This window comes from Calliphora vicina, chromosome 4 (genome assembly GCF_958450345.1).
Source record: "Calliphora vicina chromosome 4, idCalVici1.1, whole genome shotgun sequence".
Taxonomy (NCBI): Eukaryota; Metazoa; Arthropoda; class Insecta; order Diptera; family Calliphoridae; genus Calliphora; species Calliphora vicina.
Window position 1 is genome coordinate 52,552,149 of NC_088783.1, and position 576,716 is coordinate 53,128,864.

At 30.5% G+C, this 576,716-nt stretch overlaps 29 protein-coding genes, 2 long non-coding RNA genes, 2 other non-coding genes and 2 pseudogenes across 44 annotated transcripts; 14 read left to right on the forward strand and 21 right to left on the reverse strand.

Annotated features, from left to right (window-relative positions):
* Positions 1-11,382: 11,382 nt before the first annotated feature.
* LOC135956727 (lectizyme-like) lies at positions 11,383-12,207 on the forward strand. The gene has a single exon (XM_065507295.1). The coding sequence runs from the start codon at positions 11,383-11,385 to the stop codon at positions 12,205-12,207; it is 825 nt and encodes a 274-aa protein (XP_065363367.1).
* A 973-nt stretch (positions 12,208-13,180) lies between these two features.
* On the reverse strand, positions 13,181-13,739 carry LOC135956728 (diptericin-D-like). Its single transcript, XM_065507296.1, has 3 exons — positions 13,616-13,739; positions 13,516-13,545; positions 13,181-13,444 (listed from the first exon to the last, which is right to left on the reverse strand). The coding sequence occupies exons 1-3, from the start codon at positions 13,691-13,693 to the stop codon at positions 13,235-13,237; spliced, it is 318 nt and encodes a 105-aa protein (XP_065363368.1). The 5' UTR covers positions 13,694-13,739; the 3' UTR covers positions 13,181-13,234.
* A 924-nt stretch (positions 13,740-14,663) lies between these two features.
* LOC135958427 (lectizyme-like) lies at positions 14,664-15,519 on the reverse strand (annotated as a pseudogene).
* Positions 15,520-15,824: 305 nt separating this feature from the next.
* Positions 15,825-16,409, forward strand: LOC135956732 (uncharacterized). Its single transcript, XR_010576384.1, has 3 exons — positions 15,825-15,960; positions 16,031-16,060; positions 16,135-16,409. It is a non-coding gene; the product is annotated as an uncharacterized LOC135956732 (long non-coding RNA).
* An 11,340-nt stretch (positions 16,410-27,749) lies between these two features.
* LOC135958429 (lectizyme-like) lies at positions 27,750-28,534 on the reverse strand (annotated as a pseudogene).
* A 2,503-nt stretch (positions 28,535-31,037) lies between these two features.
* LOC135957300 (diptericin-D-like) lies at positions 31,038-31,578 on the reverse strand. The gene is made up of 3 exons (XM_065508020.1): positions 31,455-31,578; positions 31,359-31,388; positions 31,038-31,301 (listed from the first exon to the last, which is right to left on the reverse strand). Exons 1-3 carry the CDS (start codon positions 31,530-31,532, stop codon positions 31,092-31,094), a joined length of 318 nt encoding a protein of 105 aa, XP_065364092.1. The 5' UTR covers positions 31,533-31,578; the 3' UTR covers positions 31,038-31,091.
* Positions 31,579-32,271: 693 nt separating this feature from the next.
* Positions 32,272-33,096, reverse strand: LOC135957298 (lectizyme-like). Its single transcript, XM_065508019.1, has one exon. The coding sequence runs from the start codon at positions 33,094-33,096 to the stop codon at positions 32,272-32,274; it is 825 nt and encodes a 274-aa protein (XP_065364091.1).
* Positions 33,097-37,756: 4,660 nt separating this feature from the next.
* On the reverse strand, positions 37,757-38,284 carry LOC135956730 (diptericin-D-like). Its single transcript, XM_065507298.1, has 2 exons — positions 38,145-38,284; positions 37,757-38,073 (listed from the first exon to the last, which is right to left on the reverse strand). The coding sequence occupies exons 1-2, from the start codon at positions 38,250-38,252 to the stop codon at positions 37,867-37,869; spliced, it is 315 nt and encodes a 104-aa protein (XP_065363370.1). The 5' UTR covers positions 38,253-38,284; the 3' UTR covers positions 37,757-37,866.
* Positions 38,285-38,932: 648 nt separating this feature from the next.
* On the reverse strand, positions 38,933-39,754 carry LOC135959066 (lectizyme-like). Its single transcript, XM_065510068.1, has one exon. It carries the CDS (start codon positions 39,752-39,754, stop codon positions 38,933-38,935), a length of 822 nt encoding a protein of 273 aa, XP_065366140.1.
* Positions 39,755-41,869: 2,115 nt separating this feature from the next.
* On the forward strand, positions 41,870-48,173 carry LOC135958430 (uncharacterized). Its single transcript, XM_065509332.1, has 4 exons — positions 41,870-42,002; positions 42,074-42,277; positions 47,666-47,788; positions 47,860-48,173. The coding sequence occupies exons 1-4, from the start codon at positions 41,892-41,894 to the stop codon at positions 48,064-48,066; spliced, it is 645 nt and encodes a 214-aa protein (XP_065365404.1). The 5' UTR covers positions 41,870-41,891; the 3' UTR covers positions 48,067-48,173.
* LOC135956731 (uncharacterized) lies at positions 45,697-46,219 on the reverse strand. Its single transcript, XR_010576383.1, has 2 exons — positions 46,079-46,219; positions 45,697-46,007 (listed from the first exon to the last, which is right to left on the reverse strand). It is a non-coding gene; the product is annotated as an uncharacterized LOC135956731 (long non-coding RNA).
* A 1,990-nt stretch (positions 48,174-50,163) lies between the features above and the next one.
* On the reverse strand, positions 50,164-50,668 carry LOC135958253 (diptericin-D-like). The gene is made up of 2 exons (XM_065509147.1): positions 50,527-50,668; positions 50,164-50,455 (listed from the first exon to the last, which is right to left on the reverse strand). The coding sequence occupies exons 1-2, from the start codon at positions 50,632-50,634 to the stop codon at positions 50,249-50,251; spliced, it is 315 nt and encodes a 104-aa protein (XP_065365219.1). The 5' UTR covers positions 50,635-50,668; the 3' UTR covers positions 50,164-50,248.
* A 1,552-nt stretch (positions 50,669-52,220) lies between these two features.
* LOC135956729 (diptericin-D-like) lies at positions 52,221-52,712 on the forward strand. Its single transcript, XM_065507297.1, has 2 exons — positions 52,221-52,344; positions 52,416-52,712. Exons 1-2 carry the CDS (start codon positions 52,237-52,239, stop codon positions 52,620-52,622), a joined length of 315 nt encoding a protein of 104 aa, XP_065363369.1. The 5' UTR covers positions 52,221-52,236; the 3' UTR covers positions 52,623-52,712.
* A 2,570-nt stretch (positions 52,713-55,282) lies between these two features.
* LOC135959130 (diptericin-D-like) lies at positions 55,283-55,757 on the reverse strand. The gene is made up of 2 exons (XM_065510165.1): positions 55,644-55,757; positions 55,283-55,572 (listed from the first exon to the last, which is right to left on the reverse strand). The coding sequence occupies exons 1-2, from the start codon at positions 55,719-55,721 to the stop codon at positions 55,366-55,368; spliced, it is 285 nt and encodes a 94-aa protein (XP_065366237.1). The 5' UTR covers positions 55,722-55,757; the 3' UTR covers positions 55,283-55,365.
* Positions 55,758-68,619: 12,862 nt separating this feature from the next.
* Nost (Nostrin) lies at positions 68,620-209,177 on the forward strand. 10 transcript variants are annotated; one of them, XM_065506678.1, is made up of 8 exons: positions 68,620-68,770; positions 123,896-123,967; positions 142,187-142,378; positions 202,227-202,312; positions 202,371-202,596; positions 202,664-203,413; positions 203,486-203,596; positions 208,000-209,177. In XM_065506678.1, exons 1-8 carry the CDS (start codon positions 68,735-68,737, stop codon positions 208,768-208,770), a joined length of 2,244 nt encoding a protein of 747 aa, XP_065362750.1. In that variant the 5' UTR covers positions 68,620-68,734; the 3' UTR covers positions 208,771-209,177. The 10 variants fall into 10 exon arrangements, with proteins under 10 accessions (XP_065362750.1, XP_065362751.1, XP_065362754.1 ...); XM_065506679.1 differs by having other exon boundaries at positions 68,620-68,761; XM_065506682.1 differs by lacking the exon at positions 142,187-142,378.
* Positions 209,178-211,834: 2,657 nt separating this feature from the next.
* Positions 211,835-346,603, reverse strand: LOC135958086 (dual specificity protein kinase splA-like). The gene is made up of 10 exons (XM_065508951.1): positions 346,472-346,603; positions 316,566-316,596; positions 251,896-252,090; positions 227,682-228,682; positions 222,625-222,853; positions 216,632-216,899; positions 216,248-216,473; positions 215,908-216,119; positions 213,243-213,432; positions 211,835-213,178 (listed from the first exon to the last, which is right to left on the reverse strand). The coding sequence occupies exons 4-10, from the start codon at positions 228,657-228,659 to the stop codon at positions 212,288-212,290; spliced, it is 2,994 nt and encodes a 997-aa protein (XP_065365023.1). The 5' UTR covers positions 228,660-228,682; positions 251,896-252,090; positions 316,566-316,596; positions 346,472-346,603; the 3' UTR covers positions 211,835-212,287.
* An 11,775-nt stretch (positions 346,604-358,378) lies between these two features.
* Positions 358,379-400,958, reverse strand: LOC135958956 (protein snakeskin). Its single transcript, XM_065509904.1, has 4 exons — positions 400,813-400,958; positions 359,660-359,777; positions 359,375-359,594; positions 358,379-358,697 (listed from the first exon to the last, which is right to left on the reverse strand). The coding sequence occupies exons 1-4, from the start codon at positions 400,852-400,854 to the stop codon at positions 358,634-358,636; spliced, it is 444 nt and encodes a 147-aa protein (XP_065365976.1). The 5' UTR covers positions 400,855-400,958; the 3' UTR covers positions 358,379-358,633.
* A 3,956-nt stretch (positions 400,959-404,914) lies between these two features.
* On the reverse strand, positions 404,915-408,898 carry LOC135958136 (uncharacterized). Its single transcript, XM_065509009.1, has 3 exons — positions 408,845-408,898; positions 405,398-405,521; positions 404,915-405,322 (listed from the first exon to the last, which is right to left on the reverse strand). Exons 1-3 carry the CDS (start codon positions 408,896-408,898, stop codon positions 405,105-405,107), a joined length of 396 nt encoding a protein of 131 aa, XP_065365081.1. The 3' UTR covers positions 404,915-405,104.
* Positions 408,899-417,870: 8,972 nt separating this feature from the next.
* LOC135957388 (microsomal glutathione S-transferase 1-like) lies at positions 417,871-430,677 on the forward strand. Of its 2 annotated transcripts, none has more exons than XM_065508125.1 (3): positions 417,871-418,100; positions 430,137-430,216; positions 430,286-430,677. In XM_065508125.1, the coding sequence occupies exons 1-3, from the start codon at positions 417,963-417,965 to the stop codon at positions 430,527-430,529; spliced, it is 462 nt and encodes a 153-aa protein (XP_065364197.1). In that variant the 5' UTR covers positions 417,871-417,962; the 3' UTR covers positions 430,530-430,677. The 2 variants fall into 2 exon arrangements, with proteins under 2 accessions (XP_065364197.1, XP_065364198.1); XM_065508126.1 differs by lacking the exon at positions 417,871-418,100 and adding an exon at positions 424,765-424,971.
* Positions 430,678-433,617: 2,940 nt separating this feature from the next.
* On the forward strand, positions 433,618-434,448 carry LOC135957389 (microsomal glutathione S-transferase 1-like). Its single transcript, XM_065508127.1, has 3 exons — positions 433,618-433,786; positions 433,998-434,077; positions 434,146-434,448. The coding sequence occupies exons 1-3, from the start codon at positions 433,658-433,660 to the stop codon at positions 434,387-434,389; spliced, it is 453 nt and encodes a 150-aa protein (XP_065364199.1). The 5' UTR covers positions 433,618-433,657; the 3' UTR covers positions 434,390-434,448.
* A 6,495-nt stretch (positions 434,449-440,943) lies between these two features.
* On the forward strand, positions 440,944-452,269 carry Cbs (Cystathionine beta-synthase). The gene is made up of 6 exons (XM_065508647.1): positions 440,944-441,092; positions 449,634-449,791; positions 449,858-449,964; positions 450,105-451,143; positions 451,222-451,409; positions 452,041-452,269. The coding sequence occupies exons 2-6, from the start codon at positions 449,676-449,678 to the stop codon at positions 452,154-452,156; spliced, it is 1,566 nt and encodes a 521-aa protein (XP_065364719.1). The 5' UTR covers positions 440,944-441,092; positions 449,634-449,675; the 3' UTR covers positions 452,157-452,269.
* A 1,971-nt stretch (positions 452,270-454,240) lies between these two features.
* Stt3A (catalytic subunit 3A of the oligosaccharyltransferase complex) lies at positions 454,241-458,254 on the reverse strand. The gene is made up of 6 exons (XM_065506857.1): positions 457,874-458,254; positions 457,285-457,613; positions 456,663-457,052; positions 456,307-456,594; positions 455,515-455,991; positions 454,241-455,307 (listed from the first exon to the last, which is right to left on the reverse strand). The coding sequence occupies exons 1-6, from the start codon at positions 457,977-457,979 to the stop codon at positions 454,753-454,755; spliced, it is 2,145 nt and encodes a 714-aa protein (XP_065362929.1). The 5' UTR covers positions 457,980-458,254; the 3' UTR covers positions 454,241-454,752.
* LOC135959333 (small nucleolar RNA Me28S-U3344) lies at positions 455,387-455,467 on the reverse strand. The gene has a single exon (XR_010576538.1). It is a non-coding gene; the product is annotated as a small nucleolar RNA Me28S-U3344 (small nucleolar RNA).
* LOC135959332 (small nucleolar RNA Me28S-U3344) lies at positions 457,132-457,214 on the reverse strand. Its single transcript, XR_010576537.1, has one exon. It is a non-coding gene; the product is annotated as a small nucleolar RNA Me28S-U3344 (small nucleolar RNA).
* A 757-nt stretch (positions 458,255-459,011) lies between the features above and the next one.
* Grip91 (gamma-tubulin complex component 3) lies at positions 459,012-468,955 on the forward strand. The gene is made up of 7 exons (XM_065506827.1): positions 459,012-459,534; positions 459,730-459,962; positions 460,713-460,973; positions 461,035-462,070; positions 462,138-462,330; positions 462,394-462,715; positions 467,386-468,955. The coding sequence occupies exons 1-7, from the start codon at positions 459,375-459,377 to the stop codon at positions 468,094-468,096; spliced, it is 2,916 nt and encodes a 971-aa protein (XP_065362899.1). The 5' UTR covers positions 459,012-459,374; the 3' UTR covers positions 468,097-468,955.
* On the reverse strand, positions 465,437-466,466 carry LOC135956369 (peroxisomal multifunctional enzyme type 2). The gene is made up of 3 exons (XM_065506828.1): positions 466,337-466,466; positions 466,072-466,231; positions 465,437-465,860 (listed from the first exon to the last, which is right to left on the reverse strand). The coding sequence occupies exons 2-3, from the start codon at positions 466,202-466,204 to the stop codon at positions 465,643-465,645; spliced, it is 351 nt and encodes a 116-aa protein (XP_065362900.1). The 5' UTR covers positions 466,205-466,231; positions 466,337-466,466; the 3' UTR covers positions 465,437-465,642.
* Positions 468,956-472,578: 3,623 nt separating the features above from the next.
* On the reverse strand, positions 472,579-486,514 carry garnet (adaptor-related protein complex 3, delta 1 subunit-like garnet). The gene is made up of 15 exons (XM_065506753.1): positions 486,071-486,514; positions 482,154-482,249; positions 481,582-481,710; positions 481,328-481,468; positions 481,127-481,256; positions 480,895-481,034; positions 476,915-476,988; positions 476,418-476,566; positions 475,996-476,343; positions 475,768-475,939; positions 475,533-475,689; positions 474,816-475,470; positions 474,616-474,750; positions 473,972-474,104; positions 472,579-473,904 (listed from the first exon to the last, which is right to left on the reverse strand). Exons 1-15 carry the CDS (start codon positions 486,164-486,166, stop codon positions 473,385-473,387), a joined length of 3,075 nt encoding a protein of 1,024 aa, XP_065362825.1. The 5' UTR covers positions 486,167-486,514; the 3' UTR covers positions 472,579-473,384.
* A 5,343-nt stretch (positions 486,515-491,857) lies between these two features.
* On the reverse strand, positions 491,858-495,353 carry Rab39 (RAS oncogene family member Rab39). The gene is made up of 2 exons (XM_065508731.1): positions 494,792-495,353; positions 491,858-492,890 (listed from the first exon to the last, which is right to left on the reverse strand). The coding sequence occupies exons 1-2, from the start codon at positions 494,897-494,899 to the stop codon at positions 492,342-492,344; spliced, it is 657 nt and encodes a 218-aa protein (XP_065364803.1). The 5' UTR covers positions 494,900-495,353; the 3' UTR covers positions 491,858-492,341.
* A 597-nt stretch (positions 495,354-495,950) lies between these two features.
* LOC135957314 (RNA-binding protein NOB1) lies at positions 495,951-497,626 on the forward strand. Its single transcript, XM_065508040.1, has 2 exons — positions 495,951-496,096; positions 496,165-497,626. The coding sequence occupies exons 1-2, from the start codon at positions 496,019-496,021 to the stop codon at positions 497,494-497,496; spliced, it is 1,410 nt and encodes a 469-aa protein (XP_065364112.1). The 5' UTR covers positions 495,951-496,018; the 3' UTR covers positions 497,497-497,626.
* Naxe (NAD(P)HX epimerase) lies at positions 497,504-498,559 on the reverse strand. Its single transcript, XM_065508041.1, has 3 exons — positions 498,439-498,559; positions 497,887-498,380; positions 497,504-497,833 (listed from the first exon to the last, which is right to left on the reverse strand). The coding sequence occupies exons 1-3, from the start codon at positions 498,502-498,504 to the stop codon at positions 497,611-497,613; spliced, it is 783 nt and encodes a 260-aa protein (XP_065364113.1). The 5' UTR covers positions 498,505-498,559; the 3' UTR covers positions 497,504-497,610.
* A 395-nt stretch (positions 498,560-498,954) lies between these two features.
* Roc1a (Regulator of cullins 1a) lies at positions 498,955-499,913 on the forward strand. Its single transcript, XM_065507356.1, has 4 exons — positions 498,955-499,094; positions 499,166-499,251; positions 499,322-499,349; positions 499,473-499,913. Exons 2-4 carry the CDS (start codon positions 499,174-499,176, stop codon positions 499,691-499,693), a joined length of 327 nt encoding a protein of 108 aa, XP_065363428.1. The 5' UTR covers positions 498,955-499,094; positions 499,166-499,173; the 3' UTR covers positions 499,694-499,913.
* Positions 499,914-506,426: 6,513 nt separating this feature from the next.
* On the reverse strand, positions 506,427-514,068 carry Hmt4-20 (Histone methyltransferase 4-20). 2 transcript variants are annotated; one of them, XM_065507160.1, is made up of 3 exons: positions 513,851-514,068; positions 511,762-512,293; positions 506,427-511,152 (listed from the first exon to the last, which is right to left on the reverse strand). In XM_065507160.1, exons 2-3 carry the CDS (start codon positions 512,278-512,280, stop codon positions 507,493-507,495), a joined length of 4,179 nt encoding a protein of 1,392 aa, XP_065363232.1. In that variant the 5' UTR covers positions 512,281-512,293; positions 513,851-514,068; the 3' UTR covers positions 506,427-507,492. The 2 variants fall into 2 exon arrangements, with proteins under 2 accessions (XP_065363232.1, XP_065363231.1); XM_065507159.1 differs by lacking the exon at positions 513,851-514,068 and adding an exon at positions 513,225-513,738.
* Positions 514,069-517,362: 3,294 nt separating this feature from the next.
* On the forward strand, positions 517,363-518,622 carry SkpA (SKP1-related A). Its single transcript, XM_065507996.1, has 2 exons — positions 517,363-517,502; positions 517,785-518,622. Exon 2 carries the CDS (start codon positions 517,804-517,806, stop codon positions 518,290-518,292), a length of 489 nt encoding a protein of 162 aa, XP_065364068.1. The 5' UTR covers positions 517,363-517,502; positions 517,785-517,803; the 3' UTR covers positions 518,293-518,622.
* Positions 518,623-519,416: 794 nt separating this feature from the next.
* LOC135958431 (S-phase kinase-associated protein 1-like) lies at positions 519,417-519,830 on the forward strand. Its single transcript, XM_065509333.1, has one exon. It carries the CDS (start codon positions 519,417-519,419, stop codon positions 519,828-519,830), a length of 414 nt encoding a protein of 137 aa, XP_065365405.1.
* Positions 519,831-522,384: 2,554 nt separating this feature from the next.
* On the forward strand, positions 522,385-522,744 carry LOC135958432 (S-phase kinase-associated protein 1-like). The gene has a single exon (XM_065509335.1). It carries the CDS (start codon positions 522,385-522,387, stop codon positions 522,742-522,744), a length of 360 nt encoding a protein of 119 aa, XP_065365407.1.
* The last annotated feature ends 53,972 nt before the right edge of the window (positions 522,745-576,716 follow it).

A 576,716-nucleotide genomic window follows, 5' to 3' on the forward strand; every position in this document is an offset into this window, starting at 1 on the left:
TATTCTCTGTTCAAATAAAATGGCTGGCTGAAACTAATTTTCCAAACTAAAACTAAAATATATTTCTATCTAAAATACAATTTTAACAAATTAGTGCCATTTAGTTTTGTTTTAAACAATTTATTTAAAAAAATCTTTTTTGAAATTTTGATAATTTTCTCTGTATTCCCAACAAATAATGATTTTATTATTAATGCATTTGTTTATAAATTTAATTTATGATTGTACATTTTATTTATAATTTGCAACTTGTGTATCTCTATGTTAAATTCAATGTGTGCTACTTTGTATCTTAAAATTATTATTATTTTTTTTTTGAAAATTTTGTTAATTTTATTAAGTTACAAACAAATAATTTAATAGTTAAGTTCAAATTTATTTAAAAAAAACACACATACACACAAAATGTTACATGTTTTAATGTAAAAAACCAATAAATTGAAATCAATAATCTGTAAATTAATTTATAAGACACAAAATAAATAAATAAATAAAGAAATTGAAAAATATTACAAATTATTTGCATTCAAAACTAGTTAAATTTATGGGTTTAAGTCAAAATAAAGAAGAACATTTTTTATAATACATACCTGCAAATCTGACTAGTACTGGAACATAGCTATTGTTTAATTTAATTAAATTTGAAAAAGCAAAAAAATGGTAACAACAAACATTCCACATCCGAAAAACGTCATATGAAATTTATATTTATTTTGAAAAACAGCCGCACATCGTAATATTGCCACCGAAACTTGAATGTCTTATTTGTGTACTTGTGGTCCAGTCTTTTTTCCTTTGGACTTCTTACAAATGTTCTCCAAGAGGTAAATTGTAATTTAATTTGTTCGAAAAGAGAACAATATTCCATTTCTGTCACGACCAGTTTAAATGTTCTTTGGCGAATTCTTTTTCACAGGGCTATAGCAACCAAGACCAGCTTTAATTGTCCTGCGGTTAACAGTTCGAGAACTAGTTTCCAATTCTAGATTATTCATAATCTCCCGGTGAGCTATACATTTTATTGAAAAATTCTATTCTATTCCTTTCCATACAAACTTTACATAAAATAGTATAGAAAATTCTAAACACAATTTATAAAATTAGTGCGCATTTAATATACATTATTGTACATTATTGTATGTCACTTAAAAAGTCCTATTTTCTCAGCCTTTCACCTCCTACTTTAAGTACTTTTTGCCCTAAAAACAGTTAATTTCTTTTATTTACTTTGCATACACACACTCACACATACTCCTCTTTTATTAATTTGTTGTTGTATTGAGTTGTGTTTACACTTAGCAGAGCTTTAATTGAGAGCCCTTCAAATCTTCTTCCTTTTATTAGTTTTTATTTTATTACAAAACAGTTCGGTTGTTGTTAAGAGGTCGTTAGTTTAGAAAATTAAAAAAAATATCGTAAAAAATTAAGAAATTGCTAATATTATTAGCTTAAAATGTTAATAAAGTGTTATTCTAAATTTTTATGTAAAAAATTTCATAAAAGTCGTTATGATTTCATTAAAAACTGTGTTTGAAAATCTGTTAATTTGCCGGTCGGTGATTTTAGTTTTTCTGGTCGTTCGTTATTTCTTTCGTTTAAAGAAGGAGGAGGGAAGGTGCGGTTAGTTAAGTATTGTTGTGAAAGTTGTTGTTAAAAATTAATAAGCAAAATCCCAAAATGCAATAATTCAAAGATGGCGGTGTTTGTGGTAAAGGATGTTTTAATTGCTAAATTGAAAATTAGCTATAGCAATGAAATCAATTTAAATAATAAAAAATAGTCATTAAAAAAAAATATATCAAAAAGGTTTCTAATTTCGCCAAAAATCTACGGAAATAAAAAGTGTTCAAAATAATTATTTTTTCTTGTATATAGCTATTCAAAATAAAAATCTTTAAATTAAACTAATCGTCGTCGCCCTATGTACAATATAAAGGTAAGACATTTGTAATTTTGTTCATTTTAAAAATAAATACTTTCACAATTATTTCATTATACCTATTGGTTCAAAATACATACAATAATAAAGTAATCTATATAAATAAAAATCAAATGTCGTTCGTTGGTAATCGCATCAGTAGAGAACGGCCAGACCGATTTAGACAATTTTGTTTTAGGTTTTTACGGAAAGAAAAATTGACCACGCCTACTTTTCTCAATTTATCTAAAATCGGAAAACGGCTACACTGATTTGGCCAATTTTTGGTTTAAATGTTCATAGTAATCCAATTTAAGTTTTTACTGAAAGAAAAATTGACCACGCCAATTTTGTTTCGATATATCGCAGGAAGCCTGGACCGATTTAACAAATTTCTTTTTTAATGTTCGCAATAGTCCGCAAAACTTTTTACAGAAATAAAAATTGTTCACTAATACGCCCACTTATTAAATACATCTGCAAAATACATCGATCTGTGATCACTCATATTTCACACCAAAATTCGATTACTTATATAACTCACAATAGCTTTAGTCGCTAATAACTTGGCCAAGAAAAGGAGCTCGACCAAAAATCGGAACAAAAATCGATTTTTTTATATAAAAAGAAGAAAAGGAGCTCGATCTGTATATTTCTGACCAAAAATCGATTTTTTTATAAAAAACTCTAAATATCTAATTTCGCTAATAACTTGGTGAATAAACATTCAATCAAGAAAAGCAGCTCGATCTGTGATCACTCATATTTCTGAACAAAAATCGATTTTTTATATAAAAACTCAAAATATCTAAATTCGCTAATAACTTGGCCAATAAGCGTTTAATCAAGAAAAGGAGCTCGATCTGTGATCACTCATATTCCTGACCAAGAACCGATTTTTTATATAAAACTCAAAATATCTAAATTCGCTAATAACTTGGACAATAAGCGTTTAATCATGGAAAGAAGCTCGATCTGTGATCACTCATATTTCTGAACAAAAATCTATTTTATTATATAAAAACTCAAAATATCTAAATTCGCTAATTACTTGGTCAATAAACGTATAATTAAGAAAAGCAGCTCGATCTGTGATCACTCATATTTCTGAACAAAAATCGATTTTTTATATTAAAACTCAAAATATCTAAATTCGCTAATAACTTGGCCAATAAGCGCTTAATCAAGAAAAGAAGAAAGTGATCAGTCATATTTATAAAAACTCAGAATATCTAAATTCGCTAATAACTTGGCCAATAAGCGTTTAATCAAGAAAAGGAGCTCGATCTGTGATCACTCATATTTCTGAACAAAAATCTATTTTATTATATAAAAACTCAAAATATCTAAATTCGCTAATTACTTGGTCAATAAACGTATAATTAAGAAATGCAGCTCGATCTGTGATCACTCATATTTCTGACCAAAAATCGATATTTTATATAAAAACTCAAAATATCTAAATTCGCTAATAACTTGGCCAATAAGCGTTTAATCAAGAAAAGCATATTTCTGAACAAAAATCGATTTTTTATAGAAACACTCAAGCGTTTAATCAAGAAAAGGAGCTCGATCTGTGATCACTCATATTTCTGACCAAAAATCGATTTTTTATCGAGCGTTTAATCAAGAAAAGCAGCTCGATCTGTGATCACTCATATTTCTGAACAAAAATCGATTTTTTATATAAAAACTCTAAATTCGCTAATAACTTGGTCAATAAACGTTTAATCAAGAAAAGGAGCTCGATCTGTGATCATATTTCTGAACAAAAATTGATTTTTTATATAAAAACTCTAAATATGTACATTGATTTACATGTATTCTGTTGTTGCAAGACTTATATGCTGTTTTTCTATAGCGAACGAGTGCTTTGAATGGACGTTTTACATGTATTTTGTTTTTGTTACAATAACAAAACACGTGTTATATTTCCTCTCAAAGTACTCGTTCGCTATAGAAAAACAGCACATTAGGTTTTTGACAACAAACTTAGGTTCTTTGTCTCTCAGTAGCGCTTCGATGTATATTTTATTCTATGCCCTAGGTATATGAATAAAAATTATCGCTCAACAATACGTTTTTTTTTATTTTTAACTATTTGTACCCATTTCAAAGCGCCTGTCGGGTCAGCTAGTTATAAATATTTGAAAATACTCGGTGTACCTATGTAGTTTTTAAATGTTCAAAGAATTTTAAGTTTTAAGAAGTTTTATTAAAAAAAATCTGTAAATATAGGAACCTACACATAATTTAAAATTCTTTAAAAAATTCATGTTTTCCGTACAAATTTTACATAATTGTATAGAAAATTCTAAACACAATTTACAAAATTAGTAACTATTTAATATAAAGAAAAGGCTTTATTTTGTCTACACTATTGTATGTCACTTAAAAAGTCCTATTTTCTCAGCCTTTCACCTCCTACTTTAAGTACTTTGTGCCTTAAAAACAGTTAATTTCTTTTATTTACTTTGCATACACACACTCACACATACTTCTCTTTTAAAAACTTGTTGTGTTGAGTTGTGTTTACATTTAGCAGAGCTTTAATTGAGAGCCCTTCAAATCTTCTTCTTCCTTTTTTTAGATTTTATTTTATTGCAAAACAGTTCGGTTGTTGTTAAGAGGTCGTTAGTTTAGAAAAATAAAAAATATCGTAAAAAATTAAGAAATTGCTAATATTATTAGCTTAAAATGTTAATAAAGAGTTATTCTATATTTTTATGTAAAACATTTCATAAAAGTCGTTATGATTTCGTTAAAAAATGTGTTTGAAAATCTGTTAATTTGCCGGTCGGTGATTTTAGTTTTTCTGGCCATTCGTTATTTCTTTCGTTTAAAGAAGGAGGGGAAAGTAGGGGCGAGTAGTTAAGTGTTGTGAAAGTTGTTGTTAAAATAGGCAAAATCACAAAGTGTAATAATTCAAAGATGGCGGTGTTTGTGGTAAAGGCTTTGCAAAATTTAAAATTATCAATTTAAGTAATGAAAAAAGGAGTTGTTAATTAAAGAAAATATAGAAAATTAAAATTAAAATCTAATTTAGCAAAAAATCTACGAAAATAAAAAGTGTCTTAATAAATATTAATTGAAAAATCTAAAGCATTAATTTTTCTTTTAAAAAACTATTAAAAGAAATCTTTAAAGTCTAGGACCTCGACTACAAAAAAATGGTAAGACATTTGTAATTTTATTAATTTTAAAGATTTTCGATAAAAAATAAAAGTGTTTGCAACTTTACAAGAATTTTTATAAGTTAATTGTTATTAAAATTTTCAAATAATTTCATTATATTGGTTCGAAATACATACCATAAAACAGTAATAAACATATAGTAAATTAGGATAGTCGCAAAAAGTTGCTATATTAATAATTATTTTATTGTTTTAATATATTTTAAAAATGTTTACAACTACACTTTACATGAACATTTACTTTTCTCAAATCTACCAGCTGGACTATTGCCATAGGACCACCCACATGTTGGGAATAGCCACCAGTTGGATCAAAAGAATGTTTGCCATTATCACTTTCATAAACGTTTTTGCGAACATTGGCACTAAAATCGTAACCATCCTTTTGATTACCGCCACCAGCGACGTAGACTTGGGGATCCTACAAAAAATATTAATTAACATTTTCCTGGGGATAAGCGCAAACAGCGCTCAAAGCAAAAATCATTAAAATGCAGACAAATTTCATTTTGTTTAGGTTTTAGAATATTCTTCACTCACAGATAGAATTGTAATTACAGTATCTAGAAAATAACACAGACTTTTATACTTTAAATTTGTAAGGGGGAATAACATGTAATTTTTCTTATCTCATCAATTATAAGATTCGATTTCCTCGTAGGCTTTAATTTAATTTTTGAAAGGGGACTTTATTTCTTATTAAGGAAGTATTTGTTTACTTTAGACAATTTAAAGTGCTCACGATATAAAAAATTAGTTTCAACGAAAATGTAATTGATAACATCTTTTGGTTTATCAATGTTTCCAATACAGATTGTTCGTTGCGATATTTCATAAAATGTGTTCAAGGTCAGCACTAAAAAATTAATTCTCTATTTAAAATACCAGCAAATTGTTGGAAAATATATTGTATAAGTACCCATTCAGCTATAGATGAGGGTAATGTGTTAACACATTTTGGAACCAAAGTCTCAAAATATTATGGATTTATCAATTTATTCTGAGTTTAATTCAAATACATACATATTTGAAGGAAAAATAATGCAGATTCCATATTGCTTTTTGTCAGTGAATATTTTCAACATTCTCGTCTATATTTTCATTTACATTTCTCCTGCTAAAGTCATTGTACGTATCGCCTAATAAGAATTTCTAGGATTACTTGTAGGTCAATTACTCCGCTCCAGTGTGGTCACCTTCGTTGAGTGGCAACCAGTTTAGAAATATTAAAAATATTAAAATGCTGCCTTAAGGACTGTCACAGGCTTCCTGCAGATAACCATTATGAGGACAAAACAGTTACTTCTGGATTGTCATCGGAGAAATCAACCTCGCTTCGACATCACACAGCTGAATTTTCCCCCGAGGCATATCAGGAAGGACCTCGGAATTCGCATACAACAGCATTGAACAACATTCATGTACATTCACCAATAAGGAGGTCGCAGGAGACCGCATGAAAGCAGACATAAATAGACATGTAAACTATTTGGGGGGAAATTAAACTAAAAAAATATAATTCCCCTCTAAAAACTTCAATTAAAGCTTATCAGCTCTAGAAAAGATGCACTAAATGTAAGCGACATGTATTTGTAAAAGATAACAAAGATGCTCTGTGTACTTTACCTTAAAAATTAACTAATGGAAAACACTATAATAGAGTGAAACATATGGACAAATCAATCAACCAATTCAAGAAAAAATAATCTAAACTTCATGTGTCATTTATTGATATTCAGCTTGAGTGCAGTTCTGACTAATGAAGAATGGAAGGACATTTCTAAAATTTAATCTAGCTTTCTGCGGTTTTGTGGTCACTTTACTAACCACCTCTTCTATAGTCTTTAAAACAGCTTATTGGCATCTATTGACATTTTGCTTAACAATTATATTTTTTGAAGTCATCGTTTATGTTTTTTTTGCAAAACTTTGCCGTCTGGTGAAATTACTCCCAATAATCGGCGGTTTCATAATTTTAAAAATATTAGTCCCAAAAAAGCGAAATAACTCCCAATGATATAAATCCCAATAGAAATGAAATAATTCCCAATGCGAAGCAATTTATTTATGTAATCTAAAAAAGGAACTACAAAAGTGAAATTATTCTTAGTGTAGAGCAAAGCTTTTCTCCTCTGGGATGTGTTAAAAACTGGCTTCACTCAGAAAATTTGTTTTGCATTGCCGGCCTTCGGCCGGGCGCTAAGGTTTTCTCCTCTGGGGTGTATCAAAAACTGGATTCGCTCTGAAAAGTTTTTTTCATTGCCGGCCTTCGGCCGGGCGCTAAGGTTTTCTCCTCCAGGGTGTATCAAAATCTGGCTTCGCTCAGAAAAGATTTCTTTCATTTCAGAAAGCCGATTTTCATTTCGCACCCGATTAAGAAATCGTTGCAACCTGACAAAGGCCGACGATGTAAAAAGAATCTTATCGGAGCGAAGCCGGTTTTTGATACACCCCAGAGGAGAAAACTTTTGCGCATGGCCGAAGGCCGGCAATGAAATAACCTTTTCTGAGAGAAGCCAGTTTTTGATACACCACAGAGGAGAAAACCTTAGCGCCCGGCCGAAAGCCAGCAATGCACAAAACTTTTCTGAGTGAAGCCAGTTTTTGATATTTATGAAATAACTCCCAATAATTCCCAAAATAATATGAAGTTTCATTGGGAGTTATTGCATTATGAAATAACTCCCAACAAAAATTATGAAATAACTCCCTATGCGTTAGGAGTTGTTTCATAATGAAATAAGTCCTAAGTTGTATGAAAAATATGTTGGGTGTTATTTCATTTTTTCGTGGGGAGTTATTTCATTTGGGAGTTATTTCACGGTACCCTATAAACTATTTCGTTTGTTTGGTCAGAAAATTTAGTCAAAAAAATTTGATTTCAAAAAATTTAAACGAGAGAAAATTTCTATCATAATTATTTTTAATGTCAACCGCCTCGGTGGTTAGTAAACTACCACCCCACTCCACAAAAAACCGTGGAATTTTTATATTTTTATAATAAACTAACCTTGATTAAAGTAAAAATTCAATTGTTTTGATTTTAAACATATACACAAAAAAGCGTTGCTGAAATAGTTAAGGATCTCAAAGTGTTTGCATTTGGTGGTGGTAATTAATAGGATTGTACCGATATCAATGCCAATGTACTCAAAAATTTTTCTGAAAGTGAGTGATCAATTTTTTTTTACAATTTTTATACTAAAAGTAAATTTTTGGTATAAAATATGAGTGATCACAGATTGAGTTTATTTTCCATAAAATCGCAGTACATATTTACGTTATTATTAACGATCTAACGACTGGGTTTTTTGTACTAAATGATTTGTGGTATAAAATATGATCACAGATTGAATTAATTTTCCCTAAAATTGCGGTATTTATGATGTTATTAACGATTTAAGATCTTTGAGTTTTTTTATACTAAAAATCAATAAATAAGAGTGATCACATTTTGAGTTTATTTTCCATTAAATCGCATTATTTACGAAGTTATTAACGATTTAGGATATTTGAGTTTTTTTATACTAAAAATCAATTTTGGGTATAAATATGAGTGAACGCAGATTGAGCTTATTTTCTCTAGAATCTCAGAATTTACGAAGTTATTAACGATTTAAGATATTTGAGTTTTTTTGTACTAAAATTAATTTTTATACCCTGCACCACCATAGTGGGCAGATGTTTCTAACACCCACCTTAAAGTATACCGATCGACTTAGAATCACTGAGAATCTGAGTCGATTAAACGATGTCCGTCCGTCCGTCTGGTCGGCTGGCTGGCTGTCCATGTAAACCTTGTGCGCAAAGTACAGGTAGTAATTTTGAAGATATTTCGATCAAATTTGGTAGATACAATTCTTCCGGCTCAACGACCAAGCCTATTGAAACTGTCTGAAATCGGTCCATTATTTCACCTAACCCCCATACAAATGTCCTCACGAAATTGGACTTTATCGGTCATAAATGTTTAATTTATGTATGTATCTACTAGGGTATTCAATCGATTAACCGTTAATCGGTTAACCGATTAATTTTGGACGGTTAACTGTTCGAATAATTTAAAATCGCCGATTTTCAAATAACAAATAAACCGATTAATTTGTGTCGATTAACCGATTAACCGAAATTCTTTTTTTTTGCACTTTAACATATTTTTTTGTTTTTATTTTTCCGTTTTAATTCCAATACAAATGTGAAATTAAAATTACATATTTTTCGAACATCAAAGAAACATGTTTAGTGAGTATAACAACTGTATTTACATGTATTTGAAACTTTGTTTGTATTTACATGTATAGACGAAACTTTTTTTTGAAAGGAGTTTTCTATCAGAACTTAACGAAAATATTAAAAGTATTCAAAATCTAAAACAATCCAAAAAGGACTCCAATGGTATAACGAAGGATTTTATATTCTTAGATAAAACTAAAAAAAAGAACTGAGATATTGGATATTCTTTATCATGCTTTCGATTTCTCCAACATCTACAATCAGCGAGAGAGTTTTTTCAAAGTCAAGTTTTATTAATTCTAAAGAAAAAAAATCGTTTAAAAGGAAAACATTTAAATTATATTTTGTTTAAAAGATCATTTCAGAAGATCTCACTAAAATCCTAAAAAAAACTCACAGGTGTATACAAAAAGGATTTTAAATACCATATTTGCTATTATTTTTGGTTGAATTTTTATGTTTTGTTTGTTTTTTATGTTTTTGTACACAAAATTCGTGGTTGTATTTTCAATTTAAAATTAAAATAGAAATTATTCGGTTAATCGAATAAATAAATAAACTCCGATTAATTATTTGATCGGTTAACCGATTAAATCAGAAACCCGATTAATTGAATACCCTAGTATCTACACAAAATGAGCTCCAAATAAGTTTTATATATACAAAATTTATGTTGCCAAATTTTGTTACGATCCGTCCATAATTAGTCATAGCTCCCATGTAGACCCGCTTACAAATATCACTTTAACATCCATAAATCTCTTAAAAATTTTGGTATACACACAAAAATTCACCATAAATAACTCTCATATAGACATAAATTACACGGCCTAATTTCATGGTGATCGGTCCATAATTGGTCATAGCTGTCATATAAGGCCCACTTCCGAAAATCAATCAAAAATATAAATTATTGAAATTTTAAAAGAAAAATGTTTTTGCTCTTTTACTTAGTGTAGGGTATTATATGGTCGGGCTTGACCGACCATACTTTCTTACTTGTTTTTATAAGAGTTTTGGTATAAAATATGAGTGATTCTAAAATCGCAGTATTTACGAATTTATTGAACGACTTAATATACTTGAGATTTTTATACTGAAATTTTTGGTATAAAATATGAGTGATCGCAGATTGATTTGGATTGATAGCACCCGGTTAGTTAATTTGTGAATGACTGTAGGAACCAATGTTTAAAATTTTATCAAAATTTTCTTGATAATTTCGAATAAAATATTTTTTTCCCCGTTTTTGGACTGTTCTAATATTTTTTGTCCCCATTGAAATGATACAAATTGTATTTAATAAATGTTATAATAAAATATTCATATGTCTATGTTAATTTATAGAAAAACATGATGTTATGATAAAAGTACCAAAAATAAATAAATATTCGAATTTGTTAAAAAATCTAATAATTTGGAGATGTTTTAAAAGTGGTAGAACTCCGAGTTTTTTTACATTTTACAATAAATTTTATTTTCATTCTGATTTATTTTCTTGTTAATATAAATAAGTACCTTATTTCCAACATAACACAATAAAGAACTGAATCAATCAATTTAATAATAACACAATAAAGAACTGAATCAATCAATTTAATAATGATTAATTGATTTCAAATAATATTGACCTACTAGAGCAGCAATGGCTAGTCAATTTATGATTGTCATAATTATTGAATATTTATTAGGTACTTCATTAAAGTACTTTAAAATTTATTAATTACCGTTTTTGAAATTGATAAAAATATGTAAGAATTTCCCAACTAAATCATTATCAAAGTTCTGGGTTTTTGGCAACTATTTTTTCCACGAAATAAAGATAATCACACACGTTTGAAAATTAAATTTAAGTACAATGTTAGATTATGTGGCATAGTAGGAATATCAGTGACGTTTATCTCTGTGTAAATCGATATTAACTGTATAAGCCAATAATCGCAATCGATCCACTCTGAGATAATATTTCATGTTTAATATAAATAGCGCGTATAATTTTGTAATTTAAATTAGTTTGAGTTTGTTTATTCACACGACATGAAGTTCTTAGTAGTTCTTGCTGTTTTGGTGGCTTGCGCCCAAGCTGGCACTGTTTCCGATATCGCTCAAAAGCTTATTCCAAGTTTTAACAACAATTTTGTCATCAAGGGCCATGATGCTGTACCTCATACCGCCCCCTATATTGTTTCGTTGAGAAAAACTGCCAACCATTCTCATAGTTGCGGTGGTACCATCATTGCCAAGGACTGGATATTGACTGCTGCTCACTGCATTAGTAATCCCATTGGCATGGCTGTTGTAGCCGGTTTACACGAACGCACCATCCTTGATGAGAAGTCTCAATCCCGTGTAGTCGATTGGGGAAAAGTACATGAACAATACACTGGTGGTGTGGGTCCTTACGATATTGCTATTCTGCATCTTTCCGAACCTTTGCAATACAACCAATATGTTCAACCCGCCTCATTGCCTGCCATTGAAGAAATCCACTCTGGTGAAGTCCATTTATATGGTTGGGGACAACCTAAAGCTTACATTTTAACTGGCGCCAAAATTTTGCAAACTGTTGAAACGGAAATCCTTGAATTTAATGCCTGTAAAGCGGCTTTATCTGAAGATGCTCCCATTGATGAAACCAATATTTGCTCTCATACTTTGAAAACAAGTATTTCAGCTTGCAATGGTGATTCTGGTGGCCCCTTGGTCATTGAACATGAAGGTGCTCCCTCTGAATTGGTGGGTATTGTTTCCTGGGGCTACATTCCCTGTGGTTTGGCTAAATTACCCTCCATCTATACACGAGTTTCTGCCTATATTGACTGGGTTGCTAAAATCCAAAATGCCTACTATGTTTTGTACTAAGTATTTATTTATCAATTATGTGTATGAGATATTGAAATAAGAAAATAAAAAAGTAATTAACGATCTAAATCTAAATTAATTTTTCTGTTAGAATAGAAATATATTTCCTTTAATGTTGAAGAGTTATTGTTGAACAAATATTGTTCTATTATGTAAAACTTATCCAATTTGTCTATTTGTTTACCAGATTCGAAATTTCCTATTGTGACCTAATTTTCTAATTTCCTATTGTGACCTAAAAAAAAACATTCAAAATCCAAGAACAAAGTCTTAGGTTAGGCTTACCCCCATCAACCCAAAGTCTTGTTATGTGTTAACTTATAGTTATACTATCGGTTAAAATAATGTTTGTATGAAAACTGCCAGTTTAACTTTAGGTTAAAACATAACTATACATTGTGATAAAGACTGAATGATTGTAAATCATACTTTCAATAACGTCTCTAGTATTCTATCTGACGATATAATTTGTTCTGAAATTAAGCTTCTTTTTTACCATATATCACAAGTACATAGGAATTATGAAGATTATTTGCAAATACGTTGAATTTGTCCAGACAACGAATCCATTAATATAATTATTTAAACTGAATTTTGAATTTTAATGTAAATAATTTTATATTTACTGCCAGTTTCTCGATGTCGAAAGAAAAATGAGTCGAAAAAATTGTATGAAAAACACTAAATTTTTTAAATGCTTTCGAATAGTTTCAATACAAATTTGTTCGAATGAATCATTTTTCTTTCGGCATCGTGAAACAGACCTTTAAGTTATAATTCGAATTTATCAAGGTTGGCTACCGTTACCGCTAACCTACCGGTACCGAAATAACTGCAAATATCGTTACCATTAAAATATTTTTACCGAAACAATAAAATTTCTGACATTATCCTTTACTCTTTTACCGTTTCGAAACGGTAGCCAACCTCGAAATTTATTATACCAAATAAGCCATAAAAATCAAACAAAATATTTTTAATAGTCTTGCAGTTTTAATACTTTTTATTTTTATCTTGAATTGTACAATCATTTACCAAATTTATAAGTGTAACCAACACCGCCATTATAAGCTGGACGACTGTTGCCATAAGGACCACCCAAATGTTGAGAATAACCAGCGTTGACATCAACTGAATGACGTTTATTTTGACTCTCCCAAACCTTTTGCTGAGCACCCAAGCTTACATCAAAGCCCTGTTTACGAGAACCACCACCGCCACCATAAAGTTGAGGCAACTAAAATTTAGATTAAAAGTAATTTAGTATTTTCCATTTAAGGATGATTTAATTTAGATGATTTAACTTACATTTTTGGGTTCTTCTTTAGGCAAAGTCAACTTTAAAATAAATGAGTAAAAAAAATATTGTTAGAAAGTAATTAAATATTTTTTTAGTAGAATATTTTACCTTAAAAGGCTTATTTTGAGCCTTTGCCATGGCCGCCATATACAAAGCGCTAATTGCCAACAAATAAACGAACTTCATTTTGCTTGAGATTAATTTAGTTCAATAAACAATTGTAGATTGATGCCGATCTATGAATTGTTTGATTCTTTTATACGTTTTATTAAGCATTGTTTCCGGAGCAGGGGATTTACTTTAAAGAAAAAGTACTTCTTAATATAGATAAAACTATATGTGACTAATATCTGGTTACTTGTGTATTTTGTTTTTCTGTTCGTATATTTACTTTCTTATAATACAGCATTTAAACAATTTATTATGAAACAATAATAATAAGTTTATATTTACTTTTATATTGTGGTAGTCGGTTGTATTATTTTTAAATTGGGACTTTATTAATTACGCAGTAAACATGTTAAGTTTAATAGCCTTAAAATAGACACAAACCAAGTTATGGTAAAAAGTTTAGATAATACAATATTGCGAAATCCCTATATGGGCTTCAACTATTAAAATGATTTAGGAACATAGAAAAATACACATAGATCGGAAATTATCCTGTCAAAAACCTAACTAAGTGGTGAGAATAAACTCGTATGTGATTATTTTGAGTAATGCTTTTGTTTGAGTTTTATTTCCGCTCTATGTGTATTTATTTATCTATGCTTAGGAATTTCAAAAAATCATAAACGACTTTAATTTTGATGAAAAAAGTTTAATAAATTAACCAAATGTTCATTTTGGATATACAGCCGAAAAATTTTGTTTAAAAATTAATTAAAACCAAACATATTTTTAAATAAATTTGCAAAGTTAGTTTCCTTATATAAATTTTATTAATTTAACATCCGATTACAAACAATAAATATTCACCCTTATCGTTGTTGGCGTAAACGTCATACGCCTACGATAGTTTCGTACTAGATTAAAGAAACAGTTTACATTTTATCTTTAATCTAGTACGAAACAGTAGTACGCGTAACACGTTTACGCCAACCACTATAACGGTGATTAACTACAGAACACAATAAGCGTTTTGTATTTAAGCAACCTAGTCAATGTAGGCGGAAACACGGGTGTAGATAGAGGGAAATTTAGCCAAACTACAGGGAATGTAGCGCCAGGCAATAATAATAAACTCCAATTCAGAGGGAGCACCTTCATGTTCAATGACCAAGGGGACACCCGAATCACTATTGCAAGCAGAAATGCTTTTTTTCAAAGTTTGAGAGCAAATATTGGTCTCATCAATGGGAACATCTTCCGGTAAAGCCGCCTCACAGGCATTGTACTCAAGAATTTCAGTTTCAACAGTTTGCAAAATGTTGGCGCCAGTAATGTCAGCTTTAGTTTGTCCCCAACCATATAAATGGACTTCTCCAGAGTGGATTTCCTCAACGGCAGGCAATGAGGCGGGTTGAACAAATTGGTTGTATTGCAATGGTTCGGTATGATGCAAAATGGCAATATCGTAAGGACCAACACCACCAGTGTACTTTTCATGTATCTTTCCCCAATCAACTACACGGGATTGAGACTTCCCATCAAGGTTTGAGCGTTCGTGTAAAGTGAGCAGTGAGCAGTAGTCAATATCCAGTACTTGGTTATGACAGTACTTCCGCAACTGTGTGAGTGGTTGGCAGTTTTTCTCAACGAAACAATATAGGGTATTTGAAAAAGATATGATAATCTCAAACAAAAAAATTAATCACATGTACGAGTGTTGTTTTTGTTTTCAAATAGTTTTTTTTACTAATACAATTTCTCTACTTAGGTTTTTGACAATTGAGTTAGGTCTTTTACAGGAGAATCTCCGATCTATGTGTATTTATCTATGATTAAAACGTTTAGAGTTTTCTCTCATTCTTTCGTTATCTATACTTTTACCGAAACTTGCCTTGTGTCATTTCTGAGCCGTTTGAATTTATAAAATTTTTACTTCCTTTTACGGGTTAATAGTGTAATTTATAAAGCTCTAATTTAAAAATAATACCAGTACCACAAAACATATTTCTAAATACAGTACATATTAATAATTGCTGTTTATGATGAGAAAATAAATATTTATCTAAATTAAAAATAGAAAAACAGAAGGCATAAGTAACCAGATATTAATCACATTATGGTTAAGCTAAATTAAGAAGTACTTTTTCTTTAAAGTAAATCCCCTGATCCGAAACAATGCTTAATAAAACATATAAAAGAATCAGACAATTCATAGATCGGCATCAATCTACAATTGTTTATTGAACTAAATTAATCTCAAGCAAAATGAAGTTGTTTTATTTGTTGGTTATTTGTGCTTTGTGTATGGCGGCCATGGTAAAGGCTCAAAAAAGCCTTTAAAGGTAAAACTCTGAAAAAAACGAATATTAATTACTTTTTATTAATGTTATTTTATTCTTATTTATTTTAAAGTTGACTTTGCCTAAAGAAGAACCGAAAAATGTAAGTTGAATCATCTAAAATAAATAATTAAAATTATAAGGAAAATACTTAATTACTATTAATCTTAATTTTAGTTGCCTCAACTTAGTGGCGGCGGTGGTGGTTCTCGCAAACAGGGATTTGATGTAAGCTTGGATGCCCGCCAAAAGGTTTGGGAGAGTCAAAATAAACGTCATTCAGTTGATGTCAACGCTGGTTATGGTCAACATTTGGGTGGTCCTTATGGCAACAGTCGTCCCGATTATCGTGGCGGCGTTGGTTACACTTATAGATTTGGTAAATCTGGTTAATTATTGTACAATTCATGATAATAATAAAAAAAGTATTAAAACTTCATGACTATTAAAAATATTTTGTATGATTTGGTATAAATTTCGAAACGGCAAAAGGGTAACGGTAAGGCTGATTTTGGATTTTTTCGGTAATGGTATTTTAGGGGTACCGGTAGTTTCAGTTATTTCGGTAACGATGACTTAGCGGTAACTATAATTTAGGTCTGTCATAAGTTATTGATAAATTTTACAAAAATTAAAAATAAGATGATTTTAAATTATCTTTATTTCAATAAACTAAATTATTGACACCAAAATTTTGTATTTTCATAATATAAAATTATTTACAGAATAGCGGCGACGGTACTTACAATTATATCTGTAACGGTGATTGCAGTTATTTCGGTAACGGTAGCTTAGCGGTAACGGTAATTGAGCTGAAAGGGTATTTTAGAGATAGGGGTAACGGTAGCCAACCTTGATAAATTGTAATCATAACTTAAATATGAAATGATTTACATTAAAATTCAAAATTCAGTTTAAATAATTATATTAATGTATTCGTTGTCTGAACAAATTCTAGGAACTTGCGAATAATCTTCATAATTCCTAGGTGGTAAAAAATTGCTCAATTTCAGAGCAAATTATATCGTCAGATAGAACACTAGACATTTTAGATTTACGTAAGATTTACGATCATTTAAATATTATAACCCCCATTATCACAATGTATAGTTATGTTTTAACCTAAAGTTAAACTGGCAGTTTTCATACAAAAATTATTTTAACCGACAGTATAACTACACTGGTGCATATTCCTATAAACGCGTACTACTTTTTATACCCTACACCACCATAGTGGGGAGGGTATTATGCGTTTGTGCAGATGTTTGTAACGCCCAAAAATATTAGTCTAACACCCACCTTAAAGTATACAGATCGACTTAGAATCACTTTCTGAGTCGATTAAACGATGTCCGTCCGTCCGTCCGTCCGTCTGGTTGGCTGGCTGGCTGTCCATGTAAACCTTGTGCGCAGAGTACAGGTCGCAATTTTGAAGATATTTCGATCAAATGTGGTACATATTACTTTTTCGGCCCAAGGACGAAGCCTATTGAAACTGGCTGAAATCGGTCCATTATTTCACCTAGCCCCCATACAAATGTCCTCCCGAAATTGGACTTTATCGGTCATAAATGTTTAATTTATATATGTATCTCCACAAATTCCGCTCCAAATAAGTTTTATATACACAAAATTCATGTCACCAAATTTTGTTACGATCGGTCTATAATTAGTCATAGCCCCCATATAGACCCGCTTCCTAAAATCACTTTAACGTGCATAAATCGCTTAAAAATGTTGGCAAAAACACAAAATTCAACGTAGTTAACTTTAATATAGACATAAATCACACGACCTAATTTCATAATGATCGGTCCATAATTGGTCATAGCCCCCATATAACCCCACTTCCGAAAATCACTCAAAAATATAAATTATTGAAATTTTAAAAGAAAAATTTTTTTTGCTCTTTTACTTAGTGTAGGGTATTATATGGTCGGGCTTGACCGACCATACTTTCTTACTTGTTTTTTAAAGAAATTGTAAAAATTAAACAAGAACATATTTAGGGGGCTACAAAATTTTTTTTTATTAAATTAGTTAAGACTTCACTTAAAATATTGTTTACAAACAAAAATCATTTGTACTTTATTTATTTATTTTTTTTTTACTTAATTTTCGAGATTAACAGCCTTATATAGTGGCTATGACCAATTATGGACCGATCACCATGAAATTAGGTCGTGTGATTTATGTCTATATTAAAGTTAACTATGTTGAATTTTGTGTGTTTACCAACATTTTTAAGCGATTTATGCACGTTAAAGTGATTTTCGGAAGCGGGTCTATATGGGAGCTATGACTAATTATGGACCGATCGTAACAAAATTTGGTGACATGAATTTTGTGTATATAAAACTTATTTGGAGCGGAATTTGTGGAGATACATATATAAATTAAACATTTATGACCGATAAAGTCCAATTTCGGGAGGACATTTGTATGGGGGCTAGGTGAAATAGTGGACCGATTTCAGCCAGTTTCAATAGGCTTGGTCCTTGAGCCGAAAAAATAATATGTACCAAATGTGATCGAAATATCTTCAAAATTGCGACCTGTACTCTGCGCACAAGGTTTACATGGACAGCCAGCCAGCCAGCCGACCAGACGGACGGACGGACATTGCTTAATCGACTCAAAAAGTGATTCTAAGTCGATCGGTATACTTTAAGGTGGGTGTTAGACTAATATTTTTGGGCGTTACAAACATCTGCACAAACGCATAATACCCTCCCCACTATGGTGGTGTAGGGTATAATTAAGTGCGTTTATAGGAATATGCACCAGGGTATAAGTTAACACATATACAAATTGAGTCAAAATTTACCGGCAAACACACATAAGCTGTTGGAAAGCTATTTAACTGGTCGAACATTTAAGGTTAAAGAGGGAAACTTTTTAAGTACTGCACAACCCATTGAAGCTGGAGTCCCCCAAGGCAGTATCCTGGGACCTTTTTTATATTTGATGTATTCGTCTGATATGCCAACTAACAATCGCACTCATACATCAACATTTGCTGATGATACTGCTATTCTAAGCATTCATGAAAACCCTCAAGAAGTTGACTCAAATGAAATTGAAATCAATTCAAATTAATTGGCTTATTGGCAGAAACTCCACGCTTAGTTTAGATTGTAAACTTCTACTTTATAACATGATCATAAAACCGATATGGTGTTATGGCATACAGTTATGGGGCACGGCCTCAGCGTCAAATGTAGAAAAGATCCAAAGACGCCAAAACAAGTTTCTAAGAATGATCACAGTTGCCCCCTGGTATATCAAAAACGCGAATATACACAAAGATCTAAACGTGCCCATTGTAAAAACTGAAATCTCGAAAAACGTACAAAAATATTTAAAAAAACTTGAAGTTCACCCAAACCCGCTGGCCCGCAACATATTAGATAACCGTGGCCACACTCGATTAAGAAGGAGGGACACAGCAGACCTAATCTAGAAGGAAGAATGCCAATTTAACCAAAACAACCATGAACACAAAATTTTTTCGTCCGGCACTGGCTGGACTAATTAAATAATAATATTAGATATAAGATTTGAACCACTTATTGTTAGTTCATTAAATAATGAAGATACAATAAATAAATGATGAAAAAAAAAAAACAAGTAAGAGTACTATATTCGGCCGTGCCGAATCTTAAATACCCTCCACCTAAATATGATGGTATAAAAGCTGAAATAATATAACAATTGTTAGAAAGACTAGTTTACGCAGAACATATTTTATTTCAAATGTACAAAAAATTGTATATAATTCAGCAATTTATAACTGAAATTCCTATTAGAACGTTTGACACAGTTAATTATTGTCTTTTAATTGAGAAATTGTCGTCTAAATTTAATTTTTCTAAATCTTCGTGTAAATTATTATTTTCTTACATAGGTAACCGTAAACACTTTGTTGGAACTGGGTTAAACGATCTACAATATCTGAGTGTCAAAGTGGCGCACAGTGGTATGAGAAAAAAAAGAGGGAAACAAATCTGTAACTTCTAAACCCTTAGTCCTATTTTAATGAAATTTCACATGCGCAAAGGGGAAGTGTTTTCGAGTTTAAGTCTGGACCTCAACATTTTTCCCTTTTAACCTCAAGTGAAGAAACAGAGTATAAAAAAGGGTATACAAATATATTTAGACAAATTTCAAAATATTTGGTTGTGGGACTTATGTGTTAGCTATGACCTATTATCGTTCGATTGTTATAAAATATTTTAACGTGATTTTTATGTATTTATATGAGAGCTGGTGCCAATTATGGGCCAATATTCACAAAATTCAGTATTATGATTTTTGAATACAAATTACTGATCTGTATACTATTTTTATTTAATATATGGATGCTATGACCTATTATGGTCCTAAGTATTTAAGGGCTATTTTTGTAGAATTTCATATAAACAACGCTATTAACAAGAATGGATCTTATGTGGGAGCGATGCCGAATTATGCACCAATATTTAAAAAATCTTGTAGTACGATTCTTGGATACAAATTACTCATCGGTGTAAAATTTTGGTTGAGTGTAGATTTTTATGGATATTTGTGCAGGGTAATGTGTTTTCCTGAAGTAGTTCTTATATGGAGGTTATGACCATTTATGGGCCTATCATCATAAAATTTGATACATCGATTTTTGTATATATTGAATAAATTTGTTTTGAAATTCAACGTGATAACTATATTTGTAAGAAATTTATGAGGATATTAGTGATTTTCGGGAGTGGATCTTATATGGGAGCTATGGTTAAATATGGACCGATATTCACAAAATCCAGAAGTATGATTACTGGATTCAAATTACTGGATCTGTGCGTAATTTCATTTTGATATCGATATGTTTTTAATACTTTTTAAGGTTAATATCTTTTTTCGGAAATGGGCCTTATAGGGGAGCTATGACCAATTATAGGCCAATCTGCATAAAATTTGGTACAGTGATATCTATATATATGAGTATAATTTTTGTCGAATTTTAGCATGATAAATGTATTTATAAGAGATTTATGAGTACTTAACTGATTTTTGGAAGTGGACCTTATATGGGAGCTATGGTCAAATATGGACCGATATTCACAAAATCCAGTAGTATGATTTCTAAATATAAACTATGGATGTGTGTGAAATTTTGTTTTGATATTGATATTTTTTAGATATTTATGTAGGTTATTGTGTTTTTTGGAAGTGGTCCTTATATGGGAGCTATAACCAATTATCGGCCGATTTTCATAGAATTAGGTACAGCAATTTTGGTATATATGGGGATTATTCATGTCGAATTTCAACTTGATAGCGATATTTATAAGACATTTATGCTTATTTAAGAGATTTTCGGAAGTGTACTTTATATGGGGGCTATGGTCAAATATGGGCCGATCCACGAAAAATTTTGTAATATAATTTCTTTTACCACGAAACTTATTTTCGCTGAATTTCATGTGGATATTCCTATTCTGTAGGCATTTATAGATCATATAACCATATTTCGGGAAGAAATTTGTATGGGGGCTAGGAGAAATCTTGGACCGATTCTTATAATTTTAACCAGAGTTACTCCTTTTATCATAAAAGTAACGAGTGCAAAATTTTATGATATTAGCTGCAATATATTTACAAAAAATGTCCAAAAATATATGAAAATTATCAATTTTTTTTTAGGTTGTCCCATATTTTCATTCATAACTTTGGTTCCACTGTACCGATTTCGCTGATTTTCAATACCAAACTGCTTAGGAGAACAATAAACATTCTTTTTGCAAGTTTAACCATTTTGTTTGTCTATTTTGGACGTGAGCGTGTTTTACACAGACAGACAGACAGACAGACGGACAGACAGACGGACATGGCTCAATCGACTTAAAATTTCATAAGGATCAATAATATATATACTTTGTTGGGTCTAAGATGAATATTTCTCAATGTTACACACGGAATGACAAACTTATATATACCCTCATTCACCACTTATGGTGGTGGAGGGTATAAAAAGGGTATACAAATATATTTAGACAAATTTCAAAATATTTGGTTGTGGGACTTATGTGTTAGCTATGACCTATTATCGTTCGATTGTTATAAAATATTTTAACGTGATTTTTATGTATTTATATGAGAGCTGGTGCCAATTATGGGCCAATATTCACAAAATTCAGTATTATGATTTTTGAATACAAATTACTGATCTGTATACTATTTTTATTTAATATATGGATGCTATGACCTATTATGGTCCTAAGTATTTAAGGGCTATTTTTGTAGAATTTCATATAAACAACGCTATTAACAAGAATGGATCTTATGTGGGAGCGATGCCGAATTATGCACCAATATTTAAAAAATCTTGTAGTACGATTCTTGGATACAAATTACTCATCGGTGTAAAATTTTGGTTGAGTGTAGATTTTTATGGATATTTGTGCAGGGTAATGTGTTTTCCTGAAGTAGTTCTTATATGGAGGTTATGACCATTTATGGGCCTATCATCATAAAATTTGATACATCGATTTTTGTATATATTGAATAAATTTGTTTTGAAATTCAACGTGATAACTATATTTGTAAGAAATTTATGAGGATATTAGTGATTTTCGGGAGTGGATCTTATATGGGAGCTATGGTTAAATATGGACCGATATTCACAAAATCCAGAAGTATGATTACTGGATTCAAATTACTGGATCTGTGCGTAATTTCATTTTGATATCGATATGTTTTTAATACTTTTTAAGGTTAATATCTTTTTTCGGAAATGGGCCTTATAGGGGAGCTATGACCAATTATAGGCCAATCTGCATAAAATTTGGTACAGTGATATCTATATATATGAGTATAATTTTTGTCGAATTTTAGCATGATAAATGTATTTATAAGAGATTTATGAGTACTTAACTGATTTTTGGAAGTGGACCTTATATGGGAGCTATGGTCAAATATGGACCGATATTCACAAAATCCAGTAGTATGATTTCTAAATATAAACTATGGATGTGTGTGAAATTTTGTTTTGATATTGATATTTTTTAGATATTTATGTAGGTTATTGTGTTTTTTGGAAGTGGTCCTTATATGGGAGCTATAACCAATTATCGGCCGATTTTCATAGAATTAGGTACAGCAATTTTGGTATATATGGGGATTATTCATGTCGAATTTCAACTTGATAGCGATATTTATAAGACATTTATGCTTATTTAAGAGATTTTCGGAAGTGTACTTTATATGGGGGCTATGGTCAAATATGGGCCGATTCACGAAAAATTTTGTAATATAATTTCTTTTACCACGAAACTTATTTTCGCTGAATTTCATGTGGATATTCCTATTCTGTAGGCATTTATAGACCATATAACCATATTTCGGGAAGAAATTTGTATGGGGGCTAGGAGAAATCTTGGACCGATTCTTATAATTTTAACCAGAGTTACTCCTTTTATCATAAAAGTAACGAGTGCAAAATTTTATGATATTAGCTGCAATATATTTACAAAAAATGTCCAAAAATATATGAAAATTATCAATTTTTTTTTAGGTTGTCCCATATTTTCATTCATAACTTTGGTTCCACTGTACCGATTTCGCTGATTTTCAATACCAAACTGCTTAGGAGAACAATAAACATTCTTTTTGCAAGTTTAACCATTTTGTTTGTCTATTTTGGACGTGAGCGTGTTTTACACAGACAGACAGACAGACAGACGGACAGACAGACGGACATGGCTCAATCGACTTAAAATTTCATAAGGATCAATAATATATATACTTTGTTGGGTCTAAGATGAATATTTCTCAATGTTACACACGGAATGACAAACTTATATATACCCTCATTCACCACTTATGGTGGTGGAGGGTATAAAAAGGGTATACAAATATATTTAGACAAATTTCAAAATATTTGGTTGTGGGACTTATGTGTTAGCTATGACCTATTATCGTTCGATTGTTATAAAATATTTTAACGTGATTTTTATGTATTTATATGAGAGCTGGTGCCAATTATGGGCCAATATTCACAAAATTCAGTATTATGATTTTTGAATACAAATTACTGATCTGTATACTATTTTTATTTAATATATGGATGCTATGACCTATTATGGTCCTAAGTATTTAAGGGCTATTTTTGTAGAATTTCATATAAACAACGCTATTAACAAGAATGGATCTTATGTGGGAGCGATGCCGAATTATGCACCAATATTTAAAAAATCTTGTAGTACGATTCTTGGATACAAATTACTCATCGGTGTAAAATTTTGGTTGAGTGTAGATTTTTATGGATATTTGTGCAGGGTAATGTGTTTTCCTGAAGTAGTTCTTATATGGAGGTTATGACCATTTATGGGCCTATCATCATAAAATTTGATACATCGATTTTTGTATATATTGAATAAATTTGTTTTGAAATTCAACGTGATAACTATATTTGTAAGAAATTTATGAGGATATTAGTGATTTTCGGGAGTGGATCTTATATGGGAGCTATGGTTAAATATGGACCGATATTCACAAAATCCAGAAGTATGATTACTGGATTCAAATTACTGGATCTGTGCGTAATTTCATTTTGATATCGATATGTTTTTAATACTTTTTAAGGTTAATATCTTTTTTCGGAAATGGGCCTTATAGGGGAGCTATGACCAATTATAGGCCAATCTGCATAAAATTTGGTACAGTGATATCTATATATATGAGTATAATTTTTGTCGAATTTTAGCATGATAAATGTATTTATAAGAGATTTATGAGTACTTAACTGATTTTTGGAAGTGGACCTTATATGGGAGCTATGGTCAAATATGGACCGATATTCACAAAATCCAGTAGTATGATTTCTAAATATAAACTATGGATGTGTGTGAAATTTTGTTTTGATATTGATATTTTTTAGATATTTATGTAGGTTATTGTGTTTTTTGGAAGTGGTCCTTATATGGGAGCTATAACCAATTATCGGCCGATTTTCATAGAATTAGGTACAGCAATTTTGGTATATATGGGGATTATTCATGTCGAATTTCAACTTGATAGCGATATTTATAAGACATTTATGCTTATTTAAGAGATTTTCGGAAGTGTACTTTATATGGGGGCTATGGTCAAATATGGGCCGATCCACGAAAAATTTTGTAATATAATTTCTTTTACCACGAAACTTATTTTCGCTGAATTTCATGTGGATATTCCTATTCTGTAGGCATTTATAGATCATATAACCATATTTCGGGAAGAAATTTGTATGGGGGCTAGGAGAAATCTTGGACCGATTCTTATAATTTTAACCAGAGTTACTCCTTTTATCATAAAAGTAACGAGTGCAAAATTTTATGATATTAGCTGCAATATATTTACAAAAAATGTCCAAAAATATATGAAAATTATCAATTTTTTTTTAGGTTGTCCCATATTTTCATTCATAACTTTGGTTCCACTGTACCGATTTCGCTGATTTTCAATACCAAACTGCTTAGGAGAACAATAAACATTCTTTTTGCAAGTTTAACCATTTTGTTTGTCTATTTTGGACGTGAGCGTGTTTTACACAGACAGACAGACAGACAGACGGACAGACAGACGGACATGGCTCAATCGACTTAAAATTTCATAAGGATCAATAATATATATACTTTGTTGGGTCTAAGATGAATATTTCTCAATGTTACACACGGAATGACAAACTTATATATACCCTCATTCACCACTTATGGTGGTGGAGGGTATAAAAAGGGTATACAAATATATTTAGACAAATTTCAAAATATTTGGTTGTGGGACTTATGTGTTAGCTATGACCTATTATCGTTCGATTGTTATAAAATATTTTAACGTGATTTTTATGTATTTATATGAGAGCTGGTGCCAATTATGGGCCAATATTCACAAAATTCAGTATTATGATTTTTGAATACAAATTACTGATCTGTATACTATTTTTATTTAATATATGGATGCTATGACCTATTATGGTCCTAAGTATTTAAGGGCTATTTTTGTAGAATTTCATATAAACAACGCTATTAACAAGAATGGATCTTATGTGGGAGCGATGCCGAATTATGCACCAATATTTAAAAAATCTTGTAGTACGATTCTTGGATACAAATTACTCATCGGTGTAAAATTTTGGTTGAGTGTAGATTTTTATGGATATTTGTGCAGGGTAATGTGTTTTCCTGAAGTAGTTCTTATATGGAGGTTATGACCATTTATGGGCCTATCATCATAAAATTTGATACATCGATTTTTGTATATATTGAATAAATTTGTTTTGAAATTCAACGTGATAACTATATTTGTAAGAAATTTATGAGGATATTAGTGATTTTCGGGAGTGGATCTTATATGGGAGCTATGGTTAAATATGGACCGATATTCACAAAATCCAGAAGTATGATTACTGGATTCAAATTACTGGATCTGTGCGTAATTTCATTTTGATATCGATATGTTTTTAATACTTTTTAAGGTTAATATCTTTTTTCGGAAATGGGCCTTATAGGGGAGCTATGACCAATTATAGGCCAATCTGCATAAAATTTGGTACAGTGATATCTATATATATGAGTATAATTTTTGTCGAATTTTAGCATGATAAATGTATTTATAAGAGATTTATGAGTACTTAACTGATTTTTGGAAGTGGACCTTATATGGGAGCTATGGTCAAATATGGACCGATATTCACAAAATCCAGTAGTATGATTTCTAAATATAAACTATGGATGTGTGTGAAATTTTGTTTTGATATTGATATTTTTTAGATATTTATGTAGGTTATTGTGTTTTTTGGAAGTGGTCCTTATATGGGAGCTATAACCAATTATCGGCCGATTTTCATAGAATTAGGTACAGCAATTTTGGTATATATGGGGATTATTCATGTCGAATTTCAACTTGATAGCGATATTTATAAGACATTTATGCTTATTTAAGAGATTTTCGGAAGTGTACTTTATATGGGGGCTATGGTCAAATATGGGCCGATTCACGAAAAATTTTGTAATATAATTTCTTTTACCACGAAACTTATTTTCGCTGAATTTCATGTGGATATTCCTATTCTGTAGGCATTTATAGACCATATAACCATATTTCGGGAAGAAATTTGTATGGGGGCTAGGAGAAATCTTGGACCGATTCTTATAATTTTAACCAGAGTTACTCCTTTTATCATAAAAGTAACGAGTGCAAAATTTTATGATATTAGCTGCAATATATTTACAAAAAATGTCCAAAAATATATGAAAATTATCAATTTTTTTTTAGGTTGTCCCATATTTTCATTCATAACTTTGGTTCCACTGTACCGATTTCGCTGATTTTCAATACCAAACTGCTTAGGAGAACAATAAACATTCTTTTTGCAAGTTTAACCATTTTGTTTGTCTATTTTGGACGTGAGCGTGTTTTACACAGACAGACAGACAGACAGACGGACAGACAGACGGACATGGCTCAATCGACTTAAAATTTCATAAGGATCAATAATATATATACTTTGTTGGGTCTAAGATGAATATTTCTCAATGTTACACACGGAATGACAAACTTATATATACCCTCATTCACCACTTATGGTGGTGGAGGGTATAAAAAGTTAACACATAACAAGATTTTGTGTTAATGGGGGGTAAGCCTGACAATTTGTTCCCAACATTAAAGGAAATATATTTCTATTCTAACAGAAAAATTAATTTAGATTTAGATCGTTAATTACTTTTTTATTTTCTTATTTCAATATCTCATACACATAATTGATAAATAAATACTTAGAATAAAACATAGTAGGCATTTTGGATTTTAGCAACCCAGTCAATGTAGGCCGAAACACGGGTGTAGATGGAGGGTAATTTTGCCAAACCACAGGGAATATAGCCCCAAGAAACAATACCCACCAATTCAGAAGGAGCACCTTCATGTTCAATGACCAAAGGGCCACCAGAATCACCATTGCAAGCAGAAATGCTTGTTTTCAAAGTGTGAGAGCAAATATTGGTTTCATCAATGGGAGCATCTTCAGCTTGAATTTCGGTTTCAACAGTTTGCAAAATTTTGGCACCAGTTAAAATGTAAGCTTTAGGTTGTCCCCAACCATATAAATGGACTTCTCCAGAGTGGATTTCTTCAATGGCAGGTAATGAGGCGGGTTGAACATATTGGTTGTATTGCAAAGGTTCAGAAAGATGCAGAATAGCAATATCGTAAGGACCAACACCTCCACTGTACTTTTCATGTACTTTTCCCCAATCAACTACTTCTCATCAAGGATGGTATGTTCGTGTAAACCGGCTACAACAGCCATGCCAATGGGATTACTAATGCAGTGAGCAGCAGTCAATATCCAGTCCTTGGCAATTATGGTGCCACCGCAACTATGAGAATGGTTCGGAGTTTTTCTCAACGAAACAATATAGGGGGCGGTATGAGGTACAGCATCATGGCCCTTGATGACAAAATCACTAGTAAAACTGGGAATAGGCTTTTGGGCGATATTGGAAACCGTGCCTGCATGGGCGCAAGCCACCAAAACTGCTACCACTACTAGGAACTTCATGTTGTATGAATAAACAAACTCTTACTGATTAATTTTGAAGTTGTTTGCCTTATTTATACTTACTAGTATTAAAAAAAAGTTATATGAAATAAATAAAATCTCAGAATTGAACGATTATGATTATTGGCTTATACTTTTGATAATGATTTACAACCGATAATCGCCACTACTACCCCACAATATCTAACATGTGTACTTAAATAGTACAATGTGCGTTTAGCTTTATTTTTAGAAAATTAAAACTTGCCAAAAACCCAAACATTTAATAACTAATTGGGAAATTCTCATAGTTTTATCAGTTGTATAAATTTGTAATTAATAAAATGTTAAGCACTTTGTTCAAGTACTTTATAAGCATTGGTAAATTTAATTTTGAACATTTAATCGCCACAGTACATATTATGGTCCTATTAATATTATCCCAGCTTGCATTTTTTAAAGTTTTAATCTAATTCAAGTAATTTTTGATATTTCAGTGCGATTAAAATGCTGGAATATGCGCTCGTTTTCTGATCATAAATGATACTTTTGTCGTGAGAAAATGGTACCCTACACGCGACTCTTCTAATTAAAAAAAAATGTTGTTTACCTAAAAATATTTAAAATATATACAGATATATATTAGTGCTACCAAAGCTCTGAAAACATTTAACTTAATTGTGCGTAACAAAAATTCAAGATTTTTGATCCAGGTCAAATATGACCAAAAGATATGTATAGATATTTTTTGCCAATTTGTTTTCTAAAAACCTAACGTAATTGTTGACATTTGAAATTAACCCAGATATGCCGACTGTACTACATGTAGTTCTTGTTTACAGGATACTTCACGTTTATCAAAATACCATTTTTTGTTGTTCACATACTTAGTACTCACCACTATCTCATGGGAGATTGTGTGATCGCATTATTTTTTGCTACTATTTTCGAGTTATTTAATTTTTAGTTTGTGATATTTTCAAAATGCCCATATTTAGTCATTATGGACATATCTCGTTTGTACTGAAAGTAAAATTTTGTACATTTACAAGTGAATAAATACTATATTTTTTTTGAATTTATATTTATGAAGAGTAGCTTGATTGTTATATGCATGAATGTTTCATTATTGCGTTTTAGTTTTTTTGTTGTGACCCCAAAGTCCTATATATAGGACGACTTAAAAAACCACTTTTTTCAATAAATTTTTAAAAAACTTTAATTGCACTAAGGGTCCTCATGTAAACGCTTAAATGCCTCGCAAACTGTGCAATCTGTGCATTTTTACACTCTCGCAAATGAACTGTCAAAAAATGTATGGAAATTCGTTTGCACAACCCCGATAAGTTTGCGCGACAATATAGACTCGCAAACTTGAATTTATTGTGCATTTGATGAATCAGCTGCTTTTGTTTACTTTTATTAATAAGAAATAAAAATCAAATAAAATATAAAAATGTTGTGCATGTGAAAATTCTGTAACTTTGGAACAGAATGATTGCATTAAATGGCATTGTGTATGAAAACATTAATCAACAGCTAGAATATAAACAAAATCTTGCAAACTCTGTATATCACCGTTTGTTCCAAAGATTTAACTTTCATTCAACATTTTTAAAATTAAAATTTATACAATTTGAAAAATTTGTTAAGGCTTTTGTTGAATTTATTTTTATTTGACATTTATATCAAATAGAGAAAAATTTAATGTATAAACTTGCACAAAATTGATAATAATTGGGTTCATGAAACACGTCGCGCAAATTTGCACAATTGAACAAATGGGAAACTTAAGCGTTTAAATGAGTACCCTTACTGTTTTTTATTTCTCATTTGCTTCCAAAATAATATAAAAGTACTTTTAAAATTATCAAGCTCAAGACGTCGGGTTAAATAAAATTCATAAAATATCAACCACTCACTTTTAGAAAAAATTAAATTTTAATTTCAAAATGGGTAAAATTTGACCCGAAGACTTTGTGAAGGTTAAAAAGCTAATCAAAATTAGAAATAAACCGAAAACCGGTTTATAAAAAATGTCGAAGAATCGATCACCCTAGTATATATGAACTTATTTGTGCTGAATTTTATTTGGATACCGACATTTTTAAAAGATTTATGCTGGTTAAATTGGTTTTCGCAAGTCTGACCTATGACTAATTATGGACTGATCGCTATAAAATTAGTTTGAATGATTTTTTTGTATATGAAATTTATTTGTATTGAATTTTCTTTGAATACTATCATATGCTTATTAATGAAACTTTCGAGAGTTCGCCTTATATGGGAGTTATGGTAAATTATGGACCGATCTTTATCAAATTTGCTAGTGTGAGCTTAGATTATATATAACCTATTTGTGCTGGCTGAATTTTGTTTGGATATCTAAGTATATAATTAAGATATTTTTGAAAGCTTAACTAAAATCTATTTTTTATTGTCTAAGAAAATTGACAGTTTTATTGGTAATGTGTTCAAGAATTGTTCAAAAATTAATCTTGAAAATCGAATCAAAAACAAAATATTTTTAATAGTCTTGCAGTTTTAATACTTTTTATTATTATCATGAATTGTACAATCATTTACCAAATTTATAAGTGTAACCAACACCTCCATTATATGCTGGACGACTGTTGCCATAAGGACCACCCAAATGTTGACCATAACCAGCGTTGACATCAACTGAATGACGTTTATTTTGGCTCTCCCAAACCTTTTGCTGAGCACCTAAGCTTACATCAAAGCCCTGTTTACGAGAACCACCACCGCCACCATAAAGTTGAGGCAACTAAAATTAAGATTAAAACTAGTTAAGTATTTTCCCTTTAAGGATGATTTAACTTACATTTTTGGGTTCTTCTTTAGGCAAAGTCAACTATAAGATGAATGAGAATCACAATTATTTTATTAAAAATATTTGAAATCAGTTTTAGTATTTTACCTTAAAAGGCTTATTTTGAGCCTTTACCATGGCCGCCATACACAAAGCGCTAATTGCCAATAAATAAACGAACTTCATTTTGCTTGAGATTGGTTTAGTTCAATAAACAATTGTAGATTGATGCCGATCTATGAATTGTCTGATTCTTTTATACGTTTAATTAAGCATTGTTTCCGGAGCAGGGGATTTACTTTAAAGAAAAAGTACTTTTAATTTTATCTTAACTTGACTAATACATATGTCTGTTCTTATGTATTTTGTTTTTGTATTTTTAATTTATATAAATATTTACTTTCTTATTATAAAACAAGTACTTTTTTATGATACAATAAGTACTATATTCTGGTAGATGTAATTTTTTATATTGCGGCTTATATATAACAATATTAACCCATAAAACGCAGTACAAGTTTTGTAATCTTAAGGGTCTCAAAAACATAGAAATATAGAGCGGAAACTAGAAAAAACTCAAACAAAAAAATTACTCAAAATAATCACACATACGAGTGTTGTTTTTGTTTTCACATAGTTTTTTCTACTAATACATTCTCACCACTTAGGTTTTTGACAACTGAGTTAGGTCTTGGACAGCAGAGTTTCCGCTCTATGTCTATTCTCTATGGTTTAGACAACGAAATAATGTGGGAAAACTCGACAGTATTTGAATATTAAAAATAATTTCAAAAAATAAACATTCAATTTGAATATACAGACTGCAAAAGATTTTTTTTGATATGAATTAAAACCATATACATTTTTAATTAATTAAACAAATTACTTTCTTCAACAATTACTTTTTTATTAGTTTAATAAAGATTTAGTATAGAACATAATAATCATTTTGGATTTTAGCAACCCAGTCAATGTAGGCAGAAACACGAGTATAGATGGAGGGTAATTTAGCCAAACCACAGGGAATGTAGCCCCAGGAAACAATACCCACCAACTCAGAGGGAGCACCTTCATGTTCAATGACCAAGGGGCCACCAGAATCACCATTGCAAGCAGAAATGCTTGTGTTCAAAGTGTGTGAGCAAATATTGGTCTCATCAATGGGAGCGTCTTCAGGTAAAGTCGCTTTGCAGGCATTGAATTCAAGAATTTCGGTTTCAACAGTTTGCAAAATTTTGGCGCCAGTTAAAATGTAAGCTTTAGGTTGTCCCCAACCATATAAGTGGATTTCACCAGAGTGGATTTCCTCAACGGCAGGCAATGAGGCGGGTTGAACAAATTCGTTATATTGCAAGGGTTCGGAAAGGTGCAAAATAGCAATATCGTAAGGACCCACACCACCAGTGTACTTTTCATGTATCTTTCCCCAATCAACTACACGAGATTGAGATTGCTCATCAAGGTTGGTGCGATCGTGTAAACCGGCTACAACAGCCATGCCAATGGGATTGCTAATGCAGTGAGCAGCAGTCAATATCCAGTCCTTGGCAATGATGGTACCACCGCAACTATGAGAATGGTTAGGAGTTTTTCTCAACGAAACAATGTAGGGGGCGGAATGAGGTACAGCATCATGGCCCTTGATGACAAAATCACTGGTAAAACTGGGAATAAGCTTTTGTGCAATATCCGGAAGGGTGCCAGCTTGGGCACAAACTACCAAAACTGCTACAACTACTAGGAACTTCATGTTGTATAAATAACTAAGCTCTTACTAATTGAAATTTAAAATTTTTCTCTCTATTTATATTAAACCCATATTGAATAATATAAAATCTCAGGTAGATCGATTACGATTATTGGCGCATAGATTAAATATTGATTTACAATCGATTATCGCCTCTTCGTAGTATGTATTTGTGATAACTTATCAAATTTAATGAAAGCCATTGATCGCATGCGAGAGATAAGCTTTATTTGGAGAAAAAAAATTTCAAAAAACCAGAACTCTGACAATTGGGAAATTCTCATAGTATAATCAATTTTATGAGTTAATAGTTAATACAAATTTAACTATTTAATAGAAGTACTTAATAATCATTAGTACAATTAATTTCGAAATTTGTAATTGATCTATGAAAAATATGGAATATAGAGTGGGAATATTCAGCAGATCATAGGTTATGAAGTTTCGTGAAGTAAGACTAGAACAGGACTTTTCCGATATAAAAAAAGGTTTGTGTGCAGACCCTATAGTCAGCGTAGAACAATATGTCTTTATTTTAACATTCTTTATCTATCAACAATTGCACTAGTTAAAATATCGACAACTTTCTTATAAGCGTGAGTGGAGAGAGATACATTAGAGACAACTGTTCTAGTGTATTTCTGGTGACATTGTCAATAGGTTTAGACAATTACTAATTATTCAGTAGTGCTACAGTCTATTGGTAGATTTGCAATGACAAGCTAATGCTAAATGTCAATAGAAGATTACATTGGCTGGGATAATACTGCCACTAGTAAATCACTACAATTTTACTATTAGCATTCCCTGCTGGGGAAAAACACATTTGTGAAGAGATTATTGCACTAAAGGAACCCTAAAATATGTCACTATGGTAACATCGATATTCATACGCGATCTTGGGGAACAACTGTTTAAATTAATGCCATTAGGACAGGACTCTTCGGGTATAAAAAAGGTTTGTCTACAAAACCACAGTTATAAAGAGATAATTGCATTAAAGTAACCCGAAAATATGTGACCATATATCTCACTATGGTAACATCAAAGTAGTTTTTGGAATTGGACCCATAACACTTACATACCTACACGAATTCATTCAGGATCATGGTGAACAACTGTTTGAATTAAAGCCATATCCATGAAATTTCATCTCATCCATAGTCCTATATAATAGTTCCTACATATAATCATTGAATTAAGATTCAAATTTATTTTCAATTATTTCAGTTACTAGTATATATATTAGAGTGACAATCAGTTGTATGGAAAAAAATTTTTGTTAAAATTTTGAAGAGTGCCGGGTGGAATATTGTGACACTAGGCCTAATTGTTAAGTGCTGAAAATTTGAGCCAAATCGGGCAACGATTTCTGGACGCGCATCGAGGTCAAAGTTCAGATATATGCAAAATTTTACTGTTAGTATGGAATAAATAGGTGAAACTCGTTAATTTTCTGCATTGTTTTCTAGAAATGTGTAGATTTATTTATATTAATGAATATTACATTAAAAATTTGTTTTGGAAATTAACCCTGTATCTCCTTTGGTTCAAAATGACCCAAAAACTGTATTATCGCCAAAATTAGAGAAAAATGCAAATTTTTCAGTTTTTGAAAAAATTTTGCTACTAAATAAATACTTTTGCAATTGAATGCAAAAGAATCGAAATATGTACGTAATTATCGTTGTAATGAGATATAAATGACAAAATTTGATTAAAAAATTTTAAAGTTATTACAAATTCGGCAGACCATTAACGTGTTTCAGGCCACTTGAACAAAAAATTTAGGAAAAAAATTAAGATATTTCGAGAAAAATTAAAATAAAAGTTCATTTTTACTTAAAATATGTCCATATTTACTTGTATACGAGTTTTTGTCTTCGTAGGATACCGTTAACCTATTCGCAGGTATGGCCAAAAAAAATAATTTTTTTTAACGGCTGTTTCAAAACTCCATTTTCAAATTTTTAAAAATTTTGTTAAACAAATTTCAGATTTTTTCGATCAGCACATTGGGGTTTATTGAGATCAAAATAGGGAATAAAAATATGAAAAAATTATATCAATACCTCTTACAGTTTTTCCGTACATGCGATTTAAATTTTGCGTTTTTCAAGAAAAACTAATTTTTTGTCCATATTTAGGCGAATGAGTCCAATTTCCTTACTGTTATAAATTTTAAGTAAAACCTATTCATAATATTATAGTCCTTGTAATTTTAAATATGTTCTGAAAGTTTTACTAAAATCGGAAAACGATAACCTTTGAATCGTGAAGGTCAAAGGCCAAATTTTTCAATATTTGGAATTTCTAATGAAAAGATAGCGAACTGTTATATATTTTTGTGCCGATTTTCATGAAACTTGAGGAAAATATATAATGAGGGTCTAGCATTTACAAAAACAGTGCAAAAATGAATTTTAACCTTTAAGAGGACTTGGGGTCAAATGGTTGTGTTTTTCGTGATTTTAAAAATTGAGGGTAATTTGGACCCCAAGTGCTGCTAAGGGTTAATTTCCATTTTTGTGATGCTATTTTAAATTCTGGACTTTATGTTATATTTTCCTTAAGTTGCATTAAAATCGGCCCAAAAATATATAACATTTCGCTATCTTTTCATTAGAAATTCCAAATATTGAAAAATTTGACCTTTGACCTTCACGATTCAAAGGTTATCGTTTTCCGATTTTAGTAAAACTTTCAGAACATATTTAAAATTACAAGGACTATAATATTATGAATAGGTTTTACTTAAAATTTATAACATTAAGGAAATTGGGCTCATTCGCCTAAATATGGACAAAAAATTAGTTTTCCTTGAAAATCGCAACATTTAAATCGCAGGTACGGAAAAACTGTAAGAGGTATTGACATAATTTTTTCATATTTTTATTCCCTATTTTGATCTCAATAAATCCCAATGTGATGATCAAAAAATTCTGAAATTTGTTTAACAAAATTTTTAAAAATTTGAAAATGGAGATTTGAAACAGCCGTTAAAAAAAAATATTTTTTTTGGCCATACCTGCGAATAGGTTAACGGTATCCTACGAAGACAAAAACTCATACACAAGTAAATACGGATATATTTTAAATAAAAATTAGCTTTTATTTTAATTTTTCTCGAAATATGTTAATTTTTTTTCCTAAATTTTTTGTTCAAGTGGCCTGAAACACGTTAATGGTCTGGCGAATTTGTAATAACTTTAACATTTTTTAACCAAATTTAGTCATTTATATCTCATTACAACGATAATTACGTACATATTTCGATTCTTTTGCATTCAATTGCAAAAGTATTTATTTAGTAGCAAAATTTTTTCAAAAACTGAAAAATTTGCATTTTTCTCTAATTTTGGCGATAATACAGTTTTTGGGTCATTTTGAACCAAAGGAGATACAGGGTTAATTTCCAAAACAAATTTTTAATGTAATATTCATTAATATAAATAAATCTACACATTTCTAGAAAACAATGCAGAAAATTAACGAGTTTCACCTATTTATTCCATACTAACAGTAAAATTTTGCATATATCTGAACTTTGACCTCGATGCGCGTCCAGAAATCGTTGCCTGATTTGGCTCAAATTTTCAGCACTTAACATTTAGGCCTAGTGTCACAATATTCCACCCGGCACTCTTTGAAATCTAAAAAAAAAAAATCGGCTGTCACTCTAATATATATATACCTCAAATAAACAAATTTACATGTTTTAGTTATCGTTTTTTATAAAGAAATTAGTTTAACTTTAATAAATATGTATGTGAAAACGTAGCGTCATCCTGTTGAAACCAGGAAAGCTCTACCGGATCAATGTCATTCATATTTTCAAACAAGAAATCGTTGATTATATGTAATAAAATCTTTATTTATTAACAAAACTCAATGCAATTTTCAGCGTTTTTTTTAAATTTGTCATTCTTAATAAAAAAGTGTAACAAAAACATGTCAAAGGGAATCCCGCAATTCCTAAAAATTGGTGCGAAAATCCTAAAAATGCTATATATTACAATTTACCAATATTTGAGTATATCAACATTTTTAAGCGATTTATACACGTTAAAGTGATTTTCGGAAGTGGGTCTATATGGGAGCTATGACTAATTATGGACCGATCGTAACAAAATTTGGTGACATGAATTTTGTATATATAAAACTTATTTGGAGCGCAATTTGTGGAGATACATTTATAAATTAAACATTTATGACCGATAAAGTCCAATTTCGGAAGGACATTTGTATGGGGGCTAGGTGAAATAATGGACCGATTTTAGCCAGTTTCAGTAGGCTTGGTCGAAGAAATAATATGTACCAAGTTTGATCGAAATATCTTCAAAATTGTGACCTGTACTCTGCGCACAAGGTTTACATGGACAGCCAGCCAACCAGACGGACGGACGGACATCGTTTAATCGACTCAGAAAGTGATTCTAAGTCGATCGATATTTTTGGGCGTTACAAACATCTGCACAAACGCATTATACCCTCCCCACTATGGTGGTGTAGGGTATAAAAATTTGTATCTCTAAAAGACTCGAAATTCGTAAAAAACTAAACTTTTTAAGTTAAATTTTTCTAGTCTAGAAAAGCATTTGTACAAACATTACACTACTAATTAGTATTCAAATAACTTTCAAATTAAACTAAATATTTTTAATTATCAGCCAGATTTTATATATTTATGTATTATTATGAAATATTTAAGTATGAGTGTCTATGTATTTATAAATATGAGTGTATATGCATTAAGTCAGTAATTTTCTCCAATTAACCAAATCTATAAGTGTAACCAGCACCACCACGATATTCTGGACGACTGTTACCATAGGGGCCACCTAAATGCTGAGAATAACCACCAGTGACATCAACTGAATGACGTTTATTATCACTTTGCCAAACATTTTGGCGGGCATCCAAGCTTACATCAAATCCATCTTTACGGGAACCACCACCGCCACCATAAAGTTGAGGCAACTAGAATTTAGATTAAAAGTAATTTAGTATTTTCCCTTTAAGGATGATTTAATTTAGATGATTCAACTTACATTTTTTGGTTCTTCTTTAGGCAAAATCAATTTTATGGGTTTATTATCAGCCTTTGCTAGAGCAGCCATACTCAAAACACAAATTGCCAAAAAATATACGAATTTCATTTTGCTTGAGTTTTGTTTAGTTTAATAAACACTTTCTGAATGATGCTTATCAATGATTTGTCTAGGTCTTTTATATGTTTCTGGGAGTATCAATTTGGGAAAAGGGGATTTACTTATAGCTGATAATATTTCTTATTTAAGTTGAAATATAATTTGATTAATATTTATACCTTTACATACATACTTATGTTTGTTATTTTTTTTATATATAATAGAGATAGAGATTGTACTTTTTCTGATGTGATTTTTAAATCGGGGACTTATAAATTATCTTGTTATAGATCGATGAAAACTAATTGGGATGGAAAATTAGTTTTTGATTTTTTTGAGAAAAGAAATAGAATCATTTCAGAATTCGAATAATCCTTATTTGAAATATAATATTCCAACTTTTCTGAACAACAATGGACACAATTTACCCATAATACGTATTAAAAATTGTCAAAGAGTTTAAAAATGACTTAAGTCAAGTTCTGGACAAAGTTTTGATAATTAAAGTATGTGGAAAAACTTTATGGGCTTTAACTATTAAAAACGAATTTAAGAATTCTAAAAACTGAAAAAATATTAATCTTGGATATTAATTAATTAAAACTAAATATATTTTTAAATAAATTTACAAAATTTGTTTCATTTCTATATATTTTTCTAATTCTACATCGATTACGCACAATAAATATTTAGTACAAAACATAATAAGCATTTTGGATTTTAGCAACCCAGTCAATAAATGCAGAAACACGCACGTAGATGGAGGGCAACTTAGCTAAACCACAGGGAATGTAGCCCCAGGAAACAATACCCACCAATTCGGAGGGAGCACCTTCATGTTCAATGACCAATGGGCCACCAGAATCATTACTGCAAGCAGCAATACTTGTATTCAAAGTGTGTGAGCAAAGATTGGTCTCATGAATGGGAGCATTTTCAGTTAAAGTCGCCTTACAGGCATTGTACTCAAGAATTTCGGTTTCAACAGTTTGTAAAATTTTGGCGCCAACATTGTCAGCTTTAGTTAGTCCCCAACCATATAAATGGACTTTTCCAGAGTGGATTTCCTCAACGGCAGGTAATGAGGCGGGTTGAACATATTGATTGTACTGCAAGGGTTCGGAAAGATGCAAAATGGCAATATCGTAAGGTCCAACACCTCCAGTGTACTTTTCATGTATCTTTCCCCAATCAACTACACGAGATTGAGACTTCTCATCAAGGATGGTGCGTTCGTGTAAACCGGCTACAACAGATATGCCAATGGGATTACGAATGCAGTGAGCAGCAGTCAATATCCAGTCCTTGGCAATGATGGTACCACCACAACTGTGTGAATGGTTAGCAGAGGCTCTCAACGAAACAATATAGGGGGCGGAATGTGGTACAGCATCATGACCCATGATGACAAAATTGCTGTTAAAACTGGGAATAAGCTTTTGAGCAATATCCGAAATAGTGGCAGCTTGTGCACAAGCCACCAAAACTGCTATCACTACTAGGAACTTCATGTTGTATGAATAAACAAACTCTTACTGATTAATTTTAAAATGGTTTGCCTTATTTATACTTACTGGTATTTAAAAAAAAGTTATATAGAAATAAATAAAATCTCAGAGTTGATTGATTATGATTATTGGCTTATACTTTTGATAATGATTTACAAACGATAATCGTCACTATTATGCGTACTACCCCACAATATCTAACATGTGTACTGAAAAAGTACAATGTGCGATTAGCTTTATTTCGAGATACGAAACTTGCCAAAAACCCAGAAATTTAATAGTTGGGAAATTCTCATAGTTTTATCAATTCTTTAAATTTCTAATTAATAAAATTTTGAGTACTTTATTCATGTACATAAGTAATTGGTCAATTCACAAGGTCTCCTATCATTTCATATTGTCATAATGTTCTAATATTTCACGACTCGGCGTCTGGGCTTAACCGACTCTTATATGGTCGGTCAAGCCCGACCATATAGTACCGTACACCGAGTAAATGTTCAAAAAATGTGGGCCTTATATGGGAGCTATGATCAGTTATGGACCGATCACCATATATATATATGACCGAAAAAGCCCAATTTCAGGAGGACATTTGTATGGGGGCTAGGTGAAATAATCAGCCAGTTTCAATAGGCTTGGTCCTTGGGTCGAAAAAATGATATGTACCAAATTTGATGGAAATATTTTCAAAATTGCGACCTGTACTTTGTGCACAAGGTTTACATGGACAGACAACCAGCCAGCCAGACGGACGGACACCTTTTAATCGACTCAGAAAGTGATTACAAGTCGATCGGTTAGATTAATATTTTTGGGAGTTACAAACATCTGCACAAACGCATTATACCCTCCCCACTATTGTTGTGTAGGGTATAATAAATAGTTATGTACCTTATCAAATAACCAGTTAGGTAGCTAGTAAGGTAACTCACTCTATGTAATCGGTATGCGAATCCAATGCGATGACTACTTTGGTTAAATATTGACCATTGTTAAATATTAGGGTATTCAATCGATTAACCGTTAATCGGTTAACCGATTAATTTTGGGCGGTTAACTGTACGAATAATTTAAAATTGCCGATTTTCAAATAACAAATAAACCGATTAATTTGTTTCGATTAAACGAAATTCCTTTTTTTTTGTACTTTAACATATTTTTTTGTATTTATTTTTCCAATTCAATTACAAATTTCAAATTATATATTTTTTTTCGAACATCCAAGAAAAATGTTTAGTGAGAATAACAACTGACATATTTAATTTACATGTTTTTAAAACTTTGTTTGCATTTACATGTACAAAACTTAACGAAACTAAACAAAACTATCAAAAGTATTCAATATCTAAAACAATCCAAAAAGGCCACCAATGATATGCTTAGAAATAAATAAAAAAAACTCAATATTCTTCATCATGCTTTCGATTTCTCCAACATCTACAATCAGCGAGAGAGTTTTTTCCAAGTCAAGTTTTATTAAATTTAAAGAAAAAAATCGTTTAAAAGGAAAAAAATTAAATTATATTCTTTTTATAAAAGATTATTTCAGAAGATCTCACTAAAATCCTAAACAAACTCAAATGTGTATACAAAAAGGATCTCAAATACCATATTTGCTATTATTTTTTGGTTGAATTGTTATGTTATGTTTTGTTTGTTTTTTTATATTTTTGTACACAAAATTCGTTGTTGTATTTTCAATTTAAAATTAAAATAGATATTATTCGGTTAATCGAACAATTTTAAATTAACCGATTATTAACCGAATAAATCTAAACTCCGATTAATTATTTGCTCGGTTAACCGATTAAACCAGAAACCCGATTAATTGAATATCCTATTAAATATTGACAATTTATTAACCTCAATCTTATAATGCGCAGCGTACATCTTGTTATAAGTGTAATTTATAAGTCCCCGATTTAAAAATCATATCAGAAAAAGTACTAGCTCTATTTTATATATAAAAAACAAAATAAAAAACAAACAAATTATATTTCATCTTAAATAAGAAATATTATCTGTTATAAGTAAATCCCCTTTTCAAAATTCATACTCCCAGAAACATATAAAAGACCTAGACAAATCATTGATAAGCATCATTCTGAAATTGTTTATTAAACTAAACTCAAGCAACATGAAATTCGTATATTTTTTGGCAATTTGCGTTTTGAGTGTGGCTGCTCTATCAAAGGCTGATGATAGCAAGCCCCTAAACTTGGTTTTACCCAAAGAAGAACCGAAAAATGTAAGTTGAATCATCTAAATTAAATCATCCTTAAAGGGAAAATACTAAATTACTTTTAATCTAAATTCTAGTTGCCTCAACTTTATGGTGGCGGTGGTGGTTCCCGTAAAGATGGTTTTGATGTAAGCTTGGGTGCTCAGCAAAGGGTTTGGGAGAGTGAAAATAAACGTCATTCAGTTGATGTCAACGCTGGTTATGGTCAACATTTGGGTGGTCCTTATGGCAATAGTCCTGCATCTTATAGTGGTGGTGCTAGTTACACTTATAGATTTGGTTAATTGGAGAATATTACTTACTTAATTCATAAACATTCATATTTATTCATATACATAAATATTTCATAATAATAAATTTTATTAAAATCGGCCTAATAATTAAAATAAAATTATGTTGTTTAATTCGGGAGTTTGGGTATAGTGTAAAATGAGTATAAATACTTTACTAGACTAGAAAAGGCTGAAATAAAAATGTTAAGTTTTATTTTATGAATATTGGTACTTTCATTATTACATATAGTTATTCTCCACCACCAAAATTGGTAAATGAATGTTTATCTATAACTTTGGAATTCCCTGTGTAACATTGTGAAATATTGATCTGAGACCCAACAAAATATATAGATTTAGCTATGGCCGCCTGTCTAAAACAATCTCACATAAAAATACACAACCAAAATCAAAAAGATTTACATACGAAAGTTTATGATTTCCCTAAGCAGTTTAGTATTTAAAATCAGTAAAATCGGTTTAGTAGGATCAAAGTTATGTACCAAAATGTGAAACAACCTACAAATTTGTTGGTATTTTGTTTAAATACCATAGACATTTGCACAGGGTATTCATAAAATTAAGGGACAAACTATGTTGAAAACTGTATGTGTCGATCATAATTTCTACTAGCTTCCATACAAATATCTTTCAGGAATATGACTCTATAGTACAGCATATTTTATGAAGATCATAAAATAAGGATCACATCCAAAAAACATATTCGAACACCAGTTTTTTACATAGATCAGTTATATAAATGCAAAAATCATGCTGATTGATTTGAAGTCTATTGGTCTATAATTACATCTTTATATAGATATATAATTATTCTGTATGTGTGTTAGTAACTAAACACCTCCTTAACGGCTGTGCCGATTTCGATCAAATTTTTTGTGTGTGTTTGAGAGGGTCCCTGGGTGGGTAAGATTTACAATTGACCTATATAGGTATAATGGGCGTGGCACCTCCCATACGAAGTAAAAATTTATTATTGTATATCTCGAGTACTATTATAGGGGGAGTCTTGAAACTTTGTGTTAGCTATGGTAGAACAACGTTTACCGAGGCAGCTAGTACTAATATATAAATTAAAGTTCAGTAGTTGGCAATAACATATTAGTCCCACAGACAACTTTCCGAATCCCCCAAATAACTTACATACATGATTGATATATCAATATGTCCACTATGCTACAACTAAGGTTGCTAAGTAATCCTAAAATTATTTCAGATATCCCACTACTACGGTTTCATTCAGTGACCCTTGGACTACCATTTCTATATAGTTTCATTTCCCTAATTTCCATAATGGCCACAAATCCACTCCAAATTTATTTTTTTAAAACAATAAAATTTATTGGAATCCTGATCATAAAATCGGTTCAAATGTCCCTCTAAAATATTTACAACACAGACACAGTAACATCGATTAGGTTTATGAAAAAATTAGTAGAACATCGTAACAGTATCGTAAATGTATTTCATAAATTTATAAATTTTCTTTGGAACCGTAACATGGATATACCTACGCGATATACCTATGGATATACCTTCTTTCGTCATTCGATTAGCCCCCATGGTCGTGAGATCTCAACATAATGGTAAATACCTGACGAATGCTTAAAGAAAATTTGTCAAATGTGAAAAGCAATTTGAAGCAAAAGACTCAATAAGGGAAATTTATGGTGAATTTTGGTACAACTCAAATTAGAGTGAACTATTTACTTTTCGCCTTTTATATACTTCTATACATAAACTGGCGACTTCAAGTAAGTCAGATATCACCAAAATTGAAAAGTTAACTAAATGCGAAACATAACGAGTAAAACATCCATTGTTGCTTGTGGTGTATGTGGAGTTGCTCCATTTTGCAGTGCTATGGTAGGTCATATCTATAGAATGCTCCTCATTTGGTGAATTTGGTTAGCAATTTCAATTTCAATTACATATTTCTGTTTTTACTAAATTGTATCCCTAAGTGTTTAACAAACGATACTAAATAAACAAATTTAGCATGTTTAAATGTTTTCATTCATATACACCCTTCACCTTCGTGAGAAGGGCATATATAAGTTTGTCATTTCGTTTGTAATTTCCACAATATAATTTTCCGGCCCTATAAAGTATATATATTCTGGGTCCCTTTAGATAGCGGAGTCGATTAAGCCATGTTCGTCTGTCTGTCTGTTGAAATCAATTTTCTGAAAACCCCAGATATCTTCGGGATCCAAATCTTCAATAATTATGTCAGACATGCTTTCGAGAAGTTTGCTATTTAAAATCAGCAAAATCGGTTCACAAATGGCTGAGATATCAGGAAAAAACAAGGACAACCTCGATTATTGACCTATTTTGGACCTATATCTGGATTACTAAGTCATTAATATAGACAATATGGATATCTAATGATAGATATTTCAAAGACCTTTGCAAATATATAAAGCCATAGTAAGTTGAACCTAAAATGGGTCAAAATCGGAAAAAAAAAAATGTTAACCCGATTTTTTTTTTCACCAAAAGTTTTTTTTCGCTAAATATTAAAAAAAAATAAAAAATTGAAAAAAAAAATTAAAATCTAAAAAATAAAAATTTTAAAAAAACAATTCGAAAAATAGTTTTTTTCCAAAAAATGAAAAAACTACAAAAAAAAATAAATTTTGTTTACCCAAAAATATTTAAAATTTTTATTTTGAAGTATAATTTGGTGAAGGGTATATAAGATTCGGCACAGCCGAACATAGCTCTCTTACTTGTTATTGAAACTGGCTGAAAACGATGCATTATTCCACCTAGTCACCATACAAATATCCTTCTGAAATATGACTTTTAGAAAGGTATCTACACAAATTTCGATCCAAATAAGTATATATAGGGATATCATGTCATCTCTGACGAAAATAAATTATTGAAATTTAAAAGAAAAATATTTTTGTAGGATATTATAAGGTCGGACTTGACCGAACATACATTTTAAATCAGATAATATTTTTGCTTATTTAATATATTTAGGTACATACATTTAAATATTTCAAGTAAGTTTCCTAAATCAGCAAAATCAGTCCACAAATGGCTGAGATATGAGGAAAACACCAGGACAACCTCGATTTTTGACCTATATCTGGATTACTAAGATATTAATATAGACAATATGGATATCTAATGATAGATATTTCAAAGAACTTTACAACGACGTCTATAAGACCATAGTATGTTGGACCTACAATGGCTCAAAATCGGAAAAAAAATTTAAATCGATTTTTTTTCTCACCAAAAAAAAAAAAAAAAATTTAAATTTAAAAAAGGTATATAAGATTCGGCACAGCCGAATATAGCTCTCTTACTTGTTAATAAACGAATTAGTTTAACTCTTTGTGGCATCACTTTCGATTACTTAATCAAGATAGTATTTTAAATTAAACCAAATATTTTTCATAATCAGTTAGATTTTAATAATATTTTTTATTATGTAATTTGTTTGTACATATGAACTTAAGATAAATATGAGTGTTTATGATCTAAGTAAGAAATTGTCTCCAATTAACCAAATCTATAAGTGTAACTAGCACCACCACTATAAGCTGGACGACTATTGCCATAAGGACCACTTAAATGTTGAGCATAACCAGCATTGACATCAACTGAATGACGTTTGTTTTGACTCTCCCAAACCTTTTGCTGAGCTTACATCAAAGCCATCTTTACGGGAACCACCACCGCCACCATAAAGTTGAGGCAACTAAAATTTAGATTAAAAGTAATTAATTATTTTCCATTTAAGGATGATTTAATTTAGATGATTCAACTTACATTTTTAGGTTCTTCTTTAGGCAAAACCAAGTTAAGGGGCTTGCTATCAGCCTTTGCTAGAGCAACCATACTTAAAACACAAATTGCCAAAAAATATACGAATTTCATTTTGCTTGAGTTTTGTTTAGTTTAATAAACACTTTCAGAATGATGCTTATCAATAATTTGTCTAGGTCTTTTATACTTTTCTGGGAGTATGAATTTTGAAAAGGGGATTTACTTATAGAAGGTAATGTTTCTTATTTAAGTTGAGATAATTAATATTTATACATACATAATTATGTTTGTTTTTTTATATTGTTTATTTGTATTTAATGGAGCTAGTACTTTTTCTGATACGACTTTTAAATCGGGGACTTATAAATTACACTTATAATTAGATGTACGCAAATTATAAGATCAAATTAAACTAATTGAGAGAAAACCAAATTAATTCATAGTAAGAAATCCCAGCCAATTCTTGGTGAACAAGAAATGACAAATTCTTTGCAAAAAATGGCTGAAAACAAAACTTCTATCAAATATGCTAAAATGGAATTCTAAATATTAAATTTTACTTTTTAAATTACATACTATATTCGGTCAAAATTTCCTGGTAAAAATCGTAAAATTTTAAGTTTTTAATATATTATCTCCTTTTCAATTCTTAGTTTATTGAGATATTGTTTGGAGAAACTTGAAGACCTAACAACACTGCCTCCTTTTCTCTTCTCAAGAAATTTCGGTATTAATTATATTAATTTATTATACCCTTCACCATGAGTAGCCTATTTTTGATCTCTATCTGGATTACTAAGTCATTAATATAGACAATATGGATATCTAATGATAGATATTTCAAAATCCATTGCAACGATGTATATAAGGCTATAATAATGTGGACCTAGAATGGCTAAAAATCGGGAAAAATATTTTTTAACCCAAGTTTTTTTTACCAAAAAAATATTTTTCCCGATTTTGACCCATTGTAGGTCCGACTTACTTTGACCTTATGTACGCCGTTGGAAAGGTCTTTGAAATATCTATTATTGGATATCCATGTTGACAAACTTATATATACCCTTGCACTCATTGTGAAGGGTATAAAAAGGCTAAACTTAGCCACAAAATGGCTAAACAAAAATAAAATCAAATCCCCTTGAATAATGCTATGTTATAGCTGTAAAAAACACACTTTAATATTATACTGTCTCAAAAGTATATCTAAAAAGATGATCTTGTAAAGGCAGTTTTTGAAAGAGGGGATTTAATTCAGATGTAATTGGTATTGCCGTACAAATATTATCTGTTTGAAATGTATGCTTTCTTTGTTTTTAAATATTATAATACTGAAAAACTATTAATTATTTCCTGATTATTGTTCTGTTTTATTTTTAAAGTGGGGATTTTTCTTTTGCAAATTTTTAAAAAGTCAGGTTGTATTATTTAAACTCAGCGGATTATAGTGATAACAACTTAAATAAGGAATATGTATTATCTTCTATTAGTAAATCCCCTTTTCCCAAATTGATAACTCTCGAAACGTATAAAAGATCTAGACAAATCATTGATAAGCATCATTCCTAAAGTGTTTATTAAACTAAACAAAACTCAAGCAACATGAAATTCGTATATTTTTTGGCAATTTGTGTTTTAAGTATGGCTGCTCTAGCAAAGGCTGATGATAGCAAGCCCCTGAACTTGGTTTTACCCAAAGAAGAACCAAAAAATGTAAGTTGAATCATCTAAATTAAATCATCCTTAAAGGGAAAATACTAAATTACTTTTAATCTAAATTTTAGTTACCCCAACTTTATGGTGGCGGTGGTGGTTCCCGTAAAGATGGTTTTGATGTAAGCTTGGGTGCTCAGCAAAGGGTTTGGGAGAGTGAAAATAAACGTCATTCAGTTGATGTCAACGCTGGTTATGGTCAACATTTGGGTGGTCCTTATGGCAATAGTCCTGCATCTTATAGTGGTGGTGCTAGTTACACTTATAGATTTGGTTAATTGGAGAATATTACTTACTTAATTCATAAACATTCATATTTATTCATATACATAAATATTTCATAATAATAAATGTTATTAAAATCGGCCTAATAATTAAAATAAAATTATGTTGTTTAATTCGGGAGTTTCGGTATAGTGTAAAATGAGTATAAATACTTTAATAGACAAGAAGGCTGTTCTCAATTTTTTTAAAACATGTTTTTTATGAATATTGGTACTTTCATTATTATATTATATACCAAAATTGGTAAATGACTTTGTCATTCCCTGTGTAACATTGAGAAATATTGATCTGAGACCCAAACAAATGTATATATATTATTGATGCTTATGAAATACCAAGTCGATTTAGCTATGGCCGCCTGTCTAAAACAATCTCACACCAAAAACCCACAACCAGAATCAAAAAGATTTACATACGAATTTTATGATTTTCCTAAGCAGTTTAGTATTGTAAATCAGTAAAATCGGTTTAGTAGGTCCAGATTTATGTACTAAAATGTGAAACAACCTAAAATAAGTAGATAAAAGTAGTAGATAATTTAGAATTTGTTGGTATTTTGTTTACCTTAAACATTTACACAGGGTATTCCTACAATTAAAGGACAAACTATGTTGAAAGCTGTATGTATCGGTCATAATTTCTACTAGCTTCCATACAAATTTCTTTCAGGAATAGGATGCTATGGTACAGCAAATTTTATGAAGATCATAATTGGTCATAGCTCCCTTATAAGGATCACTTCCAAAAAACATATTCGAACACCAGTTTTTTACATAGATCAGTTATATAATTATAATTCTTCTGTACGTGTGTTAGTAACTGAACGCCTCCTTAACGGGCCGATTTCGATGAATTTTTTTGTGTGTGTCTGAGAGGGTCCCTGGGTGGGTTAGATTTACAATTTTTATATAATGGGCGTGGTAACTCCCATACGAAGTAAAAATTTATTATTGCATATCTCGAGTACTATTATAGGGGGAGTCTTGAAACTTTGTGTTAGCTATGGCAGAACAACGTTTTCCGAGACAGCTAGTACTAATATATAAATTAAAGTTCAACTCAAATTAGTTTAGTAGTTGGCTATAACATATTAGTCCCACAGAAAACTTTCCGAATCCCCCAAATAACTTACATACAACTAACGTTGCTAAGTAATCCTAAAATTATTTCAGATATCCCACTACTACGGTTTCATTCAGTGACCCTTGGACTACCATTTCTATATAGTTTCATTTCATTAATTTCCATAATGGCCACAAATCCACTCCAAATTTATTTTTTTCAAAACAATAAAATTTATTGGAATCCTGATCATAAAATCGGTTCAAATGTCCCTCTAAAATATTTACAACACATACACAGTAACATCGATTAGGTTTATGAAAAGGCAACAATTAGTAGAACATCGTAACAGTATCGTAAATGTATTTCATAAATTTATAAATTTTCTTTGGAACCGTAACATGGATATACCTACGCGACTTCTTTCGTCATTCGATTAGCGCCCATGGTCGTGAGATCTCAACATAATGGTAAATATCTGAAGATTGCTTAAAGAAAATTTGTCAAATGTGAAAAGCAATTTGAAGCAAAAGACTCAATAAGGAAAATTCATGGTGAATTTTGGTACAACTCAAATTAGAGTGAACTATTTACTTTTCGCCTTTTATATACTTCTATACATAAACTGGCGACTTCAAGTAAGTCAGGAGCAATTAATTTAATCACCAAAATTGAAAAGTTAACTAAACGAGAAACAGCACGAGTAAAATATCCGTTGATGCCTGTGTTGTATATGGAGTTGCTCCATTTTGTAGTGCTATGGATGGTCATATCTATAGAATGCTCCTCATTTTGTGAATTTGGTTAGCAATTTCAATTTGCTTTCAATTACATATTTCTGTTTTTACTAAATTGTATCCCTACGTGTTCAACAAACGATACCAAATAAACAAATGTAGCATGTTTAAATGTTTTGTTTTTAATAAAGGAATTAGTTTAACTCTTTGTGGCATCACTTTCGATTACTTAATCAAGATAGTATTTTAAATTAAACCAAATATTTTTCATAATTAGTTAGATTTTAATAATATTTTTTATTATGTAATTTGTATAAATATATGAACTTAATATAAATATGAGTGTTTATGATCTAAAATAAGAAATTGTCTCCAATTAACCAAATCTATAAGTGTAACTGGCACCACCACTATAAGCTGGACGACTATTGCCATAAGGACCACTTAAATGTTGAGCATAACCAGCATTGACATCAACTGAATGACGTTTGTTTTGACTCTCCCAAACCTTTTGCTGAGCACCCAAGCTTACATCAAAACCATCTTTACGGGAACCACCACCGCCACCATAAAGTTGGGGCAACTAGAATTTAGATTAAAAGTAATTAAGTATTTTCCTTTTAAGAATGATTTAATTTAGATGATTCAACTTACATTTTTAGGTTCTTCTTTAGGCAAAACCAAGTTCAGAGGCTTGCTATCAGCCTTTGCTAGAGCAGCCATACTTAAAACACAAATTGCCAAAAAATATACGAATTTCATTTTGCTTGAGTTTTGTTTAGTTTAATAAACACTTTCAGAATGATGCTTATCAATAATTTGTCTAGGTCTTTTATACTTTTCTGGGAGTATGAATTTTGAAAAGGGGATTTACTTATAGAAGGTAATGCTTCTTATTTAAGTTGAGATAATTAATATTTATACATACATAATTATGTTTGTTTTTTTATATTGTTTATTTGTATTTAATGGAGCTAGTACTTTTTCTGATATGACTTTTAAATCGGGGACTTATAAATTACACTTATAACTAGATGTACGCAAATTATAAGATAAAATTAAACTAATTGAGAGAAAACCAAATTAATTCATATTAAGAAATCCCAGACAATTCTTGGTGAACAAAAAATGATAACAAAACTTCTTTAAAATATGCTAAAATGGAATTCTAAATATTAAATTTTACTTTTTAAATTACATACTATATTCGGTCAAAAATTCCTGGTAAAACTCGGAAATTTTAAGATTTTAATATATTATCTCATTTTCAATTCTTATTTTTCTTAATAAGATAAATTTGTTGGAGAAACTTGAAGAGCTAACAGCTTCCTTTTCACTACTCAAGAAATTCCGGTATTAATTATATTCATTTATTATACCCTACACCATGAGTGGCCTATTTTTTTTATCTATATCTGGATTACTAAGTCATTAATATAGACAATATGGATATCTAATGATAGATATTTCAAAGTCCATTGCAACGATGTATATAATGTGGATCTACAATGGGTCAAAATCGGGAAAAATATTTTTTACCCCGAATTTTTTTTTTTACCAAAAAATTTTTTTTGTCATAAATTTTTTTTCACTAATAAATTTAAAAAAAAAAATTCAAAAATAACATCGAAAAAAATTTTTGGAAAAATTTAAATTTTCCAAAAAAAAATTTAGTTTACTTCAAAATATTTAAAATTTGTATTTTAAAGTATAATTTGGTGAAGGGTATATTATTCGTCACAGCCGTCTCTTACTTGTATTTTTTATAAAATCCATTCACATTAAAAAAAAAATAAAAAATTTTTGGTGAAAAAGAAAAAAATCGGGGTAAAAAATATTTTTCCCGATTTTAACCCGTTGTAGGTCCGTCTTATTTTGGCCTTATATACGCCGTTGAAAAAGTCTTTGAAATATCTATTATTGCCGCTTTGCCACCATTGTCTCAAAAAGTATATCTAAAACGATGATCGTTTAAAGGCATCTTTTGAAAGAGGGGATTTAATTCAAATGCAATTGGTATTGCCGTACAAATATTATCTGTTTAAAATGTATGCTTTCTTGATTTTTAAATATTATAGTATTTTTGTAAAATACCGAAAAACTATTAATTATTTCCTGATTATTGTTCTGTTTTATTTTTAAAGTGGGGATTTTTCTTTTGCAAATTTTTAAAAAGTCAGGTTGTATTATTTAAACTCAGCTGTTTATAGTGATAACAACTTAAATAAGGAATATGTATTATCTTCTATTAGTAAATCCCCTTTTCCCAAATTGATACCTTTCGAGACGTATAAAAGACCTAGACAAATCATTGATAAGCATCATTCTGAAAGTGTTTATTAAACTAAACAAAACTCAAGCAAAATGAAATTCGTATACTTTTTGGCAATTTGTGTTTTGAGTATGGCTGCTCTAACAAAGGCTGATAGTAAGCCTCTCAACTTGGTTTTGCCTAAAGAAGAACCTAAAAATGTAAGTTGAATCATCTAAATTTAATTATCTGTAAATGGAAAAAACTTAATTACCTTTAATTTAAATTTTAGTTGCCTCAACTTTATGGTGGCGGTGGTGGTTCCCGTAAAGATGGTTTTGATGTAAGCTTGGGTGCTCAGCAAAAGGTTTGGGAGAGTGAAAATAAACGTCATTCAGTTGATGTCAACGCTGGTTATGGTCAACATTTGGGTGGTCCTTATGGCAATAGTCCTGCATCTTATAGTGGTGGTGCTAGTTACACTTATAGATTTGGTTAATTGGAGAATAATGCTGATTTAATTCATATACACACATATTTATCTTAAGTACATAATAAAAAATATTAAAATCTAACTAATTATTTAAAATACCTATTTTGTTTAATTCGGAAAAAAATTTCTAGAAATTTGGAATTTCCAAAAACTTAAACATGAAAATTTGTTTATTTGGGAGCATATTTGATGACTAATATTTTACTCGTGATGTTTACTGTTTAGTTAACTTTTCATTTTTGCTGATTAAGATCTTCTAAATTCTCCTCCTGAATTATATGAAGTGTCGCGTTTATGTATAGAAAAATATAAAAGGCGAAAATTAAAAATTTCACTTTGATTTGAGTTGTACCAAAATTCACAATAAATTTCCCTTTTGAGTATTTTGCTACAAATTCCTTTTCACATTAGACACATTTTCTTCAAGCAATCGTCAGATATTTACCATTATGTTGAGATGAATAGTTGCTCACCTTGATCACGAAAGAAGTCGCCATGTTATGGTTCCAAACAAATCCTTAAATTCATGAAGTACATCCTCAAAAATCTCATGTTACGATGCTCCAATAATTTCTGCTGTTTAAAAATACATTGACTTTCATGTATTTTGTTGTTGCAAGGATTAATTTTTTGAGAACAAACTTACTTACCTTTATCCCTCAGTAACGCTGAAACAGAGGTTAAAGTTTTTTGGTATGGAAAATCAAATAAAATTCATATGAATTAAAATTTAAAACAATTTTATAAAACACTCTGTAGGTATGCTGAACATTAAAAAAACACCAGAGTTAGGTACCTAGCAATTCTAGGAGACTGTCGCGATCTAGTGACCCATCATTTAGGGTAACAACTAGTTAGATAACTAGCTACGTGACTAGTCCAAAGTAGGGGCTCAATTTATCCTTTTGGAATACAATGAACCTGTCTGATAGCTGGTCTAAATTAGTCAACACTTTGAATTTACAAATCGTTTTGCATAGTCAGTTACTTATTAGCTAACTAACTGGTCAGTTAAAAAGACATATCATAAACAGCCCAGCAGTTCTAGGAGACAGTCCCGAACTAGTGTTTTTACCCATTATTTAGGGTGGGAGCTAGTTACTTCAATGCCATGTGACTAGTCATTTTAATACGGGCATGTCGTAAACAGTGGTTCAATTGTCTCTTTTTGATTACAATGGGACTGTCCGATATCTGATCCAAAGTAGGCAACGCATTGGATTGACATACTGGTTACATTGCGTCATTTACCTTACTAGCGTTGTAACTGGTTACTTGATCAGCTACGTGACTAGTTATTTTAACACTGTCTGATAGCTGATCGTAAGTAGTCAACGCTTCTGGTGGGTAAAATAAAGTGCAGTACAAAAAAAAGTTTGAAGTGACTTTACCATAGGTTTCTAAGAGACACTAAAGTGACTGTTGACTTCATGCTATGTTACATGGGATACCAAATACATAAGTAAAAATAAAAATAAACTGTATGAGAATTATGTCAACACAATTTGTATAAAACCAGTTTATACGAATTACTCACAAAACGATTAAAGTGACTACACTCCAGATTACTTAGAGACACTTAAGTGTCAATTGTCTTCACGCTAGATTACTTGGGATGTATAAAGTAACCAATTGTCTTCTCTCTGCACTACAAAGAGCATATACGTGTCAAATGTCCAAAATATATAAATTGGAGTTAGCCAAGTGATAAGACATTTGTGACAATTACTGTCTTTAAGGGATACATTGACTACTTGCTTAACTGCTGGGAGTTCAATAACCGATTGCTTGTAAAGAAACCATCCTCCAAAAACTCTCCAGCAGATAACTTCTGGTGGGTAAAAAACAAAGTGCAGTACAAAATAAATGTTTACAGTGACTACACTATAGATTACTTAGAGACACTAAAGTGACAACTGACTTCACGCTAGATTACAAGGGATGTATAAAGTGACCAATTGACTTCTCTCTTCACTACAAAGAGCACATATGTGTCAACTAACCCAATATATATTAATTGGAGTCAGCCAAATGATCAGACATTAGTGACAATTACTGTCTATAAGCGATACATTGACAACACAGAAAATACTATTTCTTAAACCGTTTCAATTCAAATATTTGTCACATATTTAACTGGTTTCAATTATTTCATAATTGAATCAAGTATTCATTTGCTCAAAAACAAAATTTCTTGATATTTTCTATTGAATTTTGAGTTTTGAATTTGATTATTTTGACAATTGAATATACAATTTTCGTTATTGGTTGAATTTCAAATACAAAAACTATTGAATAGATAATTTTCGTAATTGAAAACACATTTTTGTTATTTTTTGTGTTTCAATTACGAAAATTATCTATTCAATAATTTTTGTATTTGAAATTCAACCAATAACGAAAATTGTATATTCAATTGTCAAAATAATCAAATTCAAAACTCAAAATTCAATAGAAAATATCAAGAAATTTTGTTTTTGAGCAAATGAATACTTAATTTAATTATGAAATAATTGAAACCAGTTCAATATGGGATAAATGTTTGAATTGAAATATAATTTTTTCTGTGTACTTGCTGGCTACTTTTTTACTAAGACATGTTTAGAGTTAGGTACTATTGTCAAAGAGTCGGATTTCTTATTTATACTTTGATCAATAATATGAACTTTTTTTTGTATTATCTATGAATTTTTACTATTTATTAATTCTTCTTAAATACTAATTACTCTAAAAATTAATTATAATTTAATTAACCAAATCTATAAGTATAACCAGCACCCACACGATAATCCTTGAGATTGTGTACGGGATTGGGTTCACCCCAATTCCGGGAATAACCACCAGTACCATAAATTGAATGACGTTGATTGGGACTTTGCCAGATTTGTTGGCGTACATCAAATTTCAGATTACCCTGCTTGGGGGAACCACCACCAGATGTTGTAATTTGGGGTAACTAAAATGAAAGGAATTACAAATCTTTAATAAATAAACAATTAACTGGGATGGAATTAATTTCTAACTTACTCTTTTATCAGGTTGATATTGGGGCAGAGACAAGGCCATGCTTAAGGCACAAATTACTAAGAAATAAAAGAATTTCATTTTCCGGCACGTTTGTTTAATTTAATTATTATTTTGATAATGATGATGCGTAGACAAATGTCTTATTCTTTTATATAAAATGTCTAGCATTTGTTTTTTGTGGGGAATTACTTGAAATATTTAAATGTATGTACCTAAATATAGTATTAAATAAGCAAAAATATTATCTGATTTAAAATGTATGCTCGGTCAAGTCCGACCTTATAATATCCTACAAAAATATTTTTCTTTTAAATTTCAATAATTTATTTTCGTCAGTGATTTTCGGAAGAGCTGTGCCGAATCTTATATACCCTTCACCAAATTATACTTCAAAATAAAAATTTTAAATATTTTTGGGTAAACAAAATAATTTTTTTTTGCATTTTTTGGAAAAAATTATTTTTCGAATTGTTTTTTTTTAAATTTTATAGATTTAAACATTTTTTTTTAATTTTAATTTTTTTTTAATATTTAGCGAGAAAAAACTTTTGGTGAAAAAAAAAAATCGGGTTAAAAAATATTTTTTCCGATTTTGACCCATTGTAGGTTCAACTTACTATGGTTTTATATATTTGCAAAGGTCTTTGAAATATCTATCATTAGATATCCATATTGTCTATATTAATGACTTAGTAATCCAGATATAGGTCAAAAATAGGTCAATAATCGAGGTTGTCCTGGTTTTTTCCTCATATCTCAGCCATTTGTGAACCGATTTTGCTGATTTTAAATAGAAAACTTCTCGAAAGCATGTCTGACATAATTATTGAAGATTTGGATCCCGAAGATATCTGGGTTTTCAGAAAATTGATTTCAACAGACAGACGGACATGGCTTAATCGACTCCGCTATCTATAAGGATCCAGAATATATATACTTTATAGGGTCGAAAATGAAAAATGTAGAAATTACAAACGGAATGACTAACTTATATATACCCTTCTCACGAAGGTGAAGGGTATAAAAAAGCATGTGTCAAATTCGATTGAAATATCTTACGGTCTGTACTGTTCGCATAGAAAGTGAGTCTAAGTCGAACGGTATACTTTAAGGTTGGAGTTAGACTAATATTTTTGGGCGTTACCAACATCAGCACAAACGCATAATACCCTCCCCACTATGGTGGTATAGGGTATAAATACATATTATTTTTTACTGATAATACTGATTCTCAGTGGGGATTTTTTTTGCAGATGACAAAAAGTCAAATGAAATAATATTGATGTTTGTTTTAACTGATACATTGTTTTATTAATTGTTTTTTAATAACTTATTGCTTTAAATATTGTCAATGTTTAAGCTACACAGCAAAAATATATATTTACGAGTTCCAGTGAAAGTGAAAATGTGTTTTCGAGGGTCACGATTAGGGTTGCCAGTTATTTGAGTTTTATTTTAATCGAATAAAAGTTTAAACATTTTTGATTATTCGAACTTTATCGATTACTACTTTTTAAAATTTCCTCGATTATGCGAAATAATTAAACCAGCTAATTTCTAAAACTGTTTTTGCAATTTACTTTTAATTATATACTTTGATTATACATTGAAATTTGTCAAGAGTTGGTCCATGATTTCTCCTAGCATCCATGCAAATATCACTCCGGAATATGTTTTTATATATTGACGGTGGTTATATAAGATTCGACAGAGCCGAATTTAACACTTATTTATTTCAAAGTAGTGATCTTTCAGTTTAAAGAAAATGGGAGATTGGGATGATGAAAAAGGAATTTTTGGATTGTGCATCCGTTCCGTTGAAAGCCGACGGACTGCAATGAGGATGGTTAACTATTTTTTCGAGCGTGGGAAAGTCACAAGACGCTGTAAACTATTGTCATACAAGCTGATCTTATAGTTACGACAAATAGGTTATTTGCTTAAATGACTAGGTTTCCTAATTTCCCGGGAATTTTTTAATATTTGGTGTATGACTTAAAAAAGCGATTTTTTTTTTTCAAATTTTTAGCTTTTATTTTGAAACATTTGTACAATATAAATTTTATCAAAGTATTGGTCATTGTTAGCCTTTGACCTTTTCCCATCTTTCTGGCAACATATGGATTACAAGCCAAAAGAACTGCTCATCTTTTGATGCCAAGAACGAATCAAGCTAATATCGGATACTCTGTTCCAAAGCGAAGCGTATTTCAGAGAGAGCGTTCTGCATCGATCGAAACAAATAGTATTCGGACAGGGCACGGTCTATACTATAAAGCGGCTGAGGCTGCAACATGTGGCCGAGCGTTGTCATGGTGGAATATCACGGTTTCATATCTGGCCGCATATTCTAAGCGTCTTTCGGCCAATGCTCGCTTCAAACGAATCAGTTGCCTTCGGTTCAGGTATCCTGTGATCGTATGGTCAGATTTCAGCAGCTCATAATAGATAGGACCCTATTGCTCCCACCAAATACAGATCATTACCATAGCGACATTGATATTTGACTTTGTTGTCGATTCGGCTAATTGGCCGATCTTCACATCTCTTACGCTTCGGTTTATTGTATTAAATCCTGTTTTCATAGCAAGTAATGATTCGGTGCAAAAATTATTTTCTTTTATAGCTTTCAAGCATCATTTCGGACATTCAAAATCGTCTTTCAAGGTCTCTTGGTTCTCTCTCGGCACCCAATTTCCCTACTTTTGGATGAATCATACTGCTCGCAAACGCTTGAGTAGCTTCCAATGATTTTACAAGCTCTTGTTGAGTTTTACAATAATATTGATTGAATCCTGGTCTTCAAACTTTTTTGGCTGGCCTGGGTGATCAATAATTCTATTAAGAACATAAAATTTCAATTTGATTCATTCGTTTGAAGAAAAATCGTAACGTTTCCTAGAACTGAAAAAATCGATGGATATAATGGAATCATTTAATTAGCAACAAATTTTGAATTCCCAGGAGAATTTTCCCGAGTAGGAACCTTAGTATCATCAGACAGTCGCGACTAATCGCTACAGACAATATTGCATAAGCATACTGAACGCAGCAGACTTGCCGATTCGAATTTACCAGAAGATCATTCAAATCGAGGCGAATTCATACAACAAATGGTCCAAGGTGTATTTAACAAGGTGACAGCAGTGGCGAATTGAAATAAATACAGGCGAATTCACTTATTTTTTATATATGGAGTTTGACATACGGGCGTACGGGCGGATATTTATTATATATGTAGTTTGACATTTGTGCGTGCTATTTCTATAATCAGCTGTGCTGCCGATGGTACCTTATTAAATGCCCCTTGAAATGGTCTTAACAAATGTCAAAAAACAGAAATTAAAAATTAAACAAATATGTTAAAACTAAATATGTAGTGTAGATAATTGAATAGTGAGGGCTTTACTTATTTATGCGAAATATAAATATTTTGTTAATTAGCTTAGAATACATAGATATTGAAGTATAAAAACAAGCTTTGACAGATGCTAGAACCAAACAAGCGAAAGAAGAGTAATCAGCTGATTCACTGACTCCACATTGTATAAATTCGCCTTGATTCAAATGGAGGCTGAGACGATCACATGTTGAACTAACGAATCCGATTTTGATCTAATTGTCGAATATGGAGTGACTCTAATTCACAGATACCTCATGAAACGAAAATGGAACATTCACCAGTCACCCTGTACATCTGTGGATGACAAACATATTTTATTTAGATGATTTTATATTGTACATTAAAATAAACAAAACTTGTGTTATTTAAAAGTCTTTAAATAGCCTCAATAGCCAAATTAGGGTTAAACACACCAGAGTTATCAAACACGTTTGAAGCGAACCTTAAACATAAAGCAATCATACAAAGCTCAAAACACAACACAACTTGTTGCAAACAGCAAGACAAACATAGTTTTTTTTTTGTTTATAAAAATGAATTTCATTGAATGAAAAATATAAACAAATAGTTTTATTAAAGAGAATGAAGATAAGAAAAAAAAAATAAGATTAATAAAGTTTGTTTATAAAAACAACTCTCTCTCTCACACACACACACTCAGAAACAGGTGGTTTGTTTTCATTAGAGAGTTGATATGGAGTGGCCAACTTTAAGCATAAAAAACATACATAGTTGGCAATACTTATACTGTTGTGGTGTTTTTTAGTCGTTAATGGATCGAGCTTTCAAATGCATTCATTCATTCAACTTTGCCGCTTGATTATTTTACTCTTTAGTATACGGCGAGATTTCATTACGTGCGGTTTAATATTTTTGAATTGTTGTTAAATAAAACGGTAACGTGTGTTTAATTGAAAGAATTGTTTTTGTGTATGATTATGCGAGCGAGTGTTAAAGTGAAAGAAGAAATTTATTGAAAATATCACTGAAATATTTCAAAATAAAGAAAAATATAGCAAAAATTATGCTAAAAATTGATAAAACAAAATTTTTAAAAAATTTGCAATTAAGAAAAAAATTATTTTAACCAAAAAAATTTTAACATCAAATAAATTTTGTGAAAAAAATTTAATTATTTATTTTTAATAATTAAAAGGTGTGTGTGTATTTATGTTTTTTTAATGTTATTTAAAAATTTTACAAATTTTACAAATTTATTCAAATTAAAACTTAATTTGTTTGGCTTTAGTGAGTGTTGTAATTATTTCTACAAAATTTTACCTTGCTGTTTGGCTATTGTAGATACATATATTTTTATTTTGTTCAATACATTTTTGTTGCTGTATTTAATTATTGTTAATTATATAAAACTTAACGATCAAAACAAAAAACCATAATAAATCCACCTTAACCAATAATAATACACGTACTTTTAACAACAAATACAGCATTATATTTACAACAATAACAACAACAATTTGAAAAATAAAAACACTTCAAACATATGCAAAGCACAGTGGTGTGAAAGTGTTATAGTGAATGATGAAAATAAATTAATAAATATTAAAATATAATATTCGGTATATGTGGTATATACAATAGATGGCGTATCTTTTGATTGCGGGTTTTGTTTTAAATAACTTATATGCCATTTTGAAGAGTACAAATCTGTCATTTATTCTCACTTAGTTATTGAACATTATAGTGTTAACAACAAAGCTTATGGTGAATGTGTTCCATCGGTTACAACGTGCGATGGTTTGTTCGGTGGTGATTTTGACACGGAAGACAAAGATCGTCCAGGCCAGCCAAAAAAGTTTGGAGGCATTATTCCATGAAGATTGTTGTAAAACACAACAAGTGCTTGCAAAATCATTTGGAGCGGGATTCATCCAAAATTAGGGAAATACGAATTGAAGCCGAGAAACCTTGAAAGACTATTTTATATGTCCGAAATGATGCTTGAACGCTATAAAAGAAAACCATTTTTGCACCGAATCATTACTTTCGATGAAAAATGGTTCCATTACGATAACCCGAAACCGAATCGACACCAAAGCCAAATATCCATGGTGCTAAGGTAATGATCTGTATTTGGTGGGAGTAAAATGGTATTTCTAGCAGCTGAAATCTGTCCAGGGAACCTGTGCCGAACGCAACTGATTCGCTTGAAGCGAGCATTGGTCGACAAGCGCCTAGAATATGCGACCAGACATGAACCCGTAATATTCCATCATGACAACACTCAGCCACATGTTACAATACCAGTTAAAAAGTATTTATAATGAAGTGTTTGGGAAGTTTTGCTTCACCCGCTTACTTTATGTGAAAGAGACCAAGGAGGAAATTCACTGACAGGTCTTGGCAATGAACCTTGGTTTAACCAAATTGGATTAAATTGAATTGATATTTTTTAAAAAAATTTGTTTAAAATTCATTGATTTGCTGTAGACATTTTGCCACAATTGTGAAAGTTAATTGATATCTGATGTTTTAAAGCAAATCTTTAAAAAAAAAAAAACTGATTAATTGAGATATCGGAACACATGTTAAATTTAAGTGCGCAATTCGATCTCGTCTGCATTTTTTTCATCGATCGTTCACATATGTTGACTGGAACATTGGCAATTTTTCGTACGATAAATACCACATAAATAGTCTTTTAACATGACACGATACCAAAGGTTGAGAAGAAGAAAAATAGGAGCCTCAAATGATCAAGAGTCTTTAGTTCTTAAGTTAATCTATAAGTGTCAATATCTTCTGACGATATATAGACTGCTTCTTAATTCCTTGAATAATGTACACAGAAAAAACAAAAATTCAAATCCAATCACAAAATTCATAAAGTCAATTGAATATTTTATTGAAATGGGACCTATCACAAAATTCACAAAATCAAACAACAAAATTTGTAAATATTTTATTGAAAAAAAAAATTTTTTTTCTTATTAAAATATTTTAACTATCAATGAAACATTTATATGAAATTCCACATAAAATCAAACAATATTTTTAATAAAACCATAGAAACAAATAATTGGTTTTGACTAGATATTCAAACAATATTTTTTATTAAATCAATTAAAATATTAATAACATTTAAATTCAAAATCAATAAATATTTTAATTATATATTATAATATAATATTATAAACAATATTTTCTATATAAACTACTGATATACACAATATTTTCTAAAGAAAATACTGTTTTACACAATAGTTTCTAAAGAAAATACTGTTATACACAATATTTTCTATAGAAAAACACTGTTATACACAATAGTTTATAAAGAAAATACTTTATACACAATAGTTTATAAAGAAAATACTTTATACACAATATTTTCTAAAGAAAATACTATTATACACAATATTTTCTATATAAAATACTGCTATAGACAATATTTTCTATATAAAAATACTGTTATACACAATATTTTCTATATAAAAATACTGTTATACACAATATTTTCTAAAGAAAATACTGTTATACACAATATTTTCTATAGAAAATACTGTCATATAAAATATGAACTAGTTTCTCCCACTTACGGACTATCCAGCAAACGGGAATCCAAGTTATATGGATATTGTTCACCTGTGGGAAGATAAACCATTTTTCACATTCATCTTAATGAAAATCAATCGTCTTACCAATTATGTCGTATTCTCCCAAATTTCTGTCATAGGAAGCTAACAACGTCTGCAATTATACCGGAATGTTTAACAATGATATAATAAAGAATTTTAAGTTCATACATACTTACCAATCTTGAAACGTGAGGAGTTATTGAGCCCTTGAACTCCTAGTCTGTTTCATGACGACTAAAACTTAAAAATTGTGTACATATGTAAATATTTTTTTTCAAAATATATGTATAATTTATTTTTATTTTACAGCTGTTTGTCAAAATTCACTATAAATTTGTTTTTGTTTCAAAGTAAACAAACATTTTTTCAATAATTTAAAAAATTGTTTGAGTTTATAAAAAAATTCAAACAAAATTTTAATAAAGAAAATATTTTGTTATGTACAAGTGTTGTCTATTATTTTGAATATTATAAAAATGTATCACAAAATGAAAACGTGCTTGATTTTAAGTACATTATGTTAAAATATTTACAAAACAAATAGACGTTTCTCATTATTAAAAAAAGTTGTTAGCATTGTTAACCATCAAATTTAAAACCAACTAAAATGTTTATGAAACCAAATAAAATAAATAATAAAATACAAATCTGATTTCAAACATGCATTTGTTTGAAAATATTTTAGTCATAATTTTTTCTGTGTAGAAACTTTTGAACTTAAGCACTTGCCATATTTTTGGTAATTCGACTGATGTTTTGTCTCACAGCATGAAATTCACACCACCCGGTTAACTTTTGTGGATCCAATGGAATCTTTTGAAACAGCATAGGTTTGTTGCTGAGCAATTATGCTTCATATAATCAAGAGTCTTGAGTACTTATGTTAATCTTAAAGATGCCAAAATCTTTCGTCACAATATAAAGATTCTCAATTCCGGTGATCAATATGCAATCGTCTGATTTGGATAATTTTGAAGGCTGCTGTATTTTCGGTACTTCGACTGGATCTTTGTCTCACAATTCCAATTTGAAATCCACGCAATCACCTTTTGTGGATCCAATGGAGTCAGTCGAAGCTCCTTTGGGTTGGCAGCTAAGCAGTAACTAATTTACCTTAATTTAGCTTATTTACCAAGTTAATGAAGATGATTTTTCGAAGAGAATTCAGTTTTTGGTGAATTACATTATTTAAACTCAACTTTAAATTTTCTTAAAAAAATTAAGTGGCTCGAATGTTTTCACAATAGCACGCACAACCTGCCCGGTGGAACAATTCATTGTAATTCAAATTGCAAACTTTTGCAGATCCTTATCGGAGAAGTTTCGGAGCTTTAAATGATCAAAAAGCATAAGTTATTGTTGTAATTTGATCTTGTTCTGATGTAGATCAAGATCAATCGCTTCAATATTATTTTAAATTTTCTTTAATCATTAGTAGAATTTAATAGAAGAAGTTTCGTCGCTTGAAATGATTAAGAGTCTTTAATTCTGTCTGGTAGAACAATTCATTGGAATTTAGAATTCAAACTGAAAAGATTCGGGGCTTTAATTGGACAAAAGACATCAGATCTTGTTGTAATTTAATCTTATTGTTCGCTAAAATGATTCAATTTGAAATTTTCTTCAAACTTTAGTAGAATTCAATATGGGAAGTTTCGTCGATTCAAATGATCAAGAGTCTTTAAGTCTTAAGTTATCAGTTAAGGGTATCAAGATCTTTCGCCGCAATGTAGACTGACAGATTCCAAATTCCTGTGAACGACATGGAATCGACTGATTAGGATAATTTTGAATTGAAGTACTTTCGTCCGTCATATTTTCGGTACTTTGTCTAACTGGTACATAAATGCAACACCACAAACAAGCGTTTGCTTCATAAGTAAAATTATTTAAGAATTCTGGAGAAATCAGTAATGTGATAATCTGAAGGAATTATCACATAAAGAAATGGAGAACTGGCGTGGTTTCACACTCATCCATATACCAAACAAAGTTATATAGCAGATTATAAACAAAAGGCTTGTCTAAATTGCCGTATTTTGTCGTAATTGTCAAAAAACAAAAGTCTTCATTAGACTACTTCTAAAATCAGACCAAACAATCAAACCGTGAGTGTTACTGGCGCTCGATATTACGACATGATAACGGATTTATTTCTACATAAATTGCATAATATTGATGTGAACTAAATGTATTAAAAAGACAGTGCGATGCCACAGCTCGTGAAACAATTCAATTACTACATGACAAATTTCCTGGTTACACGATCTAGTGCGGGTCAATTCTGATCACCGAAACTAAAGAGTGTGTGTGTACTATAGATCGTGGGATTTAATACAATTTGATTTGTTTTAATGGGCTATTTGAAGTAAAATTTCTATGCCAACAAGCCCATCTATAGCGAATCTATATTTCAATTTGTTGTTTAAGAACCACATCAGACAGATTTATGGCAGCTGATCGAGAATATTAAATGAGATTTTTACAATTTAAAACTATTAATGCAATAGTAATAATGGCGAATAATTTTTTCGAAAAAAAACTACAATTTTTTACACTGTGCAACATTGCTGCTGCTGTATTGTTATTGTTTTCAATAAACACAAAAAAAGTAGCAACACAACAGCATGTCTATTAACGCTTCAGTAACTCTTAACCGAAAATTGTATGTGAATTATTTTACTTGTTCAATTTAATTTTTCTTTCATTATTAACAAATTCAAATACTATTTTTTTTTTGCTATTTACTATGTACGAGTATAGTGAGTAAAGTAGAGGTTGAACATAACTTTTTTACTACTTTTTTCTATGATTTGTTTTATACAACAATTTAACTGCATGACAGTACATCACACTTACGTCAACTACACGTAACAACAACAACTACTATTTTCGCCTAAACTAGAGGCCAATATTCGAAAATAGCGGCCATAAAAAAATATGTATTTGTTACGCTTGTTACATCTTTTCATGTAATAATGAATTTGAAATTTAAAAACAGAAAATGGTTCGTTTGGTTATTGAATAAATACTTATTATTAAATATTTTATATTACAATATAAATGCATGGAAATGTATGTATTTGTTACGTATATCGACATGTGTTTGTATCTTGGAGATAATTATTTCATTGAGTATTAAATATTAAATTTTTCGTGCTTTTATCTCATGGTATTTTTGTATAAAAAACACTTGTTTTTCAAAATAAATATTCATTAAGGTGAATTAGTAAATTTGTCTAAAAAACTTTGAAAAAATTTAAATGAAATAAACGTGTTTTATTCGTTTTGTTGTAAACAAACCGTCACAACTTTAGTATATAATTTTAAAAATCATTTAGAGTCGTTTTGGAGATAAATATATGCATATTTGAAGTTGTTTTTATTATCTTTAGACATTTACCGGGGGAAGCTAGATGTAATGAAATGCATTTGTTAATGGGTGTATTCAAAGGTTTAAAAGAATTAATTCTTAATTCAATTTTCAAAATCAAATTAAATACATTCTCTTAACTGTTTCATTAAAGCATTCAGCATGAATTAATTCGTTGTCTTATTTCCAATTGACTGCATTCCTGAATGAAGAATAAATATTTTAGTTCAATTTGTATTAGTTTTGAATTTACAATGATTTAAGCATACAATGGTTGAATGAATTCTATTAAGAATTAATGCCAATTTTATTTGAATAAAACCCTTTGCATTAAGCTAAAGAATTACCCCCATATGCATAAACAGTTTATAAATTTCTCAAAGGTTTATGAAACAGATTTTGTATGGACATTTTTTTTATAAACCTTTGATAAATTTATAAACTGTTTATGCATATGGGGGTTAGATTATTGTTATGAATGGCTGAAATTGTTTAATTCTGAAGTAAGATATTAGTCAATTAAGGCACAGAGCTTTGACTGGGCGTATTAAAGAGGTTTCTGTTAAGCCTTTTAAATTATGTTAGATGCCCACAATTCCCTGTTTTAAAACACATTTTATAACGAATCTAAGGGGAATTATCATTTGTCATTCAGTTGTTTTTCACTAATGACCATTGATTGATTGTGTATAATTTTAGAAGATTTTAAGTAAATGACTAATATATTTCGATTTGTTTACAAATATTAATTTAACAAGAGTATACAAAAATCAGAAAAAAATATTCATCAAATGATGTAATTCACCTAAAGATCACAATTCACTGTAATTGCATCTAAATACAAATACAAAATTATGACAAAGGATATCAAATGCTTAAAGAAATTTAAAACCATAGAGAATACATATAGTGCGGAAACTCTACTGTCAATGACCTAACTCAGTTGCCAGAAACTTAAGTGGTGAGAATATATTAGTAAAAAAAACTATATGAAAACAAAAACAACACTCGTATGTATAACTTTTTTAATATTTTTTATAGTTTTTCGCTCTATGTTTAAAACATAGAGAAACATACGAGTGTTGTTTTTGTTTTCATATAGTTTTTTCTACTAATATGTATATTCTCACCACTTAAGTTTCTGGCAACTGAGTTAGGTCTTTGACAGGAGAGTTTCCGCTCTATGTGTATTCTCTATGGTTTAAAACATTTATATGGAATTTATAAAATTATTTTTTAACTAGTTGTCAACTATTAGTGTAAAAATTATTTATGAGACTTGCCAAAGAAGTGGAAATCGAATCTAGGATATATATATATATAATATAACCGATAAAAACTATACACCGGTTAAATTTCAATTCCAGCAACGTTGAACTAAGAACATCCAAAAGAGACCACATGAAGCAGTAAGATCAACATTACTCTTCAATGTTGACAAATGGATCATGATCTTTTTGACTGCGGTTTGGTTTTTATACCCTACACCACCATAGTGGGGAGGATATTATGCGTTTGTGCAGATGTTTGTAACGCCCAAAAATATTAGTCTAACACCCATCTTAAAGTATACCGATCGACTTAGAATCACTTTCTGAGTCGATTAAACGATGTCCGTCCGTTGGCTGGCTGTCCATGTAAACCTTGTGCGCAGAGTACAGGTCGCAATTTTGAAGATATTTCGATCAAATTCGGTACAAGGACCAAGCCTATTGAAAATGGCTGAAATCGGTCCATTATTTCACCTAGCCCCCATACAAATGTCCTTCCGAAATTGGACTTTATCGGTCATAAATGTTTAATTTATAAAGGTATCTCCACAAATTGCGCTCCAAATAAGTTTTATATATACAAAATTCATGCCACCAAATTTTGTTACGATCGGTCCATAATTAGTCATAGCTCCCATATAGGCCCGCTTCCGAAAATCACTTTAACATGCATAAATCGCTTAAAAATCGTTGTTAAAAATGTTCAACATAGTTAACTTTAATATAGACATAAATCGCACGACCTAATTTCATGGTGATCGGTCCATAAATGGTCATAGCCCCCATATAAGGCCCACTTCCGAAAATCACTCAAAAATATAAATTATTGAAATTTTAAAAGAAAAATGTTTTTGCTCTTTTACTTAGTGTAGGGTATTATATGGTAGGGCTTGACCGACCATACTTCCTTACTTGTTTTGATCTATATTTGGGTTACTAAGTCTTAATATAGACAATATGGATATCTGATGATAGGCAATTAAAGGAACTTTGGAACGACGTATATAACGACATCGGAAGTCGGACCTACAATATGTCAAAATCGAGAAAAATATTTTTGCACTCGAATTTTTTTTTCACCAAAAAATTTTTTTTGCCAAAATTTTTTAAAAAATTTAAAAATAAATATTGAAAATTTTTCGCTAAAAATTAAAAAAAAATTCAAAAGATTTTAAAATAAAAATTTAAAAAAAAACATTTGAAAGAAAATTAATTTTTTTTTTTCAAATTTGGTATACCTAACCCTCTCACTTGTTATTTTTATTTTCTTATATTCCTTTATTTTTAATATATTTAACTTAATATTTATTTTTCTTTCTTTTCAGCTTTTTTTTCGTCCACATTTCTTTTATATTTCTGTAAGAAATTTGTGAAAATTTCTCTACAACTCTACTTAATATTTGTTTGGATTACAATTGATAAATATTCCAGTGGAGTTTCTTGCAAAAATGTCACAATTTCGTGATAATTCTTGGGTGAGTTGTGTATGTTTTTATATTTAGTATACATTTGTTTAATTATTCGCTCATTTATTTTTGTTTACATACCATAAATCGAACATTTTAAATTTATTTTTTCACCTTTTATATCATATTTTTTCGCAAAAGGTATCAGTAACTGCGGTTTGTTTTTTTTTCTTATAAATATTTCTACTATATTACTTGTCCAATGTGTATATACATTTGTTGCTATCTATTTGTTTATGGGTATTTATTTACTTAATTTGTTAAAACGTTAAAAATTTGTTTATATGATAAGAATCATACATTTCCAAGCCCTTCGTTTTTTTTTTGGCGTAATACATTTGAAAGTGTCATAATGCTAATAAATTATTGGAAATTGAAAAGATTAATTAATAACATATTGATTTATTTGTGATATTGGTTAATATTTATTTGATTATGGGATATATTCAATTAATGTGGGTTAAACACTTTAGTGTTTAGGTAACATATGTTGAAATAAAGTTATTATGTTAATAATAGAATTGGAGCAAAATTTGTTTATAAACAGGGAACATATCGAGCCCTTAGCGCCAAATTATCGTAAGCGACAAAACACAAATTTTACAGGAGAAGGTTTTTTTGATTATTTTGAAATTTATACATATAATTAAAAATGTTATGATGCGATATAATATAATTTCGTTCAGGCTATTTGTCTATTTTTCAAAAATTATGATAACTGTTGACAATTAAAAATTCATGGAATACTTTATAGAAAAATATGACAAAAAATTTTTTTATTGAATTTTTGCATAGATAAAAATTTTTCGAATTGAAATTAAATTTTTATTTATGAATAGTTTTTAATGAAATTTCACACTTATGTAGATTTTTCTATTTAAAAGGGAAAAATAAAAACGACTTTTGAAATTTATTATCAGCAATCCCGCAATTCCCAAAAAATTATTGAAAAATTCCAAAAATGGTAATTTTTATTTTTTTGGCTGTAATATCCATACAAGGGAAGGGGTTATCGGGACCCTTTACAAACTAATTAGAAACATATAGAGCCACCTATAATCGGTTACTATATTTTGATATCGGATACGCGATTTGAGAATTTTTGCCCTAAAGTTTTATTTTACATAAAAAATAGGTGTTTTTTTTAAAGGACCTGGTCCTCTCGGTAACAACAATTTTGAAATTGGTTTTTCTTTAAAATATTTTATGAAAACTTAGCTTTTAGAAAGTAGAAATTCCTTATACATCCTTCTAGAAATTGTTTGCGACAACTTAAAAAGAAAAAAAGTTAATTTTTCCCAAAAAATTAGCGGAAAATAGCCTTTTAAAAAATTTGTTTAGTTCAAATGCATATAACTTTGGACTTAGTCATTATTTTTAAACAATTCTTTTTCCATTTGACACATACATGTGTTGTTAGTCCAATAAAGGAAAACTGTAGAAAATCGGGAAATATTTGGATACGCTGTTATCAAAAAACTGGAGTAGGGTGGGTAAAAATGTTGAAAATTTAATTTTCAAATCAGAATATCTTCTAAGCTATAAGAGGTAATTGATAGCAACTCGATAGCAAATTGTAGTGCTCGATGAGGAGATTCCATATCTATAATTTGTTTGAAATCGGAACTCAAATCAAGAAATAATATCGTTTTAAAAATGTAGTATACCCGAGTAGTCCTACTTTGAGGGCCCTTGGTCGCGCATCTGGTGGGCCCTTGAGGTCCACGTTAAAAACTTAAACTCGAAAACACTTCTTCTTTGGGCATGTGAAATTTCATTCAAACCAATCTAACCATTTAGATGTTACAGATTTATTTCCCTCTTTTTCTTCTATACCACTATGTGTCGCTTACGATAAAATTTGTTTACTGTAAAATATAAACATTGACTTACGATAAAATCTTACCCCCTATATTTTTGATGTTATTAACAATTTTGATATTCTGAGAACGCTGAAACATCAGTCGGTCCATAAAATTTTAATTTCTACAATAAAACAAAAATTTTAAAAATGTCGCTTGCGATAATTTGGCGCTAAGGGCTCGATATTTTATTCTAAAATATTTAAGGTTTTTGCCGGAATTTTTTACAAAAAGCTACATTGAAATATTGTCGTAAAAATTTGTGAAAATAAAATTTGTCCTATATTGTCAAACCTTTTTGTTCATTAATTTTATTCTACTGAATCGATTTTGCTGATTTTCAATACCAACTGACTTAGGCCAATTGCAAACAATTTGGGTAAAAAAATATTTATTTCAGTTTTGCTTTTACGATGTGAGCATGATTTCTACAAACATAGAATTTCATAATGAGTTCATCAACAACAATTGTAGTCTTTTAAAAAGTTATCAACAAATTTAACAATTCGTCATTAAATTAATATAATTATAATCTCCAAATATAGATATCAATAATCTTTAGTCATTTACGTATTAAATTTAATTTCTAATTTATTAATCAATCTGTTCAAAAGTTCATTAACTTTTCTGCACTTAGATACTCTAAAATTCACTTTGTTCTTCTAAACTTTTCATAAAATATATTATTTTGCAAAACATTTATGTATATTTCACCATTATTTTAAACTAATTAGTTTGCAATACCAATCACAAATAGATAAGATTTCTTTTAAAATATTTGTTATTGTTATATTGCAATTGAGTCACAACATTTTTGAAAGAACAAAAGCTACAACAAAACTGTTAATATTGTTTTTGTTTTTATCTACAAAATATTATTTTTAGTTCAAATTAGCAATACATTTTTAATGCATTTCATTTGCAAAATGTCTATATCTTAAATTTGAAACAGTTGCAGTAGAACCTAACTTTTCACCTGATAAACGAAGTTGATGTTTGAGGCATAGAGAAATATACATAGAGCCAAAACTCTCCTGTCCAAGACCTAACTCAGTTGTAAAAAATCTAAGTGGTGAGAATGAAAACAAAAACAACACTCTTGTGAGTGAGTGATAAACGAAGAAATATACATAGAGCCGAAACTCTCCTGTCAATGACCTAACTCAGTTGTGGAAAATCTAAGTGGAGAAAATAAAAACAAAAACAACACTCCTGTGAGTGAGTGATAAACGAAGTTGATGTTTGAGGCATAGATAAATGAACATAGAGCCGAAACTCTTCTGTCCAAGACCTAACTCAGTTGTGAAAAATCTAAGTGGTGAGAATGAAAACAAAAAACAACACTCCTGTGAGTGAGTGATAAACGAAGAAATATACATAGAGCTGAAACTCTCCTGTCCAAGACCTAACTCAGTTGTGAAAAATCTAAGTGGAGAGAATAAAAACAAAAACAACACTCCAGTGAGTGAGTGATTAACGAAGTATATGTTTGAGGCATAGAGAAATAAACATAGAGCTGAAACTCTACTCTCCAAGACCTAACTCAGTTGTCAAAACTCTAAGTGGTGAGAATGAAAACAAAAATAACACTCCTGTGATTGAGTTATTTTGAGTAATTTGTTTGGTTTGATGTTTTTTTTATTGTTTCCCCTCTATGTGTTTTTCTCTATGGTTTGAGATCTGTAGACCTAAGTCAATATTGGAACTAGAAAGAATACGCAATTGTGTACTTTTTTTCTATTTCTTTTATAAATAGTTCTTATCTATTTCTTGTTAATACTGTTAATAAAGAAATGTATTCATTGTGTTTATTAAGTTTGGGGTTTTTGTCAGCTTTTATTTAAGGCCTTTTTGCAAATGTAAGTTATTTTAATACTTTAGACTAGCAGTCGTCATGGTATTCTTAATATAAATAGAAAATGTTGATGATTCAAGATTATGAACTGATAATGTGGTAAAACATTTCTTGTGTATTAGGTGTTTAAGAGATTTCCTGTAGTTCATTTATCAAGTCAAAATATATTAGAATTATAATGAAATTCGAAATAAAGCTATGTTATTTTCAGTGTTCTGAAAATATATTGGCATGGATCTTTGATTTCAAATAACCCCTTAAAAATAAATCGAAAATTGTAAAATCACACGATCTACACGCAGAATAAAATATAATTGGGCATGATTACTGTAACCATTTAAATAGTGTTACAAGATTTTTAACAATATTGTAGTCACAGTAACTATTTACATGATTGTGGTACCATAATATGGTTAATTTACGATTCACATGATTGTATCAACCATATATATGGTTACAGTAAACAAATATATGTTTGTGGCAATCATATTTATGATGAATAATATTATCATAATATGTTGTTCTCAGATTATGATAAGCCTTAAGGCGAGAGCACCATAATATGATAAGTCCTTCATCATATGAATGGTTGCCACAAACATATATTTGTTTACTGTAACCATATATATGGTTGATACAATCATGTGAATCGTAAATGAACCATATTATGGTTACCTCAATCATGTAAATAGTTACTGTGACTATAATATAGTTCAGAAACTTGTAACAATATTGAAATGGTTACAGTAACCATGCCCAATTATATTTTTTCTCTGCGTGTAGTAGGGTAATTCTGATCAAAGAAACGTAGAGTTGACGACTATGAACTGTCTCATGCTGTAGTTGAATTGTTTGACGGGCAGTATGATAAGAGGCACCATCTTGTTAAAACCACATCAATATCATCCAATTTAGGCAAAAAGAACTCTCTTATCATTTGGGTATATCGAACACCAGTAACAGTCATTGTTCTTGACCAGTCTCATTTTCGTATAACCAAAAATCGCATCAAACAGTGACACGTAGTGAATGCACTTGTTTTGGATAATCACATGGGGGTTCTCTGGTCCCTAAATGAGGCAATTTTGACGATTAACAAAGTCATCATAAATGTGTTACATCGCTTATGACGATGGCACGAACTGTGTCAGCCAAACTAGTCTCTCGTATCAAGCTCCATTTTAACTAACTCTAAGCTGTCATCTGTCAAACTGTTTTTTTTTTGTCTGGCAACACTTCATTGTACAAATGGCGGCAAAGTCAAATATTGTGTGAGTTTTTGGACACTCTTTCCTTACGATTGAAACTTAACTTCGGCTACTTAAAAATATTTTAAACGTTTAATGATAAAGATCTATGTTTAAACATGATCTTTAATTAGAAGAAGATCTATGATTAAAGCTAAGTTTGGGCTACATAAAGATCAATGATGAAAACTAAAGTTATGCTACTATTGAAGCTCAATTGTGGATACATAAAGATCTACGATTGAAGTTAAGATTGGGTCATATAAAGATCTACTATGGAATCTAAAGTTAGGATACGATTGAAATTAAGATAGGCTCATATAAAGATCTACAATGTAAGCTTGGCTTATATAAATATCTACGATTAAAGCAACATTTGGGCTACATTTAGATTTGTGATTGAAACTTAACTTGGAATTCATAGGGAAATATGGTTGAAGCAAAATTTGTTCTTCATTAAGATCTACGATTGCAGCTCAATTTATGAATGAAGAAAAACTTGGTCTATATAAAGATCTACGATTGAAGCTAAATTTTGGCTTCAGAATCATCTTCTATTTAAGCTTAACTTGGATTAAAGTAAAATTTGGTCTGCATAAAGATTTGGGATTGAAACTAAACTTGGAATTCATGATTGAAGATAAACTTTTTCTATATAAAGATCTAAACTTGGTCTTGCTAAAGATCTAAGATTGAAGCTAAACTCGGAATTCATAAAGAAATAGTTTTGATGCTGTATTTGGGCTACATAAAGAAATAGGATTGAGGGTAAAGTTATTGATTGAATAAAGCTGTAGAATTTAAGTTTAACTTGGATTATGATATAAGCTAAATTTGGGCAACATTAATAGAATAGAAGCTGAAATTAAGCTACTTAAAGACTGTAGCTTAACTTGGGCTACAATTAGATCTAGGAATCAAGACTAGATAAAGAACTACGATTGAAGTGTAACTTGAACTGCGATTGATAGTGAACTTGGTGAATATAATGATCCACGATTGGTAAATTTAAAAATCTTCGAATTCCAACTACAGAAAAATTTACCATTGAACTACAAAAAAAAAAAACAAGTAAGAAAGTATGGTCGGTCAAGTCCGACTATATAATACCCTACACCAAGTAAACGAGCAAAAAGATTTTTCTTTTAAAATATCAATTATTTATATCAGTGAGTGATTTTCGAAAAGGGCCTTATATGGGAGCTATGACCAATTATGGACCGATCACCATGAAATTAGGTCGTGCTATTTATGTCTATATGAAAGTTATTTATGTTGAATTTGGTGTATATACCGACATTTTTAAGAGATTTATGCATGTTAAAGTGTGTTTACGCCAAAAACAACACTTAGCGATTTTCCTAATTTCCCTGCAATTCCTATTTTCCTCAATATATACTAATGCAGAATGCTATGTGTTGCAGTATAATTCCACTTGTCATTACGTACTAAATTAAACGTCAAGGGTCGTAAATACTTATTTTTGGGGAGAGATACAAATATAACTCTAACCTGTTCACATCGCTGTATTACTCCTACTTCTTCTACTTGGTAAGAATCCATCCTTCAAGCAATTGAATAAATAATTCGAAAATATCCAAATTATTTTGTTTTATTTCTTTCCTTTTTTTCATATTTATTTGTGCAATTGTTCTGAGTAACAAAATCTAAACGATTTTGTTTCGGCTCAGAGAGTTTGAACATATCTTCCAATTATCCAGCCCCTTCCAATTATTTCTCCCTTCACCCAGCTTTTCAGCTCAACAAAGTGATTTTCGGAAGCGGGTATGGTAGCTATGTCGGCTGTGTTATCTTTCGGACCAGTTACATTCGAGTCTGTTGGTCTGGCTATCAGATTATGGTGGTTTTATTCAAGACAAAATTGTGTCATAAAACTAGTCTCCGAAAATTTCCCGGACATGGGCACACTGTTGAAAACTTCAGGCATAGTGCATTGGCACCATACACATCTGGCCTAATATTGATATACAGAAGATATGACTTGCGATAAATCCTTCCAGGTTATATCTACGACTTTTGCTGAATTTCCAATGTCAGGGAAGAAGAGCAGACGATCCCATCTTTCATTTTCCAGTATTTGAAGACATAAATCGTTGAATGATTGAACAACAAATACCTATTGAAAATATTGTTTCCATAAAGATGACACGACTTAATTAGATCAACAGAATGGCTGAGGAATGACATTGAGAAAACATATCACTAAAAGTGCGACAAGCATAAGGTATCAGAAGGGGACTTCTGTTTTTGACCTAAGTTAGCTACGCTTCAGACTGTTGTCGATTAAACCTAACCTTGTACAAGGTTAACTGAAAGAGTAACACTGCTCCTGTCAACAGGCATCTGTCAGTTGACTCCTGCCAAAATTTGAACACGCTGCATCATTTAGTTTGTGTTTGACAGCCACTACTCGTGACTTGAGCAAAAATTGGAAAAAAGTGAATTTCGTCTGATTATTAAGCATTATTTGTTGCGGAAAAACTCATCACTCAAATAAAACCAAATCTTGATAAATGTTATGGGAACTCTGCACCATCTATTTAAATGGTAAAAAAGTGATTTACTGAATTTTTTTGTGGCCGTACAATCACCGAAGACGCCGAACATTCTGGACTTGTATTTTTGAGGTCTCAAAAGCCGAAACAATTGAAAAAATAAAATGATATGGTGTTGGCCGATCGGAGATTGAAAGTGCGAGAGATTGTGGCTGCTCACATGGTTCAGTGGTTTCAATTTTGAATGATCGCGTTTGCTAACAATTGGTTGCACAAAAGGGTCCACACTTGTGTAGTTTCCAAGACAACAATCCATGAATTGGGCTACGAAATGCTCCCTCTTCCACCCTATTCTCCGAATGTAGCCCCGAGTAACTATTTCTTATTTCCAAACCTAAAGAAATGTCTCAGCGGAAAGAGATTTTATTTTAACAATTAAATCATCTCACAAAAGATACCTATTTTGATAACCTCGATCAATCTTATAATTTGGAAGGGATAAAGATCAAAAACCTGTGTTTCATTCCAAAAAGCCGTGGATTTTTTTGACCGCAATTACTTTTTCTGGAACTTTCTTCAATTTGACATTAAATCAGTGCCCGGCAAATCCTAAGCATCGGGTCTTCTTTCATAGCCAAGCTCACACTTATATATACAGACACCTATTTAAGGAAATTACTTAGTTTTGTAAAGTGTTACAGTTTTTTCTTTGTGTCTCTCTGTGCAGCTGGTTTAAATTAATTTCAACTCTACATTTCTTTTTTATGAACAGTTTAGAAATAAAACCGACAATAAGTTCATTCACTTGCATGTTTTGAAATCTACAGCTGCAGCATTCATTCAGTAGTTGTAAATAGTGACCCCCATCATTGACCCTTCTGCTATAATAAATGTTTTACAAATGAATCAATTATTGTAAAAGTTTAGTTTTACATGTAAATGAAATTAAAAAGTCATTGACAATAGAAATTATTTAGAGCAAATTTGTTACAAAAGAAAGGTTTTTATTTATTTAATATTGTAAAACAAAATTTCACTTTTCTTTTCTTTCTTTTCAAAGTTTATTTTAGCCAACATTTTTATGGTCATTAATCATTAAATTAAAATCTTAAGCTGAGAACAAAAAATGGATATTAAATGAAACGGTTTTAATGATTTAAACAGAAGTGACTAAAGTTTTAGTTTTTATATAAAAAACAAAGAATTTAGCAAAAGAAAAAGATAATAGCTATAATTAATGAGGCTTTTGTTTAGAACTATCAAAAATAGCAAAAACTAACGTAAAATAAGAAATAAATGTATAGAACACTTGAGACTTTTTGGAAATGTTTCATTTAATTAAGAAAACCAAATCTGATAACATTTAAAAGTTCTATTAATGCATAAATTCTGTAATGGCCTAGTATTTTTTGGAAATAAATTTAAATAAGTTTTTTGTTTGTTCAAATACCCAGACAAGGCAGATGGGAAATAAAAATATGATGGTTTTTTTTGTTTAATTCTTAAAATAAATAAATAAAAAAAGAAAAAGTAGTTTAGTATTACAAAACGTGCTAAGAATTTCTAATCATATAGAAAAAGATTTTTTTAACAATAAAATTCTTTTAAAACCAGAAACAATGTTTTTATAAGTCTGGCAAGAAAGTTGAAAGATCACAATTATAGGTTTGCAACAAAATAAAGAAGATCTTTGAGAATTAGATCAATAGAAGAACACAAATATTTTCATAATTAGAAAAATAATGTTATAAAAATAGTCAGTCAGTCAGTCAGGCAGGCACATTAAATGCAAATGATAAGCCATACTATTATTAAATATGTGAATTTCTTGTTTCTAGAAAATGTTTATTTGGTTCTCACACATGAAAGAATAAATTACTTTCTTTTTCACTGATTAGCAAACAATGAATTAACAAAAAAAAAACACCAGCTTTACTCCACTAAACACAATGGGAGCGTTAACGGCACATGCAAATGTTCGTGTTGCTATTTTTTTTCTTAAGAAAAATAAAAAAAACCTGGTTGTAAAAAAACTAATTATTCATCTGCTATATTTACAGTATAATAAAAATAAAGTTTATTAGAAAAACCTCTTTAAGAATTCTAAGCAGTCTAATGTTTGATTTATTCAAACATTAATTATCATTCTTTGTTTGCAGATAATTCAGAATCTTAACAAAAAGCTTGAGTAATTTTGCTATATTCATTTAGAAAAGTTTTACAAATCTTTCTTTATTGTTGGTTACCTCTTAAATTTGAATTTATAATTTGCGAATTATTTAAATGCTGATTAAAATATTAAAATACTTTTTCTGACACTCCCTCCCCTCAAAAAAAAAAAAAATAAAGACATTTCCTTGGGTACTTTTTATATAAGTAATTTTGGTATGTTTCATGAATAAATTTTGAAAAAGAAATTTGTTGACTTGCATGTTGATGAAGTTGCTATGATTAGCTATAAAATAGTTTTACAGAAATGGTATAATAATATTGAGATATTGCAGGTTTTTAAGTTGACAAAATTACAAACTTAAATGTGATAATAAACGTATTAGAATGCTATCAAGAATGCTAGTGGTTAAGATGTTAATATTCTGGAACTTCACTACTTGGACAATGGCATTTTAATTCATTATTTCAGCAAGGTGATGTCATTGGAGACAAGAGCTTTCCTTATTACTTTGTTATAACTAAAACTAGTTACAAGTAATGACTTTAGTAACTCATTGATCGTTGTCACAGAATGTGCTCATGCAAATGACTGGACATTAAGCAGTTATTTATTTATATATATATAATTTAAAAGTCATCAGCCAATTCTAAAATTAACATTTTTTTACCCAAGTTGGTAATTTTTGGCACACTATATCTTGGCTTGTATTGATACATATTAGTAAAGGTTTACATTTTCTGAGAGCTTGGATGCTGTTCTATGATTTCTTATTATATTATTTTTCAATCTTAGTAATAGTTCATAACATATTTTAAAATATATATTTAAAACCATTTATTAATTATTCTCAAAAACTAACTAACTTTGACCCACTGTATCTTGCTCTGTATTGAAACAATTTTGTTAAAGGTTACATTTTGTGAAAGCTGAGGTCCTGTTTTATGAATTGTTTATGCATTATTTTTCAATCCTAAAAATAGTTTACAAGATATAAATAAAACCATTTTTTTCACCATTTAAAAAAAAAAAAATTTTAGTTTTTCACATCCTAGATAACAATTTTGGTACATCACCATGTATTTGAACAAAATGTATATTTTTTGCATTCTTATACCCTTCTATTTCATTCTTATATAGACTGTTTTTTAATTGAGCCAGTAGTTTAGAAGATATGGACTTATTACAGTCCTTTATAAAGACAGAGGAATTTCAAAAACTAACAAAGTTCCAGGAAATATATAAAAAATATATATGAAAAAAATTCGTTGCTTTTTTGAAAGCTTATGAATTTAGCTATTAAAAATTATACAAAAAGTTTGGTTTTATTCAAAAACAATTTTGTTAGGAATTTAGAAGCCATATCTTGTTTTTTCTCTCTCTTCGAGCATGTCTAAATTTCAAAATTTGAAAAAGTTTCATTTAATATATAAAAAATGCATACAGTAGCCCAATAAAGTCTACATACAGGAATTCAAATTAAATTTCTTTCGTTGAAAGCTGTATTTGTAAGATAAAAGTAGTGAAATATATTTGTTAAAAAAATAAATTCACACTAAAAAAAATTAAAACAACATCACTTAAGTCGGGTTTAGCAACATTTCCTATCACTTCCAAAATTACACCGTTGTTAAATTTTTTGATTCTGAGACAAATAACGAAATTTTTTTTTTGGTTTTTTTGGCTTTAATGTTCAAAATATTATGGAACTTAATAGTACCGCCCACCCAAAAGTAGGCGTGAACGAGAATAAGTTTTTCGTTATTTTACTCAGAATCAATAACTCTAATAACGGTGAACTTTTGGGCGTTATTTGAATTTTTTTGCTAAAATCGACATAAGACATTTATTATTATTATATATCTCATAAAAAAAACTAAAAAAACTGCTTTAAATTAAAGTAACATAATAATTTTTCCTGTATGTAGACTTTCTTGGGCTACTGTATATATTAATGAAATTAATTTCGTAACTTATTTTTTAAAAACTTATGCATTTAGCTATGTTTATATGATCAGATCATCACCGTAAAAATTAGTAAAAGTCCAAGTTATTACTGCATTATCGTGTCTATAATCCAAATGGTATCTAAACCTCCAACAATTTCGTTATCCAGTAATGACTATGGTGAACTCTCTGGTCGTTTATGTTTCAATAATAAATTCTGAGTTTTAAGTGCGTTACAATTAAGCCAACAGGTCACGATTTAGCGAGTCATTCATATTCATTCTTGAAAGTGGAACCTTTGATAGAGCTGGTCAAATGAATATGACAAATGTTATTGCAGAAATAATAAATTGCATTTGAACTGATTGTTAATAAATCACTGATTGAAATTAAAAAAAAGGGAGAAGAAAGATCCAAGGAAAATTCCAGAGCTCACTCCATATAGATATTGTCATATGGTCACTATTTAGCGAAACCTCCATATTAATTATTGAGTGTCAAGTCTCTGAAACAGCTGGTCTACGGTCAAATTAATATGAGTGATAAATATTACTGTCATCTGCTAAAAAATAAATTGGATTTGAAGTGTTCGTTAATAAATCATTAATAGAAATGTAAAAATGAAAGGAGAAAAAACTTGGGAACTTCCAGAGCTCTATAGAAAACCCTGTCTATTACTACTCTTATTATAGTACGTTTACAAAGGAAACTTGAAATAAATCAAGCAAATTCAAGTCCAAGACCAATTTCATATCAGTGCGACTACGTTACTCTCGCCCATGCGGTATATGGATCAGCACCACTGTTTTAAAACCCATTAGGTCTATAGTATAATGTTCACTACGGAAGCCATATTGTCTATCATTGAGAAGTAAATTCGATTCTAAGTAAATGAAAAGGTTGGATCGCCTTTTTGTGTATTGGTTGGAATATTTTTTTTGACAATCTTCCAACAATGAAAAATACCAGATACACACAGCCTCATAAGTGAGTAAACACCAGCGAATTTTTTGATTTTTTTAAGATCACGAAAATCATTATATTCCGAACTAAATCTTGTTTTTTCATAGCCGAATCTATTATTCAACGAATTCTCCAACAAACCGAAACTTTTAAATTTTAATCGATAGATGAATTTTAGGATTTTCATTATCTTAAAAAGAATCAAATGATTTTTGGTGTTTACTCACTTCTGAGGCTCACTGTATATCAGATGGATGCACAGATCTGTTCGATGTTCTTTTGGTTTTATTATAATGATCCGGTCGATCACATTATTGAGGGTACGAAACGTACGTGTGTGTTATCCACTAGCATGCCAGTGCAATGAATTTTTTACATAAACATCACGTGATTCATTTGTATACAGATAAAATAGATTCGTAGTAGCAACCGAATTTGTAGCCAATCGAATGATTATGCCTTTGAGAGCGAATTTTTCAGTTTTGGCTACAAAATTTTAGATGGGTTAGTAGATGTACAAGGTGGCGCAAAAGAAATCCTCCTATCAGAAAATGCTATAAATTTTGCGATTGGCCCCTAATGTCAGTTCTGTTTTGACATTTGTGTAGTAAATACATGCGAAATACACGTTAATAAACAATGTTACGCTACAATGCTCCAGAACGCGGAATATTGCTGACTATTTGACCAATAATCGAAGATGATTTTTTATCAAAAATAATCATGAGTGATGAGGCCCATTTCCATCTTAGCGGTACGTAAATAAGCAACGTAAATAAGCAAATGGAGCACTGAAAATCCGCGTGTAACCCACGAAGAGCCATTACACCCGCTCAAAGTCACTGTATGGTGTGCTGTTTTCGCTGGAGGAGTCATCGAACCTTTTTTCTTCGAAGACGTCGCGGGCAAACGCTTACTGTGAATGGTGAGAGCTACAAAGCAATGATCAACTAGTTGTTTTTGCCGCAACTTGATGAATTGGGATTGGAAAACATGTGGTTCCAACAGGACAGTGCAACGGCACACATTGCATGTGCCACAACCGATATGCTGAAGGATGCATTTCTCGGGCGCCTAATCTCCCGTTTTGGCGATTTGCACTGGCCAGCAAGATCGCCTGATTTGACCGCTCCAGACTTCTTTTTGTGGGGCTTTTTGAAGTCGCGGGTTTATGTCAACAAGCCTCATACTCTTGCAGCTCTTAAAGACAATATTCGTCAAGAATGTGAGGACCTATCGCCGGAAGTTTTGGCCAAACTGATGGAAAATGCCATAAAAAGGGCTCAAATGACAATCAACTGTGGCGGCGGCCATTTACATGACATCATATTCTCGATTTGATGTAAAAAAAATTAAGAGACAATATAAAAATAATCCACAAGAAGAATCAAAGTTTTTAATTTTTTTTTTTAATTACAGCCAAAAACATCGGAAGTTTACTTTTGCGCCACCTTGTAGAAAGGGGATGCGACTACGATGAAATTAAATGGGGAGTCGACTACGATGAAAACAAATGCGGAATCGACTACGATGAAATTAAAAGAGGATTCAGTCTTTGAACAAACAAAATATTTTTGTTTATATGTTGAACAGCTTTCAAGAGCAGTTCAACAGCTCATGAAAGCTTTTGAGAGCTGATCAACATATAAATAAAAATATTTGTTAATTTCATCGTAGTCGAATCACTTATCATTTTCATCGTAGTCGCACCCCCTTTCTACATCTACTAGGGTTAACAAAAGTTTGGTTGCTTCAACCGAAATTGTTCTTTATCAACTGACTTTCTGTTGATAGAACCGAAAAATTCTATAAGTGCATCCGAATCAATCGATTGTTGTTGTTGTAGCAGTTGACAGCCCTTGGCCGAGTGAACTCGGGTCATTCCGGTGCGTAGAACCGGCTGCCGTGGCAATGATTGTTAACAAATTCGGTTGCTACTACCAATCAGTTTTCTCTGTGTATCAAAACTTATTTTTAGTGTATCATAGTTTGAAAATAGAGCACATCAGTCATAGACAACAACTAGATAGGTAACTGAGAGCCAAAAACCTAAGTCTGTTGTCAAAAACCTAATTCATGAGAATGCATTGCATGTATTTTGTTATTGTATCACCCGTATGTGTGAAAAGAGAGTAATTTTTCAATATATATTACTCTCTCCTTCCGTTCTATGTGTTTATTCTATGGCCACAGTGTCAAACTAGTATGTGATTCCAAAAGATACCAGTATAAGGACCAGCCTGTCTACTTTGACTTTCAAAACTGTCTAAATATTGAAAAATCACTTTTCTAATGAAAACTTTCAAGTTCTAAAATATCAAACAAAAGCCAGTCTCAAGAATAAAAGTAAACTAAACAAAACAAACAATATTTTCTTTTATTTAACAATTGAGGAATTGAGTAGTAGTTAATCGTGCTGTTGTATTTCATTCATGAACACTAAAATATAAACGAAAAGTTTAAAAAATGCATAAAATCTGTCATTGATTTTTAAATGTGTCCGTCTGTGTCTGTTTGTGTCTAAGAGTAAGTAGCGTCAAAAACTATAAAACGTGACTTAAACATTTGTCGATGTAGTCAGACAGTTTGTGTATAATGTTCATAATGTACTTTCTTTTTCCACTTACTAAACGAGTGAGTCTCTAGTAGAATTTAAATACAATTTGTGAATACAATACTTTTTCTTATTGAGCTTCAAGTGATCACAGCAATCGATCGATCGATCGAGTGAGTGGGGTCTAAATAAATAAACAAATTTTGTTAAGACATTGAAAATACAGTAGTAGTAAGTTGCTTAAATAAATAAATTCAATTAAAATCATTTGGTGTTTTTCGATTTTAAACAATGTATTGGACAATTGAAAATTGTTAAAATAAAACGAAGGTATCGTCGTGTCGTTTATTTAGAAGTAGTTAAATGAAAAGTTTACAAGAGTTGTGGAAACACATTCATAACGTCAAGCGTTGGAACTGCAAATGTTTGAAAATACTTATCTACAGTTCTTCTATGACAAAATAAATGTGTAGATGTTCTTGGAGGGGACAAATTTAAACCTTTTAGGCACTCTGTGACAGGTTACGGATCTACGACATTGAGGAACTGGCTGTTACTAGTTGTAATATCTGTGAAATTGGCGGTTGCCAGTTTAAAAAACAGCGTATGTGGCTTATGAAATCTGTTAGTATTATTTGCGTTATTACAGTTTGCTTTAATCTAATTGAAAATAAACTTTTATTTGCTTAGTTTATGACCTTCCCTTAATAATAGCAATAATAGCAATAATAATAACAATAGTATCTATCTATTATTAATAATATGATATTAACAACAATATCATATCTTTCCTAACTATCTATGTCAAATTCATTGGAAACTCTCGTCTAAAATATTGTTTGCTAATTATTTACCCTGTAATTAAGTTAAAACAAAACAAAATACTAAACTAAAACTCTAGTTAAAGGTTAAGTGGATGGCTGGCTACAATAAATAACAGAAAGCTATATATGTACTCGCAAATACTTAAAAACAACCACAACAAATTACTTAAACTTACGAGTTAAACAAATAAATAGAAAAAACACCTTAATGTGGCATAAGATAAAGTTAAACAAACGGTCTTTGCACCTTATAAATTTTAAAGCAGACGGTGAGATAAACACACACAGGGAGGGACCAACAAAAAAAAGTACCAACACCACTTGTTTAAATACGATTTTGTACATATGAATTTTGCAACATACTCACAATGTTTAAGAGGTCTTGATTTTTTTTTTACCGCCAAACAATTAAAAAAGGTCATTGTCACCATTTTTTTTTTGTTGTCATATTTTTTCAAAACCAAAATTTGTTTGTTTTTTTTTTTCTTTTTTTGGATTGCTGGAAATTGATAACTTGTTTATTTTATTGTTTTTACTGTTTTTTTGGTTTAAAAGAAAATTGTCAAGTTTTCCTTACATGAGTGAACATGGCAGGCAGAAAATATTCAGCTCAGAGATGGAAGATTAACATTTTGTTTGACATCAAAATAATATTCAACTGTTATTTATATAGGAAATGTTTCTATAGAAAACTGTTATACAAACAATTTTTATTAAATAAAAAACTGTAGAACTGTTTTTAAAGAAATTGTCTATAAACTGTTATATAGTTAATTTTCTATAGTAGAAGTGTTATACACAAGATTTTCTATACAAAAAACTGTTATATTAATCATTTCATTTTTTTTATAGAATGATAGTTATATGGAAAATTTTCTATACGAAAAACTGTTATACATAAAATTTTGAATAGAAAAACTGTTATACACAAAATTTTTCTATATAAAAAACTGTTATATTCAAAATTTGTCAAAAATGTATTTGATATAGACCTTTTCTATAGAAAGAAAGTTATATGGACAATTTTCTATAGGAAAAACTGTTATACATATAATTTTTAATAGAAAAACTGTTATACACAAAACTGTTATATACAAGTTTTCGATATATCTGTTTATTATAGAAATTTTCTATAGAAGAAACTTTTATATAGATAATTTTCTGTAGCAAAATTGTTATACACAAAATTGTCTATACAAAATATTGTTATATTAATAGATAAACTGTTATACACAAAATTGTCTATACAAAAAACTGTTATATTCAAAATTTGTCATAAAAGTAACTGATATAAACCATTTTATATGGAAATACAGTTATATGGACAATTTTCTATATAAATAAAACTGTTATACAACAATTTTTCGATAGATCTGTTTTTTATAGAAATTGTCTATAGAAGAAACTGTTATATAGAAAATTGTCTGTAGTAAAATTTTCTATAAAAAGAAACTGTTATATTCAAAATTTTTCAAAAAAGAAACAGATTTTCTATAGAAAGACAGTTATATGCACAATTTTCTGTAGTATATATATTCAAAATGTGTCAAAAAATGCAGTTATATGGATAATTTTCTATACGAAAAACTGTTATCTATATATATAAAAATGGATGTTTGTATGTGTGTATGTATGTTCCGAATGAACTTAAAAACGGCTCCACCGAATTTTCAGGGAATCTTCAGAATAGCCTGTCGGGTAACACTGTAAAGTCAGATTTTTGATTTTCGGTCTGTGGGCGGAGAGGTGTGTAAAAATCTAATTTTTATTTTAATTTATTTTCGAAAGGGCATCTACGTCTAGAGTCGCAGAAACGGGAAGACGCAGAAACACCTCAACAGCATATAGTTGTTCGCTCCCGAATGGATCGATCAAGAGAAAGAATCGATTTAAAGTTGCCCTGATTTTATTACAATAAGTATGATGACTACAGGAATCACAAGGATGTACTAATTGGCAAAATGAACAAACATTACTTACATTGCAGCATTTTGAAGTTCCCTAAGGAATCCCCGAGAATGTGCTGTTCGAACGGTAAAGTTATTCTGCCACCAGTTATGGAGCCGTCTGAGCTGCTACTAAGTTACATTTCCGGCGCCAATCCTATTTATAAACACTTCCTTCAAAATATCCAAAACTACAACACATGCTTTCAAACGATGTCGGCTTCATGCCCACCTTTAAAGTTCAAGGCCAAATGTACCACAGATTTGGATCATTGCTCACGCTTCCCAATGACGATACGAAAAATTCCAATTGATCCCTCCACAAATGAGATTCCATTTCCGGACTTCTGCCAAATGCAAATGAACATTCAAGACGTTGTCGACAAAGTATTCCCAAATCTTACAACGAACTACAACAATTCAGATTGTCTGTGGGAACATGCAATTTTGGCACCAACAAATTATGATGTTAACAAGAACCATAAGCAAATACAATTGAAACTGCCTGGCAAAACAATAAAATACAAATAGATTGACACAGTAATGAACGAAGAACAAGCCTTTGATTATCCTACTGAATTTTTGAACTGAACTAAATGTATATTAAAATCGAGATGCAATATAAAACATATGTTTTCTAAGGGCCAGCAACGCGGACCGGGTTCAGCTAGTACATAATATTTTCTACAGATCTGTTTTTTTTTGTAGTAATTTTCCATAGAAGAAAATTTTATATAGATAATTTATATACAAAATTTTCTATAAGAGGAAACTGTTATATTCAAAATTTGTCCGAATTTATTAAAATTTTTCATGGCTATAGATGAGATATAGTTGAATTTAGGTTTTCAGCCTCTTGTTCTCAAAATGGATACCTCAGGTTATGACAAATTAATAATTATGCCATATTTTTGTTCTCGATCTGATTTGAAAGATTTTTATATATATGGAATCAACTCATAAGATTATATGACGATCTAGCAATGACCGTACGTCTGTCTGTCTATTAAAAACACTATAGCGCCCATCAGCTAGCTGACTGAAATTTTCCACAAATTGGGAAATATCGGTCCATGATTTCACCTAGTCCCCATAAAAATGTGCCCCCAGAATACTGTTTGAGCAGTCATTTTGAAGCGTGTAATATATAGTGTAAACAACAAAGTTTTTTTGCTTCGACAATGACGAATTTTGTACCAACAAAGCGTCATATGCGGGAAGTTTTGCTTTACTTCTTTAATTTGAAAAAAGTAACACTGAAGCACAACGATTGCTCATGAAAGCATATGACGAATGTGTTCCATTGGTTTCAATGTGCGTGAGATGGTTTGTACGGTTCAGAAGTGGTGATTTTGACACGAAAGACAAAGACCGCCTAGGCCAGCCAAAAAATACTGAAGACCAAGAATTCTGGGCATTACTCCATGAAGATTATTATGAAACTCAACAAGATCTTGCAAAATCATTGGGAGATACTCAAGCAGCAATTTTAAAACGTTTGCAAGTAGCAGGATTCATGTAAAAGTAACGAAATTGGGTACCATACGAATTGAAGCCGTAAGACCTTGAAAGACGATTTCGCATGTTCGAAATGAAGCTTAAACACTATAAAAGAAAATAATTTTTGCACCCAATCATTACTTGCGATATAAAATGTATACATTACAATAACACGAAACTTAACCCTCTAATGCAAAAGCATATCCAAGGCACTTATCTCAAAAATGCCAATAAATTCAAATATAACTGATTTTGCATTTCAAAAACTCATGTAACAGTTGCTAAAAAACGCACTTAAATTATTTTTAAAAGCTTAAAGTTTTTGAAATGAAATATCAGTTATATTTATATTTATTGGCATTTTTGCGATGAGTGCCTTCAGGCATGCTTAAGCATTAAGCAGAGGTCGTATTTTAAGCCCGGCCAACTAGCCGAATTTATATCTTAGCTTAAGGTAATTCTCTGTATTTGGTGGGAGCAAAAGGGTTCTATCTATTATGAACTGACAACTATCTATTATGAAAACGCCCAGAATATGCGGCCAAACATGAAACCGTAATAGTACATCATGACAAAGCTCGGGCACTAGTTGGAATACCTAAAAATGTTGCCTCCCCGCTTTATAGTCCAGACCATGTCCCGTCCGCCTACTATTTGTTTCGATCGATGCAGAACGCTCTGTCTGGGATACGCTTCACTTTGGAACAGAGTATCCGAAATTGGCTTGGTTCGTTAATTGTCTCAAGGATGAGCAGTTCTTTTTGCTCGGAATCCATACGTTGCCAGATAGATGGGAAAAGGTCATAGCTAACAATGGCCAATAATTTGAATAAATTTATATTGTACAAATGTTTCAAAATAAAACCTAAAAATTTAAAAAAATTCTGCATTTTATGTTTCCAAAAATTAACAGAATTTGTTGATCCGGTAAAAAGTTTTGGATACAAATATATTAAAAACTTTGTTTTGCTGTATTATATTAATGGTGGATATATAAAATGTTTGCACACCCGAATATTTGCTGAATAAAAGTAATGTGCTCTATTTGATTTTCAGTTATAAGGAGTGAGTTAATAAAAAATGTAACGTATGTATATACAGGTAAATAAAATATAAAACTGTATTATGGGGTCCAAATTTTCTGTTTTTCAAAACTATAAACCACCTTTTTTGGGTTCCAAATAAGTACTTTGGACATCACAGCCATATGTGCAATTGCTTTGAAATTTCCTTGAAAGCGTTTAAAATGCGCGTCAAAAAAATCCAAAGAAAATTTTTGTATTTTTTTTATGTTAATTGTTGTTGTGAAGACTACTACTATATAAGGAAAAAGGTGTGTTTTTGTTGTGATATTTTTGTTTATTTATTATTGTTGTCGCAGTTGTTTTTACCATTTTTTTTAAAACAAATATTGATAGACAAACCAACCTAATACAGTGGGTCTGAAAGCAAAATTAGTGGTAACAAATATAGTTTAAATTAAATAAAATCCAGTATAAAATATAAAGAACAGACTATCATGTAGAAGCAAACACTTTAAGAAAATATTACAACTTTAAGTGAAATTTTTATATTAAAAACTGAAAATTTTATTATTCACACTTTCAAATAAACAAAATTCTAACTTTATCACGTATTCTGAACATGACAAAATTATAACTAAAGTGTTAAATAATAAATTTTATACAAAAGTTGTCAAATTTTCAGTCAAAAGTAAAGAATATAGTAAATTTAGTTTATTTGATTGTACCTTCTGTACCACTGTACATTTTTTTTTGCACACATGTCTTTCTTACTCTGCTACAAACACTATACTAACATGTTTATTTGCACTCTGCAAAAAAAAAATGTTAGATTGTACAAGCAAAACAAATTTAAAAAAAAAATAGTAAATAAAATGAAAGAAATGTTAAGTTGTCATTTCCATTGATATTAAATAAAAGACACTTGACTTTATGGGTAAAAACTAGGCAAAAAAAGAAATAAAACACATATAAATAACTTGTATACAAATGAAATCAGTAAGAAAATTATAACAATATTATCGATAAGTTATGAATTAAATAAAATTGTTTTTGTACTGGTATCAGCAGTAACTGTATGATTATGGCCACTAAACTGGGTATAATTCAATTGGAAGATGACTAAAATTGTATTAAATGAAAGTGAAAATTCAATAAATTGTAGTATTGTGTAGACCTTCTATAAATGGTTATAAATTTTGTAATTTTATTTGCAATAAATTGAAATAGATTTTTTGTTTAATGTAATGTTAAAGTGGCTGCTAATATGGAATAGTTTTAAAATTTGTTAGACAATAATTTTCACTGATTTATATTTACATGGCTGATTTTAATTTATATACTTATACTAGCTGTCCCGGCAAACGTTGTTCTGCCATAGCTCACACAAAGTGAGCATGGTGCCATGCCCATTGTCAATTGTGAATCTAAACCATCCAGGTACCCACTCAAACACAAACAACAAATTTCACCGAAATCGGCCCAGCCGTTAAGGAGGAGTTCAGTTATTAACACACGTACAGAATAATTATATATATAAAGAAGATGCTCTTGTAACGCAAAGAGAAGTCAATTGGTTACTTTATACATCCCAGGTAAACTTGCATAAAGAAAATTAATTATCACTATAGAGTCTCTAATTAATCTAGCATTTATTAACCCTCTAACCCACAAGAGTGCCTCAAGGCATGTATTACAAAACACCAAAGTATTCTGACTTTTAGTTTTTGTTCTTTCAGATGTTTTGTTTTATTTTTTAAATCAATGTTTTACTAACTCGTAATTAGTACGCAAATTAGTACGCAAACGTGCCAAGTCCCATTTTTTGAATTTTACAGGAGAGACAAAAAAGACATCATTTTTGCTTTCAATATTCTTTAGATCTGTAAACGCAGTTCTCTCCTATGATCTGTTAGCTTTAAGTATCAGTTGAAAAAATAAAATAATTGAAATGACTTTAGAAACTGAAGCCATTTTTAGGGACTTAACTCTTTTGATTTTTATGATTTTGTGTTTTTTGGCTGGACTTAGCACATTTTCTTATAATAAATTTCAATTTCTCGTCTTATTATTTTACAAATTGGTTTTATTATTTTATATTATTTAAATCAGTGATGTTCACGCCATACAACAATTGTTTGAAAAATTTACACACATTTGTTATGCTCTTTTAAAAACTTTTGTTCATTCATCGCTGAGAATGCGAAGAAACCACATGTGACGGACTATCGCAATTTTTTTCAGAAATTTATTAAGCACTAGCAGACCCGGTGCGCTTCGCCACCCCAATTAGAAGAAAGAAATAGTACTATTAAGTCTCCGTTTGTGAATCTAATTGTAAATGTCTAATTTCTAATTTCTGGGTCCATTATTATAGAAAATGCAAAATGTGTTCCTAATTTTAAATTTTTATGTTTATTATTATAAAATATTCAAAAAGTACCATTGCAATAATGAAATAGTACCATTGATTATCACTTTTAAATTCGCATTCACTAAACCATAACCCGTCAAGTTTGAATTTTAGATTTGTATATCATTTCCTATATTATCAACTAATTTTGTTTCTATAATACTTAAGATTTAATAAATTATCACAAAACCGAAACCGATCGGTTTTCAATTTTTTAAAACCGAAACCGCGGTTTTGAAATTCTTCGATTTTTTGGAAACTCTAGGTCCATTATTATAGGAAATTGAAAAAAGTACCATTAGAATATATAAAAAGTACCAAAAATCCCCCACTTGTGGTTTCCCACTCACTCGGGTCCATATAAGCTTAATTTCATGGCTTTAGGTTCATTGGTGTAGAAATTACAAAAAGTACCATTCGAATAAAGAAAAAGTACCAAAAAGTCTCCCCTAGAATTCTAACTCACTTAGGACCATGTATGCTTAATTTCATGTTTTAAGTCCATTGCTATAGAAAATTAAAAAAAAGTACCATTAGAATAAACAAAAGGTACCATGAGGTATCCGCTTGAATTTTCAATCACTTAGGACCATATACGCTTAATTTCATATTTCTAGGTCCATTATATTATAGAAAATTCAAAAAGTACCATTAGAATATAGAAAAAGTACCAAAAAGCACCCACTTGTAGTTTCCCACTCACTCGGTTCCATATAAGCTTTATTTCATGATTCTAGGTTCATTGGTGAAGAAATTACAAAAAGTACCAATCGAATAAAGAAAAAGTACCACAAAGTGTCCCCATAGAATTCTCACTTACTTAGGACCATATATGCTTAATTTCATGTTTCTAAGTTCATTGTTATAGAAAATTCAAAAAAGTACTATTAGAATAAACAAAAAGTACCAAAAAGTCTCCCCCTAGAATTCTCACTCACTTAGGACCATATATGCTTAACTTCATATTTCTATGTCCATTATTACAGAAAATTCAAAAAGTACCATTCGAATATAGAAAAAGTACCAAAAAGCAGTCACTTGTAGATTCCCACTCACTCCGGTCTTAATTTCATGTTTTTAGCTTCATTGGTGAAGAAATTACAAAAAGTACCATTCGAATAAAGAAAAAGTACCAAAAAGTCTCCCCCTAGAATTCTCACTCACTTATGACCATATATGCTTAATTTCATGTCTCTAAGTCCATTGTTAAAGAAAATTCAAAAAAGTACCATTAGAATATAGAAAAAGGACCAAAAAGCCCATACTTGTGGTTTCCCACTCACTCGGTTCCATATATGCTTTATTTCATGTTTCTAGGTTCATTGGTGAAGAAATTACAAAAAGTACCATTCGAATACAGAAAAAGTACCAAAAAGTCTCCCCCTAGAATTCTCACTCACTTAGGACCATATATGCTTAATTTCATGTCTCTAAGTCCATTGTTATAGAAAATTCAAAAAAGTACCATTAGAATATAGAAAAAGTACCAAAAAACCCACACTTGTGGTTTCCCACTCACTCGGTTTATATATAAGCTTTATTTCATGTTTCTAGGTTCATTGGTGAAGAAATTACAAAAAGTACCATTCCAATAAAGAAAAAGTACCAAAAAGTCTCCCCCTAGAATTCTCGCTCACTTAGGACCATATATGTTTAATTTCATGTTTCTAAGTCCATTATTATAGAAATTTCAAAAAGTACCATTAGATGAACAAAAAAGTACCTATAGTACAGTTCACACATTTTGGTACCTAAATATTATCCCCTATTCCTAACACTAACTTCACTCAAATACATATCAGCTAACTTTAATGTCGATAACTGAAATAATTTAAATTTTAAAAACGTACCATTAGGAGAAAAGTACCAATTTCCCTCTTCTTACTTGAACACCCCTCAAGTTTGAAATTTAAAAATATTCCATTTTGCCAAAATTGTTTATGCTACAGGCATGTATCAAAATATTAAAATCTGTGTTAATGTGCCCAAGAATAAATATGTTTTAAAAAAAGTACCAAACTGTTTACCCGGATTTGGCCCAATATACACCTTGGTACTCGAGTTCCAAATAACACCCTGTTAGTTAATTTTTGTATGAATCCAGGAACCAACATTAAAAAAATTATCAAAATTGGCTTAATAATTTCAAATATAATGTATTTTCCCGATTTTATCCCCTTTTTGGTACCTTTTTTATCCCCATTGAGGTGGTACAATTTCATTGAAATAAATTTCTGTAACGTGGTGGGAGCTCATAATAAAATATTCGTATGTCTATGTCAAATTATAGAAAAACACATTTTATGAAAAAGTACCAAAAATTAACACAATTTTTATCCCTTAAAGGTTCGAATTTCCAAAAAGTACCAAACTTATATTTTTTATTTTTTGTTAATTAAAGAATACGATTTAAAATTTGTTTCTATGTTTATTGGCTTAAAAGATACATAGGGTGCAAAAAAAGTACCAAAATACAGTTTTTACCCGTTTTCTCCCCTAAAAGTTTCGAATTTCCAAAAAGTACGAAACACCTGTCAGCTTATTTTTTAAATGGAGTAACATGCTATTTTAAGTTTTTTTATATCTTTATTAGTTTTGAAGATATAAGGTTACCGAATTTACCCGTTTTTACCCTTTTTTACCCCCTAAACGTTCGAATTTCCAAAAATCCCTTCTTATCGGATCGTTTTGGGGAGGGAGGAACCCACAGTTAAAATTTCGTGATTCTAGCTTCAGCCGTTTGGGCTGTGCGATTATGAATCAGTCAGTCAGTCAGTCAGTCAGTAACGTTACTCTTTTATATATATAGATTGTTGTTGGTTGTTTTTGTTTGAAGCATAGCAAACACACGCGTCTCAATTATAATTGAACACAATAAAACAAAGTCAAAAATAAATACAAAATTTAAGAGAATTTCGGACTTACAATGTATATTTTTTCATTTCCTTAAAATTTAAATTAAATTCATTTAATAAATTGGTTTTATTTGACAAAAATTCTAATTCTAAACTTTCTTCATTTTGTTATTATTTTAAGTGTAGCACTGGGTAGCACTCTCACCAATACATCTTCATTTTTATTTTTGAACATCACTGATTTAAATACATAACAGAAAACAGTCTTATTTCATTGCTGTAAAGGAAAATAACTCAAAATCTTATATTTTTGTAGTATTAAACATAAAAAATATATTATTCGGGTGATAAATCGTAATAAATGGCTGTTATATTTCTTCTTTCCTGGTAAAGTTGTTGCAAATTAGAAAACTCAATTGCTTCTATATTTTTATTAATCTTCTGCCGCCTTTTTCTCCATTCTTCAAAAAATCGAAGTTTAAAATAAATTTCATATTTATGAGTGTATTTAATACCACGTATATCGGTAACTTTTGCGTCGCCATTGCCATGACCAGGTCGAATACTTTTACAAGACTGAACTTTGTTTAAATTTTTTATAAAAATAATCCAAATAATTTATTTCTTTTTGTGGACTTAGCACTTTTGCGTATCATTGAAAAATCATGAGTTAGAAACAAAATAACGAAATTTGTTTTGGCTTGCGGAGCTACAGAAGAAATATAATTTTCGATAGGAAACGAGGTTGAGGTAAAAAAGTCTGCGGGGACCTGAAATTTAAAGCTCAGAAAAATCAAGGGTGTCCCAACGTTTAAGCGAAATTTGAATTGAATAAAAAATTATTTTTTTGTTACAGAATAGGCTGTAGTATGGAAATCACCACACTCTTAGTTTTTTTCGATTTTTATACCCTTCAGCTTCGTGAGAAGGGTATATATAAGTTTGTCATTCCGTTTGTAATTTCTACATTTTTCATTTCCGACCCTATAAAGTATATATATTCTGGATCCTTATAGATAGCGGAGTCGATTAAGCCATGTCCGTCTGTCTGTCTGTCTGTCTGTCCGTCTGTCTGTCTGTCTGTCTGTTGAAATCAGTTTTCTGAAGACCCCAGATATCTTCGGGATCCAAATCTTCAATAATTCTGTCAGACATGCTTTCGAGAATTTTGCTATTTAAAATCAGCAAAATCGGTCCACAAATGGCTGAGATATGAGTAAAAAACCAAGACAACCTCGATTTTTTACCTATTTTTTTACCTATATCTGGATTACTAAGACATTAATATAGACAATATGGATATCTAATAATAGATATTTCAAAGACATTTGCAACGACGTATATAAGACCATAGTAAGTTGGACCCACAATGGGTCAAAATCGGGAAAAAATTTTTAACCCGAATTTTTTTTTTTAAAAAAAAAAAATTTAAAAAACAAAAAAAAAATTTTTAAAATTTAAAAAAAAAAAAATTTTAAATTTAAAAAAAAAAAAATTTTTAAATTTAAAAAAAAAAATTTTAAATTTAAAAAAAAAAAATTAAAATAACAATCGAAAATTTTTTTTTTCCAAAAAATTAAAAAACTGAAAAAAAAACTAAATTTTGTTTACCTAAAAATATTTAAAATTTTGAAGTATAATTTGGTGAAGGGTATATAAGATTCGGCACAGCCGAATATAGCACTCTTACTTGTTTTTTAATAAATTTGTTAATTTTCTTTTCAATAAATGTGGCTGAATTTAATTTATGCTGCTTTGAATTTCCTCCTTCAATTCAATAGGTGAGTGTGGGCTTTTTGAACCAGACCTTTCACATAAAATAAATAACCTCTGAGACCCAAATGCGAAAATTTTGACGATTAGTAAAGCCATCAAGGGGAAAATGTGCTTAATCGCTTATGATGATTTTTCTTGAAAATTTGTCAAACGTCAAACCGCCAAATTTTCATTATTTTTGAAATATTTTTCAAAAATAAAAATTCGTTGTTCTGTCGTGTAATTCTCTATTTTTACTAACCCTAAACTGTCAGTTGTCAAACTATCAAGCTGTTTTATTTCGATTGGCAACTTTTTACTGCAGAGTGTGAATTTAAAAAAAAAAATCATAAAATAAGTAGAAAAACTACAAAACAGTTAGAAATATTCGAAACATATGATTTTACAAGGTATTTTGTCTCTTATATAAAATGTCTAAATAGTGACTTAACAGTTTTGTACACTAAACTAACGAATTGTCATACAAACTTTTCTTTTATTTTTTTTATATAATTTACCATTTTTGTAAAATTTGTTTAACATTTTTTTGCTAAAAACTTAATAAAACTTATATAATCATTAGATTTCTATGAATATATTTTTTAATTCATTATTGTTACTCTTCATTTTAATTGAAGCTAAAAAAATGCGGAAGGTGAAATATGAGGAGCATTTTTAAACAAAACAAAAATAAATAGAAATGTAACATAATTATGAGTGAATACAGAAATTTTATGAATAAATATGTGAGTTTATTTTATTATTTTTTAACAAAATAAAACTGTTATTAAAATCAGGTATAAAATTACAAAATAAAGTTTGCACTTAAATGTGGCCTGCACTTTAGATTTGATCCGTATTGTGAACTGATTAAAAAAACTGGTTTATTAGATGTTCATTAATAAATGAATTAGAGTAAGAATAAAATAATAATAATAGTAAAATAAACAAATAAGAGTGCTATTTTCGGTTGTGTCGAATCTTATTTACCTTTCACCAATGTATATTTTAAGATAAATATTAAAAACTATTCTTATTATAGACAATATGGATTTCTTATGATAGATATTTCAAAGACCTTTACAACGACATATATAAGCCATAGTAAGTCGGATCTAAAATGGATCACAATCGGGAAAAATATTTTTTATTCCGAATTTTTTTTCAATAAAAAAAATTTTTTTCACTAAAAAATTTAAAAATAAATTTAAAAAAAAAAATTCAAAATTTTGGAAAAAAAAATCAAAAAGAAATTTTGAAAAAATGTTGGCAACACAAATTAAAAAAATATTTTGAAAAGAAAATAAAAAAAAATATTTTTTGAATTTTCTAAAAATATTTTAAGATTCGGCAAAGCTCTCTTAATTGTTTTACTTTTAATAATAAATTGCGTTTCTCATTTTCAATTTGTATTTTCTTAATAATAATTTGCTTATAAAAGCAAGATTTTTTAAAATTTTTAGCTTTTATTTTGTAACATTTGTACAATTTAGATTTATTCAAAGTATTGGCCATTGTTAGCTATGATCTTTTCCAATCTTTCTGGCAACTTATGGATTCTGAGTCAAAAGAACTGCTCATATTTTGAGGCCAAGAACGAATCAAGCCAACATCGGATACTCTGTTCCAAAGTGAAACGTATCCCAGAGAGAGCGTTCTGCTTCGATCGAAACAGACTATAAGGTGGGCAAAACTTCACAACCTCTCATTCTAAATCAGTGGTGCCCAAACACATACCATCAAAGCTTTGGTTGTGTTGGTAAATCAACTCAACATATGTTGACATTCATATATATGAATGTCGTACACTGAGAAACTGAAAGAAAAAAATGTTGTTCACTGAGATGAAAACAAAGCAACAAACACATGATCATTATAAGAAAACACACAAGTAAGCATGTGTATCGAAGTAACGTCAGCAGAATTGTCTTGCCCTATTACGCGTGCTAGGGAATTGTGATCTTGGGCGACACTGTTTTAAATACATGATGGAATATTACGGTTTCATGTCTAGCCTCATATTCTTTGTGTTTTCGGTCAAGACTCGCTTGAAACGAATCAGTTGCATTTGGTATAGTTTTCTGTGATGGTCTAGTCAGATTCATGGTCTAGTCAGCAGTTCATAATAGATAGGACCCTTGCTCTTACCAAATACAGAGCATTACTTTAGCGGGATATTTGGCTTTGATGTCGATTTGGCTGGTTGGCCGGGCTTCACAAACGATCTCTTACGCTTCGGGTTATTGTATTAGATCCAGTCCAAAATTGACTTTTTTCAAGGCTTCAATTCGTATGGTACCCGATTTCCCTGCTTTTGAATGAATCCTGATGCTCGCAAATGTTTTGAAATTGCTGCTTGAGTAGCTCCCAATGATTTTACAAGCTCCTGTTGAGTTTGACAACAATCTTCGTGGAGTAATTCAATTGTGGGTCTTCAAACTTTTTTAGCTGGTCTGGGTGATATTTGTCTTCTGTGTCAAAATCACCACTTATAAACCGCACTTTGAAACCGGTAGAAAACATTCACCATAAGCTATGGTGAGCAATCGGTGTACTTCAGCTGCACTTTTATTTAAATTAAAGAAGTAAAGCAAAACTTCCCGCATATTCGCCATTTTTGAAGCAAATCAAATGTTGTTGTTTACACTATAATGTTCAATAACTAAGCGAGGATAAATGACAGATATGTACCCTTCAAAATGACATATAAGTTATTAAAAACAAAAACCCCGTTCAAATGATAGGCATTTTTAAGTCATACACCCAATAATTTTACCTCAATATTAATTTGCTTAGATTTTACGTAATACTTACTTACTTCCTATTGGGTTGGTTATTCATATTACTCAATCAATATATCGTTCTTATTATTCAAATTCAAGTTTCAGATAAGTGTAATATATTGAAAACCAAGACTTTCATCGGTGTCATTAACAATACTCATCAATTATGCACATTTTAAATGTTACCTTCTTATCAAAGTAAAATAAAATAAAACTGGTTTTAAAATGAAGCTCAAATCTGAAACTGAACCACTTTAAATAGTTGCTGTAGCTCAATTTAAGAATCAATGTTTTAAAATGATTTTACCAGTTCACCACTTTTTTTCAAGGTTAACAAATAAAAACAAAAACAATATTTATAGTACGAATGTATTTCTTATTTTTGATTTGACAGAGAAGCGTTAATTAAAATCATATGTAGCAGTTTATGGATAATATACTCGTATAAATAAAATTGAAACCACCATAATCTCAAGCAATTAATCGTAAATAAAAATCCATGTTAAAATTCTGATTGAAACAACAATTATATTAGAGAAACAATTAAAGTCATTCAGCAACTGCCTTAGCATAAATAAATAAATATATTTACGTCAAATGTAAGATTTAGAATTTAAGATTGTTGTTTTGGGATTTATCACATCAACGTTGTTTTCCAACCACAAAACGATTTAAGTGATAATTTGTGAGGCATTTTATTTGTGGTTTTTTAGCTTTTTAAAAGATTTATTTAAAAAATTAACGGTTGCAAACTCATATTTTTATAAACAAAAACATTGAAGCTTCAAATAAGTTATTTGTGCTACTTGCTTGTTTTGAAAAGAGTCATTTGTACATATTTACTCATATCTTAAGAATACATTTTAATCTAATAAGTTGTTTAAATACATATATTTCTTTATCAGTAAGATTTCTTTTAACTTTAGACAATGATTTGCTTTATTTAGTTTAAAACATATTAAACTTTCTTTATATTTGTTAACAATTAGAAATTATTATTCAATAGAAAGCAACACATAGATATTTCGAGGATCATTGTTATTAGTATGAAATTTATATTAATTGAAAGCTTAAAAAATATATTTTTATACCCTACACCGCCATAAAAGGGTCTGATGTCATTTTCTACTAAAAAAATTAAAATTTTACTGTTTCAATTCCATTTTGATAGGAATGTATTTGAAAAAATTTATACTATAAAGGAAATTTATTTTAAATTTTAGCTGGGAGTTTTTATACCCTACACCTTCGTGAGAAGGGTATATATAAGTTTGTCATTCCGTTTGTAATTTCCACAATATAATTTTCAGACCCTATAAAGTATTTATATTCTGGATCCTTATAAATAGCGGAGTCTATTAAACCATGTCCGTCTGTCTGTCCGTCTTTGTGTTGAAATCAATTTTCTGAAGACCCCAGATATCTTCGGGATCCAAATCTTTAATAATTCTGTCAGACATGCTTTCGAGAAGTTTCTTATTTAAAATCAGCAAAATCGGACCACAAATGGCTGAGATATGAGGAAAGACCCAGGACAACCTCAATTTTTGGCCTATTTTTGACCTATATCTGGATTACTAACACAATATGGATATCTAATGATAGATATTTCAAAGACCTTTGCAACGACGTATATAAGTCCATCGTAAGTTGGACTTACAATGGTTCAAAATCGGAAAAAATATTTTTTAAACCAAATTTTTTTTGTCTCCAAAAAAAACAAAATTTAAAAAACATAAATTTTTTTTAAAATTTAAAAAAAAATTATTATTAAATTTAAAAAAAAAAATAATAAAAAAAAATTGTTTTCCAAAAAATTAAAAAAAACCTTTGAAAAAAATTTAATTTTGTTTACCTAAAAATATTTAAAATTTGTATTTTGAAGTATAATTTGGTGAAGGGCACAGCCAAATATAACCCTCTTACTTGTTTTTTATTGAAAAATATAAAAATTGTTTATGTTTCAATTCCGTTTTCATAGGAACGCTTGAAAACATAATTCAAATTTACATAGATTTTATTAGGTATTAATCTTAATTACGACTTTTAGTGTTATTTTGCTTTTTAAAGAAAAAAAATATATTAAGGGTCCTCATGTAAACGCTTAAAAGCCTCGCAAACTGTGCAATCTGTGCATTTTTACACTCTCGCAAATGAAATGTCAAAAAATGTATGGAAATTCGTTTGCACAACTCCGATAAGTTTGCGCGACAATTTAGACTCGCAAACTTGAATTTATTGTGCATTTGACGAATCAGCTGCTTTTGTTTACTTTTATTTATAAGAAATAAAAATCAAATAAAATATAAAAATTTTGTGCATGTGAAAATTGTGTAACTTTGGAACAGAATGGTTGTATTAAATGACATTGTGTATGAAAACATTAACCAACAGCTAGAACATAAACAAAGTCCTCCAAACTATGTATACCACCGTTTGTTCCAAAGATTTAACTTTCATTCAACATTTTAAAATTAAAATTTATACAATTTGAAAAAAAAATTATTAAAGCTTTTGTTGAATTTATGTATTTTTATTTGACAAATATAAATTTTCTGTATAAACTTGCACAAAATTGAAAAGGTGGGTTCATGAAACATGTCGCGCAAATTTGCCCATTTGCACAAATGGGAAACTTAAGCGTTTAAATGAGTACCCTTATTGTTTCAATACATTTCCATAGGAACGTTTTGAAAAACTTTTAAATTTTCCGTGAATTTTATTAGTAATTGATACTTATTCATGTAAATTACGAATTTCGATGATATTTTGCTATAAAATGGAAAATTTTATTTTGTTTCATTTCCATTGTTATAGGAACGTTAACAATTTTGAATTTTGTTTTGTATTTTCTTACATATTGGTATTTATTTCTTAACAAATAGCTAAAATTTTATTGTTTAAATTTTTTTATGAAAAATATAAAAATTGTTTATGTTTCAATTCCGTTTTCATAGGAACGCTTGAAAAAATATTTAAAATTTACAATGATTTTATTAGAAATTGAAAGGTATTAATCTTAATTACGAATTTTAGTGTTATTTTGCTCTACAGTGTAAAAATTTATATTGTTTCAATACCATTTCCATAGGAACGTTTTGAAAAACTTTTAAATTTTCCGTGAATTTTATTAGTAATTGATACTTTTTAATGTAAATTACGAGTTTCGGTGATATTTTGTTATAAAATGGAAAATTTTATTTTGTTTCAATTCCATTTTTATAGGAACGTTAAACAAATTTTGAATTTTGTTGTATTTTCTTACAAATTTGTATTTAAAGCTAAAATTTTATTGTTTCAATAACATTATCATAGGCAAGTTTTAGAAAAATTTTAAAATTTTAAGAAAATATTATAAAAAATAATAAAAAATATAAAAAAATATAAAAAAATATTTTGTTTCAATTCCATTTTAAAATTAAATTATTTTTGAATAAAGTCTGTTTCATTTCCATTTGCATAGGAATATTTGAAAAAATCTATGAACATTTAGAATTTTGTTTCCAATTTATATTGCGTTAGAGCTGATGTTTGTAAAGCGTAAAAATATTAGTCCAACACCCACCTTAAATACCGATCGACTAAGAAGCACTTCCTGAGTCGAATTCTCCCTCTTTTAATGCCCAAATGCGCCAACCGTAATATTCCATCATGACAATGCTCGACCACAGAGTATCCGAAATTGGCTTGATTCGATCATGGTCTCAAAAGATGATCAGTTATTTTGGCGCGGAATCCATATGTTTCCAGAAAGAGGGGAAAAGGTCATAACTAACAATGGCCAGTACTTTAAATAAAGTTATATTGTACAAATGTTTCAAAATAAAACTAAAATATTTGAAAATATCCCTCATTTTCCCAGTTCCAGCTTTTCTGTGATGGTGTGGTCTGATTTCAGCAGCTCATAATAGATGGGACACTTTTGGTCCCACCAAATACAGATATTTGACTTTGGTGTCAATTCGGTTGGCCGGGCTTCACATACGATCACTTATGCTTCGGGTTATCGTATTGGATCCATTTGTCATCACAAGTAATGATTCGGTGCAAAAATGATTTTCTTTTATAGCGTTCGATCATTCGGACATGCAAGGTCTCTTTCAATTCGAATGGTACCCTATTTCCCTGCTTTTGGATGAATCTTGCTACTCGCAAACATTTTGAAATTGCTGCTTGAGTAGCTCCCAATGATTTTTCAAGCTCTTGTTGAGTTTGACAAGAATCTTCCTGGAGTAATGCCTCCAATTCTTGGTCTTCAACCTTTTTTTTGGCGATTTCCGTGTCAAAATCACTGCACAAACCATCTCTCGCACGTTGAAACCAATGAATTACATTCACCATAAGCTTTGGTGGGCAATCGGTGTGCTTCTTTTGGAATTTGTGAACCGTTTTGGCTGTTTATTATTTAATAATAAAACCAAATGAACTTTAATTTAATAATTATGGCTAAATGACTTCAAACCATTTATTATACCTACTGCCACCATGATGGTATAATTGTAACATTCCAATTATACAAATGGTGATGACCATATTAAAGAAACTATAACTAACCTATTGTTTCCCATATTTTAAGTTAGTTTATGGTTTATTTTTAGGTTTTTTTAAAAACATTTTTCAAAATTTAAGTGTTATTTCTTTCAATAAAACAAAATATGTACATAGTTATGCATTTATGTATGAATGAATATAATAACCAAAAATTAAACACTCTTACTTTCACTTAAAATCTACAATAACAAAAAAATAAAACAAAAGGTACTTAAAAATTTCAGTAAGTAAAAGAGAAATATTCAAAAATAGTTACATTTGTTGAAATTTTGTTAAATTGTTTTAAATGCAAACGAAAAACAACTTAATAGAAATTATATTTGATCATTTATAAACAACTTACTGGTAAGCAAAGTCAAACAATAAAATACCTTGACCTTTGCTGATAACATCATATTCAAACATATTCATATACATACCACAATAAAAAGACAACTATTTTTATTTTAACATTTAACTGAAAACAAATTTCACTTTCAACTTTTTCTTGCCATTTACACACATGATATTAAAAAAAAATCCCATTAAACCCCAAAAACAAAATTCTATTGTTAACTTCCGTTTTCCGTTTTCAAAAAAGTAAAAAACCAAAACCACCACAACATTGTAAAAAGAAAAGTGTCCACCTGCATGAAAAAATTATGCAAAAAAAGTACTCGTACCATTACTTAAACATGTTTAAGGCTTTATATATTTTGTAGTTTGGTGGCAAGTTTTTTTCTTCTTAATATTTCTTTTTTATATAAAAAAATTAATAAATTTTTATTATTATTTAAAGCGGAAAAGTGTCTTGTTTTTTTGCTTTTATAGACAATAAGGAAAATGTTCATCATTTTGTGATGAGTTTTTTTTTTGTTTCATCACAAACAATTTTCTTTTGATTGCATCATTACGTGTTTATTTAAAAATTTCCTTAAACACAAAATTGTGTGGCTTGTCAATTTAAATTGAGTGATTACAAACTGTTTTTTTTAAATAATCGGAAGTAAATATATAAATTTTCGTTTAACTTTAAGCTTAACTTAAAATTTATAACTTTTAGAAACTTCCTTCTGGTTATACCCTCCATTATCACGCTATAAAAAAGGAAAATATTCATCAAAGACTCCTCAAAGTATATTTACAGTATTGGCCATAACTAAAGCACCCCCTCAATGGATTTTTTCAAATCATAATTTTTTTGATAAAAACGGCTTTTTTGGGATGTATTTTGTATATACATATTTTATTAACTAATATTGTTAATGTTCATTTAATATTCATTTAGTAAAAGATAATTTTATTAAAAATTAATTTAAAATGATAAATCATATAAAAACTCAAAACGCAACGGACAAAACAAAAGCACCCTCTTATAAGATGTTTAAAAATTTGAATCGGTACTGCATATTTGCAATGTGAGTTACCAGAAATCACAATGAATGCATTTAAAAATTCCAAAAGATAAAAATAATGAAAGGCGTAGTGTATAAAATTTAAGTTTTATACAGTTTATTGTTAAAAAAACAATGACAAGGAACAAGTACTCCAGTAAATTTAAAATTAAAGTTATTGAAGACTGGAAGACGGGCTTATCACTATATGAATTTAGTAAAAAATATTCAATTAACAGATCAGTTATTTCCAGGCTCCTTTCAAAATTTTTTAAGACTGGTCGAAAATCTCCGGTGCATTCTTGAGGTCGTTCGCAAAAAAAAAAACACGATATTATGATTCATTGATCAAAAGGAGCAATACAAAAAGATCCTACAGCGAAAGAACAATCCGTAGAAGAGTAGTAGAAGCCCGATTATTCAGCTGACGACCAGCAAAAAAACATTTCTATCAGCTAAGAACAAGAAAGCTAGACTGAAATTTGCCAAAGCCCACATCGACTGGAGTGTCCAAAAATTAAAGACAGTACTGTTCCCTGCCGAATCCAAATAAAACTTAAAAAGTTCCGCTGGAATAAGGCGTGTACGCAGACCAAAAGGAGGAATACTGAATCCTAAGTATTGGAAAGGAACAATTAAACATGGAGGAGGCAATTTAATGGTCTGGGGTTGCTTTTCTGGTCAAGGATTTGGGTCAAATCATAAAATTTATGGGATTATGGATCGGTTCATGTACCGTGATGTATTGAAAGCTGTAATGTTGCCTTATGCCAGTGAAGAGATGCCAATTATAACGAGCCTAAGCACCCCTCCAAAGATTGTAAGACTTGGCTACACAGCAATAAGATTCAAGTTCTTCATTGGCCTGGTCAATCTCCCGATCTCAATCATATTGAGAACTTGTGACACATTGTTAATATGAAATAAATCGTGAAAATTGTTGAAATAAGGATTGGAAATTTTCACGATTTATTTCATGCCGTTAAAATAGCCTGGAAGGAATATCGAAAAACGCCATAAAAACATATTATCTTCTATGCCAAGAGATGTTCTTGTGCCATCCAAAACAAAGGATTTGCAACAAAAAATTAACTAAAATTTTTTTTTATAGTATATCCTTGAAGGGGTGCTTTAGTTTTGTCCGTTTCATTTTCTACCTTAAAATATTTTTTGATTTTAAGTTACCTCTTATAGAAAGGTTAACTTTGAAAGTATTTGTGTATCAATACTAAACATATTAACAAATGAAAATAATACATAATAGATATTTAAAACTTTGATTTTATACAAAAAAATACCATATGAAAAAAAATCATTGAGGGGGTGCTTTAGTTATGGCCAATACTGTATATATATTCTTAATTTATTCGAAATTCTAAGCCAATTTGCTATTTCTTTCTGTTTGTGGAAAACACACTCTGCTCCGTAATACAAAACTAACTTTAGAAACAGTCATCTAAAATGTTTATCATGGTCCTAATCTGTTTGTTATTGAAAATCAGCTAAATCATTTTTGTAGAAAACAAGTAAAAGAGCTATATTCGGCTGTACCGAATCTTATATACCCTTCACCAAATTACAATTTAAAAAACAAAAATTTCAAAATTATTTTTGAAAGTTTTAAAAAAAAAATTTTCCAATTTTTATTTTTTTTTTAAATATAATTTTTGTAGGATACAAGTAAGAGAGCTGTATTCGTCTGTACCGAATCTTATTACCCTTCACCAAATTATAATTAAAAAAAAAAAAATTTCAAAATTGTTTTTGAAAATTTTTAAAATAAAAATTTTCCAAGTTTTTTTTTAAATATTATTATTGAAAAAAAATTTATGAGAAAAAAATTTTTTTGTTAAAAAATAAATTCGGGTTAAAAAATATTTTTTTCCCGATTTTGATCCATTCTAGTTTCAAATTACTATATCATTATATACATACATAGTTGCAATGGGCTTTGAAATATCTATCATTAGATATCCATATTGTATATATTAATCACTTAGTAATCCAGATATGTGGGCCGATTTTCTCGATTTTAAATATCAACCGAACCGAAAGAATTCCCGATATGTTCATGTATCAATCATGTTTGTAAGTTATTTGGAGGCTACGGAAAGTTGATTTCAACATACAGACGGACAGACAGACGGACATTTTAAGTCGAGATTTTTTTGGCTAAATATGACCATTTATCGAATTAAACGAAAATCTGGACTTACAAAAAATCACGAGTTAGGGCCTTTCTATATTAAAATAACGATATGTATTTTGGCAATATAATGTACAATATTGTTGTATCAATGATCCTAAAGAGTGTTTACCGAATATGATCAAAACAGAAGGATGGCTAATGGAATTCATGATATACCCCGACTAACTACATTGTAGTTTACTAAGAGACACTAAAGAAACTCTGTTCTAAGATGAAGTGTATCCCAGAGAGAGCGTTCTAAATCGATCGAAACAAATAGTAGTCGGATATGGCACGGTCTGGACTATAAAGCAGGTGAGGTAAAACTTCCCAACCACTTCATTCTAACAAGTGGCCGATCGTTGTCATGATAGAATATTACGGTTTCATGTTTAGCCGCATATTCTGGTCGTTTTTCGGCAAATGATCTCTTCAAACGAATCAGTTGCGTTCGTTACAGGTCCCATGTGATGGTCTGGCCATATTTCAGCAGCTCATAATATATAGGACCCTTTTGCGCCCACCAAATACAGAGCATTATCTTAGGACCATGGATATTTGGCTTTGGAGACTAATCGGGCTACACATACGATATATTACGCGTCGAGTTATCGTAATGATTCGGTGCAAAAATGATTTTCTTTTATAGCGTTCGAACATCATTTCCAAATTGCAAAATTATCTTTCAAGGTCTCTCGGCTTCAATTCGTATGGTACTCAATTTCCCTACTTTTGGATGAATCCTGCTGCTTGCAACTGTTTTTAAATTGCTGCTTGAGCTCCCATTGATTTTGCAAGATTTTGTTGAGTTGGACAACAAACTATAATTTCCATTTTTGTACTGTTATTTTAAATACTAGACTTCGTGTTATATTTGTCTTAAGTTTCATCAAAATCGGCCCAAAAATATATAACATTTCACTATCTTTCCATTAGAAATTCCAAATATTGAAAAATTTTACGTTTGACCTTCACGATTTAAGGTTAAGCGTTAGGAGGTATTTTCATATTTTTATTCCCTCTTATATTCTCAATAAATTCCAATCTGATTATCCAAAAATTCTGATATTTGTTTAACAAAATTTTTAAAAATTTGAAAATGGAGTTTTAAAAAATTAAATTTTTAATTTATTAAATTTCTAGTGTGTATCAAATTGTTTAAGAAAATGTAGCAGATTATGTTACAGAATAAACATGATTTCAAATCTAAACAAAAATTTCTTGTTTTTCTAAGGACCCGATCCTTTTAATCCACATAACACTTTTTATAGAGAACCGTTGACTTATTAATGTTAATTATTTAGCTCAATATTTAGCAAAATTGAATTTTAAAATAACTACTCTAAACCAAATTTGATTACATATTTCCAAACTTTTACATAAATAATGAAAAAATCCATATTCATACATATTGCCAACTAAACAATAAACTCAAATACACCCCTCATTTTTGTAGTTTAGTCTATAATCATCATTGGCAATTTATAGTTTTAATGCAGACTTCCTTAATAAAAAATATACTGTTGCTTGTAAATTACTTATACAAGTAAGTAAATTACAAGATTCAAGTTCAAAACGCTTGTCAATTTCATCATAAAAAGTCATAAAAAATAAATACATGAATGAATGAATGAAAAACTGGTTTAAATTTTATTTGGTTTTCTGGGGGCTTTAACAAAAACAAAAAAGTTACAACTTTCTTTCCAACGATTATAACATTGATGTATTAACCATCATTACATTGATTAAGAAAAAATTTATGTGCGGCCAATTTCCAAAAAAAAAATACTTGTAATTTTTTATTTAATTTTTACACTTTCGTCTAAAGTCTATAAGGAATTGAATGGAGTAAACTTGAATTTTTGTAGACGTAAAACCAGAAAAAGAAAATATTTTGTTTTTAAAGGAAAAACTGGTAGAGTAGCAAAAAAAAAAAATATCAATGATTTGATAGACAATTTTTGTGGTCAAGTGATAGAAATTATAAATAATTTTCGCTTGAAAATACCAAAAAAAAAAAAATTTGTTAATGGCTGTCAAAAAGCGTTTAGTTTGTTTTTTCATGCTTATGAAGTGTGAGCAAAAGTGAGAAAGAAATCCTGATTTTTAGGCGGTTTTTTTTTGTTATAAATGTATCCGTTAAGGAATTAATTGAATATGACCAATTGAAGATTTCACTTCCCTGCTGACTTTTTGGGAACTTTGCTTTCACATAACAGATAAAATTTCCTAATTAGATAAAATCTGCATCGAGGTGTAGACCAAGGACTTCGCTTAGTCCATAAAACCATTGAAGGAAAGGAAGCTGGATATAAATTGATTAGGACACTGTCTATATTAGTTGTGCCAGAACTACTCTTAGTTGTAGTTTTGCCAGAACTACTCTTGTTTTCTGAACCAAGCTTTTCTCTGTGATCCTGTGCATACCTTTATATATTCCACTCTATACCTGAGGGTCCTTCTGACATGACATGAGGAAGTATAGATGTGTGATGTCGAAGCTGTGTTAGGGCGATGATATGTTGGATCCTTCGAATACCTCTGTATATTCCAGAAGGAGGTAAAGGAGGTTATCAAAGGAGATCCTCAATAATTTGGGTAGTTGACTGTCGGAATTTTGACACTCGAAGGTCCTTCCTGACATAATATGGGTAATTAATGATGTGTGATGTTAAATGGATCCTGCTCATACCTCTGAATATTCGAAGATCCTTCATGACATAATGTGGGGAAGTATAGCTGTGTGGTTGAAGCTATGATGACTCCTCCGATGACATCCCACGGGGAACTATTTTGGTTAAAGGACCTTATGTTTCATTACGGAGAGAACATTCGCTTTCTTTCTTTTTCCTTATCCCAAGTGCTGTCGTCTAGCTTTTTGATAACTCCATTTATAGTTCGCAATTTGTGTGGAGGTAAAGGAGGCTGTCAAAGGTGATCCTCAAAAATTTGGATAGTTCACAGTTGGAATTTTGACCAATAGACTACGACACCAAGATTAAGCTTTACCTCCTTTAGTTTGTTGATTTATGAATCTCCAACTCCTCCGATGTCATCTCACGAGGAACTATTTTGACAGCAGGCCGTCATGTTTCACTACTGATAGAACCTTCGCATCTTTTCTTTATCCTTGCTCCAAGAGAACTCTGCTTATACTTCGCAATTTGTGCGTGATTGCAGTGGCATGAACTACGGAGGTTAAAGGAGACTATCAAAGGTGATCCTCAACAATTTGGGTAGTTGACAGTCGGAAGTTTGACCCATCGACTACGACGCCATGTTTATGTTTTACCACCTTTAGTTTGTTGATTTATGGATCTCCGACTCCTCCGATGTCATCCCACGAGGAACTATTTTGCCAGCAAGACATTATGTTCCACTACTGGGAGAACCTTCGCTTTCTTTCTTTATCCTTGCCTCAAGAGAACTCTGCTAATACTTCGCAATTTGTGCGTGATTATAGTGGCATGAACTAAGGAGGCTATCAAAGGTGATCCTCAACAATTTGGGTAGTTGACAGTCGGAAGTTTGACGACGTCAAGATTAAGCTTTACCTCCTTTAGTTTGTTGATTTATGGATCTCAGACTCCTCTAATGTCATCCCAGGAGGAACCATTTAGTCAGCAAGACATTATGATCCACTACTGATATAACCTTCGCATCTTTTCATTATCCTTGCTCCAAGAGAACTCTGCTTATAATTCGCAATTTGTGCGTGATTACAGTGGCATGAACTAAGGAGGTAAAGGAGGCTATCAAATTTGATCCTCAATAATTTGGGTAGTTGATAGTCGGAATTTTGACCCATCGATTAGAACGCCAAGATTAGCTTTACCTCCATTAGTTTGTTGATTTATGGATCTCAGACTTCTCCACGAGGAACTATTTTGTCTGCAAGACGTTATGCTCCACTACTGGGAGAACCTTCGCTTTCTTTCTTTATCCTTACCCCAAGTGCCGTCGTCTAGCGCTCTGAGGACTCAATTTGTGCATGATTATAGTGGCATGATCTGAGGAGGTAAAGAAGGCTGTCAAAGGTGATCCTCAATAATTGAGGTAGTGGACAGTCGGAATTTTGACCCATCGACTGGGACGCCAAGATTTAGCTTTACCTCCTTAAGTTTATTGCTGCAAATAAAATCTATCTGCAAAACCAAACAAACTTGTTAAGTTCATCAAAACATTGTTTTAAAACTCTTGAACAAGTTTTATCGCTGATCGCAACATTAAAATTTAATTGAACTTGAAGGAAACTATTTTGTTTTGTATTAAGCCCAAATATAACGCCCAAAAAATAACAACAGCAGACAAACAGCCATTAACTGAACAATGAAATCTTCAAGTAATACTTTATAATTAATGCTTAATACGACTACAATAAAAGCAGCAACACAGCAGCTAAAGGAAAAACATTATAGTTGCATGAAATGCAACCTTGAAATTGAATTCAAAACATTCCGTAATGAATTCAAACTACACTACGTATAAAATGAATACAAGTGCTTGGTGGCAGCTTTAAAAATAAGTAAAACTGCTATAAAACAGGTATCACTTGCACAAATACCAAAACTCGAATACTCTTCATTAACTGACGAGATGCTGTTTTACTAATTTTACAGCAACACTTGTACTTGATGTACTTATGGATTTAACAATTTATCAAATAGTCCCACCGTTTACGTCTCACATCGGTCTCTCCCTCTATGAATACTTATGTATAACATGTTTAATTGTAATCCATTGTAATTGGAGTACAACAGTGAGTTTGTTTTCTGTATTATAAATTACAAAAAGCCTGCATTTCCATAAACATGATCATTATCATCGTCATTGTCGTATTTACATTTTATAATGTTGTGAGCAGAGGGAGCTCCATGATTTTGCTTTTGTTAAAGCCAAGGGTGGGTATTAAGTTTGTATAGGAAAACAATCATCTTCCTGTTGTGTAGCTGTTAAACATGGATTTTGTTTTTAAAGTGTGAGATGTGCTTGAATGATTTGAAAATACTTAGTCAACAGGTATTGAATGAAATGAATGTATTTAACATTCATGTTTTCAACAGTGTGACAAATATTACTTACTCTATTTGTAAAATAATATGCTAAGAGCAAATAATCTAAAAAATCAATTCAGGTCTTATAATATTTTGAAGAAATATGATTTTAAATGTTCTAAACATTTTTAATAAAGTTTAGAATTAAGAACCCTAAATTGGTAACGATATATTCTGTCTTGTGGAGCATTTGTCAGATTTCAAAATTCCAAAAAGAGGATTTGATTTAAATTACCCAAAACTAGAGATGCTAATCGGGACTGATTTTTGAAAATCCCGGGGATTGGGATTTTCTAAAATCCCGAAAATTATAAGAAAGGAACGTACATATTATGTCTTTACAATTGAAAGTAAATTTTTTATTTAGCAATTAATTTTTAATAGACACTAAAAATCATACTATTGCATCTATGCACAGAGAAAACAGATTCGTGATAGCAACCGAATTTGTTACCAATCGAATGATTCTACCTTAGTGACCGAATTTTACAGTTGTGGCTATAGAATTTTAAAAGGGGTAACAAAAGTTTGGTTGCTTTAATCGAAATTCTTCTTTGTCAACTTTCTTTCTGTTGATAGAATCGAAAAATTCTATGTGTACAACCGAATCATTCGATTGGCAACAAATTCGGTTGCTATCACGAATCTGTATTCTCTGTGTGGTTTCGTCTGCCATTCTGGAACGATTTATTTTTCCGATATATGCTGCTTCCGAAAAACATCTTTCATATTGGCAAAACTGTTTGCAAATACTTATAACAAATCTGCAAGTATTTTCCTCTTGTTCCTTCAGAAATAAAGTGATCTATTTCTTTTGCAAGTTGCTGAATATCACTTTGCGATATTCTGGCATGTAGAATGTCAAAATGGCACACAAAAATGACAATTTCCCCTATTTATTTATGAAAAACGGGATTTGGAAAATCCCAGGATTTAAAATTAAAAAATTCCGGGCTTCGGGGTTTAAGAAATCCCGAAAACCCCGGGATTTTCGGGGACGGGATTCCCCGTTTGGCATCTCTACCCAAAACCTAACTACAAATCCAAACATTTCTGTATTTTATGAAAACTTGGGAGAGTACAGAGTAAATGCGTTCCATTCCAGACTTAAAATAACATAAAATACATATATACAAAAATGTGCTGTGCAACTTCTTCTATTCTCCCAAAGGCTATTGAAAGTAATTCGAAGCTCCTTCTGAATATAACATGAGGATGTAATGACGTGTGATGTTGAATTGATCCTGCGCATACCTCTGTATATTCCACACTATATTCGAAGGTTCTTCCTGACATGACATGGATATGTATAGTTGTGCTATGATGAGTCCACCGATGACATCCCACGTGGAGAACCTTTGCTTGCGTTATTTATCCTAGCCCAAGTGCTGACTATTTCTTTGAGAACACTATTTGTGCTTCGCAATTTATGCGAGATTGCAGTGGATTGAACTGTGTAGGTAAAGCTGGCTGACTTTTTTGGGCCTTTGCTTGAATAAAAAGTTTGATGACACCAGATGTAACAGCTTAAAATATAAAATTTCCTAATCCGCTGGTCCAGGCCAAGGATATCGCTTAGTCCATAAAACCATTGCAGGAAAGGAAGTTGCGTAATTTAGGATGTCATGGGGAGCCTGATGATAAGCTGGATATAAATTGGCTAGGACACCCTCTATGCGGGACGCTTACTAGTATCCATCCCAATCTCAGTGTTGCCAGAACTATTCTTGTTTTCTGAACCAAGTTTTTCTCTGCGTATGGCGTCTTCTAAGCAATGCATCCTGCGCATACCTCTTTATATTCCACTCTATACTGGATGGTCCTTCCTGACATGACTTGGGGAAGTTATGACGTATGATGATGAATGAATCCTGCGCATACCTCTGTATATTCCACTCTATATTCGAATGTCCTTCCTGGCATAACGTGAGGATCTATAGATGTGTGATGTTGAAGCTATGTTGACACCACCGATGACATCCCATGTGGAAAACCTTTGCGTCCGTTCTTTATCCTAGCCCAAGTGTCGCCTATCTCTTTGAGAACTCTATTTGTGCTTCGAAATTTATGCGAGATTGCAGTGGCATGAACTGTGGATAAAAAGCAGGCTGTCAAAGATGATCCTCAAGAATTTGGATAGTTTGCAGTATATAATAAAACAAACCAAAAAAACAATTCGACATAGATTTCGTAGATTTACTATAGATTTCGTTAGCTACCTTTACACTATCTGAGTCCAACAACCGATACAGTAAATTAGTAAGAATGTTTGAAATTAGATGAGAACTCAGTTAGTATAAAGGTAGCCTTAAAATCATCCGATAAATCGCCAAACAACTTTAGAAAAGACGATCGAAACAAGAGCTTCCGTTTCATAACCAAATAACTTAATAAAGATACTGAGGTCAAGTATCATTACTTCATACAATGGGCGTATTATGTCCCCTTATCTGTAGAATAATCGTGGAATCAAAACTGCCGTGGAATCTGAACACTCAATCTAGAGTGTCCAAGATGGCTATGATCATTTATTTATGCAGAAGTTCTATAATGCAGACTTGGGGAATTACTCCCAAGGACACCAGCTTGCTCTTCGAAATGGTGGTTAGGTCTATTCCAAATTTTGGTCCACTTACTTAGTGTCTAAGGGAAATTCAGGCAATATTTATAACTATACTCCCAAACTTTTCATCTATAAAGACTTTTCCGTGTTGATCGCCACTAGACAAAATGTGATGAGAGACTCTCCTCATGAAAGTAGACTTGAGTTCTGCACTGATGGCTCAAAGAGGGTGTGGAAGGAAGGTGGCTTTTATATTGCAGAGACTGGCACGGGCAATTAAGAGGCCCTTCATGTTGTACATTAATAGCACAGCAGATCTGACACTATTACGATTCGATACTGTAGGTGTTCTCTTTTTGCACAATCGGACGGATCTGTCGGAGATGGACTCAGAACTAAACTATCACAGTGGGATCAATGTTGAAGGGCCTAAGTTTTTCACTATTTGATGTGGCAGCCTGTTTAACCTAACCTAACATTCATAACAATTTGAAATTAGACGCATGTAACTAAAAAGTTAACTTCAAAGTCACCAGACAGTGTTGTCCTCATTTATGCCCACACTGTCTCACTCATATTTTGTTGTCCTTCCTTTTTACTATGTCATTATATATTGCTGTCACCAACATATGTCCATTTACTGTCTTACTCATACTTGGTTGTCCTTTCAAAGCTTATCACTACGTCCAGCAAAATGATGGGGTGATATGTGATCTTAACAAAAGTTTTCTATAGACAATGTAAAAAACTAAGTTTTGTATGATCGCAAAAAAAATTTACTGTAGAAAACTGATTGCAGCTAAAGTTTTCTATAGAATTCTGATCGCACCTGAAGTTTTCACTACGTCCAGCTAACTGATGGGGTTATATGGGATCGCAACAAAAGTTTTCTATAGACAATGTAAAAAAACATTGTCTGTACAAAACTGATCACAGCTAAAGTTTTCTATAGAACTGATCGCAAAAAAAATTTTCTGTAGGAAACTGTTCGCACCTAAAATTTTCTATACAAAACTGATCGCTACAAAAGTTTGGAGAAATGATCATGACAAGAGTTTTCTAAAAAGAACTGATCCCAACAAAAGTTTTTTATAAAACTGGTCGCAATAAAAGTTTCTCGTATTAAACTAAAAGCATTAAATGTTTTTTTGTAGCAAACTGATCGCAAAAAAATGTATATAGAAAACTGATCGTAGCTAATGTTTTCTATAGAATACTGGACGCACCTAAAGTTTCCTATAAAAAAATGATAGTAGCTACAATTTTCTATAGAAAACTGATTGAAACAAAAGTTTTCTATCGAGATATGATCATGACAAGAGTACTAAACTAAATGCATTAAATATTTTTTGTAGCAAACTGATCGCAAAGAAATCGCGGTTCAAGTCTTCCATAGACAAATGATCGCAACAAGAGTTTTCTAAACAGAAATGATTACAAAAAATGTTTTCTGTATAAAACTGATAGCAGTAGAAAATTGATAGAATACAATTCAAATTTGTTTATAAAGAACTGATAGCAACAAAAGTTTTCTATAAAACACTAATCTCAATAAAAGTTAGCTGTTCAAAACTGAATTATGAAACGCATTAATTTTTTTTTTTTTTTTTGTAGAAAATTTATCGCTTTTAAAATTTTCTGTAGCAAACAGATCGCAGCTAAAGATTTTCATAGGAACCAGATCTCAACAAAAGGTGTCTATAGAATACTAATATTTATAAATATTTTGTATAGAAAACTGATCTTTACAATATTGTTCTATAGCGAACTGATCGTTTCTAAAATGTTGTATAGAAAAATAGTTTCTATGCACTATATAACAATATCTGGAAGTTCTTGCTATCTGCTTTATACAATAATGTAGTCTCAAGGATAAGAAGGGCTATTTTATGCTGGGCTACCATCAATATATGACAAAAAAGTGACACAACAAAATTCGCTTTCAAAGCAAATGTTTTCATAAAAATTGCATCACTTCATATGAGGCACTCTGTTGTTATTATTGTTATTACAATTAACCAACAATTATGCGGAAAATGAATAAAAATTGCATAAATCTTTTTGTATACAGTTTACTGACAAAAAAACTATGCAACTTGTTTTAATTTTTACTGGCTCGAATTTTCCACATACAATCTGTCTGATGTCCGGAGATGAGTTTAAAATGCAACAGAGCTTAAACAAGAAGCTGATTGTGAAAAGCAAGAATACAAAAAAATAAATGACAGAAACAACAACAGGAAAAAATGCCAATAATGAATGAATGAATAAATTCATAGATGAATATTCAATATTGATATTTACAAGCAACTCAAACATATTTAGTATTGCTGGTATTTCTATTTATTTAAAAAAAAAAATATTGCCGCTTTTGATGTGAAATTTATAATGAGATGAGTTTAAGTTTGTTTTTTTTCTGGTAGCAGCATGACTTTTTGAATTTTTTTACTAAATGACACAACCATTACGAATCAATTTTGTTTTAGTGTTTTTTTTTTCTACTATTTTTTGAAAAAAACGTAGACACCCAATTTAAAACCCACTACAAGATCTTAAACTTTGAAACTATAAAGATAAATAATTAATAGTTTTAACAATGCCTTTTGTTGGAAAACGTCATAATGAACTGGGGTTTATGTTATTGTTGTTTCATTTTAACGCGCTGTTCATTTGGTTTTGTCAATTGCAGTAGTAGTCACAGTGGTTTAGAGAGTTTAAGCAAAGGTTAATTAAACTTGTTGTCTCTAATTCTAAACTATACTCGTTAATGGTCTTAATTAGTTGTGAGCTTTGAACGATTATAAATAATTTAAAGTGAGAAGGTCAAGGGTTAAATATTTATTGATATTTATTTGTTTGTAAAGTTTTCAGGTTCAGTTTAGAAGTGGTAGCTTAAGCGTAGTTTAACTTGTTGGTTATAAACTGACAGTTAGAGAAACAGGGGATTATAATAAAGCCTGTACATTTGTAAAATTGGATAACTGATTGATTATTTAGGTTACTAACCGAAAACTGGGCCACTCTTAAAAACATTGTATGGTTATATAAAATCATATTACAGCCAATACTCATACCAGGCCTGTACGCACCTCTAATTGTTGTTGCTTTTATAATTTTAATTACCAACCGTTTCAAATGAATTTTTAAAACTATTTTTCTATACAAATATTTAAGTTTATTTCTGTATAACAGAATTTACTACCATGCGTTTAAAATAAAATTAACACACTTATCACATTTCATTGCAACAACATACCAACTGACAAAAACACATGGCCATCGTTGCAGGTGAAGAGTACGTTTCAATTATTTTTTTTTTCCTAAAGAATGAATAAATACAAACAAAAATATATATAAGAAACCGAAGCCAACTGATTTTGAAAAGTAAACCAGGCATTTAAAACCAAAAGCAAAAACTACAAATATGAAATGAAACTACTACTACTCGATGTACTTAGATAATGCAACTTCGAACGCAACATGGCACAAAACAAATTGTATATATGGAGTCAGTCGGTAGTCATATAATACCTGCACGTAGCTAAAGAAAAATATTATATGCTTTTACATATAATAATAGATATAAAAAGAATCTAATGTTACCTATATGACCTCGTTTCCGGATTGTCTGGCACAAGCCTTTAATGATAAAGAAGAATATTGTGACGATGTTGACGAACAACTGCCAGTGGAGTTAAATAAACTTCACAAACAGAAAATTATCAAATGGGTTTGTAATCGTAGATAAAATTAGAAACTGTAGATCTGATAGAGCAGGGAATTTTTGTTAATATTGTACTTTTTGGGTACTGATCGCAACACAAATCATTTATAAAAAAAATTGCAAACAAAGATTTGCACAGATCAAGTTTTTTATAGAAAACTGATCACAGACAAGTTCCTTATAGAAAAGTGATCGCAGACAAGTTTTCTATAGAAAAGTGATCGCAGACAAGTTTTCTATAGAAAAGTGATCGCAGACAAGTTTTCTATAGAAAAGTGATCGCAGACAAGTTTTCTATAGAAAAGTAATCGCAGACAAGTTTTCTATAGAAAAGTGATCGCAGACAAGTTTTCTATAGAAAAGTGATCGCAGACAAGTTTTCTATAGAAAAGTGATCGCAGACAAGTTTTCTATAGAAAAGTGATCGCAGACAAGTTTTCTATAGAAAAGTGATCGCAGACAAGTTTTCTATAGAAAAGTGATCGCAGACAAGTTTTCTATAGAAAAGTGATCGCAGACAAGTTTTCTATAGAAAAGTGATCGCAGACAAGTTTTCTATAGAAAAGTGATCGCAGACAAGTTTTCTATAGACAAGTTTTCTTTAGAAAACTGATCACCGACAAATTTTCTTTAGAAAACTGATCACCGACAAGTTTTCTTTAGAAAACTGATCACGGACAAGTTTTCTTTTCTATAGAAAACTGATCACCGACAAGTTTTCTTTTCTATAGAAAACTGATCACCGACAAGTTTTATATAGAAAAGTGATCGCAGACAAGTTTTCTATAGGAAACTGATCGCAGACAAGTTTTCTATAGGAAACTGATCGCAGACAAGTTTTCTATAGGAAACTGATCGCAGACAAGTTTTCTATAGGAAACTGATCACCGACAAGTTTTCTATAGAAAACTGATCACCGACAAGTTTTCTATAGAAAACTGATCACCGACAAGTTTTCTATAGAAAACTGATCACCGACAAGTTTTCTATAGAAAACTGATCACCGACAAGTTTTCTATAGAAAACTGATCACCGTCAAGTTTTCTATAGAAAACTGATCACCGACAAGTTTTCTATAGAAAACTGATCACCGACAAGTTTTCTATAGAAAACTGATCACCGACAAGTTTTCTATAGAAAACTGATCACCGACAAGTTTTCTATAGAAAACTGATCACCGACAAGTTTTCTATAGAAAACTGATCACCGACAAGTTTTCTATAGAAAACTGATCACCGACAAGTTTTCTATAGAAAACTGATCACCGTCAAGTTTTCTATAGAAAACTGATCACCGTCAAGTTTTCTATAGAAAACTGATCACCGACAAGTTTTCTATAGAAAACTGATCACCGACAAGTTTTCTATAGAAAACTGATCACCGACAAGTTTTCTATAGAAAACTGATCACCGACAAGTTTTCTATAGAAAACTGATCACCGACAAGTTTTCTATAGAAAACTGATCACCGACAAGTTTTCTATAGAAAACTGATCACCGACAAGTTTTCTATAGAAAACTGATCACCGTCAAGTTTTCTATAGAAAACTGATCACCGACAAGTTTTCTATAGAAAACTGATCACCGACAAGTTTTCTATAGAAAACTGATCGCAGACAAGTTTTCTATAGAAAACTGATCGCAGACAAGTTTTCTAAAGAAAACTGATCACGGACAAGTTTTCTTTAGAAAACTGATCACCGACAAATTTTCTTTAGAAAACTGATCACCGACAAGTTTTCTTTAGAAAACTGATCACGGACAAGTTTTCTTTTCTATAGAAAACTGATCACCGACAAGTTTTCTTTTCTATAGAAAACTGATCACCGACAAGTTTTATATAGAAAAGTGATCGCAGACAAGTTTTCTATAGGAAACTGATCGCAGACAAGTTTTCTATAGGAAACTGATCACCGACAAGTTTTCTATAGAAAACTGATCACCGACAAGTTTTCTATAGAAAACTGATCACCGACAAGTTTTCTATAGAAAACTGATCACCGACAAGTTTTCTATAGAAAACTGATCACCGACAAGTTTTCTATAGAAAACTGATCACCGACAAGTTTTCTATAGAAAACTGATCACCGACAAGTTTTCTATAGAAAACTGATCACCGACAAGTTTTCTATAGAAAACTGATCACCGACAAGTTTTCTATAGAAAACTGATCACCGACAAGTTTTCTATAGAAAACTGATCACCGTCAAGTTTTCTATAGAAAACTGATCACCGACAAGTTTTCTATAGAAAACTGATCACCGACAAGTTTTCTATAGAAAACTGATCGCAGACAAGTTTTCTATAGAAAACTGATCGCAGACAAGTTTTCTAAAGAAAACTGATCACGGACAAGTTTTCTTTAGAAAACTGATCACCGACAAATTTTCTTTAGAAAACTGATCACCGACAAGTTTTCTTTAGAAAACTGATCACGGACAAGTTTTCTTTTCTATAGAAAACTGATCACCGACAAGTTTTCTTTTCTATAGAAAACTGATCACCGACAAGTTTTATATAGAAAAGTGATCGCAGACAAGTTTTCTATAGGAAACTGATCGCAGACAAGTTTTCTATAGGAAACTGATCACCGACAAGTTTTCTATAGAAAACTGATCACCGACAAGTTTTCTATAGAAAACTGATCACCGACAAGTTTTCTATAGAAAACTGATCACCGACAAGTTTTCTATAGAAAACTGATCACCGACAAGTTTTCTATAGAAAACTGATCACCGTCAAGTTTTCTATAGAAAACTGATCACCGACAAGTTTTCTATAGAAAACTGATCACCGACAAGTTTTCTATAGAAAACTGATCGCAGACAAGTTTTCTATAGAAAACTGATCGCAGACAAGTTTTCTAAAGAAAACTGATCACGGACAAGTTTTCTTTAGAAAACTGATCACCGACAAATTTTCTTTAGAAAACTGATCACCGACAAGTTTTCTTTAGAAAACTGATCACGGACAAGTTTTCTTTTCTATAGAAAACTGATCACCGACAAGTTTTCTTTTCTATAGAAAACTGATCACCGACAAGTTTTATATAGAAAAGTGATCGCAGACAAGTTTTCTATAGGAAACTGATCGCAGACAAGTTTTCTATAGGAAACTGATCACCGACAAGTTTTCTATAGAAAACTGATCACCGACAAGTTTTCTATAGAAAACTGATCACCGACAAGTTTTCTATAGAAAACTGATCACCGACAAGTTTTCTATAGAAAACTGATCACCGACAAGTTTTCTATAGAAAACTGATCACCGACAAGTTTTCTATAGAAAACTGATCACCGACAAGTTTTCTATAGAAAACTGATCACCGACAAGTTTTCTATAGAAAACTGATCACCGACAAGTTTTCTATAGAAAACTGATCACCGACAAGTTTTCTATAGAAAACTGATCACCGACAAGTTTTCTATAGAAAACTGATCACCGACAAGTTTTCTATAGAAAACTGATCACCGACAAGTTTTCTATAGAAAACTGATCACCGACAAGTTTTCTATAGAAAACTGATCACCGACAAGTTTTCTATAGAAAACTGATCACCGACAAGTTTTCTATAGAAAACTGATCACCGACAAGTTTTCTATAGAAAACTGATCACCGACAAGTTTTCTATAGAAAACTGATCACCGACAAGTTTTCTATAGAAAACTGATCACCGTCAAGTTTTCTATAGAAAACTGATCACCGACAAGTTCTATATAAAAAACTTGCCTGTTATCGCGATAAAAATGTTCTGAAGAAAAAACTGAAAACTGATCACAGGGATGTTTCTCATAGAAAAATGATCACAGGCAATTTGCTTATAGAAAACTGATTACCGACAAGTTTTCTATAGAAAACTGATCGTAGATAATATTCCCATAAAATATTTATCACAGACAAGTTTTCTAGACACACCTGATCGCAGCAACAATTTTCTATAATGTGGAAAACTGATCGCAACAAAACTATTCTATAGAAAACGAATCGAATATATGAATGATGTATGGAAAATCGATGGATTCTTAAAAGTATGTTATGGTAGAAAGTACTTAAAAAATGTACCTCTGTTTCTCATTTATTATTATTATTTTTTTCAATTATATTTTACCACATGCATGTATTTTTCATTAGAATCTTCTGCCCATGACTTGTTAAAAACCACATATTCAATTATTTTTAAATTTTTATTCATACCTCTTGCTCTTAGCAGCTAATTTCTAACAATATTTTTTCTAAAACTCCAATATGAATATTATATGGAGTCATAAACTCAACTACGAAGACGTTTCTTTAGTTTTCCTAGAACGTGGTTATGATAACTTTTACAAACCAAACCAAACAAAAAAATTGATGTCATTAATCTGAATGTGTGACTAGAATGTCGGTCACACTAAATTGTATATAAAAAAAAATGAAATAAAAATCTTAAAAAAGAAAACATAAAATGGGGTAAATGGAAAAAAGTAAACAGAAAAAATGGAGCACAAACTGGGCCTGTGCTGTGTGGCTGTTATTACAGCAATTGTCAAACACGTTTGAAACTTTCTTTACAACATAAACAAATAAATAAAAGCCAAGTAAATAAATAATAAATAAAAATAAAAACTTGACAAACATTTTTCTTAAGCATTTACGAATTATAATGTTTGGTTAACGAAAGTAATTGTTGGCTGCTTAAGTAAGTGCCAACAAACAGTGGTTTATGAAAGGAAAAATGCTGAAAAATATAGTTGCAGGTTCGAAGGACCATATAAATTATAAATAAATATAATCACAAATAAGTTCATGAAGCATATTTTAAGACCTTTGGTAATTTTTTAGCGATGTATCTATCATAATATTTAAGTTGTAAACATTATAATCAACTGATCATTATTTGCCTCTAAATTATACACAGTAATATCATTTTAGGAATTCATTAAAATGTTTGTATTCACTGTTTTTGTCTTATATTGTTAATTAATTAGTAGACTATTCTAATATATGAGTAATTTTTCAAATTAACCCCCATTAACACGAAGCCTGGTTATGGCCTAACTAATAGTTAAATTGTCGGTTAAGAATATTTTTGTATGAAAACTGTCAGTTTAACTATTAGTTAATACATAACCAGACTTCGTGTTACTGGGGGTAAGTTAAGTAAAATTATAATTATTTTAAAAGTATATTTAGATGTCTAGAGTTACATATACAGTAAATGTCTCTCTACATTGTTCCATATGATCACACATTGAGTCACTCCACTCATTCAATATCCAACGTGTTTGTCCAATTAGTAAGTTTGTCTGAAAAAAAAAACAATTCAATAACAAAAAAAGGTTTCCTTCTTAATTAATGTAATCTATACTACTTTTTTTCTTCCCCTTTCTTTATACTTTTATCATGTGTCTCTGGGTATTAAATTTCTTCTACTTTCAACTGTATTATAAAAAAAACAAATCAATTTATTTGCCAACAACATTTTGCTGGTACTGCGTAGCTCCTAAGGAACCCTTTTAAATTTCGCAAACGAATATTAAGTGCAAACGATGCTATATTATGGGAAAATATGGTAAGTTTTATTTGGAAATGATTGTATGCTTTACAATAGAATAAGATGATCTCTGACAAGTTTTCTATGGAAAACTGACCATAGATATGTTTTCTATAGAACACTGATTGCAGATAAATAGTCTACGAAAAATGATTGCAGAAATATAGTCTATGAAAACTGACCGCATACAAATTTTATATGTAACACTGATCACAAACAAGTTTTATAGAGAAAACTTATCTAGAACTGATGCAAAACTGTTCACAGAGGTGTCTTCTGTACTATATTCTGAACTTCTATAGAAAAATCATCACAGAAAAGTATTTTCTATATAAAACTGATCGCAGTCTAGTTTTTTCCGGTATAAAAGTGATTCCAGTCAAGTTTTCGATACACAACTGATCGCATACAAGTTTTCTATAGAAAACTTGTCTGGTGATCGTAGACAAGTTTTCTATAGCAAACTGATCATTGACAAGTTTTCTATAGAAAACTTGTCTGGTGATCGTAGACAAGTTTTCTATAGAGAACTGATCATCGACAAGTTTTCTATAGAAAACTGATCATCGAAAAGTTTTCTATAGAAAACTGATCATCGACAAGTTTTCTATAGAAAACTGATCATCGACAAGTTTTCTATAGAAAACTGATCATCGACAAGTTTTCTATAGAAAACTGATCATCGACAAGTTTTCTATAGAAAACTGATCATCGACAAGTTTTCTATAGAAAACTGATCATCGACAAGTTTTCTATAGAAAACTTGTCTGGTGATCGTAGACAAGTTTTCTATAGCAAACTGATCATTGACAAGTTTTCTATAGAAAACTTGTCTGGTGATCGTAGACAAGTTTTCTATAGAAAACTGATCATTGACAAGTTTTCTATAGAAAACTGATCATCGACAAGTTTTCTATAGAAAACTGATCATCGACAAGTTTTCTATAGAAAACTGATCATCGAAAAGTTTTCTATAGAAAACTGATCATCGACAAGTTTTCTATAGATAACTGATCATCGACAAGTTTTCTATAGATAACTGATCATCGACAAGTTTTCTATAGCAAACTGATCATCGACAAGTTTTCTATAGAAAACTTGTCTGGTGATCGTAGACAAGTTTTCTATAGAAAACTGATCATTGACAAGTTTTCTATAGATAACTGATCATCGACAAGTTTTCTATAGAAAACTGATAATCGACAAGTTTTCTATAGAAAACTGATCATCGACAAGTTTTTTTAAATACTAATTACAGATAAGTTTCCCACAAAATCAAATTAATATTTGTTTAATTTCATATGTCTCAAAATATAGCAATGCTATTAGCAAATTTATTTACCCCTTCTACAGTTTCATTGGGTGGCTATGGGAAAATATTAAAACACAAAAAAAAATATTTAATTCTCTAAAAATTTTGCGCAATTATACAACAAGTTTTGGCGGCGTTAGTGGCCATAATTAAATTACAAATTTTGGTAGTATTGCACACATTCTGGTTTGTCTAATGCCTTTTATTTCAATATACTTCTTTTGGTTCTTAAGCAATAAAATAAAAACTAAAATATTAGAACACAACTGTTGCACATTTCACAAGTATTATAAACCATAAAAAGCGTCGTAATAAAATACTTGTATTTATAATATTTATTACGAAGTATTTTTATATAGAACTAAAAAACAATTTTCTTTACTTTGTAGGTCAAATAATGTTCTTTTTAATTTGGTTTTTATATGGTGTTCTAGTTTAGTTTTAAACACTTTGTTAAACTCATAGTCGCTTTTTAAGTTTCTGTCATTTGAGTCAAAGAAATATGGCAACTTGTTTAATTAAAAAATACACTCGAATTTGTGTGCGAAACTAGTTTTAGAATGTTAATGTGCCATAATAATTTGTAGTTAATTCTTTTCAGATTTTTTTCTAAAGGTATTAAGTAATTAATCTCATGTTTTAAATGTAATTAATACTAGTTTTAGTTGTTTTTGCGTATTTTCTTTTATAAAACGTTTCTGGGCTCATAAAATAATTTACGTTTGAAGTTCTTTATTAAACTATTTAAGCTGATTTAATATGTATAAAATAATAATTTATATAGTTTTTAATTTATTTATTGATAATTATTATTTAAATGAGCTGCTGAGTACCGTTAATACGCAGCTGTATTCAAATGCTTGGCAAATTTGAATATTTTATAAAAGGTATTTTTGTAAAGCCTTGGTAATAACGTACAATGGGCCCGATTGCTGAAAAATTGTGAGAATTCTGATCGCAGACAAGCTTCGTATAGTAAGCTGATCGCAGATAGGTTTTCTATAGTTAATTAGGTTTTAAAATAACAGACAAGTTTTCTATAGAAAACTGATCGTAGACGTGTTTTCTATTGAAAACTGATCGCAGACGTGTTTTCTATAGAAAACTGATCGCAGACATGTTTTCTATAGAAAACTGATCGCAGACATGTTTTCTATAGAAAACTGATCGCAGACATGTTTTCTATAGAAAACTGATCGCAGACAAGTTTTCTATAGAAAACTGATCGCAGACAAGTTTTCTACAGAAAACTGATCGCAGACAAGTTTTCTATAGAAAACTGATCGCAGACAAGTTTTCTATAGAAAACTGATCGCAGACAAGTTTTCTATAGAAAACTGATCGCAGACAAGTTTTCTATAGAAAACTGATCGCAGACAAGTTTTTCTATTGAAAACTGATCGCAGACAAGTTTTTCTATAGAAAACTGATCGCAGACAAGTTTTTCTATAGAAAACTGATCGCAGACAAGTTTTTCTATAAAAAACTGATCGCAGACAAGTTTTCTATAGAAAACTGATCGCAGACAAGTTTTCTATAGAAAACTGATCGCAGACAAGTTTTCTATAGAAAACTGATCGCAGACAAGTTTTCTATAGAAAACTGATCGCAGACAAGTTTTCTACAGAAAACTGATCGCAGACAAGTTTTCTATAGAAAACTGATCGCAGACAAGTTTTCTATAGAAAACTGATCGCAGACAAGTTTTCTATAGAAAACTGATCGCAGACAAGTTTTCTATAGAAAACTGATCGCAGACAAGTTTTCTATAGAAAACTGATCGCAGACAAGTGTTCTATAGAAAACTGATCGCAGACAAGTTTTTCTATAGAAAACTGATCGCAGACAAGTTTTTCTATAGAAAACTGATCGCAGACAAGTTTTTCTATAGAAAACTGATCGCAGACAAGTTTTTCTATAGAAAACTGATCGCAGACAAGTTTTCTATAGAAAACTGATCGCAGACAAGTTTTCTATAGAAAACTGATCGCAGACAAGTTTTCTATAGAAAACTGATCGCAGACATGTTTTCTATAGAAAACTGATCGCAGACATGTTTTCTATAGAAAACTGATCGCAGACAAGTTTTCTATAGAAAACTGATCGCAGACAAGTGTTCTATAGAAAACTGATCGCAGACAAGTTTTTCTATAGAAAACTGATCGCAGACAAGTTTTTCTATAGAAAACTGATCGCAGACAAGTTTTTCTATAGAAAACTGATCGCAGACAAGTTTTCTATAGAAAACTGATCGCAGACAAGTTTTCTATAGAAAACTGATCGCAGACAAGTTTTCTATAGAAAACTGATCGCAGACATGTTTTCTATAGAAAACTGATCGCAGACATGTTTTCTATAGAAAACTGATCGCAGACAAGTTTTCTATAGAAAACTGATCGCAGACAAGTTTTCTATAGAAAACTGATCGCAGACAAGTTTTCTATAGAAAACTGATCGCAGACAAGTTTTTTATAGAAAACTGATCGCAGACAAGTTTTCTATAGAAAACTGATCGCAGACAAGTTTTCTATAGAAAACTGATCGCAGACAAGTTTTCTATAGAAAACTGATCGCAGACAAGTTTTCTATAGAAAACTGTTCGCAGACAAGTTTTCTATAGAAAACTGATCGCAGACAAGTTTTCTATAGAAAACTGTTCGCAGACAAGTTTTCTATAGAAAACTGTTCGCAGACAAGTTTTCTATAGAAAACTGTTCGCAGACAAGTTTTCTATAGAAAACTGATCGCAGACAAGTTTTCTATAGAAAACTGATCGCAGACAAGTTTTCTATAGAAAACTGATCGCAGACAAGTTTTCTATAGAAAACTGATCGCAGACAAGTTTTCTATAGAAAACTGATCGCAGACAAGTTTTCTATAGAAAACTGATCGCAGACATGTTTTCTATAGAAAACTGATCGCAGACATGTTTTCTATAGAAAACTGATCGCAGACAAGGTTTTCTATAGAAAACTGATCGCAGACAAGGTTTTCTATAGAAAACTGATCGCAGACAAGGTTTTCTATAGAAAACTGATCGCAGACAAGGTTTTCTATAGAAAACTGATCGCAGACAAGGTTTTCTATAGAAAACTGATCGCAGACAAGGTTTTCTATAGAAAACTGATCGCAGACAAGTTTTTCTATAGAAAACTGATCGCAGACAAGTTTTTTTTATAGAAAATTGATCGCAGACAAGTTTTTTTTATAGAAAATTGATCGCAGACAAGTTTTTCTATAGAAAACTGATCGCAGACAAGTTTTTCTATAGAAAACTGATCGCAACAATTTTCTTCAAAAAAGTTATCACAGACTAAAGACAATTTTTCTCAATTCTACCAATTTTTGAGCAGTGTGATCGTATCTTAACACTTTTACTTTCAAAACAGGCACACTTTTTTTTAGTATTTCCACCAAAATTAAGCCGCAAACAAATTTATTAATCTTTACAAATGCCAACACATTCCCACAGACCAATTATTTAAACTAAATTATTACCATTATTTCTTTAAAATCTGTTTCTTTTTATGTTTTACTTTAAGATAGAGAAACAAAAACTACCACAAAAAAAAACGCAATCTCTAACACACCATCCAAACATGTCGGCAGCAATTGTAATACAGCTGAAAAGTATTATAGCAAATAATTTAAATTAAGGAGTGAGATCGAAAAATTCTTAACACACGTTTTTCATTACATTTTTTAACCCAAGTATTATTTGAATTTTTTTTTGATCAAGTTACCTTTGAAAAACATGTCAGTTATTATGTGTAATGTCAATTATATTAATTTTTTTGTTAATCTGATTAAAATGAGTGACCAGAAAAAAGTGCGTACTGAAATTATTAAATATTTTCAACAAAACCCAACTTGGTCTTACAAAAAGTTGGCCAAGCATACAAAGGTCTGCCGTCAAACTGTTTCCAATGTTATTAAACAGTACCGGGAGAACTTGTCAGTTGATAGAAAACCTGGTTCAGGTAGAAGGAATGGTCCACATGATGTTTCTAAAGCCAAAAAAATAGAACGCATTTTCAAAAGAGCTCCCAACACATCCGGTAGGAAAGCAGCCCGGTTAGCTCAGTGCTCGGACTATTTGGTACGAAAAGTTAAAGCTAATGCAGGTTTAAAAACATACAAGGCTCAAAAAGTTCCTGACAGGAACGCTACTAAAAATTTAGAGGCCAAAAACAGAGCACGGAAATTGAAGTCAAGTTTTATAAAAAAATATTCTTGCTGCATAATGGATGACGAAACGTATGTTCTGGCAGATTTTTCGCAACTTCCAGGTCAAAAATTTTATGTTGCTGATGCTCGAGGGAATGTTGAAGAAAAGTTTAGGACCCAAAAGCAGACAAAATTTCCCAGAAAGTTCTTGGTATGGCAAGCAATATGCAGTTGCGGCAAAAGAAGCCACTCATTTGTTACAACGGGCTCTATAAATACCGAAATTTACATCAAGGAATGTTTACAAAAAAGGCTGCTTCCATTCATAAGACTTCATAATGTGTCCACTTATTTTTGGCCTGACTTGGCATCCTGTCACTATGGCAAACAAGCCCTTGAGTGGTACAAGAACAATAATGTGGTATTTGTACCAAGAGAGGCAAATCCTCCAAACTGCCCGGAGCTAAGGCCAGTGGAGAGATATTGGGCTCTTGTTAAAAGAGAATTGAAGAGTACAAAAAAGGTGTCCAAAAGTGTGGTAGATTTTAAACGGAGATGGACTACATGTTCGAGCAAAGTGACAGAAAGCACTATAAAAACGTTAATGGAAGGGTTTCCGAAAAAGGTTCAAAATTTCATCACTAGTGATTAAAACTATAAAAATAATTTTTTTTGTAAATTGTAATAATAATTTCAATCAAATAAAAAAAAAATTAAAGCTGTAAGTTTAGTGGTTTCTTTTTTATAAACATATATGTATGTTAAGAATTTTTCGATCTCACTCCTTAGTAGCCCACAGGACTTATTTAAATTTAAACATCTAATTCAAATCCTACAAGGTTTTTTGCAGTTTTTTTTTAGGTTGCAAATGCTGTTTTATAACAATCATTATAAGGCACAATTACACTCCTCTAAAAAGTCAATTACAAATTTGTTAAAAAAATTTTACGCAATTGAATTAAAAATTTATGTCTATTTCAGTTTCGTTTTCATGATTTAATAAAACAGCCTACATAGCGCGATAAATCAATGTGTGGTTAGTTGAGAGATGGAAAATATAGTAAAAAACTTTCAATGGAAACGAAACAAAACCGTATTACAACAATATTACAAAATATTTGTGTTAAATTTTACAGATTGTAAGAAATATGCATTTGATTCGATTGCAATTGCTGCACAAACACTCAGACTCAAACCATTTGGTATGAGATCGGGGAAGTATACCAAGTTTTTAAAATTGTTATGATTTATATTGAAACAGCTTCAATTACCTTCAATTATATCTAATTCTAGCCTGTTTATAATTATTTGTATATCAACTGTTGTTTGCTGGCATACCTTCCCTGTAAAATTGAACACATATTTTATAAACTCTCTATGTTTGGGAAGATTTGCAACTAGAGATTTTTTTTATTGGTTATAATAAAAACTCTAAAGAAAAACATATGTAATCGAATAATGTATGTTTAATGTGCCTCATACACCTTGTAAGTGTTCGCGTACAGTTGTACAAATTGCATGTGTTTTTAATGGAATTAGGGCGGCATTTATTTATATGGGATAATCCCATATAATTAAGTTGAATTACTACTTAAGACCTAATGAAGTGTACAGCAACCACAAAATTACAAAATACTATAAAACAAAACATACTAGTATTGAAAATGTCACAATCGAAATAATAATATAAATTTATTCAAAGTATTGGTCATTGTTCGTTATGACCTGTTCCCATCTTTCTGGCAAGATATGGATTTTGAGGCCAAACTAATATCGGATACTCTGTTCCGAAGTAAAGCGTATCCCAGAGAGAGCGTTCTGCATCGATCGAAACAAATAGTAGTCGGACAGGACACGGTCTGAACTATAAAGCGGGTGAGGCAAAGCTTCCCAACCACTTCGTTCTAAATACTTTTCAAACAGGTATTGCTTCATTTGGCCGAGCGTTGTCATGATGAAATATTACGATTTCATGTCTGACCGCATATGCAGGGCCTTTTGTGTCCAATGCTAGCTTTAAACGAATCAATTGCATTCGGTACAGGTTTCCTGTGATTCTCTGGTCAGATTTCTGCCTTTTGCTAACACCAAATACAGAGAATTACCTTAGCGCCATGGATATTTGGCTTTGGTGTCGATTCTGCTGGTTGGCCGGGCTTCACATACGATTTCTTACGATTCGGGTTATCGTAATGGATCCATTTTACGTCGCATGTGATGATTCAATGCAAAAATTATTTCCTTTTATAGCTTTCAAGCATAATTTCGGAAATGCAAAATCGTCTTTCTCTCGGCTTCAATTCGTATGATACCCAATTCCCCTGCTTTTGGATGACTCCTGCTGCTCGCAAAAGTTTTGAAATTGCTGCTTGAGTAGCTCCCAATGATTTTGCAAGCTCTTGTTGAGTTTTACAATAATCTTCATGGAATAATGTCTCCAATTCTTGGTCTTCAAACTTTTTTGGCTGTCCTGAGCGATCATTGGCTTCCGTATCAAACTCTCACACATTGAATATGATGAAACACATCCACCATAAGCTTTGGTAAGCAATCGGTGTGCTTCAGCAGCGCATTTTTTCCAAATTAAAGAAGTAATGCAAAATTCCCCCTACAAAATTCGACATTTTCGAAGCAAATAAAAACTTTGTTATTTTCACTATAATGTTTAATAATGAAGTGATAAATAAAGATATTTACCCTTCAAAATGACATACAATTATTAAATACAAAAGATATTTTTAAGTCATATACCCAATAAAATCGCGCAAATGTCAGCCGCGTTTTTCTTAGCGAGCATTCGAAATGTCAAATTTGCCATGTATTTGCCACATAAATCAGGCTGAATTTGACCTTTGGTTTGTTGCTTAATCGCATAGATCCACCAACATAAGAAAATCGCACTAGAAAAAGTCTAACGTGGTCAGATCGCACGATCGATCCACGTGAGACGATCATGCCCTAAAATCGCTCTTGCAGAATGTCCAATGTAGCATGAGCTGTATGGCATGTAGCGCTGCCCTGTTAAAACCACATATCGTTGGTGTCCATATCATCCAATTCAGTCCAAGGAAGTTGGTAATTATCGACCTAAAGCGATCGCCGCACTGTGGGAGAAATCAACAATTTAGTGGCGCAAAATAAAAAGAAAAAACTTTCGCATATTTGATTTATTGTTATGTAGTTTCAATCTATAGTTGTTGCTATACTTAAAAATATTTAACATTTATTAATAACTTCAGTGGTTTGGTATTGACAACTATTTAAATGTAAAAAATTTTTAAGAAATTTTTTTATGAAGAATTGTTTTCAAAGTTGTTATTAAGCAGGATAGTACAAGGTTTTCTTTTTACTTTTTAAGAGTTATTTTTACTTTTTTTTATGTAGATGGAATATGAGGCTTGGTAAATCAGAAAAATAAAAATATATTTTCCGCTATTTGTGATAACCAGGGAAACCAAAATATGCTAATGCATGTTTTTTCTGGTGAGTCTAATGAGCACATGTATAAGATATTTAAACGTTTCAGAACTATTTAAGAATTTTGGCATCGATTTGTTAGTGCATATTTTTGCATATATTTGTTTTAAGAGCATATTTATGTCATATTTTTGCGTTTTTAGGGCATATTTTACTGTTTAATAGGATATTTTGACTTTATCAAACAAATTTTGTCTTACTTATTTTTCGGTATTGTGTTACAGGTTTTTACTTGCTTTGTTTAAAATTCAAAATTGAAAAATAGATGGCTTTTCATCAAAAAAAAAATTTAAAAAACAAAATATTTTTTTTTAAAATTTAAAAAAAACAATTCGAACATTTTTTTCCAAAAAATGAAAAAACTGAAAAAAAAAAAATTTGTTCAGCTAAAAATATTTAAATTTTTTATTTTGAAGAATAATTTGGTGAAAGGTATATAAGATTGGCACAGCCGAATATAGCTCTCTTACTTGTTTTAATATAAAACAAGCACTATTTTAATAATAGCGCCATCTAAATATCAAATTTTAGTTCTAATTCAAACATAACCGTTCTAAGTGTTAAAGAAATATTGTCTTTTAAATTTGCTCCTATAACATCAGTTGATGTCGAAAGAACATTTTCTATGTATAAAAATATTTTCAGATCCAATAGACATCGATTTATGTTACTTTATTGTGTTTTTTTACTACATTGCCAGGCCAAGTACTCTACATTGTGAATACCGCTATTGATTTTTTTTAAAAAAAAGTATATTTTTTGGTTAAAAATTATATAAAAGTTTGTATTTTTAAGAGCATATTTTTTAATTTTAAGAGCATATTTTAGAGTTTTTACTGCATATTTAAAGCGCTTAAAACCCTTTTTTTAGAGCATATTTCTGGTTTCCCTGGTGATTTTTTTTTTTGAATTTTCGGAAGGTTGCAAGTTACTAATGCTGTGAGATGCAGTCCTAATTTTTTTACCAATATCAAGGCCATATTACAGACTACATATGGTGAAAGATTTAGCTGCGAAAAAGTGCGAGGTGAATTTATATAATGTTTTTAAGAAATTATTATCGTTGGACGATGTAAAATCTCTTACTAAATTTGTTCCTTATTTTTTTTAAGATTTTATATAAGAAGTGTTATTGGTAATTACATTATATAAAAATGAAATTTATGTAATTCTAACTACTTACAAGTTGCTAAAAACAAATGCCCATATACCAAATTTGACATAAAATTATGAGTCCTTTTAAATATGGTAGTGCTTTATTTAGATTAAAAATATAACATTTGCAAAGCGTTTTATGTCAATATTAATATATTTGTTTTAACGCTGTTTTATATCCACATTGTCCAGAACTTCATCTGCAAGCTATAAAAAAGTGGAACCGTTATCGAAGGCTGTTAGGCAACTTTTGTTGGATCCAGTACTTCCTAGTGATTCATCAGACTCTGCAGACGACTTATTTAAATAAATTTTAAAAATCTCATAATAAAAATTCACAAAATTGTAACAAGTGTTATTTAGCTTAATTACTCTTTATTTCATTGTTTAATAATAACTAATTTATTTATAATAATTAAATAAAATCATTTCATAACTAATAATTGTTATTCGTTTTTAAAAATAAACTTATTAATAAAACTAAAGAAAGTTTAATTTTATGTGAATATTTCGAATATGCCGGCAATAGGGTAAATGTCCAAAATCTATAGATTTACATAGTTACTAGCTATAAATAAAATTACTTATAAAATTTAAATTTTTTGAAAGATATATTAAAATAATTTCTTACAATTGAAAATAGTATAGAATTTCTTCCGAGGTAGTGTAGTTTAGCAGCCTTTCCCGCCCATTATACTGAAGTAGCAGTACCCATTTTGCATTACTTTATTAGCTTCCCTCCTTGCCTGCAATATTTCCATATAAATGAAATTAATTTGGCCAAGCGTTTAGAAGATACGAATTTAAGTCCACTAAATTAGGGTTTTCTCCCACTGTGCGCCGTTGAGAATGATGGCATGGCCAACGTCTTTCTAAACAAAATTTGCAAAAACATCCACAGCTAATTTTTTCATTCCGTATATATATTCTGGATCGTTATATATAGCGAAGTCGATATAGCCATGTCCGTCTGAATGTTGAAATCAACTTTCCGCAGCCCCCAAATAACTTACATACATGATTCATTGGTTGCTATTTAAAATCGACAAAATCGGCCCACAAATGGCTGAGATATAAGGAAAAAACCGGGATAACCTCGAATTTGGTCTATTTTTGATCTATATCTGGATTACTAAGTCATTAATATAGACAATATGGATATCTAATTATAGATATTTCAAAGTCTATTGCAACGATGTATATAAGGCTAAGTTGGACCTACAATGGGTCAAAATCGGGAAAATTATTTTTTAAACCGAATTTTTTTTCATAATTTTTTTTTGTCATAATTTCTTTTTTAAAAAAAAAAATAAAATAAAATTGGAAAAAAAACTTTTTTTAAAAATATTAAAAAACTATTACGAAAAAAATTAAACATTTTGTTTACCCATAAAGTATAACTTGGTGAAGGGTATATAAGATTCGGCACAGCCGAATATAGCTCTCTTACTTGTTTATTTATTAATTTAGTTTTATTAAAATGCGGGCCCCCTAATGTTTGCATGTTAAACTTAGATCTTAGGTGTGTATTGTAGCGTCTTTAAGTGGTTTTAATAAAAACACTTTGTAAAAATTATTCATCTATATTAGCCAGATTTCAATATAAAGCAAAACACTTGTACAGTACAGTATGCTACGAAAAAAGTAACAAATATTACAAGTTTTTTATATAAGAAATAAAGATATATTCGATTGAAAGGAATCCATAAGGAATCTTTTATGCAGCCCTTTTATTCATATTTCCAAGACACGAACAAATCCTAATACTCAAATGAAGATGGCATAAATCTCCCCCTTAAAAATCTTATGTTACTTTATTGGACTATCTGAACTTCAATGTTTGCATGATCACGTTGATCATGATCGATCTTGCCCTGGTTTTTTCCTTATATCTCAGCCATTTGTAGGCCGATTTTACAAACGGCTATACTGAAAATGTGTGCACTTGGTTTCGTGTCACACTGTACATTTGTAGGAATCTGTGTATTGTTTACTTTTTAAAGCTACAACTATGTATGAAGTTTGAGTCAATCTTTATTCGAAATTATTTATGTATATCGATAAAATTGCTGTGTTGTTGTTATTGCAGCCGATGTTGTTATTGTTGATGCAGCTGTGTTATTGTTAATGATGTTTATGTTGTTAGCAAATCATAATTTAATTTTTTGGTTTTTATTTATTTTGTTATTTGTTGAACATAATTGTTGTTTTATTTGGCGCATTAATAAATGTTAAATGCATCCGCCACCTACTTAATGAGCCACATTTAAACAGTTTTGTTTTCTTTCTTATATTTCGGAGTAATTAATTTTTTTTTTTAAAAAAAACTTGTTAACAATAATACAACAAATGTTGTTTTTAATGATGTTTTTTCTTGTTTTTTTTCAAGCTGGTAAATTAAGCGAAATGTGTCACTTACAAAGTCCGCAGAGTTTAACAAAATTATTTATTTATTAATTTATATTTTCCCATAAAGTTAGCAATTTCAATTCATGAGTTTGATTTTGAAATTCTGTTGTAAAATCAGATTGTAACAGCAATTTTTTTTTTGTGATTTTCTCTGCCATAAAAAATAATTGCTGGATCATGTTTTTGGTCAATCACTAAAATTAATTTTTCAATATATTTAACTTTTAGAAGTATTTTTTATAAAATATCAATTAAGTTACTTAATAAAAATAGTCATCATAAAAAATATTTTTAAAATTTACAATATTTGCAAATAATTTTTCATCATATTTTCTTAATCTTTTGTAAAATTTATTACAAATAAACATTAATTTGCTAATTGTTGCGATGACAGCATGTTGCCATTTAGGCTCAATTAAAACTCAATAAATTTTATTAAATATCAACAACTTAAAGAAACAACACACCACCATATTTCAACCACAAATCTTTTACAATGATGTTGCAAGAGAAAACACAAACAGCCTCTAAAATGTTTGTACAGTATTACGCAAAAGTTGCAAATAAAAAAATGTAAAGTAACTGCCATAATTGCATTACTTACTACGCTCAAATGTTGCTGCAACATAATCAAATCTTAATTATCAGTTTTTATTTATCTTACATTAGAGAAGTGAAAGTTTTGATATGTTTTTAAAGTGTTGTCATATTAACACATTTTACTTTGTAGTAAATGGTAAAACAAATGCAATCAGAGTCTGGTAATGGTTTTAACACGAATGTGTTTTTATACTACAGTGACAAAAACTGTGAAATCTGCAAATTATTATGAAGGAAACTGTGTAAACTGTAACATTCGGCAGATTTTCTATATAAACTGTAACTGATTGACATCAGTCGACAAATTCTTATAGAAAACTATGACAGACTGACATCAGCCAAAAGTTTTCTATAGAAAACTGTCACCGACTGTGACAGACTGACATCAGCCAAAAGTTTTCTATAGAAAACTGTCACCGACTGGCTCTAGATTTTCTATAGAAAACTGTCACCGACTGGCTCTAGATTTTCTATAGAAAACTGTCACCGACTGGCTCTAGATTTTCTATAGAAAACTGTCACCGACTGGCTCTAGATTTTCTATAGAAAACTGTCACCGACTGGCTCTAGATTTTCTATAGAAAACTGTCACCGACTGGCTCTAGATTTTCTATAGAAAACTGTCACCGACTGGCTCTAGATTTTCTATAGAAAACTGTCAACGACTGGCTCTAGATTTTCTATAGAAAACTGTCACCGACTGTCGCCAGATTTTCTATAGAAAACTGTCACCGACTGTCGCCAGATTTTCTATAAAAAACTGTAACTGACTGTCGGCAGATTTTCTATAGAAAACTGTCACTGACTGTCGCCAGATTATCTATGGAAAACTGTCACTGACTGTCGCCAGATTTTCTATAGAAAAACTGTGACTGATATCAGCCTAAAGTTTTCTATAGAAAACTGTGACTGAATGATATCAGCCTAAAGTTTTCTATAGAAAACTGTGACTGACTGATATCAGCCTAAAGTTTTCTATAGAAAACTGTGACTGACTGATATCAGCCTAAAGTTTTCTATAGAAAACTGTGACTGACTGATATCAGCCTAAAGTTTTCTATAGAAAACTGTGACTGACTGATATCAGTCTAAAGTTTTCTATAGAAAACTGTGACTGACTGATATCAGCCTAAAGTTTTCTATAGAAAACTGTGACTGACTGATATCAGCCTAAAGTTTTCTATAGAAAACTGTGACTGACTGATATCAGCCTAAAGTTTTCTATAGAAAACTGTGACTGACTGATATCAGCCTAAAGTTTTCTATAGAAAACTGTGACTGACTGATATCAGCCTAAAGTTTTCTATAGAAAACTGTGACTGACTGATATCAGCCTAAAGTTTTCTATAGAAAACTGTGACTGACTGATATCAGCCTAAAGTTTTCTATAGAAAACTGTGACTGACTGATATCAGCCTAAAGTTTTCTATAGAAAACTGTGACTGACTGATATCAGCCTAAAGTTTTCTATAGAAAACTGTGACTGACTGATATCAGCCTAAAGTTTTCTATAGAAAACTGTGACTGACTGATATCAGCCTAAAGTTTTCTATAGAAAACTGTGACTGACTGATATCAGCCTAAAGTTTTCTATAGAAAACTGTGACTGACTGATATCAGCCTAAAGTTTTCTATAGAAAACTGTGACTGACTGATATCAGCCTAAAGTTTTCTATAGAAAACTGTGACTGACTGATATCAGCCTAAAGTTTTCTATAGAAAACTGTGACTGACTGACTGATATCAGCATAAAGTTTTCTATAGAAAACTGTGACTGACTGACTGATATCAGCCTAAAGTTTTCTATATAAAACTGTGACTGACTGACTGATATCAGCCTAAAGTTTTCTATAGAAAACTGTGACTGACTGGCGACAGCTTTTCTACTGAAATGTTTGACATCATCTAGATTTTTCACAAAACTTTCAAGCGTACATTATTTGCCGTGTTCAAACTTTATTTAAATTTTTAGCAGACTGGTTAAAAGTGTCAAAAATATTTTAAAGTACTGGCTGGCACTCTCTGGTTTTGAATTTCTAATTTTTTTTTGCCCAATAATATTGTTTATTATTATCTCCATTATGTTGTTTTAATAATATTAATATTTTTGTTGGGTTTTGCAGCAAAATTTGCTACTGGTGTTGTTTTTTATAGTTTTGTTTTGTAAGTATTGTCCCCCCATTTCAATTGTTTAACATTTTTAATGTATGAGATATAGTTTGTTTTTATACACAATAAACAAAAATAAACTTTCTACATCATGAATGAATGTATGAATGGACTGACTGACTGAATGACTGACTGACTGGCGGACAGACAGTTAGATAAACGTCTTAAGTTTTTTGATTGTTTATTAACAATTGACAACAATTGTTGTTTGTTTCTTTAAAAACTGTTGTACTTTTTATTTAATGTTTTAGTTTGACACAGTGACAACAATAATAATAACAAAATTGATGATTGGTTGTTGATTTAATAAAATTATTGTTGATTTCTTGTAATTTTTATTGTACAGCAAAAATAAATTTTGAAGGATATGTTCATATTTTAATAAAGTTTGTAACAATATGAAATATGGCTTGTGATCTCATGAAGTTTGAAATACAATTTTTAAAAATGCAGCAAGCTGTACCATTCACGTTCACGTTGTCACATTCTTGCAATCATCACCCCGCATTCGGTTTTCATTCTCAAATCTATTTTTACATATATGTACCTTAGTAGTATTTTTGATGCTTTGTGTGAATATTCATACTTCCAGCATTTTATGTCTAGAGTATATAGCGATAACTTCCCCGCCAGTTTTGTTTTCCTAAACTATAAAAATCCATATCTTGAGTTCCAAGCATTTGTTTTTAAATTTTATTTTTGATTATGAATCATACGATTTATTACTATTTTTTGGAAAATATAAATTTAAAATTTATCTAAAATTGCAGATTTTTTTTTTTTGTAAAATTGATAAAATCAAAATTTCTATTTCCCTAAATTGCAAAAGTAAGAAAAACTAAAAATTAAATTTATTGATTTTGATAATTTTTTTAAGAATTTCATACAATATGAACTAATATAAACATCAAAATAAATTTTCTATTAAAATTTCACAATATTTCAAAAATTAAATTTTTTATTTTTTAAATATTTCCTTAAATTTTACAAATTTGTATGAAAATTTTACTTTTCTTCTTCTATTTATTATATTTAACTAATAAATATTATTATTTTGTAGGCGTGGCAAACATTTTTTTTAGATTTTTATCATTCTGAAGGGCATTTAAAATTCGTCACCACCAAAACCCACATTCTTACTAGTTTTCTATTTAATTCGTTATAAATTTAGTTGATTGTATATTTTTCCAACATTCCACCACATGAGTATAAATAATATTTCTCATATTATTTATTATTGTTATAAATTTTGCAATTATAGTTAATATTTTCTATCAGTCTCTCTGTCTGTCTGTCTTTTGATCTGTTGTTGTTTGTATAAGCTTCAATAGAATTATTGTCCATGTCAGTTCGTCATTCAGCAAAATATTTATTTGATATTTACAACGAAGCAACCAGTCAAACCACAAGGTTTATTAATTTTAGCCACTATTATTACCACTCACTCTACTATTTATTCGAACTATGATTTGAGTGGTTTAATTTATTGTATTCGTATTTTAATTGTTACGAATATTGTTTGGAAGGGGAGGGGGGTTTTTGATTTAATTGTATTCCCAAGTGTTATTTTTATTTATTAAGAGCAATCAGTGGTTTATTTTATTTGTTTGTTTTTTGAATTAGCAAATCTAATGGGCATGAGGCAAGTAGCTAAGAGTATTTGCGAAATTTGGCAAAATCTTATGATTTTAGATATTAATGGAAATTTTTTTTTAATTTAATTGAAAATTATTGAATTGATTTTATTTTAACAAAAAATTAACATTTTTAGTTAAAATATTTTAACGTTTTTTTTTTAATTTTATGGTGACAGTGACTGTCAAATTGCATGCGTTTGAAACATTTAAAACTCATCTTAAAACACCATAAAAATACCGTAAATGTTTTGCAGTTAAAAGTCAGTTTTATTTTGAAAAAACGCAATAACGACAAATTAAAAAACACACAACTCTAAACATGAAAAATATTTGCAAAAAATTAAAAAAGAGACGATATATTTAGAGCATGACATTAAAAACCCAAGCATGCAGAAAATAGACAACAAATATAAAATTTTAAACAAAAAATTGTTTAACATAAAATTTGCAATAAATATGTTTAAATAATTAGTAGGTGTGCATTAAAATTAATTATAACAACACTCGCACCATATCATAATATGAATTAATTATAAAAATATTTAAACGTAATTTTAATATTTAAATATTTAGTCAATTCAGAATTGAAGTGGCTTTAATGTATTTTGTTTATCAAAATTTACATCTTTATTAATTTGTCTGAAATTTTTTGGAAGTATTTTTAAAGTGTAATGAAGTGTTTTACAAAATAAATTTAAAATTTTTAATTATATTATTCTTGTCATTTAATTTAAACAGCATAACTAAATAAAAATACCAGGTAGTAAATTATAGCGGATTTGATTATAATAAAACAAGTGATGAGCATATTTGTAGTTATACTTACTATGAACTATGAAAACTTTTGTTCAATATGTGTAATGAAAATTGGCCGGAAATGGGAAATATGCATAACGAACATGTTGTATGTAACGTAAACATACATATGTATAACTAAATAAATAGAAAAAACAAACCGCAAAAATGTTAAAACATGGTGGAAAGAAAAATTCCATAAATGTCAATGAAAATTATTTAAAAAGTCATGAACAAGTTACATACATTTCCAGCAAACTCTCAAATGAAAGAAGAAAATCATTAAAAAATAAACTATTAGCATCAATAACCAATTTCTCATACATACTTCCGTTAAAAACAATAGAAAAAGGTTAAACCAAAAACTTTTCAACAAATTTTAACATTCATTCATTACTTCTCATGAACTTTTTATGTTAAAAAAAACTCAAATTTTACCACAAAACTTTTTTTTATTAATAATAAATATTTTCTTTATTTTATTCCAATACCAAACAACAAATTACAAAAAAAAAGCTTTCAAATACACGCTCCAAATCAGTGCTGAAAAGTTTACGTTGTCGTTCTTCGGGTCGTTCAAAATCCAAGTCGAAATCTACCCTAGATTTGAATAAGATTTATGCGGACAATGTTTCCATAGCTTCATCGTCTGGGAACAACCAAAATATTGTCGGTGATAATCAAGACAATAATGAGGGACAGGTCCAGGTAAGACAAGAGAAATGTGTACCACCAACATACCGTTACATACCACCTGTCCTTAACATTATCGTTGTTTAATTTTCACCACCGCCACCACCAAAAATAACTAAAAAAAACTCACATTTTAATTAATTGTTGAACTTCACTTAAAAATTGTAAAAAGCCCTGTTCCATTACTGAATTTTGGGCCAATCATTTAATTAACTGTATTAATTAGTAAGTTGTTTGTTTGTTTTAATTAAATCCTGTTCATCACTTTAATCACCATTAAATGTCATGTTATTAACAGCAAATTGCATAATTGTGGAGTAAGTTATTCACAAATCACTTGTTTATAAATATATAGTAGTTTTGCAATATTTTTGTGTTAGAAATTTGAAATTTCTTTTAGTTTAACAATATTTACCTCTGAGAGACTACATGGAAAGTGAAAAGACCAAGAATTTCTAGGAAGTTTGTTACTCACACATACGGTCTGGCTAAAGAATGAATTTTAATAATCTAATCGATCACGAATGGATGATCTCTTGCTAAAGAACATGTATTATGTAAAAAAATTGCTGGTGTCGGGAACAGGTTCCCTAATTTCAGCAGAATACATTTCTTTGTAGTATCGATAGAACCAAAATCCAGTGATTCAACCTACTGTCATCGATGAGCAACATGATCTAGCATGCATTTATATGTTAGCATACAGTCTTACGAAAATTTGAAATGGATTCTATTCGCACAACCCCATTATTTGGTTACCACAAGATCGCGATTAAATGTCTCAATTGGGGTTCCTAATATGTTTTTAGAAATTCGCGGGAAAATTTGTTTCGAGAAACTTCGGGAATTTCTTTATAAATATCAAAACTATTTTGAGAAAAAACCGAAAATTTTTTATTTATTGGGTTTATCACTAAAAAAAGAGGGATTTACATTTGAACACAGTTTTTGTTTTTAATAACTTATATGTCATTTTGAAAGAAACATTTCTGTCTTTTTTTTCACCTAGTTATTGAACATTAAAGTGTAAACAACAAAGTTTTTATACCCTACACCACCATAGTGGGGAGGGTATAAAGCGTTTGTGCAAATGTTTGTAACGCCGAATATTGGTCTAACACCACCTTAAAGTATACCGATCGACTTAGAATCAGTTTTTGAGTCGATTAAACGATATCCGTCCGTCCGTACGTCTGGCTGGCGCAGAGTACAGGTCGAAATTTTGAAGATATTTCGATCCAATTTGGTACATATTATTTTTTCGGCCCAAGGACGAAGCCTATTGAAACTGGCTGAAATCGGTCCATTATTTCACCTAGCCCCCATACAAATGTCCTTCCGAAATTGGACTTTATCGGTCATAAATGTTTAATTTATATAGGTATCTACACAAATTTCGCTCCAAATAAGTTTTACATATACAAAATTCATGTCACCAAATTTTGTTATGATCGGTCCATAATTAGTCATAGCTCCCATATAGACCCGCTTCCGAAAATCACTTTAACGTGCATAACTCGCTTAAAAATGTTGGTATACACCCAAAATTCAACATAGTTAACTTTAATGTAGACATAAATCACACGACCTAATTTAGTGGTGATCGGTCCATAATTGGTCATAGCTCCCATATAAGGCCCATTTCGAAAATCACTCATGAATATAAATTATTAAAATTTTAAAAGAAAAATGTTTTTGCTCATTTACTTAGTGTAGGGTATTATATTGTCGGGCTTGACCGACCATACTTTCTTACTTGTTTATATATGTGTCTACACAAATTTCGCTCCAAATAAGTTTTATATATATAAAATAATTAGTCATAGCTCCCATATAGACCCGCTTCCAAAAATCACTTTAACATTCATAAATCTCTTTAAAATGTTGGTATATACACAAAATTCAACATAAATAACTTTCATATAGACATAAATCACACGACCTAATTTCATGGTGATCGGTCCATAATTGGTCATAGCTCCCATTTAAGGCCCACTTCCGCAAATCACTCACGAATATAAATTATTGATATTTTAAAAGAAACATGTTTTTGGTCATTTACTTGGTGTAGGGTATTATATGGTCGGGCTTGACCGACCATACTTTCTTACTTGTTTTTGCTTCGAAAAGTTCGAATTTTGTACCAATAAAGCGTCATATGCTGGAAGTTTTGCTTTACTTCATTAATTAGAAAAAAGTGCCGATGAAAAATGGATCCATTACGATAACCCGAAGCTCGACTTCGAAAAAAAAAAAATCGCAAATTTTTAAGTCATTCACCAATAGTATTCAAACATTTCCGGGAATGAAGAGATATTTTAATAACTCCCGAGAATGAAAAAGGTTCGAGAAATTAGGAACCCTGGTAGCAATCATGTATTGCCGCATTTACTCAATCTCAAACAGGCTTGGCTAATATTTGAATATTGGGAAAATGTTGAAAGTTTAACGTGAAATAATGAAATTTGCAACGATCTTCTGAATTTGTCTTTTTTGTGAAATTTTTCTATAGAAGCAGATGAAAACAGTTTTACCATTTTTTAAATAAGCAAGTGCAGTTCTAATTCGTATTTGTGTATTAATTGGACATAAAGGAATAAAAGTGTGGATTATACATCATCAGAAAGTAAACTGAGCCTTCTTTTTAAAACTGTATAAATAACATTTTGTTCAGATTATATTTTTAAAGGCGCTATATACTGTTTTATCAAACTCAAACAGCACTAAAAAATTCTAGGAATTCTAATAAATCTATTATCGTGATTCATGTGACAATAAACTTCCGTTTTAAAAAAAAAACGACTCATAAAATCTTACAAAAACAATTATACCAATAGGTTCAGTCACTACCACTCAAATCTCATCAAATTGTTTACTAATTATTTTCGTTTTTTTTTATCTATGTATTTTATATTGTTTAATATTAAAAATAAAAACAAAAAACACTAATGCAATTGTGGCTCATTCATAAAATAACAAATTTAAAACAAGTGTTAACATGGCTTATAGACTTACCTAGTCATACAAATGATTTGATTTGCTTCAACAAAATAACTCATCGTTTAGATACTTATCTAAGCCATTTTATCTAAAAGTATTATTCACTAGATAAAGATACTATAATTTCCAAAAGCTTTAGATACTATAAACAATTTGTAGTAACTAATAGCTTCGTTTGTTAAAAGTTGTTGTCTTCACTATGAAAAAGCTGAATATTTTGTAGGTTGTGGTCTCTACTAAAATTGTCTCCTTATACTACAGTATGGTAAACTGTATTATAGTACAGTAAAATAGAATTGCCAGAACTAAAATCATAATTTAGATAAACTAATCATAATTACAAACAATAACTATAATTTTGAATGCAGATAAAACTAGATTAGATATTAGATAAACGATAATTATATGAAAAAAAACCGTAAATATTGAAGGAAATTTAATTTTAATTTTTCGAACAAAACTTGGAAGCAAAAGCTATTTCGAAAAGGGTGAATATTGTATGAAAATTGATATGACTATAATCATAGTCCTTAGAGTTCCAAATAATATTTCGAAAAATGTTAAAGCTTATGATGAAATTTTCGAAAACCAATATTATATGTATTCGACTGTGCCGAATCTTTTTACCCACCATCAATATGTGATAATAAAATATGGACCGATCCTCACAAAAGTGGGTAGAAATATTAAGGCCGAAATTTTGTAAATCACGTCACCAAAGTGATATTTATGTGCATAGAAAAAACAAAATTTCACACATTTTAAAAATTTGTTTTGTTTTATGTACAAAATTTTAAATTTTTATGAAAGGCAAATCAATGTTTGAATTTTGGTGCGGTTGTTTGGTTCAGAATTTGTAATTTTGTTTTTGGTGACATGATTTACAAAATTAGGTCTCATTTAAAACCTTTTATAAGACAACTATGTATGAATTTTCAACAGAGTGTATTTGTGGAGAATTTCAGCCAGCTAGTTCCTTTCGTTTAAGCCCTATCGTGTTTTCAACAGACAGACACATTTTTTCAAGAAAATATCAATTTCAAAATTTGAAAAAAAAATTTTGAAATTTAAATTTTGAAACACGTTAGGAAAAGTAATAAAAGTTTTAGAAATTTTATCAAAACTCAATTTCTAAAATGGTAAATAATGCAGAAAAATCCATAAAATTTTAATATATCGTTAGCTTAGTACGCAAACGTGCCAAGTCCCATTTTTTGAATTTTATAGGAGAGACAAAAAACGTTCTATATTTTTTTGCTATCAATAGTCTATAGACCTGTAAACGCAGTTCTCTCCTATGATCTGTTGGCTTTAAGTATCAGTTGAAAAAATAAAATAATAGCAATGACTTTAGAAACTGAAGCCATTTTTTTATGATTTTGTGTTTTGTGGCTGGACTTATCACATTTTCTTATAATAAATTTTAATTTCTCATTTTATTATTTTACAAATTTGTTTTATTATTTTATATTATTTAAATACATAACAAAAAACAGTCTTATTTCATTGCTGTAAAGGAAAATAACGCAAAATCTTAAATAAATTTGTTTTTTATTATTATTTCTTCAAAATTTAATTTTTTTTTTATTTTACAGTGAATTGTGTAACCATACTATAGTGATTACATCGAAAAATGTTAATCTTCAAAGTATTATAGCAAATAGTATTGAAAAAGTAGATTTAAATAGCATATTCTATGCTTTTTGCTGGACTCAGCATGTTTTCTTATTATTATTTTTTTTGTGTAGTTAGCACTTTTGCGTCTCACTGAAAAATCATCAGTTAGAAACAAAATAACTAAATTTTTTATTGCAATATATGTATCTTATGTTTTACTATCTTTCTGCATCAAAATCTTAATTTCAATCAAAAGTGGACTTGTTACGTTTGCGTACTAAGCTAACGATATGTATTTGTAGTACTTTAGTTCCAAATAATATTTTCAAACTGAAAAAAAAATTTTGAAATAAATATAATGAAATATAAATAATCATATAACAAAATGTTGCTGAATTACTCGTATCTAATTGCACCATGAGTGGCAAGGACAGACGCCCCTAAAATCGTAAAGTTTTAATATGAAAAAGGAAAAAAAGAAAAATTTTAAATAAATTTTACTTTGATCATTTTCGAAATTTAAATTTTCCTACATAAATAGAAGTTCGAATTTTCGAACACAACCAGAAATTTTATATTTTTAATTTAGAACTGAAATATGTATATTCAAAAGAAATAATAAATATTTTTTTTTACGAAAATTTCAATTACGAAATTTAAACATTAACAAATTATTAATTGAATTCCGTTTGTAATTTCTACATTTTTCATTTGCGACCTTACAAAGTATATATATTCTGGATCGTTATAGATAGCGAAGTCGATATAGCCATGTCCGTCTGTATGTTGAAATCAACTTTCCGTAACCCCCATATAACTTACATACATGATTTATACATCAATAAATCAGGAATTCTTCCGGTTCGGTTTATTTAAAATCGACACAATCGGCTGAGATATAAAGAAAAAACCAGGACTAGCTCAATTTTTGACCTATTTTTGATTTATTTCTGGATTACTAAGTCATTACTATAGACAATATGGATATTAGAGTGCTCCAAGATTGTATGGACGAAAAAAATTTTCTAGGTACAGGCCGTCCCCCCCCTAGAATTGTTCTATGTATTGTAGAAACACATTGTGTAAAATATTAGGATGATAGGATAACGTTGACTGGTGGCGCAACGACGCTGAAGTTTTGAGGTGCATTTATAAGGGGAAAATATGCAATTATTTCAGTTTTTGTAAAAATTTTGCCATTAAATAATGACTTTTTCAATTTAATTTAAAAGAATCGAAATGTGTACGTAATTGTCGTTATAATAAGATATAAAAGACAAAAATTGGTGAAAAAATTTTAAAGTTATTAAAAAATCGCCAGGCCATTAACGTGTCTCAGGCCACTAGAACAAGAAATTTATGAACAAAATTAACATATTTTGAGAAATATTAAAATAAAAGCTTATTTTTACTTAAAATATATCCATATTTACTTGTATATGAGTTTTTGTCCTCGTAGGATACCGTTAACCTATTCGCAGGTATGACCAAAAAAATTAAATTTTTTTAACGGCAGTTTCAAAACTCCAATTTCAAATTTTTAAAAATTTTGTTAAACAAATTTCAGAATTTTTTGATCATCACATGGGGATTTATTAACAACATAATAGGGAATAAAAATGTGAAAAAAGTATGTCCATACCTCCTATAGTTTTTCCGTACCTGCGATATAAATTTTACGATTTTCGAGAAAAACTAATTTTTTGGCCAAATTTTGGGGAATGACCAGAATTTCCTTAATGTAATGATTTTTAAGTAAAAGCTATTCAGAATAATATAGTCCAGGTAATTTTAAATATAGTATGAAAGTTTTACTAAAATCGAAAACTTTAACGCTTAAATCGTGAAGGTCAAAGGTCAATTTTTTCAATATTTGGAATTTCTCATGGAAAGATAGCGAAATATTATATATTTTTGGGCCGATTTTGATGAAACTTAAGAAAAATATAAAATGAAGTCTAGTATTCACAATAACAGTACAAAAATGGAAATTTTAATTTCGAAAATGATAATTTCGAAATAATAAATGATAAATTCAATTTCGAAATTTGAAAATTGTAAATACAATTAAAATATTGAAATACCATATTTAAGTTAAAAATAATAAATTGTAATTTTGTATGAAAATTTCATTTTCGAAAATTATTAAAATAATTTTTTTTGGAAAATTTAAATTTTGGAATTCTTAGGAAAATCAATAAAATTTTAAATTTTCTATAGATCGATTTGAATTTTTTTATTTTTGAATAATGAGAACTTTTTGAAAACTGAGAAATTTTATCGAACATAAGTTCTAATTATCAACCTATAAATTTGAGAATATAAATTGAGATTATTGTATTACTTTTCCAGGCAGCATTATTTTGATGTGTTTCTACCGACTATAGTAGTAACTTCGAATTTTCATTGTAATTCAAATCTAAAGCTCGGATTTATTTAGAGTACCGTTGTATAGTTTGCAATAAAATTTCAAATCGTAAAAACAAACTGATATTGTGTGATATCATATCACTCCTTGTTCAGTTATGAGGTGTCTCAACATGTCATCATAGATATGTGTATTACAAAAAAATTGATGATGCTTATACTCTTAAAAATGCAGTTATTTCAACCTTAATAAAATTCTACTAAAACTGTAAAACTAATTTGAAAAATCTTCCTAATCATTAGCATTCTTAATCAACTATCTAACTTAAGAAATAACAAAAACATTGTAACTATGTGTAATGTGTCTTAATCGTAAAATTATATTATTAATCTCAACATATAAACTATAACTAATTTCTTTTATAATTTTTTTCCATTCTTTGCAGGTGAGTTGAACAACATTATTTATCTTTTTTAATTCCTGCAACCAAAAGGCCACATTCTCTTGTCAAAAGAATAAGAAAAAAATTATAATTACCATTGGTAACTGAGTAAATTGTAAGTAATAATTCTTTTGTATCATTATTTCTACATATTCTGTTCTGTAATTTAACGCATTGTACTGGAAAATACTCCTCGTACGAGTAGAGTATGATGTATTTCCTACATTAAACACATTTATTATAAAATATTTGTGTTTATTATTTGCTGATTTATTATGATTGTAATCGAGAATTAACCCAGTTCTCACAGTTTAATTATGGTAAAAGAAATAAATTGTACAACAATAAGAACAACTAGTACTACAAAAATAAGATTAATAATTTGCACTTAAAATAGAAGGTAAATTTTTGTTGGGGCAGTTGACGGCTTAAGGATGACCTATAGCTAAATTATTATAGACTAGTGATCGGCAGTCATAGCCACCTGGGGATGAACTCGATCGACAATTCTGATGTACATAACACGATTTAGAGTGAAACTCATTAAAATGAAAAAAATGTATTATATTACATTTACTAATGTGGCATGTGGCAGTGCTGACAACTGTCTAAATTTTAGACACAGATTTGAAAAAATTCATTAACGGGAAAGGCAGTGAACTAGTTTTTCAGAACCGGTTTTAACTCTAGTTCTTGTCACATAATTATGTTCTATTGGTAACTTTTGACATAATGACAACCCATTGAAGTAGTGTATATGGCTGTAATCAAATTTTCCAAAGTTTCGTTTAATAAAATCAGGCTGTAATCATTGAGGATCATATGAATTATTACTTTATTTTTTCTCACAAATACACATTTTGTTTTCAAGCATTCTGAGTTTGGTTTAAAATATAGGCTTAGAATTCTTTATAAAATTGAATATGTTTAGAAAGATTTCGTTTTACTAAACCTTTTAATTTCCCAAGTTGCAATTTTATACGAAAAATATTTATGAAGAGTTCACATTTTCGTGAATAAGTTGCAAACATTGTAAGGTATTTTATTTAATTATGGGATACTGTAGGGTGTAGTTATAATTTCAATGTTTTTGCGTACTTGTACATAAAACTATCATCATATCATCATCTTTATTACCATTGCAAATTTTATCTATTCAAAATATCTTTATACATCATGGATATTCACATTATGAGGTAAATGTATTTCTGGAGAGAGATCTCAACAATTTCGATGTTCTAAGAAAAGTTTGATTGACGAAATTATCAATAAATGAAAAGAACATACTGGAGGCATTACTTCATGCAGATTCTTGTCAAACTCAACAAGAGCTTGCAATATCATTGGGAGCTACTTAAGCAGCAAATTCAAAACTTTTGCAAGCAGCAGGATTCATCAAAAAGGAGCCGATCCAACGAATTGATTTTTGAAAGAAATAAAAGAAAATTATTTTTCCACAGAATCATTACTTGTGATGAAAAATGTATCCATTACGATAACCCGAAGCATAAGAGATCTTATGTGAAGCCCGGAAAACCAGCCGAATCGACACCAAAGCCAAATATTCTATTATTATCATCACATGGTCTATAAAAATAGGTCTATTTCCAAAGGGCGTAAGGCCTTCACATTCGAAAAGTAGAACATATGTTTTATACCAGAATATTCTCCGTAGAGATACCTTACAGAAATACATAAAATTGTTATATGTTCTTAAAGAAAGTTTTTTTTTTAATAGAAAATAGAGTTAAGTCACCTTTTCGCCCAATAAACAGCAAAAATTTACTATTTTTTGAATTTTTAAATTGAAAATCGTTTATTTTTGGATTGATATTGCTCTGAAATCTTCTGTTTATTATTGGTAATTTAGTTGTATAACTAACAAAAAAAAAATTGGACTCCATTCGTTCCAGAAGTAAGCCCTATATTTTTCAAAAAGCGGACCAAGGTATGGCAAAATTTTTAAATTTAAATTTTTAAATGCCTATAACGCGGAAACAAAAAAATGGTACGTGTTGAAAAGTTTTACATTTCGAAGGTAACCTACATTGAGCCACCATAGCGCCGCCCCTGGAGCATATGTAGGGCCCATTTTAATAACTTAAACTCGAATACTACTTGGCTATGCAAACGTCGATTCTGCTTCCACTATGCAAAGTTCGGCCACATATTGCAATATCTGTTAAAAACTTTTTGGAATGAAGTGGTTGGAAAGTTTTGCCTCACCCGCTTTATAGACCAGACCGTGCCATTACTATTTGTTTCGATCGATGCAGAACGCTCTCTCTGCGATACGCATCACCTTAGAACAGAGTATCCGAAATTAGCTTGATTCATTCTTCTCCTCGAAAGATGAGCACTTCTTTTGGCTCGGAATCTATATGTTGCCAGAAAGATGGGAAAAGATCATGGCTAACAATGATCAGTGAATGACCTTTGAATAAATTTACAAATGTTTCAAAATAAAAGTTAAACATTTGAAAAAAATTATGGATTTGGATGCTAAACATTTTCTATACCAAATTATTGCTATTGATGCATTTTCTGTAAAACTAATTATTGCTATAGATAAATTTTCTTTAGATAATTATTGCTATTAATAAATTTTCTTCAGATGATTATTGCTAGTGATAAATCTATATATATAAAAATGAAATAGTCCATGTATGTAATGTCATCACGTGAGAACGGCTGGAGCGATTTGGCTGATTTTTTTTATACCCTTCACCTTCGTGAGAAGGTTATATATAAGTTTGTCATTCCGTTTGTAATTTCTACATTTTTCATTTACGACCCTATAAAGTATATATATTCTGGATTCTTATAGATAGCGGAGTCGATTAAGCCATGTCCGTCTGTCTGTCTGTTGAAATCAATTTTCTGAAGACCCCAGATATCTTCGGGATCCAAATCTTCAATAATTCTGTCAGACATGCTTTCGAGAATTTTGCTATTTAAAATCAGCAAAATCGATCCATAAATGGCTGAGATATGAGAAAAAAACCAAGACAGCCTCGATTTTTGACCTATTTTTGAACTATATCTGGATTACTAAGACATTAATATAGACAATATGGATATCTAATGATAGACAATGGGTCAAAATCGAAAAAAAATTTTAACCCGAAAAAAAAAATTTTAAATTTAAAAAAAAAAAAAAATTAAAAATTTAAAATAACAATCGAAAAAAATTGTTTTCCAAAAAATGAAAAAAAAACAACTGGAAAATAAATTAAATTTTGTTTACCTAAAAATATTTAAAATTTTGAAGTATAATTTGGTGAAGGGTATATAAGATTCGGCACAGCCGAATATAGCACTCTTACTTGTTTTTTTTATTCGATTCGAAATTTTCAGGAGATTAAAAAATTACGGCTAAAACCGGCTTTTTTGAGTCCAGTCAACTGTAATAAAAATGCCCCTAAAGTATGCAGTACAAATTTAGATGTTTTATTTTCAAATAAATAAGAACAGGCTGGTGTGCGTGGGATGGAGAAACTTGAAGAACTAACATTAGTAAATGCTACCGGGCGAAGCCGGGGCGATCAACTAGTTTTCTATAAAAAAAATATTGCTATTGATAAATTTTCTTAAGAAAAATACTGATGTTGATATATATTCAACAGAAAATTTTTGCTATTAATACATTTTCTATAAAATTTATTGCTATGGATAAATTGTCTTAAGAAAAGTATTGCTATTGATATATATTCTTCAGAAAATTATTGCTATTAATAAACTTAATGCTATTGGTAAATTTACTTAAGAAAATACTGCTATTGATATATATTCAAGATAAAATGTTTGCTATTAATAAATTTTCTATGAAATTTATTGCTATTGATAAATTTTCGTAAAAGAATTATTGCTATTGATACATTTTGTAAGGAAAGTTATTGCTATTGATACAATTTCTATAGAAAATTGCTATTGCTAATATGCCTTAAAAATTAGCTCTACTGAAATTTTCTATAGAAAATGATTCTATTGATAAATTTTCTTAAGAAAATTATTGCTATCGATAAATTTTTTTCTAAAACTTATTGCTATTGACAAATTATCAGTAGAAATGCATTAATTTTCTGTAAACAATTTATGCTATCGACAAAATTTTTATTAAAAATATTTACTACTATAAATTATAGAAAAATTTACATTAAAAAATCTATAGAAAATTGTATCCTATTTGACAATTTTCTATAACAAATTTGTGCTATCAACTAATTTCTACGAATATGCATGCTATCAATTAATTTTCTAAGTTTCTATAAGGTATTTAAGTCTTAGTGTTTAAGTAGCAAGATCATTAAGTGAATATCCTTGCTATTAATAATAATAATAATATATTCACCCAAAACAAACACAACGTATGTCAGTGCATAAATACTTTTTTTGCTCAACTGTAGCTAAGTGCATATGCAACATACAAGTACATATGAATATTCTTACACCTCATCTTCATAAGATTCTGAAATGTGTTGCAAGTTAAAATGAATGACTTGCTGTCTGTCTGCTCATCTTCGTCCGTCCTGGCAAGCGGTATAATGTAATAAAATTTTAATCCTAAGTTTAAAAATGATATTAAAACTTTGTTTTATTTTCTTTCTTCAGTCTTTTTCTCTCCTCTCACTTAAAATGTTAATGATTTATTGTGACATAATGACGGTATGTTTTTACTCTACTTGTACAAGTAAAAACGTGTTTGAGTAGCAGTTGTCTAACTGGCAGATAGACTGACTGACAGACTCACTAACTAAATGATTGTCTGACTACTTTAGTGAAATACGTTCACTAGGTTAATAGTATTTTTTTTTGTTAGAATAAACTATACATAGACACACATGTAATTTACACACTCATAAAATTACAAGATAAATGCAAATAACTACTATTATTAAATGCTTGAAAAAAAATTGTGTGTAAGAGTAGGTCTAAGTTTTCTTAGCAACCTGATTTGTAACACCATCCAATCTACTAGCCATCGTATGCAAATTTCTTTTAATGACCAGTGTTACTACTTGATGTATGACTGAGTGAGTATCTTCCAAACAAAGTGTCTTGAGAATGAGGTGCATAAAAAGATTAATGAGATTTGTTTAAGATTTTTTTTTTCACTGTGTGTCTTAACCTTCGCTTTACCAAAGGTTTTTTATGTTCATGGTTTACCAATACCCACCCGGGTGACACTACTCTTCTATAAATATATGCGACTAACGAAATTTTAAAAAATTTAAAAAACCTTATAAAAAGTTTAAAATGTTTCTATTAAATTCTATAGAACTCTAAAATTTGTTCAGTGAGTACAAATTTCATTTAAATCGAAACAAAATTAAAAAAAATATTAATCCAATAAAAACGATGTGGTCACCCGGGTGGGTATTGGTAAAGCGAAGGTTAAATTACTCATTACATTGTGTGAAATTGGCAAATACTTTAAATTACAATACAATTTGTTAATACAATTTTATGTTTTATTGTAATTTTTATGTGTTTTTAATAGATATTTTCAATATGCAAAAAAAAAAGTAAAATTACAGTAAAAACCCAATAAGCACTAAAGCTCCAGAAATATAACTGTAATTCAATTGTTTGACCAATAAGCATTTTTACTGGAATTCAAGTTGAAATCAAGTGTAATTCAAGCCTTGAATTATAGTCAAGCAATTGAATTACAGTTGTATACACTTTCCACTAAAAAGGAAACATAAATTCAAGCCATAAGTTTGTTTGTTTCAAAAATATTAAATTTGTCAAGTTTAAAACATAATTACATTTGGATTCAAGTCAAATTTCAACAAAATGTTCAAGTGTTTGAATTTTTGGGGCTTTGGTACTTATTGGGAATATTTATTATTAAAATAGGATTCATTGTTTTTCAAAATATTCTCTATTATTTAAGCAATACATACTTATTTTCCATAGAACATATTTGTTATCGATACATTTTCTACTGATTTTTAGAAAACTTATTGCTATTGATAATTTTCTATAGAAAATTATTGCTATTGATATTTTTTTTATAGAAAACTACTATTGATAATTTTCCATACAAAACATATTGCTATTAACAATTTTCCTTATAAAAGTTATTGCTATTTATAATTATCCATAGAAAACATTTGCCATTGATATTTTTTCTATTGAAAACTTATTGCTATTGATAATTTTCTATAGAAAACTTATTGCTATTGATAATTTTCTATAGAAAACTTATTGCTATTGATAACATTCCATAGAAAACTTATTGGTATTTATAGTTTTTTATGAAATATTATTGCTATTAAAAATTTTCCTTATAAAATATATTACTATTGATTATCTTCCATAGAAAACTAATTGCTATTGATAATTATTATAAAATATTATTGCTATTGACAATTTTCCTTAGAAAATGAATGCTATTGATAATTTTCCGTAGTAAATGATTGGTATTGATAATTGTCTATAGAAAAATTACTGGTTTGGACAATTTTCTAAAAAAAATTATTGCTATTTTCCATGGAAAATTATAGCTATGTCAATAGAAAATTATTTCTACTGATCATTTTCTATAGAAAACTTATTGCTATTGATAATTTGTCATAGAAAACTTATTGCTATTGATAATTTTTCATAGAAAAATTATTGCTATTTACAATTTTTATGAAATATGTTTGCTATTGGTAATTTTCCATAGAAAATTTTTGTTATTGATAGTTTTCCACAGAAAACTTATTGCTATTGATAATTTTTCATAGAAAACTTATTGCTATTGATAATTTTCTGTAGAAAACTTATTGCTATTGATAATTTTACACGGAAAATTATTACTATTGATAACGTTCCATAGAAAACTTATTGCTATTTATACTTATTATGAAATATTATTGATAATTTTCCATAGAAAATTAATGCTATTGATAATCTTCTACAGAAAACTTATTGCTATTGATAATTTTCCGTAGAAAATGATTAGTATTGATAATTTTCTATAGAAAAATTATTGATTTTTAAAAAAATTACTGGTATCGACAATTTTCTATGGAAAAATTATTGCTATTTATAATTTTCCATAGAATATTATAGCTATTTCAATAGAAAATTATTTCTACTGATCATTTTCTATAGAAAACTTATTGCTGTTGATAATTTTCAATATAAAAAAATACTGCTATTGATAACACTAGTTTACAAGGTTTTTGCTCATGAATTGAAACATATGGGGATTTGTGTATTTAGGTCTTCTAAATTCGGAAAAAATGTTTAAAAAAAATCCTGGACGTCAAACTTTTGAGATATTTATTAAAAATGAAACATATAAAAATGTACTTTAAATTAGGACAAAAAAATTAAAAGTGAAGTGTTTTAGTCCTCTTTTTATAATTGTTTTCATTTGTCTCCCTCACGACACTCCAACAGTAGTCTCCTAGCATATTCTGATCCCAAAAACCTTGATAATTCCTCTCGAAAAACTTCAAATCTTTATGGAAACGCTCTCCATGTTCGTCACTCATGTGTCCGGGGTTTTCCGGGAAAAATCCAAATGAGAATGTTAAAGTGAATTTTGAGCGATATATTTACACCCATCAGTTCAAAATTATGTAATAAATTCGCAACAATATCTCTGTAATTTTGACTTTTCTTATTCCCCAAAAATTCTTAAACAAAAAGTTTAAAAGAATTACATGCTCCATTTTCAACATCGATTAATAGACACTCAAATTTGGTATCAACCTAAATTTTTCATATTTGAGGACCCGCAAATATCCCTTCTTTTAGTTTAGCCTCAGAAAGACTCGGGAACACGCTGTATAAATATTGAAATGCTGGTTTTGTCTTATCTAAAGCTTTTACGAAATTTTTTAATATAAATAAGCATTTTGCAGTGTTTATGTCATAGGAAAACCTCGATTTGACAGAATAATTTTTCCGCAAATAAAACAAAAATGGTCTGGGTTTATTTTACAGTTTCTAGAAGACATTTTAAAATAGTTTTTACTTTAGGGTTTTGTATTTAATAGCGATTTATTAACGTTTATCTACAGGAACGATGTACTTTTATACAGTATTTATTTTTTCCGCGTTCATTTTTTTTGGAATGTGTCAAAAGAATATAACTCTGAAAGTATCTAGTAGCTTCGCCAGAGTATTGAGTACCCAAAAACTATATAAATATTTAATTACTACAATTCGGTACACTACAGTATGCATTAGTAGTACTCAGGGCAGGTGAAAAATAAAAACCCATATATCTCAAAATGTTGACGTATAGGTGGGAAACAAAAAATGGTCAATTAACTAGCGTTCCTAGCTCTTCTCAAAAATACAAGTTTCATTCCATGAGCAAACAAAAATGTTTGATTTGTAAACTAGTGTAATTATCCATTAAAAATTATTGCTATTGATAACACTATACAACATAATCAAATTTTTTCCAAAATTACAATAAATTTTGATAGAGGAGACAAAAAAAAAAGACACGTTATCGGCGTTTTGAAAGTTTACATCTGAATTTCATTTGAGGGGGGGGGGGGTTTAAAGTTTCCCAACTCTGGCACATAAGAAACCATGTGATTCTTACATTTTAGGTATAAAATATGTTCAGCAAAGTTATGTAAAATGTTACGGAGAATATTTTTGTAAAATATGTTAACCCTCTAAATCCTCAAGGCATGGGTCTTTTTTGTCCTTCTTTTAAATAAGTGCTAAAACAGGGATTAAAGGCGTTAAAATGTTCTGCAAAAAAATTATACTTATACCTAAAATGTTCTTTAAAATAAAATTCTTAATAAATGCGAAATTAACCCTAAGCTCTCTTTTGTTGTGTCTTATTTCTGACTTTCTGGTTGAATATTCAGTTTTGGTGTATTCAGGGCCTTATATTAAAATTTTATGGATAATATTTTTGCGGAACATTTTAACCCCTTAAATCCCTGTTTTAATGGTGTTTTTTGCTCATTTTTAAGAGAAGGACAAAAAAGACCCATGCCTTGTGGATTTAGAGGGTTAACATATTCTAAAAAAATGTTCTCCTTATCATTGTACATAAATTTGCTGAACACATTTTATACCTAAAATGTAAGGATCACATGGTTTATTATACCTATTAACAATAAGTATGCGCCTATTAACAATAAGAACGACTCACATGATTGTATCAACCATATATATGGTTACAGTAAAAATGTATATGTTTGTGACAACCATTTATATGAAGAAGGACTTACCATATTATGTTGCTCTCGGCTAATGCATATCATAATCTGAGAACAACATATTATGATAAAATTATTCATCATAAATATGGTTGTCACAAACATATACATTTTTACTGTAACCATATATTGTTGATACAATGATGTGAATCGTAAATTAACCATTTTATGGTTATCACAATCATGTAAATGGTTACTGTGACTATAATATAGTTAAAAACACAACTATATTTTTTCTCTGCGTGTATAATGTTCAATAACTAAGTGGGAATAAATGACAGATATGTACCCTTAAAAATTACATATAAGTTATTAAAAGATACCCCATCTATTGTAAATCCCGCATTTTTAAGTGCACCCCATAAATATTTAAATATGCACACCAAAAACCCACCTTACTCACGAAAATGCCACATGATATAAAAATAATGATTAAAACAGTAATGTTAGGTTATGTGTAACATTTTGTATTTTCTCATAATAAATGTTTACCATTTGTTCAATAAAATGCTAAATCAATTAGTTAAATTTAGCCACAGTTTGAAAAAGTACTAACATGCCTTTCTAAATGAATGACACCAAAAAAAAACACATTCTAGATTTTTGACAAAAAAAACATTTTAGGAACAGGAATATTCAAGCTGTTTATGACTGGAAACAATGTTGCATGCAACGCACTGCACATGAGTTGTGAGCAAATCAAATGGTCCACAGGCAAAACATAAATCGCGTGTAAAATGTGTTGCGTTTTTTTTATTTTCAAGAATAAGAGATTGACTCTTTGTTGCAAAACTGACAATTTATTGAATGTGTTACTTTCTAATGATTCTACTAGATAATTATTTTGTATATGTGTGATATTAAGTGTTTTTGGGGGAAATGATGTCAATCAGCCCAATAATGAATAAAAATTCCGCTATAGTTTTTTCCCTTTTACCATTTTTATACCCTTTATATAAGTTTGTCATTCCGTTTGTAATTTCCACAATATAATTTTCCGACCCTATAAAGTATATTCATATATTCTGGATCCTTATAGATAGCGAAGTAGATTAAGCCATGTCCGTCCGTCTGTCTGTTGAGATCAATTTTCTGAAGACCCCAGATATCTTCGGGATGCAGGATATCTTCGATATTGAAGCATATCTTCAATAATTCTGTCAGACATGCTTTCGAGAAGTTTCCTATTTAAAATCAGCAAAATCGGTCCACAAATGGCTGAGATATGAGGAAAAAGCCAGGAGAACCTCGATTTGACCTATTTTTGACCTATATCTGGATTACTAAGTCATTAATATAAACAATATGGATATCTAATGATAGATATTTCAAAGACCTTTGCAACGACGTATATAAGACCATAGTAAGTTGGACCTACAATAGGTCAAAATCGGAAAAAATATTTTTTAACCCGAATTTTTTTTCATCAAAAAAATATTAAAAACCAAAATTTTTTTAAAATTTAAAAAAAAAATTTTTTAAATTTAAAATAACAATTCGGAAAAAAAAAATTTACAAAAAATTAAAAAAACAACTTTGGAAAATAAAATAAAGTTTGTTTACCTAAAAATATTTAAAATTTGTATTTTGAAGTATAATTTGGTGAAGGGTATATAGGATTCGGCACAGCCGTATATACATAGCTCTCTTACTTGTTAACATTGAATTTGAATAGGAAAAATTGGAAAAAAAAACTTCAGGGGGTTTTTTATTCATGATTGAGCTGAATATGTTTAAAGCTCCAACAATTCCCTTAAAATCTTGTACCTCAAGCTAAATCTACTTCAAATATTAAGGAAACTTTTAGAGCCAAAATAACTGAAAAATAAAATAAACATTTTTGTTAAAACCCTCAACATGTCTGACAAAATTTATTAGAACAACCACCTTAACTTTTCTGCAGAATTTAAGTAAGAAACTGTTATTGAAGAGCAACAAGTACATGTGTACGTATAAATAGAAAAACCAATTGCGTGGCATACTGTGGCACAGTTACCAAACTTGCAGCTACATACAAAAGCCTCAACATCTAGCAAAAAAAAGAAGTAACCACATATAAACAACAACATAAGGCTGCTGCCCATATGTTTAAGATAGAAATCTTTTATAACATTATGCCACATGTTCTACATACGTTGCATAAACATTGCATAACCAATAAAAAAAGAGCATCTTGCAACCAATAAAAATTTTTTGTGTAGCAAAATATTATTACGAAAATTGTCTAACAGGTGTTTGGATATAAAATTTCTATTCTTATTTCTATACATTTTTATTCGATCCTCTAAAATATTTCAAGTTCTAGTTTACGCTTGATTACAAAACAAGCAGAGATAAAAATAAAAAAGAAAGACAAACTTTAAAAAACATAAAAACCAAATGGTCATCATAAAGTTTAGTGTTGCAACGGTTAATTGAAAATAAATTGAAAATTTTGTTTTGGCCATAAACGTGCTGCCAACTCTATGTTGGGAGCCAAGTAAAAAGATTTTCAGTTTTGTTTAAGGCAAATAAATCGTAAATATTCTTAAACTAGTCAGGTGACTAAAGAGTTTTTGGTTTGTCTGCCATGGTGTTCGCTTGGTTTTGGCCTACTATAGACTCTGTGTGAGTTGTTACGAGTATTAAATGAGTGTCTTGTTGGTGGCATGTTTTGGTAATTGTCCAGCTAACAGAGCACAACCACTGTAAGGAATCGTAAATGTCAAATGCTGTTTTTTTTCTCTCTCAATTTCATGGCATATTAATATATCAGTTTTATTGGTGGCTTTATTTATTCATTTAGTAATTGCCTTGTAGCCTACTTTTCAAATAAATAATTATTGCTATCGTGAACTAGCCTATTAAGAAGGGAATAGTATTTTTTGTATAACAAATAATTGCTATTTATAAATATTGTATAGAAAATTATTGCTATTGATAAAATTTCTATAGCAAATGATTGCTATCGAATAATTGCCTACAGAAAATTATTGCTATTAATAAATTTCCATCAGAAAATTATTGCTATTTATTAATCTTCTATAAAACATTATTGGTATTGATAAATTTCCATAAAAAATTATTGCTATCGATAAATTTTCTGTAGAAAATTATTGCTATTAATTAATTTTCTATAGAAAATTATTAATACTAACATATTTCCATAGGCTTTTATTGCTATCGATACATTTTCTTAGAAAATCATTGCTATTAATTAATGTTCTATAGAAAATTATTGCTATTTTTAAATTTTCACAGAAAATTATTGCTATTTATAAATTTTCGAAAGAAAATTATTGCTGTTAATAAAGTTTTATAAAAAATTATTACTATCGCGAAAATTTCATATAGAATTATTGATAAATTTCCATAGAAAATTTCTGCTACCGCAGTATTTAATAGAATGTTAAGATATTAATAAATTTCCGTAGGAAATCATTGCTATTGATAAATTTTCCTTCGAAAGTAATTGAATTGGTAATATTCCATACAAATTATTGAATCGGTTGTGCCGAATCTTATATACCCTTCACCAAATTATACTTCAAAATAAAATTTTTAAATATTTTTACATTAACAAAATTTTGAGCAAAAAAAAACTTTTGGTTAAAAAAAATTCGGGTTAAAACTATTTTTTACGATTTTGACCCATTGTAGGTCCAACTTACTATGGTCTTATATACGTCGTTGTAAAGTTCCTTGAAATATATATCATTAGATATCCATATTGTCTATATTAATGTCTTAGTAATCCAGAGGTTGTCCTGGTTTTTTGCTTATATATCAGCCATTTGTGGACCAATTTTCTCGATTTTAAATAGTAACCGAGCCGGAAGAATTCCGGAGATATTGATGTATGAATCGTGTATGTAAGTTATTTGGGGGCTCCGGAAAGTTGATTTCAACAGACAGACGGACATGGCTTAATCGACTCCGCTAACTATAAGGATCCAGAATATATATACTTTATAGGGTCAGAAAATTATATTGTGGATATTACAAATGAAATAACAAACTTATATATAACCTTCTCACGAAAGTGAAGGTAGTAGTCGGACGGGTGAAGTTCTGGACCTTAAGGCGGGTAAGGCAAAACTTCGCAATCACTACATTCTAAATGGGTGCCCTGATAGACCAGTCGATAGACAAGCAAAACGCTTCGCAGTTTGTGTTTATTTTCTAAAAAAAAATACTTTTTAACAGGTATTGCAACTTCAAACGAACGGTCTGTTCAGATTTCAGCAGCTCATAATAGATTGGACCTTTTTGCTCCCACCACATGTATAGCGCCATGGATATTTGGCTTTGGTATCGATTCGGTGGTTGGCCGGACTTCACATACGATCTCTTACGATTCGGGTTATTAAAAAGAACCCATTTTCATCCTAAGTAATGATTCGGTTCAAAAATGATTTTCTTAATGCCTCCAATTCTTGGTATTCAAAATGCTTCTGCGTAACTTTTTTTCAAATTAACGAAGTAAAGCAAAACTTCCCGCATATGACGCATTGTTGGCACAAAATTTGACATTTTCGAAGCAAAAAAAAAACTTTGTTTCTTACACTATAATGTTCTATATCAAAGTGAGAATAAATGACAGATATTTACCCTTCAAAATGACATATAAGTTATTAAAAACAAAAAAAAACGCGTTCAAAAGATACACCATTTATTGTAAATCCCGATTTTTTAGTGATGCACCCAATAAAATTATTGGAATTTTTAAATTTCCATAGAAATTTGCTGCTATTGATAAATTTTCTACAGAAAATTATTGCTATTTAGAGATTATCATAGAATATTATTGCTATTGGCAAATTTTCCTTAGAAAATTATTTCTATTGTTAAGTTTTCTTTAGAAAGTTATTGCTATTGATAAAATTCCATAGAAAATTATTGATTTCGTTAAGATTTCTTTTATCAATTACTACTATTGATAAATTTTCCTTAGAAAAATATTGCTATTGTTGCTATCGATACATTTTATATAGAAAATTATTGTTATTGATAAATTTTCCTAACATAATTATTGCTATAGCTATAATTCCATTGAAAAGTATTGATCCATAGAAAATGGATGCTATTGGAAATTTTTTTTTAGAAAATTATTGCTATCGATAAGTTTTCTTTAGAAAATATTGATATAATTTCATAAAAAATTATTGCTTTCGATAAGTTTTCTTTTAAAAAATTACCTTAGAAAAAAACAAGTAAGAAAGTAGGGTCGGTCAAGCCCGACCATATAATACCCTACACCAAGTAAATGAGTAAAAATATTTTTCTTTTAAAATTTCAATAATTTATATTTTTGAGTGATTTTCAGAAGTGGGCCTTATATGGGGGCTATGACCAATTATGGACCGATCACCATGAAATTAGGTCGTGTGATTTATGTCTATATTAAAGTTATTTATGTTGAATTTTGTGTATATACCAACATTTTTAAGCGATTTATGCACGTTAAAGCGATTTTCGGAAGCGGGTCTATATGGGAGCTATGACTAATTGTGGACCGATCGTAACAAAATTTGGTGACATGAATTTTGTGTATATAAAACTTATTTAGAGCGGAATTTGTGGAGATACATATATAAATTAAACATTTATGACCGATAAAGTCCAATTTCGGGAGGACATTTGTATGGAGGCTAGGTGAAATAATGGATCGATTTCAGCCAGTTTCAATAGACTTGGTCCTTGAGCCGAAAAAATAATATGTACCAAATTTCATCGAAATATCTTCAAAATTGCGACCTGTACTCTGCGCACAAGGTTTACATGGACAGCCAGCCGACCAGACGGACATCGTTTAATCGACTCAGAAAGTAATTCTAAATCGATCGGTATACTTTAAGGTGGGTGTTAGACTAATATTTTTGGGCGTTACAAACATCTGCACAAACGCATTATACCCTCCCCACTATGGTGGTGTAGGGTATAAATAGAAAATTTCTAAAGAAAATTCCTAAGAAAATTATTGCTATCGATAAGTTTTCTTTAGAAAATTATTGATATTGATAAACTTCCATAGAAAATTATTGATTTCGAAATGCTTTTTTTGAAAATGTTGTTGCTATTTATAATATTCAATAGGAAATTATTGTTATCGATAAATTTGCGTTAAAATATTATTTGCTATCGATAATTTTTTTTCAGAAAATTATTGCTATTGATAAAATTTTATTCCATAACAAATTATTGCTGTCGATAAGTTTTCATTAGAAAATTATTGCTATCGATAAATTTTGTTTATTATTATTTATTGCTATCGATATGTTTTCTTTAGAAAATGATTGATTTGATGAAATTCCATTGAAAAATTTTCTACTCAAATAATTTTGCACTTAACTGAGTACATAAATTTGTATAAAATTTTAAAAAACTCTTTAACGGTTGTAATTATTTCGAAATGCCATCATGACAAATATTTCAAAATGATTGCACTGATAACAAGCTAAGTAAAAAGTAAAATACACACTGCATAAACCACACATCACAAAACAATTCACATAACACCCACTAGAGCACTTAATGTCACATTGTTTATTCTGCGAATTTTTTTGGGAAAACTGATTTTAATCAAAAACAAACCAAATAAAAAAACGCCAAAAAAACTAACATGCCACAAGGGAAAAGGTAGACAAAGCGAAACGAAACAAAAAAAAAAGAAACAAAACAATTGTTTGTCAATCGTTGTGTACGCACTGTTTTGATCATTTAAGTGCGATTATAATGCAAATATGCCTTAAACGACTGTCAAATGATGCAGTGCAAGTTAGGAAACCCAACCAAACAATCATTATATTTGTAAGATACAAAAGCAAAGATACATGTGTGGAGATACTTGCATTATGCCTGTAACGGTTTTCCATAGAGTGCAACATTTTAGAAATGTTTTGCAAATAAAAACGCCATTAGAAAGAAACACCAAATAGGAGTTAGCTTTGTAATATTGTACTAATAAACAATAAACAAAAAAACACACATCTAATATCTATTCAATTTATCATAGTTACGGCCAAATACAACCAAAGTGGTAGATAAAAATTAAAATAAATTTCCGGCAAGACTACGAATATTTATTTATTTATTTATTTTGGTTATTCAAACTGTTTCTTGTTAGTACTCGTACAAGCATTTAGAACCAACTGTGATTTTAATTTATTCTTATTTCTCTTACATCATTTAACCAGTTCCTGCATAAATATGCATGCATGTCCTCATAGATGTTTATAATATTTTATTATTTTTAGATTATATAACTGGATTGTCACACTGAACTAAATTTCGTAGAGCCTGTTTTGAATAGTCTTTTGTTTGTAAAGATTTTCCATTAAAATTCTTGAATTGAACATTGATTAGAATTATTAACTACAACTACTGTTATAGAAGGCATATTAATGTGACAGTGCAGAAGTGGCAAAGAATGGTTGACCATTTTCATATTAAAAATACATACATCGCTTCTATCGAATCAGTTGTATTCGGTACAGGTTCTCTGTGATGCTGTTATCAGATTTCACCAGCTCATAATAGATAGGACCCTTTTATATACAGAGCATTACCTTAACGTGATTACTGTCTGTCTGTTAAGATCTCTCGGCTTCAATTCGTAAGGTACCCAATTTCCCTGCTTTTGGATGAACGTTTTAAAATGTTTGCATGAGTAGCTCCCAATGATCTTGCTCAACTCAACAAGAGTAGCGTTCAAAAGATACGCAATTTATTGTAAATCCCGCATTTTGAAGTCATACACCTAATAGAAGATCCAGATCTCGTCTTTGATATTCAAATATCACTTAGAGAACCCAAATATTTATTACAAAACTGCTTAAGGAGATTACCACAAGCATTCTGCCAAATGATAACTAAGAGTCTTGGAATCATAATACTAAAGCTGTTGAAGTACTTACTGCTGGATAACACGACATGGAATGTGGAGTTTACTTTGAGAAGTTTGGGATTAGATATAACTCTAGACTGAGATACAGTTTACATGCAGAAATATTTACGGTGTCTGAAGCAACTAGACTGATATCTATACGGTTGATAATTTCATATCTCTCTTAGATAGTCAGGCTGCTAAATAAGAACTATTTCGATAATAGAATTATTATATTAGGGGCAGTCCGTCATTGTCGCAAAGAGCTACAAATTCCCAAACTGAGGATGAATTAGCACGGGTTCGATGACTCGATAAGATAAGAAGGTGTTTTTAGACTTGATGCCTGCACATTGTGGAATACATATGAAATCCTTGTGGGATTCTTTTGAAGAAGGCAAACCAAAATAGTGGTTGATATTCAAGACATAATGATTTTAGATATTTCATAATGAAGATTCGACTTCGATCCTGTGCCAGGATGATATTTGCAGATGTTGTGATGAGGAAGAGAACAGCTTTTACTGCCTGCACTCTCATGCATTCAGCTTAAATGTTTTGGTTACTTTTTGTGAAAAAATACTCACAATAACTGTGGGATTCTTCTTTAACATTCCTGACCTTTTTATCACCTCACACCCTGAAAAGTATGAAGTGAATATTCTTGCACATCTCCGTAATTTGGATCATTGTACTATTTCCGCCTCCTTTTCGCTCTGGGAACTTCGCAACGTTTCACAAACAGCTACAAAACGTTAAATTTTTATCTACGAAAAGACTAGTTGGACTGAGCTCAACGATTTCTTTCGGCACATTAATTGGAAACTTTGTTTCCTGGCGAAAATGGTCCAACATGATTAATTTATGTTGAGAATGAAGACTTTCAATCCATCAAAGAAATCTTCTATTAGTCTTAGACAAAGATCTTGGTTTAATCAGACGTGCATAATAGCAATCACAACCAGAAAGAAAACAATCATCAAAACGCAGAAATTGATTCGCTATGAAAAAAGACAAGATCTTCATGTGTCAATGTACTAAGACGCGAAAAAGCTCTATACGAGCAACGGCTTCGTCCTAAAGTTCTTACAAAAGTTCCCCGGGGTAGTAAAAGCTTTTGGTTATTCGTTAAAAGAGTAAAGAAATAATGCTAGTTTCTCATTTCCGACTCTTTTAAAGGATGTCCAAACATTCACTGACCGACCCGGTTGATAACATTTTAGCTCTAATTCTCACTTAACGAAAATTGATCAACCACTGACCGAACTCGTTTGCGGTCGTGCTGTTAAACGGGTTTTATCGGATCTCAACGTCAATAAGTCTCCTGGGCCAAATGGTACTTCAGCACTGGTCTTGAAGCAGTGCTCTTCGACCCTAGCTCGTTCATTAGATAACCTTTTCAGCATTTTATTCCGTGCCGGCAAATTTTCTGTATGTTGGAAGGTTGCTAATGTAACGCCAATTGCTAAAAAGGGAGGGGCTAACAACCCTGAAAATTATCACCCAATAGCAATTTGTTCTGTACTTTCCAAAGTTATGGAGAGTTTGGTTAACTTCCATCTTGTGAAATATTTAGCGGCCAACAATCAACTCAGCGACCGGCAGTATGGCTTTCGTAGAGAAGAGATGGGAGACTTGACAATCTCTGAATGGGATCTTGCGAATAGAGTCGCTTTGAAAGCTCGCATGACTTAGTGTCGCATGTTGATATAAAAACGAACAACAGACCATATCGCTTCATCTGTATTTATGGGTGGTGTAAATATTGTGGAATCAGAAGCTCTTGATGTTCTGGGCATGAGAATACAATGTGATGTCCGCTGATCTAAACACATTTCAAGAGTCTCGGTTTTCTGAAACGGTATAGAAATTACTTCACTCCAAAAAAAGGTTTTATCATTACATAAACGTATTTTCATGAGAAAATATCTCAAATCATTATGGTCGATAATAATCACCCCTATCGCGAATCATTATTTCACATGAAATATGTTCCCATTTCCCATTTTTCGTTCATAAACTTTGTTCATGTGAAAAAATTTACCATGTTGTGAAATTTTGTAAACAATAAACAGCTGCTACGAACAAAATCAACTATTGTGAATGAAAAGTTTAGGGGAATATCACGATAGCAATTTTCCCTTCGAGGGAAATGGGAACATAAATTTCACATGTTTTTCACGATAGGGGTGAATACCTATAGACAATATTAGCTCATATTTTTCCATCCCCAGAAGTTTTCTTAACAGGATGTCATCTTTAGATTTCCATAGGTCTTTCGTTTGTCTACTTCGATATGAATTGTTCCAAAGTGTATTTGATATTATGTCCAAAGGATTTCTGTAGCTTGCAGAATATAATAGAGTTGTTGTACAATTGCCACAATTCTTCACAGAATCGATAAATGGCACAATTTTCATTCATAAAAGATACAACTCTAGAGGATACTTCAGAGATCGAAGTCAAACTGGACAGTGGATGAAACTCATAGCTTCCAGGAACCAAACGCTATCGACAATTCAGATCTATACAAACCGAATGTGAGTGAAACTCGTTAAAATAATCAAAAGGCGAACAAATGATAGGACTTCTAAAAGGCATACTAACACATTTGAAAATATCCGATACTCATTCCACACTGCCTGCTCTTAGAAGGTGTTCAAGAAGCCCTATGAATACCCTTCTAATAACAAGTGTTTAAATTAAAATAGTCTACATACATCAAAAAATAAAATACTCTGCATCTATTTGATTAACTATCTTTACAAATTTACAAAAATAAATTACATAAGTAGGTCTACCAGCAGCCCATCATAAGTAGGACTCCTCTCAGCCCTCTAACAGCAGCGATTATTCAAGGCCTTGGCTCGCAATGACATGCCGTGTAAAATTAAATGATTTTACAATTCGGCTAGAAGTCCTTGTGTCTGCAAAATTAGACCTTTCCCAGCGGGAAAAATATGCAGTAAAGGACTTCTAGCCGAATTACAAAATCATTTCAATTTTTCACGGTGTGTCATTGCGTGTCAAGGCCTTGAATAATCGCTGCTATACACTTATACACTTGTTATACTATAACACTTGTTATTAGAAGGGGATTCATAGGGCATCTTGAACACCTTCTAAGAGCAGGCTGAGTGGAATGAGTATCGGATCTTTTAGAATGTGTTAGTATGCCTTTTAGAAGGACTACAAACTGAAGTCCTATAATTTTGTCCAGCTGGGTTAGGATGGCCCCTTTACTGTGTTGTGCTGACCACTGCTTTATAGGTATTCTTTTCGAAAAAAAAAACAATCTTATTTGTAAACAATTATCCCTATAACACTTTTATCCTTCACTGTTAATGATGGAGTCTGTTTTCTAATAAAACTTGTAATAAAATAAATAATATTTGACCTAATTAAATTTTATTTTAAATTTACTGCTTCATCAGAACTTCAATTTCAATGCCTTTTTAATAGTGTATTAAATTGCTTTAATGACAACCAAATTTATCAAAATAATTAATTGAACAGGTAGAATAAATGAATGTAACACCAAACTAAAAATTTAATCTAAGAAAATAAAGCAGAAAAAAAACAACAAATTACCGGTTTCTCATGTTGTTCTTGTAAATGTTAAAGAAGTTGTTTTAGTTGTTGTATGAGAACTACCCCAACAATAAATATTTATTATTTTAATTACAACACAATCTTACCAACAACAACTACAACATGGATACATTTCATAAAGAAGAAGCAGAAAAAACATGTGTGTTGTTATTATTATTTTCTGATTTGTTTTGATTCTTTTATTCGTGCGATGTTTTGTTGATTTCTCACACAACTGGGAGAGTTTTCATCGTTTTTCAACGATTTCAATTTGGGAGAGTTTAATTCTTGAGAGCTGTATTTTATTCGATGTTTTGTTTTGTTTTCTGCGTCTGTTTTTTTGTTATTTTTATACAAATTTTTGCTCTACGTGGGGAACCTCTAGAAAATGCAGCAACAACTCAATACAGTCATTTACTAACAAGCAGCACCTACGGACCCCGGTGTGGAATATATTTTTCGTATAATTTTTTTTCTTTCTGTGTTCCCCAACTTCTGAACCATAGACTGGCAGTGTGATATTTTTGTTTCGTGCGGTATGTTGTGTGACGTTTAAAAATTGAGAACAAATGACAAAGTGAAACGGTAGAAATTTTAAAAAAATATATAATTTAAATAAAAAGAAAAATGTGAAAATTAATTAGTAAAAATATAATAACAAAAGCAAATAAATTAACAATAATTGAAAATACCTACATATAAATATTTGGTGTAAATACCGTTAATAAAAAATTAAAAAAAACACGATCATATTATTGTTGTTATTTTTGTAAATTATTAACAAAATACTTAACAAACAAATACACTTTGATCTACAGCTATTTACTACTACTGACATCAACAATAATGAAATTTTTATGCACATTTATTTTTCAATTTATTTAAAACTAAAAATAAAACATCAACAAATATCTAAACTGTCGAGACGAGATACGTTGTTAATTTCATTATATGTATTAAAAATATATATTAATATTTGTGTTTTTTCCAGTGAAAAATAGTTTAAAAAAAATCCACTAAATATTTTGCGTGTTAATAACACATCGGTTTACGGTTATTTACATTTTTTGTAACAAAAATTAATGATTATTAACAAAAATAAATCAAGTGTTACTTTAACTAAAAGTGCTTTTTTTACCAAAAATTATCAACATTAAACGAGTCTACATAAACAAATTAATTATGTGTGAAAATATAGTTTAAAAGTAAGATGAAAAAACTGAAATTTAAAAAATACCCATAAAGAAAATATTTAATTATTTAAAAAAATATACCAAAAATATGTTACAACTTTAATTTTGAGTAGGTAAACTAAGTTTTTCATTTCATTTGCAACACATTGTTACTACAGTTCCAAAACTACTTTTCAAATAACAAAATTATAAAGGTTTCCTATCTTTAAATTTTAATTAAAACAAGTAAGAAAGTATGGTGGGTGGAAAATCACTCTCAATTATTTATATTCGAGAGTGATTTTCGGAAGTGGGCCTTATATGGGAGCTATGACCAATTATGGACCGATCACCATGAAATTAGGTCGTGTGATTTATGTCTATATGAAAGTTATTTATGTTGAATTTTGTGTATATACATACCAACGTTTTTAGTGATTTAAGCACGTTAAAGTGATTTTCGGAAGCGGGTCTATATGGGAGCTATGACTAATTAAAAACCGATCGTAACAAAATTTGGTGACATGAATTTCGTATATATAAAACTTATTTAGAGCGAATTTGTGTAGATACATATATAAATTAAACATTTATGACCGATAAAGTCCAATTTCAATGGTGGCTAGGTGAAATAATGTACCGATTTCAGCCAGGCTTCCTCCTTGCTCCGAAAGAATTACATATATGTACCAAATTTGATCGAAATAACTTCAATAGCGACCTGTACTTTGCGACCAAGGTTTACATGGACAGCCAGTCGGGTGGACGGGCATCGTTTAATCGACTCAGAAGGTGATTCTAAGTCGATCGGTATACTTTAAGGTGGGTGTTAGACTAATATTTTTGGGCGTTGCAAACATCTGCACAAACGAAGTATACACTCCCCACTATGGTGGTGTAGGGTATAAAAAAGAGTGTGTGATATATCTTCGAAATTTTTCATTCGTTTCAAAGGTCTATCGGTGCTATTAGCTAAGGAATATAACGTGCGGTTTCGCTGGGCGACTCTCATCCAAAATGTAAAATTTTCCATGACTCTGTAGCGTAAATCAGGCTAAATTCCCATACACCAGTAACTTAAGAAAACACCACAAGATAAAGTCTGGGTCAAATCGCACTATCTCTATGACCAGTTTACTCCACCTTTAAGTGAGATGATCATGCCTTCGAATTGCTTGTACAGAATGTCCAATGTGGCATGAGCTGTCTGGTACGTATGTGGTTATGTTGAAACCACATGTCATTGGATTATATATCATACAATTCAGACCAAAAGTAATTGGTAATTGCTCGCTGTTTACGGTGATGGCCTGTGCTACGTCGTGCTCAAAGAAATATGGACCTATGACGCCGTCATGACGTGGTGACGCACCACGAATTACATACCAAACTTTGACTTTTGGTGTGGATTTTGACGGGATGAACTGAACGTTCTTGGTTCTCATGTGAATTGGTATCGTCCCAAATTCGACAATTTTGTTTGTTGACAAACCCATTCAACCAGAAATGGGCCTGATCACTGAAGATGATTTTTTGATGAAAATTAGCGCAACGTTGCCCGAACAGAACATCCATTTTGATAAAACCATTTTATCATTTGAACGTGAGGTGGTTTGGCAAAACAAACTGAATAAATGACCTCCAATTGTACAGCTGTAGTATTAATAATATGACTGCTATCAACAATAAAAGTTCGGAAGTCCCTATTGGAAGACCCTTGACAATTTCATTCATGTGGCTGTCGTGGCTAGCTTTACATTAGCATATCCTGTCAGTCCAATCGTCTAAGACTTTGTTGACAGTTTCTGGTTCTATCTCACGAACGGCTCGGACGGTATTATCCTTAAGAGTCATAACATTGCATAACATTGCTCTTTAACAGCATACCACAAGAAAACTTCTAAAGGGGTCAAATCACAACTCTGAGGCGGTCAATTACACGATTACCAAACTTAGTGCGCAAAAGATTAATTAATTGTTTGATGAGCTATATGACAGAGTGTGCCATTCTGGTGAAACCAAATATAATCCAAGTTCATATCTTCCATATCAGCCCATGATAAGTCCGTAATCATGCCTATGTAGCGCTCTCCGTTGATCGAAATGGCGTTCGATATTCTTGTATTAGTACCACAGCAGCCAAATTCTCGTCGGTACGCACCGTACGGGAAATATTAATGAAATAAGTTATCTGTCTCAGAGTATTATAAATTATTTATTTTCATCTATTAAAGTGAATGATTCCTTTTATATAAACAGTTTGAACTAAAACCGTTCAATAACACTGTCCAACAAATTAAGACTTTTTTATTGTAACACTATAGCGACCCTATAATTCTCAAAGAGCATGTTGAGTAGATCATGTTTGTAGAATAAACTTATAGTCCAGCTGGTCAGTGGGGGTCACCAAGAGATATTCAAGTTTATTTAAATATATACAGTGAGTGTAACTCAAAATCGTACAACATATTTTTTTTAAAAATATTATGAAATTATACAGGCAATAATAGGTGATTATATAAAAAATTAAAAGTAATTTTATTAATTGGAACAAAAAATATGTATTTCAACAAAAAAGTTAACAAAACCTCAATTCGTTAAAAAAAATATTGATGAAAATTAAAGAACATCACTAAATTCATATTTCACTTAAATTCGTACAATTATATTAAATTATAATTAAAACTTTAAAAATTAAAAAAATGTTAATATTAAATAATCCTAATACTTTGTAGGGTATCATTTGCTATTTTTTAGTGCCTCTACGGTTTTAAATGAAGCGTTGATATTCTGGGCACTGACAGTCTTACCCAATTTTTTTTATTTGTGGATAAGGGCAATTAAAATTATACCCAATTTTCTGATAGGTAATAGCACACACAATATAAAAATAGCATTTTAAAATATTTCCAAAATATCAACTTTCTAAAACTAATGAATAAAATTTGACTACGATGGTGTACGATTTTAAGTGACATTCACTGTATGTATTTTTTATTTATTTGGCTCGATTTGTTTTTCGTTTTTTAAATATGGCGGGCCTACGAAGAGTCTTCGTTATACCCTTCGCCATGAGTGGCAACGGTATATATAAGTTTGTCATTCCGTTTGTAATTTCTACATTTTTCATTTGCGACCCCACAAAAAATATATATATTCTGGATCGTTATAGATAGCGAAGTTGATCTAGCCATGTCCGTCTGTATGTTGAAATCAACTTTCCGTAGCCCCCAAATAACTTAACATGATTCATACATCAATATATGGGGAATTCTTCCGGCTTGGTTGCTATTTAAAATCGACAAAATCGGCCAATAAATGGCTGAGATATATGGAAAAAACCGGGACAACCTCGATTTTTGGCCTATTTTTTATCTATATCTGGATTACTAAGTCATTAATATAGACAATATGGATATCTAATGATAGATATTTTAAAGTCCATTGCAACGATGTATTTAAGGTTATAGTAAGTTGGATTTACAATGGATAAAAATCGGGAAAAATGTTTTTTAACCCGAATTTTTTTCCTTCAAAATTATTTTTTTCATAAATTATTTTTCCAAAAAAAATTTTAAAAAAATTAAAAAAATAAAATTGAAAAAAAACTTTTTTTTAAAAAAAATTTAAAAATAATTTTGAAAAAAAAAAATTTTAAAAAATTAGAAAATTTTAATTTTGTTAAATAAAAGTATTTAAAAAAAAACATTTTTAAGTATAATTTGGTGAAGGGTATATAAGATTCGGCATAGCCGAATATAGCTCTCTTACTTGTTTTTTTAAATATCAGTGATAAAATTCCGAATAAAATAAAAGCAACTTGCTAACAGTTATCTCGTCCTTATAAAAAGTTACACGCTATATGTAGGTAGGGGAGTCGATGTAGTCATGTCCGTCTGTATGTTGAAATCAACTTTACGTTACCCCCAAATAACTTATATACATGATTCATACATTAATATATCCGCTGTAGTTCCGGTTCAGTTGCTACTTAAAATCGAGAAAACCTGCCCACAAATGGCTGAGATATAAGCTAAAAACCCAAAGTGTTGATATATTTTTTTATATACATATATCATGACTATTTATGTTCGACTCTACTACCAAAGGGTAGTAAAACCCTATACTCAGTTTGACCAAAAGTTTCTGAAAGTCGTGGGGCCTCTAAAAAGGTTTCATCAGTTTTTGGCTAACAGCTAATTCAGACTTTGTGATACGGCTTAACTTTATATGGCTATTTTTCCAAAAATAGCTTTTTCGTACACTTTTGTTGAAAAAATATAGGAAGAATTTTTTTTTTTTTTACTTTTATTAGAATAACTTCCAGGGTCTCCCAATTTTTAAATAACAATATTTTGCAAAGTTGTAGCTGCGGTAAATCAGAATAACTCTTGTGAACATATCAATGCATTCTGAACGTGTCTAGTCACTATAAATAGCACATAAAGATCACTTTGTACCTTAACAATTTTCGTTTTTACTATGGAAGTTATACTAAAAAAAGTAAAAATAAAAAATTTCTTCCTATATTTTTTCAACAAAAGTGCACGAAAAAGCTATTTTTGGATACAAATTTTAACAAAATTTATTTGGCGGACTCTTAGCTATATTATTGCCATATAAATTAGATGTTAACCAAAAACTGATGACACCCTTTTTAGAGGCCCCACTTATTTTCAGAAACTTTGGGGGCCCATAAAAAAAATCGGTCACCAAAATGGACAAACTGAGTAAAGGGTCTTACTACCCTTTGGCAGTAGAGTCGAACCTATACTGTCATGATCTTGTGATTTTCCAAAAGTCTTCATTTGTTGCATAGTGTAATTGATCTGCCCTCTGTAAACCACGGCTTGTAGTTTTCCATTGATATTTCTCTCTCCTTCCGCTCTATGTATATTTCTCTATGTTTTACTTTTTTATGTTTTTAAATCGTTAGATTTAAATCTATAATTTTAAAATCTAAATTAAAAGCAATCTTTTAAAAATAAAACACGGATATAGTATTAGAGTATAATTACTTAAGATAAATTTTAAATTGAATTTATTAAAGTTTTAATGATAATTTCAATTTGTTATAATTTTTTTAAACTTAATTAACAATTAACTCGTTTTGAAAGTTGTTCTCGAACAGTTCTGTTTGCTAATTATTTAAACAAGTGTTATTTATTGACTGCTAATACAAATAAATATCAGTTTGGATCAACAATTCGTTGGCAATAAAAATTTAGGTTTTTTGAACTGAATAACTGCAAAACAGTAACTAAAATCCTTCAGATATTTTTATGTTTTAAAAAAATTTCCTTTATTTTCGGAGTGAGAGAGACAGAGAATTGTTGCCTTAAAAATATGGGGCGAAATCGGACCTCACTCCTGGTAAGAATTAAGTTTTATTAAATTCACAGCAGACTAGAGCCTTTATCTAATATAGCGGGTTATGCATTGAGCCCCAGGACTTGTCCTGTTGGATCTATGGTGAGTCACTTCGGTGAGCAAGCCTGTAGAAGATAGTTAGTTAAAAGACTGATATTTGGGCTAGTGACTAATTTCGGACCGCCAATTGTATTTTACTAGGTGTTGTTGCCGTAAAGTAACGGTTACAATTTTGGTGAACATTATTAACTGCCAGGAAATTATCTGTTAATAAGCTGATGACTCAGCAAAGTTGTTATTCAAACTAACATTACCTCTAAAATTTCTGTAGGTGATCCTAGGTGAGAATGTATCTGACCGTTAATCTCTTTAGTCTTTATTGTCGTTTTTATTCTTGTTCAATTTTTCGATTTTATTCATTTTGTTTATATCGAATTGATTATGCAACATACAACAAAAAGACTTAGTCTTCAACATTTTTATTTATTTATTTTTATTCTTGTCTAATAAAATTATAAACTCGCAAAACATGATGTTTATGTTTTTGAAGGTTGTCGTCGTTTGGATTTTGGGAAAATCAGTTTTTGAATTTTCTCGTGTTTCGGTTTAAATAGATTTTTCTTGTTTCTCTTGTTATAGTACTTTTGTTCAATACAAATTTTGTCTAAAGGTCAATTTGTTAAATCCCGATGAGAACTAAAATAGTTTTGTAGACAAGTGTTGAAATATAATTTATTTTTAATGAGAAACCCCCCCATGTCTCTGATAAGTAAGTTTGGAAAGATCATTATTAAATATAATTTTAAATTTAAATTCAATTGGAGATGCTAAGGAGAGTGTTTGAAATATTTCAAACATTTAGACAAATTTGGCAGTGATAAAGATGTTTATATACATATTTGATATAAACATTTATATTTAGTTGGTTTTGAGTTAATGGACCTGTTCTTTTTCATATCTTTTATTTGAATATTTTAGTTTCATTTTGTTCTAAATTAAAAATCATGACCGCTTTAGTATTTGATTTTTGCTGTTTATACACACAATAACTAATTAAAGCAAATTTTCTATAACAATCGCATTTTACATTAATTTTCACAGTTGTCAGCAACAGAGGCGTAGCCAAAGCAAGGGATTTCGATCATTTTTACCCCTAAACAATTACAACTATTTTTAAAGAAAATAAAGTAGATATAAATAAGCCATTTAAGGAAATATCTTTTAAAAAATAACTGTCAAGGTTTAATGCCCAAATCAGCTCATTTAAATGAGAATTTCTAGAATTTCTCTCTGCTAAACAATTTTAACAAAAACCCGCCTCTGTTCTAAAACCACAAAAACACTATAAACTAAACTAAACTAAATGTGTTTCTCTAACTCAATATTGTTTATATTCCAACTAATTTGTGATGATTTTCTTTTAAACATTTTTATTTTTAAATGAAAAACATTTGAAATTTTGCCAAAATGGACAAGATTTTAAACGAATGGCATTTATTTTTTTTATACTAAAAATAAAAAGTTTTAGACAAAATAAATAAAACTTGTAAATATAATCTAAAAGAAACCGGTAAATTTTTAGACTTAACAAAATAAATATCAATAGCAGAGTATAATGAACTGTATAGAAAATACATGGAATATTGAACTCTATAAAGATTTAAAATAAAATCAAAAGTTATTTTCGTAAAATTTTACTTATTTCCTAATTTAGTGTTGTATTAAGTTACTGCATTGTTTTTTCTGAAGACCTTCATAGTTAAAAATGGCTAAAATAATCGTACTAATTATCATTATTAACAAATAATATTGATGAGCCTACAAAACAAACAAAACAAATAGATAAAATAAAATAATCGTTAGTAATTTCAGGCAGACTTAAAAATGAATGACAAACAAAAGAAAATTTTATAATTTATGATGAAATAAAAATGAGTTTATAGTAGGTCATGATCGATTAATGTAATACTCTACAGAAGTTTTGTTTTGTTTCAAACAAAAAATATATGAAAAAACGTTAAATATAAAATAATAACACTATACGACAAATATTAGGGTCAGTGATGGGCGGGGGTTCTGACCACCGGGAAATGTAAGATCAGTAAAAAAAAGTTATACGTGTCCCGGCGTTTCGCTGGGTCAGTTCTAGGAATCGAGATTTATCGATTTGAAATTAGTATGTATCGTATAGAAAAAATTGTGTTTTTTTTTGCCTTTTTCATGCATTTTGACCATCTAAATGTCCGAATGTTATGTTCAGTAAAGTTTGACCTGTTTGTTGAACACTTTCTTCATTTGAATGTAATTACTCCCAAATTTTTTTTCTTTTTTTATTTTATCTGTTCATATGACTGGCGCAAAGTACAAGTCCCAATTTTGAAGATATTGCGATAAAATTTGCTACATAGCACCCATACAAAAATTTCTAAAATATCTCTATCGGTTCAAAAGTTACAGAGTTTTGGCCGATGAAAAACGATAATGCGCCAACTTATCCCATCTTTCTGGCAGCATATGGATTTCGAACCAAAAGAACTACTCATCTTTTGAGGCAAAGAATGAATCAAACCAATATCGGATACTCAGTTCCAAAGTGAAGCGTATTCCAGAGAGAGCGTTCTGCTTCGATAGAAACAAATAGTAGTCTTGACTATAAGATGAGGCGAAACTTCCCAACCTCTTCTTTCTAAATAGTTTTTAACAGGTATTGCAACATGTGCCAGAGTTTTGTCATGATGGAATATTACGGTTTCATGTCTGGCCGCATATTCTGGGAGTTTTACAGGTTCCCTAGGATTGTCTGGTCATATTTCAGCAGCTCATAATACATAGGACCCTTTTGGTACCACCAAATGCAGAGCATTACCTTAGCGCCATGACTTTGGTTTCGATTCGCCTTGTTGAACGGGCTTCATATACGATCTCTTACGCTTCAGGTTATCGTAATGGATTAATTTGTATCGCAAGTAATGATTCGGTGCAAAAATGATTTTCTTTTATAACGTTCAAGCATAATTTCGGACATGCAAAATCGTCTTTCAAGGTCTCTAGGCTTCAATTCGTATGGCGCCCAATTTTCCTGCTTTTCAATTAATGATTTTGCAAGCTCTTGCTGAGTTTTAAAACAATCTTCATGGAGTAATGCCTCCAATTCTTGGTCTTCAAAATTTTTTGGGCTGGCCCGGGAATCTATGTTTTCCGTGTCAAAATCACTACTTCTGAACCGTACAAACCATCTCTCGCACGTTGAAACCGCTGAAACACATTCACCATCAGCTTTGGTGAGCAATCAGTGTGCTTCAGCAGCACTTTTTTCTAATTAAAGAAGTACAGCAAAACTTCCCGCATATGACGCTATGTTGGTACAAAATTCGACATTTTCGAAGCAAAAAACATTGCTATATAATGTTTAATAACTAGACAGTCCAATAACTGATAGCTTGTAAATAAAACTTCCTCCGACAACTCTCCAATATATTACTTCTTTCAGGTAAAATAACAGCTTTCTAAAGTGCAGTTTAAAATAAACGTTTAAATTGACTACATTTCAGGTTACTTAGAGACACTAAAGTGACAATTAGATTCACGATAGATTAAATGGGATGTTAGTATACTTAAGCTAAGAGAAAATAAACTGTATGAGAATTATATCAATACAATTTGTATAAAACAAATTTGTATAAAACACAATTGTAGTACAAAATAAACGTTTAAAGTGACTACACTCTTCATTACTTAGAGTAACGATTGACTTCGCGCTAGATTATCTGGGATGTATAAATTAACAAATTGATTTCTCTCTGCAGTACAAAGAGCAGATACGTGTCAAATGACCCAGAGTATATAAATTGGAGTCAGCCAAGCGTTCAGGCATTAGTGGCAATTTATACATATGAAATACCAAAAATTTCTCTACCTATGTATGTCCATTTAGCCATTGAGCACCGGTTTCATTAGAAAGGCAATTTTGTGAAGATGGTTTTAGACACATTAGGTCTATTGGGTCCATTCATGAAGTCGATTTTCGAATCTTCCCATACAATAAGTTTTCCCAATTTTGAACTTTTAAACATATTTATGTCTTAAAATTTTGTATGTAGGCACCTCTCCTGACGCGCAGATCCATTAAGAAGGCAGTTTTGGAATTTTAAGGGAGTAAAAATTGGTCAAAACGGGTAAAATCGGTATCTCTACATCTCCGGAACTAATGAAGATAACACAAAAGATCCAACTAATCTGAATTTATGCAATAAGTGGATGTGATAGTTTTTTATTTTTGTAGTATACGGGGATAAAACGGGCGAAAACTGAGTTTTGGTACTTTTTTGTATCCAATATCCCAGATATTATATTTAAATGGAATTGTAGTCTTTCTAACATAATTTCAAATGAATTTTAGAACTTTTTGAAATTTTAACGTATAAGGGGTTAAATTTATCCCTCTTTTTGGTATTTGTTTTTACAAAAATATATATTTTATAATCTAAGATATAAATTGTGCTAAATATTAAAATTACCAATAATCCCTTACCACTGGATCTATTTTCCATTTGGCCTTAATTAAATGGAAATGTAATAAAAATTCGACAGGGGGTGAAAAAAGGAAATTTCGCCCCAAACTCAAATTTTTTAATATAAAAAAGAAAAATGAAAAATAAATTTTAGTTTATTTACCAAACCAAAGGTGTTATAAAGGTACCATTTTGGACCGCTAAACATTCGAATTACCAAAAATTCCTTCACCTTTCCCGGAAAATGAAACATGCTGCTGCTTTTGCAATTTCGGCTGATTGATAATGAATCATTAGTTATATAGATTTCCAATTAAATTAACACACCCGTTCACAATATGTAGGGTGTAATCAAATAAAGAATTCCTATATCTATAGATAATTAAATATGAATACGCCCTGTAAATAAAATATAAACAACAAAAAAAACTCTAAAATAAAAGAAATTCATAAATTACTCGTTCTACAACAAAAGATCCGCATAATTTACTAAACATCACACTTTTGTTATAAATTTTATTTTAGTCTCAATAAAAACTAAAAGAGTTTTATGACCTTTTCGTAAAAATCTCTTTGAAAATTCAAAATTTTTCACCTGCTGTTGATGTGTCTGTTGCAGTTTGGTCATTTATTTAAATGAAATCTTTTAGACATTGTTTGTTTTTGTTTAAAATTTTTGGCTTAGAGATAGCCTAACAATTTGATTTACGTCAAATATTTCGTTTTTTTTGGCTTTTTGGTTGTCTTTGTTTTCTTTTATCAGAATCTAATCTTTGACATAAATTGTCATAAAAAACGTAATAAAATTAAGCTGGTTTTTGTCTTTAGATGTTTTATATAGTTTTTTCTCTCTCTAATATGATTTAGTAGAATTTTTGGGGAAAAAGAAGTAGATTTTGTAACATCATGTTGTGTTGTGTTTAGAAATTTGATTTCTTTTTGGAATTCTGGGAAATCCATTAAAATGTCAAATTATTAAATAGTTGAGGAAAGTGACTACATTTTTTGTTTTATTTTTAAGGAGGAGATTTCTTTATTTTTCATTAATAAAAAATGTGTGATTAAACGTCATAGATAAATACACATCGATAGGAAACTCTCCTGTCAAAGACCTTACTCAGTTGTCAAAAACCTAAGGTGTGAGAATGTGTTACTAAAAAAACTATGTGAAAACAAAAACAAACACTCGCATGTGTAACTATTTTGAGTAATTTGTTTGTTTGAGTTTTTTCTACTATACATTCTCACCACTTAGGTTTTTGACAATTGAGTTAGGTGTTTGACAGCAGAGTTTCCGCTCTATGACTATTCTCTATGGTTAAAGCCTTTCTTTTTTATATTTCTATATTTTTAAATTATAAGTATTTTTTTTTAATATTAAAAAAATATCGAAGGCTTATATTCAATAAAGGCTATCTTCAGTATAAATATGATGGTGGATTTTCCAACATGTTTTTTTTTCAAATAATAAAAAAATGTTAATATTGCTTTGCTAATTAGCTGCATAAACTTAGTCACAAGATTTTCTTCTAAATCTCGTTTTTATTACCAATAAAATATAATTTCTCTACTTAAATAAGAGAATGCTTATCAAATCCGCAACTTTTGCTAAAAATGTTATAAATATTTTGAAGTCTTTTTTTTCATTTCATAACTTTTTTTATCTTATTTAACTTATGATTTATATAATTTTTTATACTTTAATATTTTTATTTAAATAAGAAAAAAACGTATGTTTATAAATCATTGGTGATGCATCAAAATTTCTCACATGAAAAAAAAAGTTTGCCAGTTTTAGACCGATAAGGCCACTAGAATGAGTAGCAAAAAGACTTAACAACACGTTCACAAATTTTTATCTCTTACACATATTTATTTAAGATTTATTTCTTAAATTTGTTTATTCTATAGTAACAGACCAAAAACTTAAAAATTAAGATTTTGCAAAGAACAGCAAAAATCTGCTGGAAAAAACCGCATTAACTCACGCAATTTTCATGAATTTGAGGTTGTTTGCACTTGGGTGGCGTAAACTACGAGTTTTTATTTTGGAAAAAAATAAGAAAAAAACAAGAATGAAAATTTAGAAACCAAATTGTTTACATAAGCCGCCATACGTTTATGGTTTTTGAAAAAATATATTAAAATCTTATGATAAATATAAACATTCATATGAACATTTTATTTATATTTTATTGTTTACAAAATGATAAAGTTGCTGTCTTTTTCCTTAACTTATTATCGCTTCATACCGAAATATAAACGTCATTATTTAAACAAATACAACAGAAAATATACTATAATTTCTCAAATTTAATTTGAATTTTTAGTTTGTATTTAATGCCTGCTTTTCATATACAAAGTTCAGTTGATTGTCATGTGGCTGATATTATTTGGTTAAAAGTTATTCGCAAAATAATAATAAAAAAAAACAACAACTTATAACGAGTTTTAATTATTCTAACAATTGAAATATTACTTACATTAAGCTACAGTGTAAAACAAAAGTTTAAGCAAGAAACAAAAACTAAGCTAGACGCCAACTTTTCTATAGAAAACTAAGACAGACGCCTACTTTTGTATAGAAAACTGAACTAGAAGCCAACTTTTCTATAGATAACTAAGCTAGACGCCAACTTTTGTATAGAAAACTCAGCCAGACGCCAACTTTTCTATAGAAAACTCAGCCAGACGATAACTTTTCTATAGAAAACTAGCCAGACGCCAACTTTTCTATAGAAAACTCAGCCAGACGCCAACTTTTCTATAGAAAACTAAGCCAGACGCCAACTTTTCTATAGAAAACTCAGCCAGACGCCAACTTTTCTATAGAAAACTCAGCCAGACGCCAACTTTTCTATAGAAAACTCAGCCAGACGCCAACTTTTCTATAGAAAACTCAGCCAGACGCCAACTTTTCTATAGAAAACTCAGCCAGACGCCAACTTTTCTATAGAAAACTCAGCCAGACGCCAACTTTTCTATAGAAAACTCAGCCAGACGCCAACTTTTCTATAGAAAACTCAGCCAGACGCCAACTTTTCTATAGAAAACTCAGCCAGACGCCAACTTTTCTATAGAAAACTCAGCCAGACGCCAACTTTTCTATAGAAAACTCAGCCAGACGCCAACTTTTCTATAGAAAACTCAGCCAGACGCCAACTTTTCTATAGAAAACTCAGCCAGACGCCAACTTTTCTGTAGAAAACTCAGCCAGACGCCAACTTTTCTATAGAAAACTCAGCCAGACGCCAACTTTTCTATAGAAAACTCAGCCAGACGCCAACTTTTCCATAGAAAACTCAGCCAGACGCCAACTTTTCTATAGAAAACTCAGCCAGACGCCAACTTTTCTATAGAAAACTCAGCCAGACGCCAACTTTTCTATAGAAAACTCAGCCAGACGCCAACTTTTCTATAGAAAACTCAGCCAGACGCCAACTTTTCTATAGAAAACTCAGCCAACTTTTCTATAGAAAACTCAGCCAGACGCCAACTTTTCTATAGAAAACTCAGCCAGACGCCAACTTTTCTATAGAAAACTCAGCCAGACGCCAACTTTTCCATAGAAAACTCAGCCAGACGCCAACTTTTCTATAGAAAACTCAGCCAGACGCCAACTTTTCTATAGAAAACTCAGCCAGACGCCAACTTTTCTATAGAAAACTGAACTAGAACCCAACGTTTCTATAATAAACTAAGCTAGACGTCAACTTTTCTATAGAAAACTAAACTAGACGTCAACTTTTCTTTAGAACTAAACTAGACGTCAACTTTTCTATAGAAAACTAAACTAAACGTCAACTTTTTCATTGAAAATTATGCTAGACGCCAACTTTTCTATAGAAAACTCAGCCAGAGGCCAACTTTTCTATAGAAAACTAAGCTACACGCTTATTTTAGCTTATTTTCTATAGAAAACTAAGCTATACGCCAGCTTTTCTATAGAAAACAAAACAAGATTCAAACTTTTCTATAGAAAATAAGCTACACGCCAACTTTTCTATAGAAAATTAAGCTAGAAGTCAACTTTTCTATAGAAAACTCAGCCAGACGCCAATCTTTCTATGGAAAACTACATCTCCAAGATTTTCTGCAAGGTGTTCTATAGAAAATCTCAATATTCGCAAGATTTTCTATACAAAACTTTAATAACCACAAAATTTCTATAGAAGACTTCAATACCATCAAGTTTTTCATTTTAAAACTTAAACATCCGTTATAATTCTTTTAAAGAAAATTCAATATCCGCCAGATTTTCGATAAAAAAAAATGTGACTGACATCTGTCAGATTTTCTGATATCTACAAAAGGTTTTGCATTTAATTTTCTAGAAAAAACATTTCTTGTTAATTAGTTTGTTATTTTTGTTGTATTATCACAATGTATATTTATGATTTAACCTAAAATTATACTAACAGTTTGTTTTAATACAAACATTATTTTAACCGACAGTATAACTACATGTTAACATGTAACCAGACTTCGTGTTAATGGGGGTTAATTAACATTTTATATTTTCTTTATCGACTTTGGTCTATAAAGTTCAAACAATTTAGAAAATTTTTATTCCAAAAAGTTCATTAACAAGGTATCACTTTTATTTTAAAACTTAATTATTTCTACTATGACAAATAATGTTTTTTTTAGAAATAAATGATAAAATAATGACCAACATTTTGATGACCAAAATAATAAAAACTTGTGTCTGAAAAAAATAATAAATATAAATTATTTGTGGATTTTGGCACTGATTTGTTATTTTTTTTAAACAAATTTTGTCTTAAAAAGAAAAAAAAGCCATCAAATTTGTTTATTCTTTCATAATTTTCTCTTTTTTGTCCCCAAACGAGGCCATTTATTTTTGGCTTTTTACTTGTGCATTAAAAGCTTAAGAAAAAATAGTTTGTTTTTTCCTCAGATATCAAGACTTTTTGGGTATTCATATGGTTTTCTAAAAATATTCAACAAAATTTTAAATTGAAATTGCATTTTAAAAGTGTTTTTTTTTCTTTTTTTTAATTTGAAAGCATTTTGCTCATGATCATAAGTAGCACAGATCAGTTAAATCACCCTAAAATTTTGTATGCTAAACTGATCATATTTACGACAAGTACTTACAAACAAATGAAAACGAAAGTACTTTTGATGTTTTTTTTATTTTTTGTCTTCTATTTTGAGGGGGAAATTTCACTAGTCAATTATTTAATAGGCAATCAACTACTGACAAAATGAAAATGTATCAAAACAAAAGACCATAAATAAATACAAAAACAATGTAAATTGTTACAGATAAACAACAACATTTAAACAGTCAATCTACAACAAATATGAACCTCCAACTTGGCGAAAATAAAAACAAACAAATGATTGAATGAATGACTGAGTTACTCATACAAACAAAATAATAAACTCAAAATATCTTTTGAAAACAATCAAAAATACACTCTAGTTAAATTTACTATTTATTCGTGCCACAGTAAATTCACTACATTAACACTACAAACTCTTTAAACGAGCCAATGAATATGTGGTTTTGAATTAATTTTATAGTTTTCATTGAACCGCGCCTCTTTAAAGGGCAGCTATAATCCTCATTAAATTAATATTTTTTATGGAAACTAAGTAATCAATAGTGATACATAAAACCTGCCGTCTAAACAGGCCTAGCATTAGATACTTACACATGTTTTTTGTTTGAGAATCATCAGATGTTTACGATCAGATTCATGCCACCACTGGGTAAATGTATGCAACACACTGCCGTACTCTTACTATTCACTCAAACAAATTCATTGAGCGTTTTATTTACCCAAACGATTCTCTTTGTCAGATTTCATTGCCATGAGCGTAGTAAATGCCTTAAAGATATTTTAACAATTCAACTTGTATAAAGGGGGTCTAAAACACTTTCTTTAAATTACGAATATAATGGTTTCATAATAGTTTTATACTGTACAAATACAGACAGTGTTTCACAAAAGTAATATCATACTTTTGCAATAAATCTTAAACTTTTTCTTTGTTTACTTTAACATTTAATTGTAGGCTACTCTTTTTTTGTCTCATTTTTATCTCTGTAAATAAAAATGACAATTTTAGATTCGCATTTTTATACAAAGATTTGCTACACTTTAGCAAATCTAGTAAGTTGAACCTGACACCAATTAAACGTAGATAACATAAAATGTTCTTGAAAAAACTGACACATTCGATAGGGGACTGTGACATCCACAAGATTTTCTGTAGAGAACTGAGACATACGACAACTTTTGCAAACTTTTCTATAGAAAATTGTAACATACACCAACTTTTCTATAGAAACATAAGCTAGACGGCAGCTTTTCTATAGAAAACTAAGCTAGATGTAAACTTTTCTATAGAAAACTAAGCTAGATGGCAACATTTCTATAGAAAACTAAGCTACACGCCAACTTTTCTATAGAAAACTAAGCTACACGCCAACTTTTCTATAGAAAACTAAGCTACACGCCAACTTTTCTATAGAAAACTAAGCTACACGCCAACTTTTCTACAGAAAACTAAGCTAGACTCCAACTTTTCTATAGAAAACTAAGTTAGAGGGCAACTTTTCTATAGAAAACTAAGCTAGATGGCAACATTTCTATAGAAAACTAAGCTAGACGCCAACTTTTCTATAGAAAACTAAGCTAGACGCCAACTTTTCTATAGAAAACTAAGCTAGACGCCAACTTTTCTATAGAAAACTAAGCTAGACGCCAACTTTTCTATAGAAAACTAAGCTAGACGCCAACTTTTCTATAGAAAACTAAGCTAGACGCCAACTTTTCTATAGAAAACTAAGCTAGACGCCAACTTTTCTATAGAAAACTAAGCTAGACGCCAACTTTTCTATAGAAAACTAAGCTAGACGCCAACTTTTTTATAGAAAACTAAGCTAGACGCCAACTTTTCTATAGAAAACTAAGCTAGACGCCTACTTTTCTATAGAAAACTAAGCTAGACGCCAACTTTTCTATAGAAAACTAAGCTAGACGCCAACTTTTCTATAGAAAACTAAGCTAGACGCCAACTTTTCTATAGAAAACTAAGCTAGACGCCAACTTTTCTATAGAAAACTAAGCTAGACGCCAACTTTTCTATAGAAAACTAAGCTAGACGCCAACTTTTCTATAGAAAACTAAGCTAGACGCCAACTTTTCTATAGAAAACTAAGCTAGACGCCTACTTTTCTATGGAAAACTCAGCTAGACGCCTACTTTTCTATAGAAAGCTCAGCTAGACGCCTACTTTTCTATAGAAAACTCAGCTAGACGCCAACTTTTCTATAGAAAACTAAGCTAGACGCCAACTATTCTATAGAAAACTAAGCTAGACGCCAACTATTCTATAGAAAACTAAGCTAGACGCCAACTTTTCTATAGAAAACTCAGCTAGACGCCAACTTTTCTATAGAAAACTCAGCTAGACGCCAACTTTTCTATAGAAAACTCAGCTAGACGCCAACTTTTCTATAGAAAACTCAGCTAGACGCCAACTTTTCTATAGAAAACTCAGCTAGATGCCAACTTTTCTATAGAAAACTCAGCTAGACGTCAACTTTTCTATAGAAAACTCAGCTAGACGCCAACTTTTCTACAGAAAACTAAGCTAGAGGGCAACTTTTCTACAGAAAACTAAGCTAGAAGGCAACTTTTCTACAGAAAACTAAGCTAGAGGGCAACTTTTCTATAGAAATCTAAGCTAGATGCCAACTTTTCTAGAAACAAATCACTGTGCATCCGCCTGTTTTTTATACCCTTTGACATTCCGTTTGTAATTTCTAAATTTTTCATTTGCGACACCACAAAGTATATATATTATGGATTGTTATAGATAGCTGAGTCGATATAACCGTGTCCGTCTGTTTGTTGAAATCAACTTTACGAAGAAGCTAAGTAACTTACATACATAGGTACTTGATTCATACATCAATATATCCGCTATATTTCAAAGTCCTTTTTAACGACGTATATAACACCATAGTAAGTTGGACCTACAATGGATGGGTCAAAATCGGAAAAAATTGTTTTTAACTCGAATTTTGTTTTCACCAAATTTGTTTTTTTACTAAAAAATTAAAATTTTTAAAGATTTGGAAAAATTAAAAAAAAAATTTATTTAATTTAGCTTAAACTATTTAAAATTTTTAATTTAAAGTATAATTTGGTGAAGAGTATATAAGATTCGGCACAGCCGAATATAGCTCTCTTACTTATTTTTTATAAATCTTGAATGAAATGGATTCTTGTGATCTCCTTTCAATTTTTCTTAATCCAGTTGTAGGGTATAGATTGAATAATTTATCACTTGCTGCTAATCTTCAGTTTGCTTCCCATGGCTAAAGTTACAATTCCATCAACTTGAAGAGTTGTCTTATTTTTACAGGATTATAACATAAATTTAAATATAAAGTAGCAAGATTTATTTGATGTTACGTTTCTTTTAAATAAAAGTAAAGAGTTGCATTAATATTGTTTTGAAATTTACATACAAGTGGACTCTTTATATTGTTTATTTAAAACATAAAAAAGATTTAAAAACTGATGTTGAAAAATATATAGTACTTTGGTGTTTTAATGCACTGAATGGGGAAATTCAATTTTCAAGTCATCACATCTGCCATTAATTAATAATATGGAATTGTAATCTCTTTCTAAATCAAGTATGATCTATTTGATTTTCTGTATCTTTTTTTAATATCTGGAATAAACTTCCGATTCTATTTATTCATTTTATTACAATATTTTGCAATTCTTTCTCACAATAGAACTAAAACTTGTCTTACACACTTGAGATACTTGCACTTTATAAATAAATAATCTGATGTATGAGATTGTTAGTAGTGTTTTTTTTCTCTGTTACTGCTTTGATATTTCTTTACAATTAAAGTGTAAAAATAAACTCTAATTAGATAGATATGCTCTGGATAAATTTCAAAAATGTTTCTAGATATTTTCTCTACTAGATGCCAGCATGTTAAGTATTTGCCTGCGTTGTTAAAGAATCTCATGTATGATGTCTTAAATTAAAATGTTTTTTTCTTCTATTTTATTTTTATTGTGTTAAAATTACTTGTACGTGATTTTTTATAAATTGCCACCTTTACAACAAGATGACAACAACAAGTGAAAACGAACAAAACTAAAATAAACATTTTATAAATAAATATGAAACATACTAACTAAAATGCTACTGCTCAAACATACCTCAAACCTTTAAGGATCAACAAACAAACAGCCAGGCAGGCAGGCAACACAACATGTCTGAATGTTGGCATCATAGCAAAACATGCAGGCAGCACAATCGCGCAAAATGTAATTGCAACATTGCAGTTTCAAAAAAAGAAACATTTTTTTTTTTTTTCAAAAAACAAAAAAAAGAAAAGAAGCCATAACTACCACATACAACAAGGCAAACATAAAAAAATGCAATTACATGTGTATTTTACGGAATGATAGAAAGAAATAAAAAAAACAAAAATGCTTTTATGTTTTTGAATTCTATATATTCTAAACATACATTTATAAAAAGCAACAACAAAACGCTCTTGACATCTTAAGGATTTTGAGGGCATAGGCATCATTGCATTGCAATGCACTTCATTGCATCTTTAAACACAGCCAACACACCTCGCTCCTCTACTTGTATCCTGTGATATTTCCACTAGACATGTTGTTCTATAATGGGTCTGCATTTAGCAGCAACCTTTTAAACCTTCATATTGCGATGTGGCAGATATGAGTTTCTTTTATATTTCTTTTTAGTGGACTCTTATAAGATGGGAATGTCTACGACGTCATATTAAATACCAGATTTATTCATATTCATATCTGTCAGCAATTTACACTGGCATCGAAAAAGACAAATTTTAAAATTTTTATACAAAACTAAGGCACACTTCAACAAGAAAACAATGACTTACGTAAATTTTTTTATAGAAAACTGTGACTTACGTCAATTTTTCTATAGAAAACTGTGACTTACGTCAATTTTTCTATAGAAAACTGTGACTTACGTCAATTTTTCTATAGAAAACTGTGACTTACGTCAATTTTTCTATAGAAAACTGTGACTTACGACAACTTTTCTATAAAAAAGTAAGACACCAACTTTTCTATAGAAACTAAGCTAGACGCCAACTCTTTTTTATAGAAAACTGAGCTCTACGCTAACTTTTGTGTAGATAACTGTTCTTTACGCCAACTTTTCTATAGCAAACTGTGCTATACCCCAACATTTCTGTAGAAAAATGTAGCATTCAATAAAAATATTAGACATTTGCCGGATTTTCTAAGGAATATCTTACTTCTGCTGGATTTTATGTCCAGTGTGAACGCAGTGTAATATTAAATTGAAGTTACATCTTGCACACAGCATCCAGGAATATTTGTAATTGTTTGTAGCAATTTTGTTCTTATTTTTATTCTTGGTTCAATACGTTTTACCACTTAAATTATTGCCAATTTTCAAGGTTATTGAAAATAATCTTCACAATTTAGTTGGCCTCTTGTCTTCCACTGATTGTTGAGTTGGATGGTTCATTTGCTTTTGTTTTTTTGGTTTTTCTTTGCCCTAAGGATATTTGTTGTCTCAAGATCCATTATACACAAATAGACACTTAAGATTATTATTGTACGTTTGCTACACATGTCGGTATTTGGAGTTGTTTATTTAATGTACTCACACAGATACAATACATTTTCCAATTGTAGTTATTGAAATTAAACTTTTATGGATTTATTTGGCAAGTGATCGTAGTATCGGTAGATTGGTTTGTTTTTTGTTGTATATTATTTTATAATTATATAATGATGTTACACCCTACATTAAAAGGAGGAGGAGATTATTGGCAGAAAGGCATTGCATTTACTATTCATATCAAAGCAGAATCTAACCATTTGCCATCACATTATCAAGTAACCTTCAAGAAAGTCAGTATCATTTTAGATATGATTGAAATTCAAATTTTCTTTACATTTCATTAATTAAAACAATTAAATATAAACCAATTTTTCCACCTTAGTTTTTCTTTTGCAAACTCATTAATACTTTTATCGACTACCAAAGTAACTACATTTCGTATATTTTATCGCTAGTCAAGAAAATAACTTAATTACTATGGCTTCCATTAGATTTCATTATCTGCCACAAAACTGGGTGACTTTAAACAAGAAAGACAAAAAAGAATGAATAAAAATAAATGCATAATACACCTAGATAAAAAAAAGAGAGTTAAGTATGACAAATGCGAAACAAATAAATGTAATTACAATTATTTTATAATGTGAATTAAATTAAAATACAAAAACAAAAATGGAAAATAATTTCCGTATTTCAAAAGTAAACAAGTGTAACAGATATAGGAGTAAATATGTAGGCAACAGTGATCGTACTATAAGCTACAGTGATTGCACAAAATTTGGTATAGAGTTTCGATCATTTTTCACTTTCGTGAAAGGGACTAAAGTTGGATGCAAGATATCAGTCAAGAGGGAAACTAGAGATGGACGAAAGATATTAGTTAAGAGAGTTTATATATTTTAGAATAATTTATTCGCTCTTTTAATTAAGTAATGTATTCTTATAATTTCAGTAGAATCATTCGATATTGACCTTTTATTTTTCTCTACAGTACTTTTTTCTTTCTTTTAATAATAAAATGTTATTGACATTATATTTACACAGGTGTTTTTTGAAATCCTCTCAGATGATTAATTAAAAATGTGGGAAACATACTCAACTATCAGCCAACTTTTCTATATAAACCTAGACGAAAGCTATTCTACAGAATACTCATCTAGACTTCAACTTCTCTATAGAAAACTAAGCTAGACGCCAGCTTTTCTATAGAAAAATAAGCTAGACGCCAGCTTTTCTATAGAAAACTAAACTAAACGCCAACTTTCTATAGAAAACTCAGCCAGACGCCAACTTTTCTATAGAAAACTCAGCCAGACGCCAACTTTTCTATAGAAAACTCAGCCAGACGCCAACTTTTCTATAGAAAACTCAGCCAGACGCCAACTTTTCTATAGAAAACTCAGCCAGACGCCAACTTTTCTATAGAAAACTCAGCCAGACGCCAACTTTTCTATAGAAAACTCAGCCAGACGCCAACTTTTCTATAGAAAACTCAGCCAGACGCCAACTTTTCTATAGAAAACTCGGCCAGACGCCAACTTTTCTATAGAAAACTCGGCCAGACGCCAACTTTTCTATAGAAAACTCGGCCAGACGCCAACTTTTCTATAGAAAACTCGGCCAGACGCCAACTTTTCTATAGAAAACTCGGCCAGACGCCAACTTTTCTATAGAAAACTCAACCAGACGCCAACTTTTCTATAGAAAACTCAACCAGACGCCAACTTTTCTATAGAAAACTCAACCAGACGCCAACTTTTCTATAGAAAACTCAACCAGACGCCAACTTTTCTATAGAAAACTCAACCAGACGGCAACTTTTCTATAGAAAACTCAGCCAGACGGCAACTTTTCTATAGAAAACTCAGCCAGACGGCAACTTTTCTATAGAAAACTCAGCCAGACGGCAACTTTTCTATAGAAAACTCAGCCAGACGGCAACTTTTCTATAGAAAACTCAGCCAGACGGCAACTTTTCTATAGAAAACTCAGCCAGACGGCAACTTTTCTATAGAAAACTCAGCCAGACGGCAACTTTTCTATAGAAAACTCAGCCAGACGGCAACTTTTCTATAGAAAACTCAGCCAGACGGCAACTTTTCTATAGAAAACTCAGCCAGACGGCAACTTTTCTATAGAAAACTCAGCCAGACGGCAACTTTTCTATAGAAAACTCAGCCAGACGGCAACTTTTCTATAGAAAACTCAGCCAGACGGCAACTTTTCTATAGAAAACTCAGCCAGACGGCAACTTTTCTATAGAAAACTCAGCCAGACGGCAACTTTTCTATAGAAAACTCAGCCAGACGGCAACTTTTCTATAGAAAACTAAGCCAGACGGCAACTTTTCTATAGAAAACTCAGCCAGACGGCAACTTTTCTATAGAAAACTCAGCCAGACGGCAACTTTTCTATAGAAAACTCAGCCAGACGGCAACTTTTCTATAGAAAACTCAGCCAGACGGCAACTTTTCTATAGAAAACTCAGCCAGACGGCAACTTTTCTATAGAAAACTCAGCCAGACGGCAACTTTTCTATAGAAAACTCAGCCAGACGGCAACTTTTCTATAGAAAACTCAGCCAGACGGCAACTTTTCTATAGAAAACTCAGCCAGACGGCAACTTTTCTATAGAAAACTCAGCCAGACGGCAACTTTTCTATAGAAAACTCAGCCAGACGGCAACTTTTCTATAGAAAACTCAGCCAGACGGCAACTTTTCTATAGAAAACTCAGCCAGACGGCAACTTTTCTATAGAAAACTCAGCCAGACGGCAACTTTTCTATAGAAAACTCAGCCAGACGGCAACTTTTCTATAGAAAACTCTGCCAGACGGCAACTTTTCTATAGAAAACTCAGCCAGACGGCAACTTTTCTATAGAAAACTCAGCCAGACGGCAACTTTTCTATAGAAAACTCAGCCAGACGGCAACTTTTCTATAGAAAACTCAGCCAGACGGCAACTTTTCTATAGAAAACTCAGCCAGACGGCAACTTTTCTATAGAAAACTCAGCCAGACGGCAACTTTTCTATAGAAAACTCAGCCAGACGGCAACTTTTCTATAGAAAACTCAGCCAGACGGCAACTTTTCTATAGAAAACTCAGCCAGACGGCAACTTTTCTATAGAAAACTCAGCCAGACGGCAACTTTTCTATAGAAAACTCAGCCAGACGGCAACTTTTCTATAGAAAACTCAGCCAGACGGCAACTTTTCTATAGAAAACTCAGCCAGACGGCAACTTTTCTATAGAAAACTCAGCCAGACGGCAACTTTTCTATAGAAAACTAAGCCAGACGGCAACTTTTCTATAGAAAACTCAGCCAGACGGCAACTTTTCTATAGAAAACTAAGCCAGACGGCAACTTTTCTATAGAAAACTCAGCCAGACGGCAACTTTTCTATAGAAAACTCAGCCAGACGGCAACTTTTCTATAGAAAACTCAGCCAGACGGCAACTTTTCTATAGAAAACTCAGCCAGACGGCAACTTTTCTATAGAAAACTCAGCCAGACGCCAACTTTTCTATAGAAAACTCAGCCAGACGCCAACTTTTCTATAGAAAACTCAGCCAGACGCCAACTTTTCTATAGAAAACTCAGCCAGACGCCAACTTTTCTATAGAAAACTCAGCCAGACGCCAACTTTTCTATAGAAAACTCAGCCAGACGCCAACTTTTCTATAGAAAACTCAGCCAGACGCCAACTTTTCTATAGAAAACTCAGCCAGACGCCAACTTTTCTATAGAAAACTCAGCCAGACGCCAACTTTTCTATAGAAAACTCAGCCAGACGCCAACTTTTCTATAGAAAACTCAGCCAGACGCCAACTTTTCTATAGAAAACTCAGCCAGACGCCAACTTTTCTATAGAAAACTCAGCCAGACGCCAACTTTTCTATAGAAAACTCAGCCAGACGCCAACTTTTCTATAGAAAACTCAGCCAGACGCCAACTTTTCTATAGAAAACTCAGCCAGATGCCAACTTTTCTATAGAAAACTCAGCCAGATGCCAACTTTTCTATAGAAAACTCAGCCAGACGCCAACTTTTCTATAGAAAACTCAGCCAGACGCCAACTTTTCTATAGAAAACTCAGCTATACGCCAACTTTTCTATAGAAAACAAAGCCAGACGCCAACTGTTCTGTAGAAAACCAAGCAAGGCGGCAACTTTCCTATAGAAAACTAAGCCAGGCGGCAACTTTCCTATAGAAAACTAAGCCAGCCAGCAACTTTCCTATAGAAAACTAAGCCAGACAACAACTTTCCTATAGAAAACTAAGCCAGACACCAACTATTCTCTGGAAAACTAACTTTTCTACTGATCTTTATTTATTTAGAACTACAGCACAGCAAAACCAAACAGTGCAGACAACTTTTAATTTCTAACAAATTAATATTTTTTAATCAAATTACTAGACTCTATTCCCCCAATTAACAATACGATAATTGCTATAAAATAAGAAAATAAATTAACAACAAAAAGAAGATTCAATGCATCATCACACGCGCCACAAAAAACTAAAATGTCTTTATACCTCAACCTCAACAAATGCCACAACAAATGCAGCAGCGGCTGCTGCAGCCGCCTCAATACCGCTCTCATTTCGTACCCGACTACAAATACATCTAATGACAATTATCTACTGTGTGGTAATTGAAGTATTTACCTGTTGTTTGCTGTTTTTCAATCATTTGAAAAAACTACATACCGAACTATAAGACAATCCAACCAATTTTAATTTCACCCCCTGCACCCGACAACGACGAACCACAAATGTTCATGGCAAAAGTTGTGCCAGCAACAATAACATGCAACAACTGAAGAATTGGAGAGCAAAGAAGAAGAAACATCCAACTGCTGCTAAAAAAAAAAAGTAAACGACCAAGATTTGTTGCACTTTTTCTAAACATTAAGTTTATTTGTTTGTTTGTTTGTATTACGAGCATAAACCGCTTAAAATAAATAAGTAACAGCGACCTCTATAGTTCTTTTACATTTACAACAATTACAATTACCACCAGAGCATTATTAACAACAACAACGACAACAGCAGAAACAGAACAAAAAAGATTTAAAATTCTTTTGTGTTTGAAATTCTATTTGAAACCATAAACATTTTGAGGTTTCTTTTTGCAACACCATACAAGCTGTATGGATGTATTTACGTTCAAACTAAGAGCGTTGACACAAACCCAACCAAAGACGACCAAAAAAATAAGAACAATAATGAATGCCCTGTGTGTGAAATGTATTAACCCCATACCGGACATGGGACTTAATGGTTAAATGAGTTTATGCTCAAGTAACAAAATACTTATAACGGTTCTCCTCAACTCAATACTTTGATGATGTTGGTATGTCTGTCGCCTTAGAAGTTCATCAGCAGCTTGAGAGTGAGAAAGCAAAACTGCTTCATGTGTCTTCCTTTCTACAACTTCCTTCCCAGAACACAACAACTCTTACTTACTACCTCACTGCTTAAGCTCCATTCGCCGTTTTAGTCAGGTGGGTCTGTTTGTTTTTCTTTCATTCAATCTTTTCGTTCGTTCTTTCGTTTGTTCGCACGTTGTTCATGAGTTTGTTCTGGCATTAATGCATGATTTATTTCATTTTAAATAGTTGCGCTGGGTTGAGTTGAATTTGCTTTTGGTTTGCACATTAGTTGAGTTTTGGTTGTTTTGTTGCAATTGCAATTGGTTTCTTTAAACAGACCTCATTAGCTGGTTTTTCTTATTTTTTTTGTTCATTCGTTTTCTTGTTGTTTTCTTATTTGGGTTAAGACACTTGTTACAAAATTTTATAGGTGACTTTACAGAAATAAATTGTATTAGTTACATTTAGACAATTTGTAACTTTGTTCTTAATTAACAAAAACAAGTAACAAAGCTATATTCGGCTGTGCCGAATCTTATATACCCTTCACTAAATAATACTTCAAAATACAAATTTTAAATATTTTTAGGTAAACAAAATTTATTTTTTTTTGTCCAAGGTTGTTTTTTTCATTTTTTGGAAAAAAAAATTTGTCGAATAGTTATTTAAATTTTTTTTTTGTTTTTTATTTTTTTTTTTTTTTTGGAGAAAAAAAATTCGGGTTAAAAAATATTTTATCCGATTTTGACACATTGTAATTCCAACTTACTATGGTCTTATATACGTCCTTGCAAGGTCATTGAAATAACTATCATTAGATATCCATATAGTCTATATTAATGACTTAGTAATCCAGATATAGGTCAAAAATCTAGGTTGTCATGGTTATATAATACCATTCTCACGAAGGTGTAGGGAGTTTTCTATAGAAAAGTTGGCGTTTAGCTGAGTTTTCTATAGAAAAGTTGGCGTGTAGCTGAGTTTTCTATAGAAAAGTTGGCGTGTAGCTGAGTTTTCTGTAGAAAAGTAGGCGTCTAGCTGAGTTTTCTATAGAAAAGTAGGCGTTTAGCTGAGTTTTCTATAGAAAAGTAGGCGTCTAGCTGAGTTTTCTATAGAAAAGTAAGCGTCTAGCTGAGTTTTCTATAGAAAAGTAGGCGTCTAGCTGAGTTTTCTATAGAAAAGTAGGCGTCTAGCTGAGTTTTCTATAGAAAAGTAGGCGTCTAGCTGAGTTTTCTATAGAAAAGTAGGCATCTAGCTGAGTTTTCTATAGAAAAGTAGGCGTCTAGCTGAGTTTTCTATAGAAAAGTAGGCGTCTAGCTGAGTTTTCTATAGAAAAGTAAGCGTCTAGCTGAGTTTTCTATAGAAAAGTAGGCGTCTAGCTGAGTTTTCTATAGAAAAGTAGGCGTCTAGCTGAGTTTTCTATAGAAAAGTAGGCGTCTAGCTGAGTTTTCTATAGAAAAGTAGGCGTCTAGCTGAGTTTTCTATAGAAAAGTAGGCGTCTAGCTGAGTTTTCTATAGAAAAGTAGGCGTCTAGCTGAGTTTTCTATAGAAAAGTAGGCATCTAGCTGAGTTTTCTATAGAAAAGTAGGCGTCTAGCTGAGTTTTCTATAGAAAAGTAGGCGTCTAGCTGAGTTTTCTATAGAAAAGTAGGCGTCTAGCTGAGTTTTCTATAGAAAAGTAAGCGTCTAGCTGAGTTTTCTATAGAAAAGTAAGCGTCTAGCTGAGTTTTCTATAGAAAAGTAGGCGTCTAGCTGAGTTTTGTATAGAAAAGTAGGCATCTAGCTGAGTTTTCTATAGAAAAGTAGGCGTCTAGCTGAGTTTTCTATAGAAAAGTAGGCGTCTAGCTGAGTTTTCTATAGAAAAGTAGGCGTCTAGCTGAGTTTTCTATAGAAAAGTAGGCGTCTAGCTGAGTTTTCTATAGAAAAGTAGGCGTCTAGCTGAGTTTTCTATAGAAAAGTAGGCGTCTAGCTGAGTTTTCTATAGAAAAATTGGCATGTAACTCAGTTTTCTATAGAAAAGTTGGCGTATAGCTGAGTTTTCTGCAGAAAAGTTGGAGTATAGCTGAGTTTTCTATAGAAAACTTTAATTTTATGATGACATTTTTGTATAGAAAAATTTTTTTATGTCACACTTGTAGTCGTATCTTATAATTTTTTTTAATTAATTTTTAACTTGTTAATGGATGTGTTGCAAAACTATTAGAACCCTTTTCCAATAATGTGGCAATTTTTATTTGAACAAAATACAACTGCGTAAACAATTCTTGTCTAAATTAATTTATAGTTAACAAAAAATTATATTAAATTTAAATAAAAAGTCAAAACCAAATTTAAAATTGATTTAAAATGTTGCTTAAATTAAATAGTTTCAAAATTATAAAAGTTTAGTCCAATGTCCGTACACTCACTAGTGTTTCAAGTTGTAACAATGTTTTTGGTATTAACGAAACAACGCAAAATAACAATATTGAAAATTTTTAGAGAAGTATTGAAAAGAGATCGAGTATTTCGCAAACAAGAAAGAGCGGCTGCACGAAGACACAAAGAAGAGCAACTGCAAAAGGAACAAAAAGACGAAGACAAGTTACGCAAAAAAGACGAAGTGAAATTGAAACATTTTTAAAACGTTCGTTAAAATACAAGAATTCGTTATTAATGTCTGGCGGTAACTAAAGAAAGAATCAAAATGAATCGTTTGAGACCGCAAAAATTTAAGCTGAATATCAGCGCCGAGGAGGAACCCGGCCATAATAACAACAATAACAACAGTATTATGAATAATAGTTTGTTGAACAAAATCAGCAAACGTTATTCCACACTCAGCAATAAAATTACCAGACGCAGTCAGGCGGGTCGAGCCAGATCACCACAGAAAATTATATCAGGCAGTTATGATATGACGGGTGTCTTGTCGGAGGATCATCGTTTGGAAATTGGGGCTCCTGTTCTGATCTCCTCTACCACATTGGATGCAGAACGATTTGATGTGAGTGAGGAGAGGCTAAAGATGATTGGTGGTGGTGTAGCGGCTTTACGTTCAGTGCCTGTCATACTTAATGACTCCCAGCAACAAGTACACTCGTCTTCGGGCAGTGAAAATGAGGTATTTGTTGATGCTTTGAGTACAACACCCATGATGCTGGCTGGAGATCAGGTGGATAATGATAAATTTGAGCTGGCCTACGCAACACCGCAAAAGCTTAATACACCTGAAAAGGAAGGCGATGAGCCTGCTGATAATGTTGAATTGGTCTACGAAACCCCACAAAAATTTACCACACCTCAAAAAGAAGAGAAAGAATCTTCCCCGGATTCTGAGAAATCTCAAGATAGTGAATTGACTCCGATCAATCAAATGTCTAATTATTATGAGTCAACCAAAAATGCCAGACCCACTTCTATACTGTCTCAGAAAAATCACTCACAATCGGCCCACAACTTACACAAATCCGAACTGAAGGTATATTTACAAAAGGCTCCTTCCATGGATCTAAATGGAGAGCATCAATTAACAGCGGTGGAAATAGAAGATCTAGATGAAAGTTTGCCCAAGTTACCAGAGTTATATGGAGCCAGTAAATGTAGTTTGGCTGCTACCGACAATGATGATGATGATGACGACGATGATTGTGAGGCAGACAAGGAAAACAGCTCACCCTCCATGATTGCCTCGGTACAGAGTAAAAGTGAACCCAATACCCCGCTTTATCCAGAGAAAAATCGTAATAGTTTTTTGTCTCAACAAAAAGTCTTTCAAAGTGCAGAGAATTTGACTCAGAGAAGGGCCAAGAGAAGAAGTGTTATGTTTAGCAGTACCACTTCCATGAATCGTCGAGATTCCTGCAGCAATATGTCTGGTACTATGGGCTCCAAAACGAGTGTCATGAGTCAAATATCCAATTTTGATGATTACGATTTGAAGTCGGTCAGCTGTCAAAGTCTCAATCCTCAAACCCTGTTTGTATCGATTGATGAACTCAATGAAATCACCCGCCAAATAAATGAATCCGAAGAATTCAATCAGGATATAGATTTGGAGTATTGCAATCATCGAGATCAATTGAAACCCAGCGAGAGGCGCATAACTTTGTTGAAAAACAAAAATGCCCGCATTATAAATTTCAATCACAATAAGGAGAAAATCAAGAAATCCTGGTCGGGTGTCAAACACTGGATTGGCGAAGAGGGTTTGAAAATCAAAGATGTGGTTCAAAGGCAGCCTATAATGCAGAAAATGGGTACTTCAAAGTTAAATCTGAGTAATGCAGAGTGTAGAAATTCTTCCTCACTAAATGGCAGCATGCTTTTGAAACAGTCCATGAGCAGCAGGGCAGCTTCACACGATAAAAGTTTAGATGAATCTGGTAGGGATTCCAAAATGAATTCTTCATCTAATCTATACGAAGGTCAAGGACCCAGAAGTCCTGTACCTAATTTAAATACAACCTCTAGTTGTGACAATGTTGCCGATGACAGCAATGAATTGAATGATTCGTTTGAAGGTGGCGAGGGTGAATCACCTTCAGCCAAGAAAGCTAGACAAGAGGTGAGCTTTAAGGGAATTTTTAGTAATGTTTTTTTATTTTTGGTTAAAAGAGAATGTGGCTTGTTTTAATTATTCATCCGTTTATTTGTTAATTAAAATACCAACAATTTATGTTTATATTAAATTTTCTTTCTTTATTTCCAGGGCCAAAATGGCTTCGAAGAATTGCGCCGTTATATTAAACAGGGTGGAGATTTTGGCAAGGAACTTATTATCATTTTACAAGAAAGGTAAGGGCTTAATACTTTTGAATATAAATGAAATCTTAATGTGTTTAAATTTTTGCAGAATCGATTCTGAACTTATGTATTCAAAATCGTTATCAAAAATGGCCAATAAATTAAATAAAGCTTGTCGGGAATTACCCGGCACTATTGCGGAAGCCTGGCGTGGTGTGGCCACTGAAATGGAAACTCGTAGTGATATTCATCGTCAACTCTCGGCCTCTTTAGCAGAGGAGATTGTTAAGCCCTTAAAAACCATTGTAGAGGGTCACCATAAAACCCGCAAATCGGTAGGTTTTTGAGAAAATCTATATTTTTGGTTTTAACTATAGACAATTATGTATTTAAATCTTTTAGGTCGAGAGCAATGTGGACAAAGCCTCACGTGTCTTGGCCGAATGGCGTGCCAGTGAAGCCAAAGCCAAAAAGTCTTCTCATGCTGCCGCCCGAGAAAACGAAAAGCTACAGGATGCCATGTTGGATGTAAGAATACAAAAATCTCCTTCAATTGCATTGTTGCATCAAAGTTCCAATAAACAAGCTGCCGAAAAAGAACTCAAGTCTGCCGAAAAAGATTGTGCAAAACTGGATAATAAACGTAAAAAAGCCGAAGAAACTGTTAAGAGAGCAGATGTGGAATACTACACTCTTTGTGTGAGGGCCGAAAGAGCCCGCGTCGATTGGGAAATGTCCGTGTTGAGAGGCTCTTCCATTTTACAGAATGTCGAAAATCAACGTCTTATTAATATGAAAAACTTTGTCTCGAACTATTCACGTCTCACGGCCAACATGAATCCCATCCTGGAGAGTTTGGTGCAGCGTCTACAGCCCCAGGTGGACAATTGTAATGTGGTTAAGGACATGCAAATTGTTAAGAACATACGACGTAATGCCGAAGGTCCCAGCGAACAATTGCTACCAGATTTCTATTGTGAACACACGACATTGGCCATGAATCGGGAGCGACGTAAGCATGCTTTGGTCAAATTGTTGCAGCTGGTTAAAACGGATTTGGAGAGAGAACGACGTTCACGCAATGGCTTAAAGAATCTCTCGCAATCGTTGAATAGTCAGGAGCATCAGAATATTACCGACAAATTGTATCATGTAAGAGTTTTTGGGGATTATTCTAAATTTACTTATGAATAGATTCTGATTTATATTATTTTGTTAATGTAGATACGTTCAATGCTTACTTATTTGGAGGGAGCACGTTTTAAACTTCATTCGGCTTTATTGGAATTGGATCATAAGCCAAGATCTTCTCATCCCTTGGCACAGCATATACAGGTAATTATTATTATTAAGTACACTTTTAAGAACTTCAAATATTTTTTTAAAATGGTATTTAGATCATTTCAAATTCTTGTTATCTAAACAGTTCTGGTTTCGAAAACTTGTTTTCCAAATTTTTAATTCTTTTAGAAAATTACCCAAATTAAGGTTCCTAATCGGAAAAATTTTCCCGTGTATATTTTTTTAGAAATTCCACAATATAATTTTCCGACCCTATAAAGAATATATATTCTGGATCCTTATAGACAGCGGAGTCGATTAAGCCATGTCCGTCTGTCTGTTGAAATCAACTTTCCGAAGCCCCCAAATAACTTACATACACTATTCATACATCAATATCTCCGAAATTCTTCCGACTATTTAAAATCGAAAAAATCGATCACAAATGGCTGTTATATAAGGAAAAAACCAGGACAACCTTAATTTTTGACCTATATCTGGATTACTAAGTCATTAATATAGACAATATGGATATCTAATGATAGATATTTCAAAGGCCTTTGCAACGACGTAAATAAGACCATAGTAAGTTGGACCTACAATAGGTCAAAGTCGGAAAAAATATTTTTAACCCGAATTTTTTTCGCTAAATATAAAAAAATGTTTAAATTAAAAAAAACAATTCGAAATTTTTTTTTTTCAAAAAATGAAAAAAAAACAACTTTGGAAAAAAAAATGTTGTTTCCTATTTTGTTAATAATTAGTTCGGTTATCACAACCATAACTATTTTCTCTGTGTGACAAAAACCGAAAAATCGGTTTTTGAAAATGTATTGTAGTTCAATTGAAATCCAGCGAGACGCCATAACTTTGTTGAAAAACAAAAATGCCCGTATTATATATTTCAATCACAATAAGGAGAAAATCCGAAATCTTGATCTGGTGTTAAACACCAAAACTATTTTCTCTGTGTGACAAAAACAGACATCTTTTTTTAGAACTTCTACACCATTTCCAATTGTATTTCAGAAATTTTCAATTGAATTTCAGAAATTTCCAATTATATTTAAGAATTTTCTAATTCAATTTCAGAATATTTCAATTATATTTCAGAATTTTCCATTTATATTTCAGAAATTTCTAATTGTATTACAGAATTTTCAATTTTCCAATTTCTGAAATTTCCATTTGTATTTCAGAATTTTTAATTTATACTCAAAAAGTTTCTAATTGTATTTCAGAACATAGAGAATAGACATAGAGCGGAAACTCTCCTGTCAAAGACCTAACTCAGTTGTCAGAAACATAAGTGGTGATGTGTTAGTAGAAAAAAATATGTGAAAACAAAAACAACACTCGTATGTGTGATTATTTTGAGTAATTTTTGTGTTTGAGTTTTTTCTAGTTTCCGCTCTATGTTTCTCTATGTTTCAGAATTTTCCAATTATATTTCAGAAATTTCAATTATTATTGCTATTAGAATTTTCTGAAATACAAATGGAAATGTTGTAGTAGATCGACATATTTAAATTTTAAAGGAATTATTAAGTTTAAAGGAAAAGTTCTTTACCGAAACAAATTTAATTTAGTCGGACCTCTTAACCCTTTCTGTCCCAAGCAATTTCAAAATTGACGGATTTCTGTGAACTTTTCGATTACATTTCATGCACTCGTACGCACAAAACCATATTACAAAATGAAAAAGAATTAAAACATAATATTGAGACATTTAAAACAGTAAGAAAAAACCGTACATAATATATAAATGTCTCTACAAAATACGTTAAATTTAACTACACATGTATGTGGGGACGGAAAGGGTTAAATCTTTATTTAATCATTCCCGGGAATAACATATTTTTTATTTAGGTATGGGATAGAAATCGATTTCGAAAAAGAAACGATTAGAAAACGGAAAAAGATGTCTAAATTGTATTAAATTATTTATTATTTGGACTTAATTATGATAGGAAATAATAACACATTGGTTGACATCTTTTCAAATCTATCGTTTTGAAATCGCTCGATTTCCATCACATATCTGATTATTTTTTTTATTATTTAACTTGAAAATAAATTTATCGAATAATTAGATTGACAAATGTTATTCGGGGTTGTCATAGAATCCAATCATTGTTGGAATCGATAAAAAATGAATTCTAGATTGAATATAAAACCGATAACTTACGATTTCACGAGCTTTTTCTGTTGTTTTCAAAACCGATTCCGATTACGATTGGATTCTATGACAACCCCGATTAATTCGATTTAAAAAATAAATTGTTTCCTCGATTATTCGAATGACAACTCAATTTGGTACCCTTATAATTAGACATACAAATTTTCACATGAACCTATGTTATCATGGTCCTTCCAAAAATCAATTTTCCTTAATTTGAACATGTTATGGGTGGTTCAAAATCTAGATAAAGCTGGACATTCGATTCACTTTTACTTTGTACCGAGGTAATTATGGAGGTGAAGATTTTTATATGTCAGTCTTACAATCCTCCTCATTGATATCGGTGGAAGCCAAACTATTTACTGGATTAATATAACTCGGTCAAATTTAGATAAATTCTAATCTAAATCTTCCAATTTCACTTAAGTTAATTGATGAGTGACATTTACAACCAAGGTTTGTGCCTTTTGTAAACACACAGTTTGGATTTGTGTAATTTTGTTCCCGACAGATTCAGGAGTATTTATATGTGAAAAGATTGTATTCCCACTTTCTGATGTTCAGTAAACCATTATAAACTTTGTGGATGTGTTTCGTTCATCACCAAATAGTTGATTATTAACGTATGCGGAATACAATTGCAACAAAAATTTTGACGCTTGGAAAAGAAAAAATACATGAGCTTCAGTTTTTTCTGACTCATTTTGAATTACCATAAGTCCAAGACGAATTTATACATTCCTTGTAACAATTATCTAGTAAGAAATGTTTTTTCTGGAGTGTTTACATATCTTTACCTATTTTGGAAACGTTATTTCTTCTTTTAATCAGAATTTATAAACGTTACAAAAATTATGCATTTATTTTCTTTATACTTTTGAGTATTTGAGAGACAAATGTTAAACATTTTTACTTTACTCTGGGCAAGTAAATGAACAGAATACATATGTATATTTTGTATAATAACCCAGCAGTTCGAGGAGGCAGTACCGAACTAGTGATTTTACCAATCATTTAGGGTGGGAGCTAGTCACTTCAATAGCCACGTGACTAGCCATTTTAACACGGGCATGTCCTAGGCAGGGGGTCAATTGTCTCCTTTTGATTACATTGAGAATGTCTTATAGTTGGTCCAAAGTAGTCAACATATTGGATTCACATACCGGTTACATAGAGTCAGTTACCTTACTAGCTACCAAACTGGTTACTTGATAAGCTACTTAACTAGCTTTTTGTGTCGTATGCGGAAGATTATTGACCCCAAATAGTCATTCTAAAAGACATATCCTTCTGGTGAGTTAAATAACTAATTTCTTAAGTTCAATTTAAGAGTTGTAATAAGTTATAAAACAAAAATGATATATTTAAAATACAATATGTACATAGTCAGATTGACCGACTCCAGGTTACTTAGCGTAAGTTAAATTACTAGTCTCAAAGTATTATTTTCAAAGTAACATAAGGTAGTAAGTAAAGTTGCTAGTCCTTAAATATAATTAAAGTTATACTTTTGTAGTGAGTAAAATGGCTATCCCTAAAGTTAAATAAAATTGAAACAGACTATACTTCAGACTAAAATGAGACATTAGGAGACAATTGACTATTCAATAGATTACTTCTGGTGGGTAAAATAACTACTTTCTAAAGTACAGCACAAAATAATATTTTAAAGTGACTTCACCGTAGATTACTTAGAGACACTAAAGTGACGATTGTCTTCCTGCCAGATTACTTGTGGTGTATAAAGAAACCAATTGTCTTCTCTCTGCACTACAAAGAGCACATACGTGTCAAATGGCCAAAATATATAAATTGGAGTCAGCCAAGTGATAAGACATTTGAATACGAATTACTCACAAAACGATTAAGGTGACTACATTCCAGATTAATTAGAGACACTTAAGTGACGATCGTCTTCACGCTAGATTACTTGGGATGTATAAAGTAACCAATTGTCTTCTCTCTGCACTACAAAGTGCACACACGTGTCAAATGACCAAAATATATAAATTGGAGGCAGCCAAGTGATAAGACATTTGTGACAATTACTGTCTTTAAGGGATACATTGACTACTTGCTTAACTGCTGGGAATTTAAAAAACAGTAGTTTTTTCAAAATGTTAACAAGAGAGAACTACCCTTAAAAATACTTGTAATTTTACCTCAGGTGCCGAAGAAAGTCAGAAAGTCTCTTTTTTTATTCTTAACTTTTCATAATTTTTATCCAATTTTTGTGTGTAATTCCAATTCTTATTTCCTACTTAATGTCTTCCAGATTACTCGTGATCGTACCGGACTACAACAGAGCATACTCAAAGTACCCTTGTGGCTAAAGAACAACGATAAAATGAACTCTTCCAATAGCGGTGATGACAGCCACGAATACGATACAATATCACAGGCAAACACCACAACATCCACATCGAATATCAGTTGCTTGGACAGCAGCAGCACAGTCACCAATGGCGCAGGTGAAGCCTTCATAAAAACGTTCAGTCGCAGCAAAAGCAACATAGAGACTTTCTCAAGCAAAACTCAAATCTGTGTTAATGAGGGCAAAGAAAAGACAAAGACCCTCAATGCTGACACTAATCTATACGATGACAATTGCAGTGACCGGGGTCAGGCGGATGGTGGTTCAAATCAACAAGATTCCGATTTTGATGAGTTTAGTTCACAAGAGGACGATGATGAACAGGGGCCATTGAATCCAGGGCGTAAGGAACACAAGCATAGCATAGAGAAAGCTTTGGTGAATGGCACAAATCATTTGTATCAAAATTCTGCTGAACTGCAGCAAGAACAGCTTAATAATGCAATAAGTAGTAATGAGGCCTCAAATGGAACAACCGCTGCTGCGACAGTGGTGGTCTTAGGTAGATGTAAGGCTTTATATAACTATACACCAAAATTATACGATGAACTTGAATTAAATCCTGGCGATATTATTGAAGTTCATGCCAAACAGGATGATGGTTGGTGGCTGGGGGCTTTAAAGAATCAAGTGGGCATATTTCCGGCCACCTATGTGGAGGAAATAGCCTGAGAGAAAACCGATAAACGAAAAACATATAAAATGGTTTACAATTTTGATTTAGGGATTTGAAAAGGTAACATTTATTATTGGAAATCTTAAAGATTTAGTGCAACATTAACAACTGCCAATTAAAGAAATGAATCCCTTAATAGGTGTAAGCACTTCGAAGACTTGCGCTCCAGAGATGAGTCTAAGGTTTTAAGTTAAAATTTACCTACCTACTTGCTAGAATTTTAAAATGCATTTCAAAAACTCTTAATTAGCAAGTAAAAATGATTATATTTAACTTTAAAACCTAAGAAAAATATTAATGAACAAATTTAGTTTTAATATAACGAATCTAATTCGCCTAAAAATCCAAATCCTAAGCTAGTTTTTCATAAGCCCCGCCTCCACAACACCTCCAACTCCAAAAACAACAACAAAAAAACACCAAACCTAAACTATCTCATTTTAATTACATATACTTACATCACCTATAAATTTCATTGTTATTGTTATTAATTTTATTATTATTATTTTTAATTTATATTAAAAACCAAGCAAAAACAAGTAAAATTCTTAAAAAAGTTTAACAAATTTAAGTACATACCTACAACATATTTCGTTTTAGTTTTTATGCCTATCGATCGTATTTTAATTAATTTTAAGCATTTTATTTTTGTGTTTTTGTTTTATTAAAGCATGTTATAATAAACAGCATTGTATTATGATGTCGAACAATTGTGTCAATGAATCACAGTCACTGTAGAAAAGCAGCAGTTTTGTTTTCCACTGCCCGCCAACAAGCACTTGTGGAAATTAAAGAAAATTTTTAATACTTTGCATACATTTACCTAAAATAAGCAACCGTTTTATTAAAAAAGTTATTAAAAACAACAAAAAAATCATTACGATAATGTAAATAGTTACAATAAAAGTTATTTAATTTAAAAAAAAAAATAAAAACGGAATTTGTTTTATTTCTATGTTCGGATCCGCCATGTCGAGTTAGGATAAATAGGATTTGCCAGCCAAATCCGGCTAGCCAGACGTTTCCAAGAAAAATGCAAAAAACATAAATTTCAAGAATTTTCATACCAAAGATAAATAATATTTAGATAAATCTGTGATAAATACAAATTTTCAACAAAATCCCTCAAAAAATGTTTATTTTTTAATATACAAATGAATACACTACCGTACATGCATATGATGTGTGTGTGACGTCACCCACAAAAAAATTCTACAAAAATCATCAATCTCAAATATTTAAGCTTATTACTCGGCTCACAGAACTCACGGAGAACCAGCAGGTGTTTTTTCATGTTTCGCAAAAATCGCAGCATAGTTTTAGGCTCTCAAAAGTATTTGAATCATGCTGTTGCGAAAAAACCTGCATAGGGTGATTCATGTATTTCTTTTATGAAACGCCTAAAAGTATGTGAAGGTTTTCCGGATTTTTTTTGTTATGGTTATGCTTGCTGTGTTTTGTTGGTTTCTGGGAGCCTGGTGTTAAGCTTTAAAATATGAGATTGATGAGTTTTGTAGAAATTTTTTGTGTGTGACGTCACACACATAATATTATGCACACGGGTTGTGTATTCATTGGCACATTAAAAATAAATGATTTTATGACCGATTTTGTTGAAAATTTGTATTTATAAAACAAAATGATATACAAGACACTTAACTAAAATATTATTTTTTTTAATTATCACAGATTTTGCTAACGATTAACAAACACAATTTGGTTATAGGTTTGTGTGTGTTATGGCGATACAATTTCATGTATCTTGTCAGAGTTGTTTAATTCATATTTTCTTCTATTTTAAATTTTTTATTAATTATTTCTTTTTGTATTTGTATATAAAGCAAATAGCTAAAATTGAGGTATGTATTCATAAGTTTTGCTTAGAATCGGCACACACAAGAAGGAAGGATGTTTAAACTAAGTAGAAAAGCTTCTAATGTATACAAAATACAACCTATTTTTAAATCAACCACCCTTCCCGCTAGTGTTTGTATTAGAGTCAATGGCTAAAACCGTGATGAAAATACTGGTTGGTGTATTTGAAAAATAAATTTTGCAAATTCGTTTTTCATTTTTAAGTTTATTTTTTCTTTTTGCTCGTTAAGAAGAAACATTGATAAAGTCTCGCGGGTATTCCGAAGCTGCTTATGTTTATAGCTGCAAACAATTATGGCAGCTTTCTCAAGCCTTCCTTCGATGTTATGTTACAGCTAGTGGTATTCTTGGTGTGGTTTCATACAGCGTCAATTTGTGTAGACATTTTTGCCGGAAAGATACTCACAACTGTGGTATATTATTTGGATAGCTTCCCTACAAGAACAGTGACAGTCATTTCATGCATCATCTGATGAGTAGTGCTGATGGGTTTATACATCAGTAGTTCCCATAATTTTATTAAGGGCAATATGACAAAACTGATGTAAACATTCGTGTACGTGTGGCATGTTTTCTCTTTCTAACTATTGTTTTCTCTTTCCAACTTGTGCCCTGTTATGCATGTGTTGCTAAATAAATTGCTAGTGTGTTAGTTTCCATCAGTCATTTCTTGTAGGGTTCTTACCCCAGCCATATATGTATATAAAGAGAAAAGAGGAGTTTTAATATCGGATCCGCCGTGTCGAGTTAGAGTAAATAGGGGTTTCCAGGCAAATCCGGCCAGCCGTTTTCGAGAAAAATGCAAAAAACACTAATTCTGGGAATTTTCATAGCAGCAATAGTTTACAAACAAAAACAGTACGTATTAGTAATGCATTATTTGGCTGGTAGAATTAGTGTTTTTTGCATTTTTCTCGGAAACGGCTGGCCCAATTTAGCTGAAAAACCATATTCACCCTAACTCGACACGGCGGATCCGAAAATGGACACCAAATATGGATTGGATTAAGTTTTTACAAAGATATTTTAAAAATTATTTACTAAATGCCGACTGTGCATTAAATGCGCCTTAAAGTCTGCTAAACTTTTTATTGTTATTTTTAATTTAAAAATTGCATCTTATTTATTTACAGTGACTGTGTAAAATGTTTTTCTTGATATTATTTCCAAATAATAACACTATCATTCTTTTCTTTTTAAACTTTAATATTTTCATAATTTAGTTTGATTTTCTTTATTAAAACAAACCTCTTGGAAATACAACTTAAATGTAAGAAAAAACTTTAATACATTTTAAAAGTTGAATAAGTATATAAATATTTGGAATACATTTGAATTGGATTGTAATAAATATGTATGTATATATTCATATTTCTTTATAGTTTGTATTATAACACAATATAAGAAATATGCAGAAATATGTATGTAAATGTAGTAAGTAAATAAATATAAATAATTTTGTTATTGTTATTTTAAAAGGGCATTAAAATAATAAAAAAAAAATATATAAATGAAAAACTTAACAATGAAAGTATTGAAAAATACATTCATATTATACTATAAAGATAACATACATAAAATATTATTGTAATTATATAAATTAAATCAGCTGGAGTTTTTCTTTCGTCTCATTACCGTTCAAACTTCATTGGATTTTTCTAAATTACGCAACTTTTGATACATATTTATATAATGAGTCTGTAATTGTTTTTGATACTTGAGTACCTTTTCCTTTTCGTCCGACCACTGGCGTTTTTCCAATTCAAAATTTACCCTTACATCATCCAGTTGTTTGCGTAGTTTGGCAATTTCTTCAGCATAACTGGCCGATTCTTCGATTAAGGTGTCCAAAGTGCTTTCCTCTAATTTACTAGAAGGCAATTTGTTGAGGGCCTTGATATTAATGGCCACATCGGGCAGATTTTGTGAGCCATAGACAAAATTCTCTATGTCCTTAGACATTTTGGCTAAACGTTTTTCAGCATTTAGTTTATTCAATTCGAGTTCCTCGCGTTCTTGATAATCCAGATGGGCCCCATTGTTTACCTCCATCATGGGTGGAGCAATTTTCAAGCAATTCATTATCACTTCCAGATTACAGTCATCAATCACTTTTTCATTGTCTTGTTTTTCACCACTTTTGTGATTTTCAATACGTTGCTGGGTGTGTTTGCGTGTCTTATTACAGATATCGGTTAAATTGTCCAATTGCTGTTTCAGTCTAGTGTATTTGCCCGAAGGTTCTTCGCCGTATTCATGAAATATGGCCAGATCGGACAATTCTTTGCGTAATTTAGCCAGCTCATTGGTCAGGGCCAAGATCACCTGATCCTTCAGTATGACAATTTTGTTCAGTTGTTTCAGCTCGGTTTCGGTTTCCTTTTGAGTTCGGGCCTTTTGCTGTTCCTCCTGCCGGTGTTGTTGGGTCATTTTATGATTCTCTTGTAGACTTTGGTAAATTTGTGTTTCAGCATTGGTATTTTCGTGTTTTAAATGCACTATGGCATGTTCCTTAAGAGTCAATTCGTTCTGTGAAATGAGTTGTATTCAAAATTAATTTCCTATTATTTAGTTCAATGTTAGTTCTACTTACAGTTGCCTCTTTAAGTTGAGTTTTGAGTAAAGCTAATTCTCCATTTCTCTCGCATACTTTCCACTCACTCTCTTCCAGTTGAGCTTTAAGTCTACTTATGGTATTTTGACTTTCTTCTAGTTGTTCTTCTACGTAGGCAGAACGATCCTTTAAATTCCTTTCTGAATTCTTTATACTGATGTTGTTGGTTCTGGAATAAAAAAAGTAAAAAAATAGTGATGAAAGTGTTTAAAAATAAATGTAAAACTAGGACGCTGTTGTGGAATTTTACATAGGACTCTGTTCAAAACTACTTTGACTACATTAATTTAAGTTGAAATTGAGAATATCTAAATTTTCATTGAGAAAAAACAAACTGAAATTCAAATTATGGAAATCTTTTATTAAAGTTACTTCTTTAACTTCATAAAAAGTTCCGCTGAAGCACAACTATTGAGATGATTTGTTCGGTTCAGAAGTGGTGATTTTGACACGGGAGACAAAGATCACACAAACCAGCCATGAAGATTCGTCCGAAATGATGCTTGAACGCTATATAAGAAAATAATGTTTGCACCGAATCATTACTAGCGATGAAAAATGGATCCATTACGATAACTCGAAGCGTAAAAGATCGTACATGAAGCACGTCCGACCACCCGAATCAACACTAAAGCCAAATATACATGGCTCTAAGTTAATTCTCTGTATTTGGTGGCATCAAGAGGGTCCTATCTATTATGAGCTGCGGAAATCTGACCAGATCATCACAGGGAACCTGTCGACCAGAATATGCGACCAGTCTTGAAACCGTAATATTCTATCATGACAATGCATGTTGCATGTTGAATGAAGTGGTTGGGAAGTTTTGCCTCATCCGCCTTATAGTCCAGACCTTACCCGTTCAGTTTTTGTTTCGATCGATAAAAATTTTTTTATGTAATTTATTTGGGGGCTACGGAAAGTTGATTTCATGAACCATCTGTCATGTCTACATCGGCTTTCTGTCACGAATCAGAATAAATTTACGAGGTTGGGTCAAAAATTCCGTACCTTTTTGCATGCAACACAGGTTTATGAATAAAAAAATATTTTGTTTTTCAACATAGTCTCCTTTAAGCTCTATGCTCGTTCTCCTACGTCTCATCTATCTTTTTTATCCCTTTCAAAAAATAAGAATTGTCGAGGTCATCAAGAAAACCATTTTTTGTGAGATGATTTCATCGTTGGAAACAATAAATATTCACTCGTTACTAAATCCGAAGAAGAGGGAGCATTTCGTAGCCTGATTCACGGAGTTTTGCCATGGAAACTGCACATGTATGTACTCTTTTGTGCACCCGATTGTGAGCAAACGCGGCAGCCATCTTGCGAAAAGCTATCTCATGTCCAAGTGATCATTGAAAACACTTAGCCATGTGAGATGCTTATGACATCCACAATCTCTCGAACTTTCAATCTTCGATCGGCAAACATCGTGTTTTTTTCAAGTGTTTCGAGTGGAGAGACTTCAACTGGGCGTCCAGAACGTTTGGCATCTTCCGAGCTTAGTGTTTATCAAGCTTAGCCTTTATTTGATAATGCATAATGAGTTGACGAAATTCAGTTTTTTACAATTTCTCCTCAAGTCACGATATCAGATTTAACAATGGCTGTGAAACACAAACTAAATGACGCAGCTTGTTCAAATTTTGACAAAAGTCAACTGACAGATGCCTGTTGACAGGAGTAGTGTTGCCCTTTCAGTTAAGAGCCGAGGAAATCAAAAAGTCGCGACCCTGAAAGACGATTTTTCATGACCGAAATGATGTTTGAACGCTATAAAAGAAAATCATTGTTGCACCTACTTGTGATGAAAAATAAATGCATTACAATAACCCGAAACGTAAGAATCGACACCAAAGCCAAATATCCATGGCACTAATAATTATATTTATTTGGTGAGAGCAGACCATCTCAGGGAACCTGTACCGAATGCAATTGATTTCTTTGAAGCCGAAAAATGACCAGAATATGGGCCACATGTTGCAATACCTGCTAAAAAGTATTTAGAATGAAGTGGTTGGGAAGTTGTGCCTCATCCACTTTATAGACCAGACCGTGTCCCGTCCCACTACTATTTGTTTCGATCGATGTAGAACACTCTCTCTGGGATACGCTTCACTTTAGATTCTTGATTTGTTCTTGGCCTCAAACGATGAGCAGTTCTTTTGGCTCGGAATTCATATTTTGCCAGAAAGATGGGAAAAGGTCATAGCTAACAATGGCCAATACTTTGAATAATTTTATGTTGTACAAACGTTTCAAAATAAAAGTTAAAATTAAAAAAAAAAAACAACAAAATTTCCAAAATTGAAATTTTTCGAATCAAATTAATATTAAATGGGGATTCAAAATGTACGAAATATAACGATTCTACTTATTTCAGATTTTAAATTCCAACGTTATGAATTCCTAAAATATTTAAGTAAGAAATGGCAAATATTTATGTTAAATATCGGCGCAGCTTCACAAAGACTATTAAATGGCAAACAAACTAATTTAGAAAATTATAAAACAATTACGCTACTCGTAATTATTCTTAGAAAATAAAATGACATTTCAACTTAATCTACAAATAATAGACACTGACTCATATAGAAACATATGTAGGCAGAATAGAACAAATTTCATTTGTAATACTCACTTTAAAATTTCATATTCATTTTTCAGTTCAGCTAATTGCTCGCGTAACTTTTGAGTCTGTTCATTGTAACGCAATTTGTGCTGTTTGAATTGGAATTGTTGCATGGCCAGCATTTGTTCCATTTTCTTGATTTTCAGCATGTATTCACGCTGCTGGGCCTCAAAGTATAATTTCAAGCGTTTCGTTTCACCTTCCCAATAGGTTTCCTTGTCCTAAAATTAATAAAAAAACAAAATTAATTAATAGTTGTTTTTTTGATAAAAAACTTATGAAAATTTGTTTAGAAACAAATAATTAATTTGTTAAAACAAAATAAAACCTTTTGTACTTTGAAAATTACTTTCTCATTGTGTTCCATGGTCTGTCTCAAATAAGACAATTCCGAATCTCTATCTTTGAGGGCTGCCTCCAGCTCCGAAATGCCCGAATCGGAGGGTGATGGTGTCATATCGCATTGATCATTTGATAAACAGTATTTGCTGGACGTCATACTTGAGCTGCCCATTGTAATGCTGTTACTCATCATAGTATTAACGCTGCTGCTGCAATTGCTACCATTGGATTTGCTGTAATTGAAAAATCAATTCAAGTTAATGTAAATTCTCACTTAGATAGATTGATTTCTAAATACGATATGTACACACAAACGTTCAGCTGGACAGACAGCTAACGAATGGCAAATATAATTGTGAATATTTCAAATTAAACCTAAAATAATACTCACATAGTACCACTTTGGCTATTAACATCTGAATCCGGTGTGTGTCGAATTGATTCCATACTATCGTTGATCTTCAACGATCTGGAACCACGTCGACGTGCCATAAGGCTGTTGCAATAATTATTGCTTGAATAACCACCAACAAAACCTCCAATACAGCCACTGCCACCACCAACACCTGCCATACCACCGACTCCAACACCAACTCCGCCATTGCCGCATCCGCCACCAATAATTCCAATACCTCCTCCGTGCCTCAAATCGGTCGTGCCTAACGATGATAAACAGAAAATCGCATAAATTGTTTGAGTACGAGCATAAGTATTTAAAAGCTAAAACCCATTAAACTTAAATAGTGGCAGTAGTAGTAATAAAAATAAAATAAAACAAAACAAAACAGCAACAAATAAAGGCTGAATTAAAAATTTAAAAGCAGTTTATGTGTAGCAAAATAAAAAACAAAAAATATAAATAAATTTAATGTTGAATGAATGATGAGTGGTTTTTGGTTTATTTTTTTTTCTCTCGTTTTTAACTACAGGCCATTTATTTGCAATTATTAATTATTGTTTTGAAAAATAAAAATAACTAAATACACAACACTGGCTATAGGAAAATTAATACTTCATAATATTCATGAACAGTGTGAGGTAAAAGTGATCAACATATATGTACTAAATTACATTTACTCAACTCATTTATCAATTGATCTTCTAAAACCAGAGCTCTCGCGCTGTGTTGAGATTTAGAGAAAGAAACTAAAGTAGTGGTCGACTCTTATAGCTTTAAATGTACACAAGACGAATGTCAACGAAACATATTTGCATTTAAATTACACTTTGCACAAGACAATTGATGTTAACTCGAATAGCGCCTAAGATAAACTATACTCCGACTGCAACCGCAGCCACTATTTATACACAGCGCCATCTTCCTTCGAATAGCCTCATGAGAGTTCTTTATGGACAAAACTAGAATATTCGAATTCTAGAGCATGTTTATAAACATGATGTATGTTGCAGGCAGTCGTTAAATTCAAATCGCTAATGGAAATTCATAACAATATCAAATTGGAAACCTGTCAAATTGGCGGCCTGTCACACATTTCGATCGGAATGGTTTCAAATCCTCAGTTATTATTCCAATTGATTTCATTTTATATTCTTGGAATTCCAAAAAGAGTTAATAATTGTGTTAATCTGATTATAATTTAGTATTTTTTTTATATTTTGGGTGTATGATTTAAAAATGCGGGATTTTTAATAGATGAACGAGATTTTTGAAGGGTACATATCTGTGATTTATTCTCACTTAGGTATTGAACATTATAGTGTCCACAACAAAGTTTTTTTTGCTTCGAAAATGTCGAATTTTATACCATCAAAGCGTCATATGCGGGAAGTTTTGCTTTACTTATTTAATTTGAAAAAATGCGGCTGAAGAACACCAAGTGCTCCCCAAAACTTAAGGTGAATGTGTTTCATCGGTTTCAATGTGTTTTATCGGTTTCAACATGCGGTTCAAAATCAGTGATTTTGACAAGGAAGACAAATATTTGAAAACCAAGGATTGGAGGCATCAACAAGAGCTTGCAAGCAGCAATTTCAAAACGTTTGCGAGCAGCAGGATTCATGCAAAAGCGGGGACATTGGGTACCATATGAATTGATGCCGAGATACCTTGAATGACAATTATGCATGTCCGAAGTGATGCTTGATCGCTATAAACGAAAGTAATTTTTGCACCGAATCATTACTTGCAATGAAAAATGGATCCATTACGATAACCTGAAGTGTAAGAGATCGTATGTGATGCACGGCCAACCAGCCGAATTGACACCAAAGCCAAATATCAATGGCGCTAAAGTAATGCTCTGTATTTGTTGGGAGCAAAAGGGTCCTATCTATTATAAGCTGCTGGAAACTGGCTAGATAATTACAGGGAACCTAAACTGAATGCAACTGCGTTTGAAGCGAAAAACGCCCAGAATATGAGGCCAGACATGAAACCGAAATATTCCATCATGACAACACTCGCCCACATGTTGCAATACCAGCTAAAAACTATTTATAACTATTTATAATGTTTCGCCTCACCCGCCTTATAGACTAGACCTTGTCCCGTCCGACTACTATTTGTTTCTCTCTGGTATCCGATTCACTTTAGAACAGAGTATCCGAAATTGGCCTCAAAAGATGAGCAGTTCTTTTGGCTCGGAATCCATATGTTGCCAGAAAGATGGGAAAAGCTCATATCTAACAATGGCCAATACTTTTAATAAATTTATATTGTACAAATGTTTCAAAATAAAAGCTAAAAATTTCAAAAACTCCCGCATTTTTAAGTCATACACCACAGACTCGAAAAAAGTTTCTTTACAATATTTTTACTATATTTATATTCTTGTACGAACAATCGAATAAAAAACAAGTAAGAGAGCTATCTTATACGCCCTTCACCAAATTATACTTCAAAATAAAAATTTTAAATATTTTTAGGTAAACAAAATTTATTATTTTTACAGTTTTTTTATTTTTTGGAAAAAAAAAATAAAAAATTTAAAATTTTTTTTTTTAATTTTTTAAATTTAAATTTTTTTTTTTTTAAATTTTAAAACTTTTTTTATGATTTTTTTTAACAGTTAGCGAAAAAAAACTTTTGGTGAAAAAAAAATCGGGTTAAAAAATATTATTCCCGATTTTGACCCATTGTAGGTCCAACTTACTATGGTCTTATATACGTCGTTGCAAAGGTCTTTGAAATATCTATCATTAGATATCCATAATGTCTATATTAATGACTTAGTAATGGGAAAGAATGTCTGACAGAATTATTGAAGATTTGGATCCCGAAGATATCTGGGGTCTTCATTCAACCTTTGAATGTTTAATTTTTTTTTTAATTCAAATCTACTCCAAATTGATTTCAAATAATTGTTCTTCACTAAATTTCTCTTAGAAAATATATTTAAATTGAAAGCAAGTGTAATTCAGGCCTTGAATTATAGTCAAGCAGTTGAATTACAGTTTCATTTTCAGTAATTTTTCAAATATTTCAAACATAATTGCATTTGTATTAAAGTCAAATTCCTACAAAATTTTCAAATGCTTGAATTTTTGGGGCTTTAGTGCTAATTGGGAAAAAACATTTTTTAAAGCCAATTTGTGATAGATTTAATAGTAATAACTTATTTAAGTCCCCATTTGTAAGCGATCGAAGTAATGAATTATTTAACTCTCTATTTTTGTAAGCGTTGCCTCAATATTCACCCCTATCGGCAATAACATGTGAAATTTTGTTCCCATGAAATATCCATTTCCCTCGAAGGGAAAATTGCTATCGGGAATATCACGATGAACTTTACATTCACAATAGTTGATTTTGTTCGTAACAGCTGTTTATTGTTTACAAAATTCCATCTAAAAATTTCACAACAAGGGGAATTTTTTCACGTGAACAAAGTTGATGAACGAAAAAAGGAAAAGGGAAAATATTTCATGTGAAATATTGATTCGCGATAGGGTTGATTGAGTTAATCACACCGATTGATATAGTGAAGAGAAATTATATTAGCATTTTAACTCATTAACTTTGTAAAGTACGTTTTTGAATCTGTTGAACTAATTCATTTTTAAGTCTTGACAAATATTTACTGTTTATTACTTTTTCCCTGTACTGTACTTGTCCAAGTATGAGTGTAATTTGCAATTGTTAATTTGCTTTTAATATTTATGTGTTTCGTGGTAATTTGCTGAAGTGTTTTTTTTTGATTTCAAGGAAACTAAAAGTCAATTTTAGTTACACACTAAAATAAATATAGTTTAGCAAACCATTTAAAAAGTATTTATTTCGAACCAATTTACAAATATATATGAATTTCTGTAATTGAATCCGCATTGGTAAATAATTTCCTTAGGACAAGTGATTAATTTAAAAATATGTTTGTTGTTTTTCATTACAAGAAAATAGTTTACAAAACATGATTTAGTTTTAAAATATGAAATAATTACTGACTATTAGTCAGGTTATTATTTAAATGCAATATCTTAAGAAAGACAAATCATTCAAATCAATGTCATATTTATACAAAATTTCACAAAAAACTAATGTTATTGTTTGTTTTAGTGTTTTAAAACTGTCATATTTATTGTTATACTTAGTTCTCTACCATTAATAAAGTACTTAATGTGTAGCTCACAAAGGAAAATCGTTTAGTCACCATCCTACATGTTTTTATATTTTTCAACTCCGCGGAGCTCCGTTGACTTATAGAATTTTAAAGATTCAATACAGCTGATCGAATAGATCCCAATTTCATGACTTATCCATATACATAAATGTCTTTATTTTTTTCATATGAAAAATCGATTTTAAGTCAGAAATATGAGTGATCACAGATCGAGCTCCCATTCTTGATTAAACGCTTATAAAAAAGTTATTGAGGATTTTAGATTTTTGAAGACTTTGATATGAAAAATCGATTTTCTGCCACAAATATGAGTGATCACAATTCGACCTCCTTTTCTTGATTAAACGTTTTTTACATAGTTTTGAAGGATTTTAGATTTTTAAGTTTTTTCATATGATAAACAAGTAAGGAAGTATGGTCGGTCAAGCCCGACCATATAATACCCTACACTAAGTAAAAGAGCAAAAACATTTTTCTTTTAAAATTTCAATAATTTATATTTTTGAGTGATTTTCGGAAGTGGGCCTTATATGGGGGCTATGAACAATTATGGACCGATCACCATGAAATTAGGTCGTGTAATTTATGTCTATATTAAAGTTAACTATGTTGAATTTTGTGTGTATACCAACATTTTTAAGCGATTTATGCACGTTAAAGTGATTTTCGGAAGCGGGTCTATATGGGAGCTATGACTAATTATGGACCGATCATAACAAAATTTGGTGACATGAATTTTGTGTATATAAAACTTATTTGGAGCGGAATTTGTGGAGATACATATATAAATTAAACATTTATGACCGATAAAGTCCAATTTCGGAGGGACATTTGTATGGGGGCTAGGTGAAATAATGGATCGATTTTAGCCAGTTTCAATAGGCTTGGTCCTTGAGCCGAAAAAACAATATGTACCAAATTTCATCGAAATATATTCAAAATTGCGAACTGTACTCTGCGCACAAAGTTTGCACGGACAGCCAGCCAGCCGACCAGACGGACGGACGGACATCGTTTAATCGACTCAGAAAGTGATTCTAAGTCGATCGGTATACTTTAAGGTGGGTGTTAGACTAATATTTTTGGGCGTTACAAACATCTGCACAAACGCATTATACCCTCCCCACTATGGTGGTGTAGGGTATAATTAGATTTTAGGTAGATATATGACTGATCACAGATCGAGCTCCTTTTTAAACGCTTATTAACGATGTTATTAAGGATTTGAGATTTTTGGGTTTTTTGATATGAAAAATTGATTTTTGGTCAGAAATATGAGTGATCACAGATCGAGCTCCTTTTCTTGATTAAACGCTTGTTTGCAAAGTTATTAACGATTTTAGATTTTTGGGTTTTTTCTTATGACAAATCGATTTTTGGTCAGAAACATGAATGATCACAGATCAAGCTCCTCTTGATTAAACGCTTATAAACAAAGTTATTCGGATTTTATATTTTTGAGTTTTTTCATATGAAAAAGCGATTTTTTGTAATTTTCTCGATTAAACGCTTATTTTAAAAGTTATTAAGGATTTATGTATTTAAAAAAATTGCAAGAGCCATACAAATGTTATAAATGATATTCTAATGAAAAACAAGCTTTTTTACTTTCATCTTTCCTACAAATCCCAATTCCTATTAATCATTCAGTTTTTTTTTACCAATTTCCTGGAATATTATTTCATTTTAAGAAAACATTCAAAGTGTCTTTCAAAATTATTAATCTTGTGAAATGAAATGAATGAATGACGTAAAAGTCATGAGAGAATAAATAAAAACTACAATACAAAATTGTCATTTAACTTACTGCCAAATCTCATGTTAGAACCTGGTGCTGCAGCCAATGAAGGTGTCGAACCATAACGATCGCCCACATTATGTGGGTTTGTTGTGTGTGCAGCTGATTGAGCCTGAGCAGAAGTAACGACATCACAGTAACGCTGGGGCAGAGTGTAGTCCGGTTCAAAAGGGATCGGCTTAAAAGCAATCGGGCGTAAAAGATTTGTAGTTGTTGTTGCTGGTGCTTGTGTTGTCGTCTACAAAGTAAATAAAACGAAAGAGCAAATAATGTTAATAAAAATATAAAAAATCTTAAGAAAAAGGGAAAAGTCTTTAGGAAAAAAATACAATAGTTGGAAATAAAATGTGGTCTGGGTATTAAATGAAGTGTATAATGTTTGTAAGTCTAATATATTTTAGAGTATGGGTGTAGTTAGCTTTTAGTGTGTGAAAATGTATAGGTATACATGTATTACACACATATACGAGTGCAGAGTTAGAATGTGTGTTAGAGTTAGTAGACACACCCAAAAACCTAAATCAGATAAAATTGAAACAGACAAGTGTTTTTGTTAAAAAAAAAATACATATAACTAAACATAAATGTAATTGCAATTGTTGTTGGTGTATACTTTTTTATTGTTCTGTATGTGAAACACAAAAACAAAACAATAAAATTGAAAAGTCAATAACAAATTATAGCAGGACAAGTTCGACTTTGTAGGTTCCCGATGAGAGTTTATAAAGGCATTGGCCAGATATTAACGCTTTGTAACTGACAATTTATTTTCAACAAGATAAAATTATGACAAACAAGTAAGAGAGCTATATTCGGCTGTGCCGAATCTTATATACCCTTCACCAAATTATACTTTAAAATAAATTTGTTTAAATATTTTTAGGAAAACAAAATTTTATTTTTTTGTTAATTGTTTTTAAATTTTTTTTAAAAATTTTTTTTTTAAATTTTTTTAATTTTTTTTTAAAAAAAAAAAAAAAATATGACAAAAAAAATTGTTTGATAAAAAAAAATTCGGGTTAAAAAATATTTTTTCCGATTTTGACCAATTGTAGGTCCAACTTACTATAGCCTTATCTACATCGTTGCAATGGACTTTGAAATATCTATCATTAGATATCCATATTGTCTATATTAATGACTTAGTAATCCAGATATATGTAGATCAAAAATAGGTCAAAAATCGAGGTTGTCCCGGGTTTTTGCTCATATCTCCGTTATTTATGGACCGATTTTACTGATTTTAAATAGCAAACTTCTCGAAAGCATGTCTGACAGAATTATTGAAGATTTGGATCCCGAAGATATCTGGGGTCTTCAGAAAATTGATTTCAACAGACAGACAGACGGACATGGCTTAATCGACTCCGCTATTTATAAGGATCCAGAATATATATACTTTATAGGGTCGGAAATGAAAAATGTAGAAATTACAAACGGAATGACAAACTTATATATACCCTTCTCACGAAGGTGAAGGGTATAAAAACTTGAGTATGATAGAGAAAACTTTTGGCATCGTTATCTATAGTTGAAAAGAAAAATTGTCAATTAAAAGGTGTCATTATTTGACCGTATAACAGTTTATTCGGTAGAAAATTGTCTGTACAAAAGTTTCTTCTATAGAACATTTTCTGTATAACAGTTTCTTCTATCTTTCTTCTAAAATTCTTGTATAACAATTATTTCTATAGGAAATTTTCTTTATAACAGTTTTTCTACAGGAAACGTTCTGTAAAACAGTATATTCTACAGAAAATTTTTAGTATAACATTTTATTCTATACAACATTTTCTATATAGCAGTTTTTTTCCTGTATAACCTTTAGAAAATGTTCTGTATAACAGTTCTTCCTATAGAAAATTTTCTGTATAACAGTTCTTCCTATAGAAAATTATCTGTATAATAGTTCTTTCTGTAGACAAATTTATTTATAACAGTTTTTTCTATAGAAAATTGTTTGTAGAACTGTTTCCTCTACAGAATATTTTCTTTAAAACAGTTTCTTATATAACAGTTATTTTATAGAAAATTTTCTTTATAACAGTTTTTTTTTTATAAGTAATATTCTATATAACAGTATATTTTATTGAACATTTTTGGTATAACAGTTTTTCAATAGAAAGTTTTCTGTATAACAGTTTATTCTATAGAAAATTTGCTGTTTAACAGATCCTTCTATAGAAAAAAGAAAAGTTCATTCTGAAGAATGTTTTCTTTATAACAGTTTTTTCTATAGAAAAAGTTCAGTATAACAGTTTTTTTGTAAATTTATTTTGGTGAAATAAAGCATTTCAATATATCTACTATAAATATATAAATTGCCTGTAATTTTTGTAATTGTTTTGTAGCCGTAATACAACGTTTTAACTGAATCACTAAAAAATGAATTTGTAGTTAATTTTAGTTCAAAGCGACATCTAGTGGCGCAATATTCAGACCCGATATTCCTTAATTACACTGTGTGTTATTTTTTGAGTCATGGAAATATAACCATATACGTCACCACTACGTGATAAAAGACAAAAAAAAAAGACCCGTGTCTCCCAGTTTCATGCACTTTATTTATGGGGCCCCAAAGTTTTTTGCGTTTTTGATCTTGAAGATAAAGTTTTTTTTACTTTATATGTTCTTTATGATAAGGGCTACAACTTTTCCTCAGAGAGTAAATCAAAATTCCGAATTGTTTGCAAGATATGAGCCTTCGAAAATGATAAATTTTTTGCAAAAATGACACAGAGTCCCCAAATATTTGGGGGGCCATAAAAAACGTTCACGACTTTGGGCAAAACTGGGTCTTTTTGTTTGGTCTTTTATCACATAGATGTGTCCGTATATGATTATGTTTTTTCGTGTTGCACTGTGTTATCTAGTCTTATGGATTTTTTGGTTGTATCACTTAATTGGATTATTTGGTATAAGAGATTCAGTCGTGTGTATTAAGGCAATATCCTAAGAAGATCTTCACTTATAAATATTCAGTTTATTTGTATAAAGACTGATGGCTATACGGACTGTTTAAGTACAATACCATTTTTAATTGAAGTTAAGAACATTCCCCCTTATCGTGGTTGGCGTAAACGTCATACGCCTACGACAGTTTCGTAATAGATTAAAGAAACAGTTTGCATTTTATCTTTAATCTAGTACATTTTATCTTTAATAATGATATTTAGAAACTTCCGAAAGAAATTTGATAAAATTTCAAATAAAATTGAGAAAATTTCAATTGAGAATTTCAACGTTTAAGAAAATTTCAAATAAAATTGAGAATTTATATTTAACTAGCTGACCATCCCGGCTTCGCTCGGTAGCTATTAATAAATATATACTTCGTAGGGGAAGTGTCACGCCCATTGTACCTATATAGGTCAATTGTGAATCTAAACCAGTGATGTTCAAAAATATAAATGAAGATGTATTGGTGAGAGAGCTACCCAGCAAACATAATGTCAAACACTTAAAATAAGAACAAAATAAAGAATGTTTAGATTTAGAATTTTTGCCAGATATAACCGATTTATTAAATGAATGTAATTTAAATTTTAAGGAAATAAAAGAATACACATTATACGACCGAAATTCTCTAAAATTTTTTATTTATTTCCGACTTTGTTGTTTTGTGTTCATTTGTAATTGAAACGCGTGTGTTTGCTTTGCTTCGTCCAAAAACCAACCAACAACAATGCTTAATGAATTTCTGAAAAAATGAGACATTTGTTACGCTCTTTTAAAGAGAACAAGAATATGTGTGTTGTTACTCAGCGCGAAAGCACAATGAAATGAACATCATTGATCTAAACCAGAGGTTCGCAAAAATAAATCCTCTCACCAACACATTCAATTCTTTATTTTATTCAGTGCACCTACAAACACACAAATACAAAAACTGAAAAAATAAAGAAAAAGTCATACACCAGTGCTGATGCGTATTCCTAGTTGTCTCGTTGAGTGGACAACGACTACTAAAATGTAAGAGCATAAGAATACGTGTGATTTGATTCTGCACAATTGTGCTATGGGCTGCGCATTACTGATCTAAACCATCCAGGGACCCACTGAAACACGCACACAAAATTTCATCGAAATCGGCACAGCCGTTAACGCTGGCTTTCCGCATATACAGTAATCGGCGCCGATAACGAAAACTGAAAAACGTTGGTGTTCGTCACCGTCTCGTTTCTGAATTGTTTTCGTTTCAGTTGGGTGCGTTGCGGCATAAAACAGAAACGAAATTATTTTTTAAGTTGTCATTTGGAAATTAAATAGAATTTCATTATTTTTGACAAAATCTATTATTTTTTCCTCTTTCAATAAAGACAATTTATTTTTTTTATTCATTAAAATAATTTCGTTCCTACAGCACCGAAAACAACCTACTTGAAGTTGTTTTCGTTCCGGCCCCAAATGGCAGGTTTTTCGTTACTGATCGGTGCCGTTTCGTTCCCAATTTTCGTTGCCGATTTCTGAAACGAACTTTTTTCAATGTGAATTTGAGAAAATTCCAAACGAAATTAAGATTTTAAGTTTGATATTGAGAAAATTCCAATTGAAATTGAGAACATATAGAACGGAAACTAGAAAAATACTCAAACAAAAAAAATTACTCAAAATAATCACACATTTTTTTCTAATACATTTTCACCACTTAGGTTTTTGACAACTGATTTAGGTTTTTGACAGGAGAGAAAGACAATTGTGGCATTGTTACAAACCATAACGAGTTCGGATAACAGATTCCTCAACTCTGACGGAAAGAGTTATTTTTAAGTTATTGATATCAACATTTCTCAATTAAATTTAAGATCTTCTCAATTTTATTTGGAATTTTCTTACATTTCTTTCTACATTTTAAATTATCGCATTTTCAATTTGAACTTCTGAATTTTATTTTGTATTCTCTAAATTTTAAACTGAAATGCTCAATTTAATTTGGAATTTTATTTAAAAATTTCTGAATTTCATTTAATGGGTGTTTCAAACATCTGCACAAACTCTGCTCGCCTATGGTAGGGCATCATATAGAAATAAAATATATTTGTGTTAAAAAAAAACAGTAAACAAACCTGTTGTTCATGATTTTCTTCAATCGGTTGAATATGAGACAAATCACTTGCACTGCGCGGTTGATGTTGGTGTTGTTGCTGCTGCAGCTGATGTTGTTGTTGATGATGCTGCTGCGGCTGATGTTGTTGATTAGTATTATGCACTAAAGCTGTATGGGTTTGTAAACGTTGCTGTTGTTGCTGCAGCTGCTGTTGCTGCTGCTGCTGATGATGTTGTAAACGCATTTGATTGCTATTGTTATTAATATTATGATGGTTGTTGTTATTAATATTACTGTTGTTACTATTCGCTTCTAAACACTCCGTTATATTTAAACGTTCATTAAGTTCCGTTATACTACAACGACTACCACCACTTCCGCATCCGTTTATAGAAGTTGGTGTTGGTGCCTGTACTGTTGTTGGTGTTGTTGATGCTGTTGCACATGGTTTTCTTGTCACAAGCGTTTGCTGTTGTTGTTGTTGTTGTTGTTGTTGATAGGCAGCCGTTCTTTTCTGACCTTGAGCCTGCATGGGCTGCTGTGTGTATTTCATTGTGGCCGATGTTAATGATTGTGTCATCATTGGTGGCAATGATTGCATTTGATGTTCGCTAGAATTATCTATGGTGGCTGTGCTGCTGTTGAAACTATTAGCTTTTGCACTCGACTTTGTCAATTCAAACATTTGTCTAATGTTATTGAATTTGTTGCGGCCGTGCTGCACAAAATCTTCCAAATTACTGTGACTACCGAATTTGTTGCGCATACGTTTCTGTTCATTTCGTGACTTTAGTGTGCCGGTATTGCCAGCCTGCACTTGTGGCAGTCCCAATGTGTTTTTCGATACTAGTGAGTTGGCATTCTCTAGTGAAGCCGATCGTATATGTCCACGTTTTGAGAGAGTGGGTGAAGGTTGTGGATGTTGTTGTTGTGATTGTGTTGATATTTGGACTGGTAGGGCAGTGTGTGAAATTTTGGTTGACACGGTGGCCGCCATGTTGTGTGTGCGTCCTCTTTTAACTAGAAAGAAAAAAACAATCATATTTTATAAGTATTTACATATGTTTTGGTCATTAGATAGATATAACCATAGAGCAATATACATAGAGCGGAAACTCTCCTGTTAAAGACCTAACTCATTTTTCAAAAACCTAAGAGATGAGAATGTATTAGTAAATAAAACTATGTGGAAACAGAAACAACGAGTGGAAACAGAAACTCTCCTGTCAAAGACCCAACTCAGTTGTCAAAAACCTAAGAGATGAGAATGTATTAGTAAATAAAACTATGTGGAAACAGAAACAACACTCGTATGTGTGATTATTTTGAGTAATTTTTCTATTTTGACCTTTTTCTTGTTTCCGCCATAGAAAATACACATAGAGCGGAAACTAGAAAAAAACTCAAACTAGAAAATTACTCAAAATAATCACACATACGAGTGTTGGTTTTGTTTTCAATTAGTTTCGTTTAATAATACAGGTTTTTGACAACTGAGTTAGGTCTTCGACAGGAGAGTTTCCGATCTATGTGTATTTATCTATGGTGTCCGCTCTTGTTGTTTCTCTATAGATATACATATATAACTAAGTGTGAAATATTTTGTGGTACTCTGTTTAAAAAACCATAATTTTTAGTTATGACCCTCTTGTCAATTGAGCAGTATGAAAAATGTGCAAAATCTCCTTTATAAAATTTATATATCAGATAAGAAACAGAACTCTAATTAGTTTGGAAATCATGTTTTTAGAGTATCTATAGGATTTTGTGCATATTCAATACATTCAGAATATACGCAGAGATTCTTTCCTTAATAAATGTTATAATCGTTTAGCCAAACTCAAAAGTCAATCTAATTAAAGTAAACCATAAGAAGCCCAAATGACTTTTGACCCTTAGAATCTAGCAACCAATCATCTAACCGACACACATAGATTTATAGTTACCACAATGTATCTATGTACGAATAAATACATTTATAAATATTTATCTTCACCCTGTAGTTCGTGGAATGGTTCGTCACATAACTAGTTCAAAGAGGTCAGCTAATTTTATAATCCAGCTCTTCTAAGATGTTGTAAAAGAGTTCTCGCTTCTTATATCATTTCACTAGTCCTAAACTAACCCCATTATCGTTTACTTGTAGACAGTAAAGTGTCAATTGACTCTCATCTAGATATTTAGTAGGGATTTTGTGTAAAGTACTGATAAATTGTTACACAAAAAGCTAGCGGGCTTTATAACAACGGAATATAACAGTTATTTGCCAGATTTGGCTAACAGATTAGATGCTGGTAACGATACTTAGAAACAAAGAATGAAAGAAAACATAGCTACAAAACAAATAGAAACCAAAATAAAAGAGAGGTGTTGGTGGTAAAGTCTTGTTAGATTTAAAAATATGTATGTTTAAGTGTAAACAAACACAAATACATTGAAATACAAAGCAACCCACCTGACCAGAACATTCGAAAATTGTACCAACATCGAACTTTATGCAAAGATTCGAAAAATATTCACTTCTCGCTCAGTTTGTAACAGTGAAACATTCATTCTAGAAGGTTCATTAAGCCCCGCTTACATTGTCACACAAGTAATATGATCTATCAAAATTATGTGTAGAATAGTACGAATGTGATCATCTAGACGGAATTTGTAAGGAAATCATTTGACATTGACAGAAAATACGGACGAACATTTGACGATCGTATGCTCTCTACAATTTTGTTTTTGGAAAACGTTCAAAAAACAAGCAAGTCGTGTAGATCAGGTTTGCATTTGTATGTAAACAAAGCGAAAAAAACACTAACAGCTGTTATGATCTCACTTCATACGGATCGATCCGGATCGTGCGAAAACATGTAAAAATGGCCGTAATTTTTACGTTTTTTTTCAAAAACACATTTTGCATGGAATATATAAAAAAAAGTTAAAATTTTTCAAAAGGGAGCTAGGTTTGTGCAGCTCCTTATGAATCAATATAAGTTTTTTGTATAAGATTAGGACTTGAAGATTAACAGTTTAGTAAAATTAAATAATTTTATGAATTTTTCGGACTTTATTTACCTCAGAAACTAAAAAATTTTAATATTGGGATTTTCCATGAACAAAAATATAAAATTTTAATTAATGTAAAATTTTAACGGTTAAAGATATTAAAACGAAATTTGGAAATAGTGTAGATCCAAATGTCTGTAAAGCAATGGAATTATAATTTTTAACACTTTTTATTTTCAAATACCAAAATTCCTAATACGTGAAAAATGTGTTCCAAAAACTTAATTTTTTGGAAAACACTCTACTGCGACGTTAATTACTATGTGATGGTAAAATAACTTTGTACGTGTTTAAATAAGATATAGGGCTGTACATGCTTGTTGCTTTTTCGAGAATCGGTGCTTTGTATTTTTAGAATTTTATGCTCAAACCATATTTTTTTTTTAAATTGGCAAAGTTTGGTTAGGTCTGGAGTCGACTAGGTCCACTTAAGTGATCCAAGTTTTATTTTCCACGCTTTTGCATTAGGTTCCCTTTTCGGATCATATACAAATTTTATATAGTCCCGAAGAACATTTTTTTCTACAAAAGAAAATATATAGGGACATTTTTGGGAAAAAACGTAAAAAATATGACCATTTTTATATGTACCAACTTTGGATGCGTGTAACTTTTTATAGGGACGACATGACTGTTAGTAAGTTGTTTTTATAGGTGATATTTTAAAAAAACAATTTCGAACCACCGTAGGCCCGACATATCTAAAAAACTAAAAAATGAACGAACAAAATTAAAAAAGTAAATAAATAAACCTAAATAACTCTTGACCTAAAAGTGATAATCTACATATGTATATATATTTTTTGTAGACCTTCTCTAGGACTATTTATAATTCAAATATCAACTCATTCGAATCATAAATAGATTTTTTGTGATTTTTTTAATAAAATGTGAGACCCAAGGTGGCGTGTAATTTTGCTAATTAAGCGTAAAGTGCTTTATTTACAACTTTGGTATCTTTTGTGAGCCCCACTGAAATTTTCCGGCAAAAATTTTCGTAGAATATTTGAATCCTTATATGTCCTTTTTAAAAGGACGTTTTTTGATTTTCTCAAAAAAATGGTAAAATTCACCCCTAAAGAGAGGAGCTAGAGGGTTAAGATCTTCCACAAAAATGATCTCCATAAAATTCCATACTATAACTCTGACCATAAGAATTCTCTCAGATATTAAATTTAATTTTTTTCAATTAGTATATGCTCCCTTCGATCCAAAAATGAAAACTTTGACCCATTGTAAACAAAATTAAGACCAGCCGGACTATAAGTTTATTCTACAAAAATGATCTACTCAACATGCTCTTTCAGAATTATAGGGTCGCTATTCTGTTCCAAAAATGCTGTTGGACAGTTTAATTATGGAAAATTATTCCAGAATATAAACATTCATATTTTTAAAAATTCTCGATCAATTTTACGCACAATTTTTATTCGAGACTTAATCGCTTTTGACAAACTTTGATTGTTTGGCCGAGTGGGTTATATCTAAAGTTGTAAGTTAATGTGGCGTGTGGCTTAAACGATTATATCATTATAATCTAACATCAATACAATCACATTTAAATTCCCATACCACAACACTTGCCCATAAAAACTAATCATAACATTTTGTTTGATATTTATTAACATTTCAGAGATTGATATAATGAAATCAATGGTGCGAAATCGTAAACAGAAACAAAAAATAAAAATAAACAAAATACTTATAAATTACAAAATACAAAATCAATGATAAATTGCGGTTTTGCACTAATGTGAATGTGAATCAAACATCTTTCATATAAAATTAATTGCGAACAGTTAAAGAAAACATTTGACTTAATTACAGTTATACAAAACTTATCTAGTTGTATTTAGGTCAATCTTATAGTGGGTGCAAAAGATGATGAAGGATCGTTCAATCAACTGAAGAGTCGTAACAGTAATTGTTGCTACATCGAGTAATATTGCAATGCGTCCGTCATGAATAAAGAGAGATGAGGGTGTAGATTAATAATATGTATTCAATATCTTTTAGTAAATACATATTGCACAGTGGTTTAGAAAATTTTTAAAAATTTCAAGAGGAAGCAAGGTTTGTGAGCCCTTTGAAGGGTAGTTATAAATTAAAAAGCCAGCTGAATATTTTTTGCAATCAGTTTTCTGACTTATATTTGTCAAAGTTTGTTTACATTGGTTTGTTAATTTAAATATAACGTTTTTGTTATACTCTTCACCATTAGTGGCAAGGGTATATATAAGTTTGCCATTCCGTTTCATTCATTTGCGACCTCACAAAGTATATATATTCTGAATCGTTATATATAGCGAAGTCGATATAAACATGTCCGTCTGTATGTTGAAATCAACTTTCCGTAGCCCCCAAATAACTTACAAACATGATTGATACATCAATATATCGGATCCCGTCTCGATTGCTATTTAAATTCGCTCACAAATGGCCGAGTTATAAGGAAAAAACCGGGACAACCTCGATTTTTGGCCTATTTTTGATCTATATCTGGTTTACTAAGTCATTAATATAGACAATATGGATATCTAATGATAAATATTTTAAAGACCATTACAACGACGCATATAAGGCTATATGGACATACAATGGTTCAAAATCGGAAAAAAAATTTTTAAACCGAATTTTTAAAAAAAAAAATTTCTCATACATTTTTTTCACCAATAAATTAAAAAAAAAATTTTTGAAAAAAAATAAAAACAATTTCGAAAAAAATTTAAATTTGGAAAAAAAATTAAATTTTGTTTACTTAAAAATATTTAAAATTTGTATTGTAAAGTATAATTTGGCGAAGGGTATAAAAAATTCGGCACAGCTATCTTACTTGTTTTTTTAAGAAGAACAATGGAAACAGGAAAATGTGATCGTCTACAATGAATGTCACGTCATTATTTTATTCCACCCCTATTATCTTTTAAGTCTATGAACGAATCAAGCCATTATCGAATACTCTGCTCCAAAATGAAGCGTATCCCAGAGAGAGCGTTCTGCATCGATCGAAACAAATAGTAGTCGGAAGGGACAAGGTCTGGACATACGGAGGGTGAGGCAAAACTTCACAACCACTTCATTTTAAATACTTTCTAAGGGTATTGAAACATGTTCCTGAGAGTTGGAATATTACGGTTTCATGTCTGGGCCAGGTTCGGTACAGGTTGCCTGTGATGGTCTGGCCAGATTTCAGTAGCTCATAATAGATAGGAAACTTTTGCTCCTACCATATACAGAGCATTACCTTATCGTCATGTATATTTGGCTTTGGTGGCGATTCGGCTGGTTGGCCGAGCACGTATGACCTCTTACTATTCGGGTTATCGTAATGGATTCATTTTTCGTCACAAGTAATAATTCGGTGCAAAAATGTTTTTCTTTTGTAGCGTTCAAACATCATATCGGACATTGAAAATGGTTTTTCAAGGTCTCTCAGCTTCAATTCGTATGGTACCCAATTGCCTTGCTTTTGAATGAATCCTGCTGCTCGTAAACGTTTTGAAATTGCTGTTTGAGTAGGTCCCAATGTTGTTGCAAGCTTGAAAACAATCTTCATGGAGTGATGCTCCAATTATTGGTCTTCAAAATTGTATACCTTGCCTGGGTGACCTTTGTTTCCATGTTCATATCACCACTTCAGAACCTTACAAACCATCTCTCTGGTTGAAACCAATGGAACACTTTCACCATAAGCTTTGGTGAGCAATCGGTGTACTTAAGCGGTACTTCTGTTCAAATTAAATAAGTAAAGCTAAACTTCCCGCTTTGTTGGCACAAAAGTCAACATTTTCGAAGCAAAAAAAAACTTTGTTGTTTACACTATAATGTTCAATAACTAAGTAAGATTAAATGACACATATGTATGTAAGTTATTGAAAACAAAAACCGCGATCAAAAGATACGCCATCTATTGTAAATCCTGCATTTTTAGATATACACCCAAATAAAAAAAAATAATTCCGCCAAAATATTTTTAAAAAATGGAGCAACATAAATGTTTCTTGAGCTAAAAGACCCACGTATTTTTTGTAGATAATTTTTATATATACAATTTATTTTTTTTTAAACATTGTAGGCCCAAGGTGATCAAATTTGGGGGACCACCTTCTGGTCCCCAACTACGAAAACATGTAAATACAAATCAACCCAAAAAAAACCTCAGCGCTGACTATGTAAAATTTAAATAAGATATCTCCAATCGTTTAAAATAAAATGTTTCTGTACTACTGTGTATTGAGCCATAACAGCGAAAATAGCTTAACCATGATTATCTATGATTTGGGATCATATCTGTTAAAATTTCACATGTCTACCAAGTACATTTAGAACCTATCCCAACAAATGTTTGTCCTATAAAGTTTAGAGTTTTTCTCATAAGACTTTTTCGATGTTAGGGCTCGATATGTACTAGATTTTGAAAATACATCATTAATAGTTATTGAAAATATATTGTTACGAAATTGTACTTGAATTCAAATATAACGAGTTTAACGGCTGATTTAAAAGTAGCATAATGCTTTCAAATAGCAGTGCTGTAATAGCAAACTGTAAGCTTTCAGTTCACCATTGATCGTAAGTATAGCAACGCTGTTTGCTGCGACCGTATATTCGAATTCGAATATTAAGTTAAAGAACATTGTAGAAAGTACACCACAGATGGCGTATGTATTAGAAAGCTCTAGACAGTTAAAGAGCAATCTAGAGTGCAGATGACAGTGTTATAAATAGAGGCAGAGGTTGCAGTCGTTAGTGAGTTTATCAGAGACGCTATTTGAATAAACATCAACTGAGTGCCTGTTTTCAAGTGAATTCGTGTACATTATAAAGTGTGTCTGTATTTATGCGAATTTATAAGCGTGTATAAAAAACATTGAGTGACTATTTAATTCTGTGGTTGTTGTACATTTTAAATAAATAAAGAGTTGTTACAATTTTCAAACTACTAAACGGCTTTTATTTGCAATCAAAAGTATCCGGTTTATTTAAAGGAAATAAACCAACGTTTTGAAAAGGATAAAACGTAACAATATGTTTAATTAGGTGATAAATAATCTTTTATAGACATCAGTTTGTAAAGTCTCATGGAGAATTAGTTTGTTTCATTTAAATTTAATTTATTTTGCAGAGAGGTTTAAAATCATGGTATCATTAGTAAATTCTAATGACTAGGTCCCACTTCTATTACAAAATATCTTAACCCTATAACCCGCAAGAGTACCTCAAGGCATGAATTACAAAACACCAACTGTGACTTTATTTACAGATTTGTTAACATTTCCCTCAAAGGTCGAAATGCATTCTGGCTTTTAGTTTTTGTTCTGTCAGCTGTTTTGTGAGTGATGTCATAATTTTAGCACGTGCAATTTTATGTGTCATTTTCTTTTTTTTTAAATCAAAGTTTTACTAACTTTTAGTTGCACGATCTATTCGAAATATTTTTTATTAGTTTTTCAATAAAATCGTATCATAGTTATTGTTTTTTACACCTAAACCGGCAACAATACAATGAGGCACTCTTCACCTTTTTGCACCTGGTTCCTAAACTTAATTTGCAAATTAGTTCTGAGTTTATTGGGTCATAATTACCCTAAAAATATTCGACAACTTTTTTAGCTTTTTAAAGTTTGCGGGTTAGAGGGTTAAATGATCACACAACTGATAACTTCTCTTTATAATTGTCTTTGTATAAAAAGTTGAAGAAGAAGAAGGAAGGTGATATTTAAAAATATATATATTTAAATTAAACGTAATAAACTAAATAATAAATAACCGTGAAATTGCTAAAACAAAATTTTAGCATGTAAAACTTTAAAGGTTGTAGTTTTTTTTATCGAAACTAGAAGACACAGCAAATGAAGAAAAAAACACTATAACTTGAAAATACTATAATAAAATGATTATTTTTGTGTTTATTATTCTTTATATTTTTTTTGCACTGTTAAAGTTTAAAGTTAAACAACAACTATAATGAAATCAAAAATAGAAACTCCAAAAATCAACCAGCTATATACTTAAAAGAAACCAACCAAGATACCTAAATAAATAGAAGTAAACAACAACAAGAACAAGAAATATATATATATAAAAACCCAAACAGAAATTGGGTTAATGTGCCTGTGGCACACGTTGACTCTACACTCGATAAAATATTCTTCATACACTCGACTCAAAATACGGTGTCATCTATCTCACTATAAAAATTCAAATAAATTTTAATATAAATATAAAAATAAAATGCATGAACAAAACCACACAATTGTACAAAATATTATAAATTAAAGAAAGCTTTTCTCCCATAATGATAATGATTTAAACTTAAATCATTGTAATGATCATGATCACCAACATGATCATCATATTGAATAAATTTTTCTTATATTATTTATAAAGTCTCTGCATGTCTGTCTAATGAAGATTAATAATATTTAAAATTCATAGAAACATTTAAGAATTCTTTACAATTTTTCTATATAAAGTTATGTCTTTCATTACTCTTGCACCAGCCAACCAACCAACCTCTCACTCTGCTCTACAAATAGTTTAATTGTGATTTCTCAGCCAAATTGTGGTAAAAGCACATAATTTTTTCTATTATTTTTTTTATAAGAATGTTATGAATGTTTTAGAAGAATGTCTTCTACTTATTACACTATGGCTAATTCAAGTATGTATGTGATTGCTGTCTGTTTGTTTCTATGTCTTTGAAATAAATAAATCTTTCCACTTTAATACAGGTTTTATTAGTTTGCAAATAGAATATGTTCTTGTATACGAGATAACAAAAAAAAAGGAATTAGAAAAGACCGCTTTGAACATGATATCATACGTTTTTACAGTCTGTCGCATTTAATTGTAACTTTTAAGATGAAGAATACTTGGTAGAATATCAAGAACATTCAAATATTGGGGGTTGTTAAGAGTTTTTTTGACTGTGATCAATATAATGTTTTTAAAATATTTCCTGGTAACCTTTTCGCTAATGTAAACTTAATAATATTCACATGCATTTCCATTACAACTTCCCATTAATCGTTGGGTAAGTAAATCATTTTATTGACCAGCCTGCAGTTACATCAATTTTACAGTAGTCAATGTATCCTTTTTAGACAATAATGTGTACAAATGTGTGATCACTTGTTTGTCTATATTTGTATTGACACGTATGCCCTCTTTGTAATGCAAACAGAAGTCAATTGGATACTTTATACATCCCTTGTAATCAAAGTGGAAGTCAATTGCTACTTAACTGTCTCCAATTTATATATTTTCACATCATTTGACACGAGTGTCCTCTTTTTTAAATAGACGTCAATTAGTTACTTTATATATCCCTGGTAATCAAGCTTGAAGTCAGTTGTCAACTAATTATCACCAACTTATTTATTTTTACATCATTTGACACTAATGCCCTCTTTTTAATACAACGAGAAGTCAATTAATCAAGCCGGTAATCAAGCGTGAAGTCAATTCTTACTTAACTGTCTCCAATTTATATATTTTTACATCATTTGTCATGTATGTCTTCTTTGTAGTATAAAGAGGAGCCAATTGGTTAATTTATATATCCCTGGTAATCAAACGTGAAGACAATTGTTACTTAGTTATACTCAACTAATATATTTTTGCATGATTTGACACGTATGTCTTCTTTTTTAAATAGACGTCAATTAGTTACTTTATATATCCCTGGTAATCAAGCGTGAAGACAATTGTTACTTAATTATCACCAATTTATTTATTTTTACATCATTTGACACTAATGTGTCAAAGAGAAGTCAATTGGTTTCCTTATATATCCTTAGTTATCAAGCTTGAAGTCAATTGCCACATAAATGTCTGGAATTTTTATATTTTTACATCATTTGACACGTCAAATGTTCTCTTTGTAGTACAACGAGAAGTCAATTGGTTACTTTATATATCCCATCTAATCAAGCGTGAAGTCAAATGTTACATAATTATATCCAACTAATTATTCTCGCACCATTTGAAACTTTTGTCCTCTTTTTAATACAACGAGAAGTCAATTGGTTACTTTATATATCCCTGGTAATCAAGCGTTAAGTCAATTGTTCTTAACTGTCTCCAATTTATATATTTTTACCTGATTTGGCATATATGTCCTAATTGTAACACTAAGATAAGTAAATTTGGTCACTTTTAACTTTACTGTCTCTAATTTATCTCAAATTATCTCAAATTTCAACAGACTCAAAATGATAACGACAAATCGAACGTCTGGTAGATGGATTACAATGGGCAATTCCCTGGCTATCTCCACAACTGGTTACTTGATTTGCTACTTAACTATTTATTTTAACAAGTACAGAAGCAAATTGACCTCTAATAGAAAAACTAAGTAGTCAGATGGGGAACGGTGACAGGTATTGCAACATGTGGCCGAACGATGTCAAGATGAAATATTACGGTTTCATGTCTGTCCGCATATTCTGGGCGTTTTTCTATCAATGCTCGCTTCAAATCATTTGCGTTAGGTACAGGTTCCCTGTGATCTTTTGGTCAGATTTCAGAAGCTCATAATAGATAGGACACTTTTGTTCCCACCAAATACAAAGAATTACCTTGGCGTCTTAGATATTTGGCTTTGGTGTCGATGCGGCTGCTTGGCCGGGCTTCACATACGATGTCTTACGCTTCGGGTTATTGTAATGGATCCAATTTTCATCGCAAGTAATGATTCGGTGTAAACATTATTATCTTTTATAGCTTTCAAGCATCATTTCGGACAAGCAAAATCGTCTTTCAAGGTCTCCCGACTTCAATTCGTATGGTAACAAATTTCTCTGCTTTTGGATGAATTCTGCTACTGGCAAAAGTTTTGCTGCTTGAGTAACTCCCAATGATTTTTCAAGCTCTTGTTGAGTTTGACAACAATTCTTGGTATTCATACTTTTTTTGTCTGACCTGAGCGATCTTTGTCTGAACCGAACAAACCATCTATCGCACATTGAAACCGATGGAACATTCATCATAAGCTTTGATGAGCAATCGGTGTACTTCAGCGGCACTTTTTATACCCTACACCACCATAGTAGGGAGGGTATAATGTGTTTGCGCAGATGTTTGTAACACCCACCTTAAAGTATACCGGTCGACTTAGAATCACTTTCTGAATCGATTAAACGATGTCCGTCCGTCTGGCTGGCTGTCCATGTAAACCTTGTGCGCAGAGTACAGGTTGCAATTTTGAAGATATTTCGATCAAATATGGTACATATTATTTTTTCGGCTCAAGGACCAAGCCTATTGAAACTGGCTGAAAGCGGTCCATTATTTCACATAGCCCCCATACAAATGTCCTTCCGAAATTGGACTTTATCGGTCATAAATGTTTAATTTATATATGTATCTCCACAAATTCAGCTCCAAATAAGTTTAATATATAAAAAATTCATGTCACCAAATTTTGTTACGATCGGTCCATAATTAGTCATAGCTCCCATATGTTCCGAAAATCACTTTAACGTACATAAATCGCTTAAAAATGTCGGTGTACACACAAAAAATTCAACATAGTTAACTTTCATATAGACGTAAATCGCACGACCTAATTTCATGGTGATCGGTCCATAATAGGTTATAGCTCCCATATAAGGTCCACTTCCATCACTCAAAAATATAAATTATTGAAATTTTAAAAGAAAAATGTTTTTGCTCTTTTACATATTGTAGGGTATTATACTTTCTTACTTGTTTCAAATAAAAGAAGCAAAGCAAAACATCCCGCATGTGACGCTTTGATCGCAAAAAATTCGACTAAATTTATAAACTTTTGTAGGAAAAACTAAAATAGTTGTCTATAGAAAACGAAATATTTTCTTTAGAAAACTACACGATATTCTATAACAAACTGTACGAACGAAACCGAAATTCTTACTGGAGAAAACTATAGGAACGAAAATTTGCCTATAGGAATCTTTACGGTCATACGAACGAAAAGTTTGCTACAAAACCCTGTAGTGAACGAAATATTTATATAGAAAACTGTAGGGTCGTTTCTATAGAAAACTGTAGTAAACGATCAGTATTCTAAGGATCGTTCTGTACGAACGAAAAGTATTCTATAGAAGTTTTCTAAAGAAACATATAGGAATGAATAGTTTCCTATAGAATGAACAGTTTTCGTTAGAAACCTGATGCAACAAACAGTTTTCTACAGAAACGAACAGTGAGTAAAGTCTTCTTTCACCTTCATCAAATATTAATGTCAACACCTAATATAATAAAAACTAAAAAATCTATGAAATATTGTCATCTCAATTGGTGTGTTTATTAAGTTCTAGTATCATTGTATATTTGATCTTGCAACTGTCTAGATTGTAACCGTTTATTATGGGGTCGGTCTATTGCAGTATGTTAGTAGTATGATGATGTAGCTGACGTACAACCAACCAGTATTGCTGCACAAGTTGTTGCTATCATACAAATACTCTCGTGAAACGTTTCTGTTAACTTGTTCTGATTGTGTGATTTTATAGTTTTAGTGAAAATGATCTATTATGGCAACAGACGCATCTCAAGTTCAGGTATATTACTTACACACAAAGATATTTTTTTATTATGAAAACTTAAATAGAGAAATAAAGCAAAATACTTGTAGTACAGAATGGGTAGTAAGTATTTTCCCAGTTTTGTTGTGTTTTTTTCACAGTATTATTTTTTCCACATGATGAAACTTTAACCTAGAGAAAGAATAATAAGAATAAAAAAAAAACAACTAAGTAAGTAAACTTGTTCTTATGGGCCAAAATGAAAAAAAGAAGATCTATAACTATGAAGAGCAAAAACGGTGCACAGTGGTGCAAATTATTAATTTCTAAACAGCACTTCATTCCCAAGTTGGCAAGTAACTAGTTCTTTAATGATCTAGGACTAAGTGCTTAGAGGTGATCAAGATCTGCAAGATCACCTCAAGTTGGGAGTAAACTAACTTATCAATCTGCTAATGAATGATTCTGGCTTTTATCTGGGGCCCTAAATTTTAAATTGTGGCATACAATTTAATATGAAACCCGTAATTTTTAAAATCCCTGACCATGAACAATTATTTTGTTTACTATGTTGTCGTAAAATATGCCACACAGTGCGGCATACACACGTACGAGTAAACAAGTGGAAGACATTTTAATCAGCCTTGTGCGTTTGGGACCACATATCACCATTATCATCAGCACCACAACAGCATCAGCTTCAGCAGCGGCAACATCATCGTCATTATGATATGCATCATGATCATGATCATCATTATCATATTGATCGTTACATATACACTTTACACAGTGGCACACTTTTTGTTTGACTTTGATTGGTAACCGTTAGATGGGCAACAAGATTCATAAATATGCAACCATGTATGTACTCATGTACTCATGGAATATGCACCAGTCAGTTCAGTTTGACTTGGTATGGTTTGGTTTGGTTCAGTTTGAATTGAATTGTAGGCCGGTTTTGTGGTCGCGCTTACAAATGAGTTTGATTTTAATATAATTTTTTTTTCTTGTGCGTCATTGTCGCGCTCATCATGATCATGATCGCCATCGTCACCATAATCATGATCAACTTTTCCTGCTATTTAGCATTTTCTTCTTCTTTTGATGTTTATTTATGCATTTCTCAATGGAGGATGGACGATTATTTTTTCGATTTTTTTTTTTGTTCGTAGTGTGTCGTTTTCGAGTTGATAACCAGTTTCATTGGTGGCATTTGCCTGGTGCCTGGCTGGCATTTTTGTCTATTTTAAGATGCATCATGCGTAAATTTATTGTCATTTAAGAAAAATTTCGACCGCCCAGTAGTAATGCGATTGTCGCATATATTAACACATACAAATACATATGAATATACTTACATACGAACATGTTTCAATAAATAATCAAATTTATGATCATCAATGGGGTAACAAGGCCATAGAAAATTATTTTGAATATTAATTAGATGAGGCAGCTACATAGATAGATACTCGTTGTATAGTACCAGTAAAATAAGTAAATGAGGAAGAGTTAGATATTTTATGGTGTTAACTAAATTTTAACAAGTTAATATCTTGTTTTTTTTCTTTAATTTTTGCTGCTAATAAATATATCGCTACAACGTGATGTGTTTTTTTATGCATAATTACTGGAGAAGGAGAAAAGATCTTAGAGAGTTTAAAAAAGTAAAGTGTTATGAAGAAGTTTACAACTTTGTTACGAGTTTTGAGATATTTTGTAAAGAGCCTAGATCTTGTATGGAAACAAGCTAAATTAAGGCAACTGATATCTGCTTACATTGACGTTTTTAGCTAGTGATTTTGCAAAAACATCAAGTGAATTAAAATTAAAAAAATCACACTCCCTCAAATATACAACTGTACAAACCGGAATTTTTTCCCGAGAGACAAATTTCGGACAACATCATACCCTTACAGATGATGGTATTTTTGTGTGGTGAGTTCCCAAGTTAATATTTGTGTATTAATTTATGGATAAAAAGTCGAGGTAGTTGTGGGCTTTTTCTTATATTTCAACCTTTTATGGGACGATTTTGCTGATTAATCCACGTCGAACGTTCAAAATTTCAAAATAAGGCAAGATTTAGTAGTCTCCGGAGAGTTAGATATGAGGGTGAGTCAAAAAGTCCGTGCCTTTTTGAATGAAACACTTTCTGCTCTATGCACTTTGTCCAACATTGTTCCATATTTGTTTATCCCTTCAAAAAAATAATATTCGTCGAGGTCATCAAAATAGGAATTTTTTGGTAAGATGATTTCCTCGTTGGAGTCAAATCTCTTTCTGCCGAATCATTTCTTTAGGTTTTGAAAAAAGAAATAGTCACTCGGAAAATCCGGAAAATTGGTCGGAAGAGGGAGCATTTTGTAGCCTAATTCATGGAAACTGCACATAGTTCATTGTGCACCCGATTGTGACAAAAACGAGGCATCCATCTTACGGAATGCTTTCTCATACCCAAGTGATCATTCAATATTGAAACCACTGTGCCAGGCTTCCACAATTGTGATTTTTTAAATTTTTTCGGTTGTAGACCTCAACTGGACGTCCAGAACGTTCGGTATCTTCCGTGTTTGTACGGCCACAACGAAACCACCTTTTTACCTAGCGTATTCATGATTGAATCTTACGTTTTCATGTCTGGCCGCATATTCTGAGCGTTTTTCGGCCAATGCTCGCTTCAAACAAATAAGTTGAGCTCGATACATTTCCCCTGTAATGGTCTGGTTAGTTTTTAGCAGCTCATAATAAAGAGGACCTTTATGGTCCCACTAAATACAGAGCGCCATGGATATTTGGCTTTGGTGTCGATTCACCTGGTTGTCCGGGCTTCACATACGATCTCTTACATTTCAGGTTAACGTAATGGATCCACTTTTCATCGCAAGTAATAATTCGGGGCAAAAATGATTTTCTTTTATAGCGTTGAAGCAGCATTTCAGACATACAAAACGTCAGCTTCAATTTGTATGGTACCCAATTTCACTGCTTTGGATGAATCCTGTTGCTTACAATCGTTTTGAAATTGGTGATTGAGTAGATCCTAATGATTTAGCAAGCTCTTTTTGAGTTTTACAACAATCTTTAAGGACAACAATTCTTCGTCTTTGTCTTCAAACTTTTTTTACTGCCTGGGTGTTCCTTGACTTCCGTGTCAAAATCACTACCTCTGAACCGCACAAATAATCCCTCGCACGTTGAAATTTGGGTAAAGAATTAATATTTGGTGATTTTTTAAAACATTTTTTAAGCCCGAGATGACCCGCTTTGCGGCACCGCTTACTTATCACCATTCTAACTACGAACCCATGTAAATAACAATTTTACCAGTGGACGTTACTTATAGGATCCGATCGACATTTCAGATATAAACAACATGAATGTTAGTGAAACTCTTTATGCAAGTAAATATCAAATATGAAACAAATTGGAAATTGTGAAATACAATTAGATAATGTGTTTAATTGACTTGGACTATGCCAATTTTACTGTAAATTGCTCTCTGATAGGGAAAGATTTGGGTAAAGCATTTAGTTGAGGTAAATAAATAGGTAATTTCCTTAAATTTAATGTGTGCATTACAACTATTTGTTCTAACTTTTATAGGAAACATCTTAGTTTATAAATGGTTTATAAATATAACATTAATTTCTCAGTATTGTAATATTTCTGAAATATTTTAGCCAGAGCTGAATACACATAGATCGGAAACTCTCCTGTAAAAGACCTAACTCAGTTATCAAAAACCTAAGTGTTGAACATTTTTTAGTAAAATAAACTATGTAAAAACAAAAACTACACTCGTAGAATTATTTTGAGAAGTTTTTTTGTATGAGTGTTTTTCTAGTTTCCGTATATTTCTCGATGGTTTTAGTTAAAGGAACTCTCACGTCAAGAAATTTGCTGAAAAATTTAAATTTTGAAAATTAAATGTCTCTATTTTATATACAATTCAAACAACGATGATTTAAAAATTATATACATACATTTTAAAGAAACACTGACATAATTTTTAACATCTAACTTTCAATATAATTAATTTTTTCTCTCCCCTCTGGATCAATTACAACAGTAATAACGTCCTACTTTGAGAACAAATTAATAACCTTTTTAATTATTTATTTATACAATACAAAATAAATTCAGTTTCTTTCATTTCTATTAAATTCATCATGTTCTAAAAATTTACACATTTTATTCAGTAATTACGAATACAAAATAGCTTCATAAATTAAAACGATTTCTCTCCAGTTGCCGTAAAAATTTTGCGTTCCCAACAATGTTTTTGTAAGTTTAGATAATTATATAATCATAACATTGACTGTGAAAATATATAAATTTTTTTTTTTACTTGAAACTAATAAACTGTAATAATTTCACAGCCGATCCAAATGAATGCAACACTTTATTAGTTTTAGCACGAAACTGCATTGAAAATTAATTTAAAAGTAAAACAACTGAATGAATAGTTTGTGAAAAATAATAAAAAAAATAAATATAAATGCTTCCTCATTGTATGTAAATATACATAATTACATGATGGTTACAGAGAAAATGTTTTCCTAGTCAATTTAACTTAACACCACAAGAATTTTTGAACTTGATTTTGAAAAAAAAAATAAATAAATGTGAACAATGTTATAATAATGATTTGAAATGATTTCCTTAAAACAATTCCAAAAAAATATTTAAGGTTAACATGCAATCTAAATAATATTAATGGTTACGATATTCCACGGTTCAGTTGTTAAAGATCTTTAACTCAAGATACTCACTATAAATAGGAATACAGATACCAAAACAGATAAATATTGAGACAGTTATTAAACTAACACTACAATGAATAAAATAACTAGCTACCCAGCAGTTCTAGGAGACTGTTCCGAACTAACAATTTTACATATCAGTTAGGACTAGTTATTTTAACACATGAATGTTTTATGGATTACAATGAGACAGTCTGATAGCTGGTCCAAAGTAGTCAATGCATTGGATTCACATACCGGTTAAATCAGTTACTTTACTAGCTACATAACTGGTTACTTGATCAGCTACATAACTAGTTATGGGTGCAATCGGAAGCTAATTATCCTCAAATAGTCAGTTAAAAATAAATCCTATAGACAGTCCAATAATCGATTGCTTGTAAACCAACCTTCCTCCGAAAACTCTACAATTACAATTACTTCTTGTGGCAAAAATAACTACTTTCTAAAATGCAGTACAAAATAATCGTTTAAAGTGACTACACTATAGATTACTTAGAGACACTAAGTGAGAATTGACTTTATTATACTTAAGCAAAAAGAAGATAAACTGTATGAGAATTATATCAACACAATTTGTATAAATTACTCACACAGTTTGTACGGATTACTCACAAAACAAAATTTTTAAAGTGGCTACACTCCAGATTACTTAGAGACACTTAAGTGAATCCAAGCTTGATTACCTGGGATGTATAAAGTAACCAAGTGACTTATCTCTGCACTGCAAAAACACATTTGTATGAAGTGACCTAAGATATATTTCAATTGGAGTTAGCCAAGTTATTAGACATTAATGACAATAAGGGATACATTGACTACTTGCTTATATCAACACAATTTGTATAAATTACTCACACAGTTTGTACGGATTACTCACAAAACAAAATGTTTAAAAAGACTACACTCTAGATTACTTAGAGACACTTAAGTGACAATTTACCTGGGATATATAAAGTAAACAATTGACTTCTCTCTGCACTGCAAAGAGCACATAGCCAAGTGATTAGAGATTAATGACAATAAGGGATACATTGAGTACTTGCTTAACTACTGGGTAGTTATTGTTTTGTATCCAGAGAAACTGCCAGCTAGAGATACTTTAAGAATGTGTCTTGTTTTCAAGGTCATTAAACTAAACATAAATATGAACTGTGAAATCAGATGAAATTGATTTGTATTAAATGTGTTTAACTCTTTTAAAAAAATATAAGATATTTCAACAAAATTTAAAGTTCTTAATTAAGAATCTGTTTATTTGTTAAATTTGTACAAAGTATATCAAATTACTTATTTTCTATTGTATTATATTTTTGTCTAATTATTGTTATTATAAATTAATCATATTTAATTTCAAATAATAATATTAATAGCGATTCATAATTATACACTGCATAAAATAACTTTAGTTACAAACCAAATAAATCATTAAACAATTTTGTGTATTTTAAAGTTATGAAGATCCAATAAATTGATTTAGATCAGCGATCGACACTCATATTTACCAAGTGTCGAAAGCGATCGTTTAATCAGATGTACACAACACGAATGTTAGCCCCATTAAAACCATACAATTATCTAATTAAACAAGTAAGAAAGTATTATCGGTCAAGCCCGACAATATAATACCCTACACTAAGTAAAAGAGCAAAAACATTTTTCTTTTAAAATTTCAATAATTTATATTTTTGAGTTATTTTCGGAAGTGGGCCTTATATGAGGGCTATGACCAATTATGGACCGATCACCATGAAATTACGTCGTGTGATTTATGTCTCTACGAAAGTTATTTATGTTGAATTTTGAGTGTTTGCCAACACTTTTAAGAGATTTATGCACGTTTAAGTGATTTTCGGAAGCGAATCTATATGGGAGCTATGACTAATTATGGACCGATCGTAACAAAATTTGGTGACATAAATTTTGTGTATATAAAACTTATTTGGAGCGGAATTTGTGGAGATACATATATAAATTAAACATTTATGACCGATAAAGTCCAATTTCGGGAGGACATTTGTATGGGGGCTAGGTGAAATAATGGACCGATTTCAGCCAGTTTCAATAGGCTTGGTCCTTGAGCCAAAAAAATAATATGTAGCAAATTTCATAGAAATATCTTCAAAATTGCGACCTGTACTTTGCGCACAAGGTTTACATGGACAGCTAGCCAGCCGACCAGACGGACGGACGGACATCGTTTAATCGACTCAGAAAGTGATTCTAAGTCGATCGGAGTTAGACTAATATTTTTGGGCGTTACAAACATCTGCACAAACGCATTATACCCTCCCCACTATGGTGGTGTAGGGTATAAAAAGGCCCTATGAAATTTATTTTTATACCCTTCGCCATGAGTTGCAAGGGTATATATAAGTTTGTCATTCCGTTTGTAATTTCTACATTTTTCATTTGCGACCCCACAAAGGATCGCTATAGATAGCGAAGTCGATATATCCATGTCCGTCTGTCCGTCTGTATGTTGAAATCAACTTTCTGAAGCCCCCAAATAACTTACATACATGATTCATACATCAATATATCGGGAATTCTTCCGGCTCAGTTGCTATTTAAAATCGACAACAATAAATGGCTGAGATATTAGGAAAAAACCGGGAAAACCTAGATTTTTGGCCTATTTTTGATCTATATCTGGATAACTAAGTCATTAATATAGACAATATGGATATCTAATGATAGATATTTCAAAGTCCATTGCAACGATGTATATGGGTCAAAATCGGGAAAAATATTTTTTAACTCAATTTTTTTTTCTTCAAAAATTTTTTTTGTCATGAATTTTTTTGGAAAATTTTTTTTTTATAATTAAAAAAATTTAAAGAAAAAATGGAAAACAAAAATTTTTAAAAAAAAATAAAAATTTTGTTTAATAAAAATTTAAAAAAATAAAATATTTTTAAGTATAATTTGGTATATAAGATTCGGCACAGCCGAATATAGCTCTGTTTTTTGTGTTAATGTTAATCACTAACTTTTAAAGTTTGAATATAAAGAAGTTTGTCATTCAATTCTGTTCTGGTTATGCCTACCACTGGTCTAGACATTTCAAATCAATAGCAAATATATATTTGCATTGTGTTTTTTATTTTGTTTTGTGCTCCTTTATTTATTAAACTCACTATTCTCATATTATTCAGCATTAAGAAATCTATTTCTCTATAAATATAAATCACTTTAAATTTATTTCATTTAATATTAATGAATTCACAATGATTTCATTAACAATGAAACAAAAGTATAGGTTTTTTGTCTTTGTTTAAATTTTAAAATTATTGCTCAATTTCGATTTAAAGTGGGAGTTTTGAGGGTTAATTTGCCAAAACACTTACTATTCATTTGTCCAAAAAAAACTAATTACCAAAAAAATCTCCACAGTAGTTTTATAAATTAAACATATATAATTTAAATTTAAATGTCCCTGTGTGTTTCTTTTTGCAATTGAGTTTTTTTCGCAATAATAAATTTTATTCAAGCTTAATTGCTTGCGGTTATATTTAACATTTAGTGGAATACAGAAAAAAAAACATTTGTTTTAATTAATAATTACCACTTTATTTAGCAGGAAACATTAAAGGAACTTGGCGGTTTAAGAAAAAAAAATTATAAAACTCTAGAATGACAAACAGAAAACCAACAAATTATTTATTAACTAAGGTCATTAACAAAGTGTTGGATTATAAATGTTAAAATTTAGTTTTTAACAAGAACTTTTAATTAATCAAAGACGGTAATATTGAATAGAGTTTAACAGTTTTGTTAGAAATTATTTTTTTCAAAGAGAGCCAGAATTACTTTATTTTCAAATCGATTTTTCATATGAAAATGAAACATAAATGTGGCTAAAAGTCGATAAGTAGTGATCCAAATGGATAAAGGACAATATTTTTTAATCACTTATATTTTCAACCAATAGAAGAAACAAAAAGTACTATTAAGACTCCATTTTTGATTTCTCACTAATTCAGGATAACATGTCCCCAATTGCATGTTTATTGGTTCCATTAGGTTCCCCTTTGTGGATTATAATTAATTTCGGATTATGTGTGTCAATGATTATAAAATATTAAGAATTTATCGTTCGAATTCCTATTCACTCCGAACCATATACGCCTTATTCAAAAAGTACTTTTATTGGGAAAAAAGTACCTATAAATCCAATATTTATGGATTCTATATCATTTAGGATAATGTCTGTCTAATTTAATAATTCTACATTCATAATAAATTATTCAATAAGTACCATTAGAATAAAGAAACCCCCCATGGATTAATTTGTTGGTAAAAAAAAATTTTTGAATTCTTTTTTTAAATTTAAAATTTTTTTTTTGTTTTTCAATTTTTTTTTTTTAAATCTTTAACGAAAAAAATTTTTAGTGAAAAAAAAATCGGGTTAAACATTTTTTTCCGATTTTTACCCATTGTAGGTCCAACTTACTTTTATATACGTCGTTGCAAAGGTCTTTGAAATATCTATCATTAGATATCCATATTGTCTATATTAATGACTTAGTAATCCAGATATAGGTCAAAAATCGAGCCATTTGTGGACTGATTTTTTCGATTTTAAATAGCAACCGAGCCGGAAGAATTCCGGAGATATTTTGATGTATGAATCGTGTATGTAAATTATTTGGGGGCTTCGGAAAGTTGATTTCAACAGAAAACGGACATGGCTAAATCGATTCCGCTATCTATAAGGATCCAGAATATATATACTTTATAGGGTCGGAAAATTATATTGTGGAAATTACAAAAGGAATGACAAAATTATATATACCATTCTCACGAAGGTGAAGCGTATAAAAATACCTAAAATATATATGAATTTTACCAGTTATGAGTATAAATTTCAAAAAAGTACCAAATTCATATTTGTTATTTTTTGAGATGTAAATATTACGATGTAAAATATATTTCAATGGGTATTGGCTCAAAAGATACATTTGGTTCCAAAAAAAGAAATAAAATATAGTTTTTACCCATTTTTTCACCCAAAATGTTCGAATTTCAAAAATTTTTAAAATGGATAAATATGCAATTAAAATATTGTTTGTATCTTGATTAGTTTAGAAGATTTAATGTTACCGATTTTACCTGGTTTTATCCCCTAAACCCTCAAATTCTAAAAATCCCTTCTTTGTCAGCGTCATCTTCTAGAAGTCTCATGAATAATCTAACGAAAATACTAGAATGTTTTATTTCCACAATGATCGCTGTTAAAACAGCTTCACAGTTAATCTTGTCATACTTATTAACAGAGTGTTATCAACATTGTTGATAAATAGAAGTTTCTAGTGATGTTTAAAATGTTTATAAACATGATAAATTTCGTAACAATATTAATAATGGAGACATTTATTCAAACCTAAAATTGATTTCAAATATTTTTTTTCTTCATTCAATTTGTTTTGTTTTAATGGCTTGGAAAATAAATGAAGAATAATTTCCTTTAGACAATTTGTAATAGATTGCATAGTAATAACTTATTTAATTCCCTATTTGTAATCGAACCTGGTAATGACTTATTTAACTGCCTATTTGTAAGCGTTTGCGGTAAGTATTTAAGCAGTGATGAGTAATCGTATTAGTATGTATGTGTTAGTTTTAATATAACGTGCAAAACATTGCGAAAACAAAATAAAAAGTGATGAGAGTAAATGCGTTATTTGACGTTGCAGGGGTAAATATTGAAAACTCTCCCTAATAATTGTACCTGGTTGGTTCTACCATGATTTATTACTAAATTTCATTTTACTTAACCTACAAAACAGTTCCAAGATCAATTATAATAAAGAGAAAAAAACTTTTCTAGGAAATGTCAGCAATATCTGAGTAAAAACTAAAAATATTTATATTTAATAAAGAAAAAAAATCTACTTACAGTTACGTGTTTCGGGATGTCAATATTTAATAGCCGGATATATTATTAAAGCTACACATTGATTTTATGCTCTCACACTGTTTTTTTAGTTTAATTTTTTTTCGTTTTGCTGTTAAACAAAATAAAAGTTCAAGTTTAACACAACAACGTCCAAGTGCTGCTTTTTTATTGTTTTCTAGACCATGTAGTGGATAACTAAAATGAAATGAAATAAAAAAAAATACATAATTATCATTTTGTTTTATAGTTTTGCAATAACTTAGTGGTTTTTTTCTCGCTCAGCTATATATATAAAAACCAAACCCTATAATTATGGCCGCTCCTTGATGAAGTAAAAACTTAAACAAAAACATTTTTAAAGAAAATGCAAAAAAAAATAAAACTGAAACACATTGAGTTTTATTTAAACAGACAGTGTTTTCTTTATTGAGTAAGTACTCTACAATTTTATGATTTTGTTTTTATTTTATATTTTATATTTATAATTTTTAGAAATTTATACTTAATTAATAAGCCGACATTTTATATAGTGGAGGTAGTTTTTTTAACCCTCTGACGATCACGGGGACACCGGTGTCTCAACACAAAAATATTGAATAACTAAGTAACAAAAAAAGGATTCGTAAACACAGAAAAAACTATTTCTTAAACCGTTTCAATTCAAATATTTGTCACATTTAACTGGTTTCAATTATTTCATAATTAAATCAAGTATTCATTTGCTCAAAAACAAAATTTCTTGATATTTTCTATTGAATTTTGAGTTTGATTATTTTGACAATTGAATATACAATTTTCGTTATTGGTTGAATTTCAAATACAAAAATTATTGAATAGATAATTTTCGTAATTGAAAACACATTTTTGTTATTTTTTGTGTTTCAATTACGAAAATTATCTATTCAATAATTTTTGTATTTGAAATTCAACCAATAACGAAAATTGTATATTCAATTGTCAAAATAATCAAATTCAAAACTCAAAATTCAATAGAAAATATCAAGAAATTTTCTTTTGTGCAAATGAAACTTGATTTAATTATGAAATAATTGAAACCAGTTCAATATGGGATAAATGTTTGAATTGAAATATAATTGTTTCTGTGTTATTAATATGTTTAGATTAAAACAAGTTCGGTTACAGCATTTATTTTTTATTGTCTTTGAAAATTGACAGTTTTATTGGTACTGTGTTCAAGAATTGTTCAAAAATTAGTCTTATGGTTGTAAAAGGGTTAAGAGCAGTAAAGGCGACATTTTTATTTTCAATCTCAGCTGTTAAACAAAAGTTTTAAACATTTTATTAACCTTCTGCTAAAAACTGGTCCCCTTATTTTTGTCATATAATTTTAGCACTTATTTGGAACATAAGCTAATTTAATTTCATAGTAAAGCTCTTATTTAAAGTGTATTTCAAAAAGTGTAACTTATTACATATTTCTTGCAGTGTATATTTATTTTTTTTTGTATTATTTCCTCTCATCTATATAAAGCAAAGAAAACTAACTGATAAAAACTAGATAAAAAATTGTTTTGTTTTATTTTTAAACAACACAAATCTGTAATAGTTATTGCTAAATATGTGAATTTTAATTAATCACTTTTTTACTTTTAATAAAGTGTTTTTAAGGTATGTTACTGTTGATTTTCAAACAGATAGAAAGAAAGACAGACAGGCAGATAGATAAATAGCAAGCAAAACCGACAGATACAGATTTGTATAAAATATGTTTTAAAAGTTACTATTTAGACCATGATTAACAATTAATTATTAGTAAATGTGTAAACAGTGAGGAAGAAAAATATAAATATCATGGATACACTTGAATACTCAACTATTTATATTTGTACATTTAAAGGGTTTCTCTAAATTTGTGCAAGATTTTAATTAAATAGAAAATCCTGTTCCTTTCGATTGTTATTTGTTTATTCAATCATAAAGTACATATGATAGGTTTATTTATGTAATAGAACATCGGAAAACTGGACTCCATGGCTTCACTGGGACATACAATATCTTTTGTAGATATTAACCATGACTATTATTAATTAATGTGGCTGAATTTGGATGGTGCAGCATTGAATTTTCTTTTACAATGCACCAGGTGATTGTGGAATTCTTGGTATGGACTTTTGACTTCATACAATGTTTTGTTCTGGAATGTTTAAACGTCTCATCCAATCATGATAAAATTTGACGTGAGAGTAGACAAGGAGAATTCAAGTTTAAATTATTAAAATGGACTCTACAAATGCTCCAAGGGCGATGTTACGGGGGCTCAAAGTAGGGTAGGTATGTAAAATTTTTTTGTTTCCCATCCGATTTCACAGATTTTTATATTTTTGGAAAGCGCTCGACTTGATATTGAAAAATTAATCTCTTATAATTTCCGAGTTATAAGCATTTCAAAAATGAAATTTTAAAATTTTGCCATATCTTGGTCCACTTTTTTAAAAATATAGGTCGTACTTTTGGATTGAATGGAATTATATTGATCGAATTATGTTTATTAGTTAGACAACAACAAAAGATTTCAGAGCAACATCAATTATGGTTCCAAAATAAACGATTTTCAATTTAAAAATTCAAAAAATAGTAGATATTTGCTGTTTTTTGGGTGAAAAGGTGACTTAACTCTTTTTTTATTAAAAAAAATTCTTTAAGAACATATAACAATTGTATGTGTTTCTGTAAGGCATCTTTACAGAGGACATTTTGATATAAAAAACATGTCCCATTTTTCGAATATGTCGATCCTACGCCCTTCGAAATTTGAACTATTGTATTTATAAACATTTCAACTTTGGGCCACATGTTCTAAAATCTCAAAGCTGGGATCAGAAAACATAAAGCAGCTTTGGAAACCATAATGTATTCCCTATTTATCCCCAAAGTATTTACCCAGCCCCAAAGCAAATGTGGACCCTATGGGCAAAATTGTAAAAACTAAAATTTTTGGGATTATCGCTCTAATTTAAAAAACGTTGAAAATTTCATTGAGTTGTGTTAATAAATAAAGATTTTGGCTGACTTCATAAACGCATTTTGCAAAGCAACACTGCAGTGCATAGTGTTCATAAACGCAATAGATTTTGTTTTGGCAAGGTCGCAAGTTCATTATTGTATGGCAATGCTTGTCCATGCGCTGCATCTGTCAAATTTGGGAACTGTTTTTATTTATGATTCTTTACAAAACATTTATGCGTTCATGAATGTCACAAATTATTGCTTTGCCTTGTAATTACTTTGCATTACTGCGTCTATGAAGTCGGCCTTTATTACATATTTATTGAGTTTCTAAAACTATAATTTATTAATATTATTAACAATTTGATCCACAATTATTCCGAAGTAATTTTTGGTCTTACAAACAAAATTTTAAGTCCATATCTCAATTAGATTCAAAAATATACCACTTTAAAACTATGTCCTTCAAAAATATTGCACTTTTGTTTAAACATTTTTCATGTCGAAGATATCCTACTTTGAGCCCCCATATTTCCGCTCCTGGAGCATTGGTAGGTAAATTTTAAAATTAATTAAGCTAAATTTTGGTTACATAAATATAAAGCTAAATTTAAATATATAAAGATTTTCGATTAAAGCTAAACTTAGTTACATAAAGATTGAGCTTACATTTTAGCTACATAAAGATCTGTATTGAACATAAATTTTGACTACATAAAGAGCCATGATTAAAGCTTTATTTTGGATACTTAAAGATCTACGATAAGAGCTAAATGTGAGATGAATAAAGATCATCGATAGAAGCTAAATTTGGGATACATGAAGATCTGTGCTTTAAGCTAAATGTGAGATTCATAAATATTCATGATTAAAGCTTTGGTTACATAAGGACCCAAGATGGAAGCTAATTTTTAGCTACATAAAGATCCATGATTGAAGATAAATTTTGGATACACAAAGATCTTCGATTGAAGCTAAATGTGAGGGCCATAAAGATCATGGATAGAAGATAAATTAGGGATACATGAATATCTATGCTTGAAGCTAAATGTGAGATCTATAAAGATTCACGATTGAAGCTAAATTTTGGATACATAAGGACCCCTGATGGATGATAAATTTGGCTAATTAAAGACCACCTATAGATGCAAAATTATGGCTACGTAAAGATCCAGAATTGAAACTAAACTTTGGCTACATTTCGGATACATAAATATGTACGATTGAAGGTAAACTTGGTTACATAAAGATCTACGAACGAAGCTAAATTTTTGCTACATAAAGACCCACGATTTCGGATATATAAAGATCTACTATAGAAGCTAATTCTGTGATACATAAAGATCTACGATTGAAGCTAAATATGAGATCCATAAAGATTCACGTTAGAAGCTTCCAATTAAACACAATTAAGATACATAAAGACCCTGGATTGAAACTAAATTTTAACTATGTGTGTGAAGATAAATTTAAATTTATTTAGCACAGACCTAAACCACATATTTTAGCTCAGCCCATTTTGCAGTTAACAGAGCACTGTTAATCACTTAACAGTCATAATACTTGAATTATAATAAACAAATTTATACCTACAATATCTGAAACAATTTCAGAATAAGAAAAAAATGGAAAAAATTAAAAAAAACTATCCATCTGAAATAATAGATGGATATTTTAACCCATCGTAATATCAGGATTCCAATAAATTTGACTTTTTTGAAAAAATAAATCTGGAGAAGATTTTTGGCCATTATGGAAATTAGGAAAAGGGCTCGGATATGACACTATATAGAAATAGTAGTCCTAGGGTCACTGAATGGAACTGTGGTAGTGGGATATCTGAAATAATTTTGGGATTCCAATAAATTTTACTTTTTTGAAAAAATAAATCTGGAGAGGATTTTTGGCCATTATGGAATCCCAAAATTATTTCAGATATCCCACTACCACAGTTCCATTAAGTGACCCTAGGACTACCATTTCTATATAGTGTCATATCCGAGCCCTTTTCCTAATTTCCATAATGGCGAAAAATCCTCTCCAGATTTATTTTTTCACAAAACTCAAATTTATTGGAATCCCAAAATTATTTCAGATATCCCACTATCACAGTTCCATTAAGTGACCCTAGGACTACCATTTCTATATAGTGTCATATCCGAGCCCTTTTCCTAATTTCCATAATGGCCAAAAATCCTCTCCAGATTTATTTTTTCAAAAAAGTCAAATTTATTGGAATCCTGATAATACGATGGGTTCAAATATCCATCTATTATTTCAGATGGATAGTTTTTTTTTAATTTTTTCCATTTTTTTTCTTATTCTGAAATTATTTCAGATATTGTAGGTATAAATTTGTTTATTATAATTCAAGTATTATGACTGTTAAGTGATTAACAGTGCTCTGTTAACTGCAAAATCGGCTGAGCTAAAATATGTGGTTTAGGTCTGTGCTAAATAAATTTAAATTTATCTTCACACACATATTTTAACTACATTTCGGATTCATAAAGATATACGATTGAAGCTAAATGTAAGATCCATAGAGATTCATGATTGAAGCTAAAATTTGGCTACATTAAGACCCATAATGGAAGCTTAATTTAAGATACATAAAGATCCTCGATTGAAGCTAATTTTGGGATACATAATCTACGATTGAAGCTAAATGTGAGATCCATAGAGATCAACGATAGATGCTAAATTTTGTATACACGAAGATCTACACTTGTATCTAAATTTGAGGTAAGATCTACAATTAAAGCTAAATTTGAGATATATGAAAATTTACGATTGAAGCTAAATTTTAGAAACATGTAGCTTAATTTGTGATAGTTGAAGAACACGATTAAAGGTAAATTTTGGCTACATAATATAATTTTGCTACAAATCAATATCGTCCAAAGAACTATGTTATCATGTCGCGATATCAAGCACTGGTCACTGATTGACCAGCCTCACTTTCCAAAAAGTATAGTTCAATGATGCCTCCACCCTAGATGGATTTCTTTTTTGACAATCAAATGTGGATTCTCTGAACTCTGAATGCAGAGTAAATAAACAAAAAAGCATAAGAAATATTGCTCTCAACAATGATAAAAAGTAGTTCTCTCGTGTAATACTCCATTTATACTAAACCTATACTGACAGCTGTCAAACTGTTTCATATTTGTTCTAAGGCAACACTTTACTGTAAAAATTACACTAAATTCAAATCATGCATAACATTTTGGAACACCCTTTGCATAACATTACATTAGTTATGTACTTTAAATCAATTCACTGACTTACTCTCTAGCTTTTTTCATTTTATAGATACTCATAACATACTTGATAGCAATACTTTAAATCTTGTAAAATGTTTCTAGCGAAAAAGTGAGATTGGTTTTTCTTACATTTCTTTAAGTTTATCTCACATCTAACACACATTTTCTCCCAACTAAGGCCACAAAAAAAAACAGAAAAAACAGCACAAATCACAAATAAAAAATCGAAATTAATTATATGATGTCAAGTTTTAATATATTAAGATTTGTTAATTTATATGAGCACACATGAGTTAAGTATTTGGCGGAATTAACTTGAACATACTACATACCTGGTTTTTGAGATACCCAGTTAGATATGAAACTGCTTAGTTATCGTTATAATTTTATGAATAGTTTGTTTTGCCTTGCAACTTTACAGTTTAGAGTTGTAGTATTTTAATTTTTTACTACAAGTAGTATATATGTATGTAGTAGGTAGTAGTTGTAGTTTGAGATTCTTTTTTGTCACGGTTTTTTGCACAAACAGGAAAATAAAGTGAAAGTTTAGAAAATTTGTTGTGGCAAAGTTGTTATAAATGTGATGAAAATCATTGATTCAATAGTGTGTCATTTATTTATAATTTTTTTTTTTGCTTTCAGCTCCATCTAAGAGAAACTTTTTTTTTTTTGTTTGAACAACATTTCAACAACTTAATTAAAAATTAAAAAATTATTATTATTTTATTTATTATAATTATTCTACTTGTCTCTTAAAATTGTCGCGTTTGATTGAAAATCACCATTATTAGCATAAATTTATTGAATCGCTGCATTTAAACAGAATAATTTATTTATGAAAGTACATTGTTATTTATGTTTATTAATAAGCAAATGTCATTTAATAAGTAGCAATTAATAATTAGCAAACAATTTATGAGAGAAACTGCTGTAGTTGTTGGTGTTGGTTGCAACAGATTGCTAGCTTGTGTTATCTGAAGTAAATAGATAAAATGTTTTGCAATCTTATTTATAATAGAGTCAATTGAGTTGTTTTGTAGTTTATAGTTTTGAATTGTAAGAGCCGGCAATTAATTGAAATATTTATTTGCAAATTTTCAACAAATTGTAATGCTGATTGCTAATTGTCTGCAAAGCCGTCAATGCATGGAATTTTTGAACTGAATGTTTGAATATTTCATTTCATTTAGTTACTTAAAAATATTCATCTAAGATATCAACAAAATAATACATATATCCAGATCCTTATACAATTTTAAATCAATTTAGTTCTATTGGTTTGTGTAAAACACGCTCAAGTCAAAAATATAATAGAGGAAATAATACGATTCATCTGGAATATCTATCAATATCCTAAGTAGTTTGGTATTAAACACCAATAAAATCAGTTTAGTAGAAAAAAAGTTATAGACAAAAATATGAGGCAACTTGGCAAAAATATTTTTATATTTTTAAGAACTGTTTTTAACATTGATATGACTATTTATATTCTTATTCTAATGGGAAAATAGGTGCAATGTATTGTAGTTGTTATTGTTGATTTAGATTTGTTAAAAATGCTGTAAAATCATAATTTAAATGTAAAGGCTGTCCTAAAATTATAATTGAATTATAAAATAACAGTTTGATAGCTTTTCTATTGTTGAACAATATTACAAAAATAATGAACAAAATAATGATTGTCGGTAACAATTCACAGGAATTTGTTCACATGATATATTGTTAATCGTCAAGATTGACACATTTGGGGTTTAGAGATAAAATAAACAATTTTTTTTGCATGATTGTGCTTGCTTGTAAAATTCGAATGGCTTAAAATATTGTAACCAAATTTAGAGCTTATATAGACCGAAAGATATCTTAATAAATGGGTTGTTAATATATGAAACTGTTTTTATTTAAATACCGAAATTCTTAAAACGGGGAAAATATGTTCCAACATTTTTTTGTTTAATAAAAGATACCGCTCTGCCTCTATTTACCATGTGATATCTTATTAATCTTTTGTGGACTTAAATTAGATATATGACCACCCAATTTATAATCAAGGATTTAACTTTTTAGACATTTTTTGAAATTTCCAGATAAGTCAGAAATTTTTCTTCAAAATTGTCCAAGTTTGGAAACGGCTGAGGGGCTATCTTCCTTTAAATAAACTAACTTATATTTTAAACTCATTTCTGTTAAGTTTTTATAAAAAAATATACAAAATGTATAAGAGCCCGAAGCAATTTTTTATCTATACGAATCAGAATAAATTTTATACAAATGGTCTACCAATAGAGGCTTCCGAACTTTGTCCGTTGATATCTGCCATATGGCTGTAGCTAGATGTGTTGAATTAGCGATCATTTATTCAATTTGTTTTACCAAATCACCATGGATGGATATAGGGCTCAACAACACGTGCAAATGAATGGGTACGTCAATAAACAAAATTGTTGAATTTGGAAACAAAATCCAATAGCATCCAATGCATTCCGAAAAAGTCAATGTTTGGTGTAGATTTTAGGCTGGCGGCGCTATCGGTCAATATTTCTTTGAGAACGACGTTAATCAGGCTATTTTCGTCACCGGCGACCGCTATAAGTTGGCTGAATTGGTTGATAGACAACGCTACGTGCCACACAGCTCATGATACATTGAAAATTCTACATGAGCGATTTGAGGTAATATGAACTGGCAATCAAGTGACAGGTCTATGCGAATAAGCCACTAACCACAGCGACGCGTCGCTAAGTTCAAAACCAATATAACCAATCAGATCGACTGATTTATACGCCAGAGTCATGGAAAATTGGACATTCGGCGATATTGAATTTCATATATAATGACATGAATATCTCACACACACATGTTTTATTTAAATTTCAAGATAGACGTCAGAAAGACCCCAACTTTAGGGGACCGTATACTAGTCCCCATTCCAACTATAAATACAAATCAACTCAGAAACACCTCAGCACTGGCTATTCATTAAGATATCTTCAATCGTTCACGAACAACCAAATTATATCAAAACAAAATATTTCTAAACCACTCTGAGACAAACTGAGTTAAATAGAGCACAAATTACAATTCTCTTGGAAAACGTTTAAGTCAATTTGTTTAAATAGATGTTTATAATTAAACGAATTTTGAATTTATGTCCATATTTTAGAGTTATCTAGCCGACTCCCTTCGCTAAAATTGTTCTATGGATTGCAGAAACACAGGCTTTACAGGTGCCCCAACTGCTCTGAAATTTGGAAATGCATTTACAAAGGGAAAAATTAATTTTTTTAGTTTTTGCAAAAATGTTCCCATTAAATAAACATTTTGAAGTAAAAAATCACAATGTTAACCCAATTATCATTGTAACGAGATATAAAAGACAAAATTAAAAATTCCGCAAGTGTTTAGTGTTTCAGACCACTTAATTAAGAACTGTAGAACAAAAATTAGTATATGTATTTTGAAAAATATATTAGTAAAAGCATATTTTTCTACCCTTCACCATCGTGAGAAGGGTATATCATCCCGTTTGTAATTTCTACATTTTTCATTTCCGACCCTAAAAAGGATATATATTCTGGATCCTTATAGATAGCGGAGTCTGTTGAAATCAATTTTCTGAAGACCCCAGGTATGTTCGGGATCCAAATCTTCAATAATTCTGTCAGACATGCTTTCGAGAAGTCCACAAATGGCTTAGATATGAGGAAAAAACCAGGACAACCTGGATTTTTGACCTATATCTGGATTACTAAGTCTTTAATATAGACAACATGGATATATAATGATAGATATTTCAAAGACCTTTGCAATGATGTATATAAAACCATAGTAAGCTGGACCTACAATGGGTCAAAATTGGAAAACTATTTTGTTACTCGATTTTTTTTTCACCAAAACTTTTTTTCGCTAAATAAAAAAAAAAAAAAAAAATTAAAAAAAACAATTTTCTTTTTCCAAAAAATTAAAAAATTGCAAAAAAAAATAAATTTTGTTTACCTAAAAATATTTAAAATTTTTATTTAGAAGTATAATTTGGTGAAGGGTATATAAGATGGGCACAGCCGAATATAGCTCTCTTACTTGTTTTACTTTAAATATATCTGTATTTCTCGTATAGAGATTTCGTTTTCATATCGTCTTCAAACAAATTTTAAAATTTTATTAAACTAATTTTGGAATCTTTAGAATACATCTTTAGTACTTATTTAGGATATCTCTGTCAATACATCCCATAGTTAAACCGTACCTTCGATTTAAATTCAGCGGACTTCGGGAAAAACTTACCTTTTTGTAATTCTTTGTTATGAATTTTAAATAAAACTTTTTCAGTTCAGATAATTTAAAATATAGCCCGACGACATTAATTTTTAAATTGTAAAAGGTCAATGCAATATTTGGGATATTCTGTTCCGGTTTTTATGAAACTTGAGAAAAATATATCTTAAAGTCCAGCATTTAATATACTTAACAGCCAAAAAATATTATCTAAATTAACACTTAACGCACTTGGGCCCAAAATTCGCTTTATTACTAATTTATAAAATTTCAATTAATTTTTCTTAGTTTCAAACATTTTCTAACACAAAAAACACAAATAACAAACAATTTATTGTTTTTCTAGACAAAAAAATGCCGTAAAATACAAAAGACTTAAGAAGCAAACATTTTTCTCTATTCTCGCTGTCTCTCGACAACAACAACAATAAATATCTAAATCAAAAGACTTAAAGACACAAACTTATTTATAATTGTAGCAATTAAAAGAATTGAGAAACAAACTTGTTTCTAGATGTTAGATGTCGATTTATTTTCATTTTTTTTTCAATTTTCTTAAAAAAATCAATAAAAACCACAAGAAACAACTAAAAACTAAAATAAAAAAAAGAAATAAAACCATTAATACAATTGTCATCTTAAGTATTTTTATTATGTTTAAACGGATTGTACAAATACTTACTGGTATTATGCAACTCACTATAACGTGATTAGATAATATAAATTGTATTTCTTTATATTTGTTGCGAATTTATTTTTTGCTGACTCTTCTTTAGCTTTACAAAAGCCATGCACTTGTGGTGTGTATTTATATTTTTATTTATTTAAGTGTGTAAGAAGTAATAAAATAAAAAAAATTAAACAACAAATGGACTCAATTAAAACGGGACTTGCCTCAGGTTTGTGGCTGTTAAATGTTTGTATTTGTATGTGTGTTTTATTATACATAATAAAATTAACAAAATAATGAAGAAGCTACTTTTTTTAAATGTTTTTTTTTATTATTATGAATGTCTTTAACATATTTAAGAGGACAATTAAGAAAAACAAAATAATGCTTGTAAAAAACATTAACATTTAACTTATATTGTAAAAAATGCTTTAAAAATAACTACTAAATGCAAACTAAAGTGGTGGCTTTAAATTGTAAAATGCAGTTTTGTTGAAACTAGCACCATGAACACAGTTTTAGAGAATTATTTCGAAGTTATAACACCCTACACAATGAGACTTTTTTATGTTCTGTAAAATATACAATGTAAATTTACCTATTACGAGGTAAACAATTTTCCGGCTCTTAACTGAAAGGGAAACATGGCCAAAAAAAATTGTGACAGGTCAAAATTTGAACAAGCTGCGTTATTTAGTTTGCGTTTAACAGATGCCTTTTTTAGGAGACTATCTCGTGACTTGAGGAGGAATTTGAACTCTACACCATCAATTTCAATGGTAAAAAAGTGCTTTACGCCCTTTCGGCACGGAAGATGTCGAACGTTCTGGACGCCCCTGAGGTCTCTATACCTGAAAAAATTTAACAAATTCACGATATGGAATTGGTCGATCTGCCGCATTTGCTCACAATCGAGAGCACAAAAGGGTACACACATCTGCAGTTTCCATGAATTAGGCTACGAAATGCTCCCTCTTCCTCAATATTCTCCGCATTTAGCCCTAAGTGCTTATTTCTTGTTTCTCGGCGGAAAGAGATTTGGCTCCAACGATGAAATCATATCACAAACGATTTTGTTTATGACCTCGACAACTATTATTTTTTGAAAAAACTATGGTAACGATATCTAATCAAGGGTATTTCCTGAAGCGCTTGTTATCTTTAAATTTAAATAAAACAAAGAGTGTGTGGAATATCATCGACATTTTGTATTCGTTTGAAAGGCCTATCGATGCCATTATAAATGAAATATAACATCATGATAAAGCCCACAGCTCGGGATCAAATTGCACGATATCAGTGGTAAGTTCACATCACCTCCACGTGAGATAACCAAGCCCTCAAACCTGCACAAGCGAATGTCCAATGTGGCAAGAACTGTGTGGCAGTAGCGCCGTCCTGTTGAAAACACATGTCGTTGATGTCCATATCATCAAAATCAGGTTAAAATAAGTTGATTATCATCGACCTTTAGCGCAAGCCGTTGACGGAGATGGTCTAGCGAAGCATTTTATTTTCGAAATAATTCGGTAGCTCTTGAACGATTCGCGATTTCTTAATGAAATTTTACACAGTCAGAGCTCAGGTGTTTCTGATTTGCTTTCATTTACATGGGTTCGCAATTGGAATGGGGGCTAGTAAGCGGCCGCAAAAGTCGGTTACCTCAAGCCTTCTAAATTTAATTAATTGTTCGTGATATTTTATAACTTTGAAGGCCATGAACATGAACTCATTTAAATACAAATCTGTCCAAAAATACCTCAGCTCAGACTGTGTAAAATTTCACTATCTCCCATCGTTCACAAGCTTATACGGTAATGAACAAAATAAACCACTGTGCAGGGCTATAAACTTTACATCACTGTCAAACACTTTTCAAAAAGTATGACTCCTCCTCCATTAATATGTCAAGTTTTGCAGCGATCACAGCATTACATTAGCTCCCCTGTAACGCATTATGCCTCATGTAAAGGTCTCTATTTTATATTCATTCTCATTTTTATAGTTATTGGAATTGTTTAAAAATAAGCTTTATTTTCTTATTTTTTTTTTTTTTTTGCAAACAAATCAATTTTTTAAAACAACAAAATCTAAAGATTCATACGATTCATATTCTATTAACCAGAAAATTGTTCAACTGTTTACTTTACAAATGGACACATGGTCGCAAAACTAGTAGAATATGGAAAAGCTAAAATCAAATAAACAAAAATACAAAATAAACGTACAAACAAATCAGTCAGCCGGCTGTATTTGAATAATAACAAACGTCAAAAGCAAAAAAAAAAACAAAAAACGTTCAAACAACACACCAATAAGTTCACAACTCTCAGACTACAAAAAATCAAGCTTAAAACATATGAGTAAATTTCAACGTTTAGTCACTATTTCATTTCACAAACACACTTGGTTGGATAGATAACTTTAACTCATATGGACAAGATTTAAAGAAAGAAAAAAAACAAAGCACACAACGTACGGTACGGATATGCAAGAGCGTGGGAAAATAAATGTGAATTATGCTCGCACTCGTACACTTTAATATAAAATGTTGGCAATAAATGCAGTGATGATTTTTTTTTTGTTATTATTTTTTGTTTTTGTTTTGCCAATGAAAATTTTGCCAAGAAGACTTGATGATGTTGCTGTAGCTGCAATCATCATGGATGTTGTTTAGAAGAAGTAGAAAGAATTATAAAACCTTATTGAAATTTGTTATTTTGTTATGTTTATGTTACTATAAACAATATCGAACAAAAAAAGTAGTAACAATTTTCAAGTATGAGTAACTCTCAAGTTCTGAACTTCAATCTGAACTAAAACATTTTATAGCTGATGGCAATGAATATGGCAACAAAAAAAACAAAAAACACAATTATTAAAGCCCAGCATACTAATCAACAATAACAACAATAGCAGCAGCTACAACAATAATCATGCGAGTGGATAAGAAAAACAAAACATCATTGAGTAGAGTAGAGTGAAGTATGAAAGGGAAGGTCAACCAATTAGTAGTTCTCGAAGGTTCCAATCGATCAACTGCGATAGATACTTATTTAGCTTAAAAAGGTAAACTAATTTAATTTATATGTTCTGTTAGTTCAATAGTTAAATTATGCTTCTCTTCACTAGTTCATTTTTCCACTGCTGATTAAAAATACTTGGCAAAGTTAATTTTCATTTGCTACAGAAAAAAATAATCGCTAGGTTACTAATTGTAAATTGTTGACTTAAATAAGGACTTCTCCTCATCATTATATTTTTATGTCGACCATCAAAAACGTTTGTAACATATCGAAATATTGATCGTAGAACCAAAAAGTATATATATTCTGGGTTCTTATTCCATTCTAATATGATCTAGCTATGTCCGACCGTCTGTAGTGAAAGTGGGAGTGGCAATATCGTCTTTAATGGTTACTTTGGTGACCATCATAGTTATATATAAGAAATTATGAAACTGAATTTGTTTCCACAGATATTCTACCACAATATCACTATAACCTCCTACTTAAAATGGGCGTGGCACGAAATTTCAAAGGTCTTATTTACATAATTTTCCACTATACAGAAATACACAATTCCATAAATTTGCAATACAAATACACAAGATTGTGAATTGTGCTAGTGTACATTAGAGGCAGGAAAAAGTGTTTTGTTACACCCTCAAAATAAATCTTCGTTTATTTTATGATGTCTCCCAAAAGTTTTTTCCATTTTCCCATTTTTTTCTATTCAAATTCAATGGGGAAAAAACTCCGGGGGAATATTTTATTCATAATTGGGCTGATTGTGTTTCTAGTGAAAACCGTATGTGGGTTGGACTATTTTCAACATTTTTTATTTGAATTTGAAGTATAATTTTGTACAGAATTACCTACCAAAAGATGCAGGGTATATTCTAGAATTCGAATATACTAGTTTTGTCCATTAAGATTATTGTAGAAAAAGAGCTTTCAGGAAGCATCTAAATGGTAATGCAGTGCATATAAATTGGAACACCAATCAGTCAGTCTAATTTGAAGCATAGTTAAGTAAAGACAAATTAACTGTCTTAAAGTGTGATGTATTAGTTTGTGAATTTAAAACGTTTGTATGTATTAAAATACAGAGTGACTATTTAAACTGTTGTTGTGTAAATTTGAATAAATAAAGAGTTGTTGCAATTTTTATTTGCAATCAAAAGTATCCGGATTATTTAAAGGAAATAAACCACCGTTTTTAAAAGGTAAAAATATAAGAATATTGTGATGAATTTGCACATAAACAAGTTGTATATGAACTTCAATCATTCTACTAACTTTTGTAAATATTGGACTATAATTGACCCTATATAAAGATATTAACATAAGTAATTTCAAGTTTTATGAAATTACTTTCTCTCGCCATAGAAGGCCAAAACCTCATATTGATAGTGGATATACAAGATTCGGCACAGCCGAATATAAATAATACTTTTACTTGTTAACATTATATTCGTCCTTTTTTGCTTCTACAGCTGTTTGCAAATAAAACAAGTAAGAAAGTATGGTCGGTCAAGCCCGACCATATAATACCCTACACTAAGTAAAAGAGCAAAACAAATTTTTCTTTTAAAATTTCAATAATTTATATTTTTGAGTGATTTTCGGAAGTGGGGTTATATGGGGGCTATGACCAATTATGGACCGATCACCATGAAATTAGGTCGTGTGATTTATGTCTATATGACAGTTTAGTATGTTGAATTTTGTGAGTATACCAACATTTTTAAGCGATTTATGCACGTTAAAGTGATTTTCGGAAGCGGGTCTATATGGGGGCTATGACCAATTATGGACCGATCAACATGAAATTAGGTCGTGTGATTTATGTCTTTATGAAAGTTATTTATATTGAATTTTGTCTGTATACCAACATTTTTAAGAGATTTATGCACGTTAAAGTGATTTTCGGAAGCGGGTCTTATATGGGAGCTATGACTAATTATGCACTGATCGTAATAAAATTTGGTGACATGAATTTCGTATGTATAAAAGTTATTTGGAGCGAAATTTGTGTAGATACATATATAAATAAACATTTATGACCGATAAAGTCCAATTTCGGGAGGACATTTGTATGGGGGCTATATGAAATAATGGACCGATTTCAGCCAGTTTCAATAGGGTTCGTCCTTGGGCTGAAAAAATTATATGTACCAAATTTTATCGAAATATATTCAAAATTGCGACCTGTACTTTGCGCACAAGGTTTACATGGACAGCCAGCCAGCCAACCAGACGGACGGACGGACGGACGGACATCGTTTAATCGACTCAGAAAGTGATTCTAAGTCGATCGGTATACTTTAAGGTGGGTGTTAGACTAATATTTTTGGACGTTACAAACATCTGCACAAACGCATAATACCCTCCCCACTATGGTGGTGTAGGGTATAATTATCTTCGTCTCAATGAATTGATAAGAAGATTTTAGTTTTGAACTTCTCAGAATTTCACCTATCCAGTTCATGTGTCAAATCAATTTAAATCTGTGTCTAGTATGACTGCACGCATAAAAAAAATCATATATATGATTGCTGCAATCATATAAAAAAATGACAGTGACCATAATATTGTTAAAAAAAAACTAATAATAATGTTGAAATGATTGCGGTGATCATGTAAAACTTTATTTTTTCTGTGGCAACAGGTATTAACATGACGGCATTTTTAAAAATTAAAATATGGTGTGAATCAATCAGGCCCACTATTCTTCTTTTAAACTCTTCTTAAGCATCATAACTAAAGCAAGAAAATATAGTTTTAAAATTAGCTTTAAAAGAAATTTAGTCTTGTTTTTTTTATTTTCTTACCAATAATCAGTGATCAAGTCGTACAAAATTTTAACTTACCTGTAAAGAAAATAAAGAGAAATTGATTAAAAATTTAGCTGTATGTGAAATTTTTTTTCGTAAATTTAATTGGAATGAATCCAAATTTAATTCGAATAATCAGTTGTGACCTTATAAAGTATATATATTAGGGTGTAATACGTTTGCATGGAGGACAAATATTCCAAAATTTTGTCTTGGTGTCAGTAGTTGGTGTGCAAAGGATAAGGTTTTTTGTTTTTATTTGTCGCAAACAAAATTAAATTTTCTATCACGCGAAAAGTCTTTGAAAGGTGCTGTATCAGACAAATTCGTGTTCTAATAGAAATCAAAATGTTGCAAACCCGCCTTTGGTGTACAGAGATAAGATCATTTTGCCTCCAATATACATCAAATTGGGACTTACGAAGTCATTCGATAAAACTAGAAAATTTTCTTAGGAAATCAGAAGGTTGAAAATTACTAGGTATTAGTTATAGGATTCGCTTCAATATCTTGGATGTACTATGAGCATAAAAGTATAAGTATCTGCACAGTCATTTAGAGAAATAAATCTTTCATTTAAAATAAGGTGTCGCTTTGGCTGTCCTTCTCTCATCAGTCATATGACTGACTACATTGTTCAGAATATTTTTTTTTGGCTTTTTTGCTAGCTACATACTATAAAAAAAATATTCATATTTTGTTTTTTTTTTATATATTAATGTTTGTTTATAATTTTTCATCATAAAGTAGAATTTAATGCAAACTAAGAAAAAAAACACAAAAACGTATTTTAAAATCCGTGCAAATATTTGGCTTTAAGCCATAAAGAAAGTTCAAAATATTAAAGTATTGACCGCTTTGTAGCCAAAATCAGCAAAGTCGCTTAAAATGCAAAAACGGCTAACTAATATTTTAAAACTTTTACTAGTAACAAATCAATCAAAATCATACAAAAATAAAACATATATTAATTGTTACATTTGTTCTAAATTTAAAGTTATAGTGTTCAGTTTTTATATTTTTGCTGCTTGTGTAAACTTGTGCAAATGCAAGTTAGAGCTTTTTGAATATAAGATGACGTAATATTGATGTGTAGAAAAAATAAAAGATAATGTTCTCAGCTTATATATTTATTTTCCTTGCTTGAAAACAACGGATACAGGAATTCCAAAGAAAATGAATCATGATTTTAGTTCCTTTCAAGCAATACACATTAAACAAAAAAATTGCAAAATTGTCTCATGTTCATTCAACTTATTTTTCAAAATTGTTTTTCTGAAATTTCAAATTGTTAAATATTTATTTAATTTTTTTTAACTTAATGTAGTTAGTCTGGGTTTAAATATCCGTTTAACTGTCCATCTATGTTTATCTGTTAAACCGTTTAGTGAGTGTAAATATTTATTCTTAAATATTGTTTGATTTGACAATATTTGCTAAATCAGACTGTTTGAGTTTGTCTCTGTTATTTTTTTCAAGCCTGGGGTCTTTAAAATTCTGTTGTTTTTAGACTTGTTTTTCAAATCACATTTTTTTTATTTATCTTTTGTTTGTTGAAAGATAAAATTAAACAAAATTCTATTCGTTAACGTGGCTTTTAACTTATTTATTTGCTTTTGTTTTTGTTTATTGACCGTTGGCCATTTTTTATTTCATTTTATCACTCGTTTTGTTCTTGAAAACTCATTCATTCATTCAGAAAATGCAAACACAAATCATTGATTTGGAGTTTATTTTTTTTAACGAATTTTTGAATCATTCTTGAAAACTGGTTTATTTTACTACTTCTTAAGAGCAAATATTTGTTAAACATAGAAATTGTGTAAGAAAACTTTACACTTAGAAAGACATAAAAAGGCATTATCTATTTGAAGAGTTTTTTTTTCAAATTAGAACAACAAAGTATTAATTACCAGAGAAATTATGTTTTAAGTCAAGTGGAAATTTTGTTTGATTTTCTAACCGTTTTTTAAAAGAGATCGATTAAATATAGAATTATTCAAAAAGATACACGATCGATGTAAAATTTGGAATATATAAAAAGATCCGTGATCCGTGAAAATTTAGAATATAAAAAGTCCATGATTGAAGTAAAATTTAGAATATAAAACGATCCATGATTGATGTAAAATTTAAAACATAAAACGATCCATGATTGATGTAAAATTTTGATTATAAAAAGACCCCTGAATGATGTAGAATTTAGAATATAAAAAGATCTATGATTGCAGTAAAAGATCCACAACTGATGTAAAATTTAGAATATAAAAAGATCCATAATTGATGTAAAATTTAGAATATAAAAAGATCAAAGCTTAATGTAAAATGTAAAATTTAAAATATAAAACGATCCATGATTGATGTAAAATTTAGAATATAAAAAAGATGTAAAATTTAGATTATAAAAAGACCCACGATTGTTGTAAAAATTTCAATATAAAAGGATCCATGATTGATGAAAAATTTTCAATATAAAAATATCCATGATTAATGTAAAATTTAGAATATAAAAAGATGCACGATTGATGTAAAATTTAGAATATCCAGGAAATTTCAATATAAAAAGATCCAGGATTGATGTAAAATTTAGAATATAAAGGATTCCATGATTGATGTAAAATTTAGATTAAAAAAAGATGCATCATTGATGTAAAATTTAAAATATAAAAAGACTCACGATTGATGTAAAATTTTCAATATAAAAAGATCCATGATTGATGTAAAATTTATAATATATAATGATCCATGATTGATGTAAAATTTAAAATATAAAATATAAAAAGATCCACGATTGATGTAAAATTTGGAATATAAAAAGATCCATGATTGATGTAAAACTTTCAATATAAAAAGATGCAGGATTGAAGAAAAATTTAGAATATAAAAATATGCATGGTTGATGTAAAATTTAGATTATAAAAAGATCCACGATTGATGTAATATTTTCAATATAAAAAGATCCATGATTGATGAAAAATTTAGAATATAAAAAGACTAATGATTGATGTAAAATTTAGAATATAAAAAGTCTCATGATTGATGTAAAATTTATAATATATAATGATCCATGATTGATGTAAAATTTAAAATATAAAAAGATCCATGATTGATGTAAAATTTAGAATATAAAAAGATCCATGATTGATGTAAAATTTAGATTATAAAAAGATTCACGATTGATGTAAAATTTGGAATATAAAAAGATTCACGATTGATGTGTAATTTAGAATATAAAGAGATCCCTAAGTGACGTAAAATTTAGAATATAAAACGATCCATGATTGATGTAAAATTTAGAATATATAATGATCCATGATTGATGTAAAATTTAAAATATAAAAAAATGCAGGATTGAAGAAAAATTTAGAATATAAAAAGATGCATGGTTGATGTAAAATTTAGATTATAAAAAGATCCACGATTGATGTAATATTTTCAATATAAAAAGACTCATGATTGATGTAAAATTTAGAATATAAAATGGTTCACGATCGATGTAAAATTTTAATTAAAAAAAGATGCATGATTGATGTTAAATTTAAAACATAAAAAGACTCACGATTGATGTAAAATTTAGAATATAAAAAGATCCATGATTGATGTAAAATTTGGAATATAAAAAGATCCATGATTGATGTAAAATTTAAAATATAAAAAGATCCATGATTGATGTAAAATTTAGAATATAAAAAGATCCATGATTGATGTAAAATTTAGATTAAAAAAATATGCATGATTGATGTTAAATTTAAAACATAAAAAGACTCACGATTGATGTAAAATTTAGAATATAAAAAGATTCACGATTGATGTGTAATTTAGAATATGAAGAGATCCCTAAGTGACGTAAAATTTAGAATATAAAACGATCCATGATTGATGTAAAATTTAGAATATAAATAGATCCAGGATTGATGTAAAATTTAGAATATAAAAAGACTCATGACTGATGTAAAATTTAGAATATAAAATGGTTCACGATTGATGTAAAATTTTGAATATAAAAAGGTGCATGATTGATGTAAAATTTAAAATATAAAAGGATCCACGATTGATGTAAAATTGAGAATATAAAGAGATCCATGATTGATGTAAAATTTGGAATATGAAAATATCCATGATTGACGTAAATTTTAGAAAATAAAAAGATCCACGATTGTTGTTGATGTTTTATATTCAATCTATATATTATATACAATATATGTATTACAACTTTGTATACTTCTTCATCTCAATATTTATTATTTCTTATAGAGTTAAGCTATTGTACAAGTAAGGCCAAAAACACAATAATTGATTATAGAAATCATAATGCACTTACAACTTAATAGTTTTAATACAAACTAATATTATTAATTAACTAATTTGTACACAATTTTCCAATATGCATAATAGATAAAAAAATAATACAACTAAGTAATATGCAACTAAGTACCAGTAATAACTAATTTTCTTAATGATTATCTTGAAAAATTATTAATTGATTTCTATTTTTAAATATCCATGGACATTGACAAATGTGGCGTCACTTTAAGCTTCTTAGTGAACAATTATTAAATAGATATATTGTACAACAAAAAAAATGTCTGTCTAACAATTTGAAACCCACATTTAAAAGAACCATACAGTGTCTCATATACCTGAGATACTCACTCCCAACTAAATGACAAAAGATGTTAATAGTTTTTTTTTGTTTTTTTTTAGTTTGCAAGAAAATAAATAATATATGTAATAACAGAAACAAAAACAAATACAATCAAATTTAATTTTAAATGAAGAAACATTTAATAATAGCAAAACAAATAAAAAAAGTGCATTTCAAAGTAAAACATTTGGTTGATTGTTGAAAGTAACGTGCAACTGGTTTTAGGCAGCTGTTATTTATTAAGGTTTTTTTTATATTTAATTTTTATTTACAATTTTTATTTTTCTGAATAAATGAATGGTTCAAAATACTTTTTGCCTGGTATCTAAGCTGAAAGTTGTAATTGTGGTTGCTGGCTGCTGTGGCTGAAGTATTCCATGCTACTTTTAACCTTAAAATCAGCTGACACAAAAACATCAAAATGAAACTGGTTTTTTTCGTTCAACAATTCAATTGAAGAAACAAAGAATTGTTAAAAAAAACACATTATTTTAAAATTATAGTGGGGTGGTAATACTTTAGGAAACCTTGGTTATACCCTACCAACCTGAAAAGTGAATTTATGACTAATTTAGCAAACAATGACTTTGGACTCTTGCAAATGTAATGGAGTCATTTGTAAAAAAAAGTTATAAAATTAATTGTATTACACCCCCTTTAAGTATTAGTTAAATGCTTGAAATATTTATTAAAAAAACTTATTAAGGTACATACATACATTTGAAAAACTTTAGGGCCAAATAGATTAAATCCTTTAAATTCAAAGTAAAGATAAGTTGAAAAATTAAAAGGTTGCTCCGTCATTGATCATTATTTGTTTTAATAAAAAATAATCCACGATTGATATAAAATTATACCCAATTGATGTAAAATATTGGAATTAAAATTATCCCCAATTGATGTAAAATTTTGAATTTAAAATTATTCATGATTGGTGTAAAATTTTGAAAATAAAATGGTCCCCAATTGATGTAATATTTAAAAAAAAAAAAAATCCACAATAGATGTAAAATTTTGAATATAAAAAGATGCCCAATTGATGTAAAATTTTTAATAAAAAATTATCCTCAATTGATGTAGAATTTTGAATATAAATGATCCACAATTGATGTCAAATTCTTTTGAATATAAATTATCCACAATCGATGTAAAGTTTTGAATATAAAAAGATCCACAATTGACATAATATTTTGAATATAAAATGATCCACAATCGATGTAAAGTTTTGAATATAAAAAGATCCACAATTGACATAATATTTTGAATATAAAATGATCCACAATTTATGTAAAATTTTGAATATAAAAAGTTCCATGATTGATGTAAAATTTTGAAGCTAAAATGATCGACGATTGATGTAAAATTTTGAATATAAAAAGATCCACGAATAATATCAAATTTTTAAAATGAAATGATCCACAATTGATGTAAAATTTTGATTATAAAAAGATCCACATTTGATGTAAAATTTTTAATATAAAATGACACAAGGTTGATAACAAATTTGGAATATAAAATGATCCAAAATTGATGTAAAGTTTTGAATATAAAAATATCCACAATTTATGTAAAATTTGTAATAAAAAATTATAAACGATTGATGTAAAATTTTTAAGCTAAAATGATCGAAGATTGATGTACAATTTAGAATATATGTAAAATGATCAATGATAGACGTTAAATTTAGAATATAAAAAGATCAACGATTGATATAAAATATAAAAAGTTCCATGATTGATGTCAAATTTTGAATATAAAACATCCACGAATGATGTACAATTTTGAAGCTAAAATGATCCTTCAACTTTGAGGTATCATGTTTCTGATTTGTCATCATTCTGTCCATTACTTTTGCCGCCAACTTTATGCTCAATTACGCCACCACGATCACCATTTCGTGGTGGCGTAATTGAGCATAAAGTTGGCGTATAAAGTTGATATTGCTATATCACGATTCTAAAAAGCAAAAAAAGATCCACACCATTTTCTCGAAATCGCTTCTACTAGGGAAGTACTGAAGTAGCTCTGCCTGGACAGTTGAATATGTGGATGGTGTCATGGCCACACTCAGGGCATAAGTTGCGGTCTATGCTAGACGGGAAGGCATTAAGCCTGTTGCTTCATCCTAATCTTAGTTATGCCAGAACAACTCTTGTTTTACGCGTCAGAAACTTCTCGGCATCTGTTCTTGCTGCTATCATGTCTTGAGGAAAAATTAGCAAAAAGTGAATTTCGTCTGCTCATTAAACATCACTCAAATAAATGCGAAGCTTGATAAATGCTATTGGAAGTCTGCACCATAAATCGTAAAAAGTAGTTTATTAATTTCGTCCAGTTGAGGGAGGTCTCTACATCCATTTTTATATTGAAAGTGCGAGAGATTGTGGAAGCCATGGTTCAGTGGTTTCAATTTTGAATGATCACTTGGGTATGAGAGAGCTTTCCGCGTTTTCTCACAATCATATGGAAAAAGCCATGAATTAGGCTACGAAATGCTCCCTTTTCCAAAATATTCTCCGGATTTAGCCCCGAGTGACTATAGTTTCCAAACCTGAAGAGATTTGACTGCAATGATGAAATCATTTCACAAAAAATTCTTATTTTTTGGAAGGGATAGAAAGATTGGAGAAACGTTGGACAAAGTGCATAGAGCTCAAAGGAGACTATAAAAAAAAAATTTATCCAAAAACCTGTGTTTTGTCCATACAATTTTGTTAGAGATGTTACTACTACTACTTCTAGAAGTCAATCAAGGACTTCCACATTGAAAATTTAAAAAAAAAATAAAAATCCAGTTAATCAGTTTGTCCATCAAGGCATTCATTGATAACATTGAACTATAAAACGTGTATAAAATTTTGTTAAAGACTTTATGCCTTAAATAAAGTTAAATGTTTATTTTGTTAATTATTTTTCAACAAACACATTTTCTTTCTTTCTGTTTATCACGAATAGTTTGTTTGACCCTTAAGAAAAAAGGTTGCTCATTTTTGCACGAATTTTAAATAAATATAAAAACACAACTTAAAATTTATAAATCAGCCTCTAAGTCATTCACTTGAAAATTGTTCCCAACGTTCTTATAACTAAATAATGGTTTTAAATGATTTATTATACAAAATTTAATGAAAGCTTTTTCCTCAATTGAAAACTAATTTCTATTATTTCACAAAATACTACAATACATAAACCAAACTAATTACCTATTTTTCAAATGAATCAAAGGAAATCAATTATTAAACTAACAATATTTCCTCTTTTGCCAAATCCCCACATTTATATTTATTTCTACTCATACAGTATAATTTCCTTTAAATAAAAACTCAATAAAACATACAACCATTTATTTCTCAACATTTAAAAAGCTGTTCAAATTAATTGCACAGCAATTTAATACAAATTGCCAACATTTAAATCAATAATAAAGAGAAATTTTCATTTAAAGCAACAAAAAAAAAGGAAAATTTTCTTCCGTAACCTCTTTTTTTTTGTTGCCTACATGCTCTGCTTGCAACACACAAAAAGATCCGGTCCATATACAAGATGCAAATTGCTAACAAATTGTCAATATAATGTCAGCTGGCAACATCCTGAATTTAAATGCGACAGCAGCAGCACAACACAACACAAAAGGAATGGAAAAATTGTACAATATTGAAATTGCTACAATTTTCGTTATTGATTGTATGAAGAAATTAAAGAAACAACAGCATATGGGAGGTACGACTACATTGAGTACATTGTATGTATCTTTTTGCAATTTATGTTAATGTGGTCAAGGAGAGGAGTTGCATTCAAGTAAGTAAAACAAATATTATGTGAAATTGTTTAAAAAACATCTTATAATGTACGTTTACTAAATATTTATTCATATTACACAGGCCAGCAATTAAAGTGAATTGCATGACAGTTGTTGCTAGTGCCACAAATGTTGCATGCTTTATACACGCTTTTGTTTGGAAATGTATAACAATCAATACAATCAACTTGTAACTACATACCACTTTTTTGTTTGAGTTTTGCAAAACAAATCGTAGTAACAAAAAATGGTTGTAAATAACTAAAATGAAATGAAATCAATTAAATTTACATTGAGAGCGTTAAGAAAAAATAACTAAGAAAATGTTGTTGGCAACGTTCGATTATATATTGCCCCTACAACAGCTAAGGGAAAGACTTCATTGACGTTTCCAAAATAAACAATTTCATAATATCTATGCGCACAGTTTCTTAAAGTTCATGAGATAATTATCATATCCAGGAAAATGTTTATTAGGCGAAGCCGGCTGAATCTGAACAGCTATGTAGAATACTTTTCAAAGCGAAGTCACAATCCAACACCCACTAGAATTAAAAACTTTTCAATCTGGCTAAAACCTTTAATTTATTATTAATATGTTGACACTGAAGTAATTCATTTGGGTTCCACAAAGCTCACCATCTTATACGATTTGTTTTGCAGTCGTTTTTCTCATATTTCCCATGTAAGATTGCACTCCTTGTTATTGGAGTATCGAGCGTCTTCATGTACGATGTTGCCATTAGAACCAGTTTCGTTAAACGGTTGTTGTTCCTGCTAAGTAGGTGATTGGTCTGCTGTAGCGGGTCCAAGGATACATGTAGGATGTTGCCATAAGATTCAGCCTATTGTTATTTTTGCCTTGTGTCAGTTTCGTTAATCGGTTGTTGTTCCAACTAAGTAGATGATTGGTCTGCTGTAGCTGGTCTAGGATAATGGTGATGCCATCTGTCGTTGCCTAGAAACAACGTCCTCTGTGTATTTGGTGTAGTCTTTGATTCCTACCTTTTTCCCAGGGGGTGGTGGGCTACCTGACCTTTATCATGATGTTATCCTCTTTTCCAGGGGGAGGCGTGGTCAGGGGTGAACATTTTTCGTCCTCTGCCAGGGATCGAACATGGGGTGCTTGGATTTGTAGGCCACTACACATACTTTTGATCAAAATATTGTCATCGCGAAAAATAACAAAATTTCTAACCAGGATTATTATCAGGAAATAGATAGTCCGACTGCAATAATGTCTATAGTTGGTGTTTACACGACATCGATTCTGCTAGGCATCCTGAAATAGAATAGCGAGACATCCAACAGTCCTGCTTAGATGGGTGCATGGGTACAGAGATATAATAGGCAACTGCGTTGCTTATGACCTGGCGAAAAAAGGCACCACGAAGCTTGACTTTCTATGCGGCATTCCATTATCCACATGTAAGCAGCGCATTAGGAGGAGTGAACCCAAATGTATGATAGAGAATTTTATTTCGTTCAAATCGAATTTATGCTTAAAACTAAGTCCAACAATTTGCTAAATTTGAACTGAATCTCCTTTATATCCCACCACCTGCAACATATTGCCACATTGTGGTGACTTAAGTGTGGGCTATTGTTTTTATCTTGAATGAAAATCCAGCTAGAGGTTGCATATGCAATCATAATCTCTTTTAGGGTTCTGTATCGTTGAGATAACGGCCAAGATGTAAAGCCATCTGTCTATAGTTCTTTAGAAACAAAAATATTTTTCTGACATGCCCTGGAGGAGAATTTAACTTTGTTATGCGACATCTCCAAAGGAACTGTCATGAAATCATGATGTTCTAAGACCTTATTTTCCTCATAAAGATGGATTTCCTAGCCCGTAAGGTTCACGAGGATGGCATTTATAGCTTTTTATGTTTCTCCGTTGGGTATAACTCACCGATAGTTAGCCAATCGTTTTATATGTAGCCAACAATGTTTTTTACTCCAAATTTTCAGATGAATTATTGTCGGAATTTATTCATCATCGATTTCAACGTTCATCACTTTCCTTCGTATATTATATAATGAACTTTGAAGCTTACTCAACAATAGGTTATCCAATTCGAATTCTTAGTATATCCCATCCCTTTCTTTCCCATTCGGAATTCTTTCGTTATCCATTTCACCGTTGATCACATTCCTTTGTATATTATATAATGAACTGTGAAGCTTACTCAACAATAGGTTATCCAATTCTCATTCTAAGTATTTCTCATTTCTTTCTTTTCGTTCATCACTTTCCTTCGTATATAAGATAATGATCTGTGAATCTTATTCAATAATAGGTTATCCAATTCGTATTTCCCATTCCTTTCTTTCCGGAATTCTTTCATTAATGATTTCAACGTTCATGACTTTCCTTCGCTTATAAGATAATGAACTTTGAAGCTTACTCAACAACAGGTCATCAAATTTGCATTTTAAGTATTTATTCTATTAATCTCTCTCTTTCTTGTAAGGTTATTGAGTGGTTAAAGAGGATAGTCGCTAAGAGATCTAATCCGTTGCCATCTTCTTTTTAGTTATTTTTCTTTTAGCTGTCTGACAGCAGACTTTATAAATAAAAGCCATGGAACCTCGAAATTTTCATATGAAATTACAACAACTTCCCAACTTGGTGAGCAGATCACGCAAATATTCTTATGCAAACGGAACAAACTGACGATTGGTGCCACAATCTTTCCACACAAAACAATGCACAAGTTGACCATCATACCAAGAATAAGATTGACCATATAGCCACCAGAAAATTCCCTCTTATATGTTCCAAACAAACGTTGAGTCGACTGCCCCAGCGACCACCATCTCCTTATGAGCACCATCAGGGTAAGAGTTGCAACTTACATAAAATTGTATGCCCAAGAGTTAAACAACCCTAATATTAAAACTGCCTACACACAGACCTTGAAAAAGTAAACAAAAACCAACCTAACGCTTCTAACTCAGGGAGCATAAATGTGGTACAGCAGCAAATTATATTTGATATAAGACCCCTAATATACTTCTTCAAAAGTCTGTAATCGATATGAATTTTCAAGAAAGGTGATCTCACACAAACAAATGACTTAAAAATATTGTACAGAGACTGTGGAGGGCTTGATCATCAAAATACCCAAGAAGAGCGATCTCCCGGAGCTCAAAAACTGCACTTCAAATCATGATAAACAAGATAATCGCTAACAGAAGATTTTCAGTGCGAACAAGCTGGTTTTAAAGCTCAAAAATCCTAAGCAGATAACATAGACAGAATCCGCATTTTAAATGAGCATTCAATAACATTTAGATTCTCCCTCTAACTGGTACCCATGATTTCTAAAAATTGTAGGATAAACTTTCATCGATTTGGAAAGAACTCAGCTGTACCAACGAAATTAATAGAGATTATTTAGGAATTCTTTAAGCGACAATGTTAAGGTTTAAGCTGGCGTTTATCACCATTACTTTTAACGTAGTGATCGATGCTGATCGATCTTGTTTATGCCAACAATATATGCCTTCCAATATGATAGAAAGCCTCTAATAGTAGAAACAGAAGCTACAAGATCTCAGAATAAATAAACCTAAAACGTAGCTAATAAAAATAAATGTCACATGCAGCAGACTGTTATATATCCCAAACATCCAACTTTATGACATGAACAACTTTTGCTACCTGGGTAGTGTCATAACATCGACTGGAGAATTTTCTGACGATGCCTTAAAATACACATTGAGAGTCCGACAAGCATTTGACAAACCTATCACAGTATGGAAATCACCATCAATGTCCACTCGCTCAAAAATCAAAACAGTTTTAATTCATGAAGTGAAATCAGTCCTCCTTTACAGTTGTGGTAAAGTGAAATATAACTAACAAATATGTGAACACTTTGCAAATCTTTATCAACAAAAGCCCCTAAAGAATATTTTAGCCAAACATAATATGGAACACACAACTCTGGGAACGTCCACGCAACTTTAAATATATAATGAAATATTCAAATATGGATCTACTAGAAGCTTCGAGAAGATGACTGAAAACATGCTGTCTAATATTGTCAGTACTATCTTCATCCTTCTTGTTTTCTATTCAAAAATATCCAACATCCAGATATGTAATCCAAAGTTATTATATATTTTGTAAATCACTTTACCAGAGAAATTGTCCATAATATTTTTTCTAGTTTTCCCCAAATTTCCAATTGGCACTATAGTGCAGCACCACCAAAAAAAACCTGCTGCAGCAAAATAAAGAAATAAATTTCATAAACAGTGGTATGCAAAAAAAAAACACAAAATGTAAACCAAAATAAACTCCTCTTGTAAAACCTCGCGAGGTTGAATTGTTGCGGAAAAATTATCTATACACATGCCACCACAGAAAGTAAAACACCAAAAACGCTTTCACTTTTCAAGTTAAGCACTTACTTACTACAAGTATGATCAAACGACTAAACAAAACCTCTTCAGACTCTTTTTAAGCACATGTTGCTGATGTTGGAACGACTGGCTGGCTGGCTGCCTGTTTGAATGTTGAAAGTACTTAAAGGATGAATTCCAGCTCTTGACAAAAAAAACTTGCATTCATTATGTTGCTGCTGTTTTTTTTTTTCTTTCTTTCTTTTTGTATTAATACAAAGCGACAAAGATAAGGTGCGGAATCTTGTATGAAAAAAACTATATATATTTATAGTTAACACACTCTGTACATAAAATTGATGAAGTAGAAGTAGTCATCATACCCACAAAAAGTAAACAATCTACCCATAAAACACTTTGTAACATTCTGTTGTTTTTTGTTTTGTACTTCTGGCTTCTTCTGTGGTAGTATGTTTGTAAGTAAGTGTGTTTTACTGATGATCTTTTTATACTGGCAGCAGCTGATTAATGTAACCAGCAGCTTTGCTATAAACACAGCAGCACAAGTTACAGTAGTAACACCAACTAATACCTGACAACCTGGACAGCAGCAGTAAAAAAAATATAAAAATTAAATACCAACAACCAGCAGCTATGAAAAAAGGAAAGATGAAGAAAAAAACATTCAATATTTTTATTTTTCATTTTCAATTTTATTGAATGTTATAAACACGCACCAGCAATCTTCCCTAACTACCTCCCTCCCTCCTTAACTTTTAAACAGCATCACTCACAACAAACCTCCCTCAGTATGTTGATCATACATTCATACATTTTACAATCTGTTAGTGACTGTAAAACTTCTGACCTACTTTGCATATTATAAATTTATTTTTATACATAAAAAAATACTGAAAAAAAACTAAGCATACGATTCTTTTTTTTATTTTTATATAAAAAAATATGTTTTTTTTATAGGTTACACTCTCATATACTTGTAGTCATATGTTAGTTTTATGTTTATCACAAAAGTTATATATCATGCGGCAAAGTTTTTGTTTCAGTTTTGTTGTGTCTTTTCTTTGTAGAGATTAAAGTCTTACATTGAAAAAAAAATGGGGGGAAAAATCTCAAAACAATAAATGTAAAGAAAGAACTAGAAGCCGCAGAAGGTGAGTAACAATAAACTATCGTCACTTTGTAATAGAAGCCATTATTTATTATTTCTAGAATTTCTAACAAAACAAAAGAGTTAAGACACAAGCTCTTCTTACTGCTTCAAGTGCTGCACAGTGGTTTAGTAACATTTGGAACTCTCATGCAATCGCAACTATATATGCATAATTTCAATTACCTGTAACTCCCATTTTTGTGGAGTCCATCCATTTCAGGATCATGGAAAGGACCTAGGTGGATTTTTTTATGTTTGGTATTGAAATTGAGCAAAATAGGTCAAGTAGAATCAGAGTTATGAACCAATATGTGTCTAATTTCTAAATTCTAGATTTATTATTATAGAAAATTCCAAAAGTACCATCTGAGGAATGAAAAAGTACCATTTGTTCTCCCTTTTTGGTCAATTGAAGACACGATAGGGCCTATAGGAGAGGACCTAGGTGGATTTTTTTATGTTTGGTATTGAAATTGAGCAAAATCGGTCAAGTAGAATCAGAGTTATGAACCAATATGTGGCTAATTTTCTGATTCTAGATATATTATTATAGAAAATTCCAAAAGTACCATCTGAGGAACGAAAAAGTACCATTAGTTCTCCCTTTTTGGTCAGTTGAAGACTCGATAGGGCCTATAGGAAAGGAAATAGGAGGATCCAATTTTGTTATGTTTGGTATTGAAATTGAGCAACATCGGTGAAGTAGAATCAGAGTTATGGACCAATATGTGGCTAATTTCCAGATTGTAGATTTATTATTATAGGAAATTTCAAAATTACCATCTGAGGAACGAAAACTGTTGGTCAGTTGAAGACACGATTGGGCCTATAGGAAAGGACATAGGGGGATTTTTTTATGTTTGGTATTAAAATTGAGCAAAATCGGTAAAGTAGAATCAGAGTTATGCACCAATATGTGAGACAACTTGCAAATATTTCCGCGACTTTATGAATTTACCTTTTTTTCTTTTTTCTTTTTTTCCAGCCGGTGTATGCTTAGTCTGTCCTTGGATCTTTGGAATATGTCTGTTAATGGGCGAAGCATCTAATAGAGAATTCGAGGAGATAAACAATTAGGCTCTCTGTCGGCTAACGACTAATTATTGGTAAATACAGAGTATGGATGCAATTCGAAGAGACAAATTCTTCGACTCTCATCGACTAACTACAATTAGCTAATGAGTACAATACGAGGAGATAAATGCTTCGGCCATAGAAAATTATACATAGAGACGAGACACTCCGATTTGTCAAACAAAAATACAACAAATCATATGTCTGATACAAAAACAAAATACATTGAGTAGCATGTATTTTGTTGTTGCCAGAGATAGGTTTTTGACAACAGACTTAGGTTTCTGACAATTATGTCTCGTCTCTATGTTACCCTATGGCTTCGGCTCTCGGTCGGCTAACGTCTAATTATTAGTAAATGGATGCAATCCGAGGAGATAAATACTTCAGCTCTTATTGGCTAATTACAATGTCCGAAGAGATAAATGCTTCGGCTCTCGGTCGGTTAACTAAGAACCATAGAGAATAGACATAGAGAGAAACTCTTCTGTCTAAGACCTAACTCAGTTGTCAGAAACCTAAGTGGTGAGAATGTATAAGTAGAAAAAAACGGTTTGAAAACAAACACAACACTTGTATGTGTGATTAATTTGAGTATTTTTTTGTTTGAGTTTTTTTCTAGTTTCCGTTCTTGTTCTCTATGGTAAGAACTATAACCTCGTCTACTTATACTTTGTTACCTGGTAGCATAGTATAAGTAGATCGGGACTTCGGTTCTAGCCTCCCCTTATTCATGGTTTTCTTAGATATCTTATAATAAAATTCACATAAACTATTTGGGAATTATTAACAACAATATACTATTATACTAATATGAGGAGCCGCAGAACAAAAGGTACTTTTTCGCACATTTAAAATTTTTGGGAAAATTAGTTTTATTTATTTCGCCCCATTAAAAAACTGCATGAACCTGGAAATGGTAACAAGTTTCTTACTTATCAATAGATACACCTAACTGCCATAAGTCACTATATTAAATGTTAAGGATGTTTTATATAAAACCATTTAATATCGGAAAAAGAAGCTTTTGTTAAAAAATATAGAAACAATAAAAAGTACTTATTGTTAAAATCAAAATTAAAACAAAAATTTTAAATGAATGTTTTTAATAAAAATACCAAAAAACAATTTTTATAAGATGCGAAAAAGTACCTTTTGTTCTGCGGCTCCTCATATATTTTGTATTGGTATTAATTTTGTTAAGTTGATGGAGAAACGTTAGACAATGTATATAGATCTCAAAGGAGACTATGTTGAAAAACAAAATAATTTTTTATCCAAAAACCGGTGTTTCATTTAAACAGTCACGGACTTATTTAAGTTAACTTTATTTAATTTATTTTCAAAATAAAATATTTCTAAACCACTGTGAGCTGTGAGTGAGTATTTAGTTTCAGGCCATGATAAATACTTGGACGTTTATGTTGTTGTACCACAAAAAAAAACAGAGATTTTTAAAAGAAAATACATAAATTAAAGAAAATTGTAGGTTTGAGTAAAAGTGTTAGAAATTTTCTTTCGAATAACAAATTATATTATTCTAAGAAAATTAATTTTGTAAATAAAAAAAGCCACACTTAGGGGAATATTACAAACTCTAAAGCTAATTCTCAAAACTATGAAAAGCTATTTAAAAAGTGGTGCATTTCTAACTCTTTGATAAAATAGAGGGTGAAACATGTAGCATATATTCAGGGTTTTAGGGCAACATTATTTGAAAAGAACACATTATACGATTACCAAACTACACTTTTTTCAGAAAAGAAAGGTAAAAGGCAGAATAAAGGCATCATTTATGCCTTTATTCTGCCTTTAAATTAAGTCATTCAAACTTAAAAACAAAATACCTCTCAAAATATTTTGAAATATTACTAGCCAAAAACAAAATACATACTGTAGACACACGCTTTACTTATTTACATTCATAAATAAACTCATTTCTTTAAAAAGCAATTAATATTTCTCTCATAATCTTTATGTGATATTTATGGCACACATCTTACTTAAAACACACAACAATATAAAACTCTAAAATATTCCATAAGTTCAAAAAAAAAAAAAAACTTTAAACAAAATAATAATCATTAACAAATAAATCAAATTACGCAAATCATTTTAAGGCATAAGAAATGTAAATAAAAAAAAAATAGCATTAAACCAACAAGAAAATTTCCACAAAAAAATCCTCTTAAAACTCCACAAAACAAGCCACCAACAAAATATTTTGTAATATAAAACTACAGTTTTTTTTTTTAAAAAATTTCTTCATAACTCAACAAATAAACGAAAAAATGTTTAAAGCTCAAACTCATTTAGTTACGCATTATCAGCGAGCAGAAACCTTTTTTTTTAACTGCTCACAAAGTGTTGGCGTCATGATTTCATTGTTTTTGTAACATTTATGTTTAAATGCTGTTAACAAAAATGCAAACTGGCAGACAGGCAGGCCTGAAAGACTGCTTGCTTGCATTCAATATTATGTTGCATCAAAAACTTTACAACAGTTAAAAAGAAAAAAGAAACAAAAACCCATATTAATGATGATAAATAAATTTTACCAAAAAAAAGCAACACAAAATTTTAATACGCAATTTTGCATTATTTAACAGTTTTTATGGAAGAAATGCATATTGAGATTTCATTAGTTTAGAGTACCCTATGTTGGGTTTACTTTAATTTTAATTTCTTCGATATTTTCAACAAATTATTTTTAATCAATTTAAGAAAGAAAAATATATTGAAACTTAATTACTGATTTACATACAAGAAAAACTGAAATTCATTTTATGCTGAAAATGGTCATTTCGTTAGTTATCCTTATAGGCGAGACGATTTCACTATTCTATGTCTGTATCTTGAAATTATCTATACGCTGCTCCCAGATAAATACGGAAGGATATTCAGATCTACACCGCCAGTTAAGTTGCCCTGATGCCTATTCGATATCCAATTTGTTCATTGAGAGATAAACTCTCTTAGTGAGATAGCAGGGCAATGCTTGATATAACTCTAATGTTTACTGGATCAGAAAGTTGTTTCAGGAAAGTACATCTTGTATACACAAATTGCGACCATTTTATTTTATTTAGAATAGTATAATAGTATAATAGTATAATAGTATAATAGTATAATAGTATAATAGTATAATAATATAATAGTATAATAGTATAGTAGTATAATAGTATAATAGTATAATAGTATAATAGTATAATAGTATAATAGTATAATAGTATAATAGTATAATAGTATAATAGTCCAAAAAGATTTTCTTAAAAACCAGCTTTTACAAATTTAAAAACGTATTTAAAAATAAGTTTTTCTGTTTTCTTTACAAAAAAGCCTTTCTTAAGAAAGGAGCTTTTACACAAAAAAATAAGTTGCATAAAGACCATTCTTCTGCCATCTAAAAAGCTTTTCTCTAAAATCAGCTTCCACAATTTAAAAAATATACTTTTCTGTTTTCTTTACAAAAAAAAACTTTTTTTAAGAAAGGAGCTTTTTCACAAAAAAAAACAGTTTTCTTATTAGTAAATACATTTTTCATAAAGCAATTGCCATTTTCATAAAAGGATTAGTTTAAACCAGTTATATCCAAGCTCAAATACATCGATATTTGAGTTTGAGTTAAACAGCTTTGAAAGCTCTAATAGTGATCGTTGTTTGTTTGCAAAATAAACAGCAAGCATTTTTGTACTTTTGTCGGTGTGAAAGCACAAAAGCTCTTTTGTAAAAGCTCGCACATTGTGCATATGAGGAAACATAACTGGTTTAAACCAAAAGCTTTTTTCCGAATAAAACTTTTTTCATATATCGGTTTTTTCGGATTTTATATATGAATTGAAAGGAGCTTCTTTGGTATAAAAAATATTCATAAAAAGAGTTTTTTTATTCAAAATTTTTTCACAAGCCAAATGCGCATTGTTTCCATAAAAGTTATTTTTTTAAAAAGAAACACCTAACAAAGGAAATGAGCTTTTTCGCAAAAACATCATAAAAAATGGTTTAATTTTTATCAAGGCAAAATCGTATTTTTTCATAAAAGAAACAAAAGCTCAAGAGTTATACGGGAATACAAAATTAATATTATAGTAAGAATAGTGCTAAATTTCCCAATTGTTTGTCCAAATAAAGCTTTTTTAAAAAAATAAAACTTTTTATAATTATAAAATATACTTCAAAACAATTATATTTAAGAAAAAGAATTTTGAACATTTTTCTGAAAAAAGCTTTTTTTAAAAAAAAAAAGCTTTATATTTTTTTTTAAAAAATAATATTTTCACAAAAAAGATTTTGTTCCAGAAAATGTTTTTTGGCAAAATTAATGATTTACAAAAGCTTTCTTTTTCCAAAGCTTCATTTTTTTCAAGCATTGCAGTTTTAAGGAACTAAATTTAAAAATAATTCTCGAAAAAAATAATTTTCTCATTTTGTTACAAGAAAGCTTTTTAAATAAAAATAAGTTTTTTCAACAAACAGTCCAGCTTTTTTAATAAAAAGTAGTTTATCAGAAGCAAAATACAAAAACAGAAGAGTCCAATTTTACTAATGCTTCACAAATATATTTTTTGCTTTTAGTTACAGTTATTTCTAAAAAGTTAGAACAGAAGAAGCTTTCACAGAAAAAAATGTTTTATAAATAAAAAAAAACTTATATATACCCTTCTCACGAAGGTGCAGGGTATAATAAGGTTTTTCAAAATTGAAAAGCTTTATTTTTCCTCAAAAAGCTTTTTCCAAAAAAGGAGATTTTACAGTTTTTAAAAAGAAAAATAATTGAAAGGTTTGATTTTGTTTCAAATTGGTGCTATTTTTATAGCTTTTAAAAAAAGTCTAGTCCACTAGTCTATAAGTCCAATGATCTTACTTTCCTTAAGATCAGAAACATTTCTGGAATATTATGAAATTAAACTTTATTTTGAACTGAAACTAATTTCAATGGATATCTTCCCATATAATAACTTGCAATTACCCAATAACTTATTTTTCAATGAAGTTGTCGTGTAATGACTTATTTATTATCTTCTTACTTTCTAGGCATTTGTATAAGCATATTCAGTTTTTCAGACCTAACTATCAATGAGTTATTTAACTCATTATGTACTTGTAACTAGTGTTAGTGTTTTTAAAGTAATGACTTATTTATAAGCGGTTGTGGTAAGTTCTTGATATCACCATCTTAAAATAATGAGTTAAAATGCTATTGTGTAAGTTGCATAATAACAGATTTTAGCATTTTAATGAAAGTTAGAAACTAGTAAATAATTGAAATAAAACACAAACAGAATGACAAAATCAAGCCTTAGGCTTAAGCTGTAGGGTATAGCATATTGATAAATCACAATCAGGTAAATTATTTATAAATTCATCTAGCAGCAGTACAAAACTAAATGAAGATGGTTGGCATTTTATTATTTATAAACAAAATTTTGACTGGATATTTGTCTAAACGCCAGATGCGCACACAAAATGACTTATAAACATTTTCGTATAAGAAATATATTTATGTGTGTGCCTTATGCTTAATTAATGTTTATTTTATTTATTGATTTTTTGTTATATTTTTTATTTTTGAAAAATGCACTAAAACAGTTTCAACAACACTGTTATATAAATAAAATCGACAAAAACAAAAAGCAAAAACAGACTCAACAATATAGATTAATTGATGAACATAAAATAATAAAACAAACTATGCATTTCTGGTTTTCCTCGCTTAATGATGAAATGAAACATTGTATAAATTTTACAACTTTTAGACGAGAAACAAAAAAGAAAAAAGTAACAATATTTTATGCTCAATCGAGCATAAAGTGTTGATAATTAACTCGTAAACTTCAACAACAATTTAAACTTGTAATTTTCACCTTTTCTTCCCATTTAAACACAAAAAGGCATTAAATGCCAAACAGCAACCAACATTTCTGCTAAATACAAAAAAACACTCCTCGCTCGCTCGCTCTAACTAAAGTAACGAGTATGAATGAGTTTGTGCTTTGTAAGAAATGCTAAATAGTTACTTTGCATATAATTTTTATCTTATTTTTCTTTAGTTTGCAGCATTTTCTTTTTCATCTTCTAGTACTTTTTTTTAGAAATATAATAAAACAAATTATAGAGTTTAATACGAAAAGTGTTTGAGTACAGAGATCTCAGTACGTGAATACTTTGTGTGCATTAGAGGTGCCACAGTGGGGGAATTCCCAAAAAAAAGTGGAAACTAATTTCAGATATTAATGCAAAAGTAGGAAAAATTAAGAATCCTATACTGGGTTCTCATAAGATTCTAAGGCGATCTAGCTATTTCCGTCGGTCTGTCCGTCTGTATGTTGGAAACACAATAGGGCCCAAACAAAAGGAGCCACAAATTGTCTCTATTGATAAGGTTTGTTTGGTATTGAAAATAAGCAATATGAGTCCATGATTTCACCTAGCCCCAATACAAGTGACCCCCCGGAATACTGTTTGAGCAGTCATAAATATGTGTATTGATTATGCGGCAATCCTGATAAAATGTTCCACAAATTAGTTCTAAGTACTCTGAAATTTTAGTGTAAAGTATGGCTAAAATTTGGCAACATTTGTCCCTAGTCCCCATAGAAGGTCCCCTTCAGAAAATGACTTGAACATTCATAATTGTCTTATACTAATTTATATCGTGATGAAATTAGACATAAACAAGTTTTATATGAACCTAAATCTACCAACTTTTGTGAGGATCAGTCCATAATTTACCCTACCCCCACATAAATCCTATATAAGAAAAATATGTTATTGCCACATATTGATGGTGGATATACAAGATTCGGCACAGACCAACTACCACCTCTAAGCTATGGGTAATTTTATTAAAATCGGATAATTCTTTTATAAATTTTCGATTTATTTCCACCTTTTTTTTAAATTCCCCCACTGTGCGACGTCAGTCATTTGGCTGTATCTTGGCCGGCCGGCAGTCCGCTGTTTATGTTTAAGCATCAATTTAGGTGAAAGATTAATCAACGGAAATTTAAATAGCAACTATTTAAGGCACTGATGCATAAATCATGGCCAACGGCCTGCAATTTATTTGTATACTTATATGTATGTTTGTCTGCATAAATGAATGAATGAATCTAAGTAAGTACGAGTATTTAGTTTAAAATGTGGCACAAAGTATTTTCAAATGAAAAAAAACAGTTACGAATTCATACCACATAGTTATAGTTTGTTAGTTAATAATGTTTGAAATCTTAAATTACTTTTGCATTTAAAATTTTTATCTATAAAACATTTTGATTAAGGGGGAGAAACTTTTTTAAGTTTTCAAGAGTTCCGGTAAGGATTACTTTCGAATTAACTGGTAATTACAAGAAAGTTTTATTCAAATTGAGGTGAATAGAAATTTTAGATATTAATAAAGCAGAATTGTTAAAAGAAGCCATAAACACAAATTTAATAAATTGAAATTTGAATTATTAGAAATTACCAAAAAAGACAATAGATAAATACACATAGATCGGAAACTCTCCTGACAAATACCTAACTCAGTTATCAAAAACCTAAGTGGTGAGGTGAGAATGTTTTAGTAAAAAAATACTATGTGAATACAAAAACAACACTTGTATTTTAAGTAATTTTTTTGTTTGAGTTTGACTTTTTTGTTCTCAAGGGATTAAACTTTCATGATTAGAGAAATACACATAGAACGGAAACTAGAAAAAAAAAACTCAAACCAAAAAATTAAAAAAATAAAAATTTTTGTTTTCACATAATTTTTTTGCTAATAGGTACATGCTCAACACTTGGGTTTTTGACAACTGAGTTAGGTCTTTGACAGGAGTATTTCCGATCTATGTATATTTATCTATCTAAATTTTTCATAAATTCTAATTTGTTTTGATATCTAATTTTTGATACTTAAAGTTCACTGCCATTTCATAATCATAATTTTCAACTCCTGCTTATTATACTTCATAATTATTTTAACACTTTGTAGCACAACTCATTCTACTTTGTTGTGGTTAAAATGTGTAATTTTTCTTCGCATTCTTTCTGCTCATTCAATAATTCTTGAAATAAAATTGTTATACTTAATAAACTTTCTTATAATCTTTATGGATCTCTTTTAAGCGTAACCGACAGTAAAACTGATAAACAGCAAATTACACATTTTGCGTTTCTTACATTTTGCAAAAATATATATACCCTATACTTGTATATTTAATAATAGTTAGCTAACTATTACGACTTGTATGTTAACAAATATTATTTCTTTTAAACCTCTCAAAAATATAAACTTTTTCTTTATGCTTCTACTATTGAACTATACTTTTTCGCAAATAACTATGTTCAATTAGGATCGCCTTATTGTAACAGAGTTCTTCTTGTCTAATTTGGATGATGTTGAGAAGGGAATAAAGCTATATCAACAATTCAATTACTGCATGAGATATTTTCTGCTCGAGTACTCTCTTCTTTCGAAGATCAGAATTGGCCGTAGACATCGTTGGATCATACTTATTCAAAAAAGATATCGCGACATTATAAGATAATTATTGCTGCATAAATTGAATGAGATTAATGTGTACCACTAGTGGTTTCAAAATGTCGAAGCCAAATGACCAACCGCCCGTGAAGCTATTAAATTACTGTATCAGACATTTGCTGGTCGTATACTTTCTTCTTTCGGCGATTATAATTGATCCTCTAGATCGAGTGACAACCAGCCTTATATTTAAGAAGAAAATTCAACATTGCATCAACGAAACTCAGATACATTTATGTCAAATTATCATGGAATATTTAGACAAAAGAGTGCACAAGAGCCCTCCAAATACAACCCTATCCTGTATATTTTATGATTCAATAAAACGTAACAAACTAAAGAGGGAAAAACTGCACAGAGAAAACAGTTTCATGATAGCAACCGAATTTGTTGCCAATCGAATGATTCGGTTGCAGAGATAGAATTTGTCAGTTCTAACCACAGAAAGTCAGTTGATAATGAAGAATTTCAATTGAAGCAACCAAACTTTAGTTACCCCTTCCAAAATGTTGTAGCCATAACTGTAAAATTCGGTCACTAAGATAGAACCATTCGATTGGCAACAAATTCGGTTGCTAGCACGAATCTGTTTTCTCTGTGTGTGTTTTCTATTTAATTCTAACCTTGAGATTCCCTTTATTTTTAAATTTGTTCTTACAACTCAGCAATGTAATTTTATTTCAAAACCTTTAGAAAACATTCTTAAAGAATAACAAAATATTATATTGGATGTATGACTTAAAAATGCGGGATTTACAATAGATGATGTATCTTTTGAACGCGGCTTTTGTTTTTAATAATTAAATATATCATGTTGAAGTGTACACATCTGTCGTTTATTCTCACTTAGTTATTGAACATTATAGTGTAAACAACAAAGCTTTTTTTTTGCCACGAAAATGTCATATTTTGTATCAACAAAACGTTATATGCGGGAAGTTTTGCTTTACTTCTATATTTTGATAAAAGCACACCGATTGCTCACCAAAGCCTATGGTGAATGTATTTCATCGGTTTCAACGTGTGAGAGATGATTTCTGTAGTTCAAAAGTGGGGATTTTGACACGGAAGACAAAGATTGCCCAGGCCAGCCAAACAAGTTTTAAGGCCAAGAATTGAAGGCGTTACTCCATGAAGATTGTTGTCAAACTCAACAAGAGTTTGCTAAATTATTGGGAGCTAGTCAATCAGTAATTTCAAAACGTTTGTAAGCAGCTGGAATCAACCAAAAGCAGGGAAATTGGGTACCATACGAATTGAAGCCGATAGACTTAGAAATACAATTTTGCATGTCCGAACGCTATAAACGAAAATCTTTTTTGCACCGAATCATTACTTGCGATGAAAAATGGATCCATTACGATAATCCGAATCGTAAGAGATCGTATGTGAAGCCCGGACAACCAGCCGATTCGACACCAAAGCCAAATATCCATGGCTCTAAGGAAATGCTCTGTATTTGGTGGAGGAAAAAAGGTTCTATTGTTATTAGATGCAGAAATTCAGTCAGACCATTACATGGAACCTATATCGAACGCAACTGATTGGCCGAAAAACGCCTAGAATTTGCGGCCAGTCATAAAACCGTAATAATCCATCATAACAACTCTCGGATACATGTTGAAATACCTGTTAAAATGTGTTTTTAATCGATGTTAAAATGTATTTCGAATCGATGCTGAACTCTCTCTTTGAGATACTCTTCACTTTGGAACAGAGTATCCGATATTGGCTTGATTCGTTCTTGGCCTTAAAAGATGACCAGTTCTTTTGGCTCGGAATCCATATGTTACCAGAAAGATGGCTAACAATGGCCAATGCTTTAAATAAATTTATATTGTACAAATGTTTCAAAATAAACTCAAACAATTTTAAAATATCCCGCATTTTTAAGTCATGCACCCAATTTTTTCCTTTTGTTTCGAATACTTATTTGAGTAAATTTTGTAAAACAAACTTAAATTGTATTGATTATTCAATATAAATATAATTGGCTTGAAAGTCTTTTTCAGGATTTTCAATTTATATTTATTGTAAAAAATAAATCCAAATAGTATTGTTTTTTCATTCGTTATTTTATTCTTATAATAATTAGCCGAGTATATGTTGTATAAAATCATAATTAATTATTATTACCACCTAATTAGCCAATAAAAACAGTTTTTTAGATATTTTATTCGATTATTCGAATTTTTGTTCGAATAATTATTCGGTTAATTTTGGCATAGAATAACAAATTTTGATTTTTCAACATATTTTTTTATGTTTTTAATGATAATCAAAATTATTTCTCATTTCTTGCAAACATTTTTCGTTTTTTTTTTATTCGAATAATTATTCGATTATTTTTATCAATGAGCGCATATTTTTGTAATAATAATCTTAAAAGCTACTACAATAAAAACTATTTAGAAAAAAATTTATTCGTATTTATTTCCAACAATATTTAAAAATTTTCAAATTAAATAATAATGAAAATATTTCACAAAAAAATTAAATATTTAAAATTTTAATCTTTGAACTCATTAGTGAAATGTTATATCTAGACCACAGGCAATACAATTTTCATATAAATTCAAAATATTTAATTAGATTTTATAAGAAATCTGAAACTGACCTTTGACCTCTGCAGTGAAATGTAATTTCTGAAGTGCGGACAACATTATTTCTTACAAATTTCATCAAAAAATCCTATAAAAATGCCAAAGGAACTAACTCTTTAGCTACCTTTAAGATCTATTATTTGAATGGAATTTCTACATAAATTCTTTAAAGAAGTTCAAAGTTTGGAACAATAAATAGTATTGCACTAAATTATGTCAATTATGAAAATGTTATTTAAAACTAATAAAAACATAATTTTAAATATTAAAAGGCCTAAAAAATTCGACCTATACCTCTTGATATCTGTATAAGTCATTTGTAAGACCTAAGAATTATCCAAGCAAAACATTTCATCAACACAAATTGTGGCTACATATAAATGCGAATGACTTTTAGAAATGTGTATTTTATGTTTTATTTTATTTTCGCTATGATTCTTTAATATTATTAACTTTTTTTCTATGTTGCTGTTGTTAATATTACTTTAAAGCTCTTGGCAAATTCAATTGTTGCTGCTTAGTATTTTTTTTAATGATTTTTTCTACTTCTTTTAATGGTTTAACAACCAACAAAAACACATTTTTTATTTTATTTTCATTTTTTATTATTATTATTTGCAACTAATTATTTTTGTGGTTAAGCAATTCTGAATATTTCTTTTTTGTTTAGATTTTATTTTATTGTACACATACATATAATTTTGTTTAATTTATTTATTTTTTTTTTTAAATTATGCTGACTGACCACAGTTGAAATAAATTAATTTTTTCTAGTGTTTGTTTCTTTACAATAATTTTTCATAAGTTGGCAACTTGTTGTTGTTGTTGCTGCTACTGCTAGTGAAGTTGTTGTTATTTGCTGTTGCAATTAAAAGAAGTAGTACAAGTTTTAAATAAATTTTGAGTGGTTAGTGGAAAATAAAAATTGCCAAAAAAAAACCGAAATTATATATATTGTTGTTGAAAATATATATTTAAAACAGAAGCACCAACAATCGGTTTTGTAATGAATTATTTCCTTATGGCTATTTGACAGGGAAAGTATGACGACTCTTTTTTGCAACGAATAAAAGTAAAAATTAAATATTTCCTAAATTTGAAAAACACTAATCAATTTTTTTGCAGTTTTTGTTATATGAACAATTTAATTTTCAATCAATTTTAAATCAGGAAGAAATAAGTGAAATGGTTAAATAATAATTTTACAGTTTCAAGAGACTTTTTGAATTATTCGGTGTTTTATTCGATTTATTTGATTGTAAAAAAAACTTTATTGTTATACATCAAAGAAAAAAGTTAAATATTTTATTTACATTCGAATAATAATTTTACATATTTTGTAAAACTAAAATGTGATTAATCATAATTATTCAATACAAAAATTAAACAAAAAAAAAACCAAAGTGTTACATGCCGAATCTTATTACTATTAAAAAAAATATTTGGTAAAACTATAGCGAATATATTGATGTGTCAATCATGTATGGAAGTTATTTTGGGTCTACATCGACTCCGATTTCAATAGCGATCCAGAAAATATATGTATATACTTTATGTGTTCGCAAATGAAAAACGTGAAATTTACACAAGCTTATATAACCTTGACACTCATGGTGAAGAGTATAAAACTACAAATTTTAAGAAATTCTTTCCGATTATTCGAATTATTTTAGTCATTTTTTGTAAAATTATTGATTAATATTGCTTATTTCCTATAAAATCAAAGAACTAAAATGTTTAAAAAAAATGTTTGTGTTATTCGATTTTTTATTCGAATCATTATTCGGCTAGATTTTGTAGAGAAATCTGAGTAATTGTTTAAGAATAGCAAACAGATTTTAGAGAATATTTTTCAGATTCGGTTTTTATTCGAATAATATGTGGATGTTTTGTATGAAATCCAAGTAATGATGATCATTCAATATAGAAATCAATAAATAACAACTGTTTTAGAACTCGAATAGTTATCCAGATAATTTTACATGAATTATTATTATATAAAATATTATTAAAATCAATATTAGATAAAAATCAAGAAATATCCTTTTAGATACTTTTTTCAATTATTCGGATTTTTATTCGAATTATTTTTTCAATTATTCGGATTTTTATTCGACTAAAATTCGGCTAAATTTTATTATTCTATCGATATAATTCTGATTTCCCAATAAAAACTACTTCTTGAAACCAGAGATAATAATTACTCAATATAAAATTGTTTGCTGTTCATTTATTATTACATAAATTCTAAATAATAATGGTCATTCAAAATAAATATCAAGAAACAACCTTTTGGGAAACTTTTTTCGAGTAAATTCCATAAAAAGTATATTAGAATAGTCCTGATTCAATTTCAAAATAATTAATCTGAATAATAATATTCTTTCAATGTAAAAATCAAAAACATGGTATACTTTTTTAATTCCAATTATTATTCTAATGTAATTGTTATTAGCATTTAATTTACAAATAGACTTTTTCCGATTATTCGAATAATTAATCAAATTTATATTCGAATAATTATCCGGATATTTAAGAGACAATTTTGAATAATTATGATCTTTAAGGATCATTAAAGGCGATTTTATTTGAAAATACAAAAAAAATCTGTTTATTCGAATAATGATTTCATAAATTTTTGCAAAAAAAATAGTTTTTTGTGTTTTTTTTAGTCTTTATTACCATTGAATTCACAAGTAAAGAATAACCCCCATATGCATAAACAGTTTATAAATTTATCAAAGGTTTATTAAACAAAATTTCCATACAAAATCAGTTTTATAAAACTTTGATAAATTTATAAACTGTTTATGCATATGGGGGTAAGTGTTTAGAATTTTTTTCGATTATTCGAATATTTAATCAAATTTTTATTCGAATAATTATCCGAATATTTAAGAAATAATTATGATCTTTAAATGTCTTTACGACCATTTTATTTAAAAATAAAAAAATTCATATTATTCGAATAATGATTCGAATAAATTTTTTTTAATATCAAAAAAACAACTTTTTCGATCATTTAGTTTTTAAATCGACTACTTTTTTCTATTTGTAGTTGTTAGAATTTTTGTTCGATTATTCGAATAATTATTCAAATATTTAAGAAACAATTTTGAATAATAATGATATTTAAAGATCATTAAACACCATTTTATTTGAATATAGAAAAAAATTGATTATTCGAATAATGATTTGGAAAAATTTTGGCAAAAAAACCCAAATAATTGTAAAACTGTTTATTATAAACCACTTCTTCGATCATTTAGTTTTTAAATCGTCTAGTTTTTTGTGTATTTGTAGTTGTTTTACCATTTAATTCACAAATAAAGAATTACTTTTTTTGATTATTCGAATTTTTATTCGAATAAATAAATATTCGGATATTTAAGAAACAATTTTGAGTTATTATGATCATTTTAATGTAAAATTTTTTTATTAAAAATTTCAGATTATTCGAATAATGATTTGGTAAATTTTGACAAAAAAACAACAATTAATTGTAAAATTTTTTATTATAAAAACGTTTTTAGATTTTAAAACGTCAATTTTTTATGTATTTGTAGTTATTTTTACCATTTAATTCGCAAATAAAGAAAAACTTTTTAGAATTTTTTTCGATTATTCGAACTTTTATTCATTTAAGAAACAATTTCGAATAATTATGATCTTCACATATCATTAAAGACCATTTATAATTGAAAATAATAAATCAGATTATTTCAATAATGATTTGGTAAATTTTGCAAAAAAAAAACGAAATAATTCTAAAATTTTTTAATATAAGAACACTTTTTCGATTATTTAGTTTTTAAATAGACAAATTGAAAAGTATTTTCAATAATTTTCAACCAATTTTTTAATTTAAAAAAAAATGATCTTTCGAGTAAATAATCGAATAATTACTCCAAAAAATTATTCGATACATTTTTGCTAAATAAAGTCTTAACAATCCAAAAATTTATTTTCATGAATTTTTTCCAAAACTTTGTTATTCGAATAAAATACCTGATTAAATCACAATAATTATGATAATTTAATTGTAAAGATATATAACAAGTAAAAAAAGTATTTTCAGAAAATATTTGAAATTTTTTGTTGATTATTCGAATATTTTTTAATAAATTAAATTTTCGGAAATCGATTAATCGGTTTTTTAATCGAATAAAAAACCTGATAAAATCTGAATAATTATGTTAAATTTAAATGTATTTATCACTTTTTTATGCGAATAATTATTTAATCATAACCAGATCTTTTTCAATAAATTAAATTTTCAGGAATTTTCAAAATTTTTTCAATTAATCGGTTTTTTAATCAAATAAAAAACCTGATAAAATCTGAATAATTATTAAATGATAATTTTTCGATTAATCGGTTTTTTATTCGAATAAAAAACATGATAAAATCTGAATAATTATTAAATGATAAACAGATATTTTTGAATAAATTAGATTTTCAGGAATTGTCAAAATTTTTTCGATTAATCGGTTTTTTATTCGAATAAAAAACATGATAAAATCTGAATAATTATTAAATGATAAACAGATATTTTTGAATAAATTAGATTTTCAGTCATTTTCGAAATTTTTCCGATGAATCGGTTTTTTATTCGAATAAAAAACATGATAAATAAAAATTAAATGATAAACAGATATTTTTGAATTAATTAAATTTTTAGGAATTTCAAAATTTATTCGATTAATCGGTTTTTTTATTCGATTAAAAAACCGGATCAAATCTGAATAATTATATAAAATTTAAATGTATTTTTCATTTATTAAGTTTTTTATTCGAATGATTACAGAATCATTAACGGATATTTTTTAATGATTAAACTTTTTAGGAATTTTCGAAATTTTTTTCGATTAATCCGTTTTTTAATTAAATAAAAATCCTGATAAAATCTGAATAATTATTAAATGATAAACGGATATTTTTGAATAAATTAAATTTTTAAACAAATAAAAAACCTGAATATTTATTAAAGATAAAAATAAAATTTAATTGTAGTTTCCACTTCTTCAGCTTTTTATTCGAATAATTATTTTATGTAAAAGTTCTGAATGATGTATCAAAAAATAAACTTTCAGAATAAAAACTAAAACAAAACAAAACTTTTCAGGAAAATTTATCGATTATCGAATTTATACGAATATTAAAAAATATATATTTATTATTAATCGATCTGTATCAATTTAAATAATTTTAATATCTCGATATGTTCACCTCGTAAATTAATAAAAAAAACTTATGAACAAATTATTGAATCCATATCAAATTTTAACTTATTAACAAATACTAATGTACATTGAAAATGGAAAACAAACACAGCTACATTCCCAACAAAAATCTCGAAAAATTCTCGAAATTTCCACAATATTGAAAAGAAAATACATACTAGATGTAGTGACATTTTCTTCAAATTTAGGTGAAATTAAAATATGTAGTAGAATAATATTGCAAGGTGTCGTTTGTTTTTTTTTTCTAAACCTGTAACCACACACAAAATCAAAACATTTCTTCTTATTTTAATTTATTTCTAACAAAACCAAAAAAAAATCTTATGGAAAAAAATTGAGGTGGATTTTGAGGACAGACAATTATTATTGGCTTTAAAAAAAGGCAAAAATAAAAATGCGGACATACTTTATATTTCCATTTCAAACGAAATCAAGAAACCAACTAACCAACCAGCCAGCTAGTCAGCCAAGTCAACAACCAACAACCCGCCAGCCAAACACTAACAGCAGCACCAGTCACATTTAAACAAACGACACTTGAAGGCCACATGAGAACTAGAAAAAACGCAGTTATTTATTTATGCACGGCCAGGCCATAAGCATCATTGCAATGGCCATGTTTATTACGGCCATTATTGCAATTGAGAAAAATCCCAAGCAGAAGACAGACCGACCAATGAAGAAGACAAATAAAATAAAATAAAATGTTGAAAAAAAGGCTACAACTTACATCTTGAAAACCAGATAACGAGCAAAAATAGTAAGAAAATCTGTGTTTGTCAGTCAGTCAAAACGGGTGGAATTTCTACCTTGATGACATCTTAAATTATTTTTGTATTTATTTTCATCTTAGTTTTATTTTAGTTTTTGTTGCTGTTGTGTATAAAAATAAAAAGTAGGTCTGTTAACCAATAAATTGTTTTTATAGTTTGTCGTGCTAGTGTCTTTTTTTCTAGTTTCGTAGTTTCGTCTAGAAGATGTTAAAGTAGCAGAAGAAACTGGTAAGAAAGTTATAAACTGGCTAAGATTGTTTAGTTTATAAACACCCTACACAATATTGATGTAGTGGTTTCTATTTGTTAAAGGTGGGGTAATTAGATATGCAATTAGGGGAAATTTAGCAAACAAATTTAATTGTCAGCACAGGACACACCTATGCCTTTTTCAGACCAATGAAATGTATTTGGGATACATTTTGATTAGAAAATAGACTTATCATTAAAATTACACAGGTCTACAATGATTTTGATGCAGCCAAAACTAAAACAGTAGTGGTCACAGTTTGAACCAAATCATCCTAAATAGATGAAAAACATTTTCTCTTTGATGACTTTGTGCATTATCCAAATTGCCGCATTTGGGGTTCAGAGATCACTCATGTGATCGCCAAAAAAATCGTGACCCTTTTTTTGGTGGTGATTTTGGACCATACTTCTTCGAAAATTAGGCTGGTCAATCAGTGACTATTACTGGTGCTAGATATCGCGACGATAACATATTTGATTCTGTCTAAATGGGATGATATTCATGTGGACGACATGTGGTTTCAACAAGCTATAAACCCCTTAAAACAATTTAATTACTACATATGACATTTCCTGATCGTATACTCTATGATTTCAATAATCAGAATTGGGCCCAAGTTACTTGATTCTTTTGACACTTACAAAATCTGCTTATTCATGCGGACTTCATCCACATTCCCTGAACACCTTATCACCTTAGAACTTATCATGCCTTTACTATCCATAAATACAAATAAAGCATCCAGTGTGCGCTTGTGTTAACATATAACACTGAGTGTTTCCAGGTCCTATTCGCATGACCTCATTCACATATTTTTTGATGCGTATTCTTCATGATTTACCTCAAGGACCTCAATCTCCAACAGACATAGCCACATGCAAAATTATATAGAGTTTAAAACTCGGTCTATATAGAGGTTAATACATATAAATATCCTTGAATAAATTTCAACAACTCGTTTGAGAAGATCCCATTTACAACATCTCGTATAGAGCGATCTCTGAGAAAGCTCGACATAATCCGAGATAAGTAATTACCAACAACTACAGCAAAGGCTCATGAAATATCTAGAGTCAGCATTTTACTTTCTCCATCTCCTACTAAATCCATACTGAAGATCGCATCGTAAATGTTTGGAATTCAAATATTTAACAAGATGGAATATTACGGTTTCATGCCTTGCTGCATATTCTGGGTATTTTCGACCAATGATCGCTTCAAACGAATCAGTTGCGCTCGGTACGGTTCTCTGTGATGGTCTGGTCAGATTTCAGCAGCTCATAATAGATAGGTCCATTTTGCTCACACCATTATTTTAGCGTCATTGATATTTGACTTTGATAATAAATCGGCTGGTTGGCTGATCTTCATATACGATCTCTTACGCTTCGGGTTATCGTAATGGATCCATTTTTTTATCACAAGTAAGCATTCGGTGCAAAAATGATTTTATTTTATAGCGATCAAGCATCATTACGGACATGCAAAATCGTCTTTCAAGGTCTCTCCTCTTCAATTCGTATGTTAGCCAATTTCCCTGCTTTTGGATGAATCCTGCTGCTCACAAAGGTTTTGAAATCGTTGCTTGAGTAGCTCCCAATTATTTTCCAAAATCTTTTTGAGTTTTACAACAATCTTCATGGAGTAATACCTCCAATTCTTTTTCTTCAACCTTTTTTGGCTGGTCTGGGCGATCTTTTTCTTCCGTATCAAAATCACCACTTCTGAAACGCACAAACCATCATTCGCATGTTGAAACCTGATGGAACACATTCACCATAAGCTTCCCTGAGCAATCGGTGTGCTTCAGTGAGACTTTTTTTTTCAAATTATAGAAGTAAAGCCAAACTTCTCGCCATGTTGCCGCAAAATTCGACATTATCGAAACAAAAAAAAACGTTTTTGTTTACATTATAATGTCGTACCCTTCAAAATGACATATAATTTATTAAAGTCAAAAACCCCTTTAAAAAAGGTACGCCATCTATTGTAAATCCCCCGTTTTTAAGTCATACACCTAGGGTTTTTATACCGGGAATTTCCGGGACAAAATTCTTGCGAATTTTGTAAATTTTTCACTACCCGATTCCCGGGACTTTTAGTCGGGATTCCCGGGAATTAGAAACTGACTAAACTACAAAGAAAACAAGTTAGAGCACTATTTTTTTACAATTGTATGCACAATTTTACAGTTTTTCGTTTATATCTCGGTCATAATATTGAATTCATTGCTTTTACTAAAAGGCTTAAGAAAATGTTTTTCAATTCATTTTGTGAATAAAACTCAATGAAGAAAAAACATTTCAACTAAATTTGTCGTAGATTTGAATCAACAAAAATTTAATTATTCAAAGTTTGAAAAAATTCTGTTATCAGTCAACTTTAAAATTAATTTAATTTAAATAAAGCTTTTGAATGAAGCTAAAGAATTATATATCGAGCCCTTAGAGCCAAATTATCGTAAACGACATTTTTAAAATGTTTGTTTTATTGCAGAAATTAAAATTTTATGGACCGACTGATGTTTTAGCGTTCTCAGAATATCAAAATTGTTAATAACATCAAAAATATAGGTGGTAAGATTTTATCGTAAGTAGAGTATCCAAAACCGAAACCGAAAACCGGTCAACCGGTTTTTTCACCTTTGTAAACTACACCGGTTTCGGGTTTTTAAACTTTTCGGTTTTTTGACAAACCGGTTTTTTTAAGACGTTTAACCGGTTTTAATGAAATATACTTTTCTAAAGCTCATTCAAACATATTTATGAAAAATGTTGATACCATTTTTAAAAATATTGATTAATTCTATAGAAAATTGTAGCATTTGCCAATATTTCGTAAAAGATATAAAATAATTGCATAAAGATAGAGCCTTAAGAATTCAAAAATGCAAAATTTCCAAAGATTTAGTACATAATTCCTATTAGCGTCCACAAATAAAAATAAATTTAAAGAGACCTTTTTCATAATAAATAAAAATTTAATATAAACCGGTTAACCGGTTTTTTTTAAGACAAAAACCGAAACCGTTTAATCGGGTTTTTTAAAAGACAATAATCAAAACCGGTTTTTTCAAAAACACACTTTTTCGGTTAAACCGGAAACCGGTTTTTCAAATTTGACGGTTTTTTGGACACTCTAATCGTAAGTCAATGTTTATATTTTACAGTAAACAAATTATAGAAAAAAAGAGTGAAATAAATCTGTAACTTCTAAATGGTTAGATTGGTTTGAATGAAATTCCACGTGCGCAAAGAAGAAGTGTTTTCGAGTTTAAGTTTTGAACGTAGACCCCATGGGTCCACCAGGCCCTCAAAGTAGGACACCTCGGGTATGTTACATTTTTAAAACGATATTATTTCATGGTTTGAGTTCCGATTTCAAAAACATTATACATGTAGAATCTTCTCATCGAGCACAAAAAAACCTCGCCGTAGCTATCAATTATCTACTATAGCTTAGGAGATATTCGCATTTGAAAATTAAATTTTCAACATTTTTACCCACCCTACTCCAGTTTTTTGATAACAGCGTATCCAAATATTTCCCGATTCTCTCCAGTTTTCCTTTATTGGACTAACAACGCAGGTATGTGTCAAATGGAAAAAGAACTGTTTAAAAATAATGACTAAGTCCAAAGTTATATGCATTTGAATTTAAAAAATGTTTAAAAAGCTATTTTTCGCTATTTTTTGGGAAAAAATAACTTTTTTTCTTTTTAAGTTATCGCAAAAAATTTCTAAGAGGATGTATAAGGAATTTTTACTTTCTGAAAGCTTAGTATTCATAAAATATTTCAAAGGAAAACCATTTTCAAAATTGTTTTTACCGAGGGGACCAAGTCCTTTCAAAAAACACAAAAATATGTGTTTTTTGTAAAAAAAAAACTTAAGGCCAAAAATTCTCAAATCGCGTATCCGATATCAAAATATAGTAACCGACTATAGGTGGATCAATATGTTTCTAATTATTTTGTAAAGGGTCCCGATAACCCCGACCCTGGTATGGATATTATAGCAAAAAACTAAAAATTACCATTTTTGGAATTTTTCAACACTTTTTTGGGAATTGCGGGATTGCTGATAATAAATTTCAAAATTCGTTTTTATTTTGCCATTGTAAATAGAAAAATCTACTTAACTGTGATTTCATTAAAAACTGTTCATAAATAAAAAATTAATTTCAATTCGAAAAATTTTTATCTATGCAAAAATTCAATAAAAAACATTTTTTGTCATATTTTTCTATAAAGTATTCCATGAATTTTTAATTGTCAAAAGTTATAAATAGTTTTGAAAAATAGACAAATAGCTTGAACGAAATTATATTATATCGCATCATAACATTTTTAATTCAATGTATAAATTTCAAAATAATCAAAAAAAACCTTCTCCTGTAAAATTTTTGTTTTGTCGCTTACGATAATTTGGCGCTAAGGGCTCGATATTGTGAATGGATTTATGGAATGAAAGGCTGATATTTTTTAATTACGGATTAAGATTTTAGTGAATTAAGCTCAAATTGAATTAATTAATACGAAGCTCTATATATAATGATTATAACACTAAGTTTTTATACGAAATATTGCTATAATATTCCTAATTTACAGTATTTTTATATATTTCGGGAATAGCCGGGTACCCGGGAATGTAGAAACAATTTTTTCAGATTCCCGGGATCATGGCATTGCCAATAAATGCATAGACTGGAAGCCAAAGGGAACCAGAAGATTTGGGACAGAGCTTTCGAGCCGACGATATAGTTTATTGGAACCACCTTGTTATGGATCCTCCCTCGAGGCGTGAAAAGAACCTATAGATTTATGCAAAATTTGGCCTAAAGATATCTTGTTGTCATGATATTAATTAAATTGTCATGAACTCATTTCCAAGCATATACTTGTAATATGTACTTATATGAATACAACTTAACTTTGCGTAGTTCCCATTTAATTACTGCCAATAAACTGAAGTAACCAATAAAAATAATTATTTAGCTCACAGCAGTTTGACAGATGACACCTCCATCTTGTTAATAACTTGATAAATAAAAACAGTTAAGATTTACGACTTAAAAAGCTAGCGTTTGAAAGTATGTACCATCATTTAAGTAGCCACTACAGCAATAACCCTGAATTTCCTCTCTAATTTAATGTAACAAAACAAGTGTCCAACTAATGATATCCACCACATTTCTATGAAACAAAAACTAAACTGGCGTTTAAACTTCTTTGTGTTTCCTTGGTTTTTGTTATTGTTTTTCATAAAACAGTAGTTGTTTTCATTTAGAGCGTTTAGTACGCCGTACATACTAAATTTGGTTACTTGTTTTAACATAAAAATACAAAAAAAAATAATAAAAACAAACATTCGCACACACTTTTCTGAGCACACTTTTTCCACGCATTCACAGCCAGACAGACATTGTTAGCATCACCAAATAACCTTGACGCATGAAATACATCTTGGAGAAGGTCAGTGACAAAACACACATTCACAAAAACAACAAACAAACGGATACACTCACTCACATACAGAGTGTGTGCATTTGATGAAATCTCATCCATATATGGAAAATTCTACTGAAAATGGTAATAAGGTTGAGTTTTTTGTCAGTTTTTGTTACACATACGCAGCATGAATAAGTATATCAACTGTATCGAACTTGAAAATTTATTTAATTACAATAAACAATGGAGTTGTTGTCACTGGCTGTATTGGAGTTATGCTCTTATGTTGTTTTCCACACTGCATTTTTGTTCATTCTTATGGAAACTTTATAATATTTCGCTAAAAAATTAAGAAAAATTTAAAAAAGTATTACCGCAAGTTTTATTAATCTCTTAATAAACAAAATTGAATTTATTAATTGTTAGAAATAAAACAAAACTTAAATTTTAAAAACACAATGACTTAACTCCCCAATAGGTTAAACTGTCATATAAGCCCCTTTCACACTAGGCAATTTAGTTGCGCAAATGTGAAAGGGGTCTAAGCAACAAGTTAGTAGTTCAGGTCAATAGGTCAAATTCAAGATGTCAATGTCGCCATATGTTAACAACTTTATCAATTGCAATTTCTAATACTGCACTGTGTTTCCAAATCAAAATCTAGGTGGACAAAATTATGAAAATCGGTATCTTCAGAATTTGGAAAAACTAAGTTTTTTCGGAAGCTGACAATCTGCTCTCCTTCAATACAAATGGGTTTTTCAATTGGACTTTTCGTTTCTCGACAGAAGCGCCAGAAGTTGAACAAATTTTGAATCATATTTTCGTTAATTTTTTTTAATATTTTACTGCTTTACTAAATTACATATATCTCAATTGTTTTACCATGTAGAAATTCATACTCCAAAACATAGATAAACATTGATATAGGCTTTTATTAAGTGTATATCTTATATTTATGGGCCTCTCCATTTTCCTGTTATAGTCATTTAAACTTGGGTCTCAAATATACTGATTTTTTTTTCTAAGAATATTATATAGCTTGCCAAAAAAAAAGACCGTCGAAGCCCGTCCAATGACTATATACATCATTTAAATAAACTTCTGGGGAATGTCTTTGTAAAAAAATGTAGCCGCCAGCACCCGCCAAAACAGTTTTTTTAATTTTTACGGAATGGAATTTTTAGAAATATTTATTATTGATTTTTATATATCTGGACCCTACTGTAACTTGAAATATAGTAAATACAGATCTTTTTAAAAATCTAGTTTCAGAAACTCATGAAAACGTATTCTTTTAATTTTTTATTAATGATTTTTATATGTATATCTAGACCCTATTGAATTGGAGACACCAATTCTATATAAAAAGAGCGCCAAATAATTTTGTCCACCTAGATTTTGATTTGGAACCACAGTGCACTGTTTTGTTTCCAAAATTCTTGAAAAAAAAAAAAATCGAAATCAACTAAAAAATTTTACTTAAAATTGCTGGATTTACAATAGGTGGCGTATCTTTTGAACTCGATTTTGGTTTTTAATAACTTCTATGTCATTTTGAAGACAACAAGATGCTTATGGAGCTACCCCGGATAGCAATAAAAATAATTCTTTTTATTTTTAATGCTATATTACGACTTGAATATTATCCTCCAGAATGGAAGGTTTCACTGGTTACCATGATACCCAAGCCGGGAAAAGATCACACAAAAGTAGAATCATACAGACCCATCAGCCTATTGTCTAATATATCAAAGCTATTTGAGAAGATACTTATGAACAAGTTGTACCCGATGTTAACTGAAAACAATTGTATTCCGAATCATCAATTTGGATTTAGAAGAAAACACAGTACTATCGAACAAACCCATAGACTTGTAAATATGGTGAGAAAAGCGTTTGAAGAAAAGAAATACTGTTCTGCACTCTTCATCGACATCTCTCAAGCGTTTGATAAGGTATGGCATGCTGGATTAATATACAAATTGAGTCAAAATTTACCGGCAAACACACATAAGCTATTGGAAAGCTATTTAACTGGTCGAACATTTAAGGTTAAAGAGGGAAACTTTTTAAGTACTGCACAACCCATTGAAGCTGGAGTCCCCCAAGGCAGTATCCTGCGACCTTTTTTATATTTGATGTATTCGTCTGATATGCCAACTAACAATCGCACTCATACATCAACATTTGCTGATGATACTGCTATTCTAAGCATTCATGAAAACCCTCAAGAAGCGTCTCGTCACTTACAAAACCACATATTTGAATTAGAAAAATGGTTAAAACAATGGAAAATTAAAGTCAACGAGCAAAAATGTACACACATTACATTTACATTGCGTAGAGAATCATGCCCCCCTATTCATATCAATAACCAAACAATAATTCAACAATCGGAAGTGAAATACCTCGGAATACATCTCGATCGTCGCCTTACATGGAAAAGTCATATAGATGCAAAGTTGACTCAAATGAAATTGAAATCAATTCAAATTAATTGGCTTATTGGCAGAAACTCCACGCTTAGTTTAGATTGTAAACTTCTACTTTATAACATGATCATAAAACCGATATGGTGTTATGGCATACAGTTATGGGGCACGGCCTCAGCGTCAAATGTAGAAAAGATCCAAAGACGCCAAAACAAGTTTCTAAGAATGATCACAGTTGCCCCCTGGTATATCAAAAACGCGAATATACACAAAGATCTAAACGTGCCCATTGTAAAAACTGAAATCTCGAAAAACGTACAAAAATATTTAAAAAAACTTGAAGTTCACCCAAACCCGCTGGCCCGCAACATATTAGATAACCGTGGCCACACTCGATTAAGAAGGAGGGACACAGCAGACCTAATCTAGAAGGAAGAATGCCAATTTAACCAAAACAACCATGAACACAAAATTTTTTCGTCCGGCACTGGCTGGACTAATTAAATAATAATATTAGATATAAGATTTGAACCACTTATTGTTAGTTCATTAAATAATGAAGATACAATAAATAAATGATGAAAAAAAAAAAAAAATGTTGAAGACTACATTATTAATTGAACATTATAGTGTAAACAACAACGTTTTTTTTTCATCGAAATTCCCGAAATATTCGGGAAGTTTTGCTTTACTTCTTTAATTTAAAAAAAAGTTCAGCTGAAGCACATCGATTGCTCACCAAAGCCTATGGTGAATGTGTTTCATCGGTTTCAACGCGCGAGAGATGGTTTGTTCGGTTCAGAAGCGGTGATTTTGACACGCAACACAAAGATTACTCTGGCCAGCCAAACAAGTTTGAAGGCCGATAATTGGAAGCATTACTCCATGAAGATTGTTGTAAACCTCAACAAGAGCTTGCAAAATCATTGGGAGCTACTCAAGCAGCAACTTTAAAGCGTTTGCGAGCAGCAGGATTCATTCAAAACCAGAGAAATGGGGTACCATTTGAACTGAAGTCGAGAGATCTTGAAAAACGATTTTTTGAAAATCATTTTTGCACCGAATCATTACTTGCGATGAAAAATGGATCCATTACGATAACCCGAAGCGTAAAAACCCGTATGTGAAGCCCGACCAAACAGCCGAATCGACACGAAAGACAAATATCCATAGCGCTCAGGTAATGCTCTGTATGTGGTGGGACCAAAAGGTTTTCTGAAATCTGACCAAACAATTACAGATAATCTGTACCGAAAGCAACTGATTCAGTTTGAAGCGAGCATTGGCCCATAATATGCGGCCAGACATGAAACCGTAATATTCCATTATGACGATGCTCGGCCACATTATGCAAAACCTGTTAAAAACTATTTAGAATGAAGTGGTTGGTAAGTTTCCCCCCAACCGCCTTATAATCCAGACCTTGCACCTTCCGAATACTATTTATATCGATCGCTGTAAAACGCATTCTTTGGGATACGCTTCACTTTGGAACAGAGTATACGAAATTGGTTTTATTCGTTCTTGGCCTCAAAAGATGAGCAGTTATTTTGAGTCGGAATCCTTATGTAGATAGAAATATGGGAAAAGGTTATAGCTAACAATGGCCAATACTTTGAATAAATTTGTATTGTACAGATATTTCAAAATAAAAGCTAAACATTTTAGAAAATCCCTCATTTTTAAGTTTTACTCCCAATATTATTGACAGTGTCCTGTTGTTTAAAATGTACATTAGTGTGTCCCAAAAAAAGTTTTTTTTTCTTATTTTCATGGGTGCTCAAGCATAATTTGAAAGCTTATAGGGTAGAGTATTTTTGAGATTTTTTTTTTCAGATTTTTCGGAAGTGGTTTAGAAGTCGCTTAAATCGAGATTTTGCCAAAAATCGGAGTTTTCGGTCTTTTTTTTTGAGTTTTATTCATAACTTTGTCAAGATCCACGATATTCATTACTTTTGAGGACACAGTTTAAAAGAAAAATGTCCGAGCTTTATTTTTGTGTGTAAAATTTTTAGTTTTTGTAATGAATTGGCTCATTAAGGTGCTCTACATTACAATTTTTCGAAATTTTTCCATAAATTTTGTAAATAAGGCTTTATAACTTTTAAAATTTTTATGAAAATGAAAAAAACTAAAAATGCAGTTTGAAAGATCAATTAATTCTTAATAAAAAAATATCAAAAATACTTTACCCTATAAGCTTGAGCCCCAATACGCTAATGTACATATAAAGCTTTTTGTTTTGAAACTCACAATATTTCCCTCCGTTTTTACTAATTTTATTGTCACTATATTTTAATAGCATAACTTTACCAAATAGAGCATTATTTTGTTTCTCAAATTCGTAAACAAAAATACCAAATTTTGACATTAACTAAAACTTAATAAACATTTTTGCTTAAATATAAAAAAACTCATAAAACAGCAACTTAATTTAATGAAAATCAATAAAAAATTTAAGTATAGCCTAAAAACATATGACGTAAATTCAATATTTTATGCTTTAAAATTACAAATGTTAAAACAGGTGTAGAAAAATAATATTATTAAAAAATGAAACAGAAATGATTAGAAATTAAGCAAAGAATATTAAAATATTTTAAGTATAATAGGATTGAAATGAAAGTCTTCTCAAAATTTAATTTTTGCATATTTTTATGCTGATAGAGCTAACATTTTTGCCTACTCTCAGTTACACTTTATTTTAATCTTAAGGCACGGTCACTCATGGCAAATATTTGCTCAAGAAAGCGTAATCACATTTGTTTGACGCGTTTACTCTTATAAGTGTTTTGTAAGATCAAACAGCATCAAATAAAATAAAACTATTTTTTTTGTTTTGAATCATCGTAAGTAAAATAAGTTTTTGAAATAAATAAAAGAATTCAAATGTTTTTTATTTAATGGTTACGTCTTTTTCGTCAAATATATGTCATGTGTAACTCTACCTTTAGAAATATTTTAGGTGCACTTAGTTTATGATTTGTTTTGTAACCTAAACTTAGAGTTACAATTCAGTCATATGGATGTAGAAACTACTTAAATGGTGTTACTTTGTAGGAAAAGTTGCTGTTAAAAAGAAATATGTTGATGCTATATTTTTAGAAGACATGTTTTTTATTAATTAACAAACTAGGTCGTAGTATCATCTTTTAAAATCTTGTGAGACTTTTATAGGTTACTGCAGTTCATTGGCTGTAGTTAAATAGGAACTAAGAAAAATTATCTCTGTATACATGTAAGTACATAGAAGTTTTTACTGAAATTAGTTCAAGACAATTTAATTTATATCGTGACATACTTAATAATAGAAAAAATTAGTTAATGTTCTAATAAAACATCTTTAGGTGGCAGACAGAAACTTAAATAAAGTTAACTGGTAGTTGTTTAATAACAATGATGAAGTCTAGTCTCAAGAATCGACCAAAAAAGAATCATAATTTAAATATTTTGGCAATTTTTAGCTATGACCTTTTCTCATCTTTCTGACAATGAGCCAAAAGAACTTATCATCTTTTCAGGCCAATATCGGATACTCTGTTCCAAAGTAACCTAATTTCCATAATTTTGGATGAATCCTGCTGCTAGCAAACGATTTGACATTGCTGATTCAGTAGCTCCCAATGATATTGCAAGCTTTTGTTCAGTTTGACAACAATCTTCATGGAGTAATGCCTCAAATTTTACGACTATATACTTATTCAAGTAATTATTCTACATTTTATATGACTGTGATGATAAGTTTACATCTAACCATCAAGATTTAATTTTAAATTATATAAATAAAAAAACTATTTAAAAATTCAAAATTTTTTTTATTTCCAAATTGTATCTCTCTTGCTACTAATTCATTAAATTATACATTTTTAAATTAACTGCATTTTAATTGTGTAGTTTTTCTTACAAAAAAAAACATTAAAACCTGTATTAAACAGCTACCAGCCCTACCTTAAATGAATTTAGAGTTGTTCTTGACCAACTATAGTTCCAGTTACCTGTTTGCTTTTTATTTAACATCATTTATTAATATTAATTTAACTTTATAAATAATAAAATTATTAAGTTTTTTAAATAATTTTATTTTTAAAAACAATAAAATAAACTGCTGCACTTAACTTTATCCGACTCATTTGTAATTCAAGTGAATCATGCTCCTCATCTTGTTGTTAAATTATTTTTATAAATTGATTGCTTGAAAAGTCAGGCGAATTAATGAACAACAACATCTGTAATGCGACAAAACTAAAAAATTAACAGCATTTTTTTCACATACAAATACCGTTTTGCTCAAATACATACAATTAATTTGTTGCGGATTCTTTTTTTTATGACATGGGAAAATTACTCGCATGAGAGATCCATATGTAGACAGAGAGATAGACAGACAGACTGTCAAGCGCTTAGACGGGCGGATGAATAAACTATAAATACCAACAAACTGTAGTTATATTAAACTGTATGCAAGTATGCTTAAAACGAGGGCTGTATGATTCGGCATCTTCAGGAAAGTTCCCAGTACATATCTGGGAAAATAAGTACGAGTAACATTAATAAAATCCCCATTAGATCCCCTTCACTCTAAAGGTTTGTGTATAATAGTATTTTCTACAGAAAAATTCTTTAGAAAATACTGTTATACACAAGATTTTTTATAGAAAATCTCGAATTTCAAGAAAATCTTGTGTATAACAGTATTTTTTTTAGAAAATCTCGTTTATAAAAGTATTTTCTATAGAAAATCTTGTGTATAACAGAATTTTCTATAGAAAATCTTGTGTATAACAGAATTTTCTATAGAAAATCTTGTGTATAACAGAATTTTCTATAGAAAATCTTGTGTATAACAGAATTTTCTATAGAAAATCTTGTGTATAACAGAATTTTCTATAGAAAATCTTGTGTATAACAGAATTTTCTATAGAAAATCTTGTGTATAACAGAATTTTCTATAGAAAATCTTGTGTATAACAGAATTTTCTATAGAAAATCTTGTGTATAACAGAATTTTCTATAGAAAATCTTGTGTATAACAGAATTTTCTATAGAAAATCTTGTGTATAACAGAATTTTCTATAGAAAATCTTGTGTATAACAGAATTTTCTATAGAAAATCTTGTGTATAACAGAATTTTCTATAGAAAATCTTGTGTATAACAGTATTTTCTATAGAAAATCTTGTGTATAACAGTATTTTCTATAGAAAATCTTGTATATAACAGTATTCTCTATAGAAAATCTTGTGTATAACAGTATTCTCTATAGAAAATTTTGTGTATAACAGTATTCTCTATAGAAAATTTTGTGTATAACAGTATTTTCTATATAAAATCTTGTGTATAACAGTATTATTTATAGAAAATATTGTGTATAACAGTATTTTCTATAGAAAATTTTGTGTATAACAGTATTTTCTATAGAAAATTTTGTGTATAACAGTATTTTCTATAGAAAATTTTGTGTATAACAGTATTTTCTATAGAAAATTTTGTGTATAACAGTATTTTCTATAGAAAATTTTGTGTATAACAGTATTTTCTATAGAAAATTTTGTGTATAACAGTATTTTCTATAGAAAATTTTGTGTATAACAGTATTATCTCTGGAAAATTTTGTGTATAACAGTATTATCTCTGGAAAATTTTGTGTATAACAGTATTATCTCTGGAAAATTTTGTGTATAACAGTATTATCTCTGGAAAATTTTGTGTATAACAGTATTATCTCTGGAAAATCTTCAGTATAACAGTATTATCTCTGGGAAATCTTCAGTATAACAGTATTATCTCTGGAAAATCTTCAGTATAACAGTATTTTCTCTGGAAAATCTTCAGTATAACAGTATTTTCTCTGGAAAATCTTCAGTATAACAGTATTTTCTCTGGAAAATCTTCAGTATAACAGTATTTTCTCTGGAAAATCTTCAGTATAACAGTATTTTCTCTGGAAAATCTTCAGTATAACAGTATTTTCTCTGGAAAATCTTCAGTATAACAGTATTTTCTCTGGAAAATCTTCAGTATAACAGTATTTTCTCTGGAAAATCTTCAGTATAACAGTATTTTCTTTGGAAAATCTTCAGTATAACAGTATTTTCTTTGGAAAATCTTCAGTATAACAGTATTTTCTCTGGAAAATCTTCAGTATAACAGTCTTTTCTCTGGAAAATCTTCAGTATAACAGTCTTTTCTCTGGAAAATCTTCAGTATAACAGTATTTTCTATGGAAAATCTTCAGTATAGCAGTATTTTCTATAGAAAATCTTCAGTATAACAGTATTTTCTTTAGAAAATGTTGTGTATAACAGTATTTTATTAAGAAAATCTTGTTAATACAGTATTTTCTATAGATAATCTTGTGTATAACAGTATTTTCTATAGAAAATCTTGTGTATAACAGTATTTTTTAAAGAAAATATAGTGTATAACAGTATTTTTTAAAGAAAATCTAGTGTATAACAGTATTTTTTAAAGAAAATCTAGTGTATAACAGTATATTTTATAGAAAATCTTCTATATAACCGTATTTTCTTGCTCTGGCCTTTACTAGAGACACCATAATACAACCCTCGCATCTAACAAACATACTCTAGTACATATATTTAGTTGTTTATGAATTGTAGTCATGCCTCATTAAAAGGTGTTCATTAAAAGTCACTTGAAACGAGTTGGTAATTGTTAATTTTGTGTTATTTTTTTCAGTTAGCTTTTGATTGTATTTATTTTTTTGTTTTTGATATATTTCTACTCCAAACTGAATTGAATTTTCTATAAACTTTAGACAAAACTCTTTGAACAATGTATAAAATAAGTATTTAGCTACAAGTGTGTAGCTGAGAGCAAGTAGTTTTTCGCATACAATTTGTATAAAATCACAATAAATAACGTTTAATTGCATTTAAAATTGTAGTTTTTTATTATTATTATATTTTTTTTAAATCATACCAAACAAGCCGCTTATATACAGGGTAATAAAAAAAATTATATTCAACTTTTTATTAACTAAATGGTTTTTAATATAATTTAAACGATTTATTGATCATTTTGTTGGTAAAGTGCTTATTTGTTATTGTATATGGCCAAAATGAAATCTGTGTATTGAATTAAAATTTTTTGTTGTTGCTGATTCTTTTGTTTGTGTTTTTAAATTTTTGAAATATTTTTATAATTTATGTTTTATTAAAGATTTTATCGCCATATCTTTTAAACGTTTATGGAATTTTTAATTTGCAGTTACTGTTTTTTTTAGAATAATTTTTATTTATATTGAAATTTTCAAGAAATTTTATAATAAAAAACGTTTAGCAATTTTTGCAGGGAGGGTGTGAGACTTACCGTTTTGGATTTAAGCTTTTGTGTTTGAGCTCTGAAAGTAAAATTAAAATATTCAATTAGTTCTTTTATTACAATAAAAAAAATTGCTAAATAATTTAAATATAAAAAAAAAACACTTATTAGAGAGAATTAAACAAAAGAATTGTAAAACAATTTCTAAAGTGTGTTAAGAAATTGGTTTATTACTGAAAATGCAAAACTTATTTAACAAAGAGCTAAAATCACATAAATTTTACGTTTATGATTGATACACACAGTTTTAAAATATCCACCAAACATATTTTCTAAAGATTTTAATGCACCCCTATTGAAATGTTAACTTAATCTGTATAATTTGAATATTTTAGTATTCATTTATTAATATATTCAATTCGTTTTTGACAAATGATTTAGATTTTTTTTTTAACAAAAGACCTAAACCGCAAACGTTTAGGCAAATTCATAAACATTTTGAATAAAGCTCTTAAGACACATTTATATTAATCAAATATTTAACTAAATAAGTTTAAGCTCTATTTCATTAAATTTATATTTGTTATTACTTAACTTTTGTAGGAGCAAAAATAATTTGTATTTATTTACTTTATGTTATAATACAAATTGTATTCTAGCTCAATATCGGCCCGTTATAGTGAAACAAATCAGAGTCTCTGGTGGTAATCGAACTCGCAAGCCCCAGGCTGATAAACTAGCTCACTACCTACCAGCCAAACAATATTGATAGGTTTTTACCTCTTAAAACCATTGGTTTATTTCTTTTGAAATACTCTAGATTCTTTTTATTGCAAATAAATTCATCAAATACAGTTTTATAGCTTTGTTGTTAAGTTAATACACTTTAAAAACCACATTGGCAATACAGTTTGAACAGATCGCTATTTACGATAAACTGAATGGTTCTGAGAATCGCTGTCACTATTTATATACCAGCAACATCTTCAGATAATTTCCAGAATGATTCAGCAGAAACTTTCTAGACTATTTTATGTCTAGAATGAGCATGCAGTGCTTTCCAAACTGTTTAATGGTTTGCGGCTTTGGTAACACGTTGAGTGCCATGTTGTCCTTGTTAACATTGTTTATAGAAGTTTCATTAATGGTAATGTAACTGATAAATGGAATAATGTCCGCTGTAAATTTAATTTAAATTTAAATTGATAAAAGTACATAATATCACAACAATAACATATTAAACTTCTATAAAAAAAAATTTGTGTTCAAAAGCAAATGGAACAAGAACTTTTTTTTACTAATACATTCTCATCACTTATGTTTCAGACAATTGAGTTAGGTCTTTGACATAAGAGTTTCCGCTCTATGTATATTTCTCTATGGTTTAATCATTAAACTGAAATTTTAGAGTTAAAGAAATTTTTGTAATAAAAATTTTGCGAACAAAAATATAATAAAGAGAAGAGAAACTGTATTTTGATATTAAATATTGATGAGTTATGAAAATTTGTAAATTTAAATTAAAATTTCCATAAAATATTAAAATATTCTAATGCTGATTGTTTTGCAAATTTACAAATCAAAAGAATATTTAAAAAAAATATTTGATACAAACAAATTTTAGGAAGTTGGGTGGTACAAATAAGACAATAAAAACCTAGAGAACAAGCCAAAATATTTGAAATTATAATTTTAAGAATTTCATGAGCTCAATTTAAAAAAAAATTATAGCCGTTACTAGATTAGAAAATACCGGAACCAGTTTAATTTTAACAGTTATTATTAAAAACAAGTAAGGAAGTATGGTCGGTCAAGCCCGACCATATAATACCCTACACTAAGTAAAAGCGCAAAAACATTTTTCTTTTAAAATTTCAATAATTTATATTTTTGAGTGATTTTCGGAAGTGGGCCTTATATGGGGGCTATGAGCAATTATGGACGGATCACCATGAAATTAGGTCGTGTGATTTATGTCTATATTAAAGTTAAGTATGTTGAATTTTGTGTGTATACCAACATTTTTAAGCGATTTATGCACTTTAAAGCGATTTTCGGAAGCGGATCTATATGGGAGCTATGACTAATTATGGACTGATCGTAACAAAATTTGGTGACATGAATTTTGTGTATATAAAACTTATTTGGAGCAGAATTTGTGGAGATATATATATAAATTAAACATTTATGACCGATAAAGTCCAATTTCGGGAGGACATTTGTATGGGGGCTAGCTGAAATAATGGACCGATTTCAGCCAGTTTCAAAAAATAATATGTACCAAATTTCATCGAAATATCTTCAAAATTGCGACCTGTACTCTGCGCACAAGGTTTACATGGACAGCCAGCCGACCAGACGGACGGACGGACATCGTTTAATCGACTCAGAAAGTGATTCTAATCGATCGATCGGTATACTTTAAGGTGGGTGTTAGACTAATATTTTTGGGCGTTACAAACATCTGCACAAACGCATTATACCCTCCCCACTATTGTGGTGTAGGGTATAAATATCAGTTTGACAGCTGACCGTTTAGAGTCGGCAATAATAAAAACAATTTTATTGGGTATATGACGTAAAAATGCGGAATTTTTGCTAATTATTAGCTTTTACTTTTAAACATTTGTACAATATAAATTTATTCAAAGTATTGGCCATTGTTATCTATGACATTTTCCCATCTTTCTGGCAACATATGGATTCCAAACCAAAAGAACTGGTAATATTTTGAGGCCAAGAACCAATCAAGCCAATATCGGTCGAAACAAATAGTAGTCGGACGGGGCACGGTCTGGACTATAAAGCGGGTGAGGTAAAACTTCCCAACCACTTCATTATAAATAGTTTTAAACAGGTATTGCTACATGTGTCCGAGTGTTGTCATGATGGCTACAAACGAATCAGTTGCATTCGATACAGGTTCCCTGTGTGGTGGTCTGGTCAGATATTTGACTTTGGATATTTGACTTTATTGTCGATTCGGATGGTTGGTCAGGCTTCACATACGATATCTTAAGCTTCGGGTTATCGTAATGGATGCATTTTCCATCGCTAGTAATGATTCGGTGAACAAATTATTTTCTTTTATAGCGTTCAAGCGTCATTTGGGACATGCAAAATTGTATTTCAAGTTCTCTGGGCTTCCCTGCTTTTGGAGGAATCCTGCTACTCGCTAACGTTTTGAAATTGCAGCTCCCAATGATTTTGCAAGCTCTTGTTAAGTTTGACAACAACCTTCATGGAGTAATGCCTCCAATTATTGGTTTTCAAATTTTTTTTGGTTTTCCGTGAACCGAACAAATCATCTCTCGCACATTGAAGCATTCACCATAAGCTTTGGTGAGCAATCGGTGTGCTTCAGCGACACTTTTTATACCCTTCGCCATGAGTGGTATGAAAGAGTCGCAAGGGTATATATAAGTTTGTAATTTCTACATTTTTATTTGCGACCCCAAAAAGTATATATATATTCTGGATCGTTATAGAAAGCGAAGTCGATATAGCCATGTCCTGTATATATGTTGAAATCAACTTTCCGTATCCCCCAAATAACTTACATACATGATTCATACATCAATATATCGGGAATTCTTCCGGTTCGGTTGCTATTTAAAATCGTCAAAATCGGCCCTTGAGATATAAGGAAAAACCGGGACAACCTCGATTTTTGCCCTATTTATACCCTACACCACCATAGTGGTATAATGCGTTTGTGCAGATGTTTATAACACCCACAAATATTAGTCTAACACCCACCTTAAAGTATACCGATCGACTTAGAATCACTTTCTGAGTCGATTAAACTATGTCCGTCCGTCCGTCTGGTTGGCTGGCTGGCTGGCTGGCTGGCTGTCCATGTAAACCTTGTGCGCAGAGTACAGGTCGCAATTTTGAAGATATTTCGATCAAATTTAGTACATATTATTTTTTCGGCCCAAGGACCAAGCCTATTGAAACTGGCTGAAATCGGACCAATATTTCACCTAGCCCCCATACAAATATCCTTCCGAAATTGGACTTTATAGGTCCTAAATGTTTAATTTATAAATGTATCTCCACAAATTGTGCTCCAAATAAGTTTTATATATACAAAATTCATGTCACCAAATTTTTTACGATCGGTCCATAATTAGTCATAGCTCTCATATAGACCCGCTTCCGAAAATCACTTTAACATGCATAAATCGCTTAAAAATGTTGGTATACTCACAAAATTCAACATAGTAAATTTTCATATAGACACAAATCACACGACCTAATTTCATGGTGATCGGTCCATAATTGGTCATAGCCCCCATATAAGGCCCACTTCCGAAAATCACTCAAAAATATAAATTATTGAAATTTTAAAAGAAAAATAATTTTGCTCTTTTACTTAGTGTAGGGTATTATATGGTCGGGCTTGACCGACCATACTTTCTTACTTGTTTTTATCTATAACTGGATTACTTATTTATTAATATACACAATATGGATATGATAGATATTTCAAAGTCCATTCCAACGATATACATATATAACACTATAGTAAATTGGACCTACAACGAATCAAAATCGGGAAAAATATTTTTTAACACGTAAAAAAAATTTCCATAAAAAATTATTTTTTTTTAATTCTTTTTCCCAAAAAAAATTTTAAAAATTAAAAAAAAAAATTTAAAAAAAAATTAAAAAAAAAACAATTTGGAAAAAAAATTTAAAGAAACTTTTTAAAAAATATTTTTAAGTATAATTTGGTGAAGCTCTCTACTTGTTTCAATTGAAACAATTAAGGAAGTAAAGCAAAACTTCCGGTATATGACGATATGTTGGTACAAAATTCGATATTTTCAAAGCAAAACAAAACTTCATTATTTTCTCTATAATGTCCAATAACTATGCGAGAGTAAATGACAGATATGTAGCCCTCAAAATGACATATAAGTTATTAAAAACAAAAGATACACAATCTATTGTAAATCCCGCATTTTTAAGTCTATTCCGTTTAAACTCATTAAGCTACGTTTCAGCACCAAAACGAAATTCCACACATTTGTACCGAAAAAATGTTCGTTTCAGAAATCGGCAACGAAAATTAGGAACGAAATGGCACCGATCAGTAACGAAAAAACTGTCATTTGGGGCCGGAACGAAAACAACTTCAAGTAGGTTGTATTCAGTGCTGTAGGAACGAAATTATTTTTATTATTATTTTATAAAATAATAATTAAAATTAATAAAAAAATTTTCTTTATTGGAAGAGGAAAAAATAATAGATTTTGTCAAAAATAATGAAATTCTATTTAATGTGAGACATCCAAAATTAAAAAAAAATTAAAAGTTTCTGTTTTATGGCGCAACGTACCCAACTGAAACGAAAACAATTCAGAAACAATACGGTAAAGAACACCAGTTTTCGTTATCGGCGCCGATTACGGTGTATGCGGAAACCCAGCTTTACTTGGTTTTTTGCTGGATATTTCTTAATTTTAATTAAGAAATGGTTAAATAGTTACTGATTTCAATCATTTTAACATTTAATTGACTCAAGAATTTAATAACATATTTCTCTTTAAGATGATTTGTGAAAGGTTTAAGGAAAAGCCTCAACATTTTAAAAGAAAATTAAAAATTTAAGTTAAAATTGCTTCTAACTAAACTTAACTCTTCATTCTAAATATGTTAATGTAACTTTTTCTTTTTAAAGTCATTAAATTCTTCAAATGTAAACTCATTTGAGAAGATATAAAAATGAATGCTCCTCTTAAAATAAAAAAGTGAAATGACCTTGCCGAAATATTAACATTAATCTCAAAACAAAAAAAAAAAACACATAAACCCAAATACCTGTAATTTATTTTATTTAGAACGTATCTAATTTTTACTAATTCTCAAAGCTTTCTTATCAATTTAAACTTTTAAACAATTTAAAACATTTAATTACAAAGCTGATTTAAAATGCATGACATGAGGTATATGAATTCAAATAAATTTATTAATGTTTGTGCTCTAATGAATATTTATACCCTCTTTTGTGTTGCCAATTTTATGCAAATTTTATTTAATTTATGTACTTTGTGGATGTTTTCTTAAACTAATAAACTGGTTTGTTTTTTTTTCAAAAAGAAAAATATCAATCAAGCCTCTTTTTTTAGTTGTTTATATAAATAAAACATTTTTTTGTTGTTTAATTTATCTTAAACTTGTCTTTTACACATGTGCACCATAAATATTATTTTTTTGGAATTTTTGTTGATTTTATTTTTTATTTTATATTCCTACAAACTGCCTACAAAACATTTTTTTATGACCTGCCTTTCTGTTTGTCTAATTTTTGTCATTCCATATAAATTACCATAAAATTAATAGTTGATTTAATTATGATGAATAGTTGTTGATGAAATTGTTATAAATGATGAATGAATTTTTAGCAAATTATAATTATTATTTTATTATTTCGAAATTTGTTCGTTAGTTAAGCTATAATTAAACATTATTTTTTATTAGTCTCGTTAGTATGTCTAGAATTTTGTAAGTTTGTGGGTTGTTTATAACCGCCTTTATTTAAATTCCAATGACCTTTTAGAATTATCATATTGTAGTTTATTAATAATTTTAACATTTCATTATTTAAGTGGGTGATCCAGGTTAAAATGTATGTTTTTTTGTTAATATTTGTATGGTTTTTTTGGAATATTTTGTTCTTAACTATCCAAATAAGAATAAATTTACATTGAAATGAGATTAAATTAAAAATTGGGGTCAACTTTGACAGGTCCAAGCAGAACTCTTTGAATATCATATTTTTCTCGCTTTAAAAGTAGATACAAGTGGCTTTGTGGTTCTTTGATAGATATTGAATATATTCTCAGCTACAAATGTGATATAACTTCCAGCAAATTACTTTACTATTAATTAACGTTCTCACGAAAAATGGATCTACACTCAGGAACGAGCAGAGTCCTACTCGGACAAAAATTGTCAATACAGCGACAACAGAATCAATCGAAAGTTTTTGCCACAGGAAAGAACTCTCAACAACAATAGCAACTACTGATTAAAAGATGCCCGACTAAAGAATGACCGTATTGGTCACAAAAGATAGGCAGGCCAATCATGGGGGAACAAACGGACCCACATCGATTTTTTATGGATGATTTAGGATCAGTATACCGACAAGGGATGATTGGACAACGAATTCTGACTCAATCTAAATTGAACGGGCATGGGCTCGGGAATTTACTCCGGTGAACTGGACCTTTTGATATGTTTTCGGTTGCCCGATACCTGCACGATTTTCCAAGCATACAGTCGCGAGAAGAATCCGGGAACTGTATCTCGAAAATTGGACTATACATATCGGCTTGGACAGCTTTGTATCAATCAAAGGCTCCTAACTCCAACGTAATTAGGTCGAAATGTCTTCCCAATTGTATAGGAAGAAGGCATCCGGGGAAATGAAGTATCTGATGAATGCTCAACCATCGGGTCGTCCCTAGACGTAACTCTTGCGCAAAGGGATATTCACACTCCCTTAGTATCGAATTTGATAGACGAATTGTTGTTGAGAGAGACGGAGCTCATGCCAAATATCATCACTTGTATCCAGATTGTTCTGGCCAATTCTGAAAAAGGATAGGACCAGGACTCTGTTGTCCCTTGGTAGTAATTCGATTAGGATTCTTGAGGGTATAATTACTGGGCACTGTATGATTGGACACATGTCGGAACGTATGGGTTACCCACGTTATTGTAGAAGTTGTTTAGATGAAGAGGAGGAAGAATCAATACAACACCTTATATATGACTGACCGGCCTTACAAGAGCATAGACTACTACATCATGGTCGATCTCTTTTGCAGGATCTGGAGTGTCTCAGAGATGTGTCACTAATATAGCTAATCAAATTTATTAAAAGTTACGGTTGGTTCTCACGGTAGTCATCAGAATTAGGGAGGGAACCATTCTCTTTTTAAGTATAATTTTCATAATTGCGAGCAACCCACGTAACCTAACCTAACCTAAATTACATTACAAATGCAACTATCGATTCGAGAAATATTAACTATAAATCTTAAATATCCTTCAAGTAAAACTCGGCGTAAAGAGAACATGGATTACAGCAGAGAAAAAGACTGCAATCTCATTCTCTGCTGTAATCTGATCAGCTTTTGATTGATATTTTTGTTTCTTTATTTAATAATTTGTATAAATTTCCTTGAGATTCGTGTTGTTTACAGATATACTGTAAACGAACATTTTCGGCCTCTAGTAGCTTTGAGTGCCGACCACTGGTCTATATTTTTGTCCATTAATCAACAAATGGTTCGCCCGCCAAAAAGCGAGTTCACTCGGAGGCCTTAAGTTTCCTTAACGTATCCGTAACGTCTCTCTGTGAGTTCTTTGCCTACTGGCTTCTATGTAACCACTCAGATCCTGAAAACTGAGCATACCAAGATATTCAAATATGTAGTTCTGTAGAGCCGAGAAGACGCTTGGAAGATGTTGTACCGACTTGTCTTCATCCTCACCCAAACAACTTATACAGTAGTCATTACAGGAAATGGAAATAGACACCGACCTATTAGATACCTATTAGAAGTGCAATCAATTTCCTAACAAGTCTCACAAGATTCCTAGTCCTACTACTTATAAGCGAGGCGCAGACCAGATTAGATATCCTGCAAGTGGTAATTTTTTTCACATTTGTGTGTCCTCTACTCAAGCTTCTCTATCGCATTTAATAATGCTACAAGAGAAATATGGACATTAATCTCTGAATCTGATTTTATCCAAAGCCAATCTATTCCTCTCACACTTGCTAGCAATTTCGTTTCCTCGAATGTCCCGGTACCCATAAAAGTCTGACATGATATCGTCCGTTTAAAGCCAGAGATTGAATGTATGAGAGACGTCATCATACAAGAATTGAGAGAATGTCTACATGAATATCAACAGTTGATTTTCCGAACTAGGTCCATCAATTCGGATTGTTTAGGGCTTAAACCTCTGCCTGTAATATTCGTGAATCAGTTTTGAATAATCAATAAAATTTGGGATTGTATTATTCCAAATAACGGAATTTACCGGACAGTGGGATCGATATTGAGTTGCAATAAATGCAAATACTTTTTGAATTTATTACAGATTTCTTTTCTTTCCAAACTCAAAAAGCCTCGTCAGTAACGAATTTAAATTTAATCGGATTACTTTTTGAATATAAAAAAAAACCACTAGGCATCAACAATATTTTTTAACTAATGGAGAGATTTTAATCAAAACCCCAAAAGTTAGGATCAGCATTGATTTACCTTTTTTAACACCAAAAGAGAATGCACTTAGCATTAGTCTGCAATGCCTCCAATCCTGAAAACCGAAAGTCGACATCCAACCATTTTTTTGAGGATTTATATATAACAGGAATATGGACATTTTAATTTTAGGATCATCATTGTTTTACCTTTCTTCAACACCGAAAGAGAATGCACTTAGCATTAATCTGCAATTCCTCCAATCCTCAAAACCGAAAGTAGACATCCAACCATTTTTTTGTGGATTTATATACAACAGGAAGCTGAACCTTTTAAAGACTCTTGGTTTTTAAGACTTGCCTATTACATGGAGACGCAACCTATTCAGTATTGTTTTGAGTTGGCCGTTTTAAAAAGACCTTACTATTTTTCAAGGAGAGAATACCTATGAGATCCAGATGATGTCCTGCTGGGCATGGAGCTTAAGCAGATTCTTCAGCATTATGAAGAAAACACACCGATGTCCGGAGATCAGACTGCAGAGGTAAAATTTCGAAACTGTCCAAAACATTAATCTCTCCGGACTACTGATGTGTCTAGATCAGTGTCGCCCAAGATCACAATTCCCTAGCACGCGTAATAGGGCAAGAAAATTCTGCTGACGTTACTTTGATACCCATACACTATAAGCTTTTCTTATAATGTGTTTGTTGCTTTGTTTTCATCTCAGAGTACGACATTCATATGTTGAGTTGATTTTTATTCTCCGCTGTTTTACCAACACAACCAAAGCTTTGATGGTATATGTTTGGGCCACTGGTCTAGATTAAAGATAATTTTGCAATGAAATAATTCTTCTCATTACCAGAAAAAAATAACTTCAACTAACCTTTGACCTAAACAAATGCTTAATAATAAAGAATTAACAAATATTTTTCCAGGAATATAACAAATAAACAACAAAACTCATTGAAATATCCGCCATTTACCATAACGGCAAAAACCTCTTAAGGGAATTTCCATAAACTCTGACAACAAGCAAGATTCATAAATAAAATAAAAACAAACTGTTATTGTCATACAAATTCCAAGTCGATCAAATGATAAATGTATGATGTCATTTACAGCAACCTAAATAGCTTCCAAATTAGATCAACACAATACAAAAACAAAACATAATGGTTGAAAGAATAAAATAAATGAATGAATGAATAAATAAATGTATAAAAATTCTTATTAATAAGACAAAATAACAACAATAATAAGAGACGAAAAAAACAGCCCCTTCATTTTGTTTAAAGTCCAAACAGCAACAACGAAACTATTACAAGTTTTATGACATTAAACGTGGGAGTCAAATTTTGCTATTTAAACTTTGAGTCTAGTTGTAAAGCAAAAACAAATCAACAAAAATCGAAACCATTCACTCACTATAAATACGAATATGTATCTGTAGGTCTGGTTAAATGTCTCCACAAACTCCCCCATTAGCAGCAAACTATTGCCACCGCCATCAAACATTGTAATTGTAACCGTCACTTAAAACACTCACGCGTTTTTTTTTATTTCTAGCCCGTTTTACATGTCAGTTTTACCAAAATTGTCAACTTGTAAATGTGTCTAATATTCGTTGGCTCAGTTCTTTTTATTATTTGTTATTTCTTTATTGTCATCAAGTGATTTGACAAAGATTGATGCCGGAAATTGACATTTAATTTGCTACATTTGAACAAACGAACGTACCTTAAAAAACCATAATACATACAAACTTTACTTTATAATAATTGCAAATTGAACAATCCGTTTATTATTGTATAGTTTCTTAAGAAAAGATTCAATAGATAACAAAACAAATTGTTTATTTCAAAGATTGTTAGAGAAGTAGTGGCAGAGAAAAGAGTGAACGATTTGAAACAACTTTTGTACAAATATGGTTTTAACATCTTCAGGCTTTATAGTTTTTTTTTAGAGTTGACTTTTCAAAGATGAGTAGGTTGCATGCAAATAAACTATTTGTTTACAATTTTATGCAAATACGATTAAATATAAGTTTGAATTAAAAATATTTGAATTTATTTGTTTATCAATACAATTAAAATATAAACGTTTTAATAATTAAGTAATTTGCATAAATATTAGCAGTTTGCAATATTTGTCCAAGTTTAATTTACCATTTCTTTTATACTCGTATAATATTCATAAATAAATAAAATTTATACAAATATATGAGTTTCTGCTAAAAATATTTGATGTTTGTGTAAGAAAATCTGCATATCTGTAGAGCTGCGTAGTAGCTCAGATGATGCTGTGCCGGCTTATTTTCTCCTCATCCAAACAATTTACAGGAAATGACTACAGACACCGAAATAAGACCTATTGTATAGAGACCTGTTTCGAAATTGTACTATCAATTTGAATTTAAAAGTAACGACTGTAACGACTACTACTTATCAACAATGTTGATAACACGCTGTTATTAACATTGTTTATAGGTATAATAACATTAAGGGCCGTTTTCTCATTAGGTGATTATCTTTTTTCCCAACGAAAAACTGCAGATTAAAGAAATTTGGTTTTCTCAATGTCTCATTTGCTTCTATTCTGTCGCAAAGCTAACCCGACCTCATAAATTCAATCAGCTGACTGCTGTTCATAGTTTGTATGTGTTTGTGTTTTTGTAAACGAAATTAAATAGATTTTATAAAAACAAAAGTTTAATAGAGGAATTAACATTAATTTTATGGAGGATGAACACGAAGAACATGAGTTCCAAGTGAATGCTGAAAAATTTTATCATGCCAGGCCTAACTACCTGGCAGACATGGAGGATAATGAATATTTCAAAAGATTCCGGCTGTCGATGGCCACGTTAAACAGCTGATTTATGTAAACATGTTGTCAATTGAAGGCAGGGTTCCAAACTTTCACATCTATTTTGAGAAGTATTGCCAACTGAAAATAATCTTTTTTGTCGGTATATTGAGAAAAACAAAATTGTTAACGGACAGTTTATCGGCCTAATAAATTTATGTCGACATTTAGTAACAGGCAGTTTGTCAATACATTGAGAAAACGGGCCTAAATGTTACAGCTGCTAACATTAAGGCTGCTAAAAGCTCTAGAAATAGAACATTCTAGTTTTGTCCTTTAGATAATCCATAAAACTAACATCGTTGACAAAACAATGGAAACTTTTCCAAATATTCCACATGTAGCCCAAAATTTAAAATATTTTTTTTTTAGTATTTTACTTGTATAGTTTTATTTATATAAATTAACTGAAAAACAAACAACATAATTAATTATATTCTGAAAAAAAGAACAAAATTAAAAATATTCACTATTTCGCTACTGACAAAACAATGGAAACTTTTAAACTTCCGCAAGAAAGAAGTGTAAAACGAAAATAATATTTAAAAGAACGATGTAAAAAGCATCCTGTTTACAGTTATTTTATTTTTAAATTCTGGTAATTTTTCACAATTTATTTTTCTAAGTTTTTCGCATAACTGCTTTTTCTTCAAAGTTAACGAAAATGATTAAAGTTAAGACTTAGAAAATGAAATAATTAACGATTTTAAAGCTGTTTTAAAACAAAAAAGTATCTGTGATATTCAATAAATAAATCAGCAGCTTCAAAAATTATAAAGAAATTTCGTGAGACCGGTTCTGCAAAAACTCAACATTTAGGTGGAAGACCTCGTAAGACTACTTCTAGATAAGATAATTTAATAGCGAGAGAGTTTAAGAAATTCCCAAAAATAACTCCTCGAGAGGTTGTTAATAGCCTTAATTAGAAATAAGTACCCGAACAGTTAGTCGCAGGGCAAATGAAGCTGGTCTTGGTTGCTATCGTCCTGTGAAAAAACCACTCATTTCTAAAAAGAACCGTTCTGCACGTCTACAATTTGCCAGGGATAATTTAAACTGGTCGATACAGAAATGGAATACTGTCCTCTTTTCCGACGAATCCAAATACAATTTAAGAGGCAGTGATGGGAGAACATTTGTAAGACGACCAAAGGGAAAAAGATTAGATCCAAAGTACACAAATACGACCGTAAAGTTTGGCGGTGGCAATATTATGTTATGGGGATGTTTTTCAGGGCAAGGTATGGGCCCAATTCATATTATAAAAGATACCATGACAGGTATAGGATACAGAACCACATTAAACGATGTTATGTATCCATACGCTGAGGAAAATATGCCCCTAGTTTGGAGATTCCAACACGACAACGACCCGAAACACACCTCTAGGGTTGTAACCGAGTGGATACAATCCAACGAGGTACGTGTTTTTAAGTGGCCTGCCCAATCGCCAGATCTCAATCCCATAGAAAATCTATGGGAAATTGTAGATCGTAAAATAAGGACCCAAAATTACACCAGGAAGGAAGATTTATCGGAGGCGGTTATAAGGGAATGGCAAAATATTTCAAAGGAGACCATTGACTCTTTAATTGGTTCAATGCATCGTCGATGTGTAGCAGTTATAAAAAATAAGGGATACCCAACAAAATATTGAGTTATTGCAAAGTTTATACCATATTTGTTAAAATAATACCTAAGTTTCCATTGTTTTGTCAATGCCGTAATAAAGAAATCTTTTAATTTTGTTTTCTCATTTTTAGAATTTAAGTAATTATGTCCTTTGTTTTTTTGTTAAATTAAGTTAATAAAATACTACAAAAATGTTAAAATATTTTAAAAAATTATTTCAGATTTTAGGCCACTAATGAAATATTTGGAAAAGTTTCCATTGTTTTTTCAACCACTGTATACATATATATATATATATGTTGTACCGATTTTTCCAAACATTTTTGAGAAAATAGAAATATTTAAAATAAATTTCATACCCTTAGGTCATTTTGTTTTGGCTCTATCGCACTTAAAATTCAGTTGATGAAAAAAAATCAAGTATTTGTCCTAAATAGCTGGCCGCCAATGTATATCTGTCCTAATTAAGGAGGTTTGTTACACTTTGTAGAGTCGCAAGTGACTATTTTTGAACGATATATAAATAGTATTTATAAATCTACCTGACATTTTAATAAATATTGAAATAACATTTAATTTCAGTTTCCCCAACTTACGTGTTATGGTGATGGTTCGGCAAACTAAACTCTTTCACATAAACTCCAGTGGTTTAAATAACATTTAAAACTTTAATTTTTTTAAATTATTGCTTTTATATATTCATGAAGAGTTTCACACTTATTATTTCTTTAAATACATATTAAAATAACACTTAGTTTTAATTGGATTTATTTCAATATTAACTATTTTACTTTTTTCATAACTTTTTAAAACTTGTTTTATTTAATTATTGCTTTTACAGCCTCAACAGTGAGTTTACACCAGAGAATTATATTATTTTATTTAAAAATAATGAAACACATTAGAGTCCGACCTAAACACTTTCTTTCAGAACTCAAACTAATATTCTGCCTAATCTGCAACAAACCGAAACTTTTAAATTTTAATCGTTAATTTATTCATTACTCATTTTCAAGATTCACACTTATTATTTCTTTTAAATTTATGTATTTTCTCTTTAATACAAATTTCAATTGTATCCTTTACTAATAAAACATTTTCACCACCGCCATCTTTAAATTATAAAATTTTCGTTTTTCTATCTTCATTTAATTGTACTTTATTTAATTACAACAACAAATAAACACTTCCTACAAAAATAACAAAAACAACAACAACAACGAATGGCCACACAAAGTAAAATCAACAACCGGCTCAAAAATTCTAGGCGAATTACATATATAATTTTCAATTTCACATTTTCATAAATAAATTAGCGACTTTTTTAAATTTTTTTACATAAAAATAATTAATAATATTTTAATTATCATTTGTTATCAAAATATTAGAATTTTCTTTGCTTTTATAACGAATATTTTTAATTTTCTTTAAACTTATTAACCAAACACAACCGAACTGTTCAATTCTAAAGTAAAAACTAAAAAAGGAAAGAAGAAGCATTAACCTTCGCTTTACCAATACCCACCCGGGTGACCACATCGATTTTATTGGTTTAATATTTTTTTTAATTTTGTTTCGATTTAAATGAAATATGTACTCACTGAACAAATTCTAGAGTTCTATAGAATTTAATAGAACCATTTTAAACTTTTTATAAGGTTTTTTAAATTTTTTTAAATTTCGTTCGTCGCATATATTTATAGAAGTGTAGTGTCACCCGGGTGGGTATTGGTAAACCATGTACATAAAAAACCTTTGGTAAAGCGAAGGTTAAAAGGCTCTCAATTAGAGAGCTCTACTAAAATGTAAACAAAACAAAATTGTTGAGAGGATATTTAGTGAGAGTATGTGTATGTATGTGGAGTAAGTAAAAGAAAATGAGATTTAATTGCAAAAAGGAAATGTTAAAGTTAGTGACAATTTGGTAACTTTTTTATAAAACAAGGACTTTATAAGTAAATTTGCTTAGTAAGTGTTTAATTAAAATGCAATTTATAGGATAAATACAAATTAGACCGTTTTTAATGTAATATTGCAAACCTTGTTTTCATTATTCCAAAATGTGAAGGGTTCGCATAATCGCTTGCTTTTTTTTCCTCATTCACCAAATTGACACATTTTACTCTTGCATTTATTCACAAATGTTTGGTAATTTAAAGTTTATTTTGTTATAATTTAGTTTCCCCTGTAGAAAAACAAATTATTTAAACATCATTCATAGCATCAGCAGCAATACAGTGGAGTAAATTAAAGTGGTGTTTAATTAAGTAATCCAGAGCTGTTGCACCAAAGAGCCCAAAGATACCGGCATTTAAGCAAAAACTATTGTGTAAAAACAACAAAATTCACACAATTGTAACAACAACATTAAAATACTCGTAATTAGAGGTGATTTGGTTTTGTTTGTTAATGTTTACGAAAATTAAATCATTTAGTCGTGGGGCTTATAGGTTGCGTTTAAAACAAAACTAAAATAATTAACAGCAGTAACGTTAAACTTGGCAACAACAACAACAACAGTAAAATGTTTGCTAATTAAACTAAATTAGTGGTATTGTGTTTTGTATCGCATTTTGTTATTTTGTTTTATTTGAAATGTCTACCTGGGGTAAAAATATTTTGTGTAATCTGGTTGTTTTGTAGTCAAAACATCACAAAAAACAACAACTGTGAGCTAGAAATTGAAAATCTAATGACTTTTGTACTTTTGACCAGACTTAAACTGATAAACTGTTATTGACACTTGGCGTGGTGTTTGTCGTTGAAGTTGTTTTTTTGCTTATTTTTCTAATGATGTCGTGATTTTTTTTTAAGGTTTTAATACAAACGATTTTTAGTAGTTTGTTTTAAGTAATGGGATTTTTGTTTTGTTGTCAAATACATGTTAATTACCGCTTATTGTTGTTGTTTTATTTGTTGCTTTAAATTACACACACACTTGAATACGAAATACTTATGTTTGTTTGAGTGTTAAGTAATATTTTAAAGCGAATCTTTGGATTTAATTGATTTGGTTCTTTTTAACCATTTTTCGGTAAACAACAAAGTCTTAAAAATGTTTTGCTTAGATGAAGTAACCATTCTATTTTGTAATGAATCTAGATTCTTTCCATATGGTTTTCAAAGTCTCAATAAGCTAAGAAAAGAAAATCCATTAAATTTGAAATAAATTCACGCAAGTTTGGAAATGCCGCCATTTGTAAAGTAAAGTATTGTTAAACAATAATTTTCAATAATTGCCCCCTTATTTCAACTACTTATTTAGGAAAACAAAAATAAGTCTAAATCAAAGTTTCAATTCTAATTAATTGCCACCTAAGAAGTAAATAATGCCTTAAAATTCCAGACCGGCAATTCATCAATTTCGGGAAAAATATCTCATAGATTGAATATAACAAATCTATTTTGCCTGTGTTTAGAAACCATCAAATCTTTGTCAGACTTAAAGTGAATAACCCCTTAATAAAAAGGTAATTATAGAATCTGCTTTAAAAGCAAACAATTGAAGATTATTTTAACATGTTTAATCTTACACAAGAAATATTAAAAAACAATAAATATTTTCTTTATAGAAAAGAAAAAACACACAAAAATAACTAGTATTTAACAAACAAAAACAACTTGGAATAAATAGTTAAATAATGGTTAAAGCAAATTTCTTGTCTATTCATCTAATTTTTTTTTATAGAAAACTTTTTTATTTTTAAAAGAAAAAACAAGAAAACAATTTTTAAGCACGATTCCTAATATTTTTTTCATATTTTTTTTTTGGTTTTTTGCGGAAAAAAATTCAAGTTAATGAAATGTTTTGTAGTCATAGTTATATTTAAGTAAGTTTACATTGTATCTGCGTAATTTTATCTTAATAACAAAATGAAACGAAACCAAGCTAAACTAAACTCAGCTCAGCACTTAAACAACAATTCAATGCTGCTGTTAACATTGAGGAGGATGCTGATGATGATGATGGTTTCAAACTTGGTATTTTTTGTGCACAGATGTGCGGGTTCATGAGTTACACAAAATGCTATGAGTATTAACTTTTAGCTATGAAAATTACCTTTAGATATAGACGCTTAAAAACAGAGACAACCAAAAAGAAAACAAATATTTTTGTAAATGGATAGAAATAAAGGTAAAACACGTAAAGTTTTGGTAGATATTTGATGGCAAAAGAATATTGAATATTATTGAACAGAAAAAAATACAGTAGATAGATGTTTTTTTAGTACCCTACAGCAGATAAAAGTGATAACAGACTTTATAAAGATTAATTTTTTAATATGTTGCAGAAGCATAACTTGCAGTTTTAGTAGCCTAAATTCCATAAAAAAAATTAACATAAAACTCAAAATTTTCTCGAATTTTGTCTAGATTGTTTAAGTACATTTCCACTACTTTTTTTTGTTACTATTTAAAATGTTTAAAAAATCTGTTGTTACAGCTTTTATTTATTAAATAAAACTTAAAATGTAAAATTTTGCTGAAAATTAAAAAATTAATTTTTCTACTACTTTTTTTTAAATTATTAATTTTTTTAAACATTTTCTTACAAATTTGTTTTTTTTAACTTAAATAATAATAAAATAAATCGAATTTTAATATTTTTATAAAAAGTTTGAAAATTAAAAAATATAATTTTCTACTACTATTTCTCATAATTGCAAATTTCTATAGAATATGTTTTTTTTTGAACTAGTTACTTATTTAAAATACCTTAAATTTAATACTTTACTGAAAATAGCTTTTTCATATTTTAAATTTACTGAAAATTTCAATATTTCAAAAAGTACTTTCTTACTACTATTTTAAATGATTGAATTTTTCCCAAAATTTGTCTTTAATTTATTCATTAATAAAGTAATAAACACAAAATCCTATATTTACTTAAATATTGTCTAAATTAAAATAGTATTTTTCTACTACTATTTGCAATAATTACAGATTTCTATAGAATATGATTTATTGAGCTAGTTAATAATTTAAAACAGCTTAAAATATAATATTTTACTGAAAATTTCCAAATTAAGATAAGTACTTTTCTACTACTTTTTTGATATTATTTAAAATGTTTAAACAAATCTGTTGTTACAGCTTTTATTTATTAAATAAAACTTAAAATGTAAATTTTGCTGAAAATTTTAAAATTTAAAAAGGTATTTTTTTCTACTACTTTTTTTAAATTATTAAAATTTTTAACATTTTCTTACAAATTTGTTTTTTTTAACATAAATAATAATAAAATAAATCGAATTTTAATATTTTTATAAAAAGTTTGAAAATTAAAAAAAATAATTTTCTACTACTATTTCTCATAATTGCAAATCTCTATAGAATGTTTTTTTTGAACTACTTAGTTACTTATTTAAGATACCTTAAATTTAATATTTTACTGAAAATAGCTTTTTCATATTTTAAATTTACTGAAAATTTCGATATTTCAAAAAGTACTTTCTTACTACTATTTGAAATGATTGAATTTTTCATAAAAGTTGTCCCTTTTATTCATTAATAGAGAAATGAACACAAAATCCTATATTTACTTAAATTTTGTCTAAAATAAAATTGTATTTTTCTACTACTATTTGCAATAATTACAGATTTCTATAGAATATGATTTATTGTGCCAATTACTAATTTAAAACAGCTTTAAATATAACATTTTACTGAAAATTTCAAAATTAAGATAAGTACTTTTCTACTACTTTTTTGGTATTATTTAAAATGTTTAAAAAATCTGTTGTTAAAGCTTTTATTTATTAAATAAAACTGAAAATGTAAAATTTTGCTGAAAATTTTAAAATTTAAAAAAGTATTTTTTTCTACTACTTTTTTTAAATTATTAAAATTTTTAACATTTTCTTACAAATATGTTTTTTTTAACTTAAATAATAATAAAACAAATCGAATTTTAATATTTTTATAAAAAGTTTGAAAATTAAAAAAAATAATTTTCTACTACTATTTCTCATAATTGCAAATTTCTATAGAATATGTTTTTTTTTGAACTAGTTACTTATATAAAATACCTTAAATTTAATATTTTACTGAAAATAGCTTTTTCATATTTTAAATTTACTGAAAATTTCGATATTTCAAAAAGTACTTTCTTACTACTATTTTAAATGATAATATTTTTCCCAAAATTTGTCTTCCTTTTATTCATTAATAAAGTAATAAACACAAAATCCTATATTTACTTAATTTTTTTCTAAAATAAAATAGTATTTTTCTACTACTATTTGCAATAACTGCAGATTTCTATACAATATGTTTTTTTTTTTAGCTAGTTTTTAATTTAAAACTGCTTAAAATTTAATATTTTACTGAAAATTTCTAAACTAAGAAAAGTACTTTTCTACTACCTTTTCAAATGTTTTGATTTTTCATAACATTTCATTATTTTCTTGTAGTTTTAGTAGCCTAACACTTGGTCTTGCATTACCAGCCTTTGAAGTAGAACTACCTTTATTGCAAATTCCATTTATTTTTCATGATAATCAAAAATAAAATACAAATAATAGACAACAACAAATTTTAAAGAGGCCGGAACAAAGTTTAGAGTATTGCTTTAAAGGCAATAATCGAAAATATTTGCAATAACTAATACTAAATAAGAAAAGATAGAGGATAAAACAAAAACTCCATATAAATGGTTAAAGGAAGTTTCTTATAAAAAGGAAATAATAAATGAATTTTTGTTATTACACAACTTCTTCAACATCCATTAACAAAACATAATGACCTTTAATACTAATAGTATTAAAGTCTTAAATCCATAAATAAACCATTTAAATTAATTTTCAAAATAAAATTTATTGAATCATTCCCCTTTCAATTCATATAAAATAAATTTAAAACCTAAATAATACAAATAACTTTAGGCTTAGTTTGTTTTTTAATGCCCCATTAAGTTTACTAATAATTTAATTTAATAATACCAATTATAATACAGAGTATTTTTCTTTGAAATAAAATATTTGTATGCAACACTAACAATGACCTTGCTGCTTTGAACTTAAACACTGGAAAATGAACAATATTTATATTGAATTGGCTGACAGTCTGGCTTTTGTTGAAACTATTTTGCAATAAAGGTTTGTATTTAAATGCAAAATAGCAATAAGACAAGTAGTTTGTCTTTTTAATAGATTTATTACAAAGAAAACACCAACAAACAAACACACAACAACATTAACAAACTTAAAATGTAAATGTATTTATAGACAGAAAGGTTTAAAATACAATTTTTTCTTGTTTTCAGACTAACAATAGAATCAGGTTTGTTTCTTAACATTTTCGTTTTCAGTCAAATTGGTTTGTTTGTTTATGTGTCCCTCTGTTAGCTCACATTACAGCTCTTTTTCTAACCCTCTCTCTCTCCCCCCCCTCTCCCAAGCAAGTTGTTTTTATAAATAACAGTTTTTTTAATGGCTCCTTTTAAAACATTGAATTTTTTGATTGTTTTAATGAATGAAGAATATTTTATTTGTTTTCTATATTATTTTATATAATTTTGATATTATTATTCATGTTTTTTTCATATGTTGTCACGTTATTTTTTATTATTAGAATCTTTTGTAACTAGAACGTTTACAGTTGTTGTCCAAATACCTGTTCTAGGTGTGTTTCTTCGATAAAACTCTTCACAGTTGTTAGAAAAAACAGCAAACAAATTATTTATTAAGAATAACAAATGTTTAAATCATTCAGCATGTTTATTTTAGGAACAAATATAACACTTAATTTTGATTGATTAGAAAATATGTTTTAAATTTATTTAAAATTTTTTATTGAAAAACGGTTTGAATTTTTTGTAAAAAGTTTGAAAATTTAAAAAAGTACTTTTCTACTACTTTTTTAAATAATGGAGACTTTCTATAGAATCCATTCTATTAAGTTTGAATTACTAATACTTAACTATTTACTCAAAATTTCCATATTTAAAAAAAGTACTTTTCTACTACTTTTTATTAATTATTAATTTTTTCATCGAATCTGTCTGTTTTTACCACAAAATAACAAAATGAACAAAAAATTAAAAATTTTCTCGAATTTTTTTCTACATTGATAAAGTACTTTTCTACTACTATTGTAAAAAAAATTCAAAACGTTTAAAAAAACTGTTATTTTTAAGCTTTATTTATTAAACATATCTAAGAATTTATTATTTTATTGAAAATTTACAAATAAAAAAACTTTGTTCTCTTGAATCATTTTGTTCTCTTGAATCATTACTAAAGAAATAATCATAAAACTCAAAATTTTCTCGAATTTTGTCTAGATTGATTAAGTAGTTTTCTACTACTATTTGGTAACAAGTAAAATGTTTACAAAATCAAATCTTTCACCTTTTTTTCTTAAATAAAGCTTAAATTTTAATATTTTACTGAAAATTTACAGATTTAAAAAAGTACTTTTCTACTACTTTTTTAAATTATTTAATTTTATACAACCGTGTTTTACCATTTTTATTACAAAACTAATTTTTTAACTTAATAATACAATAGTTCGAATTTTAATATTTTTACAAAAAGTTAGAAAATTTATAAAAATACTTTTCTACTACTATTTGTCATAATTGCAAATTTCAATAGAAAATGTATTTTTTTATCTATTTACCTTAAAATTTAATATTTTACTGAAAATTTCAATACATATAAAAGTACTTTTTTAATACCTTTTAATTTTTATTATAGAATTTTACTTAAAATTTGTCTTCTTTCGCTTCATTTACAAAGAAATCAACACAAAATTATAAATTTACTAAAATTTTGTATTTCTTAAATAGTACTTTTCTACTACTATTTGCAATAATTGCAGATTTCTTTAGAATATGTTTTATTGAGCTATTTACTACTTTAAAATATATTAAAATATAATATTTTACTGAAAATTAGAAACTTAATAAAAGCACTTTTCTACTACTTTTTTTAATGTTTTAATTTCACATAACATTTGTCTGCTTTTAGTTCATTAATTAAGAATCAGCCATAAAATTCATTATTTTTTTTGTTTAAATTTGCTTTTATAAAATTTTAATATTTTAAAAAGTTCTTTTCTAATACTATTGAAATAATTGAGAATATCTATAAAAATCATTTGTTTTTATTTTAATTATTTTAATAGCCATAAGTATTAAATAATTTATTGAAAATCTCCATATTTAAAAAATACTTTTCTACTACTTTTTTAAATTATTAGATTTTTCATAAAAATTGTGTCCTTTTCAATCATTAATAAAGAAATTAACATAAAATTCAATATTTTCTTAAATTATGTCTAGTTTTAAAAAAGTACTTTTCCACTACTATTTTGGTAAAATTTTAAATGTTTAATGAATTTGTTCTTTTTCAGTTTTATTTATTAAAAAGGGCTTAAAATTTAATATTTGAGTGAAAATCTCCATATTTAAAAAAGTACTTTTCTACTACTTTTTTTAAATTATTAAATTGATCATACAAATTGTCTCCTTTTAAATCATTAATAAAGAAATTAAAATAAAATTCAATATTATCCTGAATTATGTCTACTTTAAAAAAGTACTTTTCTACTACTATTTTGGTAACATTTTAAATGTTTACAGAATTTGTTCTTTTTCAGTTTTATTTATTAAAAAGGCTTAAACTTGAAAATTTTGTTAAAAATCTCCATATTTAAAAAAGTACTTTTCTACTATTTTTTAATTATTAAGTTTTTCGTAAAAATTGGCAGCTTTTAAATCATTAATAAAGAAATTAATTTAAACACATAATTTTCTCGAATTTTGTCGAGTTTAAAAAAGTACTTTTCTACTACTATTTTGATAAAATTATAAACGTTTACAGAATCTGTTCTTTTTCAGTTTTGTTTATTAAACAGGATTTAAATTTAATATTTGACTGAAAATCTCCAAATCTCACATAAAATTCAATATTTTCCTGAATTTTGTCTAGTTTAAAAAAGTACTTTTCTACTACTATTTTGGTAAAATTTTAAATGTTTACAGAATTTGTTCTGTCTCAGTTTTATTTATTAAAAGGGCTTAAAATTTAATATTTGACTAAAAATCTCCATATTTAAAAAAGTACTTTTCTGCTACTTTTTTAAATCATTAAAATTTTCGTAAAAATTGTCTCCTTTTAAATCAATAATAAGGAAATTAACATAAAATTCAATATTTTCTTGAATTATTTCAAGTTTTAAAAAGTACTTTTCTACTACTATTTTTGTAAAATTTAAAATGTTTACAGAATTTAATCTTTTTCAGTTTTATTTATTAAAAAGGGCTTAAACTTAAAAATTTTGTTAAAAATCTCCATATTTAAAAAAGTACTTTTCTACTACTTTTTTTAAATTATTAAATTTATCATACAAATTGTCACCTATCAAATCATTAATAAAGAAATTAACATAAAATTTAATATTTTCTTGAATTATTTCAAGTTTTAAAAAGTACTATTCTACTACTATTTTTGTAAAATTTAAAATATTTACAGAATTTGTTCTTTTTCAGTTTTATTTATTAAAAAGGGCTTAAACTTGAAAATTTTGATAAAAATCTCCATATTTAAAAATGTACTTTTCTACTACTTTTTTAAATTATTAAATTTATCATAAAAATTGTCTCCTTTCAAATCATTAATAAAGAAATTAACATAAAATTAAATATTTTCTTGAATTATTTCAAGTTTTAAAAAGTATTTTTCTACTACTATTTTTGTAAAATTTAAAATGTTTACAGAATTTGTTCTTTTTTAGTTTTATATATTAAAAGGGCATAAAATTTAATATTTGACTAAAAACTAGAAAAGTACTTTTCTGCTACTTTTTTTAAATTATTAAAATTTACATAAAAATTGACTCCTTTCAAATCATTAATAAAGAAATTAACATAAAATTCAATATTTTCTTGAATTTTGTCTAGTTTAAAATAGTACTTTTCGATAACATTTTAAATGTTTACAGAATTTGTTATTTTTCAGTTTTATTTAATAGAGCTTAGAATTTTATTTAATAGGGCTTAAAATTTAATAATTGTCTAAAATTTCCAAATTTAAAAAAAGTACTTTCCTACTACTATTTTAAAATTATTGACAATTCAGCCAAATGGTAAAAATTTTTTAATCCCTGCTACAAAGATATCTTTCCCCATCATAAAATAATTTTTTTTAAACTACTACCTTAGTATATCAATGACAAATACGAAAATATACATCAAACTCATGTTTACTGACATGTTAAGCCATCATTTATTTAAAACTAACCTGATTGAGATCCCTTACAAAACATATAAATATATTTATAGTCCATTTAAATCCAATAAATACTCCAAACTGTCTCTTAAAGTTCTTTACTTTAAACAGCACCTTAAAAATAATCGATCTAGACAGCAATAATATTCTTTATAAGACGCGGCATTTTTCTTTAAAATGTCACACAGCACCTAATGACAAATGTAACCCATTTAGTGACTTGGAAATTTTCAACATTTATTTACATTTACCCGTATAAATAAATGGTAAATGTTTTGGCACTATTGATGATAACAATGTAAGAAGTATTACTGGCATATTTACAATTGCTTTATAGTTTTATTAAGCAGCAAACCTGGATCGCTAGCTAGCTAGTTGCAAGTGATCTAGCTGGCTTCTTCATCATTCTTATTTGTTTGTTTATTTATTTATTTGATTGTCTGCCAAACTCTATTATCTTTACATACTTTACATATTTAAAGTTTAGCTTTAAGGCCAATAACAGACAAGAGAAAAAAAAGCTAAACGTATTTTTGTTAATAATTTCAAAGAAAGAAATAAAAATGTGTATAAAACTTTAGTTTTTGTGTAGTAAGTTATACAATTCGCATTTACCTGATTTATGTGTTACTCATGAATTTATAGACACCGATCCACAGACTTTTTTTTGTTTTGTTCGTTTTATGAACATGTTTTTAGCCTCAAGGCTTATTATGATGTGTCAGTTTAATGCCTTAGATCTTGTATAGCTGTCTTTGAGTATCTGTGTTTTTTTTTTTTTTGGTTAATTTTATCTGCTAGAGTTTGTGTGTGCCAGTGTACAAGTTTCGTATTTGTTCTTTAGTTTTTTGAAAGTTTTGTTATTAATGAAAGAAAGTTTTTTGCAATTCAAACCTATCAAAATAAAATAAATTGTAAAGAGTGTCTGTGTGTCTTATTGCTGTAATTTATGGTGGGAAATTTGAGCAATTTTTTGTTGTTGTGGAGGCCTGTTGCCTTCCAGTTAGATTATAAACGTTTGTAAGATTAATAGGATTTTAACTTGTTTCAACTTTGTAGCCTCTTATATACCATCCGACCTATTAAGTTGTCAATTTTGTTAAAAAGCATTTGTTTTTTGTCTCTAATTTAGGTCACTGTTTAAGTATTTGAATAAATATCTATGAAATTTTTGTTATTTTTTAACTTCTAACAATATTTAAAACCACTTGAATAAAAGTTTGAATTTTAATATTTTATTGAAAATTTTCATATTTTAAAAAAGTACTTACTTTTCTGTTACTGTTTGCAATAATTTAAGATTAAATAAAATCTGTTCGTTTAAGTTTCAGTTATTAAAATGGCTTAACATTTTATATTTTACTGAAAATTGCGATATTTAAAAAAAGTAGTTTTCTACTACTTTTTGAAATTTTCTTAAAATTTCACTTCTTTTTGTTCCCTGTTAAAGAAATGTACACAAAATTAAATTTTTACTTAAATTTTGTTAGGATTAAAATTGTACTTTTCTACTACTATTTGAAATAAGTACAGATTTTTATAGATTATGATTTTTTGAGCTAATTAATTATAAAAAAAGCATAAAATTTTATATTTTACTGAAAATTTCGATATTTAAAAAAAGTAGTTTTTACTACTTTTTTAAATGGTTGAATTTTTCATAAATTTTTTTTAAATGATTGAATTTGAAGGTTTAAAATTGTACTTTTCTACTACTATTTCAAATAAGTGCAGATTTTTATAGATTATGTTTAAAATTTAATACTTTACTGAAAATGTCGTTATATTAAAAAAGGTACTTTTTTACTACTTTTTTAAATGATTGAATTTTTCATAAAATTTCTCTTCATTTTGTTCCTTGATAAAGAAATGAATACAAAATTAAATTTTTACTTAAATTTTGACAGGATTAAAATTGTACTTTTCTACTACTAATTGCAATAAGTGCAGATTTTTATAGATTATGATTTTCTGAGCTAATTACTTATATTAAACAGCATAAAATTTAATGTTTTACTGAAAATTTCGATATTTTAAAAAAAAGGTACTTTTTTACTACTTTTTTTAATGATTGAATTTTTCACAAAATTTCTCTTATTTTTGTTCCTTGATAAAGAAATTAAATTTTTACTTAAATTTTATCTAGATTAAAATTGTAATTTTCTACTACTATTAGAAATATGTACAGATTTTTATAGATTGTATTTTTTTTGAGCTGTTTACTTATATAAAAACAGCTTAAAATTTATTACTTTACTGAAAATTTCGATATTTAATAAAAGTACTTTTTTACTACTTTTTTAAATGACTGAATTTTAAAAAAGTACTTTTCTTTTACTCTATGAATTAATCTAAGATTAAATAAAATCTGTTCCTTTAAGTAACAGTTATTAAAATAGCTTACAATGCTATATTTAACTGAAAATTTCGATATTTAAAAAAAGTACTTTTTTACTACTTTTTTAAATGATTGAATTTTTCATAAAATTTCTCTTCTTTTTGTTACTTGATAAAGAAATGAACATAAAATTTAATATTTACTTAAATTTTGTCTGGATTAAAATTGTACTTTTCTACTACTATTTGAAATTTTTATAGATTACGTTTTTTTGAGCAGTTTACTGATAAAAAAGCGCTTAATACTTTTTTAAAATGTTTTGTTTTACAAAATATTCTTGTTTTAGTTCATTAATAAAGAAATTAACACAAAATTCAATATTTACTTAAATTTTGTCTAGATAAAAATAAAGTAATTTTCTACTACTATTTGAAATAACTTAAAATTGTTGTACTTTTAAGTTTTATTTATTTATAATGGTTTTAATTTTAGCATTTTGCTGAAAATTTTCAAATTCAAAAAAGGTAAATTTTCTACTACATTTTTAAATTATTTAATTTCTCATAAAATGTTGCACATTTTAGTTCATTTATAAACAGGAATTATTTACTCCTTTTTCTTTTTCTACATAAAATCTATTTCTATTAATTCAATAATAACAAAACATATACAAAATTTTATTGTTTTATTAAAAATTTCGAAATTTTAAAAAAGTACTTTTCTACTACTATTTAGAAATTGTGTATAGAATCTATATTTTTAAGTTTTATTTATTTAAATAGGAATAAACAATTAATATTTTACTAAAAATTAAAAAATTTAAAATAGTAATTTTCTACTACTTTTTTTAAATGATCGATTTTGTCATAAAATCTGCCACCTTTTAGTTCATTAATACCAAAAGGTATATAAATCAAAAATTTTCACGAATTTTTTTCTACTACTATTTTATTAAAATTAAAAAAATTTCTTGAATTTTTTCATTTTCAAAAAAAGTACTATTCTATTACTATTTTATATAAATGAAGATTTTAAGAGAATCTGTTTTATTTAATGTTTTCTGGGTTTTATTTAATGTTTTTTAAATTTCAAAAAAATTAAAAAAGTACTTTTTTTACATTTTTCCATTTTGTAACGAATTCTTTTTGAAGATTTTAAATATTTTTATTAAATATGTCTTGTTTTCGTTATTTAATAATGAAACGAAAACAAAACTTTATATTTCCTGGAATTTTGTGTTGGTTTAAAAAGTACTTTTAAATTTTATGTATTAAATAGGACTTAAAATTTTATTGTTTTTGTGGTTATTTTCAAATTTTTAGAAAAGTATTTGCCTACTACTTTTTTTTAAATTATTTAAATTCTATCCAAATTCAAGCTTAAATCAATGTAATTTTTTATGTTTAATTAAGAATTAATGGTATAAAAAAATGTACGTATTATATTTCCTAGAATTTTGTGTTGGTTCAAAAAGTACTTTTCTACTACTATTTGCTACAGTTTATAAAATCTGTTCTTTTAAGTTATATTTATTAAATAGGGCTTAAAATTTAATCTTTTTCTGGATTTTTTAAAAAAGTATTTTTCTACTACTTTTTTAAAATTATTTAATTTCGATCCTAATTGAAATTGAATATGCAAGTAAAATTTCCCAACAAACGTTTTATAAGATGCCTTCAAACTTCTCTTAAAATTTGTTTATTTTTTTTACTTTCAGCCAAACCAATTCAAAATTTGTTTTTTCAAGTCAATAATAATACTTTTTCCAAACATGTTTTATTTTGAATGTCATTAAACATGTTAGAGGAGAAATATTTTAATAAACAGACGTAAAAACTATAAAATATATTTTAATTCTTTAATTTATTTAAAAATTCATTTATTTGGAAGAAATTACAGAACATATGAGTTTAAATTTATTTCATTTCATGCTGTTTACTTTTAAGGGTAAATAAATTTGTGTTAAAAATAGTGGTTAGGCTTTTTATATATAAAAATTGGTCATATGTGTATGTGAGCGTACCTTAAAAATGACTTATTTTCATTAATCATTATTCTACATTATTCAAAACTGTCAAAATTTATGATTCTAACCCCCATTAACACGAAGTCTGGTTAGATGCTAACTTATAGTTATACTAGCAGTTTTCATACAAAAATAATTTTAAACGACATTATAACTACTAGTTAGCACATAACGAGACTTCGTGTTAATGAGGGTAATTTAATTTGTATTAAATTTCTATTTAGTTGTTAATAATTTTTTGATTATGTACATTTTTAATTAGAATGCAAATTTGTAACATTAATTTTAAAGAATTTTATGCAATTACTTTTTAAAAATCGAACCAAATATAGCAAAAAGGTCTTAAAAATCCGTACAACTTAGAAAATCACCAAAATATTAACCTCAATAGTGGCAAATTATGGCAATTCCCCCCTCCCTTTAATCAAATTCACAACAAATAAAATGTAAACAAAAAGCAGCCATTTTAATATTGACAGACATATTTTAATTGGCCTGAGAGAGAAGTGTTTACAAAATAACATTAACTGTAAAATAAAACAACAACAACTAAAGACACCCTTTAACTAAATAAAGCGACATAAAGACAATAAAATAAATTAAACTAAAATAAAACTTACCACAAAATCTTAAAATGCGTTTAAAATGAGATTAATCCAAAATATTAAAAAACAATTTTGTTTTATAAACACTTACACCAACACAAAATAAGTAATGTTTTTGAAAAAATAGTGCACAATTTCACTTTAGTTTTATTTAACACAAAAATTTTAATTGAATTATTTTTTTTCGGCACTAAATTTTCTTTTATCTTTTTGTTATTTTATTTTAATACCTACTACAATTCAAAAACTCTTTTATTATGTAGCTATTTAACTTTTTAATAACTTTTATGGTTAATTAAATTTTTTCTCATTTACTTTTTTTTAATCACTTTAATTAAAATTTGCCAATTAATTGTAAAAGCATTTAAATTATTGTTGTTAGTAAGCAAATATTAATTTGCTTTAGTTTTAGTATAACACTTTATTTTGCACGACTTTATTGCACGACCGCCAACACTTGACTGACGTAAAAGACACATTCAAAATGCTGTCGAAGTCAAGAGCTTTGTTGGCTAACTGCTGCAAAGCAGCAAATTACTACTATTTTTCTTTTACACTGCTGCTACTGCTAACAGTCGCTCTGTTACTTACTACTTAGGTACTTCAAACAAAAACAAAATAGCTACAACTCTAGCCAGCCACTCTTAACATAAATATTCAAACATCCACTAGTATTCAGAAGACCTGCCTGCCTGCCATACAAGTCAACAACAAAATCATCGATATCAACAGCAATAACATTAAGAAACTACAAAAAAAAAACTATCAACTTACAAAACTGGCTCCAAAGAAAAAGACCCACCAACAACAACACCGTGCACTCATACTTGTACATAATCAACTAGATAGCCACTAAAATAACAGAGACAAAGGCAGCGGATCTGTTAACAGACGCTACTCCAATAACATAACCTCCAACTGTATTAACAGCAGCATTAACCACAGCTCCATAACATTGTATTCGTACAACATAAAAAACTATATACTTGCCAGATTTGCCTATTTATCGACAGTTTGCCGATTTTTATAACGAAAATCTTCAGTATAGCAATATTTTCTTGAGATAACACTATTTTCTACAGAAATGTTAAATACAACGTCAAAACAAAACAAGTAAGAGAGCTATATTCGGCTGTGCCGAATCTTATATACCCTTCACCAAATTATACTTCAAAATACAAATTTTAAATATTTTTAGGTAAAGAAATTTTTTTTTTTATTTTTGGGAAAATTTTTTTTTCGGGTTAAAAAATATTTTTTCCGATTTTCACCAATTGTAGGTCCAACTTGCTATGGTCTTATATACGTCGTTGCAAAGGTCTTTGAAATATCTATTATTAGATATCCATATTGTCTATATTAATGACTTAGTAATCCAGATATACATAGGTCAAAAATATGTCAAAAATCGAGGTTGCCCTGTTTTTTTTCCTCGTATCTCAGCCATTTGTGAACCGATTTTGCTAATTTTAAAGAGGAAACTTCTCGAAAGCATGTCTGACAGAATTATTGAAGATTTGGATCCCAAAGATATCTGGGGTCTTCAGAAAATTGATTTCAACAGACATATATATACTTTATAGGGTCGGAAAACTATATTGTGGAAAGGTGAAGGATATAAAAAGGAAAAAATTAATTTTTAGAATAACCTTCGCTTTACCAAAGGTTTTTTATGTACATGGTTTACCGATACCCACCGGGTGACACTACACTTTTATAAATATATGCGACGAATGAAATTTTAAAAAATTTAAAAAACCTTATAAAAAGTTTAAAATGTTTCTATTAAATTCTATAGAACCTTAAAATTTGTTCTGTGAGTATAAATTTCATTTAAATTGAAACAAAATTAAAAAAAAATATTAAACCAATAAAAACGATGTGGTCACCCGGGTGGGTATTGGTAAAGCGAAGGTTAAAAGGTTCTAGAAAATCGAAAAGAAAATAAGTTTTAGTCATTCGATATGAGGCACCATTTAGAGGTTCCGATTACTGATATGCCATAAACTCATTTCAATTCCACATCCGATAGTTCATAAAGACTGTGGAGGGAACGAAGTTCCACTACGTAGATCATCTAATACCGAAATGAAAAATATTCTCATCCTCATTCAGACAATTTTAAAATTAAAACGTTTCGAAATTGCTGCTTGAGTAGCTCCCAATGATTTTGCAAGCTCTTGTTTAGTTTGACAACAATCTTCATGGGGTAATGCCTCCAATTCTTGGTCTTCAGACTTTTTTGGCTGGCCTGGGCGATCTTTGTCTTCCGTGTGAAAATAACCTTTGGTGAGCAATCGGTGTGCTTCAGCGGCCCTTTTTTTAAATTTAAGAAGTTTAAAACTTCCCGCATATGACGCTTTGTTGGTAAAAAATTCGTTGGTAAAAAATTTTGTTGTTTACAATATAATGTTCAATAAAAACATTATAGGTATTCTTCATTGTTTTCCTGGATATTAAGAGAAATTTTAATGCTGTGTCGATCACATCGCCTTTAATCCGACTAATCCACTGGATTTTTATATCCAAGGATTATTATATCTACAATGATCTACAACAATCGTGAAATTCCACAAGGTTATGTACTATCTAACGTTTGCCAGATCTTGCAGTGAACTTATTAATTGTGGAACTTCATTATATTGCGTATGCGGGTAGTTCCTTCGTGATAATATCTGGGTACTTTATCTCAAAGAATAGGATCGGCACTGTGATTACATTGTCCTCTGGATCTATTTCAACAGCCAAACAGAGATTAAATCTATCTATCCAATTTGGACCTTGAATTCCGGGCATTTATTAATAAGATGGGGGGGGGAGTGTTTTCATATATGAAGGCTTTTCGGTGTTGGTTGCGATGTGGTAGGGCCCATTTGAGATCATTACTGATGACTCAAAGGCTAGGAAGGGTATGGGAGGAGAGATTTTTATTTAGCAGGGACGTGTGTGTCTCTCAAAATTCCAGACCAATGACAACAAGCTTAGATTTTGCCAATTGGTTAAGTTTTTTATAGAATATACAGGGATAGTAGATACCGGATCACCAAGATGTAGAAAAGTAGTAGCGGAAATAGATTTTCGAGGTAAACGTATTATTCACACGAGACTTTCATAATCGAGATGATCCACTTATTATGCTCCATTGGTCTCTAATTGTAAGACGGCAAGGGCGTTATTTATGACCTGAATATAATTGTCGTCGATCGATTTGTCTAACGCAAAAATGCGCAATCTATCAGTGACCAGTAGCGGTGGTTCGAATTGTTCCAATTGATCAGTTGACAGAATAGGAGAAAAGGAGGTAACGGTTGATCTGTTTCCCTGCTACAGTCCGGTATTAGAGGATCGCAAATTTGAGTAGCTGGGTTGTCTCTTTTTGCACGAGCAGACGGATCTGTTGGGAATAGTCGTCAAGAAGATACGTCAGGAAGAATGGTTTGATTAAGGACTTGTTAAACATTTCTCTCTAAGTATCACAATGAAACCGATGCTGAAGTATCCAAGGGTGTCGCTACACAACATTAAAAATATAAGGGTTTTGATAAAGTTTAATTGTGCTTAAATAAATTTTTCTTTACAACTTATTCCTTATTAGGGATTCTGAAATAATTTTGCAGCTTTGTAACACAAAGAGTACTTCGCATATAAAGTGTTAAAAGGATGATGGAAATAGTTTTTGATATTTCATTCTGTATTTGGATGAAAATTTTCTTATGTGTAAATGGAAATCCAAGAATTAGAAAAAAAAAATGTACTGATTTTGTCAATATTATTCAAAACTATAGCAGATTTTTTATCAAAATCATCCGGCAGCTCTGCATTTAACATGGGGAGTCTGTCTCTATTCATGCTCTTAAGTTTTACTTACATACTTACGGTTATTTTTAAATAAATCCAAACACAAACACTACAAATAATAGAAAATATTTTAAAAATTAATGATTTTTTTCTTAATGGAGCCTAATTTAATAACAGTGCTAGAGCGTAAGATTAAGAAAGAGAGTAAATATCTTGTCTCTATTTATGTACTTTGCCTATATAAAAATATATGTACGTAAATAAATACATATATGTTTGTATATAACAAGAGGGGTGTTTGTTGTGGCTTAATTTACTGCTTTGTTTTTATTATTTTTCTGTTGCTTTTTTCTCATTTTTCTATTTTTGTTATTGTTTTGAATTTAATAAAGACTGGTCTGGATTTCTGCAGAAATCTCCCACGAAGTTTTAGAATCTTTTAGTTTTAAGCAGAAATATATTAAGTTAACAGATTTATGAATGTAAACAAACAAAAGATACTACTTACTGACTGGACATATGACATTAAATATGGCTAAAGGACAGAGATAAGAATGTGTATGAAGGAAATTAAAGGAAATGTTTTAATGAATAATAATGTACTACAAACATACAAAAAAATGTAATTAATTTTAATTGTGTTTTAATGATTTGTTTAAAATTATTGAGACTGATAAATTGTAATTGCATTTATCTATAAATAAGTTAGAAGATTATGATTTTAATTAGCATTCAGAGGCAATTTTAGACCTAAACTCCCTATATTTCTTAGGGCCATTATTACAACTTGCCTTTAAGTTCGAAATAGTAAAAGTTAACTTTAAGAAATAGAAAAAGATACCCTTAACGTTAACTTTTACTATTTCGAAATTAAAGGCAAGTTGTAATAATGGCCCTTAAAGATATAAAAACTTATTTGTGCTTTAATAGCGGGTGATCTGACAGGAAGTTCCTTTTATAAAGTTCATGCTCCCAAACTTCACTCAATATTTGAATTTGCCGCCATTTGTGCAGTAAAGTGTTGCCAATCAAAACTAATTGTTTGACAGCTGACAGTTAAAGGTTAGTAAAAATGGAGAAAAAGGGAGTAATTTCATTTTGTATCGGAAATCATAATTGGCCCCTTGATCGTGTGATTTAATACCATTGAATTTATTTGTATGGTGTTATTTGAAGTCAAAGGTATGTGGGCAAATTCACGAGAATCGCTACCACGACTGAAAAAACAAAAACCCTTGAAACTTTTTTCAAGATGATTTGAATAGAAGAAAATAATAAAATTTTACTATGTGAAAGTATTTAGATCATTTTAAAGACAAAAATAATAGATTAAACTGATTTATTTAGTTTGTTAATGTTTTAGGTATTTTTTAGGCTAAAATTGCGGCGAAAACTAGGCTACCAATTAGCTTGTAGTATGAAATGAATTTGACTCTGATTGTTTTTTGCTATTGTCAAATTGTTTATTGAAACCGAATGTATATTTTCTATTATTTTTTTTAGCTTTTGTATTTACAGAATATATTGTTACGAAATTGTACTTGAATTCAAATGTAACGATTTTAACGGCTGATTTAAAAGTAGCAGAATGCTTTCAAATATCAGTGCTGTAATAGAAAACTGTAATATATCTGTGGGCATTATTAACATTGAATAAAAGCTTTCGGTTGACCATTGATCGTAAGTTGGCAACGCTGTTTGCTGCGACTTTATATTCGAATTCGAATATTTAGTTAAAGAACATTGTAGAAAGTACACCACAGATGGCGTATGTATTAGAAACCTCTAGACAGTTAAAGAGAAATCTAGAGTGCAGATGGCAGTGTTATAAATAGTGGCAGAGCTTGCAGCCGTTAGTGAGTTTATCAGAGACGCTTTTCGAATAAACATCAACTGAGTGCTGTGTTTTTCAAGTGAATTCGTGTACATTATAAAATGTGTCTGTATTTCTGCGAATTTATAAACGTGTATAAAAAAACATTGTTCTGTTGTTGTACATTTTAAATAAATAAAGAGTTGTTACAATTTTTAAACTACTAAACGGCTTTTATTTGCAATCAAAAGTATCCGGTTTATTTAAAGGAAATAAACCAGCGTTTTAAAAAGGTTAAAACGTAACAATATATTGTTTTATTATAAGAGAAAAATCTGTCACGTACGTTATGTCACGTACGATATTGAATTTTATTTATTATAAAATCATCCAAAGATTGTTTTTATTTAAATATGACGGATTGTAAAGGAAAAATATTTAAGAGTTATACGGGAATACAAAATTAATATCATAGTAAGAATTGTGCTAAATTTCCCAATTATTGATAAATTCACTGACATTTATTGTTGTTATTGTTCACTGGTTGCTTAGGCCAGATCATCAGGAAACCTTTTCCCAAAACTAGTTCCCCCAAATGTCACGTACGATATACCCTCATTTCGCTCAATATTTTGGACAACAATATTTCGAAAGAACTTTTTATTATTTTAAAATATAGTACCCTCTGAATGGAACATAAAGACCAAATTATTTTTCAGATACTCTTATTTTTGTAAAATATATTACACTCTATAGGCGTACAAATGTCACGTACGATGATATGGAATTGCCCATATGCAAAATTCATCCACTGAATAAATGAATAATGAAGGTCGATAACTTATTCTGCCTCAAAACCAGCACCATGAGTTTTAGTCAAGGGAGTACGTTGAAGCTTCCTTTATGTCCAGCCAAATGTTACTATAATTTCTTCCTTTTTTAATTACTTTATCTGATTTTCATACCTAATAACATTAGTTAAACTACTGAGGAGCTCGGAGAATAACTATACAGAGAAAACAGATTCGTAGTAGCAACCTAATTTTTTCCCAATCGAATGATTCTGCCTTGGTGACCGAATTTTACAGTTGTAGCTACAAAATCTTAGAAGGTGAAACAAAAGTTTGGTTTCTTCAACCAAAGTTCTTTCTTATTAACGATTTTAATTGCTAGAACCAATGAATTGTATGTGTACAACCGAATCATTCCATTGGTAACATATTTGGTTGCCACTACGAATCTGTTTTCTCTGTGTACGAGATTTACTAATGCCTGTTTTACATACATAAATTTTTATTAGACTTTCTCATATACCCCTAATAATTGATGGTGGCTACAAAACGCCAACATCAAAGAAGTGGTATTTTACTACTATGAATAATAACTTTTTATGCTCTTGCTTATTTTTAGTAATTACTTTTAAGCTGCTTAATAAACACTTTAATGTCTATTAAAAGAAATTGCAATTATTATTATTAAACATATGTATTGTAAATGGCAGCAACAAGTACTAAACTTTCTTCTAAATATCCTTAATTACGCACATTAAAAACGTTGAAATGATTTTATGACCAGTGTTCGAAAATCATAGACATCAGTGGGCGAATATGATTGGTTATTTACCATTAAACAACAGGAATGTGAAAGAAGTTTATAAAAATTATTAATAAAAGCAATAAAAATCACAATAAATCGCTAGATAGATTTCAATAGAGATAGAAAGTCTATAAAAAGTTATTAAAATATATTGTTACGTTTTAACCTTTTCAAAACGTTTGTTTATTTCCTTTAAATAAACCGGATACTTTTGATTGCAAATAAAAGCCGTTTAGAAGTTTGAAAATTGTAACAACTCTTTATTTATTTAAAATGTACAACAACATAATTAAATAGTCACTCAATGTTTTTTTTTATACACGTTTATAAATTCTCAGAAGACAGACACTTTATAATGTACACGAATTCACTTGAAAATACAGCACACTTTAAGGCACTCAGTTGATGTTTATTCGAATATCGTCTCTGATAAACTCACTCACGACTGCAACCTCTGCCACTATTTATAACACTGCATTACCATCTAGAAAGCTCTATTTCTACAATGTTCATTAACTGAATATTCGAATTCGAATATACGGTCGCAGCAAACAGCGTTGCCAACTTACGATCAATGGTCAACTGAAAGCTTTTATTCAATGTTAATAATGCCCACAGATATGTTACAGTTTGCTATTACAGCACTGTTATTTGAAAGCATTAGGCTACTTTTAAATCAACCGTTAAAATCGTTATATTTGAATTCAAGTACAATTTCGTAACAATATGTTCTCTTGATGCCGAGCACTGCTTTATGGTCACATTGAAAATTATTCTTTTAATTAGGAAAACAATAAAGGTTTGAACCAAAACCCTAAGTCTGTTGTAAAATAATCTAATTTATGAGAATGTATTGCCAGATGTTAAGCAAGTAGTCATGGAATCCCTCGTATACAGCAATTGTCACTAATGTCTCATCACTTGGCTAACTCCCATTGATATATTTTGGCTTATTTGACACGTATGTGTTCTTTGTATTACAAGGTAATCTAGCTTGAAGTCAATTGTCACTTTAGTGTCTCTAAGTAATCTAGAGTGTGGTCACTTTAAATGTTTATTTTTAAACATGAGAAGTAATCTATAGGAGAATCGTTGGAAACGAATTAAGTACTGCCAAACTCTGTAATAAATATTTTAATATTTTAATTGAACATGCTACAAAAAAAGAATATTCTCACTTGGTGGCTATAGCAAAAGAAATTCCGACTTCTTTTTTTTCTAGTCTTTATTACAATTAATAAAATAATTAAAATCTTATCTTTTATATTCGCATACATAAACTAACTGCTGCTGAACGTGCAAATAAATGTTCGATCATAAATTTGCATTAGCAATTTTATTTGGAAAAAACTCTTAGATAAATTATTATTATAATAATAATAAAAAAAACATAAAATAAATATAATTACTTTCAATTGACAACGAATTACTAATGCCGCAGCATATTTAATTCTTCTGTTAGCTGTTAAATAAAATGGGAAATTCCATATTAAGAATTATAAATTATTTAAATAAGAATGTAGTTGTTTTGTATCAAAGACAAATACTGTGCACAGTATGTCTTTACCAATGAGAACTAAAATATGAGCTGTTACAAAATGAATTAATTTAATTTATATGATTATACAGTGGTTGACAATACAAAACAATGGTAACTTAGGTTTCATATTTACAAAAATGTTCCTGCCCTTGTAGGGACTAAGAATTTTTTTGAATAAACCATGTTTTTTAATTACTCCTGCATCCTCCTCAATCGTCTGCTATGAAATATTTAGCCATTCCCTTATAACCTCATCTGTTAAAGCTTCCTCGAGGTATAATTTTGATTTCGTATTTTACGATCACTTCAAAACACGTTAAGGTTTTGAAAATTTGGTAAGGTTTTCGAAAACTGAAATCACGGATAATAATTTTGCAAAAAAGCTTCCATTGTATTGTCTCTCACTGTATAAATATCCATACTTTGAATATTTACTATATACAGGTAAGCCTCCATTTACGCGGTACTTTATTTACGCGAATTCGATATAACGCGAACTCAAATTAGCAACCATTTTTTCAAATACGCGACTTTTTTTACACGATTTTTATATAATGCGGCAACAAACAACAAGAAATGAAAAAAACACAAGCGAATAACATATTTCTTTTTTGAAAACTTCGTTAATTTTTATGAATTTTATATTATGTTTTGATCTCTTTTATGTATTAGAATATTTTGTTTTTTTAATTGAAATTTTTTCCTTCAATTTCGGTAAGAAATATTTTTTTTAGTTGAGTTTTTTTTACTTTACTTTAATTTTAAGTAGGTTTTTAGAAGTACAAATAAAATAAGTTTACTTAAAGTATATATCGTCGCCTTAAATGCAAACGGGCGTAACTACATTTTTATTGTTTTTACAGGATGCTTTATAAAATCAATAATAATAGAGTATAATAGAGAACAATTGCCAGGCAATTGGAGGCCTACCTGTATATTCAATATAAAATTGTTTATGATCGAAAAATAATGTAGCTTAAATTAAAAAAAAGTCTAACTGTTGCATGAAGTGCTATTTATACTGTGCACTGTTAACTAGAGTTTTGTTTAACAGCCACTAATGTATGTATGTGTAACAGCAATGTTAATAGTACTTTAATTGCTCCTTAAAGTATGCTGTACTATTTTAAAGTTTACTTACTTTATATATTGTGTGCAGTTATTTTTAAATATTAACGAATCCAAATATGAATTTAAATGTACCATTATTAGAATTTAATGTGAATGTATTATGTTCGGAAATCAATCGAATGTTTCCAAAGCAAAATAATTTATCATTAATAATTACACTATTCAACAGCATTTTAGAAAGGGCATGTTGAGTAGATAATTTTTGTAGAATAAACTTAAAGTCCAGCTAGTCTGAGTTTTTTTTACAGTGAGTCAAAGTTTTAATTTTTTGGTCGAAGCGAGCATTATAGTAACTCCAAAAAAAAGGTGTAAGTTAATGTGTGAGAGCATTCTTATTGTCAGAGTTACATTATGGAATTTTATGGGCATAATTTTTTTGGAAGATCTTAACCCTCTAGCTCTTCTCTTTAGGGTTCATTTTGACCCCTTTTTGAGAATATCGATAAAAGTCCTATTTAAAAGGACATTTAAGGATTAAAATATTCTAGGAAATTTTTTCCCGGAAAATTTTAGACACCAAAGTTGTAACTAAAGGTCTTTACGCATAATTAGCAAAATTGCACGCCACCTTGGGCCTTACATTTTTATAGAAAAAAAATTCTTCGGGACTATATACAATTTTTATATCACCCTGAAGGAGAAATTAATGCAAAAGCGTGTAAAGTAAAATTTGGGTCAGACTAATCAAAACTTGGCCAATTTAAGAAAAAAAAATAAGTTTTCTTACTATCACATGGTAAATAACGTAACAGTGGGCACTTTTATAAAAAAACTCAGTTTTTGGAACACATTTTCCCCAGTTTAGGAATTTTGGTATTTGAAAAGAAAAACTTATAAAAATTATAATGCCATTGATGTAAGAACATTTGGGTCTATCAGGGCGGTTACTGCGTAACTCAATCCGAAAACGAAAATGTGTGCTAAATATATTGTAATTTGAAAAGATTTCCTTTCGAATCGAATTAGGCAGTAAGATTTCAATAAGATTTTGTTTTAGGTTCTTCAGATTCCGTGTAATTTATATTCCAAAAATGTTTAATAATTCTGTATTTCTGATTTTAATTGCAACAGCGTTTTTTATATTAAAGCAAAAGTAAAGTTTTTCCTACAGAAATTGATTAAAAATTTTAGAAAAATAAATAATTACAAAGAAATATCAATTCCACGTTGAAAACTGAAAGTGGTTTCATTCCAAAAGAAATTTTCGTTTTACTTTTTCTGAAGAAGAAATAAACGGAATTAATTCTACTTTCGATCGGAATGGAATTCTGTGACAGGCCTGTATATTAGTTCCGATTTTTTTTATAAATTTTGTATGATCTTGAACCTTTTAAGATATCAATATTTTTTTTTTGTGAGTGATTTTCGGAAGTGACCCTTAAATGGAAGCAATGAACAATTATGGACCGATCGCAATGAAATTAGGAGACCAATGTACTTTTTTTGTCGTTTTCAAAACCGATTCCGACAACGATTGGATTTTATGATAACCCCCCGTCTATAAAGAATTAATTCTCAAAGCAATTAACTCAATTCATTTGAGGTACAAAGGAATTAAGCCTATGAATTATTTCTATGGACTTTTGACAAAACAACTTAAGTGGAGTTTCCAAATTTTTCAGGAGAGCATACAAACTATTGAATTAATCGATAATTATTTTATTATTTGTCCTTGAAGAACTTTATTATTTATCTCAAAGAATTGTATAAAGCTTTTGAGATAAAATAAAATTTTGAAAACTGAATTAAGAATTTATGATTTCCAATCGTTGTTTTGTAACAGATTTGAATTGAACAAAAATTATATATTTCTAAAAAGCATGAATTCTCAAAGGAATGAATTCAATACATTTGATATACAAAGGAATTAATTATAATTCTTTAAAATCATTAAATTTAATTTGATTTTGAAAATGAAATAAAGAAATTATGAACTTATTTAAGTTATGATTCTTTTTTAAAAATACAGCAAGTTTTTTAAAAACTATTGTGGGAAAAATCCAAGTTTCCATTGTTTAGTTTGTGTACAATAAATTTTAAGCGATTTAGTTAACAGTTTCAATATCATGAATACATTTATTGGCTAATTTAAATACTTTCAAATTATAAACTATAAATAAATAAAAACTAATAATTAAAATTAAAATATCACACTTCGTTTGACTTAAAACTACAAATCTATGAACATAAAGTAAAATTAAAACATAAAACTAATGTTGAACATACAAATTAAAGACATTTTATAAATAAATTAGAAAATATTTTGCTCAGCAGTCCAAATGAAGGCAACCTAGAGTACTCAGTAGCGATTTATTTCCAATTTATTTTTACTGACTTCCTTAATGACAGGTATTTCAGCGCGGCTAGAAAAATTAAATAAAAATTAAATATTTTCAAAGACCAAAATAAACAAATTAAACTTAATTAAACAATTATGAAACACATACATATTGGCACACAAAAATAAACATTTACATTTTTACAGGATCACTCTTTTGGGGGGATGAGGTAAGAGAAATACACACAAAAACACAGCCTGTTACCAAGCAAAACAAAAAGCCTTTTTGTATCCTTTAAAGGAAATTCAAAACACCACCCATTAAACAATTGGTTGTAAAATTTAAACAGACAGTAAAAAACGTTTTTTTATTATGAAGCAAAATATTTATACATATTTTTTTAAGAAGAACAATAATAATATTTATAATAAATACAAACTCTTTTCTTTTTCTTTTGTAAATAAAAGCATAAAATACAAATGTTTTAAAGAAAATAAACTTAAGTTTTTAAATCAAAAAGACTAGGAAATTAGGTTTAAGGAAGATTAGGATAGGGGGGAAAAAATACATTAAACAATAATGAAAATGGGAATGTAGAGATTTGGTTTTTCTTTTGTTTTAAAAACTTATATGCTATTTATAAAAAAAATGGAGAGAGATAGAAAAAAAATAAACAAATTTTATGACATTAAAAACATTAATTAATCTGAGGATTCTTAGTTCTTAAACATGTTTTTTGAGTTTTTGTAGAAGAAATTTACGTTCTGAAAATGGAAATAGTGTCCATTAAGAAGACAGCACCATTAATGATCATCAAAGAGCCGGCAGCCAAACCATTACGTTTGCTCTCTTTGAACAACAGATCAGATTTATCGTGCCATTGATCAATGATCAAGGCGCCGGAGATGACGAACAATACACAGCCGATAATGGAGAACAAACCGTTTAAGCGTTTTTCCACCATAGAATTGATAATGTGTCCTAAAGGAGCAAATAAAACAAATTAGAAGATTTCTTATAGAGTCTAAGTAAATTTTTTAACATACCCAGCAAGAGAACACCACAGATAATGGTGAAACCACCCATGGTACCGCAGACAATCAAGGCATTCTCGGAGAATTTACCATTGGTTTCCCACAAGATAATGCAGACAATGGCAATGACCTGGAAATCAGAGAGAAATGAAAATAAGTTAATACAAATTTTAGTTTATATAAATAGGAAATTTTATAAAAATCTTCTACAATACTGTTTAAATACATCTTTCCCCAGCTAGTTTTGATACTTTTGGGTGTGATCATTTCTAAAAGTAATCAGAAATCTATTATTTCTTAATAAACAGCATCAGAATGTGTGGTTAAACAGAACAATCAATCTAAAGTTCTTAAAACCTTATAATACATAAAGAATTTCTTTGCCTATATTTAAACCAATTAATTATTCCTTTTATTTTTCAAAACATTTCTTTAAAACTGCCTTTATTTATTCCATTTCTTTTTTCAACTTCTTAAAACCACAAACATTTCTATAATAAACATAAAACCATTGATAATGGCCAAAGAGCCAGCAAATATTATTGAATTTCTATCTTTATTTCTTAAATATTCCGGTGACCATTGACCAATTATAACAGCTCCCGTGGCTATAAACAACACACAGCCGGCCAAATTGAAAAGGCAAGTGAGACGCTTATCGACTGAGGTATCCAAAAGTTCACCTAGAAAAATTATAAATCAAAATGTTTGCAATTGAAAATAAACTTATTTCTAATATTACCAATTGAAAGTGAAGTACAGATGATCAGATAACCACTGAGAGTGCCACAGATTAACATGGCCTGACTGGTGTACGAGTGATCGGATACACATTCTATTAAAATTATACAAGTTATGGTAAAAATCTAAAGGGATTGTAGGATATAGAAATCATTTTTTTTTATTAGAAAAATTTTATTTTAATTTAGGGACGCTTACACAGAGGAAAGAGAGATTTTGTAAAACATTTTTACGCCACAAAGTAAGAGTGAGAGAGTTAGTTGATCATAGAGGACTACAAAAAAGATCTTTAAACATTTAAGGAAAGTTTGAAATATTGATAGAACAGTAGTTAAGCTTTCAAAATATCAAATAGATGTCAAACAAACAAAAATAATAAAAAGAACAATAAAGGAACCAGAACACTGAAGAACTAACTTCACACTGTTCATTTGACTGAATTATTCAATTGAAGTTGTTCGTTCATGAACAAACCAAATTTTGACGTTTTACAGCCACTTTTCAATGCTTGTGGTTTGCAGAGCGAGAGATAAAATACAATTTTCAATAGGCAACGAGTGTGATATATATTTGTCCCTCTTTGCAAACCACAAGCATTATGAGATTTTCTTTTGTTTTTTTATTGTCATATTAGTGGAACCAGCTGATTCATATCTGTCACAGATTAATTAACAGCTTCGGCACAGAACTAACCCATTATGAGTCGATAAAGTAATATCTAACCGTATTTTTGTTCATTTCGACGTTCTAAGTACAACAATGTATCTATGGTTGTGATTTGCAGAGCGAAAGAAAAAATATAATTTTCAATAGGCAACGAGTGTGTTATATTTGTCCCTCTTTCCAAACCGCAACCATTTTGAAATTTTCTTTTATTTGTTTTCTATTGCCATCACAGATTATTACAGATATGACACAAATGACAGTTGTCAAATGGTTGTGATTTGCAGATCTAGAGAAAAAATACAATTTTCAATAGGCAACTACTGAGAAATATATTTTGACACCATTTGACATTTTCTTTTGTTATTTTTCTATTGAAACCAGCTGATTCATATCTGTATAATTTGTGATTGCCATATTACTGAAACCAGCTGATGTTTTGTGATGAAAATTACTCCAGTCGTAAAGTAGGTCTGGGTTGATTAACAACTCGCGCGTCATTGCAATTATTTTTTAAGTGCAATCAGGCCCGTTTTAGTTTTTTTGCCTTCGACAATTTTGCGTCTCACTCTGGCACGTGTGTGATGTAACGCTTTGTATAACGGTTCCTGTTTTACGTCGTTTGCACCAACCGCGTGTCTTTTAATTTGATAAACCCTGGTGGAGACCATTAAAACTCTTCGTTACTGGTGGAGTACCAATTAAAACTCATATCGTGAAGTCTTTTAAGCGTTCCAGCTTCCTATATGAAGATATAGGTCGACTAGGGACTTACTTAAATCGTGTGGCGTTTTGGTTACGTACCCTTGCCATCAATTTTGAGAATTCAAAAAAAAAATGAAAATTACTCAAACATTTTTTTGAAACCTGAGAGATTTTCATACATAAATTTGGAAATTGTTTTCCGGTTCGAAAGAATTAATTCTTAATTCAATATTTATAAACAAATTAAATATATTCTCTTAACAATTCCATTAAAGCATTAATCACGCATTAATTTCTGAAGTTAATTCCTTAGTACTCCAAACGTATTGAATTATTTCATCTAGGAATTAATTCCTTCTTGTTTTCCTTAATTCAAATTCATTACAAAATAATTAAAATATAGTAGCCATAATATTCTTCCAAATGCCTGTTCTGAAATTAATCCCAATGGCAATTACAGACCACCATTAGCTAAAGATTTCACTACCATGGAATGGAATGAGAATTAACTAAGAACTAATTCTATAGCAATAAGGCAAGGATTCTTAAATTGTGAACTTAGCTATAACACTTAGAAGGCTTTTGGGTAGCTACATCGATTTCGCTATCTATAACGATCCAGAATATATATACTTTATGGCAGGCGCGGATCCAGAGGGGGTGAAATAGGTTGATCTGGATCCGCGCCTGCTTTATGGGGTCGCATATGTAAATTGTAGAAACTACAAATGGAATGACAAGCTTATCCACTCATGGTGAGGGGTATAAAAAATCTCGAGAGAAATCTCCGGGAAATTTGGAACACTCAACTAAACCATTTATATTAATTTTATATTTATTTTGGAGAAGTCAATGACAAACCTATTTATAATTTATTCTATATTAACTGGTGGTAATTACGTGTGGCATAAATAAATTAATAAAACAAATATACAATTAATAAAAATGCATCATAAATTATAAGTATGACAAAAATACCAGCACGTAGCATTAAATAAACATTTATTGAAGGCGTTTTATTGAAGGAAAAGCCCAACCCAATTTCGTATACAAAGGAAATAATGGAAAATTGGCATAAACATCTTTGGCATATTTATTTCACATTTATTTATAGAGAAACAACTATTTAAAACAATAATTTTTTGGAAACTATTCATACTACTTAAATATATGACAGTGGTCGGCACTCAAAGCCGTCAATGGCCAAATGCAAGAGACTATTCAGTTGTAAACAAGTGAGCGAAACTGGTTAACATTTAAAAAATGGAAACAAACTGGAGATTGTACATCAAAAATTCAAACAAAAAATTAATTTTATAAATATTTTACTAATGTGTCATAAACTATTTATGCCGACCACTGATTTATAACGTACATTTGTGTATTTTACAATTCGAAAGTAAGTGAAAAATATAATTTATGTGTGATGCAGTTTCTGTTTCCATCCGGGATATGCCAAGTCTGTCCAGGTTCATCAAAGGTCTGCTTCCTTTGAAATCTTCTTTACCACAGATCTGTTTGGTATCTTCGGAATATGTTTCTCGGTCTCGGTCGGCTAACGATTTATTATTATAAAGTAAATGCAACTGATGCATTCCAATGAGATGAATTCGTTGGGTCTATAAATTAGCACTACCTACTGAGTATAATCCGACGAAATAAATGCTTCGGTTCTCGGTCGGCTAAAGAATAATTATTGGCTCAGGAATGCAATCCCTACTCAGCTCACATCGGCTAACTACAACTTATTGGCTATGAATAGCTAATGAGTACAATGCTTCGGCTCTCGGTCGGCTAACTACGCGTAGCTACGGTATTAGGACGGGAGCAAAGTATAAGTATATCGGGACTTCGATTCTAGCCTCCCCTTGTTTATGTTTATCACAGATGGCTTTTATTAAAATTCACATAAACTATTTGGGAATTATTAACAACTAGTTGACCGTCCCGGCTTCGCCCGGTAGTATTTACTAATGTTAGTTCTTCAAGTTTCTCCAACCCACATACACCTGCCTGTTCTTATTTATTTGCAATAAAATATCTAAATTTGTACTGCATACTTTAGGGGGCTTTTTTATTACAGTTGACTGCACTCAAAAAAAAATTTCCAATTTTTTTTCTTTACAAAACATCTCCTGAAAATTTCGAATTGAATAAAAAAAATCATCCAAATCGCTCCAGCCGTTCTCATGTGATGCCATTACATACATGGACCATTTCATTTTTATACATATATATATATAAACAATATACTAATACATATTGTATTTGTATTTGTATATAAAATCGAAAAATATAGTCCAAATTTTAAAACCTATAGAGAGGTTTTTTAAAAAAAAGTTAAGTAAAATTATGAATTTTTTTTAGACGTTTCTCCACATAATTAATTATAACTCAAAATGGGTGAGTCCGATGTTACTAAAATAAACAGATAACAGTTAAGATTTACATAACCTTTAATCCGTTTATTTCATGCGTTTCAATCGGCTCAGTAGTTTCGGAGTTATAATAACAAATTGAAGCAAACAAATATATTTTTTACGTAAAAATACCAAATTTGTTTGTTTTAAAAAAATCATGAAAAATCGTAAACGATATAAATTGTTTGGATTTATTGCTTTATCACAAAGCCACATGTAATAGGAATAAAATAAGATATCCATCATAAAAATCGATTGATTATTTTCGAATTTATTCACAATTAAGTGAATTTGCTAATTTTCACAAAATTTTAATTTTTTGTTTTAAAAAAATCATGAAAAATCGAAAACTCCTAAAATTGTAAAGATTTATTACTTTATCGCAAAGCCACGTATAATAGGAATCAAATAAGATATCGATCATAAATATCGATTGATTCTTTTCGAATTTATTCACAATTAAGTGAATTCGCTCATTTTCACAAAATTAATTTTTTTGTTTTAAAAAAATCATGAAAAATCGAAAAGCCAGAAATTGTTCAGATTTATTGCTTTATCGCAAAGCCACATGTAATAGGAATAAAATAAGATATCGATCATAAAAATCGATTGATTCTTTTCGAATTTATTCACAATTAAGTAAATTCGCTCATTTTCACAAAATTTTAGTTTTTTGGTTTGATATACATAAAATTGAGTAGTTAATGTTCTTCTTTCGATTGATTAAATTTTGAAAACATTTTGTCCATGCTGTGTACAATTTTTTTTATATATATTGCGTTTAAATCGGCTCAGTAGTTTCCGAGTTATAATAACAAATCGAAGCAAAAAATATATTTTTTACGTGAAAATAGCAAATTTTTTTGTTTTAAAAAAATCATGAAAAATCGAAGACGGCAGAAATTGTTTAGATTTATTGCTTTATCGCAAAGCCACATGTAATAGCAAGAAAATGAGATATCGATCATAAAAATCGATGGATTCTTTTGGAATTTATTCACAATTAAGTAAATTCGCTCATTTTCACAAAATTTTAATTTTTTGTTTTAAAAAAATCATGAAAAATCGAAAACGCCAGAAATTGTAAAGATTTATTACTTTATCGCAAAGCCACATGTAATAGGAAAAAAATATCGATCATAAATATCGATTGATTCTTTTCGAATTTATTCATAATTAAGTGAATTCGCTCATTTTCACAAAATTAATTTTTTTGTTTTCAAAAAATCATGAAAAATCGAAAACGCCAGAAATTGTTCAGATTTATTGCTTTATCACAAAGCCACATGTAATAGGAACAAATTGAAATATCGATCATAAAAATCGATGGATTCTTTTCGAATTTATACACAATTAAGTGAATTCGCTCATTTTCACAAAATTTTAGTTTTTTGTTTGATATACATAAAATTGAGTAGTTAATGTTCTTCTTTCGATTGATTAAATTTTGAAAACATTTTGTCCATGCTGTGCATAAATTTTCTTATATATATTTCGTTTCAATCGGCTCAGTAGTTTCCGAGTTATAATAAAAAATTTAAGCAAAAAAAATATTTTTTACGTGAAAATAGAAATTTTTTTTGTTTTAAAAAAATCATGAAAAATCGAAAACGCCAGAAATTGTAAAGAATTATTATTTTATCGTAAAGCCACATGTAATAGGAACAAAATGAAATATCGATCATAAAACTCGATGGATTCTTTTCGAATTTATACACAATTTAGTAAATTCGCTCATTTTCACAAAATTTTAGTTTTTTGTTTGATATACATAAAATTGAGTATATATCGAATCTTCTTTCGATTGATTAAATTTTGAAAACATTTTGTCCATGCTGTGCATAAATTTTCTTATATATATTTCGTTTAAATCGGCTCAGTAGTTTCCGAGTTATAATAACAAATTGAAGCAAAATAGCAAATTTGTTTGTTTTAAAAAAAATCATGAAACATCTAAAACGATATAAATTGTTTAGATTTATTGCTTTATCGCAAAGCCACATGTAATAGGAATAAAATAAGATATCGATAATAAAAATCGATTGATTCTTTTCAAATTTATTCACAATTAAGTAAATTCGCTCATTTTCACAAAATTTTTATTTTTTGTTTTAAAAAAATCATGAAAAATCGAAAACGATAGAAATTGTTTAGATTTATTGCTTTATCGCAAAGCCACATGTAATAGGAATAAAATAAGACATCGATCATAAAAATCGATGGATTCTTTTCGAATTTATTCACAATTAAGTGAATTCGCTCATTTTCACAAAATATTAGTTTTTTTGTTTTAAAAAAATCATGAAAAATCGAAAACGCCAGAAATTGTAAAGAATTATTATTTTATCGTAAAGCCACATGTAATAGCATAAATAAAAATCGATTGATTCTTTTCGAATTTATACACAATTAAGTGAATTCGCTCATTTTCACAAAATTTTAAATTTTTGTTTGATATACATAAAATTGAGTAGTAATTGTTCTTCTTTCGATTGATTCAATTTTGAAAACATTTTCCCCATGCTATGGCGTATCCATTCATCTCTTAAAATTGGCGAATATGGCCGCTATCAACTGTCAAAGTTCGAAAGTCCCTATTGAAACACCCTGTATTAATGTAATTTTGCTTATTACTTGGTAATATTATAAATTTTATTGGTTTTACTTTATTTGCAAATATATACACATTCCTTATCATATTAAACCACCAGTATTCAATTTGATTTAATTTGTATATGAACTCATTTATGGCTTGTTTTATTTACATATTTTATTTATATCTTAATTTAAGTATGACTTCATACTTTTCTACATACTCTAGATTGAATATAAAAAATTATTTCTTTTTACTTCTATGAGCCTAATGATGATTATTTTAATTGAATTGTATGGCTTGTTTCACACTACACAAATATGTATGTGACCAGTTGTTTTAATCACCATCCCAATTCCAAGCTTACATCATCATAGACATAGTATAACCCACCATAATTAACATCATAATCGCTGGCATTAGTGTAATAAACAATGCATACAAAAACTATTTTATTTTGGTTATTCTATTAATTTAATGAATAGAATCCAATTAGACAAAAAAGTTATTTCCCAAAATAAATATTTAAATCATTTTAAGTGGGAGAAAAAGATTATGAGTGAAGTCATGAATACTGAGTTTTATTATGAAAAGAATACTTGACAAATTATTTAAGATAATTTGAATTTGAAATCTTGCAGATTTTATTGAATATGTTTAAAACAATCTATTGCTTAGGGGATATTAAGCAATATATTGTTTTAAAAATATTTTGTATTGAGTTGTAGTGATTGACATGACTATTCCCAATTATAATTTATTAAGATTTTTCTTTTGTTTTCCAAACAAGTGATGCCTGTGAATGGTAACTGATGCTTGAATTGTTTAACATGGCGATAAATGTCACAACAAACATTGTCATGTCATGCCATGCTCTTGAAAAATTCACAGCATGACATATGAAAGAAAATCTAAAAAAGTAGCATACTTGAGTGAAGAAAAAATGTTTCACTAAAAAATTTTGAAAATATTTTTATAATTTTCTTTATCTAAAAATATTTAAATATTTGTATTTTAAAGTATAATTTGTTGAATCGGCACAGCCGAATATGGCTCTGTTACTTGTTTTATAAAAATTTTTCGAATTTTCATTCGATAAACATGAATTTGTAATAATTATGGGGTGGTTGGTCATTTTGACATATGTCAATATTTTAATATTTATCTGGGCTGTGAAATTTATAAAATATTCCTAAAGAAAAACTTATCTTGTTTAAGAAATATTCTTTAAGTTTCTTTGAAACCATCCATTATTTCTTTTGCTAATCATTTTACATAGTTTAGGCTTTAAATTAAATTTAAAAAAAAGAATCTTCAAACTGTCATTTGCTGAAGTTCATAAATATTTTCACAATTTTATTAATTTATTACAAGATAAACATTTTAAACAGCAGTTAGCAATTGATTTGATGTTCGAAAACAATACGATTTTGCCCTAACAATTATTTATTTAATATAATTTTAATAATAAATTTAACAAAAAAAAAAACTCAACTACTTGCGATGTGACGATATAGATATAGAATCAGAGATATCAAAATTAATTCATCATAAAACAAACAAAACAAAAACAATTGTAATAATAATGAAATAGAAAAACAAATAATAATGAATTGACAATAGGTAATAATTCAAATAAAAGACAACTAACCAACTCTAGACAATAAAATATTAAATTTTAAGAATAAGTGGCGTTTGCAGGTTCTTATCATTTAATGCAAATTGTCAAAAACCCCAACTATTGTTAACAAAATTATTTAATTTATTTAATTTATTAACAACAATATTATTTGTTTAATACAAAAGATACTCGTAAATAAAAGCAAAAGAAAATTATAAATTAAATATAACAGCAGAGTATTTTTATAAAAAGAAAACAAGCTGCAGATTAAATATTTACTCAACAATATTTACAATAAATTGATGTTTTTCAATTATATTTATTTAAAAATAAATGAAATTGTTTATGGATGCCAGTAGCTGTGTACTGTTAACAATATATAGCAACAGCAGCCAAATGTAAAATTAATTGATTAAACAATTATGAGGGTGGTGTCAATGTTCCCTTTTCTTAATTTTAAAATAATAAAAAAAACAAAACACACAATGGAGAAATTAATAAATAATTAAATAAATTAATAAACAAATAAACAAATGAGTTCAACAAATTTATTGAACTCAATTGTTTAAATGAGATCAGCTATGTGAATATGAAAATTGCTAGCTTGATCTTTAGTTGCCAAAAAAATTTATATTTTTAGTAGTAAATTTTCCCAATCAAAATTCGTTGTTCAAGAGTGTAGGGCGCTACATATACATGTTAAGAGTTAGGTACTGTTGTCAAAGATGACAGCTCAATTCTTGACATTTCATCATTTGACAGTCAATTTGCTTCATAATCTCAAATTTTAAGTGCTATTGTGCTATGTATGTATTAATTTGTAAGCATTTTTTTATTTAAAAACTGGGAATATATTGTTACGAAATTGTACTTGAATTCAAATATAACGATTTTAAGGGCTGATTTAAAAGTAGCATAATGCTTTCAAATAACAGTGCTGTAATTGCAAACTGTAACATATCTGTGGGCATTATTAAATAAAAGCTTTCAGTTGACCATTGATCGTAAGTTGGCAACGCTGTTTGAATTCGAATATTCAGTTAAAGAACATTGTAGAAAGTACACCACAGATGGCGCATGATCTAGAATATTCGAACGTTGACAGTTAAAGAACAATCTAGAGTGCAGATGGCAGTGTTATAAATAGTGGCAGAGGTTGCAGTCGTGAGAGAGTTTATCAGAGACGCTATTTGAATAAACATCAACTGAGTGCCTTAAAGTGTGCTGTATTCAAGTGAATTCGTATACATTATAAAGTGTCTGTATTTCTGTGAATTTATAAACGTGTATAAAAAAACATTGAGTGACTATTTAATTCTGTTGTTGTACATTTTAAATAAATAAAGAGTTGTTACAATTTTCAAACTACTAAACGGCTTTTATTTGCAATCAAAAGTATCCGGTTTATTTAAAGGAAATAAACCAGCGTTTTGAAAAGGTTAACAATATATATAAAAGAGTAGCACTACTGTGTGATACAACAACACCCATACCAGTCCAGTACTAAATATAAATTTGGTACTATTTGAAAATTCGAACCCTTTAGGAGTAAAACCGATAAAATTTTAAACATTTGGCATACAAAAATTGACTAACATGGTTTTATTTGGAACTCGAGTGCGAAAGCATAGGTTTGGTACTTTTTTAAAATACACTTTTTAAAAAAATAATGGTATTTCAAAAAGAATAATTTTATTTTTAATTTTAAATAAAAAAGTACCTTTAATTTGGCAATTTCACTTAATAAGAAGTGCTTTTATAAAATTTTTGATTAATTACATTAAGAAAATACAAAATTTAGAAAAAGTACCAAAAAAGTACTTTTTATTATTTAGTACTTTTGCGCAAATTATGCTAATTTTTAGATTATTTGCATTAGGAAAAATTAAAATTGATAAGAAAAGATATACTTTTATTTTTAATTGCAAAATAAAAAAGTAGCAAAAACTACCTTTATGTAGGAACTTCAGTTAATAAAACGTACTTTTTTGAAAATGCAAAATTTAAAAAAATTTCAATATTTTTTATTATTATTATTTTTGCTCAAATTATGGTAACTATTTGAATTTATAAAATGCAAAATTTCGAAAAAGTAGCAAAAAATAATTTTTATCATTTACTTTTGCTCAAATTAAGCTAATTTTTGGTTAAAGAAATATTAAAATTGATAAGAAAAATTGGAATTTAGAAAAGAATACTTTTAATTTTAATTGGAAATAAAAAAGTAGCAAAAAATACATCTTATTTAACAATTTCACTTAACAAAAAGTACTTTTTTTTAAATGTAAAATTTTTTTTAAAAAAAAAGTATCAAAAAATTAAAATACTTTTTATTTTTAGTACTTTTGATCAAATTTTGCACTTAGAAAATGCAAAATTTCGAAAAAGTACTTTTTATTATTTAATACCTTTGCTCAAACTATGGTAATTTATGGGTTATTTGCACTTAGAAAATACAAAAGTACCAAATAAGTACTTTTTATTATTTAATACTTTTGCTCAAATTATGGTAACTTTTGGTACACTTATAAAATTCTAAATTTTTAAAAAGAACTTTTTATTATTTAGTACTTTTGTTTAGTTTAATATAATTTTAAAGTTATTTGCATTAGAACAATTAAAATTTATAAAAAATAATTGAATTAAAATACGTACTTTTATTTTTAAATTTTAATAAAATTGTTAAATTTTTAATATTAATTTTTTTTATTAATTTAACTTACTTTTCTTTAGGTAATTTGTGTTTATATACATTGAGAAAGGTAAAAATCCTAAGAAAATATTGTAATTTAAAAAGTACCTTTTATAATTATGTACTTTTGCTTAGTTTATGGTAATTTTAGGTTATTTTCATAACAAAAGTTAAATTAATGAGGAATTAAACAATTTTATTTAATATTTCTATTATCAGCTACACAATCTCAATAGTAATTTAATAATAATGTTAATAATTTTTGTATTCTATTCACCATTATTAACCCCATAACAAATTAGTAACAATAAAAATCCATTACCAGCTACAATCTGGCCAAGAAAAGAAGGGGTGGATGTTGTAATTGTTATTTGACCAATTTATTGTTCAAGACAATAAAGGTGTTTGTTGTGTTATTGTTGTATCAATAACAACAATGTTGTATTCTCATTCAAGACAAGAGTAAATAAATAGTTTTTTTTGTTTATATTTCTACTACCATTTACTTTATTAGACATTTTTATTATTACCAATAGTGTAATTTTCTAAACATTTTCCCATTTACAGTTTCTATATCACTTAATCGAATAATGACAGTGTGTGTAATTACATTACAAATATTAACCGTTACTAAACAGAGTTGTATAAAAAAGTATTTATGTTTATTGTTTATGTGTCATAAAATAAACAGAGAGTAAAAGTGTATCAATAGGGGTATTCAGGGAGAGTAGGAAGTAATAACAACAAGTTGTGTGATTAATGTGGAAACATTTGAACCATTTTGACATAGGAAAATGTCTTCATTATTTATAAAATTGCTTAGAAAACATAAATTTATTTTAAAGATTCTTAGAATTTGCTCTCTTTGTTACAACATCGGTTAAACCCTTGAATTCCCTTAATATTTATCCAATTTCCCGCCAACTACTAGTAACGGTAGCTGCAAGGGGAATTTATACAAGGTGGAGTCAGTCAAACAGCTGATAATTTTTTTTTTCGCTTTTTGGTTCTAACAACTGTCAAAGCTTGTTTTTATATTTAAATATCTACATATTCTAAGCTTATTAGCAAAATATTTATTGTTTACATAAATAAGTAAAGCCCTCACTATTCAATTATCTACACTATATTAAGTTTAAATACTCATTTGTTTAATTTTTCATTTTGTTTTTTTGACATTTGTTAAGACCAATCGTTGTTTTTGTAGAACTGACACCACCTTGTATGAATTCGCCTTGGGTAGCTGATTTCTTTAACCTTTAACTTATGAGGTGGTGGTAAATTTTACACCCTCTCTTCATTTTTTTAAAGTTTTATCAAAAAGGCTTGCGAAATAAAGTGCCTGCATTTTTGTTTCAAATAACATTTTGCTTTCCTTTTTTAATTTTTTTAAATTGAAATTGTTGTATCTTATTGTTAAAAAGCAAATATTAACGAAAAAATGTTTTTTAAAGTAAAATTGTTTGCAAAAATTATAATTTTCACGTCATAAGTTAAAGGTTAATATAAGCATTTGTAAACTCATTATCAAACATCACATTATCCTTGTTAATGATGATGGAGTTATCTGGTAAACGTTAATGATGATGATAGAAAACAGACAAGGGCCATAATGATATTGACATTAGCGACAATGTCAGTTATTTGTCTATTAAAAATAACTAAAAGTACTAAATATAATTATCATAAGATAAGGTGTGTATTATGGTATTTTTGTGTTTTTCTATTTCTATTACTTTTTAAATGTTTGTCTAATTATTATATTCATTTAGGAGAATAAAGAACATTGACGTAAGTGTTGCAAACAAATAATTGTTTAATTGATTAAATATTTGTATGGAATAGCAATTAATCTGTCAATGTGACAGCATCAAATAAATAATATACATATGTACACAAATAATGGCCTACATACAAAATAATTTAAATAAGCAAAATAAAGGTTCTTATAATTTGACTGTAACGAATTTTTTACACACTTTATCAAGATAAAAAAGTATTTTAATGAAATTTTTGGTTATTTGCACCAAAAACTTTGAATTTTGAAAAGAATTTACCAACAAATTGTTTTATTTTCATAAAATTTTGCTTAATTAAAAGTACATTTATGTAATTTTTGGTTATGTACATTAAGAATTGCGAAATTTAGAAAAAAGTACCAATAAAGTACTTTTTATTATTTAGTACTTTTGCTTAAATTATGGTAACTTTTAGTTTATTTTCATAAAAAACTAACATTGATAAGAACTAATTGGAATTAGGAAAAAGTACTTTTATGTTTAATTTAATATAAAAAGTAGGGAAAAAGTACCTTTTATTTTTTTAATAACTTCGCTTAAGAAAAAGTAGTTTGCAGTTTTTTTTACAACTTTAGTGTAATTTTTTCATATTTTATATAAATTTAAAAAAGTACATTTTTGGTACCTTTTTATTTTTAAAAACTTTTTCTCATTTTATGGCAATTTTTGGTTTATTTGCATTAAAAATAAAATTGATATACAAAAATTAGAATTTGAAAAATAGTACTTTTATTTTTAATTTAAAATAAAAATTAACAAAAATGTACCTTTTATTTTTATAACAACTTAACAACTTTAATAAAAGCAAACTTTAAAAAAAGTACCAAAAAAGTACTTTTTTATTATTTAGTATTTTTGCTAAATTATGGTAAATTTAATAATTATTTTCATAAATAAAGTTAAATTGTTAAGAAGAAAATAGAATTTGAAAAAAGTACTTTTATTTTTAATTTAATATAAAACATTAAACAAAAAGTATATATTTTTTACAATTTAACTTAATAAAAAGTTCTTTCTTTTTTTCAATACTTTTATGTAATTTTATTATTGGCTTCAAGTAATGATTTACCACTCATCTAATTTTCCAAATATGATTCTCCACTGAGAGAACAATAATTGTTTAGTTTTAAGATTTAATTACATATTGTAAGGCCTAGAAAATGAAGGTAGGAATAATATTATAACAAACGTAAAAAAAAGAAATGCAAAATTTAAAAAAGTACCAAAAAATGTACTTTTTATTATTTAGTACTTTTGTTTAGTTTTTGGTAATTTTGGAATATTTGCATAAAAAATTAATATGAAAAAATGGAATTTCAAAAATAGTATCTTTATTTTTACTAAAAAGTCTAAAAAAAAATATGGTAATTCAAAAAAAAAAGTATCATAAAAGTACTTTTTATTATTTAGTACTTCTTCTATGTTTATGACAATTTTGGGGTCTTTACATAAAACAAGTAAAATTAAGAAATAAAATTGTGTTTTAAAAAAAGTATCCAAAGAGTACCTTTTATTTGTAATTTCGCTTAAAGGTACTTTTCTGCTTTTTTCATATCTCTAAGTAATATTTGTTTATATGCATGAAGAAATGACAAAATACTACGAAAATAGTGAAAATTAAAAAAAGTACCAAAAAAAGTACCTTTTGTAATTAAGTACTTTTGCTTAGTTTAAGCTAATTTTTAGTCTTGACATAAAAAAGTAGAATTCAGAAGAAAAAAATTATTTTTCAAAAAGTACCCAAAAAGTACTTTTCTGCTTTTATAGTCTATCTAACTAATTTTTGTTTATATTATATACAAGAAATGCGAAAATCCCAAGAAAATATTGTAATTTAAACAAAGTACCAAAGAAGTGCTTGGTATTATTTAGTACTTTGGCTTAGTCTTTTTTAATATTGGGTTCTTATCATAAAAAGAGAAAAATTTATAAAATTTTTTAAAAAAAAAGTACTTTTATTTTGTAATTTTGAAAGGTATTTTTTTGTACCCTTTTAAAGATTTTAGTAATTTTGCTTAGTTTAAGGGTTCTTTTCATAAAAAGAGAAAAATTTATGAGAAAAAGATAAATTTTGAAAAAAGTACCCAAAAAGTACTTTTTTCAAAATTTTCAAAATTATATTTTTGTATTATTTTGAAGATTTTATTAACAAAAAATAATTTATTTAAACAATTTACTATTTTTTTTTTTGGTGCATGGGATTAATTTTGAAAAAAAAGTACCCAAAAAGTACTTTTCTTTCAAAAGGTATATTTATGTACTCTTTTGCAGATTTTAGTACTTTTGCTTAGTTTATGGATTCTTTTTATAAAAACAGAAAAATGTATAAGAAAAAGATTATTTTTTAAAAAGTACCCCAAAAGTACTTTTTTTTTAAATGTTGAAAAGTATTTTCTCTACTATTTTGAATATAAAAAATAATTTATTAAAAAAAATTATTATTTTTTTTTTGGTTCTTGATTTTTGTGTGAAAAAAATAGTCATGTCGCTAAAATTGTATTCACTTCCCTCAAAAGTATTGAAAAAACCTCGCCGCTTTATTATTATTGTTTATTTTTTTAATATTTATTATCTCCTGTAAACTATTCTCCTATGAATCTCGCTATTAATAGCTATGTTCTTTACTTTTAAAAACCAAATATTTACATTTAATTCTTTGTTACTAAAAATACTCCTACAATTCTCAATATAAACTGAAAATTTTCATTATAATCTCACCTCGTATACTATTATTAAGCAAGAAAAAAAATTTCACCAGAATACTGTAGACACCGTGATATAAACCTTTAAAAGCAAATACAAATAGTGAGTTTAAAAGTATTCCATTTAAAACGAAAAAAAAGAACACAAAAGCAAAACCTTAAACCAATAGTACTTAACTGTCAAAAAGTGTCACAAGCAACATTATTTTGAAAATTATTAATTATCGGCGAAAACGTGTAAGCTTTAAAAAAAAAACAAAAGGTTTTAGTCATTTGTTAATTGTAGATTTAAGATCTGCGCGATTTTGATAACATTTTGCAATATATAAGTGTTTTTTTTTTGTGCTAATTTTTTGTTTATTATTAAAAATAATATTTTGTTTTCCTCTTCTTAGGTCTAATATTGAAACAAGTGTATTTCATAATTTATTAATAACAAATTAATTATGAATAAAATGTTTTCCAAATTAAAACGACTAAGTTTGAAGTGGTGTTTTAAACATTAAAAGTAAATTAAATATTAATTATAAATAGAAATTAAAGCATTTTATTTATCAAATTTGCTAAAATCTAAGCTAATCAGGCTACCCAAACACCTTTAAAACGATAAGACGTTTTTTTTCAATAAAAACACTTTAAAATGTTTGGCTGTTCTGAAAATAAATAGAGGAAGTTACCGTTGTTATTTATCATGTATTTTTGTCAGACAAACTTTGTTGCACTTGAAACGTATTGTATTTAAGGTTAAAATCTAAACATTTCCTTATGAAAATATATATCTTTGTATTGATCTTTTCCATATTGAAAAATTTCATCATTATATGTTGGTCACAAATTATAAATCTTCATCTTTGTATTCTAAATTCGTATAAGGCTCATAATTCGATGCTCTCCGTGCTAGAGATGGTTTGTGCGATTCAAAAGTGGTGATTTGGATATGGAAGACAAAGATCGCCCGGGGCAGTCAAAAAAAGTTTGAAGACCATGAATTGGAGGAATTGCTCCATGAAGATTGTTTTCAAACAGCAATTTTAAAACGATTGCGAGCAGCAGGATTCATCCAAAATCAGGGAAATTGGTTAACAAACGAATTGAAACTGAGAGAATTTGAAAGACGATTTTGAATGTCCGAAATGATGCTTGAACGCTATAAAAGAAAATCATTACTTGCGATGAAAAACTAATCCATTACGATAACCCGAATCGTAAGAAATCGTATGTAAAGCCCGACCAACCAGCCGCATCGACACCAAAGCCAAATATCCATGGCGCTAAGGTAATTCTCTGTATTTGGTGGGAGCAAAAGTGTCCTATTTATTATGAGCTGCTGATATCTGATCAGACCATCACAGGGAACCTGTACCGAACGCAACTGATGCGTTTAAAGCAGTCATGGGCAAACACATACCACCATGAGTATATTTGTGTGCGTTAAGCAGCAGAGAGATGACTGACTGTAATAAAAGAGAGAAAATCATAAACATAAAAAAATTCGCAACATAACCTTGCTTCTACAAATGCTAAACAGCAACTGATTTGATTTTGATCTCTGAGATCGTAACAAAGCAACAAACAAGTGGTCATTTCAGTAAAACACAGACATACTAATACACACAAGCTTATAGTGTAGGTGTGTCAACAAAGCGTCAGCAGAATTTTTTGGCCTATGCACGCGTGCATTAGAATCCCAATTTTGCTCGTGACTGGTTTAAAGCAGAGGTTCGCAAAAATAAATCCTCTCACCAATACACTTACTCTCACCAACACATTCAATTCTTTATTTTATTCAGTGCACCTACAAACACACAAATACAAAAACTGAAAAAATAAAGAAAAAGTCATACACCAGTGCTCATGCGTATTCCTAGTTGTCTTGTTGAGTGGACAACGACTACTAAAATGTAAGAGCATAAGAATACGTGTGATTTTATTTTCCACAATTGTGGTATGGGCTGCGCATTACTGGTTTAAAGCGATCATTGGACGAAAAACGCTCAAAATATGCGGCCAGGCATAAAACCGTAATATTCCATCATGACAACGCTCGGCCACATGTTGCAATACCTGTTAAAAACTTCTTAGAATAAAGTGATTGGGAATTTTGCTTCACCAGCTTCATAGTCCAGATCGTTTCGATCGACGCAAAACGATCACTCTGGGATATGCTTCACTTTCGAACAGAGTATCCATTATTGGCTTGATTCGTTATTGGCCTCAAAAGATGACCAGTTCTTTTGGCTCGGAATCCATATGTTTCCAGTCAGATGGGAAAAGGTCATAGCTAAGAATGCCCAATACAATTTATTTTCTTTTTGCTTAAGTATGCAGACATCCCATATAACCTAGCGTGAAGTCAATTGTCACTTTAATGTCTCTAAGTAAACTAGACAGTAGTCACTTTAAACGTTTATTTTGTATTGAACTTTAGAAAGTGGTTATTTTAGCCACTCAGAAGTAATGTTTTGGAAAGTTGTCAGAGGAAGGTTTGTTTACAAGCAATCGGTTATTTGACTATCTATGTATGAGATGTCTTTCTAACTGACTATTTGAGGTCAATTGGCTTTCGCTTGCACCCTTACATGTTAAAACAAGTAAGAAAGTATGGTCGGTCAAGCACGACCATATAATACCCTACACTAAGTAAAAGAGCAAAAAAATGTTTCTTTTAAAATTTCAATAATTTATATTTTTGAGTGATTTTCGGAAGTGGGGTTATATGGGGTTAGACTTGCCAACCGTCCCGTTTTCGACGGGACAGACCAGTTTTAGAGTCGAATGTCCCGTGTCCCGGCGATACTCTGAACGGGACGCCATTTGTCCCGTTAAAAAAAAACAACTTTTTCATTAATTACCACAAAAAATATAAAAAAACAAAAATTGGAAATACCGATAAACAAGGATGCTTTATTTTATGAAATATAGTATTTTCTAAAAACTGAATATCACTATTTAACAATATACATAGATACTTAGTGCATTAACTTCTATGAGTTTCAATAAACTCATTAGTAAACATTATTTAACTTTCATGAAAAATAAATGGCACGATACTCGCTCTAGGATGCTTGTACCTTTAGTTAAAGGTGAGTTGTTGATCCATTGAAATGAACTGAGTTTGTCGAATTTATTACTTCAAATAATAATAAAAAACTGATAAAAGCGATTAAAAATATAAATTTTAAATTATGGACTGAAATAGGTAAACTTTATTAAATAACCCGCTGCGCTTCGTTACTCCTACGTAGTAAAATAAAAAAATTTTAAAGATTTTAGAAACTATTTTTTTAATGAGGTGAAACAAATTAGGTAAAATTATAAAAAATTAATTTTCAGACAAAGTTTGAAGAATCTCGCAATTTTAATTATCCAGATATTCAAAATTTACTATGTACTTTGAATGGAAAGTTTCACACCCACTGTTCCGATCTAGACCATTTCAGCTAAACTCTGTACAGTAAGAATTTTATTCATACAAAGTTTAAATACATTGCAATTACTCCAGATATTCGAAATTAACTATATACTTTGTATGGGTGGTGTCACTCCCACCAATCCAATCCCGACCATTTTACAGCCAAACTATGTAAAATGATAAGTGAGCTATCGGACAAGTTTGAGGAATCTCGCAATTATAGTACTTCACTACTTTAAAAAAATTCAGTCTCGACCATTTTGATTCATACAAAGTTTACAATTATAGTACTCCAGATATTCGAAATTAACTATTTACTTTGTATGAGAGATGTCACGCCCACTAACACAATAACATTTTCACCCAAAAAATGTAGAATAGTAAGGGTGATATTAGGGCAAAATTTTAAGACTTCCACAATTATAGTTCTCCAGATATTCGAAAATAACTATTTACTCCTGTATAAAGTTCGAAGACTTTCACAGTAATAGTTCTCCAGATTTTACACAATTAAAATTAAAATTAATGTGTTATTGTTGATTTTAATAAATAAAATAGGATAATAACACTGCTTCAAAATAACACTTTTTGTCAGAACTTGAAAAGCGTCCTAATGGAGGTTGTATGCCTAGGTGAGGCCATGCTAAAACCTTTTTCAAAGATTTTAAACACCCTCAAAATTTTGAGTTATTTTGAAACAAGTGTTTTAGGGTAGGTAGTACTTCAATACCTCTAACTCAGACATTTTAAAACCGATTTCAAAATTTTAAAAAATAATCTAAGAAATTGTTTAAGTTATTAAAAAGGTTAAATTTTTTTTTTTTATTTTTTTTCGTAATTTTTCAAATTCAACAATAGTTATTTTAATTTTTTTCTATGAAAACCAAATTTTTTTGCACAGTGCTTTAAAGACAATTTTATATAGACAAAAAGGAGATATTACTTATTAAAATCGGTTTATATTTGCAAAAGTTATTAAACTTTTTCGAAAAAAGTTCGAAAATATTTACCCTGTTTTTTTACATTTATATGCGCTGGGGGAGAAAGTACTCAAAAAGGTATTAATGAAAAGTTGAATAACTTTTACAGTTTTCATCCGATTTGAAAAATTAAAACCATATTTTATTAAGAACTTTTCTTTATATATTGATATAAATTTTTATAAGCTTTCATATCAAAATAAGCAATGAAAAGCGACTAAAATCAAAAAAAGGTCGTAACAAAAACAATACTTATAACTTACAAATGTATCAATAAATGCATGTCATTTTGAAGCGTAATAAGTTTTCTTTCCCAACACGTTAAAAAAATAAAAATTGAATAAAAACTGACTGAGTTACAGATCGATAAGTTGGAAAACATCACTGTAAACGGTTTTTTCAGAATAACTTTTGAATTTGAAGGTGTTTCTGAAATTTTTTGACACAATTTGTAATGTACTCAACAAGTCCTATAACCCACGCTAGGTCATTTTCCATGTTTTTTCCATCGTTCTCTGATAATTTAGTGGTGTCCCGTTTTGGAAATTTCAAAAGGTGGCAAGTCTATATGGGGTCTATGACCAATTATGGACCGATCACCATGAAATTGGGTCGTGTGATTTATGTCTATATGAAAGTTATTTATGTTGAATTTTGTGTGTATACCAACATTTTTAAGAGATTTATGCACGTTAAAGTGGTTTACGGAAGCAGGTCTATATGGGAGCTATGACTAATTATGGACCGATCATAACAAAATTTGGTGACATGAATTTCGTATATACAAAACTTATTTGGAGCGAAATTTGTGTAGATACATATATAAATTAAACATTTATGACCGACAATGTCAAATTTCGGGAGGACATGTGTATGGGGGCAAGTTGAAATAATGGACCGATTTCAGCCAGTTTCAATAGGCTTGGTCCTTAGGCCGAAAAAACTATATGTACCAAATTTTATCGAAATATGTTCAAAATTGCGACCTGTACTTTGCGCACAAGGTTTACATGGACATACAACCAGCCAGCCAGACAGGGGGACATCGTTGAATCGACTCAGAAAGTGATTATAATGTTCGTGCCCCGGAGCTGTGTTTGGTGCTCATTGTTTTAAATCCTACGAAACTTTTGTGAGTTTTTATTTAATCACCCATTTCCCTCGAAGGAAAATTGCTATCGTGATATTACCATGAATTTTTTATTCACAATAGTTGATTTTGTTCGTAGCAGCCAAGGCGAATTTATACAAGGTGGAGTCAGTCAATCAGCTGATTACTTTTTTTTCGCTTGTTTGGTTCTAACACCTGTCAAAGCTTGTTTTTATACTTTAATATCTACATATTCTAAGCTAATTAACAAAATATTTATATTTTGCATAAATTAGTAAAGCCCTCACTATTCAATTATCTACACTATATTTAGTTTTAATACATATTTGTTTAATTTTTAATTTCTGTTTTTCGACATTTGTTAAGACCATTTGTTGTTTTTGTAGAACTACCACCACCTTGTATAAATTCGCCTGGTAGCAGCTGTTTATTGTTTATAAAATTTTATCTAAAATTTTCAATACATGCGGAATTTTTTCATGTCAACAAAGTTGATGAACGAAAAATTGGAAAAGGGAGCATATTTCATGTGAAATATTGATTCACGATAGGGGTGAATATCTATTCTTCTATTAATATCATCACCTAGTTTTTAAAATAATAATTCTCACACTTACTGCTCGAGTCCACAAACATTTTAATATTGTTATATCGCCACAAGTGGTCTACAATTCAATTATTAAAATAAATTTAAATTAAATATGCAGCAATTAAATTACAAGTGTTAATAAAATAAAATCACTCATAAACATTTATACAGCTAATTTCAATGTGAAATAAACAAATAAATATAAAATAAATTCCTAAACTAAAAATCATAACAAAAATATTTGCTATTTTCGGAAACACTAAAAAAACAAGGGGATTTTCTGGGAATTTAAGTTATTGAAATTTTAAAAACGGGTAGTTTTTAAAATAATAAATGATTTAATACAAGGAAATGTAGACCCCTAGCACTTCAGATTACTTGTAAGAAAAGGGTTTTTAGAAAGAAAATCGAGTAGTATTGATATGACTGTCAAATCATAAATATAATCTGAAAAGTTTATGAAGTTTGAAAGGGGATTTTTTTCTTTATATGCATGAATATTTGTTTCTAAAGCTAAAAATATTTTTGTTTATTTTATTTATTATAATAAAAAAAGAAGCCTCAACACAAAATTCAAATAATTTGTTTAAATGGTGCATTCCAAAAGGTGATAATGATAATCACTGATAATGACATCATGAGCCTTTTATAGAATTTAGTTTATTTAGTCGTGTGATGTTTGTTTACATTTTTCCTCTATTCTATTTGTTGTATTTTTAAATATAATCCAATGACAGAGTATTCAAAACTCGCCATGAATTTTAATTTACTTAAATTGAATAATAAATAAATGCGTGCATTGTATAATTTTTTTTTTAATTTTATATAGACACACTTAGAATAGGCGATTATTACAAGTCGTTTAATATTTGAAATTATAAACAATTAATTGGGTATGTGTGGTATTTTGTTAATTAATCATAGCTGTTGTTGACTTTGCAAAATTCTTAAGTAAATAATCATTTTTATAGGTTTAATACTGCAGGAAATAGGGAAGAATTGATGACCGGACAAATAGGTTAAAAAAAAATATTGGTTTGGCCTTATTAGGTAATTATTGTGTTAGTTATTACGTTAGTAATTTTGGATCCTTATAGATAGCGAAGTCGTTTAAGTGATCTCGGACTGTCCATGTATTGAAATGGTATTTCCGAAGTCCCTAGATAACCTAGGAACATAAAGTATTGGTATACTTGATATCGTCATGAGAATTTTGGTATTAAGAATCGGTTCAAAATCGTCTAATATATCAGAAACAAGTAAGAAAGTATACTGATTAAATGAGCAAAAACATTTTTCCTTTAAAATATCAATAATTTATATTCGTGAGTGATTTTCGGAAGTGGGTCTTATATGGGAGCTATGACCAATTATGAACCGATCACCATGAAATTAAGTCGTATGATTTATGTCTATATGAAAGTTATTTATGTTGAATTTTGTGTGTTTGCCATAATTTTTAAGAGATTTAAGCACATTAAAGTGATTTTTGGAAGCGGGTCTATATGGGAGCTATGACTAATTATGGACCGATCGTAACAAAATTTGGTGACATGAATTTCGTATATATAAAACTTATTTGGAGCGAAATTTGTGGAGATACATATATAAATTAGACATTTATGACCGATAAAGTCCAATTTCGGGATGACATTGTATGGGGGCTAAGTGAAATTATGGACCGATTTCAGTCAATTCCAATAGGTTTGGTCCTTGGCACAAAATTTTATCGAAATAACTTCAAAATTGCGACCTGTACTTTGCGCACAAGGTTTACATGGACAGACAACCAGCCAGACGGATGGACGGACATCGTTTAATCGACTCAGAAAGTGATTCTAAGTCTATCGGTATACTTTAAGGTGGGTGTTAGACTAAAATTTTTGGGCGTTACAAACATCTGCACAAATGCATAACAGACAACCCCCCCCCCCCTATGGTGGTGTAGGGTATAAAAATCCACGATTATCCAGATATATTTTCCAGATATATTTTATTCAATAATTAACATTTGCAGGACACCTATAAAATAAACTCTGTCTGAAATACTAAGCGCGCAAAGTTTACATGGACAGACAACCAGCCAGCCAGACGGGCGGACATCGTTTAATCAGAAAGTGATTCCAAGTCGACTTTAAGGTGGGTGTTAGACTAATATTTTTGGGCGTTACAAACATCTGCACAAATGCATAATAAACCACCCCCCACCCTCCACTATGGTGGTGCAGGGTATAAAAATCCGCGATTATCCAGATATATTTTATTCAATAATTAATTAAAGTCTGTCTGAAATACTAACAGAATTGTGCGAGATATAAGTGAAATTCGGTTTTGGAAAAAACCGGTTTTTTGAATCCAGTGAAATATTTTTTTTATTCCAACAAAATAACAATAATTTGGATTGACAATGCATGAATGTAAAATTTTTATTAAATCCGACTCTTTCGAGAATTTTGGTATTGAAAAACATCAAATTCTTTACATAAATGGCAGAGATATGAGCAAATAACCAAGAATCGATTTATTAAAATATTTTTATATATTTTTGCTCTGATACTCTTTTAGACAGTATTCTTCAGTAATGTATAGTTACAGGGCTGACTTAAATTTATGTATTTTTAAGACAATTGGTTACTTTACATACCCCAGGTAATTTAGCTAGTAGACAATTGACATTTTAATGTACCCAAGTATTCTAGAGTGTAAATAGTTTAAACTTTTTCTATTTTCATTAAATAGACCGTTGAAGAAACCGTTTTTTAAACCAAGCAGCGTTAATGTAGCCTGAGAAATATTTAATAAATATATATTTAGCTTAAATGTCAACTGAAATATTGACCTAATGCGTCTTTAAGTGATAAGATATCAATTGTTTGAATTCAGCATATAGTGGGTTTTTTTAATTTGACATCGCACAACTTTTATTGGCTTAATTAAATATTCTCATTATTTTAAAATAATCTTAAATAGATTTAAAGGAAATACCGTGTAATATACCAAATTCAATTAATCAAAATTTGATATAATCTTGTTCTTGTGGTTAATTATAATCAAATTAATGAATTTGCTTAATTGAATTTAAAATACTTTTGTATATTACGACGGTATATTTCCTTTAAATCTATTTAAGATAATCTTTAATTTGAGGAAAAGTTGAAAAATGGAAGGTATTTTTAAAAATAAATATTTGTCAAGCAGAAATAGATTTAAAAAAAATGCTATAGAATAAATATTAGTCATCCGCTTAGTTTTATTATCATAAATATTTTTACCACAATTAGAGCTAATTGTAAATCTTAAAATATCTTATCCCAATAATTGCTAATGTCTAATCATAACAATTATTTAATTTAACCTTAATTTCTTTAAATAAAAAAACAAGGAAATTTCTTTATAAACACATATCACTATAAGTTTGTCATTCCGTTTGTAATATCTATCCCACTGTATGTTGAAATCATTTTTCCATAGCCTTCAAATAACTTACATACAAGATTCATACATCATTATATCTGCAATAGTCTCGGTTTGGTTGATATTTAAAAATCGAGAAAATCGGCCCACCAATACCTGAGATATAAGCAAAAAACTAGTACAACCTCGATTTTTGACTTATTTTGATCTATATCTGGATTATTATATCATTAATATAGACAATATGAATATGTAATGATAAATATTTCAAAGGCCTTTCCAACGACGTATATACCGCCATAGTAATTCGGACCTACAATGGGTCAAAATCGGGAAAAATATTTTTGAATCCGAATTTTTTTTTGTATGACAAAAAAATTGTTTGTCATACAATTTTTTTCACTAATAAATTTAAAAAAAAAATTAAAATTAAATTTTGGAAAAAAAAAATTTTGATATAAAATTTTTTCTCTAATAATTTAAAAAAAAAATTATTAAAAAAAAGTAAAATTTTGTTTACCTAAAAATATTAAAAAATTTTATTTTAAAGTATAACTTGGTGAAGGGTATATAAGATTCAGCCCAAAATAGCTTCTTACTTATTTTAACTAAAATTATTTCAACCCATTACTTCAATAATCAAAAAAATTTTCGTCTGCATTTCACTCACTCATATACAAAAGGTTTTAACCGCAAAATATTGCACACTTGACATTATCAAAATAAAAATATGCCTCCATTTTACTTAACGTAAACATATTTTAATACTCGAAACTTTATTTACATACTCTAGCTGATTCGAAAACAAAAACAAAACCGCAACAATAATAAATATTTATTAAAAAAAAAGAAATTAAATTTTTTTTTGGTTCTTATCAATTTCAATTAAATTACAGTTAAAGAGGTTACAATCTTCGCCCAAGTGCATCATATATATTTATGGATTATTTTAATTTAATTAAATTTTGTGCCGTGATGACTAATCGACATCACTCAAATAAACAAAAACAAAATGAGTAAAATTATTTACATATATAGAAATTTTGAAAGTGAAATTCCTAGGAATAGAGTAAATGAAATAACAAACTGAAATAAACAGTTGATATTTTAGCCAATTATATACAAACATACATACGTACTATGTATTTATTTGGGTGGAGTCCCCTAAAAATAGCTAATAGCCCAGCAGCATTTTAGATAAGTTAAATATAAATTTAACTACAAATAAGAAAATTGTTTTGAAAAAGTAAATAATTCGAAAACTCTTCTGTCAAAGACCCAAGTGGCGAGAATGTTAGTTAGTTTTATGTTAGTTTTTTTATAGCTTCCGCTCTATGTGTATTTATCTAAGCTTTATGCATTGAATTTCGAAAATTTTTTCTTTTGAATCAAATTATACAATAACCATTTAGGACCGGCAGATTTGCAGATTTATGAGCAAAGTTTGTTTATATTTAATACTGACAGTGTGAAATATTCAAATTAGCTGTTTCAAAAATATGTTTTAAAAATGAGAATAGCTAATTCCTGTTCCAATTTCTTTGCTCTATTTAGCTTTTGCAAATATTGCTGGGTTGCTTTACAATTTAATTAGTCATTATTTAAATAATCAGGGTTGTTCCTGTTCTCATTTCCACCATGAGTAATTACTACAATTTTCAACAATATTTATAAATTTTTCTTGAAAACTATAATAAAATAAGTTGGAACGTGTATTTTTTAAATTTTAGAAATTATTGTTTTTGGTTCTATATGCTATTCATTTTCTCGTCTTGTAATTTAATATACATAAGTTGTTGAAAATATTCCAAAATACTGCTAAAAATAACTTAAACTACAAAAGTACAAATTATTTAAATGAAAAATTAGGTTATGTAGAATGGCACAGTGGAATGAAAAAACAGATCAGGAATATACTAAGTAAATTGTTATAGTCTTTGTTATCTGTAGATATAAAAAGTAATGGTCCATATATGTACTCGCTTCACGTGAGAACAGCTGGAGGGATTTGGCTGATGGTTTGTAAAGAAAAAAATGCCAGGTTAAACTCGGAAATTTTAAGTTTTTCATATATTGCCTCTTTTCACTTTTTATTTATCTTAATAAAATAAATTTTTGGAGAACTAACATGAAGTATCAAATAAGAAAGAAAATGTAGATTATACATAAAAAATACAATCGGTAAATTGATTTTATCCAACTTTGCTATATATTTACTAATATTGCATGTTCTTTTCGTGCCGACAACTGCTAGAAAGCTCCCCATTGTTTGACATGGGAACAAGTGTCACACCAAACATTGTCAGATCATGTTGTGCTCTTCATCAACTTACATTCACAAGATAATAGTTGCAGGTTCAATTCCTGCCCAAGTCTTTGTGCAATTAAAAACTATTAAGCGGAAGATAGAAGACATTATTTTTGTACTTTGTTTCTGCGTGCTTTGTTCTGTTTTAATCACAGCTTTTGTTTTTTCAAATTTTTAATTTTTCCTATATTCCCTTACACTACTGCTTTTAGGAAGCGGTTCTTTCTATATCCTCAAAAATATGAATTGTGGGTCCAAAAATCTGTTTTATTTTTCAATATTTGGGTAAATCATGTTTTCCAGTAAAAAAAACCGTCATGTTTTAAGTTTTGTTAACAAATTCTAGTTTTTGAGTTGCAGATCTTGCATGATCACAAGTGCTGTGAATGAATCTCAAAACCAAAATAAAAAGAATGTGGTTTCATTGTTTTCAAAAATGAACTCCAAAACACTTAAACTATTTCAACTGCTTATTGAACCGGCTGTCAAATCACATCTGTAAATCGGATGATACAGATAAGCTTATGATTTAGAAGCTCAAGAAGTCACTTGTGTTTAAGGCGAACTATTTCGGGCTTTCCTAAAATCAGGCGAACATCTGCTCTGGAAAGAATTTTATTTGGATTTGGGCGGAATAGGCCACCGTTCACTTTTATTCTCAAATTCATAGATCAATGATTAATTGCCTGTCAAAATCTTATAGATCACTTTTAAGCATTACGATCAATTTGATTTTACATTACTTTCTTTCTTCGAAAGATAATTACATAGGATATTTAGTCACATGAAGTTCTTGGACTGAGAGTTCATGAGGATATTTTACCACAAATCTCATTCATTTCATAATATAGTTTATAGAAAAATATATATAATAATGCACAATAATACTTCAATTTTACAATAAGAAATGTAACTAAAATCTTTGTTCTATCCGCAAATAATTTGGGTACTTTGGGTACATTGAATGGAACATGATCAGAAGAGAATAATCAACAATTAAATTCAAAGATCAGCAAAAGGGAAGGATCAACTATTCCCACCCAAATACTGTATGTTGCGATAGAGAAAGATCCGATCTTATTTAAATCATATTTGTATAACTTGTTTCCGACCCAAAAAAAATACACTAAATCGATTAAATTTAAGTATGATCAGGCAATTTTACAGTGGGCGAAAGTCAATTGACAGAGATGCGACGATCACCAGAAGAGAAAGATCAACAATTCTCTTCCAAATACTGTATCTTGAGGTATAGAAAGATCGGATCTCACTTACAACCTGTTTAATATTTCTGAACTTACTTCCGGTCCAAATATTATTTGGGTATGACGATTGTTTTGGATTTTATTTTACTTTGGCAATGATCGTACTATGTATATAAATTTTTTTGTTCAACTTCGACACTGAAAGCTCAGAGGACGATTTTAGAGTAGGGGCAAATATCAATATACAGAGATTAGATTATCAACAGAATGGAAGGATCAACAATTCCCATCCTAATACTGTTTGTTATGATAGAGAAATTACCGATCTTGCTTAAATCGTTTTCAATATTTTATAACTTGCTTTCGGTGAAAAAACAAAAATAATATTACCAGATCGGATAAATGAACGAATGGTGAGAGAATGTTAAATGAATGTTCTTTATTCTTTATGTCAACAGCAGAACTTCTTTACGCACGTCAACAGCAACATACCTGGGTATGTTCATACGTTTTGTATGGTGAATGGCATGCAGTTATCATAAAAATGCTAATATCTAACTCGTTTGTTGGAATATCTGTATTAATTTTTTTATTTTCTTAGAAATATACAAAAGATTCAAAAATTTTATGATAACCGGTTTTACCCTTACATTTAGTCATTGTTTTTTGAAAAAAGTGGTGGTATGTCAAAAAATGCTTTTTATTGGGTTTTTGCAAAGATAAAAATTTTTTAAATTAAAATTAATTTTTTAATTATTAATAGTTTTTAATGAAATTTTTATTAGATATAGAAGAATAAAAACAAATTTTGAAATTTATAATCAGGAATCCCGTAATTCCCAAAAAAGTTTTGAAAAATCCGAAAAATGGGATTTTTAGTTTTTTTGCCATAATATCCACACCAGGAGCGGGGTTAGCGGAACCCTTTACAAAATAATTAAGAACATATTTGGCCATCTAAAATAGGTTACTTTATTTTGATATCGACTACGCGATTTGAGAATTTTTGCCCTAAAGTTGAATTTTACATAAAAAATAGGCGTTATTTGAATCAACAATTTTTAAATTTATTTTCATTTAAAATATTTAGCGTAATGTTAGCTTTTCAAAAAGTTAAAATTCGTAATACATCTTCTTTGAAATTTTTTTAGATAACTTAAAAACAAAAAAGTACTTTTTTACCAAAAGCTAGCGAAAAATCGCCTTTTATATTTTTTTAAATTCAAATACATATAACTTTGGAGTCAGTCACGATTTTTAAATAACTCTGTTTTTGTTTGACATATACATTTGTTGTTAGTCCAATAAAAGAAAAATAGAGAAAATCGGGATATATTTGGTCCCGCTGTTATCAAAAATGTAGGATGGCTAAAAACGTTGAAAAAATACCATACTTCTCAATTTTATCATTAAATTTGCATGCGTTTTACTATGGATACCCAGGTATGTATGCTGTTGACTTAAGGGTGCAACTTTGTAAATGGACTTTATCTTTCAAACGGGAGATCCTATCCTAACCAAACTTGGGACAATTGCGGAAAACAGTTTTAGCTAGGATATCATTTAAAGTGGATCCGAAGGTATGTTGCCGTTGAAATAAAGGTTATGGGAGTTTTTTTGTTCCGATCGAGACTAAAAGCTCTGAGTACCCTTTTAGAGAGGGATAATATGTCAAATTGGCAACACACTAAGTGGTACAAATATTAAGCTGTTTTCCGTCTTATTTCCGAAAAAAGCGATGGATGCAGAACTTTTGATATGCCTTAAAAAGCAATTATTCTAGCTGTCACCATTATTTGCTTATATTTACTATTATAAAAACGATATTTTCCTGTAAAGATTTGAATGTTCTGCTGGCGATATGTTAGAAGTTAAAGTTGAGAATATTATACAACTAATTATATTATTATAATTAAAGAAGTGGCCTAACTTAACACCCACTTAATAAAAAATCTAACAATACCTTAAAAATGTATACATTTGTATCTTCTTTAACGCACTGTTCATATAATTAAACAAAATTCAAATTATGTTAAATAGAATAACCTAGTGTATTCATTACCGTGATTTAAATCAGTGGTCGTTATAAAGAGAACATGGAATATAGTTTATAATTACAGCTACTGTTTGTCAGTTTTGTTTCTTATTTATTTTTATTTTTAAAAACTTCGTTGACATTCGTGTTGGCCCCTGAGGGCCATGAATGCCGACCACTGATTTAAATACTGCTAAATGTTGCTTTAATCACTGTTGTTAGGAAAAGGTGTGTATTTTAGTTCAAACCCATTGCGTGTATAAAATAAAATAGTTTATGTTGGTTTCCTAGACGCATTAGATTTTCCAATTACAAATCTGTTTGTTTCTAAAGGTAGGGAGGGTCACACATGGCAAATATTTGCTCAAAAAAGCGTAACCACTTTTTTAGCACAAATTTGTTTGACGTGTTTACTCTTACAAGTGTTTTGTAAGATCAAACAGCATCAAATAAAATAAAACTATTTTTATTTTGTTTTGAATCATTCTAAGTAAAATAAATTTTTGAAATAAATAAAAGAATTCAAGTGTATTTTTGGTTACGTCTTTTTCGTCAAATATTTATCATGTGTGACCCTACCTTAAGTAACTTTAATAAGTAGCAGCAGTGAGAATAAAATTACCCCCAAAAAATATATATAATATTAAAGCAAATATTGTGATAATAATTTTCAAATTTGTATTTATTTGTATTCCAAAACATTCTATTTGTATTTCAATTGTTTTAACACATGTGCAGAGTATTCAATACAGACAGAGATACTCGAATACATAACAGTGTGTGAATTTTTTAGTTTTTAATATTTATTTTGTTTAATTTGTTTTATAAATTTTGCCTGTTGGCTGCGTTCAAAATATTTATGATAAGATTTCGAGTGTTAGTTTTGAAAATTATAGGTTCCTTCACCCCTTTCACTTGCTTTGCATTCGAAAGATATAATGGAAACAATAACAATGTCAAGACAATTCCCTTAAGTGTCTGGCACTTAAGAATGACTATTGTTAGGGATTATTTTTGTAATTCCTGTAAATGTGCAGTTTGTCAAGAAAGCTTTTTAAATACTGGTAGTTTTAAATGTAATAAATAACAAATACTTGTAATTAATAATTTGTAAGACTGTGGCAGTAAATTTTTAATATTTCGTCATAAAACAATCAAGTCATTGGGAAAATTTATGACTAGAAGTATAATAAATTCACGTGAGGAGAAATATTAAAAGATTTCAATAAAAATTTAATTATAATTTAAAAAAAAATAAACAAATTATAGATATAAAGCTAAAAATTATAAAATATTAGAATAATAGAAAAATTCATTACAAATCTTTGATATTGTTACGTTTTAACCTTTTCAAAACGTTTGGTTTATTTTCTTTAAATAAACCGGATACTTTTGATTGCAAATAAAAGCCGTTTAGTAGTTTGAAAATTGTAACAACTCTTTATTTATTTAAAAATGTACAACAACAACAGAATTAAATAGTCACTCAATGTTTTTTTATACACGTTTATAAATTCTCAGAAATACAGACACTTTATAATGTACACGAATTCACTTGAAAAACACAACACACTTTAAGGCACTCAGTTGATGTTTATTCGAAAAGCTTCTCTGATAAACTGACTCACGACCAAGGTTGCCAACTCTTTAGCTCTGAAAATGGCTAGATTTTGAATTAAAAATGGCTAGAAATGGCTAAAACCCAAAAATAACTGAATACAAATTCATAAATATTACATTTCTTGCCTCAATTACCACGAAGTCTGGTTATGTATTACTGACAGTTTTCAAAAATAATTTTTGCCGACTTCGTGTTAATGGGATTTAGCAGATTAACCCCCATTTTCTCAATTAATAGAATTTTTGTATGAGAACTGTCAGGATGTCGTCACGATAAAAAATAATCAGAGATTGAGAAAATGGGGATAAATATTGTAATATCAATAATTTTTTATTCCTTTTTGATAAATTAAACAAATTTCTGGGCACTTACATTCAAAATGGGATCCATTGAGGAAATGCAAAATTGATTTTTGAATATGCCTGATGTGTTTGCTTTGGAAACAATTTCGAAGCCTGTTTCCAAAAAGCAATAATATTCTCATCAAATCTTTGTCATTTGATAAAAAATACTGTTTTATTTTTAAAAAATTCCAAAAATGTTCAAGAAAAGTATAAAATAAAAAAGGCTAAGACAAAATAAAATGGCTAGATCTTCCGGCTAGATAAAATCTAGCCATTTTTTTATGGCTAAATGAAAATAAAATCGCTAGATCTAGCCGGAAAATGGCTAAATTGGCAACCTTGCTCACGACTGCAACCTCTGCATTTAAGAGGCATTTAATTTGTGTGCTCTTTTGGGTAAAAAATAAAATATTCACAACAACATCAAGAAACTGAATGAATTGTGTGTATCTTTACGCTCTATTACGCTCTTTTGTTCACATTCGGGTTGTTTGACGAAAATCATCGTAACCTCAACAATATGAACGCCTACCATGGTTCTAGATCTTACTAATACATACGCCATCTGTGGTGTACTTTCTACAATGTTCTTTAACTGAATATTCGAATTCGAATACAGCGTTGCCAACTTACGATCAAATCAACTGAAAGATTTTATTTAATAATGCCCACAGATATGTTACAGTTTGCTATTACAGCACTGTTATTTGAAAGCATTAGGCTACTTTTAAATCAGCCCTTAAAATCGTTATATTTGAATTCAAGTACAATTTCGTAACAATATTTTAACAGATTTTCAAACATTCCTCTTACCCAAAAAACATTTTTTTACTGTAATACAAGTTGAATGCAAGTGTAATTCAAGCCTTGAATTAAAGTCAAGCAATTGAATTACACTTTATTTCAATAGCATTCACCATTAAAAAGGAAACATAAATTCCAGCCATATGTTTTTTGTTTCAAAAATATTTAATTTTTTCAAATATTTTCAAGTTTAAAACATAATTACATCAAATTCCAAAAAAATGTTCAAGTGCTTGAATTTTTGGGTCTTAGAATTTGAACATTTTTGGAAACCTATAGAAATTATACAAAATTTGCACAAAGAATTTAACAAATCATAAAATTCAAATTCAATACATTTAGTAAATTGTTAAATAATTTGATTTTTGCGCGTGTGTGTGAGAGAGATAATACATTAAAAAATTTAATAATAAAATAAATTAATCCAGCTAAATTATCAATTATATTTAATTTAAGACTATTTTTTCAGACATGCAATCTACAATTTAATGAAATTTTACCAAATAATAAAAACAAACTGACGTCATGATTCAGCAGCTTTAAAATCCCCCAAAAAAATAAAGATCTATTGAAAAAAATTAAATAATATTCTCAAACTTAAGAAATACAATGAATAGCCAAAAGAGGAAACAAATTTAAGAAACCGGATAGAATAAAATTTCAAGCCTTAAAAAAAAACTTAAACAAGCCGACAAGAATTCTAAATAAATTTGAAAAAAGTCCGTCCCCAACAAAGAGGAATTCGAACAACATTTGCTTAGAATTGTTTGGTGTTGTTTGTACTTATTTGGGGCAGTTTTTTGTTATTGTTTGTTTTCAAACCAGTTTTATGTTTAAAACTGATTTGAAAGAAGAGGTAAATAAAGTTTTGTAGTGAAAAACGAAATCAACAAAAATAAACAGACAAATATTGAAACCGGCAAATATGACATCATTTCCAAAACGTAAACACACACAAATTTACACTCATACTTTAAAACAATATAAAGACTGCACCGGAAATAGTTGTTTTCAAATTTGTAAATAAAGTTTATTCTCTCAGTAACAAGATCTCCGTACTGTTTGCTCTTGTTCAATAAAACTGTCCGGTTCGAAGGACCACAAATGTTTAGCTGAAAGCCGACTAAAGGGGGAAAAGGCTGGATAAACTGGAAGAGATGTTCAAACGCTACGAACCTAAACAAAATCGTTTAGCTTTTGTTACTCAGAACAATTGGACAAAATAATATTTTCTAATTATTTATTCAATTGCTGGGAAATGAGGAAAATCGCTAAGTGTTGTTTTGGCGTAAATAGAGTATAAAGGAATGAATAACTTTCGAATTAATTCATAGGCTGGAATTAATTAAATTTGAGCTAAATTCACTAAAATCTTAAATCGGAATTAAAAAATGCTACCTATTCATTCCATTAATCCATTCCCTCAAATCTCTATTTCTCTGCTTCATTTAAAATTTATTTAAATAGAATTCATTCATTGTAGCATTAATTGATAATGAAATTAATTCATTCAAACTTTTTCTTAACTCTTTCAGCTTAAGTTTAATATCAAAACAATTGCAGTTTTACTTTAATCAAGGTTAATTTATTATAAAAAGAAAGAAAAAATAAATCAAAACCTAAAAAAAACCCCATTCCAAGGTTTTTTGTGAAGTGGGGTGGTTAGTTTACTAACCACCAACATGAAATCTAATTCTAAATCATTTTGGCTAAATTCTCTGGCCAAACAAACGTAATAGCAAAGTAACAGTGAATTCGATGAACAATAAACACTCTGAGCTTTTTTTATTGAATGCGTGAAAGACTCTTATTAATCTAACCAGACAGCAAAGTTAAAACATAAACAATGAATTCAACAAATTTAATTGTTTAGCAAAATGCCAATATAGTTTATTGTTTTAAAGACCATAGAAAATGTGGTTAGTAAAGTGACCACTAAACCGCACAGTGTTAATTCAAATCTAATCCTAATACATAGAATTAAAATAAAATAATTTTGCTTCATTCAGTTTTTTTTTGTTACAAATTAAATGGAAACGAATTATCTAAAGTCTTTTTGTAATAGATTTAAATTAAAGAATAATTGATGCATTCAATAGATTTTCAAAACAATTTTGTAATGCATTTGAATGATTCAATAAGAAATTAATTCTATAAAGAATGAATTCAATACATTTTAAGTGCAGACGGCTTAGTTAAGGCATACAATTTATTTTGATTTCGAAAATGGAATTAAGATTTAAATCTTTCGAACCTTTTCTTGATATCTTAGTACCACAAACATATTGAACTAATTTATTTGAAAATTAATTCTTTACAGAATTAGTTCCTTATGAATTCATTCAAATGTATTACAAAATTGCTTAATAAAATGTATCTTATATTCAAATCAAATTACAATTAGGCTTTAGAAAATCATTTTCAATTCATGATTAAAATTAATTCAATTTTCAAAATGTGTCTTTTAACCACTCCATTTAAGAATTCATTACGACTTAAAACATATTGGCCGATAATCATAGTCAGAAATAAAGAATAATTTAAGAGAATTAAACTCGACTTTACTCTAGAGTGGACTTTAGGTCTATCATAGACAAGTTAAAGTATACTTCTGACGTTGAAGTCGACTTTAAATATAAAACTAGCTGAAGCTGTTGTTAACTCGTTTAACAACAGCATCAGCTGTTCTTCACCAAGTAAAAAAGTTCGGCAGAAAGTAAAAAATGTTTAAGTTACAAGATATTGGTAGAGATTTTGCAATTATTGAACAGTTATCAATAAAATTAGTACCAAAATATTCTAATTATGATATACATCTTATATATTTTATTTTCCACAACAAACTACTTTTTTTCTTTAGTTGTCCCGGTTACTTTTATTGTTTACTTCTTATTTTTTTTTTTAATTTTGTATGTCAGCTGTTCAGCGTTGCCACTTGTCTGTATTTTGTTGTATATTGTATGAAAACATTTTCTACATTTGCGGTGGCACCCAGTTAAAGTCGGTTCAATTTAAAACATACTTTAATTTTGACTATAGTTGCAAAATAATTAAAAGCAGGTTTTTATTTTAAAGTTGTTTCTAAAAAGAACCGACTTTAGTGTTTGACTATGATTATGGGCCATTGAATTCACTACTTTTTTAAAATTCATTCTTTATTGAATTAGTTTCTTATGGAATCATTCAAATTGTCTTTTATTCAAATCCTTTACAAATTTTATTAAGCTATTTTGTAATGGTTTTGATTTAAAGAAAACTTGACTGATTCAGTAAGGAATTAATTCTATAAAGAATGAATTCTCATAGGAATGCATTAAAAATTTTTTTTTTCAGTACTAAGGAGTTAAGTCTATGAATTAATTGAAGAATAATAAAGCCGATGACTTGGCCGCTGTGCAGTTTTAGACCTGTGCACCATAGACCAGATATTCACACTACGCCAAACCCTGGAAAAGACCAAAGAAAACCAAATCGACACTCAATATCTATTCGTCGACTACAAAGCTGCGTTCGATAGCCCGATAAGAGAAAAGTTTTATATCGCCATGTCTGAGCTTCGTATTCCTGCAAAGATCGTCCGGCTTTGCATCAACAACAATTAAAACCACGCATTTTTTCTACCACAAAAGTATCATGCTGCTTGCATATGCTGACGATATCGAGTATTAAAACTTCGTTGCGTATCGAACAGCGCCAAACTTTCGAAGACTATAACTTTGAGGTTGTTAAAGACTTCGTTTATTTAAGTGCCAGTGTTACTAACAACAACGAACTCAGCCTAGAAATCAAGCGGAGAATAACTCTTGGGCTTAGTAGGCAATTGTGAAGTAAAGTCCTCTCTCAAAGAACGAAGATCACACTGTACAAATAGCTCATTTTACCCGTCCTGCTCTATGGACAATGGAAATATCGGACGAGTCATTGTTGGCAGTGTTTGAGAGGGAAATTCTACGTAAGATGTACGGCCCTATACACGTTGATGATGAGCTGTACTAGTTATGCGCCGACGTAGAAGGAAGACAATGATCGCCCAGACCAGCCAAGTTTGAAGACCAATAATTGGAGGCATAATTCCATGAAGATTATTGTAAAACTCAACAAGAGTTTGCAAAATCATTGGGAGCTACTCAAGCAACAATTTTAAACATACTTGCAAGCAGCAGGATTCATCCAAAAGCTAGGAAATTGGGTACGCTACGAATTAGAGCCGAGAGACCTTGAAAGACGATTTTACATGTCCGAATGCTGCTTGAACCCTATAAAAGAAAATCATTTTGGCACCGAATCATTACTTGCGATGAAAAATGGATCCATTACTATAACCCGAAGCGTAAGAAGTCGTATGTGAAGCTCGACCAACCAGCCGAATGGACACCAAAGCCAAATATCCATGGCGCTATGGTACTTCTCTGTATTTGGTGGGAGCAAAAGGGTCCTATCTATTATGAGCTGCTGAAATCTGGCCAGACCATCCCAGGGAACTTGTAACGAACGCAACTGATGAGTTTAACGCGAGATATTGGCCGAAAAACGCCCAGAATATGCGGCCAGACATGAAACCGTAAGGTTCCTAGGCCACATGTTGCAATACCTATTAAAAAGTATTTAGATTGAAGTGGGTACCATACGAATTGAAGCCGAGAGACCTTGAAAGACGATTTTGTATGTCTAAAATCGCTATAAATGAAACAAAATTTTGCATCGAATCATTACTTGCGATGAAAAATGGATGCATTACAATCACCCCTATCGCGAATCAATATTTCCCAATATTCGTTCATCAACTTTGTTCACGTGAAAAAAGTCCCCAATATGGGAAATTTTTAGATGGAATTTTATAAGCAATAAACATCTGTTACAATGAACTATTGTGAATGAAAAGTTCATGGGAATATCACGATAACAATTTTCCCTTCGAGGGAAATCGACATTTCATGGGAACATAAATTTCACATGTTTTGCCGATAGGGGTGAATAAACCGAAGCGTAAGAGATCCCATGTGAAGCCCGGCCAACCACCAAATATCCATATCGCTAAGGTGGCAGTAAAAGGGTCCTATCTATTATGATAGGACTACACAGAGAACCTGTAGCGAACGCAACTGATTCGCTTGAATCGAGCATTGGCCGAAAAATGCCCAAATAATGCAGCCAGTCATGAAACCGTAATATTCCATCATGACAACGCAAGGCCACATGTTGCAATACCTGTTAAAAAGTATTTAGAATTAAGTGGCTGAGAAGTTTTTGCCTCACCCGCTTTATACTCTCTCTGGGATACGCGCTTCACTTTGGAACAGAGTATCCGAAATTGGTTTGATTCGTTCTTGGCCTCAAAAGATGAGCAGTTCTTTTGGTTCGGAATCCATATGTTGCCGGAAAGATGGGAAAAGGTCATAGCCAATACTTTGAACAATAACACAGTGGTTTAAATTTGTTTATATAAATACTGGGGAGTTATAACTAAATCCGAAAACGGTAATGTTCGAAATTGTGAGGAGTTTTTTAGGTTTAAATTTTTTTTCTTACTTTTTATAATAAACTAACCTTGATTAAAGTAAAAATTCAATTGTTTTGATTTTAAACTTAAACTGAAAGAGTTAACAAAAATTTTATCATTCAAACGTTGAATGAATTATGGTTATGAATTAATTTCATTATCAATTAATTCAACAATGAATTAATTCTATTTAAATAAAAGCTTTTGAATGAAGCAATGACTTAGAGATTAGAGGGAAATGGATTAATGGAATGAATGGGTAACATTTCTAAATTCCAAATTATGATTTTAGTAAATTAAGTTCAAATTTAATTAATTCCAGCCTATGAATTAATTCGAAAGTTATTCATTCCTTTATACTCTATTTACGCCAAAACAACACTTAGCGATTTTCCTCATTTCCCTGCATTGAATAAATAATTAGAAAATATTATGTTGTCCAATTGTTCTGAGTAACAAAATCTAAACGATTTTGTTTAGGCTCGGAGCGTTTGAACATCTCTTCCAGTTTATCCAGCCTTTCCCCCTTTAGTCGGCTTTCAGCTAAACATTTGTGGTCCTTCGAACCGGACAGCTTTTGTGCAGCAATATTGACTAAGAGCAAACATTTCAGATAAAGATCTTTTTACATTGTAATTCGAAACGAATTCTTTTCCAATCGAATTAGGGAGTAACCCTCCTAAATTGATTTTTTTTTCGAAACGAATTATGCATGTTTTCTAGATTGAGTTAATCGGATGTCTTAATTTTGTTAACCGATTATATACCGATTAAAACTACGAGTGTGATAACATCGGTCAAATGCCAATTAAATATTAAAACCTTTAAAAATGTTCAACCAACTTTAATGGCTTTTGATTTAATTTACTATTAAAAAATTCCGAAAATTCCCGGGAACGAAAATATTTCTTTATTGTTTCCCGGGAAGGGAAAAAGTTCGTGAAATTAGGAATCCTATTTGTAAAATTAATAATAGTTCTTCACAATAAAAAATTTAAAATTAATGTAATTAATTAAAAACGTAAAAACTCGAATGTTAGCAGCCTTTAAACATACCATTTCAAATGGGTATGACTATATTTTAAAGTTTGAAGTAGCGAAGGAGTATTAGGAAAATGGTCAGGGTCATATTTAGGTAAAAATACGCGTTTAGCATTAAATTAAAAAAAAAACATATAAAAATGAAGATAATGATCATTTAACCACTAACAAACAGTTCATATAAAATTATATTTGGGCTGTACAAAAAAGACTGTCTGTACTGCAAAATAAACACGCAGCGTAAAATAATTTTGGTAAATAAAAACACATTTAGGGAATCCATATTAAAACTGAAATTAATTAAAAACACTGTATGAGATCATGCTTAATTATTTTTGATATACTTTGCACATAGTTTTTGGACAGATGTAGATAATTAATTAAAAAAAATAAACCTTCAAATTTGTTCCTAAACCCGTTTGAAGTTATAAAAAAATAAAAATATATAAAAATGCGTTTCAAGAGTGAAAAGTTCAGAAAAACATTAAACATATATTTTTTTTAAAGAAAATTGCCATAAAAACACAAATTGAAAGAAAAATTCAAAGAACAATAAATAAATAATAAAAAAATCCAGATACAAAATTTTGTATACCAGATCCACACATTCATATAACAAATATAAAAAAAAAAATTTGCACAAACAAAAATTTGTTGTTTTAAAATTTAAAGAAACACAGACGAGTTTTTTTTTTTTACTTTTTGTTTTTTTGTAAAGAAATAAGAAAGATACTTTATAAATCTTTATTATAAACATACAATAATTGTTCACATAAATAAATTGTTTATTTATTCTTTTTTGAAATAGCTGTCTATAGTTTTTTTTTTTGTAAACAGCAATAACTCAAACAAATTTGGAACTCACCAATTCAATAATTTTCAAAATTAAACGATTGTTGAATTGCATGTTGTTAAATTATTTATTTTATTACACTTTTGTTTTTTTTATTAAACTCTTTCGATTTTGTTTTACCGCTATTGGTTGCTTTTACGCTAAGCTTTGCAGAACGACTGATTTTTTTTTGTGTTTCCAATTTTTCAATAAAGTTTTCATAGAGTAACAACAAAAATCTTAAAAAAAAATTGTGTTTTTGTTTTGTATACCAACAAAGATTAAGGTTAGCTTCATGTATCTGTTTATATTTGTTACTTTGTGTTGAATCAACAAGTTTGTTAGCAACATTTCTTTAATACATGTTTATAATCATGATATTATCTGGCAACATTTACTTTATCTTGAATGTCTATAAACATTAAAATACACTGGGTGACATACAAACTGCCAAGTGACTTATTTTAATAAAATTTTAAGTGTTTTGTTGTGAGATTAAACGATTATGTTTCAGTTAGTAGAACTACAACATTTCAATTTGAAATTGAGAAAAAAATCCAAATAAATATTGAGAAATAAAAATTGAAATACGAAATGCAAGTTTATATTGCGAAAAAAATAAATAAAAATTCTGAAACCAAAAATTAATATTGAGAAAAAATAAATTAACTTTAATATTCAAATAGCAAATTAATATTGTTACGAAATTGTACTTGAATTCAAATATAACGATTTTAACGGCTGATTTAAAGTTGCATAATGCTTTCAAATGGCAGTGCCCAAACTTTAACATATCTGTGGGCATTATTAACATTGAATAAAAGCTTTCAGTTGACCATTGATCGTAAGTATGGCAACGCTGTTTGCTGCGACCGTATATTCGAATTCGAATATTCAGTTAAAGAACATTGAAGAAATAGAGCTTTCTAGACGGTAATGCAGTGTTAAAAATAGTGGCAGAGGTTGCAGTCGTGAGTCAGTTTGATCAGAGACGCTTTTTGAATAAACATCAACTGAGTGTGCTGTGTTTTTCAAGTGAATTCGTGTACATTATAAAGTATGTTTGTATTTCTGCGGATTTATAAACGTGTATAAAAAAAACATTGAGTGACTATTTAATTCTGTTGTTGTTGTACATTTTAAATAAAGAGTTGTTACAATTTTCAAACTACTAAACGGCTTTTATTTGCAATCAAAAGTATCCGGTTTATTTAAAGGAAATAAACAAACGTTTTGAAAAGGTCAAAACGTAACAATATTGACAAAAACCAATAGAAATTGGGAAATAAAAATAGACGTCGAAATTCATGGGTCAAGATTGTCCAAATGTCCTCTTGCTTATTTTGTTCAAATCGGTCAAATAACTCGAAAAATTCAAATAAATATACGGGATGCAATAAATTTATTTGTAAGAATTACATGCCATCAAAATTAATATTAAGAAAAAACAAATTTAAATTGGGAAAATAAAAATTGAAGCCGAGAAATTAAAAAATTTTATGAGATTTTTCTTAACATCAAATGTTATTAGGTGTACAATATAAATTTATTTGAAGTATCGGTCATTGTTAGCTACTAACTTTTCCCATCATTCTGGCAACATATGGTTTCCGAGCCAAAATAACTGCACATCTTTTGAGGCCAAGAACGAACCATGTCAATTTCGAAAGTGAAGAGTATAACAGAGAAAACGTTTTGTATCTATCGAAACAAATATTATTCAAACGGGGCAAGGTCTGAACTATAAGGCGGATGAGGCAAATCTTCCCAAATACTTCATTCTAAATAGTTTTTAACTTTACAGAATGTGGCCGAGTGTTGTCATGATGGAATATTCTGGTCGTTTTTCGCTTTAAACGAATCAGTTGCGTTCACTACAGGTTCCATGTGATTGTGATGGTCTGATAAGATTTCAGCAGCTCATAACAGATAGAATCCTTTTGCTGCCACCAAATACAAAGCACTACCTTAGCACCATGGATGTTTGGCTTTGGTGTCGATTCGACTGGTTGGTCGAGCTTCACATACGACCTCTTACTCTTCGGGTTATCGTAATGAATCCATTTTTCACCGTAAGTTGTGATTCGTTGCAAACATGATTTTCTTTTATAGCGTTCATGCATCATTTCGGACATGCAAAATCGTCTTTCGAGGTCTCTCGGCTTCAATTCGTATGGTACCCAATATCCCAGCTTTCGGATGATTCCTGCTGCTCGCAAACATTTTGAAATTGCTGCTTGAGTAGCTCTAAATTATTCTGCAGCCAATTCATGGTCTTCAAACTTTTTTGGCTGGCATGGGCGATCTCTGTCTTCCGTATCAAAATCACCTCTTCTGTCCGCCGTGGCTTAGCTGGGTGGTGGCCATCCGAAATGTTCAATTTTCCATGACATTTTCGCATATCTCAGGCTGAATTTGACCGAAGGGATAGGTTATGTTGGTTTTGAGTGCCGCTGTGGTTTGTGGTTTATTCGCATAGACCTGCGACTTAAGAAAACCCCACAAGAAAAAGTTTAAAGGGGTAAAAATCCCACAATCTCAGTAGCCCGTTCACATCACCTCCACGTGGGGATGAGATGTGGTGCACCGTGCTGTCGTTGGTGTCCATATCATCCAATTCCGGCCAAAATAAGTTTGTAATCATCGAGTTTGCCGTTGACGGTGATAGCCTGACCAACGGTGTTCTCAAAGAAATATTGATCGCCCAAAATTCACACCAAACATTGACTTCTTCAGGATGCATTAGAAACTCTTGGATCTCATGAGGAATGGCATCGTTCCAATTTTATCATTTGCATTTGTGGTTGACCGCTATATCCGTCCATGGAGGTTAGGGAAAACAAACTGAATAAATGACTGCCAATTCGATAGATGAAGCATTTATTTTTACTTAATTTACTGATTTTTACCCAATCTACAGAAAATTTTTAAGGATTACCAAACTATTCCCAGTTGTATTACGGTATATATAAGTTTGTAATTCCGTTTGTAATGTCCACAATACAATTTTCCGACCCTATAAAGTATATATATATTCTGGATCCTTATAGATAGCGGAGTCGATTAAGCCATGTTCGCCTGTCTGTTGAATTCAATTTTCTGAAGACCCCAGATATCTTCGGGATCCAAATGTTCAATAATTCTGTCACACATGCTTTCGAGAAGTTTGCTATTTAAAATCTGCAAAATCGGTCCACAAATGGCTGAGATATGAGGAAAAAACCAGGACAACCTCGATTTTTGACCAATATCTGGATTACTAAGTCATTAATATAGACAATATGGATATCTAATGATAGATATTTCAAAGACCTTTGCAATGACGCATATAAAGCCTTAGTAAGTTGGACCTACAATGGGTCAAAATCAGGCAAATATTTTTTAAGCCGATTTTTTTTTCACCAACATTTTTTTTTTCGCTAAATATTAAAAAGAATTTAAAAAAACAAAAAAAAATTTTAAGATTTAAAAAAAAAAAAATTTAAAATTTATAAAAACAATTCAAAAAATTTGTATTCCAAAAAATTCAAAAACTGCAATAAAACATAAATTTTGTTTACCTAAAAATATTTAAAATTTTTATTTTGAAGGGTATATAAGATTCGGCACAGCCGAATATAGCTCTCTTACTTGTTTAACATTAAATAGTATCAAGTAACATTGTTTCAAATTATCCAACCCTGATCCACCAACAAAATTTCTAAAAGAAACATGTTGTCATTTATATTTCAAGACAACAATATACAATGTTGAGCAACATTTCAATTGCGTAGTTAACAAATGTGTGTATGAATGAAGTCTGACATTAGAAACTATGACGCATCCAAGACACACCAAAGTGTGAGAACCAAAGCCACTATTTTTCGCGGCAACAATTACAATGGATCTTAAATATGACATCACAATAAGAACAACAATAAACACAATATTAGAAGCTACAAAAAAAAAACAAGATTTATTATGTACGAATTAATACAATGTGAAACCAAAAGGAAAGAAATTGAAATGAATAGAAAAAAAATCAAAAGAAATACGCATAAAAATAATAAAAGGTGGGTAAAACATATTTCCTAAATTCAGTTTCTTCCTTTTTTGGTTATGAAATTACAACAACATTGAAATACATTTTGTACGATTAAATAAAAAATACACACTTTATTGCGACGCATAGAAATAAAAAGGAAGAACAAAAACTTTCTTACAAAACTTAGTTTAGAAGTTAGAATAATAAAAAAAATATCGTCTTAAATGCAAAATAATACATTATATAGAAAATATTATTATTTATTATCATTATAATAGTTTTAACTTATTACTATTAAACATTATTTATCGCGAAAAGTAAAGATTGCATCAAACCCGAATAGTACGCCATTGACGATCGCCAACGAAGCTTTTATTAAAGCTAAATCGCGGGTACGCGTACGAAATGAATGTTCCCAGGCCTCTATGACAAATACACCGGATGCTATAAATAAGGCACAGCCCATGATACTGAAAAATATGTCGATTCTTCGGTGAATAGAGGCACGCATTAAGGTACCTGTAAAATGGAAAATTTGTTTGTATTAGTTGCAGTTTTAGAAGAGGAAAAATAGTGCAAAATATTTGTATTTACCCACAAATACTCCAAAGAGCACAACAATGTAGCCGGCAAATGTACCGGTAGCCAATAATGACGCCAATATATCACGATCATCAAAACTGTAATAATGCAAGACCAGACAAGCAACTGAAAAGCCCTGAAAAAAATAATTATGTTAAAAAAGAATGAGGGGTAAAAACTAGTTTAATTTTAGTACACATTGGGGAAAAGTAGGATTCCAATAGATTTAACCATTCAGGTTTAAAAATAGGTTTCTAAACAATTTATTTTCAAATATAATTTTGAATTGAGCTTTAAATTGAAACTGGGTTGACAGTTTGGAAATGGTGATACCAATCTTCGATGTTAATTGGCCGTCTCGGGACAGCGATTTGAATTATTTATACTTTTTTCCTGTGTTGCTATTAAAGATCGATAATAATCCAGCAACGATTCTGAACCATAAATGGAATATCATTGAAAACATTCACGAGATAGATCCAAAAACCATCAACCAGAGCTTGAGAAATTTTAGAATTTCGTACAAAGTTTGTCAATCGTGATATCAACCGTCGATGATAATTGGCCGCCTTGAAGCTGGTATTTGAATCATTAGACTTGTTTCTTCTGTGGTGTAATTAAAGATGGCTGATAATCCACACACGATATTGACCCTTAAGTAGAATATCATTCGAGTCATTCATGAGTTAATAGCAGAAACCTTCAAAAAGTTCTTGTGAAACAGGGTGTCAGGATTTTTACTAAGTTTGGTAATGGTGATATCAACCTTCAGGTAGATGTTAATTGGTTTCCTCGGAGCTGCGATTTGAAAATGTTACGATTTGTTTTTTCTGTGGTGCAATTAATGATTGATGATAATCCAGCAATTATTCAAAACCTTAAAGGAAATATCATTAGAGACATTCATAGGATAGATGTAGAATCCTTCTACAAAGTCTTGGGAAACTGGGTGATAGAATTTCGGAATCAGTTTAGTATTGGTGATATATACCGTCAACGTTAATTGGACGTCTCTGAGCAGCGATTTGAACACATTAAACTTTCTTCTGAGGTGCCATTAAAGATCAATAATAATGCAGATATATTTCAGACCCTTATGATCTCAAGAAATGTTCATATTCTGTTGTCCATTTAAAGCATTCTTATATATATTTCAAAATCTTAATTATTGTCACATTTCTTAAACAATGATCTGTAAGCTTATCTTTTCTCTAGCCAATCATCCAATTTTTGTAGCGCTCATAGATCAGATGCGATAATACAGCGTTTAACTTATAATCAATGATTTTATTAAGAAACATTATTTATAACTTCGGTATTTCATGTCCAAATATCCTCCGTCTTAATTCAGGACACTAACAGAGAAGATGATATGATGTTGTTTTCTATTCCTCTTCGTCGTTGCAACTTCAAGAAGTTTTTATAAGGGAATCGCAATTTTTGAGGTTCTTTAGGTGGAATTTATCACATATCGAGACCTCTGCATATTCATGTTAGACAAGATTTTTTTGGTCTCCTTGCGAGTAATCTATTTCTGCCATCTATCCTTGGTAATGAGATAAAGAAATGTGCAATTAGTTGTTTATCTGTAGCTAGAAGAATGTCAAAGGAAGGACAGTGATGTCGGCATTCGCAAGTCCATTTACTTTATAATATTTCCATATCTAGAAAACCATATAAAGATTCGACTTTCTTTGACAATTTTCCTTTATAAACTTGAATTATATATTTGTTTCCTTTTAACAAGGAGCATAGGACCGTAAAACTTGTATTAATCTACCGTAATCCGATAGCCTGAGGGACAGTCTCAAATTCAACTGGTGCGAATTGATACTACTTCCATGTGATCTTGATCCGTCGGCAAATATTTTAATGACATTCCCCGGAGGGTGGAGTTCGTTGTTATAGTCTGATTCGTCATATAACCTGGATAGAAAACAGGTTCAGATATTGCTTAACCAACAGGAAGATCCATACTGAGACTGAGACCTCCTCATACATGGAACTCTTTTAATTTTGTAGTTATAAACCCAACATTAGCTTTTTTTTTGGATGAATGGGTTCGTTAACAAACATAATTGTCAAATTTAAGACGATATCAATCCACATGAGTTCCAAGAGTGTCCAATGCATCCCGAAAAAGTCAATGTTTGCTGTAGATTTTGTTGTTTTGGCTGAATTGGATGATATGGACTCCAACGTCATGTGATTTCAACAAGACGACTATACGTGCCACATAGTTTAAGCCACATGGACATTCTGCACGAGCAATTTGAGAGGTCATATCAGGTAGATGTGATGTGAACTGTCCACCGAGATCGTGCAATTGGTCTCCGTTAAACTTTTTCTTGTGCGGTTTTCTTAAGTTGCAGGTCTATGCGAATAAGACACAAACCACAGCTACCCTCAAATTCAGCCTGATTTATGCACCGGAGTCATGAAAAATTTGACATTTCGGATGCACTTCACCCAGCGAAGCCGCGACGGACATTTGCACGATGTTGTATTCCGTACATAATGCCATCATAGGCATTTCAAACGAATAAAATATTTTGAAGATATCTCACACATATCTTTGTTTTATTTAAATTTAAAGATAGGAAGCTCATAATTAATGACCCTTTTTAAGTTTTTAGAACATTTCGTGCACATTTCCACTTTGGATGCTTGGTTGAGTACTCAAAAGCTTCTTCATCCATTAGATTAGTCTTCATCTCTTAGCCATAGGTCCTTATGGAACTTTGCGTCTTCCATGGAAGCACACTTCCTGCACCTTTATTCAAATGTGTATTAAATTCAACTCAGAATATTTTGAATAGTTTCAAATTTGTTTGTGCACTTGTATTTTACTCCTTTTTATCGACGTACAAAATAGATTTATATTATTGTAACAGGTCTGTTGTCGTTGAAAGTCCTCTAATGGGGGAAAAACATTCGATAGATACAGCTGTCACTAAATTGACAATCTTTAGCCGAGTGATTTTCAGATCGTTCCCGAGCGTAGATTCAATTGTTGAGGAACTTTTTATTCCGAACTTTAAGATGAAAAAGGTTGATCGAAAGAGACAATCTTCAGCCGAGTGAGTCTCAGGTCGTTCCGGAGCGAAGATTCACCTGTTGTTGAACTTTATATAGCTAAATTTAAGTTGAAAACAGTTGATCGAAGGAAATTTATTGTTGCAAACGATTTATTTGTCAATTTTAGTTCTAGGAAACGATTTTTTCGGTTATGTTAATAAAATTTTTAATTTAGTTTTGTTTGTTTTAAGTCATATTTCAATTATCTTAAATGAATATTGAAAAAGTTGATAACAGATTCGTTCTCTTAACAGGTTCGAATTGTTTCTAGATACAAATTAGTTGTTATCACTTTTCACTCACTGTCAGTTTTTTTAAAAATCTTGAAATCGTATTTTACACTTAGTTTTTTGTTTTATATTTCACCAAAAAAATAATTACCAATTCCAAAAATTTCACCAAATTTATGCGTCCTTTACGTTCACCGTGTGACATTTTGTTAAACAATCAAAAAAACCAACCAATTTTTTAACTAATTTATATTTTTCTTTTTCGTAATCCTTTAGCTTTTAATATCCATATCCTTTTATGCACATAAATTGTTTGGGAGATTTTCACAAAAATTTCTTTAAATTCCGATTAATTAAAGACGATTTCCGTTCGAATGTATTCGACATGATGGTTGTTAAATCACAACTGACAAACCTCCAGTTACACATAACAAAAAACCACTGTGATTGAGTTATGCTAATTTAATTTTTACAACGAATTAAATACTGGACGACCCAACAACCAGCTGAACTATGGACGTTTACATATTGCACTCAAGCAATATGTAGTTTTTTTTCCTTTTCCCACCCACAGTCGAGCAAAAATACAAAATAAAAATTCCAAAAAAAAAGTAGAAGCTCAAAACAAATGATGAAATTATAAAACAATTAATTAATAATCATGCAGAGTCAAAAAGGAAATATGTTGTACACTTGTACGCTTTTCAACTTGAATTTGGAATTATGAAAAAATTACAAAAAAAAAAAAAACATGAAATTCTGAAAATTCTACTTTTGGTATGATAAAGAGATCATAACAGATGCTTGAAGTGGCAGTGATGTTGCATACAAAATATAAACGATACATCAAATGTAATAATTATGATAAACTTACAAAATTAACCTCTACCATATAAATAAAATCAATCGTTTTTTGGGGGAGTTCAAAGCGACTGGGAATGTACTTCACATTGATAGTCTTCTTTTTAACAGTTCTCCTTCTTACCTTAAAGCTTAAATCATCTACTCAATCAATATGCCAAGTTTTGAAGCGATTAGTCCACTAATTTCGGTTTCAGAGTCTATTTCCCGAATGGTTTCCTATATATAACATCGTGCAAATGTCCGCCGCGGCTTCACTGGATGGAGCGCATCCGAAATGTCCAATTTTCGATGACTCTGGCGAATAAATCAGGCTGAATTTGATCGATGATCATGGGTTATGTTGGCTTTGAGGCAGAGACCTGCGGCGAACGGCTGTAAGCTGGCTGAGCCTAGCCGCCGAAAAATTTTAAAAGCCGCCTGAAAATCGGCTTGAAAATAGCCGCCATTTTTGATTGAAGTTTCTTAATAATTTTATAAAATTTTCGAAATTCCACATTTTAAATTTTGAATTTTTTACAATTTGAGTAATTATTCTTTAGAAGGCTGACTGACAGCCGGATTTAAGCCGCCGCCAACATTTTTTTGGGTCAGCCGCCGACGTCGTTATTTTTAGTCGGCGCAGGTCTGTGGTTTGTGACTTATTCGCATAGAACTGCAACTTAAGAAAAAGTCTAAAGGGGTCAAATCTCGCGATCTCGGTGGTCAGTACACATCACCTCCACATGAGATGACCATGCCCTGAAATCTCTCGTGCAGAATGTCCAATGTGGCATGAGCTGTGTGGCACGTAGCGCCATCCTGTTGAAACCACATGTCGTTGGTGTCCATATCATCCAATTCAGGCCAAAAGAAGATGGTAATCATCGACCAATAACGCTCGCCGTCGGACGGTAATGGCCTGACCAACGTCGTTCTCCAATAAATATGGACCAATGACGCTGCCAGCCCAAAATCCTCACAAAACAGTGACTGCTTCGGGATGTATTGGACTCTCTTGGATCTCATGTGTGTCGGTATCGTCCCAAATTCAACAATTTAATTTGTTAATGTACCCATTTATCCAGAAATAGGTCTCACCGTAAAAGGGACGAAGGGCGCGGAATGTTGCACGAACATTCTAATAAAACAATTTTATTATTTGCACGTGTTTTTGTTGAACGCAAAGATTTGGCAAAACAAACTGAATAAATGACAGCCAATTCGACAGATGTCATTTGGATTTTGGTCTTCCAATTATTTACCAGATTCACTCCTGGAAGGTGTGATCATAAAAATACCGAAAAAAGGAGACTTATCAGAAAGTAGTAACTGGAGGTGTACCACTCTTTTAAATATGATGCTGAAAGTTATTGTCCACATCATCAGGAAAAGGCTTTGTGATGCAATCACTCCCGGTATTAGGAGAGAACAAGCCGGCTTCCGCTGCGGAAAATCCTGTGTTGACCATGTCAACAGTCTCAGGATAATAGTCGAGCAGTCCGTTGAATGGAGATCCCCATTATATCTCCTTTTTATAGATTTTGAAAAGACGTTCGACACGCTCAACCATACAGCAATTTGGAACGCGTTAGCCAGTAAGGGAGTTCCCTTTTCACATTAGTGGCACACAACTTGAGGAGGTAGAATCCTTTTGCTACCTTGGAAGCATAATTGACAGGCAGAGCGGCTCCAGCGCAGATATCTCAGCACGGGTAAAGAAGGCAAGGCAAGCATTTGGAATGTTGACCAACGTGTGGAGATCGTCCAATATTTCTCAAGGAACAAAGCCCAAAATCTTTAACTCCAACGTGAAGTCAGTTCTACTATATGGGTGTGAAACATGGAATGCCGCCAGCTCTGATGTTCAATCTATGCAAGTTTTTACCAACAACTGTCTTCGCAGACTTCTTAAAATATACTGGCCTAATACAATCTCCAACTCTCGTCTTTGGGAAATAACTCAACAAATTCCAATACAAACGGAAAAATGTAAACGAAAATGGAAGTGGATAGGTCACACACTTCGTAAAGATGATAACGATATTGCCAAGCAGGCAATCGAATGGAATCCCCAGGGAAGCAGGCGTAGAGGACGACCTGCTCATACATGGAAGAGGCAGATTGAGGTGGAATTGTCGAGAGTTCGTAAAAGCTGGAGGGAAATTAAAGCCATTGCATATGACAGATCCGAATGGAACGAACTAGTTACGGCCCTATGCTGCTTATAGGAACAACAGGAATATGGCCGCTATCAACTGTCAAAGTTCGGAAGTCCCTATTAGGAGATCCTTTATAACCATGACAATTGACTTTGTTCCTCTCTTTTTTAAACCAAATCTCTGACTACATAACGCCTCCCATGGACTTTGAAAACATAACTCCCTGCTGTAGGGTACCTACTTAGAACACACAACTACTTGAGGAAGTAAAAGTGGACATTGGAGGGGGGTCTCTTCGGTCTTATTAAAAGTTAACAACATACAACAGAACGACTAGAGGCAGCAACAGCCAGCCAGCAGCAGCAATACCATCGACAGCTAAACAATTCCAACATGCGTAAAGGCAGATGTTTTGAATAGTTTATTATATTTTTTTCTTCTTCAGCATAATCACTACATTAAAATGCCAATTTAGAATGTTGCAAGTCAGTTTGTAAATTCATTATTTTCAAGTAGAATAGTGTGTGTGTATTGGGCTGACGATAATAACTAATAGAGCTGATTATTTTAATAACAACTAAAAAGGGGTTATGGGAATTAGAACTTGAGCTGGAGGGGAATAAAGAAAGGTATTTTAGTATTTAAGTTCAATTAGGGGTTGTGTATTTGCAACGCACTTTTTTTTCCTAATATATTTTTATCTTTTGTCTTGTTTTGTGTTAAACAAAAAATTAACCTACTTTGAAAGATCATTAATAAATTATGTGCAGTACTTATGTTTTAGCTGAGTATGTCCATTATCTAATAATAAAATTTTGAGAAAAATATTTAATAATTTGAAAAAAAGAGGTCAAACTTTATAAAATGCAGTAGTATTAGGGGTATTCCAGGTAATCCGTAATTTCTAATTAAAGCTTAAAGTGGCATATTTTTGAATCTAATTGAGATATTGACTTGACATTTTTTTGTTAGACCAAAAATTAACTTATCTAAAAATATAGCTCGGAATAAATGTGGATCAAATTGTTCCTAATATTTGCAATCCTATTAAAATTTTTATATAAATTTTAGTTTTAGAAACTCAATGAATATGTAATAAAATCTTTATTTATTAACGAAACTCAATGAAATTTTCAACGTTTTTTAAGTTTGTCATTCTAAATAACAAGGTATAAAAAAACTTGTCAAAGGGAATCCCGCAATTCCTAAAAATTGGAGCGAAAATCCCAAAAATGGTATTTTTTACAATTTTGCCTATAGGGTCCACATTTCCTTCGGGGATGGGAAAATACTTTGGGGATAAATAGGGAACACATCAAGGTTTTCAAGGCTGTTTTTTATTTTCTGATCACAGCTTTGGGATTTAAGAACATGTGGCCCAAAGATTAATTTTTGATAAAAAAAAATAGTTCAAATTCCGAAGGGCGTAGGGGCGACATAATCGAAGAATAGGACATGTTTTTTATACCAAAATGTTCTCCGTAAAGATACCTTACAGAAAAACATAAAATTGTTATATGTTCTTAAAGAAAGTTTTTTTTTTAATCAAAAAAGAGTTAAGTCACCTTTTCGCCCAAAAAAACAGCAAACATCTACTATTTTTTTAATATTTAAATTGAAAATCGTTTATTTTTGATTCCATAATAGATATTGGCCTCAAATCTTTTATATGTTATTGCTAATTTAGTTGTCTAACTCGGTCAAAAATTACGCCCTATACTTTTAAAAATAGCGGGCCAAGGTATGGCCAAATTTATAAATAGCACACGTAAGCATGTCTACTGAAGAACTAGCCGAGCGCTTTTCAAAAATAGTGCGTGTAAAAATGGCACGTGTTTAAAAATGTTACATATCGACGCCCGTGGAGGATTTGTATGGCCCATTTTAATAACTTAAACTCGTTTAGAAATTCCAGATTTCCAAAAAATTTCGATTCTGCCCCACTGTGCTCTGGAAGGAATACAAATTGCAGCATCCAGAAGCAGATAGTCTTATCACCTACAGATATATTAAAGATAGATGCACTAGAGTGTTCAGTTCCTCAGAAGAATTATGCAAGCAAAACTCTAAATTGTTGGCCCACAAACTGAAGATCATGGATCATAGATCTTCTTTTATAGGACCTATAAGTCGATTATTGCGTTGCAGTAAGCAATCATAGCCATCTTCATCATGTGTTCATGCAATTTTCTATTAAAATTTCGAGTCCAGAATAATACATAGATATTTCGCACTGATCTGATAAGGAAAGTTCACAGCCTATAAAAACAGTTGTGTTTTGCTTGGGTTTACTTCAATACTTGAGACTACTATGATTATGAGCCTATCAGACATATCCAGAAACATACCCATAATTAAGAATAACCATTGTCCAATTCGACGAAAATAGATTTAACAATAATGAGTCACAGTAGTTGCGGTGTTCCTCGTGCAACTAGTCCGATTTCTCACTGCTCCTCAGATCTTCCAGATTTGAAATATGAAGTAGATCTTACAGCAACTAGACAGATGGTAAATGTGATAGTGGCTGATAAATGACCATGCAACCACACACCAAAGGCTAATAAATATGCTACCACTGAAAGATTTGACAAAATATGTCAAAGTAAACCGCATCACCATAATATCAGCTGATGAAAAATAGAATGAAGTAAACGATGGTGACCACCAAACCTGCATAGGCTGTTACGAAATAAGCCGATATATAGGTAAATAATTTCGTCTACCAGATCCATAATACTGTTTTCCAGGCTGAGATCATGGCGATTACGTAGGGTATTAAATGGTGGAGAGGATTAATAACGAAAACCCTAAGAAACAAAAATGTTAAATCTCGAAATATTTACTCGAATTTGATAATTCGGCCCCAGGATGGGATACTGTATGGATAGCGTCAATCTGGAAAATATCAAATCCTTGCCAAGGTTTAAAGATGAAGAGACTGACAGAGGTATACAGTAGGCAGGACGACCAATATCCTTAGGAGAAATCAAAACCTAAAGACAAGAAAAAAGAGTCTAAACATAGGCCAACACTCAGAAAACTATTCAATCAGCCCAATTATGAATTAAAAATTCCGCGAGAGTTTGTTCCCCGGGAGTTTTTTCCCATTGAATTTGAATAGGAAAAATGAGAAAAGGCAAAAAACTCCCGGGGAATTTTTATTCATAATTGGGCTGAATGTGTTAACTAAACACTCAGCGTTTAAGGCTCATCTCTCTCGTACATTTTGGTGTATCCAAAAATACGATCTGCAAACCATGTACGAAACATTGGAACATTACCTGTGCCAATGTCCTGCCTTTTAGGAAACTAGGTTCTTAACCTAGCTGACCACGGGTTATAAGCTTCCGAAAAACGGGCAACGGAAAATACCCTCAAAATAGCACAACATGCAGTATAGGCCATAAAACTGCAGCTCTACTCAACCTAACCTAACCTAGATCTTCCAGAACCCGCTAAATTGCTATAATTGTTACGTTGCTGAAGACCCCTTCTATATCTAGGAAAGCTGTCATCAAGTAATCTATAATGGTTATTATAACCTCATGATGAGCTGTCTTCGTTGAACGAAGGGCTATACAAATATGGATCGAGGATCGGTGCTTTGCGTTTATAGAATTTTTTACTCAAACATAAAATTAAAAATTGAGCAAGTTTGGCCGCTAAATTTTGTTTAACTCTTGCCATCTTTCTGGCAACAAGGTCTGGACTATTAGGCGGGAGAGGCAAAACTCCCCAACCACTTCTTTCTTAATATTTTTTAACAGGTATTGCAACATGTGGTATTGCGTTGTCATGATGAAATATTATGCTCGCTTCAAACGAATCAGTTGTGTTCGATACGGGTTCTCTGTGATGGTCTGATCAGATTTCAGCAGCTCATATTTAATAGAAACCTTTTTCTCCCACTAAATACTTAGCGCCATGGATATTTGGCTATGGTATCGATTCGGCTGGTTGGCCGGGCTTCACATACGTCTCTTGCCCTTTGGGTTATCGTAATGGATCCATTTTTCACCACAATCGTCTTTCAAAGTCTCTCATCTTCAATTCATATTGTACACAGAGAAAACAGATTCGTGCTAGCAACCGAATTTGTTGCCAATCGAATGATTCGGTTGCAGACATAGAATTTGTCAGTTCTAACCACAGAAAGTAAGTTGATAAAGAAGAATTTCAGTTGAACCAAACTTTAGTTACCCCTTCCAAAATATTGTAGCCATAACTGTAAAATTCGGTCACTAAGATAGAACCGTTCGATTGGCAACAAATTCGGTAGATAGCACGAATCTGTTTTCTCTGTGTACATAATTTCCCTGCTTTTGGATGAATCATGCTCATCAACGTTTTGAAATTGCTCTTTAGATTTATCAAGTTCCTGTTGAGTTTAACAACAATCTTCATGGAGTAATGTCTCAAATTCTTGGTCTTCAAACTTTTTTGGCTGGTCTGGGCGATCTTTGTCTTCCTTGTCGAACTCATCACTTCTGAACCGCACAAACCATCTCTCGCACGTTGAAACCGTCGAAACACATTCACCATAAGCTTCACTAAGTCCCGGTCCACACTGTGAAACATTTGCTGCAAAACATTTGAGTTTGTTGATGAAAGGGGAAAGATGAATGAAAAAGGGAACTTTGTTTCATGTACATGAAGTTTTTGTTGAGTATGTCATCCACATTTATTCGTTCGTATTCGTACGGTACAGAAATGTCAAAAACTGAAAAGCAAAAACATCACTGTGTGGACACGAATGCAGTTTCAAAAGAGAATTTAAAAATGTTTTGCAGCAAATGTTTCACTGTGTGGACCGGGACTAAGCAATCGGTGTGCTTCAGCGGCACTTTTTTTCAAATTAAAGAAGTAAAGCTAAACTTTCCGCAGATGACGCTTTGTTGGTACAAAATTCGACATTTTTGAAGCAAAAAAAACTTTGTTATTTACACTACAATGTTGAATAATTAAGTGAGAATAAATGACAGATATGTACCCTTCAAAATGACATATAAGTTATTAAATACAAAAACCGTGTTCAATAGTTACGCCATCTATTGTAAATTCCACATTTATTTAAGTCATACACCCAATATTAAAGAAAGAATATAGGGATTTTTTTGTGGAAAACTTAAAAAATTCGGCTTTTTTACATATTCCAACTTTGGATGCAGTAACTTTTTATAGGGATGAGATAACTGCTAACATTTTTTTAATTTTTCAGAATTGTATCGCAAATATAGCTGAAGTTAAAAAAAAACATCTAAAAACCAAAAAAAAATTCGAACAAAATTAAAAAATTAATAAATATACCTAAATATCTGTTGCACTAAAAGAGCTATCCTTGTAGATATTCTCAAGGACTATTTATAATTTAAATTTCAATCTGATCATAAACGGATTTTTGGCCATTTTTAACAAAAAATGTGAGACCCCCATTCCGGCTACAAAGCTGAACAACTGTACATCAACTCGAAAATATCTGAGCTTCTATCTTGTGAAATTTCGTTACGATATCTCCAATAGATCTCAAAACGTTTCGATACTACTGTGGAAGGATTAAGAGACACTATTTATTTTAATTAAGAAATAATTCTTTCGAACCATTGCTCCTTAGATCGTCTTAATTTATTATTTTATTAAGGCCCTAATTTTGTAAATCACGTCACCAAAGTGATATTTATATGGAAAGCAAAATTTCAAAAATTTTAAAAATTTGTTTTTGTTTTATATACAAATTCTTAACAGAACAAACGCACCAAAATTCAAGCGTTGGTTTGCATTTCATAATTTGAAAATTTTGTATATAAAACAAAAACAAATTTTTAAAATTTTTGAAATTTTGTTTTTGTTTTCCATATAAATATCACTTTGGTGACGTGATTTACAAAATTAGGGCCTAAACTAGACATATTCATATTATAAAATTTTATATTTCATATTTAAAATTGTTTCAGTGTACAAAAAGCTTTACTAAAAGCTCACTTCTTACAAAAACTTTCATATTAGTAAACAAAAAAGCTTAACAACAAACTATATATAAGAGTTTATAAGAGTTTCAAAAGCTTTTAACAATATACAACAAATTAAGATGTTCATGACTTCAAGATACTTTTCTCGTTAACCATTAATGACATGCAATAAAATATTTGATTGCAATAATTTTGCCATTAGTTGTATTAACGAACGTGAATACAGAGGTTGTAAAATAGTGTTTTCAAATAAGGAAATTTTCAGTGTTTGTTTTTTATAAATCAAAGTGAAAAGAAAATGTCACCAAAAGTTTTGGAATTGTTAACTCTGGACAATGATGTGTTTAAATCGTACGTGTTTTGGTCCGGGGTTTTGGTGCTTAAAATGATAGTGGTCATGCCACTGTTGACGGGTATACAAAGATTTACCACTCATGTAAGTATTATTTGGGAGTTTTCGTATATTTTCTTAATTAATTTTAATTTTTAGTTAATTTTTTTAATATTATCACTAAATTGTTTTGTTATAAACGTTTTATTAGATTACCTTTTTCAAAGCTTTAAAGTAAAATTATGCATTATAATTTTTTTTAAAATATTCATATCGATTTATCTAGAAGTTGCATTCCATCTAATGTTTTTATTTACTTAGGCACTTTAATTGTATTTATGTGCAATTATAATCAGGTTTTCAAAATGATTAAAATCATTATTTTTAATTCCCCCTTATTTATTGTCATCTACTTAATCTATTATGTGAGTTTAAACAATATATCAATGATAATGCAATGCACTTTAATACGTATTTGTTATTAATAATAAATAGTAAATCAAACAATTTTTCATTATAATACTTGTTGAATTTTACTTTATGTTTATTGCGTACTGCGCAGAGATTTAAGGTACAAAAGTACCTATTTTCATTTTAGTACCACAGATAATTGATATAATTAAGGAGTTAGATTGAAGTATTATTTGATTTTTTTTTATCAAGTTACCTTTGAAAATCATGTCAGTTATTATGTTTAATGTCAATTATGTTCATTTGTTGTTAATCTAATTAAAATGAGTGATGGGAAAAAAGTGCGTACTAAAATTATTAAATATTTTCAACAAAACCCAACTTGGTCCTACAAAAAGTTTTCCAAACAATCAAAGGTCTGCCTTCAAACTGATTCCAGTGTTATTAAACAGTATCGGAAGAACTTGTCCGTTGATAGAAAACCTGGTTCAGGTAGAAGGAATGGTCCACATGATGTTGCTAAAACCAATAAATAAAAAGCATTTTCAAAAGAGCTCCCAACACATTTGGTAGGAAAGTAGTCCGGTTAGCTCAGTGATCAGACTATTTGGTATGAAAAATTAAAGCCAATGCAGGTTTAAAAACATACAAGGCTCAAAAAGTTAATGACAGAAACTTTGCTAAAAAAATTTATTTCAAAGACAGAGCACGGAAATTAAAGTTAAATTTTATAATGGATGACGAAATGTATGTTCTGGAATATTTGTTTCAGATTCCGGGTCAAATGCTGTAGAAAAGTTTAGGACCCAAAAGCAGCAAATTTTCCCAAAAAGTTTTTGGTATGGCAAAAGGAGCCAAACTTTTATTACAAAGGGCCTCTATAAATACCGAAATTTACATCAAGGAATGTTTACAAAAGAGGATGCTTCCATAAGACTTTTTAATGTGTGCACTTATTTTTGACCGAATTTGGCATCCTGTCACTATGTTAAGCAAGGTCTTGAGTGGGACAAGAATAATATTTGTACCAAGAGAGGCAAATCCTCCAAACTGCCTGGAGCTAAGGCCAGTGGAGAGATATTGGGCTCTTGTTAAGAGAGAATTGAAGAACACAAAAAATGTGTTCAAAAGAAAACCTTAAGGGAAGGGTTTCTGGAAATGGTTCATAAATTCATCACTATTGATTAGAACTATAAAAATAATATTTTTTGTCAAAGCTGTAGGTTTATTGGTTTCTATTTTATTAACATTTATGTATGTTAAGATTTTTTGATTTCACTCCTTATTACCAGGACAAGAGCTCTACATCATGAATATTGAGTGTATGACTTAAAAATGAGAGATTTACAATAGATACGTCAAAAAAGATACATCAATCTTTCGAACGCGGTTTTTGTTTACAGGGTTTATACAGTGAAACAACAAAGTTTTTTTGGCTTCGAAAATGTCGAATTTTGTATCAACAAAGCGACATATGCGGGAAGTTTTGTTTTACTTCATTAATTTGAAAAAAAGTGCCGCTGAAGCTCACCGATTGCTCACCAAAGCTTATGGTGAATGTGTTTCATCGGTTTCAACGTGCGAGAGATGATTTCAGCGGTTCAGAAATGCTGATTTTGACACGGAAGACAAAGATCGCCCAGGTCAGCCTAAAAATTTTGAAGACCAAATATTGGAGGCATCACTCCATGAAAATGGTTGTAAAACTCAACAAGAGCAAGTATCAAAAGGGTCATATCTATTATAAGCTGCTGAAATCTGACCAGACCATCATAGGGAACCTGTTCCGAACACAACTGATTCGTTTGGAGCGAGCATTGGACGAAAAACGCCAAGAATATGCGGACAGACATGAAACCATAATATCATCATGATAACGCTCGGCCACATGTTGCAATACCTTTTGAAAGGTATTTAGAAAGAAGTGGTTGTGAAGTTTTGTCTCGTCCGACTACACAGAGAAAACAGATTCGTGATAGCAACCGAATTTGTTGCCAATCGAATGATTCTATCTTAGTGACCGAATTTTACAGTTGTGACTACAATATTTTGTAAGGGGTAACTAAAGCTTGGTTGCCTCAACTGAAATTCTTCTTTATCAACTGACTTTCTGTTGTAAAAACTGAAAAATTATATGTGTGCAACCGAAACATTCGATTGGCAACAAATTCGGTTGCTATTACGAATCTGTTTTCTCTGTGTACTATTTGTTCCGTTCGATGCAGAACGCTCTCTCTGAGATACGCTTCACTTCAGAACAGAGTATCCGATATGGGCTTGATACGTTCTTGGCCTCAAAAGATGAGCAGTTCATTTGGCTCGGAATCCATATGTTGCCAGATATGTTGTCATAGCTTCTATAATGGCCAATACTTTGAATAAATTTATATTTTACAAATGTTTCAAAATAAAAGCTAAAAATTAAAAAAAAAAGTCCCGCATTTTTTCTGTTGCAGCAACAGGTAGATGCATTACGATTGAAATAATCGATTTTTAGTCACTCAACTAAAATTTTTTATCCACAGCAGAAAAATTTGGTCATTAAGAATAAATTAAATTGATATTTTATGTTCTTAAGGGAATTACAACTTCTAGGATATTCATATTTGGTGAAAATTTATTTTTTGAAACGAACTATGCATGTTTTCCAGATTTAACATAGTTGGAATTCATATGTTTTTTTAATGAAAAAATAGAATTTATTGATTTTAAACCGATTAATAGTACGATTGTGGCAAGACCAGTCGTTATATATATACAATTAGTCCGGGAAATTAGGAACCCTAGTTAGTTCGCATTGGGGAAAAAGAAGAAAAAGAACACAATAAATTTAAAACTATTCAAAATCAATCAAACAAATCGAAATATAATAAAATAGTTCAGTAAGGATCTAATGATTTAGATTTAGAACCTGGAAAGGAAAAACAAAAGGACAAATCTAAAATTCTCTTGATAGAAAGTGCCAATGGTTTGGAAAATGTACTGAAGCATATATATGCCGAGTTAAAGATAATGTTTGGTTTATATCTTCCAAAGTTAAAAAATCCATATATGAAGTCACAAGGGAAAATTGGTTTAATACTTTTAAATGTTGTTTAAGGTATTTAGTTTGTTAATTATTCATGTTTTTTAGCAGATTTTCTGCAATTATTCAAAAAATTGTACTGGTTTTATGGTAATGGTTTTGTTAGTCAAAAATATTATCAAAATTCGACTAAAATCAAATGCCCAATAATTTAGTTTTTGATATTTTTGGTACCATTTTCATAAGCTTTTACCCGTTTATATATACAAAACTACACGGTTTTAAAGTGCCATCTCCAAAGCATTCTCATTTCCAAAAATGTTCTCTCTATTAAAAAAAAGCTAAAAACAATATGAGCACGTAGCACGCAAATCGTACGAACACCGGCCGGTAGACTTATTTATTTACTTATCTCAAAGTTATCAAAAGTTGAAAACAAATTTAGTTTTTATAAAAAAAAAGCTTTATAAATTGTATATATTTGAAACTGCTAATAGTGTTTTACTTGTCAATTTTGCTTTTTGTAATATATCTTGGCAGAGTGTCAAAGGGCGACATAATAAAGCCTAATGCCACACCTTTCCCCTTTATTTTTTATGGATATGTTTAATTTATTGAGGGCTTAACTCAATTGTTTTGAATGTTGGCATCATTTGAAGGGACTTAAACCTAAATTACAATTGTGCGTAGTCAATTTACAGTGTCATTAGAAATAATCAGCTGGTCATTGCAAAGTTCAAAATGCAATGTCGCTGCAAACTGACACTGCCGTAGTGTAATTGACTCAATAACGAACTGAGTTTTAAGATATCAGGTGATTTTGAAAACAGACATTGCAACTGACTATGCGCAATTGTAACTTGGGTTTAACTCTCTAATGCCCAAGTGTGCCTCAAGGCACTCATCGCAAAAATGCCAATAAATACAAATATGTATAACTGATTTTGCATTTCAAAAACGCATATAACAGTTGCTAAAAAAACGCACTTGAATTATTTTAAAAAGATTTCAAAGTTTTTGAAATGAAATATCAGAGTTATATTTGCATTTTTTGTCATTTTGCGATGAGTGCCTTGAGGCAGGCTTAAGCATTAGAGGGTTAAAATCCCAAGAATTCTTTCTTCTGTTAGTAATTTGGGCTTAAACTCCAAAGAATTCTTTCTTCTGATCTGTCAATCAAACTGTCATACTGCGCTCACTTTTTGACATCTATGATGAGTATACTCAAGCAAATCATCATGAATAGATTAACGCTTGAACAACGCTACCAAATTATTCAAAGTAACTTCGAAAATCAGTCTTCGATTCGCACAACTTGCTTGGTAGACTTGACAACTTATAGACTACTGATTTATCGCAAAATTGTGTTCAGCGACGTGGCTCTTTTTATACCATTCACCTTCGTGAGAAGGGTATACATATATAAGTTTGTCATTCCGTTTGTAATTTCCACAATATAATTTTCCGACCCTATAAAGTATATATATTCTGGATCTGGATAGCGGAGTCGATTAAGCCATGTCCGTCTGTCCTTCTGTTGGTGAAATCAATTTTGTGAAGACCCCAGCTATCTTCGGGATCCAAATCTTCAATAATTCTGTCAGACATACTTTCTAGAAGTTTCCTATTCCTGAGATATGAGGAAAAAACCAGGACAACCTCGATTTTTGACCTATTTTTTACCTATATCTGGATTACTAAGTGATTAATATAGACAACATGGATATCTAATGATAGATATTTCAAAGACCTTTGCAACGACGTATACAAGACCATAGTAAGTTGGACCTACAATGGGTCAAAATCAGAAAAAATATTTTTTAACGCGAAATTTTTTTTCACAAAAAAAATTTTAAATTTAAAAAAAAAATAAAATAAAATTAAAAAAATTGAAAACTAAATTTTTTTCCAACTTTGGAAAAATAAAATTTTGTTTACCTAAAAATATTTCAAAATTTGTATTTTGAAGTATAATTTGGTGAAGGGTATATAAGATTCGGCACAGCCGAATATAGCACTCTTAATTGTTTGGGTTTGTCAATAAACAAAATTGCCGGATATGGAGTGTGACCAACAGACTCTATTACATATAGACTCGATTGGCATCATCAGACCTTATTTCTTCAAAATAAAGCCTCAACTTGCGTTACGGTCCATGGAGATCGTTACCGCACCATGATCAATGATATTTTTTTTTTTTTTTTTGAAAATATGGATGACATTGATTTTTGCGAGCTGTGGTTTCAACAGGATCGCGCTACGTGCCATATTGAAATCAAAAATTGCCGATAACTTGATTTCCAGAAATTGACCTGTCAATTATCCCTCAAGGTCGTGCGTTTATTTCCTAAGTCACAATTAACGCCTTGGGGTCCAAAATTTCAAATAATTTACATAAGTCTTTTGTAGTAGATTTGAATAGAAGAAAAATTCAATCATTCAATATATTTTTAAGGCTATTTTGTAATGGATTTCAATTCAAGAAAATGTTAATGATTAATAAGAAATTAATTCTATAAAGCATGAATTCTCAAAGGAATTAATTCAATACACTTGAAGTACAAAGGAATTAAGCCTATGAATTCAATATACAATTTCCATTAAACTTTTTTTTTTTGAAGCAAAAAGTATCTGTGATTGATATTCAATTAATAAACTAGCAATTTCAAAACTTTCGTGAGATAGGTATTGCAAAAAATCAACATTTGGTAGGAGAATACTCCAACATATAATTTAATAGCAAGAGAGTTAAAGAATTTTTCTAAAATGACAATAATCTAAAATTGGAAATTAGTTCTCGAACGGTTAGACGCAGGAAAAGAGCTGTTGTTCATTTTTACGATGTTATATGAATCCATACTCAGGGTAAATATGCCTCTTGTTTGGAGATTCCAAAACGAAAATGAAGTACGTGTTTTTATGGGGCCTGCCCAATCGCCAGATCTCAATCCATAGAAAACCTTTGGAAAATTGTAAGGTATTAAGAAATACATAGGCTATTTCTAGACTCATTCGGAATTCCAAATGAATATGGAAGTACAAAAACTTTTTGTGTATCTTAATCAATATTCGCCATCAACCAACATAAAATCATGGCTGCACCCTCTTTCAATACAAAATATGAATGATAATAAAGTTCAGCTATAACATAAAGCTTATTTTTTCGTTGTTTTTTGTTTGTGTCTTTAAATTTCTCTTATCACTGGCAAAGTAAACATTAGACCTCTTTACAAAAAACCCACAGTCGAAGAGAGTGTCAATATTGATAAAACCACACCATACAAATAAGCTGACCAAATAAATATCGAATTGAAAAATACCACAATAGTTTAATACAGTTTGGCAAACGCTACGGATCTCTCGGTTTAAAGAAATTTTCAGTAACACGAAACCAATTAAAACAAAACAAAAATGTCCGTTGTAGAGCTATTAAGTTTCGATAATGTGGTCTTCAAGGCCTACGTCTTCTGGAGTGCTGTTTTGGTAGTGAAAATGTTGTTGATGGGACCTTTGACCGGCATCCAACGTTTCAAGACTAAGGTAAATTGTTATTAGGAAAATTCCACAGAAACTTTAGTTTTGTAACAAATCAATGTTAGTTAGTGATAAAGGTCAAAGTCTGTAAATGTGAGAGAGGCCAAAAGTGAGAGCCCTCAAAATGAAATGAAAGATTAGTTAATCAATGACAAGAGAGAGAGTAAAAAATTGAACAGTGTCTTTAGGTGTTAACCGGTAACTAGTGAAATTTCTATTGTCAAACGTTAAGTCAGCATGATGAAGCAAAAAATAAAGAAATAAATGTTTTTTTCAAATCCATAGATGTTTATGGAAATAGTAAATGGCGTGTGTAGTTTTAAGTTCAAGATGCATATGAAAGAAATTGTTATGGAGTGTAATAAATAACATAACATAAATACGAGTATGTTAATAAGCGAGGGTCGTCTTACAAGTTAAGTGTAAATTTAAATTAACACTTAATTAGAGAAAGCTTTAAAGCTGTCCCCATTTATTCGCTCAATAGTATGGAATTCATAAATATTTAGGGTTTAAATCAAGACCACTAGCACAGCTAATATTTGTAATGACATTATTTCTTTTGAATAAAAAAATGTCCAATCTATCTATGATTAAGGAATCGTGTTTTCTTTTATGGCATAAATGTTGCCTTTTACCTTTCATTGTGTTCTTTTCTAAAGAAATGTTGCCCTTAAAACCCGAAAATATGCAACATGTTTCACCCTCAATATTATCAAAAGGTTAGAAAGGCAGCACAATTTAAACAGCTGTTCCTGTTATTATTTTTTAAAAATATATTTTTTGTTGAATTTCGTTTGTGTTAATGAAATAGTTTTTGTATTTTTTGTCTTGTTGAGACAGTTTTCTATAGGAAAAGTGGCTTGTTGACGCAGTTTTCTATAGAAATGTGTACTGTAGAGACTGTTTCCTACAGAAAAGTGTCTTGTCGAGACAGTTTTCTATAGGAAAAGTGTCTTGTTGAGACTGTTTCCTACAGAAAAGTGTCTTGTCGAGACAGTTTTCTATAGGAAAAGTGTCTTGTTGAGACAGTTTTCTATAGGAAAAGTGTCTTGTTGAGACAGTTTTCTATAGGAAAAGTGTCTTGTTGAAACAGTTTTCTATAGGAAAAAGTGTCTTGTTGAGACAGTTTTCTATAGGAAAAGTGTCTTGTTGAAACAGTTTTCTATAGGAAAAAGTGTCTTGTTGAGACAGTTTTCTATAGGAAAAGTGTCTTGTTGGGACAGTTTTCTATAGGAAAAGTGTCTTGTTGAGACAGTTTTCTATAGGAAAAGTGTCTTGTTGAGACAGTTTTCTATAGGAAAAGTGTCTTGTTAAGACAGTTTTCTATAGGAAAAGTGTCTTGTTGAGACAGTTTTCTATAGGAAAAGTGTCTTGTTGAGACAGTTTTCTATAGGAAAAGTGTCTTGTTGAGACAGTTTTCTATAGGAAAAGTGTCTTGTTGAGACAGTTTTCTATAGGAAAAGTGTCTTGTTGAGACAGTTTTCTATAGGAAAAGTGTCTTGTTGAGACAGTTTTCTATAGGAAAAGTGTCTTGTTGAGACAGTTTTCTATAGGAAAAGTGTCTTGTTGACACAGTTTTCTATAGGAAAAGTTTCTTGTTGAGACAGATTTCTATAGGAAAAGAGTCTTGTTGAAACAGTTTTCTATAGGAAAAGAGTCTTGTTGAGACAGTTTTCTATAGGAAAAGTGTCTTGTTGACACAGTTTTCTATAGGAAAAGTGTCTTGTTGACACAGTTTTCTATAGGAAAAGTGTCTTGTTGAGACACTATAGAAAATTGTCTTGTTGAGACAAACAAGTTTTCTATAGAAAATTGTCTTGTTGAGACAAACAAGTTTTCTATAGAAAATTGTCTTGTTGAGACAAACAAGTTTTCTATAGAAAATTGTCTTGTTGAGACAAACAAGTTTTCTATAGAAAATTGTCTTGTTGAGAAAAACAAGTTTTCTATAGAAAATTGTCTTGTTGAGACAAACAAGTTTTCTATAGAAAATTGTCTTGTTGAGACAAACAAGTTTTCTATAGAAAATTGTCTTGTTAAGACAGTTTTCTATAGGAAAAGTGTCTTGTTGAGACAGTTTTCTATAGGAAAAGTGTCTTGTTGAGACAGTTTTCTATAGGAAAAGTGTCTTGTTGAGACAGTTTTCTATAGGAAAAGTGTCTTGTTGAGACAGTTTTCTATAGGAAAAGTGTCTTGTTGAGACAGTTTTCTATAGGAAAAGTGTCTTGTTGAGACAGTTTTCTATAGGAAAAGTGTCTTGTTGACACAGTTTTCTATAGGAAAAGTGTCTTGTTGAGACACTATAGAAAATTGTCTTGTTGAGACAAACAAGTTTTCTATAGAAAATTGTCTTGTTGAGACAAACAAGTTTTCTATAGAAAATTGTCTTGTTGAGACAAACAAGTTTTCTATAGAAAATTGTCTTGTTGAGACAAACAAGTTTTCTATAGAAAATTGTCTTGTTGAGAAAAACAAGTTTTCTATAGAAAATTGTCTTGTTGAGACAAACAAGTTTTCTATAGAAAATTGTCTTGTTGAGACAAACAAGTTTTCTATAGAAAATTGTCTTGTTGAGACAAACAAGTTTTCTATAGAAAATTGTCTTGTTGAGACAAACAAGTTTTCTATAGAAAATTGTCTTGTTGAGACAAACAAGTTTTCTATAGAAAATTGTCTTGTTGAGAAAAACAAGTTTTCTATAGAAAATTGTCTTGTTGAGACAAACAAGTTTTCTATAGAAAATTGTCTTGTTGAGACAAACAAGTTTTCTATAGAAAATTGTCTTGTTAAGACAGTTTTCTATAGGAAAAGTGTCTTGTTGAGACAGTTTTCTATAGGAAAAGTGTCTTGTTGAGACAGTTTTCTATAGGAAAAGTGTCTTGTTGAGACAGTTTTCTATAGGAAAAGTGTCTTGTTGAGACAGTTTTCTATAGGAAAAGTGTCTTGTTGAGACAGTTTTCTATAGGAAAAGTGTCTTGTTGAGACAGTTTTCTATAGGAAAAGTGTCTTGTTGAGACAGTTTTCTATAGGAAAAGTGTCTTGTTGAGACAGTTTTCTATAGGAAAAGTGTCTTGTTGAGACAGTTTTCTATAGGAAAAGTGTCATGTTGAGACAGTTTTCTATACGAAAAGTGTCTTGTTGAGACAGTTTTCTATAGGAAAAGTGTCTTGTTGAGACAGTTTTCTATAGGAAAAGTGTCTTGTTGAGACAGTTTTCTATAGGAAAAGTGTCTTGTTGAGACAGTTTTCTATAGGAAAAGTGTCTTGTTGAGACAGTTTTCTATAGGAAAAGTGTCTTGTTGAGACAGTTTTCTATAGGAAAAGTGTCTTGTTGAGACAGTTTTCTATAGGAAAAGTGTCTTGTTGAGACAGTTTTCTATAGGAAAAGTGTCTTGTTGAGACAGTTTTCTATAGGAAAAGTGTCTTGTTGAGACAGTTTTCTATAGGAAAAGTGTCTTGTTGAGACAGTTTTCTATAGGAAAAGTGTCTTGTTGAGACAGTTTTCTATAGGAAAAGTGTCTTGTTGAGACAGTTTTCTATAGGAAAAGTGTCTTGTTGAGACAGTTTTCTATAGGAAAAGTGTCTTGTTGAGACAGTTTTCTATAGGAAAAGTGTCTTGTTGAGACAGTTTTCTATAGGAAAAGTGTCTTGTTGAGACAGTTTTCTATAGGAAAAGTGTCTTGTTGAGACAGTTTTCTATAGGAAAAGTGTCTTGTTGAGACAGTTTTCTATAGGAAAAGTGTCTTGTTGAGACAGTTTTCTATAGGAAAAGTGTCTTGTTGAGACAGTTTTCTATAGGAAAAGTGTCTTGTTGAGACAGTTTTCTATAGGAAAAGTGTCTTGTTGAGACAGTTTTCTATAGGAAAAGTGTCTTGTTGAGACAGTTTTCTATAGGAAAAGTGTCTTGTTGAGACAGTTTTCTATAGGAAAAGTGTCTTGTTGAGACAGTTTTCTATAGGAAAAGTGTCTTGTTGAGACAGTTTTCTATAGGAAAAGTGTCCTGTTGAGACAGTTTTCTATAGGAAAAGTGTCTTGTTGAGACAGTTTTCTATAGGAAAAGTGTCTTGTTGAGACAGTTTTCTATAGGAAAAGTCTTGTTGAGACAGTTTTCTATAGGAAAAGTGTCTTGTTGAGACGGATTTCTATAGGAAAAGTGTCTTGTTGAGACAGATTTCTATAGGAAAAGTGTCTTGTTGAGACAGTTTTCTATAGGAAAAGTGTCTTGTTGAGACAGTTTTCTATAGGAAAAGTGTCTTGTTGACACAGTTTTCTATAGGAAAAGTGTCTTGTTGAGACAGTTTTCTATAGGAAAAGTGTCTTGTTGACACAGTTTTCTATAGGAAAAGTGTCTTGTTGAGACAGTTTTCTATAGGAAAAGTGTCTTGTTGAGACAATTTTCTATAGGAAAAGAGTCTTGTTGAGACAGTTTTCTATAGGAAAAGTGTCTTGTTGACACAGTTTTCTATAGGAAAAGTGTCTTGTTGACACAGATTTCTATAGGAAAAGTGTCTTGTTGAGACAGATTTCTATAGGAAGTGTCTTGTTGAGACAGATTTCTATAGGAAAAGTGTCTTGTTGAGACAGTTTTCTATAGGAAAAGTGTCTTGTTGAGACAGTTTTCTATAGGAAAAGTGTCTTATTGAGACAGTTTTCTATAGAAAAAGTGTCTTGTTGAGACAGTTTTCTATAGGAAAAGTGTCTTGTTGAGACAGTTTTCTATAGGAAAAGTGTCTTGTTAAGACAGTTTTCTATAGGAAAAGTGTCTTGTTGAGACAGTTTTCTATAGGAAAAGTGTCTTGTTGAGACAGTTTTCTATAGGAAAAGTGTCTTGTTGAGACAGTTTTCTATAGGAAAAGTGTCTTGTTGACACAGTTTTCTATAGGAAAAGTGTCTTGTTGAGACAAACAAGTTTTCTATAGAAAAGTGTCTTGTTGAGACAAACAAGTTTTCTATAGAAAATTGTCTTGTTGAGACAAACAAGTTTTCTATAGAAAATTGTCTTGTTGAGACAAACAAGTTTTCTATAGAAAATTGTCTTGTTGAGACAGTTTTTTATAGAAGAGTTTCCAGTAAAAAATATTATTAAAATTCAATCTATGCTAGGGATTTTAATTTTTTCCCCATAAAGCACCGATTATAACAATTTCGTATGACTTTTCTTTATTTCAGACTTTCGCCAACCCCGAAGATTTGTTATCCAAAAAGGACAAGGTCAAATTCGATGATCCCAATGTTGAACGTGTACGCAGGTAAGTTTTCTAAAGCTTTCAATATTTTCTTACATTTTTACTTATTTTGATTATTTTTCTACCTTCCAGAGCCCATCGCAATGATATGGAAAACATCTTACCCTTCTTTGCCATTGGCCTCTTGTACGTCTTGACCAATCCAGCTGCCTTTTTGGCCGTCAATCTTTTCCGTGCCGTTGCTTTAGCTCGTATTGCTCACACTTTGGTTTATGCCGTCGTTGTTGTACCACAGCCTGCCCGTGCTATCTCCTTCTTTGTGGCATTGGCCGCCACTGCCTACATGGCCGTGCGTGTTGTTATCTTTGCTCTCTAAGCTATGAACAATTATTTTCCAGTTTATTTACTTTAATTTAAAGTATTCGTGTTTTTTATAATTCGTAGAATAATAATTATTGTTGAAAACAAAGTTTAAGACAAAATATTTTTGTAATAAAAAAAAAATTGAGTAACATAGCAAGAAATGTTTTGGAAACTGTGTAAACGATTTTGAAAATATGTAAATATTTCTGTTAAATCATGGTTTTTGGTTATAAATTAATAAATTTTAGACTTAAATTGAAGTTGCTATAGCAAAATCGAATCAAATTTAGGAGTTCCTTAAAGAAATTATTATAGAAAGCTAATTTAATGGTTTATTATGAATCTAGACTTATTAAAAGTACGATTATAAAATACAAAAATCAGATTATGTCTAATCGAAATCGAAATATACATCGCAGTTTGGCTTATAAAGTATCTAAGCTCATATTTGAATCTCTAATAAAATTATAATTTTTGATATTTTCCAAAAGATCCAGGTAGTTCTTCTTCAAAGCCATTATTGTAATACATATTATTGGTGTAGGACTTAAAATGCGAGGGTTTTCAAATTTATAGCTTTTATTCTCGAAAATATGCACCTAAAAATTTAAAAAATATGCACTTATATTTTCGTGCAGGAACAAACAATAATTAACTATGGATCGCGTAATGTCCAAAAAATACACAAAAGTATTCCCAGCTGTTAGGAATTTTTAAATTAAACCAGGAATTACATAGTTAATGCTTTAAATTTATGTTTTTTGATTGTGCTGTAAAGTAGCATCCAAACTGAATTCATCATCTCCTAATAACCCAGCAGTTAATAAAGTAGTAAATGTATCGCTTAGAGACAGTAAATGTCTGATCAGTTGTCAAACTCCATTTGACACGTATCTGCTATTTGTAATGCAGAGAGAAGTCAATTGATTATGTAATCTAGCGTAAATCCAATTGACACTTAAGGGTCTCTAAGTAATCGATAGTTTAGTCACTTTAAACCAGCGAAATGCAATGAGCTCTCAATTGAGCTCTCTTGTTTTTATTTTCACATATACGCAAGCACACACATTGTATAAAAACAGTCAGTCTCGCATGAGCATTGATAGAAGCAGGTTGTGTTACGCTTTTATGCTTGTTTATTTCATTATTTCAGCTAGTTGTTTTTGTTTTTGCCAGAGAATAATTCTCAACTCATACAACTACAATATCTAAAAACTGTAGTGGTGTGAGTTTGCATTTCGCTGCTTTAAACGGTAATTGTGTAGTTCATTTGTCTCTATGAAATACAAAAGTGTCAATTAACCCTCTGCTTAGGACATGCACGTGTTAAAATAACTAGAAAAATATGCATTTTGAGGTTAAATATAACAAAATATGCATTATCAATAAAATATGCTCTAACAAATCGATGCCATTTTACAGCAAAATATGAGATTCGGATAGATAATTAGTCTACATTGTATTTGGACGTTCGAGAAATAATATGCATTTGCATATAAATCCGTCCCCTAGTTATGACCTTTTCCAATGTTACTGGCATGGGGGCCACGGACGGGGCACGGTCTAGACTATAGAGCGGGTGAGACAAAACGTCCTAACCACTTCATTGTAAATAGTTTTAAACAGGTATTGCAACATGTGGCGGATCGTTGTCATGATGGAATATTACGATTTCATATCTGGCCGCATATTCTTGGCGTTTTTCAGCCAATGCTCGCTCCAAACGAATCAGTTGCTTTTGGTACAGATTCCCTGTGATGGTCTGGTCAGATTTTAGCAGCTCATAATAGATATAACTCTTTTGCTCCTATCAAATACAGAGCATTACATTAGAGTAATGGATATTTGGCTTTGGTGACGATTCGTCTGGTTGGACGGGCTTCACATACGATCCATCCATTTTTCATCGCAAGTAATGATTCGGTGTAAAATTAATTTTCTTTTATAGTGTCTAAACATCATTTTCGACATGCAAAATCGTCTTTCAATTCGTATGGTACCCATTTTCCACAGCTTTTGGATGAATCTTGCGCTCGCAAACGTTTTGCAATTGCTGCTTGAGTAGCTCCCAATTATTTTGCAAGCTCTTGTTGAGTTTGACAACAATCTTAATGGAGTAATGCCTCCAATTCTTGGTAAACTTTTTTGTCTGGACACATTTTCTGGGCATTTTTCACGAATCAGTTGCATTTGGTACAGGATCCCTGTGATGATCTACCAGATTTCAGCAACTCCTAATAGATAGAATTCGTTTAGTCCCACCAAATACAGAGCATTAGCGCCATGGATATTTGGCTTAGGTGTCGATTCGGCTGATTAGGCGGGCTTCACATACGATCTCTTACGCTTCGGGTTATCGTAATTGATCCATTTTTCAAATAATGATTCGGTGTAAAATTGATTTTCTTTTTTCAAGGTATCTCGGCTTCAATTCTTATGGTACCCAATTCCCTTGATTTTGGATGAATCCCATTGCTCGCAAAAGTTTTGAAATTGCTGCTTGAGTAGCTTCCAATGATTTTGCAAGCTCTTGTTGAGTTTAACAACAATCTTCATGGAGTAGTGCCTACAATTCTTGGTCTTCAAGCTTTTTTGACTTGCCAGGGCGATCTTTGTCTTCCATGTCAAAATCACCACTTCTGAACCGCACAAACCATCTCTCGCATGTTGAAACCGATGAAGCACATTCACCATAAGCTTCGGTGAGCAATCGTCGTGCTTCTGCGACACTTTTTTCAAATTAGTGTTGGGGAATTAGAATTAGTGAATAAATGACAAACATAAATACAAAAACCGCGTTCTAAATCCCCAATAGTTCCCTATTAACAAAAATTTAAGTAGGTCAATCAAAATTCATCATAAACTAAGCAAATATCTCGACTGCAGCTATTTCTATAAGAATGAATTTCAGCTAAAATTCTCTTATCAAAGACAAAGCAATTAATAGACCTTTTCCCTAACCTGCAGAGATATAGAATGTCTATAATGATAAAACCCCAGCATACATATGAGTCCATTAGGAATACAAATAAATACATGCATAAATTATCAAATAATGAATTGAAAATACCATAATTTAGTTCAATAAAGTTTGGCAAACGCTGCGTACCTTTGGTAGAAAATAAAAAAATCAAACCAAAAATGTCCGTTGTAGAATTATTAAGTTTTGATAATGTAGTCTTCAAAAGCTATGTCTTCTGGGGTACTGTAATGGTTACAAAAATGTTGCTGATGGGACCATTGACTGCCATCCAACGTTTCAAGACCAAGGTAAATTAATATAAAAGAAATTCAGCAGAAACTTAAGTTTTTGGATACCAACTATTACATACAAATTAGAATTTTCGAATCTAGTTACGGAGTAACACCTCCCCAGATTTTAATAGGAAAATATCTACCTTAAAAATGTGTTAATATGGAAGATAATTACAAATTAAACTTTTTCAAATTTACATTTTTAGTAATTTTTTATTTACCCCAGACTTTTGCCAACCCCGAAGATTTGTTAACCAAAAAGGACAAGATCAAATTTGATGATCCTAATGTTGAACGTGTACGCAGGTAAGTTTTCTAAATCTTTCAATATTTTCTTACATTTTTACTGATTTTATTTATTTCTCTCCTGATAGAGCCCATCGCAATGATATGGAAAATATTATACCCTTCTTGGCCATTGGTTATTATTATGTCTTGACCAATCCATCTGCCGCTTTGGCCATTAATCTTTTCCGTGCCATTGGTCTTGCTCGTATTGTCCACACTTTGGTTTATGCTGTCGTTGTTGTACCACAACCTGCCCGTGCTATTTCATTTTTTGTTGGATTGGCCGCAACTGCCTTCATGGCGGCACGCGTTATAATGTTTTCTCTTTAATAGTTAATTGTTATTATAATTCGTAGAAATAATAAATAAAAAATTAAATAACAAGGAAATGCTGAGGTTTTTTGAGTATTAAAATCTCGAGTCAGGCTCGGATCAAGCTCAACCAGTTTGTCCTTTTTTATATTAAACATTTTCGGATTTGAGGAGGGAGTTGTAATTTCCTATTTTTACCCACCTGAATCCGTGCTCACTTAGTTATAGAACATTGTGTAAACAACATGGTTTTTGTTTTGCTTCGAAATAGTCGAATTTTGTACCAACAAAGCGGGAAGTTTTGCTTTACTTCTTCAATTTGAAAAAAAAGCTTTTGGTGAATGTGTTTCATCTGTTTTAACATGCGAGAGATGGTTTGTGCGGTTTAGAAGTGGTGATTTTGACACAGAAGCCAAAGATCGCCCAGGCCAGCCAAAAAAGTTTGAAGACCAAGAATTGGAGGCATTGCTCCATGAAAATTTTTGTAAAACTCAACACGTGCTTGCAATATCAATGTGAGCTACTCAAGCAGCAATTTCAAAACGTAGCAGGATTCATCCAAAAGCAGTGAAATTTGGTACCATACGAATTGAAGCTGAGAGACCTTCAAAAACGATATTGCATGTCCAAAATGATGCTTGAACGCTGTTAAAAAAAATCATTTTTGCACCAAATCATTTTGGGATGAAAAATAGATCCGTTACGACAACTAGAAGCAACCAGCCGAATCGTTACCAAAGCCAAATATTCATGACGCTTAGGTAGTGCTCTGTATTTGGTGGGAGCAAAAGGGTCCTATATATTATGAGCAGACTATGCAGCCAGACATGAAACCGTAATATTCCATCACTACAACGCTCAGCCACATGTTGCAATACCTGTTAAAAAGTATTTAGAATGAAGTGATTGGGAAGGTTTGCCTCACCCGCACTGTGTCCGTCCGACTACTATTTGTTTCGATCGATGCATAGCGCTCTCTTTGGGATTCACTTCGTTTTGGAATAGATTATCTGAAATTGGCTTGATTCGTTCTTGGCCTCAAAAGATGAGCAGTTCTTTTGTCTCGTAATCCATATGTTGCCAGAAAGATGGAAAAAGGTCATAGCTAACAATGGTCTACACTAAATTAATAAATGAAACAGGCTCTACGCAATATCAAAAGATTTTGGATATCAAAGATAACATTAGCCATAAACAATTTCTAAATTTATCAAATGTTTCTAAAACTTTTGTTTCATAAACTTTATTGTTTAAAAACTTAAGTACAGTTAACAACTTTAACTTAAACCCATAGTCGTTCAACATGAGTTTATCTTAATTAACACTGTGTAACAGCACACCTCTATACAAAATTAACACATTCAAATCACTTTTGTAGAGAAAGAACAAATCTCTTATATCTGGCTCTTAATTATTGCGTAGACAACAATTAAAAACATATTTTTCTCTTGTTCGAACTACCACAACACATTTGTGAGATACTTCTACACAGTTCTGCTCTTGAGAATATTTTATTTAAATGACGTGTAATAAAAATAGTAAATGAAATGAGTTCAATGCAGTGAAGGTAATTAATTAATTCTTTAATCAAAGTAAATGAATCCTTAGAAATTGTTAATAATTTGGAATTCCTTGTTTATGGAAAACTGCTGCTGCTAACGACTAAAATGGTTTATACAAATTATGGAGCAGACTCCAATAATTCAATTAAGTATATTTATACGATTTTTGTTAAAAGTTTTGGATCAGTTAGGGTTTAAATCAAAGGTTCAAATGAACTAATTCCAAATGCAATTTTCAAAATTAAATCAAATTAAATATTATCTCTTAACCATTCCATTAAATAATTGAATACGAATTAATTCATAGGCTTAATCTCTTATTTCTACAAATGTAATAAATTCCTTCTTTATAGAATTAACTCCTTATTGAATCATTAAATTTTTCTTCAATTAAAATCTATTACAAACAGGCTTTAGACAACTCTTTTCAATTAACTTTGTAAATGTTTAAAAACAAATTGAATGCAGAATAAAATAAATCTAATTAAACCGTATGTTCATTCAATTTGAATTAAGAAAAATTTTAACATTTAAAAGTTGAATGGATTTTATTGTGAATTAATTATTCCATTATGAATTATATTCAAATAAAAGCCTTTGAATGAAGCTTTGTTTTAAATTTAGCTGATTTGGAAATTTTTTAAACTTGAAATTAAACAAAATAGTTCCAAGTGGTTCAATAAGGAGCCAGAATTATTCCAAAGAAACTTCGACAAAACCCCACTTATAGCCATTACAATCAAACTTCCAATTGTTGTAAGAGATGCTGACATCTCTATTGCGGTGGCCAATGATTGTCAGGATGTTGGTCAATGGTCCTTTAAAGATCTTGTTGTGTATGCAAGTTCTTTGAACATTTGGTCTTAAAAGGGCGTATAGGGGGCCTACTCTTGAATTATTCCCAATTTCGCGAATTTCTTTATAAGTTTTCTCTTTAAAGTTACAGTTTTTTTCGATATTTAGAAATTACGATTTAAGTAACCGAATTTTTGTCATCCCAACTAAAATTTTACGTTTATCACCATCAAAACTAGTTCTATGTTTGATAAAACGAGAGACATTTTAATTTAAAACAGGAAAATAAACATTTCTAACAGAAATTGAAATTGAAAGTTCTTAAATGAATTATTAATATTCTTAACATTAATATTAACACTAATAACGGCACACCGATTGCTCACCGAAGCTTATGGTGGATGTGTTTCATCGATTTCAACGTGCGAGAGATGGTTTGTGCGGTTCAGAAGTGTTGATTTTGTCAGGGAAGGCAAAGATCAACCAGGACAGCCAATAAAGTTTAAAGACCAAGAATTGCAGGCATTACTCCATGAAGATTGTTGTAAAACTCAACAAAAGCTTGCAAAATCATTGGGAGCTACTCAAGCAGCAATTTCAAAAAGTTTGCGAGCAGCAGAATTCATCCAAAAGCAGGGAAATTGGGTACCATACGAATTAAAGCCGAGGTACCTTGAAAGACCAATTTTGAATGTCTGAAATTATACTTGATTGCTATAAAAGAAACTTCAATAATTTTCTTTCACTTTTTTATGTTGACCGGCCAACCAGCCGGGCCTATCTATTATGAGTTGCTGAAGTCTGGCCAGACCATCTCAGGAAACCTGTACCGAACGCATTCGTTCGATGCTAGCATTGGCCGAAAAACGCTGGACCAATAGCTGTTATAAACTTTTTAGAAAGAAGTGGTTGTCCAGACCGTGCCCCGTCCGACTACTATTTGTTTCGATCGATGTAGAACGCCCTCTCTGGGATACTCTTCACTTCAGAACAGAGTATCCAAAATTGGCTTGATTTGTTCTTGGCATCAAAAGATGAGCAGTTCTTTTGGCGCGGAATCCATATGTAGCCAGAAACATGGGAAAAGTTCATAGCTAACAATGGCCAATACTTTGAATAAATTTATATTGAACAAATGTTTCAAAATAAAATCTAGAAATTCAAAAACATTCCGCATTTTTAAGTCATCCTTCTCATTTAAAAAAAGTTCTCTATCAGCCAAATTATGAATAAAAATTCCCCAGGAGTTTTTTTTACCATTTTTCCTATTCAAATTCAATGGAAAAAAACTCCCGGGGAATTTTTTATTCATAATTGGGCTGTATCTTTTTTTTTCTCAGATTTAACTTAGTCGGTCTTCTTAAATCTTTTAATAAAAATATATATAATAAAAGTATAGTAATTTTGACCGATTAATTGAAAAATGTTACAGGTCTTTGGATTAATTTAATGGAATAAGTCCGGGAAATTAGGAACCTTGCAGCGTTACCGTTTAGAAGCTTCGCTTCGTTGGTCGTGATTTGGGTTAATATTCCCTACTATATATTTTTTTTCTCCATTACCCCACTAGGGGGCATTTGGCTTCCACAAAGCATCTCCATCTTATACGAATTGTTTCAGTTGTTTTTCTTTTTTTTCGCATATTTCCCATGTAGATTGCATTATCCTAATTATTGGAGTATCGTGCGTCTCCATGTACGATGTTGCCATTAGATCCATTGTTATTGTTTGTATCAGTTTAAACGGTTGTTGTTCCAGCTAAGTATGATGTTGCCATAAGGATTCAATCGATTGTTATTATTGCATTGTGTCAGTTTCGTTAATCGGTTGTTGTTCCAGCTGATCTTTGATTCCTATTTTGCTGATCTTTGATTCCTATCTTCTTTCTCCCAGGGGGTGGCGGGCTGCCTGACCTTTTCCATGATGTTATCCTCTTTTCCAGGTGGAGGAGTGGTCAGGGAGGGGGCTTCTTGGATGGATTGTTTAGAGGGAAGTTAATTTTAAAAACTCGAAAACCATGATTTAAATTGTGCTTCCTCTGCCAAGGATCGAACCTGGGGTGCTTGGTTTTGTAGGCAAGCACTTTAACCACTACACAGTGTAGCCACTCCTGGATCGTGAATCCATATGCTGGGTTTTAACCAAATCTTCTAAGGGATATATTTTGAAGGACACCGCACTATGTTTCGAATGTTCTATTCCTGAAGAATGTGCTTTGATAGATGTGAATTTTGTCGATAACTTTTCAACCATACAAGTAATATATTTTAAAGAACCTGTTGCTAAATATATCTTTATTTTAATTTCATTATTATATTGTGTATTAGTTAAGCCTGGCATTTTCAGCTTACTATTCGAGGCCCCAGTAGCTGTATGTTGCGTGTTTTGTAATTCATTCTCCCGCACTGTAAAAGTGTAATGAATTGGAAAACAGATACAAATGTATATTGTGAAATTTGAGAATATTATTGAATAGAATACAAAGAAATCTGTAAAAAAAAAATGCAAATCATTTTCATGTTATGATTTCACAATGACATAACATGATGTTTACATTCCTCTCATTAATAAACACCTCTCTATAGACAAATTGCTTACATCTCCATTATTATTAGATGTTACTGTATGTATGTAAGGAGTGAGATCGAAAAATTCTTAACACACGTTTTTCATTACATTTTTTAACCCAAGTATTATTTGAATTTTTTTTTGATCAAGTTACCTTTGAAAAACATGTCAGTTATTATGTGTAATGTCAATTATATTAATTTTTTTGTTAATCTGATTAAAATGAGTGACCAGAAAAAAGTGCGTACTGAAATTATTAAATATTTTCAACAAAACCCAACTTGGTCTTACAAAAAGTTGGCCAAGCATACAAAGGTCTGCCGTCAAACTGTTTCCAATGTTATTAAACAGTACCGGGAGAACTTGTCAGTTGATAGAAAACCTGGTTCAGGTAGAAGGAATGGTCCACATGATGTTTCTAAAGCCAAAAAAATAGAACGCATTTTCAAAAGAGCTCCCAACACATCCGGTAGGAAAGCAGCCCGGTTAGCTCAGTGCTCGGACTATTTGGTACGAAAAGTTAAAGCTAATGCAGGTTTAAAAACATACAAGGCTCAAAAAGTTCCTGACAGGAACGCTACTAAAAATTTAGAGGCCAAAAACAGAGCACGGAAATTGAAGTCAAGTTTTATAAAAAAATATTCTTGCTGCATAATGGATGACGAAACGTATGTTCTGGCAGATTTTTCGCAACTTCCAGGTCAAAAATTTTATGTTGCTGATGCTCGAGGGAATGTTGAAGAAAAGTTTAGGACCCAAAAGCAGACAAAATTTCCCAGAAAGTTCTTGGTATGGCAAGCAATATGCAGTTGCGGCAAAAGAAGCCACTCATTTGTTACAACGGGCTCTATAAATACCGAAATTTACATCAAGGAATGTTTACAAAAAAGGCTGCTTCCATTCATAAGACTTCATAATGTGTCCACTTATTTTTGGCCTGACTTGGCATCCTGTCACTATGGCAAACAAGCCCTTGAATGGTACAAGAACAATAATGTGGTATTTGTACCAAGAGAGGCAAATCCTCCAAACTGCCCGGAGCTAAGGCCAGTGGAGAGATATTGGGCTCTTGTTAAAAGAGAATTGAAGAGTACAAAAAAGGTGTCCAAAAGTGTGGTAGATTTTAAACGGAGATGGACTACATGTTCGAGCAAAGTGACAGAAAGCACTATAAAAACGTTAATGGAAGGGTTTCCGAAAAAGGTTCAAAATTTCATCACTAGTGATTAAAACTATAAAAATAATTTTTTTTGTAAATTGTAATAATAATTTCAATCAAATAAAAAAAAAATTAAAGCTGTAAGTTTAGTGGTTTCTTTTTTATAAACATATATGTATGTTAAGAATTTTTCGATCTCACTCCTTATAAGATACATATGTACATATGTATTTTATACATATGTATGTTTAATGTTTTTTTACCTGATTTTTTTTAACACATTGTTCCCTATTGTTTTTTTATATTGCTCCCCAATTATTTACTTTATTTATTTACTTTGAACAGCAGCAAGAAAAACCCGGCAAAAGAGACATCGAGAGAGATGGATGAAGAAAATTTTACAAGCAAATACAAAAAAAAAAAAAAGTGAACGAGAAATTTATATAAAATTTATGACTTCTTCGAAACTATCGACAGTATCAGTTGGACTTGAGCTAACCGACGCAGTGGTTGTGACAGACGGTGTATTTTGTGTACGTTTTAAGTTTTAACTCGAAATTAAGTGTATTTTTTAATATTGTGTTCTTGTTTTTTTTTTGTCTGAAAAAGAAAATTGTTTCGTGTTTTTTAACAAAAGGTAAGTAATGCAAACTAACTAACATGTTTAGATTTGTAAAAGGAAAAATTGAACATAAAGATGCTAAAACCACATATGGAAGGAAACAAAAATAAATAGAAAAATTTCTAACAAAGTAAATTTGTGTTATCGGGCGAGAATACAGACATGTGTTTCAGTTAATTTTGGGGCCATGCTTTTTTTAGCTATATGTGCAATATATGTATGAAAAAATAAAAAAATAGACAACAAATAAAAAAAAATCGCCTGTTAATTTTATTCTACATTGAAAAATAAAATATTCTGGTGGCTGTTTTTTTATACATTCTCTTTGAGAATTTGGAAAAACAAAAAACAACGTGCTCAAAAAGTTATCAATAGTATAAAATAAAACACATGCTTCCCCACACAATTATCAATATTTAATTTATTATTATGAAAAACAAAATCCTCTTGAGTTTGTGCATAAATAAAATTTACATAAATCTTTAGCGTCAATTTGTTTTATACCTATAAACGAAACAAAAAATAAACAAATCTAAAAAATGGCAAGTTGTTTCGTCTATCTATCAGTGTTTACCTCCACTTAAACCAAACAGGGAACATTTTCATAAAAGGAGACTTGATCCTCTCATATAATAAAACAAACAAAACAAATTGTTGCTTTAAAATGCATACATACATATAATTAAAAATGGCGGTTAGTTGTTTACTAACGGTAGCTGTTACAACAATGTCATAGATATAGAATTATTATTAGTGTTTATAAAAAGAGAACAATTAAGAGTGCATAAATACCGTTAAGCTCTCTGTTTTTGTTTTAATACATATGTATATTTAATACTTGCCTCATAATTAAATAATATTTTACAAATTAGTTGTTTTTTTATCATTTATTTTTTTAAGTGAAGTCTAATTAATTACTTTTAGCAATGATAAGAAATGTTTTGTAGTTTGAAAGGGGTAAACAGTTTCTTTTTTTTAGCAGTGTTAAATTCTATTGATAAATTTTAAGTTGTTTTTTGCAATTAACCTTAAAATGGCTTATGAAAAAGTGTATATTATTTTTCCTTGACTTTTTTCATAATTTTTCTCATATTTGTGAGTTTTAGTTAAAATTTTAACCTTATTTCCAAATGTTTCTGCCAGAGAATAGATTTCCTTAAAATTTTAAATTTTGTGCCAAACTGAATCTTAACCCTTTCGGGACGAAGTTTTATTTTGAAAACCAAAGTAGAGATTTTCGCATATGGTAGAGATTTTCGCATATTCTAAAAGATGTGAAAAAAATATTATTTTCTGCATATTCAGAAATCCTGAAATCTTCCTTTTATCCTGGGATTTATATTCCCAATAAGCATTTTTCGACATACATATAATCCCAATCACTGTTCTTGATGGGTGAATATTATTAAATTTAGATGAAAGTACAGATTTATTTGTTTATTTATAGCATTTTATAAATGCAATTAGAGAGTTAAATTGTGGAATGTTCCATAACACTTGTAACACAAAGTGTTGTTGCAGCCTGAGCATATCATCTTTCTAAACTTTTCAATATCAAGTGAAGACCAGTATGCTCTAATTGAGAAAGTAGGGAAGTATTTGGACCCTCTGTTATCAAAAAACTTGAGCAAGGTGGGTAAAATTGTTGAAAATTTAATTTTCAAATACGAGTATCTCCGAAGTTATAGAAGAAATAGAATCGTTTTAAAAATTTGACATATCCAAGGTGACTTTGGGATCCCTTGGCCGCTCGCCTGGTGAGTACATTAGGTCCAAACTCAAAACTTAAACTCGACAAGTCTTTGCGCATGTCAAATTTCATTCAAATTGTACTAAGCGTTTAGAAGTTACAGATTTATTTCCCTCTAATCTTCCAAACTGCTCCAATTTCAACAATGTTGTGAAATTCATTGTCAAGCTACACGAAAAAATTAAAAAATGCGAAAATTTTCAAATTTTTAGCTTTTATTTTGAAACATTTGTTCAATATTAATTTATTCAAAGTCTTTTTTCTGGCAACATATTGTTACGTTTTAACCTTTTCAAAACGTTTGGTTTATTTCCTTTAAATAAACCGGATACTTTTGATTGCACATAAAAGCCGTTTAGTAGTTTGAAAATTGTAACAACTCTTTATTTATTTAAAATGTACAACAACAGAATTAAATAGTCACTCAATGTTTTTTTTTATACACGTTTATAAATTCTCAGAAATACAGACACTTTATAATGTATACGAATTCACTTGAAAAATACAGCACACTTTAAGGCACTCAGTTGATGTTTATTCAAATAGCGTCTCTGATAAACTGACTAACGACTGCAACCTCTGCCACTATTTATAACACTGCCATCTGCACTCTAGATTGCTCTTTAACTGTCAAAGTTCGAATATTCTAGATCATACGCCATCTGTGGTGTACTTTCTACAATGTTCTTTAACTGAATATTCGAATTCAAACAGCGTTGCCAACTTACGATCAATGGTCAACTGAAAGCTTTTATTTAATAATGCCCACAGATATGTTACAGTTTGCTATTACAGCACTGTTATTTGAAAGCATTATGCTACTTTTAAATCAGCCCTTAATCGTTATATTTGAATTCAAGTACAATTTCGTAACAATATGGATTCCGAGCTAAAAAAAAATGTTCATCTTTTGAGGCCAAGTAGGAATCACGCCAATTTCGGATACTCAGTTCAAAAGTGAAGCGTATCCCGGAGAGGGCGTTCTGCTCGATCGAAACAAGTAGTAGTCGGACGGGACAATCTGGAATATAAGGCGGGAGATGCGAAACTTCCCAACCACTTCATTATAAATAGTTTTTAATATGTATTGCAACATGTGGCCGAGTGTTGTCATATATTACAGTTTCAAGACTGGCCGCATATTCTGGCCACTTTTCAGCCAATTCCCTAAGATGGTCTGGCCAGATTTTAGAAGCTTTTAATACTATATAGTACCCTTTTGCTCCAACAAAATACAGAGCATTCAATTCGTATGGTACCCAACTTCCTTGCTTTTAGGTGAATCCTGCTACTTTTTTTTGACATTTCCGAAGCTAAAAATGACTTTGTTGTTAACACTATAATGTTCTACAACTAAGTGAGAATAAATGACAGATTTGTAGCCTTCAAAATGACATATAAGTAATTAAAAACAAAAACCGCGATCAAAAGATACGCCATCTATTGTAAATCTCGCATTTTTAAGTCATACACCTAATATAATCAGGGACCTCTTAAGATTCTAAGACGTTCTAGCTGTGTTTGTCCGTCTGTCTGTTGAAAACACGATAGGACCCAAACTAGCTAGCTGTAAGGTTTGTTTGGTATTGAAAATTTTCAATATCGATCCATGATTTCACCATACAAATGTCCCCCCGGAATATTTTTTGAGCAGTCATAAATATGTTGATTATGCGTCAATCCTGATACAATTCTGAATACTCAAAAATTATGGCGAAAATCGGTCAAAATTTGACCTTAGACTCCATAAAGGTCCTCCTCAATAAATGACGAATAATCCTTACAATTTTTAATACTTTTCTTCGGACCAAATGAAAAAAAGAAAATTTCAAATTTAAAACCGAGTTAATGACCAATAGTTTGGATTACCAATTCAACTCCCACAACTCATCTGCATACATATAAATTCTAAACGTGTATACAATTATGTACTTTTCCATAAACTTCTTGTCTTTTTTGATTTATGAGTGAATTTACACGTGTGTGAATAATTAAATAAAATTAAGATGAGAAACTGTGATGAACAAAAAATTTTAAAACAATAATAGTGTCAAAATACCAACAAAAAAAAAACAAACTGTTTTCTATTGTTAAATTTACGCAAGTCATGGCGCGCATGTGGCACTGACACATGTTAAACAAGCAAATATTTATTATCTTTAAGTTAATTTTTTTTTTGGTAATAATAATAGTTAATTCAAATAATTAAATTTGGCATACAAACAAAAAAACACAAACTCTTAACCGGAATATTCCAAACATGAGTTTATAATTACATACAAAGTATAAATCAAAATTAAATCTAATAGTTTGTTCTTAAAAAAGTTATAGGTAGTTTTATGATAAAAAACTATTTATGCAGCCAAAAGTTTTAAAAACTCATACAACGTTATCGTTTGTTTTCAAACTAAACAAAATGTTGATAAAAATAACAAACAAAGAAACAAACAGGAAAAAAGCTTAATTAAACCAAACGCGTGTTAAATGAAAACATGCCGGCTTTTAAAGAAATAACACGAGTGTTTATATTATTTTTAAAGAATCACATTTAAAAATAACAATGTTCTATTAACACTATTTCCATTTGCAAGCAAATATGAAGAGTAAATACGACCTTGCCAATTTTGAAATGACCTTCCAAGTATGTTTAATAATTTATCTTAGTAATATTGGTAATATTAAAAGTAATTCGATAGAATTTTAGAACAATTTACCGTTTTCAATATTTAAAGACGTTTTAAATGTATTTAAAATGTATGTATTATTTCTTAGGTCCTTATTAAATAAAACAAAAGTTTTAGGTTCGAATCCTAGAGATTTTTTCAAACGTTTGTCGTTTCGTTTTATAAAATGAGAACATTTTATAAATTTCAATTACAATTCTACTGCATTAATTTTGATAATGCAGACAAATTACTTCAGAATGTTCTTAAGTTTCATTTACTACTTGAAAAATTTAATTTAAATTTCTATTGGAAATAGTTTATTTAAAAAAACACTTCAAATTATATGGATAAGAAATAATTCAACTCAATAAATACTATATATGAACATGACTTGGCATTTTAAAAAGAAAATTATGTGAATTTCAACAGAACTGGATTAACATACAGCCAAAACTTGGAATTAATTAAATTTGAGCTTAATTCACAAAAATCGTAAGCCAGAATAAAAATAATGTCAGCAATGTATGGCATTCATTCCCCAAATAGCAGGAGTTTTACCACCCCCATATCATGGTGGATCCAACATGATATTGGGGTGTTTCTCCTCTGGACTACGTAAATATATTGCTAATCATAATGCTTCCATTTTCCGAGGAAGAGATGCCCTTCAGATGGGAGTTTTAGCAGGGCAATGGTCAGAAGTACTCCTCAAAATTGGCAAAAGACTGGTTTGCTGTCAACAAAGTACCTCTTATGGAATTGCCTTCGCAGTCACCGGACCTTAATCCAATGGAACACCTTTGGGGAGTGCTCAAGAGGAAGCTAAAGGTTTCAGTCCGAAAAATAAGGACGAATTGTGGTAACAAATCCAGGAAGAGTGATTTGACATTGACAAGGATGTTTGCATAGAAATTTGTTGATTCCATGAGCCGCATATGCAATGAAGTTGTGAAAAACAACAAAATATTAAAATAAAATAATTTTTTAATTAAAAATAAAAAGTACTGCCTCTAAAAATTGAATCCTTATACGCGTTACTATTATTTTTTCCAGTAAAAATATTGACTCTTTACATTGTTAGTAGAGTTTTTCTTTTCCCGCACTTTTTCATTTCCCGGGAAATCGGGATTGATTTTGAAATTTCCCGGGATACCGGGAATTCCCGCTAGAACAATTTATCCAATTTAAGAATATAGACTTCGTTAAAAATCTAAAAAAATTCTTTGGGTTTTAATGTAATTGGATACAAATAAAAAATATAATAAAAATTTAATATAAAGATATAAGCTGACACGATTTCTAATTTTGGTTATATACAAACCTGTCACCATTTGTCATTTGAATGGCTTTAATTTTCATTAGATTTTCTTCTACCTTCATTAGATTCCAATTAATTCTGTTAATTCGCAAAAAAAATAAATATTTAAATTTTTTTTTAATTTTGTATTGCAAATGTTTTGCTTATTAAATAAAAGGTGGTTTTATTCCAAACATATTTGTTGTACTCTTTGTGAAAAAGCTAAATCCTAAAATAATTCCACTTTCGATAGAATAGAATTCTGCGGTGAACATTCACGAGTTTTTGGAATATTTTGAATAATGAATTTGTTATTGGTCTAGTTGAGTTAAATCTTTGTTATTGTATGAAACTTCTGCATTTATTTTGGATCTTTAAGCTTCTTTTAGAGTTCCAAAAACATCAAATAAACCTAAGGAAAATAATTCCCGGGAATTCTCTCACAATTTCCCGGGATTTCGGTATTGAAAATTTTGCGGAATTCCCGTGAAAAACTCTAATTGTTAGTCATATAATGTATTAAAATATAAATGAAAATAGGAATGATTATCTTTTTTCTTATGCTGTATGTCTGATAAATAAAACTGCATATAAATTGTTTTTAACAAAACTAAACTTGACTAATATACTTAAAAGTATAAAAAAATGCATTTTTTCCAACCCGAAAGCGCTCACGTATTGTAGTTGTCAATCTCAGAAACTTTTTCCTGTGCCCTGGGATCCAAGTGATCCACATCAATTTCCTTAAAAGATGATATCAGATACTCTTTATGTCCACTCAAAAATACAGAATAAACTTTCACAGCAGTTGTGCAGGCGTTATTTGTTAATTGTTAATTTTGATGATCGATTATTTTATAATTTGTATACCTATTGTACTTTATATATTCTCCAAATTTCAAAAGAATCTCTTCAACGGCTTTGATTTAATTAATTAAATATAAATACAGTTCTCTTCTCATCAATTAAAACTCTGGAAAGAATTCTGTTTTAAAATCGATTAAGAATTGATTAGACATGGAAGTGAGTTGAAGTCGGCTTTTTACATACATATGTTATGTATGTAGGGTTTTTAATTTCCCGACCTTTTATGATTCCCGGGAATCGGGAAATTTTTTTCTACATTCCCGGGTACCCGGCTATTCCCGAAATATATAATGATACTGTAAATTAGGAATATTATAGCCAAATTTCATATAAAAACTTAGTGTTATAATTATTAAATATCAGAGCTTCGAATTAATTAATAAAATTTGATCTTAACTCACTAAAATCTTAATCCGTAATTAAAAAATGTCAGCCTTTCATTCCATAAATCCATTCCTAATATTTAATTTTTTAGATTCATTCCAAAGCCTTTGTTTAAACTGAATTAATTTTAAAGTTAATTAATAACATAATTTATTCAAACTTTGAATGATTAAATTTTTGTTAAATCAAATCATTTACAAAATTAATTGAAAAAATTGTCTTAAACCTTTTTGTACTAGATTTTAATTGAAGAATAATTTAATCATTTAATAAATTAAGCGATTTTGTTATGAATTTGAAAAAAGAAATTAGAGTGATTCAATAAGAAATCAATTCTATAAATAATGAATTCTCTTTTTAAATTTTCATACGAAAAACCCCAAATAAATAATAATAATAAGCGGTCTATTATTGCCAAGATATAAGCAAAAAACTGTAAAAAACTTTTCACTGTTTTTTGGAAAAAACAAAAATAGAGTTCTAACTTGTTTTCTATGTATTTTCGTCAGTTTTTAATTCCCGGGATTCCCGACTAAAAATCCCGGGAATCGGGTAGTGAAAAATTGGCAAAATTCCCGAGAAATTTGTACCGGGAATTCCCGGGATAAAAATTACTAAAATGTCTAATATTGGAACACATTTTAATATTTATAGAGCTCATCACTTTTTCGGCAAAATTAGTTAAAATTTCTAGTCCAAATATTTCGTCGTCAATAACAAATTTAAATTTGCTTTATAATGAATCAAATCATAATACAATGAATCAAATAATGACATTCAATTTGCCTTAAAAAATTGATCATAAAGTCTAAATTTAGACTTTCTTATCTTTATAGTTTAAAATCAAAAATTTCACAAAGTTTTGAAATAATAACTTAACGATACTTATTTTTGCTATTTATTTCATCATATTCCAGATTTATATCTTTATATTTTAAATAAAACATTTGTTGAATTTAATTAAAACCTAATTAATTTTTTTCCTGGCGGTTAATTAATAAAAACTTTTCCATAAAAAAAAATATTCTAATAATAAGTTAAGAGGAAATAGATAGCTGATAAACTAACTAAGTATCTACCTATCTATAAGTTATTGAAACATTTCAGTTAATTTTATGTGTAATACTTTATTCAAGTATTTGACAGTGTATTTTTACAGTGTGGAAAAATTATTATCAGTCACCTATATAATTTCATGTTTTTTTTGAGCAAATTACGTAGATATTTCTTTGAAATAACAAACAATAGATGACAACAAATATAAAAACTAATTAAAACTTAACTTGAAACCAAAAAAAAAAACACAAAAACAAAAACAAATCAAGATTGCAAGTTCACTAATAAGTGACCAACAGTTTGTGACAAGCCCCGCTAGAAACTAATTTTGTATACAAAAACAAAAGACACACATACTTAATTTGAAACTGATAATGAAAAAGAAACTGATTATTACCAGTTTACCACACATTTTCGTTATATAGTGAACAACATAAAACCACCAGTTTAGAACTAACTCGAAAACAATAAAGAAGTGTTTTCTTCTTGAACTCTATTCCATACAAAGTGTCTAATTTAATTTATATTTTTTGCAGTATTTAATTTATTACTACTACTAACTACTACTATAAAACAAAATGCCAGCTAACAAGCCCTACCAAAGACCAAAGGATTTTGCTGATCCTGGTAAACAATCAAAATGTACCTGGAAATTGGGTACAACTGAAAAGGGTCCCCACACCAAGAGATCAATGTAAGTTTTGTTATCTTAAGCTTATAATTAAATGGATAATTTTATAATTTTTTAAAATTTTTATAGCAACCACCCCACCAAGCTGACCCCAGATGTTTTGCACGCCATTGGCTGTACTCCTTTGATTAAATTGAATAGTATTCCTAAATCCGAGGGTATTAAGTGTGAGATGTGTAAGTATTTTAAATATTGTTGACATTTTTTTTATAGGATCTTCTGTGAATAAATTGCTAGATGACTTATACTGTCTTACTAGTGTTCTTTTATAAACCTAACTTAATCATTAATTATTTCATTTCTGCATATTTTCCAGATGCTAAATGTGAATTCCTTAATCCCGGCGGTTCCATTAAAGATCGTATTGGTTTCCGCATGGTATTGGATGCCGAAGAAAAGGGTCTCTTGAAGCCCGGCTGCACCATTATTGAACCTACTTCCGGTAATACCGGTATTGGTTTGGCCATGGCTTGTGCCGTTAAAGGCTACAATTGCTTAATTGTTATGCCCGAGAAAATGTCAAACGAGAAAGTTTATGCCCTACGCGCTTTGGGTGCTAAAATTATTCGTACCCCTACTGAGGCTGCTTATGACTCACCTGAAGGTTTGATTTGTGTGGCTCAACGTTTGCAAAAGGAAATACCCAACTCGATTGTGCTCAATCAGTATACCAATCCTGGTAATCCTTTGGCTCACTACGACGGCACAGCTGCTGAAATTTTGTGGCAAACCGACAATCAAGTTGATATGGTTGTATGCACTGCTGGTACTGGTGGCACCATTTCCGGTATTGCTCGCAAAATCAAAGAAGAATTGCCCACATGTCAGGTTGTAGGTGTCGATCCCTTCGGCTCCGTCTTAGCCCGTCCTGAATCCATGAACACCCAGAAAGTGAGCTTCTTCGAAGTGGAGGGTATTGGTTATGACTTTGTACCCACTGTTTTGGATCATTCAGTTATTGATTACTGGACTAAGATCACCGATCAGGATTGTTTCACCATGGCCAGACGCTTGCAAGCCGAAGAAGCTTTATTGTGTGGTGGCTCCAGTGGTGGTGCCATGCGTGGCGCCTTAAATGCCGCCAAGTCCTTGAAAGAAGGACAGAAGTGCGTTGTCATCTTGCCCGATGGCATTCGTAATTATATGACGAAATTTGTCTCCGACAATTGGATGGAAGCACGTGACTTCAAAGATGTTGTTAACGAGCACAATCACTGGTGGTGGGATGTTTCAGTAGCTGATTTGAAATTGCCAGCGCCCGTTACCATCAAATCGAATACCACATTCGGCGAGGCTATTAAGATCATGAAAGAACACAAATTACAACAAATCGCTATTTTGGATGAAGAGGATAGGTATGTTGGAAATTTCTTAAGATAATCATTACAGCAAATTTGAAATAATATAATTTTTTTTAATTTTTGTTAATGTAGCTCTTTGGTGGGTACTGTGGGCGAAGAAACTTTGCTTACCCAAATTGTCAGCATGAACCGCAAGTTGGATGAACCTGTTGTTAAGGCTGCTGCCAAGCGTGTGATTCGCGTACCTTCTAATGGTATTTTAGGAAAATTGATTCGTGTCTTGGAAGTCGATCCTTGTGTTGTTATTGTCGATGTTGAAAGTAAGTTCCTTTTCTGCATAATTTAGATTTTCTTTACAGAGTTGTGAAAGTGTCGAGTATTTGGGTACTCAGTACTCAATTCTCAATGCAGCCTATAAATATGCTGTATAATAAATAATTACATATATTTCAAGCATGATTACAAAAAAACATATTAGAACTTAGTTGAAACAGAAAGTCGACTTTTCGACATTTTGAATCATTGGCTTTTCATTCATCATTTAACCCAGTGATAGTCTTTTCATATCTTTTGGGCTAACAAATCGATTGTTCGACTTTTTTTATAACAAAAAGTCGAATTCGACTTTTCGACATTTTTAGCAAAAAGTCGATTGTTCGATCAATCAACATATAGAAGAACCCTAATTTCAAATATGTAAATCTATAACGGCTCTAATTTATATTGAATAGAATCAAGCACCCAAAAATAATCTATCGAGTATAGAATTGATTAGTCAAAACCATAGAAACATACAGATTGAGTGGAAACTTTGATTACAAAAACCCAAGTATGAATGATTTTCTTGTTTCCGGTCTATGTTTACTTCTCCACGGTCAAAACCATTTTATAAATCGATTTCGTTTTATTATTATTTATACTAACTTTATGTTTTATTTTTCATTATTACAGATGGTAAGGAAGTTTTAAAGGCTGTAGCTACTAAATCCGATGTTATGCCTTTCATTGCTGCTGGCCCATCTAAAGCAACCAATGGCACTAATGGTACCAATGGCAACAGCCATTAAATTATTTATACATAAAATATTTTACTTATAAAATAACTTGCAATATTTAACTAAAACTATAATTAAAAATTATAATAAATAAGTAAATAAATGACAATTTTTATTAAGTTAAATGAGACAGTTTTTTTTATTATTGACTAACATCTGTTTAAAGTTCAGAAACTTTTGGTTTGATTTTGAAGCACTCGTTAATGGAGAGTGTTTTTATTATTTTATGTTTTTATGATTATTTTTTTGTCAATATTTATGATTATTTTGCTAAATATAATAATCTTTAACCCAGGAAGTACCAAAAAAGAAACATGTAATAAATATGCTAAATAAGTCTGACGTCATGAATTATTTATACAATCCCCAAAACATGATTCAGCAGTTATTGGAATATAGCCATTAAAGTAGACTACACTGACGTCTAAAATACCGTCACAGAAATAACTTTAAATTGTGAAAATATCCATTTTTATTCACAATAATTGAGTTTATGGAAACTCCCCTGTCAAAGACCTAACTCAGTTGCCAAAAACCTAAGTGATGAGAATGTATTAGTAAAAAAAAAGCTACATGAAAACAAAAACATTTGCTTTTCCTAAATCGTAAATATATTTACCTCCATATTTATGTGTTCTCCCATTTCCGTTAACTCCATTTCCTAGAGCCTCTAGTTTCCAAGAAAAATGAATTTATAGGTTTCCACTCAAAGTGATCACACCTTTCGACTTTTTTAAAATATCGGTTTTTGGTAGGCAATATTAGTGATCACAGATTTTTGGTAGGAAATATGAGTGATCACAGATTTTCGCCCTTTTTGGTAGGAAATATGAGTGATCACAGAGTGATCCGAATAAAATGGACTTTTGGTTTTCACTCAAAATATTAATTTTTGGTAGAAAATATGAGTGATCACAGATTTTCGCCCTAGCGCCTCTAGTCTCCGAGTAAAATGGACTTTTAGGTTTTCACTCAAAATATCGATTTTTGGTAGGAAATATGAGTGATCACAGATTTTCGCCCTTTTTGCCCTAGCGCCTCTAGTTTTCGAGTAAAATGGACTTTTAGGTTTTCACTCAAAATATCGATTTTTGGTAGGAAATATGAGTGATCACAGATTTTCGCCCTTTTTGCCCTAGCGCCTCTAGTTTTCGAATAAAATGGACTTTTAGGTTTTCACTCAAAATATAGATTTTTGGTAGAAAATATGAGTGATCACAGATTTTCGCCCTTTTTGCCCTAGCGTCTCTAGTTTTCGAGTAAAATGGACTTTTAGGTTTTCACTCAAAATATCGATTTTTGGTACTAAATATGAGTGATCACAGATTGATCCGAGTAAAATGGACTTTTAGGTTTTCACTCAAAATATTAATTTTTGGTAGAAAATATGAGTGATCACAGATTTTCGCCCTTTTTGCCTAGCGCCTCTAGTTTTCGAGTAAAATGGACTTTTAGGTTTTCACTCAAAATATCGATTTTTAGTAGGAAATATTAGTGATCACAGATTTTCGCCCTTTTGGTCCTGGCAGATAGAACTAGAAAAATAGATTTATAGGTTTTCACTCAAAATATCGATTTTTGGTAGGAAATTTTAGAAAAAATAGATTTTCAGGTTTTCACTCAAAATAATATTTGGTAGAAAATATGAGTGATCACAGATTTTCGCTCTAGCGCCTCTAGTTTCCGAGTAAAATGGACTTTTAGGTTTTCACTCAAAATATCGATTTTTGGTAAGAAATATGAGTGATCACAGATTTTCGCCCTTTTTGCCCTAGCGCCTCTAGTTTCCGAGTAAAATAGACTTTTAGGTTTTCACTCAAAATATCGAATTTTTGGTAGGAAATATGAGTGATCACAGATTTTGGCAATAGTTACTGAGAAAAATCGTCCTAACGCACTTAGTTACCGCCGAATTAGAAATGTGAATGATCACCGATTGAGCTTATTTTCTCATTGAAACGCAGAGTTGGGTGGTCTGAGATTAAGATGAGTGATCATGATTAAATTACATTTATAATCACAGATTGAATGATCACGTTCCTTTTTAATTTATTTATTTTATGTTTCCCATTTCTTTAATTATGCAAAAAAAAACATTTGTTTTAAATTTTTCTTGTATAAAATATTTATTTTATGTAGTTAAAGAGCCTTCATTTTACGCAAAAGCCTTTCTGTCATGTTTAAGTTGAGCACATTTTTTAGGGAATTTTCAATTTGTAAGGAATTTTTATTTTAAATAATCATTTAGTTCACATACATTTAAAATAGAATATAATACTTAAAAGTGTTTAGTTTAAGAACATGATACATAATTTATTAATAGAGAGCTTTCATTGATGCTTTGTGTTTTAATTCGATGCAAACCGTAACGAATTTGAGATTTTTTTTTGTGGAATACTGGCAAATTTTTTATATTTTTTTTGTTTTCTCAAAACCAAAGAATAAATTCTTGTAAAATAATAATATTGATCAACAATTTCTTTATAGTTTATGAAATTTTTGTAAAAAAATTATAATTATTTTAGAGAGATAGAGAGAAGAAAATTACGAACTAGTGAGATAGAGTGTGAGAGAGGAAGCTTTAGGGTGAAGAGCAATTACTTGCATATTAAACTCCTCTATTGCTTAAATCCTTAACTTTATAAATGCGCACTAGCCAATGCTCTGTTGTATAGGCTTCCTCCAACACATCCAGCTCAAAATCTTTGTTGCCAATTTCTGCCGCACGCACACGATCATAACCAGGAGGCTTGCCACCCTCTGTGTACACTTGTCCAAAGCGATAGTAACACATTTTATACATGAGGCAATTGAGTAAAGTGGGCGATCCCTCCTTGTCAACACGAAATTCACCATTGGCAGCATAATAATCTTTTTCTTTAATATGAGCACCACGATCAGTACTGCCACCAATACGCACCATCCATAAGAACTTATTGATATCGTCCGAGGAGTAACCTGTAAGACCGCCAAAAATTACCAGCACATAATCCACATCCAATTCACGCATAATTTCATAAGCCTTCTCCTCGGAAGAGGCCATGGCCTGACCAACTCTCGAAATGTGAGTGTTATTCCAGGTATTGTTGTCAACTAAAATTGTGCGATTAGCCATGGCTGTTATTTGATAGCCATAATCCCACCAAGACATAATGCGAGCATCCTAGAATTCAAAGAAATAGACAAAAATTACTTAAGACTTCATAAAGAATAGGTTTTATAATTAAAATAATTAATTTAATGTTTATTCAGCTTTGTTGTAGTACTCATTATGTTTCATACTCTTCCTATCACAGAATTATAAAAATATTCATCATATAACTTAGATAATTACATTAAATAACTTAATTTTTTGTTATATTCAACTCACCTCTGGGGTATTCATTTGCAGCCAATAGTAGGCCTCACGAAAATCATCAAATATTATGCGACCACCATCATGTGAGCGAGCACTTAATACAATACTGGGCGACGAATAGGCCTCGGAAGTAACCCAAGTACAGTGGAATGTATAGACAATCAACATTAAAGTAACAATGCCAACAAATGTTAAAGCCACCTCCTTCTTGACACCACCACTTTGTTGTTCCAATTTTTTGTATTGCCTTCTATTCTCTACCGGTTTTGATGAAGATGCCGCCTCTACTGACTTGATATACTTCGCCAATAAATGTGAGACAGCTATACCGGAAAGAATGCACATAACTGGGGCCAATACCAACATTAGACGTACCATTACACCCGCAAAATAAATGCTGGTGACGCCGTATAAAATTATGAAAATATTGGAATCGGAAAGTTTGGAGAAGCAAAAGTATAAACCGGCCGGAAACAGAAAAACAAGAATCTAGAAATAGCCGAAAGAAGATATTTTTTTATAATTAATATTACAGTTGAAATAGGACACGTAATGATCAATAAGGAAGCATTTAAGGGTGAAGGGAGAATAATGTAATTTTAAAATATTAAAGGATATTTTCAGCGATCAAAGTGTTAAGGTAATCACTTGGTAACATTAAGGCGTACTCATTTAAAGCAATAATGTCATCATTAATGGAGGGAAATGGATGAAAATACACACTATCAGGTGTATCACAGACATCAAATTCGTACAAATTCTGTGATCGACCTGTTTATTTAAATGTTAAAGAGAAAAACCTACCTGTAAATCGAAGTAGAATGAAGACCATGATGTGGGTTGATGTTCAGAGACGGAAGCAATGATGGGTATATGATTCTTTGCATAAGAAGGATCTAACAGAGAATAAAAACGACCCGTCCAAGGCGAAACTTTACCGGTGACCGTTAATAAAGTGCCCACAATAAAAACCACCGTTAAGATGGTCGATATTAAAGCCTTAAACAGTGTCTCAAAGTGATCTTTTGTCATCCAGGAACGTAAATAGTCCACAAAGGCATGAATTTGACACAGACCAAAAACACCCAAAGCCTAAAATAAACAAAAAAAAAGTTATAAATTTGTCTAAATTTTTACAACTGTTTGAATAATTCACTTACCAGCATATGTTCCGAACTTTGTATGGGTTGGAAACCCACAAACGATATTTGCATAGACAAAATCGTGCCCACACAATACAAAGTGCTGTAGGCCACATAAATCCGATGTGAAAAACGTCCAGTACACATTAGAGCCAAAACATGCAGAGGTATGAGATTGATTAAGAAAACGTAACCACCCCATGAGGAAACCATATAAAAATAGGCCAAGGCTGACATGGCCGACCAAAATATGGCTCCAGTTTTAACCGCCTTTATCCATAGATAGTATGTCAAAAGCATGCAGAATATGGCAATGCCTTCATTGTCATATGAACCAGCCACAGAACGGGAAATATAACCCGGAACTATGGAAATCAAAGCGGCGGCTACCAAACCAGCACCAGTACTCTACAAAATAAATAATTTTAAAAACCACATTAGTAAAATTACAAAAACGAACACTATTTTTTTGTATAATTATTTTTTTTTAGTTAATCAGCTTAGTTGTAGTACTCATTATGTTTCATACTCTTCCTATCAAGAATTATAAAAATATTCATCACAAAAACTAAAGTAAGGTTATCAGACAATATAACCTCTAAAAAAAAACACATTAAATACAAAATTCAAATATACTCACATGTATTTCTTTCGTCAAAGCATAAGTGACCAGCGTGGTGAGCGATGAAAAGAATGGAGCCAAAAATACACACACATTGCGTATATCAACGGTAATATTCAATAGCCATAATATCCTATATAAGGCAGCCGATGTAACCATCAATCCCGGATAGATGGTGCCACCAATAATACGTCCCAAGGGATACCAGGCGCGATCATCGAACCAATTGTGGAATTTATAGAAGCCATTTTCGGCCAAAAAGCGCGTGGTACGATAGTTGAAATATGGATCAAATTCATGGATGACGCTCTCAAAGCGTAGAACAGAAAATAAACGCGTGGCGAACGCTGCAACATACAAAATGTGAATAGGAAGTTGGCTTATAAAAATGATATGATAACCCCAAAAATCAATTTTACATTTTACTACCTAAAAATACAACACTACAACTTCCATACAACCCTGTTTTTAACATCACTGTTAAAACAAACTCTTCCTCTGTTAATAGACTAGTGTTGCATTTTCTTGATTTAGGTACTTTTTTTAGTGTTCCAAAAAAAATCCCTTTTTTTAGCAATACAACAACAAAATTCATGTTTATACTCACACAATACTGCAGCTATTATCAAAATTGCCAATTTTATTAAATGTTCTTGTTTTTCCCATGTTAGAAATCTGGTTTTTGCTAATGGCACCGCCGTCTCCACCGCCATTATTACGCTTTATAAAACTAATGCAATCTAAACAACACAATTTAATACATTTAACACCCACACACTCCAAAAAAGCCGCATATACTTTGCTAATACATATAAATGTTTGATAATAGAAAAAACTGACCCGGCGTCTTTTTACTTCAATCACAGCCAAATTTTCAGATGATTTTTTTCACTACAAATTCATAACTTATAGCTATAAATCTATATACTTTAACGACTTTACTTTTGTCTTAACACTTTTCGCTAATTATTTTCTCGTTGTGTTTACTTTTAAACCGATTTTTTTAATAAAATAAAATTAATATTTCAGAACGAAAGAATTCGTGGCACAAACTTACGGTTGAGAAAAAAATACCAAACGCCCAGACAAATGTCAAACTAAAACAAAAAGTAAAGTAACCTCAAATGGGTGATGCCATATGAGCAAATTTTTTGTAAGCGATTACAGCATTATAATCTGAGATTTTTATATTTCAAGTAAAAAGCTTATTTTGGTATAGTCGTCTTTTATACATTTTTGAATAGTAAAATTTTGTGCCTGCTCTCTTAATAAAGGCTATAGTCTAGGTTGACTATCGATTCAAACCGGTTTAAAAGTAACGGTAACGCTCGATTCCTAATTTTGACCTATTAAAACTTTGCCTGTCCCCATACAAAAAATATTCCAAATGGAATATTTCGAAAAGTTTTAATTATATTGTTAATGTATTTCACTTTTCTATGGTTTTCTTACATTTTTCTCACTCTCTGTTGATCTAACTTTAACCTGTGTACTACAAACTCTACCTCTTCAACCCCTCGCCAACAAACTTCGACTGTATCCTTTCAATTTTTGCCTTGTAAAAGAGCACTTAAGGACTTTTATCTTTGCAATCGAATAATTACTGTACCAACAAACTTCACACCTAATGGGTTAAAATTGTCCTCCTAAAGTTATTCTTCTGGCAACACCAACATAAAATAGCAGAACTTTTTTTGAAAACTTTTTGTTTTGTTGTTTGTATATTTGTATTATTGCAAAAATCGAGAAAAATATCAACTAAAATAAATAACAACATTTAATTAATAAAAAGTTTAGTTTTCCTATTAATTTATTTACAAGAAAATAAAATAAATAAATTGTAGAAATCCATAAAAAGAGGAAAAACATTGACAGTTGGTTTTGTTGTTGGCTTTGCACCATTGTTGTATGAAAAAAACGGTGTTCATACAACATATGAGAGTGTGTGAGTGAATGAGAATGAAATTGTGTCCATGAGACAAGGAGCTAAAGCAAACATTTTAAAGTCGATTATAGACACATTTGGTAGGACTAAATGCCCTGGATTTTTTGTAAGACATTCAATTAAATTTAATTAAAAAGCTAAATAATTAAAAAAAACAACAAGTATGTCATTTAATGTGACCACAACGCCAACAGTGGGGCAAACAACAACAGTAAGTGGCGGTTCTGCCACAGCATCTGGAGGAGGTCGCAGCAATTATAAAGATATTTATGATTTGTTGGAAAAGCTTTGCAAAAGTTTTGTGGGCGCCAAAGACAATCACAGTAAGTTGTTGCAAGTGAATTTTTGAATGTCAAATAAAATGAAAAAATAAATATTTTAATTAATTTGTCTTACTTTGTCTGCATCAAAATATTTAATAAATATTATCTTTCTAATTTTGTATTGGGTTTAATTTGTATGTTTCTTATTCTTGTACTACATATTATTATAATTTTTACTTAAAAATTAATTTCCAGGGGACGTTTTGCGCCACATTACCCAATACATATCAAACTGTCCATCGGCTTTGGGCTCTACACTGCCATATGATGAAGCTTCTTTGGTAGCAAAAATTACCCAACATCTCAATACCACCGAATTGTCAGGCGCTGCAACATCATCTTCCGTTTTAACCACATCCAGTGGAGTAAGTGGTTCACGTCACAATTCAGCACTATTTTTGAACTTGCACGAGCAATTAAAAGCCAGTGTAAGTTAAATATTAAAATATATATTCGTGAAAAGTTTTTGCAATGAGCTGGTCAAACTTAAAGGTTTTATTTAAAACATTTCAATTATTTCTGGGTTTCAAAATGGGATATGCGGTTTAATTCTAAAAATAGAAAGAAATTTACCTCAAAATATATATATTCTGGATCGTTATAGAGAGCCATGTCCGTCTGTCTGTTGAAATTAAATTTTCGAAGCTCCCAAATAACTTATAGTCCCGGCCTGGAAAATGGTCCCAATATTTTCTGAGATATAAGGAAAAAAGGATAACTACCTCGATTTATGACCTATATCTATATCTGGATTACTAAGTCAAGAAAAAAGGACAACTATCTCGATTTATGACCTATTTTTATATCTATATCTAGATTACTAAGTCATTAACATGTGGATATCTAATGATAGAGTTTTTCAATGAGGAGTATAACGAAAAATACAAAAACATTTTTTTCAATCTTTATCTTAAAGTATACTTTGGTGAAGTGTGTATAAGATTCGACACATCCGAATAAAAATGTTTACAGTTTTTAAGAATTGTGGTAAATGCATAAATAATACTCCACGCAGCACTTCAAAACAGTCACTTTCATTTTTAAACCGCAATCGTCTATATTATATTTATAAACTAAATTGATTTAAGTTTATAAAAATATGTAAACTTCAAAATTTGTTTTAGTAATTTACATACAACAGAAATTAAACTAAATTCATTTGTTGTCAACATATTTAGCAATTGGATACACATCAACGAAGTGCATTATTAACATTTCTCTATTATATGGCTGATTCGAAATATACCACTGCAGAAAACGGTCACAGTCACAGTGCAACAAATATGAAAACTACGGGCGTACAAAGACATCGTTATAGTAATCCGAATGCATCTTTGCCGCCAAACAGTACTATGCCTTCATTCAGAAGTCATCTTTTGCACAAATCACAACAACCATTAGCTGGTACACCTCAAATATCTCTAATGGCACAAGGAAATGTAAGTGAATCATGTTAAACTTTTTACTTACACGATAATTTATTTACATACGCACTTTTAGGCTTCAAATATATACAATTCTTCGGATTTGAATCATAAAATATCCATGTTACGTCAGTCTAGCCAAGGTGGTGGTAGTAGAAGTGGTTCTGAAAATGATACAATGCCAACAGCCAGTATTTTGCCCTCAGCAGCCAGCACTCATCTTCCTTTGCGTGGTTCAATAAACTCTGATATGAATAAAATGCTGGAAGCTCAAAATATTCTAAACGATGACATTGTACAAAATGTTATTTATGCCTTTACGGGTATACAGGGGAAATACTTAAAGAAAGATGTAGTTTCGGGTAAATTTAAATTGGATGTTAAAGCGAAAACATTAAATGTGGTGCAGGCCGGTATGTTGTTACGTCTGGCCGAATTGGGTTACTATCATGATTTAGTACAGTCCTACACGGATACCAAAAGTGGTTTGTGTGCCTTGGGCCTAATGGGTCAAGGTTTTGTTTCAGCTTTAAAAACCGAGCTTACGAAATACTACGGTATGGTGGCCATGCTGCAGGAACAGCTTAACAAACAACGTCAGGGCGAAACTTACGCCTTGTTCAATTCACCCTCTCGCCCGGAACGTCTAACTCTAATGAAAATTCTGGTTTGGTCTGTTGATCCCCTACAACGATTACAACTCTTGGCCTCTATTGCAGAAGCATGTCAGGAGAAGAAAGGTGGTGCTTTGGCATCGACGGTACATGGTTTTTTGAATAATGGTAATCCCATGGTTAAAAATATTGCCAAAGAGTTACTTTTAGCCATATGCGGTCCTCTTTATCAAATGCTAACTAAATGGCTACTGGAAGGTGAATTATGTGATCCTCATGGCGAATTCTTTATTGAGTGCCTTTTTGAGGTGGGACCGGATCGCTTATGGCATGACAAGTATCGTGTGCGTACATCTATGTTGCCGAATTTTGTAACCACGGATTTAGCTAATAAAATGTTAGTTACCGGTAAAAGTATTAATTTTCTATGTGAAATTTGTGAAGACAAGCAACCGGTCAAAGGCAGAGATGAGCTAAGGCAGTGTATTGAAGAAAATGGTAAGTTTACTTTGAAATTAAACCCATTAATTTAATAATTAATTATTTTTATAATTAAAACATTTAGCTGAGCATATTTTTTCTTCGGTTGCTGATACAAAACTGCATTCAACCATTGATTCCATATATCTTAACACTTCGAAACGTGTTCTCGATATAGTTATGGGTCCACATAAACTACTTGAACACTTACAGGCCATGCGCCGCTATTTGCTATTGGGTCAAGGCGATTTTATCGGCATTTTAATGGAAAACTTAAAGTAAATTTTATCTCAATTAGTTTTATATATCTAGTTATTTAATTTTTTTTATTTTCTTCATAGATGCGAATTGGATAAACCCGCCAAAGAATTGTATTCATATGATTTGTCTTCCATTATGGACGCTGCAATTCGTTCCACAAATGCCCAATACGATGATCCCGAAATACTAAATCACTTAGACGTTAGATTAATGTCACCTTGTGATGGTGACATTGGTTGGGACATTTTATCCCTGCAGTATACTGTGCGTGGTCCATTGGCCACCATGCTAGAGCCATCGATGTGTATATATCAGGTGCTCTTTAAACCATTATGGCGTATGAAACATATGGAATTTGTTTTATCATCGAAAATATGGAAAGATCAAAAGTGTAATGCAAAGGTAAGTTTTAACAGCAATTTTTGTGTGTCCATGTAAACCTTGTAATCAAAATAATTCGATACAATTTTGCCCATAAGCTGTTTTATCTTAAGGACAACAAAGCCTATTTAAATTGGTTTTACATACGAATATTCCTATAAATAGTAATTTAGCGCTCATAAAAACCTTAAATATGACAGGTCCAATACAAAAATTTCCATAATTTACCAAACTCCCATAAAAGAAAAAAAGTTTTTTTCTATTACCTCTCTTGGGAGCATATGGCTTCCTTTTTGGCCGACCACAACTTCTTGAGCCTTGAGGGTTCCACTCTAGCACCATCCTTGTAATACGATCAGGATTCTTTCCAATATTTGGCCGATCCACCTCCATTTCCTACGTTTTATTTGTGTTAGTATGGGTTCCTCGTTGGTCAGGTTCCAGAATATTCTGCATATATCAAGTTTCACTTCCGTACAACAGAGTAGACTTTACACATGCGTTGAATATTCTAAGCTTGGTACGTCTGGATATTTGTGAGTTTCTCCATACTGGTCGTAGTCTTCCGAATGCAGCTCTCGCTTTATTGAGCCTGTTATTTACGTCTGTTTCAGCGCCGCCATTCTTTGATACTGTACTGCCTAGATAGCAGAAGCTTTATACGTATTCAACTGGTCGCCTGCGTCCCTGTTATTTCATAACTTCCCGAAAATAAATGTTTACTCCTGGGCCAAATTACCGCATTCGATATCGAGTAAAATTGATTGTAATTTTCCTATACGAGCGAGAAATTTGTTAGATTTTATCATAATTTCTATATCGAAATCATTTTTCGATACGATAGCTCATTCGATCACGAATGCAGTAATTTGGCCACTGTAAATCTCTTAAAAAATTTGGTATCGAGTAGGGTTCTATAGTCGAAATTTCGACTTGTATAAATTTTTGAATAGTCGAATTTGCCGACTTTTTAGTTAGTCCACTTTTCGACCTTTTTTGGGATAACGTAATCAATTGTTCGACTTTTTCTGAACAAAAAGTCGTTTTCGACTTTTGCCATGACTTTGCCATTATTATGGACGGTTGCCATCCATAATACCCCCAATAGTTTTTCTCGATCACTTCGTTTAGTACTTTTTTATTAGCAAATCTTGTGAAATAACGATATTCTTAAAGTTAGAACTTCAAATTGATTTTAAAATGGTTTCTTTTATTTAAAATATACATGTTTTGCCGTTCAAATAGAAAAATCGCTGAGTTAACAAGAGAGCTATATTCGGCTGTGCCGAATCTTATATACCCTTCACCAAATTATACTTCAAAATAAAATTTATTTCTTTTTTAATTTTTTGGAAAAAAAATGTTGGAATTGTTTTTTTAAATTTTTAAAAATTTCTTTAAATTTTAAAATTTTTTTTTTTGTTTTTTAAATTTTTTTTATATTTAACGAAAAGAAACTTTTAGTGAAAAAAAAATCGTTGCAAAGGTTTTTGAAATATCTATCATTAGATATCCATATTGTCTATATTAATGACTTAGTAATCCAGATATAGGTCAAAAATCGAGGTTGTCCTGGTTTTTTCCTCATATCTCAGGCATTTATGGACCGATTTTGCTGATTTTAAATAGCAAACTTCTCGAAAGCATGTCGGACAGAATTATTGAAGATTTGGATCCCGAAGATATCTGGGGTCTTCAGAAAATTGATTTCAACAGACAGACAGACGGCTTAATCGACTCCGCTATCTATAAGGATCCAGAATATATATACTTTATAGGGTCGGGAATGAAAAATGTAGAAATTACAAACGGAATGACAAACTTATATATACCCTTCTCACTTAGTTGGGCTATCATGAAATTACCGTAACTCAGCCATTCTCCAACCGATTTTTATTTATATTTTTCTATTTGAACGATAAAATTCATATCTCTCAAACAAAAGGAATAATTTTAAAATTATAAATATGTTTTATTCTATTGGTGTTTTGAAGATGTAACTTTAAGAATACCGTTATTTCACTAAAACGAAATGATAGTGAAAAACTAAAAGTATTTCCGTGGCCCATGGACTCCAACAAAACAGAAGTGATACATGATAAATAACCCCATGAGAACATGGAAATTACAATTTTCCAAACAATTCCATTATATTGTCACTCACTGTATATTGATGTTATTATATTTTCTTTTGTAAATTGAATGTTTGCCACCATTAATATGTTTAGTATAAGTAAATATTGATTGTTATGAAAAGGAACTTTATTTGTTCTAGGTATAATTACATATTTAATATGTATATTTGTACAAACATACTACTTGTAGAGAATTGGGGCACGAACCCTTCAATTGTTAATTAATACACCAAAAGAAATGGTAAATTTTTAATTTGAAAATAGAAAAAATAATGTAAATGTTAAGTTAAATTTATTACAATTATATTGCAAATATTCAATTAATTCAGGTACTCATTTGCATAAAATAAGCCTACAAACACAAAAAATGGACTCTTAACACTCGAATCGAACGTTTACATTGTTTATTTATAATCAAACGACAACAGCCATACTTTCGGATAAGATTACTAATCTAATCCATTGGCAATTTCTTCTATAATGTCGCACTTTTGTTGCTTGGTTATTAAAACGATAATACGGAAATATTATCAGTTTTTATCACACCAACTGAAAGTACCAAGGGTCAATAACAATTTTATAATTAATGTAATGCAATAATAACAAATTTTATGTGTGATTTAGTACAAAAATGTTTAAGTTGTTTGCTTTATTACACATACTTAATTTACATATTACACACAGGTATTCTTGAAAACAACAGACAAATTATATTATATTTTCTTAAAACTTAGTTGACTATATATTTATATAAAGTAGAAAGATAATTTTTATATATTCATATTTTTATCAGATCAGATAAAGAAGGTACATTTACAATTTAGCATCAGCTTGTTTCAAGAGGGGAGCCAATTTCTGGGTCAACATAATGTTGCCGGCAATCTTGAGTTTACCCTTCATGAAAGCAGCTTGGGGATTCAATTTACCCAAAGCAATATCAACCATATCCTCATCGCTGACAGTCAATGTGGTATCAACTTTAACTCCCTGAGCGGGTCCCTCATAGATCTTGCAGCTCTTCAAATCCAAAGCTAATAAATAGTAGAACAAAAAGAAAAATAGAAGAGAACAATTGATTATTTTGTGAAGTCATGTTGTTAACATAGCAAATGGTAGCAGTGGTAGTAGTTGTAAATTTTTTCGATTTCTATAGTGAAAAACGCCCTTTGATCCCAAGTTTGTGAACATGGAATTACGTTGTTTTTTTCTTTATTTATATAATAAAATATAAAACAAACTTACTCCATTCCTTGGCAACTTTGCCATCCTTGGTAATTTTGTATAAGAAAACACCATTTACAGCCTTAGCTTTGGCTTCATTGGCCTTAACGCCATCGATAATTTTTTGGAAAACAGCATCAGATGAAAGAGTCATTGTGAATGTATTTTGTTTATTTGCAAACTATAATAATAAATCAAAAGAAAAATATAACATTTATTAAAATTATCACAAAAATATCAAATATTTAGCTCCAATCAATACTTCTTTTTTTTAACAAATGCTTACACTTGGAATGGACAAAATGAAATGTTAATTGCATGAAAATTTTACTTGGTTTTTATGTTAGAAGTTTCACTCTCTTCTTATTTTCTCATTCATAAAATTACGTACTTTACTGTTAATAACATTTGCACAATGCTGTAAATTTGACATTTCGTTGTAGTTAGTGTTGCCATATGGTTAGATTTATTTTTTTGCAGTTTACTGAAGTGGTAATGAAGTTTCCAAATATTTTTTCTTTAAAAACATATTTTTTTAAATTGATTTAATAATTTTAGTTAAAATTGTATTGCTTTATTACGTAATATAAAGTAAAAATACATTTATTTTATCATTCATTTCATATTTTTCATTTGCGATTCCATAACCACATATGAACTTCTACCAAATATATTTTAAACCGATTTTTTACTAATACCCTTCACCATGAGTTTGTAATTTCTACATCTTTCATTTGCGACCTCACAAAGTATATATTCTGGATCTTTATAGATATCGGAGTCGATATAGACATGTCCGTCTGTATATTTAAATCAACTTTCTGTAGCCCCCAAATACCTTACATACATGATTCATACATCAATATATAGGTAATTCTCCCTGCTCGGTTGCCTTATATCTTATCCACAAATGGATAAGATATAAGGCAAAAACCAGGGCAAGCTTGATTCTGGATCTATATCTGGATTACTAAGTCATTAGTATAGACAATATGGGTATCCAATAATAGATATTTCATTTGCGACGGGTCAAAATCGGAAAAATATTTTTTACCCCGATTTTTTTCCTCCAAACAATTATAAAATTTTTGAACTAAAAATTTAAAAAAAAAATATTTTTTAAAAATAAAAATTTCATAAAATTTTTTTCGTTAATAAATTAAAAAAAAAAAAATTTAAATTTTGTTTGAAATATTTAAAATTTTTCTTTTAAATTTGTGAAGGCTATTTAAGATTGAGCACAGTCGAATATTTCACCCTTTCTTGTTTAATTTTAAAACAAATATCTATGAAATTGCAAAAGAATCGAGTTTTAATCGAATAATTTCTTTTCAGCCTCTACGATCAATGGCCATTGAATTGAATAAAGTGTTGTATCGTCTACATTTGTTCACATCCGAAATGATACATTTTATACATCAAATGCAATATTACATACTGTTCGAAGTTATAGAATGTTCATGGGCCGAATTGCAGGAAAGAGTCCAGCAAGCTAAAGCATTGGACGACATACTAAATGCTCATGACGAGTTCTTAAGTACCATTAAATGTGGTGCATTTTTAGATTCATCATCTAATGAATTGTGTCACAATATGGAAACAGTTTACGAGGGCATTATACGCTTGGAAGTGTGGCAAGATAAATTTTATGAATTATGTTTCCGTGAGCTGAACGCACGTAAGCAATATGAAAAGGAGATTAAAGAATCGGAAAAGACAGGTAAATTTGGTCTTACTGCCGAAAAGAAATTGGAAAGAGATCAAGAGCATAAGATTTTCGAACAAACCGTAAGCAGTTATCACAAATCTTTGGAAAACATCGGTGGTGACTATGAGAAAGCAGTTAGATGTTTTCTATTGGCCCTCAATTCAAATAACGATCATAATTTACAATTGTTTGGCATACGTTTGGATTTCAATGAGTACTATAAGAAGAGAGATCAGCGTTTGGGTGTTCCGCTAACATTCGAACATATGCGCATGAGCAATGTTTATTTCAGTAATAATAAAAGTTTATTAGGCAGCCGCATTTCGAGCATAAATTGACCCCTAGAACTGTTCAAGAACACCAATATGCCTTTGAATTATCCCGAAAAGCATGTTCATGCTCATCTCTTGCAGCACTCTCAAATGAAAAATGTAGCACAACGTATAAGCACAAATAACTTTAATTGCCGCCATAATAGCTGTGCCAATAATTGTAAGTCTAAGCCTAAGCCGCCTTATCAAATCACAAACTCATCCTTAAACACTTTGAATACCTGCTTAAAATGGAAACTTAATTACTTTTATGAAGATAGTTATGATATTGAGAACTTGAAACGTCCGTTGGTTTTAAATGATTATAATGATATGATTTTACATACATGTTGTGAAATATTGTAAGGTAAAAAATATGAAACAATTAAAATTTAATTCAAAACTCAATCTTCCGTTAAGTGGTGGAAAATCAGTTATGTGAGTGTTTTTTTTATTTTGATTCTATAACTCTTTTAGTGTTTGTCGTTCTTGTATAACTTATCTATTCACTAATATGTTCTTCCTATATTTTGGCTTCTAATTAATTTATTTATTTAAAAAACAACGTTTTTATTTAAACCTCATTATGTTTTGGAGTAAAAATTGCCAAGCAGCTAGTTTTTCTAATTTATATTTTAGGTCAAGTAATGATTTTGTAAAACAAATATTTCTTTTTTCGTACTAATTTGTTTATAGATTATTTAATTGTATTATTACATAATTAATATTTTTGGTATTTTAAAGCAATAAATATACTATATAGTAAACACAAAATTAAAACAACATTAAATATTGTTAAATTAAAACAAAACTTGTAAGTATTTATTAAAAATTAATTGTTAAAAAAAATATTTCAAAATACACTGAGTTAAAAACGCAATAAAAATCGTGTGTTTTTATTAATCTATCTAGCCGCTATTCCGCAGATTGAAACCGAATTTTATTTTATTAGAAATTGTGGGTGCAGTCGTTAATGCTGTAAATTTGTGCATCACTGATGAAACGATCTTGAAACTTTTGCAACAGAGAACTAAATGATGCCTCGGTTGCAAAATTTTAAGGCATCACTGCCAACAATGAGCATTTTAAAACGTTTGACGTAAAGCAATGATGGCAAATTTGTTCCCTGTTGGGAACGTGGCTTAAAACGTTTAATCCAACCATGATAAGGGTGATTAATATTTTGTAATTATTAACAGAAAGTTAATTGTAATTGTTGTTGCTGTAATAGCTAAAACTTTGAATACCTGCCAAGTTAGGATGACTACTGCGATGCCATGTTTTGTCGGCATGATGTTGTGTTCCATCCGGGAGGACCTGCATGCAATGGGCTGTCATATGTAGTTTTAAATATTTCTGCACTGGCGTAATTGACCACCAACCGACTGCAACTTAAGTTCTGGAGTTGGCAAGTTGTGGTCCACAGTTCCGTCTCTCTCCAACCCGACAAAGAAGGATGATAGGGATAGGCAATTAAGTTTGCAGATACAACCATATCCGACCATAAACGGTGCGCGTGCGCTTTGGTCACCTCGAGAGAGACTAGACGAAAAGAAGTATTGTCCGCAAACTACATGATCTTCCAGTCTCGGACACACCACAACTTTAAACGCCAACTGAAGTTGCAGAAGCCATCAACACAGCTAAGCATTCAAAGGCAATAATACCTGACGGGATATCCATGCTGATGCTAAAATACCTAGGCGAGCTGATACTCGAGTACCTGTCAACGGTTTTTAACTTGTCAGTAAGGAGCTTAACAATACCCGGGTAGAGTGATCCCATTGCTAAAACCTGGGAATATCGAGAGCTAGGGACAACTGTAAAGGCCGATTTCCCTCCTGTCACCTGTAGCGAAGACACTCGAAGCTATTCACCACCACAGCTGATCCGGCAACGTTCCACAGCCTTAATGGTGCAGTTACCATCTGTACCAATCTTCCGGATGGATCGTCTGCATTGATTGCCTCTGCAACTTCAGTTGCCGTGTAAAAGCAGGTGGGTTATTATTGAATTCGATTTAAAACGAACGCTTTCGAAATATAATTGGGGTATTCACACGGTCTGCTATTAGTCATATTGTCATAATGTCCTAATATATTACAATAGTTGTTGTTGTGTTTTAAACAAAAAAATATTATTTTATGACAAAACAATAAACATATGTAGTTCAAATAGTCATATTAGTTTAGAACTTTTTTGTTTGAAACACAACAAAATTTTTTTTTAAACTATCATAATATCTGTGGTCACAAGCAATAACCGCCTAATTCAAAAAACATGTTTTTGAGAAAAAGCAATTTATAGTTATAAAAGCGTTTCTACGAAAAATAAAAGAATGCATTAGAAAAAGTAGAATGCAGAATCAAAGCTTCTTACCCTTACAATGCTAAAATGAAAAATTATAACAAAAGCTTTATTTATTAGAGAAATATTTAATAAAAACAAATATCATCGCTTAATGCAACTCAGAAATACAAAATTGAAAGTGCTAATGTCTGATTAGGCGTTTGTTGAAAACAAGTGTTTTGATTGTTGCTTGGCATATGTTGAGTTAAGCTGTTATTACATATTTAAATATTGACATGTCAAGTAATTAAGCCAATTTGCAATAATCGCTTATCTTTAGTTTGGCTATTATAATAGCATTCTTATTTATGAAAATTTATTTTGAGAAAAATAACAATAACAACTAAAGTCTTTATAAGCTATTTAAACAAAATAAAATATAATTGAATGTTTTCTTAAATATATTTTGACGTTTATTGTAAATGCAATAGTCTTCCTTAGGACTTAAGCCAATATGTTTCTAATTAATAACTTTTTAAATAAGAAAGTTAGGAAGGTAGGGATTTCACGTATACATACAGTTCTATGAACAGTATAATGTAGCATATATAACTCAAATCTTTCTTAAGTCAACTTAGGTGGTTATTGCTTATGACCACAGATATATTAATAGTAGACCGTGTGAATACCGTGTGAATGTATAAAGTTCACCAACCTGCTGATATCGCTATTCAGATGGGCGATCTCGCTCGTCTGCGAATCGGCACATACGATGACGGTTTTTTTTTTTCGAGGATATTCCTCTCTGTTTGGTGTACATTGGAAGATCATTGAAGGCGCGATATACTATCATGTTTAAATTTATTAATTTAAGTTAATTTAATCGAAATATTGATAGTTTAAACAAGTTTTAGAAGAGATGAACGGTTTTTAGAAGTATTTTCCAATTTAGCTGAATAAAATCTAAATCGTATTGCTTCACTAATCGATTTTAGTTTTAAATGAAGTCTTCTTTGTATTGATATTAAATAAATAAATTGAAAATTACACAGATATACTTTTTTATAGTACGAAATTTTGTTTGTCCTTTAAATCTGCAAATTTGGAATTTTTCGAAAAGCCCTCTCGATTTAAGGATAACCATTATCAAAAGTTTACTATTTCACATTTTATTGAAAAATTTCACGATTAAGTTTTGGGATAAAAGTATCTCGTTGTTCGCTTACAAAAATCGATTTAAATAATTTTTAAACTCTCCCACAGGGTCCTTCTTTAATCTCTCCTGAGTATTTATTTTCATTCATAATTTGCTAACAAGGAAGATCCTTAATAACACTTGGCTCCCTCTGATAAAATCAGCTCAACGCCGTCTACTTTCGGCAAATTGAAACTCTCTATCCTGCATTTGCTGGTAAAGAGCACAAGTTCTGTCTTCGATGGGCTTACACCCAACCCGTTAGTTCATGCCCAGCAGAAGAGATCACCAAGTGCTTCCTGCATAATGTCACTGATAGTGTACAGAAAATTTCCTTTTATCAGAATCACCGTCATCCGCATAGGCGTCTGTCTTCCTACTTTTAGATTTTGAGAATAGAGTTTGGCAAAAGAGGAGAAAGAACTCCACCTTGCAGTGTGCCTCTGATCGTCTCGTCCCCTTTCATCAAAAATTTAAAAAAAATATATTTTTTCACCAAAATTTTTTTTCTTTAATTTTTTTTTAATAAAAAGTGTTTATTTTCACCTTGTTGTAAATTCTGAAATTCTATAGATTTTGTTTGTATAGAAAATTCCTTGCACATTTCTGGTTTGGTTTGAAAAGCCAGGCTGATGTAAATTCAATTGTATACTTACTACAGTGGGTCAATTTGTTCGGGTGAACAAACGTAACAGGCGTATAGCAAAATTGGAATCTACACAAAATTCTAAGAAAATTTCCAAAAGAAAGTATGGGTCTAAAATTAAAACCTAGCTCTTGCTAGGCACTCTGCTACAAAATAACATTTTTTTATATGAAAACCTATTTCTTTTTGCGCAGTGTTTTAGACAATTTTATGTAGACAAAATCTGTTTATATTTACAAAAGTTGAATAACTTTTACAATTTGCATCTGATTTAAATAATTAGAACTAGCGGGAGCTAGGTTTTGATTTTAGACACATAGATTCTTGGGGAAATTTTCTTAGAATTTTTCGTAGATTACGTTTTTTTATGGAATGAAAATTTTGTTATTTTAAATATATATATTTTTTATTATTTTATAAATTTGATCATTAATAATTTTCATATTTATATAAAAACTAATGGATGGTTAATTAAACACAAGAAAAAAAAAATCAACATCTTAAAAATAATATTTTAAAATTCGATTTAAAATCCCAATTTGTTTTAATAAAATGCGTTTTACTTATTTTCTTGCTTTAATTTTGATGCAGCAACAATTTCATTTTTTCTTTGAAGACTGACAATGTAGAAATTTTTTATTTTTTTTACCATTTAAAGATTTTCTTACTCCTCATGTTGTAGGTAATAATATAGTATGTATTGTATGTATTAGTAGTAGTAGTTATAGGCTTGCATAGGTATATAGGTATGTATATATGTATTTGTTTTTTTTTATAATTTTAGAATATGTATTTAATTAAATTATTGATTATATATAAACTATACAATATATGGTTATATATAAAATATTATGTTTCATTTTATTGGTTTATTTTATTTTTTTTTGTTTTGTTTCAACTATAAATAAACTATATAATAATATATTAGTTGTAAATAATTGTTCATAATTTGTTACAGTACCGTTTATAGAGTTTGTTTTAATAATTTTTTTTTATTCAAATCTCTTTAACACAGATTTTAGTTTTTAACAATACATTACTTTAAGAAAACACAAATTATCAGAAAAAAGTAGATTTCAAATAAAAAAAACGCATGTGAAAGAGTTTTTTTTTTAAATTATTTTAAAACATTAATGAGATTTATTATCTCAAATCAAAAAATATCGATTCAAACAAAAAATATTCTTAAAAAACTTCCTTACTTGGCGTGGATATACCCAAAGCTTCTTCATAATCGTGTGTAGCCGTGTTATGGGATGATTTGTTGTGAGATTTTTTCTTATCCTTGTGATGATGTTTTTCTTTTTTGTCCTTTTTCTTCTTGGAGGTAGTCGTCGAATCAGCATCTAATTCGTTTTGTAGATTTTTCAATTCCTTTGAAGATTTATGAGTTTTTTGTTTTTCTCGTTTTTCCAATTCGTTTGTGTAAGAAGTTTGTATTTCATCGATGGAAGTACCCAGTAAATTGGCACTATCCACTCCCATAGTATTTGTATCATTCGAAGATGCTTTCGTAGATTTTTTATGGGAGTGTGAAGATTTGTGTTTGTCTTTAACATTGTCCTTGTCCTTATCTTTTTTCTTTTCTTTTTTATGTTGATGTGAGGACGAAGACGTTTTTGATTTGTGTTCTTTGTCAGTCTTCTCGTAGTCATTGGAATATTTTTTAGAGGACCGTTGTTGTTTGGGTTCTTCTAAATCGGGTCTGAAATGTCATAATAGAAAAATTAATTAGTATGTTTACTCAGCTATGTATGAATTTTCTAACTTACATATCCAATTCTATATCTAAAGCTCTGTGTGGGTCGTCTGGATCGAATTTACCATCTTTATCATCATTATCGGATAGTGATACACCCTCCGGCATGTCTAGTGTAGTATTAACTATGTGTAAAGGTTTGGGTTCTGTGAAAAAATAAATATTTAGAACTGTAAACTATTCCAAATTTATAGTGAAAATAAAAATTTTTTGTAGAAAAAAATCGACTTAAAAATAATTTTCCCGATTTTGACCCCTTGAATTTTTGTGTAAAAAAAATGTTGTTAATAACAAAAAAAATGAATTAAAAAATATTTTTCCCGATTTTGACACATTGTCGGTCCGAAGTTCTCCGGCGTTTATACGTCGTTGGAAAGGCCTTTGATGATATATTTATTGTCAAGGTTAATGACTTAGAAATCCAGATTTAAGTCAAAAATCGAGGTAGTAGTTTGTTTTTGCTTATATCTCAGCCATTTCTATACTGATTTTCCAGATTTGAAATAGCAACCAAACCAGGTCTATAGCGAATATATTGATGTATCAATCACATTTGTATGTTATTTGTGGGCTTCGGAAATTTGATTTCAACCGACGGACAGGCATGTCTATAAGAACTCTGTTATCTATAACTATTTAGCCCTTGTTATTACTTACCATCTTCCGATTCGGATGTTGAGTTATAAGTGCTTTTTGATTTTGATTTTTTGCTCTTTTTCGATTTCTTGTGTTTCTTCTTATCCTTGGCGTTGGCTTTCTCTTGCAACAGATATTGATCGGAACGTTTTGTAGCTAAAAAAAAACAAAGTAAACATTTAAAGTCTATAAAAAATTGCTGTATTTTTTCCACTGCATACCTCCAATTTTCAATGGAACGTCTAACGATAGCTCTGCTATGGGAATTTCATCAATATTATCGTACTCGGCATTATTTTGAGAATTATTACTGCTTAAAGATCTTCCTTTGGCGGCAACGTCCGGCGTTGAGGGTGACGATTTAAGATAATGTGGATTATTCGATTGTTCAATTAAGCGTTGCATGCGTTGACGTTCTATTTGTTCGGGTGTTAACTCTTCACTAGGTCGGCGTCTGGCAGCTGCCTCATCCTGATGAGACGATGAGCTGACAAACAATTCTTCTTTTTCATCATTTGAGGAGGATGAGGATTCATCTTCGGGTGGTGGATTTATCCATTCATCCAAGTCTAGGCCATCTGGTAGAGGAACTTTACGTTGGGCTTTTGGTGCTACCGGTATAAGTTCTCCGGCAAATAACAAGGCCATCTCTTGTATAATTTCAATTGCCAGCGTTGGTATAGAAACTTGTTGTTGAGGTGTTTCTGATGTTTCGGATCCAATAAAATCTATATTATGATTGCAAGCAGTATTCGCGTCATTAAATTGAGCTCTTAACATTTCAATGAGTATGCAGGCAGAATTGGCACGTTCTTGTACTTCTATATCAATAGAACTATTGAAATCTTGTAATTTTTCCAAAACATGGTCAGACAGCTGAAAAGTTTAAAGTTTAGCTAACATTTAAAGAATTTTATAAAACAAAATCATATACTTACTCTTATCAAACCATTGGGATCTTCATTTTCCAGACAAGTTGTGGCCAGACGTGTGAATAGTTTGACAACATTTTGTACGAAAACCCCTTGTATATGGCCGGGTATTTGGCGTGGCCTTAATAAAATATTTAAGGTTCGTTCTGCATCCTCCAACTCGCTAAACAATTAAATAATACAAATTACATAAATTATTAAATATTTTTTGTTAAAAAAAAAGAAATAAGTTTATAAGTACTTTGAAAACTCTCCCACTATCCAGGCAGCGGCATATAAAACTTCATACATAGAATTACTTTGGGACGAAACAGTAAAGGTGTCCAAAAGATTAGTCATTTCATTGACAGCAAATTGACGTACTACAGGCACTCGTATGGCAACATCCAGCAATTGCTCAGCAATCAATCGACCTAAAAACAATTTCTATTACATTTCATTATTTTTAGGTTAATATTTATGTTATTACCATGTTTTGAGCCAGCCTCCAGTTGTATCAATTCCACCAGAACCGTTAAATACCACTCAAAGTTGGTAACATACAAATATGAGCTTTGCGAACAGATCTCGATAACCTTAAATAGCAACTCATCACGATAGGCAGAACCTTCAGCTCTTTCCATATGACCCAAAAGTCTTTTAACAATCTCCATTAGATTTTTCTTAGATACCATGCCATAAAGCAGATCTAAAGCTCTTAAACGTATGGACTCGTCTTTGTCATCCAAACAGGCCAATATGAGATCTTTATGGGCTTGAACACTTTTAGGATGAGTTTTTAAAATCTTTGACATGGCCAAAAGACCCAAGTATTTCACTAAAATTTAAACACAAAAATCATTACAAATGCTAAAAATAACAAAAGAGACACACCACAACCACCCAACTTACAATTCTGATCAGAGTCTTCAATTAATATACGCAACTTTTGTACACAAAGTTGTATAGAGGCACTATGGTTTGGCATACCGCTACTAATGCTGATTAACACAGCAATGACAGTATTTATGCATTCATATAATAAACTCATAGCAGAAGTGCTATTTTTTTTTAAAAGGTGAAAAGAGAAAGAAATACATTAATTTTTATTCATGCCTTTATAAAGTTAACAAAAATTATTAAAAAAAAAAATAAATAAAATAATCATCAAATTTAAATAAATAGTATAATAAAGCATTTTAGGTGACAATGGCTTTTGCTTAAACAAAAAATTCAAAATTAAAAAAATAATTGCAATTTTTAAAAACAATTTATATTTTTGCATTACATACATAAAAATAAACACACACAATACACGCTCATTTAAAATTAAACAAATAACAAAGAAAACTTATTTTTGCAATTGAATTGATTTGAATTGATTTGGTATGAACAAAACATAAACTTGCCTATGTATAAGATTTGTGAGTGGTTCTATTAATTTCTTTCCTAGCCGGGGTTCTAAAGGAGTTAAAGCGCCAAACTGCAAATGCAAAAAGAGATAAAAAAGAAGAGAAATGATAAAACAAGCTCAATAAATAATACAACAATAATAAATATACAGATGAACTTATTTTCTAGTAGTAGTATTTTTCTGTTTGTTTTTCTTTTAAGGTGGTGATAATAATCATTGCATATAGTATATGAACTTGATTTAGAGAGAAAGTAAGTATGTAAGAGAGATAGAAAGAGGAAGAGAGAAAAATAGTACATTTATGATTTTAATGATGTGATACAATTTTGATTTTATGCTGTTGAATCCTTGAATATTAGACAAGTCGTTATAATATTATGTAATTTTAAAGTACTTTTAATAACAATCATAGAAACCACAACAAATTGTAACCGTTAGCATCGGTTTGAATCCGATAGGAGAATAGAAATTTTATCATTTTTGTTTAAATTTCTTTTCAATTTATTTACCATCGTTTTGCAGTAATAGCCAGGAAAAAGTGGATAAATTTAAAAATCATTAAGTGACGGTCGATGTAGGTAACATGAAAGTTTTAGGGATATGGAAACCGATGGAATAGGACATATATTTATTATATAATTGAAAGGAATTTAAAAAAAGGTGAACATTTAAAAAAATACAATCATAGAAACCACATAAATTTGAATCGTTAGAATAACTATTTTTTAAATTTCTTTAGAGTAGGATTCCAGTAAAAGCCAAACAAGTGAATTCGATAAATTAGACATGTCTTAATTATCTCAATAGTTCTAAAGATACGGCAAACAATTGAAGTTGTTCAAGAGATTTTTATGTTTTTTATTACGTTGTTTTGATTAAATTAATCACAATACTACAATACGTTTTTAAAGTTCGAAATATATTAAACAATCCAAATCATGAAAAAATAGCAATACATCCGCTTAGCATGTGCATTCGTCGCTGTCTCAGTGACGACTAAACAAAAGAGAATATGAATATTGTGTGATTAGCTTGCACAATTATGCTATGAAAACAAGTAAGAGAGCTATATTCGGTTGCGCCAAATCTTATATGCCCTTCACCAAATTATACTTTAAAATACAAATTTTAAATATTTTAAGGTAACCAAAGTTTAAAATTTTTTTTTTTTCAAAATTGTGTTTTACATTTTTTTAACAAATTGTTTTTTTTAAATTTTTGTCCAAATTTTTTTTTTAATTTTTTTTTTTCAATTTACTACTGAAAAAAAAATTTTTGTGAAAAAAATTCGGGTTATAAAATATTTTGTAGGTCCAACTTATATACATCGTTGTAATAGACTTCGAAATATCTATGCAATTAATGGGCCGATTTTAAATAGCAACCGAGCCGGGGGAATTCCCGATACATTTGTAAGTTATATGGCGGCTACGGAAAGTTGATTTCAACATACAGACGGGCAGAAGGACATGGCTATATTGACTACGCTATCCAGAATAACGATCCAAATGAAAAATGTAAAAATTACTAACGGAATGACAAATATACACATAAAATTTCATTTGGTGGATTGTATATATAAAGGTGCCGTGCCCCCACATCATTATAATAATACAAAAATAAATAGCTCTAGAAAACAGGGGGAGTGGAAGTCTCCAATGCCCTCCTTACAAGTGATTAAGGAGGGCATTGGGGATACAAGTCCGATTTTGTAGATTAGGTATAAAAATCGGCATATGTGGGTTGTAAAACGTATGAAATATGAATTTAGTTTTTCAAGTAAAAATTTTGTTTTTGCTCTGACGTATTTACCTTGCGACATCGTGGTACTTTTCCTGCCCAACAAACAAAAAAGTTGCTGCAATTTATCGCTCTAAAAGTTGCCAATGAAAATAGGCTCAATATTTATCTTATTAAAATAAACTTTGGTGAATGGCATATAAGATTCGGTTCTCTTACTTGTTATCTTTATGAATTTCTCTCTGGGAACATAACAGAAAGGTGAAATTAGCTCATTATCTTTAGAAAGATTTGGATAGCTTACTGACAGAATGAATACAAATATTAAATTGTAATTTCGGCATAAGAAGTTAACAGAGACGAAGTATTCACCAAGTTCTTGCATTTTGTTTCCAATTCAATCACCCCTATCGCAAATTAATCACCCCTATTGGCAATAACATGTGAAATTTTGTTCCCATGAAATATCCATTTCTCTCGAAGGGAAAATTGCTATCGGGAATATCACGATGAACTTTACATTCACAATAGTTGATTTTGTTCGTAACAGCTGTTTATTGTTTAAAAAATTTCACTAGGGACTTACTTAAATCGTGTGGGATATTTGGCGTTTTGGTTACGTACCCTTGCCATCAATTTTGAGAATTCAAAAAAAAAAAATCACAACAAGGGGAATTTTTCACGTGAACAAAGTTGATGAACGAAAAAAGGAAAACATTTCATGTGAAATATTGAATAGCGATAGGGGTGAATATTTCACATGAAATGTGTTCCCTTTTCCCATTTTTCGTTCATGAAATTTTGTAAACAATAATTCACGAACAAAATCAACTATTGTGAATGAAAGATTCAGGGGAATATCACTATAACAATTTTCCCTTCGAGGGAAATGGATATTTCATGGGAACATAAATTTCACATGTTTTTAACGATAGGTGTGAATCTTTCGAATCGAATTTCGCAATTACACCCGAAAACAGTTTAATAATTCATGATTGCTTCTGAGAATCAATCTGAACATTGGGGACTTTTTGAAGAATTACTATATAAGTAGTGAGCCAAGGCAATATACGTTAATTCTGACACCAGTTTCCATTCTACACTTACGTAGAAGAATCATTTATTTAAGTGTAATTTGCGTTTTTTTATCTTGGGCAAAAATTTAATTAAAATTAAACACATTCGTAAAATATTTTTGTGTCTATGAATTATATGGATTAACTTAACAACAACAATGTACCGATCTTTGATATTAAAATAATAAAAAGTTTGACATCTTTAACATCATGACAGGTAACAAATCTTGGACGTATACATATAATCCATAAATTAAAATGCTGTAGACTATGGGTATGGAGTTTTTTTTTGGTACAAGCCTAATTCAACAAAAATGAAATGGAATTTAATGTACTCGTATTTAAAGTGCATTTTTACCCTGATCTTGATATTAAAATGTTTATTTTTTTAAATAGCTTAATGATTTTTGTGATTTCCATTAAATGCAACGAACGTGTTTTGTGATAAATTACTTCTTCTGGCTACATTCAGTTTTTTGTTATTTTATTTTTTTTTCAAGTGTTTGGAAATTGTAATAAAATACATTCCCTTGGAATGTTTGAGACGTTTTGTGTTTGAAAATTATAAAGAGAATTTAACTGAATTGAAAAAAAATTAAACAAATACACTACAAAACAAGCATATTTAAGTAAAAAAAAAAACAAAAAACAACCAAATGATATCAATAAATTAACGTGAAGGCAAAGTGGGAGAGGATAAAAACCGATTTCAAAATAAAGACAATTATAGCTAATTGAGAAATTAAAAAAAAATTAATATGTAATACAAAGTCAATCTCAAGAAAGACACATAATCCAAAAAACGTTAAAAAATAAATAAAATTATTTGAAAAAGAACAAAAAAAATAATAGAGAAACATATTTAAACCTGGAAATAATTTCAATCAAGGGTTGAGTTAATTTACGTCCCAACGCTGGTTCAATTGTGGTAAGGCTGGCAAACTTTTGTTTGTTTTCAAATTCGAGGAAGGAAAAGAAAAAGTGGGAAGGATATAAAAATTAAAAAGAGTTCGTTTTAAAAATCAGTTCAGAAATAAAACCAAAGCAATAACTAAATAAAAGTGTTGAATTGATTAAGATTAACTTTTTCTTCTTCTCTTTTCTTTTCAATTGTTTTTATACAGTGTTAAAGTTAAAAACATAAAATGGGTAAACTCACCAATTTAATAATTTTAATAAGCATCCAATTATTGGTTGATGTTGTCATTAGCTTAAAAAATACAGGAGCTAAAGGAAGATAATTTTTAGGATTCTTACGTGCTAATTCACAAACAACATTAACGGCAGCTGATTGTACACCTATAGGATAAGTTTACAAACAAAAACAAAGAGAAAGAAACAATACTTTAATACTGATACTTTAGCAAAAGTTAGAGAATTTTATTAAAAACCTGGGTCAGGATCTTCTAGTTTCTCTTTAAGTTTAGGAAATGCAGGTTTTAAAGCTTCGGGATAACGTAGAAATACTTTATACATCATAAGGACGGCTTTCATGCGTAAATAAGGTTTAGTTGAACTCATCTAAAAATTTAACAAAACCCACAGTTAACAAGAAAGTCTCAAATATAATACCTAGTATTTCTAATACTTACCAATGTCATAATGTCATTAGCTAAATCTCTTGATAGGTCTGGTGATATAAAGCAACTAAGACCACTTAAGGCCACCCCAGCATCATATTGATTTTGTGAGTTTAAATCTTTGCGTATCATATTGGTAGTTAACATCAGTAGCTGTGAGAAATAGAAACAAATAACAGGGAATTAATAAAAAGGATTAATGTGTCAGCATTAATTTAATGCTGTATCATTATGTTGAAGAGCCAAGAACATTCATTAAACATTACCTCACTATCAGGATGAAAACATTGACTGGCAGCCAAATATCCTATGCGTTTGCAAGTAAAACGCGATGAACTCATTACTTCTATGATATTGAAGCCAGCCCATGAAATATCATAGCCCAACATTTGAATCTGTTTTTATTACAACGAAAGGTTAGTAAAGAAAAAATAGTTAATTGCATTTAATCAAATATAATTATGTATATATATTTCCTAATATAAAATCAATAGTGGTTAGTAAGCATTAAATTTTTCCTCATCAGTTAAAGTATCATGAAGAAGCTGCTTTAAATTCACAGAGACACTTTAAGGTTCTTTGTTTTTTTTTCTAGTGCCTTTATAATTGCACAGTTCTTGAGAGCATTTTAAGTGTTTTTCTTGTTAAATTCTTTGATGCAAGCATGTTGCCATTTATGACTTTAATTGGTTGTGGTTTAGTTTTATTTTTTCCTTCTTTTAATACGTTGTTCTTTATTTATAATTTACGTATGCATACTATACTATACTATGTAGAAATTAGTTTATTTTTTTAACCGACCATTTAATTGAGGTAGGTCTGAGATCATTTAACTTACGTATGTTAATTTGGCCACAGCATTGCACTTTACATTTATATTGTCCTGGCGTAGTTCCTGTTTTATTTCTTCAATGCATTGAGAAATATATTTTGCCTGAAAGATAATAGAATTTTTTTCATATTAAGGTTTTTAATAGCAAGAAATTATTATGATATAATTTATCTATATATAACAATATATTTAATTATAATAGAGTTTTATAATTTCCTTTTTGCTTTGGAAACAAATGTTGCAAATTGTTGAAGTGAAACCAAACGAATTGTTGAACTCAATTATAAACTTTCATATATTTACCAACCAACAAAATGCTTTATTAGCTAAAAAAAAACTACATCAAACAGGTAATTGCATGCCAATAAAAAACTTGTATCAGGGGCTGAATCGTACAAAATATAAATAACATTTAAAATATGTATGTATGTTTATAGAATAAAACTAAAAAGTATTTAATAATGTTTGGTAAATTTACTTGCAGAATGTTATACATAATATTCACATCATCCCTTGTATAAATAATATTGAATATTTATATTTTAATTAAAACGTAAAATTAATTTTTAATTAATATATCTTCTAGCATAATTAATATATCTTCTCACTTATTAAAATAAATTTATTCGATATTCAGGCTATTGAAAACAAGTGACATTTTCATTTAAAACTGTTATTATGAAAAATATACAATTTTCTTTGGATTTTTAAAATTTGAATTGGATTTACAATTAATTGATTTTAAATATCCCAGAGTCAAATGATGAAAATTTAGCCCCTATATTAATTAAATCATCTTTGCCACCGTTGGACTTCTTTCTTTGGAGATATTTAAAAGAAGTGTACGTCAATAAGAACAATTCAAGAGCTAAAGGATGAGATAATTCGGCACATTAATAGCATGAAAACTCAATTAAAGAAGTAGTGTACGTCAATAAGAACAATTCAAGAGCTAAAGGATGAGACAATTCGGAACATTAATGCCATTGAAACTCAATTAAGTCTCAGAGTCATTGAAAATATGGACCATCAGATAGAGGTATGCCACCGAAGCCGTGCCGAGCATTTGGCCGATATTTTGTTTCACACATAATTGTCATAGATTATTCTATCATAATAAAAATTATTAAGATAATTCTCTGAAAACTTTTTGTTTTATTTACAATTAAAATCATGCGTTTTGTTTGGACCATTCATAGTCTGCCAATTAGGACCATATATCGAGAAATAAGTTCAACAAATTATTGTATTTATCAGCTGTTAACACATTTTCTTAAAACAACTGCCCTTACAAAAGTTTGCTAAATCCATTAAATTAAAGAAGATATATACATTAGAGTGACAGCCGATTTTTTTTTTAGATTTCAAAGAGTGCCGGGTGGAATATTGTGACACTATATTGTGACACTGTTAAGTGCTGAAAATTTGAGCCAAATCGGGCAACGATTTCTGGACGCGCATCGAGGTCAAAGTTCAGATATATGCAAAATTATACTATTTATATGGAATAAATAGGTGAAACTCGTTAAATTTCTGCATTGTTTTCTAGAAATGTATAGATTTATTTATATTAATGAATATTACATCAAAATTTTTTTTTTTGGAAGTTAACCCTGCATCTCCTTTGGGTCAAAATGACCCAAAAACTGTATTATCGCCAAAATTCGGAAAAAATGCAAATTTTTCAGATATTTTAAAATGTTTGCTACTAAATAAATACTTTTGCAATTGAATGCAAAAGAATCGAAATGTGTACGTAATTATCGTTGTAATGAGATATAAATGACAAAATTTGGTTAAAAAATGTTGAAGTTATTACAAATTCGCCAGACCATTAACGTGTTTCAGGCCACTTGAACAAAAAATTTAGGAAAAAAATTAACATATTTCGAGAAAAATTAAAATAAAACCTAATTTTTACTTAAAATATATCCGTATTTACTTGTGTATGAATTTTTGTCTTCGTAGGATACCGTTAACCTATTCGCAGGTATGGCCAAAAAAAAATATTTTTTTAACGGCTGCTTCAAATCTCCATTTTCAAATTTTTAAAAATTTTGTTAAACAAATTTCAGAATTTTTTGATCATCACATTGGGATTTATTGAGATCAAAATAGGGAATAAAAATATGAAAAAATTATGTCAATACCTCTTACAGTTTTTCCGTACCTGCGATTTAAATTTTGCGATTTTCAAGAAAAACTAATTTTTTGTCCATATTTAGGCGAATGAGCCCAATTTCCTTAATGTTATAAACTTTAAGTAAAACCTATTCATAATATTATAGTCCTTATAATTTTAAATATGGCCTGAAAGTTTTACTAAAATCGGAAAACGATAACCTTAAATCGTGAAGGTCAAAGGTTAAATTTTTCAATATTTGGAATTTCTAAAGAAAAGATAGCGAAATGTTATATATTTTTGGGCCGATTTTAATGAGACTGTCTTACTTGTTTTTACTAATACATTCTCATCACTTAGGTTTTTGACAACTGAGTTAAGTCTTTGTGACTACAAGTCTCAAATTATACCAAAAAAAAACTCATTGTACCTATAATAAAAATTATTGAGTTCAATTGAGAAAAAAATTCAAGAAGTACAACACTCAAAACAACCCAGGTCCATCAAGGAAAAAAATACAACACCATTCTATACTCCTGTGTAAATGCAAAAATGTTTATTAAAGTAATTTCTGGAAGTTGGCCTTATATGGAAGCTATGGTCAATTATGGATTGATCCTCAAAGGCATTTGTGGGATACCTATATAAATCAGATATTTATGACAAAAATAGTCCTATTTCGAGAAGGACATTTGTATAGGGGGTAGGTAAAATAATGGACCAGTTTCAATATTTATGTGCCAAATTTGATCGATATATGGAAATTTGATGATGAAACTAGAGGAAAATATTTCCTTAGTTACAATTTTACAATAATAAAAATATTACACTTTAAAGAAGTTCAAAAATGTAAACCCCATAAAAATACTACCTGATTAAAATAATTTCAAAAATTAATAAGATGGGCGAAATTTTGTAAGAAACTTATAAAAAAAAGGGTTGAGTAATTTCCTAATTTCTATTTCAAACTACCTCAAACAAATTTCTGATGTCAGCACAAAGTACATATTGCACTTTTTATAATTGGCTTCCCTTGAGCATATTTCAACGCCAAATTAAGCTAAATTTAATCATTATATTTAAATGTGTACTATATTTAAGTTGATTAAAAATGTTGTAGAAATTTGACATTTCACCCATTAAAAACCAATTTTTTATATGTAGCTTTAATCTAAATGTGAAGAAAAATATGGTTTTTGCATTTTATTCAATTAAAAAATACTACAGCAAATGATAAGAAAACATTTAAATGAGGTGAATTATCTAAATGACAAAACAAACACAAAGAAAGCAGCCAGAACTCACAGCTAAAGTATAAGAAAAGAAGAAAGCATAAAAACTAAAAAAGATTCAGTGTTAAGCCAAGTGGAAATTTATGATAAGAGAACAGGCAGCAGCAGCATAAATGCTTAAACGACTAGAAAAAAGTAGGTACATTATAAACAAGTTACAACGATACTATTAAATACCGGAATCTAAAGGAGGTGCAACAGAAAATCTATGAGTAATAGGCAGAACATCTGTTTACATTAAAAAAATTAAAACGTAGACTTGAATGTGGGTGTATGAAAAGTAAAACCAACGCCATCAATACTAGCTGTAAAGTACCCCTCTTGCTAACTAAATATGTATGTACAAAAAAAAACTACCAACATTGAAAAAATACGACATAAGATTAAGATAAACAAAGCCGATGATGGACTGGGGTGGGGGTGTAGGTTACGAAAAATTTAATTAGCCATTTTATGTTAACATCTTATTAAGGTTGTAAAATATATATATTTTTTACTTTTAAACTTACCTCATTATCCTTATTATTGCGTATACCACGTACTAAATCTGTTAAATTTTTATCAAACATACGTTCAAAATTCCCTTTAACTTTTTTAAGGGCCATTTTTGATTTTTATTTTTCTTTCGTTTACACTTATAATTAATGAATTATCTACTATTTTTGTTTTATGGATAATAATTTTCAATTTTTGAAAGTGGATTTCCACTTGTATAATTTTTTTTTTTGTTTTTTCTTTGTTCCTCTTTGGAACAACACGAACAAATAATTTAAGAGCGTTAAAACACAAACCAGCTTTGATGATGTCGACAAGTCTTTGGTTCATGAATTGATTTTTTTTTTCTGCACTTCTTAATGCACCTTCACTTCTTTGCCATTGCACAGAAATCGTTTTAATTATAGATTTTTTTCTTGACTTTGTGTAGTATTGTTTTGATTTTAGTTAGTTAATTGGTGATTTTAATATTTTTAACATTTTTTTAATGCAAATATGTTAAAGTATATTGTTAAATCAAGTTTTTTATGCGAGCTGTAAAAGAATTTCTCTTTTTTTCTTCTTCACTTTACAGAGATTTTGCACAGTTGACAGACGCACTGTTGCCAGATTTGATGATTTATAGGCATTTTGGCGTTTTTTTTGTAGAAATGGCAAAGTGCGATTTTCCGATTGTAGTCCTCAAAATGACGATTTTATGAAAAATCTATATGTATTTACATCAATGTTTTCATATAACCATTTAATTAACTAATCGAATGAATACAAACTGAATCCTAATGGTTTTTGTAAGATAGAAAGTGAAATAAAAATATAATCCGTATTTAAAGAGCTTAAATTAATTGATTTTAATATTTTAATGAATCAAAATTTTAAATGTTTATGAATTTGGAAATAATGTGTGAAATTTTTATTTTTTAGCCGCCCAATGAGGAACGAATATATAGCCAATACAATATTAATAAAAAAAATATATTGTATTTTTATTTTTTGACGATCTCAAAAATATTTTGACGATTATTTAGTCCAATTTTGCCGATTTTATACCAAAATTATCTGGCAACAACAGTGGACAGACGTCAACTAAAACAGAGTAGTTAAAATTATGCCTTCGGCTCATCCAAGGCGAATTAACAAGGTGAGTGCGTCCCGGCAACAAATACAACAAGGCAAAAACAACAGGCATTTTGTTTTTGTTCAAATGTAGACAATATGTCAAAATCAAGGCGAATTAAAATATAAACAAAATAAAAGCGAATTAAAATTTTAGTTTGAAGTCGTTTGTTTTGATTCGTTTAGGATGTGAAAATAATTGAAATTTAAAATATTTAAGTAAGGAAAAGCACGTTGACCTCGGCTTCTAAACAAATGAGTTCCTTAGCACAATGAAAACTTATTAACTTGGCAAAATTTAAAACAGTGATTACAAGAATCGTTTCCCGGCCTGTGGCTGCATGCCAGAATGCAATACTAGACAGAGTCCCTCTTATTTGGCAGTAAGTGAATGCGATGCAGATTTGTGTCAAGCATTTTGAAGAATTGGAAGCATTAGATCCACAAAATCCCACATCACGTATAGAAATTCCACGCCTCATAAAGTAGCAGTTTTCTATTATTGTTATTGTTTGCTGTTGATTCCAATAGGCCAAAAAGGCAGCCAACAATGCCGGCATACCATATCCCAATTGGGTGTGAGCCAATTTAGTTTGGCGGGCTTGTATATACGGCGTGTTGGAGTTATACTCGATCGTTTCCACAAATGGCTTTGCATAAAAATATTTCATTGTATTATGAAAACGGTTAGTAAAAAATGTTTTAAATTCCTTCATTGAGCTCCCGGATTTTGTCAATCGCGTGGTGCTGATCAATTAACATTAACAAAAATCACTTTCAAAAATGTTTGTGTAAGGTTTTGCGATTTTTAAAACAAAACATTTTTAATTAATAGTATCAGGATTTATTTAATCAGATAAACATTTTCTAATGGCTCCATCGGTTGTGGTGTATTAGTTAAGGATAGTGCCCTGAAGAATGTGTCAAATTATAGGTATCACAAGATTAAGCTGTTCGACGTGGTAAAGTCTATGGCAAGTACATGAGCTCTTTACTGTTCAATTTAAATAATGATTTTGTTGTGGATACTACACGTAAGGGAAATAAAATACGTTTTGACAATCATTACATCAATCCCAACTGTGTGCTAAAGTAATGAAGATCACGGGCTATCATCGTAATGGTATATTTGGTGCTATACAACCGGGCGAGGAATTGTAATTTGACTACAGATATGGTCCCACGAAACAATAGGAATTTGTGAAATGGTGAAATGCAAATTGTTTAAGTTTTTTTTTGGAAATTTTATTTTTAATTTCATATTTGATTGTACGCTAAATTTGGCGTAGAAATATTGAATAAAACTTTACGAAAATTAAAAATTTTTGGCTACATTTGCTAAAATTGTTTTTGGTCAGGATTTACTTATCATTCACTTTTTAGTCCTGTTTTGTTATCCAGCGCCACTGTGTTATCGAGTAGGGTACATTCTACAGTTTTGATCATAATGCTGGCATTTAAATTGCAACTTAAATCCAATTCTAAAAGCGGCCTCTACGGAATTTGGTATTTTCATTCTCTATAGTTTTAGCGTTAATTGGCGTCGATTTATGTCTATTGCTGTTGTTGGTATTGGTATTTAAAGGATGATGACTTATAGTACATATACTGCTACGGTAACTCGTAGTAGTTTGATCACTGCAGTTACTGCTGCTGATGGGGGTAATAACACCTCATCCACTCCGTAAGTAGTTGTTTTGAGAAAAAAAGGCAGTGGTTGAATGTATAGGGTGGGTTATATTGGAGGAGAAGGCAGGGTTAAGACTATTTACTGATGATGATGGACACACAGCAGTGCCATAAATTTCGTCAGAATGTTGCTGTTTTTGTCTTTGAGAAGAACGAAAAATGACTGCAGACAGTTACGTAGGCTGCTTTGAGTTCAAGACATTCGGATTCGTCTGAACAATTGCCACGACATACAATTAAATAATTAAAATTCTTTATTTTTAATTTTCAATGTTAAATTTCACAAAATATTTGTATATTTTTTTAAATTACAATACTCGCTTGCTTTTTTTTAAATAAAAAATGTAAACATAAACAAAGTTTGACATAGAGTCTACATTAAATTACGGCGAATTTAGAATCAGCTGATTTTATGCACTCACCTTGTTAATACGCCTTGGGCTCATCTGCTTTCATTCAACATGATTACACACACACACCGTGCATTTCTTATGGGACTGATTGGTTTGAAGACCCCCCATATCTAGCTACGAAAAACTTCATAAAAAATGGTTTTGCTCATGTCAGTCGATGCGGCTCACGCGGTGTTGCCACTAACACTTCTTAGGAATAGAATATTACATTGAGAGTTGCCAGCTTAAAAAAAGCTATGCCAAAAATTTGTGGCTGTGTTGATTTGTCACTTTTAAATGGTGTTTTGAATAACGGTATTCCAAGCAAGCTTGTTTAAGTATATGTTTAGAAAACACCGCCATTAAAATGCCGTTAAAGTTAAATTAATAAAAAATCAATATATTTGGTATATTCTATAAAAAAAATTTTTTTTATAGAAGTGGGTAAAGGTATATATACACATCTGCTCAAAATAATAGATACACCAAAATTTATTTTTTAAAAACGAAAAAAAATAATGGTATATTGTAAAATTATAAAAAAAATTCAGTCGATTTTTATTTATAGTTAAAAGGAGAGTAAAAAACAAAAACAAAATATTTCATAATTAATAATAAATATTATAAAGTAAATTAAATTTCTTAAATTTCGAAAAATTTGGTGCTCATAATAATAGATACATTTTTAAAAATTCTTATTAAACAAAAGCTAATAAATTTTATCTTAAAAAAATTAGTTTATTATTAAAGTAAAGCTAGTATCCAGTATATCCACCTTTGTTTTGTAAAACTTTCTCCACTCTTCTGGAATCTCGTACCATATTTTTTGCGTTTTCTCCCATAAATCGTCTTTATTTTTGAAAACTTCCTTCGAAAGCCTTATCTTTAATTCACTCCACAAGTTTTCTATTGGGTTTAAATCAGGGGATTGGCTGGGCCAGCTTAAAACAGGTACGTTATTCTCCAAGAACCAGTTTTTAACTAATCTTGAACTATGTTTTGGGTCGTTGTCCTGCTGGAATGTCCATATTAATGGCATATTTTCCGTTGCATATGGAAGCATTACGTTTTCCAATATGTCTCTATACCCACTAGCATTCATGGTATCTTCTATTCGGAATATCGGACCAACACCATTCCATGAAAAGCAACCCCAAACCATTATGTTTCCCCCGCCATGTTTTACCGTCTTTTTTGTAAATTTAACGTGGAATTCTTTTCCTTTTGGTCGGCTTACATTTCTTTGGCAGTCGTTTCCAAACAAATTTATTTTTGTTTCGTCGCTCCATAAAATATTTCTCCATTTTTTTTCGCCTTCACACCCGGACCATTGTAAGTGCTCTTTAGCAAATTCTAATCTTGTCTTGATATTTTTTTGGCGCATTAGTGGCAATTCTTCCCGGCAATTTAGCTTGTAAAAGACGACGACGAACTGTTTGTGGACTGATTTCGTTACATAGCTCCGCAGAAATAGCTTTCGATGATATGAAAGGGTCTTTTTTAACCATAAGGACGATCCGCCTATCTGTTTCTGGACTGGTTTTCTTTGGTCTACCGCGAGTTTCTCTTTTTTGTTTTTTAGATAAAGCATTTTGGACAAAATGTAAAGATCTTCCTATGCTCTTTGCTATTTCCCGTAATGATTTTCCTTGATTTCTCATCGTTTGAAAAATTTTTTTCTCATCTTCGGTACAATGATGATTTCGTCCCATTTTCTTCAAAAGAGTCCTATTTTTTATAAAATTGTTGCTAAAATTTAAATTATACTTACTGTTTCACGTAAATAGGAACAAAAAATTGCACAAAAAAAAAATTGTATATAAACAAATTACAAATTACTGATGTGTATCTATTTTTATGAGCAAATAATTTTTTGTAATTCAAATAAATTCGTTTTTAAAAATCAACATGAAAGCAAATAGTTGCCAGATTTTTGACTGACATGACATTGCCAGATAGAAATTTTAATAATATGATGTATTCTTAACGCTTGCGAGGAAATTTTCAATGTTACCGCCATTTAAATTTTTTCCAATTAGGTGTATCTATTATTTTGAGCAGATGTGTATATACATATATAAGTTTTTCATTCCGTTTGTAATTTCGCCATAAAGTATATATATTCTGGAGCGTTGCAGATAGCGGAGTCGATATAGTCATGTCTGTTGAAATGAATTTTCCGAAACCGTTAAATAACTTACAAACATGATTTATACAGCGGGTATAGCAATGCTTCGATTGGTATTTAAAATTGGGCCACAAATGGATGAGATATTAGGAAAATGAAGTTTTAACCTAAAATTGGTTTTCATCAATTCTTTTTTAACCAAAAATTGTTAAAAAAGAATTGTACTCAATGTACAAAATCGTGCGAATTTGTCAATCGTTTAGAAATCACTCGATTTACAGAGCAGCGACCTACATATATCTATTTATATACCACAAAAAAGCTACTGCGAGTTTTAGCTTTCATTTAGATTTTCTAACTTATTACTAGGTAGATATGAAATTTTTGCTGATATATCAGCAAACCAACCGAATATTAATTCTAAAATATTAAATAAAATAACTCTTATTTCACTAAAATAAAAACCACAAGGAAAAAAATTAAAATTTGAATTATTTTTTTATGTATATTGTATTTTAAAAAACGATTTTCATTAGGTAGATATAATCATTGGTATTTTTCATTTAATATAAAACATAATGTACTTTTTATTTTGTATCAGTAACTGAATTAAACGGAAAATATATATAAATTTATAATTTCCTCTTTTATACTCGATTATATTTTTGACTACAATATAAAACAAATTAACAACTAATATAAAATAAAGAAAACTAATATAAAGTATTATATTAAAAATAAGAACACTACAGAACAAAAAAAAAACTAAAATTTTTTTGATCCGAATTAATAAAAATAAAAGAAATCATCCAAACAAGCCATTACTGTGTTCTACGCCTTAATAACGTATAAAAATTAAACGAGACTACCGATTATTACACGCAAAATATCTTAGAATAATAATAGTGTATATAAATTGTTAGTATGTAGTTAAAAATTATAAAAGTCCAAACAATTAACGAATCAACAACAAGATGATTTCTCCGGCTCAGCAACTACCAAATTAAAGTCCAGACTACTTGGTCGTGGAAATCCGGTCTTAATGCCATCCCAGCCATCTTCGACTTTGTATTCACCAGATCGAATGCGGGCATAAACTTCTTGTGTAACCGTACGAAATGCGTCCTCTACATTTAGACCCGTACGTGCAGAGGTCTCAACAAAATGCAAACCATGCTGTTTGGCAAATGCTTGGGCTTCTTCGAATGATACTTCGCGCTGTCCACCAGCATTTACCAGATCTAATTTACAGCCAACTAATGCAAAAACTGGACGATGTGGTTCAATGTGTCGTTGTGCCTCCATCATCCATAAAGGTATATGTTCAAAACTGGCATGATTCGATATATCATACACCAGTAAGACGCCAACAGAATTGCGATAGTAGGATTTTGTTATCGAACGAAAACGTTCTTGACCAGCAGTATCCCAAAGCTGAAGTTTGATTTGTGTACCATCCTTCATTTCAATTAAACGGGCGAAAAAGTCGACGCCGACAGTGGGGTCAGAGAGCTAAAATATAATAAAAAAAATTATGATTATTCTTAGGATTTTAGATGCAGTTTATTTAAAATAAACAAATTTGTTTTTCAAATTCGCTTTTAAAATTTAAACAATCTATTTTTAAAAAATGTGTTTGTGATAATTTTCATGTTTGGCTTTTGCACAGGTTCAGCAAAATTAAATTAATAAAGCATTAAGAAATGTTGATTTATTCTTATCGTTATTTATACTTATTATTATCCTCTCTATGTGCCTTCATAAATACGATTTATATTGAAATTATAAATTTTGTATTAAACGGAGTGAAATTTTTTAATTATTTTTTTTTTTTTAATTGATTCAATAAATATTGTTGTATGTTCATAAGTACATATTAGGGACCTAATTTCTCGGACTTTTTCCTTTCCCGGGAGGAAATTAAATAAGCGTTTCATTCCCGGGAATTTTTTAATACTAAATTAAACCAAAAACCATTAAATTTTTTTCGAATAGTGGCATTTGATCGGTGTATTGCCACATTCATAGTTTTAATCGGTATAAAATCAATAAATTCTAATGTTTTATTAAAAACCTTAAAAATTTCAAAAATGTTAAATCTATAAAACATGCTAGCTTATAAAAAGAAATTTTTCAAATCTGATTGTATATACGAGTTTTAAACTACTATTATTGTTATTATTTTCTCCTGGGAGGTTGAAATGTTAGGCACCTTAAGAGAACATAAAATTTAAATTTGATTCATTCTTAATGACCGAATTTTTCTATTGTGCCTGAAAAAGAATTCAGTTATTTCAACCGTAATGCTTCTTTACCAAATGACAATTTGTTGCTAGAACCGATAAATTCAAATTTAGCCATCACAACGAATCTGAATATTGAAACATTAAGTAAACTTATAAAGAAATTCCCAACAAAAATTTTCCCGCGTATGAACCCTAGTACACATAGAACAGAAACTCGCCTATCAAAGAACTCAGTTGTCAAAAACCTATATAGTGAGAATATATTAGTTAAAAAAACTATGTGAAAATAAAAAGAATGAATGATTTTTTGATTTAATTCATGATACAATAATTGTAGAAGGTAGAATCACTAGGGAGAGTTTTCAATATTTAGAACTAGGTATAACGTCAAACTTTGATTTTGATTTTTTTTTTATATTTTTTCATATTTTCTTTTGTTTGACGTTACAAGAAATGTATAATTGAGAATTTATTTTTTACTGAGTGTACCTTAGATTGTTGTATCATGGATTTAATTTGCTTTCAATCATTTCTTTTAATTTCGAAAATGGAATTAAGAATAAATTCTTTCGAACCTTGGATATATGGTAAAATAACTTTTAATGTATTTGCGGAACTAGTTCCCATTGTTCGATACGAATTGTTCAGTTTAAAATTAAAAAAAAGACAGGATTACAAATTTAACTTTAAGGGGCAGGTCTAATACGCTAACACACTTTTATATATTTTACATGATAACAAATATTTATTCAATTCGTCTATTGCCAAAATAATGTAGAAGTTAATAAAAATATTAGACAATTTGTACAATTGAAAATCCCAAAATATGCAGTTATTAAAGAAGTAAAATGAATAAACTAGTACGCACTAAAATTTCATCCCTTATTTGCTCCCACACACATCTGTGTTCCCTTTCGACTTGAAAATGCCTTTAAATATAGTAAATAATAAAATGACTCAAAGGAAAAATCGACAACGTAAACAAAAAATGACTAGAACTGCAGCAGACACTATTGTTATCAACAAATAAGTAATAATTGAAATAAATTTACAGCATCCGCTGTCTTATTGATGATTATATATAGCACGCAAATTTTATTACATAATTAGCGATTTTTATTAATTAATATGATCCCAAATGATTTTAATCTAAATCATCATACTTACCTCCGCAAATTTCCCATCTGTAAAGAATTTAAGTAAAGAACTTTTGCCCACTGTACTGTCTCCAATTAGTATCAAACGAAATTGATAATCAAAAATTGGTTCCACCATTTTAAAACAAGTGGCTGCTGGCTGTCTGGCTTTCTTCTTTGGTATCAAATGAGTTTGAACAAATCCTTAGCTTTTTTTATTATACAAAAAAATATATATAATTAAATTTGTGATTGTTTTCCAGTAACTTAGGATTATTGAATTTTTTTTTTTATTTTCAACTTGTTTTTGCGTAGTTTTTTATTTATAGTTTTTTGTGGCCAGACACAAGAAAAACAACCACTATTTTTCTGGTTCCAAAAATATTTTAGTTTAGTTTTTAGTTTACACAAGTCATATGACCTTTACAACATATTTTTATTGTAATGTATTTTATAAATATAGCTTGTGCTGTACAAAGAAATATTTTCTTAAAATGTTATTGAATTTTTAATTAAAATCGAAAATTTCTATTGTTTTTGTTACTTTATGGCTTTTATTGTTCTATTTTCCTTTTGCGCTTATCATTCGTTGTTTGACAGTTTGTTTTGTACTAATGTATATATTTTTTTATGTTGTTTTTGTTATCAACAAATGCGTATTAAATATTGGTAACCATATTTAGCAAGGTTACCAAGTTTTTATGATAGTGGTCACAACTTTTGCAGTCGATAAGTGGAGCAACAAAAATTTTGGACAAGCCATCGGACCTTAACCGTTCCAAATGTGGTAAAAATTGCTACAACAGTTGAAATCTATTATACTGATTTATAGAAAAAAATCTAGATTCGTTAGCTTTAATATGTGATGAATAAAATTATTTGTAGTATTTATTAATTACGCAAAAATTTCAATTAATATAATTACAATCAAAGCGAATTTACAGAATGTGACCTCTGAAGAACAGCTGATTATTTTTTTCTCCACTTGTTTCGATATTTGATCTGTCTATAATGTAACTGTTGTTTTTGTAAATGTTGTTTTTGATGTAGTTCTGTCACCTTCTATAAATTCCCATTGATTACAATCGATAGTAAAAATACAAAATACACATTCCCAAAAAGGACTTCCCGAGTTTTTCGTAGTAACATTAGACTTGGCAATCCTGATTTTAGTTACTAAAAGAAAAACAACACGTGCACTAGAAAAGTATTTGCATTATTTTAAAGAAATTTTTAAAATTATTAAAACTTTAACAAGATGACGGAGGAAGCTACGACAAAAATTAAATATTTAGTAGCAGATACTACTGCATTTATCAATGCAGTACAATTAAATGTAAGTTTTTGAATAAGTTATACGCGATTCAATGATTGCTAAATTATACTTACAATTTATCTTTGTAGGATTACTGCGAAAATGTTTTGACCGTACCCGATGTAATTGATGAAGTACGTCATAAAAGACAGATAAGACGTTTGTGCGTTTTGCCCTATGATCTGCAAGTAAGAGAACCCCGCGCCGAAAGCGTGAAACATTGTGTGGAGTTTTCTAAAAAGACGGGAGACTACGCCTCTCTATCTGGTATTGATATTAAAGTAATTGCCCTGACCTATGAATTGGAAGCTGATACTGTGGGCACTTCTCATCTAAGAACCGAACCGGTGATAGGAAAGATTGTGGCCTCTAAAGAAAAACCCGAAGAATTTCAAGATAACACAAAGTTACCGGGATGGTATAACAAGGGCCAAGACTCGGACGATTCCGAAGATGATAACGGTGAAGAAGAGGAAGAGGAGCATGAAGACGAAACAGATGAACAAGAGAAGGATACTGAAGTTGATAGTGTCAAAGCCTCTATTGAAAAACAACTTGAAAATCCGGATGAAAAACAAGATGTGCCCGAGGTAACGCAAGAAGAATTGGAAGAACTATTTGAAAAATTGAAATGTGAAGCGGCAGAAGATGACACAACTTGTGATCTTTTAGTGCCACAACAACAAAATGATGAGGACTCAGACTCTGCAGATTGTGACGAAAGACAAGATGTAGAAGGCTTAAATGGTGCTGATACTAAGAAAGCAAATGATGAAGACGATCAGAATGATGGCGATTGGATTACACCTTCAAATCTTAAAAAAGTTAAAAAGTCTATGGAGGGCAAAATAGAGGCCGATTTCATACCCGAAGTGGCCTGCATGTCTACAGATTTTGCTGTACAAAATACCTTGAAACAAATGAATCTTAACATTGCCGCCCTTAATGGACGCATTATTAAACATTTACGCACTTACATCTTAAGATGTTATGCTTGTTTCAGGACCACTTCCATAATGACAAAAGTATTCTGCCCCAATTGCGGCAACAAGACCCTCAAGAGAGTGGCAGTCAGTTTGGATGAGAATGGCAAGCAAGTGATACACATAAACACCAGACGTCCCCTGTCTACAAAGTACAAAAACCAAAGTCTGCCACGTTTCCAGGGTGGCAAGCATTCTCGTAATCCCATATTGTTTGAAGATCAGCCAATGCCACGTCAAATGCCTTCCCGTGTGGCCAAAACAAAAACCAATGCTTTAAATGAAGACTACATGGCTGGTTTCTCACCATTTGCTATGCGCGATGTTGACTCAAAATCAGCTATGTTGCGTTCCAAGGGTAATTTGAAGGAATGGGCTCGCAACAATACTTTCGAAGAAGATAGACGTCGTAAACATTACAATCGTTTATATAAATAAAGTGTAATTTAATTGTATACCTTGCTTAAGAAAGGTATATTTTAACTTTTTTTAATGAAATTTTAATATTAAATGTATTTGTGTACATATTTAAATAATAAATAAATGAAATTTTTATAATTTAACACAAGTTTCGGTTCCTGGATACTCGGGTAAATCTAAGTTATATTTTGATTTAAGGCCAGGCGGTACAAATCTACCTCCCAAGTAATGAAGTGGTCCCTTAAAGTGTTTTGCACACATTTTGGGAGCAGTCAAAGAAATCAGTAAAGTGGGTTCAAAGTCATTGGTTTCATTCTTGCCATTCTCCACATGCCAACCACTTGGTATGTCAATGCTAAAAAAGTTGTTTAAATAAATTATGAATACAATAAAATAATGTTTACCAACCTTGCAATGGGTATTTTTGTTTGCTGCAGCACTTTAACTATTGGCACAAATGTCTCTCTCACAGGCGGCTTGAAACTGAAGCCGAATAAAGCATCAACAATCAAGTCATATGATTTAGATACCTCCTCTTCCTCTGGACATGTAATAAATTCAATGTTCATGCCTTTACACTGATGTGTTAAATTTTCATACAATGGATTTGGTGTGGGTTTTGGATAATATATATGTGGGTTATAGCCCATTAAAGTTAAATGACGAGCACAGACTAAACCATCTCCACCATTATTGCCGGGACCACAGCACACTAAAATTCGTTTATATTTCGAGGCCTCAAAACATTTGGCAATTGCATGAGCACAGCTCAAACCGGCCAATTCCATAAGCTGATCTACACTGAATTTGTACTCATTAAAGAGTTCTTGGTCCACATTAATTGCTTCCGTTTGATTTAGAAATTTCATTGCGTTAATGCTGGCTGTCGCTATATGGTTACTCTATAATTAGTTAATATTGTACACTTTAGATAAATATAGGAATAAATTCATTTATTACCTGTAATTTAGCTGGTGTAAATGGAAAAATATTAAAAATTCGTTTAAAGTTCGTTAAAAAATTCATATTCCAAGTTTTGTTTTGCTCTCGAAATTCTACCGTTTAGGTAGGTTAAAAAACCTATAGATGCGATCAAAATAATAGCACCATAACTAATATCAATGTTATACTAGTCAGCCTCGTATCATGTTCATTTATGGTCGGTCGATCGGATCCAAGTCCAAATCGTAATTTTTATCGTTTTTATGATTCTTTATGGAGGAGTTAGCTATATAACACAAAAAATATTAAACTATATACATACAAGCGGTTTTCAAATTTTATGCCAATTTTTTTATTAATAATAACCCTATCAATAAATAAATTTGGGGTTGCACTTATTTGGAAGAAATTTGGTTATTTTTCATAATAATTTACACCTTGATTGTATATCAAAATAAAATATTTAATTTTTGGTGATTTTTCCGAAAAGTACGCTTTTTTTCATTAGTGCTTTATTTTAAATTGAAAAGTTGGCAACGCTGGTTTTGGCGGATAAATACTGACTGACAACACTGGTTCTATTGTCATTTTTAATTTTTGCTGCGTTGCCTTGATAATTTTGCGTGAAAAAGTTTGCAATTTTTTATTAAAAAACTAAACAAAGACCTGTAAAAGTAATATTTTTCAGATTTATAGTTGTTAAACAAATAAAATTTGTAAATAATACATTAACATTATATTTTAGCTGCAGCAATGGAAGTTGATGAAGAAGAGTTCGAGATGCCCTCATCCAGCAGCAAAGGCGAAAAGAAGCGTTTTGAAGTAAAAAAGGTATTTTACACAATCTAAATTATATTGTTGACAAATTATTTCAAGTTCCAAACTTTCTTACATTTAATAGTGGAATGCTGTAGCTCTCTGGGCCTGGGGTAAGTTTTGTTTCCATTTAATGCAAAAAAATATACATAACCTTCAAATTGTGTGTTTATTTGTGATAAATCTTGTAAATCATTGTTTACTTGTATTAATTTATATTTTTTTGTGTATTACAGATATTGTGGTCGACAATTGCGCTATTTGCCGTAATCATATTATGGATTTGTGTATTGAGTGTCAAGCTAATCAAGCTTCAGCCACCAGTGAGGAATGTACAGTTGCTTGGGGCGTTTGTAATCATGCCTTTCATTTCCATTGTATATCACGTTGGCTAAAGACCCGTCAAGTTTGTCCCTTGGACAATAGAGAGTGGGATTTCCAAAAATATGGTCATTAGTTTATGATTCATTTGCGCTTTAGTCTTACTAAAGTTCATCATATTTTAGGTTACTATTCATTTTTTCAATTAATTTCGTTCTATTTTTTTTAATACCACAAAAATATATAATTTATATGAACAAAAACAAAAAACAACAACTTTGTAAGAAAATGCTTAATGTAATTTCGAATTAAAATTATAATTTACACAATGCTTTTGAAAGTAGGCATTTAAATAAGGCTGTTTGATTTTAATAACATTTAGTAGGTCTGTGCAAACAGAAGATATGTATTATATACATATTTTCTCTAAACCATAAAGACGGAGATTTTATGAGATTGTTGGGAATTGGATGAGTGGGAATTGGCTTCAGGATCGAAGATCAAATTTTCGTGGGCTCATATTTGTAGATATATGTGGTTAGCGCAATAGCCGGTCGGATCTTTATTCTACAGTGGGGTGTGTCGAACACCGGCTTCTCTGAATACCAAACATTTTTGAAGTACCATTAAGTCTAGAGAAAATACCACGAATAGATAATGGTGTCAGTCGAAACATATTTCGAAACTCGTTTAAATGAAGTCTATTGTCAAAAACCTAACTCCTGAAAAAACAAAATGTATCAGACATATGATTTGTGGTATTTTTGTTTGACAAAGCGGAGTGCCTCGTCTCTATGTATAATTCTCAACGGTCTAAATGTTATACTTTGGTCTAAATTATTTAGCAGGAAGTTTATTCCGAAACTTTTTCAAAGTATCACTGATGATTTTACTAACGCTCTATGTATTAGATGCAGCGCCGTGATGAAATTTTGCACAAACACCGATAAAAATAATAGCAGACTAAAGAATAACAAAATTTACAAAAGGTTAGCAGCTAGTTAATTAATTAAATAATTTTATAAGGAAAAACACTTGCGTTTGATACAGCTGTCGCTGAGTTGACAATCTTTGGCCGAATGAAACTCATATTTTTCCGGATCGAAGATCCAATTAATTGTTTTGGTAACGTTAGAACATGGGTGTTTGCTAATGATTTTCATTTAAACCAAAATTTAATTTGATCAGATTTGATAATTTTTGGCTGTGGTCTAATGATTTGATGTCTATTTACAGAAAGATATTTCTTTAAACCACCACTAGATATACATAATTAGGATCAGACCATTTATTCCCCTTGTACCACTAGTACACAGCATAGTTTAATATAAATCTATGTACATATGTATACAGCCCAAATTTGAATAAAAATTCCCGGGAGTTTTTCCCTTTTCTCATTTTTCCTATTCAAATTCAATGGGAAAAAACTCCCGGGGAAGAAACTCCCGCGGAATTTATAATTTCGGGGAAGAATTTAGGTAGAGACCGGAGCCCCGATTAATATATCAGATATATATTCGAGACTTTTGGTATTGAAAATCAGCAAATAAATAGACAACCAATAATCGATCTATTTATTTTCTATCAATAGAAAATGCTTTACATAGAAATTTCTTACGTTTCAAAATTTGGTTTGATGTTCTTATTGGATGTTTGACTTAAAAATGCGGTATTTTTTCAAATTTTTCGCTTTTATTTTGAAACATTTGTACAATATAAATTCATTCAAAGTATTGACCATTGTGTGCTATGACCTTTTCCCGTCTTTCTGGCAACATATTGATTCCGAGCCAAAAGAACTCATCTTTTGAGGCCAAGAACGAATTAAGCCAACATCGGATAGAGAGCGTTCTGCATCGATCAAAACAAATCTATATAAATAAAAATCAAATGTCGTTGATTCAGACAATTTTTTTTTTAAATGTTGGTCATAGCCCATCTTAGGTTTCTAGGGAATGAAAAATTGACCACGTCCACTTTTTTCGTAATTTTTTATTTAAATGATAATAATAATCCAATTTAAGTTTTTACTGAAAGAAAAATTTACCACGACAATTTTTTTTTAATGTTCGCAATACATAGTCCGCAAAAGTTTTTATATACATAAATAAAAATTGTCCACGTCCACTAATACGCCCACCCACCCACAATAACTGCTAATAACTTGGCCAATAAGGGATTAATCAAGAAAAGCAGCTCGATCTGACATCACTCATATTTCTGACCAAAAATAGATTTTTTATATAAAAACTAAAAATATCTAAATTCGCTAATAACTTGGCCAATAAGCGTTGAATCAAGAAAAAGAGCTCGATCTGTGATCTGTGCTCACTCATATTTCAGACCAAAATTCGATTTTTTATATAAAAACTCAAAATATCTAAATTTGTTAATAACTTGGCCAATACGCGTTGAATCAAGAAAAGGAGCTCGATCTGTGATCACTGGTATTTCTTAACAAAAATGGATTTTTTTATATAAAAACTCAAAATATCTAAATTCGCTAATAACTTGGAAAATAAGCGTTTAATCAAGAAAAGGAGCTCGATCTGTGATCACTCATATTTCAGACCAAAATTCGATTTTTTATATAAAAACTGAAAATATCTAAATTCGCTAATAACTTGGCCAATAAGCGTTTAATCAAGAAAAGGAGCTCGATCTGTGATCACGCATATTTCTTAACAAAAATCGATTTTTTATATAAAAACTCAAAATATCTAAAATCGCATTTTTCTTAACAAAAATTGATTTTTTATATAAAAACTAAAAATATCTAAATTCGCTAATAACTTGGCCAATAAGCGTTTAATCAAGAAAAGGAGCTCGATCTGTGATCACTCATATTTCAGACCAAAATTCGATTTTTTATATAAAAACTGAAAATATCTAAATTCGCTAATAACTTGGCCAATAAGCGTTGAATCAAGAAAAGGAGCTCGATCTGTGATCACTCATATTTCTTAACAAAAATCGATTTTTTATATAAAAACTCAAAATATCTAAATTCGCATTTTTCTTAAGAAAAATTGATTTTTTATATAAAAACTAAAAATATCTAAATTCGCTAATAACTTGGCCAATAAGCGTTTAATCAAGAAAAGGAGCTCGATCTGTGATCACTCATATTTCAGACCAAAATTCGATTTTTTATATAAAAACTCAAAATATCTAAATTCGCTAATAACTTGGCCAATAAGCGTTTAATCAAGAAAAGGAGCTCGATCTGTGATCACTTATATTTCTGACCAAAAATCGATTTTTTATATAAAAACTAAAAATATCTAAATTCGCTAATAACTTGGCCAATAAGCGTTGAATCAAGAAAAGGAGCTCGATCTGTGATCACTCATATTTCTGACCAAAAATCGATTTTTTTATATAAAAGCTCAAAATATCTAAATTCGCTAATAACATGGCCAATAAGCGTTGAATCAAGAAAAGGAGCTCGATCTGTGATCACTCATATTTCTTAACAAAAATCGATTTTTTATATAAAAACTGAAAATATCTAAATTCGCTAATAACTTGGCCAATAAGCGTTTAATCAAGAAAAGGAGCTCGATCTGTGATCACTCAATGGACTCATGTATGTAAGTTATTTTGAGTATTTTTTTTTTGTTGTTTGAGTTTTAATATCATTTACATTAATGGGGTCGCTTGACCAATTAAAGCCAATTAAAATAGTATAACCAAAATTTACTTACATTGAAGAGGCGTTGATTCAAGGAATCTTAATTTCTATATTCCAAAAAATTTTGTGCAAAAACTTTTTAAATGCAACAAAAATAACACAAAATTGTTTTTAAATTACATACATATATAAAAATAAAATTATTTTTGTTTATTTATAAAAATAAAATTTAAATAAAATATAATATAATTAAAATAAAATAAAAAATAAAATTTGTAGGTAGATTTTAATATTGTTTTCATTAAATTACACTAAAATAATAACTTAAAAATAAATTCAAATAAACACATTTACAGGTATTAATTAATATAATAATTTTAATTAAAAATAAAGTTAATTTTGCTAGAGTTTTTGTTTTTTTTACTAAAACAGCTAAAAAATAAGCCAATAAACATAGAAATTAAGAAAAAAATATAGATTTTTGATTTCATTTTGCATTATAATAATACGCATACATATATAATAATAAAGAATAAAACTAATATTTTTTTAATTATGTACATTACCATTTTATTTTATATATAGTAGATTTTTATATATTGAAATTATTTTTTTTTTGTTTGTTTTTTTTCTTTTTTTTGTGTTTTCATGAAAATTAAGCCTTTAAATATTTATTTTTTAACATTTGAATATTTGTTTTTGTTTTGTTTAATTAATGTAGGTATTGTATTATTAATGTAAGTATACTTAGTTATGTTTTTATTTTTTATTTTTTGTTTATTTTCGTTTGTAATGAATGTTTTCAACTGTACAACTTATGGATTCGATTGATTTCTATTCTTAATTTTTTAACCGTCATATTGTAATTACAATTGTTATTACTATTATAATTATTATACTTGCTGTTGTTGTTGCTATTGTGGTATTGTTCACTTATACTATTGCTATTATTTAAATTATTTGTATTACTATTATTATTATTATAATTATTTCTCAAGAATCTTTGTTTACATTTATGTTTAAAATTTCCATCTGTAAGTAAAAGAAAAAAAGTAGAAAAAATATATGTGGAGAGAAATATAAACAAAAATTTCACATATTATTAAAGAGAAAATTTTGGATTTGAAGAGTAAGAGAAGTTGGTTACTGAACAAAAAAAAAAAACAAAAAACTGCAGCAGCATTTGGCAAAATAAATAGGTTAAAAATAATATATATGCTTAGTTTCCAGACATATTAAATGATTAGATTCAAATTTAAATAAATGATCTCTTAAAATTAATAAATCTATAAGAAAATAACTAAAATAAAAGAAGGGAAATTAAATTATAACCTACAAAAAATCACATCACAAACAACAATCACTTTGGGTAACATATTTTTTTTTGGAAAAATCATAATTTCATACTTTTTTTTTTTTTGTAAGAAAACATGCTTTTTTACACAACAAACTTAAAAATGCCTAAACATTGATCTTAAGACTAAAATGAAATGATTTTTTTTTTTAGAATGAATATGAACAGTGGAAATATGGAAACATTTTTTTATTTTCATTTTAACAACAAACATTTGGATTTAATTTGAAAATTTTACATTTTACAAATTAAACAAAATACCTTCAAACTAGGGTAGAACGAACTCTAGAGGCGCAACTGAGAGTAAAATAAATAAAACATTATTTTCTCCCTCCCAAATTGAATGCCTGACACAACAACAAAATACATTGATTTATAGGTATTTTATTGTCGCAAGACTTAGGTATATTTTATTCTATGCCTTCAAATGTACTGATGTCCCTCCTTGTATATGTTTGATCAAAACCCTTTGGCTTGTACATTTTTTTAATTTATGCATTCTTTAGGTATATTTTGTTGAGAACACATTAAAATTGAAGTTGATACACGATATATTATGACAGTTTATAGTTTTACACAGATTTCAACATGTTTCCTAAAATAATACAACACTCATATTTTTTGTAAATATTTTGTTAAAGATTTTAATAAGCCTAATAATTTTGTATTATCCTCTTTTTAAGAAAAAAATTTGTATTTTACTCCAGTGTTTCATCTAACATGTATTTAAAAAAACCCATATTTTTAAAGCCTATTTAATTTCATTAAATCTGGAAATTTTCACAACTTTAATCATTCGATCCAAAAATCTTAATTCAGTATTAAAAATTTTAGCATTTCATAAAACCATTACCAACGAAATAAATTATATATCTTCAATCATCAAATGTTTTTATTTGAATTCATTCAACCATTGAATGAAAATATTTTCTCTTCATTCAGTTTTGTTTTTAATCATTTACAAAATTACTGTAAAACAAATAAGCGAGCTATTGGATATTCAGTTGTACCTTAAGATAAAGATTGAAAACAATTCTTGGTTGAAAAAATAAAAATTGTGTTGGTGAATACAAATTTTTTGGTAAAAAAAATGAGGAAAAATTTGTGGTGAAACACTTTTTTTAATATCGGGTGTTTGACATTTCTATCATTAGTTATCCATAATGTCTATGTTAATGTCTTGGTAATCCAGATATAGATCTTAAATTGGTCAAAATCTATATCGCATCCATTTGTGGTCTGATTTTCCAGAATTCATGGTAAGATATAAACAAAAAAAAGAAACTGCCACTATTTTTCCACCAATTATTTTTTCACCACTTTGGTTATGGGTGGTATATAAGATTCGACACACCCGAAATTATTTTTTGATAAATTGGTAAAATTGTTTTCGAAAAAAAAAATCGGTTTGTGAAATATTTAACTCCATTTTGACCCATTGCCGGGCCAAATTTCTACGAATCAAGAAAATAAAAGGGCTATTTTGAAGGCAAATCAAGTAAATACTAAACAATAATGAAGAGCTATCATTGTAAACTATCGGAGCTGTCACAGAATTCCATTCCAATCCTAAGTGAAACTAATTCCGATGTTTGCTTCTTTAGAAAAAGTAAAACGTACATAATTTCGGAATGAAACAAACTTTCTAAGTGAAATAGATATTTGTTTATAATTATTTATGGGTTTTCTCAAGTTTCTTTTAAGAAGTTAAAACCTAATCGATAGGAATGATAACTTTGGTATTGAAATCTTTCGGAATTAAATGTGTGACAGGCCTGTATATACCTTCCACTATTAGAGATTTCCTGACAAAAGCTATTTAAGAATATATTCAAAATATTTCGTGCTTGTTGGAAAAATTTTCAATTAAAAGATTAATCACACATTTAAATAACTTTCAATTATATTCATAATAGCAATTATGTACTAACAAATTTATGCATTATTTTTTATATCTTCTTTCTTACTGCTGTTTGGTTTACAATTTTGGGTAATTGAATTTTCATTATTGGTTGATATGAGGTTTTTGTAATAAGTATGTGACTTCAATGTTTTCTCTATATCATGTGATGGAAATCTATCTGTTTAAAAACGATCCATATTTTCATTTGATTTCAAGTATGATTTTTAAGAATTTTTTAAGAATTTAAGATTTTCTTACTAAATACAGTGATTAAAATGAATGAAAATGTATCAAATTGTAAAGTTAAACAACATACAAAACGAAAGCCATAAACTCATCAAAACTTTTTTCGGTATCATAACGATTCGTTTTCAAAATCGATTTCCATCACATAACTGTATATCAAAGCTTCGAATTAATTCGCTTTGAGCATAATTCACTATTCGGAATTCCATAAATCCATTGCCAATATCTAATTTTTTTAGCTTTATTCAAAGGTTTTTATTTCAATAGTTTCATCGTTGAATTAATTCATAACAGAATTCATTAAATTCAAGAAAATTAGAATGATTCAATAATGAATTACTTGAAACTGAATTCAATACATTTGAAGTATAGAGGATTTAAGCCCATGATTTAATTCATAATGAATTCGTTAACGGAATGGTTAAGAGAGAAAATTTATTTTGATTTCGAAAATGTATTTAAGAATTAATTCATTCGAACCTCTGCTGTATATAAACAAAATGTGTTAAACCAAAACTTCTTTAAGCCATTGCTATTTTGTTAAAATAAACACTGTAAAGCAGGAGGAATATCGGGTTAATATTTTGCAGACAAGATTTTGAATTTTTGTTTTGTTTCTTAATTCCAAATGGCAATCTCTGGTTTTTCCTATAAAAATACAGTAGGTAATAACTTTTATTCCAATCTTTTTGAAATGGACCGGACAGCGTAAAGCATTGGAGGTGTAAGTAAGTATGCTATCGATAATATTTACATACAATATTATGTAAATAAAGATGTACAATTTGTAGTCAAAGGTCAATGCGTTATGAGATCAGTACTTTTTTTTGTAGCCGAAGTATTTGTATTGGTATTTGTGGTGGTAACAGTAGCGGTCAGGCTTATTGGTAATGAAGAGGCAGCATGGGGGGAGTTTGAGTTAATAGTAGTAGTGGCGGTATTATTAAGCAAACGTAGTGGAGAAGTATTGACTACGGACACTACAGTATTATTTACCAGATTACGAGCAAATGATGGGGCAACTAGAGCACAAGACCCAAAAGTATGTTTCGGTATAGCCTGTGATAAGAATATTGAAGTGGCTGCTGTGGCAGTAGCTAAAGTAGCAGCAGTGGAGTTTAAGCTGTTAGAAATGTTGTTGTGCATTATAGCAGCAGCAGCTGAGGATGGGGATGTAGATGGAAATTTAGCGTTTAAAGCATGAAATGTATTCCCTAGTTTTTGGCTGGCTGAACGCGATGATGACATCATAGATAAATTTAGGGGTTCTCTTAATGGTTCATCCAATGCAAAAATAGCTTGTGATCCTCCACTGCAAGCCGAGGCAAAAGAGGAATTAGAGACTGAGGCTGAAGACAATAAAGGAGGTGAAACGGAGGCCGCAGCTTCTGTGGAAGAGGTTAAAGAAATATTTACCATTGAGGTAGACGCCGACGACGATGATGCCGCCGATGTTGCTGAAGTATTATGCAAAGTCGTGTTAGCGGATGTATCTAAAGAAGTCGAAGCTGTTGATTCATTAATCGAATTATCAATCAGACTTTCATTGTTCATAGTGGCTGCGGTTGTGGGTGGAATGTCAATGGTATGGGTTTCATTACCAAATATTAAACGTAAGCGTTTCTTTTGAGGCGTCAATGTATGTACTATGGGCGCAGCAGTGGGGGGCGGGGGAGTCGTTTCTTTGGCATCTAATAATTCGTTTTCAATTCGCTGTTCCAACTCCTCTATAGAGGATAGATTACGTCTGTGGTGCCTACGATGGTGGTGATGATGATGACGTTCTTTTGATTTATGACGCTTTTTCCGTTTGTGAGGCATTTCTTCCTCGAAATCTAAACCGTTTTCGGTTATACCCTCCATGCGTAGGATTTCATACTCTACCGGTTCGGAATGCGAAGAGGAACGACTACAAGTCGAACCGCCTGTAACACTACTACTTTCATCACTCAAACTAGTACCCGACTCTATGACCTCATCCAAAATAGGTGATCTCTTCATGCGCAGCGTCAGCTTAAGCCTTCGTTCGGGAGTTTTTAATAGGGGTTCAACGACGGCGGGAATATTTGAGCCAGTATTTAATGCATTCGTAGTATTCATACAAAAAGTACTTGCAGTACTGGTAGTGGTAGTATTCGTACTTGTACTACAAGTACTGCTGGCCTCACTATTTGTATGCTGACGTTTACGCAACATTATACCAGCTGTAGCAGAATTGTCTGATATCACAGGTTCTTGGGAATAACTAGTAGTACGACCAGCGATGGCGGTGGCACGTCTCAAACGTTGTTGCAAAGGAGGTTCTTCAATAATATTGTTCGAATCTTCGGTTAAACTACTAATCTTAGTGCTACAACTATTATTATTATGAATATTATTGCCTTTGGCAACTTCTTCAAATGATTCTATCAAATTCTTTTTATAACTAGGGCTACTAATCAATTTACTAATATTATGGCTTTTTTCTAACATGTCAATAGTCGAATCATGCTTAAATGTTGTCTCCTCACTGCTTTTGTCCTCGTAGCCAATACCACTTCCACTACAAGTCCTATTCTCACCCTTGGAAATAAGATTTTCATAGTTTATAGGGACATTTGCTGTTGTTGCTAATGATGATGATGATACATTTGCTGCTGCAGTTTCACTGCGTTTAGCATGTTGAATATGATTATGGTTATGATGATGGTGTTCATGAGGCTGATGAAGATTGTGATTTACTGTTTGACCATTATTTGTATTCTTAATATTAAAATGTGTTAAAGGTTTTGCATGTTTACAATTTACAACGGTATGATGAGGATTTTCTTCCAATGATGTTGGGCTTGATGTTGTCGTCGTCGTCCCAGCACTTGATGTACTTGTTGTTATTAGTGATGATGATCCTGAAGTTTGATGATGTCTTGAGACTCTTGATTTTGTGTTTGTTATCACTCCATTACGAGTCAGGCGTTTTTCGGGCTTTTTATTGGGATCGTTTTCATCGGAATGCAAGGTATCATCATCATCATGTTGTTTAATGTTCAGCTGTTCAGGATGCTTAGAGTCAGGCGTGTCCCCAGATAACTCTACATCAGTTTGTTCGGCTTCAGATTCGGAGACCGAAATTATATTCTCCTCAGCTGTCTGAAGATTAGATAAAAGATTTTCACATTTCAAGCCAAGAGCTGCAGCCGCAGTTGAACGAGTATGTCGTGTTGTTATACCTGCGTTTGAGCGTGTTGTTTTACTATCCAGTTTGTTATGCAACGTAACGAGATTTGTAGCTTTTCGTAGATTCCTTCTAGACGTTATACTAGTAGTGGCTGCTCCAGTTTTGGGCTCATCTGCGGTGGCGGCTTTGTTGGACGATCCCCTTGTATTAACATTTGCCAAGCTGGCAAAGTCCTCTGTAGACCCTGAAGATATTGTACTACTTGTACTATTAACACGTGAAGATTTTCTCAACGATTCTCGATAACTACGCGTTGTATTTTCTTGTGTTTTGCTTTGATTTAAAAGTACTTCATGATTTTCTGTTAGACCCGTATGTTGCGGTTGTGGTGGCTGCTGTTGGTTGGTAGTAGTATGATGTGTATTGTGTAAATGATGGGGTGTATGATGCATGGTATTGGCCATAATCATTTCGGCATCGTATTTTGTCATGCCTTTTTGGCGCAATTCTTGCATGGTTAATGGCGTAACAACTACTGAAGGATGTTTTTTAACACTTTCAGGCGATCCAGCGTCCAATTTTTTATTAATATTATTATTATTGTTATTGAGACTTGCCGCAGTGTTGTTTATATTCCCTGAAGAGTTATCACTTAAAGCCCCATTTGTGAGATCGGTATTTGTGGAATTCGTTGAATTTGCTCGACTTTTAATGCGATTGATACGATTATCGGTTTCTCTTAAACGATAACCACCACTGGCGTTCGGATCTCCCACCACGCAGGCCCCATTAAGACCCAAACTTAATGCTGGATCTGTTCCGAATTGGCCATTGCCATTTTTACCGGCAAAAGCTCCAGTTCCTCTTCGTTCGCAAGTCTCACATTCACAATAACAATTTCCATCACCGAAAAAATCCTCGCCATAGAAACAAGTGATTTCTTCACCAATCTCAATATCACGTAATACTTTAACGCAGGCTGTATCTCTACCGGTGGCCACAAATTTGCAGTTGGCACGACAATCATGATTTATATAAGCTGCTGGTCCCAACCACAGTTGGGCACAATTTTTGCGACAGCTATACATAACCGAAAAATCATTTTTACCCGAATGCAATAGAGCAGCCTCCTCTGATTCGCTAAGCTCGGCTATGCAACCCACTAAACATTCGATTTTATCATTCTTTTGCCACCGTTTTGTGGCACATATTTTGGCTCCCTTTTGACCTTCCAGCGAATAACGATAACAGGCTTCTATAACAAAACCACTATCCTTGTCGAAAACTCTTAAATAACGAATAATCTAAAATTGTAAGGAAAAAATATTACATTATTTATAAAATTTTATGTGTGGGTTCTATAGTTGAAACAAAATGCCGACTTTTCTCGATTTTTAAAAAGTCGACTTTTGTTATTTTTGAATAACAAAAGTCAAAATAAATCTAGCAATAAAATTGTATGAATCCTATTTTAATGTAAAAAATATATGGATGATATAATTATTGATGAGAAAAATTAATTTTTTAAAATTTTTATAACAAAAATTAAAAAAATCAAATTCGACTTTACGATTTTTTTAAACAAATATTCGATTTCGACTTTTCGACCTAGTACCCACAAAGTCGATTGTTAGTGTAGAAAAAAGTCGAAATCGACTTTTTGGATCGAAAAAAGGTCGCACAGGCGAATAATCACACCTTATCCCCAAAACGTCGATAAACTAAAAAAAGTCGAATAGCCGATAAAAGTCGAGTTTTTTATTTTTAATATTGTTGTTATAAAAAGCTTTATTCTGATCAATAAATCTCGCAAGCATATCTTTTTTACAATAAAATAGGATGAAAAGTCGAAAAGTTGACTTTTTAAAAATTGAAAAAAGTCGACCTTTTATAAAAAAAAAAGTAAAACTTACATGATCATGCAGTCTTTTAATAGACATTTTATTTTTATTTCGATAACTCCTTGGCAGCCATGGTCCACTGAAAATTTTCTTAACAGCCACCTCATAATTTTGAGTTTGTATAAATTCATCGACAATGGCTTTTAGTTGGGCCGTGTCCACCTTGAGAGGGCGATAACGTATATTCATTTTGTGCGTTTGAAAACCCAAGTGAGGATCTAAAATTAATGATGTGGCTAAATCGTCATTTTCAGATAATTCCTTTGGCGTCATCCCGGTCGATTGTGAGAGACGTGATACAATGCTGTTTGTGGAGCCATTGATACCACTGAGAGGCAGGAGATAACCATTATTAGAACCGCCATTATGAGAATTATAATGACCATTTGAAGACATTGAGTGTGTTTGTTTGGCGGCAGTGACACTACTCAATGTGGAATTAGTAGTGCCTGTGGCAGTGGCAGCCGCTGAAGAATTTCCGTATTTACTAGCAGTTTCACTACGGCGGCTGTGATGTGAACCAACAACCATTCTGTATTGCAGTCTGAAAATAAAAAAAAACTTATTTCAGTAAAAAAAAAAACGCTTCAAAACAACATTGTTTTTATTGTGGACATGAACCTCAACAGCTGATAACAACCCTGGCAAATACAAATGACAATCAGCTGTTTTGCAGTGTTTCATTTATTACTAAAAAGGGCTAACAAAATAAAATAAAAAATTAACCCAGGTTAAGTTTTATAATTTCTTAATGCTTAAAATTTAATTACACTATTATTTTAGTTTTTACGATTTTTGTAAATTTATATGTTTATTTGTACAAATTATATTTTTTGTTTCTTCATTCGCATTCATTTTCTCATTCACACGTTGTTACTTTTTCTTTCTCCTTTTTTTTAGAACACAGATTGATTATCGATTAATTGCCCTTTCATTACAGTTCATTGATTTTAAAAATATTGAAGAAATTAAACGTAGTAATAAATTTTAGTATCCAAAACAAATTCTTTTTGTTTAATTATTTTATTTTTTCTTTATTTATTTGCCAACACTCAGCTGATTTTACGTTTTAATTTGCAATAAAAACACAATTTAAAACTAATATAAACCTTTTTCACAAATAAAAGAAAAAATTATAACACAAAAACAAAGAGCGCATGAAGGCAGAAACCAAAAAAATCCGAATGAGAGACGAAAAATATGAACAAAGAAAAACCCTAAAAAATCAACAAAAATTACAATGCGACGTATTGACCATCTCTTTCTACCATTTACAATTTAGCTAGACACATTTCCATATCACTGTTTCTTTTTAACGCGGCGAATTTACAGGAAAAAATACGATTGAAATAAAAAAAAGAACGTACGCTCATTAAATACAGATGAAAATGGCGGCGTCGGTTCAATATTAATGATTTTTTCTTCTTTCTTTGGTGTAAGCTTGGTTTATTTTTGTTGTGTACATGTAAATTTACCTTTTTTTTCAAAAAAATATCAGCTTAATTTACAAATTTTCGTTACGCATTCGATATTTTTCAAAGCAGACTTGTATACTTTTTCTTTCAATAATCACTCGGTGTTTTTCCTTTTATTATTATAAATATTATTCTACTATATTTCGTGAAGCTGCTAATTTTCATTCCTTTCGTTAACACAATGGTCACTTTTTTAGCTTCATTTTGAGATGGTACACATTTTCTGTTTTTTTTTTTATTCACACAAAGAAAACAAGCCAAACAACGATAACTGATGTGTCTGGTTTTAAATGTCTGCAGAGAATGAATTTTTTCTTTCTGCTTTTCTGAGCGAATTCTCAACTTTCAGCGTCGCAGTTTTGCGGCTGCAAATTTTGTACTTCGCAGCGAACTCCGCAGCTAGCAGCGAAATTGTTAAAACTAAACACTACACATAAACATATACATTTCTTATATCTTTGATGTAGGTTTGAAGTCCCCTAGCCCCTTTGCAGACTCTATACGGGAAAATACAGTGATGGTTTGATGGAAAATGGCTTTTTAAATGGTCTCAGCACGGCGAATTTATACACAAGGTGATTGCAGGGGCGAATTCATTCATTTTTTATATATGGAGTTTGACATACCAGCGTTCTTCGTGTCGTCACACTGTGGCGTGCAAAGAGTTGCTTTAACTTTTCCCTCGATGTGATTATCAATTTCAGACACTTCTCACTTTATTTTATAGTTCATATTGTTAACTTTTCCCACAACTGGTGTTTTTATGTATTAACTAAAGCAAATTATTTATTTTTACGAATTTCTTGCAAAGAAAATTTTTTTCTGTACAATTGCTACACACACATTTCAGTTTTTGCAAAAGAACTAGAGAAAAAGAAGAGTACAAATATAGTCATTAGGAAAGAACATAGTTGTGTTTTATGGAAGCCAATTCGCTGCATTAAATAGTACGTAAAATATCAACATTGAGTCAGTTGATTAACGGTATTCCCAAAAAAGTGTTGAAAAATCCCAAAAATGGGCTTTTTTAATTTTTTGGCTATAATATCCATACTAACCCTAGGTTTTCTTTGTTTTTTTTACTTTTGGTACTTAAATAAATTAAATATGTATGAATTAATCGCACTGAATCAGTTTTTCATAGAACTTCTCGTATTTAAAATTTGGTATTTGTGACGTACGTTTGCTCCACCAAAAAAAGCAATCAGCAATCACTCTGCTGTTGTTCTGCCGACGTTATTGCTTGTGTTTAGCAATAAAAATTGCTACGTGGAGACCCGAAATAAACTTTTTTTTTTGTTATTTCTTTATTTGCAATCTATTTTTACAATAATAAGCAAATTTTATAAGTTTTAAAAATAACATGTCGTACAGATTCCCAATGGAATTAATAAATAAATAAATGAAGAAGTCACAAAAGTAAGTACTACTCAGAATACGCCTGTTTACTTTGAATAACTCAACGCGAAATAAACTGAGATTACAAATATACATATTTATTTACTTATTAATTGGAACAAATTATTTGAAATAGCTATACGTTATCAATAATATGATACCGTTTTCACTACATATCGTTCATTGGTTTATTTGGGTATAATAATCGCTTAAAAAATAATTCGTTGTCAGCAACACTTTTTTTTAAATTGTCAAACTAAAATAAATTTCAAATTAAATTTTCCTCTTTTGTTTGTATTTATTATGACTGATGTTGAATTAGTTACAAATGGAATTCATAATATTTTCTGTCATTACAAAGATAACCAAGGTCGAATTTTAATTAAAGCCTTAAACGATGTACAAACTTGTAATGGCCGCCATTCAGCGCTAACCCAGGCAGTACAAAACAAAATGCATTGGTTCGTTAAAGAAAATTTGTTAATTAAAATTTTAGAGGTAATAAGTTGATCGTATTTTAAGGTGCAGACGAATGACTTTTTTTTATAAAATAATGTTGGCTCTCTTTGGATTATTATTGTTTGCTACATATGGATTGATTTTGCTGCGACATTACAATAAATCAAATATTTATGGCGGTTGTTCAATGTCTTTTTTTTGGCCTTTAGATGAATGCCCAATAGCTTACTGAACACTTTATATTTCGTATAATGTTATAAACAATATAATTTAGCGGATTAGTAGGTCATTACTAACATTAATATGAATATATTTTTACTATTTTATTGTTGTTGCAATTAACACCAACAAATTTTAAATTCATGCATTTGAAAATATTTTTATACAAGAATTTATTATGTACATATGTATAACATTCTAAGAGTCCGACCCGACCCAATATTCGAATTCTGATTAGGTCAAAAATCGGCAAAGAAAAACATAGATTTTGGACTTATAAATGAAAAACAAGTTATAAATATAACAATAAAATGTGTAACAAAACTAATACACATTTAAAAATTATCAATAAAAACTGTTACCTAAAAAATCCTGTTTCATATGAAAAACAAGATTAATGGATCCCACAATATTAAATAAGTTAATTCACTAAAAATAAGGCAATAAAAATAAGTTAATTCAATTATTCGAATGTTTTGGTTCGTTTCGGATGAAGCTGCATAATTTTTGCGGTTTCGGACTGTATTAACCGGTTTCGGCCAGACTAATAATATTCACAATGCTTAAAATTAAATTAAAAAAAAATGTTTTTTGTTCAATGTTTAAAAAATTATTTTTTCGGAAATATGAAACTGGTTTTAGAACCACCTCTATTTTTTTTTTTTTTTTGAGTTTAATAGTTACTATAGCAATTAAACATTCATATATAACAGAAAATATATATAAAGACAATTTGCACGTACAATTTTTATACTTTTTGTAATTTTTTCTGAATTCGACGTTTTTAATTTAAGCGTTTTTCTTTCTACTACTATTATTGCACATGTAATATACAACTCTGTGAATTCGCCTTGCTTGAAAACATTTGGCGTTGCTCAAGGTGCATTTAATAAGGTGCCATCGGCAGCACAGCTGATTATAGAAATAGCACGCACAAATGTCAAACTTCATATATAAAAAATATTCGCCCGTACGTCCGTATGTCAAACTCTATATATAAAAAATAAGTGAATTCGCCTGTATTTATTTCAATTCGCCACTGCTGTCACCTTGTTAAATACGCCTTGGCGTTGCTGATTGTTTTGACACAGGGATGGCATAGTTGGTACAATTGTACCTTTTTTGGTTCAATTCGATCGCTCAAAATACTAGGGTAGATCAATGACAATAATTTTGAAATAATGACACAAGTTTAAACAATTTTCCATTGATTACGGAGGTGGGAGGACTAGTCACTCTGAATTAAAATTAAATTAATGGACAAATTGGAGTATCTCATCTCTATGTATAATTCTCTATGGTTAATACAGTTGAATTTAATCCTTGAATAACAATGAAATTCTAAGTTTAAACACAACATTAATCACTGATTATGTTTATTTTGCAAAAATAAATTCACAATTTATAATACATATTTAAATAGGCTAGCACTCTTGTAAGCTACTTCATTTCTTGGAAATGTTACATTCTGTGTGATGTGCAAAAAATTAAATAATTTTCTGAGTATCTTTTTCGATTTTACTTACGTATAATTTGCTAAAAGACTTTCTTATGAATTTTAATTTTGCTTGATATTTGTAATCAATTATTTCCCATTTTTTATTTTGTTAATTTCAAACATGACATGCATTTACTTGAAAATTAGGCTGAAATTACAATTAAATTTCCCATACTTGAATTTAAAATTGTTGGGCGCTTATTGGGTTCCTTGTTAGAAAGATAAGTTAGTACACATCATGGTACATACATATTACGAAATTCTTATAAGTATTTAGGAATACAACGATGCGGCATGGGTTAGAGTTATTCATTCATCGTAATATTTTTCAAGACCACACAAATTTGTCTCTTGTGGAATAGGAACATAACATTGACAAAAGGTGTCCCAACAAGACAAATTTTCAGTGCGCCCACAAAATTGTTCGCTGAGTGAACAAATTGTGGCCTAGTCAATACGCGTAACAATTTACTAAAAATTTATATTTGAAACAATCAGAGTAGAAAAAGTACATATTTCTAATGTTGATTAGTACAATATTTAAAATGTAATTTGCCATCCATCCCTGTTTTGACAACACTGTTGAAAACACATATTGACAGACAAAGAGAAGTTGGAAAAGTTTAGCTCACAAAATTTTCGGTGATAGATTTTTATAAAATATATCGACAAAATTATAAAGTAATATTTATAATCTCACTTAGGTAAGTAAGTTTTTACTTAATATTCTAATATGTTTTAATAATAGATGCAACAACAAAACAAATGGAATAAATTTTCCAAGCATTGGCCTGGGAGTAGAATTCGCCGTAATAAGAAAATGACGAAAATAAATATAACAGCAACAACCAACCAACTAACCACCATTTTCTTAGTCATATAAAAATACAATTTTTATTTTATTCCCCAAAATAAAACCATTAATGATTAATTATTCTTTTATAGCGGCTTGAGTAACTTATTAAAAATACTTTCTTGTATTGCAGCATATATACCTACACCAAGATGCCCAATATCAAGCTGCAATCATCGGATGATGAGATTTTTGACACTGACGTACAAATTGCCAAATGTTCGGGCACCATCAAGACCATGTTGGACGATTGTGGCATGGAAGATGGTGATAATGCCGTAGTGCCCTTGCCCAATGTAAATTCAGCTATTTTACGTAAAGTTTTACATTGGGCCAACTACCACAAAGACGACCCCCAACCACCAGAGGACGACGAAAACAAAGAAAAACGCACCGATGATATTTCATCATGGGATGCCGATTTTCTTAAGGTTGACCAGGGTACGCTATTCGAATTGATTTTGGCTGCCAACTATTTGGACATCAAAGGCCTGTTGGATGTTACCTGTAAAACTGTGGCAAATATGATTAAGGGAAAAACCCCAGAAGAGATTCGTAAGACCTTCAACATTAAAAACGATTTTACTCCGGCTGAGGAAGAACAGGTGCGCAAAGAAAACGAATGGTGTGAAGAGAAGTAGAGGAGTATCCAACGACTTGAAGACCAAATTCAAATACATAAAACAGAAAATAGAAACTACTAAATATTTAAGCTTCTACGTCGTATAATTTTTTTGTTACTACCTATTGAGGCATTTGTGGTCCGACAAATAGCGCTTCTCAGTCAGTTACAACATTTCAAATTCAAATATGTATGTGGACTAGTAATCTACGTAAATAACTATATATAATTTATTAAAAAATATATATATATATAAATACGATTAATTTTTTCTTTAAATGTATTCTTTTTTTATTCAACAATTTTGCTTCATTACATAGATGTTAATAAATTGGAATTAAAATATTAATAGTGGTTTTAATTGAAAGAAACTTCATGTAAAAAGACTTGACTGTAGTATGTTTTCGGCAACTGGCAACGCAACTGAAGTTTGGTTGCCATACATAATCGACAGCTAGTTCTTTGTAAAAAGTTCTTCCACGAGAAACATTAACGATATTAAAAGCTGCAGTCAATTGAAACAGGCGTATTGAGTTACGCAGCAACCCCCTGTTTTAACCTGTAGCTAAAGATGGCCACACACGGGATGATTTGTACGCCTGATTTGTGATTGAAAATTTTCAATTACTTGTGATTTTTTTTGTTCGCGCACAGCCCCATTAACAAGACGTCGAACACGAACAAATCATACTCACACCGTGTGTGGCCAGCTTAACATTGCAAAATTTTTTATAAATTGGATCTGCGCTCCGCACAGCGAAAGCTGTATGAACCGAATTGTTTTTTCCCTGAAAGAACACTCGGCAATAGTACAACTGTTACAACATCTATAAACAATTATTTCAAAAGAGTTTAAAGAATTCTAATATATTTTAATTATAGATGCAACAACAATTTTGCGAGCATTGGCGTGTGAATAGAATTCGCAGTAATAAATAATGAAATTAAATATAACAGCATCATCACTCAACCAACCAACTAACCACCAGTTTCTTTTAGTCATATAAAAAATACTATTTTTATTTTATTCCCTAAAATAAATCCATAAACAATTAAGTCTTCTTTTATAGCGGCTTGATTAACTGTATAAATACTCTCTCGTCTTGCTGAATTTCATCATTGTAACATACCACCTACACCAAGATGCCCAACATCAAGCTGCAATCATCGGATAATGAGATTTTTGACACTGACGTAGAAATTGTCAAATGTTCGGGCACCATCAAGACCATATTGGACGATTGTGTCATGAAAAGTGCCGTAGTCCTCTTGCCTAATGTTAATTCAGCTATATTACGTAAAGTTTTACATTGGGCCAACTACCACAAGGACGACTCCCAACTCCCAGTGGACGGCGGAAATAAAGAAAAACGCACCGATATTTCTTCATGGGATGCCGATTTTCTAAAGGTTGACCAGGCTACGCTATTTGAATTACTTTTAGCTGCAAACTATTTGGATATCAAAGGTCTGTTGGATGTTACCTGTAAAGCTGTAGCAAATATGATTAAGGGATATACCCCAGAAGAGATTCGTAAGATGTTCCTTATTAAATGAGAAAGAATAAAACGAGTTGTGTGAAGAAATGTAGAGGAATATCTAAAGACTTGAAGACCAATTTCAAATACATAAAACAAAAATTAGAAACTGCTAAATATTTAAGCTCATCTGTCGTATATTAATTGATTACCACTACTCTAAGTAAATAAATACTTTTAGGCATAGAGAAATTCTCTATGCTTTTAGGTACATTCATATATACAGAAGAATTATATATATAAAGATATAAATAAATACGATATGATTAATTTTTTCTTTAAATGTATTATTTTTTTATTCAACAATATTCAACAAATACGTATCATCTATGGCTACCTGACTCTACAAAATTTTTGAATTCTGTATCAAAAAATAACGATTTTATATGCATAATTCAAAACTACGTATCAACATGTGCATGATTTTCATAAATCAAAAGAACGTATCATGACAATTGGTAAAGTGTACATTATAAAATAATTAAATATAACTTATAAAAAATCTGGAGAACCTACGGTTAATATGATTCGTGCTTTGGTTCCCGGGATCTATTTATTTTAAAACAGACATTTGAACGCGGTATTTGTTTTTAATATTTTATATGTGAATTTGAAGGGTACATATATGTTATTTATTCTCACTCAGTTATTGAACATTATAGTGTAAACAGTTCTTTTTTCTTCGAAAATGTCAAATTTGTGCCAACAAAGCGTCATACGCGGGCATTGCTTTACTTCTTTAATTTGAAAAAAGTGCCCCCGAAACACACCGCTTGCACACCAAAGCTTATAGTGAATGTGTTTCATCGGTTTCAACGTGCCAAAGATGGTGTGTGCTGTTCAGAAGTGGTGATTTTGATACGGAAGTCAAAAATAGTCCAGTCCAGCCAAACAATTTTGAATACCAAGAATTGGAGGTATTACTCCATGAAGATTGTTGTCAAACTCAATATGTAAGAGCTTGAAAAATCATTGGAAGCTACTCAATTAGCTTTGGGTACCATTCGCATTGGAGCTGAGACCTTGAAAGACGATTTTGTATGTCTGATATGCTGCCGAATCCTTACTTGCGATGAAAAATGGATACATTACGATAACCCGGAGCGTAAGTGATCGTATGTGAAGCCCGGTCAACCTGCCGAATCGACACCAAAGCCAAATAACCCTGGCGCTAAGGTAATGCTCTGTATTTGGTGGGACTAAATGGGTCCTATCTATTATCTTGACTGATCTTGACAACCATTTTGAATTTATCATGACAAGAATTTATCAAGTATAGACATAGCTTAAATAAAGGTACATTGTAATTTGCCATCACGCTTAAAAGTACCATAAACAAAACTTACTGTAACATATACAAATACTGCATATTACGATATGGTTAATGATAACCTTTATAAAATTTGGCATCACTTTTTTAAATGTTTGATGCAGCGTTGCCACAAATAAAATATTTTTCCTAGCAAATTTGTTTTTGTTTTAAATATTTGAGATTTAATTTATTTAATTTTAGAAAATAAGTTTTTTCATTGTTTTTTGGCGGTATTTATTAATGAACACAAATAAATACGCAAATATTTATTTGACTAATTTTAATATGTATGATAAATGGCGTGGGAATAGAATTAGCAGTAATAAGAAACCATATAAAAAATACTATTTTTATTTTATTCCCCAAAATAAAACCATTAATGATTAATTATTCTTTTATAGCGGCTTGAGTAACTTATTAAAAATACTTCCTTGTATTGCAGCATATGTAACACCAAGATGCCCAACATAAAGCTGCAATCATCGGATGATGAGGTTTTGACATTGACATACAAGTTGCCAAATGTTCGGGCGCCATCAACACCATGTTGGACGATTGTGGCATGGAAGATGGTGATAATGACTTTGTGCACATATACATTTTTGTTACTAATACATATTTAGAGTAGGGTTCTTTTTCACGAACACATGTTTAGAGTTAGGTACTGTTGTCAAAGAGTCGGAATACTTGTTATACTTTGGTTACAACCTATTGATGTGGACTAGTAATCTAGTAAACTAATCTATCGTTATCATTGCATACCGAAAGAAAACCAAATACCGTCACCGAAATAATTCAAATTAACGTTACCTTTAAAACTGTTTGAACCGATAGCTAACATTGATAAATATTTTATATGTAAATATTCCGTACAATTATAAACCGTTCCTAGGACAATTGGATCTACGCTCCGGAACGATCCGAGGTTCAGTTGGTAAAATACTGTTAACTCAGTATGAACGGAATGTTTTTCCCCGGAAAGAACTGTTACACAACATCTATAAATAATAATTTCAAATCAGTTGAAACAATTGTAATATATTTTAATTATAGATTCAACAGCAATACAAAATTCGCCATAATAAAAAAATAATAACCAAATAACCACCATTTTCTAAGTAATATAAACATGTTATTTTTATTTTATTCCCTAAAATAAATTATAAATGATTAATTATTATTTTATAGCGGCTTTATTAACTTAATAAATACTGTCTCGTCTTGCTGAATTTAATCATTGTAATATAACACCTACACCAAGATGCCCAACATCAAGCTGCAATCATCGGATGAAGAGGTTTTTGACACTGACGTACAAATTGCCAAATGTTCGGGCGTCATCAAGACCATGTTGGATTGTGGCATTAAAGGTGTCGTAGTGCCCTTGCCCAATGTTAATTCAGCTATATTACGTAAAGTTTTAAATTGGGCCAACTACACAGACGACCCTCCACTCCCAGTGGACGACGGAAACAAAGAAAAACACACCGATAATATTTCATCATGGGATGCCGATTTTCTAAAGGTTGTCCAGGCTATGTTATTTGAATTACTTTTAGCTGCAAACTATTTGGATATCAAAGGTCTTGTGGACGTTACCTGTAAACTTTGGCAAATATGATTAAGGGAAAAACTCCAGAAGAGATTCGTAAGATGTTCCTTATTAAATGAGAAAGAATAAAACGAGTTGTGTGAAGAAATGTAGAGGAATATCTAAAGACTTGAAGACCAATTTCAAATACATAAAACAAAAATTAGAAACTGCTAAATATTTAAGCTTATATGTCGTATATTTGTTGATTACCACTGCTCAGTCAGTTACAACATTTCAAATTCAAATATGTATTGTATGTACTATATAAGTAGTTATTGCACTTTTGAAATACAATTGGAAATATCGTCCTCTAAATAAAACAATAGTGTATAAGCATACACCATTATTTTGCATAATAAGAATCTACATAACTGATTCTATATGTGGTCAAAATTTGGTAAAATTCTACTTCATAAAACTCAAAACTCGATATGTAGTATAGTTTAAAGTTAGTTTTTAAAAATATTAAGCAATAAATTAAATATTAACAACTTTAAATAAAATTAATTGACTCATATTAACATTTTGTTTGAAAAAGAATTATTTTTTATAAATTTTAAGTAAATAATATTGTTAAATACAATAAATACATATAATTTTTTAACTTCAATAAATCGTTTTTTAATTAAAGCATTGAAAATATAGCAAAATAAGCTAGATTTATCCAAAAAATCGTTGTTTGTGACCTTTGACCTCCAATAAGTCACGTAACGAAGAACTCGATTTATCGAAACTTTTAGAACAATATGAGGAAGACCTATGTCAATTGTTACTACATTCCGCATTTTAAACCTAGACTACAAATGTACTAAAATACTCGTACCTAAAATCCACTTTTTTCACCGAAAATCGTGAACGTAGTTAGGTACAGAAAACCTAACATAACTTTTGGACTCATGGGAATCCCATTTTGTAATTTTAATAGAGTAATTAATAATTATGTTGTCTATTTTGTGTAAAATAATTAAGAAATCGAGGGAATTTTAAAAATTAATCGATCACACGAGTAATAAACCAAACTTAAACATTTATTCGATTGAAATCAAAGTTGAATAATTGACAAACCTGATATCTAGAATATAAGCTAAATTTCTTACTGATCCCGTTAATAGGTAAAGTAATATATTTGTATATGAAACTTATATGTGTTTGAATTCCATCTCGATATTTATTTCGGAAGTACTTATGCACCAATATTTATCCTATTTATGGATTGTATAATCATGAGTAATAGACAACAGATTTGTGAAAAATTCAATCTCTATTACGATAGGACGTAAATGCGGCCGGATGAAATCACGAACCGAAACATAAATTTAAAAGTTTTTATTTTTTAGTTACGTACCTATGAGAATTATGTGATCTTAATATCTTATATATAAATAGGCCACACGTTTTTTCGTGGTACACTTTTAAGTATGTTATTGTCCACCAATATTGATGAAATATATGGTTTATTTTTTTTCTGTAGATAACACAATATAAAAAATATTTAAAAATTCTTTCCTTCTTTATAAGTTTTAAGAATCTTTTTAAAAGTGGTCGAATTTCGGCCACCAGGCGATCCTAGTCTTATTATAAGTGGCCTATTTATATATAAGAGTCTTATATATAAATAGGCCACGCGTTTTTTTGTGGTACACTTTTAAGTATGTTATTGTCCATTAATATTGATGAAACATATATGGTATAAAAGGTTATTTTCTCAAGATATGCACAATATAAACAATTTTTTAAAAATTATTTCCATAAAAGTGATAAAAAGCGTTTAAAAGTGGTCGATTTTCGGCCACAGTACGATCCCAGTATGTAGAAATGTCCAATGATTAATATCTCTGTTTAACATTATAAATTATTAAATTTGTTTATTTGATACTTTTTTCTTCAATATTTCTGTTTAAAATTTTAGCTTGAAATAAAATTTATTCGAGTTTTACTAAAATTTTAAGAAAAAAAGCCTGTTGTTGTTTTAGAGCTTTTTCTTAATTCAAAAAAAAAAATGGCAACTCTGACATAAATATTGAGAGAACTTTTCCTTAATTTCAGTCAGTCAACATCGTGTCTCCCAAAAAGTGTGCGAAAAAGTAAACAAATAAAATAATAATATTAAACAATCAATTCCTGATACATTTGTGAATAAAGTTTCTATTATCAAAGTTCAAAAACAATAAAGTTAATAGTGTTTAGTAATAATATAAACAAACGATAGCAAAAAACAAAAATGTTTGGCCAAATGTCGCCATGTTTTTTGCAAAGCTAGAGGAGGCACAACACACGCACCCATAGAAATTTGGTAAAATGTGAGAAGTAATAATCTTTTTTAAGATAAAAAAAAAGAACTAAAAATATAAAATAACTAAAATATAAGTAAAGAATTTTTGTATAATAAAAATAAATTGTATTTAAAGTTAATCGGTTAAGCATGTAAAATAAAGAAAACGACGAATGACAAAATGTTTGAGGCCGCAAAACAATTACAACATTAATGTATAAGAACTTAAAAAAAACAACAACAATAAAAAAATAGAAGCAGCAACAGCTCGAAAAAGTACGAAAACAAAAAAATACATTCACACAACAACAAGCATATCTTGCGTGTACGGCAATTTGAAAAAACAACAACAACAACAACAATTGCTTTTTCAATTTGCTTTAGTTTTTTGTTGCTAAACGTGTGTGAACTTTTTATTTATTATTTATTTATTCTCTTTCTACCTGACTGCTTTCGTTTTTTGACTGAGCTTGTTGTGTCATTTTTATTAAGATTGTTAATATTTAAACAAATTTTATTTAATGAATTGTATATCAAAACAAAATAACAAACCATAAGAACAATTAAACAATTTCGACAAAACACAAATAGTGTTAAAGAATAACCATAAGCAAGGAATTAAAAAAAAAAACGACAAAAACTAAGAAAAACCAACGAAGACAAAATACAAAAAAGTGTTAATTTAAGAAGAGAACAGAAACGTATTTTCTTTACTTTGCAAAAACAATTAAAAAACAAATACGTAATGTTGTATATGAGCTTACCGTACTACTAAAATAACGTAATAATTTGCACAGCATTGTTTTTGATTTTATCTCGTGCAAAAATAAATAAAAATAAACTGTTGGCAGTGATACCAGATTGAATGGAAATTGAACTTTAGAATTCATTCATAGATTTTTGTTGGCAAACTTGTGTGAAAGATAAACAAATAATTAACAAAGTGATTAAAGTGAATTAAAAAAGTGTTAAGTGGAAAAAGTGTTTGGTGAACAAGTTTGTAGTATTTAAAATCTACATTAATTTATGTATGTTTAGGCACAATGGATCATTTTCAAGCAGCATTAGATCCCCGCAAGCAGGAGCTTTTGGAAGCTAGATTTATTGGAGCACGGGTAAGTTTTTTTTATAAATTATCCACGAAGTGGCACATGGTTCTGGCCAGACATATTTCATTTTCATGCTTCAATTTAGCATACTTCTATTTTAGGTACATGTCTGTAATTTCAGGTAATCTCCCAAAATATTGTTGGGTTTCGATGTATAAATTAATAATTGAAAAAAGTCCTTGGAACAGGACAAAAAAGCCAAATAAAAAATCTACACGGTGTCAGGCCAGACCCCTATACATTTTGTATGAACGCATAGGCAAAGCAAAGAGAGTAAAGAGGGCAATTACTCTCTTTGCTTTGCCTATGCGTTCATACAAAATGCTCCATGTGACAGAACTAAGGGCTCAAAATATGTCCCTGACGAAGGGATAATAATGTTTTATTTGTAGTTTTTTTTATTATCTGATTTAAACAAGATATAAAATTTCGAAATTAGAAAACAAGACCACCTAAAATGTTTGGCTATCGAAAAACGCCATAAAAACATATTATCTTCTATGCCAAGAGATGTTCTTGTGCCATCCAAAACAAAGGATTTGCAACAAAAAATTAACTAAAATTTTTTTTATAGTATATCCTTGAAGGGGTGCTTTAGTTTTGTCCGTTTCATTTTCTACCTTAAAATATTTTTTGATTTTAAGTTACCTCTTATAGAAAGGTTAACTTTGAAAGTATTTGTTTATCAATACTAAACATTATTAACAAATGAAAATAATACATAATACTGCAGAAAAGATCCTTTGGGTCGCAGTGCGTAGAGCCTCACTAATAATACATAATAGATATTTAAAACTTTGATTTTATACAAAAAAATACCATATGAAAAAAATTCATTGAGCGGGTGCTTTAGTTATGGCCAATACTGTATATATATTCTGGATTGTTATAGATAGCGAAGTCGATATAGCCATGTCCATCTGTATATTGAAATCAACTTTCCGTAGCCCCCAAATAACTTACAAACATGATTGATACATCAATATATCGGGAATTCTTTCGGCTAAAATCGAGATCGAAATCGGCCCAAAAATGGCTGAGATATAAGGCCTAATTTGGACCTACAATGGGTCAAAAACGGGAAAAATATTTTTTAACCCGAATTTTTTTTTTACCAAAAAAATTTTTTTTGTCATAATTTTTTTTTAAAATTGAAAAAAATTAAAATAAATTTAAAAAAAAACAAGTAAGAAAGTATGGTCGGTCAAGCCCAACCATATAATACCCTACACTAAAAACATTTTTCTTTTAAAATTTCAATAATTTGTATTTTTGAGTTTGTATTTTCGGAAGTGGGCCTTATATGGGGGCTATGACCAATTATGGACCGATCACCATGAAATTAGGTCGAGTGATTTGTGTCTATATGAAAGTTTACTATGTTGAATTTTGTGAGTATACCCACATTTTTAAGCGATTTATGCACGTTAAAGTGATTTTCGGAAGCGGGTCTATATGGGAGCTATGACTAATTATGGACCGATCGTAACAAAATTTGGTGACATGAATTTTGTATATATAAAACTTATTTGGAGCGCAATTTGTGGAGATACATTTATAAATTAAACATTTATGACCGATAAAGTCCAATTTCGGAAGGACATTTGTATGGGGGCTAGGTGAAATAATGGACCGATTTCAGCCAGTTTCAATAGGCTTGGTCCTTGGGACGAAAAAATAATATGTACCAAATTTGATCGAAATATCTTCAAAATTGCGACCTGTACTCTGCGCACAAGGTTTACATGGACAGCCAGCCAGCCAGCCGACCAGACGGACGGACATCGTTTAATCGACTCAGAAAGTGATTCTAAGTCGATCGGTATACTTTAAGGTGGGTGTTAGACTAATATTTTTGGGCGTTACAAACATCTGCACAAACACATAATACCCTCCCCACTATGGTTGTGCAGGGTATAAATATAGTTCTCTTACTTGTTAATCTTTATCTGGAATACTATGTGATGAGTACAGACAATATGGATAAATTATAGACATAGTCCTAAATTAGCTTCAAATAGCCCTAATTTAGCTTCAATCGTAGGTCTTTATATAGTGTTAAATTAGCTTTAACGTCTTTTTTTATATAGTCTTAAATTAGCTTAAAAATTGTTTATATCGTCCTAGTTTAGCATCAAAAGTAGGTGTTTATATCGTCCTAGTTTAGCATCAAAAGTAGGTATTCATTAGTCTTAAAATATCTTCAAAAATTGGTCCTTATATATTTTTCAATTTACTTTCATCGTAGGTATTTATATAGCCCTTATTTAGTTTCAAAAGTAGGACTTTATATAGTCTTAGATTAGCTTCAATCGTAGAGTTTTATAAAGTTTTTATTTAACTTCAATCGTAGAGTTTTATTTAGTCAACTGTCAAGCTATATTTATACCTTCACCTTCGTGAGAAAGGGTATATATATAAATATAAGTTTATCATTCCGTTTGTAATTTCTACATTTCATTTCCGACCCTATAAAGTATATATATTCTGGATCCTTATAGATAGCGGAGTAGATTAAGCAATGTTCGTCTGTCTGTCCCAAAAAACTTACATACACGATTCATACATCAATATCTTCGGAATTCTTCCGGTTCGGTTGCTATTTAAAATCGACAAAATCGGTCCACAAAAAAAAAAATTAATCCGATTTTTTTTTTCACCAAAACTTTTTTCGCTAAATATTAAAAAAAAAATTGAAAAACAAAAAAAAAAATTTTAATCCGATTTTTTTTTTCACCAAAACTTTTATTTCGCTAAATATTAAAAAAAACTTGAAAAAACAAAAAAAAAACATTTTTTTAAATTTAAAAAAAAAATTTAAAAAAATTCGAAAATTTTTTTTTTCCAAAATCAGAAAACAACTTCGGAAAAAAAATTAATTTTGTTTACCTAAAAATATTTCAAATTTTTATTTTGAAGTATAATTTGGTAAAGGGTATATAAGATTCGGCACAGCCGAATATAGCTCTCTTACTTCTTTTTTCAACAATTTACTGTACAAATGACTGTAAATAAAAATCATGCATGAATTTTGGCGCTCGCTAAAAATCCAGACTTAAAACATTTGGTTTGGAAACCACTATTTCAAGTAAAAGAATTTCAGATTTGAATGCAAATTTGAAATTTCAATTTAAGTACAATTTAGATGGGGATTGTACATACTATAGTACATATTTTTTTCGTATTAAAGTATAAAAATAGAACGAATAACTGATAAACCACCATACCAAATTCTCTCAATTTTGAACTTTAGTTTCTGTCTTGACAACAAATTCAAATCGTTCATATACATATATACAAATATTTTCAACCATGCATCCTACATATCTAAATAATTGGAAAACAATACAACTTATATACAAATATTCGCATTTATAAGTTATACTAAAAACGAAGAAAAAAAAACAGTATTGTATTATTCCACGAAAGTCTCAACAACTCGTTGATCAACAACATTTTACACCGCAGTGGCACTAGCAATGGCTGCGACAACAGCCAACAAATTGAAGCAGCAGCAACAGCTACATTCATACACAATAATCACCAACAACCACACCAAAAATATTCAATCTAAACTACCACAATTTTATTTATTTTTTTTTTTTTTGAGAAAAAAAGTAACGAATTCGAATTAAAACTGAAACTATTTTAAAAAAAACACACAACAGCAAAAATAAAAGCAAATAAATAAATACGTTTAATAAATGTAATAAAAAAACTTAAATACAATCAGACATTTTCATCAGTTTTATGTAGACTTTCATAGTTCAAGGAAGGCTAATATACATCTTCCCATCATTTATTCATAATGCTTTTTCAATTTAAATTTTAAATTTAAAAAAATAGTAATAAATTTAATTTAATTTCTATTTATTTCTTAAGAAAATAACAATTTATTTTAATATGTATACATTTGCTATTTTTATCAGTAATTTCATGAAAAAAACTAAAAAGAAAACAAAATAAATTTATTAATAAAATAAAATGACGTGCCTCCTAAATGCCTCGATAACAACGACTGAGTGACTGACTAAACCATATTTTTACTGAAGGTTGTTGTTTGTCTACTCGTAGTTTATTGAATCGTACAAAAGCGTCTGGGCATGTGTGAGTTTTTTTTTCATGTTTTTACAGAATTTTAGGATTGCCAAGTTTAAACAATTTATTAGTAATAAATTCTTGAAGATTTTTTGTTGGGGATTAACTCAAGAACTGTAAACAGATCAACTACTTTTCAAACTATTCCACTGGTTTTCCAAATACAATTTTAGTTTTAAATTAGCCTTAATCTTAGATCTTTATATAGTCTTAAATTAGCTTCAATCCAGATCTTTATAGTGGCTAAAATTTGCTTCAATCGCAGATCTTTATAGAGGCAAAAATAAGCTTCAATCGTAGATCTTTATAGAGGCTAAAATTAATTTCAATCGTAGATCTTTATACAGGCTAAAATTAGCTTCAATCGCAGATCTTTAGAGAGGCTAAAATTAGCTTCAGTCGTAGATCTTTATAGAGGCTAAAATTAGCTTCAATCCAGATCTTTATAGTGGCTAAAATTAGCTTCAATCGTAGATCTTTAGAGAGGCTAAAATTAGCTTCAATTATAGATCTTTATAGAGGCTAAAATTAGCTTCAATCGTAGATCTTTATAGAGGCTAAAATTAATTTCAATCCAGATCTTTATAGTGGCTAAAATTAGCTTCAATCGCAGATCTTTAGAGAGGCTAAAATTAGCTTCAGTCGTAGATCTTTTTAGAGGCTAAAATTAGCTTCAATCGTAGATCTTTATAGAGGCTAAAATTAGCTTCAATCGTAGATCTTTAGAGAGGCTAAAATTAGCTTCAGTCGTAGATCTTTTTAGAGGCTAAAATTAGCTTCAATCGTAGATCTTTATAGAGGCTAAAATAAGCTTCAATTATAGATCTTTATAGAGGCTAAAATTAGCTTCAATTGTAGATCTTTAGAGAGGCTAAAATTAGCGTCAATCGCAGATCTTTATAGAGACTAAAATTAGCTTCAATCGCAGATCTTTATAGAGGCAAAAATTAGCTTTAATCGTAGATCTTAAGAGAGGCTAAAATTAGCTTCAATCGTAGATCTTTATAGAGGCTAAAATTAGCTTCAATCGTAGATCTTTTTAGAGGCTAAAAAAAAGCTTCAATTGTAGATCTTTATAGAGGCTAAAATTAGCTTCAATCGTAGATCTTTATAGAAGCTAAAATTAGCTTCAATCGTAGATCTTTATAGAGGCTAAAATTAGCTTCAATCGTAGATCTTTATAGAGGCTAAAATTAGCTCCAATCGCAGATCTTTATAGAGGTTAAAATTAGCTTCAATCGTAGATCTTTATAGAGGCTAAAATTAGCTTCAATCATAGATCTTTATAGAGGCTAAAATTAGCTTCAATCGTAGATCTTTATAGAGGCTAAAATTAGCTTCAATCATAGATATTTATAGGGTCTAAAATTAGCTCCAATCGCAGATCTTTATAGAGGCTAAAATTAGCTTCAATTATAGATCTTTATAGAGGCTAAAATTAGCTTCAATCGTAGATCTTTATAGAGGCTAAAATTAGCTTCACTCCAGATCTTTATAGAGGCTAAAATTAGCTTCAATCGTAGATCTTTATATAGACTAAATTTAGCTTCAATCGCAGATCTTTATAGAGGCTAAAATTAGCTTCAATCGCAGATCTTTATAGAGGCTAAAATTAGCTTCAATCGTATTTCTTTATAGAAGCTAAAATTAGCTTCAATCGTAGATCTTTATAGAGGCTTCTTAAAAAAGTTTTTTCCAAATTTTTTTTTAATTTTTTTTTTAAATTTTTAAAAATTTTTAAAATTGTTTTAAAATTTTTTTAAATTTTTAAAAATTAAAAAAAAGAATTATGGCAAAAAAAAATTTTTGATGAAAAAAAAAATTCGGATTAAAATATATTTTTCCTGATTTTGACCCATTGTAGGTCAAACTTTATATAGCCTTATATAAATCGTTGCAATGGACTTTGAAATTTTTATCATTAGATACTAGGGTATTCAATTAATCGGGTTTCTGGTTTAATCGGTTAATCGAACAAATAATAAATCAAGCTTTAGATTTATTCTGTTAATAATCGGTTAATTTAAAATTATTCGATTAACCGAATAATTTCTATTTTCATTTTAAATTGAAAATACAACAACGAAATTTGTGTACAAAAACATAAAAAACAGCAAATAAGGTATTTGAGATCATTTTTGTAAACATATCGCCTATTTGCTGCAGCAACGTCATAACTCAAAATCCGTGTTTTATGAACTGAGTAATACAAAATATGCGCTGTTCTATAATCGTTCATATATAGTTTCATCAGTTTTCAAAAAAGTCAATTATTTTTTGTGTGAGAGTGTTTTTTTTTGTTGTAAACATCAAAATTAAATTCATGATTTCTCGTATATTTGATAAGTAAAAATTTGGGTTAAATACAGATTAGAAAGATATTAAGATTTACTATTTATATTTCTGAAATCGCATTTGTTGAAAATTTATTTAAGAAATAGTAAAATGTCATAAAATATTCAAAGACGTTTTTCTCGAAAAGACTTTTTTTGAATTATGACGGGTTTTATTTATTGAAAAAAGGAATTTCGGTTAATCGTCACAAATTAATCGGTTTATTTGTTATTTGAAAATCGGCAATTTCAAATTATTCGAACAGTTAACCGTCCAAAATTAATCGGTTAAGCGATTAACGGTTAATCGATTGAATACCCATATTGTCTATATTAATGACATAGTAATCCATATATAAAAACTGGTAAATGAGAAATGAAAGACAAGTTCTAAGAAAAAGACCTAAATCCATAGAAAAAATACAAACTAAGCAATAGAAAAAGCTCTAAGTCCAAAAAACCTTTTATCTCGGCAAATACTTATGTTATCATTTTGCTTTTACGAAGAAAAATACAAAAAAAAAATTGCGTTTACAGAATTCAAAAATATTTGAATTCTTGTCTCTCCTGTAAAATTTTAAAATATGGACTTAGAGCCTTTGCATGTTAAGCCAGCGATATAATTGATCCTATGTATACGAGGACCTCTCAATAAGTCCGAGACTTTGAACTTCCATGCTCTTAACTGAAAGGTCAACATGATGCACGGACGTGTGAAAGAAACTTGCTGTGAATCATATGTGATGCAGGGTTAAGCTTCAGGTTAACGTAATGGATGCATTTTTCATCGCAAATAATGATTCGGTGCCAAAATAATTTTCTTTAATAGCGTTCATGCAGCACTTCCGACATGCAAAATCGTTTCTCAAGGGCTCTCGGCTTCAATTCGTATGGTGCCCAATTTCCCTGCTTTTTGATGAATCCTGCTACTCGCAAACGTTTTGAAATTGTTGCTTGAGTAGATCCTAATGATTTTGGAAGCTCTTGATGAGTTTGACAACAATCTTTATGGAGTAATGCCTCCAATTCTTGGTCTTCAAACTTTTTTGGCTGGCCTGGGCGATATTTGTCTTCCGTGTCCAAATCACCACTTCTGAACCGCACAAACCATCTCTCGCACGTTGAAACCCATGGAACATATTCACCATAAGCTTTAGTTAGCTTCAGCGCCACTTTTATTCAAATTAAAGACATAAAGCAAAGTAGCACCCAATGATTTTGCAAGCTAACGTTGAGTTTGACAACAATCTTTATGGAGTAATGCCACCAATTCTTGGTGTTTAACCTTTTTTGGCTGGCCTGGTCGATCTTTGTCTTCAGTGTCAAAATCACATATTCTCTACCGTACCATCTCTTGGACGTTGAAACTGATGAAACACATTCACCATAAGCTTCGCCTAGCAACCGGTGTGCTTCAGCGGCATTTTTATTCAAATTAAAGAAGTAAAGCTAAACTTCCTGCATATGACGGCACAAATTTACACATTTTCGAAGCAAAAAAAACATTGTTGTTTACCCTATAATTTTCAATAACGAAGTGATAATAAATGACAGATGTATCATAATGACATATTGTAAATCCCGCATTTTTAAGTCATACCCCCAATAATTTCTAAATTATATTAATTTTATAAATATGTATAATCAACATTTTAATGTACTGCAACAATTTCTTAATAAGAATTTTGCCCCATTCCGGCACACTGTGCGTATGATGAATAACATTTAAGTAATTATTGTCTGCTGCCATATCTGTTGAATTTACATTCTCATCTGTTCAAATAAATTATGTACGTAGATACGTACATACATACTCTCATTATTTTTACTCTTTACCATAAAGTTTCGATGTTAGAAATTTTATTTTATTTTGTATTTGTATATCTGTGTATGTACATGGGATTTTAGAGATACTTTTGCAAAACACTTCTAATACTGAGAGCCTAGTATAATTTCAAAAATAGTGTGAGTAGGTGCGCTTTGTCTATTTAATAAAGTTTTCTTCATTCAGTATTTATATTAATAAAACAAACTGCAAACAAAGAAAGCTAATTTCGTGAGATTAGAACACATGATAATGAGTAATTTTAAAAAATAAATAAATAAAAAAACTATTAAATTTGTACAATATTAGAAACATTTTGTGGAAACTAAAAATATTTAAAGCAAACAAACTTTTAAACTAATTATGTTTAAAAAAATACTTTTTTTTTTGCCGTTTCACAAATTATTTAATAATTAACACAAATTTTGTTAAATTGTTAAAGAAATTATTATAAATATTTAAAGTGTTGTATTTTAGTTGTTTGTGAAAATTTCTAAGCAAACTTGTCTGTTAAATTCTCTTAAAATTTTATTTTGTTTTTCCTTTGGTTGGGAGGTTTAATTTTCTTGCCCCATTTTGTTGACGAGTATTTGGTATTTGTTATTGTAATTTTTTGCATTTCCCATATTCTCTTTATTGTTTATACGAATTTTTGGCTCTTCTCCAAATTTAGTCGTTAAAATACCTCAAATTCTTTTAAACTCTTGATGTTTTTATTTAAAACTATTCTATGGAAAGAGTTGCCGAGAAAGAGTTGTGTTATAAATTACTTGGAAAAAACTATGATATAAAATTGTTTTTGTTTGTTCTTTATAGGGTGTATGACTTAAAAACGCGGGATTTTACAATAGATGGCGTATATTTTAAACACGGTTTTAGTTTTTAATAAGTTAAATGTCATTTTGAAGGCTAAATATCTGTCATTTATTCTCACTTAGTTATTAAACATTATAGTGTAAACAACAATGTTTTGGAGGGTCGAATTTTGTGCCAACAAAGCGTCATATGCAGGAAGTTTTACTTTACTTCTTTAATTTGAAACAATTAAGAGAGCTATATTCGGCTGTGCCCAATCTTATATACCCTTCACCAAATTATACTTCAAAATACAAATTTTAAATATTTTTAGATAAACAAAAATTTTTTTTCTAAAGTTTTTTTTTAATTTTTTGGAAACATTTTTTTTTTGCAAAGGTCTTTGAAATATCTATCATTAGATATCCATATTGTCTATATTAATGACTTAGTAATCCAGATATATGTCAAAAATAGGTCAAAAATCGAGGTTGTCCTGTTTTTTTTCTCATATCTCAGCCATTTGTGGACCGATTTTGCTGATTTTAAATAGGAAACTTCTCGAAAGCATGTCTGACAGAATTATTGAAGATTTGGTTCCCGAAGATATCTGGGGTCTTCAGAAAATTGATTTCAACAGACAGGCATGGCTTAATCGACTCCGCTATCTATAAGGATCCAGAATATATATACTTTATAGGGTCGGAAATGAAAAATGTAGAGATTATAAACGGAATGACAAACTTATATATTATACCCTTCTCACGAAGGTGAAGGTTATGAAAAAAGTGCTGCTGAAGCACACCGATTGCTCACCAAAGGTTATGGTGAATGTATTCCATCGATTTTAACGTGTGAGAAATGGTTTGTTAGGTTCAGAAGAAATGATTTTGACCCTGAAGACAAATATCGCCCAGGCCAGCTAAAAAAGATTGAAGACCAATAATTGGAGGCACTACTCCATGAAGATTGTTGTCAAATTCAACAAGAGCTTTCAAAATCATTGGGAGCTACTCAAGCAGCAATTTCAAAACATTTTCAAGCAGCAGGATTCATACAAAAGCAGGGAATTGTGTGTACCATTTGAGCCGAGAGAGCTTGATGTTTGAACGCTATATATGAAAATAATTTCTGCACCGAATCATTACATGCGATCATTACGATAACCCGAAGAGACCAAAGCCAAATATATATCAAATCTGACCATCACTAAAGGAATCAGTGATGGTCAGATTTGATATATATTTGGAACAAACGCCCAGATAATGTGGCCAGACATGAAACCGTAATATTCCATCATGACAACGCCCGAACACATGTTGCAATACCTGTTGAAAAGTGTTTAGAATGAAGCGGTTGGGAAGTTTTGCCTCACCCGCTTTTTAGACCAGACCGTGCCCCGTCCGTCTACTATTTGTTTCGATTGATACAAAGCGCTCTCTCTGGGATACGCTTCACTTTGGAACAGAATAGCTACCCTAGGGAAAAATTTTCGACGACAGCAGAGCTGTTAAAACAACAATAACGACAAAGATTCATGAAAAAATACGTTTGGTTAACTCTGTTATAATCACAGAGAATTGTACGAAATACTTAAGTCGTATAATAAGAAATCTGTGAAGCTTTGACAACAAAATTTAAAAAATAAAAACGACATGAGTCCTGGGTCAAAGGATTTAAACCCCCAGCCAAACAAATCCACATTATTAACACTCAATGTTCATAGAGATCATTATGTCCAATTAAGATTCCCCATATCCTTCATCTTCTTCTCTGTTAACACGTTCATTACATTTAGAGAACATAATAAAGATAAACTTAGATCATGGATTAACACATCCCAATTCAATACAGACTTTGAATTAATCTTCGGATTAAGCCAACTGTACTCATTTGAGAATACTTAGTCATAATTTTTCAAACGTTGGCTGCGATACTTTGCTTGGGTGTTATGTTCTTTAGTCAGCTTCATTATAATTCTAAGCTTGTCGAGTATGGCTTGATTGTTGTTTGTCAAATGTTGATCTCATGACAGTTTGGCAATCTGTTGCCATGATAAACAAATGGGCTTCAAGTTAGCAGGTTGTTAGGTCATTTATAAGAAACCTTATTCGAGTTAGAGTTCTTGAAATTGAACTTCAAGAATTTTGGTTTGGGGTCTATGTGTAAGTTAAATACTGGTATTAATTGCCGTTCCTTTTAATTGAATTTCGTATGGCCAGATTTATTTTAAAACAGGATGACATTGAAGTCAAGCCAATGCAGATTAGAAGCTGTTGTTAGTCTCGTATGGAGCATCTTAGCTAAACATCCGATGTTTTTTGGCTGTAATTAAAAAAAAAATTAAAAACTTTGATTCTTCTTGTATATTATTTTTATTTGGTCTTTAAATTTTTTTTACATTAAGTCGAGAATATGATGTCATGTAAATGGCCGCCGCGGCGCGCCGCCACATTTGATTGTGATTTGAGCCCTTTTTATGGCATTTTCCATCAATTTGGCTAAAACTTCCGGCGATAGGTCATTCTTGACGGATATTGTCTTTAAGAGCTGCAAGAGTCTGAGGCTTGTTGACATAAACCCGCGACTTCAAAAAGCCCCACAAAAAGAAGTCTGGAACGGTCAAATCAAGCGATCTTGCTGGCCAGTGCAAATCGCCAAAACGGGAGATTAGGCGCCCTGGAAATGCATCCTTCAGCATATCGGTTGTGGCACGTGCAGTGTGTCACGTTGCACCGTCCTGTTGGAACCACATGTTTTCCAATCCCAATTCATCAAGTTGCCGCAAAAAGAACTCGTTGATCATTGCTCCGTAGCGCTCACCATTCACAGTAACCGTTTGGCCCGCGACGTCTCCGAAGAAAAAAGTCCGATGACTCCTCCAGCGAAAACAGTGACTTCGAGCGGGTGTAATGGCTCTTCGTGGGTTACACGCGGATTTTCAGTGCCCCAGAAGCGTAAATTTTGCTTATTTACGTACCCGCTAAGATGGAAATGTTGACATAACTCATCTGCGACGAAATTCACGTTGTGCCAAAGTCACCGACCGATTATTGCTCAAATAAATAGTCAGCAATATTCCGCGTTCTGGAGCAGTGTAGCGTAACATTGTTTATTAACGTGTATTTCGCATGTGTTTACTACACAAATGTCAAAACAGAACTGACATTAGGGGCCAATCGCAAAATTTATAGCATTTTCTGATAGGAGGATTACTTTTGCGCCACCTTGTATGTGAGGACGCCAATTATTATTATTAATTCCTTTAGTTCCTAACAGGAACATAAGGATTCGGTAATCAGCTGATTTTGCTTCTGCTTCATCCGATCCTGGGGCTGCCAGCATGGCCTCCAGGCGGGCTGGCTTATAAGCCTTACATCACGTTTATATAGCGAGCCGCTTGTTACAAGATCCGACTCCAGCTTCCAGCCGCCTCTAACATGAGGGACAGTCGCTACCAGCAACTACAATTAGGACCTATTGCATTGAATGATTTCATCGCTGGAGTCAAATCTCTTTCCGCCGAGACATTCCTTCAGGTTTGCAAACAGGAAATAGTCACTGGAGGTTAAATGGGGTGAAAAGGGCGGAAGAGGGAGCATTCCGTAGCCTAATTTTTGCCATGGAAACTGGAAACATGGAAACCGGATTGTGAGCAAACGCGGCAGCCATCATGTGGAAAGCTTTCTCATACTCGAGTGATAATTCAAAATTGAAACCACTGAACCATGGCTTCCACAATCTCTTGCACTTTCAATCTCCGATCGGATCATATCGTAATTTTTTCAATTCTTTCTGGTGTAGAGACCTCAACTGGGCGACCAGAATGTTCGGCATCTTCCGTGCTTGTATGTACACAAGGAAATTCTGTAAACCACTTTTTTACCATTGAAAAAGATGGTGCAGAGTTCCCATAGTATTATAATGCTTAATGAGCATACGAAATTCCCTTTTTTTTTCAATTTCTCCTCAAGTCACGAGGTAGTTTGCTATCAAAGGCTGTCAAACTAAATGGCGAAGCTTGTTCAAATTTTGACAGGAGTCGAGTCTACTGATAGATGCCTATTGACAAGAGCAGTGTTGCCTTTCAGTTGAGAGACGGGAAATTCAAAAAGTCGCGGACTTATTGACCCACTTCTCTATGGCAAACTCTGACTACCTAACAGCTGATGTTACTTAAGGATTAACTTTTCAGTGAAAACTTTGAATTTCTTTCGGTAGCTTTGGGTACCAATAAATTTTCACTTTGTTAACCCAGCCATGTGATGGGGTGTGATTTTTCATAAAGAGTTTGTTTTTTGTGTATCCATTCCCTACTCTCTCTCTCTCTCGCACACTCCATTTTCCCCAACTTAAAAGTTGTGCACTCGTTTTTTTAGTCTCGTTGTCTGATTAAATTTTCATTTTTGTTTTTATTGCTGCTGCTGTTCAACTTGTAAATTTTTGTCTGGTTTTCTTTTCATTTAGGTATTTATCTACTACTATATACTCTTTTGTTGCTGTTGCTATTTACATGGTTGGCTTTAATGTTTGATTATGCTTGTTGTCGTTGTTGTGAGTGGATGTGGATGCCGTCTCTCCAACAGTCAGTTATTGTAGTTAGTTGTTTTTGTTGTCTGGTTGGGTCTTATGTGGCGCTGCGGTTGGTTGTGGTTGCAGGTTTGATGTTGTATTTTAATATTTCATTGAATTTTAACACTTGCTTCTTGACTGGCCTGGCAATGCCACAACAGTAGTGAATTAAACACACTTGAGAGTTTTCATATGCTAAAAATTTGGATTATTTTTTTTTTGCGCTGCTGCTGTTGTATTTTTTATTTTTTGCTTTTTTTTCCTAGTTTTTGTTGCCTTGGATGGTCTGGTAGGTTTGTTGGTTAGTTATGGATTGCTTGACTCTTGTGTGTTTGTGTATATTTAGGAAACCTGATATATTAACGAGGGGTTTTAACGAATGAACAATGTTTTTGTCTGTTAACTCTTAAAGTTCGGTGGGGTATTTTGTGTGTCCGTAATTTTTTAAAAAATGTTGGGTGATACTTTCGAGATTTTGTGAAATTTTCTGGGAGCGAAAGAGGATAATGTTTTGTATTGGATGTATAACTTAGCTTTTATTTTGAAACATTTGTACGATATAAATTTATTCAAAGTATTGGATATTGTTTGCTATAATCTTTTCCCATCTTTCTGGCAAAATAAGGATTCCGTGGCAAAAGAACTGCCCATCTTTTGAGGTCAAGAACGAATCAAGCCAATTTCGGATATTCTGTTTCAAAGTGAAGCGTATCCCGGAGACAGCATTCTGCAGCGATCGAAATAAATAGTAGTTGGACGGGGCAAAGTCTGGTCCATGAGGCGGATGAGGCAAAACTTCCCAACCGCTTCTTTCTAAATAGTTTTTAACAGGTATTGCAACATGTGGCCGAGCGTTGTCATGATGGAATATTAGGGTTTCTGTCCGCACTTTCTCGGCGTTTTTCTGCTATCTGAGGGTCTGGTCAGGGGCCAGATTACCGCATTCGATATCGAGTAAAATTTATTATAATTTTCTTATTTGAGATTATGGCATTCGATATCGAGCAAGAAATTTAGTACATTTCGATATCGAAATCATTTTTCAATACGATAGCTCATTCGATCACGAAAGCAGTAATTTGGCCCCCGATTTCAACAGCTTATAATATATTAGATTCTTTAGGTCCCACCAAATACAGAACATTACCTTATTGTCATGTATATTTTGCTTTGGTGTCGATTCGGCTGGTTGTCCGGGCTTCACATACGATATCTTACGCTCTGGGTTATCGTAGTGGATCGATTGTTCATCGCAAGTAATGATTCGGTGCAAAAATGCTTTTCTTTTAAATCGTTCAAGCATAATTTCGTACATGCAAAATCGTTTTTCAAGGTCTCTCGTCTTCAATTCGTATGGTACCCAATTTCCCTGCTTTTGGATGAATCCTGCTGCTCGCAAACGTTTTGAAATTGCTGTTTGAGTAGCTCCCAATTATTGTGCAAGCTCTTGTTAAGTTTGACAACAATCTTCATGGAGTAATGCAATTCTTGGTCTTCAAACTCTTTGGGCGATCTTTGTCTTCCCCTTGTGAACCGCACAAACCATCTCTAGCACCTTGAAACCGAGGAAACACATTCACCATAAGCTTCGGTGAGCAATCGGTGTGTTTAAGCGGCACTATTTTGCAAATTAAAAAAGTAACGCAAAACTCCCCGCATATGACGCTTCGTTGGCACAAAATTGGAAATTTTCGAAGCAAAAAAAACTTTGTTATTTAAATGATAATAAATTACAGATTTGTAGTCTTCAAAATGACAGAAGAAGTTATTAGAAACAAAAATCGCAATTCAAAAGATACGCCATCTATTGCAAATCCCGCATTTTTGCACATCCAATATTAATTTAGGTTTATGAGTTTAATTCAGTGGCCGACATAAAAAGAACATGACATAAGGCATCATGTTAAGCACTGTCCTTCTCTATTGTAATCTTGCCACCTATTGAGACAGTTACACACAGTTACTAAAGTATACGTACGATTTACTTTTTGGGCCTTTTTTTAAAAGTCTATATATTTAAAAATACAAGGCCTGGCTCATTCATTCACTCACTCACTCATTCACTGACTCATCAGTCATGAGTGAGTGAGTGAATGAATGAGACAGGCCTTGTATTTTTAAATATATATTTTTTTAAAAAAAGTCCCAAAAAGTAAATCGTACGTAAAATTTAGTAACTGTGTGTAACTTTGATGACATTCACAATGTTTGCAGCTAAATAACTCATCATGTTCGGCCCTTAGTGCTTATGAGTGCCTGTCACTGCTTTAATTTGACCGTCAGAAACGCTGCAGACCTTAAACGATTAAGGTCTGTTTGTTGCCTACTTTTTTCTTTTTTGTTATTGCTACCTTGTGGTTGATCAGATTATAAATTTACATTTTGTTTGCCACATTAATATAAAAACCAAAACATTTGCAAACAATTTTGTATTTTATTATTATTATTTCCACAATCACTTAATTCCTTTAACCATAAATTCTTCAACAATTAATTTAATAAACTTAAATTATATTTTAATGGGTTTTTAATTAATTTCCTTTATCGGCATGTCTGCTCGTAAAGAGAATTTGGGAAATTGGGTTAATTCTATGTACTCCATCAAATATAAAAAAAAAATGTCTTCTTGTGCTCTGGAACATTTTCTGTTCTGTTCTATTTATTTATCGTAACAGTCTCAGCCAGTCACTCATTTGCTCAGTCAGTCATTGCTTTACCTTGGCCCTGTCTCTTTTTCCATGCCATTGGGGGCTGTTGTTGTTGCTGTGTTGCGTTTTATGGCTTTAACTTTTACCTTTACTCTCTATGCCATCAGTTCCCTGAACAATTTCCATATGATATTGTGTATGAGAGTTGTTTTTGTTTTTCGGTTTCATTATTCATTTTTAAAGTCCCAACAAATAGTTTGTTTCGTTCGTTTGTTTGTTCTCGTCGCATCGTCTTTTGCCTGGTAGAATTTATTTTCAACTTGCATTTTGGCGAATGCGCAGAAAAAATTGAAATATAAATTTGATATTATTCGCAAAGAAATGAAAAATAGTGAGGTTAGTTTGATGTTTGTTTATTCTTTCTGTTGCTTTTATAGGCTGTATAGTAGTTTACGGTTTTAAAGTTTTTTGTTTGGTATGGAATTTTAAATGCACTCGTTCGAATTTGTTATAATTGGATTTGGTGGCCAGAATTTGTAGGAGTAACTGGTTTAAGAAAATCACAGTTTCATATTTGGAACGAGATTTGGGTGAATGACTTAAAAACTCGATATTTTTTCAAATTTTTAGCTTTTATTTTGCAACATTTGTACAATATAAATTTATTCAAAGTATTGGCCATTGTTAGCTATGACCTTTTCCCATCTTTCTGGAAACATATGGATTCCGAGCCAAGAGAACTGCTCATCTTTTGAGGCCAAGAACAAATCAAGCCAATTTCGGATACTCTGTTCTGAAGTATATCCCAAATAGAGCGTTCTGCATCAATCGAAATAAATAGTAGTGGGACGAGGCACGGTCTGGGCTATAAAGCGGCTGAGGAAAAACTTCCCAACCACGTCAGATATCAGCAGCTCATAGTTGATAGGATAGGACCCTTTTGCTCTCACCAAATACAGATAATTATCTTAGCGCCATGGATATTTGGCTTTGATGTCGATTCGGCTGGTTGGCTGGGCTACACATACGATCTCTTGCGCTTCGGGATCGACTTTCAAGGACTCTCGGTTTCAATTCGTACGGTACCCAATTTCATTGCTATTGGATTAATCCTGCTGCTCGCAAACGTTTTGAAATTGCTGCTTGAGTAGCTCCCAATGATTTTGCAAGCTTTTGTTGAGTTTTACAAGAATCTTTATGAATCTTAACGCCTCCTATTAGTGGCCTTCAAACTGTCCTGGGCGATCTTTGTCTTCCGTATCAAAATCACCACTTCTGAACCGCACAAACCATCACTCGCACGTTGCATCCGATCGAACACACTCACCATAAGCTTTGGTGAGCAATCGGTGTTTTTCAGCGGCACTTTTCCCGGATATGAAGATTCGCATATAATAATTATCGTGACGTTAAATCAGTATCTCCCAGAAGACAACGATTATCTGAGCAAACATGTTCACTGGGAGGAAGTCTTTTAACACATTGACTGCCAAGGCACTTTCACCAAATAAGATGCTGGGGCCACAGCATTTTCTTTGCGTAATCTCTTCGAAAACGTCAATATTGGAATTTAGGCTACTGTCAGTATATGTACTGCTTAGAAACCTATTTTTTTATAAATAAGAGGGTCTTACGAAATGGCGAAAAGGATTTTTTATGGGATACTGAGTTAGAAAAAATACTCAGTACAAGTTCAGAAAGTGATGAAGAATGTGAAGATTACAGTTTTGATGAGGAACTTCCAGACAACATCGAAAAAATTCTTAAAATCCAGCACTATTGTCTGACATGGCTAGAGAGAATAAAAGTCGTGTCAGACATATGTGTCCGACGTGGCGTAAACCGCATAGTGCAGTGTCACACATATGTGTCCGACGTGGCAGTCAATGTGTTAATAAAGAGCAAAGAAAGCAATTTTGACAAGAGTTCAAATATCATATCAACTAGATTTAGGTTCATTTATGCAAAAGAGACAGTTTTGTACAGTCGAATTAGCTGAGAGCTCTCAATAACTGGAAATGTTATCGCAAAAACCAATCGGTTGGTTTTATCATATACAAGATGACTTGGACTTGGGGCATATACAAGAGTTCCAATTTACGATGGCATTAAAACAGCTTTGCCTTATTAACTGAGCAAACATGTGGCATTCTTTCAATAGAGAGGCAAAAATAGTAATTATCACAAGCGTCCGAATTGTTTCGCAAATATTTTGCTTCATTAATGCGAAAAGGGAGTGAAAACATTCGGGAAAGTGTGTCAAACTAAAGAAAGAGCTAAATACTATTAAGAACACGATATTTAAAAATGTTCATTGGATCACACTACTGATCCCCGCTCATACCGTCATGCTGTATTTAGAATGCATAGAATGTGTACCTCTTCACCAAACTTAGACTTCGGGGTATGAGTTGTTGCTTTCACAAGTGTATGAACTGTCGAAGCTGCGGATCCCAGAATAAGAAGCAGATCGATAAACACAACTTACGTTGGGGATTGGGACTGTCAGACTTCGTGGAACTGCCAGACATTGAATTAGCTTAGTTGATTCAAGCCGTTTTACCAAAACCACGCAACTTAAAGCTATTGAGGTACTAGAGCAAGTCTAGATGCTAGTGAGATCCAACCCATAGCATTGGGATATATAATAAGGTAATCGATACCACATACCTCGTCCATCATATGTTTTTTGTCTGAAAAGAGTTAGACATTCGAAGAGTAGATGACAAACTGATCTTCTTTTCCACGATCATGACCAACACGGGCAATTGACTTGAAATGTCCTTCCGGATTCTCATCATGTGCTATGAAGCTTCCACTTCCACAGATGAGTTAAACAATTGGTAATATCTGATGGACCTGCTATTCTTGACAGCTATTTCTTACTCTTGATGATATTAATAATAAGTTAGTAGGCTTAAGGTATAAGTGTTATTTGTAATTCATTTTAAAAAGAAAATCGTTGGAATTTCTATGCTTCATTCGGAATAACTTTCCCAGATCATAAATACTCGGGTCGTTGGCGGCATGGTGTAGTGGTTAAACTGCTTGCCCAGGTTCGATCTCTGGCAGAGGATGAAAAATTAAAAAATCATGGTTTTCGAGTTTTTAGAACGAAACTGACACAAGGCAATAATAACAATCGATTGAATCCTTATGGCAACATCATACATGTATCCAAGGACACGCTACAGCAGACCAATCATCTACTTAGCTGGAACAACAACCTATGAAACTGATACAAACAATAACAATGGATCTAATGGCAACATCGTACATGGAGATGCACTCCAATAATTAGGACATGGGAAATACGCGAAAAACAACTGCAACAATTCGTATAAGATGGAAATGCTTTGTGGAAGCCAAATGCCCCCAAGTGGGGTAATGGAGAAAAAAAATACTGAGGTCATGGCGATTACAGAGTAATATCCCCTGGTTCAAGAAGATTGATAACAAAACTCAAACTCGTATTTTTACGGTTTTTGTTATGTTTAACAATGTAGGATAATATATAAACTCTTACTACAATATTGAGATACTATGGGTTTCAACTAGAATATATCCAGGATGGGATCATGTAGAGTTACATAGGGAAACTCTTGCCAAAGATGAACTAAAGTAATGGGCAATGAGCATGACGAAAACTAAAAGAACTCTACAGCAGGCATAACGACCGACAAACTATGGGGATATCCAAACCTAAAGAGAACAAAGATGATTTGAATTTGTAGCTAATCAAATCATTCACTTTTAATGACCAAATTTTTCTGTTGTGGTTGACAAATATAAGTTGGGGTGTCAAAAATTCGGTTATTTCAAACGTAATGCTTCTTTTTCAGCTGACTTTCTTTAGCTAGAACCGACAAAATCTACAATCGATTGGCTACATATTCGGTCATCACAACGAATCTGTTTTCTCTATGTATTTAATAGTTAAACTGTTCATAGATCTTATTGGTCCGACAATACGATCTGCTAATTTTATTAAAATGTTGGTCATCTTAAACCCTCAATGCTTTCCTCTGTAACATACAAAATGAATCCACTAAATCAACTTCTACTGTATTGATTGAGTGTATCAAAACTGCCGAATCAACTAAACAAATGAATGCGTTGACAACCATATTTGCTCTGACAAGAAATGCCACAATAAGCCTGGCAAAATGCAGGCAAAACGGCAGTATCGTTTGAAAGACAAACTCAAACCATCTCAACACTATGCTACAAAAATTGAATAACACTTTATCCTAACCAGCAAACATGCCATCATCATCAACAGCAGCATCCACATCCACATCACCATTCTCAATTCGCCACATGTGTTGTTAGCTGGTAGCTACAATTCTGAATAATAAAAAAAACACTTTCTCAGAGATTCTGACAAAACGACAACGAGTGCACAACGAAAGATTTTTTGTTGCTGCTACACAAACAATAGAAAAACAAAACTTTTGCAGCAGCAACAACGATGAAAATGCAACTAGCAATAACAACAATAGCATATAGGATTGTAGTAGTTGTTGTTGTTGCTGTCGCTACTGATGCTGTTGGTAAATGTGGCAAAGATGAGATGGATGTAAAGAAATGAAAGGACTACGTACTTACTACTACCGGTTGCCTAAACTCAAAGAGACTAGTAGAGTGCCACGCTTAATATTTGCTTGCCATACTCCTCTCATGTTAGTTGCTGTTGTAGGGATTCTTGTTTTTGTTCTCTTGTTGTTGTTGCTTCCTACTGTCTGCATTAATGCTCGCGGTTTCTTGTGTGCATTTTATATACAACACGAGCTTCATTATTATTGGCGTTGCAATATTTCAGTGAATGTTGCCAGACAAATCGATGTCCCCAAAAAAAATCCCCATTTCAAAATTGAAATCCACTAATTTTGTTCCCAAACTTTTATTGTTATAGGCAAGATTTGTTAGTCTGCCGAAAGCGTTAAATGCGGGAAGTTTTGCTTTCACTCTTTGGATTGAAAAAATTTGCGCTGAAGCACACCGATTGGTTCCCGAAGTGAATGTGTCCATCGGCTTCAACGTGCGAGAGATGGTTTGTTCGGTTCAAAAGTGCTGATTTGGTCACGAAAGAGAACCAAGAATTGAAGGCATTCATCCATGAAAAATGTTGTCAAACTCAACAAAAGCTTGTAAAATCATTGGGAGCTACTCAAGCAGCAATTTGAAAACGTTTGCGAGCTGCAGGGTTCATCCAAAAACTGGGAATTTGGTTACCATACGAATTGAAGCCGAGAGACCTTGTAAGATGATCTTGCATGTCCGACATGATGTTTGAACGCTATAAAATAAAATCATTTTTGCAACGAATCATTGCGATGAAAAATGGATCCATTACGACTCTGTTCCAAAGTGAAGCGGAAAGCGTTCTGCATCGATCGATACAAATAGTAGCTAGGGTGAGGCAAAACTACCAACCACTTTTTTAACATTCCCACGACAGCCGGTTCTACGCACCGGAATGACTCGGCCAAGGGCTGTCAACTCAGCAAACACTGCTGCTGCAACAACAACCACTTCTTTAATAATAGATTTTAACAGGTATTGCAACATGTGGCCGAGTTTTTTTTTGAAACGAATCAATTGCGTTCGGTACTGGATCCCTGGGAAGTTCGGGAAACATTTCTGCAGCTCATAATAGATGGGACCCTCTAGCTTCCACCAAATACAGAGAATTACCATGGCGCCATGGATATTTGGCTTTGGTGTTGTTGTTGTAGCAGCATGAACAATTTTACAATAATCAATCTGGATGTTCTGGGGGTTCTGCATGTTATTCAAGACCAAGAAATTGTGCTACTTCAACAGGATGAGCACATAAATCCAAAGGACTGAGTGAAGTAGGGTTGGCTGAACGGTTAAATATGTGGAGGGTGTCATGGGGACCCTGAACACATGCTGGGCATAAGTTGAGGACGGCACGGTCTATGCGGTACCAAAAGGCACTAAATCTGTTGCTCCATCCTGATCTAAGTTGTGCCAGAACGACGCTTGTTTCACGCGGCAGAATCTTCTCGACGTCTGCTATCGGTGGTGGGCTACCTCCTCTAAGTACGAGATTTATACGGTATCGTGCTACCGCGGAATTGATGGCGTCTCTGTGAATGTCGTTCAAAGCTGTCATATACGAGCGGCGATCAAATGTATGCTCTCCTCGTATTTCCGTAGGTCCTGTCTGACGCGCCTCGGGGGAGACTCGCAACTGTGTGATGTTGAAGTTTGCATCACTCCTCCGGTGACATCCCAGAAGGAACTGTTGCGTCAACATGACGTTGTGTTGAAGAACCTTGGTTTCCTCGTGAAGGTGGTTTTCCGAGGTAATTTGAAGGCAGCCTGTGACGGTCCTTAACAGCTTTGAATATTTCTCCACTGGATATCACTCAACGAAGGCGACTACAATGGAGCAGCATAGTTGACCACTGACCGACCAATCGTCTTGTTGGTAGCTAGCAAGGTTTCTTTGGCCATACCCCAAGTACTGTCGGCTAGTGCTTTGAGGACCTTGTTCCTATTTCGCAGTTTATTCGTGATTGCAGTGGCGTGTGTTGTGGAGGTAAAAAGGCTATCAAAAGTGATTCCCAAGATTTTCGGGTGGTGCACTGCCTAAGTTCAGTTTTACCTTCTTCGTCCAGGTGGTGAAGAGTGTTGCCGATGACTTCGTTGGTGATAACTGCAGGTTACATGCAGTGAAGAAATTGTGGATTTCATAGAGATAACCATTTACCATACCGCAAAGCTCATCAACGTTGTGACCTGTTACCAGTAGTCCGCATACGAGATTATCTCCACGCCCTGTGAGGGCACTGGGAGTTGAGAGAGTTAGAAGTTAAACAGGAGCGGCGACAGGACCCCGATCAGAGGGACTCCTTGTTTTAGAATTCATCTCTAAACTCCACGAACTTTGTTTGGTGTAGATTCGGCTGGTTGGCCGGGTTTCATATACGATCTCTTACGCTTCGGGTTATTGTAATTAGAACAGTAGTATAAAATCAAAATTAATACTGTCCAAACATTTAAAATACCCAACAATTGGATAAATTGCATCTAATTGAAATCCCAAAATCTCGCCTCACGAAATTCTATCCAAAAATTAATCATGAAATCCCTAATTTGGGGGGGGGGAATTCCCTCATATGGCTACACTGATTTCAGTGTTTTATAATAATGTTGATGATGATGACGACAACGACGACAACGGTGATGTTGTTGCCGTCGTCTCGTCGTTTTTAGCGTTGTAATGTTATAACAAGATTCTCAGCCTAAAATATCCGAAGAGTCAGATTCAGTCTTTTGTTAAAATTATTGTAGTTTTTGTTGTTTCTTTCTGCAGCCTCTGTGATGATTGAAGCGAATTGGTATGGAGTGCATGTTGTATAAATAGTTAAGAAATTCTAACGATAACAATAGCAACAACAACGAATATTGCGAATTTGTTGGCAACGCCATCAACTACTTGACTACAAACATCATGCAGTTGTGTGGTGGATGAGTCTTATTAAAATGGCAGGCGCAGTATGACGCACCTATTTTCATCAACGAAATATCAAGTGTTTTTGCCAGTACATACACACAGGCATATTGGTGGTGGTCAATCATATATACTCCCCTTAATTTCTAGTCCCTAACAATATCAGCTCATTTTGGTTGAGAACTTTTAACGAACCAATTGATTGACAAGCGCTTAAATTTAATATTTAAGGATTTGCTAACTTAAATCTTATTTTATTGCATGTTTTGCTTGAGATTTTGTTGAGTTTATATAATGTGAATAGGATACTTTAAAATCAGATTACTTACTATTGGCTTTTAGAATTTAAAAAAACTTTCTTTGACCTTTTCCACAAGGAAAAAAAAATTGTACTTAACATTATTCAAGTCTAACGAAGAGGTAAACTGAATTTGAACTGCACTGTGGGTAATATTTTCATGAAATTCAACTTAATTTCAGTCTACAGCCCATCAATTAGATTAGTTTTCCTTTCTGCTTAGTAGAAGAGAAATATTGCAAACAAAACGCATTGCAAAATCCAAACATATGTGATTTAGTAAATAACTCGAGTCATCGTTCTAGGAAGTGAAATTTGATCGGACAACAAACCCATTCTACACTGCAGCATCTTTAAACAGTAAATAATTGATCTACAATGTCATGCGGATTAAGCGTGATTATCTTCAGATCAAATGACATAAATCGTTCCAGAAATAATCTTATAGACTGGGACAATAGACCCTAAATTCTGTGTCATGTAGATCATTGAAGTGTGAAGTTGTCGAGTAGCTAGCCCTTGGTCGAGAGGACTCAACTCATTCCGGTTGGCTATATATAAAACGATTGGCCGGTCAGTGGTAAATTAAGCGGCTCTAGTGTGTATAAAGCTGCCGCTGAAATAAAATAAATAGTGGATATAACTATCTTTGAATAAAGCGCATCCTCACCATCGTCAAACACAACGTTTTCTTCTCCTTCCACCACCTTTCCTTCTCCAATCTTTCCTTTTTCCAAAGGAAGTAACTCAATTAATAGATAAGTATTAATTGCCTGATTGTTAATTGTATTTTAAAAGGAATGGAGCCTTCAGGACCGTTGCAGATCTCCTCGGAGCACCATATTCATGAGAACACAACTGCATGAGTGCATGTCTATTTCTTCAGGGATGCCGTCGGAAAAAGCATCCCAACTTTCACATAACGGAGTTAGAGGCATGTCAGAAAAGATCTTCGCCTAAATGAAAATTACACCTACGTACCAGCTTTGAATGGTATTTATTGGAAAGAAGTAAAGGCAAAGGTTTCAGGTTACCGCATGAATATCGTACTTGGAGATCGCTCAAGGCCTATTGCTGAAACCTAACAAACACTATCGCGGAAATAAAGAATAGTTATGAAATAACCTGGAATTTAATAGTTACCAGAAGGCTTATCAATGCCTTCTGCAGACTTGGGCACTACCAATTACATTTTGTAATTAATTACAGGACCAATTACCAATTACGTGTAATTGGTAATTGGCAATAACCAATTACCAATTATTAGTAATTTGTAATTGACAAATGCCAATTACCAATTAAATGTAATTTGTAATTGGTGAATGCCAATTACCAATTACATATAATTGGTAGTTGGTTATTGCCAATTACTAATTACATGTAATTGGTATTTGGTTATTGTCAATTACAAATTACATGTAATAGGTAAAAATTAATTGAAATAGAAAGTAATTGATAAAAAATGTGTAATGATTACTTTTAAAGTATTTATTACCAACAATGTAATTATTAAATAATACGTACATTACACAATATACCAAAAATAAAAAAATAAATAATGGAATCCAAACATATTACTAGGGGGCGGATTAATATGTAAATGCATGTTTTTTCTCGAACGTCCAAATAAAATGTAGACAATTATCTATTAGAATCGCACATTTTGCTGTAAAATGGCACTGATTTATTAGTGCATATTTTTGCATATTTTATTAATAATGAATATTTAGTTATATTTAATTTCAAAATGCATATTTATGTGCATATTATCCAAGTTTTTAATAAAAGTAGAAGTTTTTGTCGTCAATGGGCAACATATTTGTCGAATTTGTTATAGAAATAACTCCAAATGTTGTCGACTAACTTCTTCATTTCTATGAACAATTGAAAATTATCATTTCAAAACATTTCGCTTCAAAAAAGTTTAGAGTTATGTTGTTTCATTACAATTTCAATTTTTAAGAGATTTCGTTATCGAACGATTTTGTAACTTCACATAGATACAAAGTTTTACCGCAGTCATTTCCCAGCAGTTGTATGAGACTAGTAATTTTACCTATCATTTAGGGTGACAACTAGTTACATAACTAGCTACGTGACTAGTTATTTTAACACGTGAATATCCCAAGCAGAGGGTCAATTGATCCTTTGTATTACATAGAGACGAATGCAATACTTAGATTACTTAGATGCACTTAAGTGACAATTGTCTTTACGCTAGATTACATGGGATTCATAAAGTAACTAATTGATATCTCTCTGCAATACAAATAGCACATACGTTTCAAATGACCCAAAATATATCAATTGTAGTCAATCAAGTCATCAAACATTTGTCTATAAGGGATAGATTTACTACTTTCTTAACTGCTAGGTTATTACTTTCAGCTCGATCAAAATATTGATGATTTTAAAATACAATTTTCTGAAAATAAGTGTATTCTATTAATTGAGGCTTTGCGATAAGGCAATAAATCTGAACAATTTCTGCCGTTTTCGATTTTTTTAAAACAAACTAATTTGCTCAATTTGTTATTATAACTAAGAAACTACATAGCCGATTAAAACGCAATAAATAGCGGATTAAAGGTTATGTAACTTTAAACGTTTCTAAGTTTATTTTTATAATATCGGACTAACCCTTTTTGAGTTATCATAAATTATGTGGAGAAACGTCTAAAAAAATTTGTAATTTGTAATTGACAATAACCGATTTTACAAAAAAAAACTTTTCCATAGAATTTAAAGTTTGGACCATAACTACTGGAACCACAATACATCAAAATTGTGTAGTGGTTTTAAAAGCCTCTAATTTTTTTTCGATTTTGTTACCTGTGTTATTGTTAAATTTGAAAAATTACGAAAAAAAATATACAATTTATGAAAGCTTAATTCTTTGCCTTTAGGTACTAAAGTACTAGAATCTAACCTAAACAGTTTTTTTCAAAATAACTCAAAATTTTGAGGGTGTTTCAAAATCTTTTAAAACGGTTTTAGTATGTCCTAACCTAGGCCTACAACTCCAATTAGGCCGATTTTCAAGTTCTGATAAAAAGTGTTATTTTGTAGCAGAGTGTTATTATTTAATGTTGTTTAGAAATTTAAAAAAAAAATTAAATGTAATTACCTTTTATGTAATTAGAATTACTTTTTTATCAATTACTTGCAATTACTTTACCAATTACCAATTATATGTAATTGGTAATTGCCATTTACCAATTACTAATTACAGTAATTGGTAATTGATAAAAGCCAATTACCAATTACTTGTAATTGTAATTGGTATTTGTTGGTTGCCAATTACAAAATGTAATTGGATTTGTAATTGGCAAATTTCAATTACTAATTGCTAGTAATTGGTATTTTTCAATTACCAATTACATGTAATGTAATTGGTAATTGAAAAGTAATTGGCAACGCCCAAGTCTGGCCTTCTGGTACCACATAGATTGTGCAGTCCCCTGCATATGCCTGCAGTGAATGTCCCAATTATAGGTTATGTTCCATGGGCAGCCACTCGTCAAGCAGCTCACTTGAGTCCATACAAAACTGATCCCATTGTGATACCCAAGGAGTAAACAGCAGGGTATTTAAAAAAACGAGTTAAACCAACCAGATTCCCTGATGAAGTAGTAGATTCATCCTTGATAGCTTATCCAAGCATGATTGGAATGGGGTTTCGAGGATGCGTTCCCTCAGGTTTGTCACAGCCGTGTATTGGCAGAATAGATGAGACACAGTCTCCTCCTCTTCTTCATTATGACAGCTTTTACAGTAGTCGTTATACCGTAGGCCCAGTCTTCTAGCATGTGTCCCAATTATACAGTGTCCTGTAATAAAGGCGGCAATTAGACGTATTTGTTCTCGACGGAATTCCATAAGTAGATTCGTCTTGTTGGCATCATATACGGACCAAGTCGATCACGTTGTAGCACGCGAAGGTTCATGGGTCCACCTGTTTTGTGTAGTATCATATAGTTTCTGCATTTCTTGCATTTAACAAGGGAAATACCAGAAAAGAGGTCGATCGCCTCATCAGCTATACAATGATACCTTGAGAGTTTGTCCCTCCCCATCTCACTCAGCCCTTAAGATCTATGGGCACATTTAGTTGAAGTGGAGTTACGTACATCTTGGTCTTGATCTCAACGATTTAGAACCCTAATCCTAAATATGCTGTTACAATAACAACATCGTCATAGCTAGTCATTTGCAGTTCCACCTTTCAATTGGAACAGCATGTCCTACAGTCCAAATTATTCAATTTGTAAATCACAGTATTTTTAGCTCAATAGTCTTAGCTTACCATTCAGTGATTTTGAGAGTATGTAGATGATATAAGGCTTCTTCTCAGTGCCCCAGAAACCAAATTTTATTTGTTTAAGTATCTGTTCAGATTAAATTAATGAGGCCGCTCATGGTAAATATCGAACATTTTCCACTGCGTTTTTGAGGTTCTGGAGATCATATAGCGGTATGTATAGCGGAGTATAGTGTTCCATGTCTTGTCGACTTGTATTCTATATTTGTTTACTTCACAAATATCAAGGAAAACTGACGGTTGTCGTCATTTGTAGCATCTTTCGATAGGACAGGCGCGGATCCAGAGGGAGGAAATGGGATTTTTTCCCCCAAAAATTAAAAGTTTTTATATAAAAAAGAAAAATGTAGAACCCCCCAAATGGTTGACCTGGATCCGGGCCTGCGATAGAGTGATACATATTTGGTCACCGTTTACATACTGCAACGGAGTGTGAATACGGCGGAACATTTTCTGATGTTATAATGTTGATCTATAGTTGAAGTGATTTACGTGTATTCGCAGCCTTATTTTTTTTGTACATTTACTACAGAGCTATGCTATCTGTAAAAATAATCAAACTGGATTTCTGGTGATCACTGGCTTGCGTGAGATTCTTAAGTCGATCAAGTTCTAAAATTTTCATGTATTTAACCTTCCAAGTTTAACTTTCATCCCATAGTGCTTGGTTGGCAATGTTAAATGCAACTGCTGCATTAAGTTTTCATTTCGTTTTGTTTTCCTTGTTGCTGTTTTTTTTTTGGGTACCATGTTCAACAAACATCACCAACATCTCTTAAGAGATGTCGGTAGTTGTTGCAACTACAACAACAACATCGACAGCAGCACCACCAGCAGCAAAAGCAGCAGAAAACTAGGAACTAAGGCATACTACTCTATAACAAACCTAGTAGTGGTGGGATTGTTTGAATGGGATGGATGACTCGGTCTAGTCTGCAATTACTTTCTACTAAAACAACAAACACAACAGCAACTACTATTACAACAACAACTACAATAACAATGTTTGTAACTATGCATAAATGTAGCTACAACTAGTACTTCTTTCTGACTGTCTGGTGGTGGTAATGCGCTGATGCTGATACTAGACTGCTGCTGCTGCTGTTGTAGTTGCAACACAGGCAACCAACAATATTCGTACATATGTACATACATTTTCATAATCATACAAATGTACGAAAGTCTATGCACTATTACATGATGTGTGTGTGTGTTTTTACTCCACACTTTACTCCTCTCATGCCGAATACATACATACATTCATACATCCATTCATACACATTCCTTCCTCATCTATTTTCATGCATCCATCCATTTATCGATAGTAAAAAGATATTTTTGTGAGATTTTTTCAGTTTATTGCCACGCTCCGCTGAGGTTTGTGGTGTGTATTAGTGTACGTACGTTAAAATCGTGGTCATATGTTGAGCAAGCAGCAGGAATAGCTGAAAAACAACTGGTAGTAGTGGTAGTAGTTGTAACAATTGTATTGTGCATACTAAACTTGCAACAAGAATAGCAACAACAGCAACTGCAACAACAACAACACACTGAGATATTCACATATACTCTCTAATATAATCATAATAACAGCTCGTGCTCCTTTATAGTTGTCATTATTATCATTATCATTCTCGTTGTTGTCATCATAATCATGGTGTTGTTGCGAGAACAATCGAAAAAGTGCTTTAAAAATTTGAGGAGCTGTCAATAGTGGTTTTCTAAGAATAGCCGACTGAAATGTATTCGGGTGTATTGATATTGGAAATTCAGTTTCAGTTTTAAAATATATTCGATCCAAATTTTGATACTTTTGGACATTAAAATTGTGTTTTCAAGCTACAGACATTATTGCCTTTCTAGTGAGTTTCACTGCACTTTAGCAAAGGCATTTCAGAAACGATTGAGTGATTTTGAAAGCGATCATACTTATAAAAAGGAAGAACAAGGTTTGGGACGTTGTGTTAATCTGAAATGGACGTGTTTGTATTGGACATAAAGAAGCGATTTACAAAGTGTAAATTGCGTTTACTCTCAGTTATCCACAGGACTTGAAAGGTGTTGTAGCATTGTGTGATTGTAATTAGAACAAATCCAGATCCAAAGGAATCTAAACAGTGGTTTTCTCCTTGTTAGAGTTACTTGATTAACTGTGGATATTTATGAATCGTTTTGAAGAAAATAAAACCAATTTTATCCAAAACTGTGTTCCTACAATTTTATAACAATGTGAACGTTGTCAAACCGAGATTCATGCATCCATTTGGTAACGAAGAATGTCAATGTTAAACAGAATTCGAAAATGTATTCCTTCTTTTTTTCGTAAACATAACACAAATCGAGGAACAGTGGAATCTGTAGTTTTATACATTTGAATCGGCACCCAAGAATCCAGAAGACTGCTTCTGTGATGTACCTGAACCATTGATTCACAGCGCACGGAAACCAAAAAACAGTCGACACATTGAATTATCGACGAAGAACTTCAATGCTGAGATTGTTAAACAACAAAGTCAGAAAGTTAAACATCAATTCGAACACATTTTGGAGCCTAAAATCAATGAATATTTAAGGGTATTGTCTTCTACATCTGGTTCATCATCTAAGAATCTAGGAGACTACGCTTCTGAGATGTACCTGTACCAAACATGGATCCACTATATTGTAGCACACGGAAAGTAAAGAACTGTCGAAACATAGGATTATAGCTGAAGAAGTTCAATGGTGAGCTTGTCAGGCAACAAGATTAGGAAATTGAGTATCAATTTGAACTCGTATTAGAGCCTTTTCACAATACATAGAACTATCATATCATCACATGCTAGAAGGATGGGCCTACAGTTTAACGTTTACTGTAGAAGCTGTCGAAATGAAGAAGAGGAGGAGACTGTGTTACAAATATTCTGTCATTGTCCGGCTCTGTCTAACTTGAGGGAACGTTCTATTGGAACCCCTTCCTCTCGTGTTTAGATGAGTTATCAAGGTTGAATCCATTCCTTCATCAGAGAATCTGGTTTTTTCTCTATGGAAACGACGGATGTGGTATAAATATCCTGCTGTTTACTTCTGGGGTATCAAGGAATTGTTGTCTATGTTTGGATCGGCACCTGAGGATTCAGTAGACGATTATGCTTCTGTGATGAATAAACGTGAAACTATTCGTATTGATTGCAATCAAAAGTGAAAAACAATTGACAGAAATTATAACGGAATTGCATCAATAACGATTTAAAGAAGGTGAAAATATATGTGTCTGAGAAAGCGCTGATAGATTTGAAGGAATGTTTGGCGAACAACAAGTGGCAGTTTTACTTTTGGAATGTAAGAGGAATCTTTGCCAATCGTTTCAATGATTTGAAGCAACAAAACTAATTTGGCTAAACAATTTGATTTATTTTCTGAAGGAGTGTTCCACGAAATAATAGGGCATTCTAAACGTTTTTTCTCACTTATTCAACAGTGGAGATAACAGGGAATGGCACAAATATGTTTTTCTTCATTGTAACTTGAATTTTTCATTGAAAAGTGAAGAACAACAAATGCTGCCATATCCTTATCCTTTCAATAACAATTTTAAGACGTTGTAAAATAGAAGCAGCAACATTTAAGGCTTCGAAGATCCAACGACGGATATTATAGATAACAATTAAAGAAAAGAGAAACGAATTTGTGAAATAAAAGCAACTTTGAAGTCATGATTGATGATGTTTTATAATCCTGAATGAAATATAGATCCTTCATAATACTTTACAGAACTAGGCATTGTTAAGTGTGTTGGAATGGAATGGATTGTTTTTAAATTTATTATCATGATAAGTGTAAAGATATCAAAGGAATCGTTTCGATAACATTAACAAAAAATGAGAAACGAAAACAAATCACAAAAAAACTGCTCCATCACGACAATCGGAGAACTACTTAGAAGATGTTTTCTTTCAACTTTGGAGAAGTGTTTGACCGTGTTAAACCGCGTTTCTGGAGAGGTTTCTAAGCATGGATACAGCGCTGGATCGGTCAAAAATCACCAGTGAACTAGAAATTTTCCAAACAGTCGGTTTTCCTCTGTCAAATTAAAGCTGGAAAAGCCTTGAAGGAGCCTGTTGGTATTTTTTTTTATAGAATTTAGGGAAAAAAGAGAAACTATGAACATTATTGGATGACAATTTACGATAATCGTTGATGGATCATCGAAACCACAGAGAAACCTGAAACAGTGACCTTTCTCGAACTATACTTAAGAGAATAGATGGCAAATGAAATTTAATCGTTATAGATTGCCCTTGTTCACAAATGATTGCCAATATTTATATATAATCGACGATCATCAACAAAGGACCTTCCTCGAACTGAACAAATGATTTGCCATTTTAGTGTTAAAGTTTTAGATATTTTTCTACAACGGAGGATAAGATGGGTACTTCAAACGAGAATTTCAATGGCAGATTTCCAAACCTGTAAAACAGTGCAGAAGAGATATGAAGGCAGTTTTTTTTTACGACTTATAGACCTTGAAATTGTAAAAAATAACTCAAAAAGTTAATTTTAGTAAAAAAAATTTTTAATTCGAAATGATTTCGGGCATATGACCACTGCAGGTGTTGACGAAGCGTTTTGGACCAATGGAGTCTGGGTTTGTTGTGGATTGGCCTCACTATCAATAAATCCTTTAAGCCAAAAACGAGTCTCATCGCTGAACACAATTTTGCGATAAAGTTGCGCTATTCGAATGACAGATTTTCAAAGTAAATTTCGATATTTTGGTAGCTTTGTTCAAGCATCAATCTATTCATGATGATTTGCCAAAGTATACTGATCATAAATGTCAAAAAGTGAGCGCAGTATGGCAGTTCGTTTGACTCTTAAACCTTTCATAAGTTCTATCGGGCTTAAAAATTAACTCATACATAAGGAACAGTGGCTGTAGATCCTAATTACAAAAAACTTGACAAATGATCATCAATCGGTTTAGATCGTTGATAATGGAGAAGAACCTTCCTCGAACTACAATTAAATGAAGCTGCTCTATTTTCACTATTTCATTTAAATGGGAGAATTCCAAAGGAATAAAAGAAAATCCTTATTAAAGAAAAACTTATCGGTTTAGATCATTGGCAAGGGAGACAAAGAACCTTCCTCGAAATTCGATTAAAACAACAAATGTTTGTCAAATTATTTGGCATATTAGTGTTTCTTTTTTAGTTATATTTCGTGGATACTTAAACGAGAAAATATTAAAAAAAATATTAAAGAAAAAATATGTCACGAAATTTCATTTCATTTAAATGGGAGAATTCCAATTGAATAAATTAACGCAGAAGATGATCAACCAGATCATGATATTGGAGTTTTGGCATACATGTGGAACAATGGATGTAGATCCTTACTGAAAAAAACTTGGAAAATTATCATCAATCAGTTTAGATCGTCGATCTAAAGAGCTGCACGCTCTTTCACTATTTCATTTAAATGGTAGAATTCCTCAATTCCTGGTAGAATGATAATGGAATTTTGGGATACATGTGGAAAAATGGATGTAAAATCTAATTTAAAAAAAAAACTTTGCAAATTATCATCAATCGGTTTAGATCGTCGATAATGGAGACGAACTTTTCTCGAACTACAATTAAAGAACAAATGTTTGAAACATGATTTGGCATATTAGTGTTTCTTTTTTAGATATTTTTTGTCAATGGAGGCGAAGATGGGTATTTAAATGAGAATTTATATCAAAAATACGTACGAAATTTCATTAAATGTGAAAATTCAAAAGCAGTAAATCAAAGAAGGAGATCAACAATGATTGTGATGATGGAGTTTTGTGATAAATATGAAACAATTGAAATATTCTCCAGATGTAGATCCTTAAAAAAATAGCTATTTCTCAAACTGGAGACGAGACATATAGAAAGAGGTTTTCCTATGATTTGAATGGATTTTTCAGTCTGTCTTCGCATAGAGTTCTCAGCAACATTTTCCTCGTCGTACCATAATCATCATCACCGTTATTATTATCATTATTTAAACGCACTCACTCACTCACCCAGTGACTCTGACAGAGAGTCTTGATGGCATTAGTAGTGTAGTTGTAGTTGTTACATACTATATTGTTGTTATTGTTCCTGTTATTGTTGCATTTCGTGTAGTAGACTCAATATTTATTATTTGTTGTTGTTGTTGTTATTATTATTGTTGTAGGTAGTAGTGTTAGTACGTTAGTACTCTTATTGGTATTAGTATTATTACTCTGCTCTAAAAGTGTTAAACTTCTCTACTAAATTGGACTGTGTGCAGAAAGAAAATCAAATCAAATTACAAGAAAAATTTACTAAAAGCAAAGAAAAAAAAAAACTAAAAACATAAAAATAAATCTACAACGAATAAGAAAATATAAAGAAATAAATAAATAAACAGTTTTATAATAAAGAAAATCCAAATCAAAACCAAATTCAAATAATTGTAAAATACTACTACAACTGCATACAAAAACCACTTGAATTATTGTAATGAATATTGAAATGTGTTGAATGTACAAACAAGTATCTATCTGTCTATCTATGTGCCTCTTTATTGACACAGCAAAATAATAAATAAATAAACTAGAAAATATTTAGTGTGTTTATGTATGTATGTGTGTTGTTGGTGTCTGTTTAGTTTAAAATTTTTCAAGTTATTTTTTTTTTTGTTTGCAAATAATTATAATTGCAAAATGTTTGTGATTTATTAATAAAACAAATTTGAGAAAAAAAATCCACCGCAACACGGTTTCTTAACTTTTAGAAAGTGTATGCATTGCAACATTTAAATAAATAAACAACTAACTACTACTTACACATATTTAATAAATAAATTAAACAATACAAAACACAAAAATTATAAAAAAAAAATCATTACAAATGCCGCTCGTCAAGCAACGCAAAATGAGCAAGATGACTCGATATAAGGTAATTTTTGGTTTTTTTGTTTGTGTGAAAAATATGAAAACTTTTATTAAAAATAAAATCAATTTGCTTAATTTCATTTTAAACCCATTTCCTGTAATAACGAAACAAACACATTTATAAATATGCAGTTTCTGTTTTAGAATGTTTAAACAAATTTTATACAAAATTGAAATTTTTTAGATGAATTAAAATCATTGGAGAAATTTAATTTTATAATAAGTAAGAGTGTTATATTCGATATTAACGAATCGTCTATACCTACCATCAGTATGTAGTTTGACCTTCTATGTGTACTTGAATGTCCCAGAGATGGTTTGTTCGGTTCAGAAGTGGAGATTTTGACACGGAAGACAAAGATCGCCCATGCCATCCAAAAAAGTTTGAAGACCATGAATTGAAGCCATTACTCCATGAAAATTGCTGTCAACTCAACAAGAGCTTGCAAAATCATTGGGAGCTACACAATCAGCAATTTCGAAAAGTTAGCGAGCAGCAGGATTCATCCAAAAGCAGGGAAATTGGGTACCATTCGAATTGAAGCTTGCAGACCTTGAAAGACGATTTTGTATGTGACAATGGAATAAGTATAATTTTGAATATTGACTGAATGATGATTAAAAATACTGTTCAAATGGACAAATGTAGAAAGAACATGGTTCATGATATTAAATTCAGATAGTTGGAATCGTATATGAACATATTAAAATATGGTGTTGAAGTTAAACTGGAATTGCATAAATAACCCTCAATTTGAACGATTTGTGTTTTCCCCATCAATTCAATCGTGTGACGACAGTGGAAGGCTTTTTGGGAAATCGATCATGATCACCTTAAATGATCGTGTTGCTGTCAAATTGTACTTGAAGAATATATCCTCAATTAACCTCATATTGAGTCGTGTGACGATATGGAAAGTTTTTTTTTGGAAGTGTTTCAGATAGTTGAAATCAATTGTGAGGATACCAAAAGATCGTGTTGCAGTAAAATTGGAAATCCTTAAAGATAAAGTGAAATATTTTTTTCAGCACCAGAAACCCGAGATAAAGGAACAGTCGAAACAGTGATTACCTCCCTATAGATCGGCAAATCACAATGCTAATGTTGAATTTATCAGATAATTGATGGAATATAACATCGTGCAAATGTGCGTTGAGGCTTCGCTGGTTTCCACGCATTCGAAATGTCGAATTTTCCATGACTCTGACACATAAATCAGGCTAAATTTGTCATGTGTTATACTGGATTTGATAGCCGCTGTGGTTTGTGGCTTATTCGAATAGAGCTGGAACTTAAGAAAACCCCACAAGAAAAAGTCTAACGTGGTCAAATCACACGATCTCGTTCGAAAGTCTTATTGAAATACCCTTTATAAGTAGTGATGAGTCATTATATTAGCTTTTTAACCCATTACTTGATAATCAAAGTTTTTGTTGAGTTGTGCTTAGATGAGATGATGAAGATCTTTCTCAAACATGCCGATTTTTTTACATTCAAACAGTGATGGAAAATTAATGAAAACACTGATTGTTATTTAAGTTCTCTTTTTTTGTGTTTTGCTCAACGATTCTCAATGAAAATAGAGGTTGTATAAACTAAATAAACTACAAAATATAAAAAGCTAGACCAGCTATACATACACATTCACAGTTTGGAAGTCACTAATATTTGGTATGTAAATTAAAAAGAAAAGAAAAAACAAGTCATTAACAGGGAAACCAAAATATGCAAATGCATGTTTTTTCTGGTGAGTCTAATGAGCACATGGATAAGATATTTACACGTTTCAGAAATATTTAAGAATTTTGGCATCGATTTGTTAGTGCATATTTTTGCATATTTTACCCTTAAATGCATATTTTTGCATATATTTGTTTTAAGAGCATATTTATGTCATATTTTTGCGTTTTTAGTGCATGATTTACTGTTTAATAGCATATTTTGACTTTATTAAAAACAAATTTTGTCTTACTTATTTTTCGCTGTTCTGTTACAGGTTTTTACTTCCTTCGTTTAAAATTCAAAATTGAAAAATAGATGGCTTTTTTTTTAATATAAAATAAGCAATATTTTCATAATAGCGCCATGTAAATATCAAATTTTAGTGTTAAATTTCCTCCTGTAACATCAGTTGATGTCGAAAGAACATTTTCTATGTATAAAAATGTTTTCAGATCCAATAGACAGCGATTTTTATTTGAAAATTTAAGTCAATATTTTGTAATTTATTGCAATAGTAACCTTAACTGAAGATATGACTTTATATTTATATAAAATATCATCAAAAAATACCTTTCGAGGCCTTTTCATAGCTTAAGTTCCTATTGTTATACCCTACACCACCATAGTGTGGAGGGTATTATGTATTTGTGCAGATGTTTGTAACGCCCAAAAATATTAGTCTAACACCCACCTTAAAGTATACCGAGCGACTTAGAATCACTTTCTGAGACGATTAAACGATGTCCGTCTGGTTGGCTGGCTGTCCATGTAAACCTTGTGCGCAGAGTATTGGTCGCAATTTTGAAGATATTTCGATCATGTTTGGTACATATTACTTTTTCAGCCCAAAGACCAAGCCCATTGAAACTGGCTAATATCGGTCTATTATTTCACCTAGCTCTCATACAAATGTCCTCTCGAAATTGGACTTTATCGGTCATAAATGTTTAATTTATCTATGTTTCTACACAAATTTCGCTCCAAATAAGTTTTATATGTACAAAATTCATGTCACCAAATTTTGTTATGATCGGTCCATAATTAATCATAGCTCCCATATAGACCCGCTTCCGAAAATCACTTTAACATGCACAAATCTCTTAAAAATGTTGGTATATACACAAAATTCAACATAAATAACTTACATATAGACATAAATCACACGACCTAATTTCATGGTGATCGTTCCATAATTGGTCATAGCTCCCATATAAGGCCCACTTCCGAAAATCACTCACGAATATAAATTATTGATATTTTAAAAGAAAAATATTTTTACTCATTTACTTGATGTATGTTTTATTATATTTTTTGTTAGACTTGTTTTAGTTCATGTTATTTTTGTTTATTTTTTAAATAAAAGTATATTTTTTGGTTAAAAATTATGTAAAAGTTTGTTTTTTTAAGAGCATATTTTTTAAATTTTAAGAGCATATTTTAAAGTTTTTACTGCATATTTAAAGTGCTTAAAACACTTTTTTTAGAGCATATTTCCGGTTTCCCTGGTCATTAAGTATGCTGCATAATTATCCGACGGTTAAAAAGGCTTTCTTTAAATTTAATTTATGTAGCTCATTTAATATACATACATATATATGTTTATCATATTTATGAAACACAATTGTGTTTTGAACTACATACATTGTTATTTTTCCTGATTATTTGATTATTTGTGGAAGATAGTATTATTTTTTTGAAATAAATACAACATAAATATTAGCAAAAAGTTAGTCGTTGGGTGGTCGTGGGCCACAAAATTTAAAAAATTATTAATTGCTTCTTGAATATTAAATGAGTTTTGTCGTTCAGCGTATTTCAAAATAAAAATCAGTTCTTGAACAAACAAACTCCAAACACAATATTTTCATTGATCAGGGGCGGATACAGGACAAGGCTTTTTCAATTTGTGTACTGAATATTTTAATTTTGGTAGGAGAAATATTTCATTCCCCCTAGAGATCTGCTGTTGAATTCGCTTGATTGCAAGTTACAACTCATTTTTGATTCTTTCATTTGAATTGCTAATTCTTTTTTCTAATTCATTTGAATTAATTCAAAATCAATTCAATTCAAATGAATTGGAAATGAATTGCAACTCATTTTTACAAATTCTTTTGAATTGGAAATAAATTGAAATTAATTTCTGCCTAATTCGTTTGAATTGATTACAAATTTCATTCAATTATTTTTTTCAATTCAATGAATTAATTCAAAATTTAGCTAATTCATAATGAATTAAAATCAAAAAAGAATGATTCATTTACAGCTCTGCTACCTATAATTATTTTTGTCTTTGTACCTTTGAACAAGTATGTTGTATGAAATTGTACCAACACTATTGAAATATTTGTACTTTTTGGAATTAATTATTAAATTAAAGCAAATTACTTTCTCCGAGTTCCAAAACTTTAATGAACATCTGCTACTGTGAGTCATTTTAACTATAGTGTAAATATGGAAGATGGAAGAGTTTTTGTGGTAAAAAATTTTCAAAATTTGTAAAGAAAATTTGTTGTTATAAATCTAAAAAGGTTGATCTTGAAAAATTTTGAAACAAATTTGAAACATTTGTCCCAATAAGAAAATATTACCAAAGTTCTTGAGGTCCAACATTTTTGAAGAATGTCCCAAAACAATAAACTATTTCATTAGTCCCACAAATTCTTCAATGTCGTAACAGTGCAGTTCTTCAAATGTACCAAAAACAGCACAATTATAGCATTTAGTTCATACCTGCCTTTGAATTCGAAAAAATACAAATCAAACACTCTAACACGGCTACTTTCTCTCGATTACAATTTCAAATAATACAACAATATTGCTGCTGTTTGTCGTTGTTGCGATTTGTGTGTTGCCAAGTTCAATGAACTTGCTTGCTATAGCAACAACATCATGCTGTTTGTTCATTGTGCTAGTAATGTTGTTGTTGCTGCTGCTACTGCTATACCTCTGCTGTTGGTTCTGTAATTCTGTGTTATGTTTTTTTATTTCCCATTACATTCACCGTGGATGGCGTTATCAGCGTTATCGTTATACGTTATTTGTTCGTTTGTTTGTTACTACATAGCTTTGACCTGACCTAAAATATAATAAAATTCAGTACTTTTTTTCTATTGTCTGCTGTAATTCTTTTTACATTTCAGCTAATGTGTGGTACATATTCAACAGCATCATCATCCTAAACATCAAACACCAGAATAAAGCTGCATGAAGCTGCTTTTGTTGGTTGTAGATGTTGCTTGCTCACCAACAACAGCAATAGCCAGCTAGCAGCAGCCTTTAATACGAGTAACTCCCATGATTATAAATTTACAGAGCCCCTCTTTAACTATTCACAAATGTTTTCAGTTTTTCTTAACTCAGCTTCAGTTTTTTTCCGCTGAAAGTTCCGGAGAAAATAATGTTGAAAACCAATGTTACTTTTAGTTTGGTGGGCTATTTTTCTGCTGGTAAAAATACTTATTCGTTCGCTGGTTTAACAAAGGTTTTGTGTGAATGCAAAGATTGAAAATTGCATTGAAATTAGTAAGGTTTTCTTTGGCTTACATATTCAAATAAGTCCATTTGGGAATCTCGTACACTACATTGCAGAATTATTCAATTTAGATCAGGAATTTTACAACTTTCAAACGCTTTCCTATTACGGATTTATCCAAACTATGCCTATATTTGACACCGGTAAATAAATTGTTAAACTTGCTCTATTTTTTCAAAATGTTCAGCATTTTTTTTGTTATGGTCTCATAAAATATTCTTTTATTGATCGAATGACGAAAATATTGCCAAATATTGTTTGGCGAAATCCGCTTAATTCAATTAGTGACTCATGCTCTGAGGTTTATTAACCGATGTGAAGTAATATTTTCAAATATCGAGATAGTGATCACCTTTTCTTGATTCAACGCTTATTGGCCAAGTTATTAGCGAATTTAGATATTTTGAGTTTTTATATAAAAAAATCGACTTTTGTTAAGAAATATGAGTGATCACAGAACGAGCTCCTTTTATTGTTTCAACGCTTGTTGGCCAAGTTATTAGCGAATTTAGATATTTTGAGTTTTTATATAAAAAATCGATTTTTGGTCAGAAATATGAGTGATCACAGATCAAGCTCCTTTTCTTGATAAAACGCTTATTGGCCATGTTATTAGCGAATTTAGATATTTTGAGTTTTTATATAAAAAATCGATTTTGGTCAGAAATATGAGTGATCACAGATCGAGCTCATTTTCTTGATTCAACGCTTAATGGCCAAGTTATTATCGATTTAAGCTATTGTGAGTTTGTATATAAAAAATCGATTTTTGGTCAGAAATATGATTGATCACAGACCGATGTATTTAATAAGTGGCCGTTATACGTGGACAATTTTTATTTATGTAAAAACTTTTGGGGACTATGTATTGCGAACATTAAAAAAAAAATTAGTTAAATCGTTTCAGGTGTCCTGCGATTTTAGATATGTATATCGAAAAAAATAGGCGTGGTCAAGTTTTCTTTCAGTAAAAACTTAAATTGGATTACTATTATCATTTAAACAAAAAATTATCCAAATCGATGTAGCCGTTTTCCGATTTTAGATAAATCGAAAAAAGTGGGCGTAAAAGTAGGCGAAAAAAATGTGTCTAAATCGGTCCGGCCGTTCTCTACTGATGCAATTATCAACGAATGACATTTGATTTTTATACCCTACACCACCACCATAGTGGGGAGGGTATAATGCGTTTGTGCAGATGTTTGTAACGCCCAAAAATATTAGTCTAACACCCACCGATCGACTTAGAATCACTTTCTGAGTCGATTAAACGATGTCCGTCCGTCCGTCTGGGTGGTCGGCTGGCTGTCCATGTAAACCTTGTGCGCAGAGTACAGGTCGCAATTTTGAAGATATTTCGATCAAATTTGGTACATATTATTTTTTTTGGCTCAAGGACGAAGTCTATTGAAACTGGATGAAATCGGTCCATTATTTCACCTAGCCCCTATACAAATATCCTTCCGAAATTGGACTTTTTCGGTCATAAATGATTAATTTATATATGTATTTCCACAAATTCCGCTCCAAATAAGTTTTATATATACAAAATTCATGTCACCAAATTTTGTTACGATCGGTCCATAATTAGTCATAGCTCCCATATAGACCCGCTTCCTAAAATCACTTTAACGTGCATAAATCGCTTAAAAATACTCACAAAATTCAACATAGTTAACTTTAATATAGACATAAATCACACGACATAATTTAATGGTGATCGGTCCATAATTGGTCATAACTCCCATATAAGGCCCACTTCCGAAAATCCCTCAAAAATATAAATTATTGAAATTTTAAAAGAAAAATGTTTTTGCTTTTTTACTTAGTGTAGGGTATTATATGGTCGGGCTTGACCGACCATACTTTCTTTCTTGTTATTTATATAGATAGTGTTACGAAATTGTACTTGAATTCAAATATAACAATTTTAACGGCTGATTTAAAGTTGCATAATGCTATTTAAAAACAGTGCCTCTCAAACTGTAACATATCTGTGGGCATTATTAACATTAAATAAAAGCTTTGAGTTGATCATTGATCGTAAGTATGGCAACGCTGAATGTTTGCTAGCTTTGACAGTTAATAAAGAACATTGTAGGAAGTTCACCAGAGATAGCGTATGCTCTAGGCTTCGAAGATACGAGCTTTGACAGTTAAAGAACAATCTAGAGTGCAGATGGCAGTGTTATAAATAGTGGCAGAGGTTGCAGTCGTTAGTGAGTTTATCAGGGACGCTTTTCGAATGAACATAAACTGAGTGCCTAAAGTGTGCTGTATTTTCAAGTGAATTGTGTACATTATAAAGTGTGTCTGTATTTCTGTATAAAAAAACATTGAGTGACTATTTAATTCTGTGGTTGTTGTACATTTTAAATAAATAAAGAGTTGTTACAATTTTTAAACTATTTAAAGGAAATAAACCAACGTTTTGAAAAGGTTAAAACGTAACAATGTGTATGTTAAGATTTGTTCGATCTCAGTTCTTAATATAACAAAATTGAGAAATTTTCCAAAAATTGGAGTTAGGCCTTTTAGCTTCTGACACATCCAAATGTTACAGCATTTTTAAGTCATACATCCAATAGAAACTACTAACGGAATGACAAATTTGGTGAAGGATATAATAAAATATTAACATGTTACATTTCATTATGAAACAGTGCTTTTTCTAGTTTATATTTAATTTGAATATTTTTATACCCTTTACCATGAGTGGCATTTACGACCCACAAAGTATATATATTCTGGATCGTTATAAATAGCGAAGTCGATATAACCATGTCCGTCTGTATGTTGAAATCAACTTTCCGTAGCCCCCAAATAGCTTACATACATGATATCAATATATCGAGAATTCTTACGGCTCGGTTGCTATTTAAAATCGACAAAATCGGACCACTAAGTCATTAAAATTGTACTTGAATTCAAATATAACGATTTTAACGGCTGATTTAAAGCTGCAAATAGCAGTGCGCAAACTTTAACATATCTGTGGGCATTATTAACATTAAATAAAAGCTTTCAGTTGACCATTGATCGTAAGTTGGCAACGCTGTTTGCTGCGACCGTATATTCGAATTCGAATATTCAGTTAAAGAACATTGTAGAAAGTACACCACAGATGGCGTATGTATTAGAAACCTCTAGACAGTTAAAGAGCAATCTCAAGTGCAGATGGCAGTGTTATAAATAGTGGCAGAGGATGCAGTCGTTAGTGAGTTTATCAGAGACGCTTTTCGAATAAACATCAACTGGTGCTGTGTTTTTCAAGTGAATTCGTGTACATTATAAAGTGAATATAAGCGAATTTATAAAAAATCATTGAGTGACTATTTAATTCTGTTGTGCATTTTAAATAAATAAAGAGTTGTTACAATTTTCAAACTAAAACCTAATAAACGGCTTTTATTTGCAATCAAAAGTATCCGGTTTATTTAAAGGAAATAAACCAACGTTTTGAAAAGGTTAAAACGTAACAATATAGACAATATGGATATCTAATGATAGATATTTCAAAGTCCATTGCAACGATATACATAAGGCTGTAGTAAGTTGGGACTACAAAAGGTCAAAATCGGGAAAAATATTTTTTTGAAATGAATTTTTTTTCATCAAAAAAATTTAAAAAAAAAAGTTGGAAAAAACTTTTTCAAAAAAAAAAAATAAATTTTGTTTAGGTATCTAAAAATATTTAAAAAAAAATTATTTTGTTTGATATTATTTGAACCTGAAAATAAATAACATTTCTCTCTTTTTTCAGGTAAGCAAAAACATTGAATAAGGACTCTAACAGTGAATATAAATAATCTGTAAGTAAATACGCTTTTTGAATGCAACTACTTAGACAGACTTTAGATAATTAAAATATTTGACGATTTTGTTTAGGTTTCCTTTAAGTATAAATAAGTGTTTTCATATCCTAAATTATATTAAATTATTCCCTATAACTTACTAATGTTTGAATAAAATGCATAGTAGCTATGACAGGCTCAATACCTTTTTGTTTTGGGTAGTTTTAAATAATTTGAACATTTCCGTTGTATGCGTTGCATATGCCGAGCAGAGAGATGTGAGAAATCTCGTACACCTTTTGGTGGATGGATACAGGCATATGAGGAAGGAGTATCTCATGAATGTGTATCTATACATAAGTAGTGAGTGGAACATATACATATTTCGGCTATTTATTTCTAGTATATTCCTTCTTTTTTTTTAATATTGGAATTGATTTTTTGTTTTGCAATGAAAGGTTGGTTGGTTGGTTGGTTGTTGGGCCTAAAGTTTGGCATAATGATGGCGGCGGCGATGGTGGTGGTGGTGCATGTATGTAGTTGTAGTTGTAGGATGCAATAGGGCAGCAGGCACCCACCAACAATAATAACAACAAGAAGCTTTCGGTTAAAATATTATTTGGTTGGTGTGCGCGTGTGTTGCTCTAAAATGCATGTCCGTTTCGTAGGTTTGATTGTCTTTTCGTTTCCTCCATAGATGTGTGTGTGTTTGTGTTTGTATGAGCGAATTTTCAGTCCGGACTTATTTTTCCACTTTGGACTACATATGTATGAATGTATGTTTGTTTGTATATGCCTGCCGCCGCCCATTACCCATCGCCCATCACCCATTAACGTGATGTCGTGATGAGAAGTGGCTAAAGAAATACCCAAACAAACATTCACTCACCCAGCACAGCTATACTTGAAACACTAAATTATTGCAAAATTATTTAAAGTCAAAAAGAGATGACTGTATGTAGTACTTGTTTGTGTACGTACTCGTATAGATAGACAACTGCAATTCCCAAGTTTACCATAAACAACAACAACAACAGCAACTGCAATGAAAAAAAAATATTTGTTTTGCCTTGTATCCCAACTACACATCCACATCCAGCCAGCCAGCCATCCATATACAATTTCTTTTAATATTTTTATTTAATTTTTTTAGTTTATTTATTATTTTTATTTTCTTGTTGTATCTGTGTTCTCATCTCATCATTTTTTTTTATTATATTTTTTGTTTTGTTTTGTTATTTGTGATGTTTCAGTTTTCCCATTTTGCTCCACTACTACTAGTTTGCACTTTCTATACCCAGCTCCAGCTCCATTTATATTTTACACATTTACCCTGTTTTTATTTATTTATTTTTTTTTCATGTTGCATTTGCACTTGAGTCTTGAAAATATGTATTTATTTGTATATAAAAGTATAAAAGATTTAATTTAAAATGTGTATACTCCAGGGATACAAATTGATTTTCAAAACACAATTTCAAAAGTTGTACTAAATTAAAATCAATTTAGATGTTGTTTGTTGGTCCTTTGAGTTGTAGTTTTTTTATGTGTTTATTATTAGGGTGAACCTTATTTTGAACTTTTGCGATTGTCCTTGTTACTTTTTTTCTTTGTCATCTAAAAATCATATGTTGAAAATCATTATATTGAATGTACATCTCAAATCTAGGGTTCCTAAGCTAGAAAATTTTCCCAGGAACACCCTAATGTATTATGTCTATATTGGCAGTTTTGATGAAAGTATGCATCTGAAAAGGTTTAAAATTAGTATTGGATGCAAAATATGTAAATTAAGCATCTAATATTAGGGGGAACAAATATGCCCCAAATTAAATTTTAACCCCAATTGAGTAAAATGATTATTTTAATTTTTTCCTTTAAAAATCTTCAAGTACTGTAATTAATTTTGCAAACATTGGTGCACAAAGTTTTTTTTTAGATAGATATATAGTTTTGGAGACCCATATAATCCACTGTGAAACTAGATGTAAAGAGAAGAAACGAAATTGGAGAGAAAAAGAAAGAAGTCAGGTGATATATAGAGAAATAGAGTGAAAGACCCAGTCCAAAGAAAAGGACAGGAAATTAGTATATATTTAGGATGGCCCTTAATAAACGAAAGTTGGATTTTGGCCATTCTCACCCCCCCCAGTTTGGTGAACATTTGTAAAAAATCATCCTGAAAAAATTTTAAGTAAATCGGCTGGAGTTAAGACGTGCCGCAAGCCCTTTTTTCAGTTTTTGTAAAAATTTTGCCATTAAAAAATTACTTTTGCAATTTAATTTAAAAGAATAGAAATGTGTACGTAATTGTCGTTCTAATGAGATATGAAAAACAGAAATTGGTCAAAAAATGTTAAAGTTATTTAAAATTCGGCGGGCCAATAACGTGTCTCAGGCAACTAGAACAAGAAATTTTGGAACAAAATGAACATATTTTGATAAATATTAAAATAAAAGCTAATTTTTACTTAAAATATATCCATATTTACATGTATATGAGTTTTTGTCTTCGTAGGATACCGTTAACCTATTCGCAGGTATGACCAAAAAAATAAAATTTTTTTAACGGCAGTTTCAAAACTCCATTTTAAAACTTTTAAAAATTTTGTTAAACAAATTTCAGAATATTTTGATCGTCTCATTGGGATTTATTGAGAATATAATAGGGAATAAAAATGTGAAAAAAATTATGAAAATATCTCTTATAGTTTTTCCATAGCTGCGATTTAAATTTTGAAATTTTCTAGAAAAACTATTATTTGGCCATTTTTTTGCGAATGAGCTCGATTTCCTTACTGTTATGAATTATAAGTAAAACCTATTCAGAATATTATAGTCCAGATATTTCTAAATATACTCTGAAAGTTTTACTACAATTGGAAAACGTTAAACCTTAAATCGTGAAGGTCAAATATCAAATATTTCAATATTTGGAATTTTTAACTTAATGATATAAAAATGTTATTTATTTTTGGTCCGATTTTGATGAAACTTAAGAAAAATGTAACATAAACTCTCTGGTTTATAATAACAGCAGAAGAATGGAAATTAAGCATTAATGGCACTTGGGGTTAAAATGACCTCAAACTTTTAAAATCATAATTTTTTTATGGTTTTAGAAGTTTGGGGTCATTTTAACCCCAAGTGCCATTAAGGGTTAATTTCCATTCTTGTGCTGTTTTTGTAAATACTAGACTTTGTTTTATATTTTTGTTAAGCTTCATTAAAATCGGCCTAAAAATATACAACATTTCACTATATTTCCAAGAGAAATTTCAAATATTGAAAAATTGACATTTGACCTTTACGAATTAAGGTTTAACGTTTTCCAATTTTAGTAAAACTTTCAGAGTATATTTAGAAATATCTGGACTATAATATTCTGAATAGGTTTTATTTATAATTCATAACAGTAAGGAAATCGAGCTCATTCGCAAAAAAATTGCCAAATAATTGGTTGTAATAATAATTTCAATCAAATAAAAAATAAAAACCTCTCCCCTAGAAATGTTTGCCTGAGGCCCTGCAATCTAGGACAGTTACACAGAATATGTTCCACTGTTTCTCCTTAATATCCTCGCACATTGTACAGAAGTCCTGTGCAACCATATCCCATTTACCAGTGAAGGCACTCCTACTAAAGACCTTTTCGTATGCAACCAAATTAGTATTCTGGTTGCCTATGCATATAACTTTGACCAAATAGCCCTGGATATCCTTTAAGCTCCGAGTCCCTTTTAATATAGTCCGAACTGTGTCTGTACAGTTCATCTGCTATCTCAGTTCCCTGCATGTTACAGTGCCCTATTAACCAACAGAATCTGATTGTGTATAGTTCCAATAATGCCTCTAGAACCCTCTTACAGTTCAGGACTATTCTCGAGTGTACCATATGACATTTCAAAGCCCTTAGTACTGCCTGACTATCACATAAATAGTCACTACAGACCCCGCTATGACTTGCGCCCTTATCAAATCCGTGGCTTTCCAGTTCGCTAGGTTCTCTGCCTGGAAGACACTGCATTCGTCTGGGAGTCTGTATGATACTTTGATGTCCTCATCTACTACATAAAATCCGGCATTTTGGGACCATCAGTGAAAACTGAACTCCTTTCAAACAACTGTTCAGAACTAAACCACTCCTCCCAACTTGTAATACAATTTGGGGGTGAAATACCGAAGTCTAAAGTTGTTACACTATGGTCCGAAATCCCAGTTGGAATACTAGCCTGACCATTTAGACCTACCTCGTGCAAAATTTTCGTGCGACCTACCAGCTTTGTCGTTACCGGAGAAGACTCAAAAAGTCTAAGCAAGTCCCTAGTCGCCACATTTGCCACTTAGTCCTCAATTGACAATTAGTTAAGGATTATATCCAATGCTGTCAGAGGTATGCTACCGTTGGCAGGAGTTATGCCAAAGGAAGCACATCTGTGAACTTTATTGGGTATCTTCCTATAACTACTTTTTCTCATTACCCCATACCAAACCGTGCAACCATAGGTAGTAATGTGCCTTACACCCGATGTGTAAATCCAGTTTATCATGCCTAGTCGTAGTCCCCAATTCTTACCAATAGAATTCCTGCATGTTTAGTAGGCATTGAAACTCCTTTTATGCATTTTCTGAGTATTCTTCTTCCATGATAATTTGTTATCAAGGAAGGTCCCTACTTGGCTCCCTCTGATAAAGTCACCTCAGCACAAATTAAAACTCCTGATAAAGAGTACTAACTCCGTGTTCGTTGGGTTTACAGCCAGCCCATTTTCCTTGTCATAACTTGAGAGGTCACCTAGCGCCGCCTGCATAGTCAACTATTTTCCTACCCTTAGATTCAAAGATCCTGAGAATAGAGTTCGCTGGTAGTAACCATAACAGGGGACACAATCATCCACCTTGCGGTGTATCCCTGGTAAACAGTCTTCTAATCCTGTTATTCCCAAGGCTTGAATTGATAATCCTGCTACCAAGCATCGGAACTATTCAACTCACCAGGAAGTCCTTAATCCCGAGTTCAACTAACGACTCTATTATTGCCTCTATCCTAATGTTATTAAAGGCTTCCTCTATATCCAAAAACTCAGCTTTAATATATTCCCTGTGCTCTAAGTCGTGCTCAATGCAATTCACAATCGCATGCAGCGCACTTACCCTTGAGTTAGCCGTGCTGAGCGTTGCTAATGATGTAAGTATATATATTGCTCGTAATATAAAGATCTACCAGTCGCTCAAGAGTCTTCAATAGAAAATACGACAGGCTGATAGGCCTAAAATCCTTTGGCTTCTTCGAATGACACGCCTTACCGGCTTTAGGTTTAAAGATTGCCTTTATCTCTCTCTACCCTCTCGGCAGTTAGCCCCTACTGAGACATCTCCTGAAAATTCAGTTTCAAATTTCAGTTTCTATACAACCAGGAAAGTGTGTTTCCCAAAGAAGGGAGAATGTGTCTGAGCTAGACTCGTGCATGAGTTGCCCTTCCTTTGAATGTACCCTACGAAGTTTGGGTCTTTGGATAAAATTCGCCGGAAGACAAATTCGAATTACTAGCACAGCAATCAAAATTATTAGATTTATTACGGAGATTTTTGGGTTTCTTTAAAATAACAGATCATGGTTTAAGATAATAGCACTGTCCAACAAATTGAGACTTTTTGATTGGAACAGAACAGCGATCTTATAATTCGTAAAACAATATGGCCATTTTTTCATGTTCCAATTTTGGATGCGTGTAACTTTTTATAGGGATGAGATAACTGTTATCAAGTTATTTTTATTGTTTTCGAAATTTTATAGCAAATATAGATAATCACCCCTATCGCGAATCAACATTTCACATGAAATATGTTCCCTTTTCCCATTTCTCGTTCATCAACTTTGTTCACGTGAAAAAATTCCCCATGTTGTGAAATTTTTAGATGGAATTTTGTAAACAATAAACAGCTGTTACGAACAAAATCAACTATTGTGAATGAAAAGTTTAGGGGAATATCACGATAGCAATTTTCCCTTCGAGGGAAATGGATATTTCATGGGAACATAAATTTCACATGTTTTTCACGATAGGGGTGAATATTTAAAAAAAAATTTCGAACCTTCGTAGGCCCGCCATAACTAAAAAACCAAAAAAAGATCGAGCAGAATTAAAAAAAAATAAAGAAATAAACCTAAATATCTCTGGAACTAAAAGAGATAACTTACATATATTTTGTAGATCTCCCTATGGACTATTTACATTTTAAATTTCAGCTC

Coding starts and splice junctions, on each gene's coding strand:
- LOC135956730 (XM_065507298.1), bottom strand. CDS start 38,252: ATGAAATTCGTATATTTTTTGGCAATTTGTGTTTTGAGTATGGCTGCT. Junction 38,074..38,144: donor CTAAAGAAGAACCAAAAAAT/GTAAGTTGAATC, acceptor TCTAAATTCTAG/TTGCCTCAACTTTATGGTGG.
- Nost (XM_065506676.1), top strand. CDS start 200,223: ATGAATCGTTTGAGACCGCAAAAATTTAAGCTGAATATCAGCGCCGAG. Junction 203,414..203,485: donor TTACCGACAAATTGTATCAT/GTAAGAGTTTTT, acceptor TTGTTAATGTAG/ATACGTTCAATGCTTACTTA. Junction 203,597..207,999: donor CCTTGGCACAGCATATACAG/GTAATTATTATT, acceptor AATGTCTTCCAG/ATTACTCGTGATCGTACCGG.
- LOC135958136 (XM_065509009.1), bottom strand. CDS start 408,898: ATGTCACACGGTGAACGTAAAGGACGCATAAATTTGGTGAAATTTTTG. Junction 405,522..408,844: donor TGGTGAAATTTTTGGAATTG/GTAATTATTTTT, acceptor TATTTTTTTCAG/GGCTTTTCAGTTGCTTGTCT. Junction 405,323..405,397: donor GCTCTTTGGAGTATTTGTGG/GTAAATACAAAT, acceptor TCCATTTTACAG/GTACCTTAATGCGTGCCTCT.
- LOC135957300 (XM_065508020.1), bottom strand. CDS start 31,532: ATGAAGTTCGTTTATTTATTGGCAATTAGCGCTTTGTGTATGGCGGCC. Junction 31,389..31,454: donor CTCAAAATAAGCCTTTTAAG/GTAAAATACTAA, acceptor TTCATCTTATAG/TTGACTTTGCCTAAAGAAGA. Junction 31,302..31,358: donor CTAAAGAAGAACCCAAAAAT/GTAAGTTAAATC, acceptor TCTTAATTTTAG/TTGCCTCAACTTTATGGTGG.
- Roc1a (XM_065507356.1), top strand. CDS start 499,174: ATGGAAGTTGATGAAGAAGAGTTCGAGATGCCCTCATCCAGCAGCAAA. Junction 499,252..499,321: donor AGCGTTTTGAAGTAAAAAAG/GTATTTTACACA, acceptor TACATTTAATAG/TGGAATGCTGTAGCTCTCTG. Junction 499,350..499,472: donor TGTAGCTCTCTGGGCCTGGG/GTAAGTTTTGTT, acceptor TGTGTATTACAG/ATATTGTGGTCGACAATTGC.
- LOC135958956 (XM_065509904.1), bottom strand. CDS start 400,854: ATGCAATTCAACAATCGTTTAATTTTGAAAATTATTGAATTG. Junction 359,778..400,812: donor TTTTGAAAATTATTGAATTG/GTGAGTTCCAAA, acceptor TCTGATTTCCAG/GTCATTGCCATTGTCTGCAT. Junction 358,698..359,374: donor ACTATTTCCATTTTCAGAAC/GTAAATTTCTTC, acceptor TAATTTTTCTAG/CCGCGCTGAAATACCTGTCA.
- Stt3A (XM_065506857.1), bottom strand. CDS start 457,979: ATGGCGGTGGAGACGGCGGTGCCATTAGCAAAAACCAGATTTCTAACA. Junction 456,595..456,662: donor AAAGTTCGGAACATATGCTG/GTAAGTGAATTA, acceptor TGTTTATTTTAG/GCTTTGGGTGTTTTTGGTCT. Junction 455,992..456,306: donor CATTCTACTTCGATTTACAG/GTAGGTTTTTCT, acceptor GGCTATTTCTAG/ATTCTTGTTTTTCTGTTTCC.
- Naxe (XM_065508041.1), bottom strand. CDS start 498,504: ATGAATTTTTTAACGAACTTTAAACGAATTTTTAATATTTTTCCATTT. Junction 498,381..498,438: donor TTACACCAGCTAAATTACAG/GTAATAAATGAA, acceptor AACTAATTATAG/AGTAACCATATAGCGACAGC. Junction 497,834..497,886: donor ACAAAAATACCCATTGCAAG/GTTGGTAAACAT, acceptor CAACTTTTTTAG/CATTGACATACCAAGTGGTT.
- LOC135956728 (XM_065507296.1), bottom strand. CDS start 13,693: ATGAAGTTCGTTTATTTGTTGGCAATTAGCGCTTTGTATATGGCGGCC. Junction 13,546..13,615: donor CTCAAAATAAGCCTTTTAAG/GTAAAATATTCT, acceptor TTTATTTTAAAG/TTGACTTTGCCTAAAGAAGA. Junction 13,445..13,515: donor CTAAAGAAGAACCCAAAAAT/GTAAGTTAAATC, acceptor TCTAAATTTTAG/TTGCCTCAACTTTATGGTGG.
- LOC135958431 (XM_065509333.1), top strand. CDS start 519,417: ATGCCCAACATCAAGCTGCAATCATCGGATAATGAGATTTTTGACACT.
- LOC135958086 (XM_065508951.1), bottom strand. CDS start 228,659: ATGGCGGCCACCGTGTCAACCAAAATTTCACACACTGCCCTACCAGTC. Junction 222,854..227,681: donor AAGAAAATCATGAACAACAG/GTTTGTTTACTG, acceptor TTTACTTTGTAG/ACGACAACACAAGCACCAGC. Junction 216,900..222,624: donor TTCTAACATGAGATTTGGCA/GTAAGTTAAATG, acceptor TATCATCGTTAG/GCACGACCGATTTGAGGCAC.
- Grip91 (XM_065506827.1), top strand. CDS start 459,375: ATGTCATTTAATGTGACCACAACGCCAACAGTGGGGCAAACAACAACA. Junction 462,071..462,137: donor GCAGTGTATTGAAGAAAATG/GTAAGTTTACTT, acceptor TAAAACATTTAG/CTGAGCATATTTTTTCTTCG. Junction 462,331..462,393: donor ATTTTAATGGAAAACTTAAA/GTAAATTTTATC, acceptor TTTTCTTCATAG/ATGCGAATTGGATAAACCCG.
- LOC135957388 (XM_065508125.1), top strand. CDS start 417,963: ATGTCACCAAAAGTTTTGGAATTGTTAACTCTGGACAATGATGTGTTT. Junction 418,101..430,136: donor TACAAAGATTTACCACTCAT/GTAAGTATTATT, acceptor TCTTTATTTCAG/ACTTTCGCCAACCCCGAAGA. Junction 430,217..430,285: donor AATGTTGAACGTGTACGCAG/GTAAGTTTTCTA, acceptor TCTACCTTCCAG/AGCCCATCGCAATGATATGG.
- LOC135959066 (XM_065510068.1), bottom strand. CDS start 39,754: ATGAAGTTCCTAGTAGTGATAGCAGTTTTGGTGGCTTGTGCACAAGCT.
- Cbs (XM_065508647.1), top strand. CDS start 449,676: ATGCCAGCTAACAAGCCCTACCAAAGACCAAAGGATTTTGCTGATCCT. Junction 449,792..449,857: donor CCCCACACCAAGAGATCAAT/GTAAGTTTTGTT, acceptor AAATTTTTATAG/CAACCACCCCACCAAGCTGA. Junction 451,144..451,221: donor ATTTTGGATGAAGAGGATAG/GTATGTTGGAAA, acceptor TTGTTAATGTAG/CTCTTTGGTGGGTACTGTGG.
- LOC135958430 (XM_065509332.1), top strand. CDS start 41,892: ATGAAATTCGTATATTTTTTGGCAATTTGCGTTTTGAGTGTGGCTGCT. Junction 42,003..42,073: donor CCAAAGAAGAACCGAAAAAT/GTAAGTTGAATC, acceptor TCTAAATTCTAG/TTGCCTCAACTTTATGGTGG. Junction 42,278..47,665: donor GTTACACTTATAGATTTGGT/TAATTGGAGAAT, acceptor TAAACTAAACAA/AACTCAAGCAACATGAAATT.
- SkpA (XM_065507996.1), top strand. CDS start 517,804: ATGCCCAATATCAAGCTGCAATCATCGGATGATGAGATTTTTGACACT.
- Hmt4-20 (XM_065507160.1), bottom strand. CDS start 512,280: ATGGTTGTTGGTTCACATCACAGCCGCCGTAGTGAAACTGCTAGTAAA. Junction 511,153..511,761: donor TTAAAAGACTGCATGATCAT/GTAAGTTTTACT, acceptor TTACAATTTTAG/ATTATTCGTTATTTAAGAGT.
- LOC135957314 (XM_065508040.1), top strand. CDS start 496,019: ATGACGGAGGAAGCTACGACAAAAATTAAATATTTAGTAGCAGATACT. Junction 496,097..496,164: donor TCAATGCAGTACAATTAAAT/GTAAGTTTTTGA, acceptor TTATCTTTGTAG/GATTACTGCGAAAATGTTTT.
- LOC135956729 (XM_065507297.1), top strand. CDS start 52,237: ATGAAATTCGTATACTTTTTGGCAATTTGTGTTTTGAGTATGGCTGCT. Junction 52,345..52,415: donor CTAAAGAAGAACCTAAAAAT/GTAAGTTGAATC, acceptor TTTAAATTTTAG/TTGCCTCAACTTTATGGTGG.
- LOC135958253 (XM_065509147.1), bottom strand. CDS start 50,634: ATGAAATTCGTATATTTTTTGGCAATTTGTGTTTTAAGTATGGCTGCT. Junction 50,456..50,526: donor CTAAAGAAGAACCTAAAAAT/GTAAGTTGAATC, acceptor TCTAAATTCTAG/TTGCCCCAACTTTATGGTGG.
- LOC135958432 (XM_065509335.1), top strand. CDS start 522,385: ATGCCCAACATCAAGCTGCAATCATCGGATGAAGAGGTTTTTGACACT.
- LOC135956369 (XM_065506828.1), bottom strand. CDS start 466,204: ATGACTCTTTCATCTGATGCTGTTTTCCAAAAAATTATCGATGGCGTT. Junction 465,861..466,071: donor CAAAGTTGCCAAGGAATGGA/GTAAGTTTGTTT, acceptor ACTATTTATTAG/CTTTGGATTTGAAGAGCTGC.
- LOC135956727 (XM_065507295.1), top strand. CDS start 11,383: ATGAAGTTCTTAGTAGTTCTTGCTGTTTTGGTGGCTTGCGCCCAAGCT.
- Rab39 (XM_065508731.1), bottom strand. CDS start 494,899: ATGGTGGAACCAATTTTTGATTATCAATTTCGTTTGATACTAATTGGA. Junction 492,891..494,791: donor CAGATGGGAAATTTGCGGAG/GTAAGTATGATG, acceptor ATTATATTTTAG/CTCTCTGACCCCACTGTCGG.
- LOC135957389 (XM_065508127.1), top strand. CDS start 433,658: ATGTCCGTTGTAGAATTATTAAGTTTTGATAATGTAGTCTTCAAAAGC. Junction 433,787..433,997: donor TCCAACGTTTCAAGACCAAG/GTAAATTAATAT, acceptor TATTTACCCCAG/ACTTTTGCCAACCCCGAAGA. Junction 434,078..434,145: donor AATGTTGAACGTGTACGCAG/GTAAGTTTTCTA, acceptor CTCTCCTGATAG/AGCCCATCGCAATGATATGG.
- LOC135957298 (XM_065508019.1), bottom strand. CDS start 33,096: ATGAAGTTCCTAGTAGTTGTAGCAGTTTTGGTAGTTTGTGCCCAAGCT.
- garnet (XM_065506753.1), bottom strand. CDS start 486,166: ATGGCCCTTAAAAAAGTTAAAGGGAATTTTGAACGTATGTTTGATAAA. Junction 482,250..486,070: donor GCAATAATAAGGATAATGAG/GTAAGTTTAAAA, acceptor ATTATCTTTCAG/GCAAAATATATTTCTCAATG. Junction 474,751..474,815: donor CGTTCCATTGAAAATTGGAG/GTATGCAGTGGA, acceptor GTTTTTTTTTAG/CTACAAAACGTTCCGATCAA.
- LOC135959130 (XM_065510165.1), bottom strand. CDS start 55,721: ATGAAATTCTTTTATTTCTTAGTAATTTGTGCCTTAAGCATGGCCTTG. Junction 55,573..55,643: donor AATATCAACCTGATAAAAGA/GTAAGTTAGAAA, acceptor CTTTCATTTTAG/TTACCCCAAATTACAACATC.